We start from the raw sequence: 440,271 nt of genomic DNA, 5'->3' as shown, positions 1-440,271 counted from the left end.
TTCAACATGATGATCTATTTTAATTGATTTGAATAGGTTGCCAGTCTCAACATGATAAACTAAAGTTGGTTTGAATTGGTTGCCAATTTCAACAGGATGAACTATTTTAATTGATTTGAATAGGTTGACAGGTTCTGCTTGATTAACTTAAGTTGGTTTTAATAGGTTGCCAATTTCAACAAGTTTAACTATAGTTGGTTTGAATAGGTTGCCAATTTTAACAGGATGCACTATAGCTGGTTTGAAAAAGTTGCCAGTTACAACATGATGAAATATTTAAGTTGATTTAAATAGGATGCCCATTTCAACATGAGGAATTATTTGTAAACATCAAAGACATATAAGAACAAGATATTATTTCAATAATTTAACTTTAAGTCAGAACAAAATATTGTAGTGTTTTGTTTAATCACGTTTTCGAGATGTCGTCAAACGTAATTTTTTTATGAAATACCTACTTATATTTATTTAGATTTTTTCCGTCTATCTTCTTCTCTCTTCTACGCGACAAATCCAACATTCCGCTCTTCTTACTAGTTTTAAACTACCTACAAATTGGATAAATATAGTGATAAGTTACCTATTAATTAATTTGCGAGTCGTAAATGAATTCATTGAAGACGGGTGATATTAGTATAATGGGAATAATGCTGAAAATGTGTGCGTGGAAGAATTAATTATTTATTTATTTACCTTTAAGATAAGAATTCAGTTCTCGCAAGGTAAGTTAAACCACAGCTTTGGGACAGGGTTATTGGTGGCTAATGATAGCGTGAAGCGCGTGCCAAATTTAAGCTAGCAAGACGTTGCTGACACCACTTAATGAAATTTTTGACGACCTCTCTGACGGAGTAGTGAGCGCTGTAAGGGTCGATCGCCTTCAAGGGCAATTTAGAGATTTATAATTTCTAAAGTTTCCCCGGTCTGGTCTGGTCGGAGACATCGACCCTGGCTAGTAACGACCCAACCGACAGAGACATGCCATCAAGCGTTCGTTCCGGTACGATGCCGAGTAGATACCGATTAGGGGGATATTGGTTTTTATGTAACTGCCAATTCCCTAATAGGTTAGCCGGCTACTAAAATCACTCACCACGAGGTAAGTTCGCAGTCGAGGGCTAACTTTTAATTTATGCTCCGGCTCATAGTCCGCTAGCAAAGATTTTTTGTTCTACCTTTACATAAAAAAAACCTTCGCTCCGCGCCAATACCTCTAATGTGGTTCAACTCTCGTGATTTGACTTTATGTTATAAATATTTAAAGATACAAATATAGAAATGTGACACTTTTTATAAGTACTTTGGCATCTGAGACTTCAGCCAATAAGTATACTTAGCGAATTTTTATTTTTTAAGAGCATCTGGACTATGTGATTTTGAAAACAGTTTTATAGGTTCGCCTATAAACTAAAAATAGGTACAAAGTGAAGGATAAAAAACACTTTATTAATGGGGATTGATTGTCTATGATATATTTTAAGAGTGCGAAATGCTTGCTGTTGTGTGTGTGCCAGAATAAAAATGTTAGTTTTTAACAAATGTAGCTAATAAAGGCATTTTAATATTCAACAACTTTTTTCTATTTCAAATTTTAAGTTCATAAATTACCTACCTACTTACGTAGCTGTGTACACAAATTTAAAAGTAGACAAGTAGGAAAAGGAGTTTTTTCCATAAACTGCCACATCATTTTTTAATACTAGTAATTATACATTATATTCTACTATTGGTTTATTTGTTTAAATTTTTTACGTCGTTACATTCGTTTTGGAAATTTATACCCTGGTCTATGGTAGAGTCTCAAATAGACAAGAAACCTAATCTGTTCAACATATCTATTTAAAAAAATAAAGATTCTATGGTAAACATTATTCATTGGCTCAGATAAATAGGTCCGTCATCTGTGTTCATTCGTTTAAAAATAAAAACTATTGTTAGCAAGTAAAATGACAATAGAAAACTGGACTTCATTTCAGTTAGTGTTTTTAATTAATAATAGTGCTTGATATTAAACAAAATCATTTTTCACAGCAAATGTACCCAAGCAATTAAAGCATTAAAAATATATTTTTAAAATGGCCGCATAAACGGTCTCATCAAACCGCTCATCTGTATGAAAATATAGCATAAATAAAGCGAGCGAACATAGAATAGAATAGAATAGAATAGAAAAACTTTATTGCAACACAACAAAAAAAGGAAAATACAAGGAAAACAGTAATAGTACTTAGTGCTAGGATGCAAAGGCGGCCTTATCACTAAAAGTGATCTTTTAAAGGCAACCTGAGCGTACGAAGCCGATAAAAGAGTGGAAAATGGATGGTGCATAAAGTAAGTTACAAAAAAAAGAAATGTAATATAAACTTACATGAACATACATACTACATTTACATATTAACTACACAAATACCAACATAAATTTATATATACTATGATAGATATATGTGATATATATTTATGCTATTATAAACTTACATACTACTCAATTACATAGATAAGTAATAATTCTTCAAGCGATGTTTAAACAGGTGAATGGTTTCGGAATGACGTATTTCCCAGGGGAGCGAGTTCCACAGTGTTACAGCTTTAACAGTGAATGACTCGTTATAGCGCTGAGAGCGAGATAAGGGAATCTCAAGCTTGTTGTCATTCGCCGACCGGAGACTGACAAGATGCTGAGAGAAGGAAAAACGCTCTTTAAGGTAAAGCGGAGAGATAGGACTATATAGAAGAGAATAAAGTAAAGTAAGAATATGGATATTTCGCCTATCATTAACAGTTACCCACTTGAGTTGCTGACGGTAATGAGTAATTTGGTCAAATTTCTTAAGCCCAAAGATAAATCTTATGATTAGATTTTGGAGCCGCTCAAGTTTATTAAGAAGGTACTGGGGTATATCAGAATAACACGTGTCTGCGTAGTCCACTAGAGGAAGTAAAAGAGAGTGGGCCAGACAAATTTTGGTACGAATAGGTAAAAAGTATTTCCACCTTTTAAGCCTACCAATTACAGCGTAGATCTTGCGACTAAGCTCGGATATTTGAGGACCCCACGAGAGCGTATTATCCATGATAATACCCAAGTTTTTAACAGAACTGCTGAACTCAAGTATAGCGCCATCAAAGACTACAGAAGGAAGAGACGAGAAGCTAACTTTAGAGATTTGCTGCCGGCTGCCGATTAAGATGACCTGGGATTTACTAGCATTTATAGACAACCCACTCGATTTACTCCATGAACTAATTAAGTTCAGGTCCGAATTCAAACGAGTGATAGCCCCCGATATGTCATCAACAGAGGTTGACGTATAAATCTGCAAGTCATCAGCATAGAGATGGAAAGACAGCGAAAGCAAATCTGTCAATGAGTTTATAAAAATGGAAAAAAGTAGAGGAGAAAGAACACCACCTTGTGGGACACCAGCACTGAGACTGCACCAAGAAGAACACTTACTATCAATACGTACACACTGTTTACGGTCATAGAGGTATGAACGAAACCAATTTAAATCATTACAGGATATATTTATGGAATCAAGAATAGCCAGAAGAATTTCAAAATCTACTGTATTGAAAGCATTAGAGAAATCGAGGAATGCTAAGACAGTTACTTTTTGTTCATCCATACCGCATCTAATATCATCGCAAATTTTAACAAGGGCTGTAGTAGTACTGTGTCCAGGACGAAATCCAGATTGATAGGGACTTAAAATGTTATTTTTCCCAAGAAATAGAGATAGTTGCCCATGAACAATGCGCTCCAGGACTTTTGACAGGAAAGGTAAAATAGAGATAGGCCTATAATGAGAAAAAGATGAAGGTTGGTTAATTTTCGAAATAGGTATGACATGTGCCAGCCGCCACACATTAGGGAAAGAGTAAGAGAAGAGAGAACTATTAAAGATATGGCAAAATACAGGTAATACATAAGCAAGAGCTAGCATAATCATTTTGCGACTAACACCATCACTACCAATGGCATCAGATTGGATAGCCATAATATGCTTTTTGACATCATCAGCAGTGACAGCGTCAAAATTGAATACTGCATGGTTAGGTTTAGGCTGCAAAGAAATTTTATTCAGGGTCCGAGCTCTGGTTACGTCATCTAATATTGCGAACATATTGCTTTTAAAATCTTCTAAATACTGGAAATAGATTAAAAATCATATTGGTGGTGTTAAGTATCGCATTAAAGAAATACTTCTATTATGTGTTCCGATTGACGTCCGAAGTCCATTATGAGAGAGTACATCGTCTTCGTTCCGTGTTCACCGCTAGATGGCGTTGTACCTACCCGTAACCTGCGCCTGCGCCTCAAGCGCCCTCCGTACGAAGCTGAGGGAACTAAGTTACTTACGACATGCCGCCATGTTCTCTGATCATTGTTGCGTCGTTCGTCGAACCGTGCGGTCGACTGCTAGCATTGGCTTAAGATTTAACTTTTGAGTTTAAAGTAAAAAGTTAATATCGTAATTAAATTATTTTTAAATTAAATTATTTTTTCTCTTTAAAAATAAAAGTGAATAAAAGTGTTAGTGTATCTATTCGTAACCAATCGTTTTAAATATGGAAAACGATTTAATAAGTGCGCCGAACGAGCCTTCAAGGAAAAGATCAACTCCGGGCCCCTCGACTTCCTCGTCAAACAGTTCAGACGATTCCTCGAACGGCAGCGAGCCGCTGAACAAACGTTGCCGACGCCGCTGCGAAAGTGCGATTTCAAAGGAGTCTGACCTTGATAGAAGATTTGAGGTATTATCTCAACAGTTGGTGAGTCATGTTAACAATATCTTAACTTCGAATTTCCCGTTAAATACTGCTGCCTCTCAAACGCTTTCTAATGCTAATCAAGGCCAACGTTTCGAGGCCAATTTACCAAATGTATCGAGTACCCTCAGTCATGATTTTTATTTGCAACCTCCAGACACAAAGACTTTTGATAATATATCGGAACTCGGTGTTTTTATCAAAGAACCTACCGTGCCAAACGCTAATCCGGATCGTGTGGCTAAAATTGTATCTTTGCAACGATTTAATTCGCCCGAGTGGAACTCTGTCCGCTATACCGATATTCAGAAAAAATATGTGGCCTACCCTGCCTTCACAGACCTTAGAGTAAATGAAGAACTCAGGCGTTTTGAAGACCCCTTGTCACCATTGAGATGGTTTCAAATGGAAAGAAGTTTTGCGGCCCTTTCTAACGCGCTTCTGGCGCAAAATGAATGTGTTAATCAATCCTTACAGGAAATAATTAACTGGGCAGGTAAGTCAGATACACAACTTACACCTAGTTCTCTATGTGTTACAATCAGTGAGTCCTTTGGTAGAGAATCTAAATATACCAACGTCACCCAGGATATCTTGCAAATAGTTTGCGGCAAGCGTGCTGAGGTCATGGAATTAAGGCGTCGCTCACTTTTGAAGCAGCTGAAGTCGAAGTACGCTCGTGAGGATATTGACAAGATTCCACCATCGTCTGAATACATATTTAATCCAGACGGTCTATCGGCCTATTTGAGTAAGATGGGGGGGCTAGATAAATTAGAGAAACAAAATCCACCGCGAACTACCCGCCCGAAATCTCCAGAGCCGTCTACCTCATCATTTCATCAGAATAAAACCTTTCATCCGCAAAATAAAACAAAGAAACATAACCAAGACAAAGAGTTTCGAACCAAAAGACATTTCACTGCTACAGAAAAAAAGAGAGGGGGACAAAAGGACAAAAGTGGAAGAAAAACAGGAAATCGAAATAAATGACTCACCGACTTTCTCAGGAGGTTGCTTACAGCATTACCGAAGCACCTGGCAGCATTACAAACCTCCAAATCCTGTGCTCAAAATAATTTCAGGGGCTCGTATTCCATTGAATCAGAGTCCACCATTGGTTATGCCAACTTCAGAAATTCTAGAAAAATTTCGAACCCCTGTATCACCAGCCATGACATGATTGATGAAATGATTCAAAAACACATTGTGGAACCAGCACCAACAACGCCCTCGTTTCTCTCACCTTTATTTCTAATAAAAAAGAACAGCAAAAAGAGTCGAGTGATTTTCAATTTAAAGGCTTTGAATTTTTATATGATGCCAAGACATTTTCATCTATTCCGTTACCAGCAGATGCCCGAATTTCTACAGCCTGCCGATTGGATGGTCAAACTGGATCTCAGTCAGGCTTATTACCACATACCGATCAAACAAGAACACAGACGTTTCCTCCGTATCAGTTACAACGGTTTCCTGCTGCAAATGACGTGCTTACCATTTGGCCTGGCATCAGCGCCGAGAATGTTTGCCACAGTCACAAACTGGACAGCAGAAATGCTCCGTATGAAAGGTCTTCGTTTAGTAGTCTATTTAGACGATTACCTGATTGTTCATCAGTGCAAAACGACTCTCCGAACTCAGGTAATGATGGCCATCAAATTCTTAACCAGCCTAGGTTGGTGTCTAAACACAGAAAAATCTGTCACCACTCCGAGAAGGACAGTAGAGTTTCTGGGAATCCACTGGGACACCGACACCAATACAGCGTCCCTACCCCCAGAAAAAGTAAGCAGAATACGCCATCATCTGCTGTCTCTCCTAGCTGCAGGCTCATGGACCCTCAAGCAGGCGCAACGCCTCTTAGGGTGCCTCAATTTTGAAACCTTCATCACCCATCGGGGAAGGTTGCATTGCCGGACGTTGCAGCGTCACTGCAATCTCCTTCGCAAAGAACCTTTAGAAACTACTCGTTTCAGCGAAGAGGTATCTATCGAACTGGAATGGTGGTTAGAGAACATCAATCAACAGAGACCGATACATCCCGTAGACAAACCGGTAAACTACTTGATAACAGATGCCTCGGATATTCAATGGGGTGCTGTAGTAAACAACAAAAATATTCACGGAGTTTGGAGTCCACATCAGAGAAGATGGCATTGCAACCTCAAAGAGATGTACGCTGTAATAGCTGCAATAACAGCGCAGGGGTCAGTCCTCAGAAAATCTTCAGTAATCGTGCAGAGCGACAACAAAACCGTTGTGTCATACGTGAAAAACGAGGGAGGGACGAAGTCACTTCCGCTGTTAGAACTGACCAAACAGCTCTTAGCCCTAGTGGACGATCTCGATGTTGTATTAGTTCCTCATTACCTTCCCGGAGTATACAACGTGGAGGCCGACGGCCTCTCCCGAAATCGAACAGCCTCCGAATGGCATCTGAAACAAGTAGAATATCAAAGAATCTTCAGCCTATGGGGAACCCCCGAAATAGATCTCTTTGCATCAAAACACGCTTACGTCGTTCCGAATTATGTTACCAGAGACTTTTCAGACTCGAACGCTTGCTATCACGAAGCGTTCAGCAAATCTTGGACATACCATCTAGCTTGGATTTTTCCACCACCGGGTCTCATCCCGCGTGTACTGCGCCACCTAAACAAAGCGGAAGGCCGGTACATAATAATTGCACCCAGGTGGACGAAACCCTTTTGGCGCCCAGACCTGAAGCGCCGAGCTCTAAAACGCCCAACGAAGATCCGGAACCTAGAGCGCAACTTGGTAGACACCTTCACGGGACGACCGCCGACTCGGGTGTCCAGCCTTCATCTGGAAGCCTGGCTCATTTCGGGTGGGACGCACTGACCGACAACTGGTCTGTCCAGGAGAAAGAGTTACTATCATCGTGTTGGAGAACATCTACTCTTCGAACCTATAAGCCCATTTGGCAGAAGTGGTTGTTGTGGTGTCAGAAACATAATTTAAATTGTCATTCTCCTAACCCAGCAGATGTAGCACGTTACTTAGCTTTTCTTTATTTAACTGAAAAATTGGCTTATCGTACCATTCTTGTTCATAAATCAACCATAGCATCTATTTGTGAAACTTCTTGCAATGTGAAGATATCGAGTAGTCACATCGTAAAACATGTTTTAATAGCGATTTCTCTAGCGAAACCGATACCGCCTAAGGCTCCCATATGGGATGCAAGAATCCTTATTAGATACCTCAAAGAAACTAATCCCGACATCAGTAATTTATACGATGTTTCTAGACGTACCGCCACTATACTACTTCTTTGTTCTAGTCGTAGAGTACACGACCTCTCACTATTACACTGCGATTCAAAGCACTTCATAGATAATGAGGATAGTATTATCTTGCACCCGGAATTTGGATCTAAGACTGATAGTATCCATCATCAGCAGTCCAGTTGGTTATTACGTAAAGCACCTGACAGGAACGTTGACCCAGTTTTCTGGCTTAGGACTTTGTCTAGCGTGACAAAAGAATACCGAAACACAATTTCTAATCTCTTTATTACAACGAGAGGGTCAGTTAGAGCAGCTAGTCCAACAATCATCGGAGGTTGGGTAAAGCGGATCCTCATAGATGCCGGTATAAAGGCCTCGCCTGGTAGCTTTAGATCGGCGGTCTCTTCCTTAAACTGGATAGAAAACTACCCCATTAATGATATTTTGTCTAAAGCAAATTGGCAACATGAATCAACATTTCGAAAATTTTATCAAAAACAGATAGATCAACCCAGCCAAAATGCTTCTGACAAATCTCTTGCGGAATATTTTTCTGCTTATTAAACTGTAGACCATATTCCTTGTTAAATTATCTCAAGTGCCCTGTAGTGGTTTACTTTGATTATTTAATATTATTCGATTGCTTAACAGTCATTCTAATCCTTATTGTATATTGCAGTGAAGCTTTGATGAATGTTGAAAGTACTCTCCAAATGTATTGTAGTATTTTCGTTGAATATTGCATAATTTAATGATTATCACATTGTTGCGTTTTATTACAAGCCACCAGGAGATAACAAACATTTCTCTCATAATGGACTTCGGACGTCAATCGGAACACATAATATGCAAATTTTACCTACCAATAAAATTTTTATTATGTTTCCATAGACGTCCGAAGTCCAGACTAAGGTCTTCCTGGTGTTTATCCTCAGCCCTTTAGTATTATGAGCCGAACAATGATCAGATACCATGGCGGCTTGTCGTAAGTAACTTAGTTCACTCAGCTTCGTACGGAGGGCGCTTGAGGCGCAGGCGCAGGTTACGGGTAGGTACAACGCCATCTAGCGGTGAACACGGAACGAAGACGATGTACTCTCTCATAATGGACTTCGGACGTCTATGGAAACATAATAAAAATTTTATTGGTAGGTAAAATTTGCATATTATTACTCCAAATAAAATATTAATTGTTTCACGAAATAAGAAAAATTGTTGAATTCGGCTAGACGAAATAGCGAAGAAATGTCTGTGATATCTCCGATTTACTTTCATTTTATTATTTAATTATTAAAGGAACCAACAGCTTGCTCAAAACATGTATTGACATATTATAGGAAAATTATAAATATTTTGTTTCTAATCAGTGTGACTGCGCAAGTTCAGACACGACGGGAACCGCGCGACTATAGAATCGCATGGAAATCGCGTGGGTCTTATTTATATGAATTATAAGTAATCGTTCAGACGTAACGGTTACCGCAACCCAACCGCCAGAAAATAGAATCGCTCTGCTCCCGCACGTTTCTATTACTATGGAGTCTTTTCTTCGCGTTCAGTGGCGTTGCGGATACCGCGCGGTTAGCACGTCACAGGTCGTGAGGTGGCCATGGATCGTTTCGACACTGAACTATTTATTAAAGTCGACAAGAGACCTGCAATATGAGATCTTCAGTGTGAAGATTACTCCATAAAATTATCGTCCATTCTTAAATTGGGATATAACGTAACGAACTGACCTGTAACTGACCCTGAATGTACTAGTAGGTCACTTAATATTACATGCACCCAATACCGCCTTTATCTTTTCTTTTTGTAAAGTACCACAGTTTACCACAGTAAACACACTTATTCGTCGACCTCCATTTTCAAGCTGACGTTATCGCCGCACGAAAATCGCAAAATAACCGCCTGTGTCTGATTAGCATCACAATTTTGTAGGTTCAAACCGCGCGATTCTAAAACGTGCGGTTCCCGCATGTCTGAACTAGAGCTTAAAGGTGTGCAAAGAATTAACTACAAAATGACCGATATTAACACTAAAAACTATACTAAAAATACTAAGAGTTAAACAAAAGTAATATAACAGAAAGAAAAATTTAAAAAGCGATTTATTATTTTTGAGGAATTTTAATGTAATACTTCTGTTACCTTTCAATTCTTTTCGAGTTTAAGTACGATAAAAATAAAATACTGGGGATTGTGGAAAGAGCATTTTCGGTAATGTTTACTTACACACAGATGACGTCGCGCACGGGTAATCGTGTTTCGTTGGAAGTGAAACACATTGAAAATACCATTATTTTTAAGTTTTATTTATTGATTTAAAATTATAATTAAATATTATTCTACTAAAATATTAATTGGAAAATCGTTTCAAGTTACGAATATTGTAATTATATATACTTTAGATTTTTTTTAATTATTTATTTATTCACATGACAGTATTGTTAGATATACCTTTGCCTGTTCCGGGCAAGATCAAATAAAAATTACTATATGTCAATGTCATTTTGACTGTCAGTGTCATTAAATTAAGTAGGTGTTTACTTTATCAGTCTGCTGAAGTTACATTTTTAAGAATTATTTATATTATCAATTAAATTTCATTTCGTGTTGGTTTGGATAATAAAATATGGATTTGTGTAATCCAGAAGAACAACATTCTAGCAAAACGATGGTTAAGTTGTCGCCTCCTCGTAAGGTAAACGTGACACTATTAGCGCAATCTAGAAAGATGGTATATGATGTTTACTGCTTCATGAAAAAAGATGCTGCCAAGCAAAACTGTATAATGACAAAGAACCAAATCATGGCACGAACATCTGAAGCTACGCAAATATCTGTTTCTACAATAAGAAGGATTTTACAGGAAGCTAAAACATCAGATATCTTTAAAACTCCGGGCACAGTCCGCAAAAGAACTAAACCCATCACAGACTTGGCTCAATCCGATAAAGAAATAGTAAAGCAGTGCATAAGGAACTTCCAAAAATCAAATGAAGAGTCATCCATTGGTAAACTACTGTCCAAGTTGCAATCAGATATTAATTTTAAAGGGTCCGAAGCAAGCCTACGTCGAATACTAAAAGGTTTAGGATTCAAATGGAATAAGAATAAAAAATGTCTCCTAGAATTATCTACAAAACCAGTTCCCGTAATTGTTGAAATTGATCCTTGCTATGAAGGGGCCACAATAAAGAAAGAAGTTGAAGAACACATATTACCTGATTGTGCTAACTATGAAGGTGTGAGAATAAAGAAAGAGAATGGAGTTTATCCAAATGATTCTTTTGAATTTGAAAATCATGAAATCAGTCCCATTAGTTATGATGGAGTCACATTTAAAAAGGATATTGAAGATTATGGCAACACTAATACAGATTCTTACACATGAACTGATGAACATATTTTAATGAGTATAAACTAATTCCATAATTAGTATTATTAAACAGGGGTGTTGCTTGTAGATGGCCCAAGAAAGTTTTAAGAAACATCGGAAAAGACGGTTACATACTTACATTTTGTCTTACCTATGAAGTGGTTGCAATTAGAATGGTAAAAAGTCTGATGTTTTAAGAACCACAAGCTCTTGTCATAAGCCTTACTTGTTTAGTGGAAACAGCCACGTAGGTCTAGATGTTGTATGTCCAACTACAGATTACAAGATTTTAGGTTTAATTCTCAGGCAAGGTGATTTAAAAAATGACTTGAATTTTTCTCAAAATCGGAATGGAGTTAAAAAATTCTACAGTTTTGTTCCTTGGAAAATTTGTACCCTTGATAATAATTGTTTAAGCTCATCAACTTGCATAAAACTGGGTGGTGCTGACCTGTAAAATCTTTCTTGAGTGTAAAGTGGTAAATGTGGACCTACTATATATTATTTTTATTACCTAAGGTTATGAATCTAGGGTTATTCAAGGTGCGGATAAACAAATTCCTTAAAAGCCGGCAACGCATCGGTGGCTCCTCTGGTGCTGCAGTTGTTTATATAGTAGATAGTATATTTAAAAAAAACCTACACTTACCTAAATAGTAAAATTACAAGAAAAAAGTTATAAGTAATTTACTCTTTAACAATAGACTAATGCATGTGTAATGGAATTAATAAAAATATATATTGTCTTAGGAGCAGTTATGTCAAAATATTCAAATTCCATTACTTTGAGAACTCACAACTTTAAAATTACATTAAAGATGGCATCTGTCTACATAAATGCCATTGGATTAAGAACATACAGCAACAACAAATAAATTTAGCCATTATTGTATGCAAACACAATGAAAACACCCATCTAACGCTAGCGAGTCTCACTTTACACCTGTGTAATGTTGCTAGGATACAAATTTTATCCCATTTTCCCATTTTATGGTGAACATTTAAAACAATAGAAGTAAAATAATTATATGGTATGAAGTGACTAGCTGTTTCTTTGAGAAAGCAATGTAAACTGGAGCGGTTTTTTATGCTTCAATATTAGTTGTGTACATGAGGCTTCTGTATGCTCCTAATTCTGTGATAAATGCAGCAACATCTAAAAATAAAGAATTGAAAAGATATATGAAAAATGTTGAATATGCAGAATTAAAGGAATGTACAAATGTTAGAGACTAGAATTGTAAAACTGTGTGGTAGAGAAGTAGTAAACTTCTTTCTTGTAAAAACTAAAAAATAAGAGTGTTTCACTGTTATTTTTTAGTTTTTACAAGAAAGAAGTTTTGTGCCCATCTAAAATAGGCTATTATATTTGTTAATTACCTTTTTTGTTCTAAAAGACATGATGAAAATTGAGAGACAGATTCTCAAAGCCAAAAAAAAATCCAAATTCTTTCTTAGTGGGAAAAAGGAGGCCTGAAAAGCATGTAACTGTTAGCACCATCAGAATTGTCAAAAGTATTTTAATCTCCTAGTTAAGGTTTATTTAGAAGAAACAATGGTTTAACAGTAAAAGGTAAGCAATCCGTTACATTTTTAAATAATAGTTAATTTATGATGTTCACATTCAAGTGTTAAACTAATAATAACATAAGGTAAATGTATTTAATTTTACGCAAGTGAATAAAATAATATTTACTAAGTCTTTGATTTTAATTTATGATTCACTCAGGACTCTAGATGCGTCATGCAATACCCTCGATACGTAAACAAGGTTACGTTACAGTTTACACATATTAGGTCCAGATCTTGAAAACATTTTGTATAATTGTTTGCACCGCAATATATTACCGTGTTTGATATAGGTATGTATATATGTATGTAATATTTACATTTTTTTCTTGCAGTTTATCAATAAGGTGCTTTTAATAAGTAGGTTTTTTCCTTTGAGACCACATATCTTTAAAACTGCTGAAATGTTTTTAATTAAACTTACACTATTCTAGCTAAAATAGCGGTAAGCCATTAAAAAAAAAGAAACATCAAAATCCATGATCGAAACAATAGTTTCGGAGAAGTGATTGGACAAACCACAGAATTAAGAACATACAGAAACCGTGTAGTGTGTACACGACTAATATTGAAGCATCAAAAACATCGATATACAACGTGTAGGTAACTGAATTACGAAATAATGTCTATGGATACCATTCCAAAGATGCATACATATAATTCATAAGGAATCCCACCCTGTAGAAATATTGAATCAAACGAAGCATATTTATTTTCCATCCAAATGAATTAAAAAACATTCCTACTTTTTTCACAATTTGAATTATTTTCTATGTTAACCTTGTTAGAAACAAGGTAAACTTAGAAGAAAAAATATTAAAAACAAATGCATGATTAGATTATTGATTAACCTAGTTTATGAGGGGAAGTTATTTTCAGAATGTGTGTTTTTATCTGTCATCCGTATTTTTTTTTACATTAAAGTGTAATGAAATGACTTTTTAATCATCTTATAGTAGATTAGAAAAAAGACAAAATTTGACTTTCAATTTGCGTCCAAAGTCAAAACAAAATTATCAAACTCAAATTACGCTGTTTGAATTTTAATGCCTTTTGCCGAAAAGGAAGACTGATTTGAACTTTTGAAGCTACAGAAACAGTTCGTTTACGAGGGTAGTCTAAAAAACTGCTAAATAAATAGTTATCAATTACGTATTGCATCTTTCGTTCGCCTCTGCTGCGCGGCAAGATCACGTTTTTCTTTTTGTTAAATAAGTACCAAATTACTTTTAAGAATGATAGATCTTTTTATGCCGTTTCGTTCTTTACTAAAACTTGGAAATGTTTGCACTGATAACAATATCTTCCGCATGCACTATAAGTTAACAGTTATAATCTTGCTGGTATTCACGCTACTGGTGAGCACGAAACAGTTTTTCGGAGAGCCCATACATTGTATGAGCGATAGCGACAAAGACCATGACAAAGAAGCCATGAATAGTTACTGCTGGATCTACGGAACCTACACCTTGAAGAGTAGTCTTGCTGGTAAGTAAAACTTCTTCGAATCACAGTTGGATAAAACTTGAAATTGGTCCAAAGCACAAGAGATATGGTAAATGGAAGGGAAGTACAGTGTAGTCAATAAATATGTGGAAGGGGCCCAGATTAATGTTGACTAGTTTTAATTTTATTTCTACTCCATTTCTTCCTGTAGTTTTCCTACTCTTTATTTGAAGTCGTTTTTTCAACTTTATATTGTCAATCATCTGAATGGTTGGTTGGAAATCATCTTAGTGGATTGACACAACACTCTTAAGAGTTGCATGAATCCACAACATAAACTATTTGATCATTTTATAAAGCAAAATACTAATGAGATTGTCTTGCTTGGGGCTGGCATATTATTTGTGTGTGGTATGTGGTGGTACTCCCGGAAACACTAATGTTCAGCCATGGATGTTTGTAAGCTGTTGATGATAATTAAATGCAATATATTTCATGTTTATTTCTCAGCATATTTTAAATTAATATGGAACCAATGACAAGATTGTTGAGAAATCCCGGAAACTAAATTTCATTGTATATATAACTCCGTTTCTCTAACCTGCATTGCTGAGGCAATGGTATATGCCCACTTTCCTGTGAGACTGACTCTAACACTGGTATGTTAATAATAAGGCTGATGATTTTTGTGGTTTTTGTCAGGTATTGAAGGCAAGCATATAGCATACAGAGGTGTGGGCCCAGACAAAGGTATACAAGCAGAACAAATAAAGCATACTTACTACCAGTGGGTGTGTTTTGTGTTACTTGGGCAGGCTGCTATGTTCTACACACCGCGCTACCTCTGGAAAATATGGGAAGGTGGTAGACTGAAGGCATTAGCATCCGAATTAGGTTAGTGACGAGAAATAAGATTTAAAAAAAAATAGTTAGTTGAAATCAACTGATTACACAAAAGTTGAAAGTTAAATACTATTATCTATCATAGTGTATATTTGCAAGTTATTTTATTTTTTCAGATAGTCCAATGGTACCTAAAGACTGGTCAGAATGCAAGCGTGCTGAGCTGGTCTCTTACCTCACTTACACCAATCTTTATACACACAACATGTATGCCTTACGCTATGCTTTCTGTGAAATACTCAATCTTGTTAATGTGGTAAGGAATTAATATATTTTCCAAGTTTTGCAACTTATTTCCCTAGTAACAGCACAGCTTAGTTTAAACTATAACTAGATTATAAGATCTTACTGTAAAGCTTACTAATTAACTGGCTGTAAAATCCTACTTTAATAAAAGATAAGTAATAAGGAACAATTGTTTACGCAAATCTTATGTAAAAAAGACAGATCTTCAAGAAATACTTATTGTACCTCAATGTGTTCCTCAACTTAAAAGTGGTCTGTATGTGTGTGTCACCTAACTCCTTCTAATTGGCTGGACTGATTAGGATGAATTTTTGATGAATACTGAAAGAATCATAAAAAATGAATGTTTGAAATTGGTTTTGTGGAGTAGTTTATATTATAATGAAGTATTTTAACAGAAATATATATATTGAAGGTAATTATTATTAATAAATATATTCAAAACTGGTGGTAGCCACTTGAGACTCACTGAGAATGAAATTAATGAATTTTGAAAGTCTTAAAATCTTAATTTTTCTTGCAGGTGGGCCAAATATTTTTACTAGACTTATTCCTGGGTGGTGCCTTTCGTAACTATGGAGCTGCAGTAGCAGCATTCACACACATTCCGAAAGTGCCAAATAATTTTCTAGACTACGAATTAGTCAACCCCATGGACCAATACTTCCCAAAGCTCACTAAATGCTGGTTTCGAAGCTACGGACCTTCAGGCTCTATGCAACATAAAGATAGGTTATGTGTACTACCATTGAACATTGTTAATGAAAAAATATTTGTTTTCCTCTGGTTTTGGCTTATATTCCTTGCTCTATTATCTGCTCTGGCTGTGTTATTTCGTATATTGGTTATATCTATGCCACCACTACGTACTGTAATGATTATGGGCCAACTTAGATTTGTTAAGCGAAGAGTTATCTCTAGAATTGTAAGACACTTTAGTTTTGGTGATTGGTTCATCCTGTATTTGCTGGGCAAGAATATGAATCCACTTATATATAAAGATTTAATTATAGAGGTCTCTAAAGAATTAGAAAAAAGACCTAATAATATGGTATGATTTTTTACTTAAGTATGAGTAAAAATTTTCAATACCATTAAATTTTCAATATTGAAAAGTGAAACTTAAAAATAAAAAATTATTTGAAAATTATAAAAAGTTCTTGCAATTTAATAATAGTATATTTCTCATATAATAATATCTATTTTGGTGCTAAGTACAAATGATAAATTATAGTAGTTTTGATAAGTTACCTTTTTAGAAGTTTATTTGGCTGTTTTTTTTTTGAGAGAGAGATATGTTTTATTTTTAAAAAAGAAATATAAGTTACAAGTTAAATATCAACGTAAGAGTTTGTTAAGAACTTAATTTAATTTATTGAAAGTTAGAAGAAAAAATATATACAATACTCAAGTACTATCAAAATTAATGCTGTTTCTGTAAAAGTGAGATCTATTCATGATGTACAGTTGCAGTAGTTGTTAGAACTAGATATAATAAGTTGTATGATGTACAGTTTCAGTAGTTCTTAGATCTAGATATAATAAGTTGTTTTAAGTCAAAGTAAAAGACTGAAAGTGTACTTTATCGCCTGTTGCCGCAAGAGACAAATTCTTCGTCATTTCTACAAATCTATCTCCGTCGGACATAACAAAATGACATTGTACTTTGTCGAACCCGACTCGTCATGCGCATTTTCAGTACCATTAATGAGAGATCTGCACATGTGCAATCGTACTTGTTATAGATAATATCACAGATCACTTCAGTGTGAAATGTATCTAATGTAAATAATGTTTCTTGTTTTAGAGCAGCATTACTACTACTGACTTTTTTGACAGTAGTTCCGTAGTGGGCATTCCTCTTGGAACTTGAGCCTTAAAACAACAAAGTTTGTTCATTTCAGTCTGTCACCAGTATTTTTATTCTTAACAACTTGTTTGCAAACATGCAAGCCTCATACTATATAGCTTACTCTTTATGAGAATTGTATTGAGAAGTATGTAACTCACTCTTTCTGCAGCAACAAGCGATAACTTTTACCTACTATATGTAGTTTATATTATTTGAAAGCTCAAAGTACCCTTTAAAAAAATAGTGTTAAACAGTTAAATATATTATTGAGGTTGTGTTAGTTACTGTTGAGTTTTCTATTATGCAAATAACATAAAACTTAATAAGTTGCTCATCAGTGACTGCTTGTCTTGTCATTGATAAATCTTCAAATATAATATTGTTGGTAATTCTTCTTTTCTGATAGGCTTTGTTTGATTTGTAGAGATTTTGTTTAGTTGATTAGCTATATCTGTTATCGGTAGATGTTGCTGTTGATCTTCAAAGTTTAATATGCCAGTGAGGCCTGTATGTCTACTGGGCCTGCTTTATAGTATAGAATTCAAGAGTTTCTTTTAAATTAATTCAATGTTACCATTTTTTATAAAAGCATTGAAGTAAATATAAGCAAAGATTAAGAAAAAGACAGCATATATCTGGGAAATTATTATCTGTTGCTTTTGATTTCAAGATTTTATTTCTTTGGCTTAGACATATCTAAGCGCTTATGTAAGTTAATCTACTACAATCTGAAGTATAATTTAGTAATAAACATATTTCTTAATAAAAACATTATTTTGACAATAATCCTTGGTCTTTTTTCTTTGCAGCATTCATACGTTAAATTATAAATTGTGTTTAGTCTCATAATTACTTAAGCTAAAATGGTTTAGAACTATTTTTGTTCAAGTTTTTAGTTTTACTTCATGGTTGTATTATCATTGTGTAACATTGCATTTGCATTGCCTGCATAAAATTAAATATTTTTCTAAAATAAAAAATACATGAATATTTTACTTGTTTTATTTGAATATAAAACTCAAATCAAATTACAAACACTTTACAGTCAGTACAACTTATGAAAAATTCGATTGAAATTTTCCTCAATAAAACAGTTTTCTTAAGATTCATAATCATAATTTTTAATAGCAAGAATGAACTGCAATTAAATCATGGTTTCCCATTTCACATTTCAGATTTGCTTTTGTCAATAATTATTATATATTTTAATTATACTGCAAACTTTTATATGAGAAAAAGAAAATAAGAATATTAAATTATTTATTGCCTAGGTAATTAAACCCAAAAAAAGTTAGAACTGAATGTTTCTACACTCGCATGCCAATTATTGCAAAGAAATGTATGAGGTGGTTTCAAGGAAATGTTCACATTTTCTCATTTGCATATGCTTTAAACATAATTATCCTGAGCATCCTCTACAACCGCAATGTACACACTCCACAATCCTACCTTCTTCCAACTTGCTCTTAGGCACCCTACATATACAATTAGTTGCAAAATTTGTATCCCTCGTCTGTATACATCTTAGACAGCACAAGTTTTCATACCCTGTTTTCTTCCACTTAGCAATAAGATTTGCATCAGCAATCTTCTCATTGAGGCAATATTGGTAAAGCTCCCTACTGATTGCTTTTCTTCTGTAGAACAAATCGTATATGTAACGAGATTTCTGGTGGTGAATCTTAAATATCGGCCAGAGTGATTCTTGTTTTCTTTTACCTTCGTGAGGCTCGGTTTCAGCTGAAAATGTACAAGATAATATGTTGAAGATAAGAATTCAAGACCTGGATGGAAGGTAGTTTAATGTTGTAGCAGGTGCTATAGTCCAATTCAAACACACAAATAACTTCTGCAATAACATTGCAAAAGTTAACTGTGAGCGGTATACTCATGCGGTTGTCAACTGCACTCTCCTGCTGGTTGGCTAATACATAATATTAATTCTACAAAATAAAACACACAGTTTGAGAAGTCTTAAACCAACTTTGTCAAAAGTAAGTCTTATAAAACTTAACTTTGATTTGTACTATACCTATATATGTAGCAGGAACTAGAAAACTACTCATTTGGAATACCTCACAATTAGCCATTTACCCCAACCCTCTTGATCTTCAAAAAGTCTTAAAACCCTGACTAAATCATGCATTAATTAAAAGCCCTAAATACCTGTTAAATGGAGTGGTTTTTTAATAAGCTATATACTGTCTCTTTTACTAGCAGATATATATACTTTTGGACAAGGGTTAATTTTTTTTTGCATTATATCCGGTCTATCTGATTAACATGAGCAGAAGTGCAAGTAACTTGCAAGTGACTGTTATTTTGCATACCTGTACTGTACACTCTGGATACCTGACGGGCTGCTGAATTGCGCTGGCAAAGGCAAGAGTTAGAAAAAACATATATATAGGCTAGTTTGAAATACCTTCGCGCATTTTTTGCTCTAGCTCTTCAAGAGTTGGTTCGATTAGCTCCCATCCATCTGGAGGTGGTTTCCGGCTACGGCGGACTTTCGGCATTGTGAAGCTTAGCTGAAATTCGTATGACAAAAAAATAGTAAGAAACCCATGATTTATTTGTTATGTTTATGAACACATCAAAAACTTACGAGTTTTAAAATCAGAGGGCAATAAAATAATGTTTTGTTCGAAATTTTTTGCTTGCAAGGAAAAAGGCCAATAATTCAATGTAATTTTTGTTTTCTACTATCATAAATAAAACAATCAACCTAAAAATTATTCACACAACACAAAACTGTCGTCTGTCATCGACATTGTTTTAGGTCTTTAAACTCTATGGATCAATTGGTCACTATATAATACAGTATATAAACCATAGTCCCTTAGTCTTTTTAATTTCCTTTACGGCCTCGGGTTCTAACCCGCGTTAATCGTTGCTTTTTTAAATTTAAAATGATCAATTATTCTGGGTCCTCGATCCCACTGTGCCACCATCATCAATTTTTTAAGATGGAGGTTTATAATTTGTTTACTCGCAAGTCGCAGATTACTTAAACATGCTTTCCAAGAAAAAAATACTTGATTGTTCAAAGTTGTACCATTAATTGTACAGTTGCTAATATTTCAGTATTATCTATAATACTGCACTATATAGTAAGCTTTCAGCTTTGCAGTCATCATAACTCAACCACTCCAAACGGTTTACTTAAAGAACTTTTTGAAACCGGTATGAATTATTTTGCAAATCTTTGCTTGTGGCAATTTTCTTCGAATTTTTTGGTGTATTTTGTGTTGCATATTTCATGACAGATACAGGAAGATCCATGTGACAGTTACCATTATGACCTCAGACTATCCCAGAAAATAGCGTCGATGATCTAATGACATATTTTGGATTTACGAAGAACAGGAAATGGTTATCAAAAAATATTTTACTTTCTGGTAAAGCTGCAGATCGAAGACCCAGGAAATATGTATTGGTAGGAAAATATCGCGAACTGTAGGTATTTCGGTTTACAAAATATATATTGTTACAGGAATTCAGCCCCAAAGAAGATGGACTGAATTGAAAAATCGTTTTATATTTGTTAAACAACTTATTAAGAAAAGTAACAGGATATCGCTATGACCTTTAGGAGTCAAACAAACAGTCACAATATTGCAGGCATTTTTTTTTTCGGATTGTGTGTAGCTGATCGGATTGGTGTTCACCCAATGATTTCGCGGGCTTGTTTGTGTGCCTCGGAAGAAGTCTCTGCCAGGAAGAGTTTAACACAGGGGCTCATGTGAGGCCGACGATTGGTTAGTCCGCAAGCCTCTGGTGTAAGTCCGGATGACGTCAGAAGTCGGGGACCTCATCTTCGCCGGCGAAGACTGTCTGATCTTCAGGGTCGTTGAAGGATATGTTTAGGTTTTGTAGAGTGTCACTTTATGACAAAGTGCAGTTAGTTTATTATGTAAAAGAAGAACATTTTATAGGAAATTAATCAGAAGCTGGAACTTATCGAACGAGGTCGCGAGGGTCCGCAAGTAATCTAATATAGCATAATAAGCGACTCCCACCAGGCAGTGCGAATTTCCAAATTCCCGGCTGGGAGTCGAACACGGAACCTCTTATTCAATATCTAGGCCACATGGTGCGCACTGCGCCAACTGAAGAAATCGCACGTCAATAAATCAAATCAAGATCGGAGACGTTTCGTAATTAAACTCGATCGATTGGCGAATTTAACGTTCCATAGTTTTCAATGACCGTCATAATAATTTTACCTGTGTAGTGTGTATGAATAACGGGGCTACCTACCTCCACAGTATTCAATGTGTATATGTGCGTCCTTTTCTCGATAACGCATTTTATTTTCGCTAGAACGAGACGGGGTTACAGCTTTAGGTGTTGGAATGCGGTGCGCTCGCGCAAACTCAACGTCACAACCAGTCTTTCATTCGAACCCGACTGCGCCGTCGTCGTAACGTACCGCGCCTCGAATTACGAAAATATGTGTAAAATTTGCAGTTACAACAGTGTTTGTTGTTAAGTGTTGGATTGTGTCGACAGTGTGCAAAGTTTGTGTTATGAAGTGTAGCTGACGGTGGTTGGAAGGAAGACCGGGCTTATATACCTGTAAGTTACACCTAAGTTATGAGTTTTTAGCGTACGTGTTCGGTGACGTCGTGGTTTTTGCTCCTGGAAGTCCTTGTCTTGGAACTAGTCTTTACAATTCTAGTATTATCTCGCGGGGTAGTTTTGTATCTGCATCTCTTGAAACGAGAAAAGATTGTGCGCACGTCGCACTATCGCCAATTGGCACGTATGCGCCTAATTCTATAAACTGGATTTAATTCTAAGATATATACCTGTATACCGACCTTCTTACGAAGCTTAGATATGCATTCGTAATTATGTGGATAGCGTCGAAGTTACAGTAAAAATGTGCAGCGAAGTAGATTCGTCTATTTAATTACCATGCACTAAATAACTTTTTAAAAGGTATGGACCTTTTTGGGTCATTGAGTGTTACCTACAAATAATAGTTTAATCAAAAGTAACTACACCAATAGCTACGTTTACGTTTTGACCTACATTTATACCTACTTACCGAGAATTTATGTAAATGCACTCTAGAAATCTAATTATCTTGATTAGAAACGTCTGATTAGCTTCTTAGTTTAAGTTCTGATCCGATGACGATCGCTAACTCCGATAGATTAACCGTTACAATACGGGTTGTATCCGAAAAGTCGCAGGTTGCGTTAAGTTTAAGCGGAGGAAGAAAAGAAAATAACCTAGGTACCTAGGAAAGTTAAGTCTATAAATAATTACACCTATTTCGTTTTAATCAGGGCAAAACATTCTTTAAGAACATGAAACACAATATATAACTTAATAGGCAGATCGAAATGCGTAACAAAATGTGTTTTTGTTTTGAATCTAAAACCGTAAAAACTTACGTAGATAGGTACGTAGGTATGTAACTGTTTAAGGACTCCGTACACCTCCGATAGGTATATCATGGAATTCCGCAACTTAACGTCTACCTTTATCCACTAATCAGGCAGGTACCTAGGTTCCTTTTTTAAAACTGCCAAAGCAAATTTTCTATGATTTTAATTAATAAAAAAACGAGTTTCTAGGTATATATTTACAAGGTCCTTATTTTGTCTATTCTATTCTAAGCATCAAGAATCACTTACAGCGATGGCGAGCTATACGATGCAGCAGCGGTACCTAGCCAAAAATATTCTAAACTAACACCACTTGTTTCTAACGCAAAACTTTTAGAAACAAGATGAGGATGTGAAAAATCTTTTTTCACGCCTTGGATTAAAAGTGACCCTTATGCCTACACGGGCAAAGTCATGTCGCTCTCCTATTGCACTTTTTTTTTTGATAACTTATTAATTTTGAACATTGCTTAGAGATACTTTGGATCGCATAGTCTACTTGAGACTATAAAAAAGTCGCCTTGTATAACTCTGCCAAGGTATAATATAATACGTGTTATTATATTGTATCGGTCGACGGAGGTCACACTCAAAGATAGGCAGGCAACAACCTAAACATTCAGCAAAAAGTGATAGTGCCTGTTCCGGTTTTACAAAGGACCAACCAACCTGTTTCTGCAAATAACAGTCTGCCGAAAATTAAAATTAAAAAGAAATCGCGACGCGAAATGGCGAATTGTTTTCAAGGGGCTCAATCACCGTGTCCCAATGATGGAATAAGACTCCCCATTCATAGAAGAGAGAATTTAACAGTCGGCTTATAATGCTCACCAGGGCAGGGGGTGGATTCCATTTTTTCCCGGGAAATCCAATACCAATAGGCGGACTCGGGAACTGACTAATTATTCATAGTTGATCATGCTAAGCAAAACACCAAAGATGCAGTAGCACTATCTTAAATTATGTCCCTATTAAGTTGGTAATTACTGACGAGAATCTTCGATGATGGCGGACGGAAACTAGCTTACTCCATTTTGGAGTTCAGGAATCAATGGACAGCATATTGCAAATCGCTTACAGCCAGTGCAAAACACATACCTATTTAAGACTTCACATAATCTAAGTTTATGTATCTATGTTTCAAATCCTACTACCGTAAATTTGCTTAAAGATACACAATATATCTGTAAACAATCGTGATGTGGTTATTTCATCCTTCGTTTCATCATTCATATAACCTTTTTTAGTAACGTGCCTGGCAAAATACCTACCCGATTTAGCTTGAAGGGTTTTCTAGAATTCCTGGCCGTTAAAACCTAATTTATTCCGGATGCAACGGTCCGCAATTTAAAGTACGGAATGCAATTTTTTTTCTAAAAGATTTATAGGTTTTTTAAACTAGCATTTCCTAAATTTTCCATGCACGTCTAATGCCTTTTATCTTCACAATGACCTCCACACCACATTGTTTTGTTACGCCGATGTAAAACATTTACGAGTTTTAGCTAAGTACGTAACTACCTGAACAATCTTAAATCACGTACCTACATACCTACGTACGGCGTATGATTATCTACTTATTTCCTATTTGTTGACAGCGTCCGAAGAAATAAAACTTAAGAATTCAAAAGTTGTTTTTCTTATTGTATTATTGACGCTTAAGATTAAAAAAACTCTTGTAGGACACAAGAGTTTTTGTCTTTGTTTGAGTTTTTGTTTGAGTCTCAGTGAGAGCGTTAAGTATAGAGAAAAGATAAACCCCATCACGATGGTCCAATGAGGGTTGAATGATTTTTGTTTTATATTTGCTGGCTCTTACGATTATTATCACATATTAGTGATAACAATCGTTAAAGATAGAGAGTTACGTGCTCTTCGTGGCAAGGTGTTTTCCTAACTCCAAGCTCATGCTGTGAATTTGTTAAAAGAAACAAATCCGATACCTTAATATTTTAGGCCTTAAATTCGATACCAGAACCGCATCATACGCAGTAAGACATGCAAAGAGACGGTCCCTTGCAGTTAAAAAATATATACCTGCGCTAACGAAATCGCGGGTCACTGTTAAACTGTAGTTTTTAGGTTATTAATTGTGTGGTTATGTAATATTGCATAACTGTGTTAATTAAAGTCCATCAAATTATATAAATGATTAATTAACTAACTTTTGATTACTTAATTGCTCTTAATCAGCGTTTAGTAAGTGTGTTTGGGGTATCGCCTACAAAAGATTTCAACGAGTCATTTTGTAATGCGAAAATGTTTATACTGTAGAATCATCAGGGCAATTTTGCAATTTATAATTTCTGAATGTTCTCTGGTATGGTGACTTAGGCTGTGGTTCGTTATCGTCCTGCCGAGAATAACGTGCCACCATGCGATTTAGCGTTCCGGTACGATTCCGCGTAGAAACCTATTAGGAGTTTTAATATCATTGAAATACAGATATAACAGGTTAGCCCGCTTACATTTTAGAATCCACCAGACCAGACCAGACCATAGTGAATTACCGGATAATTCCGGGCAGTCTTGGGAATGAACCAGGAACACCCCACTTATAAGACCACTGCACCAAGGAAGTCGTGGAATTTTGTCTCTGTGATAAAATGTGCCTAACCCATCTTAGTTGAGACGACTGACCCAAGGCCCCGTCAACGAGAATCCGGGTCAAAAAAAAAAAACTATCCACAGGTAATGAATCATTAATTTTCCACTATAACCTATTCTGCCAGCTATGCAAAGGTCACGGCCTACACTCACACACACACACAACACAATGATAAATAAGTGGGTAATAAAATTGATGAGCAATGCTATTATTTACTCAGACAAATAATGGAGAAGCGATTAAGCGATTCCTTTCAAGATAGATTTCACATTTTATTATGTTTACTAATCTAAGTACTAAGAATAGTCTGTGAATAGAGAAATACACAAATAGACATATTAGTAAAACTATATAAATCAGAAGCCGTATGGTGACGGTAGATTATATACAGTGAAAATCTCAAAATAAAAATCCCGCGGGTGTCGTACGAGGTGACTAAGGGAAAATAACTGAGCACGGACAGCAGCGTCCTCGGTGCGACTACTACAATTTACTTCGATCATCAACACGTTTGCCTAACGTGGTGTTTATGGAGAAACCTTCCCGTTGATAGGGCCCTAGGGACCAAAAGTCCAGTAGTTCGCTGTTATTTATATTTAACTCTTTTATATAATTATAATTAATTATTAATAATTATATTTAACTCTTTTATATTTAGCCGGTAAGATACTTAACTGTAAGGTATGTAAATAAAGCTTTATTATTATTATAATTGAGGGAGAAGAAAAGGGAAAAAGGGGAGAGAACGAGACTGGATTTTGTAGGGCAAATAAAACGTTTGGCCATTGATGGCCATTGATGATGGGTCCCGCCATGCGGGGGGTCAAAACCTTGGCGAGAGGGTGGTCAATATCCAAGTGAATCCCTTGCTCTCACTTATAGGTCTATCGAGGGACACAGAGTTTTTAGTGGGTTCAAGTCTCACATAACTACTCCGTCTTCTTCGAGCAAGTAAAACGAAAGGGGTGGGGTCTTTGAAGAGGTGAAAGAGAGGGCCATGGAAAGAGAAGACAAAAGCTTAGCTTAGTTAAAGATGTAGTAATTCAGCGTAGGCAGTGGCTTGTACTGGGTTTCTTACCAGGGTATGCGTACAGCAGGAAAATTGCATAAAACGGCAAAAATCCTCCTCTTGTACCAGTTATATATAGATTTTAGGGCAGGCAGTGCTTTTGTGCATGTATGAAGTGCACGTCACTGAGCGTAGGTATGCAGACATTAGAAGAATGCTCGGATTAACTGCAATAGAGAGAACTATAAAAGCCTTCCGCCTTTTAATGTCCAATTCCTGGGCACCAACAGCATAGGCCCACCACGCGGTTCCAATTCGGGTTGGTGGGCTCATCACAAGTTGGTGATAATAACGGCTGACTTTCCGAGTCACGAGAGACGACACCGCCAATTTAATAACTCCGCATTGGTACTTTTTGGCTAGACCGGGATTCGATCCCGGAACTTCGTAGTCCCTAGTAAAACATGCTTACCACTATACCAAAGAGGAAGTTAGAAAGAATAATATCAAATGATATTTAAACACAAGAATAAAATCATACGCAGGCAAAGATGAGTCATTGCGTTTTTTTACAATTGCATTGAATTAAAAGTTACTTCGTTCACTGACTAACAATGTCGTAATTTGTGCAATAGCAATATAATATATTATTTTATATACTCATACTTAATAAAATACATATATCAGAAACAAAAAATATTCTGCAAATCCTCTTGAAAAGTTCTCTACAAATAGATAATTTCATTGCAAAAACAGTTGAGCAGCTGCGCGCATATAATAAATGCGAAAGTCTGCTAGCTAGATTTTTGGCATAGAGTTATATTAGTTGAAAGGACGGAGAATAACTTTTTATCCCAGGAAAACAAATAATATATATAGAAATAAATATCAATGGATTAAAAAAACTCACAATGAAATTTTATGAACTACAGTTTGATTTGAAGGAAACAGTTTAAACAAATAGGTGACGCATTAAACCAATAGGAAAACTGCCTTTTTTTCGGTGGGAAATCTCTTTATGAGATACCTGGCTTCTTGTGGCATAGCTCGGGTTACGTGGGAGTCTTAACCTCTAAAACCACCTCGGTGGCCACCCTCCGCACTTTTTTGGAAGCTCTGGGAACTCCTTAGAAACTATGGTGCCAAGGTGAAGTGGACTCACAACCTCGTTCGCAGAGCAGCTTATGCCATAACAAGCTTCAGTTATTCCGGGGTCGCAAAGTTCTAATATATTAAATTCTCGTGACACAATGTTTGTAACAAAACTTCTTAAAAAAGTAGTGTTTAGGTATAATCATTGGGTCTGAGAATAGGGCGTTTACTATTACCCCTAAGTGATAAGGTTGTTCATTCCAATATATAAATTGGATAAATTATACAATTTTAAAATTATGATTTGGCATACCAAAATATTTTTAAACATCCAAAATAAGAGCGAACGAAGTCGCGGGCAACAGCTGGTAAAATATTAATAGGTTGGTACCTATTTTATTTATTACTGTTTGATTTTGGTTTTCTGATCTGGCATTAAATTTACTTGTAGTTCTAAAATTTTTTAAAGTACTCAGCATCGCTAGCCTTAAATGAGGGATTTGCTGCTGTCCGCTGAGGAGTTCTGTCCTCTATCTCCAAACACAGTTTGGGCAAAATTAAACACATATTCTAACGTCTATAGTACAAAAATAATTATTTAATTCGGTTATAATTTGTCGGAGTTATGGTGTAAAATAGTCAAACACTTTCATCCCCTCTCCCAAAGGAATCGAGCTTAATGTCGAGATAAAAAGTATCCTATATTACTTCTAACACTTCCAAGAATATGTGTACAAAGTTTCATGAGGATCGGTTTAGTAGTTTTTGCGTGAAAGCGTAACAAACAATCTTACATTGACATTTATAATATTAGTAGGGATAGGGATACAGATAGGGATAAATCAATTAGAATATAGTGTAGGTCGCATAAGTAACTACCTACACTATTCTCTAATTTATTAAAGTCCGAAGATGCGATATATTATGTTCCAAAAAAATTGTAGCTTGTAGGTAAAACCGAGAAGCCATTAGTGCAACGTTGTTGACGTGATGAATTTAGTAGAAAGCGCGATCCGGCCGATAATAGAAAAGTGCTGTAACGGATTTCTCCGATACTCACTCGTACCCGTATGTGCACGCATTTGCTCGAAATTGCCTTTTGATCTCACTTCACAGCTCTTTAGGCATTTACCAACGAAAACGAGGTGCTTCATATTACTGCCTTATTGGCCTAGTGATTAGCTGGTTCGATTACGTTTAAAAACATCCTAGATTTTATTCTTGGTGGAGTTAGGGCCACCGTGCATTGTGATTTTTTGTCTCCGTAACTTATTGTCACTAAGTTAAGTGCAATGAAGATATATGGCAGTGCACTCACTCGTAGATACGCGACAAATAGTTTCAGTCACCGAAAACTCTAGGGTGCGCTCCAAACGGCGTAAATCACGGCAAGTTCTTCGAAATCAATCTAAGGGCTGAGACAATAATTATAGACACATGAGCAGTGGCGTGTATAAAGGGTATGCACAGGGTATGCAGATGATATGAAATGTAAAAATCGAGTACGAGTTATAAATACTTATGGGTAGGCTTTTTATAACTTACAATGCCTATCCTGAAGTTTTTTATAACTCGCACTGGAGATTTTTTAAATTTTATATCATTTGCATACCCTGTGCACATGAGGCTTCACACCTCTTACTCAGATTGATGAACACAGCGCGGTGTAACTTAGTAGGTGTTTTTTAATGCTGAAAAGTTTTACTCTGTTTATAGGCGATGTTTTTTTTTATCTATGACAGATATCCTATATGGAAAAACATCGCATCTAGCAGATGAGCATGATTCTTAAATTATGAGGTATACTATAAAAACAGAATAGTTGGAAAATCCAAAAGTGCACGCCTCATAATCTCATTCATTACAATAAAATTGAGATTATTTGTAAATAATAATTAAACTACATCTAATTATACCGTGAAAAGTAATAGGCTTCTATTCTCAAAATACTGAAGCCTATAAAACAAAAAACAACTCGATAAGTAAAGTATTTCGCCCGTTTTCGTGACCACAAGTTACGGGATACACAGAAACGGGGGTCCAAGACAAAACTTTTTAAACATATTTTTAATTAGTTTAAATAATAAAAAGAGATTTAAAAATATAATGAGTGTTAAAAATAGTGTTTTTACTCAATATTTGTCTATTTATATTCACTTATAAAAGCAATAAAGAATAAAAAAAGTGACATTTTAAGATGGAGAATCACTCGGTGTGCGTAAACTGATAGTAATACCCACCTCAACGCTTCGCTCATGAGGCGTGCAAAAGAAAGAAATAAGCGATGCCCTTCGCGCTTTGTAGAACATGCTAAGCGGTCATCTATTGCTAAGTTTAGTCCGTAGTAAAAAAAGGCGTCTTGTGAACGCTAGGGGTATTCTTAAGAGGACGGGAAAGAAGTTAAATAACACTTGTCGCTTAATATTCCTATAGAAAAGATCTAAAAAATTCTTGAATAGAATTCTTCGTTCGCACGATTTGTATGTTTTGCTTGCATCACGATCAATTCGAGGAGTTCCTAATGATGTCATCATTATTGTCATCAATTTGGACGTTTAGGAATATTGAATTAATATAACGTCAAAGTCTTACAATTAGTAAAATGGATCTAGAGTTCCTCGTTTTAAAACTTATCTGGGAAAGTACGAATGTCATTCTTATTTCTGCAGAAAAGCAGCATTGTTTCAATGCCGTGTTTCGGTGTAAAGGTCGTGTTAAAATTAAAATAAAGTAATTTTTTTCCACTAATTATAATCATCATTTCGCTGTCATTCTAAACGAATAGTAATCTAAATTCAACTAAGGTTACATTATGAACGCTTGATATGAGATTGTATAGGAACTTGAGCTGTAATAATTTAAAGATCCTTTAAAACAAATTTTGGTAGTAGAGCTTTTTGTAAACGAGCTCGTCTGGGATCCTGACATCCTGACATCCCCTGGGGGGGGGGGGGGGGGGTTTGGGGATGTTATTAAAGGCACATTCCTCAGTGGCTTGATACCTCAGGTTCAGGTTGATTGTCGTGGGGCGGCACTTCGTAGGTCGTGTTTCCTACATGTTCTGCAAAGTGTTGTTCCGTACATAGGCGATGGTTTCCCAGTTACCATCTTGTGGGGCATTTACTCGGTCCGTCAATTATAACTACAAAAAAAGTATAGAAGAAGCCGAACCTTATTATCAAAAAAAAAACTATTTTCATCACGAAGCGCAACTCTTACGTAGAATTTTGACACACCGTTGCATTTCTATACTACAAAACTAGCTAAAATTATCTTTAAAACGCCATGGGCATCCGCTAAAAAAAAACATTTTTCTGTACGACATTAAATAAAATTACTCCACGATTACGACATGCAAGCGGGAAAATCTCAGACTAAGGGTTTAATTCCAATCGTGAACATCATGTGAGCATAAATCGCTTCTTATGTATGCTGATTTACACAAAACGAACTCATCAATTTTCGTCTGTATCGTATAATATTAAATGCTCTGACCTTCGAGAGCGGTTTTAAAGACAGTGAAAGTTTTTGAACATGTTTAATAAATTATTACTTACACATTTGTAATTTGCAGTTAGTATATTTGTAATTGCAGATGTTTGTAATTTTATATTGCACTAATAACATAGTTTCACGACAATAATTAGCCCGGATTAATTACTAGTTGATCGGACCTCAATGTTTTTGTACCTAAATCACTTATAGTAGTACTTCTACGTACAGAAGTTATACACTCTTTTGATCTTGAAGAATACCGTCCTTTTTTCACCTTCAAAATTTGCTGCGTTCTGCATTCATTCTAAATCACACTTTATCATTTCGCCTTCTAAATTCCTGTGTTCAGAATTTATATATACATATCCTTTATCGGGGCTGTCGAATGTCGAGCTGAGCAGACTATGGTGAAGCCATAATTCAAATAAAACATTCATTTATTGCGAGTAGGCTTGTTTTGATATCAAGTCTGTCTGTTTGTAGGAACTCGGCGCTTGCTCTTTTCATCTTGTGATAGAAAACTATCTTAAACTAAACTTAGATACAACCGATACCGAAACTACCCTTAAAACCTTTTAAGAGATCAACTTAATATTATAAGAGTTTGTAAAACTGTTTCATAAAAGGGGAAGGAAAAAAGAGGAGAAATATTTATTTATTACTAGCTGTACTACGCTTCGCTATGACTTATTCTGATATTCATTTCCTTACGTGCTCGTGGGAACTTATGGATAAAAAGGTTATATAAAATGGATGACGTTTCAATAGAGCAACTGCTGAGTTTCTTGCCGGCTTTTGTAGTCTCCCTTCCGACCCGGGCGACCGGTGATAGAGTCACAACCAACAGATAGCCTTGACGTTTTAAAAGTGCCTACTTGAAATTATTTTGTTTTTTGTTTGTATACTCAAACACCCTTCCATAGAAATGCAACGTTGTGTCAAAATTTCGAAGATTTAGTGTCAAATTTTTGAGTTTTGTTAACCTTACCATATGTAAGAAAACTTTTAAGGATCCATACCAAAATGGAAGAAAATTAAACCCTTGCTACTTTGTCCGTCCGTCTGGTCACAGGCGATTATTTAGCCAGCTAGCTAGCTACAACTATGACATGGGAATAGTTGTAGTTCCCCAATAATGTTCGAAAAATATCAATTCTTATTATACATGAAAAAGAAAAACAAAGAAATAAAAATTAAAAAATAAAATATATTTAAATACAGTTGTGTGCAAAAGCGGTCTTATTGCAAAATTAGAGCCTAATGGGGTATCATACTCATAATATGAAAAAACTTTACTTGTATATTCTTAAAAGGATTTTCAAATATTTTAAGCTTCATGGTTTTTTTATTTATAGTGAAAACTGAAAAAAACAACTACAGTTGGTAATGCTGTTTTTTTATATGCTACGCCTATACCTACCTATTAGTAGTCACCGGACATCACACACTTTCACGGACGGCGAATGCGAAATGTGATGCATTCTTTCATTCCTCAGTAAAACCGACATTTTACACCTTGAAAGAATAGTAGTATTCTATATATATAAGATTTATTGCATAAATACACGTAGATAATCAGATGTTACAATTAGCTTTTTTTTATTAAAACCGTGTATTAACATTAGTTTGGCGAGCAACTCACAATAATATAATAAGGAAAAAAAAACATTAAAAAAGAAATTACAACCATAATCAGAACGCAAAAATATATAAATTATAATATCGATATTTAAAATAATGTAATGAAATGAAAATAAGTAAAGTACATGCGCGTGCCTGTGTGTGTAATTTCGCAATTTATAATTTCTGAATTTTCTTTGGTCTACAATGATGGCTAAATGAGGCTTTGGCTGTGGTTAGTTAACAACATAACGACAAACGTGCCGCTAAACAATTTAGCGTTCTGGTACGATGCCGTGTAGAAACCGAGGAATCTGAAGAGTGAATGAAAAAAAGTGATGTTATGAAAAATGCGCAAATCTTCTTTCACGTTTTTAACTTGGTGCCAGCAATTTGAGGTTTTATTTCTTTTTTGTGTCAAAAAAAAAATCCGAAATTGAAATGTTCTAATATCCCAAAATAAAAAACAGGTAGAAAACGTTTTTAAAGCAGATAGAACGTAGAAACTGTTATAGTTTAGTGCCTATAACAGAATTGGCACCAATAGCTATTAACCTAAAGAATACAGACAGAAAACAAAACAACTTAAGTACTTACTTATTGTGACATAAATACGCAGTGAAAACAATCTTACATCATGAAAATGTCGCTTGTATAGTAAAACCGAAAATTTCGGTCAGTAAACAAGTTTTCCATTAAACGTGTAATCGCACCCAACACTCGTCACCCGCTCGTCGTCTCGTCATATGCGGACGAAATGTCAAACGAAAGCTGGCTTTCTCGCGCTCCATTAAGAATCGGCCCAGATGCTTCGCCAAAGTCGCATCGCATTCCCGTTGTTTGTACGTACTAGCTGTAGGTGCCTCGCGTACGTCACGTTTAATAACAATTAGTAGATAAAATCGGCGTGAAGTAGAGTATAATCTTTTGTAACTTTGTACTTTTTAGTGTGAAGCATGTTAAATAAATATAAAAAAGATTGTTTTTTTTTATAATAGAACATCGACATAAAATCTACAGTAACTCTTACCATTATTCAAAAGGCGTTATGAATTATTGAAGTTTCCTACACCAATCCAATGGGTCCCACTTCTGAAGAATCAGATAGTGGCAGATGCAGAAACTCTTCCACAGACAGCGCCAAAACACTTGTAATCAGTGCAATAGTTTAGTAAAGTAGCAGTTAGTGTATACACTATCCTTTTAAAAAGTTACTAAGTACTTACATAATATAAGTGGCACTTAGTAAGTACTTTCAAATAGGGTATGGTTTGTTTCGCAAAATCGTTGCTTTGGTTTCATAGTGACAGATGTGAAAAAGTATATAATATAAAGATCTACGTACGTCCTACGTTTTCTTAGGTAAAACTTTGTTGGCTTTGGAATAGTAAATTTTGAGTTATGTTCCCTTTTCTCTTCTCTAGCTCTGCCACTAATTAATAAACAGGGTAATGGTGACAGCAGCGTCTTTTACCAGCCAGTCCTAAAAATAAAAGTATGCGCTCAATCACAATGGTTTTGTGACAACCTGCCTGGATCCTCCTTCGGTGAAGGTATTCATTATATCCTTCGTCAGGGTATATAATCGGGGGATATAATTTTTATCTCCCGCCCGTGCTAGCCCTGCTGAGAGTTGATGAAGATACATTTTTATCCTTTCCCCGGAGGGATGATTGTCTCCTGCCCAAGCTAGCCGTGCTGAGAGATAAATTAGATATATACCCATGTTGTGTATTCTTGCGGTTCGTCCACGCGTCACGGTTAGTGGTCGGGGCAGCGATACGAAACAGGTGACCGCTGCAACGGTCAAGGTGGATTCCGTGGTCTGTGTTAGTCATCTATATACTTTTCGCTTTATGCTGAAACAAAACAAATGCACTTCTAGTGCCGTAACAATATTTAAAATGACGAATATGGCTTAGTTTTTACGAAGAGGACAATAAGATAAATAAATACAATAAATGTACCACGACAATACATATATCGCCATCTAGCGCATCCAAAGTAAGTGTAGCTTGAGTTATGTGTACAAAGATGACTGATGAATATTTTTATGAACAATATACATAAATACTTATAATATACATATAAACACCCAGACACAGATAAACATTTATGTTCATTACACAAACATTTTCCAGTTGCGAGAATCGAATCCACGGCCTTCGACCCAAAACAATGAGCATTAAGTTTAATTTGCCATCTTCTTCGCAATGCGGAGATAATGGCAAATTAAGCTTGGATGGCAAGGAGAATCTGCACGGTGTAGTTTAGAATTTCTTTAAGCTTTATTTTCCACACCAAACAGATCTTGTGCAGTACTCCCTACGAACGTTTCGCTCCGACACCTGAGTAACCTCAATCCTCATCACCTGAGGATATCCCAGTCTATCTCCGATTCCGCACAGCAACAACTGCTTCTATTCAAAACAAGAAAAGCATAAATTTAAATAAAAAGAAAGATTGATTATTGTGAAATAAAACAAAGAGGTACAAGTTACATTACTTCTGAACAATAGGTATAACTATTTATTCTTATAATTTAAGTGGATATACAGAAATCAACTGTCCCTAAGCTAGGTATAAACTTATTTACACGACAGTGCTCTCCTTATAAATATGGCTCGTTTAAACAAAACAAAGATGCAATTCGCAGGTTAGGCAGAAAATAGTAATTGTAGTTACAATTGAAGAAACAAAATAAAACGAATTTGGTCTAAAAGGTTTAGGTTTACGTATGAAATTGAGGAACTTCGAAAATAACCCTATCAATCACCTGCCGAGTGACTTTGAACCTTCTTACGAGACCCATAGCAAACAAACATTTTTACAGACACTTAAATAATCAATAGTGTTAGATATCATGTCTAAGTACTAACTAATGAGATATATGAACATTATGTGGATCTACAAGGAAAAGGTTTGTATACTCATTACCTGAAAAGTACTTATGCTTAAAAAATACTTTTTGTCTGTGTTTTGTATGTAGGGATAGGAATAACATGGAAGTTAGATTTTAGTCTTTGTACACACTTCATGATAGACATTCAACAGGCCACTATTCATTCCTATTCCTTGTCACGAAGTAACAACAGTGTTATTAAAATATTACACGTAATACTCATATTAGTTTTTCTTTTTTAAAATACCTACGGTAATATATTAATAGCAACACGCAGTGTTGGAAGACTGCTCTTTTCGTTGGTAACTACAGATATAGGCACTGTTAATAAACCGGAAATAAAATTATGCCCTTTTCCGGTTTCACTTTACCAAAAGTTTACCTGTTCCACTTTCGATCGGAAAGGGCGGTGAACAACTTTGAAAACGAAATTTCACATTAACGTGAAAGGTGAAATTTGCGAAAACACGTTTTGAAATGACAATAACGACAGTGAAACAATATAGTAGGTGCCGATAAATTCCCTATAGTTGGTTTACTGGTTAGCATGGTCCCTTATAAAGGTAGAGGCCTTAGGTTAGATTCTCAAGGTCGGGTCAAACATAGGTTTTTCTGTCAAAAAATGCTCAGTAGGTAACAGCCGTAATGTTGTTATAAAGGGTACACATTGTAAAATTTACCAAGGGCAGTTAGTTCTATTTACGGTCGAGTTGGTGTTCGTTTAAGTCTTTTGTATGGGAGGCTAAGATGACGATCTTACTCTAGGCTAGATCTGTCATAATCTCTCGTAATAAAGACGGTTTCAGAGCATAGACCCTGCTTTATTATGGTTGAGCTTTAACGAATATTAAAACACGTTAGTTATTATAACTGAGACCGACTCCACGTCTTATCAATCACTCCGAGGCATGGGGGGTTGACTCTGCTGAACTTCCTAACTCCGGGTTTGTATTGAAAATTCCTTAACAGAAAAAAACAAAATAGCTACAATTTTTTTTTCAGGGTCCGACCCACATATTTCATTTCATCACGATCAAATAAAACCATTACCGGCTCACTACACGGATCTCCTACCACAATTATAAGCGGTTAATTAAGGCCGTAGTCCATCACGCTGGCCCGGTGCGGATTGGTGGACACCACACACCTTTGAGAACATTATCGAGAACTCTCAGGCACGGTTTACTCACGTTTTCCTTCGCCGTTGAAGCAAGTGATATTTTGATTACTTAAAACGCACAAAACTTAGATAATGTGTTATGATCCCTCACCAAGCAAGCAAGTGATATACGACTAAAATAACGGGAGGTATCTTTGCATCGTTAAAGTCCATGTAGGACTGAGGTGCATCGATAATGCAGTCCTATTTATATCAAAATACCCACCAACTCAATCTAATGAGTGTATCAAATATAATTTTAATTGTTTCTTAAAAACTATTTATTAACTACTAGCTGTTGCCCGCGACTTCGACCGCGTTATATTTTGTTTTTGATGTGGCATTCAATTTAGTTGTAGTTCTAAAAAATTTAAGTATTCAGTATCGCTAAGCCTTAAATGAGGGGTTTGCTGCTATCCGCTGAGGAGTTCTGTCCTCTATCTCCAACGACATTCATTAGATCTACTCAAAGTTTGGGCTTAATTAAACACATATTATAACCTATAGTACAAAAATAATTATTTAAATCGGTTATAATTTGTCGGATTTATGGTGTAAAATCGTCAAACACTTTCATCCCCTCTCCCAAAGGAACCGAGCTTAATGTCGGGATAAAAAGTATCCTATATTACTTCTAACACTTTCAAAAATATATGTACTAAGTTTCATAAGGAATGGTTCAGTAGTTTTCGCGTGAAAGCGTAACAAACAAACTTACATTCACATTTATAATATTAGTAGGGATTTTATAAAATATCTGGCAAATATGAATTAATAGTTATCAAAAGTTTAATTATGTACCCACTTTATAAATGTACTGTAACACAAGTCATATTTAATTGCCTAAATTAAAAACGCACATAACTCCGAAATTTTAGAGTTGCGGGCTTGAAAGGGAAGCGAAGCCTTACCAACTAGGCAGAATCATACAATTCATTAATAAAAAGACTCAGAACTATACTTTCACGGCTATTTTCACATCTGTTAGACGTTTCTTTTAAAAAAAATTGTACATTGAAAAAGATTTTAACGATGTAGGTGGAGTGCAAAATATGGCTGCCTTTATTAGTGAATCTGTTTTGCTTTCTACGTCGTTTAATTGATGATAACTTTTACTGCTTGCCTACGTTCTGTGCTTTGGCATTGAACTGTTTGTTAGATATATATATATTATAAGAACTAGTGGTCCCTCGCGACTTAAAATTTATGCAACATTTCCAGCTTTTAGTGCCTAGTTACAAACTTAAAAACTTATTATGCAAATTATTGAGTGATTTTATGTGCTTGCGTGTGTGTTGTGTGTTGTGTGCGTGTGTGTTTGTGTGCCCATCTCTTTCGTGCGACCATTGCGCGAATTGGATACGAGATCAGACGCTTTGTGTAAATCTATTCTTTAATGGTGCGGGTTACATAACAGTTCAAGCAGTAAAAATTAAAACAGTTCACAAATAAATTATTACAGTTTCCCTAACAAGTCTCAATCACGTAATGCAACAATACAATGATCGCACTCCATAGTTTTACTGGCAAAGTTCACTACGTAATAACTCGTTACAATATAAGTATAATAGAAAAGTTACACAGTAACGACCGAATAGAAAGTGCGAGAACATCTGCCATTTTCTAATTTTAGTTGTGTCTGCGTTTTATAAAATAATTATAATAGCTAAAGCATAAAATAAAAAAAACATATAACATCATTGAGTTGTATTAATAGAGAAGACCGTTCATTACTTCTGTGCTATGACCAGATAAGCGCTCGCCTGCAAACTAAGGTTAGTTGCACTTGACTGCCAGAAAACTCGTGATTATTTCTAACAAAAAAAATTAAATTCTTCAAATAAAAAAAACTTTCAATGTAAACTAATATTTGTTTTAATTATATTGTTTGCGCTTATTCCGATGTATTTAAATATAACTGGGATAATTTCATCAAGTGAATAAAAAAATTATTTGGCGACCAATAGAAATACTGAGTGAGCAAATTTTATAACCAGTTTGCGACTGTAAATCCAAAGCGAAGGTAAATGTTCCAGAAAAGTTCTTTCCCGCTGTCCCCGTGCTAGTTATACCGAATATAAAAAAGTTAGGTTAGGTTATGTTACAAAATAAATATTCATGTACATTTAGGTTCTATTGGTTATTAAACAGTAGCCATTTTCAAAATTTGTTCTCAACACATTACATTCGCTCATATTAAGTAAAATATTAAGTAATTACAATACCTTTAATATTAATTTATATTCGCTCGTTTAAATACTACCCTATATAACAGCCTTCGACAACAGCCAACATCCACTGCTGGATTATAATCCTATTATAGGATAGGCCTCTCCCAGTTGGTGATCGTGTAGATAGTTGTAGTAGCACCACACAGCACTGTTATAACTCAATGCCCTTAAATACTTTTTTTATTTTACTACCCGTGATACTAAACATACTTATGTAACTCATCACCACAACAACTCATTACCGGCCAACTACAGAGCACGGCTCTCCTCCTACAATGAGAAGGGGTTAAGGCCGTAGGCCACCATGCTGGCCCAGTGCGGATTGGTGGACTCCACACACTTTTGAGAACATTATGTAGTATTTTCAGGCGTGCAGGTTTCCTCACGATGTTTTCCTTGAAGCAAGTGATATTTTAATGAGATACTTAAATAGCACATAACTTAGAAAGGTTAGAGGTGCGTGGTGATTCGAACTCGGTCCCCCGAAAGTGAAGTCGAGCTCCTCAATGCGCTATCACCGCTTAACTATGTTTAGTTCCACAGATTAACAATTAAAACCAAAAAAATATAACAAGATAAAAACCGCGTGCACCCTGCTGGTTACTATCAGTAATATTTTGTTTAAAATAGCTCTTCTAGATATACAACTTGTCCCAAAATTCAACGATAAGCCAACGCCGGAAGATAGAGACCTGCCCATGACTGCTCGAAGAAAAAAATATATTCATCTCGTTTTTTTTATAAATTACAGAATAAAAAATAATCTCCTCAAAAATTGAGACCTACTTTATATATTTTTCACTACTTTATAAAAAAATTTGTTTATATTTGTTATCTGGCAAACTGAATATAATAATTTAATACATAACACATAATATCTCTGAAAAAATTAACTTCATAGCGCAAGAAGCGCTTTTGTGACGCGACGCTATGATATGATTTACGACAAGCCGCCAGACAAATTAGTAGCGATTTTACGATTGAAACTTTTTTGTCTCATTGTTGAACTGTGACGAGTTTTTAGCTAATAAATCTTTTAATGATGACATATAAAAGTACACCAACTGAATCTTCAACATCATATAAATCGATGGACGTTAATTGCTGGACAAAGGTCTTTTGTAGGGTGTTCTAAATTACACAGACTTTAAACGCAAGCGGCAAGCTGCGCCAAACGTCTGTGTCCAACTAGTAAGGCTGATGTCTTTTGTCCATCAAGTTCAGGGCCTACCGACGCTGTGTACCAGTGCGGGCTCGCCATTCCAAAACCTTGGACCCCAACGTCCATCGGTTCTCCGAGCTATGTGCCCACTAGCTTCGCGACACCTTTTTGCTATGTCGGTAACTTTGGTCCATCTATGGATCTCTTAATTTCTGACTTGACCATTTAGACTCCAAGCATAGCTTTTGCCTACCCACGCTGAGTAACCCTGATCCTTCTTATAAGGGCCATAGTTAGAAACCACGTTTCAAAGCCATAAGTCGTTACTGATAGTAAGCAATACGCCTTCAAGCACTTCAGAATTTTGGATAACGATATGTCACGGATATCCCCTACAGTTCTGTTTTCTTTTTCTACATGAAGTTCAAGGTCATTAGAAGCCCAAATAATACTTATTAAAAGCGATGATAGCCTAGTTAGTAGTGGTAGATAGCCAAGTTCGAATGCACGCACCTCTAACTTTTCTAAGTAATGTGCGTTTTAAGCAATTAAAATATCACTTGCTTCAACGCTGATGTAAAACATCGCATCTGCATGCCTGAGAGTTCTCCATAATCTTTCCAGAGGCGTGTGAAGTCCACCACTCCCCTCTAGGCCAGCGCCGTGGTCTAGGTCCTAAACCTTTCTCATTGTGGGAGAAGACCCATGCCCTGTAGTGGGCCTTATAATGATGATCATAGTTATTCCTCCCCCCTTCTAAGAAGTAATTAGTATCTCGTGCACCGTGATAGATAGACAGTTGAAATAGATTCACGGATAATGTTGCCTATTGCCAGTATTACAACAAATAACAAAAACAGAATAAAATAAATAAATTAAGAGGGTTCTATGCAGCAGACATGACTTTATTGCCGTTTTAATAGAAAGTGCTACCGATACCTTCGTGCGCGAAAACGACTCGCATTTGGCCGGTTTTAAAATATTTGAAAAAGGAAGGCCTTTCTGTAAAACTGCCTTGTTTCACATAATATTCTTAGCATTAGTAATCCTTATATAACAGCGATAAAGTGTTCAAAAAATAACACACTAATTATGTAAAATTATTTATTTATTTGCAGTGTCAGGTCAAGAAGTCGTCGATCTAACGAAATATTATATTTGATATCCTACTTAGCTAAAGTAGGATGAAATTTGCAATCAAATCTATTAAGAAGGTCATTAAGAAAATAACGTAGATAGTATCTGTTCTGTAACTATTCACTAGTACGCCCCAACAACCTATATATGATTGAATAGTGTGGCTTCAAAGAGAGGTATTAAAAGTCCTTGAATCTGTCCTAAACAAATAACAAAATTTCGCGGTATTTTTAAAACACCTACTTTACCAGTGCCTTTGTAAGAGTTAATAATGATTTTTTAGGGTTCCGCACCCGAAAAGTATATAATATATATATATAGAACGTACTACTAAACCTCCTTTGTTTAGTATACGAAATAAGAAAAATGACAATCAAGTAGAAGAAATACTCTATTGCACCCAAATATCAATATATACAATCAAAATAATAATAATAAATAAAGTTTTTTTTTTTATATATTTTTAATAGTGTTTTTTAATTTATTCTTAAGCATTGTTAATAATTTAAAAAAAAAAAAAGAAAAATAATAAATGATAGATAAAAATAATAAATATACCACGACAATACACACATCGCCATCAAGCCCCAAAGTAAGCGTAGCTTGTGTTATGGGTACTACGATGACTGATGAATATTTTTATGAATAATATACATAAATACTTATAATATACATATAAACACCCAGACACTGAACAACATTCATGTTCTTCACACAAACATTTTCCAGTCGTGGGAATCGAACCCACGGCCTTTGACTCAGAAAGCAGGGTCGCTGCAAACTGCGCCAATGGGCCGTCTAAATAAAAGAATACAAAAATTGTAGGCATGCAAAGGTGGCCTTATTGCTGCAAGCAATCTCTTACAGGCAACCTCTGATAGTAAAGTGCAGCTGCCAGAGAGCGGATATACATTTAAGTATACTTGAAAAAAAATAACTTCATAGTTAAGTATTGAATTTTCAATACACATCTCATTACACAATGTGGTGCGAGAACAACAAATAATAAAAAAAAGAATGAAAATCCCCATACAGGAAACGTTTTGTATTTAGTGTTTCATATTGCACCTACTACTGAACCTTTCTGGTTTATTACTTACTCGCTCTAAGCCGGTTTTTGTTTGGTTAGGAAGTATGAGCGAGCACCACATACCCAAGTACTTAATTAAAGCTAGTATGATATTATTCCGCAAGTGTTTGCTATGGATTGTTAAGTATAGTCTAGAAGTACAAACGAATGAGGATGGAGGTTGCGACAAACAACTTTCTTTCTTTTCACATACGAGTCTCAGTTCGCGGAATATAAAGAAATTTACGGCGTACGACGATTTACTGTAGGGTTGTCGACTTTATGAATAAATTAATTAAAAGAACCGGTAATATGTATAGCAATTGCTTAGTATAGTTTAAAACGTGTGTTTTTTTTTGTGTAAACTCAATCACTATAACTACTTTGCCTATACCTACTATTCAAATTCAAAGAAACCTTACTCATGAAGGCATTACCTATCATGGGCACTTATGAACCGTTTAAACATATATGATACTTACCGTTATTTTACACCTAAGCTTATTTATCGTCCATATAATCCTTTTATAATAGGATTTTTCTGTATGCTTAAGTTTTACATAATTTTTTAACTTATTGAGAGACATCTCAAAGGATTCGACCGGTAATTTGTTAATATATATACCATATATAACATATAATAATATATATGGGCATAAATTAAATTTTCAAATATGTATTGATGTCATTAATTTATAAACTTCTTTAAATGTATCCCTTAAAGGCCCGTCTATTTAATAATGTCATGTAGAGAAACGGTTTTTATGGCAATGGCTGGACAACGATCAATTAAAAAAAGCTACCTTTTCAGCGAGTCAGATAGGCTAAATTTCATTTCAGAAATAATAACATATCAGTCCGAAAAAACGGTATTTGCAAAGGAAAAGCTACACCGAGTTGCGTCATACTCCTACGTTAAATCTCATTACTACAAATATAAGTAGAAATTAATAGGAATTCTTTGAAACAAGCTACAATTAGAAATACGCGGTGATAGTTTACAAAGTGGGCGAAAACAATTTGTTCATACAATCACCTCAAACATAACACACGTGTGTCAACTCTTACTTTAAACTCAGAGGTACTTTCGATGCGAACAATGAGAATAACACCGTTTTTGTATTCTTTACGCAACTGTCCTTCCGGAATGAGGTTTTGTAGCCGAGACGCTTTGAAAGCATGTTTCTGGAACGTCGCCACTTTAGAATTAATGTTTGAGATGTTTTTTTGTACTTTATTGCAAAAGGAATAAAAAAAAAATGTAGAAACTTAATACTCAGCATTCTTTACCAGTCAACCTTGGATCATTCAAAAATCATTATTGTAGATATTCCAATTTTTCATACAGCTTGAAGTTTGAAAAGTTTTTATTACTATGTACCAAAAGTTTGCCCATTTCTGCTATCTGACATAAGTAGTTCTGCAGTTTAAATAAAGCAATTATATTTTCAAATTCTAATTATAATTCTTATTTGTTTTATTCCCTACGGCTATAACAGACACTTCACACATATATGTTTGTACATATATGTCTGCATAAATGTAAGGGGATGGTGATAACTTCGTTCGCCAACTTAAACCCTAAGCTACGAGGGTTCCAAACGCGCTGTGTTCTAAGAAGAGCCCCTAACAAACTAAGCCGGGTAGTTTTTTTGTTATCACCATCTCACAGTAAACTAAACCCATGCCCCTAATTGGGTTCCAGGCGGCATCGTACGGACATCGTACGTAACGCTTGGTCACGTCACTTCACCCTACAGACTAAGTCACGTATTTAACGGCCGTACCATCCCACCAGACCTAACTGTTTGTACGTAAGTGTTCTTCGAGGTACAGGATCGGAAACCGCCATTTTTTAACACAGGGCTGGTACTGGGTATTTCCTTAGCAATACCATATTATTATGAACCTTATCCGGGGATCAACCTACATGTCATGATCCATAATCAAACTTGTTAACCACTTCACACAGGCAGTTTTAGTAGCCTCTTCATCATCATCCTCACGTCAACCTATTGGGAGGAGAGGGGGCCGTCTCCTCCAAATGAGCAGTGGTTAAGGCAGTAGTCAACAATGCTGGCCCAGCGCGGATTGGTGGACTCCACACACCTTTGAGAACATTATGTAGAACTCTCAGGCATGCAGGTTTCCTCAAGATGTTTTCCTTCACCGTTTAAGCCTGTGATATTTTGATTACTTAAAACGCAAATAACTCAGAAAAGATAGAAGTGGGATTCGAACGCGACCCCCCAAGTGAAGTGGAGCTCCTACCCAATACGCAATCAACGCTTCATAACATACCATGCCATGACTCACATATTAAAATTCCAATAACAAATTGGTTATTACGAATAACCAATTTGTTCCTTATAGCTTTAAGCTCCTTAAATACTCATAAAGTGATTTCGGTTAATTTAAATTGTCTGACAGAAATTTCTAATTTTCGAGGCTAAGTACCGCACCGTAACACTTATCATACCGGTTAGTAATACTGAAAACAATAGTGCGCAGGAGTTTAATAGGACACGGTCAGAAACAAGTGTGTGAACATGATATTACAAAAAAAAACCTTAGAGGTTAAGACTCACTCACTCACTGATACGTTCTTTGAAAATCGTGAACCTTGAGTTATGAGTTATGACAACACAGTAAAAGTAACCTTGGTAATGTTAACTGTGATAAATTGTTTGTTTTTATTATGTATTTGCTGTTTATACACAATTTTTCTGCTTTGTGTATTTTTTCATTGCTTGCTTTGTTTAACCAGCTGTGGCAAATTTATCGGATTTTAAAAAATCCCGAAGATTTACGCTGGTTTTCTAAAATTATCTTTCTATAAAAATCTCATGTATATCTCCAGGATCCATGCTGTAATATTTTAGTTCCTTTAAATGTCACGCAGTGGAATATGGAATAGGTCCATATAAAATAATGGAGCAGTTTTGCAGCGACCCTGCTTTCTGAGTCCAAGGCCGTGGGTTCGATTCCCACTACTGGAAAATGTTTGTGTGATGAGCATGAATGTTTTTCAGTGTCTGGGTGTTTATATGTGTGTTCTAAGTATTTATGTAGCTTATTCATAAAAATATTCATCAGTCATCTTTGTTTCCATAACACAAGCTACGCTCGCTTTGGGGCTAGATGGCGATATGTGTATTGTCGCAGTATATTTATCCCTATCCCTATCCCTACTAATATTATAAATGTCAATGTAAGTTTGTTTGTTACGCTTTCACGCAAAAAGTACTTAACCGATCCTCATGAAACTTTGTAAACATATTCTTGAAAGTGTTTGAAGTAATATAGGATACTTTTTATCCCAACATTAAGCTCGGTTCCTTTGTTAGAGAGGATGAGTGTTTGACGATTTTACACCATAACTCCGACAAATTATAACCGATTTAAATAATTATTTTTGTACTATAGAGGTTATTATATATTTGTTTATTTTGCCCAAACTGTGGTAGGAGATAGAGGACGGAACTTCTCAGCGGACAGCAGCAAACCCCTCAGGCTTAGCGATACTGAATATTTTTTTTTAGATCAACAACTAAATTTAATGCCACATCAAAAAACAAAATCAAACGCAGACGAAGTCGCGGGCAACAGCTAGTTGTTATAATATGAACAAGAAATTTTTAATTCCTATAAAAGAAGTTGGATTTTTTTATTTATTTGGAAGCTAATCGATTTAAATTGGACCTGTGCTCAGCATCCGGACGTTTAAAGGCTCAGCCGATGAAGATATTATATACACGTATTCCAGCGTAGTGTGACCCGTGTAGGCCCGAGGAACAATGGACGTGGGAGCCACGGTTCCGTCAAAACAATGTACCATTAACAATCGCACGTATTAATATTACGACTACAAAGTGACCTTTATTTCATTACTATTGTTCCTTAACAGATGCTATATTAGAAATAAAAAGTCTATGTTCTAACGCCCGACGTTTTAATCAATCTTATCCAAAACTCTCAGTTGACAGATTCACACACATACTATAGCTACTAAGACAGTTAGGAAAATGTTAATTCTACTTAATTCAAAGTAAATGTATCACTTAAAGATTTTGAATCCGCTAAGTTGAATGTTCCTAATCTGCGTGTAAAATTGTTTAAGTACAGCCGCTGTTGGCTTCTTACTCATGATTTCCCCCACGTTAAGCTGGATGCTACAGCGTAATGGAGTGGACGTGGCGGACATCTTGATGTTTTTCATTCCCATTGAGCTAAGAACACACAGAATCCTCATTCACCCATTATTGTATTCAATGCATTGTGTCCAAAAACAGTGAAAACGCTCCGCGCACGTCTCACTTTACACCCGCGGAATGTTTCTAGGTCACAATTTTTTTGCCATTTTCCCATTTTATGATGAACGCTTAGAACATTAGAGGTAAACTAATTATTGTCAACTGCTAAATGGTATAAAATGACACCGTTTGTTCGAGAAACCAATCTAAAATCTATTAGTTGTGTACAAGGTTTCTGTATGTTCTTAATTCTGTGTTCATTCCATAAAAATACATAAGATGTACTTAAATTTTATTATTTGTTACAGTGGGATCTTAGAAAGTTTCGATATTCCGCAAAGTGGTTGTAAGGTAGCAAGAGTAAAATATATCGACGGATACCTACTGTCTGCCAGATTCCTTGAACGTGACTAATTCACCGTAGGCTGTACATTGTTTTATGTACAATCCCCCGTTCAAGGCCCTTTTTACTTATTCATGCTTTCCTTATTCAACTTTTGCTATATCAACGTGAAGACTAGTAAAACAATCCTCATCGTCATCATATCAATTCATTACCGGCCCATTACAGGGCACGGGTCTCCTACCAAAATAAGAAGGGGTTAAGGCTGTAGTCGCTGGTGCAGTGAGGATTGCTGGCACACACCTTTGAGACAGTGGCGTGAATAGAGGGTATGCACAGGGTATGCAGATGGTATAAAGTAAAGAAAATCTCCAATAAGAGTTATAAAAAACTTAAGGATAGGCATTGTAAGAGTAATAAAAAGCTTACCCTCAAGTATTTATTACTCATACTGAAGATTTTCTTCATCTTATATCATTAGCATACTCTGTGCATATACCCTCTATGCATGCCACTGTTTTGAGAAAGTTATGTAGAACTCTCTGGCATGCAGGTTTCCTCACGATGTTTTCCTTTACCGTTGAATCAAGTGATATTTTTAATTACGCAAAAAGCAATACTGGGAAAGTATTCTTGCGGGCTCCCCGACTAACAAGACAAAACCTCGAGACATGTAGCCTTACAGCAGAATTTCGCCCTGTCGAGTATAATCTACAACATTGGTTATAAATCTTCCAATGTTTGAAGCTCTCAGTTGGTCTTGGTGACGCAAAATCTCGTCGTGAACACACGTTCTAATTGTATCTACTCTGGTTTCGCAACCGGCACTCCAGTAATGTCAATGCGACACAACCAGTTCCAACCAGGCATCAGTTGCGAACCGTTGCGATATTGGCTTGTAAATTAATCATTTTGTCTATAGATTGCACTGCAATTGGATAGAAGCAGGCGTTACTTTGCGGAAATCCATGGTATACAAGTAGTATTAGGAAAATTAAGCTTTGCTATACTCCGCGAAAAGCAGGAGAATCTGTGTGGTGCAATTTATAATGTCTTCAATCCTTATACTCCACACCAAACAGATCTTCGGCAATGTGGGTACATTAGATAGAGGGTTCTACGCACGTTTTACTCCGAAACCGGAGCATCCTCAGAAGATGTTGACTTTACAGTGAATAATAAATAAAATAAAAAATAAAAATAAACGAAAGACTTTTAATTCTTGCTTACAATACATATTATGATTTTACGATAAAAATAAAATACAAAGAAAAGAAATAAGAAGTAAGCAAAAAATAAAAAATATAAATTAAAAAGTTGTTCTTAATTTCATTTATTTAGAGAATAATTATTATCTGGTATATATAATTACAATGAATAATTGTTAACAATTATTCATTATTGGAGTATAAGGATTGAAAAAATTATAAATCACAGATTGTCCTGCTTTTCACGGAGTAAAGCAAATTAAGCGTAATTCTCATAATATTTAATTGCAATTGCCACTACTCTCGCTGAGTGTATTTGTGTTCAAGGAAGAAGGTTCTCTCTTTTTACTGTATGAAAATTAATATTTGATACCCCAGCTAAAACTCAGGGTTGTCAGAGTTCGATCCGCGGTACTGTTATGAAAGTTACAACCTTTGTATTCGCCTAATTGGTTGGTCTTGTTGGATAAAGGAAATTTTGTCGCTGACTTTGCCCAAGTTCATGCGGTTAAAGTTTAAAACTTGCCCTCCGATACAGGGGCGTGAAATACCACCAATTTTAGAATTCTGGGCTGGGACTAATAGTCTCTTGACAGACTTGACTACATTCTAGATGAATAAGGTTGTCAACTTAGTTTATAGTCGGTACATCATAATATCAATGGCCATAACGGTCTATTCACGTTACTCTGATCGACAAAAACTTGTCTTTGTCATCCGATGAATTGGAAATAATTTAATTTAGACAACGGTAAATTACATTTTTTGTCGCTTAAACTATTTTTGTTAAACGTTTTCACTTAAATTATGGCGTAGTATTTATTTCAAAAAGTGTGTATTTTGATGCGCAATAAAGTAGTAACTATCATAAAAGTACCCACATCTTATTGCAATATTAAACTTATCTATCTATATCAATGCTCCTGCCCGTGCAGTGCTGGCACAGGCAGGAGTCAAAAATTATATGCCCCGATTATATCCCCCGATTTTATCCACTGACAAGGGATATAAAAACCGTGTCTACCTGGCAAAGCACGGCGAAATTATATTACGGCTACTTACGAAAGTTAAACGCATTTTAACGAATTTTCAAGAATTTTCACTATTTAGCCTATAATTTTTTGTTGTGTCGAAAAAGTTTGAAAGCATATGATATAACTTAGATAGGTTTAAAAAGACGATAGTGGTGGACGAGGTGGACAGACGATATGTACGAGTCGCTGGGAACCGCTGGAAACTAAAAAACTATGACCAGAAGAGAATATTAATCAGTTGAAGTGATGGTGACGAGATTAAAAAAATTAGTGAATGTAGACGTGACCAACGTGGTGGACTACGGCCTTAACCACTTCACATTGTGTGAGGAGACCCGCGCTCTATAGTGGGCCCGTAATGGGTTGATATGATGATGATGAGACATTAATTTTATATAACTGTTTCAATAAGGCCAATAACTTAGTTTGACGGCCGATTGGCGCAGTGGGCAGCGACCCTGCTTTCTGAGTCCAAGGCCGTGGGTTCGATTCCCACAAGTGGAAAATGTTTGTGTGAAGAACATGAATGTTGTTCAGTGTCTGGGTGTTTATATGTATATTATAAGTATTTATGTATATTATTCATAAAAATATTCATCAGTTATCTTAGTACCCATAACACAAGCTACGCTTACTTTGGGACTAGATGGCGGTGTGTGTATTGTAGTAGTATATTTATTTATTTCTTTATTTGTATTTTTCAAATATAGTTGGAATATAACAGTCTTATAGGTTTACTTGTACCATTATTTAGCACCATTGTGAATTTGTAGGGGACCTACAGTTGTCTTAATCGGGAAGGTTTAAAATTAGCCTTAAAAGTGTGTGAATGTTTTGTTCCGACTTGTAGCGAATTAATAATGTAATTTATTACAATGGGCGGGTTAATATGGCGTAAAATCGTCGGGTGACGAACAATGGTCTGGCGCAGAGCAGGAAAGTGTCGATTTCCGACCCACTGCCTCGACGCATAACCGGTGATAGTGTCTCTAGTTATATGGATTTTATGATTCACTACAGGGCACAGGTCTTCTCTCAAAATGAGAAAGGCTTTGGTCAAAATCCACTTCGCTGACCGAGTGTGGATTTTTAAAAACATTATGGAGAACTCTCAGGCCTGCAAGTTTCCTCACGATGTTATCCTTCACCATTTAAGCAAGTAATTCCTTCCAACGCACATAACTGTTGAGATGTTGTTGAATGTTAGAGATGGTTGCCGGAGTTCGAACCTATCATCACCCCGAAAGGCAGGTAGAGGTCTTGCCTACTGGGCTTCATTGCTTAAGTTTTACTTGTCACCTTCTTTAGAATAAATATCCGCCCGTTAACCCGATAGTGGATGTGGCGTCATCTTGAACTACTAACTCAGCTCTCGTCATATAATGTCTTCCAAAAACGCCCTTTACGACCTAAACTTGGATAAAACCTCGTTACATGGTCTTCGCGGGCGACAGAAGAGATCCCTGATTTCTAAAGACATCACATAATTGGCAATTAAAGTTAAAATTCCAGATTCATCTTTACTCGCATCACTTGTGCAGAAACTGAAACGTATTTAAATTCGACTGGATACTTTCTTTCTTTCAGCAAGTAGGTACGTAATTAATAAAACTTTTGCACATTATTTTACTTTTGTTTTTTAACTTTTGAATGCAGCCGTCATGTAGTTTTTTTTTAAGTTAAAAACCAATAATTTTGCATATAGATAGAAAGGATATACAAAGAATTAATTTTAGCCTAAATGAACGTTGCTATAAAAATTTTATATTTAATAATAACAAATATATATGTTTGTATCGATTGCGCATAAACTGGCCTTACGTAACAGTTGAGCACTCGGAAGTTCATTATTTAACAGCGCTCATTCCCAAAGATCCACCTTACTGACCTCTCAGTTGCGCAGCTAAAATATGCTCTTTGAACCGTTCTAGCTTGACCAATTTTCATGAAATTGAGTTGAATTTGTCGCTATTATTCAATCATTATATGGTGGTTAACATTCTTACTTTTATAGACATTCTCTTGAAAATAAAACTAAGTAGGTTGACACGGTTTTCCGTAGGATTATTTATAGGTCACAGGAGATTCCGCGGAGGCTTATATCGGAGTGGTTTAGTAGGTATACACCTAGAAGAGGAGTTTTTATTTTCGTCGTCCACGTTAATGATAGTTTTTTACAAATCAGATGGGAACGGATTGTTTACCTGGTATAGAAAGTAGGCTATGTTACTCCCCTTCCTTTCAACTAACTTAATGCCAAAAATAGAGTTCACTGGTTGCTTAGTTAGGGCTTTAAGGAAAGACAAACAAACAAACATACTTTCGCATTTATAAAATTAGTATGGATCTCTTGAAGTTTTTAGATATCGGCTTTTTTATTCTGTCATGAAATTGTCGGTACCAGCTCGTAGTTGGGAAATTGGCGTTACCCACCTTCGTGCCTTGGAGAGCACGTTAAGCCGTTATTTCCATTTATTATTACGGGCATGTACCCGTCCTAATTCTGGATAAGGTTCAAAATCTCCCTATTAGAGATTTTATAAATTTAAAATGCATATAAAAAAAATTCGGAACCGACAGGATTTGAACCTGCGACTCTCGGGCAATCGCGGCCTGAGCGCTTTCACCAATTAAGCTACGGCTCACATTTCTACTTTCTCAGCTTTCCTACCTTCGATGCCGAAAATAGTATATGCATTTCACATCAGTCTTATAGCGACTGTAGCCTGTTCTCTTCTCTCTTATATTTTTATAATAAAAATTATAAAAATATAAGAGATTTGCTCAACAGTTGGATCACTAACATGATCATGTTAACAGAATGTCGTCCATTCCTAATTTGATCACGTAGAGAGATTCCAAGCATAGCTCTCTCCATCGCCCGCTGAGTGACCCTGAGCCTTCTTATGAGACCCATTAGGGACCTAGCGAACAGTTGGATATCAAAAGGCAAACGAATCTCTTAAAAATACGGGTAAATTCAAAAGTTTGTTGAACTGTAACATTGCAAGTTGCAAAAATCTTGATAAACGGATTGTCACGATGAACGTGCGAAGAGAATTAACAAAAGATTTACTGCGACTGGATTTTCAAGTGGAATATAGTAAAGTGACTCAGTAGAAATTAAAAGAAAAAAAATAAGAGTGTTCCACAACAAAATGTGACAGTTACATGCAAAACTTAAGATAATAACCGACACACATTCGTACCTTTCAGGCATAGCAAAGGTCAAGAAATACTGTAGGTAAGTTTTCTAACCAAGTCTGTATTACTTTATGCATATAGTTCAAAATAGTGCGAATAATATCTAGTATTTGTAATGTTGCCTATCTGCTCATTGTTCCGATGACACGGATCCAAGCTCTCTGGCCCCGATCTCACACTGAAGACTCTCTTATGCAACTACATTATTCTCAGCTAGTACATATTGTGATTTTTAATAGCACCCATAATTATAGCAGACTGAGCGCTTTGTCTTACAGAATTGGTCTAAATTTAAATTAATATTGTTAACTAGTTTATAGACTTGTTTTACGTATTATATTTTTTTTTTCCACTTCAAGCCAGCCCTTAATTGCAATCTCACCTCTTTAAATTTGTGATGTAGTCTTACATGATAGCGGGCTAACTGGGCTCGGGCACTGACCCGATCCACAAAACTTCACAATGTGAGCATCATTATCATATATTCGTCCAGTGCTAGACATATGACTTTTGTAGGAAGTACCAAAATCCACGGTCCCGGCTTGTTTCCAGCGGCTCACAGCGACCCGCCTGATGTCTTCTGTCACCTAAAGAGGTGAGGGCACCTAAAAGGCAGACCTACGCTGCGTTTACCGGTGCGGAGTCCCCATTCCAGCACGTTAAGACCCCTATCGTCCGAGCTATGTGTGAATGTGTCCCGCCCATTCCCATTTTAGTTTTGCGACTATTTGATCTATATCGGTAACTCTGGGTCTTCCACGGATCTCCTCATACCCGATTTGATCTCGTAGCATGTCCGAGCATAGCTCTTGCCATCGACCGCTGAGTAACCCTGAGCCTTTTTATCAGGTCCATAGTTAGCGACCACGTCACTGGCAACACGCACTGGCAACACGCATTAAAATTATAAGAGTCGATTAAAATGTTGAATCATTTAGTAAAATCTAACTCAACATTAATTAACAGCTATTTTCACTTTCGATTTTTTTTCCAACAATAACTTCGCTAAACGGTTTAGGTAAATTTTATGGTTATTACATGGTTGTAATCGTTGCTTAATAACTTCTCGTGTGTATGCTTATACCACAGAATCAAGAGCGTACAGAATCCTCATTCAGCCAATATTAAATGCAGTGCATTGGGTCTCACTTCACACCCGCGTAATGTTGTTAGCTCACAAACTTTTCCCACTTTTCCCGTTTTATGGTAAACTTTTCGAACATTAGAGGTCAAATAATAACGGTCAACTGCTAAATGGAATGAAATGACTAACCGCCTGTGCGAGAATCACTACTAAATTGGAGTGTTTTTATGCTTCAATATTAGTCGTGTACACGGTTTCTGTATGTTCTAATTTCTGTGGCCTATACATCACAATTCGCAAGGCTGGTCTAGTCATATTCAATGTCTTATATTTATTACTTGGTTCACACGTACGGTTTTTGTGCGAGAATTTATTGCAAAATAATCCACTAATTGGAGGAAATACGAAGTTATTTCGATATACACATTGCATGTATGTAATCATAATAAATAATTCCATCTTATTTACCTTTATTTATATGAGCCTCCTAGACTTGTCGTTCAAAGGCGAAACAAACTAATGTCCTCCGAGCGAATGTGACCAGCAAATCCAAACAAATGCTGATGATGTAGTAGTTATTCAAAACAAATCCTGTGCAATTTTGCACTCACGACAGAAGCGAAACTTTTGTAAAGTGGTCTTCTAGAGATTGAGATGGATTATCAGGAGTGTTAGGATAAATGTAAAGGTTTTTTCTACCTAGCTTAAAATTATCTTAATGATTTATGACATTTAGTTCTTATCGTGATGAATTTTCGTTTCATCATGTTTTAAGTGATAGCTGATTCTAAAGAAATTTCAATTCAAAACCCAACTTACACATTGGCACTATACATGAATATTAATGAATTATTGGTAACTCAGATTAAATAAATTAAATAATTGAAGCCCCGAATGTATTTAGGTACGATACGTCGATTGCTGAAATATACTGCTTCATTATATTTACTTATTATTAGCGACAAGGTTATTTGAAAGCACCTGGCTCCGTTTTCATCTCTCACAAGATTAAAACACTTTTGTTTAAACATTAATTGCAGATTTTGGAAAGAAGCAAATGCTGAGTTTCGGTCAGTCGAGTCAATACAAACAGATAGACTTGACGTTCCAGTCCGCGAAAAGCAGGGGAATCTGTACGGTGTTATTTATAATTTCTTTAATCCTTATACTCCGCACCAAACAGATCTTCGGCAATGTACCCTCTACGCACGTTTCGCCCAGAAACCTCAGGAGATTTTGACTTTACAATGAATACTTAATAGTTTTTTGGAGTTAACAATTATTTAGCATAGTATTAAACTTAATTTTCATAATATATGCTGGATTTCCGCAAAGTAACGCCTGCTTCTAGCCAAATCTTTTTCTATTTAGACAGCCGTTTATTGAGTGAATACGCAAAAGGTATAACATTACCCTAACCACAGTTAAATCAACGGGGTTCAGCGAGTAAATAATTAGAAAAGTTTCATGCGATGTCATAGAACGTCGCTTTTTAAAGGAAAAGAATTGCAGTCTGTTTAACTTTTAACCAGTTCAGCGACAGTTTTTTGTGATTTTGCGTTTTCGTTGATTTTTCCTTAAAATTACGCAGTAGTTTTGATGGTGTTCCGTAGTCAAACGAAATCACTTGCTTGCCCGCTCGTATGTAACGGCGGAACGAGTTACAGTACAGAACTTTGGAATTTATCATCTGGCTTAGAATGTTGACTCAAAACTGAATATTGAAATAAATTTAAGGAGTATGTTTTTTTACCTTGGCGTGTGGCATTCGCTTACAACTCATGGCATGAAATATGTTAGTATTTTTAAGATGCGTTCTATCACAAAAATTAAAGTAGTTAGTTGGCCATTCTGAAACTCTGTAAGTATTACAACAATAAACACTAAAAATTACCAATTCGGTATGCAATCTATAAGCTAATACCTTAACCTATTATTTTTAGGGATTTTATGTTATGTTTAAGGCAGTCTAATAATAAAAAAGTATAAGTCTTCTTCAAAGGTCCAAAACCTTTGGTACGCCAATTTGAATTAAACTCTCCCGGGTGTATGTTAAAAAGAAGTATTTACTGTCATCACATAAAATTTAAATTACCTATTTTCAGATAAAAATATAATCTATATTCGGTCATATCGGTTTCTTTCGCTTCCGCATTATTTCTTGCAATGGCCATTAGAAACATCAATAACGGGAAAAATACATCAAAAGTAGTTTGATAACATTGTTTTTGTGCAAGAATTAACAATTATGGTTTTGGAACGCACTCGTCCGTGGAATCAAATGAATGAAATCAATGTCAACAAACTCAGCAGGAGTTCAGAATCCAGCGCCCCCTGATTAGATTCTAAGTAAACAATGACGTATCGGCGTTAGCATATCGATATTCAGCTTCACGCGAATCTTAATGTGTCTAAAAAGTTATCTTTATGCGAATAAACGCATAAAGGAATCGTTCACTTATAGTCTATAGCAATGAGTATATTAAGAACATATACCACTACATACTACCGCTATGTTATTAAATGCCCGCGTAATTTTGAGAGGCGACACCTATAGTCATATTGATATTTTTTCACAAACTTTTTTTTTATTACGTAATTTTTTTATCAATAAAAGTATACTATATTATTTCTAATACCTTCAAGAATATGTATACAAAGTTTCATGAAGATCGGTTCAGTAGTTTTCGTGTAAAAGCGTAACAAACAAACTTACATTCACATTTATAATATTACTAGGGATGTTCAAGGTAGGTCCTATGTAAATACATCTGAAGGCAACGAAAGTTCGAAATAACCAAAACAATACTTTAACACTGTCTATTCGAGAGCTTTGTTTTAGAAGTGTTATGGTATTTAAATTGGGGTACTTTTGAGACATTTAGAATCTTTCAAATTAATATAGCATGAAGTCGCACGGGTTTTGCTATTTGCTAGTTGCAAGGTTATGTCATAAGTAATGTAGGTGTATATTATAAGTATTTATGTATCCATAAAAATATTCACCTTAGTACCCAAAATATAAGCAACGCTTACTTTAAGGCTAGAAGCGATATGTGTATTGTCATAGTATATTTATTTATTTTATTTATACAAGTCTTTAGTGAGGTCCTTAGCCAAGCCACAAGAACGCGTAGGTAATGTATTCTGAATGCCGCATGCGTTTAGAAAGCCTTACGGAACACGTACGGCGCATACAAATGCAATTATAACCCGTCCCAACGAAAAGACAATAAACTCTACCAAACCTTGAGCTACATTGTTACTATCCTATTTGCCACTATCGTCTATTGGTATTCATTAAATGTGCGCCCACAGTTCCCTTTTGCCGGACGGAAGCTTCTTGTCCGATTGTTTACCGGATTCAATGAACTTTTTTTGGGTCGCCTTACGAGTTGAGAGAACTCATTTTACTTTTAAATATTAATGATGTTAAGGTCAATAAGCCTCGGAAATATTAAATGGGTGTATGTTTAGAAATTCGCTGACTTTTATCGCTGTTTATGGCTAGGGCTATGGGAAAAAATCGTTAAAATTCAAATGAGCCCTGCCTTGAATGCTTTGCGATTTTAAACTATTAAGAATATTTTAAGTATTACTCTTACTCATACCTAAAACTAAATAAACTCAATATTTAAATATAGAGCTGACCGAAATTGACAAAAAAATTTAAACTGCATAGTTTGCTTAGTTTAAAAACAGCACGTGTATACGTGGTGGTTCGTATTCTAAAATTATTATATATATGACAATAGACACATCGCCATCTAGCCCCAAAGTAAGCGTAGCTTCTGTTATAGGTACGAAGATGAATGATGAATATTCTTATGAATAATATACGTAAATACTTATAATATACGGATAAACACCCAGTCACTGAAAAAAATGTTCATCACCGACTGGCGCAGTGGGCAGCGCCCCTGCCCACTGCGCCAGTCGGTCGCAAAATTGTTTTCTTTCTGCAAATGGCTCGATGTGAAAAAAGGAAACATATTTTTCGACAACCGTTGTTGAATCGGGAAGGATACAGGCGGTAGTTCTTGAAACGGCGCGTATTGTGAGGAGGTTTCTCACTCTGGAACCTTGCCTGTCGGTTATTTGGGCATTCAGAAGCCCCGCAAGTGGAGAAGCGGATGTAAATGGTAAAATGCTAGTTGTCAACATTATACCTATCTTCAAAAAGCGGAATTAATATAGAAAAAATAAACTGCAAAGATATATAAACTTTACCCAGTAAAAAAATAAAAACACGTTAACAGGAAATCGTGAAAAACTGTGATCTAAAAATAAGTACCTAGTCATCGCATGACATTAAGTAAACAGTGGTTATATAATTACTGTAACAAACATAAAGTTATGATTAGTTATATAATTTACTTGTAGCTGTTTTGAAAAACTATTTCTTTATACCTGCTAGTCTTATCACATTATTGTTGATGTGGAAACAGCTACTATGTTTTGAAAATATGTACATTGTACTAAATAATACGTTTATGGCATTTAACAATGAGAATACAAATACTATGACATGCTATGCTCTTGTAGAAAAATCCTTAATAGTAAAGAAAAGGAAGATATTTCTCGACGAGAAAGGATTCCCTGACAAATTCATAACAGACATTCGCTCGGTTTCTAAAGTAAGAATAGGTTTAAAAATCAAATAAACCGTCGAGATCGTACGACACATCCTAGAATCCTGGAATCCTGGATTAAAGGAGCTTTAGTTTAAAACATATATTGTTGAAATTCAATTGCTTTCCGGTTTAGCCCACTTTGCTATCTCTAAATCGGGGCTGATACATAGATGCAGGCGTGTAACGTTCTTCTGGAATATGTATACTTTTTAGACAAGAGTAAAAGAGTATTTTCTAGGCAAAAGAGTCTAAATCATTTTTCATTATTGATTACCATCACACCTGATAGTCGTCAAGCGTAAGTCTACCTCATGTAATAAAGTTTTTAGCCAAAACTTTCTTTATAACTTATGGCCTTCAAAAATGTATTGCAGTTTACAAAAGAGCTACTCAATAGGCAGTGTAGAGAACTATGCGGCACAAACATAGCTAATGTGTAGCTTTGTGGCCATCGACGAGGCACATAGCTCAAAAAATAAATGGATGTTTGATATTCTAGAATGTCAACTTCGCACTTACCGATAAACGCAGCGTTGGTTAGACCCCATTGGGTAGCCAAACTAAATGAAAAGCTATTGGACCGTTTAGAAAACCACACCTATATCCAGCAATCGGCGTGAATCGATTTATATGCAACTAACGCAGTAGTTATTTGATATAGAAATAACAGCTATACTTGTGTTGTTCTTTATCGCATACGTGGTTTATCTTTAACGTTTGCTTAGTTGCACTTTCGATAAATGCAATATCAAACCATCGATATCGCATTCCTGTTATGTTTGTAAATCATTGTTTTGTTTCGTACGAAGTCGCACCAATGGGGCAATGTGTCGGTATATAACCAGGCTGTGGAGGTACGAGGGGCATGACATATCGGTCACACATGGCGGTGTCAACCCAGTTGGTGTTTTTGACGGGTTTACTTTGTGTGAGTATACATACTTATATTACTTTTCAGATACGTTAATTAAATTACTCTATTATTATTATTAAACTCTTTATTTGTATACCACAACATTAACATATACAGAATATAATAAAAACAGAAACATAAATAAAGAAGTAAAATACAAAATGCGGCCTTATCGATTAATAGCGATCTCTGCTAAGTAACCTTTGAAAGAAAAAAAAGATACATACACTATTAACTGAACAAACTCACTAGACTTTTATCTGTAACTGTGCCGTGTGGTGACGTCAGATCATAATATAGTTTTCCCCGCCCCTTCTCTTTCCGAGGGTGTCGTACGAGACGACTAAGGGAATATAGCGGGGAACGGGCATCAGCGTCCTCTGCTACTACTATCATCTTCTGCGTTTAACAACCCAGCGTGGTGAATATGGGCAAATCCCGGGAGGGCTTGCCCCCGGGAAAGGCCTATGGCCCAGCAGTGGACTGTTATAGGCTTTTGTTGACCTGGGCAAATTCAAACGTTTTGCTTTTCATTTCTGAGTTTCTTGCTGGCTTTTCCACCGAGAAGGTGGAATCTGCCTGCCGAACCAGTGGTAAATTTACTATAAACAGACAGACTTCACGTTGCAAAAGTGACACACCAAACAGATCTTCGACAATGTACTCTCTACGCCTAACTCGTGTCTATAATGATCTTGCTCGCACAAATAACAACATTGATCTATTTTGTCAAAGGCCGAATGATTTTAAAAGTGCTATTATTTCTTCTTTGTCAAGCAATCCGGACTGCACTTTTGGCTTATAATTTTTTAGTTTTCTTTTGTTATGTTTTATGTTTTATTATTGTAATATTACTTTTGTTTAATCTTTTTGTATTTTTATTGTATTTTGTAATGTTAGAATCGGTGATTTTGTAGTATATGTAAATAGTGAGTTTGAAAGCACTAACCTCATAAACTACGAGACGGATTTAAAAAATTAGTGTGTATACACAGTGGATTAAAATATTATCTTATAAAGTTGGCGTCAAACAGACGGTCAGTGGGTCATAAAATATATACATAAACTAATTTGCTAATCGGATATTAAAAATACGTTATTTTACGTTAGATGTACGTTATATTACATCACAGCGAATTATAGTTAACACGGGTTGATATTCGAAACGAATCAAATCTTATCTTCTGTATTGAAAAAAGGCGTATCACAGACTCTCTTGCTCTCAACATATATTTTATACAATTATTGCTAAAAAGCCTATGATTGAGCCAAAGTTTGAATGAATATGATTCATGATAAGTATACTTCAGAGGTCTAAAATGAGAGCAGACTGAACTGGAAGGGTTGTGGCAGTTCACCCTTCGCCCCCCACGAATCTAACTTCCACGCTAAACCGCTCTACCATAAGTGAGTAATTCAGGGATTATCAAATCTTTTATTAGTCCGAACCGAGGGAATTGAACCGCCAGTCAGTCAAAAATATAAATAATACCTCCTTAACATTAGACTGTTTCCGATACTTGTAATAACTCTAGTAATAAGGCTAATCACTAATTTAACTGCTATTTCCTGTGTGATGTGAAACGTAGTTTTTAAATGCAAGGCCGAATTCTGTGTTACCTAAGTTACATGAAACTACGATTACTTAACACGCTTCATAAATATTATATCGGCAATAACTTTATTAACTGCAATGTTTACTTTACCTGTCAGAGATAGTAAGTTTTTCTCGCATTTTAACTTAGAATTAGTAAATTACTTTTTAGTAGTAGCACAGCTTTTGTAACAGCACTCGTCCGGGGAAGTGCTAACGCCATACTTATATTTCCCGCCAAGTAGCATTGCTGTGTTCCGGTCTGAAAGGGCGTGGTGATTGCAGACACATGACACTCAACACCTACGCCTAAGGTTGATGGACACAGGGTGGAACTTTGTAGAACTTACTCCATGCATGCCTCTGTTTACAGGCGAAGGTTTCCCAGTTAACATAAGGCTATCAACTTTTTCCAATTATTACAATAAAACCTTTATTTTTTAGAACGAAGAAGGGTTGTCTGGACCGCCTTTGCGCATCTTATATATATATTTTTATCATATCTTTTTTTCACTCATAACTTGTGCAATAAAGATTTAAAAAAAAAAACATCGCTATATTATAATAACTAGTTGTACAAAATTGAGTATTATTAAAAATAAGAATTTGTTTTTTGATATTTAATGTTGTTATTTTTTTTATTTTCAGTCGGCGGTACAAGGCCAGTATTATGCCTCGCCATACCCGTCTGCGTACTCACCGTACTCGCAACCGTGCGGCTGTGTATCGCCACCTATAGCTCTATCAGCACCCGCGAGCCCGATATACATATCCCTTCCCACCCCCCAGCCGATATGCGTTTCTCCACCACCTTTACCACCGTTGTTAATAGAGGTGCCTCTACCACCACCGATGACAATTGCACCTCCGCCTTCACCACCAATGTGCATAACACCTCCGCCTTTACCTCCGATAACGGTAACGCCGCCACCTTCACCCCCGATGTGCGTCACTCCACCTCCTTTACCCCCGATGTGCATAACCCCGCCAGCTCCTCCACTAATGTACGTAAATCCTCCGACTCCCCCACCGATTCTCATCGAACTGCCATGTCCAGCTCCTATAATGATTGAGCTGCCGCCTATCATGGTACAACCTCCCCCGTTACCGCCCATGATGATTCAACCACCTCCGCTTCCTCCGCTACCTGTACAGCCGCCTGCACCAGCTCCAATGACGATCCAACCGCCTCAGCCACCACCGATGTACATCCAGCCGCCTGCTCCTTGCCCTGTCACGATCCAGCCTCCTTGCCCAGAGTCTATTTATGTACAGCCACCTCCTCCTGCACCTTTGACTGTCCAACCTCCGCCATTACCTCCGATTTGTGTCCAACCTCCTCCCCCACCTCCTCTATGCATCCAGCCACCGCCTCCAGAGCCCTTCTGTCTTCAGCCACCACCACCGCCGCCAATCTGCTTTTCTCCATCTTGTGCTTCTGCCCCGACATGTGGATGCGGCATGCCTCCAACGGCGTTGGTGGCCCCAATTTATTTATAGTGCATTAGAGGTTACTGTGTTAAGTTTTTAATTGAATACACAAAAATAAAGTGTTTGTTAATTTTTATTTTGTATTTTTATTATCAACAACAATTCCTGGGATCCTAAAAGTAATAGTTAGGACACAATTGATGATTCCTCAAACTGAAAAGTAGGTAACCTTTCAGATTGAGAATAAGATTTCAGACAGGAAGAGAAAAAAAGTTATAGTTCTTAGCTTTATGTCGGTTTGCTCATACGAGCCTGACTTCTTTAAGAAAAAAGTGCTTCTAATTGTAATCATAATTTTCATGATAAGTTTTTCTCGCATTTTAACTTAGAATTGGTAAATTACTTTTTACTAGAGCTTTTTGTAACAGCACTCGGCCGGGAAAATGCTTACGCCATACTTATATTTGTGTAAAAAAGTGCTTGTTCTTAGCTCGATGTCGTGTTAGGCTTATAAAAAGCACATCTTATTTTTTTATACGATTTATATGCGTTTTTGGTTATTAAGAATCGCTTCTTTTAATAGTTTTCAATAATGTTTTAAAAAGTGTATGAATAGCCATAGTTCACGACGCTAGTCATACCGAACTTGGTATGACTAGCGTCGTGGACCATGGCCTTATATGTTATGGCCATTCTCATTCTGAGAAGAGACCAGCGTTCTCTAGTGATAATGAGCGACAGGTAATGAGTTGAAAATACAACTTACTATTATCGTTTAATGCAAATTTGAACTTTTGTAATCTAACATTAATTCAATCAACTTACCAATCAATTAAATAATTTAATCAATAAAATTTACCTACACAAAAAATCATCCGTAAAAAATATTGTATTTTAAAATAATCTAAAAAAGACGACAAAGAATTGATAAACTGGACTCCGACTGCTTTGTCGGAAGAGGATAAAAGCATCCATTAAAAATTAAGGATATTAATAAAACCAGTTGAGCTCACTTTCATCTATGAATGTTCAGATCGTAGTCAAGAGCTATAAAATATGCGGGGAAGTCAATGTACAATGTTCATATAGGTATAGTAATGGTATAGATGATGGAAAACGATCGGTATAGATGACGCGAGTTCCATGATCTTTGCTCACCTAAGGAATTTTTCACTTGAAAAAAAAGTTATTCATGTAAATTTTAGCCCCTATCAGTTAATGAAGTTGGGGTATGACAATTTCGTCTCCTACATAAGCTACGAGTAGCTGTGCTGATGTTTTATGTGTTATTTCTGTGTTCCGCAGAATGGCGGGCGGCACGGCGCTCGCGGAGTGGTCGGAGGGCGCGGCGGTGTGGTTCCAACCCGCCGGCGCCCCCGCCCCGCTGCCCGGAGAGCTGGTGGAGGTGCACCGCGCCGCCAAGGTGCTGCTAGTCAGCGCCGTCGTCAACGGCCAGGTACAGTCATCCACACGCACAAGCCTGCGATTACAGCAGAAATGTGCTAACTTGCGTTAGCGGCCAGGTACAGCGTATAGCGAACCACACACACAAGCCTGCGTATATAGCAGATATTTGCTAGGTTACGTTAAGGACCAGGTACAGAGATCAGCGATCCACACACACAAGCCTGCGTTTCCAACAGATATGTGCTAGGTTGCGTTAATGGCCAGGTACATCGATCCACATCGAGTTCGAATCCCAGCAAGCACCTCTAACTTTTCTAAGTTATTAGCGTTTAAGCAATTAAAATATCACTTCAACGATGAAAGAAAACATCGTGACAAAACCTGCATACCTAAGCGTTCTCCATAATTTTCTCAAAGGGGTGTGTGGTCCACACGATTCCCTTCTCATTAAAAAAAAAAAAAAGAAAAATATACTATGACAATACACACATCGTCATCTAGCCCCAAAGTAAGCGTAGCTTGTGTTATGGGTACTAAGACGACTGATGAATATTTTTATGAATAATATACATAAATACTTAGAATATTCATTGTGGGAGACCCGTGGCCTGTAGTGGGCCGGTAATGGGATGATATGATGATGATGATCGGGTGATTCTTTATGAAATATACATATGCAACCTTCAAGAGTATTTCGGAATTAGTTTACACGTTGTATATAGTCTTTATATAGGCAGTATATAAATTTTTGCTATAACAAATGCATTACCTATTCTCTCATTTACTAATTATCTTGTAGGTACTGCTGGAGTTCATCGACTCGTTTGAGTCCACAAGAGCTTTTTTCTTCGTCGCTCCAATCTATACGCTAATGACATGGCCATTGTAGTTTCAAAATTCTAGCTATATAGGCTTTTCTACGGATCAGCTAATTTCTGATCTGATCATGTAGAGATAACCAAATCATAAGTCTAGGTACATGCACGCATATAAACACATGTTATGAAATGATAGAATTATAAATCGTCATCATTACGTGAATATACGTGACTTTTAAAATCAATAAAGAAAGCAAGTAAATCAAACATTTCTTAAGTGACCACTATAATCATAAAGTCTAGTTCATAATGGTTCTTAAAAGTAAAAGAAATGTTATGGCACTACCTATGAAAAAGTACCCATGCGAGTCCAATCGTCTTATTGTTCTATTTAATTGTACCACAATAATGTTGCTGTACTTACCAAATTTTTCAAAATACACATTAAGAGTCGCTTATCATATAGCAAATATGTAATAAGCCCATTAACATTGCTAAGAAAAACCTTTCTTTTAACATCATAGCCCCACGGTTGCTCTGGTTAGACGGCTTCGTCGGACCTGTGTATGATTATCATCATCCCTTCTGTCCGTATTATTAGGATGCAATGAAAGGTTACATATACATTTCCAAAGACACTGGAATGAACTACAGTGTATATATTTTAGTGTTTAGTGTATATGCGTCCTTACACGCGCATTCGGGCGCGTAACGCAAGACCGTAGCATAGGAATGTTGATAGAGAGTTGACTCCGACGTTTTCTGCGAGCCTGGTAACCGCTTGTCTCCGCATTTTGTAAAACCCATTCATCTTTATTGCGACGATGATCCGATTGATAAGTAAGTTTAAGTCAAGTCGTCAAAGATTTTATCTTAAAAGTCAAGTTACCGTAACTGGAATAAATCGTGATTTTTTCACATACTGTATAATATAACATAATATATAATATGTTTTCATATTTACCTAATATGAAAACATTTTATCGTTTTTTGATAATGCAACTCCCTGATAATATAATTATCAGGGAGTTGCATTATTAAAAAATCCCGAGATACACGTACATAAAATAAATATGCCTTGATTATCTCTTAGTAAGTTAATAAAAGATATAGACAAATTAACCTAAAAATAAGAAAATTGTTTGTTTGGAATGCTCTATCTACCCCATACTCTACTAGTGATAGTAGAGTAGGGGTAGAGCATTCCTAATTCGGTTTTTACTAGATTTTTATCTAGTAAATAATGAAGAGCTACAACAGTTATTTTTATAAATATAAAAAGATGCGCAGTAGGTATATTATAGGCTTTAAAACTACCAATTAATTCTTCGTAAAATTAGCAACGCCAGTGTAATCGCGCCTTCAACGCACGTTTCTAAGCTGCGTAACGCAACTTCGCAAGGTCGCACCTCAGGAATGTCGATAGGCAATAGATATTATAGGGCGCCGAATCCCAAAGTATCCATGTAATCGGTCACATATTTGTCTGTTAGCGTATTCTTAAGGGGTCCATAAAAAATTTGGAACGCACAAATAGAGTTCTTAAACATTTAGTTATTTTTATAATTTTTTTACATCTAATTAGTAGGTAAGGCTATTTAATTAAAGGTTATTCGATATTATCACAATACTACGACTAATGCTGTCCACCCGTCATGGAATAGATCCCATTGAAATAATAGCGGGTTAACCTGTTCGGGAGTATGACAGTTACATTTAACCCATACCGGTTAACTAATCGGTTTCTACGCGACATCGTACCGGAACGCTAATTCAAATTTAAAATTCATTTATTCCAAGTAGGCCTAGTTTATAAGCACTTTTGAAACGTCAAGTCAGTCTGTTTGTCTACTCTACCACCTGTTTGGAAGGCAGATTCTACCTAGAAGAGTCGGCAAGAAACTCAACAAATTTCTGTCAAATCTTTAGAATGGTCCTAATTTCTGAGAGATGAAAGCGGAGCGGCCTGCTTGCAAGCAGCTTTATCGTAAAGAATTCAGCAATTCTTTAGTAACCACGATTAATGATATGGCATAATTATAAACAAAATGTTCAGTTTTTTAAAGAAAAAAGCCTTTAAATAGATTCTCGTTTCATGTCTACTGAACGTCGCGTCGCCACGCAAACAGTCTACTGTCTGATCCGCCACAAAATTAAAAAAAAAATTGTTGGTCTGTTATTTTTCGTTCGATAATTAGGTATATAATGAATTATATCATTATCGAACGAATTATGTAATTAAATTAATATTATATAATTTTGTTCCATATTATTGTAAAACAAAAAATCACTATCGACTTCTATGTTTGTTAGGTCCGCTATCACAAGCGACCTAATTACATCTAAGTTCTAACTAATCATTAAATTCTACTTAGTAATAATGCTTAGAAAGTCCAGGTAGGCTGGACAGGTGCCGTTAACCTATGTCCGTTGTTGGCCAGCCTCTTACGAGTTATAGTATGTGGCTAACATTTAGTTGCAGTGCGAGTCGCTTTACGGAAACATGAGCTTTACTATTCTCGATTACAATTTATTTTCGAGTTAAGATCAGACGTTAAATAAGAACGTTTATTTAATTACCAGTAGTAATTACGAAGAAGGAGTGATGGTTACATAATTATGTGGTTTTTGAAAACATCGCTGTGAATCGTATAAGTTTTTTTGTGTATTTCGTGATAGAATTTGTGTGAGTCCAATTTATTCCATCAATAATGTACTAAAGGTGTACTCTCAGTCACCAGAAAGCGTCTGTGAAAATAAGTTCTCACCCAAAAACTAGAAACCAAAAGCGGCCGTGAAAAATACTTTCTCAGTTCACACCCACGAATTGGAAACCTATTATCGTTGACAATAAAAATATCGTTTGTGTGCTTAAAATGTCTGAAAAAGTGATAGTATAGCATAGTAAAGACAAATTAAAAGTTACATTCAATATTATTGAACATACCTTAAACTTTAAGTATAATCAAATACCAGACAATTTTCCGTTACATTTTGTATGTCACTTCATGAGGAATATTCTTTGTTAAATCCAGTTTCAATACCATTAAATAATACACGCACCTACATTAAAAATAAGTGATTCGTGAAAATTGTGGAACTGTAAATATATTTGTGCTGTTTAATAGTTTTCATCAACAAAATGTTTGCAAAAAAATCTGCTACATTCCGGCATCTAAGTGTGCGGAACACAACATTCACTTTCTCACAATCTTCAACAAATGTGTGTCTTACAATGGAAATTAGAAAATGAAATATTTTCTTTTTGCGATCCTGTATTTCGCGTTACTGAAATATTTGCGTTGAAACGAATCTATTGACTTACTAGATCGATGCGTGTACGTTTCGCCCCCACACCGCGTGATTCCCCTGAATCATCACCATACGATTCTTACGTCACACGATCAGCGATTCGAAGACAGAAAAGGAAGAACTTAAACACAATGGTAACGCCTATTTTGAAGCGGAGCACGCGCTCTAAATGTGGCAGCAGGAAGAAGCGTCGTCAAATATTGATCCCACTTCTGAAGGACATGTGCTTGGATGTTTTGATATGTCACGTATGTGTATTTCATCATGTTTGTTTTTAATAACTTGATAATAAGTGTAGTGGATTGTTATAGGCTATTAATTGATTGATAATTAATTAGTTACACTTGACAGCCTGAAAATAGGAAAATCCGAAGTTACTTTGTTGAAATTATGTAATACAAAATCTTACTTCTAATCTTGCTCATTGTTTTAGAATCTATGATATCTGTATATCTTGTGACTTTATATGTTGAATCAACCGCATATACACAGTTCACCAACTTGAATTATAAATTGGAATGGCATTACACCATTTTAGCCAAAGCCTCAGTGCCACCATCTCGTCAACTATAGCAAGTCATATCAACTTCCATAATATATTCCATCGACTACTTTGTCACCTGGTGGTAAATAATGATGCAGTCTTAAATGGTAGCGAGCTAACCTGTTAGAGGTATGGAAGTTTATGTTAAAAAATATCGTACTGAAACGCTAAATCACTTGGCAGCACAGCTTTGTCATTAGGGCTGTAACTAGCTACTGCCGACCAGAACATATAAAAATCTGAAATTATAAACTCTCACATTACGCTGGAAATCGAACCCGGGTTCGAACCCCTCCACTTATAAGACCACAGCGTCAAGGATGTCGTCGAAACTTAACTAACTTAAGAGAAATTCAGGTTTACATTAACTTTATTACATTATACCAAAATATAATATTTAGTTTATCCCACTTCTAGTATTGGATATTGATTATTTCGATTATATAAATTTAAGAGAATGGCACGGTATTAAAAATATTATTGATGTGTAAACTACAACAGGTATTTAACAGTTTTATTATACACAACATTCCATGGCCATTCTAGAGGCTCGTAAGGTTGAGTCATCATAAACATAGTTATAGAGCCTAATATAATACTCTAGCTGCTTTAATAAATGAGGGTAACATAACAGTACCTATGGATTAAATTATAACTGCTTAACGTTACCTAGTCACTTGACCGACCGCGCCGCTACCACGTAATAAACGACCACAAACCATAAGTTGCAGGATTTTATTACCTCATCGGCATTAAAGATAACATAAGCACTGGTGCAATCCATTACCTTTTATGTATTAATTTATAAATGTAATTGAGGAAGACGGCGCGCATCGGAATGTAAAATGCAAAATTAGAACGACTCCGACAGCGAAATCCTATTTGTTGTGAGCTTGATGGACTGATACAATTGTGTGGTTCAGACTACAGGAAAGATAGACGGAACTCTCGTAGGGTGTGTAACTCATAGCCTTTATATGTATTTGTGTCAAAAAAGTACTTTCTACATATATAGTCATAATCATTGATGTCATTATCATATGCGATTCAATTAAGCTATTTTTATATTTTAACTATTGCATTAAAATATTTAAATTGCTTAAATTTGGCGTGTTCTCATAAAGTTAAGCCTGGTGCGTGTGAAACATGTTATCTTTCCAGTTTTTTACCGACATTTTAATGACTATTTCGAACATTCTCATTTTTTGTTCTCATTTAAACAAGACGAAGATATGATCTCAATCTTAGATGGAGGAGTTTTAACGCTTCATTACTTTTGTACGTAACTTAAAATATACGGGTTCATTTTTATATCCTATAGGAAACTTCAGTTTTCCTAGTATAAAAAGTAGCATATTATGCTACTCTCCGTCTTTTCAACTAACTCTATGATAAAAATCAATTTGATTGGTTGCTTTGTTGGGTCCTAAAAGAATTGCAAGCAAACAAACCAACATATATATTCAAATTCAAATTCAAATTCATTTATTGCATATTACAGGTCAGGTTGGATAGAATTATAAGTATGAAGTCCCAATGTATATTGCCTCTTTGGGCGTGCAACAATTACAGTGTAGGTTTTATATTTTACAGACTAAAGTTAATTATTTAGAACTAGTACATTAAATGTCATATTTTAACTAATTATAAAATTCATTAATATTATAAAATGTGTTGTTAACTAAAAATTTAAAACACTCTTTTTTAAAATTAATTAAATTATTTTCCCTTACGATCTTTGGTAACTTATTATATATTTGTATAGCCATCACACAGACACTTTTGTTAAAGAACGCGGTTTTGTGAGGGGGAAACCTAAACTTATCCCTACAGCGTTCTCGTTTATGCCGCTCAAATAAATTCTCATTGTTTCTTAGAAATAAAGCAAGTTCAAATATGTATAAGGATGGGACAGTGAGAATATTAAGTTTCATGAAGAATGGCTTGCAGCTTTCTCTTTTTTTGATTCCGCATATCGCTCTTATGCACCTTTTCTGCGCAACAAACACACTGTTAATATTTGTTGCGTTTCCCCAAAAAACTATGCCATACCTAAGAATTGAAACTACTTGGGCATGATATGCTACTAGTAATGTTTTCTGGTCAACCTTCTTGGACAACATGTATAGTGAATAGGAAAATTGATTTAGTCTTGAGCAAACATATTCAGCGTGTGACTTCCAGGTAAGGTTTTCGTCAATTTTTAAGCCTAAAAATTTAGTTGAGTGCGTTACTTCAATTTTTTTACCTAAATAGTTAATTTTTAAATTATATGAGGTTTTACGGCGTATATTTTGAAATGTCATAACCGTTGTTTTGTTGAAGTTTAGCTTTAGAGTATTATCACCTAACCATTTTACTATATCCGATAAACTGTTATTTATTGCAGTCTCGTGTTCTTTAACATTTTTACTAATATAAATTACCGTACAATCATCTGCGAATAGCACCATAGGGTGTTTTGTCGCTTGTGGCAGGTCATTGATATATATGAGGAAGAGCAGCGGCCCTAGCACACTTCCTTGAGGCACGCCACAAGTAACTTTTAGTGTTTTAGAGAAGTATTTAGTTTCTATTCGTGTTTGTTCATTAATCTTATCTATTTGTGTTATTTGAAATCTATCTGTAAGGTACGATTTTATTAAATTCAATGCGTTTCCTCTAACTCCGTAGCAATTTAATTTGGACAATAGTATGTTATGGTCAACATAATCGAACGCTTTGGTTAAATCCATAAACAATGATGATACAATTAGTTTATTATCTATATTCGTCATTACATTAAAAATAAAGTTATATATAGCCGTATTTATAGTTTTGGATTTCCTAAAACCCATTTGATTTGCATTGAATATATTGAATTTTTCAAAGAAATTGTAAAAATTATTGTATATAATTTTTTCAATGATTTTAGAGAACACTGGAATCAAGGCCACTGGTCGGTAACATGAGATATCTTCTCTGTCTTGTTTCTTAAACAACGGCTTTATAATAGATGTTTTTAATTTATCTGGAAATATTCCTTGTTCTAAACACAGATTGATTATGTGGCATAAAACAGGTGAGATGATGCATGAAACATGTTTTATAATTTTTGTACATATATCGTCATATCCAGTACTATGTGTCATTTTTAATTGTTTTATGACTGAATGTACTTCTTGAGTAGATGTTGGGAATATGAAAAGTGAATGAGAAATATTAGTGGAAATACGATTGGCACAATGTTGATTATTAATATTTTTAGGACGAGATAAAAAAATCTCATTAAAAATTTCCGCAATGTCAATAGGATTTCTCAATACCTCATCTCCGTCCTTAATTTGGGTTATACATTCTCTTGGATAATTGTTTTTCGGTTGGTTTATGATGTTCCACATTGCCTTAGACTTATTGTTAGACCAATTTATCGAGTAGTTATTTTGAGATTTTTGCGTTAAACAAATGATCTTTTTTAATCGTTTTGAGTAGTTTTTAAAGATCCATTTATTTTCATTATTTGAGTTTATTCTATAATTCCAAAGGAGTTTTCTTTTGCGTTTACATCCTAGTTTTATACCTTTTGATATCCAACGTGGCCTTCTATGATTACTGATCTTAACTCTTACAGTGGGAAAACAAAGATCATAGAATAGCTTAAATGTATCATAAAATTTATTAAAAGCTTCATTAGCTAAATTACATTTGTTTGCATCGGCAAAAGCTATACTTGAAATGCAATTTACAAATTTGTTCATGTTCTGCTTAGAGTAGTCTCTTTTTTCTATGAACCAGTATTGAATTAGACAGCTTTTTTTAACAGGACATTTAAATATCTGTGCAGAATGATCTGATAGTGCCAATTCACAAATCTTCGTCTTACCTTTTGGAACATTATGTAAAATATTATCAATACATGTTCCACTACTTACTCTAGTCGGTTCGTTTACTGAAAAGTGTAAGTTATAGGATGTAATTATTTGTTTAAAATAATCAGCCGTATTATTTTGTTTAAGGATATCAATATTAAAGTCACCGCATATAACAACTTTTTTATTTTTTAAACGGATGGACTCTAAAATATTAGTAAGAGTATCAAAAAATATGTCAAAGTTATTTAGCCTATTATTTGGCACTCGATAGATGCATATTAATATTATTTTATGTTCAACTAACTCAATAGCAGATATTTCTATTACATTTGAAATACTTAAACGGTTTAAAATATCTAGTGATTTAAATTTATGGCATTTTTTTACTAATATACACGAACCACCGTTCCTTTTGTTTCTGGAATAGTGTGAACTTAGAATATAGTTAGGGATATACAATAGCTTTAAGTCATCTAAAGTCATGTTATGCTCTGTAATACACAAAGCATCAATCGGTTCTTTGTTGCTTTCAAATTCATCTAAATGTGTTACTATCAGATCTGATTTACTGAGAAGTCCATTCATATTTTGATGAAAAATATTTAGATAATTATAGACGAAAAAAGTCTTGATTATTTCCTAATTTAGTCACCGTACTTGTACTGGGATATACCTCTTTATTTTGGTCGTTAGTGTTTATATTATAAGATCGATTTCTGGCCTTTTTTAGTACCGGAAAATAATGTGTTATCTTGTTAGGATCAGTGTAGGGCTTATTTGACCAAGTCACTTTATCTTCAGTCGATTTATACGATTTTTTATTTGCTTTATTAAAATAATATGGTATTGTGCCTGGCTTTAGCTTCGATTGTTGATTTGTGTTTTTTATTATTTTATTAGTGTTTGTATTCAATTTCCTACCACGGATATAGTATTTATCATAGTCAGAGTTATCGATAAAGGTATTTATTATGTCACAGCATTCTTTATTATTATTATTATAAAGCGTGCTATTTGTACGTATGTCTAAAAATTCACAGTTTTCGAAGCATCTTAGTATATTTTTTATGTAATTATTTAATTTTTGCACATCAAATAGGAGTTGTATAATATGCTCGGGATAATTATTTTAGGCTTATTAAATCGCTTTAAAAATGCCGAGAGTTCGGCTCCTAGTTTTATTGGATTAGTGTCGTTTGCTCCTATTCTTAAAACTAGCCAGTCCTTTTCGCTAAATTCTTCGTTTTTTAACGTACAAGATGAAGTAATGTGACTTGAGGTTGCATTCGGATAAGTTAATCCAAATATGGTATAGTTCTTAGGATTTTTATACATAGTTCTGATCTCTTTTAATCTAGCTGCATGGCCAATACATTGTTGGTCACCCAAAAAAATAATTTTATTCTGTGAAAAGCTCATTTGTTTGACTTGGGACGATGTATTGGTTCTAAGAACATATTTATTGGTCACTGTTGTCCTTTTTTGTTCCTGTAGTGAAGCAGAATTTTGTTTTAGTATAGGGTCTTTTTCATTTACTGTCTCTTGCTGAGTACTCGCTATTTTAAATTCTGAGTGTGTAATTGGTGATTTGAGAAATTTTGTTACAGACGTTCTTTTTGACTTTGGTGTAGATGTTATGTTGCAGATGGTGCCTTCATCCAATATTTTTTTTAACAGTTTTATTTGCTTTTCATTTTCCTCTGCAATCTTTTTCAGTTTCGTATTTTCTTGATTTAGTTTTATTACTTCTTCATGGGCACTCTCCAACTGACATGATAATACGGCAATTTCTTGTTTAAGATTTATTACTTGTGAAGTATTTCCTGTTGACAGATCAGGTAAGCTATTAAATGTGCTTATATGTGTGCTTCCATCTTTAAATGTCGAATTGTGTAGGTTATCTTCGACAGAAATGTTGGTACAATACAAACACATTTCCGCATTTATAATAATAGTAAGGATTGAACTAAATACTAAAGATAATGTTTATCTGAGTTTTGTTGAGCGAAGCGACATCTATGTGTAAAAATCAAAAATATCTGTTAAGCTGGTAAGTTGAAGACAATTTATTTTCAACTCTTTACTACACACGAAAGAAATGGTTTACAAAAGTCGGACCTAATGCTAAAGCTAGCCAAAATTGGGACGCGCGGTATAAAAGTGCGAGGGGGTGGCAAAAACAAAGCTTATGATATTATAAAGTAATACATGATATTTATACAGATATTGTTTAAAGAAACAGAATACAAATGGGCATATATATTAGAGGTAAAAATAAATATATAAATACTACATTTATGTAAAAATCATATAACTAATAAAAAATACTCAGAAAACAGGGTGCTGCTCAAACCATCAAGTGGGATCATTATTTTTAAGTTGAAATAATTAAAACAATACATTTCAAACGTTATCAACTTTCAAGGAACCTACCATGCCGTCTATTTCACCCTGTAGTCACAGTAGCGTAGTAGTTATGTTATGTCATACGCAAGTATGCCGGGACGTAATAATTTTCCATCTGGCTGCAGTTCGGTGCCAGACGGTGCTGTTTCGTTATTCTCCAACTAAGTCACTGGGTATTACGTTACGCTGCTATAACTTATTATTATGTACCGGTTTCAGGAATCAATTGCGCCCGTTTTCACTAACGACGAACAAGGCAATGCTTAAATAGTTAAAGCATAATCTAAGGAGATTCCTAGGCATACCTCAACCCTCAATAGTTATCACCTAAGAGTTGGTGAAACTATTTTTTCTATATAAATCGCCTAAATCATTAGGCTTACGATTTAGGCGATTCTTAGGTTTAGTGAACGTCCGTCTGTCTGTCTGTCTGTCCGCCTATCACCAGGCTGTGCATCATGAACCGTAATAATTAGACAGATTAGTTGAAATTTTCACAGATGAATTTCAGTTACCGCTATAACAACAAATACTAAAAAAACAGAATAAAATAAATATTATAAAAATAGAATACTATTTAAGGGAGTTCCCAGACATGTTTTTTTCCGGTTTTACATATTGTATGACAGCGAGTCCGACTCGAACTTGGCTATTTTTTAATTTGTTTAATATTTACCAGTAAAGAGCTTGACATAACCGCGTTAGGTTTTACGTTGCAAACTAGAACGCGACCTAAAATTCTATATGGCTCTACGTACAATTTCTCATTTTCACTATTTATTGCAAATATTGAATTGATCATCATCATTATCATTGACAACCTCTCGGCCGAAGTCCACAACACTGGCTAAGTGCGGATAGGTGGACTCCACACGTCTATGATAACATTATGGAGAACTCTAAGGCATGCAGGTTTCCTCACGATGGTTTCCTTTACCGTTAAAGCATTGTGTATTAAATTTTAATTACTAAAAACGCACTCAACTTAGAGGTGCGTGCCTGGGTTCGAACTCGGTCACCCAAAAGTTAAACCGTAATCCTAACAAACCTATTGCCGCTTCTTTATTTTTAGCTGTCTAAATAAAATCAAACGAAACCAATATTTTATTTATCTTTCCCCCTAATTTAAGAAAATAACCAAGAAAGCGTTACGGCAAATTTGCGTTAGATTTAACTTTGCCATTTCACATTAAAAAACGAGCACATTCTCGATATTTATTTAGTCAAAAGTTTTCTTTACTCCATGGCCCCAGAGTCTCAGAGTCTCTATGGATCTACGGCAAACGGAACTAATATAAAACTCTCATATATATAAATAGATTGTATTCTAATAATAATAATTATCATTTATTCAGGCTAAAAATAATGGATACAATATATACATGAATTTGCCCCAACTTCTTTATAATCTCCCACAGCCCCAAACCTTCGCCTTACAAATGGGAAACGCAGAGGAGGAAGGGGATCCAGTATGGCCGCGAGAGGAGCTCGGACCCACCGGCGTTGAAGACATGACCCGCCTCCACGACTTGCATGAAGCCGCCCTACTCTGGAACCTCAAGCTAAGATACGAACAAGGGCTCATATACACTTACGCGGGCTCCATACTCGTCGCTGTTAACCCATATAGGCCAGTAGATGCGTTATACGGCTTACAAACAGCTAGAAGGTGAGAAAGTAGTTGTGTAACTATATGACTAAAGTATTGTGAGACACGCTTAAGTATTTATAATCGTTAAACCGGTCATGCAATCAACACTGCATGATGAGTTATGATTACGGTTCTTGAAACTAGTTAAATGTTATAAATTATTAAAAAATAAACTTGCGTATTACAAAATACATATTCGAGTTTGGGATTCTTGTGTATTCGTTTAACATATTTGCTATAGTCTGCGAAAACTGTACACATGTACCTGTACAGTGTATTTTTAATATATTTTGTTTCACCAACTTCTTAAAAAACACTGTTTTGCAATTATACGAATTTAAAGTCAATACATTCTGAGAATATTGATAGAAACGTTTATCGATGGCGTGTTTAAGATCTGTATGTGCTTGCAAAGAATATATACATTGCACCTTAACAACAGATTAAAATTAAAAGCAAGACCAAATGCTCTTCCACAAACTAACGCCTATATTACATTTTTTTGTGTATTTTTTAGGTATCATGCTGCCGAGGCGTTAGGGGACTTGCCTCCACATTTGTTTGCAATAGCAGCAGCTGCGCGGAGCTCACTGCCGTATCCTCAAGCCATACTCATTTCCGGTGAATCAGGAGCTGGCAAAACAGAGTCCACAAAGTTAGCAGTCCAATTTCTGGCGGCAGTAGCTCCCGCTCCACCTGGCAGAGCACCCGTCTCGGAACAGATCCTTGAAGCAGCCCCCTTACTCGAAGCGTTCGGTAACGCGAGAACACCAAAAAATCATAACTCTAGTCGTTTCGGTAAATTACTGGAACTTTACTTTAAAGATGGCGCATTGGCCGGTGCGAGGGTCGCACATTATTTATTAGAAAAATCTCGCATCGTCACCCAATCGCCTGGTGAAAGGAATTATCACGTTTTCTATGAACTATTAGCGGGGTTAGATGAAGAGCAGAGGAAATCTAGAGGCTTATTGACAGCCGAACATTATTTCTATTTAAATCAAGGCGGAGATTCAGGTGGCGCCGGAGCAGGCGCTGATTGGTCGGCTCTATGTGGAGCCATGCAAGTTCTCGGTATCGGAGACGCTGAACGCGAGGATATAATAAAAGTTTTAGCAGCCGTTTTACATTTAGGTAACGTTTATTTCCATAGAAGACAATTAAGACATGGGCAAGAAGGTGTTCAATTAGGTGGAGGCGCGGAAGTGCGCTGGGCGGCACATTTACTTAAAGTACCTGCAGAAGAGTTAGCGAAAGCCCTTACAACGAGAGTAACGGCAGCGCGGGCTGAGCGCATGAGGTCTCCATTACCAATAGATCAAGCGTTGGACGCAAGAGATGCTTTCGCTAAAGCACTTTACTCCTCACTATTCAGCTGGCTAGTCCTTCGAATAAATTCGATAGTCCATCGTGCTGGATTACACGATGCTCACCGAATATCTCTCCTCGATATCTTCGGTTTCGAAGACCTGGAAGAGAATTCCTTCGAGCAGCTTTGTATAAACTACGCTAACGAAACCCTACAGCATTATTTTAATAAGCATATTTTTAAATTGGAACAGCAGGAATACCAAAAAGAGAGGTTGGAATGGTCCAACCTTACGTGGAACGATAATTCACCAGGTTTGTTTCTTGATATGAAGTTATACAAATTTGCAGGTCTATTAACCTGGTGGTTTCTGTTGATATCTGTATTTATTTTTTAGTAATTCAACTCCTAAGCAAAAAGCCAGTGGGCATACTGCATCTGTTAGATGACGAGAGCAACTTCCCACGGGCATCGGACGTCTCCTTCCTAGAAAAGTGCCATTATAATCACGCTCTCAACGAGTTGTACTCTAGACCTAGATTAGGAGCAAATGAATTCGGGGTAAGTTTCAACGACATTCCGAATTTAAACTCTTTTCATAGTAACATATTAACACAATGATGATTTGCATGTATTCGATCAACAACCTATTAGACAACAGTTACTATCTAATAGTTTTTTGTTAGGTCCGATACAAGTGGTCAGCAGGTTCACGAGGGTGTTCCTGGGTTCGAATCCCGATTGGGGCCAAAAATGTTAGGCATTCAGTTATTCTGTTAAAGTCAAAGAAAACACACGGGTTTAGCTTCCCATGATTAATAATATATTTTTAACTTTAGATAAAACATTACGCTGGACAAGTCTGGTACAACGTCGAAGGCTTCCTAGACAAGAATCGGGATGCACTTCGAGCAGATGTCTTGGAACTTTTGTGCAGCAGTGAAGTGCCTTTGGTAGCGGAAATGTCGGCACAACTTCGTGCACAGCATGACATGAACAAGACGCTTCCGAGGGGTGCCAATGGAAGATTTGTGACTATGAAGCCCAGAACACCTACTGTCGCCGCAAGGTATAAGACTTATATTGATATGATCTAGATTTCTGGTAATAGAAAAAATAAATCTCCGAAGTAATAAATATGTAGTTGTTTAAGAGCCTAATTACTAATTGGCTTTAAGCTTTCTTCAAAAGCATGCTTCTGAGGAAACTTTAAATGTTAATATTATGTGCTTGAATTGGGTTACTTCATTGGCACATTCGCGTAACGCTTAAACTTTAAACTTTGCGACAGATAGATGAAACTATTTATAAACGTGTAGGATTCCAACATCTAGGTTATGGAACTTCTATTTCCACTTATTTTCTACATTTCTTTCTTTGTTATTTACTTTACTTTATCAGTAATTGAATATTGATTGTCTTTATAAATTCGATGCTTCGAAGAATAGAAACGATTAAGTTACTTTTAAATTGGTCGAAATTAAGTTTTGTAAGTTGTAAACAATACTACTTAGTCACTTACTTAGAATAGAGAACATTCTGTAGGATTCTCGAGATATCTGCCTGTGTCTCACCTAGCCTAACACATTGGTATCTACAGTTTTCTTCAGTGATTATGTCAACGCCGTAAAATCAAGTTGTGACATTAGTTACTAAAAAAATATTTAATCACGTCGATCAACAGGGGCGTTACCCGTCCACCCATCGGCTTCTCCCACCATTGGGTGCAAGGGAAATTCATTAAATTCCTACCCATACACCAACTGTGTTAGGGTAGGAATTAAATAAAAAAAATATCGGAACATCGTATCGATAAATAAATAATATATATACTTATACATGATCACTGTGATTTTCACATGATTCGGAAACTTTTTTGCGTATGACTACTGCATATTAAACCTATATATATTTCCATAGTAAATATGGCACACACCTTTTCGTTTCGTTTCGTTACTTAGTATGCGAGGTAAATCAACAGACATTTGCATGCTTAATCAAATCCCACATACCTTTGTCATCCTAAAATAAACTTTGTTTTGCATTGCCAACCGTTATTTCTAAGTTAGTTAACTGGTTGACGATTCTCTATGACATTGAAAATTTAATGGTCACAATGTTTAGAAGAAAATAGATAAAAGATCGAGAACCATGAAGATAGATAAAAGATCGAGCATGAGTTATTGGCAAAGTACAATTAACGGACTCACCCACAGCTTTTAGGGAAAAACTCATCCAAAACTTTTCTCCAAAGAAGTAAACTTAGTTGTTGTGTGACAAATTACTTATTGACTTCAAGCTTTCTTCATAACCACGATATTATACGTATCATCTTGTAATGTGCTAATTATTTTTGTTTTTTTTTCCAAAATTAATTTGTCAAATTAAGTTTACATGACGCTTTTTCAACGCTATGTGCATTTGTAATTGATATATCAGTGGATGTTATTATGTCTAATGTCTATGCTTTATTTTAAAACGTGTAATATTTATGTTGTTAGTGTGCTTAATAAATTAACGGAGTCATTACGGCAAGAAGTCAATTATTCGTCAGATAACCAAAGTAAGCGACTGATGGTTACCTGCAGAGCAAAGCAAGGTACAGTGGTAGAGAGCTGATCATTCAAGGGATCGTTGCGAGGTTCTTGACTGGACATTGTTAAAGCGCAGTGTAGGGTCCCGTTAACATCATCACCAAAGCTCTACAGCCCTGGGTGGGTTCAGACTAGGCCAAGCAAATGCCTCCATCAAAGGAGTTTAGAAAGGCCTCCTTATAAGTCCGAACTCAGTTTTCCTGCAATAAGTTTGTGTAATATTTTTAGACATATATTTTATAATGCAAGAAATTACTTGCAATCGCTGTGAAATCCTGTAATAAACTGCCCATTCAGTTAGCTCACAATGTAGAAACATGGACAATAAAAGATTACATATGCAGTTGGTTTTCCTAAATAAATAAATAAATGAACTCCTAAAACCGTCATATGCCCCTCTGCATCACTCTTTACGCCCCTTCAATTTGCCCTCCATCAACCTCTTTGGGGCTCTCATACCGTCATAGCATTCTTAACAATTTAATGGCTTTGACGAAAATTGGCATCACAACATGATGGATTAAACTATGACATTTCTTTAAAAGAACGCCAAAAATCCTACTTTTTTACAAGAACTGAACTCTGATTTACCTGTTTTCCTGTATAGGTTCTCCGACAGTCTCCACCAACTCTTGGAGTCCATGTCACGCTGTAACCCATGGTTCGTGCGCTGCATCAAGCCCAACACAGACAAGTCGGCGATGAAGTTCGACATGCCGTGCGTGCTATCACAGCTCCGTTACACGGGCATGCTGGACACTATCAAGATAAGGCAGATGGGCTATCCGATACGCATACCCTTCCAGAGCTTCGTGGACAGATATCGGTAAGAATCAAGATTGGTGTCATTAAGTTACTGAACTTCGACAAAACATCAGATCAAATTTAAAAAAAAATACCGAACAATATTTTTAGAATTCTGCACTAAAATAGCACAATATACAATAAATAATAATTAGACATAGAAAATACGTTATTGTTAGAATATTATTAATAAAGATCTAGAGATCTATTTATTATAAGAATAGTTATATTTACTTAGAAAAGATTAATTGATGTATAATATGATAAGACTAAAGGTATTAATTAAAGCACATTAATTGAAAATTTAGAATTATTTGTTTAAAATTAAAAATTAATGAATAAGAAACTACACTCCTAAACAAGGTCTCTGACTTGTGTTAGAGGACACAGGTTTCTAAAAAGTGGGAGAAATTTAATAAAAATTACGTACGACACCACACCCGCGGGAAGACAACACAGGAGTGTATTCTGATCCGCCCTCACCACCGAGCGTCCGACAATGGCAATTTTGACGGCCGACTGGCGCAGTGGGCAGCGACCCTGCTTTCTGAGTCCTACGCCGTGGGTTCGATTCCCACAACTGGGAAAATGTTTGTGTGATGTACATGATTGTTTTTCAGTGTCTGGGTGTTTATCTGTATATTATAAGTATTTATATGTATTATTTTCGTACAAATATTCAACAGCTATCTTAGCACCCATAACACAAGCTACGCTTACTTTGGGGCTAGATGGCGATGTGTGTATTGTCGTAGTATTTATTTATTTATTATTTATTTATTAAAAAAATGGGAATAAAGAAATATTATTCTTTTGAAGGTACTTGCTGAAATCCATGCCGCCGCGCTCAACGCCCTACCGAGAGATTTGCAACACTATTCTGACTGAAATGCCCCCCACGGGAGCTGGTAAGTGTTTTATTTACTGAAAAATTACTAATTCGGTGTGGTTTTATGAATTAACACCGTTTTCCCCTCTGTTTCTTAGCCAGTTTGCATGTGCTGAATGCACAGAAGCCGGCCGAGTGGCGCAGTAGGCAGCGACCCTGCTTTGTGAGTCCAAAGCCGTGGGTTCGATTCCCACAACTGAAGAGTGTTTGTGTGATGAACATAAATGTTTTTCAGTGTCTGGGTGTTTATCTGTATGTTATAAGTATTTATGTGTGTTATTTTGTTCATAAAAAATATTCATCAGCTATCTCAGTACCCATAACACAAGCTACGCTAACTTTGGGGCTAGATGGCGATGTGTGTATTGTCGTTGTATATTTATTTATATACACTAAGAACAACAATACATACACTAAGAACGTACAGAAACTGTGTACTCAACTAGTATTGAAGCGTCAAAAACCACTCCACTTTAGTAATGTTTCCTGTAGATGCGGTTAGTTACTTCATACCATTTAGCAGTTGACAGTAATTATTTTAACTCTAATGGTTTAAACGTTTACCAGAAAATAAGAAAATGGAAAAAAAATTGTGAGCTAGAAACATTTCGCGGGTGTGAAGTGAAACGTGTGTGCGGCTTATTCACAGTTTTTGGACACAATGCACTGCATACAATAACAGCTGAATGAAGGTTCTGTATGTTCTTAAATCTGTGGCTGAGTGTTTAGAATAATTCGGTTCCATAACCCATAAATCAAACTACGTAAACTGGTTATTTTGGTTTGACGACCTTACAAGCGCAGTGCTGATCGTTGTTATATAATAAGTGGAAGGTTCCAGGTTCGATTTCCGGTAGGTAATTTATGGTTTCCGAATGAACTCTCGTATGGTCTAAAGACTTGTGCCGTCGTTATTGGCCACTTACCACCATATCACCTTACCTTACCACTCTACCGAAATAAAAGTGCGGTAATGCGATTAAGCATACTGGTACTATGCCGAAACTTACCACCCAAAGCGGGATAAAAAAAGCTAAATTTAATTTCTTAATGTTTTTGTTGTTTTTAGTTTAACCAAAAAAATAATACTCATCATAATCTTCCCGTAGTTTTAAGAAAACTGGTAACTCACAAACTCCCAAAAAAACACACGCATACAAACATACAAGCAAGCAACCTCAAACGGCAATTTTATATTATAAAAATAGATAATATTAAGTACCGGTATATTTGAGACTCCATAATACATTTGAATGGGGTCAAAATATCGGTGTGCGTAACTTGTACATGGATTATGTAAATGAGTAAACGCTCGTCCAATACCACGCCTACATATGAGTAGGTAAATTTTAATTTGTAAGCTTAGAAGTTCACTACTCTTAACTAAGCATAAGATTTATATTAACCGAATTTTAGTATCAAAACACTGCAACAAAAAATACAACGTATTGCCTTGGTTTAAAGTTGAAATTCATCCACACTTCCATAGCAGCGCTTTTACGGAACGTTTAGTAAATTGAAATCATTACAAATTGAATTGCGACTGTAAAACGTCCCTCATTAGGTTTATTTTACTTTGACGCTTTAACGTTTCGATAGTCTTGAGCGACGAGCGTGCAAATCGAACTAGTATGAATAACTTCGCCCACTATTCTGTTAGTTCATTGTCAGAAACACAACACGATTGATTTCCATAATGCTAATTACGTGTATCCAAATATGGAAACACAATTGAGTAAAAATAAATAAGTAAGTAGGTACCCGTTCTTACTATCGCGGAATATAATGTTTTTAATTAATCAATACTATATAATATAATATTGTAAAGCAAAAAAAAATATATTTAAAGAATTAGTTTTTTTTCAAATTCAAATTTATTTATTTGCATAAAACATTGTAGGTATACATGTTTAGTCATAATATATGACATGCGAATCTTATTTTAAACAAATTCATTTATGTAATAACTAAAAAAAACATCAAAATAATGGCCATTTGGCCATTCAGAGGGGCAATGCTGCCAGCATCTAAGGCACTTTGCCTCGCAGCGATTATTTCGAAGACGTTTTAGATTTTATTTAGTTTTATTTTAGTAAAAAGGTTATTTTGGGTTATTTTTCTTTAATAATTATCATAAGTATGAAAAAAAAAAACAGCTAGTTGGTAGTATGATACAAAAGGCGGCACTATCGCTAAGATATCGATCTCTGCTAGGCAACCTTAGGAATAGGAAAACTAAAAATAAAATGAAAAGGTGGGGTACACTGTTTAAAACACACATAAGAAAAAATACATACGTAACCAGACTACTCACATAAAACGATACTATTAATAAATATTAAAAAAAAAAAAAACTAATATTTATACTTTGGCATACCATAAATACTTAAATATGAGTTAAGAGTAAATAAATAATAGTAGTCTTTATTGAGCGAGATAATATAGTAAATAATTAATAGCAATCTTTATTGAGCCTTAACAGCCTTTTCATGATTTTAATCACGTCCAAGTATTTTATACTAATTCTTTTTTTTTTTTTTAATTATAATGCTGCAATGGTGTTGACAATTTCTTATAAGAAGAACAAAATTTTTTTTTTTTTTTAATGCATATAAATATTTCGCAACTGTAAGTATTTGGACCAGCGAATCTTCGTCAATCACGGTCTTTATTTAAAAAATTTGAATCTGATATTTTTCGAAGCACCTAATAATTACGAAAAACAAAATCAACATACGTACCTAAATAACAATGTTTCGCCCCGGTCCATGGAAGATGTAAGTTGCGTTTGAGCATTCCTTTCTACAAATGTATTATCAAATTGCTGTAAATTGCTCCATTAATAAAACAAAATATGCTACGATACCGGAACACGTGATGATGCCATAGTTGCCATAGAAACTGTATGCAAACGAAGAGCACCGTGTTCATAATGTACTAATAAGAATAAGTTCAAATCAAACCCTACAAATCTTTATCTTTTCCCCGTTATACGATATCTCATAGCATAATGACCCAAACAATTACTATATCTCACATTGTTCGATAAAATTGTGTGAATGTTTCTATCCGATCTCTTATCAGAATTCTTAATTTTAATCGATCATTCTAGGGGTCAGTCGTAAAGAAATGGCCAATCGAAAATGTTGAAAGTACTGAAGAAAATCAAATGGAAAAGTGTTAAAAAGTATGGTTACGGTTACAAGGCAATGGTATTATGTGAGTAAAGTTGGGATTCCACTAATTTAACGGGGTAGTTAGTAATCCGTGCCTTTGAAAGAACTTCGAAGGGTTTTATTTTAAGTTTTGTTGTTTTGCGATGGTACTACGTCATATCGAAACTATTCACTTTGTCCGTTAAAATGGTCTAAACAATAACAATATTACCAATCAAGCGTCCTCCGCGCAACGACTAGAATTATTTATTACTTGTTACTCGTATTATGACGGCCGATTGGCTCAGTTTGCAGCGACCCTGCTTTCTGGGCCCAAGGCCGTGGGTTCGATTCCCACTACTGGAAAAAGGTTTGTGCGATGAGCATGAGTGTTTCCAGTGTCTGGGTGTCCATATGTATATTCTAAGTATTTATGTATATTGTATATAATTCATAAAAATATTCATCAGGCATCTTAGTACCCATAACACAAGCTGCGCTTACTTTGGGGCTGGATGGCGATGTGTGCATTGTCGTAGTATATTTATTTATTTTTTTATTATTACGTTGCGGGTGGCATTAAATTGGCGGGAAAGAAGCGCCAACCACGGACGTATCGCCAATTACGAAATGATCTCTGCTTTTCATCATTAGGACTATCCTCAGTGAGTGCAGACATATACCTCCTTTCATACAGAGTATGTAAAATAAGGAACATATACCTTTTAAAAACATAACTCCTCTATTCTGCTTCGATACGGGTGTTTGGGCTTTCAGGGTTAATATCATCGGTTTTTTTAGTTTTTTTTTTTTAAATTTAAAAATAATTGTGTATAAACTATTTGCTGTATTATACGTGCGTGTATAATATAATATATAAGTATTGTAGGTTACCATAATTTGCTACAATAAATTTTGTTTGAGATTAACGTAAGGGGAAAAACGATTGAGTGTACCACTAAAGGGACCCCAAGGGGGAGGAGAAGGTACCGTCTCTCAAATAAAACTTAAAATATATAATTTTTTATATTGAAAATTGGAATAATCTTCTCAGATTAGAATATAGATTAGAATTATTGTCATCGGTCCTCGATATGTCTGCAAAGTTTGAAAGAAATCTGACCGTTCAAAGTGGGACAAAATCGAGCTCAAAGGGGTCGGTTACAAACATACATACAGGTGAAACTAATAAAAGCGTGTAAATAATATGTTTTTCATAATAATCGATATCGATCTTAGCGTGCTCTCCAAGGCAAAACTGTAAGATTATGATTGAACGAAATTCCTGTGTCATTTTTAGTGGGTGCGGACTTCCAGCTGGGAGCAGCGAGGGTGTTCGTGCGCGAAGCTCTACACAGGGCCCTGGAGCGAGCCCGGGCGGACAAATTGAGGGCCGCTGCCACCTTACTGCAGGCGGGCATCAGAGGATACTTGGCAAGGTTGGTGTTCTGTGTTCTCTTACGTTAAGCCATCATCGCTTGGCCATTTCTCGCACATGACCTTCCATGCTGTACTTCAAAACTTCTTCCTCACTTGCTTGTTACTACATTAATCCAAGCCAGTCAGATATCCAGAACCCTAGAAGGCCATAAAACTTAGCAAGGTGTCGTTCATTTTTGTTTGCGAATATTTGGTTGAAGAGGTATGTTGGAAGATGGAAGGAATTATCAATATCAGTGGTCGCTAAGTTCTCGAAACTCGACTGATCCGTAAAATGAATTGTGCATGCGTGTCTAGCAAAATTCTAAAATAAGTGGACAGATAAAAGAGATTTTTTTGGTTCTATTTGCATATTAAGGGCTGGTTTAAAAAAGAAACCCCTTTTGGTATTTATGTATATCTATCAACACTCTTGTCACTATCCTGTTCTCTTGCTGAAAGTACCTGCTTGCAGCAATAAGGCCGCATTTGCATGTATAAATTGTTTATTGTATACTCCTTACTGTTTCTTTTCCTGTATGTTATACGTGCAATAAAGTGTTTCTTCTTCTTCTTAAGATTTTGGAAGATTTTCCTAAGAAAGTATAATCTCTTGTATATAGGTTGGGTTCCGCTTTGACTTTCAATAGATCGAGATCTTTGGGTGGTCACATTTCACATGAGCATTTAATTAACTATTCTAAAAGAAATACTGCTTCCAATTTATTTTAAGACCGTAGTCAACCTCGTGCGTATTGGGAAATTCGCACGCCTTTGATAACACTATGTAAAACTCTAAAGGATGCAGGTTCCACAGGATGCATTCCTTCACCGTTAAAACAGGTGATATTTAATGCTCACGAGAAAGTGTTAGTATATTGTATTTGCTTTTTTAGTATATAGATCTATCTTTATGCTTTACGTGTTGGACGCATATCCATATGCGTGCTTTTAAGGGCACGTGTCAGCCTGGGCCAGTGTTATGAATTCTACGTTTGTTGCAAATTCAAATTCAAAATATCTATATTCAGGCACTTATGAAGCATTTATACATATATGTTTACATAATTCTAAGGGAATGGTTATACCTTCGTTCGCCAACTGTAACCTAAAGCTACGAGGGTACCAAACGCGCCCTACAACAAATTTAGCCGGGTAGTTTTTTTTGTTATCACCATCTCACAGTGAATTATTAAGCTATGAAGTTAGATGTTGATTATGCATACAATAAAAAGGACATGTTTATTAATCTTTTAACAGGAAGCAATACTATCAAATGCGCCACTCGGCAATCCGGATACAGTCGTGGTGGAGGGGCTCCCGCCAGCGCCACCGCTTCGTCACCATCAGGCGAGGAGTGGTTCAGGCACAGGCGTTGGTTCGAGGCAAGCGTGCCCGCGCGCGCACCAAGGCGATGAAGGAACAGATGAGGCGAAGACAGGAGGCTCAGAGAGCAGCTGCCAAGTAAGTCACGTAAACCTCATCAACACATTACCGGCCCACGACAGGCCACGAGTGCCCTCTATAAAGTGAGAAGTGTTTAGGACTACGCTGGCCAAGTGAATTGGCAAACTTCACGCGCCCTCGAGAACATAATGGAGAACTCTCAGGCATACAGTTTTCCTAACGATGTTTTATTTACAGCAAGTGATATGAATGAATGAATGAATATACACTTTTATTGTACACCAAAGAAAAAAAGTAGTTACAGAGATATAAATACATATAAAGAGAGTACAATTTGGTGGCCTTATGGCTACATAGCGATTTCTTCCAGCAACCAATGGCGTAAAAGGAAAAACATAGAAAAGAGGTAGGTGGTGCAATAAATAAGATTCATATTATACAAATATATAAATATATTACATAGAAATACAAATAAAATATTTAACATAAATACCTATATAAATATATAACATATAGCATGCTCAATTTATATGAAATACATAAATAATTAAAATTACACACTTAAAATGATGCGCCGTAATTAATGCTAGAGCGATTTCCTAATGATTACTTCGAGTTAGAGTTTTCATAACGTTGATTTCGTCTTTGCAGACGCCGGGCAGCAGAGCAGAAAGCCAAGGCTGAGAGTCTCCAAGTTCTAGAAGTACCCGCTGAGCTAGCCTTCATACTGTCGAAAATCGATGAATGGCAACCGCCTCATACCGATAAGAATATTTCCAAAGTAAGTACAATGAATTTCTTTTTCCTTTATTGGTCAAAAAATAATTCTAATACAATGCGCCATCTTTAGAAACGAAACAGCTTATGTAAAGATAGCCAGTTCATAAATAGTACTTAAAAACAGTATTCTACAACGAAAATAAATTAAAAAGAAAAATAACAGTTCATATTTTTAAAATGGTATACTTATAAATTTATCTATTTACCATTAGCTTCAATAAATATTATGGCAAAACCAATTATTATAGCTATAATAGTTATCACAGGCATAATATTAATAATTTCAAATTCAGGCATTCACATAATGTAATACAAACACTAAGTTATACTTACACACACACACATACATATGCCATATTTATACAAACAACCACAAGATACAGAGAGAGATTATACCCTCGCCCTTATTTCACATGTGTGTGTGTTTATAATCCATTATTTCTAAAGTGTCTTATTTTCTTCTTAGTTTATAAGAAATAAAATTAAAAGAAGCATATTTATTTTTCCATACAAAGTAGTCCAAAACATTCTAAATGTTTACTTATGACAAACCCATTGAAGATAAAAGACCGACACGCGCACAGTACCTACTTAAGGCGACGCGTACCTAATAAAGTGACCAGGAGTCTTTACTTTTGCATGTGATGTTAGGGCTGTAACTAATATATTTAACAAACTTTTACTTTATTGTAACAATTTTTTTTTAAATAGTTTATACTCAAAAATTTGCATTTCAGTTTCACGGTCAATTCTCGGAGACAGTAAATACCTCTAAAGCATCTGAAGTATTATTTCGGTTTTCCTTTACAAGTTGTAGAATATAATATTTATTTATTTATTAGGAAGCCAACGTGTATACAACCTATCTTAATAAATGGACACATTTAACAATTGTTTTATAATTTTGTACACTTAAAGGCTAAGTCAGCATGCATAAAACAAAAATCACTCTTTGTTTATAACCAAAACAAAAGAAAAATAGAATGGAAAAAAGAAAAAAACAAAAAAAAATGACTATCTATCATGCCGTACTTTTAAAAGTTTTACTCACTTATTTAGAAAAATTTATAAAAAGGATTAAATTTGTATTTTAGGTGTCAGGCGAGGTTCATGCCGAAGAGGAACGGATATCGCTCCCTAGAGATTTGCAACAGTTCGCATTCTCCAAATTTAGTTCTGTGTACTTTGCTGATGGTGGACAACTCAGCCCGAAGAAACACCCCATCACGAAACCATTCCTGTCCAAAGCTGCAGTTCGGTTAGTATTATAATAGATCTTAACCATAGATATAAAATAATAATCTTAAATCAAAAAAAACATACACCTAAAGTTTCTTGGCCTGCCTCGGAAATTTAACCCAGGCCTGGATAGTACATACAAATGCTTCAAAAATATTAAGAAAAAATTAAAATTTTAAACTAATGTCTACGAACAAAGTAAGTCAACATCTTCTAACTAAGCAAACTAAACATCTTTATAATGACGGCCGATTAGCGCAGTGGGCAGCCTTATTTCTGAGTCCTAGGCCGTGGGTTCGATTCCCACAACTGGAAAACGTTTGTGTGATGAACATGATTGTTTACCAGTGTCCGGGCGTTTATCTGTATATTATAAGTATTTATGTGTATTATATTCATAAAAATATTCAACAGCTATCTTAGCGCCCATAACACAAGCTACGCTTACTTTGGGGCTAGATGGCGATGTGTGTATTGTTGTAGTATTTAATGCGGGTACATACAACGAAATACCGACGGACCGACCTTCCTGGAGCGTAAGTGTTGTGACTTTATAAGTGGAAGTCACAAATTTGGTATTGTGTGACAACTTCTGGACCTACCGTTGTCTAAGAGCATCACCTTACGGGTGGTATTGCAGTCAATAGCTAACTTGTAGAGGATTTTTTATCGATATTTCGACCTCATCCTTTAGTTATCTGGATCGTGGTCCCGTCGAAATGCAGACGTGGGAAACTTCAATTGATGAATTAATTCGGTTTCACGAGCAGAATCTGTCTAAAGATGTAAATAAATATGTAAGTTTTATGCTTTAGGGATCAAGACTTCAACGATGCTGTCGCAGTGTTCAAATTAATCTTGAGATGGTGTGATGAGTCCGCCGCTGGAAACGAAGCTAGGCAAAAGGTATTGTTTTTTTATGACATTTTCCCAATTTTATGCTTTTAGCACATTAGAGGTAAAATAATAATGGTCAGCTGCTAAATTGAAGGAAGTCACTAACCGCCTATTCGAGAAACACTACTTAAGTGGAGTAGTTTTTGTTGCTTCAATATTAGTCGTGCGTTTTGAGTAATAAAAATATATCTAAGTAATAAAAATATATATAATATCACTTTCTTCAAGATGAAAGAAAACATCGTGAGGGCACCAGCATGCCTCAGAGTTCTAAATAATGTTCCCAAAGGTGTGTGGAGACGTGGTCGTACGCGTTAATTGCGGTATTTACAAACCCCGTGTACCGATTGTTCGCCTGGGATAAGAAGCCTAGCCTCCGTCCGTATGTTACTCTCCGTCCTTTCAACTAATTCTATGAATAATTGTTACGTGAAAATTCATTTTAAAGTCAACATCTAAGGATGCTCCGGTTTCGGAGCGAAACGTGCGTAGAGGGTTCATTGCCGAAGATCTGTTTGGTGTGGAGTATAAGGATTGAATAAATTATAAATTACAACATACAGATTCTCCTGCTGTTCGCGGAGTTATCATTTTTGATTTCCGCAAAGTAACGCCTGCTTCTATCCAACTAATTCTATGCCAAAAATAAAGTTGAGTGATTGCTTAGTCAGGGCATAAAGTAAGTATACACAATTTCGCATTTATAATATTAAGGACTTTCATATTTATTTTTTATTCCAGGTTCTAGCTGACTATATAGCGTCTCGAGGACTCGCTTCCCGAGGCCTCCGGGATGAGATTCTGGTGCAGCTGTGCAACCAAGCGGGCGGTGATGCTGGACCCAGGGTCATGAAACTGCTTGCTCACTGCCTCGCTGCCTTCCAACCTGGACCTGCTTTGCACAAGTATGTGTGGCCTTTGATATATACGTAACAAATGCCGCAAGTCCACCAATGCGCACGGGGTTAGCGTAGTGGACTACAGTCTTAATCCCTTCACGTTGTGGGAGCAGACCCGTGCCCTGTAGTGGGCGGGTAACGGGTTGATATGATGATGCTGATTTGCCTATGTGTAGCCCTTATCATATATGTAATATATGCCGCAAGTCCACCAATGCGCACTGGGTTAGCGTGGTGGACTACGGCCTTAACCCCTTGTCATTGTGGTAGGAGACCCGTGCTCTGTAGAAGGCCGGCAGTGGCGTGCATAGAGGGTATGCACATAATATAATCGTCAGACGGACTAGTGCTACCATATATTTTTCCGGGGTCTTTACATAGGCCCCAATCGACAGCCGATTGGCGCAGTGGGCAGCGACCCTGCTTTCTGAGTCCAAAGCCGTGGGTTCGATTCCCACAACTGGAAAATGCTTGTGTGATGAACATGAATGTTTTTCAGTGTCTGGGTGTTTATCTGTATATTATAAGTATTCATGTGTATTATATTCGTAAAAATATTCATTAGCTATCTTAGTACCCATAACACAAGCTACGCTTACTTTGGGGCTAGATGGCGATGTGTGTATTGTCGTCGTCATCTTCATATCAACCCATTACCGGTCCTAGGTGGCGTGCATAGAGGGTATACACGGGGTATGCAGATGATATAAAATGAAGAAAAATCTGCAGTACGAGTTATTAAAAACTTAAGGATAGACATTGTAAGTGTTATAAAAAGTCTACCCTTAAGTATTAATATAATGTAACACTGTCATCATTATAAATTTTCGTTATTTTCGGTAAAAAGTACTGACAAATCGAGACTTGCTAGCGCGCACAATAACAAGCTCAGCTTAGTGTGCTCGCTAGCCATTTGTTATTACTCATAACAATATTTTGTTGATGTTCAAATAAACTTTATCATTTTCATTTTCATTCATAAATCGTACTGGAGACTTTCTACAGTTTGTATCATCTGCATACCCTGTGCATACCCTCTATGCACGCCACTGAGGGCCGGTAATGGGTTGTTATGAAGATGATGTAAAGACCCCGGAAAAATATATGGTAGGACTAGTCCTTCTGGCGATTATGGCGACTTACGCTAGTGCATACTATTGTTGCAAACGCAGAATTCAGCTTTCAATTCTGTGTCACACATGGTTGCAAATTATTTTTCCAAAACGTGATACTCCTTTCCTTTGCCTCCTAATAGTCCCAGTCCTTTATTTCCTATAAGGCCTAAAAATTGCCTCCATACGCAGTTGTAAAATAACACCTAAAATTCTGCCCAACAATACACCACAAATGCACAAATACTATATAGCGTCACCACAAATGTACAAAACACATTAATCGTTGCAGGCACTTATTTACTCAAGAATCTAGGGCATTTGTTTAAAATTCCTTATTTATTGTTTTGAAGTGACACATCTCTAACACAGATAATGTTCACAGGTATCTAGTCCGTCTGGTATCGGAACGCACAAGTGGTGCGGAACGCGCGCGTTTGTTGCGGTTGCTGTGCGGCGCTGAAGCAGCCGCCGCACGTGTGTCCGCCGTGCCTCGACGTGCGCCGCCCACCATACTCGAGTGGAAAGCTGCGATGGAAAATGCAAGACCCACCCTGCCACTCAGACTTTATGACGGTGAGATTTCTTCTGCGGATTATTCCGAAATTTGACAGCAAATATACTATTTTAAAATCTATGAAGGTTATTCCGATAGTGAAAACGGGGCAGTTATCATAATCATCAGAATCAGCTAAATCGAATGCCTAATGATTAAGGCTATGGATGATGTATAGAAAAACAATTTCCCCTTGATGACGTGGAGTCCTGGGGCTCTCGCGCGCGCCCTACTCCCCCGTTGACGCCCTAGCAACCCCGTGTCCATCCGAAAAAAGAAAAACAATGTTTCACCAACTCTAAGGTGATAACCTTAGAGTTACCTAAGCATAGATTTACATTTGACCTATTATTATATTAGGCCCTACCGGGAATCGAAACCGGGACCTCCTATATCACAGCGCTCACCGTTGCACCAGGGATGCTCACTCTCTTAAAGAAAAAACATTAATTTGACCACAGACACAGTACACACGGTGTGCGTGGAGTCATGGACGACGTGCGAGCGTGCGGCTGCCAGCGCGTTGGCTGCGGCCGGAGTCAGCCGCAACGCGAGCGGCTGGTCGCTCACCCTCGAGCACAATGGACAACTTACAGGTAAAGCCATTTATTCTTACCTGTCTTACAGTGATGGTGGCCCAGAAACACGGAAGTGCAAGGCGCAATTCGGCGCATATACCGCGGGGTTTGTGGGGCAGAGGGTATCCTGTCTCATACGTAAAGAATCTTGTCTCAAACTGCTTGGAAATTTCAGCATTATTTTCGAAACCTTCAAAGTCAAAAGTCAAAAATATATTTTTTCAAGTAGGTATAAATGGTACTTATTGTGCGTAGAGAGAAGATGAGAAATGTGTACACGGTACACGTAAAACTAAAGCTATGTGTGTTCCAAACGTTCCCTTTTGTCGGGTGTTCTTTTTTTATTATCACCATCTCACATTGTTATTTAAATTTATTAGAAGAGCCTAATTAGAGCCTGATTCACACATAAGCTTTTTTATCGATTACTGAGTCCTTTATACTATAATAGGACTTTTCTATAAGACTGTTCTTCGACATAAATTGAAATTGTTCTACTGGCCAAACAAATTAAATAGTAGGTAAACTGATATCTGTCGTGTAATTTTATAAATATAATACTGCGATACTCCCAACAGTTAAGCCCGCTATCTCTTACTTGATGAGGTGGCAATCCAGGGCTAACTTGTAGTGAAATAAAAAGTCTTTTAATCATATGTTTGAAATCTTATGATTACAGAATGGGCGGGTTGTGAGTACGCCCTCGACGCAGTTGGTGAAGTGGAAACTTGGTCAGCGCTGGCGAACGCTCGCAGCGAGCCTCTCCGAGCGTCCACTTCCCGCCTCGCCCCTCCCGCACCCCCGCCGCGCGCCTCCTCTGTAGATACCGAACGCACATTGAGACCCCAGGTAAACGCCCCTCAAGTGAGTACCTACCTCTTCTTCTCTATTCATCACTACTTAAACCACTAACTTAGTCCCCCTTTCCAGTAAACTTCTCTTCCTTTATGTTTGAATAACGTGCAATAAAGTGTTTTTTTTTCTTCCTCAACATTATTTATTTATGAAGCCACTATCAGATTACTCAAATGATATATTTTTATTTTTATACAAGGCTTCATACAGCATTATTTTCCAAACCTTCAAAGTCAAAAGTCAAAAGTCAAAATTTTCTTTATTCAAGTAGTTTAATAGATGGCACTTATGCTGCGTACATAACATGAGAAATGTGTACATGGTAGTGAGATGATGGCGATAACTATATTCGTAAAACTAAGGCTTCGATGGCGCCCTGGTCTAAGAATAAGCCCACAACAAATTTAGCCGGATTTGTTTTTGTTATCACCATCTCACATTTCAAATTTTTAGAAGGGCAACCTGGTTAGATCAATAATTTATTCCCAAGTTTTTTTATCGATTACGTAGTCATTTATACTATAATAAGACTTTTCTATAAGCTTACGCTTAATACTAACTATGAACTTTTTAAGAGACATCTCCAAGATGTGAACGGGTAGTTTATTGTAAAATATATGCAGTTTCCTTTAAACGAATTATAATTTTTTGGTATCTTGGGACATTGTATATTGTATATTTATTTTACCCTAACTGTGTGCCTTTTGGCAAAAGCCTCGTCCAATACTTTTCAACCTTCTCTATTTTTTGCTCGCCTTGTCCAATTTGTTCCAGCTATAGCTGCAATTTTGAAGTCTTATCTTTTAATTTCCGTCCCTTCCTCGTATTTCCCTATTTCTTTTACTTTGCTTCATTTTTCATCTGCTTACTTACTAATAAAATAAATAGGAAAGCATTTCTGTACTATGAATCGTAAAAAAAACCCAAATCACTATGCTACCATTAACACTCTTAAATTACTTTATCCAAGGATTCTCTGGATGAGATTACTTATAAAATAATACCTCTAGGAGTAAAAAGATTATTTACATCCAAGGTTAGGTGGAATATATTGTTTAAACATTAAACCCCTAAGAGATAATTTAGATGGGCAATCAAGTGTCTATCCATGTCTATCTTCTTTTTTTTCTTTCATCATATTCCTGGTATAAACCATGGTTTCTAATTTATACCAAACCAAGTACATATTCTACACATAGCTTACTAATTAAAGAGTTATTTAGTATCTTTGTCTATTCCAAATCAGAATTTTTCAACGTGTATTATTTAATCATCTCTCATAAGTAAGTTTAGGACTTTAAAATGCAATTTGTGAGTAGTAACAAAAAAATTTTTATAGGTCCCGCCTCCTGAACCACCAAAATCACGTTCGCCAAGCATACAACGTATCCTCCAAGAGTCCATTGACGAGAGTATGTCGGAATACAACTGGAAGATGGAAACACCATCGGAAAGTACTTGGAAGGAACCAGAAGAGTCCCGTATTCTGAACAAACAGAATAATGAGTATTCAAGAAAGATATCCCACGATATCCTATCACGTGAATCGGCTTTGAACGAGCGGTACTTCGAACAAACTTCCGATAAAGTTCGAAGTCGTTCATTGGACAATTTATTAGGCGACAACCCTGCGCCTCAACAAACTAAGCTGGCCGATCTAGGGCTATCACAATCTCGATTGAATGATCGGTATCATTCAGTAGAACGTCTCGGTGGTACCGCCAGCGTGACCAGTAGCAAAGGAATGGAGGCGGAGTACGGACAACGTCAGATGCCGTCGCGTTACATAAAGTCGCAATATGCTGGAAAGCGGGCGCCGGCCGGTTCGCAGTCCAGCCGTGCATATATCGAGAAAAGCTCAGAGTTTGGAGGTGTTAGGTAAGTCAAAACAGATAATTATTTTCATCGATCATGTGGCATAATTATGTTCTCGTGGTCTGTATGTTGTTCTTGATTTCACACCTTTCAAATTTTTTTAATGAAACAATTGGCAACTTAATAATTATGTTTAATTGCTTGCAGATCATCAGCGATGTCCGACACGTCAGAAGCTCCGAGCTTAGCTTCTCATGTGCGTCGGGTCCGCGTGCCGAGTCAGGCGTCTGATGTCGACCAGTTCCTTGACGATCTCTTTTCGCCCGTCCTCGACCCAAATATAGATGAGCTCTCTGACGCACGCTCTCTTGCCGCCAGCATCAAGGGTGGCAAAGACTACTCTGACTTTATTGACGATGTCCTCAGCTGCTCCTACAATGAACAGATAGAAACCTTAAACAACTCTGAAAAGATATCACGACTTATCAAAGGTGGTGGCCAGGAAGACTCTACAAAAACCACAAGCAGCAGCAGAAAGGAGTCAAACGTCGATTCCGTTGATGACTATATAACAAATCTTTTTGATCCCATATTTATGAACGATAGCTTGAAGAGGTTAACGGATGGCGAAGGACTTTCAGGTGCCATAAAAGGAGGTGGCGCGACACCGCGGACGTCGGGTGCTAATACTTCTGCTCTTAGCTATGGCGCTGTATCCTTGCCACCGTCGATGCCAACGATGCCGGCGACTCCTGAAGCATTAGCAGCGGCATTAGGCCTGCACTTACCTCCCCCGGGCACTGTAGATATCAATGCTTACCACCAGAATTTACAAAGAGCTTTTCTGCAGAACGCAATGGCACAAAATCTCCAAATTCAGCAGCAACTACTAGCTCAAAATCAAGCTTTACAAACCTTGTTGGCTGGTCAAGTTGTTGAATCGAATGAATCGGCACCAACATCACCGGTCCGCTCGTCGACCGTTGTGCACGCTCAAATACATTCACCTCCTAGAAATTCGGTCATTAAATCTAGAAGGGAATCTAATGAAAGTTCTTCTACGGGAGCCCCGCCTCCTCCTCCGCCGCCAATGCCTCCCCCGCTACATGCGATGGATCCATCCGAAGTTCGACCTTTCATGGACCCCTACGGCCGCGCAAAGACTGTTCGGATAGGAAAATGGAGGTGGCCCCCACCTAAAGACGCGGTTGGACAGGAACAACCTCAAGATTTTACGAAATTCAAAATGCGTCAGATACAAAGAAGAATAACTCCGCAGGCCCAATCTAACGGTATCGAGCATGAACCACCACGAGGAAGGTCCCGTTCCGAGGCATCACCGGGAATCGATTGGGAAGAGTTTGAAGTGGATGGCCACATTCCATCATCCAGAGAGCCACCTTCACAGAGAACGGCGAGGCGAAGTTTCGAAATAGGAGCTCAAAGACCATCACCAGGAAGCGTTGGCAAACTTAAACTCAGCTCTGAAATGCGCCAACGATTAGAACGCGTTACCGCTAACCATTCAGTCAGGAGTACATCATCTGCAGCTGAGACTCCGCGCACAGTTAACAAATTAGAAGATACGAGGAAGTTAATGCTTGAACGCCAACTGGGTGGAGTGATGAGATGGGACGCTCCGCCTCCGCCGCTACCGCCCGCACCGCCGGGCCCAGCTCCACCGCCACCCATGTCTCCGCCATCACCTCCAGATAAACCTGCTCCACCACCACCAGTTCCTGATTCTTCCTCGACATTCGCTCAGCTACGTCGCGATAGAGATACATTTGGCGTGCATCAAAACAGGGAAGCTGATGATCGCCACGCATTCCTTGCTAACTGGAGTTCTAGAAGAAAAGACGAAAACGAATCTTCGCAAGGCGACGATTTAGCATCACGTTTCTTAACATCCGACCGTCGAGAACGAAGTCGGGCTAAAGATGACTGGGGAGAGGAGTCCGAGACTAGAAGTTATAACGGCGATAAAGGACGAGTCAGTAGAGACGAATGGGACTCTGAATCCACATTAGACAATAGACGCGATATGCGAGATATGCGTGATAACTACTCAGGTAGAGAGGCATCAGAAATATACGAAATACACCCAACGAGAGCTGAAAGGAGAAAAGATGAAAATGAAATTGATGAGACCTATGACAGAAAACGTTCGTCGGTGTTTGATGACTTCGAGAGATATGACGGTCGAAAAAACTCCAGAGATATGTTAGTAGGACGTGCGAGGGAGAGCCCTCGGTCTGAAGTAAGCGATAGGCGATTCTCGCCAGATAATGCTGACACATTGAAGAGGACTGAACGGCCAACATTTAAGACACATATGGCCCAAAAGGAAAGAGATAAAAAGATAGAAGCAGAGAGGCGGCAATCCGTTTCTACACACGTCACGGACAGATCCGAACATATTGAACGTAAGTATACTTAATAGTAGATAAAAATCTTTTTCTAAGTAAAAAAGGCCACTAACTATTTATTTTATGTTTTATACATTTCTATGATTTGCTTTGCTTTTAATATAATATTCTTAGGTGATGCGCCTGCGCCGGCGGCATTTTTACCATCCGATCGCTCATTCCTCACATACTCACGGGTACCGTGGAAGCTGCGCGTACGCAAAGAAGTCTTCACGCCTTTAGAGACGTACAACGAACCCGCCATTCTCGACTTATTATATGCACAAGTAAGATTTTTTTTCTATTTTACGCATTAGCGCTAAGGCAACTTTGAGCTAAAAGAAAGAGATTATATGCCTAAAGTCATAACTACTACCTACCCAATAAGAAGTTACTTTACTCATTTCCATAATCGTATTGAGAACATTATGATAAGATAGTAATATTAAACATTAGAAAAAAAGAGCTGTGATACCCTAGTGGGTAAGGCTTCCCTTTCCTCGAAAGGACCAAGTTCAATCCCCGGCACGCACGTCTGATTTTTCGGAGTTATGTGCGTTTTTAGTTTAAACAAATAAATATCATGTTTCACAGATAGAATTTACATAGTCAGAAAGGAAAATGCTCACACGGAAAGTATAGTACAAAGTTAAAAGATTTATGTATAGTGTAGTCTAAAAATAGGAATGACCAACACTGAAAAGTTATAGCTACTTAAAATATTGTGAGAGTACTTAAAATTATTGATTAGTCCTGAACAGTAGATTTACTAACTCAAGTTAAAAGATCTAAAAAATCCATTAGCCATAATTTTAAGTACTCTCACAATAAATCGTGGTTACTACACGATTGATGAATTTTTTAACGACAAGGCTGCTCGGATGCAGGCTCCGCTCATCTTTCACAAGATAGATTTTTTCATTGTAAACTGTATAATGATGTTAAAAAAGAGCAATCTGTTGAGTTTCTTGCCGTTTCTTCTCGGTAGAATCTGCCTTCCGAAACTGTAGTAGAGTCACAACAAACAGACTGACATGACGTCTGTTCAAAAGTGCTTATAAAACGGGCCTACTTGAAATCAAGAATTATGATTTTTTTATTTAGGACTCAGAAAGCTGGGTCTTTGCCCACTCCACCGATCGGCTGTCAATAATTATGAGATATAACAATTTAGTTTAGTCAAGAAATTTCTGTACAACTAAATTGGAATGTAATCTTCCGCATTACTAAGATTCACGTTCCACCAGATTGTCCACGACATAACCTCAAACACCCCGTCCCTTCGTATAACCGCTGCGGAACGTCGCGCCGGGTCGGCGTGGCTCCGTTCCCAGAACGGGGCCGTTCGAGCCAGCAACAAACGCCAGGCCGTAGAAATGGCGAGGGAATGGCCCTTCTATTTCGCAAGGCTGTTCTCCGCTCGAGTACCGCCGGGAGAAAACGCCGTGCTCGCCGTATCTCATAACGCTGTTACCATTGGAGTCAAAGGTAATCTAGATTAAATTCATTATAAAGGTTTTCTTTACAAATCCCGTGGGAACCGTTTCTTGATTCTTGATAGAAATTAGTCTTTGTTACTCTACGTCTTTTCATCTAACTCTATGCCAAAAATAAAGTTGATTGGTCGCTTTATCAGGGCGTAGAGGAAGGACAAACAAACCCACTTTCGCACTTATAATATAAAGAAATACTAGCTAATAATTATATTAATGTTGAGTCCACCGTTGTTGTTCCGATAGTCGTTTCAGTCAATGGTCTTCTCGCGAAAAGCTTCGACCAACATCTCAAGAAGCTTTCGCTTGGTTGTTGGATCAAGGGTCGGATACAGAAGGCAGTAGTCCTTGAAACGGCGCGTATTGTGAGGTTTCTCACTCTGGAGCCCTGACCACCGGTTGCTTGGGCATTCAAAAGCCCCGCAAGCGGAGAGTGGAAATTTTTTTTTATAAATTTTTAATAGTGTTTTTTAATTTATTCTTAAGCATTGTTAATAATTTAAAAAAAAAGAAAAATAATAAATGATATATTAATAGTAGCTGTTACCCGAGTTTGTTACGGTTTTTTACAAATCCCTTTGGGAACCGTTTTATTTCCTGGAGCCTATGTTATTCTCCGTCCTTTCATGCAACAAGTCAAGTTGATTGGTCACACAAACACACTTTCGCATTTATAATAATACTAGCTACTAGTTATTACTAGCTATTGCCCGCGTTCTTCATCCGTGTTTATAACGGTTTTTTCAAATCCCGTTGAGTTTTCCTGGAGTAAAAAGCCTTTGTAACTCTCTGTCCTTTCATGTAACTCTATGCCAAAAACCAAGTCGAGCAGTTGCTTCGTTAGGGCGTAAAGGAAGGACAAACAAACTCACTTTCGCATTTATAACATTACTGGCTACTATTAATAGCTATATAGCTACTATTACTACAATTACTAGCTTTAGAACGCGTTTTTCGTCCGTGTTTATAACGGTTTCTTCAAAACCCGTGGGAACCGGTTTTGTTTTCTGTATAAAAATTAGCCTATGTTACTTTCCGTAATTTCAACTAGTCTATGCCGAATAGCTGCTTTGTTAAGGCGTAAAGGAAGGGCAAACAAACAAATACACAAACACTCTTTCGCATTTTTAATATTACTCACAGAATTGAGAACATACAGAAACCGTGAAGACGACTAATATTGAAGCACGAAAACCTCTCCACTTTAGTAGTGTTTCCGGAGGAGGCGTTTAGACACTTCATACCATTTAGCATTTGATACTAATTTTTTTACCTAACGTTAACCATAAAATGGGAAAAAAATTGTTTGCTAGCAACATTCTAGGACTTATGTTCAGCAATGAATGATGTGATAAAAAAGACACTTTTCTAAATCGGTTTATTTTTATTCAATTTTTACCTTAGGATTACTAGTTCATAACGAAGCATGTAGTGAGGCTATATGCCTTAAGTAAATAAATAAATATACTACGACAATACACACATCGCCATCTAGCCTGCTGATGAATATTTTTACGAATAATATACATAAATACTAATAATATACAGATAAACACCCAGACACTAAAAACATTCATTGTTCATCACACAAACATTTTCTAGTTGCGGGAATCGAACCTCAAAAAGCAGGGCATGAATTAATGAATATACTTTTATTGCACACCACAAAAAGTAAATACAAAAAAAAGAAAAGTAAACAAAACAACAAGGGTATCTGCACACTGCACCAATCAGCCGTCAAATAAATAAATATAAGACTAAAATCTCACTTGTATTCCGTCCAGGACCCTCAGGCCTAGTCACTCGTCGCTCGATACCCCTGGGTGGGCTGCGGGCTACGGCGCTAGCGCCCGCCACGCTCCAACTGACACCAGCTCGCGACGCGCCCATCACCCTCCAAGTGCCACTGGCTCATCACGCCCACGGACTCATCACGGAGTTCGCGCTGCATTACTCGCAGGTCAGTTTTTTTTTATTCCACTACATGTTTGCCATTGACTGCCACCTTGTTCACCTGGTGGCAGTGGCGTGCACAGAGGATATGCACAGGGTATGCAGATGATTTAAAATGAAGAAAATCTCCAGTAAAAGTTATAAATACTTAAGGGTAGGCTTTTTATAACTACTACAATGCCTATTCGTAAGTTTTTTATAACTCGTAATGGATATTTTCTTGAGCTGGTTGTAAGTGATGATGCAGTTTAAGATGGTAGCGGGCTAACCTGTTAGGGAGTATCTTAGTCATGCCCTTATTTGGTTTCTACGCGGCATCGCACCGGAACACTAAATCGCTTAGGGGGACGTCTTTGTCGGTAGGGTGGTATATAGCCACGGCCAAATCCACCAGACAAAAAGCCTCCCACTAGACAAACAACATGTGATCAACATCTGCACAAGCTTGTTCCACCTTCCCCGCAGAACAGAGACATCGTGACTGGTGGCATTTTGTTGACATTCAATCAACATGCACGTAACGTTTTTATCCATGTTTCTGATGCGTACCGCTAAGATTTGGAATGCCCTGCAAAAATGTGTTTCATGCGACGTTTAACTTGAGTACCTTCAAGGCAAGAGGTGTCTGTCCTTTTGTATATCATTGTATCTCTTGTTTTGTTTGTTTACCTACCTTCCTTTTAATGTAATTTGTTAAGTTTATTTTAATTGTAATGGAAGAGCGGAGAGGTTGATACCGAAATAAACTATTTTTATTATTTTTTAATAGGCATTTTCAAGGCAAATGTGCTCCAACTTAGACCTCATGATATGTTTCTAACAGGCATGATTGTCGTTAAGCGCTGGCGGTAATGATAACTGAATATCTAATACGTGAATGTTATTAGATACTGTCTAGAACATAAGCATAGCTTAAAACAATCCACTGCTGGAATAACCCACCGGGAGGGTTTGCCCATAATCACCACGCGAGTTGGTGATTGCAGTAGATTGTAGTAGTGCATAGAGGACGTTGCTATCCGTTCTCAGTTATATTTTGTTAATTGCCCCCTACGATAATGACAACTGTATTCTTATCTGCGGTCACCACACGGCACATAATGTTTAAATTATGTTTATTATGTCAATTACATTGGAGTTTAATTTAGCCCCGATGTGTGTTTAGCTAAATAATCAATCAAGATACAATGTAACTAACGCGCACGTTTATTCGCCTCCAAAGGAAGCTTTTCTCTTTGCAAGATTTTATATAGATACTATTTTCAAATCTACGCAGTTCTTTACAGCGAATGCGATATATTTCTGAAACATAGGTTCTAATAACTAATTTTAATTAGATAAAATAAAAATAAAACTATATATGTTGGGACAGCTAGTCCCAACCCGCGCAACTTCGTCTGCACCAAATCAGCGATAACAATTTTTAGATATGGAATTTTAGTTTGCAATTTCATCGATTTAACTTTAAAAATAACGGACTTTTAAAAACACACATCCTTTTATACTAATTTAGGGGTGTATTGAAAAAGTAATATAAACAAATATACTTCAGCCTTATTAATAACATACAGTAGCTCTTGAGCACACTAGCAAAGCAGATATCTTTCGTTCGATAAATGTTAATAAGTAAAAGAAACTTAACAAATCTTACATTCGATAAATGGTAAGAAGTAAAAAAAACTTTTCGAAACTTTAGTATTCCTTTCGAATATAATTTATAACTCAAACCCGTGTATGACGAAATGGTGACTTGACGATGATTCAGCAAAACTGATACGCAAAGTGTTTGGTTAAAAATTATTAGTTACGTTTCCTACTTCCGAAGTTACTTAATGAGTTTTTAATAGATAAATAAAAGTAACATACAGTGAAGGAAATAAATGATTTTTCTGTCATCTAACATTACTAAAAAGTATCTTTGCTTTTTTATTATTTTTCCTAATGTCTTGAAAAAAACGACTTATTATTTACATATTTTTGTTACGATATTTTTTTAAATTTATTTTAATAATTAAAAAAAATTTAATAAACATGGCGATGGGTTAACCATCGCGATTTTCGATTTTTTATTAAATTATGACTTATTTTTTTTTTTAATATTTTTTTTTTTAAAAGTACTTTTAATAAAGTTTACATTATAATGCCCGTCGTAGAGAGCCCACACACCAAACATTGAAGCCACGCGTTGGTTTTAAGCATTATGTCCTCCATGTGATGATTTTACCCATACAATACCAAACTCTGTGTGATTTTTTTTATAAATAATAACTACTTTATCATATTATTTAATAGCCTTCACAGTTTATTCGAAACTAGGTAATTAGGTAACTGTTATGAAACCAACCAGGACCGATTATCCAGCTATAGTGTATTTACTCTGTTATTTTATATTATGTAAGTGATAAAATAGATTACGTGAGCCAATAACTGCGTCAGTATAAGATGAGGACCACAGCTGATGTTGATTTTTAATGCAAAAAATATACTTCGTTTCGTTTAGATGTTCGTATATAAGGGACGCTGGATAACCGATAGGTACAAGCCAGTAGTTAGGACTTCGGCTTACATTCTACGCTCTAACTAATCCGAGTCAGGTGCTTTAACTTGATTTATCGACGACGGAAAACATCAGCATGCCTTAGAGTTCTTCAAAATGTTATTAAAGTCCTGTGAAGTCTACCAATCTGCCTTTGGCCAGCGAAGTGAACTATGGCCTAAACCCTACTAATCCTGAGTGGAGACCCCTGCCCCGTAGTGGATCAATAATGGACTGATAAATATACAAGGTAGATCAATAAATATACTTACCTATTTTTATTTATCTATTTAGTTTGCCGTATCGTCACTCGGGTCTCAACTGAAAATCAGCGGCATGCATGTACCTAAAATGCATGGCAAATGCTGTGCTGTACACCCTTTCTGTCTGGTGTTACATACAGACATTGTTACTATGTTGTTACTATATTATTATAAGATGTACTGTTTGTAACACTTAACATGACCAAATGTATTTTCTTTCTTTCTTCAATATTTTTTACCTACGAGCTGCAGTAATACTTTGAACGATTAATATATTCACAAGATCTGGTTCTATTTGAACACCAAATATACCTACTCATACTTACATCCACGGCAAAATTTGCCATAAACCCAATTAAGCTATGGCAGAATTTTCTAGAAAATCTAGTGTAAGGTATGGCCATAATTTGCAATTCAATCGGACAGTTAATTAGTACGTAATTGGTACAGTTACATTAACAAGGTACAGAAGCTCAGCAGGCGTGACTTTGGTGTACCATAGACATACGTACATAAACTCTTTGAACAGACTCGTAGTCAAGATAGACGGAGCCTTCGCTAGTAAGTCGCTCATAAAAGTGATGGCTTTTTGGCTAGGGTTACCTACCTAATCTATCTAAAGGCGAGAAATACAGAAAAAAAATTAAACTTTCCGTAAACCTTTTCTTATCACCTTTAACGTGTACATCAAAATCGATCGTGAATATAACAGTAGCTAGCAGGCGCTTAGTGTTTGCATATTCTTTGTATTAATTTAATATTTTTTTGAACCCAGAGTATTAGTGCCTAATACTTTTATTATTATTTTCCCATCATTTTGTAATATTGGTTGAATTAATTCAATTCAACCAATATTACAGAATTAAATTCACAAGTATAAATAACTTTCTTCTGTGTTTTTAATTTGCCGGTTTTAGAACAAAAAGAGAGAATTGTCCAATAAGATTATCTAATACAACTTTTGGACAACTGTGACGTAGGTATTAACATGAACCTTGGGAAATCTACTTTCCAGAACCGTTTTACTCATACGCCAAGTACGGTACGTATGTCTATCTTTTTCTGTTCGTCTTTGATCTTCATTAAAAAGTTATACTTTTGTGCATAAATAAAAGAGATTGCGAACACTGTTTTCTGTTGCGTAACTTTTGAAGTAAGTTTTCCAGTTAAGAATGAATTTATTTATTTACATATTAGCAAAGTTTTTTAACAGCGCTATGTATTTTCTAGTAATTTATAATTTCATTCCATTTGTCTAGCGCTTTGACCAAACTTATTATAACATTAGATGTATCAAATAATGTGTTACCTCTTTGTAAATTTGCTTTATGTGTTAAAGCTTGGGTGAGAATTATTGATCTAACCAGGTTGCTCTTCTAATAATTTTAAATGAAAATGTGAGATGGTGATAACAAAAAAAACACCCCGCTCAGTTTGTTGTGGGCTTCTTCTTAGACCAGGACGCGTTTGGAACCCTAGTAGCTTTGGTTTTAAGTTTACGAATATTGCCATCATCTCACTACCGTGTAATTCTCATGTAATGTAGTGCCATCTAAGGTTACTTGAATAAAGATATTTTTGGCCTTGACTTTGAATTTGTATTTATGATACGAGTCAAATTTTAATAACACAGAATTAAGAACATACAGAAACCGTTTACACGACTGATATTGAAGCATCAAACGTACACCGTAATGTAAACTCAATAATGTATTTTCCGAGACACCGTGCTTATTTTGTTATGACTCGTAAAGTTTATTTTCAGAAAGTTCGTTCTACTGGTTGTACTTATTTGAGGAATATTATTTCTATCTTGTCAGCTGAAAATAATTGATTATCTATGTAGTAGGTAGTTAGAAGTTATTTATCTGTACATTCGCATATAATTTATATCAAGATGATTGTAAATTGCGGAGTAAACTGTTATCAGATTTGATGCGCCAATTTAATAGTGTTCTTGAACGTAAATAAAGGCTTCCGTTAAACACCGTTACGCTGACCGACGAGATGACTCGAGCTTCGATCTAGATGCCAGCGCAAGTTTCTGTACTGAATGTCCGGCCATAGACATTAAGCGTCAAGTGTGAACACTTTTATTATTTAGTTTAGTAGTAGTTTCGTAAGATTCACAAAAAATTTAGTCGGTAAATTATATTATGGCTTTTGACATTTGAAATACGTAATTTCCGCCTAGTCTTACTTTGAGAATCTTATTAATTTTATAATGTTTAATGTCAATCTGTCATTCATTTTTCTTATAGCTATCCATAAATTATGTAGTTCTATCTTGTTAGTGTAAGGCCCTGCCGTACTAACAAGATGAAAAATAAATAAATAATATTGTTGTAAATAACAGTTAACTATCACAAATATTGTGTAAATCTTCTATCTATTATTATGGTGAAAACTGCAATAAAATCTTAAGACATTAGGAATTTTACGCAGCAATGGTTGACTTATGACTTATGGTTGGTTTATGGTTGACCCACTTTTATTCATTATTGTTTAATTAAGATGATTTCGAGGTTATATTAATGATGATGCTAGTAAAATTACAATAGGTTGAGTAAGTTTTATTACATGAGGTTTTAATCGGATCTTTCAGATATTAAGTCATTTTTAATAAATCGTTCAGGTATTGAATAGTATTTTATATCCTATTAGGTATTATATATATATTATAGGAATATATTTTTCTGTGCTGTTACTGTATACATATTGTAATATTAAGTGGTATTTAAACGTAGATTGATTAAAAGTATATTAACATATTTATGTTAACACTTTCCCTTGAAACTAGAGCATTTAATGAGCAAAACCTCTATAGGCATTTTCACTATAATGCCAGTAATTAAAAATAACTAGATCAGTAAATCCATCATAGTATTGTTGTACGCTACGTTTAAATTGTATTAAAAGATTAGGTTTTTTGATGTGGCCAAAGAGAATATAAACACTAGGTAGGTACGTGTGGTTTTGTCAGAGTATTTATGCTCGAATCTCAGTTTGAATCATTGTATTGTGGTCGAATCAAAATGAAATACTTAATATACTTTTTAATAAAATAAACTATATTTCGTTAAGGTCTACATCATAATATATTACATAATACGATTTCTGGACACAAAGTATAATTGGATAAATACCTACAATTAAAAACAAAAGTTTTACATACTTTTATAGTTAGACTACGTTTATTGCATTTTAAAAACAGAAAATCGTCAATTCCCATAAAAATTTGTAGCGGTAAAATTTGGGATTTTTTTATTCATCAAAGGATTTTTGTTTCTTTACAATCGCTCACGTCTTTTTAATGGTTTAAAACAGCTATCGAAGTTGCATGAAACTCGGTCATACGCAAGAAATAAATAAACGACCTTTCCTTACATAACATAATCGCACATCCGTATGATCAAAGGAAGTGTAGAAATAAGCATTAACAGTGAATGGTCGTTCACACTAATATCTGTAGGGCCACGAACTTGTCTCATACGCGGCAAACAGAAATTTATAAGGCCCAGGACCGAGTCACGTGTTTCCGCGCGTAACTTCCAACCCAACACACACTTCGTCACATCCTATCAACAGTGTATTAGGATTTGGAATAGTTTACCGGAGATCAGGCAAAGATCAAAACGTACTGAAAAAAAAACTATTAAGAAAATGTCAAAAATCTCTTTATTCGTACGTTTAGTTTAATATTTCAACTTAAGAATGGCTAAAACTTATATTGTATGTACATCATATGGAAAAATAATTTTAATTCAATTACAATATACAGTTTTGGTAATTTGGCGGCCTTATCGTTATATAACGATCGCTACCATATAACCAAACTTCTAAATAATGATAAAAAATCAGTTCCTACGTTGTTGATGGTGGCTACATTTCTTTAGTAACTATGTTTGCCGACCTTTTTAAAGCACTGAGCTATCGATTATGCGACAGGGCTGTACTGACCCTGTATACCCTTGAGTATGTATATGTTCCTAGGTCGTGGCCCCACAGAATAGCAATATATGTAAGTAACTATTCGTAATTATGGCTTTTGACATATGAAAAACGTAATTTCCGCCTACTTTTACCTTGAGAATCTTAATAATTTTAGGTCACCGTTAGCCATTTTATATGTCTTTGACCACCTTTCTAACAATGAAACAAAATAAATATGGATTAATATATTTATTCTTGTGTAGTCTAGTATACTTCTCAGAATGGTTGTACAGACATCCTTACCATATGCCGTTAATAACGTGAAATAGGTAGGTACACGACGTTAATTTTTAGACCAGAGTATTGAATAGAAGGCGTTACTGTGCACAAAAAGCCTTAATGTGCTGTAATCCGCGAAACCAGACCAATCTAAAGTAAACTATAAACCTTTCGTTCGTCAATTTGTTATTGTGATTTTTTATAAACATAAAAAAAATGTTTTTAATTCTATTCCTAATTTGAAAAAAAACGATCCAATAGAACCAAAAATCAGTTTGACGCACGCAAGTACCCCGAGCAATCCTTAAATCCTTTGTGGTACAGACAACATGTCAACACAATGGTATTATGGAGAAGCCTTTCCGCACCCCATGGCCGCCACCGTCCGAGAGACATGCGCACGCGCAGTCGAACCGTGACCGCGCGCCTGCGCGCACCATGCAACGCCCGCGCCTCTCCGTCGCGATGCGTGACAACTGGCGCCATTTACAACGCGTGTACGGCTTGGAGGTCGAGGATGATTTCTCACCTCCACGCCGCGCCCCAAGCCTGGACTCCTTAATCAACTCCTCGGAAGGTGCAGCCTCTAGCGCTGACGCTTCCGCCCCCGAAGACTCGGATTCAGGTGCGGACACCCGCGACCCCGATCCCGTGCGCCGGAAAAATAAATCTGATCGCAAAAAGTGTCCCCAAAGTTTCTCGTCGTCCTCCAGTGGTCATATGGAGACGATACATGAGGAAACCACGGAACCCAAAGTGTCTGTTAAGGAGATTCTCGCGCGTTTCGAGAATTTGAAGGAAAAGATAGACGTCATTCAGGTAAAGTGGTATCATTATAAATGTTTGTGGTTTCATTTAAAAGTTCAGAACGTCTGTCCGTCAAAAAATTAAATTCCATTATAAAAAGTGCCGCCGAAGTTTCTCATCGTCCTCCAGTGGTTAAACGCAGACAATACACGACGAAATCGAGGAAACAAAAGTTGCTGTTAAGGTTTGATTCTCTCTCTTTCGTTTCGAAAATAAAACGCAAAAGATCGACTGAAATCTCAGAAACAAAATTGGTGCATTAGACATACGGGAAACCACAATACATGTAGTGTTCGTACTTAAAGTAAAGGAGATTCTCGCCCGGTAGGAGAATTTAACGAAAATTATAAACTGTGTCGTTCAGGTAAAGTAGGCTAATGGTCGAAAGAATTGTGCTGTGAAATTCTGTTTTTCGCGGTAATTTGAACCATCATCGTTTTACTTCTGAATTAAGGAGTTAGATAACTTCATCGCTCGCACCAGTAAACGTACAACTGTAATTATAACAAGCATGCCAAAGGTATTAAGCTACGTAATGGCACTCCCACGAAACCTTTATATAGAAAAAACCTTTTTCCTAAGGGGCACTCCAAACAACTTCTTGATTTTCTATTAAGGCTTTTAAAAAAAAACCTTAACACAACGGTTACCGTTGTTTAGGTTGATTGAAATTCGAAGTTCAAAAATCCCTCTCGATAGTTTTTCGTACAAGTTATGCAAACGTTTTATTTTCTCATCATTTCTCACTGTACGAATACAGCTGCACATTTGCCGAATTACATGGTGTTATGGGACTCGTTTAGAGTCATCTGATATTAAGCTAATTTGCCAAAAACTGTTTGAATTAAATAAAAAAAAGGCAAAGGGTGTATTCTAAAATAAAAGAGAAGTTATCTGCTACAGAACTTTTTTTTTTTAAAACATACATAGGTATAGGTCAGACAATGATGATCCCATATTCATGGATTTTGATATTGGCATATCTTGAATGGAAGAGGATCGCCTAAAGCGGAAAACTGAATGTTGCAAATCGAAATACTTAATCATGTTTGAGCTCACGTTCGTACTTAATAAAAATTGCTTACTAAGTTATACGAGACTTTTAATTTCGCCATAAAATGTGTTGCATTATCAGCGGATGAGCGTCCCTACGTGCTTTAGTGTTATGTTTGCATTACGTATTTACGAATCATGGAATCGAACGGACTTAGAAATACTCGTTCTTTTAACTCACATAATATATTCTATAGTTCTATCAACTCTTCTAACAGACCGAATGGTTACTATAATTACCAAAATGAAAGAGAACGTTAAACGTTACGGTGTTTAAACTACTGAATTATTTTTAAAAATCTGCGCCAGAGCCATCTGCAACTTGTTTTTATAAAATCGGAACGAAAAACATCTAATGGTTTAGGTACCTTACTCTAGCTAAGAAAATATAGCCATATCACAATAAGTAGTGCTTATTTTTAAGTTATGTTCTAACTAATTAAACATGGCAGAGGCTACCTAATTAGTATTTTACTTAATGCATAAAAATCTAAACGAACTACACGTCTAAGCATAAATCAAACTGCGTGACTTACATAACCATCAATGCAGCTTCCTCCGATAGCGTAATTGCATTTAATTGCATCTTTAATCATATTATACATAACCGTATTATACATATACTCGTATATAAGGAATTTATGACATACAAGTTATGTCATAAATTCCTTATGTACGAGTTTGTTTTGAATCTTAATGGATTTCTCAAAAAGGGTGAGGTTAATAATTCGGTGTGGTTAGTGAATTTATGAGACCTATTTAGTCAGGGTATATTGTATAGACTGGACACTGACCTATATTTGTTACCATTAGACTGGCTTTCCTTATAGGGTACACCGGACCGGTGGTAGAATCAATACAAACAGACAGATTTGACGTTTCAAAAGTGATTATCTAAAAGGCATACTTGAAATAAATTAATTTTGTATTTTATACAAATGACAGCTGAAAAGTTGTCCCTATTTCAAGCGCCACTTTTGACATACAGTTTTAGTAATTCAAATGTTACTTCCTTAAACATTCTTATTACAGGTTTAAAACTTATAACGACAAAATGACTTCAATAAATTGGTGACAAAAATAAAGTGACAATATCCTCTACTGTGATTTACTTAACTTACTCAAAATAGTTGTCTCGTGAAACCGCTTTGTCAAATTTAGGATTATATTTTGGCAGCTCCGGTCCATGAAGTTTCGTATTTATAAAGGATAAAATGTTCTGTAGATAATTTTGTATTTCATTGATAGGTTCCACACATAACAAATCGCAGACTTTTTAATTAAAATAAATCAAGCATGACACCACCGAATAATAATAAGCAACAACTCGATTTTGAAAGCCTCGTGTAAAATTATAATCCATAAATAATTTTAAGTTTCTTCTAACGGTGCTTAACGGCTCAAGTGTCCTCTGCAAACGCCTACTAGACCCAATCGCCGGTAAATAGCAATTATTTAATCGTTACGAAGCATTTGAGCACCTAACGCACGCAATCAACTTAGCTCGAACATGACCCTTCACTGGTCAAGGCGCACCGCTTTTTAATCCATCATTGTGTACAACACTACGTATCCTTAAATTGAATGCAGCGTAGCTCGCCTAGCAACCGTCATCATCATCCTTCGCCTTAACAACTCACTGTAGGGCACAGACCTTCTGTTCTCTCAAAGAAGAGACAAACTCCCCGGCGCAATGGTGATCGCTTTTAGTCTTATGCGGGTGATTTCGGGATCGTACCCCGGCAGAGGCATTATGTGAATTATTTCTAAATAAAACTAAAGTAGTTTTAATCGTACTATAAGTATTAGTAATATCATTTTTTTTTTTTAATCTTTATTTATTCGGAACTTTTCTTAACAATAAGAATGTCAGCCCCATCGTTCCCTTTACAAAAATTTATACTTCCTTTCTCTTATCTTAAATTAAAATCTAATAGCATTCTGGCTACCTCTGAATAAGGTGCCGCCAGGATACTTTGCCAAACCCCAAATCATGAAGATTTATTTTAAATTTACATATTAATTGGTCCCTCATTGGCCTATTCCGAACACACTTCCCCAAAATATTATTTTAATGATAACAATTATTATAATTAACATTTATTGTTTTTTTATTACTACACATTGATTTAATATGTTATTATTACACTGTTTATATATCGAGTGAATGTAAACATTTTTTTGGACAATATTGCATGCTGTAAGGCGGAATTTGACTGTTCTACAAACCACCCAAATTCGCAATAAAGAAATTTGAATTTGAATTTGGTCATAAGCTTCGTCCGCGGCTTACCTTACCTTGCCGTTGAAAATGTGCCGTCAAGCGATACTGTTTCGGTAATATGCTTTGTACAAACCGATCAGGGGTTTAATATATTGGCCATCTACAACAGGTTATTTATTTATTTATTTATAATCTTTATTACAATTTAAAAAAGAGTATACAAAAGGCGGCCTCATAGTAGCGATCTAGGCCAGGCAACCTCAGGATAAAGAAACGATAACAGACTGCCGGTTGTGCATAATTAAAAAAAAATACATACCAAACCATCTTACACTGAGCCATCATTTATACAATCACAGGTAGGAGACACAAATTATATCCCCCGATTATATCCCCGGACAAGGGATATAATTAACGTTACAACCTGCTAAATATAATAACAATAATATAATAATAATAATAAATAAAGCACGGGAACATTGAATAGGAGAAGTTTACCCCCGTTTATTATTAGACATATTTATTTGGATATTATTTCCACTTATGCCCCAGTGCTCTGAGAGTTGATAAAGCTGTGGGAGAAGATCAATTTTTATCCTTTCCCGGGGATATAATTATCTCCTACCCATGCTAGCCGTTTAGGTGAAATTTCAGTCAAGCGCTAACTTGTAATGTAATAAAAAAATCAATTAGTCATTACGTATTGGATTATTTTAGTACCGGTAGCCATTCTTGTAAATTTCGTGGCTAAAATACTAACCGACAAACTACGCCAGAAACAGACACGTCTGTATTTCTGCGACGAAAACCCATTTCCCCGTTTTTTGATAACCTGTCGTAACATTGTGTCATTACCAGCGTTCCGAGTATGAAAACATTTGTCTTTATCAACAATGGTTATAGGAAACGGTTTCTTAATAATAACACGCGCGGAAAGTGAAAAAAAAACTCGTCACACACAATGTGCAGAGAGAAAGTTTCCTTTAATATTCATGTATGAGCGTTTCAATTAAGAAGATCTGCCACAAAATTATGCTGATAAAGTCCGGTTACCTAAACAGTGCGTTGGGGCACTGTATTTTTATGGCAGGTAAATTTTACAAGCCGTAATATTAAATTTAGGGTGGGCATTCGACCGTTCGGTTCGCTGAAGTCGAAAGTGTTCGTTAAAAACGTTATTTTATTACTGAACCTTTTTTTAACTGACAGTTTGTTTTTATTGTACAGCTTTTACTTTTATGACAAAAGGGTGCAACTAAAGAGGCATTAATGTTTTGAAATTTATCATATACATGGCGCAACTAGACTTTAGTATCAGACCTTTAAGTGCAAGAGATGGTAAGGGAAATACTGCTGTCATGCTTATTTCTGCCGCCAAACAGCATTACTGTGTTCCGGTCTGAGGGGTTGCCGGTGTCATTACCGTCACACGAGACTTACATGCCCTGCGAAACGATTTTCTGTTTGTAAGCGATGGTTCATAAGCCGTTGACGGCCGATTGGCGCAGTCAAAATTCAAAAATTCCAAATTCATTTATTTCAAGTAGGCCTAATATAAGCACTTTTGAAACGTCAAGTCTGTCTGTGTGTAGTGACTCTACCCCCGGTTCGGAAGGCAGATTCTACCGAGAAGAAGCCGGCAAAAAACTCAGCATTTGCTCTTTTCCAACATTAACAATTTACATTTTACATTTCAAAATTCATTTTTCTATCTTGTGAGAGATGAAAGCGGAGCCGGATGCTACCAAGCAACCTTGTCATGTCAGTCGGCAGCGACCCTGCTGAGTCCAAGGTCGTGGGTTCGATTCCCACAACTGGACAATATTTGTGAGTGAGTGAGTGAGTGAGTGTTTATCTGTATTTTATAAGTATTTATGTATATTATTCATAAAAATTATTCATCAGTTATCTTAGTACCCATAACACAAGCTACGCTTACTTTGGGACTAGATGGCGATGTGCGACTTCGTCTGCGTTTGATTTTGTTTTTTGATGTGGTATTAAATTTAGTTGAAGGTCTAAAAAAAATTAAAGTATTCAGTATCGCTAAGTCTTAAATGAGGGGTTTGCTGCTGTCCGCTGAGGAGTTCTGTTTTCTATCTCCAACCCCTGCTTTGGCAAAGTTAAACACATATTATAAACTCTTAAGTACAAAAGTAATTATTTAAATCGGTTATAATTTGTCGGAGTTATGGTGTAAAATCGTCAAACACTCATCCCCTCTCCCAAAGGAACCGAGCTTAATGTCGAGATAAAAAGTATACTAAATTACTTCTAACATTTTCACTTATCGAAAAATATGTGTACAAAGTTTCATGAGGATCGGTTAAGTAGTTTTTGCGTAAAAGCGTAACAAACAAACTTACATTGACATTTATAATATTAGTAGGGATAGGGATAGGGATCTATTAGCATATGCGTCATCCGTCAAATGAAAAAACAACTTATATAAAGTTGGTGTTTTTAGTTATGTCCGTTTTTAATTAAAGCAATATACACTATATATATCACTATAATACTATACTTAAACTACTACTATAAATATATCACTTGCTTTAAACAGTGAAGGAGAACATTGTGAGGAAACCTGCATGCCTTAGAGTTCTCCATAACGTTCGGGCGTGTGAAGTCTAACAATCCGCACTTTGCCAACGTGGTAGACCACGGCCTAAACCCTTCTCATTTTATATATTATATATTATTCTGCGATATTTTTCTGCGTAGAACGAGTAGTAAATAGAGTATTCATGTTTAATTAAGGAGAAGAATTTGGCCGTTGGGTTTGCTTGCTTGCATGTCAAATGTGTTACTTAAAAAAGAACTTTTAAATTAATTAAAACAGAGCTTTTACTTTAACTTTTTTTGATATAAAGCTTTAAGTTTAAGAACTCTTCTAAAAAAGAACTTTTTGTTAAAACATCACTGTTTTTACCTTTACATTAGAAAAACGCAACTAAGCCCTCCATCTGAAGGCAATAAATCCGATGGAATGCAAAAAATAAGTAGTCAGTGTTAGGTCCACATATTTGAATGAATGAATGAATGAACGAATACACTTTATTGTACACCACATCAACATATAGTAAAATTATAAATAAAAATTTAACTAAAAGTATACGATTAGGCGGCCTTATCGCTACATGGCGATCTCTTCCAGGCAACCAAAGGCGTTAATTTTAATCTTGAAACAAATCAAAAAACCCTTCTTTGTTAGTTAATTAGTTATTATAATATTATGTAGTTAGTATGCATAAAATATGTTGCAAAAACAAACGATGCTCGCATCTGAATTCTATAATTTATGCGTTTATACCGCAGTTTGGAGTGAAGGCCATGTTTCGGTTGGTTTTGTGATGGTATCAATGCGGAGCTAATACAATCCGCCACCGTCAATCGGCGCGGACGACAATCGCGCGGGAATCGGACCGTACTTCCGTTTCCTAATGTCACACGCGTGACGCGGGCCCGTGTGAATACAACATTTTTTGCACCTTTTGAAATGCGCTTACAATTCGGCGAAATTACAGATGGCAAATGCATGACTTTACAACGCAATAATAATCCATTCTCGGCATTTTTCCTACTGCAGTGGAGTGCGCTGGGTTTCCTAACAGGGTATGCATAAAGCAGGAAAATTTTATAAAACTACTAAAATTCTCCTCCTATACAAGTTATATATAAATTTTGCTTTTGTGAATGTACGCAACTGACGGCTAGCATGGGACAATTACGAGTATCTCCCCGGGGAAAGAATAAAAAAGATCTTCTTCCCAAGTTTGAAATTCGACAACAAAAAACTAAGTTAAAAGTAATTAGCAGCCATGCCATAAATCTCTTATCTATTTTATATCTATCTACATATATAAAAAAGAAAGTGTGTGGGTATGTGCCCTATAGGCTCCGAAACGGCTGGACCGATTTCAATGAAACTTTCAGGGAATCTGCGGATTGACCTGCGGAGTAATCCTGTAAACTTTGGTGACGATCGGAGCACTCCTATTTTTGAACTGTCAAATACAGCTTTTATTTACCTACCATGATGATATTCTATTGTTGAGTATACATGGGTGTAGATAATGATCTTCACCCGCTCGAGAAGAGAATAGAAGAGAATGAATACGGAGAGAAATAAATGATTTAATATATTATGGACTTAAATTAAAAATTTAATGATGTAAGTTTATTGTTTAAATAAAATAAAGCAAAATCTAGCCCGGCGAAGCGGGCTAGTCCTATTTAAAAAGAAATTTGCGCTGTAATCCAGTTATTACGTTTTTCAATACAAATTACTGCATCGCTCACTACTTTCTACGCATACATTATCCGAAGTTGCATGAAGTGTTAGAAACTCCCGCCTATTTCGATCGTTATTTTAAATTTTACTTATAAAGGTGACATATTGCAATCTTGAGGGTTTTAACGACAAGAATTCTACCGAGGTTTTTTAGGACTTTCAAAATACCCCGGCATTTTTTTTTTATTCTACTACAAGTTAGCTCGTGACTGCAATCTAATCTAATTGATAATCTAAGATGGTAGCAGGCCAACCTAGGGAGTATGGTAGTCATACCACTAATCGGTTTCTACGTGGCTAGTTACCACCCTGCCGACAAAGACGTGCCGCTAAGATTTAGTGTTACAGTGTGATGTCGCGTAGAAACCGATTAGGGGTATGACTACCACACTCACTAACAGGTTAGCCCGCTACCGTCTTAGACTGCATCATCACTTACAACCAGGAGAGATTGCAGTGGAATAAAAAAATACTTTTTTTTAGTTTGGTTTGGAGTATACGGATTGAAGTAATTATAAATTACACCATACAGATTCTCCTGCTGTTCGCGGAGTATAGCAAATTGAGCTTATTTTTCATAACAGTTATTTATTTCTGTGTCAGCAACTATTATTATTCGCGTTACAACTGAAATAGCTGGGTACTATCAGAAGCAGAGCACCGTTACATCGATTAAGAGCGAAATGAGAGATCAATTACTGTTGTTGTATCAAGAGGCGATTTGTGTCGCCAGTGCAAACTGCAAATATTTGTTATTTTAGATCACGAGATCGTCGTGCGAAGCTATCTCTGTAGCAAATTGCCTTGTGTCTTACAAAAGATTATTCATAAAATATCGTATCTTGGCGGCCGACTGGCGCAGTGGGCAGCGACCCTGCTTTCTGAGTCCAAGGCCGTGGGTTCGATTCCCACAACTGGAAAATTTTTGTGTGATGAGCATTAAGTGTTTTTCAGTGTCTGGGTGTTTACATGTATTTTCTAAGTATTTATGTATATATAATTCATAAAAATATTCATCAGTCATCCCATACCCATAACACAAGCTACACTTACTTTGGGGCTAGGTGGCGATGTGTGTATTGTCGTAGTATATTTATTTATTTATATTTATCGTCATTTTGAACTTAAAATTTAGGAGTTTGTTTCATGCCCGATTGTTCTACACCCTAGGAATGTCCTTAACGGGTAACGGGTAACGAAAATAAGAACTTGTGGCAGACGTATAAAGTCGAATTGGCCTAGTTTTTATATCTTAACATTTTATCTATAATAACACAAATATTTGATAGAAGCAGCTATTTTGTTTCTGTGATATACGATGAGTATAAAGCTTCATGAATTACGTAAGGACGCGTTTCCGAAATTGATAAGTATCAAAACGGTACTGACTTATGAAACTTGTGAAAGGTCACTATTTGTCTCAATCATCAGATGACCCGTGATAATTCACTGCTCCCTTCTTCTCTTTTTTTCATTTTTTATTATTTATGTTTGAGGATAATTATTTATTTTATGTATTGTGTTTCATATTTAATTTATTATGTTATTTTGAGAACATACCATTTTTATATATTATATTTATATTTGTAGTAACTTATTTATTTATTTGTCTTAAGTTGTAAATATTGTTTTATATATGTATATTAAGTAATGAAATAGTTATTTTATGGGCACCACCTAACTATTTACTGTATTTTTTATCTTCGCAATTGGATACGTTGTTCTGTTATACTTTTCTTTTTGTATGTACTTTTTGTGGTGTGCAATAAAAGTATATTCATTCATTTATACAAAGTTAATCGCAATAGGTTTGTGTACAGTTCAGTTTCGTTAAAATTCAGAAAATAGAACTTCCTTTTTACTTTATAAAATTATTTTTACGTATCATTTTAGGCCAGTTTAGGACCCATCTATGTGTAGTTATTTTTATCTGTATTTCGTTTGATTTAATTTAGCTATAAAGCGAGCCCAAAAACTCCCATGAGTATTTAGACAAATTAGCAGGTGTTAATTGTAAAATTAACATCTGAGCATTTTCCGGTGTCGCAGCGAAACATCCGTAGGGAATACTTTATGGAAGATCTGTTTGGTGTGGAGTATAAAGATTGAAGAAATTATTAAACACATCATACATGTTCTCCACCCTTTTAAAGCAATTTAAGCTTCATTGTATAAATACATTCTCGCAGAATGACATACGTGAATCGTGATCGACATGAGTTTATATTTCGTAGGAATCCTGCTTTAAAATACACGAGTATCACGAAGCACGAAGTCACCTGTCATGCCTAATAGCTATTAGGCTATTTGTATAACGTTTAACGCGGCGCGCGCTCGGCTGTGCTTCCTGTACTTTATGGTCACCTGGTATTTACCTGTTTCTGCCTGCTTTATACTGCTACCTATGATTATTGCCAATTAGGTACATTAAAAACTATTGGTAGATTATTATTGATATCGGCATCGGCAGTAAGAGCTTTAGCTTAATTGATTAAAGCGCTCAGGCCGCGATTGCCATGGAGTCGTAGGTTCAAATCCTGTGGGTTCTAAAAAAAATTAAATGCATTTTAAATTCGTTAAAGCACTTATACCTACTATCTTTTTTTAATTTAACTGATGAAATCAGACGACGTCGCGTTAAAACTGATTACGGGTGTGGTTTTAGTAACAGATGAGATTACTATCACGAGCTAACTTGTAGTGCAATTATAAAAAAAATTATGCATTTGTTATCCAGAATAATATCAGTTATATATCCTAACTTGTAGTGGAATAAAAAAAAATTAATAATAAATATACTACGACAATACACACACCGCCATCTAGCCCGAAAGTAAGCGTAGCTTGTGTTATGGGTACTAAGACGACTGATGAATATTTTTATGAATAATATACATAAATACTTAGAACATACATATAAACACCCAGACACTGAAAAACATTCATGCTCATCACACATATATTTTCCAGTTGTGGGAATCGAACCCAGGACCTTGGGCTCAGAAAGCAGGGTTACTGCAAACTGCGCCAATCGACCGTGAAAAATAGAAGAATAGATTTGTTATCTATAAATAATATCAGTTTGATATCATTATCGACGATTTCACGAATAAAACTCCAAAACTATTAAAATATGAAACGCATATGTATGCCTTATGTCCTAGCGATCTTCTTCCTTAGAGGCCCCCGCCCTCTATTCGGAAAACCGCAGTAACCAATAAAATTATTTGGTTTCACCAATTACATATAATCTGTGACGTTAAAGATATCCACTAACTATTGCCAATACTAGTCTAAATAAGTTATAGTGTATTATTCATTTGTAGTTGTTATACAGTATACAATATGTTAATTGAATAAGTAAATAAATAAATAAATATACTACGACAATACACACATCGCCATCTAGCCCCAAAGTAAGCGTAGCTTGTGTAATGGGTACTAAGATGACTGATGAATATTTTTTTATGAATAATATACAATATACATACATACTTAGAAATATAAATATAAACACCCAGACACTGAAAAACATTCATGTTCATCACACAAACATTTTCCAGTAATGGGAATCGAACCCACGGCCTAGGACTCAGAAAGCAGGGTCGCTGCCCACTGCGCCAATCGGCCGTCGTAAATCATTAATAAATAATTTAAAGTTCCGTTTTCTGCAAAAGTAAAAGAGTCTTTCACGCTTTGTTTAATTTATAAAAATTAATTCGTTGATATTTCCTTTGTCTGTTTTAAACCAATTTCTAAATAAAATAAGTAGCTGGACTAATAATGAAAATCGTGCATGATTGTGATAAAATTACTTTTGTTTTATTAATAAGGTGATTATTTATATCTATCGGTTCTTGGAGCTATGTGCCCCGCCCATTGCCACTTAAGATTCTCGACTCTTTGACCTATGTATAATAAGAACTAGTGTTACCGAACTCTAGTTCTTCTACGGACAATTTTTTTTTTTTTTTTTATACTACGACAATACACACATCGCCATCTAGCCCCAAAGTAAGCGTAGCTTGTGTTATGGGTACTAAGATGACTGATGAATAATTATATGAATAACATACATAAATACTTATAATATATAGATAAACACCCAGACACTGAAAATCATTCATGTTCATCACACAAACATTGTCCAGTTGTGGGAATCGAACCCACGGCCTTGGCTCAGAAAGCAGGGTCGCTGCCCACTGCGCCAATCGGCCGTCATTTCTGATTTGCTCACGTAAAGATAATCCTAACGTAGTAGCTCTTTTCATCGCTCGCTGAGTGACTCTGAGCCTACTTCTTCTATATAGTCTAATTAAAATATAGTCGAATAATAGTTGTAACAGGTGTCCATAATATTTGCTTTGGTTGTTTGAAACGAATCTCTAAATTACGTCGGTAGTTGATCCAATAACACGCACGAAAGTAAGTACTGGGTAGTCACGGTCTCTTTGGTATGGCAATTAATAGAACTCAAATTGTCAATTACTGCCGTACGCGTTCGGAGCCCTCGTGTATCCGTCATTATTTCCGAACGTTCTCTTCGAATGTGGAAATTGCTAGAAAGTTTCATTGACTTTGCACGAGTTATTTTTGCGGTTGCAAATGAATTTTCCATCGGGGTGGGAAAGAAAATTACAATTTCAGTTCTTTGTGATTTTACATTTTTACGTAAATTTTCACGTAGAATATTATCAAACAATATTTCAAAGAAGGTATAAAAGGAGCCACGACCATTGATTTATAAATTATTAGAAGCGATAGATATTCTAAACGAAATATCTTCCACCGAGCAGTGGCTGCGATGCCGCGGGGTTAATGCAGTTCGAATTTCTTTTACTAGCAGTAATTTCCTACTCTATCATAACACACCACGGCATATTACTCAAATTTGAAGTTTTTTCAAGAACTAAGAAGGAAGACCCGATCTAAGGCAAGGCAATGCCTGACTATTCCCAAATCTGAAATAGCAAGCTCTTAGTTTTGGAATAAGTGTAAAGGGCGACGAATACACATTATGCCTTTAAGCGTCTCTAAATATGTAGGTCGGGCCCTGATAGCGTTTTAATAAGCACCTTAGCATTTGGACGGAAAACAGTAGTAATTAATTAATTTATTTCAATTTAATACGGTTAGCACCGATAAAAACATAAAGTAAATAAATAAGAAATTAAATAATACAAATTGAACAATTGATAAAACTAAAATAATAAAAAGTAAATGTTCTATATTTTATTAATTTTATGTTTATTGTTCTTATCATTACCAGCCAATGTGCGTCCACTGCTGGACCCAGAGTCCAGCAGTGGACGCACATTGGCTGATGTTCTTGTACAGAACATTTCTAAACAAAATCTTATACTTACCAAACAGTACACAATTTTAACTTTTACACAATCGGGTAAGGTTAAAAACATTGCAATTCCATTTCTCACAGAATTAGAGTGATAAGTGGTTCTCTATCAATATAACTCAATGGCAAGAACAAATAAAGTAATAAACAGTCGCATATAATATTATAAAGTAACATAGATTGCGTGCAACAAGGCCAACGCAAATAAAGACAGTAGAATGGCAGGCAGTAGAATGATATCGCTGACGTTATGCAGGTACCTACTATGTACGAACATCTTCCGTTCTATACAATAGCTGTTAAACAATAATGCTTGCTTGATAAATATCTAACTCCGCTGACATGTTGAACAAAATGGCGGTATAAAGCAAAATTATTGTAGATTGTAGCTGCCCGCGGTTTCACCTGCGTTAGGTATGTAAAGTAATGAGCCGCTAGGTACTTGCTCACAGACCACCATACTCTATTAGTCATCTCAACATATCAACTCTCAGTCATATCAACGTATTACTGGCTAGTGAGACCCGTGCCCTGTAGTGACCGGGCACGGGTCTCCTACCATAATGAAAAGGGGTTCAGGCCGTAGTCCACCACGATGGCCCAGTTAGGATTGGTGGACTTAACACCTTTGAGAACATTATGGAGAATTCTAAGGCGTGCAGCTTTCCTCACGAGGTCTTCCTTAACCGTTGAAGCATGTCATATTTTAATTGCTAAAACGCACATAACTTAGAAAAAAAATAACTTTAATATAGTATAACTTTTAGAAAAGTTAGAAACGTGTGAAAGTGCGAGCCCGGATTCGAATTCACCCGCTCGAAAGTGAAGTCGAAGTCCTACCCACTGGGCTATCACAGCTACTCTATTATTAGTACAGCTTTTTGTGACAGAGCTCGGCCGGAGAAATACCACTTTGCCTATTTATGCCGCATTGCTGTGTTCTGGTGTGAACGGGTGTGGTGGCAGGTGTGATAACCGGCATACGAGGCTTAACCTTGATAGGCAAATGGTAGCACTTGGTAGGAAGTGTTTCTAGCATGCCTTGCGAAGTGCTCTGTTTATAGACGATGGTTTTGCACTGACCGTCAGCGAGCTTGGTAGATTCAAAAAATTAACAGAATAAAGAACAGCCGTACACGACTAATATTGAAGCATCAAAACCACTCCACTTTAGTATGGTTTCTAGAACAATCGGTTTATAAATTCATACCATCAGTTCGCATAGCAGTTGCTTAACGGTATGAAGTGATAAATAGAAACTGTCAGTAAATTGACAACTTACAGTCATTATTTTACCTCTTATGTAATATATATATATATATATATATATTCTAAACGTTCACCATACAATGGAAAAATGGGAAAAACTTTGTAAGCTAGCAACATTCCGCGGGTGTAAAGAGAGACGTGCCCGCGGCGTTTTCATTGTTTTTGGACACAATGCCCTGCATACAAAAATGGCCGAATGAGGATTCCGTATCTCCTCAATTCAATACAAAAAATAATAAATAAATATATTTAAGTAGCTTATTATAGTTGCTAATATACTTCTATTATTTGTTCTCACAATATGTAGACTTTAATTACGTTGCGAACTCTATAATAGAGATGACGTACTCTTATTACGTTATTATAGTACTGTACCTACCTACTGTAAATAACTAACCAGGTTTGGTTAGTTTATTCTGTAAAATGAAAGATTATGTTTGGCAAGTAGTATATGTACTTGGAGTAAAGAAAGCGAATGTGTAAACACACATTGTAATCGATTGAGAAAAACTTGCTGTCTTTGTTTATTTCCGTGGGATAAGATCGTTAGTACAACGGCGTTGTAGAACATATTATACGTAAGTACTCAATATCCCTACTAACATTATTTAGAAATACCAGTGTTTTGTTACTTGGTCGGTCTTTCACAAAGCAACGGATTTGTATATAAATGTCCGAAGAATGACTTCGACTGAGCTTAGAGTGGATAACATAAGCTTCTAATATATATTTAACCCCTGACTCGAAAAGACGGGGGGAAGTTTCATGTGTGGGTGTATTTGTGTATGTGTCTGTGTTTGTGTGTGTGTGGGGAGAAACAAACACACTTTTGTGTTTATTGTTGATGAACAAAGGGCCGCTCTATATAAGACATGTTGATTACATGCCCTTTGAATTATAACTTTGTAGATAGGCGGTGGTTAAAACGTACCATCAGGTACTCTATCTCCGCGATAAGTAAATTGTTACTATAATAAAACTTTAAGCGCAACATTAATTAATAACTAGGTGTGCACTGCGGGTCCGCCCGCGTAAATTATGTACACCTACCTCAATAAATCAGATACCAATGTTTTTTTTCAAACGTACTGAAAATGCCAAATATACAAACCTATGATATTAAGTAAAGATAGTATTTCAATACATTTAAACAAATGACTGAGCAGTCGGTGTGACGAACATTATATCTGTTCTCTGTATCTTGATCTTGAAGCTTTAATCACTCATTATTAATTAAACATTGCCAATCGCAAATGCCCGTCCCGTATACCAACTCCCGTTTTGACACTTTTAAAAGAATTTGAATACGGTGTAACAAATCACTGAATTAATAATCAAGAAAATCTCTAAAAAAATTTATTATCTCCTAGTACTTATATTCAGTACAGTACAACACTTGTATTCAGTATCTTTAAGCCTTAGGGAGGTATTATCAAAATTAAGCTTAATTTGCTACACTCCGCGAAAAGCAGGAGAATCTGTGTGGTGTATGTTTATTAAAATATACAACAATTAGCCTGATCAATTGAAGGAATTACCTTTTAATGCATTTAAGAGAAAACTGCATAAATGGCTAGTCAGTAAGTGATTTTTTATTTTAATAGACTATTTATATAATTTATCGAATGAAATTTTTACTCATAAATCTTAATATATATAAATCTCCTGTCACGATGTTTGTCCGCGATGGACTCCTAAACTACTGAACCGATTTTAAATTAAATTGGCACACCGTGAGCAGTCTGGTCCAACTTAAGAGATAGGATAGCTTAGATCTTTAAGTAAAGTCACAATTTTATTTTATTGCAAATTATTTGTCTATAATTAATTGACAGTCTCATGTTATATGTATATACAACTATGCTCATTTAAGGCTTAGCGATACTGAATACTTTAAAAACAAAATCAAACGCATACGAAATCGCGGGCAACAGCTAGTAGCTCTTTTAACTATTTGACATAAAATTTTACTGACATATTAATACCGAGTTAAATTGAATAGTGTTGAATTTTAATTAATTAATTAAATTAATAATGAATTTGTTATCATTTAAAATCCGTTATATTTTACTACTGTTTATACACAAAATAAAAATAAACTAAGCTAATCGCCTCGTACGAAGAACGCAGGAGGAGGAGTTGACAACTGTATCTCAACTCAAAAAATGGTTAAAATAAGGCATTTGTTGAATTATTTGCATAATGCTTAAATTTTACACGCCATATAAAACCTTTTTAAATATTTAACAGCTTTAAAACGTGTATTTTGCAAATAAATAAAGATAAAGATATAACCAATTGCGTAAAACACAGCTCAAGAAGAGAGGTAGATTGTAAATAAATAAATAATAATACTAAATAAGATGGTGCGTGTAAATAAACATATATATTTACATATTCTCTTTATATGTATTTATATCACTAAATAAGATGGTGCGTATAAATAAACATATATATTTGCATATTCTCTTTATATGTATTTATATCTTTGTAACTACTTTTTTTTCTTTGGTGTACAATAAAAGTGTATTCATTCATTCATTCATATATACATAAATACTATATATATATATTAAACTTACAATATTATGTAATACTAATATGAACACATACAGAACATATACATGCAAATACATACACATACATTACAGGTTTACACCAATGGTCACCCCAGCATATAATGATAGGTTTGAACACCTGGCACGTGCTGCCGCTCTCCCGCTCTCCACGTCCACTGACCGTTACAACTGTAGTGTCAATTGCTGTGACATCAAAAATTATACACGGGACATCTACGACTGGTAGTCTTTTATTTTATTTGACCTCTTCGGCGGAAGCGGTGAAAGCCAATTCTGTAGGACTTCGACTTCACCTTCGATCACTTGTGTCAACGGTGAAGGAAAACGTTGTGAGTAAACCTGCCTGCCTGCATGCCTGAGAGTTCTCCAAAATGTTCTCAAAGGTGTGTGAAGTCCACCAATCCTCAATGGGCCAGCGTAGCCTACGTCCTCTATCTCCAACAGCATTCGTCTTATCGACACAAAGTTTGGCCTCTACACAAAGTTTACAAAAATAATTATTTAAGTTATGGTGTAAAATCGTCAAACACTTTCATCCCCTCTCCCAAAGAGCTTAGTATCGGGATAAAAAGTATCCTTTATTACTTTTAACACTTCCAAGAATATGTGTACAAAGTTTCATGAGGATCGGTTAAGTAGTTTTTTCGTGTAAGCGTAACAAACAAACTTACATTTACATTTATATTATTAGTAGGGATAGGGATTAGTAGGGATATTATTTTTAGTGTTTATTTTCTGTTTACTTTAATTTTACTTCTTGTTTAATTTTATTCCAAATTTTTCCAAACACATACTTTGGGTTGTAGCTTAGAACAAAACTTGTTATTACTTATATTTTCCTATCTACCTTTAGTTATTACCTGATTTGTGTACCTAATAACAATAAACAAATAATATTCCGTCGAGTAGTAAATTTGTATCGGTTCGTTGTAAGTATTAATATTACTAGTATTTGCTGGAAACTGGGTATGTTTTATTTGTAGGTCATACAGTGACCTGGACAACTTGTTTTTATAATTAGCATACTATCATTAACACCTCGGCGTCACACTTCTAACGGCCATCTGAGCTGACTGAAAGTACTAGAAGCTAGAAACTGTATTTTAAATTGACATACCAAACAGACACGATCGACTATAAACAAAGCAACACTCGCACGTCCAGCAACATGCCGCCCTGTGTCCATCAATTTGAGGCGTAGATCCAAAATGTCAGGAATCTAGATTTGCTAAGCGGCCTAAAATAAAAAAAAATGGATGGAACGTTGATACAAGGTAGTATTGAAAGAATCCAGTGTAAGAGGTCTGGAAAAAGTTTTGAAAAAAGAACGCGTTGGAGATAGGGAAAAAGCGGGAATGGACGAAAAGAAGGAAGGATTGAGGCAAATTAGTTTTATGGGGTTTGAGTATCACTAATTAAAGCATACACTATTAAACTCTGTAATATAACAATAATTATTGCCTCATGCACCTATTATAACAAGCATTGCAACAATGCTGCTTAGCGGCAGAAATAGGCACGGCGACAGTACTTCCCCTGCCTGACGAGCTCTGTCACAAAAAGCTGACAGAGGTCGTCAGGAAGACCAACTCCCGTTTTGACATATTTAAAATAATTTAAATACCCCGTAACAAACTACTGAATTAATAACCTAGGAAATCTCTAATATTTTTATTAAGTCCTAGGAACTGAAATGTCCTCGTAACGTAAGCCTAAGTGGTTTTCTGCTGTCCGCTGAGGAGTTCTGTCCTCAACCTCCAATCAAATTCATCAGATCAACATATATATATAGATATACACTTTCATCCCCTCTCCCAAAGGAACTAAGCTTAATTTCGGAATAAAAAGTGTCCTATGTCCTACCTCGTAGTATGAACTAAAATCGTGCAAAGTTTCATTTGAACTACTACTGAATATTCATTCATTTACTATTTCTGCTTAGCGGCTGAAATAAGCATGGCGACCAGTACTTCCCCGGATGAGCTCAGTCACAAAAAGCTCTACTGCTACTAAAACCTATTAGTACGCTACTAGCTGTCTCACTACTTTTATATTTACTCTCAGGATATGTTATGCTACTTATAATATTATTACTAATAATAGAGCTGAATAAATCTGTTTGTTTGTTTGACCGCACACCAATCTCGGGCTACATTTAACATAACACTACAAAATAAGCGCATTTTTTTTTACCTAATAACACTTTTAATTAAATCAAAACACAAAGATGAAAACACAATATAAACTATTTTAAGATAAAAGTATTTAAGATAATATAATCATCATCACCACGTCCCACAGCTGGGCATAGGCTTTGTCTCTCACAGAAACGATTTTAGAGCATACACCCACCACACTGCTCCAATGCGGGTTGGTGTGTTTTAACGACACAAGTTAGTTTACAAGTTAGTTGTGACACAAGTTAGTCACATGTTTATGATGAAGGCTTAACATGCTCTCCGACGCACGGGGGTTGGCATCGCCAATTTACTCACTCCTTGCTGGTAGTGAAAATTATTTAACAGAAATACTTAACAACTTTTTGCCATACCAAGGATTCCAACTTAGGAACTCATGATCGGTAGTTTTTTTTTTTTATATACTACGACAATACACCGCCATCGAGCCCCAAAGTAAGCGTAGCTTGTGTTATGGTTACTAAGATAGCTGTTGAATATTTTTATGAATATAATACATATAAATACTTATAATATACAGATAGACACCCAGACACTGAAAAACAATCATGTTCATCACACAAACATTTTCCAGTTGTGGGAATCGAACCCACGGCCTAGGACTCAGAAAGCAGGGTCGCTGCCCACTGCGCCAGTCGGCCGTCAAAGTTTAACATGCTAACCACCACACAAACGATGCAGTCAGATAATATAACATAATGTTGTAATTTTCATCGTTCCTAACCTACAGCGCGCATACAAAATACGTAACATAGGAAAAACAATTGAAAAGAAAAAAAAAACCCTGTCCCATTAATCATTGAACATAAACACGCGTTATAGCGGTATATTGGTATAAGTTGATATTTATCGGAGCGAATGGATACTACATACATATTTAATAAAGACTAGTAGTTTACCGCGACTTCGTCCGCGTAAAGTAAGCAAAATATTTGTTCCCAAATGAAAATTTAAAATTCAGAATTAATTTATTATAATGTGGCTCACTTATATTAGCGCTTATGCAACTTAAAGTTTGTCTGTTTGTAGTGACTCTGTCCTGTGATAGATTCAATCGAGAAGAAGCCGGATATATACTCAGCAAATTCTCTTTTCCGTACAAACTTTTAAAGACTGTTTCTTTTATTTATTAAAACTATTAATCTTATTACAAATTTGAATAACTTTAAAGATACAGTAATTTCCAAAATCTTCAAACCTCTATTTCTTCTCTTACGGAGTAGATCTTACTAAAAATTTGTTAATACCTACACCTAATGAAAAAACTCCTTTCCTATATATAATTTAATATGCCAAAATCAAAAAAGGGGAATTTCACATATCCACATGTATTGCAAGTTGCGTATTTATTTTTTTGTATACATGTTCATATGTGAATTTCACCCTGTTACCTGTTCTCTACCTAGAGAGAGGGCTATATTATGACTAGACCCACGATACTCCAGATAAAATCAGTATATCCATACCAAAAGTAAGCCCGGACAAACATACAGCGGTGCTTTCTATCAGAACGAATGGATACTACATAAATATTTATTAAAAAAATGGAAAAAAATCGCCGCCGAAGCGCATCGAGCGAGCGCATACGGCCGACGCACATCGCAACTGCAACCGCGAATGCATGTGCATCGCGAATATTATCTCTACAACATTTTTAAATTTCGAATAATATTCGATTCGATTAATATTAACACATTATTTTCTCAAATTTTGCCCCATATTCTTCCGCTCAATTTGTGCTATGTAATACGATCATAAACCTCGATTCGAAACCGACGCGATTAGCGATATTTTCTGTGTTATGGATTAGATTAGGAGTGAAGTGTTTTAGGTAAAATGGAAAACATTTACGGTGTAATACGGACGTTGAGTAGGAAAACATTGAAACGAAAGCAAAAGGTAATTTGGAAACTATAATTATTATTTGCAATAATGGTTCAATGAAATCATTTTGACGACCTATCTGGTGGGTCTTCATTCTGGAGGGGTTCCATCCCCAGCTTTTTGGGAATTTATGATTTCCGGCTTTTCTTTGGTCCGGACTGGTAGGAGGCTTCGGCTTTCGGCCGTGGCTAGTTACCACCTTACCGACAAAGACGTGCCGACAAGCGACTTAGCCTTACTGACTTACCTCGGGTCTATTCCCAAAACTGGAAAATGTTTGTGTGATGAACATGAATGTTTTTCAGGGTCTGCGTTTTAATCTGTATATGAAAAAGTATATATGTAAAATATTCTTCCGTCATCTCAGTACCCATAACACAAGCTACGCTTACTTTGGGGCTAGATGGTGATGTGTGTATTGTCGTAGTATATTTATTTAAACATCTTTTAACTCTTTTCTTATATTATACGCAAAAGGCGACCTTATCACTAAAAGTGATCTCCTCCAGGTTATTTAAATGAAAGGAGTATACATGGGATATGGGAAATTGCAATTATACTAAATAAATATATTAATTTAAAGTACATACTTTTAATGATTAAGATGATACACAACTTGTACTGGAATAAAAGAAAAAAAAAGATAAACAGTATATTTTTCCTGAAAGTTTTTAAAACTATTTGACAACCTCCCTGGCGCAACGGTTAGGGCTATGCATTTAAGAAAGAGGTCTCAGATTCGATTTCCGGCAGGAGCAATTTGGAAATTTATAATTTCTGAATTTTCTCTGGTCTGGTGGGTTCATAAATGACAGAACTCTAAGGTAACCAACATAAAAAAAATACAAACTGAATTGAGAATCTCCTCCTTATTTGTAAGTCGGTTAATAAACAATAGTAGATTATTAACAAGAGGTAATGGGATTGGATTAATACCAAGCGAACTGGGGATTTTAGAATAACTGTCGAACGCGAGGGTGTTGCTGCTATCCTGAGCGTAGCGAGGGGTTTAGGGGCTCCCAAAATGAACGCAGCTTTCTATTCACACCTCGCCAGACATAAAATCAAGGCTAATATATGATCTGCTAAAATATTCTTATCACGCTTGCAGTACACAGTTTACACTCATTGATGACTTTCCTCAAGAGTTTGCTATGCCAATCGTTTTCAAATGTTGATTGTTGAAAAGAGCCGATTTTTCTTGACAATAGACATGAAGGAATTCGGTACGGAAAGTTTTCTAAATTGCATTTCATAACAAAGACTTAAACGCGCTCTGAGCTCGCATTATATTTTATGTTTAGTTTAAATAAGTTAAATTCAATGTTCCAAAAATATAAAAAAGCTTTATTTAAACTAAAACTTCGTTCAAATTCCTCCTTCAAATCAAGTGTGAATAGGCAAGCGCGCTCCATCTAAAGGCTGCATAGTCACTTATTTTCGCCTTTTTTTAAATCTATAGTTTAAAAAAAAGTCTCATTCCTAGAAGAGTTAAGGGCCTGCAGTAGAGCATTAAAAGACTTAAGAGTTCTGATGATTTTTATTTATTTATGGTTACAGTAACTCTTTTTACCGTTTAAATAATGGCGCAAAACAACAAAATGAAAATATGTGGGTCGATTATAAATTTATTTAAGTGCATCACGCTTTCATGCGCGGCTCGCGGCGGCCGAATGCCTTACCATAGACAATAATTGTTTTAATAATACTCTATTTATAGGCCAATAAAAAAGAAACGCCACAGTGATTACCTCAATATATAGGTCACAGCTTATAGCGGTCTTCTTATAGATTTGCCATGTTTGACAGTTTTCCCTATGTTTAAAAATACATAGGTACCTACTATATTATGTACCTCTCGTTTTTTAAGCTTTATTTATTTTCCATTTTGATGTATGAACTTTGATAATTAATATTAATTTGTTTTACATTTATTACTATAAGAAAAAATACATCGTGGTATTCAGAACGCAGCCAAATATAAACCAGAATTGTGTGAGGCCTAATCAAAGTATAATAACACAATTTCGAAGAGCCGCCAAAATCCATAAAACAAGAAAATGATGCAAAAAGAACATTCAAATCTTACATCACAAACCCTTCCAAAAAAAAAAAATTAACACGTCAAGATAACATATATTATATAGTCATTCTTTTATTTCAATCAACCCAGGACTTGTAATGCTTAGAAGTGATTTTAAAAATGACAGAAGGAATCCATGTTATTAATTTTAAAAAGGAAAAATGTTAGAGTTCTCATTTATTTGTTCTGAACACTAATAATATAAAAGGGAACAGAGTAGAAAATAAAAAATCAAGAAGTTGACTTAGTTTGCAACTAGACCCACACCCATAAGCTGCAGAAACAATTTTTCCACTAGTCCAAAATTTAAAATGTCGAATCCTCTTATGACGCTTATTTCAATTGTTGCAGATACAACCAAAACCAACGACCAACGGCGTGACAAACCCAAGAGAAAAGATACCAGAGAGAGAAAGAGAAACAAGAGATTTACGAGACTCGAGAGACTCTAGGGAGTCGAGAGAATCCAGAGAGTCGAGAGAGTCAAGGGAATCGAGAGAGTCGCGTGAAATCAGAGAGCTCCGAGAGTCTCGAGATGAAATTGAAGTCGAGATTCGGGATAGAAGAGGGCAGACGTCTTCACCGGTGCCGCGGGAACGTGAGCGAGAAAGGGAAAGGGAGAGAGAGAGGGAGATGCGAGATGACAGAAGAGAGCAGTCAACTCCACAGCATGACGGCCGACATCCCCTACTACAATTCGCAGTTGATCATTTCAGACAAAGTCCAGAGTAAGTGCCATATATATAAATTTTTTCTCTTTCAGCTTCACTCGTTTTCAACGGTTTTGATGAAGTGACAACGCTACATATTAATATGAACGTATGTTATTTAGGTTCATTTATCTTATATATATATATATATATATATATATATATATTTCTTGTGTGTATGTCACTGAACTTCTCCTAAACGGCTGGACCGATTTGAATGAATTTTTCGGTATGCGTTTGGGTAGCACCCTGGATGGTTTAGAGTCACAAATCAGCCCGACAGATGGCGCTGGGGTCCGCTAGTCTTATATATATTTCTTGTGTGTATGTCACTTAACTTCTCCTAAACGGCTGGACCGATTTGAATGAATTTTTCGGTATGCGTTTGGATGGCACCCTGGATGGTTTAGATTCACAAATCAGCCCGACAGATGGCGCTGGGGTCCGCTAGTCTCATTATATATTAGGATCAAATATGAGTCAGGATTATAGTAACAGTAGAGCTTTTTGTAGCAGAACCCTTCCTAGAAAGTACTAATGCCTTGCTTATTTCTACCGCCAAGCATTGTTGTGTTCGGTCTGGTCTGGAGAGCATGGTTGCCGGTGTAGTCACAGGAATGTGAGGCTTACGTCTATCGTTCAGGTTGTTGGGCACAGGGCGATACTATAGGACGTGTTCCTTGCATGCCCTGCAAAATGTTACTCTGGTTATATGTTGTTGCGATGTGTTCCCTCAGCATTAAGAACGTACAGAACCCTTATTCAGCCATTATTGCATGTAGTGCATTGTGCCCGAAAAAAGTGAAAACGTCCCGGGCACGTCTCATTTCACACCCTCGTAATGTTGCTAGTTCACAAAAGTTTCCCATTTTATGTGTTATGTATACGTCCGTGTTATCCTTTCTCGTATAATATACTTACTAGCTGACCCGTGCAACTTCGTCTGCACCAAATCGGTTATTACGGAAAACACGAATAAAATGACATTTTCTAAAAATGAATCCTAGCTAAATCGATTTATCGCCCCCGAAACCCCCTGTATACTAAATTTCATGAAAATCGTTGGAGCCGATTTCGAGATTCCAATTATTTATATATATATAAATATAATTGGAATTATATATACAGGCTGCAAGAACTGCTTTAAAGATTATACTTATTTAATCCTAGCTTATCACATCACTCAATAATAAAAAGAATGTACTTAATTTAAACGATTCTATTTAGCAGGTTTGAAACAATCAGGTTGTGTCAAACAGATAGATTCTTCTAAAGGGGATCACTTTTTCATTTATTTGTTTGATTCGGCAGCTCAGCCCATTAAAAAAACATATAAAATACGGTACAAAATTTAAAACATAACGATTCCACTACATACAATCTTAAGATACTATCATCATCGTGATAATCATATTAACCTATGGTCGGCCCTCTACAAGGTACGGGTCTCTCCCTACAATCAGAAAGGGTTAAGGCCATAAATCCACAAAGCTGGCCCACATTTTTTCCATTATGGAGAACTCTCAGGCATGCAGATTACCTCACGATATTTCCCTTAACCGTTGTCGCAATTGATACTAAAATTGCTTAAAACACACCTAATTTAAAAAAGTTATAGATGCATGCTGGGATTCGAAGCCCGGCGACGGCCCCCCGTAAGTGAAATCGAAGTCCTACCCACTGGGCTATCGCGGTAATCAAGATACTATTATTTATTTATTTAAGCCTTATAAATTTCCTAGTCTTAATTTATACAACTACAATTAGTTATGTACTGCCTTATCTATTTTTCTATCTATTATTACGTGGTGTATAATTTTATTATGGATCAGGAACCCTCTCAGGTGAAGGCCTCCTCCAAGGCTTGCCATTTTTCTCTATCCTGAGCTATTTGGATCCATTGTGGACCCGCGATTTTCTGAATATCATCATCCCATCGAATGCACGGTCTGCCTCTGTAGCGCTTGCCCAGTGGGCTTCAAAATACTTTAAATAAATGTAAAAATAAGTACACCTAAGAAGGTATATTTGGTCTAGCTTCCCTCATGCGACGATAGACTCACATAGGCGAGAAGTCCCACAAAAACGATTTCACGCCTCACATTTTCCCAATGTTTTAATTAGTATGCAATTTTGCAATAAAGCAGAAGGGTCAGCGACCCAGTTTCGAACAGACATAATCCATTGTTATATCACATAATGTAGCCACTGAGTATTCATTGTTTGACGTCGGGTAATTGCGTGTCCAATCCACACGGAATTATATTGCGCATGCCAAATATGAAAGCGGCATTGGACAGTATATTTCTATAACACTGATGTCTCAAATGTCCCTTTTAATTTCCCAGCCCATTGCTGAGTACAGTTCCCACGTTCCTTTCGTTCTTTCTTCTTTCATAACGTCAAAAGTTTTCTGGAAGAGATCGTTTTAGTGATAAGACCGCGATTTCACGCCGTATTTTCTATTCCAAGTTTGTGCGTATGTGTTTACTTTGTATTTAAACTTTAGTATTAAAAACTTTATTGCACACACACTATTTAGTGTGTGTGGAATAAAGTTTTTAAACAAACAAACAAACTTTTCCCTTCTCATAGAAGAGATAACGTTGGAGATTAACAATTGTTTTTTTTTTTTTAAGAATTTAATATACAGCTCCAAAACAGTTCGGTTTTATGACTGTGACTCTTCTGAAGATGATGAATTTATCGTTGTTATGAAACCGATAAATAAATGTAACAAAAAGTAATACATAATTTTTTAAAACAAACACCGAAACAACAATGCCTATTTTAATTTATAAACACGTTTTGTCTTATTGCAGTTTTTTTTTATTCCACTAAAAGTTAGTCCTGCAATCCTGCATAGACCCCACTTACACTACTATCTCACCTGATTTTAAGTGATGCAGTCTAAGATGGTAGCGGGCTTACCTTTTAACGCTAACGGGCCTGTTATACTCAAACCATACCCCTTATCGGTTTCTACGATCGTCCGGCACGTTTTGCACGGTAGGGTGGTAAGTAGCCACGGCCGAAGTCTACTAGCAGACCAGACCAGAGAAAATTAAGAATTTATAAATTCCCAAATTGCTCTTCCCGGAATCGAATCCGGAACGCGCTTGCCGCTGCGCCAAAGAGGTTGTCAGTAAACTCGCGTGCCTGTTCTTACGCGGAATCGTTCGCGATGCATGAATATGAAAGCTGCTATAATAATTACTTCAAATTCCAACGCTGCAATATTAACCTCTTCAGAGGAATTTTCTCTCCTGCACCGATCCTAAGTGACGTGTGATACTCTGTCAGTTTACTCAGCAGTATTTCAGTTCTATTATTGTTAACCTCCTTGGCCTACGCCAAGTGAGTGAGAGATGTGGTGTTATAAGTTGGAGATCCCGGGTTGTATCCCCGACAGGGGCAATGATATAAACCCATTACCGGCCCACTACAAGATCTCCTGCCACAATGAGAAGGGGTTGAGGTCTTAGTCCTTCAGAACCGGTGGTAGAGTCACTACAAACAGTTTGACTTGACGTTCCAAAAGTCCTTATAAACTGGGCCTACTGGAAATAAATGTTTATTGTTTTTTGTTCCACCAAACAAGACTATCGAAAATTCGGCAATTATAAAATCCTAAATTATCCTTTCCGGGGGCCGCGTTCGGGTCCAGCGCGCACATTAAACTTTTCTTAGTTATGTGCGTTTTAACCAATTCAAATATAACTTGCTTCAACGGTGAAGGAAAACATCGTGAGGAAACATGTTTGCCAGAGAGTTCTCCATAATGTTCTCAACGGCGTGTGATGTCTACTTATTCACACTTGGCCAGCGTGGTTTACCCTTCACATTCTGAGGGGAGACCCGTGTTCGAAGTAGGCCAGTAATGGGTGGATGAAGATGAATCTTCTTAGATAACCTTAACATCTGAATTCTATAATTGAAATAGTGGCTTATGATTTCTTCACATACATACATAGCTACAGACTACAGTGCGTGTTCTAACGTGATGTCGGATCTACAGTTCCACTGTTTCTTAACATTGTTCTGTAACGATAAAAAGCGTGTAGCTTTTGTATTTGCATTCAATAAACACTGTGTACTAGGAATCCCAACTACTCTTATTTCTTTAATTATACCACCAGGGTTGTCAATTGTGTTGATTATTTCAATTTTAATGTCGGTAGACAGTTAACTTGATTACTCTTAAATAAATCCGCTTTTGCGGAGTATAGCATAGCTGCTTTTTAGCAGGATAATCTGTATGGTGTAATTTATAATTTCTTCAATCCTTATACACCAAACAGATCTTCGGCAATGTACCCTCTACGCACGTTTCGCTCCGAAACCAGACAGATTCTCCTCCTTCTCGCGGAGTAAAGCAAATTAAGCATAATTTTCAGAATATATCATAGATTTACGCAAAGTAACGCCTGCTTCTATCCAATATCCAATATTTTGTGGCGTGAAATCTAGGACCAATATCAAGATGCGTTGGTTTAAGCAATATATTTTTATTTATTTTTTATTCTTATACAATTTAGTCCTTGATTGCAATCTTGATTGTAAGTAATAATGCTGTCTAAATAGGTGCCAGGTCAACCCGATCGTATCAGTATCCAAGCAACATTGTACCAGTCTTTTAACTTTATTTTTTAATCTTATAATTTTGTTTTATCTGTATTATTTTATGTTTTGCGCGCAATAAAATTTTTCTTCTTCTGCTTCTCCTACCCAGTTCAGAGAAAAATTAATAAAGTATATGTTCTTAAATATTCCCGTCTAGTTCTTGTCAATGCAAAGGAATCCAAAAAGTAATATGTTCGTACAAATTCTCATGATTTAGGTGTTTTAAGAGCTCTAAGTTGCAGTTTGCATACAGTATCCCGACCGAAATTTAATGTCCTAAGTAATTAACCAGACATGAAATAGATAGATAGATAAATAGATAATAAATAGATAGATAGATAAATTCTTTGTTGCACATAGTTAAGGGATAATGATAACAAATATTGGAATCATCAGTAATACAACGAAAATAAAAATGTACAAAGGCGGTCTTATCGCTTGAAGCGATCTCCTCCAGATAACCGTTAATGAAAGAAGAAAATAAATGATAAAAGTAATAAGTATAATGTAAAGTTAATAGTATGGCCAACCTTACAAAATGAAATCCTAGTTTACGCGTTGCGTTGATGGTAAATCTTACTTAGATTAAAGAAATAAACCTACTTTAAAATCTCTTACTAAAAACGTTAAACAAGGGCTTTTCTGCACCATTAACATACAGCCGTCCAAATTGAGATATTTACGCAAACTCCATGTAAGATTTAATTTATTCAATACCTGATGCACCCAGAATTTCTCAATTCAGCTAAAATGTTCCATCGTTAAATCATAAGAAGCTGCTAAAAAAATATTTCCCAAATGAGATATTTTCTTTTGTTTCTTTTAATTCTAGCACGTACAGAATAAGTAATTGTGTTTGTAATTTGTATTAAGCAATTCGAAGCCACAAAATTGCGCGTAGTATATGTACTAATTTCCACGACACACTCCTTAAGTACCTATTCACTTTTATTATTTTTCAAGTAGAAATGCATTACATTACGATAAGCTATATTTGAAACTAAGTATCGCTGTCGCAGTTAAAGTAAGAATATGTATTGCTTATTAAAGTCCAGAAAATACCAGTGAAACCCGAAGTTTCTTTATCATCTATAGTATAAAAAGACTAGCTTTCCTCGTCTATCTGTTTTTCCGCTAACTCCTAAACCACGCAACTATTTTGATGCGGTTTTCAAATCGTCTAGATATTTTATCACATTTAAACATTATTATTATAAACATTATTAGTATCACAGATCGTTTATATATGAATATAGAAAAGCCTGATTACCCTTTATTTGTAGGAAGAAATAAATAATATTAGGAAACCAAATAACCGAAAAATAAATTTACACTCTTTTTTTCTCATTTATATCTTGCGCAGGCCGCAAGTGATCATATACGTCTATTGACAGACGTATAATATAGGATATAGGTGGTTTGTCATAGGTCCGAAATCTACTGTCTCATGTTCCGTGTTTCCAGCGACTCCCTGCATGTAGCGTCTGCCTAATGGGGGGTTCCCAATAATGTTGCGTTATCCAGTGCGAGGTCGTAGAAGCTAGGCTTCGTCGGAACTATGTGCCACTTCCATTGTCACTTCGGCTTCACAACTTGTTGAGTCGTCACTATAATATAACATCGCTCAAGTTGTTTTTCTTCAGTTCTTCCAGCTATTCCTAATACAGTTCCTCCACAAGGTACTGTTGGCAAATGGCAAGCATTCATAATGAATGTGCATAGACTACTCATATGTTTATTTTTATTTATTAAATTCTATTGTGCCCCTACGCTTTCCGCACCTATTATCTGAAATATTAAAATTAACATAATTTATTCAAAGTTCATTGTTACGAATCTTTGAATTAATAAATGACTAAGAGAATTACACGTATAAAAAGTGTTGGAAGGTAATTAGGTACCTGCGTTGAATTCCTTTCTGACACGCCCTCTTACCTTCAAAACGAATGAATGAAGATCCTGCTGAATATTTGAAATGGATCCTCGCCTAGATATATGTAGGCAGTATGTTTTGTTGATATAGAATACAGTAAAAGAAAAGTTTTGATCAGTAATATAACTTCTCCCTAATATAACTTCTTCTTTTTTCATAGATGACCCCTTAATAATCGGGGGAAAAACTCAATAATTAAGAAATCGCTTGCAACCTTTACAATTGTTGAGTAAACAATATTATTTTTAACCGTTAGTAGGGGGCATTTTATACTATCATTACGTACCTATTAATTACGTATATGTACCGACTGGACGGGACTCATATCATGTTAAAAAGAATTTAATGTCTGTATAAATGATCGGAAAACACTTAATGTTTTAGAAAATGAATGTTAAAATGTAAATTATTGATGTTTGGAAAAAACAACTAGTACTAGCGAAAGTAGAATATGCCTTCGAACCGGCGGCAGTGTTTGTTCTCGCTCATGTTGTCCTAATCCTAAGGTGGCCTGACAGAGATCGCTACTAAGCGATAAGGCCGCCTTTCGTATGTTACTTCAGTCTTTTATTTACTAGCTTCATCTCATATTTGTATACAAATAAAGAGTTAAATAAATAAATAAATAGAGTGGCATACAGACAGACTTGAAAGGTGCTTATAGAGTAAGCCTTCATGGCTGAAATGAATTTTGATTTATGATATTTACGTTATTCTGACACTGTAAGACGTCTTATGAAATGAGAAAAATCCGTAAAATAACTTCAGCTTACACGAGCTTAAGCTATTATGTTTAACAAAACACCTTTGATGGTTTAATTTTAATTATGTAAATTATACCCACGAGTATTCTATTTTGATAAAAACAATGCCTCGTAAAAAGTGTTCTGAAAAAAAGTATACAGCCCTAGCCAGTCGAGCTGGGAACTTCGGTCGCGCGGAACGCGTTCAGAGTTGTCGTGGGAGGTCGCGCAGAAGAGCGGTCGGCCATGCCGTGCGTTGCCGCCTCGCGCTTGACGCACAGAATGCAAGTATCTGTCAAATATTTTGATCTAACTGTCAGTCGTCAAAAAGTGGCGGTGTAAATACATTTTCACTTTTCATCATGGATCAATAATTTACTATATATGCTATCAAAAAGTGTCTGTGCAAGATAAGTTCTCACCTCCGATCAGTAATTTATCAGATATGCTGTCAGTCGACAAGTGTCAGTGCAAAATAAGTTCTGCCTTTGATTAATCATATACCAAATATGCTGTCAGTCGTCAAAATGTGTCCGTGTAAAATGCAAAAAAAGTTATTTCCTATACGATAAATAGAATACAAGTTTAGCTCTCAGTCATCAAAAAGTTTCGGTGCAAAATAAGTTCTTACCTTCGATCAATGATATAGTCGATGTAGATATGCTGTCAATTAGTAGATATGCTGTCAAAAAAGTGTGCGTAAGAAGTAAGTTCTCTTAACCGTATTGGTAACTGCTAGTGCGGTAGCCAATGTGTGTTTGATTTCCGAAAAAGAAATACAGGTGCCCAGTGAATATCTCACTGTCTAAGAAAATGCATGTGATATTAATTTTAGAACTCATAACTATCAATTATAAATATTGTATATAATTATTGTACGCAAATTGGTTGGTCAGATTTTTCGCTACTTTGCTTGTGAGAAAGCCAAACACTTCTCACAATGTCGCAGTGAGCTTCCCGTATGATGAAGCAATTTAAAAAGACGAATATCGTATTTAACAAATATCATACATGAAGATTTATGCTATATAGCAAAACTTAATTTTTTTTGGGACTGCAAACCTTATTCAATTTAATTCTTGTTTATGGCTTTTGTCTGTGCCAACTGGGCACAAGGTGCTTCGCCAATGTCTTGTAGATGAAGATGGCACGAAGGAGATTTATTGGTGAAACTAATGAAAAGTTAATTTTGAATATGTGATTAGCTAGTTAGTTTTATCTAACACGGATATTTTTTATACATTATACTTTAATTTTATTACTTACTATATATTTACATAAAAAATCTACAATAATGAATGAAAACAATCATTAACAAACATTTAACACTCAAAGCAAATCTTATAGAATTGCATTAATAATAGAATGTCAGTTAGCTGTACGGCTGTCAGCAACTTTTGTTTACCGAAAAAACATAGTCATTTGTTTTATAGTTTAAAGATAGCAAAGGTCTGCAACCATTCAGCCTACTTATTCTTAGTTTTCGGGTTAGATGCGCTCAAGTATAACAATCAATTTGTTAATTACCGTTTGTTAATCGTTATCGTTTCGCTGTGATAGATTAGACAAAAAATTTAAAGATTTAGTAAAATAAACCTCTATCACAAGTAAACTGTGATGTATGAATTACAATTAATCAATTAGCGCGTCCATTTTACGTAGAAGGTGCCAAAATGGTCTTCTATAAAATCTTGATGACGAGAATCTGACGCTCTGAATCTGATTCTACACTCAAGTTGAATTATACAAATAGCAATTACACGAGGCATTGTTTTGCTGCTGCAAAAACTGTGCATTTGATTGTACAACTCTGGTAAACACATTACGGTTGTGGAATATATTTACACAATGCCATATAAAGTAAGCCACTAATAACTTCTACACATTAATTTGCTCCTCCTAACCCGAAGTATATTACGACGTGCGGTTCATGATTACCTAGTACTTTTTTAGTTTTTCTTTTCCTTGTCGATTATATAATGTGTGATATCAAACACCCAAAAATTGCGGCTTAGTTAGGAGAGTTAAAATCATTTTATAGGGTTGGTTGGTCACGTTATTAGTGCACTTGATTAACTCAAGGTGGTTGCCATTTTACTTTTACTTTTCGTAAAACCTAAACTAAAGACGGCCAGTCTAAACTGCGGGACATTTCTTCATTAGGCTTATAATAAAGTCATGCTGATTATGCGGTCCAGATACTAAGTTTTAATTCCACCACTAGTTACTTATGATTGTCTTAAGATGGTAACGGGCGTATCAGCAACGGTCATAGCGACTAGCGGAACACTCAATCGCTTGGCTTTCCTTTGCCCTTCCAAGGGTCCATTAAACAAGTCAAGACCAAATCCAGACAAAACCAGAAAAAGAACAGAAATCATAAAGTCCTGTATTGTCCGCGAGACAGTTCCCCAGTGTAGATTGTTCAACAAAGGGGTGAAGCCAATATCTTACGTAACGGATTTACTATTATTTACGTGAGGGATTCTAGAGTAACCCCCGAGCGCAGCGAGGGTTTTGCATCCAGAATCCTGAATGTAGCAAGGGTTTAATAGCGCCCGAAACGGAGGCAACTTTAACCCTGAGTTGAATACTCTACTTTTCACACCTTGCGAGGCAATAAAGTCAAGTTACGGAGGGTTTTTTTACAATCTATACTCTATGGTTGCGCTTCACAGGCGCTGGTGAGGGACAGGGACGCCATCATAAGAAAGAGCGAGATAGCAATTTTAGAATAAACAAATTTTATTCAGAAAAGCAGTGTGCGATGTTCCTTATTCAAATCATAAAATCTAGGGACTCCACATTACTTACCCACTAAGCCTATAGGATGTATTGGCCTACAGTGACCTTTCAATTCTAGGCTTTGTTGAGCGAGGGGTGTGAAAAGCATATTTCCATAGGTATAACTCTTATCACGTCAAATGACATTAACATATAATTGATCTTCAGGGGACAATATTTAACACTAAAACATGATTGCAAATCAAATACTCCCTTACATAAATGTTTACCGATTATGTTATTTTTTCGAACACAGATCAAATAAAACTGGTTGCTACTGTTCATAAATAGTAACGTAACCTAGATTTGAAATAATGGCTGTTATTTAATTAAGAAGCCATAAATAAATTAAAAAAAGGACAATAAACGCTTAATGTTATGACTAACGGCTCGCGAGCACCGATAGAGCTATTTCGTTGGCGCCTTTACGCAAAAACCATATTAATGCTGCTTACAGATAATCCAACTTGGTTGGCATCGACCTTGTGCATATATGGCATTTTCTTTTACGCATTTGGTGGCCTGATTTTGTGCTATCTAGCGATAAGGCCGCCAAAAAGTACTTGTTTTATTGCATTTGCATTTTTGGTATATGATTTATATTAAACATTTATTCATATTCATTCAAAGTACGTCCTACTGCTATTCTTTTAACGAACTTATTTCAATTTCATGTATTTTGCTATTAAGATCTACTGATTTTGATAAATCCAATGAATTATATCTTAACTCTTCCCTTCACTATATCATGGTAAATTATTTCTCCTATCGGCCCAACCAGTTGGATATGAATTTCTAATATTAATTAATAATATGAGAAGATAGCCAATCAGTTCAGAATCAGATATGATCACTGAAAAGGCAGATTGGCAATTGCAATATCACCTAGTTACTAACAGTCGTACGGCCAAGGACCCTGTCTTAACCACCCCACTGTTCGCTCAGTAGTCGGGCCGAATATGATGAACGCACTCGACACCAACAAAGTTGGTTCGTCTGTTAACAGCATTAAAATGCAAAGTTATTCGTGACTCCTTTCCGTTTGGATACTTTCGCTGATTGGCGCGAACTGCGTTCAGTATCGTATCAGCGGTCAAAACAAAATGTCGGTTCACACTGAAGTGCCGGCCGACATGTCGGGTGACAGTTTGTCAGAGGCTGGCGACGCCGACGACAGTGACGAAATCAACAAATACCTGTGAGGTTCTTTTTACAGTCCATTTTATTGTTTTTTTTTATCAGTGGTCTTTTATAGTGTCGCGGTTGGTTCTTGTGAAGTGATTGTTTAATTGAGCAATTCTTGTCTCTATTTAACGTAATCTTGCAGTGATCTGGGCAATGAGCTATGTTTTTATATATTTTTAATTCAATAACAAATAAAAGATAACTTATCCTTTAGTACACTGACACAAACTTTACGCAATCGCCATTTTACCGCACAGTTACATAATTCAAAGAAGAAATTAAAAGTGGATTACTTATTGTTTTATGCGTTGAAAGTTGCTAATTTAAATAAATTCACGAGTTAAATATAACAAAGACACTTTCTTATTTTTATCATAATCATAATGTCCATTGTTCAAATTATATCTACTTCGGTGATTTGAGCAGTAGGTATTTTTTGTAGCGTGACTCTTCCACAGCAGTATCTTTTTGCTTTACTTAGGTACACCGGAAGCCTTGTTGACTTAGGTCGGACATCCATATTCCGAGCAAGGAAAAATAGCTATTTATCTTTATGTGGATATATAAAATCAGCATCCGTATGATAGTGTCCACATATTGTACTAGAAACTCAAAATCTTTGAAATTGATAGAGATTGACTTGAAATATTTACCACGTTGCAGTCCTTTATAATGAAATTAGCGGGGCATTTAAAATTGTCTTTAATGTTTCTGTTTGTTTCTTGTTACCTAAGTTTGCCTCAATACTTCACCGATCTTAAATACATTTGGCACATAATATGTGGTTTGCAGAAGGTCCCCGGACGTCTACTCAAGCCTAACGTGAGCATGCCTTGCTGGTTTTTAGTTCTGGTAAACGAATCCCACATAACCTCTGTCCTGCCCAAAAGGACAGAGGTAGACATAGAGCTTTTCCAACGCGAAAAAAAAAAGGTCCTTTTTAGCGTAGGGAAAATCATACTGCTCCCGAGGAAATCAAAAACCGAAACAAACGCAGAGGTATTTGCGGCAAGAGCTAGTTCATGTTAATATGATAAATACGAAAGTATGTCTGTTTATAAGCTTAGCTTGGTTTGGCTCAACTACTGCACCGATCTTCATGAAAATAGGAACATACAGCTTTCATCCTGGAAATGGGCATAGTTGCCAGTTGAAACTAGCTTGCTATAAAATAACTATGAAGCCAGGAATGTGAGCAAATTACTTTTGAGGTGGGTACTGAATCCATGACCTTTAAGTTCTAAGACCACTCTCTTGACCATGCCTTGAGTGAGCTTTTAAGAGTATACTAAGTACTTTTTTGTTAAAATACTTACGACTACCATTAATCTGATTAGCCTTTAAAACAATACATAACTTTAAAACATACGTTATATATGCGTGCGTTATATACGTTATATATGAACACATTAAAAATAACTTACATTCAAATATAATAAAATTGTTTAACTCTTCATTTAAAATACAAATCTTTGTTTATTCCAAACAAATCCTTCTCCCAACCTCTCACAAAATTAACACTTTTTTTGAGATAGTTATTATAGATAGAAATATATAATTACTAGCTGTGGCCCGCGACTACGTCTGCGTTTGATTTTGTAAGTATTCAGTATCGCTAAGCCTTAAATGAGTATAGTAGTATATATATATATATAACATGTGACTGTCAATTAATTATAGACAAATAATTTGCAATAAAATAAAATTGCAACTATAATTAAAGATCTAAGCTATCCTATCTCTTAAGTTGGACCAGACTGCTCATGGTGTGCCAATTTAATTTTAAATCGGTTAATTGTTTAGGCGTCCATCGCGGACAAACATCGTGACAGGAGATTTATATATATTAAGATATAAATATATAATTATAACAATAAAAAGTTTTAACTATTACTTAATATTATAAATACCTACGAGTAGGCTACTCATATTACAATTTCTCCAAATTTGACACCAGTTCTGTATCACGAGCGTGTTTTACAGGGGAAGATTACCACTATTTTCACTCGATTACGTACGCATTATGCTCGAAATGCACCAACATTTCGCGCGCTCTCTGTAAGTATACTAAAGATATAAATAAATAAGTTACACGTTTTAAGTTGTTTCTCAAAACATAAACCGCCTGGTATATTTATCGCTGTTGTACAATCAGAGTATTATCACTCACCTAGCCAATTATAGAGAAGAAAGCGGACTTTATAAATGCTGAATCATCAAAATTCAAGGGGTAATTTATTTTTAAACAAGTTTATTTTAAAACACGCGGCGTTTATGATCTCAGATTGGTTGTATCAAAGCAAATCCACATTTCGTACTTATTCGTGTTAAAAATTGGGTAGGTCCTTATTTAACGCAGTAACAAATAATAAATTATAATAATAAAAATAATAAAACTTTATTTCGTTTCTTAAATTGTAAATGATACAGGTTGTGGAGACCCTAGTAAGCATCAGAATACCTGTGGAACAGATTGACTTGATTTTTTATTCAAAGATAGTTTTATTTTGTAATGTGACTAAGGCCGTTTGATATCTATAGAGTACTTTGACTTGACTCAAACTTAAGATACAGTTAAACCGAGACCATATTCTGTAATAATAAATAAATAAGAAATATAGTACCACAATACACACACATCTGCATTTTGATCACTAATTTCGAATGAGAATAGTTATAACATACTTTAGTTACAAATATACTATATATATATTTATTTAATAGGTATATGGATATATGTACCACCTAACTATTTTTTGTATTTGTTATCTTTCCCATTGGTTGCAAGGAACAAATCGCTATGAAGCGATAAGGCCGCCAAATTGTATACGTTGTTTTGATAAACTTTTCTTTTTTATGTGGTCTGCAATAAAAGTATATTCATTCATACATTCATTCATACATTCATTCATAAAATTTACATAGCTCAGCCCTAGCCTTATTTCCAAAAATATGTCTTGGCAACATGCAGAATGGGTTTTGACTGTAAAACTAAAAAAAATATTTACACATTTTTGACCCGGTGTCAAATATGCAAGCGCCATGAACTTTAGACTCGATACGTCTTATATTGGAAAAGCATATAAATATAATAAGTATAGCGTTGTTTAAATAATAAATTTACTTTTTTATCATCTTTATATATCTAAAAACCAAAAAAGCAAAAGAAGAAGAAAAATCTCATGAGTAAAACGAAACCAGTGCGTGCAACGGGTTACTAAAATTATTTTAGCGGTTTTTATAAAAAGTTTTTTCGACATAATTGAAAACAAAACAAACCATGCATTAACTTTATCTCAGTAAGTCAAAAGAAAACATATAAAAATAAAAAACAGGTAACCTACCTCATAGTATTAAATGTTCCTAATAAAGTATTAAATTCGTAAGCGATGAAAAGTGCAATTCCATTTCCCAGTAAACGTGGGCAAGAATTGCTATTGTTACAAGTTTACCTACGGTGAACACCCTTCCGCCATTCGAATGCTTATTTGAACGCAAATCGGTTACGCCTTATAAAATATGCTAAACTTACACATGCAATGTACCGTCAGCAACAAAATATTCTACGAGCATCAATATATAATTTCTAGAAGTAATAGAGATTTTTGTGGCAGATCTCGTCCGGGGAAGTTCTATCGCCATGCTTATTTATTATTCTGCCGTTAAGCATTGTTGCAATGCTGTGTTCCGGTCTGAAGGGTGTCGTTGCCGATGTTATAACAGGCGCATGAGGCTTAACACCTACGCCTTAAGTTGATGGATACAGACAGACCGTCTGACAAAATGAAAACACCACAGTTTTGGCTGCGGTATATATTTTCAGTGAACAGAATTCGACCAGTTACAGTTTGATTATAAGTATCGATACAACTTAAAACGCTCTTGATATGAACTGGTGACAAATTTTTAAAATTCTAGTATGAGTAGCATTCTCGTTGGTAGATATAATATTAGGTAATAATTAAAACTTTTGATCGGTAGAATTCCTATGTAAATATAATCATAATTATCTCAAAAAATGTGTTTAAAAGTGTTAATTCGTATCTGCGTCGAGTAATTTTGTGAGAGGTTTATTTGTGTGGAAAAAATAAAAATTAGCATTTTAAACGAAGAATTAAATAATGTTATGATATTTGAGTGCGAGTTATTTTAATGTGCCCTAGAGCATAAATTACGTAAGTTTTAAAGTTATGTATTATTTTAAAGGCAAATTCTAGTATATTTTATTTATTAAAAAAAAAAAATATATATATAGATATATTATGATGCCTTATTTTAACTAATAAACTACTACCCTTAAATACATACAGCAGAACATAATCAAGCAGATGATAATGACACGAGTAATCTCTCGCCATCAACATTTTTTTCCCTGTCTGTACAAGCTATTTGTATTGTATGCGTCTATGGTATAGTCGGCTCATTTTAATTGTCGTGAATAAAAGAAAACACGGATATATAATAGCTAATTGTTCGCGGAGCTCACGATGTAACACAACAACATAATGATTGTATTGAAACACGGAAAATTATTGACTCTTTAACGGCGTTAATGTGCTTGTGTTATCACTATACCTTCAATGCCTTTCACCCTTATGCCAATAAAAAAATACAAAGATATCTATAGCTAAAGAGATTATATATATAAATAATATACATAAATACTAACAAAATACATATCTTCAAATCAATCGTCGTGTATCAAGTAATACATCTATAGATTACAGATAAAAAAAAAAAAAAAATATACTACGACAATACACACATCGCTATCTAGCCCCAAAGTAATCGTAGCTTGTGGTATGGGTACTAAGATGGCTATATAATACACATACATTCTTATAATATCCATATAAACACCCACACCCTGAAAAACATTCATGCTCATCACACAAACATTTTCCAGTTGTGGGAATCGAACCCACGGCCTTGCACTCAGAAAGCAGGGTCGCAAACTGCGCCAATCGGCCGTCAAAGCTTTGCTTTTTGTTAAGCGTTTATTTCGATATTTTTTCCACTTGTGAGCTCGGAGAGTTGATAAAAGTGTGAGACAAGATAACATTTTGTTCTTTCCACGGGGAAAAAGAATTACCCTGCCCATACTAGCTCAGCTGGGAACCAAACCTCGGGGTGTGGAAATCTCTTCAGTCTATACTAGTATCTAGTAGGTACTGTTCTGTAGTAGAATATTGAAGCAGGAACAAAATTCTGAAGTCTGAAAATTCTGAAAATTTTTAAAGCCAGCAACGCATCGGTGGCTCCTCTGGTGCTGCAGATGTTTATGGGCGGCGGTGATCACTTACCATCACATGTCCCACTTGCTCGTTTGCCCGCTATTAATATTGAAAAAAGAAAAAAAAAAACTCAAACAATCACCTACATAAATATTTGATGAAAGCTTTACTTTAGCTTACAGTTTAACACTTGACTATAGAGCAACGAGAGAAGATGGCACACTGTTTCAGCAAGTCACCAAATAATGAATTATTTAGGTATTTAATTCATTACTGAGATCCGCGATGATAACGCGAAATATAACATTCGAAAGCTGGTTACTTAACTTGGCTCGCGTTAAGTAACCTCTTCAACACTCGTGCTTATTTATTTCACTTTTATACCTTTTATGTTTTCCAAATTTCGCACTTTTACTCGGTTTAGTACTCGTAGGGCCGAATTTATTAATACCAATGAATGCCTCGTAACTTTATGACTTGTGTGTGTGTGTGCGTGAGTGGGAACGTGTATTTGTGTTCGATTAATATGACATGCTTCATCAACCAATGGTTGTCTGGAGGAGATCGCTTCGAGCGATAAGGCCGCCTTTGTGCATATATTTTTATTTAGCTTTTTTGTTTAATTTGTTTCGTTTTTTCTGTATGTGCAATAAAGACTTTCTATATATCTATCTATTTATACTTTGATTACTATTCATCATATCAAATCATTACCGGTCTTCTACAGAGCACGGGTACTCCCACAATGAGAAGGGGTTAAGGGCGTAGTCCACCACGCTGGCCTAGTTTATTGTTGTTTATTGTTTATTGTTATTAGGAACACAAAACAGGTAATAACTAAAAGTAAATCTAAATATAAGTAATAACAAGTTTTGTTCTAAGCTACGGATTGGTGGACTCCACACACCTTTGAGAAAATTATGGAGAACTCTCACGCATGCCTTTTTCCTTCACCGTTGAAGCAAGTGATTTTTAATTGCTTAAAACGCACATAACTTCAAAAGGTGCGTGCTAGGATTCGGACTCGGCACCCCGAAATGTTGAAGTCACACTGGGCTATCACCGCTTCCGATTATATATTTTCCGATTACTATTAATATTTAGTTAATGCGAGGTTACTTACAACTGATTTCTTAATGACAAGGTTACTCAAAAGCAATCCGCGCCGCTTTCATCGAACACAAGATAGAACTATGATTGTTAAATTGTAATGACGAGTAACTGACGAATTTGTTCCCAGCTTTTATTTGGTAGAAGGCAGCTCCAAACCAGTGGTAGTCACTACGACTGGTGACAGAGCTCATCCGGGGAAGTGACACTATGCAGAATGCTGCCGCTAAGCAGCATAGCAGCAGTGGTTGCCGGAGTTATTACAGGCACTATTTAAAAAAAAAACAAAAAAAAAAAAAACTGCTTTTTAAAAGCGTGGGTGTGGGTGGGTGTAGTGGGTACTAGTTGGTGAGGACACTCAACTTTTCCTGTATGTCCATTTCCATTTTTGTATGTTAACTGTAATTGACATACAATGTCAACTTATTTTTGTATTATTAAATGCAGCACTCGACCGACAAGATTGCCTATTCTATTATACGCTACAGGTATTTCATGCACCTAACTACATATGCGTTTGATACGGTTGATCTAACACATTTTCTTTTTCTACGAAACTTTCGATAGGAGGTGCGAAATTTAGATCATTATAAGCAATCAATAGGCCACCCGGCACCATCAGGCGTCTTCGTTTCAGTTGAGAAATAAACATCTTATGTTTTATCATATGGAAAAATCACCTTTGTGTAGTGACTCTACCACCGGTTCGGAAGGCAGATTCTACCGAGAAGAAGCCGGCAAAAACCTCAGCATTGCTCTTTTCCAACATCAACAATTTACATTTTACATTTTAAAATTCATTTTTCTATCTTGTAAGAGACGAAAGCGGAGCCGGATGCTACCAAGCAACCTTGTTATTATTCATCAATTGTATAGTAACCTTTAAATACATACTTATATATATTAATAATAATAATATAATAATACATACACGTGAAATTACTGAACTTGAACACTGTTTATAAATTGACTTTATTGTTTTATATTAAATAATATATTTGATAATAGTAATTACAGAATCATAAAAAAATAACCTACTAATATTTATACGTATAATACAATATTTATATTATTTTGATGATCAAGTTTCCCGACTGGAAATGCAGGCTTTATATTTTAATAATATTTTTTATGATATCACCATCTCACATTGTCATTTAAAATTATTAGAAGAGCAACCTGGTTGGAGCAATCATTCACACCCAAGCTTCTTTATCGATTACCTTAGTCAAAAGCCGGTAATAAACGCGCAACACCGTAAACACAACGCGCACCTGGAAAATGTTTGTGTGATAAGCATGAATGTTTTTCAGTGTCTCGGTGTTTAAATGTATATTCTAAGTATTTATGTATATTATTCATAAAAATATTCATCAGTCCCATAACACAAGCTATGCTTACTTTGGGGCTAGGTGGCGATGTGTGTATTGTCGTAGTATATTTATTTATTTATTTTATTTATTTAACACCTAGTGATATATAAGCACTTGTTTATTTGCTATCCTTTTTCACAGATTAGAAATACTAAAAGCCGACTCGTCGCTAAAGAGCAAGGCGAAACGAAACGAGTGGACATGGAAGGCTCAAACAGACGTTGTCAAGTGGCAGGCGACGCCGCTTCGTGCGCCGTTGCTGCGACTTCCAGCAGCCTTATCCCCTCCCGCGTTGGAGTGCTTTACGTGTATCCGAGCGTACTGCGGCGACCTACAGCCGGCTGAGAGGGCCATACACCAGGATATGACTGAAGTTAAATGCGTTTACACCGTCCTTATGGTGAGAAACAACTTCTTAGATTTACTGCGGATTAACAAACTTTATTATTTAAGAATATCCCTGACTAGTGGATCAAGGTATCTGTATCGGGCCATATAAATCATTGTTGGCCAAAGATTTGCTGAATTATCTGTTTGGTGTGGAGTATAACGATTGTAAAAATTATAATGGCATCATACAAATTCTCCTTATTATCGTGGAGTAGGTATAGCAAATTAAGCTTAATTTTCGTAAAATATCATAGAATTCCGCAAAGTAACGCCTGCTTCTATCCAATATAATAAAAACATACCAATTTTTATATGACACTAGAAAAAATTGTTATATTATTAATAATTTATACCTTATTGTATTTTTTGAAGTACCTTCATTAACTCTTACAGAAAGCCGCTGAGAGTATTTTATTAATGTATGTATATGTTTCACTTCAATTCTAAATTCAAATTCATTTATTTGCACAGATTGAGGAGGTAATAATAGCAGTACAACAATCTGCCACGGAGAGTGGAATGCAAAAATAAATAAATTGAATTTAGATTTGTGCTTTGTAGTTAATTTATCTTTAGATATTTCAAGGAATAAAGGATTCGTATTATTAGAATAAGTAATTTATAGGTATTTAGTATCCCTTCAGTTCAGGCTAATAGACGTGAAACAGAAAAAAAGTGTTATTTCATTATTAATGAAATGATGTAATGTCAATAAAGTTTATAGATTTAGGTAAATTAGATAGAATAGGTTTAGGTAGATGGACATTGAATATCCTCACATTCTTTCGAAACAGAATCTAAAATGAGACGATGAACTTTATTACTCGTAATATCATAATAATTATTAGGTACTTAATCACCGCCATCTTGGTATACTTTTAAATAACCAAACCTAGATTCTATTCTATTTCTATTCTATTCTATTTATAATAAATTTCTTATACTAATTATGTATTAAAATCTACTTATTATATATGTTATATATTTATATAAATTATGTATACTTTATATTAATATATTACGTAAATTTATTGAAATTATTATCAAAGTAATTGTATTATTTTGATATTTATGTATATATTTTAACACTCGTTGTCTTGCTGTAAGTCTACAAAGGCTGCCTGTAAGAGATTGCTTGCAGCAATAAGGCCGCCTTTGCATGTCTACATTGTTTACATGTTTTACGTGCAAGAAAGTATTTCTTCTTCTTCTAGATTCTATTCCAAACGAATATGAGGTTCCATCTCAAATCCAAAAACATTAAAATAATCTCAATTGTTTTTCTGTTTCTTAGCACTGCCACTCAGTACCGGAGCTGCGTGATGAGGTGTACTGCCAGCTAATGAAACAGACCACCTCAAACCGCTCCGCCACTCAAGACTCGTGCCAACGTGCCTGGAGACTAATGTCCATACTTGCATCTTACTTTACCTGCTCCGAAACGCTCAGGTATTATTAATAATTCACCATTAAGTAAATAATCTGTCATTTTACCTGATGCTAAATTTTAATACAGGCTTAAGAAAAGACAGTGCAAGTGTACCAGTTTGAGTTGTCAATGCTGTATATTTATATTTGAACGGTAAACGGTTTATATTCTAACGTCAATTTTTTATATTCAATCTATTTGACAGCCAGTTGGCGCAGTGGGCAGTAACCCTGTTTTCCGCGTCCAAGGCCGTGGTTTCGATTCCCACAACTGGAAAAATGTTTGTGTTATGAACATGAATGTTTTTCAGTGTCTGGATGTTTATCTGCATATTATAAGAATTTATGTGAATTACATAGCTATCTTAGTACCCATACCACAAGCTACGATTACTTTGGGGCTAGATAGCGATGTGTGTATTGTCGTAGTATATTTATTTATTTATCTGTAATCTATAGATGTATTACTGGATATAGGACGATTGATTTGGAGATTTCCAGGAGCATGGATACCAGTTGCTTTCAGGCTTTAACGAATGGTTCTCCTTTCCAGACCGTTCCTTGTGGAATACCTATCAGCTGCCGCAGCGGACAGGCGACGACCTTGCCAAGGAACGGCTGCTGTGTGCCTCGCCAACTTCAGGAAGACGCTGAGATGTGGGGGAAGGAAGAATGTTCCCAGTGTCGAAGAGGTTTGACTAATGCACCTTAAACTCATTCCATTATATTAACGTGGGTATAGTTACTTGCAGTTTAGAGTCCCACAGCTAGCATGGGCAAATACAATTATATCCCTGGGGAAAGGATATAAATGTATCTTCTCCCGCAGCTTTATCAAATCTCAGAGCACTGGCGCACAAGTGGAAATAATATCCAAATAATATATGTGTATTAATAAACGGGGATAAACTTCTCCTATTCCATGTGATTTTGCAGGTGGGCACGTTAATTATATCCCTTGTCAGGGGATATAATCGGGAAATATAATAAAAAAATATATAATTTTTATCTCCCGCCCGTGCTAGCCCTGCTGAGGCACCGAAGAGATGTTAGCTCCCTTGTTCCCTCCAAAATACAATCTAGGGTTATTTAAGAGGTGGATAAACAAACTCCTTAAAGCCGGCCACACATCGGTGGCTGCTCTGGTACTGCAGTGTGCGGTGGTGATCACTTAACATTAGGAGACCAACTTGCTCGTTTGCCCGCTATTAATATATGAATGAATTTAATTTTATTGCACACCACAAAAAGTACATAAAAACAATATCTATTAATATTAAAAAGCGTGGTTGGGTAAAATAGGAACTGGGTAGCAACTCTCATAAACCTTTAGAGACTACAATATATTTATGTACAGAGATTTCTGATATTACTCACATAGATTTTTAAGAATTTAAAGATAGAAATATATAGATTCAACTTATTTCATTCTATAATGGTGCATTTAACTAAAGGAACATGGCTTGATAGATTGAACTTAATTTTGTATCGGGCTCGTTAAATCTTTGAACAGCCTCAGGACTATATCAGCTTTGCTGAATGCATTGTGAATGTCCTATTAGGAGTTGACACACCTTTGATAGAGCCTAAACTGAACGAAGAACGCAAACTTTACCGAAATATCTGTCACTTATCAAGGTCATGTATACATTTTCCTTCTCACCCAGAGTTCTACAAATTTTGCGTTAGACATCAAAGTTTCTTATTATTACACCTACGCATTTAATAGTGGCAACATTAGCTATTTAATTCTTGAACAAGGCTTAGAACAATCTACTCAAATATATTTTATCAAATTATTTCGTTAATTAGCTTTTTGTTCTTTAGTTCTTTGGTTTCCAATTTAAAACTTTAGATCATCACCGTCGTCATATCAACCCAATACCGGCCACGGGTATCCTGCCACATTGAGAATGGGTTAAGGCCGTAGTCCACCACGCTGGCTCAGTGCAAATTGGTGGACTTCACACACCTTTGAGAAAATTATGTTGAACTCTTTCCTCGAAATGTTTTTCTACACCGAAGACGCAAGGGATATTTTTAATTGCTTAAACGCAAATAACTTAGAAAAATTAGAGGAGCATGCTGGGATTCGAACTCGGCCCCCCGAAAGTAAAGTCGAGCTCCTACCCACTGGGCTATCACCGCTTATTAGAAATAACAGTGTCCTTGAAATGTAATGCAAAATTAAAATACGATTTTGGAAAAAAATCGTCGACTCGAATAAATTTTAACATCTTATCTCAAGTCGATCAAGGTGAGAGCATTTGGTTTTTGTTCTGGTTTTTCATATTCAGATTACAAATCCCTACTAATATTATAAAGGTCAATGTAAGTTTGTTTGTTACGCTTTCACGCAAAACTACTTAACCGATCCTCATGAAACTTTGTACACATATTCTTGGAAGTTTTAGAAGTAATATAGAATACTTTTTATCCCGACATTATGCTCACTTCCTTTGGGAGAGGGGATGAAAGTGTTTGACGATTTTACACCATAACTCCAACAAATTATAACCGATTTAAATAATTATTTGTACTATAGAGGTTATAATATGTGTTTCATTTTGCCCAAACTTTGTGTAGATCTGATGAATGTGGTTGGAGATTGAGGACAGAACTCCTCAGCGGACAACAGCAAACCCCTCATTTAAGGCTTAGAGATACTGAATACTTTAAACTTCCTTAGAACTACAACTAAATTGTATGCCATATCAAAAAACAAAATCAAAAGCAGACAAAGTCGCGGGCAATAGCTAGTACAAAATATACCAATCAATGTTCTAGTTTAGACAGCTAGCGACAACTTTGCCGACTTTTTTACAAAGTTCCTACTGCATAGATTGTATTGCATAATTAAGCAACCAAGTCTTTGAATTGCTATATTCTATTCAGGAACTCCAATTATGTGACTTGCGCAACTAAATATTTTGACACTAACTAGATGATTTGATCACTCTTTGTAAATTTAACTACCATTTGCCGTCACTGTTGATGGGACTTAAGGCGGAAACAGGTTGTGTAACTTGTGTGTGTAATCATTATTTTTACAATTGAATTGGCAAAACATTCTTAGATCTTTAGGCAGTAGAAACCAATGTAACTTTCGTTTATTTCGGATTAATACATCTCATGAATGCTTTAATATAATACTTAAAATAAAAAAATATGGTCTTTCCTGGGCAAGTATTAGTACTTCTTTTTGAATATACTCTTATCCACTGATTTAATTTGTTACTATCCCTCTTTTGGATAATTTTTTCACCTATGTTCTATGAAATGTATAATTTTGATTTTAAGTTACATTGACCTGTGTTGAGAATCGACATTGGATGTGGCTTCAGTTTTAAGGTTTCCTTATAAAAAAAACCGTGCAAGGTGCAATATGTAATACTAAAAGGTGGGTACTTAACTTTATTCAGTGCAAAAAAGAGGTTTTTTTTTTTTAAAGCTTTGTTCTCCCGTATAATGTACATATTCTATTAGCCAAGCCCTTTCATTTGATATTTTTAGATTTGATATTTGTAGTAGTATTGAGGTAGTAGTAAAATATTTAATCCGCCATTTTGTGGCGGCACCCATCTTTGACCTATTTTCATCAAACATAGCTAAGAACCATACCGACTAGTTCACCTTCAAACGTAAATCGGTTAAATCAAAATGTGCTCATCCATACGGGAAATAGGATGCCAGAGCAGACACAAACACACACACATACACAGATACTTATAACACTGCAAATTTACGCAAAAACGTCGAATAAAGAGCGAAAAATGAAAGCTATCCATTTAATTACCAGGTGACCGCGGTGTCTGCGGGGAGGTCTGCGAGGCGACAGCTGTACAGGCTACCCGGAGGAGCGGAACGCGTAGTGAACACGCGTTGTGCGACAGTCGTGCAAGACATCGTCAACGAACTTTGCGAACTGGTGAGTTAACATAGCTGCCCAAACATTTCTTATTCTACTACTGCGAAGCTACTGTGATCATCAATTAAGCCTCATGTGCCTTTAATTACATCGGCACCGGTAAATAACACAGCTATGCTGCACCGATAGACATAAGCATGGTGGTTTATTTTGGAGACAAAAAGCTTTACTGCTACTTCCATAATAGTACATTATGAAACAAGTATGGTAAATTGTGTTTTACACTGCAGGTGGTATTAAAAAACTGTTAGCGAGCGGGATCGAAGCCGAGGAATAAATCAGGCGAGACTTTATACGTTCTCCGAAAATAACTGACCATTTTTGCTGTTTACCCACGGTATTAAAGTTTCGTAGGCCACTCTAGCAACGATGGTATAAGGTCGACGGTACACAAGTGTAACCACAAAATATTTAATTGATTCATTATTATTTATTGAACTATTTATTTGTACACCACTATGAAGTTAGGGAAATAAAAGAATAATAGAAATAGAATACAGAAGGCGGCCTTATCGCTTAGTAGCGATCTCTGCCAAGCAACCTTAGGATAAGGACAACATGAGCGAGAACGGATGATGATGTAAAATTATTATAAACCTACATTCAAATAGCTGAATACAAATACATTAACAAAATACTATTGTGATGTATTGTAATACACGGATAATACTAGAAAATACGATTGTAAAACACGGAGGTGATGTAAAACTATTATAAGCCTACATTCAAATAGCTAAATACATAAAACAAAATACTATTGTAATGATCTATTTCAGATCGGCGTCACCAGCGAGGCAGAGCGTGCGGAGTTCTCTCTGTACTGTATCGTAGCTGGCGATGCGCTGACGATGCCGCTGGCGGGCGACGAGTACGTGCTGGACGTCACCACGGAGTTGCAGAGGGCCCACCACCCCTTCTACCTCATCTTCTGCCGCTCTGTGTGGCACCACCCTCTGCGCTCGGACGCACCGCCGCTCTACACTGAAGTGCTATTTAACCAGGTAATTAAAAAAAAATACTGCATTAATAAATCGATACGACTCTCCAATTTACAAGTCCTATATTAAACCCCACGTAGGACTGCCTGGACGCAGAAATTTTAACTTTTTTTTTAAATTCCATATTAATAGGTATTTACTGTAAGTTTTTATTTTATTTAGTTTGGTTTTTAATTATTCTATTTATGTTATAGTGTTGTGTGTAGTGATGGGTCATAGATACTAAATAAATAAATAAAATAGATAAATAATTAATTAAATTCATTTACTTCAAGTAGGCTTGCTCTATAAGCTCTTTTCAAGCGTCAAGTCTGTCTGTTCGTAGTGGCTCTACTTATAAAATAAAAACAAAACTAATTCTTTAAATGAATAAGGTATATATATTATGAAACAGCGCTACTCTTAACATACTAGTCAAAAAGCGTGAGTGTTATGGGAACTAATTTATTAATGAATAATATACTGTAGAATTATTATATAGGTATAGGTACATATTCATTATCAGTATCTATTTATAATATTGTAATGTTATTAAAGGTATACATATATGCTAATACATGTTTATTTATATGCACCACCTACCTCTCTTCTTGAGCTGTGTTTACGCCAATGGTTGCCTTGACAAGATCGCTATGTAGCGATAAGACCGCCAAATTGTATACTTCGCGTTACATTTTTATTTTACAGTTTTTCTATATGTTTATGTGGTGTACAACAAAAGTGTATTATTTCATTCATTCATACATAAATACATACTTATAGTATACAGATAAACACCTAGACTCGGAAAAACATTTTTCATCACTATAAACATTATCCAGTTGTATGAGTCGAACTTACAGCCTTGCACTCAGAAAGCAGGGTCACTCCCCACTGCGCCAATCCGCTGTCAAAATGAGATGAGATAAGTTTAATATTTGGAAATTCACAGGTGGCTCCCGATTACCTGGAAGGACTCTTGCTAGTACTTCCTGGAGGTGGCGCTCCGGCAGCTGGAGTGCTTCGGGACGCGGCCCTAGTAGCTGCATTACTCCATCGAGCTGCCGGTCTACCGGACGCGCCGCACCCGAGGGACCTTAAGTTCCTCCTACCCAAACCGCTGTTGGCGTTGAGGGAGCCCAGGCCAGCGAAATGGGCGTCCTGGGTCACTGCTGAGTGGCCCACAGTGAGGACTCTTACCCCGGCTGCAGCTAAATCCAAAGTTCTACAGGTAATTTTTTTAAACTATATGATGACTACATCATCATATCGCCATAACAAATTTTGACGACCTGGCGCAACGATGAGCGCGATGTATTCAAACTTGTGTTCCCGGGTTCGATCACAGCTCCGCTTTGTCACTATTGGAAGTTATTAACGTTTTAAAAAACTGAAGTAATAACATTTTTAAACTAAGAAGCTCGTGGTTAAACTACATTTATTGAATATAGTTCAACGGGTACATACCGCGGTAGTATCGACAAATGTGAGATAATAATAAGACTCCAATCAAAGAAGTGTTCAATTTAGTTTTTTTTTTATTTATACTCTTTATATGCACGACAAGTCAACGCTAAATAATCACGACGAATAAATAATAATAATAACGGGGTGTAATCCTCCGCCCTCCGTAATGTATATTTAAGTGTATTAATTTATGTAACTAAGTAAGTATATTAATGTTGCTTTGGCTCATTATATGTATTTATTTTGTACACTGGCGTGAGAGTAAATCTCGAATAATAATAATAAATATTTTTATTTGGGAAAAACAAACAACACATAGGTCTTAACATATAGAGTGCACGCTACACAAAAACATATCAATGAGGACTAAGGAACACATACTAAGGAATCGGTCAACTTGTTTTTCAACATACAGTTAGTTTTAAGGTCGGAGAGTAACATTGGCTACTTTTTATCCCAGGTTAAAAAACGGTTCCCGCGTGATTTGTAAAAAAAAACGTAATGAACGCAGACGGAAAACGAACTTAGCTACATAGTAGTTTCGTTATTTCGCAGTAGGTTAAAGACAGCACCGATGTATTACATTATTTATTATTTTGATTAACGTCAGTTAATAGTATGTACCTATCATACTAAATAAAAATTAAATAAAGTAACAAATATGATTCTATGTTGGCAGTGACATATCTGTCTTGTTGTTTCTCCCAAACAGAGTATCGCCTCAGCGTTATGTTGTAGCAGTGGTTTAGAGATAACTGCTACAGCGCTGATTTTCAGGCGACCTCTCTCGACATCCCGGACCATCGTGTGTTACATAATGTGCTAGATTCGTCAAGCTTATGTCACAGCCTGATGGATCTTATAGCTTATAAGTACTCTCATGTCTCTCTTAATCGTTTTTTCTCCTTCTAACTGACAATATAGTTTTTATTTGCAAGTTGTGGCAGTCTTTAAGTGGGTCTACAATATTACATTTATATGTTTTTTTCATTTTTTGTTTAGTTTTTAAGAGTTGTTGTTGTAACCTGTTGATTGTCCCTTAAATAAATAAATAAAAAAAATAAAAAAAAAATGTGTGTGTGTCAGGTGCTGTCACGCTGGCCGCTGTTCGGCTCGTCGTTCTTCGCGGTGCGGCGCGTGGGCGGCGCGGGCGAGTGGCGCGAGTTCGTGCTGGCGCTCAACCGGCGCGGCGTACACCTCCTGCACCCCGCCACCCACGACACCGACGCCAGCTGGCCTTACGCAGAGCTCATCTCCACCAGGAAGGTGAGACAACTGTCCCATCCCATCTCATTCTATTACATCACAGTGTGGGCAGTGGGTGGGTTGTGGGTCACATAAATTGATTAATTTCCACTGGTAGACTCAGGAAGGAATAAAGACATTGTTGGAATTTTCGAAATCATCATTCCGTAGGATATCTGTTTGGTTTGGAGTATAAGGGATTGAAGAACTTGTAAATTACACCATACGGATTCTCCTCTTTTTAATAAATAAATAAATATACTACGATAATACACACATCGCCATTTAGCCCCAAAGAAAGCGTAGCTTGTGTTATGGTTACTCAGATGACTGATGAATATTTTTATGACCATACATAAAAACTTATAATATACATAAAAACACCCAGACACTGAAAAACATTTATGTTCATCACATAAACATTTGCCTGTTGTTAGACCCAGAAAGCAGAGTCGATGACCACTGCGCCAATCGGCCGTCATATTTTGCGGAGTGTAGAAAATTAAGCTTAATTTTCATAATATATCATCTTCTTAGTCGTTACAGTCTAGGCAGACTGGTCGTGGTCGTCATCTGGGTGCTGTGGCTCGCTTTACAATCCGTCGCCACTCTTCTCGACCGGTCGCCTTTCTTGCTCATTCATGTAGAGGAGTCTCGATTGCGGCCTTCACTTGGTCCATTTATAGTATGTCAAGGATTTCCGCAAAGTAACGCCTGCTTCTATCCAATATCTAACCAACATGAATGTATGTCAGGTGCGGTCAGAAGACGGCACTCTGTTCCTGGATGTGAAGTGCGGCTCGTTGCTGCAGCAGAGGGTGACGCGACTGCAGGCGGAACAGGCGCACGAGGTGGCGCGCCTCATCCGGCAGTACATCGCGCTCCAACGTGACCAGCGGGACCAACGCCTCGACTCAGGTAACTAATGACGTAAGGTAACTAGTGACCTAAGGTAACTAGTGACCTAAGGTAACTAGTGACCAAAGGTAACTAGTGACCAAAGGTAACTAGTGACGTAAGGTAACTAGTGACGTAAGGTAACTAGTGACGTAAGGTAACTAGTGACGTAAGGTAACTAGTGACGTAAGGTAACTAGTGACGTAAGGTAACTAGTGACGTAAGGTAACTAGTGACGTAAGGTAACTAGTGACGTAAGGTAACTAGTGACGTAAGGTAACTAGTGACGTAAGGTAACTAGTGACCTAAGGTAACTAGTGAACAAAGGTAACTAGTGACCCAAGGTAACTAGTGACGTAAGGTAACTAGTGGCGTAAGGCTACGATCGTTCCAAAATAGTACCAAATCCCTCGGTTTAGCGACTAACTTCATCCCGTTAAAATCGTGTAACCGTGTGCGTGCGCATTTCGTTACATCGTATAATTTCACTTCCATGAATTTTTCCTAACGCCGCTAAAGAAGTATAATTTCAAAAGTACATATAATTAACTAACTAACTGTAATTTGACATTTTGTAGTGGCGGCCATCTTGGATTTAAAATTTGTCATAGTGTGTTCTACTTATGAAGCCCTTTCATTTGATACACATATTGAAAAACTTGCGAAAAAATATGTAATCCGCCATCTTGTGGTTGCGGCCATCTTGGATAGATTTTCGTAAAAATATAGCTAAGAACACTCCCGACTAATTCACCATAGGCTAAATAAGAGTCAGCTCTTAGTTTGATTCTTAAAATTATACTTGAAAGCCTTGCAATAAGTATCATTTTGTTTCAGCGTTCGGCAGCCAGTGAGTTGCGTCCACGACGACTAATGGACTCAAACAATTGTCTACACAACACAAGTACAGTTGACGCATCAATAAAATCCGTCCTTTCTGATCTGGTTGTGGAAATATGTACTTAAGTGTTTTTAAATTATATTAATAGGAGATTAAAATGAGAATAGGACTGCTATAAGATTTAAAAAATATATTTTTTGAACTGTTATTTTCTATTTTCATTTTAGTCATGTTTTATTGGAATATTGTAGAAAGTTTTAATCTGCTAGGGTAGTTTAGTGTATAAAACATACATAATATATTTTGGAAAAATATACTGAAGTTATAGGAATTTAACAACATAATTGTTAAGTTCTGCAATTATTCAAGATTATTGATACAAGATAATTATTGATTCAATGTTAATTCAATCATATATTCATTATGGTATTTTTTTACTACGACAACATTGTTTGTTTCACTTTTTTGTAATGCTCAAAAAGACTTGAAACCGCGAAATATTTTTTAACTGGTTTTGTTAAAGAATAATCCTTTTTTTTATTTGCATGTAAACATACTAATTATTCAAAATGTAGCGCTTAGCTATCCATTTAATATTCATTATAAAATAATATATTACACAATCATTCCAATAAAGAAATTATTGTAGTGTGTAAGTAGAAATATAATAACATAAATTTTGTTAATGGAATTCATATTACTTTCATTTCCGTCGACAAAGTTTGATAAGAATTAATAGGTGTAGATATGGTCTAATTTAGAACTGAGTTCCCCTCATATGTATTTATACTGAGGTAAATAACATAATACGGTAGACGTTTTTAATACAAAAAAAAATAGTTCGTCATATTAGGTGGGTATTTGTGAATTTGGTCCGAATCTGCTAGTGTATTGCGCAAACGCACGACAAGGCGGATGTCTTTACTTCAAAAGCGCATGCTCCCTGCTAGGAATGCCAGTACCTACTAGGCTGTTCGCAAAATTGGTTGTCCTTATGAAAGCAGAAGGTCTTGTATTAAATTTTGTATATTTAAAGTACAATAATTTAAATAAAAAAAACTAAAAATATTTGTATTCTTACATTTTGTAAGAATACAAATATTTTTAGTTTTGCGTTTGGCAAGAGAGTTGCCTATCAAATATAAGAATAATCTGAAAATAATCATGTCTAATGGAGAAGTGTTCAGTTTTAGATTCGACCATCACTACTTATTTAGCTAGAGTCTAGTTTCTAACAATTATTGTATTAATAAAAGTCTTCCTTCGTGTATGGAAAAAGGTGCTATATTAAAATAAAACCAGGGGCTGTTATTTGAATATCCATTCCGATTACTTTATAATAATGTTGAATTGATTGATTTTAAACGTTTAAAGGAAATATAGTTGATTTAAATCATTGAGTAGGCAGCGCCTTTTTGCCATTGCCGACATGGAGTCTCAGCTGATTACAGTCGTAACGGCGATCAATTTTAACATTTAGTTAATGATGAAAGTCAAAAAGGAATAAAAGTTTGGACCTAATAAATATCAAATCAAATAAAAATACACTTTATTGTACACCAAATACATAGAATTAGAACAAAAAAAACACAAAATAAAAAAATAAAAGGTACAATAGGCGGCCTTATCGCTTAAAAGCGATCTCTACAAGGCAACTAAACTAAACCAAATAATAAACTTTGTAAACAAGACCTAACGTACAGTTTTAAATATACATTTTTTTAATTCTTTCTTTAAAAGCTTTTAAAAAAGAAAATCGAAAGTATTAATTCGGTTTTTGTTATAAAGCCCCTGGTCTTTTATTAGAATAACTCGAATAAATGTTTAAAAATTATATATAAGTATATTTAAACAAATTTATTATCTTAATCTAATTTCCCAAAGACCACGGCGGTCGGAGTCATGTTTATTTGCATATAAAATGAGTTATTTCGTTGTCATGTAATATATTTAATAAAACGATGTATGAATATATTGTAGATACAAATAAAACTTTATTTTTCAAATATCTTGATTTTTTTTCTTAATTACCCGTTATTTTAAGCAGTTTCAAGTTCTATGTAACCAACGTACGGCACCACCTTATTTTAAAGAGTAAAATTAAAATAAATAGAAATTTAAAAATAATTGTTCACGTAGTAACGGATAAGACCTTAGAAGTATAAAACCTGTATCAGATCTGTTTTTAGTATTGGAACATAGATAATATTTTAAATTTTATTTTGACACGCCAACAAAACTTGCAGTGCCCGAACACATACACTCAGTGTCTGCATGTATACGTATGTGTGTCTGCATGAGTGTGGGTGGATGGGAATCTAACAACAAAATACATACTTCAAACGGCCCACAAGCGTCGTCTGCTGACTATTTTCTTTCCAAGAGCGCGCCACTAGACACGGTATTCCGCCTTTCTCATCCAGCCGCTTCCAGTCACCTTTTGAAGGTCATCTGTCCACAGGGCTGGAGGGCGTTCCACACTGCATACAGGGTTTAGTATTCGGGGACACCCAGAAACCATAACTATGGAATAAAAAAATCTCTACAATACCACAGTAGCCTTAGTCCTGACCCTATTGCATATGCAATAAACTTCATAACTTGCACGGCAACACAGTCAAGTTCCTCTAGAATTGGAATAACTTTACATTATTTAGATTTCTTTAATACCTACATAATTATTATACAGCTTTTTGTCGCCCATTGTTCACTAGATTATCTCATAGATAAACTTTTGTAATGTGGTGACTAAGTTTAATGGGGTTTTCGCTTATTATGTCTATCAAACTGAGCTCATTTCCATTTAAAATTATTCGAAGAGCAATCTGGTTAGAATAATTGAAACCTGGTTAGAGCAATAAAACTGATGGTAAGAGGAAAGAAATCCTGTGCAAATTATTTACACACGGCAGAATTGTAACTTCTGAAAAGTATCCTACGAGAGATTAAGTTGGATGTAGAGTAAGTATCAGAACTATTAGGAGCATAAATGTAAGGTTTAGTAATTAGTTTCCATGAAAACTAGAATAGTTAAAAAAGGTATAATGTTTTCTATCTCACTCTGTCCTATACGTTTATGTGTTTTTTTTCTTTATCTTAAAATTATTCGGTTTCCTTGGTAACTTAAATACGAAACAAAATGTGTAATGTATTCTATCTCATTTATATTTCAATAAAATCAAAAATTCATCAACAATCAACACACTTATACTAAAACTTTCTAATACGCAGGCGCAAACACATGCATTGAACACATGTGTTCTATCTCATTCTCTCGCCTGCTGATTCCTACACATTTTTGTATTTGTGTCTTTTACCTGTCGTTTTTTCCGTTGCATCCGGTTTGAAATCACAACGATTCTAAAGAAGTTTCACTTCAAAAACATCGCCTATAAAATGTTAGAAATATTGGGTTATATTATATTAAAAAAGAACAACACTTCGCATGGCATGCAAGGAACACGTCCTACAAGTAACGACGTAATGACAAGGTTGCTTGGAAGCAACCGGCTCCGCTTTCATCTCTCACAAGATAGAAAAATGAATGTTAAAATGTAAATTGTTGACGTTGGAAAAGAGCAACTGCTGAGTTTCTTGCCGGCTTCTTCTCGGTAGAATCTGCCTACCGAACAGATGGTAGAGTCACTACAAACAGACAGACTTGACGTTTCAAAAGTGCTTATATGAGGCCTACTTGAAATAAAAAAAATTGAATTTTTTGAATTTTTAATTTTTGAAAGTGCCGAGCTGTGTCCATCTTGGTTCGTAGGTGTGCCTGTCTCATTTGTCTGTTATTACAACGGCAATCACGGACTTAAGACGGCAGTTTCACGGCAAAAATAAGCATGGAGTAGAAATAAACTGTCCCTCCCGATCAAGCTCGATCACAAAAATCTAAAGCTCATACGACACGACAAATCTTTGGTCGGCAAGTGTCGCGCAGTTTTGCGATGTAGTTCCATGCATTGCGTTCTAACCTTTTAAGTCAAAAAATAATAGTTTAACGTCCATCTAAATTTCTTTGTGTAGTCAATGCCATGGTTAATATCCGCGACGCGACGTTAAAGAAATATGAACTTGAGGTTCTTCGGCAACCTCTGACGCAGCGGTGCGAATGTTCCGGGTTCAAAGCTCCATTATTTCAATTTTTATCATCATCATCATATAATGACGACCTGCCTGGCGCAACGGTGAACGCTGTGAATTTAAGTGGGAATTCCCAGGTTCGATTCCCGGCACGAGCAATTTAGGAATTAATAATTTCTGAATTTTCTCGGGTCTGGGAAGCTACGGCTACGGCTAGTTACCACCCTACCGGCATAGACGTGCCGCTAAGCGCTTTAGTGTTCCGAATAGGTGTTCCTGCGCACAGTTATAGGGTATTGGACTGTATTACAAATATCACGGTAACGGTGATAGCCCAGCACGGAATCCCAGCCTCTAACATCTCTTAGTTAGGTGCGTTTTTTAAGTAATTAGAATATCACTTGCTTTAACGGTGACCGAAACCATCATGAGGAAATCTGCATGCCTGAAATATGCCGGTTCTCGATAATGTTCTTAAAGGTGTGTGGAGTCCACTAATACACAGGGCCAGCGTGGTGAACTAGGGCCTTAACCCCTTCTCAGTGTGGGAGGAGACCCGTGCCTTGTAGTGGGGCGGTAATGGGTTGATATGATGATGAAGATGATGAGAAATATCACTTGTGCTACCATACTCCCTAACAGGTTAGCCCGCTACCATCTTAGACTATATCATCACCTACTAGGTGTGACTGCAGTCAAGGGCTAACTTGTAGTACAATAAAAAAAAAACAAAACCAACCGATAGACGTCCACTGCACGATATAGGTCGTTTGTAGGGAGTTCCAAATTCACGGTTTTGTGCTGCTTGGATCCAGCGGATTTCTGCGACGCGCTTAATGTCGTCTGTCCACCTCGTTGGAGGTCGACTAACGCTGGACTTACCAGTGCGGGGCTGCCATTCTAGCACCTGGGGACCGCAATGTCCATCCTTTCTCAGAACTATGTGCCCCGCCCATTGTCACTTCAGCTTCGCGCTTATATATATATATATAATTACATACAAAGCACATATATAACATTATGAATCGGCACATAAACAATATTCTTTTAAACGACTTTTGAAGATGCTTAATGATTTAGACTGTCTAATTACCCTTGGCAATCCATTCCAGAGTATAATCACTTTGACTGTAAATGAATTGCCATCGAGCCATATCCAAGTGAGGTTAAATATTTTTTTACAGAAGTGCTATTTTTAGCAAGGTTGTTGTATGTTGTTTCATAATAAGCCACGACTGAAAAGCCGAAAAACAGGGCTGTTACGAAGAGTAACAGCCCTGTAAGGAAGCGCTTGTCGATGCGCGAAGGTTGCGGCGGTTCTCACGGAGTAAAAACTGTCCTTTGTCTCTAAAGAGACGGTCGACGACGTCCGCAAGGCTGCTATTACAATCTGACCCCGTAGAAAACAAACAGCCGTGCTAAAAAATATAGATAAGGGATTTTCCGAACGTCGCTGTCGCGGTCGTGTGGCCTAATATTGCTTGCTTTATTTGTTCTACTCGGACTTGCGTTTTGCTTGCGTTAAAAAACCATACTTTAACGAGTTTAAAGTTATAACTAATACATAAATTAATTATACGCTTATTAAACAAAAGAAAAAAAGTTATTGTTTGAATTATTGAAAGGCAACTGTCAAACCTTTTTTAGAAAAACTAAAATGTTGACTATAGCTAACTTCATGGTGTCGGTTTTTGTGGCGGTGTGCGCGGGCTTCGTAATAATGTATTCACCATTGGATAGAAGCAGGCGTTACTTTGCGGAAATCCATGATATATTATAAAAATTAACCTTAATTTGCTATATTCCGCGAAAAGCAGGAGAATCTGTGATCACACAGAGATCACACAGATTCTCCTGCTTTTCGCGCTGTATAGCAAATTAAGCTTAATTTTGATAATAATTTACTTACCATTTTTCCCTAACGCGCCAAAAGAAGTATAACTTTAATAAAAAGCAATTAATTAAAAATCTTAGGTTTATGAATCACAAACGTTACCTACAGATTTCCCAGTAAGTAAGTAGGTAGGTACCTACACAATTACTGACTTAAAACCCATTATTATGTATGAATGTACCTGCGATGTTTACTATGTTTACCTGCTCGTACAAGGCTGGATATATGCGTGAGAAACATACTCACATCACAAGATATACTATTAAGTATTAGATGTCGCATTTAGATTACATTTGAATTTTATTGTGACTATGTACTACCCTCTCAGTAACTAACTGCCTTGGTGGTCTAGTGATTAGCATGATCAACTATGGAACACGAGGACCTGGATTCAAACTCCGGGTCGGGCCAAAAATCTTAGGTAACTATAAGACTTTACTGCGCCCAGTAGCACGTTATGCCGTTGATCCCGGTTGTGATTATATTGGGTAAGATTCCCACAACTAGAAAAATGTTACTATAACATGTTTTTCAGTGTCTGGGTGTATGTTATATTATAAGTATTCATGTATGTTATTCATATAAATATTCATCAGTCATCTCTGTACCCATAATACAACTACGCTTACTTTGGGAATAGATGGCGATGTGTGTATAGTGTTAGTATATTTATTTATTTATATATATAAAGACCATGTTCATGTGATAACATTAGTGAAAGCCCACCAACCCGTAAATAAGAAGCGTGGAGAATCTTTGCGCCTGCGTATCCTACTGTGTGTTTGCACTGAAGCGGTGATAGCCTAGTGGTTAGGACTCCGGCTTCACTTAAAGGGGGCTAAGTTCAAATTCCGGCACGCATCTCTAACTTTTCGAAATTATGTGCGTTTTAAGTAATTAAATATCACTTGTTTTTAACGGTGCAGGTAAAATGCATGCCTGAGAGCTCTCCATAACGTTCTCGAAGGCGTGTAAAGTCCACCAATCCGCACTGTACCAGCGTGGTGAACTATGGCCTTAACCCTTCTCATTGTAACCGTGACCTGTAGACTCAGTGGCGTGCACTGGATTTCTTCCAGGGTAAACATACAGCAGAAGAATTGCATAAAACGGTAAAAATCCTCCTCTTATGCGAGTTATATATCAATTTTAGGGTATGCAGTGCTTTTGTGCATATATGAAGTGCACGCCACTGCCTGTAGTGGGGTTGACGATAATAATGATGAAGCAATGCAAACTTGACAACATTTAGGATAAAGCATCTTGCATCCTAAAGAATTTGTATTCCATGAAATGTAATGGTGTCTGCAGCATTAAACGAGGCACAAATAACCTAACATTGTACCTACCTAATTGAAAAAAATATCTATCTTATATTTTTAATTTCACCATTAAAGTCAGATTATATTATATTTTATATGACGGCCGATTGGCGCAGTGGGCAGCGACCCTGCTTTCTGAGTGCAAGGCCGTTGGTTCGATTCCCACAACTGGCAAATGTTTGTGTTGAACATGAATGTTTTTCAGTGTCTGGGTGTTTATCTGTATTTTATAAGTATTTATGTATACTATTCATAAAATTATTCATCAGTCACTTAGTACCCATAACACAAGCTACGCTTACTTTGGAGCTAGATGGCGGTGTGTGTAGTGTCGTAGTATATTTATTTATTTATATACTAAAGTACATGTTTGAAAAGTATACATTTTTAAATTAACATAATAATACTACATCTATTACGGCTTAAAAAAACCCAATCTGTTTTATCAATGTACTAACTGTTGCCTGCGACTTCGTCTGCTTTTGTTTTTGCTTTTTGATGTGGCGTTCAATTTAGTTGTAGTTCTAAAAAAAATTAAAGTATTCAGTATCGCTAAGCCTTAAATGATCCCGCTGAGGAGTTCTGTCCTCTATCTCCAACCACAGTTTGGACAAAATTAAACACATAATAAAACCTCTATAGTACAAAAATATTAATTAAATCGGTTATAATTTGTCGGAGTTATGGTGTAAAATCGTCAAACACTTTCACCCCCTCTCCCAAAGCAACCGAGCTTAATGTCGGAATAAAAAGTATCCTATATTACTTCTAACACTTTCAAAAATATGTGAACAAAGTCTCATGAGGATCGGTAATGTAGTTTTTGCGTGGAAGCGTAACAAACAAACTTACATTGACATTTATAATATTAGTAGGGAAGTAGGGATAGGGATTAAATATGTAATGACTTAAAAACGTAAACTTATAGGTAAGTAACCTTAAAACATAAACTCGTTAATTGATCTGCGATATGAAGGCACGCGTTAAACCTGACGGTCTGTTTAATTAACACTCTTTGACGCACGTTTCAGCGTAAACTGTTACGAGATTCATTCAACTTTGTGAGTAGGAGGCCATTAGCAAGTTTGCACTAAAATCGCTTTATAAAAAGTTTGTCCTTTGATATTCAAACAAATAAAAACAACAGACGCTTTCGCATGACACCCGTTGTAAATTATTATGAAATATTCATCAGTCATCTTAGTACCCCTAACACAAGCTACGCTTACTTTGGGAGTAGATGGCGATGTGTGTGTTGGCGTATCTAATATTTATTTATTTATTTATAACTTTGTAGCGGTGATAGCGCATTTCACTCGTAGGTAGGTAGGAGCTCGATTTCACTTTCGGGGGGCTGAGTTCGAAACCCAGCACGCACCTCTAACTTTTTTAAGTAATCAAGCAAGTGATATTCTGGTGAAGTAAAACATCGTGAGGAAACCTGCATACCTGAGAGATCTACATAATGTTCTCAAAGGTGTGTGGAGTCCACCAATCCGCACTTGATCACCGTGGTCAACTAAAACCTTCTCATTCTGAGAGACCTGTGGCCCGTAGTGGGCCGATAATCGGTTACTAATGATACATTTTCAATTATATAAGTTTTAAACTGATGGTTCGAACTACGACCCTTATTCTACGATAGTTATTTTAAGTTATCTATAAATTCAAAGAAAATAAAACAAGGTATATAGCAATCTATTCCTAGTTTGCCTGCCTGAAGCATTGTCTTATTTAGTTTTTTATATAACTGACATAATGATCTCCTTCTGTAAATAAGTACATAGGTAATACTTAGATATATTTGTCACGACTCATTATTTTCAAATTAACTCTAATCTTCCACTTAGGAGCAACGAACTTCCTTCATGGAGGCACAGTAAATAAAATGGGAGGTTTAAAATCCATGACACTCGATTCTTTTGTCTTCGGAGTTTAACGAGATACCAAACAATGTTGATTGGTCGTCATTTCCAAGTTAAAACATTGAGAGAAGTAATTAAAAACACGCAAATTAATTATTTTTGAACACATCAAAAATTGTGATATTATCTAATTATTTATCAGCAAAAATCTCATGGGAACCGTCTACAATGATACCTTATTTCGCGGAATAACATTAATGAGTCACCTTAAAATATGGTAATGCCAAAACAATCTTCAGGAAACTCGAAACTACATTTAAGTGAGATTTTTAACACACTGCAAACTTCGGACAAGGCAGTCGTTTTTACCACTTTGGTACTGGTACCCTAAATATGATGCTACCATCAGTTCGGTTGCCGCCCTGTGTCCGTCCCTACAATTATACCGGCAACCACGACCTTCACACCTAATTGCTGATTTTAACTTAATTTTAAAAACCTGTTAATACTAACAATATAATTTCATCATCCTCATCCTATTAAATCCCATTGCTGGGCACAAGCTTCCTTTCAAAGATGAGTGTTATATAATGCAAACGCAAATGCAACGCAAATGTTTCGCCGTCACGTCTTGCCGCACAGTGGACACCCGCACAACGCGGGACGCGTTTAGTTTTAGTTTTATTTTTCTTTTTTCTTTCTTTTGTTCTCTTTTTAATTTGTATAATTTAATTTAATGTGTGTATTTAATTACTGTAATTAGTGTAAACCTTACTTATTGAATTAAAAATAAATATGTAATAGGTTTTAATATTAATACAAATGAAAATATAAAAAACTAAGCATTTTACAAAAGTTTAATTTTAACTTTAATCATGACATGAACATATGCCTACATAATCTAAAAAAAATACAATTATTCCTTAAAGGTATCATAAGAATAGGCATTAAATATTTTTTCACATAACTACAAAAACGCAATTAGTTCTTAAATGTAACTATGAGTAGATTTCCATCTACAAATACTAAGAATACTTGAATGTTTTAAACAAAACAACGCCATAAATTAATTATGACACCGCGGCTATGGCAGTAATTATAAAAATAATACATTTGGTTAACCATTAATTACACGTAACATGTAAAACCGGAAAATGGATTAATTCGTGCGATACTCTGCTCCATCACACAGTCAGATCCATTAATTGCACAAACCGCTCATTAATCACGTCACATCAAGTTCGCAACGATGACTTAATGTCATCAGTCATTAGGTTAAAAAATATCATTGAGTTGGACTATGTCTCGGTGTCCGTATTTGTCTGGTTTTGTCAGGCCATCTACCGGCAGTGTATTGTACGTAACCTCGGTCGCTTGGAGTACCAGACGCCCTGCCTTCCGCGTCAGCACCTTCCCGGTCCTTTTCCTCAATAGGCTCCATTGGAAACAAAGCGGGCGTCTCGGATCTTTTGGATCTAATCGAGCCTTTCAAATAATCTTCGAGCTGCTGTATTGTAGGCGTTGGCACTGTCTTTGCTCTTGTGGGTGATTTTGAAGTCGACCTTTTCTGTTCGTAACTTGGTGAAACGTCATCGTACAAGTTTGTCAATCTTCCAGTCTTAACTTTAGAAAATATTGGCGTTTGCAACTCTGGCAAATAATCCTCTTTAACGGACAATCTCCCGTGAACGTTTTCGTAATAGTCTTGCAAATATTTCTCGTTAAACTTAGCAAGCTCCTGTTCATAATGCAATTTGTCTGGTATAGACAACGGCTCGGAAAGACGCACGTAATTTCCTGCCTCGAGACCGTTACGTAAGGATCCGAACTTTGATTTTTCCAGATCTCTCTCAATCGGCAGATCATCTAGTTTCCTTTGTTTATTAGGTTCATCAAATAAATCTTCAATTATAGTTTCTTTGTCTTTCATCTTACTTAGATCCAAGTCTTTCGGTCTTTCGGGCTTTTGAACGTGACCATTTTGTTTGCCATTCGGCACGTGCCCATTTTGTTTTCCGTTCTGTAAATGTCCATTCTGCTTGCCATCCACTACATCTGATGTCGGTGGTTGTACAGCCTGAGTTACAATCGAAACTTTCTTCTCAGATTTAGGCGAAGATATGGTCTGGTCTGTCTGTGACGGCCGAGTGGCTGTGTAGATTCTAGGGCCCATGAGATCTATGAGGAATAGTGCAGCGACGACCAATGAGAGTGAACCCAGTACAGATGCGTTCACTATCAAATTATTCGGAACTGAGTCTAGAGAAGCTAGCGCTAGACCACCTGTGGAATAAAACATTCCTTTATAGGTTTCCTCTCTTTCATTGGTCAATAAGCCGTTCAGAGCATTGACAAAAACGTAACTTTTAAGAGTGTAATGTTTTCAGGGATCATGTATGTATCATAAACTCCATGCCTGATCGATGAGGTCATTTCATCAAAATTTGTTAAGGATAAAATATTAAAACTTTTTATTGAGGCCGATAATTTTTAGTTTAAGCATTGTTTCTCTCTAGTGTAGTCGATGTTAAAGCTTGAAGAAGCATGACGTCTTTATATAATTATACCTTCCTCGACATCGTGGCGAACAAAATAGTACGGCAAGTAATGAACATCAGAAATAGTAATGTTCGGTTTTCCGGAATTTGCATTATTAGAATATACAAAGTTTTAATCTTACCCAAAACAATAAAGAAGACGATCCCAAAGCCAAGAAGTACGCTCTCAAGTATCCGCCGTCCTCTTGGTATCTCTTGAAAGACTCTGCCCAATATTAACGCGAATGTTATGATCACGTAACCTGATAACATATAAATTGTATATATCAGGCAATGAAAAAAGACGGATAGGTGTAAACATGGCAATAAGTAAGATATCGTCAGTTCAGATTTCACGGAGATAAAATACAATTCGAATTGATAACCTTGTCGATGGTATCTTTAGAGACGCTGAATGAAATAATAATTTACTATCTGGTCCAAGACTGTCCTCGGATTGCCAGAACTTTAATTCTGATAAGCAATAGTTGTCAGCCACAAGGTCAAGGTCTTGCCTTACCATACATTCGTGCAAAAATGTATGTGTGTTTTTTATTCCACCATAAAGTCGTCATAAATCATAAATCAAAAATCGTCAAAAAATGGCTTAATGAACTTAATTTTTTTATTACATTAGGTACTTGGTATATTTAATTTTTAGGACAGGCTTGCGCTTGAAGACTATTAAACCTTAAGGAAAGTGATACCTCTTGGCGCGCTTGCCTATTCACTCTTGAAGATACTAAACTTATACCTACGTGACTGGAAACAGATGCCCGAAGAGCGTTTTATAACTTAGCGTTGAGTACCACAAACATGGATAATTGTTTTTTCTTCTGGCTTTACACAGATTACCCAATGTCAGGTGTCTACTTGGATAATCAACGTTTCAACCGAGTTAACCGTGTAACACAGCGTCTCGCTGTTCTATGGCAAAATGGCGAGGGAGAAAAAGATTGTTAAATAGGTAACATAGCGCTTGTGCTATAGACTACCTACTGTATGACAGGCTAAACTCTATACACGCGTCAGCAAAACTTTCGACGATGTTGTGCGTGACCGACGTGAGCGGGGTTCATTCCTGCGACACTTTGTATAGCTGCAGCAGCAGCTAATTCGTCGTCACTGTATACACATTCGTAAACAACAAATAATGCAACGAGCTACTAGCGTGCAAGAAGCTCGACTCTATACACTGCCTCAGCGAACACTCCATCGATAGTGTCCCACATGACTGACGTGAGCAGCGACCATTCGTGGGACAGATTCTGTAGCAGCAACACCAGGTATTTCGTCGTCACTGGATACATCTCTATGAAGACCTCTACAAGAAGCTAGGCTACTCAGTTAATGAAGCTCACCTCCATACACCGCGTCAGCGAACGCTCCGCCGATGTTGTCCCACGTGACCGACGTCAGCAGCGACCACTCCCGGGACAGCTTTTGCAGGAGAAGCGCTAGTCGCGCCTCATCGTCACTGGACACGCGCTTCGTAACTAAGCACGCCACGCAGAACAACTGCGTATTGAAACAAAAAGCATTATGCAGGTGCTTTTTTAACCCTCGACCCAAAACCGACGGGGACTTTACTATGACTATGAGTTGGACGGTATTATAGATTAAATAAAAAAAAAATATAACTATACTACGTAAATACACACATAGCCATCTAGCCCAAAAATGAGCGTAGCTGTCGTTATGGGTACTAAGATGACTGATGAATATTTTTATGAATAATATACATAAATACTTATAATATACATATAAACATCCAGACACTGAGAAACATTCATGTTCATCACACAAACATTTTCCAGTTGTTGTAATTTAAACTTCACCCTTTGACTCAGTAAGCAGGGCCGCTGCCCACTGCGCCTGTAAGCCGACAAAGTTCGACGTGTTTTTATGTACACACACAAAACACGTCTTGGGCGGCCGGTGGTTTGGGTGTAAGTGTGCGTGCGTAACTAACGTACCTACATATGAACCAATTGTTGTACCTATACCCTCGTCGACCTCTCCATTTAATTGAAGATGTTAGGATAATAAATGTGTAAATATTTTATAATGCTCAACATATTTAGCACACAATAGGTATATCTACTTATACGCCAATAAATGTACAAGTGAAAACTAAATATAACCAGAAGCAGTTTATCTGCAAGAATACCTTACTAAAACTTCAACGTAGTGTGAGGTCTACAAGTAGGAAAATAGAAAGTGCAACGAGAAATCTCTCGACGCTTATCTAAGCCCTACTGGACAAAGGTTTCTTCTCTTGCAGGGATTTAAAAATTCCGTAGTACCTACCGCACCAAATAGAGTGGTCATAGCGCATTGGGTAGGACCTCGACTTCACTTTCGGAGGACTTTCGGAGGAAGCGATTTTCGTAGAGTTAATCGGTTTCCACGCGACATCGCACCGGAACACTAAATCGCTTAACGGCACGTCTTTGCCGGTAGGGTGGTAACGCCTCGGCCAAAGCCTCCCACCAAACCAGACCAGAAAAAATTCAGAAATTATTAATTTCCAAATTGCCCCTTTCGGGAATCGAACCCGGGACCTCCTAATTAAATTCAAAGCGCTCAGCGTTGCGCCAGGGAGGTCTCTCGAAACATATCCTATGTCAACAAACAGAGATTGTCTCCACCACTGTTGTGCCAACCATATTTCAGAGCCGTGAGTTTACTAGAAAAAAGTCTGCGGGCACCAACCACCTTGCCACCTTCAAACGTGCTAGGGTCCAAAACAATCAAATATCGTTTGGGTGGGCCCATAAAAATCTTAATAAAATTTGCTTTTAATTAAGATTGCTATGGGTGGGTACTACCCCAGGAATTCTACTAACACGGGCGAATTACACCTAACTCAAAGATCACGACTAGTTTTTCAAAAGCAATACGGCAAGATACATCTCCCGTTAAAAGTAAGGGTTACTTTGAAGGTTTAACGTTACCTATAAAATCCCTATCAGTAGTTAAGTATTAAGTTCTGTTTTGGATAAATGTGTGTTAAGTTAAGTGACGATAAATACCTACAAATCGTTTCGATGACATAAACAACAATAAGAATGCAAACATTTAAATTCCACCTACCATGTTACATATATAAATAATTATCAACGCAAGGTTGTCTCGTCTACCTACCTTATTGGAACGGAACTATCGTGCCAGTCAAAGCTCATAAGGCGCTTTTAGACCTGTGTTCTTAGTGAAAGGTTTTTTCCACTACATATAATATCTAATGCTGGCAGTAAGTGATGTTGCAGTTATACGCTGCCTGAGATGGCATCAGGCTAACCTGTCTAGGGGTATGGCAGTTATGTTCCATAACACCAATTGGTTTCTATGTGACGCCGAAGCCTTCCACTGGATCAGTCTAGAGAACATTCGGCAATAACAAATAATTAGCTGCTACGCGCGTTTTTTGTCCGCGTTTGTAAGTGTTTTACAAATCCAGTGGGAATTGTTGGTTTTTCTGGGATAAAAAGTAGCTTCGGTTACTCTCCGTACTTCCAGCTATATCTATACCAAAAATCTAGTTGATTAATTTCTTAATTAGGGCGTACAGGAAGTATAAATATAGGTAGATACTTACTCTTTACACATTGACATTGACATTGAACACAAATTTTCAATTAATGTTTCTGATTTTTCTATTTTTTTACTCTAATTATTATTACCGCTATTGCATAATTGTACTGTATTAAAATTGCATGTTTTTTAAAAAAGATTCCATGTGTTAATTGCAACCAATGGTTTGTATATTTGCACGCCAGCTAATGGCAATATACTGTGACTTCGTAATTGATATTTAAATCTATGTAGACGTACGGACGGCCGAATGGCGCAGTGGGCAGCGACCCTGCTTTCTGAGTCCAAGGCCGTGGGCTCGATTCCCAAAACTGGAAAATGTTAGTGTGATGAACATTAATGTTTTTCCGTGTCTGGGTGTTTATATGTTTACTATAAGTATTAATGTATATTATTCATAAAAATATTCATCAGTCATCTTAGTATAGCCATAACACAAGCTACGCTTACTTTGGGGCTAGATGGCGATGTGTGTATTGTCGTAGTATATTTATTATTTACTAGATGTTGCCCGCGACTTCGTCTGCGTTTGATTTTGTTTTTAAAGTATTCAGTATCGCTAAGCCTTAAATGAGTATAGTAGTATATATATATAACATGTGACTGTCAATTAATAAAAGACAAATAATTTGCAATAAAATAAAATTGCGACTATAGTTAAAGATCTAAGCTATCCTATCTCTTAAGTTGGACCAGACTGCTCACGGTGTGCCAATTTAATTTAAAATCGGTTAAGCAGTTTAGGAGTCCATCGCGGACAAACATCGTGACAGGAGATTTATATATATTAAGATTTATTTAAAGGTGTGTATTATGCAAATAAAGATCTATCTATCTAAAATCCTACATTGAATTGAATGACCAATAATTGTGTGCTAATAGGTGTAAGCTCAAAAGGCTAACTGTTAAGTAGTCCTTTGGAACAATGCGAGGAGCGAAGACAATGGGCCGGCTATTTGTCAGCAGTTAGCGCTTATAGCCCTAAACCTTCGGAGCTACGACCTCTCGGCCGACTACGCTTACGTCATTGTCCACCGTGGGAAGTCGTTGAGGACAAATTGTGTGCTAATTGAAGAAACGATCTTTACAGAAAAGTACCGAGAAATCAATTTTATTGAACTCCAAAAGGTATCTCAGAGTTGTTTTCCCCGATCCCTCTTTTACCATTTGAAACTGTCCTAGCTGTTGACCAGCAAATCAAGTGTCTTACATAATAAATAAGTATATAATTAATTATACCTACATTCGCTGACGTGGTACGTAGACGTTTTTAAGAGGTTAAAATAATGACGGTGCAAAATATAACAAAATTTAAAAAGAAAATGGACTGTAACAAACGCAGAACAAGGCGAAAGATAACATTTTTGGAAAGATTTTTATCTTGTTACGTATGACTACTAACGCGTGTACATAAGTAGACACACGTTTTTTTATATATTATATAATTAATTAACGAATCTTAATTACGAACTCTTACCATTCAATTTAGTTTCAAAGTCGAAACTTTGTACACATATTCCTGAAGGTATTAGAAGTAATATATGATGCTTTTTATCCCAAAAATAAGCTCAGTTATCTTGGGAGAGAGGACGAAAGTGTTTAAAGATTTTACACCAGGCTTAGCTATCCTAAATACATAAAGTGCTGCCACATCCATGAGGCACATGTCTTTCGAAAAACAAAAACAAAAGCGGGCGAAGTCGCGGGCAACAGCTAGTACTAAATAATCCATTAAATGCATGGAACTAATTAATTTTATGGTAATAGTAACGTAGTAACTAGAAAACTACAGAACTTAGGGTCCCGGTTTCGATTCCCGGGTCGGGCCAAGAATTATTAGGTATTTGGGTATTCTCAATATGTAGTAACTCAGTAGCAACCCGGAGTTCGGAAATTGGTGGTGTTCACCCCTGGACCTCGGAGAGCAAGTTAGGACATCGTCCTCTTTTATAATAATAATAGAACAACAAATGTATGACAATAATCATAGAAACCCACCAATCCAAATAGTAGCATACGTGGTGGGCCTATGACCTTAATCCCTCCCTCCTATGAGAAAGACCAGCCGGGTCGTTAATATGCTGCAGATGATTATTACGTTATATCGATGTATTATATACCAATTTAATAAACGTTCGGACAAGCAGTGAAGTAACCGCTACACCGCATAGGTACAAAACTCGTAACATATTGTGAAAGAACATTTGGCAATGTACTGCGTCTAATGTCAACAGCTGGTCGAGGCTATAGCTCGGAATTATAAAATATTAGTAGGTAAGTATTTTTGGTATACTCTATCATAACTATGTAGGTAACGGATTTTATATTTTTTTTAAATTAGTAGTAAATAAAAAAAGAGATAATTTAACATACTTTTATCCATCAAAGTTCGCAACAAGAAATAAAAAGTACTTACTTAAAAATTATACGGCTTTAAAAATAACATAAACTTCTAAATTTATCATAAAATATTGAAAATGTATTTAAGAAATGCGACATAAAAAACTACCGTTCGGAACTTAGTCAAAAGTTGTGCCAAACTTAGTTAACACAAAAATAAATGGGAAAATCCCATTATGGAGCACTGGGTTGGTACACACTGGAGGAGATTCCTAATTTTTTTATTATTTATAGGTTTGACCAATTTTAGTTTTGAATATAGTAAATAAGGTAATTGTTATTGTTGTAGCTATGGAATTTTATCTGAATTAAACGTTATTATTATTATTATAATACTAGCGGACCCGCGCGACTTCGTCCGCGAATGACGTCAACTTCAAAAAGTAGTCGTAGTGCGTTCAACTAAAGAAACTCAAAAGCTTGATAATATTTCAACTAAGTATGCCTATCTAAAAAAAACCAATATATACTTTCAAATAAAAAAAGAATTATTAAAATCGATTCAAATTTAACGGAGGTATAAAGTAAAATTGATAAAAACTTTTCATCCCATTTCCCGGAGGTAACTTACTGTTTATCGGAATAAAAAAGTATCCTATATGCTGACACGGAATATCAGCTACAACTATACCAAATTTTATTTAAATCCGTTCAGTAGTTTTCACGTCATGCCTGGACAGACAGACAGACAGAAATTGAATAAAAATCGGTTTTGGACTCAGTATCGATTATAAAGCATCCCCCGGTCAAAATTTTCAAAATATAGATATTAAATGTAAATAAATCTTCCAGTTTTATTATAAGTATAGAAGATATAGATTATGAAACGGTAGGTGACAACGACGTAGTAAACGGTAAATTTCCCACCAAACGAATAATTTCGGGACTTTCCCGGAATTCTCAGCGCGCGTCGGCGAACTTTCGTGATTTTATTGAGCATAACCTGTTGCCGAAATCAAATAACTGAAGCAATGACATACGTATCGATATACCATATTCAGAACCAAATACTATTTTGTTGTATCCGCCATTTTGAATATTTCACTACATCCTATAGTTTATGATATTACACGACGAATTGAGTAACTAATAAAGAGTAAGACTACGTCGCAACACTACTATTGACGAGTCTTCATCATCATCATCATCGTGAACCCCTTACCGGCCCAGAACAGCCTCGGGTCTCCTCTCACGATGAGAAGGGTTTAGACCGCACCTTAGTCCACCAAGCTGAATAATTTAGGATTGGAAGACATCACACGCCTTTGAAAACGTTATGGTGAACTCTCTGGCAAGCAGGTTTCCTCGCGATGTTTTCCTTCACCTTGTTTTAATTGCTCAGGATCAGAACGGGAGCACAAAAGATCCTGGAGGGTCGAAGTGCATCCGCTGAAGCGGGCCTCATTACAATTGCTCAGAATAAAAACAACTAGGCTGATTACATCAATACAATATACTCACAACCGTTTTAAATAATATTGTAATTTTCAAAAAAAATCATTACCTTCCATCAAACCAGTGAAGAATGCAGTACCTTGTACCATACCTATCTAAGTATAATTAACAGCAAAACACCGGTATCCATATAAGGAAAATGCACTAGGTCACTATGTGAAACCTACATATTACAGACGAAAGCAAAAGTAACCTTTTATCAAGAAAATTATGAAACAAATAGGAACCTACTATAAAAAAAAAATAAAAAAAGGACTACCGAACACTGGGAATCTTCACATTAAAAAATAATACCCAGTGTCCAGCGAACGCAAAAAACATTTCGTTCGCTGCCAGTAACACTCTGTAAGACGTGTGGATTCTAACGATATCTACCTCAAACATGGTGTTGATAAAGGATGTTACCTAAAATTATATTTAAATATGAAAAAAATACCTTATATTCTTATTAATGTAGCACTTCTAGGCACAAGAATACTCTCTTATACTAGGAGAGAGCGTTTCACAGTATGAGCCCACCACGCTGCTCTAATGCAGGTATACGACGGGTTCTCCGGGCGTCTAACAAAGCCAATAAGAGGGGCATGCCGTGGTAGCTTTAGCCACATAACCTCCGTCGTGCCCAATAAAGCTTTTTCACGAAGCCAAAAAAAAAAGAGCAGAAATGTTTGATGGGCTGGAACGATTAATACAATCATCACATACTAGTGATATCAATCGCGACTAGCACATTAAAATGATTGCCAAAGCACAAGGGATAAACGCCAAATTCCCACCTTTCTATCTTGACTACCTACCTACTGAGAATTTTCAACAAGTTAACTGGATGTCGAACCCAGGGCCTCGTAATCTCTAGTATAGGAAGTTACGAATAATACCTCCTTGAAGTCGGTCGGAATATCGAGGGGCGAACCGTGCATCCACAGTTGTTTACATTGGTTCTTTAAATAAATATTATTATATGAAGATTTCAAATAATACAGGGCGCATTAATGTACATGAAAATTTAATTTCAAGATTTAATTCCTTACAAACCAGCATACATTTAGGTCATGCTAACAAAACAGTGTTAAAAAGCAAAAGTACTAAGTGTACTTTTAAACAACCTTTTAGTCATAAAATCAGTGAACAGGTAGCAATATGGTATTATATGTACTTACGAACTCCACTATCTTCAGGGCGACCCACTTGTCGCAAAGCGCCATCGTGCGATAAGCTACGTGATTACACAACACAACTTACGCCACAGCTGTTTGTATACCGCCCCCGAAAACTACAGCTTACACCACAACTGTTTGTATACCGCTGCCGAAAACTACTAATATTCCACAATTGTTTGTTTACCGCTACTGAAAACTACAAGTATTCCACACCTGTTTGTATACAGCTCCCGAAAACGACTCGCCCCACGGTTGTTTCTATACCAATCCCGACACCACAGCTATTTGTTATCGCTCTAGAAAACTATACCCTACACTGTTGTATACAGCTCTCAATAAATCTATTAGTATAATACTCCCGAAAACTACAACTTCGCCTAAGCTTTTTGTATACTGCTCCTAATACTACAAATACGACCGGTGGGGCAGATTTTTATTATTCCTCATGTTTAAAATATGCGTTTTCACAATTACAGGACGGACAATTAATTTGATTTAACATCACAAACACCTATTTTTTGTTTATATTGAAAATTTCCGGAATTAACTGAACAAACAAAACTTTTCGTTAAGTGTCAACATCCTTGTCGATTCACACACTATATTTTCAGAAGTGGGATAAAAAAATCTCAAAAATCTTCCAAACAAACTAGGTATCGATTGATCAAGTTTTTAGCTCACGACAGGCAGTATTTTCAACGACACGACAAGGCCACGATACGACAGCGGTGGCTCGGGAGGCGTTCGCGCAAGTCAAGCGCACACTTTTGTTTGACACAAACTGGTATTTTCACGCGCTTCTACGTGTGACATTGAATGAAAACATCATACAAACACCTACTCGTAGCTTACCTCAGCTGAGCGGTGTGGCGCAAGATACAAATAAACACGTGCACTTTATATCTTAGCAGAGATATTAAGATTGTTGATACACAAACGCATTATTCACATACGTGTCAACAGGTTACAATAATGCACATTCACATGCGCACTTGCTGCTAGCAGTAAATAAATAGTTTTAATAGTAATAATATTGTCGAAATTTTCAAGCATGAGATTGACCAGACATCCGCCGGCTCATCCTAAAGTCCAAAATTACCAGGCCAATACAGTTTATAAATAAACGGTTTACCCAATCCATACCAAAAAAATGTTGGCTCCATTTCTTACAATAGTACTCCCGACGGGTCGTTCAGTGAAACTTTTTACTAGTGGAATATTACATAAAATCCGGTTGTGGCTGAAATCTTCTCAGTTTAGATCAAGCTATCTCACGAAGTCTACACTCTAGCTTGCAATATAATGTCTACATCAAAACAAAACAATATTATAAATGTCGTTGCTAGTCCCATAGCATGCCCTGTATTAAAAAATTAGCGCTACTAAAAATTGTATTAAATATCGTAAGTACATTTTACAGGATAACCTACTAATCTGTCGAATTTTAAACAAACTGGTGTATCGGACCATTTTGATCTCGTTTGACTATCTAATTAGGTATAAAAAAAGCTTTTTATAGCCATATTCTTGAAGAAGTACGACCTTCAGGGGTTAAGCAAAAGAAAAAGGTCAGAAAGAACGCTAAGCAGAAACAAAGAAAACGCGAAAAACGCGACGCGGTTGTTTGGAGTTAATTTGAAGAATAGCGGATGAAAATTTTACGCATGAAATTTTACGCGGACGAAGCAGTATTTGGCTTCAAAGGTAGCAAGCAACTTAAACAAAGTTAGGTAGCAGAAGTGCGGGAAAAATTAAACAAGTATTAAATCATTTTACTTAAATTTATTATTCAATCAATCGATATTCGCATGCATTACTGGCATTGCGCATGCATTAAAAACCTCATAAAACACCGAGAAATAAATTATATAATTCTTTCTGTCTCGTGTATTAAAAATGCACAGATTCCACAAAGTGTACAAAGTAGATAATTTCATAATGCTTGCATTCATTTATAATCTGAGAAAACAGTTCCAAATTGATTCATGTACTAATATACCTGATTTTAAAATAGACTTATTCGTACATTAATAGATATAACGTGAATATTTCGTTGAAAAAACATCAAAAAGTGCAGATTGTGGTGCAACAATTGCTCGTTGTTCTTAATTCATAGTGTTAAAACAAATATATAATCGTACTTAAATATACCGATACTGGCTTACAAAAGCTTCTAATTTAATTACAGTTTAAATTAATTAATTAATTAAATTATTCAATTAGATTCTTAAATTTAAAAGCAATTAATTTGAAATTAAATGTCAAGCTTTTAAAAATCTTAATTAACTATACTAAATCATAAATTGCAGAGCACAAGAGACACTTGAATTAACGAATCATTTATATTAACGAATAAACCAGTTTAGTATTATATATTTTCCGGCAAATAACATGAACAGAAGATGCTAATTTTTGGGTGCTCTTAACGCATCGTTGTCCTTAAGATCCATTTAGGTCTTAAAGATTTAATGACGTTATGCACTAAAATCATGTTTCGAACAACAATGTGATCAAAAATCACTGCGTAAAAAAATATAAAAGCAATAATGCTACTTGATAACTGTAAATCATTTTCGCGAGTTTGGGCTACAAAAGAGTACTTTTTTTTCAGAATCGCCAAACCAAACAAAGGCCAACAAATAAAAAAGAAAAGATTTAATGTAAAAAAAATATATAGTATGTATCCTTTTATTCCTAATAATTTCTTTATTAAATTCTTATATTTTTGTTCTTTGTATACTGATTAGTACAAAAACTTTTGAAAAATAAATAGTTTCGGTATTTTGATTTGTAGACAAGAACTCAGTTAAAGTTATTTGTTTAAACAATTCATGCTATTTTTCCAGATTAATAGGCCAAGTTCATTAATTTAAGTCAACATAAACAACAAAAAACTTCAAAGATCATTTAAATTAGAAAATTAATTTTATTGTACAATGATGCCATTCTGAAAGTCCGCATTTGTATGGTTATTTTGTCTATAATAATAACCTAGATGGTATCTTATTAGACTCGTAGATATCGTCATAAAACCCTGAACGAATGTCAATATCCCTCAATGGAAAACACCGTGCGCAGGGAGTCACTGGACCTATCGGCAAAATACCGCGGAATGTGGAAATTCCTACAGATGCCGTATGCTACAGTGGGTGGTGGTGTCAGTTGAGATCATGATTCATATATGACATATCATGATAAAGGAATTGAATTGATTGTGCCCAGGGTTTTAACTGTGACAACTGAATCCAGATATTTTAAGTATCAATACGACGATGATTGTCGTCGATGGTGGATTGTCGAAACATTTAAATGTACAGTACTTCGATAAATATCAAAACGTCTCTTGCGCTCGCGCAAAGCCTTTCAAACTCATCCTATAAACTAAAAGTAAAAAAATAAAGACTCTTTAGCCTCTTGTAGAGTCTATAACATGTGCACAAAACAATAATTCGAAGGCAGAATAAGTGTAATAATCCAGGACAGTTTCAAATATTACTGCAAAGTGATTTTCTGCACGGACTGAAGAAATCGAATCATCAGTTTTATGAACGAAGTAATGATAACGACCACTTTATCATTTATAAAATGGATATACATACGCACGAGTCAGCTTAGAAAATCACTTACGCGGTTCCGATCGGTCCTGGATCATTATCGGTACATATTATAACAATGTAAGTTAATAGTTATCCGCCATGAGACTATCAACGATACTAAAGCTTCCTCTGGAACTATACTGTGGTCAAATAAATTTAAATTAAATAAATATTTGAACTCGATAGTCAATTAATGTTTGCATTCCCGCTGGTGCATTAGAACTTGTGGCACAAGAAAAAATGTGGTAGAATGCCGATTACATTAGCGTGCGTAATGTTGTAAACCGTGCCCTATTCTGCCTTCTTAAAAATTCTACTAAACGAGTAACAGAAACTTTTAAAATGAGATCACAAACCAGTTAGAAACTGTCAAGATTTTTAGTATTAAAAGATTTGTATTAAAAGATAATAACTTAAAATATTTACAGTGCATGGTGTATATTTTGATAATTCCACAATGCATTTTTAATGATTTTTTACGGCCGGTATACACGGTGCGTTGCGGCAACGACACACGGCTTATCGGATTGGTGTCCCTGCGGTGTTCGAAATAACATGTGAAACGAGCGTAAGGAGGCTTGGCATGTAAGATAAAAAAAAGGAATTCTAACATTTATTTTTGCAACGCAATACACAATTGCTTATCTCGTTAGATTTCTAGCCATCTATTCTCCATGGATTTCTAACTATCTATTTACTCCAAAACGATTTCTATAAAAACGCTTTAGCGTCAACAGTTTTTAATCGAAATGGACTTTGTAACTTCCTTTTAGAGTTGCAAATCCTGTACCAAGGTAGATAGGTTCTATTTTACTGACGTTAGTGTTTTAGATTCTTAAAATAAGACCGACGTTAATTAACGACCGGTATTATGGAGAAATGATATAAGGAATGCATCATATCGTCGTTGAAGTTTGCAAAAATGGTTCTGCAGTGGCGACAATTATATAGTTACAATCTTATTATTTTGTGAACAAAGAATCACAATAATTCAACAAGTTACGTGGTAACATACAAAGAAATCTTTTATCAAAATCCTTGCAATTTTAATAGCAATTCTATAAACCTACAGATTTGTGATCTCAATTATAACCAAGTTTTCTTAATAGAATACCGTGCAAAGAATCTCCGACGAGGTATTCAGTAGCATAACAAATTTTACGTGCAACATATAACATAAATAATGGCAAAGCACAGGGTGACACTTGTTTAGTGCTCCGTCTTAATATTGGTAGTATGTATACAAAGAGATCTTTGTTCATTTTCAGTAAAAAAAAAAATTAAGCGCACATACAAAGCCCATTCTTTAAGAGTTTTTTATACAATATTCTACGACTTGTCGATCTTTCTATTCAGCTAATAAACAAATGGGAAAAATGGATTACAATTCGGTTGGGGATTCCCCCAAAACCAAAGCGTGTTATTTCTGATTAGCATGAGAAGTCTTTCATACTTTGCTAGTGTTGTTTGAATCATAATGATCTGTTAAAAACTTCAATCGGCGGGACAACACAATCGTCATGCACATGGGTGACACCCTGGCTAGCTAGCTACGCCATTGAACACAAAAAATAAACAAAACAAATAGTATAAGTAAAAATGGGCAATAACATACCTCCAATATGTCTACAAAAAATATATGGATGTTAACTTATAGGTCGTTACCTAAAGGATATTTTATGCTAGACCGTGACGGAAACGAGCAGTACCCCATACCAAATGCGGACAAGACGCGGAACTAAAATATCACGAAAATATTATATACGTAACGTAACTCGTCGATCAATAATACACTAGATATGCAGTCCCATATACAATCTGGCAATAGAACAAATTCTATGTACAAAATGTATCTAAATTGACAGGTCTAAAAGTAGAGTTTTCAAACGGAAGCATTAAGAAAAAGACAGAAGACCACTTTTAGTCCTGCTAATTTAGTATACTGTTAAATTATCTGTTATTAAAAAATATGTAGGTATACACAGAAACTTATAATAAATATGTTATTATAAGTCAGAGTTCTGAGTTATCATAAGTATATACATATATATATATCACTTTTATTGGCTTTTCGGACGTTAATACTTTGGCTTTCTAACCAGCAAACTAATTAAATTAGGTAGGAATTTTTAACAGACACATTTATGACTGCCAGAATATCTAGTATATTTTTGATCGCAGCCGCAAACTGACCAAACATATGTAGACTATATTGAAGAGTATACTGTCTACCCGACACAAAGTTACTCCTGATCCTTAGGAGGCAGTATGAACTCCTCCATCGGATGTTTAGCTGTCCAGGGGTTAAAGTCACGGGGCGGAGCTGCGGTCCCCTGTGCGGGCGGATCCGGAGCGCCCCACACGCCCGGGCGAAGCCCCGGCATGCTCAGAGACGACATGGAAGACACGAGGGAGTCCATGTCGTACAGTTGACTGGACCAACTGTAGACAACGAACATCAAACCTTTACTGCCTTTAGAAAGTATATTTTTGCTACCGAAAAAGTGCTCATAATATTTTTATTTGCCTACTCGATACAAAGATTAATTTCATTTTTAAATGAATTTATCATATTTTCAAAATGATTTTAGAAGGTTTTCTTGGTTACTCAACTCTTATAGGGTGAATGTTGTGCAATTTTGAAAATTTCAAGGGATAAAAAAACCTTATGGACTTTACACCAAAAATCAAGATTTAAGTGAATGAAGCGGATAACAGTTGGTAGGAGAGCTCGTCTTCGCTTTCGGGGGGCCGAGTTCGAATCCCAGCACGCATCTCTAACTTTTCTAAGTTATGTGCGTTTTATGTAATTAAAATATCAGTTGTTTGAACGTTGAAGGAAAACAGAGTTCAGTAACCAAGAAATCATTTTTAAAATACAAAAAAAAATGATAAATTCATTTTAAATTAATTAAAGAAATTAATCTTTGTATAATATATATATAAGTAAATAAGCACCCTTTGTAACAAATGGAATGACCTAACCTCTGTAACTGTCATCTATCTATCTATCTGAATGGTTTAAAGACGAATGTTATACTGACTCGTTGGGCGCGGTCGGGCCGGGGACGGCGGGCGCCGCGTGTTGCATGGCGGCGTTGCGCTGCGCTTCGTGGATCATGCGCAGGCGGCGCGCCTGGGACCAGCGCTCTAGCGTGTACGAGCCGCCGGCACCGTGGGCCGCGCCCGCCGGTTCGTCCGTGCGCACCAGCTCAACACCGCGCTCGGGGCTCCAGCGGCCGATCTGTAAATCCAAACGCCATGAAATCTTAATAACAATTAATAATAATTAATAATCCCTACTAATATTATAAATGTCGTATATAGATATAGATACTGAATAATTTAAAATCAAAAAACCGAAACAAAGTCAAACGCAGACAAAGTCGCGGGCAACAGCTAGTTAATAATAAAATATATTAAATAAATATACTACGACAATACACACATCGCCATCTAGCCCCAAAGTAAGCGTAGCTTGTGTTATCGGTACTAAGAGGAATGATGAATATTTTCATGAATTATGTATATAAATACTTATAATATACATATAAACACCCAGCCACTGAAAGACATTCATGTTCATCACACAAACATTTTCCAGTTGTGGGAATCGAACCCACGGCCTTGTACTCAGAAAGCAGGGTCGCTGCCCACTGCGCCTATCGGCCGTCAAATAGAAATAGAAAATATTTTTAGAAAAACTCAGTACAATAAATCTTTGGAATCATGACCCCTAAACTAGGAAATCCCGCATCTTAGGGGCCAGTGCCTTCCCGAACATTGATTCAGTCGTTGAGATTTAACAAAGGAAACTCTACAAAGGTGTGTTCAGTGAAAGGTGTTTGGTGTGAAATAATAATAATTGTATTTATTGTGTCTCATTTAAAACGGATTCTTATAATCTAAGGAACGGTGCTGGAATGCAGCCCCAAACTGGTAAGCACCGCGTTGGTCGACCCCCAACGAGGTGGACAGACGACATTAAGCGCGTCCGTTAGACGGCAACTGTTGGACATAGCGTAATTTGTAGGTAGTTCCAAAATCCACGGCCATTGGCCCACCGCGCAGGGCTCCCAGCGACTCATTTGATCTCGTCTGTCCACCTAGTTGGGGACTTAAAACGTTTAGTACCTATCAAAAACAATAATAAATATGTATAGTACGGTCACAAAATGGATATAGTTGATGTACATATATACATACTATATTGTTGACAAAACACCTCACCTCGCGGTACTGCCGCAACAACTGCGGCGATTGCGGCAACGACCAATCAACCGCAGGGCGCGCGCCGCAACCCCAAGCGGCCGCCGCTGCCGCTACCAAGGCCTTTCGAGCCATAGCGGCGCCGCGGTGCGACCGATACTCGACTATAGCGGCGCAGGAAGCGGCCGATCGACGGATGCGAACTTCCTGAACCTCGTCCGTTAGCGCGTACAGCAGACGCACGATCTCGTCGGAGGGCGTCGTTGGCGGGATTCGAGATATGAATATGCGGCAGTTGTTGATCGATGGGCATACACCTAAAGGCATTTAAAACTTTAAAAAATCGTGGCCCTAACTTACATTGAACGTCATTTACAATTTTACGTAAGCTTATAGAAATTAAGGATTACATGTATGATAAGAAGGCTTGAGTTGAATTGCTCTTACTTCATAGCTCAACATTAACTAGACTATGAGATGGTGATAACAAAAAAAAACTGGCTAATTTTGTTGTGGGCTTCTTCTTAGACCAGGGCGCGTTTGGAAACCTAGCTTTAGTTTTAAGTTAACGAATGCAGTTATCACCATCACTAACATTAGTGTAACATGTTAAATGTATGAACGCTTCATAAGTGCCTGTAATAAGGTCTACATGAATAAAACATTATTGAATTTGAATACAAGAAAATACAATATATAAGTCTTGAAAAATAAACCATGCCGTATAAAATATTCATACAGTGTACATTAAGCAAAGCAGTAGAATCTGTAATGGTGCTCCCACATTGCCGTTAGAAAATGTTTAATAACGTTAGTAAACATTTGTTAGCAAACATTTAATCACAAATAAATTTTCATGTTAGAAAATGTTTAGTAATGTTAGTAAACATTTTATAACAAAACAAATTATAACAAAATAAAACATGTGTTATCTTTTGTTTGTAAACATTTTATAAGGGTGATGGCGGGATAGGCGGTGCGGTGCGGTGGGGGTTAGAGTACGCAGGTCGCTGCGCGTGGTGTCTCGCTTGTCAGTTCCTTTGTGTCAGCGTGCATCGCTGTGCGTGTGTATTAGTGGTTGCGCGTGCGCCAAGCAATAAAATATGTCCGGTAATTGGAATAACGATGATGTTTACAAACTGATTGAAATGTTTCAAGCAAGAGAAGTACTATGGAACACGATGTCAGAGAGCTACAAAGACCGAAATAAAAAACACGATGCTTGGATGGAAATTGCCAGTGAATTTAATATGGATAAAAAAGTAATTGAAAAAAAGATTCGATCACTCGTAGGTCAATTTAACCGAGAATGTAAATCTAATAAATCTGGTGCAGGAGCTAATGAGTCAAGTAAATGGTTTGCATTTAAAAAACTCATGTTCCTTAAAGGCAAAAATATTCCAAGTTTAACTGTCGATGGAGGGTTGCAGGTGAGTTTTATTTTAACGTCTTTTAATAATATTTAGATGCCCAGTCCAAAAACCCTTCATTTGAAAAATATTCTGCGAATTCTTTTCTTATTTCTTTCCCATCATCTGTCAGGGATTCACATGCTTCAAGTGGTGTTAATTGCTGCTGTTCTAATCTCCATTGTCCATCGATACGTGTACCAGTTACTATGTCATCTCCATCATAGTATTGAGATGGAGCGTAAATCATGCTCGATTCAGTTTTTCTTATAAAATTATGCAGTAGCACGCATGTCATAATTAAAGTAGTAGTTTTTTCTGGATCTAATAATATTGTAGTTCGTAAAACTCTAAATCTGGCTGACAAAATCCCAAATGCGTTCTCTACTGTTCTCCTCGCACGACTCAGTCTATAACTGAAGATTCTTTCCTTAGAATTGCTATCCTGTGGTCCTGGAAAAGGTTTTAATAAGTGTTTTTGTAAAGGGAACGCATCATCTGTTACGAACACATAAGGAAGAGGTTTGTTTCTGCCTGGTAGTGAGCTGTCACTGGGTATTTTTAAACTATTGTCGTTAATTTTATTTCGAAATTTTGTGTTTGCGAAAACTCCGCCATCACTTATGCGTCCTTGGCAGCCAATATTCACGTACAGAAAGTTGTATTCTGCGTCCACTATCGCTAAAAGTACAACGCTGTAAAATCCTTTATAGTTGTAATATTCACTGCCGCTATCAATTGGCTTTTGTATGGCTACGTGCTTTCCATCGATACTTCCTAAGCAATTTGGGAAATTCCATTTTTCTTCAAATGAATTTGCCACGTGTAGCCACTCTTGAGGTGTTGTTGGTATCTGGAACAAAAATAGAAGATTAAGAAATAGGCGCGAAAAATAAATTTATAACTCGTTATTCTAACAAATTTTATTGGATATTTTTATTAAGTATGAAATATTAATAGAATACACTATAAAAAAATATGATTTCAGTTAAGGGTTGTTAAGTAATAGAAAAAGAAAATCGCGGTTATAGATTTTTTTACAATTTTAGCTAATTTGACGCGCCTATAACTTGAAATTATCGTTTAGTTCTATTCTTTCAGGGTAACGAAGAAAACAGAATTGCTTCAGAAAACACTCTCAGTTTGAACGAAACAGGAAATACTGTCACTGATGAAACTACGGGCACGCCTTTCGCCACCCCAAAACCATTTCGGAAAAGAAGACGGCCTGAAGTAGAACAAGATCCAACACAACAAGAAGCTGTAAATATTTTACAAAGAATGTACGAATCTAGAAAAAGCAGGGATGAAAATGACGCATTTGGAGAGTATGTCTCGATGAAACTGAAACAAATAAAAAACAGTAATGCTAAGAATACTGCTCAACATCACATTAACAATATTTTGTACAATGCGACAATGGGACAATATGATTTTCCAACAACCTTTACAGACCCAACCGCTAGTAGTTCCTGGGGATACAACTCTGAACCAAATCTATCCACTTTTTCGGAAAATAATGCTGACTGTAGCTCGAGAGGATACTACACCGCACCGAGTCCCTCGGCTTCATTTGAAACCAGTTCTTCGGATAACTCCAGGACACATACTCGTACCAGCGCAAGAACACAGAGTCCGTCTAATTTATCGGAATCAAGCCAAGATTCGACCCAATCATTAAACGATTTGTTGGAATCAATCAAAAATTAAAAAATACATGTTTGGTTTGTTAAGTATTAAAAAAATTATTAGTAAGGTAAGATAGGTACCTACCTAAAGTATGATTAGATTAGATCATATTAAAAGTAAATAAAAAAATAATTAAAAATGTTGTTTGACTTACCTGTATGTATTCCTTTAAAACCTCATTGAGAGCCTCGCACACTTCTGGTACGATAATAGATATCACTTGGTCTGACAACTTGAACACATTTCCAATACTTTTATAACTGCTACCAGTTGCCAAAAATCTTAACGTTACCGCAAGTCTTTCCGTCACACTTACAGATTTTCTAAATGTAGTGTCTCGTTTGCCTATTTTTGCCCCAATTAAATTTTGTAGATATTCAAATTCGGAACTGTTCATTCTTATAAAATCTTTTAAGCAACCATCAATACCTAAATCCTTGAGATAGTCTGTGGCACTATATTTTCCTCTAGCTTTTAGCGTTTGGCGCATCCAATAAGAGCGCTTTTTCTTCTTTTTTAAACAAAAAATAAAAGCTATTCCAATGAGCAAATCTTCTTCCATTTTCGTGTAGACGTCCTCAGCCCTCAGAAGGCGAAACCAAACTGCGAGCCAATACTAGATGTTATAAAATGTTTAAACATTTTCCATCAATGTAGGAGCACTTATAACATGTAACAGTTTCTAACAAAGTGCAACAATTGTTAACATTTGTTAGTAAATGTTTTGGTGTTATAAAATGTTTACAAACATTTTATAACGGCAATGTGGGAGCACCATAAGGTGCAATTTATTTTCTACAATCTTTATACCAATCTGATTTAGGGGTACACTGTATACGGGTTTAAATTAAGAATACAAGCATATCTCGCATAAATCATCAAATGCGAGCGGTCAATCAACCCAGTTAACGCTCACCAAATGATAGCACTCATCGTTCGTCCCTAAATAAAACCCGGTTAAGTGGAACTTTTTTACGCATCAACAGCTATCATTAATTTTGTACCCTCGTATATTTTGAGAAAAAAATATAAATGATTGGTTCCGTCAATAGCAAACCGGTTAGAAATAAGAATTCTATGTACAAGTAAGCATGAAGAAGCCCATTTAAGGACTCATTTAACATTGCAACATATTTGGACTTCCATTAAATTGTTTAATTAGAACTACATGTATGTAGTGTTCTAATCAATTAATAAACCTTGAACAAATAAAAAGTATATTTTTACAATAATTTATGAACCTATCTACGAGTTTAAAGGATTATTAAAACAGGTCGAGGCCTGGATGTGACACATACGTAACATGATACGAGTGCGGACATTTTATATAGAGGTCGCAAGTAATACAGTGCATTGTTACACACCAAGCTATGGTATTAAAAATAAACTCGACGGGATGGGCCGAGATTTGGCGGTATGGCATAGCTAATTTACGTTCACATAATGTTGTTATTAATATTAATTGTATTAAGGTTAGTTTTAGCTTGCAGGTTGCGGATAGTTTAAAAGAAAATACGTATGCAGTTTGTCAAGGTTTAATTGCGACTTCACATTATTTAATGGAGATTCCTTTGCTTGTGTGCTGTGTTTGTATAATAGGAGAATGTTTGTATGCGTGTAGCTGAAAGTATGAAAGAAGACGTGTAACTTACACGTTTAGGTATGTTTGTATATTATGTATGTCTCTTTGTGACATATTTAGTATTTAACCTTATTTGACTCAACACTGGGACATTTTATGAAGAGGACGCAGATATAACCTCTTCATTGTTATACATATACTAGGTAGGTGTCGTTGTAGAGAATTAACTCGACGGGACGGACCATGATTTGGTCGTAGAATAATATGTATATCCATTGGCGTGCATGGGATATTCATTGTTCAAGCGTGGTAGCCATTTATCAAGCAGTTTATACAAAATGGAAAATTTCAACAGGAATATCGTATCTTATAAATGCCAAAGTGTGTTTGTTGCTTTGAACTTCTTTCACGCAGCAACTTTCGCATTTAGAACATTTTACTGAACAGGTTAGGAGAGATATGTTGCTTTCCACTGGACGTATTCGTGGCGTGCATAGAGGGTATGCACAGGGTATGCAGATGATATGAAATAAGTTATATTAAACCAGTACGAGTTATAAAAATTTAAGGGTAGGGTTTTTATAACTCTCCTATAAAAATCCTTAAGTTTTTTTATAACTCGTACTGGAGATTTATTATTATTTTATATAATCTGCATACCCTGTGCATACTCTGGAGTCTGTATGCACGCCACTGTTCGTATGCATAAAAATTTGGTACAAAACTACAATAAGTTAATTTGCGGAAAACTTCTTACCTACTGTAGTAGCGTAGACTGCGAGGACAAAATACCTTTTTTTTTATTTTCTTTAGTCCGCGGAAGCCAGACTTAAATAAATTATGTCATTTATTATTTGCCTACGCAAGTTTCACACCCGAAGCATACTTATGAGATATTGCCTATATAGCACACCACATATAATGAATTAGCAATCATGCGCCAGCGAGAAATTATACGACACGGATTTTAAAGGGAGGTTATAGTTCTGTCGACTTAAAGCTAAAGTGTCGCTAACTATAATGACCAAGTTTCGAGATATGATCGAAAAAGCGTGAAAATATAAAGAAACGATGCCATTTGATAACTAATAGACATATAAAAAACTTGAAACTATGAAAATGTAGAGTACAGAGCACTTTCGAATAACTGTATTTGGAAGTTTCTAGAGTAAATTATAATTAAAGCAAGAGATTTTTGGCTTTTTAGTCTTATAATTACCTATTTATATCATATAAATAGGTAAATGTAAAGACTTTCTTCATATTGCTATATCGAAAACTACAGCAAATTAGATAGAAAAAATAACAGATTTGGTCGAATGTTGGTTAACGACGTTATAGCTTGAGGAGGGCAGTGTTTAGTCATTGCATACCTTTGTGTTAATATTACATAGCCTTAAAAAACTTAATATTAATGAAATACAAATTTCATTTACCCAATTGCCACGACGGTCTTATCATGTAGTTGTTGAACAAACGTATAGCGTGGCTGGCCTCGATTTCCGTGGTATACATCGCGAAAGCGTACCTAGAAGAATAAAATTTTTTAACTTTATCCATTTTCAGTATAGGCAAAAACCTTACAGTGATAGTTGTTACTACTAAACAAGTCGTAAAAATCGGCAATTTTTAATTACACAGTAGCAAAATATGCGACTAGGATCACGAGATATTTTATTTCATTTCAAGTCAGTCCTTGACTGCAATCTCACTCTGTGGCAAGAGATAACTGCAGTCTAAGATTGTAAAGGGCTAAGGGCCTCTTAGGGAGTATGGAAGTTAAACGAAATCGTGACATTGCCGGCCCACTACATTACCCGAGATTGATAGACTTTACACGCCATTCAATCGGTTATGAAGAACTCTCAGCCATGCAGGGTTCCTCACGATATTCTCCTTCCCCGTTAAAGCAAGTGATATTTTTCTTAATTGCTTGAAATAAAAAATCGCACTCGGTCCTCCGAAATGAAGGCTAAAGCCCGAACTACTAGGCTATCAAAGCGTATTTTCTTACGTCATGCAAACAGTCATACATAGAATAGTTTCACTAATTACAGTGTTAATCCAATGAGCGTCTACTACTGGGCATAGGTCTTCTTGGATAGGTCTTCTTTGGTTAGGGAGTTCGTGGTCCCCTACATGTCGTCCTTACGTGGTCGATATACCGCGGACGCGCACGAAGCGCTTCGTATCTTCGTTTCTGATCCGCACCGCTAGGATCTGGAATGCCCTTCCAGCTTCCATTTTCCCCAGTGCCTACAATATGAGTACCTTCAAATCAAGAGTGAATAGGCATCTTCTAGGCAAGCGCGCTCCACCTTAGGCTGCATCATCGCTTACCATCAGGTAAGGTTGCAGTCAAGCGCTCACATAAAAGTTCAAAATACCAAAATCTTGTGCCGCTTTGGTCCAGCCTAATATACAGGACTAGCGGGCTCTCGCGACTTCGAGCGCTAATAAGTAAATAAGTAATCTTGAGAGATAGATATACGCGACAGCGTAAACGTAAGCGTTGCGTAAGCTTTTTTTTTAAGAACTTTTAAAAGGCAACTACTTTGCCAAATCAGATTTTATCCAAACTTTTACTGTTTAAGCGGAACATCTCAAAAGGAGAAACAATCCCCGATTTCGAAACATTCTTCATTGGTGCTATGCTCCTATTGGTCTAAGCGTGATGATATAAATACTATAGCCTTCCTCGATAAATGGAATATCGAACACTGAAAGAACTTTTAAATCGGATCATTAGTTTCTAAGATCATGGCGTTAAAGCAAACACCAACAAACTCTTCAGCTTTACATAATATATAAGATTACTCTTAATAAAATCTCACCCTCGATTCCATCCAGAGAAGTTGATCATCAAACGAAACTCGAACAGCTCCCCCGCCTGCCGGAACAGTGGCACCAACGTGTCCTCGAAGCAGTCGTGTGGAATACGCCCGATGAACACCTATCATTATGACTTGGCATTTATTTGTTATTTTATAGACATTTGACACAAAGTTTGAGTTGACTCATTTGAATCATTTTTTGAGCAAAGAATAGGCCTGGCTGTTCAGCGCGGAAATGCAGCGAGCATTCCTGGCACCATTCACCCAGTAATTAGTTTAGTTATAAGTTTAATTCTATCGATATAAAAATATACTTCTGTTCATGGTTCTTGGTTTTCTTTTTTTTCTCGACAAGAGTGCGCTCACCCGATGATGGTCGTGATGCAGTCTAAGATGTCGGCGATCTAGCTTATTAGGGGTATGACAATTATATTAAACCCATACCCTCTTAGGTTCTAAGCTTCATTGTATCCGAATGCTTAATCGCTTGACGGAATGTTGGCAGGGTAACTAGCCAAGGCCAAAGCCTTCCACGCTCACGACACGAGCTTCTTGCAGTGTGGATCCGGCTTCATTCAAAAATGGGTGATAAAAGCAAGCACTCTTGCAGCCTTCGCTAGTTACCGAAAGTACGAGTGTGGATCCGGCTTTATGGCCGGATTTGAATTACGCGAGACGCTAAAGAAGCGAGCAATGGACAATTTGAGTTAAATGCTAGAACTTTTGCAGCCTTCGCTACTCACGACCGGTGCGAGAGCCTCTGGCAGTGTGCATCCGGCTTAATAGCCGGAGTTAAGACGCGTGACACTAAACGAAGCGAGCAAATGCCAAAATTGAGTGTTAAATTTAAGCACTCTTGCAGCCATCGCTAGTTACCAATCGTGCGAGCCTCTAGCAGTTTAGATCCGGCTTCATCTCGAGGCGCTGCACAAATCGAGCAAAGCCAAAATTGAGTGATAAAAGCAAGCACTTCCTGCAGCCTTCGCTAGTCACCGATAGTGCGAGAGTGTGGATCCGACTTTATGGCCGGATTTGAAGGACGCAAGGCGCTTAAGTAGCGAGCAATGGACAAATTGAGTTAAATGCGAGAACTTTTGCAGCCTTTGAGTCTAGCAGAGTATGGATCCGGCTTAAGAGTCATTTCAACTTGCAGTCTCCACCAACCGCACTAGTGTGGTTCGGGCCTAATCACAATAAGATAATGGTGGGCATTTTTCGAAGTCGCCATCTTTAGAATTATACTATGGCCTACATCCTACATGCAGGCACCGTGACCCAAGCCTAGGCAGCGCTAATTCTGGTCATTTATTAATGTCGTCATCATGTGGATCTCCACTGCAGCCCATCAATCGGATGTACGAATTCACTCAGGCACAGGCGTGGATAAAACAAATTTCTAAATACAACAACCCGTTTACTAAAACATTGGACCTGGCGTCGATGACGTCACTGCGACGCATGGTGTAAATGAGCGTCAAATTCATACGGTGTGCAAAAAGGCATCATTATTCATATTGGATATTTAGGTACTCTTAGAAAAACTCTTGGTATACTGTGTTAGTATTGTCTTAGTGAGCGGGGAAGTGGGAGAGGAGTCACATTCCAGCGAGGTCTAATCTTTTAGTTAACGGGTTGCCCAATTTATGGTAACAAAGCAGTTTGGCGGTAAATGGATGGGTGACCGAAATCGGTCTTTAGCTTTCCTCGGAGCGGAGCACGTAAGCAGTCTGTCCTGCCTATGTTTACTAAAAGACAAAGATCCATGAGAAACGTGAAAAATACCTACCAGTTGAAAAAAAATTATCCGATTCCTTACTTCGTGGAATAAATAAGTCAAATATGGCGAAATGGCGGGAATCAAACCGGGCTCATAAATTATTGTGGTAATTTTAAAAATAGTTACCTCACAATTCCTCGATGGCTCCGGGCCACTCCAAGCATGCGGTGCTTTTTTATAAATCCTCTGGCCATTTATTTGCGTTAAAGTATACGAAGTATTTTCAGTCAGCGATAATAATCTTGCGGACAATTCGTACTGATTCACTTCACTTGATGAATAATGCTTAACAGAAGGCATTTTCGATATAGATTTTAATCTTATAATAAATAATAATAATAAATATTGAATAATATTTAATTACCGCGTATTTGCCCTTCTTTTGAGCAACAAAAACGAGCGAACTTCATAGAAAGGTATAATAAAATGGCGCATTTCTAAAACACTAAATGGCGCTGCTGCGTAAAAAATCAAAATAAAATGACCTTGGAATAAAGAATTCTAAATCACAGTCAAATAACTACTTGTTATTTTACGAAATTTAATTTTACAAAACTACAGATTTTTAAATTAGTGTAAAATATCTAAAATAATAATGAAGAGAAGAATAAACTGATTTAAAAATATTTAATAATAAATGAATTGCAAAAACGTATAAAAGTTACATTATACGGAAGTTCATTGTTTATAGTTCCGAAGTCAAAATTTAAAATTTTGGCATTTCCGAGAATTATCCACTAGCGTTCCTTGATTTAAAACCTTAAATCAGAATGTGAGCAGCATTTATTTTGATTCGTCCATCATTTAAAATTTTAAAAAAATATTTGATATTTATCGGTAGTTCTGACCGAATTAGAAATTTGGAAATTCGTAATAGTAGACAATCAAACAACTTTATTTGCGAATAGTGTTTTAATTGATATTTTTTAAATTCTACGTGAATTCTACCGTATTAGGTGTAAATAAATATTAACATATTACATTTAAAAATGTATTATATTTAAAACCATTTAAAACTTTGATAATGTATTTTAATTATTGTAACGGCTATTTAAACTTTAAAAAATTAAAAAAGGGTGACCAAGCATACAGATATCATAAAAATACTCGGTTTCACTATAACAGCGTCTTTCCTAGTAATTTGGCTAGTATCAAGACTATTTTTTAATTGAATTCTTAGAATATAAATGCGTCTAGTTTTAGGATTCATTCTTATAATTTGTTGCATAGTAAAGAACTCCAGTTTTTTTTGATTCATGTGTTTCATAACATTAGGACTAACTGCTGTAATGGCTTCTAATTGTATAGAACTGATTTGTTGTCTCGGTATACCTGAAATATTGAAAAATTCATGACGTTATTTGCATATTTTGGCACAAGTAGTTAACAAAAAAATAATGATCATAATATACCAAGAAAAACCCGGCCATCTAAATAGGCAAAGCCTTGAGCAAATATGAAAACGAATAAACTAGTTTATGGAGTAGTATGTGTAGTATATAGAAAATTAACACTACAATTAAATAGAATATTTAGACGTCCAACTTCGTGGGATGACCATTTATACGGTTCTCCATATGCATCCGGGTGTGTAGCAATGTCATATAAAGTCTGAAATGTAATAAATCAGTTTATATTTTACAGTAATTCACATCCACTAAAGTAACTCAGTGCAATAATTAAGAAATTACCTTCGTTTGTTCCACATTACATCTATCGAGTTTACTTAATACATCAAATGTGAGCTCCTTGAATGTGTCTGGCGCTATTCTTCGTAGATCGTGAGAAGGAAATCCACAAATTAAATAGCCCAACTCATTTATTTGCGAAGCGCTTTTATACCAATCATTGCCATAATATCGCCTGTATGCTGCTGCTAATATTCCGAACTATATATAAACAGTTTTGTTTAAATGTTAAAATAAATTATTAATGAGTGATTGATTTGACAGTTGATAGAATTTTGAGTACGTGTATTTTAAACACATTTACCTTTCTATTATGCAGAGGAACATAACGTTTTGAAAAGTAATTAAAAACAGATGAGTCTCCGAAATCAACATAGTACAAATCTTCTTCAGGTATGACATTCAATAACCGTTCAAAGGCTAAAAGCTCCCTTCCTTGTAAAAATGCAGCAGTTTTACCATCTACAATTTAAAAAAAGCAAATACTGAAAAAAGCATAGTCGAAAAAAATTTAAGGTTTATTTTATATTATTTACCAGTAACAATATCCCAAGCCAATATAGCTCTAGATATTGGGATGTCATTCTTTTTAGTAGTTGATAATAAATGTAATATTGTTTCAGCATCTAATCTCAAAAAGGAACTGGGAGGTCCAAAGAAGATAATATCCATTGAATTATCAGTTTTTATTCTATTGTCCAATTCATCATAAAAATCTTCGTAAATAATATCCTCTGTAAATATATCATTTTTGAAATTCGTACACTTATGTAGATAAAACAGCATTACCTATAAAATAGCATTCAATGCATACTATATTTATTTATCACGTTTCCTTTTTATTTTAAGAACTTGAATGCAGTTAATTCTGATGGTAACTGATTAATTAATGATGCAGCATAAGGGTGTAAAGACACGCTTCCCTAAAAGATGAATACATTTGATGATCAGCTATTAGGCTTAGGCTCTTGATTCGAAAATACCATATTTCAGGTGTTCGCAAAAAAGTAGCTGGCAATGCTTGCAATGGTGTTAATACACTTATAATTAAGTGCGTAAACAATCTGTTTAGATCCATGGGATATCAAAGTTGACATGGCCTAGCCTCTAGCAATGCAGCTCAGTTCGACAGTTTAATGGTGTGGGCAGAACTAAATTGCATAATATACAGTACAGAAAAAAAAATTACAATAGTAATCAATCAAAATACCTGTTTCTGCCATTGCAATCATAGAATTTTTTTCATCTTCATAATGTACTTCTAACTCTTCCAATGATTTCGTTTGCTTTTGTAGCGAGAATCCACTAACGACATAAAAAATAATTTTTAATGTAACTCATCAACCTGTATTTCAGCAGCGTGGTATGTCTTAACGAGGTCTTAACGAAAAAGGAAGCTTTTGCTCAGTAGCGGGGGTAAAAGGTAATTAGGCTAATATTAATATATTTATAACAGTACAATATTTATACTATTGAAAATATAGAATCATCCGAAGCAAATACCTTTTTACAAAGAGGATTGAAAAAAGCCACTTTGAAATCAACATTTTATTTTGATTGATCTTAAAATTTCATGTTGAAGTTTCTAGTATAGATCTCGATGGTTGCTATTATCAGTGTCTAGGTCTTAAAATATACCAATCTGAAAACACTAAGTGTTTCCTACCCTTTTAACACCAGCAATTTTCAGAAAAAGTTTTTGTGTAGGCAATTTATTAGTTTTCTAACTAATACCCCTTCTTATTTAATATATGGTGGCAAGAGTGCTTTTTTCCGTTTTTAACCTTTATAATTGATTCTAATAGTACGATTGTAATATATTAATTCATTTTTGTAAAGACTGAAATGAATTAATTCTGTGGAGAGTTTAGGAACTATGGCACTATGAATGGTCCGTGACTCCACGAATTGCATGGCCACCACCTTATATAATTTTTGGGAATTAGCTTGTGGTTTGCCAGTGACAGCTGTCACAAATACATCGTCTTATTGACAAGTTAAAAGTCTGTGGCTGTCCAGCGGCCAACGTAAATTAATAACCTAACTTTTTATTTTAACGCTTTTATAAATTAAAAATACTTGTATGGTAATAAATGTTTGCTGTATATAGCTATAAGCTCTGGGTTGCTATGATACTCTTGTTGTGTTACATTTAAAAGCATATCGTTTTGTTGTTAGATTTTATTTAGGTGTTGTTTATTAGTTTTTCTCTAAACCATGGGTATTTTGGAAAAGATTTCTGAAATCGAGAAGGAAATAGCAAGAACTCAGAAGAATAAAGGTACTATATAAATGACTTAAGCTACTGTCCTAGAATACTACAACAGCTGTTATAATATTGTTTTATTCCATGTAAAATAAGATTTAAATACAATTGTAGCTCTAATTATTAGGTTGCTAGACAACCTCTCTTACTCTATGTGTATATCTCTATAACTCTTTTTTCTTTGGTGTACAATAAAAGTGTATTCATTCCTTCATTCATGAAGACATCCATTATGTACGTTTCTTAGACAAACCTCAATTCAAAGTCAAATATATCTTTATTCAAATAGGCACATAGATGGCACTTTTGATGCGTTATTATATACAAAATGTGTACATAGCAGTGTGTAGTGATGGCGATAACTACAATCGTAAACTTAAAACTAAAGCTACGAGGGTTCCAATCGCGCCCTGGTCTAAGAAGAAGCCCACAACAAACTTAGCCGGGTGTTCTTTTTGTTATCACCATCTCACCATTCTGGACTATCTCTGCATAAACAAACAGAGCAAAAATCTGTTACAAGTATGTTACATTGGCTTTCCATTTTATTATCCAACAGAACTTTTGGTGCTGAGCTGTAAAAACTCTAAGTAACGTTTCTGTAATATGTATCAAACAAGAAAAATGAGCTATAAATTCTTTTTTAGAACAATTCTTTAAAACTAACATCTTTTAAATAAAAAATTTAACCATTAATAATTACTTACCATTTCAGCTACCGAGTACCACTTGGGTCTGTTAAAAGCGAAGCTAGCTAAATATAGGTCACAGCTGCTTGAGCCCTCAAAAAAAGGTGGGGATAAAGGAGAAGGGTTTGATGTGTTAAAATCAGGTGATGCCAGAGTAGCTCTTATAGGATTCCCCTCAGTTGGTAAGGTAAGAACAGGGTAGGTTTTGCATAGGACATTGAACACAACATTTCCCAGCACATTATTTAGTTCTGTTTAGTTAATTTCAAAGTTATACATTATTATTATTATTATTATATAATAGACTAAACAGCTTTCTCTGATGCGTCTATATCATTTCTTGTGCTCTTTGTCTTTTTGATGTTTATCCAGTCTATTCTTAAACTGATTCAGTGATACTCCAGTCACTACATCTTCAGGCAAGGCATTCCACATTTCTATAACTCTGTTGCTGATAAAGATTACACAATGCCTGCTGAAATCCAATACATGTTATTGTCTGATCTTAATGAGTTTTCAGTGAGAATGTTCTCACAGAGATTGATTCCATGTCACTTAAGACTATTTCTTTGTCACTTGGTCACTGAAAATAATAGTTAGTATAACCTTGTTACAGTGCAGAATAAATTATAAAAAAATCAGATAACGTAGAAAAGTAAGATAGTTTTTAATAATGTTGATTAAATAATTATTTTTATTGTGAATTTATTTTTTCAATATTTTGACAGTAAATTAATTTAAAATTATAATAATTAAGTTCATTCCAGTAACACCTTTTGAAGCGTGCATGTAGTTAATTTAATTTATTGTCTCTGACAAGAAAAAGCATTTCTTTTTTCACTCTGAGAAATGTGCAGTATGAACAATATATAAATGATAATTCACTTGTTTTCTAGTCAACCCTGCTGTCTACCCTAACGCACACACACTCAGAGGCGGCAAGCTACGAGTTCACCACTCTGACATGTATCCCTGGGGTAATAGAGTACAGGGGTGCCAACATTCAATTACTTGATCTGCCTGGAATCATTGAAGGTGCTGCTCAGGGAAAGGGTAGAGGACGGCAGGTATATATCTAATAAATAATTTTTATGTGTGTTGATGTCTCTAGTCCCTTTAATGACAATCCTTAATAATATTATAAATGAGACAGTGTGTTTGTATGTTTGTTGGTGTTGTCTTCACCTAATCACTAGTAAATCTTTGGCATAAAGTTAGTTGAAAGGTTGTAGTTTTCAATAACCGTAACAAACGCGAGAACAGTATGCAGGCAGCAGCTAGTATTAAAATAAATAATGAATCTGTTTGTCGCAATTTATAACTCCTTCAATCTTTATACTCAAAAATTTATAACTCCTTCAATCTTTATACTCAAAACCAATTGACATCTTCCCTGGCGCAACGATGAGCGCTGTAAGTTTCAGTAGGAATTCACGGGTTCGATTCCTGGCAGAGGTCTGGTCTGGTCTAGTGGGAGGCTGGCTGTGTCTAGTTACCCTAACAACAAAGACGTGCCCTAAGCCAATTTTTGTTCTGGTGCGATGTCATGTATTACTATCATACTCTCTAACAGGTAAGCCTGCTACTATCTTAGACTGCTTATCTCTAATACCACCAGGTGAGATTGCAGTCGAGGGCTAACACGTACAGGGAAAAAAATAACCAAACAGATCTTCCGCAGTGTACATGTTTCTATGCATATTTCACTCTGACACTGGAGTATCCTCAGCAGATGTTTACTTACAGTGAACATTTGCTAAGCCAACATCTGAGATCATGGATGTATATCATTTAATTCCGCAACGTTTAGTAAAGCCTGCTTCTATCAAATATTTTAATGGATTTCAGGTGATTGCAGTAGCGCGTACTGCGGACCTGGTGCTAATGATGCTAGACGCTACAAAGCCATATGTGCACCGGCAGCTGCTCGAACGCGAGTTGGAGAGTGTGGGCATCAGACTGAATAAAAACAAGCCCAATATATATTTCAAGGTACTAGCAATATATATCTATCAACATTACATACGTAGGTAGGTTAAGTATTCATCATATCAACTTATTACCTGCCCACTACGTGCTCTCCTCCCACAATGAAAAGGGGCAGTAAGGCAGTAGTTCTTCGCACTGAGGACACACTCCGTTCTTTAGAGGTATGTTATTTACTGTCTCTGAGACTTATCTGTGAAACTGAAGAGCTAATAGTTTTTGAGTAAACCATTGCCATAGTTTTTACTGAAAGAAGTCGGATACAGCCCTAACATCACATGCAAAAGTAAAATCAAGTGACTCCTGTCACTTTATTAGGTACTATGCGCGTGTCGATGTTTTAACTTCGATAGGGCTGTCATAAGTAAACAATGTGTTGAATTACTTTATTTGGAAAAATATGATTGTCTTGATTTAATATTTGAACCGGCTGATTCCTTACGAAATATACTTATGCACATTTAAATAGTATTGCGTAATTCCGTTACACGTTGTATAACGGGTCTATTAGTAATATGTTCAATTACAAACACTTTAATTCATTCTTAAAATTATTTATATAGGCTAAAATTAAACATGTGCACACGATTCCTATTTTATAACTAACTATCAATCTATTTAATGTTATGGGATTATAGCCTTAAAATAAAGAGTTATTAATCATTAAATTTGTATTTCACAATTTCCAGGTTAAGAAGGGAGGCGGACTGTCTTTCAACTCAACTTGTCAGCTCACTAAAGTGGATGAGAAGATGGTCCAAATGATTTTGCATGAATACAAAATTTTCAATGCGGAGGTAAAACACTAAATAAATTATTGAAAATATTAAAATTTAATTAACAGCCGATTGGCGCAGTGGGCACGACCCTGCTTTCTTATTCCAAGGCCGTGGTTTCAATTCCCACAAGTGGAAAATGTTTGCGTGATAAACATTAATGTTTTTCAGTGTCTGGTTGTTAATATGTGTATTCATCGTCATCATCATATCAATCCATTACAGGGCACGGATCTCCTCCCACAATGAGAAGAGTTTAAGACCGTAGTCCACCACGCTGGTCCAGTGCTTGAGTAATTGGTTGATATGATGATGATGATAAAATAAATAAATACACTACGACAATACACACGTCGCCATCCAGCCTCAAAGTAAACGAAGCTTGTGTTATGGCTACTAAGATAACTGATGAATATTTTTATGAACAATATACATAAATACTTATATATATACAGACAATGTATATAATATTCACAAAAAACATTCATCAGATATCTATATTTTCAACTTACTATCATGCCATCAACGGACTGAGTTCCATCAATTGTAATTATAAAAAATAAATTGGATGTTGTGGACGAAACCGCGTGAAAGAACTAGTAGCCTATAGTTTCACATTTTTATGTATATATTTTCTTATTTCACTATAGGTAAGCCCATGACTTGAAATTTAAAAAAAACCTATCTTTACAAATACTTTCAATAAGGTGTTCATTATTCTACTAGTCAAGCCCTTTTCTTTAATACCCTTTACGCACGTTTCTGAACTTAACAATTATTCATTTACTTAGTAGTAGGATTATAAGGATATAGTAGTATAAGGATTGGAGTAATATAAATAACACCATACAGATTCTCCTGCTTTTCGCGGTGTATAGCAAAGTAAGCTCAATTTTCATAATTCCACCAGACAGATATTTTGATCCGCAGGTGCTGTTCCGTGAAGACTGCACTGCGGATGACCTGATCGACGTCATCCTCGGCAACCGCGTGTACCTGCCTTGCCTGTACGTGTACAATAAGATCGACCAGATATCAATCCAGGAGGTGGACAGGATAGCGCGACAACCACACTCCGTCGTTGTCAGGTACTTTACCACCACTTCCTAAAGATGCTGGCCATTCCAAAAAACGACGACCTCGCTGACGTAACGCTGTGATTTTTTTTTTTAATTTATGGTAATTCGTGGACAATGATGTGGGTAATGTGCTAGTGGTTTTTCTTTTTTGTTTAAGTTTTTTTATTGAAATAAATCGATGCTTTGGTAAAAACTTAAGTGAAGAAAATAATTGAATGGGCACATATGTTATCTGTTAAGCTCACAGGTAAAGGAATCAGATTTATTTTATCATAGGTGTAAAACCCAATGAGTACCTCACATCTTATACTGGTGAGTGTGGAATAAATGTATGTAATGGTGCAATTGCAATGCAAATGCAGGCGACAGTGTATTTCTAGCTGCATTTTTCGTGCACGACTGTTTGTTGTCCCTAATAAATAAAATAAAATAATAAATGTGTAGACAAGTGCTTGACTGCAATCACACCTGTTGGTAAGTGTTGATGCAGCGTCATTTTGGGCGCGCTTGCCTAGAAGATGCCTATTCACTCTTGATTTGAAGGTACCCAGATTATAGGAATCGGGGAAGATGGAAGATGGAAGGGCATTCCAGACCTTTGCGGTTCGGATCATAAAGGAAGAAGCAAAACGGTGCCTCGCAATTCGATGGTAGAAAGGAGATGGTTTAACCAAATGCAATAGCTCCTGAGCACACGCTTCGAAATGTAAAATTTAAGTAGGGGGTCCCGGGTAGGATTCCCGTCAAAGGCAAATTGCGAATTTACTATTTCGGAATTATCTCTGGTCTGGTCTGGTAGGCTTTGGGCGTGGCTAGTTACCATCCTACCGACAAACACGTGCCGCTTAACAATTTAGTGTTCCGGTGCGATGTCGTATAGAAAACTATTAGGAGGTAAGACTACTGAACTCTCCAACAAGTTAGCTATCTGCCATCTTAGATTATCACTCACCACCAGGTGAGAGTGCAGTCCAGGGCTAACCTGTAGTGGAATAAAAAATATTTAAAAAAATCCTTTACCTTCTAACACAGTTATGTTTATGTTCTATATGTATAGAATTGCGAATTCCCGTCACTCATTGCCTTATTCCGTTAGTTAATATAGCCTGGAAGAGATCACTTTTAGTGATAAGGCCGCATTTTTGCATATTTTTGTTTTATTCCACTACAAGTTGTGTGAGTGATGCAGTCCAAGATGGCAGCGGGCCAACCTGTTAGGTAGTATGGTAGTCATACTCCTAATCGGTTTCTAGGCGACATCGCACCGGTAAACTAAATCGCTTAGCGGCACATCTTCGTCTTTAGTGTGGAAATTAACCTCGGCCAAAGCCTCCCAGCAGGAAATTAATGAAATTTATTACTTTGTTCTGCATTAATCCCTACTAATATTATAAATGTTAATATAAGTTTGTTTGTTACGCTTTTACGCAAAAACTACTTAATCGATCCTCATGAAACTTTGTATACATATTCTTGGAAGTGTTAGAAGTAATATATGATACTTTTTATCCCGACATTAAGCTCGATTCCTTTGGGAGAGGGGATGAAAGTGTTTGACGATTTTACACCATAACTCCGAGAAATTATAACCGATTTAAATAATTATTTTTGTACTATAGAGGTTGTAATATGTGTTTATTTTTGCCCAATCTTTGTGTAGATCTGATGAATGTGGTAGGAGATAGAGGACAGAACTCCTCAGCGGACAGCAGCGAACCCCTCATTTAAGGCTTAGCGATACTGAATACTTAATTTTTTTTTAGAACGAAGGCGCAGACGAATTCCCGGACATCAGCTACTGTTTAAATAAATAAATAAAATATTTTGCAGTTGTAACATGAAGCTAAACTTGGACTATCTACTGGAGACGCTTTGGGAATACCTGTCCCTTATCCGAGTTTACACTAAGAAGCCTGGACAGCCCCCAGACTTTGACGACGGACTTATTCTTAGAAGGGTGAGTATCCTACTGTCGTCAAAACAAAATAAATAAATAAAAATTTAAAAAGCATATAAAAATTTTCGGAACCGACAGGATTTGAACCTGCGACTCTCTGGCAATCGCGGTCTGAGCGCTTTCTCCAATTAAGCTTCGGCTCTCCTACCATCGGCGCCGAAATTAGTATATGCCTTTTCACATCAGTCATATAGCGACTGTAGCGTCACCTGAATAGGAAGGCCACCTTATAAAATTGATAATTGCTCCAAGTGTAGGTAAAAACAGTAATCTAAATTCCAAAAATTATAAATAAATATTCTACGACAATAACCATATCGCCATCTAGTCCCCAAAGTAAGCGTAGATTGCATTATGGGTACTCAGATGATGAATAATTTTATGAATAACTAGATGTCCCGGCGAACTTCGTACCGCGGATCATTTTTTTTAATGTTATATTTAAAAACTTATTATCCTATTCCGGTCTAAGAGAAATCCAAAAAATCAAATATCATAAAAATTGGTCTAGCCTTTCTCGAGTTATAAATGGTGTAACTAAAACAACTTTCTTTTATATATATATATAGATATACATAAATACTTATAATATATATGACGGCTCAAGAGCCTCCGAGTTGTTTTTAGAAAGAGTGACGTCCGTGATACTGACGTCACTAACTTCAATATTTCCGTCCATCACGATTAAAACCACAACTTGTTGTTTTCTGTTTTTATTACGAATACTTTCAGACGTCCGAACGGTCCGACGTCTCGAGTAATAATCCCTTGCGAGATATCGGCCACCGGTACTTATACCAAAGCATGCTTGTACAATCATCTGTTGTAAAAACTTGTTGACACCGACTAATTGTGTTTACAAAATTATGTTGTGAGTTTTAACACATGATTGTCAGTAAAAGCTTAGTTTGTGATTGAAACAGTTTAAAAGAAGTTAATTAATAAATCTTAATTATTTTGACGCCGGTAAATGAGGTGTAGAACACCTTCGCGCCGACATATATATAAACAACCAGACACTGAAAAACATTCATGTTCATTACACAAACATCCAGTTGTGGGAATCGAACCTTAGGCCTTGGACTCAGAAAGCAGGATCAAGGCCCACTGCGCCTCGGCCAAAATATACCTAATGTTAAACCTTTAAGGGTCGCTGTTTCTGAAGTCCCGCTATTAACATTAGATTAGCAGTGTCTTGCACTTCATACTTGCACAAAAGCACTGCATACCCAAATTATTTGACATAAGTAGTATTAGAGGGGAATTTTTGCCGTTTCATGCAATTTTTATACTGTATGCATTCCCTGGTAAGAAACCGTGTGCACGCCACTGTAGATTAGTGTATATATGCACATACGCAGAGCTATTTCCTGTTCCGTGGCTTGGCTGGTGGACAATAGTTGTTAGTTTTATTGACAAAACTACAAGGTTGAGAAATTTCTGGAAATATTCATTTAACCCTCTATATAATAAATAGTGAAATAATTTTGCACTTCAAAAAAGTTTATACTCTCTGTCTGCGCAGGGCGTCACAATCGAGCACGTGTGCCACTCCATCCACCGGACCCTGGCGAGCGCTCTCAAGTACGCGCTGGTGTGGGGCACCAGCACCAAGTACTCTCCGCAGCGCGTGGGCATCTCGCACTCCGTTCACGACCAGGATGTTGTCCAGCTCATCAAGAAGTAGCCCACCGCTGGGAAAGACCAAACCAGTGCCTTTAGTGTAAGTTTACTGGAGTTGTTGATTAGGGGAAGTACTACCGCCTTAATCCTTTTTCTGCCGCTAAGCAACATTATATACCGGTCTGAAGGGCGTGGTTACCGGTGTAATTACGGGCCCATGACGGCACGTTGCAGGACGTTCTCCTTGCATGCCCTGCTAGTGTAGTTCTGATTACAGGCTATAGTTTTCCACTTACCATCAAGCGAGTTATCGGCTTGGTCCATCGATTATAACTATAAAAAAAAGTTTCCAAATTAAAAGACGTCAAATCTACGTAAATCAGACATTTCATACATACTGAATTAATTTGTTTCGTCATACTATGGTTTACATTGGAAAAAAAAAAAAGGATAATTAAATTAGTTGTTTGGTATAAGAGGCATCCTATGACGAGTGTAAGAGGCGCGGTGCGGTGCGAAGCGGCGCTTCTTTCGTTAGACTTTAGACGATTTGATGTCACTATTCAACGACTTAACTTACCGATGTCTTATGAGCCGGAGGTCCCGATATCTATCCCGAAATTAAAATTTCTGAATTTTCTCTAGTCTGGTACACCAACAAAAATGTGAGTCTCGCTGACATCTCAGACAGCGTCGTCTTACCACCAGTTGAGAAAAATAAAAATAACTTGGGTGTAAGATTTGGTAACATGACAACTTTCACTGGGCACCGCCATAAGAAAAAAACCATTAAGTTCGATGGTTGGTAAATTCATACACTGTGCGTTCTGATACAGTGAGACTTAATTTTAATGTATGTGGTATATTAAAGTTATGTTTATACTTTTTTAATTATTATAATCTGTATATTATAAAGTGCTTATGGAATTAAAATATTTTTTTATTGTACCTTAGTTAATTTTTTAAGCCATTATTAATTACTTATTTTCTGTCCTAAAGTGTAGTCAATACTTTCATAACCGATAAGCCGATTATATGTTTGTTGTAACTTATCAACCTCAAAAGTTAAGTTTATAAACGTTAATCTGTTAATACATACAAATTAAAATGTTGCTCCTGCATAAAAATGACATTTACGCTAGCATATATGTGAGTTAATTTACAACACTGGGGGCTTACTACTATTGTTTAATTCATTATTTAATAATTGTTGACGTTATGTTTAGGAATTAGAAACTTTATTTTATTAACGTCAAAGTATATCAAAGAACGTTCAGCAGTGATTCAGGACAAATCATCCCATTCTGAGAGGCCTTCAGTCATAAGTGGACTGTAATAGGCTACTGATCAAAGAATGTATATCATACACATACTTACTTTAGTACACTATACTAATATCATGTCTTTTATGACGTTATTGTAATCTTTCATTCTTTGTCTCACAGTTATCAGTTATCCATAAATTATGTAGTTCTATCTTGTTAGTTTAAGTGGCCCTGCCGCACTAACAAGAGGTAAAATAAATAAATTATACGTCGTTTTAAAATCATACTGTTTTGCGCGATTGGAGAAAGCCCCCGTCAATAGGTTTACCACTAGGCAGTTGTCACTTTGTTTTTGACGCCATTTTGGCGCTGTACGTTGTGAAGCTGTCATACGAGTGTCCAAGGAACTTAAATTTGAATAACTAAAAATTTTTAGTCCCAGAGACACTTTATGTCTTATGTCATTGGTATAGGAGCAACCAGTCACCGATTAATAATACATCAGTGTTTTTATGAAAACTTAATTAAGGCATAGTTTATGCACTCCATTTTTTACTTACATATCTTAATATGAAAACAATCTTTTATTAATTATTTTTCAGTGTAAGTATAATTTTGAAAATATTTAAAACTAATAAAAGCATGCATACAATTCTTAAAGAATATCCATTTGTTTTTATGTCGTTCAACACAATTGTTTTTCTTCTATTTTAAAACATACTTTACATTGGAAAAAGTAATGAAAAGGAAGACAAGTTAAATATAAAAAGCCAGCATTGGCTGCCAGTAGGACTGGTGTAACAAGTTCTTCAAACCAACCCAGTGCTGACCGATTCCCTCGACTAAACAAGGTACGGGCTCGCGGTGGCTTGTTTGTTAAACTAGCGCTGGCCCACTGGCTTCGTATGAACCATGCTTTATTTCAAAGGAACGAGTGCGAAAATCACGCATTAAGGCTGGCCTTAAGAACACCAGGGTCATTTTATCTTTACTCAATCATAATTCATACGTAAGCAGTGGTATTAGGATTCATATTCCAATGTTTAGCAATCGACTCCGAGGCGTTATAGGAGAATTTTAAGGCTCGATGTCTGCCCTGCCGTCCCATGGACTGAAGGTAGTTATACTACGACTCGAAGTGTTCAAGCAACCGTATGTGCCTCAAAAGTCCACTACTTCAATTGCACTTAAGGTACTGGATAGTTTATATTGCTAAAGTGCTAATTTGTTAATGCTAAAGTGCTACTTAAAATAGACAGTGGCTGTACGAAATATTGTTGCAATAAATTATTTATTCAATTATTATTTGTTTATTTTATTTTACTGTTACCATTCCTCTATTAATAAATAAATAAATATACTACGACAATACACACATTGCCATCTAGCCCCAAAGTAAGCGTAGCTTGTGTTATGGGTACTAAGATGACTGATGAATATATGAATAATATTCATAAATATATATAATATGCAGATAAACAGACACTGAAAAACATTAAGTTCATCACACATTTTCCAGTTTTGGGAATCGCCTTTGTACTCAGAAAGCAGGGTTGCTGCTACTACAGGGCACGGGTCTCCTCCCACAATGAGAAAGGGGTTAAGGCCGTAGTCGATCACGCTGGCCCAGTGCGGACTGGTTGATCCACACACCTTTACCGTATGTTGTATTATTTTGGTTAAAATTCTAAAATAAACGAATTTATTGTGACAGAATATGAATTGCATATATATATAAATGTAAAAAATAATATATAATATAATACGTAAATATTTATTCGTATTAGTCCTTAAAAAATAAATAAACCAACAGATGAACTTTTATCTGCTTGTAACTTATGTTCGATTTTACCTCTGCACCGATGGTTGGCCGAGAATTTAAAAAAAACGAAAATAGCGCTGTCATAGTCGCTGGCAACAGCTAGTAACTTTCCTCCGTAACCGTATTGTCATTAATTTAATATGTTACCAAGCTGTTAATAAAAAAAAAAAAAAAAAGCTCTGCGTATTCTGTATTCCATTCTTTCCTGTTTTACAAACATCCGTCTAAAACACTTAAACACTAAAAGTTGACAGCCAAGCTCGAAGATCACTTTTTCTTTATTGAGATGACAAATCGCAATAAAAGAGCAATTTACAGAAATGTCACAGAATACCACTGAGATACCATCATTAAGAAGGCCCAGTGATTGGTAAGGATCAGTTCAGGCAGATAGGATAAACCTTCGTGCAGGCTCTAGCCTTCCCAGATCATTGAAGCATGCGACCAAATCCTGATCTTCGATGTGTCGATCCTTATTAAAGAACATTTCCGCTCGAGGTCATGATTGCAGTATTGCGATGCAAACGCAGGTGGATCAAATAAATATACCATAAATGTCGTAAATATTTATTCACATAGAAACATAATAAAAACAACGAGAAATGCATTCGTAACCGACCAAAGAAACACTCACCGTAAACACATAGTTTGCTCATTTTCAATAGTTAACCGAATAATATAGAATACTTTCCGCATTGATACAAATAAATAAAGAATTATTTCTCTATATTGGTGTCCACGGGATCCGAGAGTAGACTAAGATCACACTCCTCCAGAATAGGTGGGAGACAAAAATTATATTCCCTATATAAAATTGTACGTGTCCACTAGCCAAAGCACAAACAGGAAATAGGAGGAGTTTACTATTATTATTACATTATATTTGGACATTATTTCCACTTATATTACTGCCAATGCTCAGAAAGTTAAAGCTGTGAGGGGAGGGGGAGATGCTGGGAGAACATAAAATTTTATCCTTTCCCCGGGGAGAAAAATGTCTCATGCTAGCTTATAAGGTTAAATAATAAATACCAAAAAGCTCTCTGCATTGTAGTTCCCATCATTAAAACTAACAACTTTTGTTCTACGACTTTTCAAAATTCACCGATTCGGAAGACAGATTCCACCGAGAAGAGCAGTCAAGAAACTCTTTCTCTACAGATTGCTCTTTTTCAACATCATTTTGCAGTTCACAATATTTAAAATTTTCCATGTTGAGAGATGAGAGCGGACACTGCATCCGAGCAGCCTTGTCGTTAACAAATTTATCAATAGTATAGGAAACACGATTTATTAAATGAGTTTTGACACATAGTTTAAATTTATGCTTTGCAAAATTACCTTGGGAATCATATTAAAAGCATATATTTAATTCCACAAATGACATCTGCACCTTGCGCAAACGATATGCAGATGTCACTATATCCATTTCGAGTAAGGCGGTTGTTAATAACCAGTTTTCGTTTATAAAGAGTAATGTAACAAATACTATTTTGTTATAAATAGGTATATTGTGAAGCTTCCGTAAGTATTATACCTATTTCTTTAAATTTTTCATGTAGGGATTCACTTGGTTTAAGTTTATATATTGACCGTACAGCTCTTTTCTGCAATAAGAAAATAGTTTAAATATCAGCAGCTTTGCCCCATAATAAGATCCCGTAAGACATCACACTATGAAAATACGCAAAGTAAACAAGCCTAGCTATTTATACGTCAGTAATCTTTCTAATTTTTCTGACGGCGTAGGCAGCTTTGTCTACCCGCTAGTGTATCTATATGTTAACCCCCACAGAAGCTTAAATCCAAGGTCATGCCCAGAAAAACTGTCGAATCTTCTATTTTTAGCGATTCTCTATTTATAATTATATTTTTAACAACTTTTTTTTACATTTGGTAAAATAAATTCCACACACTTCGTTTTTATTCCATTTAACAGTAAATTATTATCAGTGCATCCAGTGCAGTTAGCCGTGCTATGCCGCATGTGTATGCGACATAGTACGGCTTACATCGTCAGAGTTACCTACCTCTATCAGTCTTAAAATTAAGAGATGTATCATGCATCTGTAAACAGTACAATTTTCACTGACATATGTCATGTCAGTGTGGTAGCTCATTTATATACACAAAAATAGAAAGGGACCCAAAATTGAACCTTGTGGGACACCCATTCACGAAGATGACCTCTGCGACTTAATGTCTTTTATGCATACCCTTTGGGTTCGGACACTGAGGTAAGAGGCAACCAAATTAAGTGCAAAGTTTTTCATACTATAGTTTAAGAAGCAAGGTTTTATGACCAACACAGTCGAATGCTTTGGATAGATCACAAAATATAAGCACATATGTTTTTTTAATTGTAACATAATAGAGCGATGTTTGGGTGGTAGCAATTAACGTACATAATAGAACTTTTTACGCGGCAAAACAATGTACATATCATGAATATACGGTTAATAAATGTTAATGGTTAAACCGAATAATATATTTGGTAAAACCACTATTCGGGGCAACTGCAGGCCGAGAAATTATTGATATTTTTTATTTAACCTTGTATATAGCTTTGTTATTGACCATGACTTTCTTATCGCTACAATATGATACACCTTATAAATAGCTTAATCTACAATTTGACTATTGAGACTGTTCCGTGGAAGCTAATATATCTGCCTCGGAGGAAGCCAGTGCCCAACGGTGTTCAGTGATCTCGAGAGCCTCCCACTCCGCTTTGAAGGCGGCTTTCGAGTCTGGAGGCATGGCCATTGCTGGTCCTGACATCTGCTCTTGCATCACCTTTGACTGGTCTGCGGCTGCAAATAAGTTTTACTTTACCAAACATCATTCACATCCATCATTATCAGCCTTGGTAACGCCTAAGGGCACGGAACAAGGGCTGTTCACAGAATTAGAATGGTAAAGCTAAGGTTTCCCAACCTTATTAAGCAAGTGCATCTAGCTAGTAAAAATTAATAAATAATTTTCAGTTAGGCAGACAAAAATAAAACATCCTCATTATGGAAATTATAAAATCATAAATAATGTAATCTACACATAATTTTTCCATACTCAAGTGATTAAAATATTGCTTGCTTCAATGGCGAAGGAAACATCCTGAGGAAATCTGCATGCCTGAGAGTTCTCCATAATGTTCTCAAAGGTGTGTGAAGTCTAACAATTCACACTTGGCCAGCGAGGTGTATGCCAGCCTTAACCCTTTTCATTCAATCAATGGATTAGTGGTGACGATGATAATATTGTTTTTTTACCAATGAATAGTAGATATTGGAGAGATTTACTGAGCCACTGTTATACAACAATAAAAACATCTGAGTAAGTAATAAGTAAGGATAGTAAAGGCAATTACCATTATTTTCTCCCAATACTAGAGTATAGATGGTCCGCAAACCAAATACATTGAGGAAATACCAGGAAGCTGAGGATACCCAGGAGGCATCAAGGTATGCTAGTTCCACTCCTCGCTGCAACATGGGCTTGAAGCGCAGGGTCAGTGGAAATGGCACCTTGGCTGGAAGGACACATATTATTTTGAAAAATGACTATTGCAATCTCACCTGGTAGTTCATCAGATCATCCGCAGTCTAGTAACCTCCCACTGCTGGGCATTGTCTCTCTTGGAGAAACCTTTTTAGAGCATAGAACCCCCACGCTGCTTTAATGCACATTGGTTGGCATTAATGACAGCTTTATGTACTCTCCTAGGCATGGGGTTCGACACTGCCAATTTCCTAAGACAAGCCTGTGCTGAAAATTCTATAGAAGCTATTCTACAGAACATTTTTGTTTGGCTATTTTATTTGATACGCAATTTGGTAATTTTTTTTATCTGTACATGTATACTAGTAAGCAGCGCAGGGTAATTCTCGCAAAATCCTCCAATCTACCCAATTCATTGAAACTTAACTTTCCAACTCATTGCAATTCTTTTGATTCCGATTACATAATGAGTAAAGCAACGTTTATACACACAGCACTAAAATATAGTATATTAGCTGAACCGCATTTCTTTGTCAGCATTTATTATGGTTTTTTAAAATCTGTTTATAAGAAGTAGCCTATGTTCCTATGTTACTCTCCAACCTTTCATCTAGCTCTTTGCCAAAAATAATTTTTTTTTGTTGCTAAGTTAGGGCATACAGTAAAGACAAACAAATAAACACTTTTGCATTTATAATATTAGTATAGAAGTACAGTTTTGGAACTTACTGGTCAAGAAGCCACTGAACATCCAATTAATCCAGCCTCCTATTACTATCATTGGCAGCACATTAGTCACATTGCCCTTCAACATGTCAGTCATCATGCCAGGATCAGTCATGGGGTTCTGAAAAATTAAGATTGGTTGGTGTTATGCATACTGAGTTTAGTACAAGTTGCAGGTGCATTGGCCTCTGAACCCTAGCTATGAACGAGAATAAGATATGTGGATGAATTAATAACTACACAAAGCAAAAGCTAAGGAAGTTTGAATCACAATGGCAAAATAAGAAACTTTTTAAATATACTACTACAATACACAGATTGCCATCTAGTCCCAAGTAAGCCTAGCTTTTTGCTATGGGTATTAAGATATATAAACATATAAACCTAGACTATGAACATTCATGTTCACCACACTAACATATTCCAGTTGTGGGAGTTGACCGTCAAATATTGATTTTCATATATTAATTTCTAGATAGTTACAACTATTCAATTTTCAATAAGAATTGAGTGTTAATTTTGATGACTTCACTAAGTGAGAGATCCTGGGATCAATCCCTAGTCAGGAAAATTTGGGAATTTAAAATTTCTGAATCAGGCCTTTGGCTGTGGCTAGTTACCACCCTATGTCAGACGATGCCAAGAGATTTGGCGTTCCAGTATGATGCTGCATAAAAACTAATTAGGGCTAGATGTAACTGCCATACCTCTAACAGGTTAACCACTACCACCTTAGACTGTATCATCACTTACCACCTCTTAAGTTTGCAGTCGAATAAAATCAACTAACTTAAAATTGAATAAATACCTGAGAAGCAGTCGCTCTTTTCTGTACTTTGAAATACCCAGTGTCTTCATTATTAAACCAGTGTCTCCGCATTGCAAATGACTGTCTAGGCAAGTACTTGCCATTTTCACGAAGTAATCGAGCTCTTATCATCACCTGACTGAAATATTGCAGAAAAGGAATAATTCTAGACACATTTTATATGCTTTTAAAAACTGATAAATAAATAAATTAACTTGTTTGATATCAAAAGCTGATAATATATACCTGTCTTGCACCTGCAAAAGTTCAATTTTCTTCTGAGAAGATAAAATAATCGATACATAATGCCTTACAATTCCAACCAAGAAGGTGATAATGACTATGGGTAAAAACACCCATAATCGTATGTTTGGGTCCAATAACAACTCTGCCATTTTTAGTAGAGATTACTTAGCAAACGCAATAATTTACTATAAAATTAGCTTTCAATAAAATAAATTAAATTGCCATTTTACAATTGGCCAAATGTCAAATTATAAATGTCAGTAGATACAAGGTACGTCAAGTCACAGATCCCAAATCAAAATAACTTTAATTACTCAAAGAGGACACAAACATCACGCCAGACTAGTTAAAAAAACACATTCCATGAACCCCAGCCACAAAATTAACACATTTTCGCATAATCTACGCGTAACCTGTTCATAGCATAATAATACGTAGACGGAGAATTAATATCACTGTTCATTCCATAAATCTGTGCTATTCAACACTAACCTATATTATAGTCAGTGTATTTAAATGTAGTTTGGTAGCTAAGGCTAGAAGTTAGAACCCAGACCGGAAATACAAGTGAGAAAAGTTATTTCTCACTTCTTCTTGTTCTTTTGATTTATGGCTTTTCGTAGTGCCAAAATATTTCTCACTTATCTAGCTAATGTCCAATTAATCTGTGGACTGGGCGTACCATAATAATCTGTGGGACTGGTTATAACTTTATAAACAACTTTTGAAATTTTTGAAAGTACAAATAACTATTCAAAAAATAATCGCTAGAATACTCAAGGATATGCCTCGTGGGAAAATGAAATTAATTGCAGCAGGCATCGAGTCTGATAGCAAAATAAAAATAAATCCTTCAGAAGACCTTGGAGTAGAATCCCAAGTTGTTGTCCCCGATTTGAAAAAATTTAAATTTGAGAAAAAGACTCATGTGAAAATAGAGTTCGAAAAGGATTCTCCGACTAAATGGGTACGTGTTAATTAAAAACACTGCTATTAATTATTTTACGTCCCGGTCTAAGCTCTTAGCTTCTTCCAGAATGAGGATGGAGGCTGTGGCCCAAAGTGATAAATATTTATTTTGTTACTTTATAGGACGACAAAGGCCTATGGGAACCACCAAATTGGAAAGAATTTCTAGTTAACTTGAGGAATATGCGGTCCAATAATGATGCTCCAGTGGACTCCATGGGTTGTCATATGTGCATGGACGAAGATGCTTCACCAAAGGTGAGTTAACTATGAAATTAAGCGTAAAGAAAGAATCACTTATAAGTAAAAGTGCCTACATTTGCAATAATGTTTGACAGTACATATTACTATGTAAGATAAAAGGTTGTAGACTTTTTTGTCTCATGGACCACATGCCATATTCTTTGGATTTACCCTACATACCTAATATTAAAATTCCAAATATTCTTGAATTCTTATCATACCTTTCATGGAAAGCTAAGTAAGATGAGATTCACTATCATTGACCACCATTTCCATTGGGACTTCAATTTACACATCATTGGCTTTTATTATTTACATATCATACGGAGCCTTTGCAGGTTGTTTCTGACCTGTTAAGGGCTTATATCTCCCTATAAATTTCAGGAGCATATTTTGGAATTTTTTAGAAAGATAGATTTATGAGAATGAATATTATACTATACTTTAAAATAATGATTTAATACTACTACTGAGTTAAGTAAGGGACTCAACAATTTCCATTTACATAAGACCCAGTACTTTGTTTGTAATCTGGTAACAATAGATAGCTGTTGAGTTAGACAATTAAAGGTATTGATATTGATGACATCAATATCTATAAAGAAAATATTATATTCCAGGTCACAAGATATCAAAGTTTAATATCACTGATGTTGTCAAGTCAGACAAAGGATCAAGTGACATTTGCAGCTATGGAGCGCCTACGGGCAAGAGGACTAACTGTGGACAGTGTGCTAAACATGACAGATGAAGAGTTAGGCAAACTGATTTACCCTGTTGGCTTTTGGAAGGTTACATTATTTGTTTTATAATTGCATTTGTATATTTGTTAACATTAGTTTGAAAAAAAATTTAATTTACTGCAGTTTTTGTTTTCACTTAATGCAGGTAATTTATGGTCTTAGGCTATAAAGGTTCATGAAGTATGTTTTTTTTTTATTATTTTATATTATGTTTCGCTTATTAAAACTGTCTGGTATTTTAAATAAGGATCTTCTTATTAATACAAACTAGATAAAGAATTTTGTATCCATTTAGACATTGTCCATACTGAATGTCTTTTTTTGTTGCTTGTGTTTAAAAGTAGAAAGTAGCAAGTAACATTGCAACTTATAGACCTCCTCCAAAGAGTCCCATCACACTGTTCATTTGAAAAATAATTGGTACAGTTATTTCAGTCTTTGTAAGTTCCCAAATGATTCATTTATTCTTAAAACTTCTAAATTTCCATTGCTTTAGTCAATTTCTATAGATAAATTAAATTGAATGATAAATTTAGCAACATACTAATAAATTACACAATGTTCATAAATTCCTATCTATCTTTAACAGACCAAGGTGAATTACATAAAGAAAACAACGCAGACCCTGAAAGATCATTATGACAGTGATATACCTGACTCTGTGGATAAACTCTGCAAATTGACTGGAGTTGGACCAAAAATGGCACATATTTGTATGAAAGTTGCATGGAATAAAGTCACTGGTATTGGTAAGTAGGTGTTATATTTAAATCATCATCATCATCATCATCATATCAACCCATTACCAGTCTATTACAGGGCATGGGTCTCCGCCCACAATGAGAAGGGGTGAAGACTGTAGTCCACCACGCTGGCCGATTGCTGTTTTGTCGACTTATATTAAATACTAGATGTACAAATATTATTTGCTGGTGTATATATGAGATATCCAATGAACAGGGAAGCAACTCAATATTTGATTGTCAAACAGCCTCATGCAATTTATTGACAGAGTAAACAATATGTCCATACTAGCTCTTTTGTAACTACATAGACTACTGTGTTGGAATTCATATATATATACATTAGAGTACCAAACCTATTTTATTAAGGCCTCATAAATAAACAGTGCCTCTTAGAAGGTTTACATTTACAATATGTTAAATATTAGCTGTGTCAATACACTTTTCATGACTACATTTACAATATAAACTATTTAATTACTATAAGCAAAGTTATAAAAATAATAGCTTTAAGATTTGTGAATATATTAGGTATCTCTTTGTGTTTGGCCACATGTGTATGCCAACACCAGGACAAGATTCAACAAAAAAGTACACTAGAGCTTGTTAAGCCTGCTTGTTCAGTCCTGGATATTATCACTAATACATTTTTGATAAAGCCCACCAACTTCCATTGGAGCAGATTGGTGGGACTATGCTTTAAAACAGAGACAAGGGCCTTAGCGCAAAATAAGTTAATTAATAGCCTGCTGATGATGATCATGATGATGATGAAACATACATTAAAGATACCAGTACTCCCTAAAAAGACCAGCAGTGGATCTGCATTGTTTGATATGATGTAAATACACATTACATACAGTCAGGATGTTGCATGCCAAGTTTATGCATTATCTTAAACTAAATCATACTATCAGTTCAGTACCACATTATTCGACTTTTGTGCCTTTTTGTGTAAGTTTATTAACATATTATTAAACTCCACCAGGTGTAGACACACATGTTCATAGAATAAGCAACAGAATAGGCTGGGTAAAAACCCCCACTCGCACACCGGAGGACACACGAAAATCACTAGAAACTTGGTTACCATTAGACTTATGGAGTGAAGTAAATCATTTAATGGTTGGATTTGGACAAACTATATGTTTACCGATAGGTCCTATGTGTCATGAATGTTTGAACAATGATATCTGCCCTTCTAGTGGTAAGGGAAGGAAATCACCCAATAAGAAATCCCCTAGGAAAGTAAAAGAGGAGATAAAAGTTGAGAAAGTTGAATTAGAAGATGTAAAAAAGTCCCTTAGGAAAGTAAAACAGGAGTTAAAAGTTATAGATGTACAAACAAACGATAATTCAACAGTGATGATAAATCAAACAAATTATAAAGAAAAGAAATCACCTTGTAGAAGATCTCAAAGGAAAATAAAAGAAGAGTTAGTTGAAGAAGATACAAGTAATACTGGGAAAGATATACAAATTAATGATTCAACAGTAAGTCTATTAAATGATCTAAGGACAAAAACTTCTAACAAGAAGTCCCCAAAGAGGGAGAAAGGAAATATTATAGATCAAAATATTGACTTAGAGGCATCAATGAATTCTGTAGAAGATACAAAAATGAAAAAGGTTAATAGAAAAGTATTGAGTCCAAGTAGAATTACAATAGAAGTTAAAAATGCAGAAAATGAAGAGTATCAAAAAAGCAAAACATTGAATACAAATAATAAAACTTTGAACATAGACAAAATAATTACAGGAACAAAAACACTTGAAAGTAAGCCTGATGAATCAAAAAATAGTCAAAAAAGAAAGTCACCTAAACAAGCAAATAAAAATACTTCCACAGAAAAATCAAGTAAAAAAAAGAAATAGCCAAAAAACAAGAAAAAAAATCTGTGAATAAAGTTTTTGTCTTCTGTGTATTATGCAATCAGCTGTAATATTTAAGTTTTTTTCCATTGATTGGGCATGTTTAATTTTTAAGAATTAGAAATTAAAACCATGTTAATTAAGATGAAAGTTTGTTTATAATCTATATTCCTTAAAAAGACTAAACATAATAATAGCAATGAAACTGGTAGAAGTGCAATAGAAGAAAAAACGAATCATATACCTGTGTTAAATAAGAGTTTAAAATAATATAAAGTAATAAGAGTTAGATTGGTTGTTTACAGGAAATCTTTGCACATCTCTTCTGGGCATTTTGATTCGATACCTAATTATTACGACCAGGTGGTTTATTATTTTTTTTTCGATGATTTTTCTTCTTGGATTTCTCTTTCCTTTGATCATTTTTGACTTTCTTCTTCTGTGTTTTCCTATTCTGAACTTTATCTAATTTTGACTTCATTTGGTAAACTTTGCTTTTCTGTAATTTCTTAGTAGCCTGTTTCTTTAATATTTTTTTTACTTCTTTCTTTGATTTTAAATCTTTATCCTCAATATCTGAATCTGCCTCATCAGCGTTACTGTCTTCATGTGTATTCATTCCTGGAATTTCATTTGACTCATTTTCGATTTTTTTATCTGGTTTTTTCTGTATAGTTACTTTGGGTCTGTTTTCACCAATAACAATATCCTTTTTCTGTAAAGTATCTGAAGAGAGTTCAACAATTTTAACATTAACATCTTCATCTTCGTATTCTTCTTGAAGCAACTGTTCTATGTCTGGAATGGGACGGCTGGATACCACAAGTTTCTTGTAAGACTCCTTATTCTGTAAGATAAAACAGTACTTAAAATATTGTTCCCAAAAAAATTAATACAAGCAAGTATTATTTTTTTGACCCTGTCCACCAAATTGCACTGGGCCAGCACGGAGGACTACAGCCTCAACCACTTCTCATTCTGGGATGAGACTGGTACTCTATTGGGCTGGTAATGGGTTGAAGTAATTATGATGATTATAAAAAGTTAAGGTTTGTGAGGTTGTAGGGGCTAATCTCTAGATCTACTAAACCAATTTGAAAATTCTTTCACCAATAGAAAGCCACATTATTTGCGAGTGTCATAGGCTATATATAATAATATCAAAACGAAACAAAGTCAAACGCAGACAAAGTCGCGGGCAACAGCAAGTTAATAATAAAATATATAAATAAATATACTATGACAATACACACATCGCCATCTGGCCCCAAAGTAAGCGTAGCTTGTGTTATGGGTACTAAGATGAATATTTTTATGAATATACATAAATACTTAGAATATACATATAAACACCCAGGCACTGAAAAACATTCATGCTCATCACACAAAAACTTTCCAGTAGTGGGAATCAAACCCACTGCTATATGATTGATATATAATTGAGATATATGATTCAGTTTCAGAGCTTAATAGTGCTTAAAAAAAATAGTTAGCAACAGCATCTATAATTTTTTTTTATATAAGCAAGAAAAAATAGTTTTTTTATATTAAAAAAAAGAAATTGAATCAGTGTCAGGTTAATTGGTATATGAAAAAATTATGATTTTTTGCCAAAATATTGTCTCAAGTATTGAAAACAAAATACTTTTTTCTTTTACCTGAAGTTGGCACAGGTTAGCTAGTAATACTTACTGAGGCAAATTTGGTACGAAAATGGTGAGTTGTCATCAGTAGTCAGTGCAGAAAAATTACTCAATAATTGCACATGTTTGGTAGGATATGTATGCAAATTTCCATTTTTTAAACTGATTATACATATAAACTACATCAAGACTCTATGACAGCTAGTTTTAATTGTTCACATACAACTTCCTGTATTGTGCCGTTATTAGTAGCTGTTACCTGTATTGCGTCTAATGCAGCTCTTAAAAATCCAGTGGGTACCATTTCTTTTCCTGGTATATAGTATATTTAGTATAATTCTACGCCAATATGATTAAAATATAAGGATGAGTTTTAATTGAAAATAAAAATATAACCACCTGGTTCATCGGGTAAAAGGGTGCAACAAAAAGAACAGGCTCCTATTCCTTACCTCTTGCTTTATTCGCCGTTTTTCTTCTTTCAACATTCGCTGAATCTCCTCTTGAGCCTTCTTTTTTCTCTCTAATTTTCTTTTCCGGAAACCACATAGGAAGTCCCTAAAATTATTGAAACCAGTTTAAAATAAAAGGCGATGAATATTTTAATTAATCTAGCATTGAAACTTTTACACTTACTTTCTTTTAACTTCGTCAAAAACTAAACTTATTTTACGCTTTCTATCGGTATTTTTTTTGCGACTTTTGCCCATTTTTATTTTTAAAAAACTCAGTATTATTAATTTTAGATAAACATAAACACATGCAAATGACAAGGGTTGACAACTTAACCTCAAAACCCAAGACCCCAGACAAACTATATTTACCTGGCTCATTACTCAGAACACAAGCTTTTAATAAAAATTATCTAGTTATTACCGTTGTGTTTACATTCTCTTTGGTTATTAGAAGAAACGTGAAAATACGTAAGGGGTCAAGAGAGAACATTTTATATTACCCATTCAAATTAATGGTATAGTATCAATATTCATTACTAATTAATTTTCTAGCCAGATCGATGTTACACGAAAATCTGCAATGTTTGATAGGAATTTAAAACAATTAATCTAAGAAACCACCCTGACAACTGCGTTTTTTTGGATTTTTTTGAAAATTCCAATAGTTGTTTCCCGCTTAATTGATATGTTACAAACAAAGTTTTCTATCAAATAGACAAATCTTTGAGAAATATAATGTTTAATTTAACATCTTATATCAGTTTATTGCGCTAGGTAAATACAGTTGAAACAAGCCAGTAAATAGATGGTCGGTAGAGTAAGAAAAGTTAAGAGTAAGACAACAATTTGGTTCTATAATCACAAGGACTAACAATATTAATAGTCAGAGCCCAACATTGCCATTTTCCAATGGAAAAATAAATGTCTGAACCAGTTCAGATTTATATTGTATAGGTACTGTTGTCCGCGATTTTTTCCGCGTTTTTTTTGTTTTTAAGCATCCCGTAGGAACAGTTTATTCGCGAGAAGCGTGGTATTCAATTGAGGTGTAGTCCTACCGATATTTAAAAAAAAATCGGGTTTAAATTTTAAAAAGATTTTCTTATTCCACATAATAAATATGTAATAAAATATTAAAAACAAAAACTGTTTTGCTTGGGTGTTGTCCTTAAAATTTTTAAACTCGCGATAGCTTAAAAAATGTACGATAAGAATGAATTGTAAAGAATTTTACTGATATATATATATTAATAGGTTTCTCAGCGCACGCTAATTAATGAATTTTATTATTATTGCAAGTCATAAGTCTCCTTTTTTTGAAAACTAATTATAGCCTATGTTGTGACAGTTAATCTTTCTTTTGTCGAAGAAAAGGTCAAATCGTCCAGTACTTTCGGAGCCTATTAGGTACAAACAATTTTTTTTTTCCTATTATAATATTAGTATATAAGTATAGATTTATCATCTATCAGTATTTATATCAGAGTATCCTTTCAGATTGAGCAGAGTTTACGTCGTAGCACACCACACCAGCCATGACTTCACACGTCCTTGAGAACATGGAGAACTCTCACTCCTAAAGAAAAGCCATAGCCTTATAACCCACTAGGCTATCGCCACTAGACATTATTATTATTATTATAACTCTTTATTTGTACACCACATTAAGAATTATAAAAGAAAATAAGAAACATAAAAATAGAAGTAGAATACAAAAGGCGGCCATATCGCTTATTTAGTAGCGATCTCTGCCAGGCAACCTTGAATTAGGAAAAAAAGAGGAGAACTAACTGCTGGTGGTACAAAATATAAAATAAATACATACGAATAACTAAATACTAATACATATACTAATATACACAAATACATTTAGCATATAATAAATATTAAAAAAAAAACTAATAATAAACTATATACATACCTACTTCTATATAAATAAAGTAAATAAATACTATTAAACATCGCCTTCAGTGGGACAAATAATAACACTTAACGGCTTTTTTAAATATCGCCAGTGACTTTGACTGCCGTATGTTCATTGTAGTTATATCACGTTAAAATTGTTAAAAAGCTAGAGTTCATCGGTTTTAAATAGTAAATTGTTATAACAATTTTCTACAGAAAATTTCCTTCTTTGGAAGACTGTATTGTAGAACGCAAAACCATTGTTACTTTAGCGATTGTATAAAAGTATATCCGCATCGCATCTCTTGCTCTGTGAAAATTCTGCACGTTTCATTACCTATGAAAATGATACATTGAACAAATTTCAACTCGTACAATCCACAGCATTTAGTAGAATGTACATGAATATTTCAATGCTTACAGCGACTGTGCGAGTAGGACAACAGCCATTGGTGTGTGGCTCTCGCTCGGCACTACTAGCTATTGTTCACATTATTTATTCATATCTAGTTGAGCGGTGAGATGATGAATAAGTTTTTTTATTCTTTACGGGACCATACTCACGCTTGAGTAGTTCTTATTATGTCACGCATTTGAGTTATTATTCGGGATATAAGGGATAAGTTATATAATGTTATGATTTTCTATTCATTAAGAACAAATTGTATTACTACCTAGGTATTTGGTAGAACCTACACTGTGCTTTCAAATCATTCAAATCAGCTTAGAAGTCGATCGTATGCACTGTGGCACTTACGGGTTTTAACTGCCTGATAAAATATAATGTTTTAAAATCAAATCTACATCACAAAAGTAAAAGAAAAAGAAAATATTATGTTAAGGTACATAAACTAAGTAATGAATTATTCAGTTTATATATCAAGTAGTGGGTATTTCAGACTTCGACTTCACATTCGGGGGGGCGAGTGAATCCCAGCACGATCCTTTAACTTTTCTAAGTTATTGTGCGCTTTAAGCAATTGTAAAATCACTTGCAATCACTTTTACGGTAAAGGAAATCATCGTTAGGAAACCTGCATGCCTGAAAGTTCTCAATAATGTTCTCGAAGGCGTGTGGAGTCCTCCAATCCGCACTGGGCCAGCGTGGTGGACTCCTGCCTTAACCCTTCTCATTGTGGGAAGGGTCAGGAGACCCGTGCCCTGTAGTCGGCCGGTAATGGTTTGATATGATGAATGAAGTTTTATTTACCGTAAAATGAGATTACAATAAGCGATATGTACTTTTGATTATCAAAAAACATTTTTTATTTAATATATAGAATATAGTATTTGATGAATGAGTAATTACTATTTTTATTTTTATCCCCAGACCCCAGTCCTCACCTTATTTTATTTTATCACCCCAACGACTACGGCGCGGCGGCGCGAGAATATTTTGGCACCAAATCAAGAATTTTTAAATACTCTCTCGTGATTGGCGCACACTGCGCACTTACGTACAATCGTTCTTTTTTTTTTGCCATTTTCCTCCAATCAGCACCCAAGTGCACAATAAAGACGGACTCATCCGCAGCATGGCTGTCAGTATATATTTGAAACTTGGACGATGCGCTTCCTCTCGGCACGTTGGTTTTTTTTGTTTGTGCATTTTGTCAAAAATGTTATCGTGTGTGATTTTGAGTGGTTTGATGAAATATGGAAATATTTTGGTGCAGTGACGTGATATGTGTCTTGTTACGCAAGGTGAGTTAAATAATAAACCCATTAAATGTAATTTTAGTAAGAAATATGAAATTGTTCTGTCAACTAAAAATTTCGAGCTAGATTTATTATAGGTTCCTACTTATCACGGAAGTATTCTGTATCGCTTTCGATATTATTGATAATGAAAAGCGCTGTAAGGAGTTATGTGTTGGAGAAAAAAAATTGGTAATCAATACTGTTGTCGTAGAAGTTAGAACCATATGTTAACACGCGCGAACGGCTCATGTTACGCGTACCGTTAGAATTCTATTTCATTTCTCTTGGATCTGCTTAATAATTGGTTACTTATCGCATTCTATTAATTGAGAATTCATCTGAAATAACCGATGGTACGAAAGTATGACTCTCAAGATTGACAGAAAATCGATTAGATATTTGCGAGCCTGCGCTTTTCGATTGTTAAGCGAAAATTGATCTTAATGTCATAGCTTTTATTTGCAGTACACACATAACTCACAATTGAGTGTGACGTAAAATTAAAAGTAGCAGTAGTGGGCTTTCGTTAGTTGTTTGTTTTTCGAATAAACCTTGATACTTTCTAGTCAAGTCCTAAAACTGTTCAAGATGACCTAGTATATCTATACCACTTCCAGGTAACATTATACATCACTAGTAAATTTTAATTCAGAACATATATTTTTATATACACTTACCTACTCAATCACTAGGATTGAAGGACATAGGGAATGCAAATACAGAACAATGAGATTGTTCTATTTTTAAAACTGAGCACAAGATTTTTCATATGAATTAAAGAAATGGAGTTATTTAATTATATTACACATTTTATTATTAGTTTTTCAAATACAACTGCTGTCTACTGATTTTGTGGAATAAATCACTGTGGTCAAATTTAAACAATATGACACAGGCTGGAACTATTAATATAGCTTGAATGCAATCTTCTTAATCAATAGTGGAATTCTTCATATAGAATGTAAGTCATAACTTAAAACATAATGATAAATTCAAATAGTCATCATCATCAACATATGCAGCCTAAAAACATAACACTGCTGGGCCCAGGCTATGCTTCTCATAGGAGAGACAGTTTTAGATCACAGACCCACCAGGGTTGGTGAAATTTCACATCACAAGCACCTGATAATATCCAGAGGTGAGAGAGAGTGGACCAGAGGCTTGAGACTCTATCTCCGGGCTTTTAACATAATTTTTTTAAAAGAAAATACTCAATACCTTATAATTTTTGGCTCGACACAGCATTCCACCCACCATTCTAACAACTAGACCAAAGAGGCAGTTAAATTTAAAGAGCAACTATTTATTATTTTAATCTACATATAATTTTTTGAGAATGAACAGTAATCAAAATATATTATAGAGTGTAGCCTTGTTTTATCCACAGAAATGGAATTAATTTTTTTACTTTATATAAACTAAACTAAAATAAGTAGCTAATTAAAAAATAAATAAAGTAAGATTTGCAGAAGCCGGTTCACCTTGAGACTGGTTGTAATTTTTTTTTTATTTGGCTGGCTTATAAATGTTACACTGTCACTCAGTGAAAAGCAGAAGAATTTGTATGGTGTAATTTATTCTTCTTCTTCTCTCTCTTCTTATACTCCACAACAAACAGATCCATAGCAATTTACCCGCATGGAATTCTCCAATGTAACATCTACCCTATAAATTAAAAGTATTCTTATAGTATAGCTCAATGGAGATTTAATTTGGCCTCAATTCCTTTGTTACATTTTCATAATTTGTGTTCCTGATTTTCATAATCTATCAATGAAAATATAACTTCCATGTTATTTTTGTTAATGAAATCCTTGTCTAATATAATCACTCCATCTTGGTATTGTTATTTTATCAGATCTCATGAATAATAAATAGTCAGTTCATATTTAAATCTAGAATTACAAATAACTTTTATTGTGTGCAACAAAACACTACTTTGTTCACATTTTTGCCTCTTTTGTATTGTCCTTGCATAGATAATTGCATTCAATTTTGATGAATATAACTCAGAATTGTAATTCTATGTTTTTTGTGTTTCCATATTATTATCTAAATGATCTTCAGGCTTTTGACTTGGAATTTTAAGCCAATTATGAAATAATTCATCACCATGTGTTGAATTCACCAGGAATTTATACAATATTGATAAAACTGCTATACTTGAAACAGGTTAGCCAGCTACCACCTTGCACTGCATCATCACTCATTGCCAGGTGACATTGTAGTCAAGGGTTAAGTAGTAGAGGTGCAGATTACCTTTATATATATATATTTCTTGTGTGTGTGTATGCCACAGAACTCCTCCTAAACGGCTGGACCGATTTGAATGACTTTTTTGGTATGCGTTTTGGTGGCACCCTGGATGGTTTAGATTCACAAATCAGCCCGACAGATGGCACTGGGGTCCATTAGTTATTTTAAAAAAATTCACTATTTGTTGCAAATGAACAAGTTAACAGTGTTTTGATTTAATTCTTCTTCTATTTTATTGCACTTTTTCAATAATTTGGAAACAAACAGGAAATACGCGTATCTAAGAGAATTATTTCTTAAGTATACAGGTGCATTTAATAGTAGCAACAAAAAGTTGTTTTAGCTATAAAAGTTTGACATTTTAAAATTTTGGTTGCAAGAACAGCCATAAATTAATTCAACTGTACAAAAAGACAAGTAATCCTAAGTAAAAATATTAGCAAGCTATGGAAAATTTTGAAGTTAAATGTATAAAATTAATATGCATTTGGTAACAAGTATGAATAAATATTAAATACCTATAATGGGAAGCTTGATAAGAACTCTTTATTAACCTCTGATAACCCATATAAAGTAAAATATTTTAGTCAGTATTTCAATAACCAAGATGATTGCATCAATTACCTATCTTTGTGGAGAAGGCTTCTATACTTAGTTGGAATTTAAATCAATTAAAAAAATATATAACATATTTTATAGTATGTGTTAGTATTATGATTTCTTCACTTTTTGTGACTAATTCAATAGGAAAAGCTCTCTAATGTTAAAACCAGATATCCAAAGTACTACAATACAGATGTTTCAAAACATGCTAACTTCTTCTCCTCACTGAGCAGTTTCCAATCGTAAACGATTCGCTTGTTTTACGGCAAAATTCCCCGTTGTTGCTCGCTACTCCTGCCAACCCAACTCGTTCCAGAAGCTTAGTAGCCCGCCCACGTTGCTTAGGACTTTCAGAAAAGTGGCTGGGAATCTAAGGTAGACCTTGCGTTGTTCTGCTATGCCCGTGCACTCCAGAATCACTTGCTTTGGTGCAACCTCCGACTCGGGTCTGTGATACATATGATGAAGATGTCTATTTAATTGGCTGTGCCGTTAAAAGTCCCACCACCTTTCTGAGTTTGCCTTTGTCCAGGCGTTTGCTAGTTAGGCGTTGATATAAGTTTGGAAATGCTTGTTGGGAATGCTCCTTAAGTGTTAGTGCATTTCATATTCACTGAAAGGTATAGGTATGATTGGTTTTGGTATGAGTGGTGTAATGCTACCTATGAACGTATCGCTTCAACATCTAGCATCTGCGGGGTGTTGATGTTGATCAATTTCACAAGTTAAATTTCTCAGACTTCCCAAAAAAATGTTTGTAGTTTAAATAAAAATGTTTTGAGAGACTACGGGTACTACAAATGCTCACAGGACCAAATTTTAAAGTGCTGCAAAACATAAATCAATATAATATCTGGAAGACTAATGTTATATAAACAGTAGTATTGAAGGAAGGAAATTAGTTAGGTAACTGAATCTTTGAAAGTCCAATGATATGGTTCATCATTATTGGGCTTTGGCCCAAATCCATCAGGCTTTCCAAGTGCAGATTTGTAACTTCACACGCCCTTCAGAACATTATAAAGAATTTTCAGGCATGCAGGTTTCGGTCCCTCTCAAAATTGCCAATGTGTTTAGCACTATAGCTTATACCAGATATGATTCAAAATATGTATAATCTCATCGTAAGATCGGATCTTACAAACAAACGAAGTTTAGATTGTTATTTCTCGTTAATAAAATCAAAATCGAAAGTGTGCCATTTGTGTTGGCCCAACGAGATAACACGTTTGTTGACCTCAAAACGTTGCTGACGTTTCAAGAATGAGCTATCGGCGACATCTGAGCGATCTATCAAGATTAACTATGTTTTGGGTGGATTAGGCGACATTTGAAACCAATCTCTCAGATTTTCGAGTTTTCAGTTTCAGCAAACTTACCTTAATGGAAAGTTTGGCCTTTGGCCTTTTCTATAAAAAGGAAGACAGGATTTTGTAATACGTATTATTTACATTTGTATCTTATTCGAATCGTGTCTAGTCTTCGTACACCTATTAGTCGGGGAGTAAGGTAGGGACCAGGGGTTCCCTACCTTATGTATATTTAATAAGCCAGCGGGGCACTTAAAAGTAAGATATTTGACACGTCGCCCGTGCCCTAACCTAGCTAGTTAAAAAAGATAGATACTTGTTAGTTAGGCAGAGAAGCGCAAAAAATAAAACATCCTCATTTTGAAACTAATATAATCATAATAAATAATAAATTAAAACAGGAATTAAGAAAAATAAAACTAACTACCTCGACAATTTTTGGATGGCCGAGCTTGGTGATCTCCACACTATTTTTCAAGCCGTGACACCACTGCACAAAGACTGAAAAAAATTCTTCTTCTTCGCGTACGGCGGTTTGGAACGCCCTTCCGATTTATGTGTTACTCCCTTTATAAATTCTGAGTATCTTTAAAACAACAAGTAGGCATATTCTAGGCAAGCGGGTCCCATCTTAGGCCACATCAGGTGAGATTGTGGTCAGGCGCTAGTCTCATCATATTCATACCAACCCATTACTGGCCCACTACAGGGCACAGGTTTCCTCCCACCACGCTGGCCCAGTGTCGATTGGTGGACTTCGCACACCTTTGAGAACATTATGGAAAACTCTCAGGTATGCATGTTTCCTCACGATGTTTTCCTTCATCGTTGAAGCAATTGACATTTTATTTGCTTAAAACGCACATAACTTAAAAAAGTTAGAGGTGCGTGCCGGGATTCAAACTCGCTCCGCCAAAAGTGGAGACGAAGTCCTACTCACTGGGGTATCACCGCTTCCCCGGCGCTGGCTAGTCGAATAATAACCAATAATAATTAACAAACAATCCGTTCGGTGAAATTTATAACTTCTTCAATCTTTATACACCAAACCAAGCAGATCTTCTGTAATTTCACTCTGCGCACGTTCCGCTCCGACATCGAAGCGTCGTCAAGAGATGTTATGGTGTTACAATACTTACTTACTCAGATGTTGACTGAGCAATTGTTCATTGTAAAGTCAATATTTCGGGATGGATCAATTATAACTTTTATTTGGACCGACCTGGAAATCGAACAAGGTCCTCGAGATCCGTAGTCTGATGAAAAATGACAAAGAATGCGCCATTGGTATTATTTTTGAACGTCATGTTCTTTTGTATATTTAAAGGGCCATTAAAATTTCGGCTTACCCAATCGGCAGCCATCTATACTTATAATAAAACTGTAACTGGAAGATTTCTGTACATTTAATATATTTTAAAAATTTGACCGGGTGATACTTTATAATCAATATCATATCGTACTCGGTATCATAAAACAGATTTTTATTTAATTTTTGTCTGTCTGTCTGTCTGGCTGTCCGGGCATCACGCTAAAACTACTGAACGGATTTAAATAAAATTTTGTATAGTGGTAGCTGATATTCAGGGTCAACATATAGGATACCTTTTATCCGGATAAACAATAAGTTTCCTCCGTGAAACGGGATGAAAAGTTTTATCAATTTTACTTCATTGATTTGATTTTAATAATTATTTTTTTATTTTAAAGTGTATACTATAAAACATGTAGTGTTTAATTTTAATGAAGATCTGATTAATATTGTCGGAAATACTCTTCATAAATAACACCAAGTAGCAAGGCATATGGGACAACGATCGAATTCATGCGTACCATACTACTATTACTATTTAGAATAAATTCAAAATTTCGGTGCCAGTTTTTTATCTAACGTAAAAAACTAAATGAGATAATTGATGCCTATATTATGTATACTCGAAAAGGTTTTATAGCTCTAAGTCACGCTTTTTACCTAATTCGGTCGATTTTAGTCGCCCGTTAAGTATGTGTGAAGTGCTGTTTTCACTTTTGTAATCATAGCGAATTTTTTGTTTCAGTTGGACTTTTAGAAAATCGGTGTTGATACCAAATCAACAAAATGACGTCTCGGTAAGTTTTGCAAAAAGTATAGAAGTTTTACGTATTACCACTTCTTTATTTATATAATGAACAATGAGTGAAGTATAGTTTTAGTAGTAGAAGTAAGTAGAACTTTAGTAGCTGTTTATGACAAAGCTCGTCCGGTCAACCATGTTTTTTCTAATTCCGGAACTGCAGATGCTTGCTTTACTGTATTTTGGCTTTGATGCGGCGTGGTTGTCGATAACATGGACACGAGGCTACTACGAGCTCAACTTCACTTCTGGGGGGCCGAATTCAAATCCCAGTATTCCCAGCATGCACCGCTAAAAAGTTATGTGCATTTTAAGTAATAATATAAACAACGGTGAAGGAAAACATCGTGAGGAAACGTATATGTCTCCATAATGTTCTCAAAGGTGTTTGGAGTCCACCAATCCGCACCGGGCCAGCATACTGCCTTAACCCTTTCTCATTGTGGGATATGATGAGGCGTAAAACCTACGCCTAAGATTGTTGGACAAAGGGCAGCATGGCACTTCGTAGGACGCGATTAGTAGGCACGGTGGACCATTTGGACATCGCACGTTGGCAAAGCATTTGGAATACTATTTCTTCTTGCTAGCTTAAGAAATATAATCCTTTCAGGTTGAATTCTTTTATCATACCGTAACAAAATATAACGTACGTTACTTATTAAAAAAATACATAAATAGCTTTTTAATGGTGAAAGAAGTATTAAAGTCGGTTCAGTAGTTTCAGAGTTTATAGAAAACAAACATACAAATCTTCCTCTGTATAAAATTAGGATATATAATTTAAGTAAGGATGAGATTGAAATCTGTGATGCTGTAACATTCTAACGTGCACCCACTCTTTCACATTTAATAACAGTGAGGAAAATTACCATCACATAATGGTAAGATACAAAAGGTGGCTGGTACAATAAGGTGGCTTTATCACATAACAAAGATCTCATCCAGGCAACCTTCGACTTCTCTGTAAAGATTCACATCACTTCACATACTCCATTACTCGTTGAGGACTTAAGATTTGTATCAGGATTACATTGTTTGGTATTTCGGTACGGCAGCTATGTTAATTCGCTCGCATCAATAGGAATATGTTATCTCCGAATAAATATAACATGTATGTCTCCGAGATAGTGTTGTGTTTGGGGACCAAGGACCAACCATTCATAGCTACCGCAATTTAGGGTCTTCCGTTCTCCATAATTAAGATAACATTGATTCTTTTGGAACGCAGAGACAGCCACAATATCTAGTTGGAAATCCTAAGTAGGTACATATACACAGTGGCGTGCACTTCATACATGCACAAAAGCACTGCCTACCCTAAAATGTATATTATATAACTCGTATAGGAGGAGGGTTTCTGCCGTTTTATGCAATTTTCCTGCTGTATGCTTACCCTGGTTAGAAACCCAGTGCACGCCACTGCATATACAGCTATAACACATATTATCATGTTATCTTTACAATGCTGTTGCCCGCGGCTTGGTCCGTGTTTTTAATTGTTTTTAAAGCATCTCGTAGGAAGTTTATTTTATAGACGTGTGGCATTCAATTTTGGTGTACTATTACTAATATTTTTAAGTGGTGTATTCTTGTAAAATAATAAAAACTGTAGTAGTAGTTTTAAAAATATGTTTTTTTTAAATTTAATAAAATATTTAAGTATCGAACAACTGTTGCGCTTAGTTGTATTCCTTAAATTATTAACTCGCGATAACTTTTAAATTAAATGTCCGATTAGAATTAATTAAAAAGTATTTTACTTCTATATAAATACTCTTGATGATAAAACTATTTATTTATATAAGAATTAATACTCCGATACTAATGGAACACACTTTTGTTTCTACCGGCGGTCTAATTAAACTTTAGCACACATAAGCTGCTAATGCGACTTAACTATGTTAGTTAGATTTCTTCCCTCGTGGACTTTTTTGTAGGTAATAATGTGTACTTTAATCGTGTTATATATTTTTTATGTTACATCGATAGTTTTTTCAGTACACGCTAAGTAATGAATTTCATAGGCAAAATTTTGCGACTTTTGGTATCTCAAATTTGTTTAAAAATAAATTATAAGCCTAGGTTTCTTCGTAATAGTTTAGCTTTGGTTACACTCAGTCTAGTACTTTCGGAGCCCATTGGTTGCAAATATACCAACAAACAAACAAAATAATCTTATTCTTTCTAATATTAGTATGGAGATGCGGGGTACACAATATACAACGTGTAAATGAAAACCGAAATATTACATCACAGGTTTTAGAGGGGCATTATTTACTGTCTCTGAGAGTTATACGTGGAACCGACAACAAACGATAATAGTTTTTAAGTAAACCACTTCCATCGTTTTTACTGAAATAAATCATATACATCACATAAAAAATTAAAATGAAGTTACTCCCGTTACTTTATTAGGTACGTGTCGCGTAACGTAAGTACTATGCGCGTGTCGGTCTTATATCTTCAATAGGTTAGATATGAGTAAACACTTAAAATGTTTTGAATTCGTTTGTATGGAAAAATAAATATGTTTATTATGATTTAATATTTTTACAGGGTAATCTATATATATAAAAGAGAAAGTGTGTGGGTATGTTCCGTATAGGCTCCGAAACGGCTCAACTGATTTCGATGAAACTTTTAGGGAATCTCCGGGTTGACCTGGCGAGTAATCCTGTAAAGTTTGGTGACGATCGGAGCACTCCTATTTTTGAACTGTCAAACTGTCAAATACAGCTTTTATTTACTATGATGATATTCTATTGTTGGGTGTACATGGGTGCTCGAGAAGAGAATAGAAGAGAATGAATACGGAGAGAAATAAATGATTTAATATATTATTAGACTTAAATTAAAAATTTAATTATGTAAGTTTATTGTTTAAATAAAATAAGCAAAATCTAGCCCGGCGAAGCGGGCTGGGTACGCTAGTTCCTTATGAATAAAAAATAATGTTTAAGGGTGCATAAGTATGCAAACATTATTTTGTAATTCTGTTACTCGTTGTATATAGCGTTGCATGGAAAGCGTTCGGTGACGATGATGCCAATTCCATGATTTTTGTTCACCCAAAAATTGCTCAACGCTCCTAAAGAAGTTTTAACTGCAAAAATTATCGTAAGATTTTCCTCCTTATACTAATGACCGCGGCACGTGAAACTAAATTGGTTCCAATGACACAAATATAATTGGTAGGTGGGTAGTACACCAATTAGCAAGTCAGCTAGGTTCGGATTAAGGCCAATTAATTATTTTGAGCAGTTAACACTTATTCGCTGCTCATACCAGGATTATGAAGTTGTTATCGGTCTATCCGATTGTTTGTGGTTAAATCCATATTCTATACCTACTAACACATAAAAATGAATGTTTGTGTGTATTTTACCTACTAGCCCGCGAATGCTGCCGCGTAAAAAAAATCAATCTCGTGGGATTATAAAGTGTTTTTGTAACTGTTAGAGATGATCAATCCCATCTAACTCATTTTCGCCTAACTGTTACGTATTAGTTTTATTGCAGCGCACGCCAAATTAACTCTAAGATTGCAGATTTTTTCCAAATTACTTGACACATTTTTTTTTAAATAATTTTGTCTAATTTACCAAATACATCATCATCATATGAACCCATTACCGACCCTCTACTGGGCACTCAAAACAAGAAGGATCAAGGCCGTATTCTCCACCATGTTGGTCAAGCGCTGATTGGTACATTTCACAAGACATTGAGAACGTTATAGAGAACTCTCATGCATGCAGGTTTTCCCACGGTGTGTCATCGTTCAAATTAATTATATTTTGGCAAATCTAGTTTATGGAGTTATTTGAAAGAAAATAACGTGAGGAAATTTTTACTGACTTCTTCTTCTTTGTCGCTACACTCTTGGCAGAGTGGTCGTGGTCATCATGAAGCGTCTTTGAGGGCAGATGTCACACGCCCCACGAGCATCCGCCACTTCTCTCGGCTGGCCGAAAGCCTGGTGCACTCGTGCAAAGGGCCACCCACAGCAGACTTAATCTGATCGGTCCATCGCATGGGTGACCTTCCTCGACCTCTAGTGCCCTCCACCTTGCCCTGCACGACAAGACGCCCTATGGAGTCACTCTCACGCCGGGAGACGTGCCCGAAGAATTTTAAGATGCGACTCTGTACTAACGCCGAAAGACGTTTTTTAATGCCGATTTCTTGGAGTATAGAGATGTTGGTACGAAATTCGGTCCATGACACTCCCAGCATTCGTCTCCAGCACCACATCTCCAGAGCATCAATTTTCTTCTTCTCAACTAGTCTCAAAGTCCACGTCTCTGCAGCGTATAAAAATATGGGGAAAACAAGTGTTTGAACAAGCCGGATCTTAGTAGCTTTTGTTATGTTCCTGTTTTTCCATATTTTCTTCAGCCTGTCCATCGCAGTTCTAGCTATCGCCATACGTCGCTTTACTTCTTCTACGCAACCTCCATTGTTCGAAATTAAAGCGCCAAGGTATATGTATGATTGAACGACCTCGCAGTTCGCGATCTGGGTGACTTCTGGCGAGTTATTGTTGGCTCGGTCTACAACCATCATCTTAGTTTTATTGAGGTTAATCTTTAATCCGAACTCCAGGCTTACGCTCTCCATTTTGAGAAGTAGTTCTTCCATATGACGAGCACTGGTCGCAAATAGGTATAGGTATTTTACTGACTACTGATATTATTTATTTTTATTTGCACACCACTACAAGTTAAAGTAACAAAAGAAGAATAGAAAAACAAAGACAGAAGCAGAATACAAAAGGCGGCCTTATCGCTTGGTAGCTATCTCTATCAGGCAATCTTAGGATTAGGAAAACACGAGGAAAACAGAACGATCAATGAGATGTCATTACAGGTTAGATCGCCTTTTCGTTCTCCTGGAGGCGGGTGCTGGAGTGGCCACGCGGCGGGCGGCGGCGTTGCAACTGGGCGAGGTGCAGAAAGCTCACCCCGAAGAGCTGCATCGCCTGCTCGCGCGGCTCATGAAGCACCTGCGCTCCTCCGCCTGGGAGACCAGGGTGGCGGCTACACAGGTAAATCATCCATATGTACATAATGCGTGTATATTGTGCCAGTTAGCAGTATCATACTGTCTGGCGCACCGTACCGAAATTGTTTCTGAAGTAGACAAGAAGAAGACAAAACAACTACTGTCACAGAGCAGAAAATAGCACTAGTAGCAGCCGTAACAATTGCCTTTGCCTGTTACCTATTTTTACCTAGTTTATAGATACCTAAATTTGGGCATTGCCTGTTAAATAGATACCTAAAAATAATGAGAACTGCGTAAGATCCATCCTGTCTAGAGTGCGGTGAGGTGTAGACCAGCTTTCACTTCATAATTGCGTAAGATGGGAAATACGAGGTAAGGATTGAATAAGTGAAGATGACCTAACAAACCTCTCTTTAGGAGATATTGTTAGGTTCTCTAAAGGGACTGGTAGGTTTCGGGGAGTGAAGCTGCCGGGACACAAGTAAAACCTGTGTGTGAATGGTCCTTTTATATGACAGATCACCAGTCAGGCGTCCCCTTATTAAATACCCACAATACAATACTTACCGACATACCACATCCTCATCCTCATCATCATCCGATAAACTTCCCATTGCGGGACAGGCTTTCTCTCTTATCAGGAGAAAGTAGTTTTAGTTAGATGGACTAAGGGCGGCACGTTGCAGGACGTTTTCCTTGCATGTCCTGCGATTGTTTGGTCTGCAGCGCATGGCATTTATGGGCGATGGTTTTCCGAATACCATCAAGTCTACTTTGTACGGCAATAATAACTATAAAATAAAAGCCGAATGGTGCCATCCCAATGCGGGGCACGACCTCCTCTCATCAGGAGATAATGATTTTGGAGCATAGCCCCACCACGCTGCTTCAATGCGCCTTGATGATCCAAGGTGCGTAGATAACGCCAAATTTTGGTAGCGCCGGGAATAGAACCTCTGAATACGAATCAGTTGTATTACTTAGACATGTACACACCTTCAAAGAAAAGAAGTTTACACTTATATAAAAATCGTGGCACGAGCTATCTATCTATAATTCCCATAGGAAGCGTTGTAATAAAGGTATCGCATCACGATTCCAAGTTAGCCGTCGGAATCCGCTGCGCCGACGTAACTTGAACGTGATGCGATACGAGCCACTTGTTGGTTAGCAGGTATGCCATTGCTATGCCGCAGGTACGCCTGAGTAACACAAAGGTAAATAATTCTACTAAAATTATGCCCGTTTTCACTAAGCCTAGAAGACGCGTAAATCAGATGCCTAATGATTTGGGTGATGCGTAGAGAATAAACAACATCTCTTAGGACAACCGACGGTAGGCGCCATCTAAAGTTGAGACACCGATTCGGCGGTGCGTTATTTTTAGGAAACTGGTAAACTGAACACTTGAAAAATAAAAAATAAAAAAATCGGTTTTTTTATTTTTAACCTTCAATCCATACGAACATTAAAATATGATAATACAAACACAAAATACCTTCTGGCAAGAATCATGAAAAGTAAGGTTATATGAATTGTCTAGTGTAAATCGATTGGTGAATGGCCTTTGGTAAGTTATTTAACTTTTATTATCAAAATTTGAGTAGTTTTGAACTAATTTTGTTTTTACTTTGTTAACAGGCTGTCGAGGCGATACTATCAAAGGTCCCAGAGTGGCATCCGCCGCCCTTTACTACCAAAGGTAATATATATGTCAATTAAATTTTTGTAAGCTACGTTTTACGTAGGCTCTGTTGCTCAAAATACATTAAACTTATTGATTTGAAGCAAACGTAAATTAAATTATTCTTATTTTTTTAATTTTTTTTTTATTAGCTTTTCCAGGAAAACAAATGTACTTTTAAACCAAAGAGTAATATAGTTTTCGTTAACCATTTAAGTTGTTAACGTAACTACTAGTTGCGGAACAACTCAGTTGTACGTTAACGATAGAATGAAACATAAAAGGTTTAAGAGATCATCTACCGAACCTGAATGAAAATCTGTAAAGAGCTTATCTTATTATTGTGCCATAATCATTTTCCTTCAGTCGCTTTGAGATAAAAAGTTATTAGTCGTCCATCTAGCCCACGCAAAGGGAGGTCGGGGAAACTGTAACTATTTTCTTATGAACATTCGTTTTGTAATGTCATAATAGGCATGACAGTAATAAAAAATCGCTAAAAGATTGAATTAATCTCATAAAATAAGATTAATGATAATGTATTATGAAAAACGTATTCTTTTTTAAAATTATGAGTAAGATTGTTATTTATTTTCAATAACTGCAAAATGTAGCGCTCCGCCATGACAGTTGAAACACCGAATTCAAAGTTACGACGTGACTTGTATACAAACATAGCTAATATTTCGTCCTCCTAATATCCTATTATCGCCATATTATATACCAGTCTATGGATCGGATTGCTGGAGAAAACATAAATTATTAATAGTTTAATTTAGATTATTATCTTTGCTTTGCTTCACAGCGAAATGAATATATAATGCTATTCTTGATCATACTCCCGACTAAATGGTTGTCCGATTTCCACGATTCTAGAAAAGTTTAATAAATAAATAATAATAAATAAATATACTACGACAATAATATTTTTATATGTATATAATACACAAAAATACTTATAATATACAGATACACACCCAGGCACTGAAAACCATTCATGTTCATTACACAAACATTTTCCAGTTGTGGGAATCGAACCCACGGCCTTGGTGTCAGAAAGCAGGGTCGCTGCTCACTGCGCCACTCGGCCGTCAATTGTACCTTTTTCTAAGTTATTTATTAAAATTTTTGGATGTTTTAAAAATGCTTCACTATACAGAAAAGAATACTCATTATTTTCATCATCATCACATCAACTCATTACCGGCCCACTACAGAGCACGGGTCTCCTCCCAGAAGGACTTCTCCTTAAGGAGGGGAATAAAATTACTATTATTTAGGAGATGCGCCCACGCAGGATTTTAGGTCACGTTTTAGAACGTTCTGAAATCGAATCAGGTCATGTCACGCTCATAAGAAAATACGTTAAGTTAGCAATGCAATAATTTTAATCTTATCCGATTCACGTCCAAATAAATTGCCATTAAGTTTATTAGCTCATTGCAATTTACTTTATCTGTCTCTTGATAACACGAAGAACCAATTGATACGGCTGATTCAGGAATCATAGTCGACGCCGAAGATGGAATTGTCGAGTTGTCAACCAACACGTTTAATAGACATATAATTTTAATGCTAAAGTTAGTTGTACGCAATGATAACTAAACCTAAATTAACAGCTCTAAAAATACTGCCCCCTTTTCCGCCGGGAACATTTTAAAAAGGATGACACTACTCAGTTGCGCTCACTTCGTATACATACACATAAGTGCTGCGTACCAGGTTTTTTTTTATTTTATACCATCTTCTTGATAACAGCAATTGCCTAGAGGGTAAGGCTTCGGCTTCCCTTTCGGGGAGAGTTCGAATCCCGGTTAGTGCCTCTTACTTTTCGGAGTTAAGTGCGTTTTTAATTTAAGCAATTAAAATATCACTTGCTGTAACGGTGAAGGACAACATCGTAAGGAAACCTGCATGCCTGATAGTTTTCATTAAGTTCTCCATGGAGGGAGTCCACCACGTTGGCCATATGCGGGTTGGTAGACTGCTACCAACCCGCGTATGGCCAACGTGGTGGACTACGGCCTTAACCCTTCTGGGAGGAGACCAGTGTCCTTTAGTGACCTGGCAATGGGTTGATAAGGATGACACCACCTTCATGTCTCCCCTGATCATAGCCTAACAAGCCAAAATTAAAAAAAAAGTAAAAATAACTATTGTTTATTACATCATGCTTGGATAAACCTATGATCGATATGTTACGTTTGATTCGGTTAGATTGCTCTTGTAACCTCTTATCAGATAATATGGCCTAGAGACTAAAGCGTCTAATAGTAGTTTGTCTTTGTGCAAGTGCACAAGTCAAATCCCCACCTTTTTTAGAAACATATTTTCATTATACTGTAAATCTACGAATAGTGCAATCACTCTGTTTTTAGCTTCAAAGTTCCGAAATCAGCACAATCAGTTGTATAGACATTATCTTTTAGAGAGTTCTACGTATACATATTTCAATATTGCGAATCTGGTTTTTTACTAAGCATAACCACAATATGTAGGGCTGAGGTTTATGATTTTTATTTATGGAAAGGCTGAATTAAATTGATATGAATAAAGCATTAAAATGAGATACATATACTTGATTACAAACAACAATATATGGTAATAATGAATTATTGCACACACGCAAATGCGATCTTATTGCTAATTTAAATTGCTGAATCACTGCCATACTACCTATTGTGAAAGTTTACACTTTCCGAAGGCTTTTCTCGTATAAAAACGTAAGCAATTCATGCTTTGCACACAATTTTACGAACAAATAATGAATCCATTCAAAAATGAACGTTCAAAAAAAAAACTAATATGTTATCAATAGGTCTCATCTTACATACACAATGGAAAAATCCACTACACGTTACACACGTGTAAATAAAGTTATTGATTACATGCAGTTGACTTCACAAACGTCTGAGACCCTGGTTAAAAATGATAAATGAAAGATTATCCTGACAGGAAAATGGTTACGTTTATATTTATTCAACATCTTAAAGTAAAGCGACCCGAGAGCGACCTAGATTTGAACTAGCGTCGATAACGTCCGACCTTGCCACTTAGTTAAATCGGCGCAATTGATTAATAGGTCTAATTTCTTCAAGTTGGAGTCGTCTTCTCAGGTTAGATACCTAAAAGGATTTTAAAGAAGCGCCAGGTTCGGTATCTTTGAAGGAAACGTTCAAAATCTGACTTTTCTCTAATATTTGACGACCTCAAATATTAGACGGTCGGGGTTGTTAGGTGGCGCAGCGTTTAGCACTGTGGTTTTAAGTGTGAGGTCCATGGTTCGATTCAGGCAGGGGCATTTTGGGAATTTATAATTTCAGAACCTTCGCTGTTCTGGTCTGGTTGAAGGCTTCGGCCCGGCCTGGCTAGTTACCGCTCTGCCGATAAAGATTTAGCTTGCCGGGACGTTGTCGCTTAGAAACCGGTTACAAGAATGGGTATAATATAATTGCCATACACCTAACAGGCTAGCCCGTTACCAACTTGAATGCGTAATCACTTCACACAAGCAGTTGAGATTGCAGTAGCTCTAGCTTGTAGTGGAATTAAGAAAAAAAAAAAGTGATTTATATAATAAATAATTGCCGAACGTTGTCCAGCAAAAACTTGAAAATATCTCGACATATTTTCTCGTTTGTTCACACCTATCAGCAAAGAATATGTGGCTTAGACATCAAAATTTTTATTATTGCGTGTTGGACTTAGATAACCATCTAAGAGTGTTAGGTTTCAATAATTAGCAGTAATGTTTATGTGGTTATGAACAGCTTTGTGATAATAATAATGAGAGTGGTTAACAAAAATAAATTTGAAAAACCCCGAAATTACAGGCGATAATACTAAAAATTTCGGCTGCAATACACGAGGTGGTTCTACTTCCAAGGAGCGACAATTGATGTTTCCTATCATTTTTTTTAAACCGTTGTCGCGTTTACGATTCGATTTATTGCATCGATTCTGCATATAAATTTTTAAATTTCCCGTAATTGACGTACGCCTTATCTGCAGACGTTTAGGTATTTGTGGGAACGAATTCACGTGTTTTTCCCATAGACCTTGAATTTTTTACGTCTTCAACGTGCCATTAAAATTCAGAAAACTTGGCTGTTTTTTGAAATTTACATTTGCCTAAACAACAGAAGCTCTTTAGGTATTCTGACGGCTCAGTTAATAATGAGTCTTATTCTTTTGTTAATAGAAGAGGAAATTGAACAAGATGACAACGGGCGGCTGAGGTGCGAGTCGTTCGACATAAAGCAGGTTCTAGAACACGGCGCACATCTTATGGGCTCCGAGGGGCACGAGTATGACCTCGAGGAAGAAGCACTTTCAGTTACAGGTAAGAAATAGTATGTTTTTTCCCTTTTTCACTAAACTTAGGAGACGTTTAAATCGGATTCTTACTGATTGAGGTGATGTCTAGAGCAAAAAACGTACCACCAACTCTTACATTTGCACCTTAAGATAGGTCATTGGGCCTAGTTTTTTAAATATAAACTAATGTATAAGTTAAAGTTTAAAAAATGTTACAATTAGTCTTAAGGCTAGATTGGATTTTTAATAAAGTCTCACGCGTGCGGGCAACTTTATGGAAGAAAAAAAAAACAACTCTTAGCAGATGCCTAGCGACCATAAGCGCCATCTAAAGTTACGACACCGATTGTGGCGGTGCGTAATTTTAAGGAAACTCGTAAAATGACACTTGTTTTTTTTTTAATAACCTTTACAAAAACTATATTGTTATAAGTATATTTTGAGGCTACCGTGAGTGTACCTATTTCTTTAAATTATATATTCCTCGCCTCATGCGACACCCGCGAGAAAAAAAGGTGTGGTGACAACCGTGTTCTGATCTGCCGCCATCTCACAACTGCCGGGCATGCTAACTTTAAAATCAACAAGATATTTATGTGTTTCCGAAATGAAAAGTACATTCATTATTTTGTTACTTAGGTAAATGTTTCGAAAGATCGTTATTCATTGACTAACTAGCCTAGACTAATTGAAGACAATTGTTAGCAATTTCTTCAATTATCGCTGCATATGTTGCATCACGATTGCGTTTATTTGCAATAAGTATGTTCTATACGTTCGTATAACTTATTAGGGAATTGTTTAACATGCCTTCTATTCGCTTTTGTTATGAACTGGCTATGCACTATGGTACAATTTTTTTTTAATGTAGTATTGGCGTAGCGCTACGAGCGCTTGACTGCAATCACACCGGATGGTAAGTTATAATGCAGCCTGAGGTGGGGCGCGCTTGACTAGAAGATGCCTATTCACTCGATTTGAAAGTACTCATATTGTAGGTACTGGGGAAAATGGAAGCTGGAAGGGAATACCAGCTCCTTGGGGTGCGAATCATAAACTAAGATGCAAAGCGCTTCGTACGTGTCTTGCAACCTCATAGTTTTTGAGTAATCCACTGCCATAGTTTTTGCTGTAAGAAATCAGATACAGCCCTAACACACATGCAAAATTAAAGTCATGTGACTCCTATCACTTTATTAGGTACGCGTATCGTAGCTTAGGTACTATGCGGGTGTCGGTCTTTTATCTTCTCTGGGTTTGAATTCTTTTGTATGGAAAAATATAAATATGCTTGCAGGTGATTCGTTGATAAATATACTTATGCATCCTTCAATATTATTTCGTTATTCTGTTACACGTTGTATAGCGATAAGGCCGCCAAATTGTACCTTGTTAACGCTCTATTATTTTGTATTTTGTGAATTGTCTGTGTGAGGTGTACACAGTGGCGTGCATTGAGTTTCTTACCAGGGTATGCATGCACCAGGAAAATTGCATAAAACTGCACCAATTGTCCTCCTATTCGAGGTATATATCAATGTTAGGGTAGGCAGTGCTTTTGTGCATGTATGGAGTGCACGCCACTGGGTGTACAGTAAAAGTTTATTCATTCATTCATGACCATATCATGCAAGTCTATAACTCCTTATATTTTCTTACACTGGTTTCACAAACTTCCGATAGCGACGTTTTATAAATAGACGGATCAATAAACCATTATTAAACTTTTAAACGAAAATGGAACGCGGTCCTTGTTGTACTCGCTATTGATTCTCTATTTCGCACATGACGCAATTATGTTTCTATCTTACTCGTGCATTGTCGTAGTGGAAACTCTCAAAATAAAACAAAGAAACACTTAATACAAATAACTCACGCATGATATCATATAATTTTCTTTCCTCATGAGTGTTATGATCGTCGTAGATCATATAAACGGGAAGATATTTTTTCCATAGAACCTTCCTAATGATACCTATACTGAAAAGTAGCATATTATAGCCTGAAGTAGAAGTTTATAAAACGTCCATTCCCACTAGTATAAACTTTTTTGACAATATCAACTTAATAGTGTCATGTTTTTTATTGTTTCTATATATATATATATATATATATATATATATATATATATATATATATATATATATATATATATTATTCTATGACAAAACACACATCGCCATCTAGCCTCCAAAGTAAGCGTAGCTTGTGTTTTGGGTACTAAGATGACTGAAGAATATTTTTAATTAATAATATACATAAATACTTATAATATACAGATAAACACCCAGACACTGAAAAACACTGAAAAGGTCCCATTTAAATTTCATATCGATGAAGGAAACAGAAAACGGAACTCTTCGAAAAATAACAGCAAAACGACCACTTTTGCTGCTGTCGCATAAATCACACTTTTCAGTTTCATAATAAATGTCATAAGTTTTTATTTACCTATTCCGAAGTCAATAGGTGTTGAACTACTGGGAGAAAATAGTTCAGTTAGTAGTGCGGGGAATTCCCGGATACAGAATAGGTTAAAGGTTAAATGGAAATTTATATAAACTAGATATTTAGAATTTTTATTTATTTCACGTACTGTTCAATCCATCATGAAAGCTGGCTAATAATTCATCATCATCATCATCTGATCTAGCTGAGAGATCTAGCAGATTTACATCTTAGTCTATCAACCGATAGACGTCCACTGCTGGACATAGGTCTTTTGTAGGGAGTCCCAAATTCCACGGTTTTGAGCCGCTTGCGTCCAGCTCCCTGTGACGCGCTTAATGTCGTCTGTACACTTCGTTAGGGGTCGACCAACGCTGGCGGGGCTGCTATTCCAGCGTCTCAGGACCGCAACGTCCAGTTTTAATTATTAACAATGTATAAAGTTTTTTCTGGTTGTTAATTTATGTCATTTTAGGGCATGGTGTAGCCGATAAATGGTTTCAGATATAAATAGCAAAGGAACTTTGATGATATGACGTACAATACATTTAAATATCATACGTTCCAGCGGTCTCAGTCGTCATACTCTCGTGAGTGGGCGTGCGGGGGCGCCCTGTACCGTCAGTACAAGATTTTCTCGCTCGCAATCGAGGGGTCGTTTTCTAGTATTGATTTCTTTGAACTTCAGAGTGAAATGGATCTTATGCTTATTTGTTTAATGCTCAAATTTGCCTGCAATTTTTAGGGCTAGGGCTTTAGGCAGAACATTACTAGAATTAAATTAGAAGTACGGGATATGAGTTAAACTAGTAAAATAAGGCCCATTTTACTTTGAAGATTTTCAATTTGAAATGGGAAAACGACTTCTCGATTCCGAGCGAGACAATCTTGTACTACGCTACGGGGTTAAAATGAAGGCATCGCCTTCGCCTCCGCTTTATTTATATTTGTACGTGGGCGTAGGGGTCGCTTATGACGTCTGCACATTTCTATCTGATCACCATTCTCCCTTTGCATCTATAGGGAAGGCTATGTTTTAATGACAAGGTTGCTTGGAAGCATCCGGCTCCGCTTTCATCTCTCACAAGATAGAAAAATGAATGTTAAAATGTAAAATGTAAATTTCTATAGGGAAGGCTATGTTTTAATGACAAGGTTGCTTGGAAGCATCCGGCTCCGCTTTCATCTCTCACAAGATAGAAAAATGAATGTTAAAATGTAAAATGTAAATTTTTGATGTTGGAAAAGAGCAACTGCTGAGTTTCTTGCCGGCTTCTTCTCGGTAGAATCTGCCTTCCGAACCGGTGGTAGAGTCACTACACACGGACAGACTTGCCGTTTCAAAAGTGCTTGTATTAGGCCTACTCGAAATAAATGAATTTTGAATTTTGAATTTTAACTTGTCAGTAAATCTATCTATACTTTTTTTTTTTTACATAACCACATAAAAAAAAAGTTTTTCTTTGATAGTCTAGTAGTCAGGGCCTCTCTTTCGGGGGCACCGAGTTCGATCCCCCGCACGCACCTCTGTATTTCAAGAGTTAAATGCGTTTTTAATTTATGCAATTAAATATCACTTGCTATAACCTTGAAGTTAAACATGTGAAGGAACCGAGTGCTCCATATTGTTCTCAAGAGCTTATGGAGTAGGTACAAATCGGCACTCGGCCAGCGTGGTGGACTACGACCTAAACCCTTTTCATTCTGAGAGTGCCCTGCACGGCAAGCATAGCATGGGCCGGAGACTATTATCTCCCCGGGGAAAAGATAAAAATTTATCTTCTCCCACAGCTTTATCAACTCTTAGAGCACTGGTGCACAAGGGGAAATAGTTTCCAAATAATATGTGTGTAATATTAAACGGTGATAGCGCATTGGGTAGAAGCTCAACTTCACATTCGGGAGCCGAGTTCGAATCCCAGCGCGCACCTCTAACTTTTCTAAGTTAGGTGCGATTTATGTAATTAAAATATCACTTGCTTCAATGGTGAAGGAAAACATCGTGAGGAAACCTGCATGCCTGAGAGTTCTCCATAATGTTCTCAAAGGCGTGTGAAGTCCACCGATCCGCACTGGGCCAGCATGGTGGAATACGGTCTTAACCCCTTCTCATTGTGGGAGGAGAATGGGTTGATGTGATGATTATGATTAATAATAAACGTGGGGAAACTTCTCCTATTCCATGTTATCGTGCTTTAGCAGAGGGACACCTTAATTATATCCCTTGTATAGGGAATAATTGCGGAGGATTTAATTTTTGTCTCCTGCCTGTGTAATATATATAATAATAGCCTTGCTGTAATGCCAATTGTGAGTTGATTATGATAACGATGATACTGATATTAAATTGATAATATATTTTTAATTATTCATACTAGAGCTTGGCTGCAATCTCACCTGATGCTGAGTGATTATGCCGCCTAAGGAGAACATGTATTTGTGTGAAGACTACCTTTTTTTAAATCCACTACTAGTAAAGCCTTGACTGCATTCTTACCTGGTGGTAAGTTTAAATGCAGTCTAAAATGGTAGCGACTTAACTTTGAGGGGTATGGCAGTTGTATTTAACCGACAACCCTAGTCGATTTCTGCGGGAGTTGTACCGAAGTACATTGTAGAATCTCAAAAATAAAATTATTAATCTAAACAAACGCAATCACACTAACGCACGCACACAAAACGCATAACCCGCGAATTCGCGCACATACTCAAACACACACTCACACATACACTCTCCCTCACACACAAAAACACGCACATACACACACACACACACACTTTCCACGGACACTCACATACACTCTCACACACACACGCAAAACACACACACTCACACTCTTAACACAGAGGACTCGCTTGCCTATTGCGTATTTTATTCCATAGCAACTTAGCACTAGGCTGCAATCTCACCTGGTGGTAAGTGAAAATGCAGTCTTAACACGGTGAGCTAACTGAAAGGGTACGGCAATAACATTAAAACCCATACCCCTAATCGGTTTCCACGAGGCATAGTACCAAAGTACATCAAATCTCAAAGATAAAATTATTAATAAAAACAGACGCATGCACACACACACACATACACACTTACAAACATACATAACACACGCACACACCTTACTTCTATCTTATTGTCTCGAAGAGAATGTCTGTGACCGGCTGTGGGATATAAATCATTGAAGAAATGGCGATCTCAGTCATTAACCTATGAGTGGGTGAGAGGGCGACCGGGGACAAAATAAAGAGATCGTCCTTCACCTCTGCTAAATCTATACTCGAAACAGTAGCGCGTAGGGGTCATCAGTGACGTGTGTACATTGACCGCAATGTTATATCCATGCATCGGGCGCCATTTCAGTATTTTATAATGGTATTAAGTCTCCGGGATAAATATAGATGAAATCGCATCACTAGAAATCACGCACCTATAGGTATTATACCGTATGAACTTATTTCTTAGCTAATTATCGCGAGAGACAAAAATTATTTTACTCCACCGAATTATTAAAGAAGTAGGTAGTGTTAAGGAACATTTTGTTTTCCCTTAGTTTACACACTTAATCTATCTATATATGTAAAAGAGAAAGTGTGTGGGTATTTTCCGTATAGGCTCCGAAACGGCTGGAACGATTTCAATGAAACTTTCAGGGAATCTCCGGATTGACCTGGCGAGTAATCCTGTAAAGTTTGGTGACGATCGGAGCACTGCTAAGTTTTACACTGTCAAACTGTCAAATACAGCTTTTATTCACTACATTAATTTGAGCCCAATATGTTTTTGTATAAATGATAAGAATAATATTGTATTTACTGATATACATGGGTGTACATGGGTTTAGATAATGATCTTCACCCGCTCGAGAAGAGAATAGAAGAGAATGAATACGGAGAGAAATAAATTATTAAATATATTATTAGACTTAAATTAAAAATTTAATGATGTAAGTTTATTGTTTAAATAACATAAAGCAAAATCTAGCCCGGCGAAGCGGGCTGGGTACGCTAGTAATAAATAAATATACTACGACTACACATATCGCCATCTAGCCCCAATGTAAGCGTAGCTTGTGTTATGGATACTAAGATGACTGATGAATATTTTTATAAATAATATTTTACATAAATACTTATTATAAAGATAAACCCCCACACTTAAAAACATTCATGTTCCTCACACAATTATTTTCCAGTTCTGGGAATCAAAGCCTTGGAGTCCAAATGAAAGCAGGGTCGCTGCTCTCGCGCCAATCGGCCGTCAACTTAGCTCTAATGACACTAAAAACTCAGTGTCCCTCGACCAACTTATAGCGAATACAGGATGCAAGTTTGTGTATTCACCGCACCCTCGCTGAAAGTTTGCAAGCGTTAGCAAAATGTAGTAGGATATATGAATATGATAACCTAATTTTGTAGGTTTGAGTTGTGGCATCTATTTTAACTCCCCTTTTCAGTTTCTTTGCGGCATCTTACCGCCATGATACATCACTTGGCGGCGTGTTTTGGGTGGTAATTAGCCACAGCCGAATCCTCCCACCAGACCAGAACAGAGAAAATTCAGATAACATAAATTCCCGAATTGCATTTGCAGGGGATGAACCCGGGACCTCCCACATAAAAGACTACTAGCTCACCGCTGCGCTAGGAAAGTCGCTAAAATTTATCACATCTCCTTAAGCACTTTTAATTCTATCAGCCGTTAGCTCATTATCCACTCCAAAGTCAAAGTCAACGTCAGAGTCAAATATACCTATATTCAAATAGACAGACACATAGGTAGTTGGCACTTTTGATGCGTAAATCGCATGAAAATATCTACATACTTGTGAGATGATGATGGTGACAAATACATTCGCAAACTTATAACTAAAGGGTGCGAGGGTTCCAAACGTGCCCCAGCTGGTCTAAGAAGAAGCCTACAAAAAACAGCCCAGTGTTCTTTTTGTTATCACCGTTTCACATTGTCATTTAAAAGTATTTTAAAATCAACCTCCTTTTTATCGCATAACCATTCACGAAATACACAATCCAAAACATTAAAGATATCAAAACTCCCGTAACTTAAATACTAAAGTACCAAAACTAATTAGTCTAGCAAAAGCTACATTTTGCACTACAAAATATGACATAAAAGTTTTCACCGTACGAATATGGTGGGCACCGATTCGATCGAGATAAAAATAAACAAGATTTTAAACGCCTTTCTCTCGTAATATAAAAGATTGATTTTATACATTTACCGTATTTTATTTGTGCAATTAATGTTCTCAAGGGAAATGAAAACCTGCATAATCCAATCCAATCCAATCGCCCGCTTTCTTCGTCCGCGTTTATTCCGGTTTTTTTACAAATCCCGTGGGAACTGTTTTTTTCGTGGGATAAAAAGTAGCCTATGTTACCCTCCAACTCAACTCTATATAGAGTTCTATGTCAAAAAACAAGTTAGTTGATTAGTTAGTCCTATTATAATGTTAAGGATTACTTAAACGATAAAAAAGCTTGGGTGTGAATTGCTCTAACTTCATAGTTTAATATTAATTTTCTGTGAGATGGTGATAACAAAAAAAAACATTTACCCGGCTAAGTTTGTTGTGGGCTCTTCTTAGACCAGGGCGCGTTTGGAACCTTCGTAGATTAAGGTTTAAGTTGGCGAACGAAGTTATCACCATCCACTTACAATTATCTAAACATATACGTATGAACGCTTCAGAAGTGCATGTGATAGGCCTACATGAATAAAGAAATTTTGAATTTTTGAGTTAAGGCATGAAAGAATGACAAACAAAGAAACAAACGCATTTATATTATATAATACTATAGTCATCATCATTATACCAACCCCGGTAATGGGTTGGTATAATGATGCCCACCAGGCCAGGCCCACTACAGGGCACGGGGCTCCTCCCACAATGAAAAGGGGTTAAGGCCGTAGTCCACCTCGCTGGCCCAGTGCGGATTGATGGACTTCACACACCTTTGAGAACATTATGGAGAATTCTCATGAATGCTCAGGTTTCCTCGCGATGTTTTTCCTTAACCGTTGAAGCAAGTGACATTCTAATTGCTTAAAACGCACATAACTTAGAAAAGCTAGAGGTGCGTGCTGGGATTTGAACTTAGCCCTCCAATGTTAAGCCGAAGTTCTTACCACTAGGCTATCACCGCTTCTTATTATAAAGTATATCTACATAAAAAAGAAAGAAATTAATTGGTATTATTGTTTTAGTTTGGTGCGTATTGGCCCATGCCTGGGTAAAGGTCTCCATAAGATATCCACTCCCAATTTTGTGATTATCCAACGTCCAGGTCCACATTGGCTCTAAGATTTTCTGATCGACTACAAATCTAATTTTGCCCGCAGATATGAAGGATCGTATGGCAAAACAGCGACAGCAGTTAAACTCAAGGCTGGGTTTGGATGTGGCGTCTTCGCTGGGCATGGATATCAGTGGGGTGTACTCCAACGACGACCTCTTTCCCGCGAAGTCAGCAACCAAGTCCGAAGTTACTAGAGTGAGTTATCTTTGCTTATCATTTTTTATAATCTCAATTTTTTATTCCACTGTAAGTAAGCCCTTCACTGCAATCACATTACATGGTAACAATGCAATTTAGTCCACCAATCCGCACTGGGCCAACGTGGTGGACTACGGTCATTGTAGGAGGAGACCCATGCCCTGTAGTGGCCGGTAATGGGTTTTATGATGATGATGATGATGATGGTGATGATGATGAATGCAATTTAAGATGATGATGAATGCAATTTAAGATGATGATGATGGCAAACCTGGTATGTCAGTTATACCTTCACACTTCGTTTCTACTTTGCATCATACAAGAACGCTAAGGCGACGTTTTTATCGGTAGTAAATAGCCACAGCTAGAACCTACCTATTGTCTGTCCTACTGCTAGACATGGTGCTCCTCTCTTAGAGGAGAGACTGTATTAGATTACAGACCCACCACGCTGCTCCAATGCGGTTTGGTGTATAATGCAGTATATAATATAAAGCCTTGACAATTACATGTTACTGATAAGAACAGGAACGTGTTCTCTGGGGCACGAAAGTGGATAGCGCCAAAATTTATAACGCCAGGTTGTATTAACAATTTTTTGACTGAAACACCATGTAACTAAGCATTTGGTCGAAACATTCTTACAACAAAGCAGTTCCATGGACAGAGCTGATTTTATCCACAAATACTTTCAATCCACTATTTATTAGAAAAATCAGTAGAGACGTAGTTACTTTGTGACATCACGTCGGTCTAACGAGTGATAATTCCTGTTCAGAGGCCAGTCCAAGAGCTGATGTCCAAAGGTCTCAGCTCGCGGGAGATGAACTTGGCGAAGAGAAAGGCCCGCGCCGCGTTCAGCAAGCAGAAGTCGCGCGATTGCGATGACACCCCCTCAACACCCACCACTCCGGTAACACCAACCACGCCCACCACGCCCTTACTTGTACTGACTCCAATGGAACCGGAGAGAAAGAAGATCAAACTGGAGCCACTTGAGGAGCTTCGTAAGTGTATATTTAGTTTCGATAAGCAGCTTTTCACGAAAGAATACAGAAGTTATATTGAAACAATAGAAGATGCCCACGAAAGAAAGAATATAAATTTTATGAATAGTACAAGTTTAAAAATTATTAAATAGGACCTACTCTGTTGTATTAAATCTCCAAATCGGCTAATCGTTCAAAGGAAATTTTATTTATTGAAAAATATATAAAGTTTATAAACCTATATTTTAAAGTGAAAACTTCACTAGGCGCGATGGGCACTTGGGCGTTGGCTGAACTAAAATCATAGAAAATGCGTCATCGTCACCGCTCGCTTCACATGAGCTGTATGTAGAATGTGTATATGCGTAAACAGATTTGATTTCACTTCTAACGGCACTCCCCATAGACTGTCCTGCATTTTTTTTTCTAAATAATGTTTTGTCAGAGAAAAAACAGTGAGAATACATATTTAGAAGTTAACATTTCAATTTATTATGTGTATAAGTGTGTGTGTGTGTGCGTGCGTGCGTGTGCACGTGCGTGCGCGTGCGTGCTTGTGTGGGCGAGTGTGAGTGTTTGGGTGTGTCTACTATATTTATTTATTCATATTAATATTCAATAAACTATATTATATATATACATTCAAAATCTGTTATAACGACATCGAAGGGACTACTCGTATTTAGTCGTAAAAACCGATAGTTGTAACAACCGGTGACTGGTTTTAATAGGAAAGATAATACATGTATGTAATATGCGATTTTCCTTCGATATTGATTTATTTTCTTTTTTGCGACATGTTACAATTTATAACAATACTACATACACCATAACTCAACAACATGTTTTGGTGCGTCTGGTGTAAAGATAAGTAACAAACTGACTTAAGAGATATGACAGAGCGGGCCTTGAGGATACGGCATGCATGTGTTTTGTTTCTAAGAATTATAAAAGACCCTAAACTTAGTTTACTTTTACAATAATAGCCATTGACCATTATACTGTGCCAGATATGGATACTGTTACCTATTTAAATTGTTTACAATACAGCTTAACCGGTCGTTCTACAGATATAATTTTCCGAAAACATTAACCAAATGTGGTCGCTTAATGCCTTATGTTGTAGTAAACAATGTCGTAAAAACCAATGTTTTCCGATAAGGCGTTCATATAGCATTCAGCCAGGACCGTCGATTTTGGTCAATTTAACCGGTATGTTGTTCTAAACGATGTCGCCATAAACGGTTTTGACTGTATATCTTAATATATATAAATCTCCTGTCACGATGTTTGTCCGCGATGGACACCTAAACTACTTAACCGATTTTAAATTAAATGGGCACACCGTGAGCAGTCTGGTCCAACTTAAGAGATAGGATAGCTTAGATCTTTAATTATAGTCGCAATTTTATTTTATTGCAAATTATTTGTCTATAATTAATTGACAGTCACATGTTATATATATATATATATACTACTATAATCATTTAAGGCTTAGCGATACTGAATATTTAAAAACAAAATCAAACGCAGACGAAGTCGCGGGCAACAGCTAGTATATATATATATATATATATAGTGAATTTACATGAACTAACGAATTATATTTTCGATATCTTATGTGAATGTACCAGCCGATATGTCGTGCGGCGGTTGCGCGGTGCCGGGGCGCGACGGCCAGTGGGGCGAGGGCGGGCGCTGGCCGCTGCACGCGTGGTGCGCCGCCCTGCAGGCTCAGCTGGTGAGCGCGGCGTGGGAGGCGCGACACGGCGCCGCCAGCGCCCTGCGCGAGCTGTTACGCGCCCCACTCGCAGCCTCCGCCGGACACCGCGCCGGCATGACGTCACAGCAAGTACGCTACTGCGTTTTTTTTTTGCCTTCTGTGATTACACCGATTAGCCAATGTCAAGTGTATATAAGTCAAGTCAAGTCAAATATTTCTTTATTCAAATAGGCACATATATGGCACTTATGATGCGTATATTACATGTGAAATATAACATAGAAGTGAGTTGATGGCGATAACTAAATTCGTCAACTTAAAACTAAAGCTACGAGTGTTCCAAACACGCCCTGGTCTAAGAAGATATGTGCAATAAAAGTTAGGGAAGCCTAAAATATTGAATATCAGGACAAATTTACTGACGAAAACACTTCCCCAAATCTACCGCAAACCCGCCCACATACCGCAGTGCCAGCGCCATTCCCACAGCAGCTAGCTGCCTATATATGCAAGTTCTTATAATATTTGAAAAGAACTCACCAATACAAATAATACAGCCAACCACTATAACAACGATTCCAATTCCATTGTAAGTGTCGTTTTTTCTACAAACGTTAGAATAAGGCGAAAGATACAAATTTTTGAATAGATTTTCATATTGTTACGCCAAAGAAGTATAACTTCTAACGCGTATACATAGGTATACACACGGCACACGGTTTATTTTTGTATTCCACTACAAGGAAGCCATTGCAGGGAATTGCAATGGGCAGGAGACGTTTTCTCCAAGACATCTACGGTTTTATCCACTCTCAATAAACGCGACGCATGGTGGTTAGTGGATTTAATCGGATGATAAAAGAAACTAAAAAATTGGTTGCCTGTAAAGTCGGCTTACTGACGATAGTTGAACTTGACAACGTCGTAAGAAAATACTGATGGAATGGTTGCATTTTTCAAAAGAAAATTTTAATTTTATTTGTTTGATAGATATTATCGTTGCTATAAACAATTGACACCACATTCACTTTTCACTGCACTTCATCCTTGCCGTAAACATGTAAATGTATTATTGTAAAACGAAGTGCCAATTTACTTACAATAAAAAAAAGGTTTTAAATTTTTTTCCTCAGATGGAGGACGCACACCAGGAATGGTTGGAAGACATGGCACTGAGATTGCTCTGCGTGCTCGCGTTGGATAGATTTGGTGACTTCGTGTCGGATCAGGTATATTACTTAAAGCTAAGAACGTGACCTGGCCCTAGAGTTCAAACGTTTACATTGATAAACTATTTATCAGACGCGTGTTGTATGTCTTAATATGTTGTCAAAACCATAGATTATCCGCTTGCTTATACTAAAGTAATTTATTCAGTCGAGGAATTAAAATTTTGCTAAAGTTACAATATGTAAGACATTTTGTCCTCTCTTATTTTATAGCACAAGTAACATAAAATACAATTAATAAGACATAAATCGACTTTTCTTGTTAGTATCATAATGCAGTCTCTTGCTAATACTAAAGTAATGATTCAGACCATAATTTCATAGTTGGCTCAAAAATAAAATCTATAAGATTTTATTTTGAACTTTGTCTTCTTAATATAGTATTATTATATTTTTTATGTAAGAACTTCAAAAGTTTGCGTAAAATAAGAATTTATAAGATATAATATATGCTATTTCTAAGGTAACGATTTAGCTGCTAAGTTCAAAATTTTAACATAAAAGTACTATTTTCAAGACATACTTTCTATAGAACTGAGTATTCTCTTGTTAGCAATGAGTAGTTACTCCTACTAATACTAAATTGTTAAACTCTGTATCCTCAAAGTGAAATGGACCTTATGCCACTCGTTTTAGAGTAGAAAATGAAAATTTTACTCCGATGTTCAAATATTTCCTCGATTGTGAAGGAGCAAACCTTGTACTAAGGCTGCAGGTGTTTATCCGTTGACCTCATACACACCGCTGCCATATCGCTCCGGTCGACCTGACCTGATCTTGACTTGCACTAAGAGTAGATGCTCCGCGAGTTGTGTGTTATGAAAGGAGCGCGTAGCGATCTACCTGCCCGATATCTGTACTAATATTATCAAGCTCAACAGTTTGTTTGGTTTAACGCGTTAATCTCACTCACTACTGATTAAAATTAAAAAAAAATGAAGGAAGGAAGAGTATAGTCTATATTAGGCAAGGAATTAAAAGTTTGCGAAAAATACAATATGTAAGACATTATTTGCCTTCTTCATTCATTGGCGGCCGACTATAAAAAAATGTTACAAAGACGGCACCATAGAATATTCTGGAATAATGAATTCCCTAATTTCCCATCAGCTTTGAAATATTAGTACATGTAATGTAGTTACGCGAGATTGAAAACCTCATAATCTACAGGTAGTGGCACCAGTGCGAGAGACGTGTGCGCAGACGCTGGGCGTGGCGTTGGCGCAAATGCGCGCGCCGCGCGTGCGTCTTGTCGCGGAGCGCGTCGCGACTCTCGCGCGACAGCCGCAGTGGGAGGCGCGACACGGCGCGTTGCTCGCTTTCAAGTATTTGCTGGCAGCTAGACAGGTAATGACCTAACGCTGTTTAATATTGGCAATATTCTTTACCAATATTTCAACTCTTCAATACACACCAACAGTCTTCTTGTCAGTTTTATTTTCTATTTGCAGAATTTGGTCAATAATATTGATGTGTGTGCGGGGAGCCTAACATTTACTTGCTTGTGCGATTATTTTATGGTTATACAACCTAATGGCAATTGGAAAGCCTTACTTATTTCAACAGAGAGTTAGTTGAAAGGACGGAGAGTTAACGTAGGCTACTTTTTGTCCCAGGAAAACGAACGTTTCCCATGGGATTTGTAAAAAACCTAATATTATTTACTCCATTGATTGATTGAACTCTAATACTTGCTTACCTATTGATTGCTTGATGCGATTGATTTGTGAAATAATGTATATAAAAGAGGAGTCACTTTTGATTAAAAATTAAAAAAAATAATTAATAACATACTTTAATAGGTATGTTTTTCCCAATAATTTTAAGCTAGGCCTATTTTAGAATATAAAATTACTACTATATAAAATTTCAAGAAATTATCGATTTAAATAGCAGAGTCCCTGTGAAATTTAGCATAGGCGCACTTTGTTTACTTTGCATTAATATAATTTGATTAATGCAAAATAATACACATAAAATATAGCTTTGTTATGCAAGTCTACTCAGATAAGCTTTTGTAATGGTCAAAGGTCCATTACCAAGGTCAGCTTTATTAGCATTTCAATGCGAAAAAATTACGACATAAGATTTGATTGTAACAAATTCCGTAATATATTTACTAAAAAAAATATATTTTTCAAACCGTGTTGAATTTGAGCGTTTTAAAAGTACGTATATATGTTTGTTTCTTTTTTTGTAGTTTGATTAAAAGCTAACTGACTCCAAAAGAAATTAACATGTAATATCCGCTTATTATGAAAATTAAGCTTAATTTGCTATACTCCGCGAACAGCAGGATAATCTGTATGGTGTACTTTATAATTTCTTCAATCCGTATACTCCACACCAAACAGATCCTCGGCAATGTACGCACGTTTCGCGCCGAAACCGGAGCATCCTCATAAATTACACCATACAGATTCTCCTGCTGTTCGCGGAGTATAGCAAATTAAGCTTAATTTTCATAATATATTATGTTTTTCCGCAAAGTAACGCCTGCTTCTATCCAATATATATATCCGCTGTTTTATTTGTATGAGCGAACTAAGCTTAAAAGTTTTTTTATTATTTATTTATTTACTTATTTACAAGACACAAAAAGCAACGCATTGTAACAAAGTTTATAACAATATAGCAGAGTGAGAATTAAAAATTCTAACCTATCCTTATAATTATTGCCTCTGTTAGAAATAAACTTAAGTAATCACCTATTATACTAGTAAATGTTGACAGTGATAATACAAATACTAGGTAAAATTTGTGATAGATTGAATACTGAAAATTTATGAACAAAAACTTGGCCAGCAGGGTGGGTGGAAGGTAATCTAAAACCCTCTTATTCTGAGATATTACCCATTCCTTGTAGTAATGAAGAATTTAAATAATTACCTATTATACTAGTAAATGTTAACAGTGAAAATACAAAAACTAGGTAAACTATGTCATAGATTGAATACTAGAAATTTATGAACTAAAAACTTGGCCAGTGTGGTATAACATAATCTAAAACCTTCTTATTCTGGGAGTATACCAATGCCTTGTAGTAATGAGTTTATGTATGTAACTAAAAATAACAGTAAATTAAAAATAAACAGACGGATACAATGATTTGAATGATGTTATACAGGAATTAGCAGTGGAGTGCGGAGCCCTAGAATACCTTATGGCTGGTTTAGAAGACGGGGCGGAAGACGTGTCAGGGGTCGCAGCGGGAGCCCTGGTGCCCGCTGCAGCGGCCCTAGCGGCTGCCAGGCCGGAGAGACTCGCGCGACTGGCAGCGAGGCTTTGGCAACTGTTGCGCGACCAGGATGACCTCGCCACTCCTGCGAACGCTTACATGGCACTTCTAGCTTCTTTAATGGCTTTGCCCGCTGCTGCTACTAAGTTACAGTAAGTATCTAATAAATACCCTTAATAGGTATAAAGTGTGGACTTTAATACTAGCGAGTCTACCAGCTCTTCCTTAGCAACCGTTATGCGATCTGGACAACGTCGCCACTGATATTAACGCGTACATGGCACTTCTAGCTCCTTTAATAGCTTTGCCAGCTGCAACTAAGTTACAGTAAGTATCTTATATACAATGTGTAAATGAAAACCGAAATAATACTTCACACTATCGTGAAGTATTATATCGTACGCACTATACACGTATAGTGGTATCTAAATTCATCAATTTGCCTAAATCTCTTTAGATCGGACTTTTGACAGAACGTTTGGAACACAAAAATCAGAAATACAGGATTTGCGACTCTAAAACAAGTGAAGTTGAGTCTATTTTGCTTTGACGATACAGAGTTTAATACTTTAAAACAATTGCGAGCGAGCAAATCTCATTTTTAGGCTACAGATCCGCCGATGAACGAAGCTCGAATTAGTTCACTTCAATTGCCAGCGCCCCTAGCGGGAAAAAATAAATAAATAGTAGTACGGATCTCTTGCGTTATATTGTCGGGTTAAATTTTTTTTATCATCTTTTATGTTTTTGTTCTCAGTCCCATCGATTTGACGGACGTTCTGCCAAGATTGTGGCCGTACCTTGACCACTCTGCCAGCTCTGTACGCAAAGCGACTTTACAAACCCTGCGTACCCTCACTCGACCGCTCGTTACCTCAGAAATAAACGGCAATACGAACCGCAATAATAATATAGAAAGTGATAATAATTGTAATTCAAAAGTGACCTGTGACGATAATAGTGAAAGTGAAGTGAAAAGTGGTGATGTGAAGTGCAACGGTGAAGTGAGCCAATACCTGATGTGGACGCCCGAGTTGTTGCAGGTGGCGATGCGACACATATACCAAAGGGTGCTTTTTGAGCATGTTCCTGAAATACAAGAAATTGCTGTGCAGGTGAGTTTTTGGTGACTTAAGAACTTGTAATAACCGGGTAACAATATGGTTTTACTCCCTTTTGATATTGTTGCTGTAAGCCTAAATACTTGAGAACCTGTCTTAGGTTATTAGTGTTGAAATAAATAAGTTCGGAGTCAATCTGGCCTATGTATTAGTTTGGTTACCACAGACACATACTTACGGGTGTACAATTGGTTTATTTTATAAATAAATAAATATACTTCTATAATACACCATTCGCCATCTAAACCTAAAGTAAGCGTAGCTTGTGTTATGGACACTAACATGATTGGTGAATATTTTTATGAATAATATACAAAAATACTTATAATAAACATATAAACACCCAGACACTGAAAAACATTCATATTCATCACACAAACATTTTCCAGTTGTGGGAATCGAACCCACGGCATTGGGCTCAGAAGGCAGGGTCGCTGTCCGCTGCGCCAAACGGCCGTCAATTTAGCCTTCAATATTTAAATAAATATTATAATTGTGCTCTTGTGCATCTATCTATACTAATTAAATTCGACTTTGCTTTTATCTCTTTAACTACCAGGTGGATTTGAATAAATTCTTTTTGCATTTAATAGATTCTTTGGGAAGGTTAAAAGCTACTTCAAATCACGCTTGGGATTTTCACCTACCCGCTTAAATTCTAAAATTTTGTATAACATTAGAGGATTGTGCAATGTCCATACAAACTCAATGGAGTTTCAGGACATCAAGTCACCTATGTATACCTATCTACTTATGATTGTAAGAAATCAAATAATACTGGAAAAAAATGTGTGATAGCAACCAGAAAATAAGTCTGAAAGAACGCCTAGTGAAACCGAATAGACACGACCACGCGGATAAAAGTTTGTAAGGGAAACTTATGATAACTTATACGTGGCCCATGTCGGAGGGAATCGATCGATGTGTCTTGGATTTTATCAAGTTTACCCAATAGACTGTTTTATTTAAGATAAAAACAAGTAATTTGACTTGTGATTAAAAATTTAATATGTCCTACTGTTTATAGGTGTGGCAAAATTTACTACAACATGCGCCACTGGGTATGATCCTGGTAGCAGCGTGTCCTATACTAGCGCTATGGCTGTGTCTGGCAATGCAACCGGCGCGAATGCCTCTAGACGCCTCGTTGCTGCTGAGCCCGCCCCCACCTCCAGAACCGAAGGTGATGCCCGCAAAATAAAATTGATTGCACTGTAACACCAACATTCCTTATTCTTTACTAGTTGGCAATGAGAATACAAACACTAGAAGAGATTAGACCACGAAGGTTTAGAGTATAAGTTACTTGAATGGAAAGAAGTAATCAATTTGCGATATGTATTTAAAAAAATTATTTAATGTCACGTTTCGCCCTTATCTTTTATAAACTTGGCACTACTGGATCTTATCCATAGACCAATAACCCAGATTTCATGAACTGTCAACCAATGAAGAATAGAAATAGAATAGAATAGAAAAACTTTATTGCAACACAACACAATAGGAAAAACACAGGGAAAACTGTAATAGTACTTAGTGCTAGAGTGCAAAGGCGGCCTTATCACTAAAAGTGATCTTTTAAAGCCAACCTGAGTGTGCGAAGTCGATAAAAAAGTGGAAGTGGTGCTAACACGATACAAACATTAACTTGTTAGTACAGCTAAGATATTAAATATCCTGTTAAAATTACCTTTTATAATATTATAAAAAGGAAACTATAATTAGATTATAATTATTAATTGAATGTTCCTCGATTATGGTTGATATTGCTTTTTATCAAAGCCCATTTATTGAGGGCGCTTTATACTCTATTTTGTAGGAAAGAGGAGAAAGTTTGAACGACAACTTATCAGAAACAGTTGTTGTTATTTTGACAGACAATGGAATCATTGTATATCATGGAATTCCGCAAAGTAACGTCTGCTTCTACTCAATACCATATTGACAGTGTTGTGTGCCCGTCAGGAGCGACGCGGTCGTTCCAGCGGCCCCAGCGGCAACGACGATGAGCCGCGTCCAGGTCAGAAGTGGTACCTCGGCGGCAACGAGTCCCAGCCAGCTGCGTTGAGGGACGCAGCGGTCACACGGGCGAGATGTCTCGCTGCAGAGATTTTAGGTAAGTACTAGATTACTAGATTTTATTAAGGCTACTTTTATAACTTGTACACATCGGTCAAACTTTTTATTTATTATTTTCATTCTTAAATGTATGTTACAGGTTTTACGTAGGCTAACGATTCGAAGATCCGTGCCATTTAGTAGGCCGGTAATGAGTCTATTAGATGATGTTTTTTTTTTTACTTTTTGTTTATTGTGTATGTTATATAGTATATATTAATAAATATCTCAATCAAGACAAAAGTGCGTCTGGTCCGCGAACTTATTTTTCCTATATTTACGTATGCAGCTGAGACATGGACCATTAAAGCAGCTGATAGACAACGTATTGACGCTTTTGAGATGTGGCGCTGGAGGAGAATGTTCCGCATCCCGTGGACGGCACACAGGACCAACGCATCGATTTTGAGACAGCTTAAAATTACAAGAAGGCTATCAACCACCTGTCTTAAGAGGATTCTCGAGTACTTCGGTCACATTGCCAGAAGAGATGGAGACAATCTTGAAAAGATAGTGGTAGATAGACACTGGCAAAGTGGAAGGAAAGAGACCTCGAGGACGTAGCCCGTTTTGTTGGTCGGATCAAATCCGCACTGCTCTCGACACCAAAGTGCATACGGCTTTAAACGTTGCTCAAAAGTCAAAGCAGAGTCAAATGGCACAAAATCGTCCAAAAAGTTGTAAGTGGAAGGGGTCACGACCCTCAGCAACGAGGAACACGACGTAGAGAGAGAGAGAGAGATAGTATATATGCATTAGTTTATTATTTTTTTTATTTATAATTATTATTTTATCTGTGTAAGTATTAGTGTGTCATTATTCGTAATAATAGTATGTATGTAATAATAATAAGTCCCTCCAATCGGTTTCTCTTGGTTTTGCTAATCCTAAGGTTGCCTGGAAGAGATCGCTACTATGCGATAAGGCCGCCTTTTGTATCCTTCTTTTTAGGTTCCCCTTTTGTTGTGTCAGTTGTTTTTTTTTTCTTTTTGTGGTGTACAAATAAATCTGATTTACTATGTTAGAGCCACTGTTATTTCTGTTGACGCTTTAACTTCATACTTGTTTACTATTGTTGTTACCTACCGATACACTATTACATAATGCAAGCTTTGGCAACCGATATGTGGGTTTACAGTATGCTAAACACATACCTTTGTAATATTTTCTGTAAACTTTTTTCTGTTAACCTGGTGTTGCCAATAATAAAAAAAAAATAGATGATGATAATGATCAAATGTTGCAGGTTATTTATCGTGTTATCTAGTCCAGCCGGCACCCGGCATTGAATACAAAGCAGAAGACGAAAGTCCTATCGATTGCTATGTTAAGGTAAGTGTGGAGTCAAAGTCAAAAATATCTTTATTCAATTAGGCCCACAGGTGGCACTTTTGATGCGTACATTAAATAAGAATTACACGGTAGTGAGATGATGACGACAACCATATTCATAAACTTAAAATTAAAGCTACGAGGGTTCCAAACGCGTCCTAATATTTATTACTCGCTATTCTATTTCCATTCTAAGTGCTTTTGACTTCCACCTCCGCTTCGTATGTGTAACAAGTGCGGTGTGGAGAAATGCACACAAAATCATCTAAGGAATCATGTTTAATCAGGTAGTAGTAGTACAGCTTTTTGTGACAGAGCTCGTCTGGGGAAGCACTACCATCATTGGTAAAAAACTGCCCTATGTTGTTCGGAAGTATCCAAAAACACTATATCCAAAAAATACCTTAGTTTTGCAAAGATTAATTTAGTAGACCTTGTTCTGTAGCTAAAGATCATTGATTTTGGTATTGATAACAAAAAAGTTAAAGCGGCACAAAAGTTTCACCTGTCATGGCGGATTGCTAGATATAGCAGTTTTATTTATTGGAAATAAATCCAATCTCACTTCTCATACAATTAAAAATTCGCTTTTAATTTTAAATTACGCAATATTTTAGCGATTCTTTGTTAATGTTATCATACTTGCTATGGTTGAAAGATACAGGGCGGTACGATGCATGACGTGTGCCTTGCATGCCCTGCGAAGTGTTTCTCAGTTTATCAATGATTGTTTTCCACGTACCATCAGCAGGGCTAGCACGGTCAGGAGACAAAAATTATGTCCCCCGATTATATCCCCCGACAAGGGATATAATGAACGTGTTCACTTGCTAAAGCACGGGAACATGGAATAGGAGAAGTTAACCCTCGTTTTTTAATACACATATATTATTTGGATATTATTTCTACTTGTGCGCCAGTGCTCTGAGAGTTGATAAAGCTGTGGGAGAAGATACTTTTTATCCTTCTCCCGGGGATATAATTGTCTCCTGCCCATGCTAGCCGTGCAGGTGAAATAAAAAAAAACGCACACATCAGGAGAATAAAAAAAAACACTTAATCTAACCGATTGTTAAATCTGTCGCAGGTTATGGTAGTGTACCTGAGATCGGGCAGCGCTCTACAGCGGCTGGTTGCCGGTCTAGTGATATCGTCGTGGGCGCGACACACCGTCCAATACCGGCTCTATCCGCCACCCGTGCTCACCAATGGCGTTACATCTGAGGTATAGCAAGACTAAAAGTTTAAAAAAAACAAAAAAAATATGATTGTTTATTTACAAAACTTCATTTATCTTTACAGGCTTTACCTAATGGCATAAATACGCTAATATTAAAAACAAAAAAGGGAAAACCAAAACTAATTAGTGATTTTTAATAATTAGTGACGGCCGAATGGCGCATTGCAGTAACCATGCTTTCTGAGACCAACGCCGTGGGTTCGATTCCCGCAACTGAAAAATGATTGTGTGATGTTTTTCAGTGTTCGGGTGTTTATAATATGTATATTATAAGTATTTTTTTATATTATTCATAAAAATATTTATCAGACATCTTAGTACCAATAACACAAGCTACGTTTACTTTGGGGCTAGATGGCCATTAATTTACCGTCGTAGTATATAGTATATATATTAATTAATAAATACGTAGACGGACATACTTGACGTTTCAAGAGAGTCTGAAGTCGAAGAAAAGACGATTATATATAAAGATTATTCAGCGGTTTCAATGAATTTTACAGGAAAAAGAAAGTAAAAAGGAAGACGACACAGAGGAACAGCAAAGCGAATTATTATCAAAGATGGCGCCGTCGATGCTCGTCACGACACTGCACACGTCACTAAACCAGTATCTATACTACGACGAGGTCGCACTCAACTGTAATAGGTGAGCAGAAAAATGACCATTATTTTTTTCATCGACAAACCGTGAAGGCCGGTCTGAAGACAAACGAAGGTCGTTGGGGACACGCACCGAAAAACAAACTGTGGTCAAATTAGTCGTTGGACATAAAAGGTACAACTGTGTAATTCTTTTGCATTAGTTCCCAGTTTCGAGTTATCCAGATGTACGCTGATATACGTAAGCATCATCATCGTATCACCCCATTACCGGCCCACTACAGGGCACGGGTCTCCTCCCACAATTAAGGTTTTAGGCAGTAGGTAGTCCACCACGCTAGCCCAATGCATATTGGTGGACTTTAACATTATGGAGAATTCTCAGGCATGCAGGTTTCCTCACGATGTTTTCCTTCACCGCTGAAACAAGTGATACTTTTATTGCTTAAAACGCACGTAACTTAGTTGGGACTCGAACTCAGCCCCCCGAAATTTATTATTATATATTATTATATTAAATTAAGCTATCGCCGCTATTCATATATGTAATGTTCATATGCAGAGGAGTAGGACAATTCGCATTATACCTCGGTTCTTCAGAATCACTCCCTGAATCAATCAATTTTTATTTTGCTGGAATATGGTACATGCAACATATTTACATAGGTGTTAATTATTTTTTATAATTGTCCCATATCATGCCAAGATTCGCGTGCAACAATTTGTCGTTAATCATTTTAACAATTTTCAAACGACGAAAATGGGAGAAGTTACATTTAAATAACAAGTAATAACAAAATAAACAGAAAGTACCGAAATAAAAATCACAGATAAATCAGAAGCACCTAGACGTCCTGTTCAGCTTCTGGATAGAGCTCAGCTGCGACGATGTAACGTATCGCTGTAATAAGGCTTAAATCTAAAATTACTGCTATCCTTTTCACACTGCATCTCCAGAAAAAGGATAGCATTATATTAAGACCTGTAAATTAACTTCAGTTTAGACATTCAAGTACAACAAAATTGGCACTTTATAAACACTTTATTGTGTGAAAACTTGTTTCTTCTGGTCAGGGAAATGCAAGCACTCTTATGAGTTAAACTGCTAAGGAACTGTTTTTATGGTATTAATAATAATAATAATATTTACAAAATTGCACATATAATGAGTTGACGAACTGGCTACCCTAGCTAGATTTTATCTATGTTAAGGATAACCAGCCCTCGCCCTCGCTTTAATTGTAACTTAAAAGAAAAAAAAGGAAATAAAAAAAATAGTTAGTAAAGTGTGTGTGTGTGTGTGTGTGTGTGTGTGTGTGTGTGTGAGAGAGAGAGAGAGAGAGAGAGAGAGAGAGAGAGAGAGAGAGAGAGAGTGAGTGAGTGTGAGTACGTGTTTGTGTATGTGTTATGTTATAAAATTTTTGGGGTATTAAAAGATGCCATAACTTGTTATTTCAATTTCGGTAGCTTAGGAATTATTTTAAGAGATTCTGAGTTGCAAATTACTTTTCCAGGATATTACAAGAAGCTCGAGATTTGTTAGCCATGATGAAGCATTACAAGCTACCCATAGATAATGAAGAGTTCAATAATATAGTACGGCTCGAACAGGTAAACAAAATTCTATTATAGATGATAATACAAGTGTTTTCGACATAAGAAGTTAGCGTAATCAGTGGCGTGCACTTCATGCATGCACAAAACAACTGCATACCCAAATTATTTTACATAAGTCGTATTGGAGTGGAATTTTTGCCGTCTCATGCAATTCTCCTACTGTATGCATACCTTGGTAAGAAACCCAGTGCACGCCACTGGCGATAATGCAATATTAGAAAAACACATCGGTACAGCTTTGTGGGGTGACCCCGTAACTATCACCAATCCAGAATAGACCTGAGATTTTTTTTTATTTTTTTATTTTACAGTAAGTAGTAATTTTAAAAACATCCCGTCAAACTGTAGAACAGTTTGTTGACGGGATTGGATGTTTTATAATAACGTACTAATATATTTAGATGCTAAAACTATTTCAACTTATAAATAGGTAAGAACATAAAATAGAAAGAAATAAAAACTACTTCATTGTCATACAAGACGAACCTTTGGTACAGATTAAAAATATACTAATAGAGTTTATGTGTGTTTTGTTTTATGAATTGAAAGTTTAAGCAGAAATAAATAAAAATGACTATATAAGAAGAACTTTTATCACGGATTGAAAATACCCTAATAACTCTATGCTTGAATTTATGCTTAAATTTTAAGTTCATTGTTTTAAGCGATTTAACATCTGCCATTTTGACCCGCTCACTAACGCTATTTAAAAGATCGATATATTGCTAGCTGAATTCGTACAAGGTCAGGTTATTTACATGCAATAAACTGTATGACTGCAGGTATCAGCAATGACGACAGCAACGCAGCCATTGGTGGCGGCGATGAAGATCAAGCGAGCGGCGCCGTCATTGGAGGAGCGCCGCGCTGCATTACATTCTGCGGTCGCCAATTGCACGCTTGAACAGGCCACGCTTAACGTCTCGTAAGTGTAACATGTACAGTCCACTATAACTAAATCACACAGAATATATAAGATAGGTGGACAAGTTGGCATAAGGTATTATCTCCACGGGGAAGGGACAAAATATTTACCTTCTCCCTCATTTAAATCCACTCTCCAAGCATGGGCACACGAGAAATAATATAAAAATTATATACGTGTACTATTACAATGGTACCTTCTCAGTTCTCGACGGTTTCTTGTTGCCGTGCTTTGGCAGGTGGACATGATAATTTTATCCCTTGTGAATGGTATAATAGGAGGAAATTTTGGTTGTCTCCTAGCCGTGCTTCAAGCCAGTTTCGAAATATTATGTAAGGTTAAATCGGAACGTAATTTAGTTATCGTTACATCCACTGCATGGCAAGTCTCCTCTCAGAATAAGAAGGCCCCAGTCTACAACACTGGCTTAATGCGAAATTATTTCCTGTGAATCCGTCAACATCCGACGGCCGATTGGCGCATTGGGCAGCGACCCTGCTTTCTGAGTCCAAGGCCGTGGGTTCGATTCCCACAACTGGAAAATGTTTGTGTGAAGAACATGAATGTTTTTAGTGTCTGGGTGTTTATATGTATATTATAAGTATTTATATTTTTCATAAAAATATTCATCAGTTATCTTAGTACCCATATCACAAGCTACGCTTACTTTGGGACTAGATGGCGGTGTGTGTATTGTCGTAGTATATTTATTTATTTATTTATCTTTATTTTCACCAATGAATAAATATTACCGTATTTAAAGCTGCTGGTTTTCCGATAAACCAAAAATATAACAATAAAACACTTTACTGCAGTGTCCAAGCAGCGTTAAGCAGTGCGGTGGCTCAACTGGCTGCGCTACCGGAGCGACTCAACCCGGTGGTGCGTCCTCTGATGGAGAGCATCAAGAAAGAGGCTTCAGAGGAGTTGCAGAGAGCCTCGGCGAGGACATTAGCTGCTCTATTGGCTCAACTTGTCAATAGGCAATCTGGTCCCAATAATAAAGTGCTAGTCAACCTGAAGGCGTTCCTTAGGTAAGTCAAATCTTGACTCGTCTTGAATTGTCCCTGGCAAGATTTAATCAACTTTTACGTTAGCAGCGATACCTTAATCAATTTAAAATGAAGCGTCTTGTGTGTAATTTGTATCAATTAATTCAGTCGCTTTATGAAAATTCTGCTTTTTTGTTCTTCTCTGCTTTGTTATATATATTTATTCTATAATATTTGCTCTCACGCAGTAACAAAATTTTATTGTATTGGAGAAAACAGTTTTCTATTCAACTAACGAATAATGGTCTATGTGCCTACTTTTATACAAATCATTTTAGCCTCTTATGCGTGATTGTGTTCACAAACTATTTAGATTAGCAAAAAGGATTAAGTAGTTTAACTTACTTACAATTTTCGGCTAATACGTTTAAACAACGGGAACGAAAAGTTATTTATGCAACTGTTATAAAATAAAGCGTATCAAAACACTAATGTGGGTTTATCGCGTTAGTGTTTTAATACCTAACAGTAGCATTCTAGTTATTTATGCAACTGCTGTATAATATAGGGTATTAAAACACGGAAATAAATTAAATGGCTTAAATGAAGTGAAAACCCAGCCGTTCTGCATACGCGGACACGTGTCGAATTGCGTTCTATTTGCTACCAATTATAAGACGCGCCAGTTCGAGCAACAGTCTTGTGATTGGTTAGACGCCTGCGCAGACGCAGGTATCTAACTTGCGTCTGCGCAGACGTGTATATAGTTTTACCTTCGCTCATGATCCCTCTAAAATAACTTGTGTAATGTATGTACAGATGTGATCCTGAGTTCACGCCGCGTATTTCGCTCGAAAACGCCCAAGAAGGCAATGGCGATTCCGGCAGCGGCGACAGCGGCACGGAGAGTAAAAATGAAACACAAACTAGTCATGGACCTACCTGTAAGTAAATTTCTTCATCTGTAAGGGTTACACACACCACTTGCGTGTGCATGTAGTGTGCGTTACGAATGCGTGTTAATACTGCCACACCGCCCGGATTTTCATAGATTTGCATGCTAGTAATACGCAATTATTATATTATTCATTTTGGAGTTCCCTGTGGCTTCCATCATATGTATAATCGAATTTTTTCAAATTTTTTCGATTGTAAATTTAAATTTTTCGACTTCAAATTGATTCGATAGTAATTCTCAATAAATATTACTTCGTCTTTGTGTTCCCACGTGCGGAACACGCGCAATGCTGTCAGTCGTGTCATAAAAACAGGTGGTTTGTCCGAGTTGCGTGTTGCGTGCGGTTATTGCGGTTCGCGGAATTAATAATAATAATAATAATATACGGACACAATAATACTAATAAAAGCTTTTTATTGTTACAACATAGAAATATAAAGAAAAAGAGTAGAAAAAAAAACATTTGTAGTAATTAAAACGTAAATTGCGCCATTGTGGTCAATGGGCCCCCTCCACCTGTGTTGCAATACCTAGTGCTGCCACACACACGTGCTTTAACGTGTGTATTGTCCTTTAACACGGTGGATTGTGTTCCTAGCTGTGATAATAGTTTATAATCCTATAATTATTGTAATTAACATCAAATACGTCGTTGACATATAATAATTATTTCTTCACTTTCCATTCATTACAAATGAGTTTCTATATCACTATACTATTATACAAACGTTAATATAATTTAAATAAAAAACGGTTTTCACTTTTTGTGGCTTATTAGAATTCAATTTGAAACACATTTTGTTTCCAGTGGATAAATACGACGGCATCATAACACTCCGCGAGCAATACCGGAGCGCGGAGCGAGTGGTGCCGCGCCGTGGCAGACCGCCAGCCGCCCATACGCAGCAACACAATCATGGAGAACTCGGCCTTGATCAACTGTTCCCTAACGAGGACGAGGTGAGTTATGTTTCTGCTTTAAGCACAGACACCGGCCTCCACCTTTGTGTCACATAACAAGGGTTTTGGAGCATAGACCCACCACGCTGCTCCAATGTGGGTTGGTGGGCTTCAACTATTATTACCGCATTTTAGTGAAAACAACCGGCACTGACGGCTTAGCTTACTCTCCAAAGTACGGGGATAGCTGGGAACCGCTAATTATCCATGTATGGTACTATAATTTTTTAATGACTTTAGAAACAGAGAACGGGACAATTCATAATCCGACCCGGGTATCGGATCCCGGTAGTCGCAATCCATAGTTGTACGGAGCTGTTAACGTAACTAGTTATCACTATCATCTCACTATCACTATCAATCAGTGGTATGCATAGAGGGGATATGCACAGGGTATGCAGATGATAAAAAATGAAGAAAATCTCCAGTAAGAGTTATAAATACTTAAGGGTAGGCCTTTCATAACAATTAAATGCCTAACCTTAAGTTTTTTATAACTCGTACTGGAGATTTTCTTCATTTTATAACATCTGCATACCCTGTGCATACCCTCTGTGCACGCCACTGCTATCAAAGGTAAAAAAAAATGTAGTTTTGCATCAAAAGTGCCTTCTAGTAAAATGTGAATTTTAAATTAATTTCTAGTTTGAGTAAGAGGTTTCAAAAGCTACGAGATTTTATAAACTTGCGCCGCTTGAAGAAGAAATTTAGTCGTGTATTCTGTACACCGGTTTATTTATTTCAACAGGCTCGAAAGTTGCTTAGGATCCAAAGGAGAGGCGCAACGATGGCTTTAACTAGTCTTACGGAGTATTTCGGTGACAGGCTGCCGGAGAAATTACCGAAGATGTGGGAGTTTATCACTCAACCTTTGGAGAAAGTGATGACTGACAATGGTAAGTAAATAAAGATATGTCTTAAACATAGTTCAACGGGTACATCCCATGATAATATTTTGGTATTTGTTGATATTTCGACCGTCACATTTCGACAGTTTCATGGATCGTGGTCACGACGGAACTAACAGATCTTTGGCAATGCACCCTCTATGCACGTTGCGCTCCGAAACCAGAGCATCCTCATGGGATGTTGTCTTTATTGATGATGTTGTTGTTTTTGTCGTTTCTTAATATCTGTTTGGTATAATTTCTTGTATCTGTATAAGTATAAGTATTGAAGAAATTATAAATTACTACATACAGATTCTCCTGCTTTTATAGCAAATTAAGCTTAAATTTCACAAATATCTACTATATCCAAAAAATATCTTATTTTTGCATAGGTTTTGTTGAAATTAATTTCAAATAATATTAAATTAATTATTTCTCGCGAAAGCGCTCGCTGCGTCATTGCCGCACTCGTGAAGATATATGCCAATTAGAGTTACATAGAAAGTCCTTCTTCCAAATCTAAATATTATTGATTTTAGCATTGATAACACATGAACTGAAAAACTGATAGTATCACAAAATACTTGTATACTCAGTGATTTTTGAAGTTCTATCGGTACAAAATTATGTTTAAATAGATGTGACGTCATTCGGCGTTTCACCTGTCATGGCGGCGCGCTAGAGTTTTATTTATTAAAATAAATAACAATCTCACTAAGAATATATGAAAAAAAATGTTTTCCTCATGAAGCATTAATATTAATACAATATTTTAGCGATTCTTTGTGACTGCCATTATGCCTTTTGATAATGATTACCACGTTATCTACAAAAGTGGCGTTAAGAAATATAAACGCGTTGCAATACGTATTCTTTGCACATTGAGAGTTATAATGACCTGCTTTTAATAGTCCTTAAACAAAACTAAATTCTTTAGGACCAATTGTCAATTGGGATGGTTTATTTCAGTGAATTCTCCAAACTAGCATAAACTTTTTAGTTTCTAATGATCGCTTAATATTATGTATGGTCGTTTATTCTATAAAGGAAACCTCTTGAGCAATAAAGCATTTTGTTTTCAAACAGAGCTGGAATCTCTAGAAGAAGAAGCGGCAGAGGAACTGATATCGCGGTTGCAAGTTTTGGAGGCGGTAGCTGCAGCGGTGGGCAAAGGTTTATGGCCGAGGCTTCTTAGCGGCGTGTGCGCGTGCGCCGCACTAACGAGGGCGAAGTACACCGCCCTGCGGCATATGGCGGCGCGGGCGTTAGCTGCATTGGCCGCGAGGGATACCCATGCGGTTATGGATACGTTAGTTCACGAGGTGGGTCATCGTCATCCATTCATCCATAGCCTATTACAGCCCACAACTGGACTTAGGGTTACGTTACAATTGATGAATTTCTTAAGGACAAGGTTGCTTGGAAGCATCCGGCTCCTCTTTCATCTCCCAAATGAATGTTAAAATATAAATAGTTGATGTTGGAAAAGAACAACTGCTGAGTTTCTTCCGGACCGGTGGTGGAGTCACTACAAACAGACACTATTATTAGGCTTACTTTAATAAATGAATTTTTGAATTTTAATTTTTCTTGATAAAAAGGCCTCTCACCATCATTATCATCGTCACTTCAACATCCACTTTTGTAGGGAGCTTCAAAATCCGCGGACCTGGACCGCGTTATAGGCTCAATTTTTAAATGGCCGGGAACGTTACCTTGTAGCTGCAATTCCGGAATAAAAGTTTTATATCTATCCCCAGGTTGCAAGATGAAATCTGACAAATTTACACATTTTATCAATATCTATGCAGTGGTTTAGCCGATAATAGGTAACAAATAAACAGACACGCTTTAGTATTGATTCGTTAGCTCATACGATTTTATATAAATAATAATCTTAGTGGTCGTAGAGCTTTTTGTGACAGAGCTCGTACGTGGAGCTCGTACGCCTTCCGAAGCGGTGGTAGAGTCACTACAATCAGACAGACTTGACGTTTCAAAAGTGCTTATATCAGGCCTACTTGAAATAAATGAATTATGAATTTTGATTTTGTTTTCGAATTTTTAGGTACCGCTGTTGATTTACTTGAAGGTCATGTGCCTTGCATGTCCTGCGAAGTGTTGCTCTTATAATAGGCAATAGTTTTAAATAAATTGTATCTTTTGCAGCGCTGTGTTGCGCAACTATAATAGACTAGTGCTTGCCCACAATCTCACCTGATGGATGTTGTGGCCTAAGACGGGACGCGCTTGACTATAAGATGCCTATTCACTCACACAAAATTTGAGAAGACTATTTGATTTTCATTTGTTTTCACAGTTGATCGAAGCGCTATCGGAGATGCGAAACGATCGGGTGCGATGCGGCGCGGCGGAATCACTCGTGCGAGTGGTGGACTCGCTACAGCTGCAACTTGTACCTTATATAGTACTGCTCGTGGTGCCGTTGCTAGGTATTAATTTAAAACCGTACTGAAATAATCAAAAGACAGAAAGAAGCGTAATTTTTTATATGTATTTTTAAAAATCGAATACTCAAGTTACTTTAGTACCAGTGTTTAATCGCTGTTTATGCAAAAAGTATCACTATCGTTGAATCGATGGTTTCTTGTTGCTAGATATAAAAAAAAAACATTAAGAAATGTTGGGTAGAAGCAGGCGTTACTTTGCAGAAATCCATAATATATTATGAAAATTAAGCTTAGTCTTACTCAGTTTTTACCGACAGTTAAAAGAAATGTCTTGTAACTGTCGGTAAAAAATAATAAAGTTAATATAATTACATGATTTATTTGTAATCGTAGTACTCTAGTCTTCTACAGATGCTTTCGCTGCCCGCAGACAGTAATTATTATTGACAGTATTTTTAACTAATACTTCCACTTTTTTATACGCCTCTAACACAAGGTCACACACGTCAATAATATTGACGCGGGTACGGGCAGCATTTGAAATTAATTATTTTTGTTAGGACGCATGAGCGACCACAACGAAGCCGTCCGCATGATGTCGACACGTTGTTTCGCCACTCTCATACAACTGATGCCCTTGGACGGAGCGGTCCCGGAACCTGCCGGCCTCTCCCAAGAAATGCGCGATAGGAAACTGAGGGACAAACACTTCCTTGAACAACTTTTCAACCCAAAGTCTATAAAAGACTACAGTATCCCCATACCGGTGTCTGCAGAACTGAGGAGCTATCAGCAGGTGAGTTTTTCATCTCTTCTCGGTCGTGACAGATATGCAGTCCCACCGGGCTATCAGAGCGAGTGAATAGAAAGTGCACCTGTATTTTCGCACACTCTTGCGCACAATATCTCCCGCATGGTTTGAAAATTGATAACCGTGGCCGAAATTCCATATCGTAGTGATGTGTTTAGTGTCTTCAATAGTGAAGTTTTTCTCCCGTTTCGTATGTTTAACATACAGCAACAACTTGGTCGTTCGACAGAGAAACGAATGAGTGTAGTGGAGATGCCGTGCCTGTGGAGATTTCTCTTTTTGAGTGCCGCAAGCCAGGTCGGCTTTGCTTGCGCGCCGGTAATCTCAATGAGTATACAAAGATGTTGACTCACTCTATACTCTTTACTAATATGTCACTTTCTCTAGATACTTGTTAATAGGAAGGTGCAGAGAAGTGATGATTTTGGAAACGTTTCAGGCGGGTGTGAACTGGCTTCGCTTCCTGAACGAATACAAACTTCACGGGGTACTGTGTGATGATATGGGTCTGGGTAAAACGCTGCAGTCAATCGTAGTTGTGGCTGGTTCGCATTACGAACGCAGAATCCGTTGCGATCCCCATATGCCGTCGCTGGTCGTTTGCCCACCAACTCTTACTGGTAAGACTGGTTTCATACACAACGTGTAACCGAATTAAGAAGTCAAAAGAAATATATTTATTTTTACATATGAACTAATTCCAAACATTTGACTTTGAAGAAACCCTATTGAAGATAAATGACCAATACGCGCATAATTCCTATTTAATAAATAGATGACAGGAGTCACTTGATTTTAATTTTGCATATGATGTTAGAGCTGTATCTGTATTTTTTTTTTAGTAAAAAAATGTGTATGCTTGTTCGATTGTTTATTTATTTGTCAACGACCTTGACACAATTTAGTATGAATAGGACCCTGCGGCTATGTGGCACGAGATAATTTTGTGTACTTATTTTCTCTTTCTTCTAAAAATAGGATGAGACATCATTATCTTGTGAAACGATTTTGGAGATATTTAACTTTAAACTTTAAAAGAATACCGGAGTTTATCTGAATTCATGCGAACGAAATCCTGTGTTTAATACTTTATATAACTCATAACATCTCGTCTTCTCCACAATTTTAAAAAATTAGATAGCGAGCAGTTTTTTCAGTTTTAGTATATAAATCAAAATAAGATGCAATTGTATTTAATTACAAGGATTATGAATCTTTTGGACAGTATCATTTAAAATAGTCTAAAAGTAAAAAATATATATAATTTAAATCTTTTACAGGCCATTGGGTGTTCGAAGTGAACAAATTCATATCCACCAAATACCTAACACCGCTGCAGTACGTGGGTCCGCCCACTGAACGGGAAAAATTACGTGCTCAAGTACGCTTCTACAATCTCATAGTAGCGTCATACGACATCGTGCGGAAGGATATTGACTTCTTTAGCAGCATTAAATGGAACTACTGTGTGTTAGATGAGGGCCATGTCATAAAGAATGGGAAGACGAAGGCTTTCAAGGCCATCAAGCAAATCGTCGCTAACCATCGATTGATACTCTCGGGAACGCCAATTCAGGTATGAGACCAGAAAAATAACATTTTGCAAATCAAAACTATACTATATCACCACATTTAAAAGTATATTCACTAAGTTCTATATGAAAAATAATAGCACTAGGTTTACACCGATCAATACAGTTAAGTTACGAGATGTCTGTACATTAGAATTGACACAACATTTTCTCATGTTAACCTTTTTTTGTTTATTAATTTGATAGGTACATAATGTATTATAATGGAATGCCAAGACACTCCTTTTTTTTGTTTCGTACAATGTATGTTAAGTGAGTTTCTTGCCGGTTTTTTTTTTAAGTAGAATCATTCTTTGTGGTTAGAGTCACTACAAACATTTAACAGACGTTTCAAAAGTGCTATAGAATTCAAAAATGAAATTTTAATTTGATGCGGATGCAAAGACCATCTTCGATTTTGAAAAGCTCGAGCAGTGTCGTCATTTATGGCGTATTTTTACACACACATTCTTACGCGCCGGGAGTTATACACTTCTGTTTTTCACAACGGCGTACACTAGGTTACAAATGTTTCGCTAAAATTCTAACGAAGTAACGCGTACAAAACATTTGGAATTACTTATTATTAAGATTTTTATGCCTTAAGTGTGTTTTGACACATAACGCTCGAGGTCGTTTTAACGTTAACCAAATTCTCCAACAGAACAACGTGCTGGAACTGTGGTCGCTGTTCGACTTCCTCATGCCAGGGTTGCTAGGTACAGAGCGTCAGTTTACGGCGCGTTACTCGCGGCCCATCCTGGCCGCTCGGGACCCTCGTGCACCTCCACATCATCTTCAGGCCGGAGCTTTGGCTTGCGAAGCTCTGCATAGACAGGTTAGTGGTGTATGGTATTTGCAAAATATAATAGTCCGATCTAATGATGGACGTTGGGCGTCCCAAGGGGCTGGAATGGCGAACTCGCACCGATAAACGCAGCGTTGTGAACAGGTGAACAGTGTCGCAGAAACCGCTGGACCCTAGCGGCACGAGACCGTGGTATTTGGAACGCCCTACTAAAGACACGGTTTGCACATATACAATTGCTAAGACGCCAGAAAGATCGGTTTTTGTTAATCCTAAAATCCAATTAACCTTGAACTTATCATAAACATAGGAGGTGCGACAATAGTGTGCAATCAGTAGAATTTTAACCTACTACTTTTTGGATCCTTTATTAAGTAATTAAAATATTGAAGAGTTCGGCCTGGGTTATATCCAAAATCATTTTTTGGTTTATTCAGTCGCTTTATCTTTCTAGATAAAAACGTATTTTTAGCATTTTGTTTGTATCCTCAAGGTTCTACCTTTTCTCCTGAGGCGCGTAAAAGAAGACGTTCTGCGCGAACTTCCACCGAAGATCACGCAAGATTATTACTGCGACTTGAGTCCGCTCCAGCGCCGCCTTTACGAGCACTTCTCTCGAGAACACATGCCTCAGGATCTCGAATCGTCACGTACACATGTGTTCCAGGTATTTATATTATCTAAATCCGACGTCTTACTTTCGAGCAAAAACCTTCAAATATTGTATTAAAACCCATACAACTCTTAACAATAATAATGTTAATGCCAGTGGTAATCGGAACAAAATTAGTCAGTTAATACATAATATGTATATATGTGATACGTTAGGAATAGAGTGCGCCTCTGTTGACAACTAGCTCCGTTAATAAATTACATTAAAATTATTTAAACAGCGCACATAATTGTGAAAGTTAGTGAAAGTTAAGTTAAAGTTAGTGCACATGATATAATGTGGGCAATACCAATATTAAACAACAACATTACAAATAAGTGGTAAAATGTTTGGACACTCATACATACAAGTTTTCACACCAAAACAGCAACATAAATACAACATGAATATTGCCAATATTTTTTTGCAATACTTGAATTCTTAATATGCCCCGCGCACAGGCAAAATATGTGGAATATTGTCTAAAATATTGACGTAGCCATACGCTAAGGATTACATTGTACAATTGTACCTTTTCAGGCTCTTCATTACTTACAAAACGTGTGCAACCATCCCAAACTGGTGCTGGTCCCGGAGCACCCCGAAGCGATGCGAGTCGCCAAACAGCTCGCTTCGCAAAGCTCTTCCCTGGACGACATCGAACACGGCGCGAAACTGCCCGCGCTCAAGTATGCATGCCATTTATTCTTACATTAACTATCTCACACATCACTCATCACATACACACTCACACACACGCACAGGTTCTGTTAATTTGCCTAAACTTCAGTGTACCTAAATTTATTTTAAAATGCAACTTACTTCTTTTACGCATATAACGGATATTGTTATAAAAGAGCGGAGTCTTCTGATACAGGTGTAGTACTACTACATCTAAAAGAAGGTTCCAAACTTGCAATCTTGTTAAAACTGTAATTATTTTTAAAAAATAAACTATTTTATTTATTATTTATTTATCTGATTCCGCGGTCTGCGTACTACTTAAAGAACTCCCGTCTATTTAAAGTAATCCGAAGAGGCAAAAAAATAGAAATTTCTGTGTAAATATTCTGGAGCTATACACAGGCATCGCTGAATGCTTTACGGGCTCAATATAATGCTTGCCAGGGGTCATACTGATGACTTATTTGCCATCAAACGGAAGAGATGCTTTGCATCTTTGATTAAAAGAACTTAGATAAGCAGCAATAGCATTCTGAGTTAATATTAAAATGTGTAATACTAAAATTGGGTCATAGTTAGCCAAAATAAAGAATAATATTATTATTGTACAAATACTATTGTACATTCTGTGGTAACCCTTATCTAAATGTGATAAAAAGTGCGCATATCTACATGTGATAAAAAGTATCCTATTTGCAGAATGGAAGGTATCTCCATGCCAAATTTCTTCCAGCTCAGTGCAGTGATTAAGCCGAACATAGATATACAAGCACACAATATTTTATCAATTTATTTATTAAGTATGGGTATAATTCTTTATTATATATTTTTTTGAACAGACAACTACTACTGGACTGCGGTATTGGCACATCAGCAGCCGCTGGAGACTCCGTCGCCGTGGTCTCTCAGCATCGAGCCCTTATCTTCTGCCAACTCAAGAAGATGCTAGATATTGTGGAGAAAGACCTCCTCCAGAAGCACCTGCCGTCTGTGACGTATCTGCGTTTGGATGGAGGCGTTCCACCTTACCAGCGTCACGCTATAGTGACGCGGTTCAACACTGACGTTTCTATAGACGTTCTTCTACTTACTACTGCCGTGAGTATAATTTATTGCGTCATCATCATCGGCTTATTATTGTCTCACTGTGCGGCATAGGACACTGGTATCCTTTTTCATAAAATTCAGAGATCCTGTATCCTTAAAATAAACTGACCTACTGAGTGTTGGTGATAATCACCACGATATGCAGCCTGAGGTGCTCTGCGAAGCATGTAAGGGCTAAATTCGATTCCTTAAATTTTTTGGTCAACTTTGGACCCTTGCACCATCAATATAACCTAGAATATCGTATAGGAATTACATATATTGTAAGTTGCTTATATGGGACACGTGCTAAGCCGTAAGAGTTATAAGCAATTTATCATGTAATGAGAAGTTGCCGGAAGAATTATTTTGACTGGCGCAGAAGAGCAAGGAGTAAACGAAGCTAAAAATGCACCCCAAAAGGACGGGACTATATTTAAGACCTTTCATCATCATTAAAATAATCAACCCATTATCGGCTAAATACAGAGCATGGGTTTAAGAATGGGTAGGAACTAGGCCAACACGCTGGCCAATTCATACACCTTTAAATAAATAAATAAATAAATATACTACGACAATACACACATCGACATCTAGCCCCAAAGTAAGCGTAGCTTGTGTTATGGGTACTAAGATGACTGATGAATATTTTTATGAATAATATACATAAATACTTAGAATCTACATATAAACACCCAGACACTGAAAAACATTTATGCTCATCACACAAACATTGTCCAGTAGTGGGAATCGAACCCACTACTGGACTCAGAAAGCAGGGTCGTTGCAAACTGCGTCAATCGACCGTACTTACGAGTACGAGCCTTATTACTTTGCGAGTATATTAGAGACCTCTCCGGTGCGAAGGTTTCCTCCCGATGACATTTCCGTTCACATTTAAACCGTTAAAGCAATTGATATTTAGTTGCATAAATAAAAACGTAAATAACTCTCGAAAAGTAACCGCTATGTATCTAGGCAATAAATAATAACTGTCGATCTTTGGTACAAATAAAAACGTGATTTTCTTTCAGGTGGGCGGTCTAGGTCTAAACCTGACAGGTGCGGATACTGTGATCTTCGTGGAACACGACTGGAACCCGATGAAAGACCTTCAAGCGATGGACCGTGCGCATCGCATCGGACAGAAGCGCGTCGTCAACGTTTATCGTCTCATTACGAGAGATACACTGGAAGAGAAGATTATGGGGTGAGTTGTACGCTCAAATAATTGCTGCTTGATATTGAAAAAGCCTAAATACCTTTCGAAAATTTAGATGCACGCACCTCTAACTTTTCTGAGTTATGTGCGTTTTGAGCAATAAAAATATCACTTGCGTCAATGGTGAAGGAAGGCATTGTGAGGAAACCTGCATTCCTGAGAGGCTTTAACAAGGAGTTATCACAGCTCTAGTATCTAAATCTCTTAGTTCTCTTAGCTCTTCTTTATTTTAAAGTGAAACTTTTATTGCACTGCTTCAGACATTTTCGACTGAGTGTTGCGTGACGGTCGGCCGCGGAGTAGGGATAAAGTGACAGACGCTCTTCAGAGCAGCCGAGGCCAATATGGCGGCGACTATAGTACTCATCAGCTGACCGTGTAGTGTAGTAGACTATAGACTATCACACATTTGTGCCAGTGCTCCATTAAATATTGGCAACATTTATAAACTCGTGCGTCAGTAATTCTGATATGATGATAATGATATATTATGAAATTTAAGCTTAATTTGCTATATAGTCCGCGAAAGCAGGAGAATCTGTATGGTGTAATTTATAATTTCTTCAATCTTTATAGTCCACACCAAAGAGATCTTCGGCAATGTACCCTATACGCACGTTTCGCTCCGAAACCGGAGCATCCTCAGTAGATGTTGACTTTACAATGAATAATTGTTAAATCAACATGTTGACTTAACAATTGTGGTGTGGTAAAAGTGTGGAGTATAAGGATTGAAGAAATTATAAATTACACCATACAGATCCTCAGAGCAAATTAAGCTTAATTTTCATAATATATCATGGGTTTCCGCAAAGTAACGCCTGCTTCTATCCGATGATGATGATGATGACATGGCCAACACAAACTACGCCTCGTACACAGTTCTCCACTTTGTTAAAGGGTCGTAACGTTATGTTATATGTTTATAACTTATCATTCTACTTCAGTGACGTAAAGTGCAAACCGTGTGATCGTGCGCCACGGATTTTATACGAATCTTTTTTTTTTTTGCTATTTCCTAAGCATCCAAATAACATGCTGTAAATTTAAATGTCATATTAAAGACAAACCAAATATGTTGTATATTCTTTTCCTGAATGGAATTTGAATACTTCTGCGCGTGTTTAAAAATCATTTTCCTCTCTTTCTAGATTACAAAAGTTCAAACTAATGACAGCAAACACAGTGATCAGCAGCGAGAACGCGGCAATGGAGACGATGGGCACGGATCAATTGCTGGACCTATTCCAAACATCGGCTGGGCCGGCCGGCCCTTCGACTTCCCAGCAACAACCACCCAAATCGGCTATAGGCAACCTTCCAGACCTGTGGGACGATAAGCAGTACGAGGAAGAATACGATATGAGCACTTTTGTCAAGAGCCTCAAGAAAATGAAGGCTTAGTCATAGCTATAGGTACGCTTTTTATTTTCAATAACGTTTACCATATGCAATAGTGAAAGCAAAGCGATAAATTAAATAATAACAGATACGACAACTTTTGAAGTGAAGATTGTCACGTATTTTATTGACTTTGAATTGAGATTCGTAGATTTATATTTTATCAGCTTCCACGCTATGACATTAATTTGCAGATGACGCTTATATTAGTTATAAATAAATAATTCACTACTCACAATCGTCATCAATAGCATATAACATACCACTGTTGGCCTCCACTGACCGGAGATATATTCATACATATAAAAAATGTTATACATTATTAAACATCTTTAGAAATGTAAAACCATCAGACCAAAACATTTATATTAGAAATATGACACTGCACGTTCTAAGACTCTTCATATACAAATTACTGTTATAAGTGTCACAGGTTTATCACACCTGCCCCTAGTTAACGAACTTAGCTGTGTAATAACGTAAATCTGGAAAATTATGACGTCTGGTTCTCCAGTGACAAGTGACAGATTTACACTGACTTTGATGCGACGTTCGTTAAGATGTAAACTAATGAATATGGAATTTTACTGCCGTAAGATGCGTCAGTCGTATGGCTTGAGCGTGCCCATTCAACTTTAAAGTATCCCAATTTCCTGACTAAAGTTTAACCACCGGTAAAAGTGTTATATTATAATTGTGTGTTTCATTGTTTAGAAGAATTTTAAGCTTTATTTTAAAGTGAAACTTTTATTGCATCGCCTCAGAAATTTTCGACTGTGTGTTGCATGTCGCGTGACGGTAGGCCGCGGAGTAGGGATAAAGTGACAGCCGAGGCCAATATGGCGGCGCCTATAGTTCGCATCAGCTGACCGTGTAGTGTATAGACTATCACTCATTTGTGCCAGTGCTCCATTAAATATTGGTAACATTTATTAAACTGTGAAACTCATTGTTTATGACGTTCTATAAAAACAATTTGCAACAATAGGATGCACTAGTGTCAATCGCCATTTTAGTATTGACTTCACACTTTAGGTGGGCACGTTTTTAAATAGTTATAACAGGTTCTCTTACTTTCCTTAGTCATTGATTAGACACTCACACTCAGGCTAATGAGCGTGGGTTACGCAACATTTGTATGTGTTTAAATATTTAGTGTGTAAACTAATGGCCAGTGAGGCGAAATATGTAGGCGTTGTATTAGACATTAGTAGTCATAGTAACACTAGTAACTAAGAGTTATAGTTGCGTGCACCGAATGCCTCGACATACCATTTTTTTATAATTCACTACATTTTTTCCGTAAGGATGCTCAGGGTTGTTTCCTGTTGAAATAATAAAAATATATATATTTTTTATAAACTTTTAGTGTTTTTTTATTTTTCTTTTATAATTTCACAGTTGAAAATTTAAAAAAAACTTTATATTATGTATGTAATATATATTATTATTATTAGTTTTAAATAGTAAACGACGAAATTACATTTTTTTTATATATATTGAAATTGAAATATTTTATAAAATATTTATCGGATTAGAAGTACCTTACACAAAACTTAACTCGATACATACATACATACTGTATAGCATTTATTTAGAAGGTTTGGACATTAGCGGGACGTAAAGAATTTAAGGCCGAATACCAGGCATATATCTTGACTATTTTTTTTCGTTATAAAACGCTAACCGGTCGGCTGCTAATGTGACGATGAACACACCGGACGCGAGATTTCTGTTCTATGCTGTAATTATTAACCTTATCTTAGTCCTAATGACAGTAGCAAAATATGAGCTACTAAATGATTTTATTTTTTTAAGCAAGAACCTACAACATATGTTTATATTTTTGTTTCAATAAATAAATAAAAAATAATACGAAGCCAACTAAAACTTTAAATAACTGTATTATAGTTTTCTTTTGGCTATTCACAAACGTTACTTTGTGCAATCTCTCAATCATTTTATCTCAATTTTACACCACCTATTTGTTTTCGCTCTTGTTGCCCTAATCCTAAGGTTGCCTTGCTCGCTCGAGATTGCTTCTAAGCAATAAGCCCGCCTTTTGTATTCTACTCCAGTCTTTGTGTTTCTCTCAATTCGTATATACCTAACTGTGTAGTGGTGTACAAATAAAGAGTTTAAACAAGTAAATGTCATCATTAAGATGCATAGTGCTGGTTTTCCCTTCTGAATAATAACGAAACAACATCAAAGTCTTTCAATTTCGAAAATCGTGATTCGTGGAACCTACTCTGTGCGTTACACTGTTAATACATAGTAATGTTTGTAAATAAGAGGTGTTAATTTAGAAGAGGCTTACACTGTGATGGAGCGATAGGAAAAGGTAGCTTAAAAATAATTGTTACTTTATTTTTTTACATCTAATCGTAAGTAATATAAATGAACCTTCTAGCCTTTCATCGTACGTCAATTAGTGTGGATAATAATCTTCAATTTATATGACTTATGTTTCTGTCTGGAAAAAAATATATGTTAGATAACATTATATAAAAGATGTAAAATTTTTTTGAAATCGCTTGATGAAATTTGTCTTATTTGGTAAAATGTCATATATAGAGTTTACCATGTAAATCTCTTATATAATGCAATTGGAGCCTATTTAGTAATATTAACATCCTGATATTCTTTAAGTATTTAATTTACTATAAAAATTAATCAGGATTATCATGATTCTAGACCAAAAATTTTTTTGGGTTATAGAACATAAAACCACCACGCTTCTTCAATGCGGGTTGCTGGGCTCTAACGATGATCAACTAATAAAACTGAGGTGGATACTGCGAATATCTGTTGTCAGGGACTGAGGAGTTTTTAACAGAAAAATCGAATAACCAATGATTTTTCGGGCCGGAGTGTAGTGCCCCTCCTTTGCCCTTAGCATCTGCACGGTTAGCGTAGACAGGAGACAAGAAATATTTTTTTGTCCCCGGGAAAATTACCCCCATTAATATTTAGATATTATTTCTACATGCTGCCAATGATATAATTTGGTCCTTTCCCCGGGGAGAAAAATGTCACCTGCCCATGCTAGTCGTGCTACGGTAGTCTACTTCAGCTTTGCTTGCACGCTGGTACTCTCAATGAGTATACAAAGAATTTTACACTCATTACAAGTTGCGTGCAATAGGGTATGCACAGGCGGATGATATAACGAGCGATAAAAACTTAACGCCTACCCTTTAGTAGTATTTTATAAATAGTACTGGAGATTATTTTTAATTTTATATCATCTGCCCGTTTTGGGCAAACTCTGCATACCATCTTTGCACGCCACTGCTCATTACACACAATGCCCTATGACTGGCTACGTACGTGGTTAATTACTTTACGCTTCTATTTAAATTCAATGCATACATTAATTCAGTTCTATAAGTTCTAGATTATAGGAATAAAATAAATTTATTATCTGTACACGTTTCAATGTATTTGTGTAAACAATAATGAACTAATTTGCAGAATTATTAAAGGTTATAAAAATAGTCTTCAATACTTCTTAACATACGTAGTAGGTGTTATATGTTTAATATAAGTTTACGCAACTCTTTAACTTTAAGCCTCATTTAATTGCGTTTATTATAACTTAATAATAAGGGAAGAAATATACTATTTTTAATATTCTTACAAAAAGTTCCGTTAGTTGGAGATTATCACGCTGGCAATTGTAGTTTCGAGTATCGAAACACTAAAACGCCAAAGTAAAATCGACCTTAATTGTAATGTTTTAACGTTTACACCAAGAGCTGCTAGCGAAACGGGGAACCAAAAAATATGAGACGAAAGAATGTTCATATTTAAATTGAGCATAATTAGGTTCTTTATAGTACAATGTTATATTGCTATGAAAACGATACTCGAAACGCAATGCAAATGCTTGCAAATCCCACACTCCGGTTATTTATTAAGATTCCTCAATAAGGACCCTAGTTTCAATGAGTTTACTACCATCTCTTAAAGCAGTATTATTATCATTATTTGTCAGATCTTGACGTCCTTTAAAATAATTATTGAAATTCTGAAACAAAACCGCATCAATAATGTAATACAAGTTTAAACGATGGTAGTGGGGCAGATGTGTATAATCTGCTGAAGAAACCCGGCTTAAGAGAGTGTTTTCCCAAACTAAAATTATTGTTAATATAATTAAAGATTAGAATTATAAGTTGAAGTCATGTTGCTTAGTCATTTTCGTAGTCCTAGAAGATTTAATCAGTGAATGTCTTATGCGTAATCTGGATATTTGTTTGATTTATATTACCCTCATCAGAAGGGTCAATGCGTTTGAGGCTAAAATGTGCTTTTTTATAGTTTTTATTTTCTCTGTGAACACAACTGCTGTTTTTTTCATAGCACAGTACAGAGCATTTTTTTGTTTGTACAATATATTATATACTTAGCTAACTTAACCGAATTCACGGCAGATTTCGTGATTCAATACCTATCATCCCAGAGTATGGTCGGTATAAATGTATTACACCTAACTATCACCACACCAGGCGGCGCTGTAATCGTGTTTTTTTACTTATGTATGTTTGTTTGTATATTTATTTAATTATTCGCTGTATCTTTTTGATTATCTGCTCAATCCAGTACGACGAAATTATAAGGAGAAATGCCCAGTCGGATTAGCCAAAATAATATTATGTTATAGCCTTGCAATAATCATCGACACGAATTTCAATGGTTTTATATTTAGGGCGGCTTTAAAGGTCGATATTAAAATTTCGACAATTTCGCTGGGTTCGTGTTGAATTCTTCAGACGTCATTCTTTTTCGGTTGTACACAAGTTCTTAACTTAATCAAATTGACTAAGCAAGTAAGCATTTATTTATGGGCGGGAAAAAAAACCATAGAAAAGTTCTCTAATTTTAATTATTTAAGCAAACATGTCTGATACTAAAGATTGTGGTAAAAGAAAATATGTTTTTTCGCCCACATGTTTAATGGTATCATTCAATAATAGATCGAATCTATTATCGTATCGTATCGATCGTATATAATATTTTTGCATTGATTATTTTAATGGCACTAGACAGAATTTGTTATTGTAACACTTGATTTTTTATGAAATTTGTTACAAATAATTGTTGGTGTGTAACTAATGAAAAAATAAATTAATTAATAAATAATGAAATAAAAATGTAAGAAGTAACATAGTAAATAAGTAAATAAATGACCATACAAAAGTCGCCTTTTTTTATACTACTATGTAAAAAGTAATGCCGAGAATTATACCTACGAAAACTGCAAAGAAGTAATAGCACCAAAACATTAAAACTATTTCAATAAAGTATTATTTTATTGGAAAATAGCAACGGAACATAAAGACCGAGCCGTTAAAAAATATCCACTACTGTTTAAAAAAGGAGATTCTGGTTTTTAGGCCTTATGTTTGTATGAGAGTATATTTTTTCGACCACAACAATTATCATGTCTTTGGACTCCATACCTTTGTACGAATTTATTAATAAAATTCAATAATGCGACTGTAAAGCGCCATTTTTAAAATGTAACAAATCAGTGCAGTGTGTGGCATTCGCGTTTGGTTCGTTATTTAATTGACGGCTTGTCCGTTTGTTACCGTTAAGGATTTGTGTACAACGGAATATTAACAATTATTATTAGAATTCTACATGAGTACCTATGTTTAGAATTAATTTATAAAATTTAATTCCAGAGATGTGAAAAATTGTCGAACCGTTTTCACTAAATTATACTTTATTATTCAGCTTGGTAACTTCGAATTGTTTTTGTTTGTTCTATTAATTAAACAATACAATTTTTTTTTGTATGTTAGCGATCGTTCTTACGATATGCTTAGACTTAAGTTTGAAGCCTGTATGTTTTATTGTATTTTTCTATAATAAAGACGTTTAGTAAAAATCGTGTTCTTATTTAAGATTGATTAACCATAACATTAACTACATACCCTACCCTAAAATCTTAAACCTAGATCTCAGGTAAACAAAGTGTTTCATCTACTCTTCTTCTAAAAGATTCAGCGATATTTTAAAGTGATAGTTTGAAGTTCTCAAGTCATTTAGTTCAGACTGAACTAATCTACTATGTTTAATATTCGCCATCATCTACTCGACCAATACTTGTTGCTGCGAGGAACTGAAGCTCTTTGCGTAGGAGTTATAAGTAACAGATCATACAAATAAGTCGGGAGTTTAATAACCTAATATTTCAATGATTATTCCACAGCTTTTGATTGCGTGATATGGATTAAACTGGTCAGTGCCGGAAGAGATGAGAGTACCTAGATCCTTATCGTTCTAGTACGAAACCTATACTGCTACAACCGTTCTTTTGCGAAAACTGATACAGACTGTTCGGATGTATTTCCTACAAAATAGGGCGTACGTCAGGGTGGCATTCTTGCTCCAATGTTGTTTCACGTGTACGTTGAATGTTTGATCCGTTAAGCACTGGAAAAGTGAAAAGGAGGTTTCCCACCCTGTGGTAAGCGGATGTGTAACTTCAGGTACGTTAACTATACAATTCTCGTTACCACCTCAATCAAGGATGAGCTCTTACAAAGACTTTGAGCTCCGGCAGTGCTTCTATGAGAGCGAGACAAAGTTAATTTGGTTGAATCGGTTACCAGCTATCAATGCGGATCTAATCGCGTAATCAATATTTAAGTTTTAAACTTTTCCAATGACAATTTCAACACTAAGTTACACTAACGTGGTCTCAAAACGTGGTCTATAATGTACTGTTTCACATAATTGCATTTACTTAATGTTTTATAAGTTACTAGTTTATATATTATTCTTTCTACGGTGACGTAAACTGTTGTCTGCGTAAAATGGAGTATCTAATAGTTACTTATAATCTACACTAGGTGGCGCTATAGTCGGTCAACACCATGGCGTAAGCGACGTTAACCGTGTGTGGATAATTTTTTGTTTTCAACATAATACTCTGGTTTCTTGTTTGTTTATAAGTGAAAATACTCTTCGAAAACTAACTTTAAGTGTCGGATATTTAATCAGTGTGGAGGCAATTAATTGAAAGTTAAAAGTTTGGCGTAAAAAGTTGTAACGAACTCTGCGATCAGTTGAGAATTCAGGTGTCAACGAGGTAAGAATTCGAAGCTTATTCCAAGATTACGACTTCTAAAATTAACACTTTACGCACTAAAGCACGTTTAACCGCTCTTGAACTTAGTAATTATGTGCATTTGTGCCGGTTACTGATACACATAAACAGGTAATAGTTAAAAATAATTGTGTGTAAGGTTATGTCTTGTACTCTCGAATATCTATTAGCTTTAGATGTCGTATTAATAAAGTTTTGATATGTTAATTAGTTAAACTTTATTTTTCTCCAGATACATACAATTTGAGAACTAGAATTTTCTAATGTTTTCGCTATTGCTATTGTTTACTTAGTGGTCATAAAGTTGAAGTTTTCATAAAAATGGGGGCAAATAATTTTTCGACTAATTTATTTGCCAAATTACTAACTTAATTACTGTATTACACCATAAAGGAGGTTTGCTCATGAAATAATTGCTATATGCATTTTATTTATCATTTTATTTCATAAATATAATATAAACTAGGTGATTTGGAGTCGTATACCGCGCATCTTTAAAAAGTAAACGTTAGCATAAGTATAGTTTTGTTAATTTTACAAGAAAACTAGAAAACTTATTTTTTTCAAAACTAATGAGCATAATGAGTAGCAGACCTTTGTTTAAAACCATGTTGGTCTCCATGTAATCATGAAGTGCTCCTATAACTCCATTTCTTTGTCTACAATATAATTCAAGTGGTATTTATTTTTTAAAACACTTCACACTCAGCCATTTATCATCATCATTTTATTCCTCAAAAATCAATATGTTCTAAAATGTTTATTTCCCACTCCTGAATAAGGGCCTCCTCGCAGGAGAAAGGGGGAAAGTCTCAGCTCTGAACTCTCCCTATAAAACATATGAGAGCTACTCTCATTGTCTCAATGCTAGATTTTTCAACAAGTTGTATGGTATAAGACTAAATGATGCTGAGTCAAATTATTTACTAAGTACAAGGATATGTAGTAAGTAAGTAAATAAAATAAAAAATAAAAAGTTATTTTATTTTATAAGTAAATAACTTTCTAAAAAAATTGATTCAACAGGTTTCTATAAAATTTGATATCGCAGATTTTTATGAGCCCATGAACCACTTAAGATAATCCTATCAGAGTATTTATAATCAAATTAAAATAATAATCCAAATATTCTCCTAAGTAAGGGTTGGTATTTAACATTTTTAAACAACTATCCAAATTACCATGATGTGTTTACATAAATAAAGAGTTACAAATATATTAACTTTATTTATATAATAGTTTATTGTCATGATGGTTGTGCCAATAGAAAGGTTCAGACCCAGCTGTATGTTTGGATACTGCACTCACAAAATATTGAAGTAGCCATGTATAAGAAATCACAAAAATATCCTTCTTTCCTATTGGAGAGGCATCAAAAGGTTGACCATTCAACTTTAATCAGTGTATCGTTTTTTACTGTATGCGTTGCTCTTTGTTCATTCAAAACGGATACCTTGATTTTTATCAGTATTTTAACTGTAAACGCTGAAAGAATCGTTAGGTTAGAATAACTTGTTTTAATTCTTTAAGATGGATTCAGCATCTTAATCCATACTTGAATGAAGAACGCATAAAGAATATGGTCATTGTGGTTTATTTATACAGATTTAGAAAATGGTGGCAGTGGCGAATAATTTGTCATGCAAATAGCAATTTCAATTAATTATGCCCAAAGTGGTCCAAAACCTAATGAATTTTAGTTCTTTGTACCAATTAGTTTTGTTCTTGTTCTTCTTAGTCTTTAAGAAATCTAAACTTTTTACAATCCTGAGAATCTAAAAAGGAACTCTGAAAATGTCCTTCGCATAATATGGTGTATGCAGAAAATCTTAAATAGGGTAATTTCGCCTGTTTGCGTCCACTTAGTGGAGTTGTTAGGTTTGAACGTGAAAAAAAAATGTCCGTGCGGTAGTTTTTAATCAAATATGGTTGTAATGTAGTCCCTATATAGTCTTGTCAAGTTTAATGCACAGTTTTGGACAACGCATCTGATGTTTTAATCTACACAGGTACAAATAGCTGAAACAGGCGATTTTCCCATTTTGCGTCCACAAAATCCAGATTGCGTCCGCCTGTGGACCAATTGGCGTCCACCTGTGTAGAAATAATTAGGAAGGGAAATAGGAAATAAAAAGGGAAGCTTGTGATTTTAATCAAAACATTTATTTAATAATTGCTGATATCATAAAAGTAAACATAAATTGCACTTCAGGAATTTTTTTTTCTCCTCCAACTAACTCCATTAATAGATTCACTATTATTTCGAATATCATGTCGATGGCTTTATAGGTTTCTATTTTACCATTTCGGTACAAAGCCTTTAAAACTGGCCAAGTGCGAATCGGACTCGCGCGTTCCGTGTTTTATTCTATTTTTTAATATTTATTGTTATAGCGGCAATAGAAATACATCATCCAGGAAAATTTCAACTGTCTTACTATCACGATTAATGAGCTACAGCCTGGTGACAGACGAACAGTGAAGTCTTAGTACTAGGTTCCTATTTTTACCCTTTGGGTAAGGAACAAAATTCAAATATTGGCAAATACATAAAATAATTTTCGTATAATAATTGTATATTTTTAGGTTAGGTAGGTTATAAAGAGTATATTTAAATAAAGTATATAAATTTGACTCTATTATTTTTTCGTGTGATAAAAAGATAGACGCAAAATGTTATAGGGTTTCTAATGTAGGAAAACTGTGCGTCCAAGTCTGATTTTTGACATTCATTATCTTTTTTTATATTTCTAATAATATGGACGCAAATCGGCCATCATATTATGCATGTTAATGTTGTTAAAATTGATAGGAAGTTTATATTGTTTTTCCCATGTTATCGTATTTAATTAAAAATCTGACTGAGAAATAGTTAATATCTGACTGAGAGTAATCTGCGTCCACAGCGGACGCAAAGTGATTTTTTTATAAATTGTATGTACCAGTTCGCGTCCACCTTATATAAAGCTGTCAGTAGAAAAATATAAGCACAAACATCGTTATTCCTATAGTGTGTTTCATAATTAAGGTCTAGGGATAACAAAGTATTCTAAATTTCACATAAACACCTTAAATACTTACCGTGAAAAGTACAGCTGCTCACTATTTTTTTTACAACACATTCGCGCGTCAGCACTTGTTGGTTGCACACGCAAGATTAGTTTATTTTTCATTAAATTTGGGTTGCACGCACAGATCTTTTGTTTGTGTGTGAGTACCTTTCATAGGTCCGAACATCAATAGAAGCGCTCTTGTTTAGATTGGTGTGTCGGTATTGTTATTTTTCACTGTTGTAAAACAGTGTACCGTCGTTTGGACGCGAATTGGGCGTCGGACTCGAAAAGGCGAAAAGACCCTATATGAAATTTAATAATGCATACATTTTTTTTTATATGTCTGTAATTTCTTCCTTTTATAATTTTTTTATTTGAGATTATTTACGATTATATACTTATAGTTCCTATTCAAGAATTATTAGTATATTAAATATATTTCACTGAGCCTACATTAACTCATGAAAAAATAACTCTTTATAGTAACCTTCTACAATCAAAACGTTTCAACTACCTGCAAAATCAATTTTCAGAAAAACTTTTTGGCTAAAGCATCAAAAAAGCAAGATCTGCTCAACATCAAAAAAAATATATGATTACAACGAGACTCTAAATATTAGTAAACTAAAGGCAATAGTTAAGTTAAACATATACAATTGATCAGAAAAATTGTTGTATGATTCACACAAAAAAAAAAAAAACATCAAAAACATTTTTATGATTTCAGTCATATCCCATATATCAGTCAACTATCAAAATAAATAAAATAGGCTGTATTTAAATGGTTAATGGTTAACGGTTAAAAAATACGCAACTACCCGCGAACGCAGTAGCATTTAAATCTACGACCAATCACAAGAAGCGCCGGTTTAAGAAAGCCCTGTGATTGGTCGCTCGTATTGGCGTGGCCTTGCCTTTAATCATTATTAAGAAATGCTTTTTGCTATGGCCTAAGGCTTAGTCCCAAAGCTTTATTTATTGTATAAAAGGCTTTAAAACACTTATGGTTGACTTAACCGAAATGAAGTATTTCCCCCGCCTTGGTGCATCTAGGCGCGTTATTTTGCCTTGCCTTTAGTCTTTATGGCATACATTTTGAAAAAACGGCCTACGGCTTAAACTCATGCCCAAAGCTCGATTTAGTGTGCAGATTGCTTTATAATCACTAAGGGTCGACTCTAATGAAATGAAGTATGGCATCACATATCGTAAAGGAAACAATGATAGTATTTACATCAAAATACTGCACGGTTATTTAAACAACCGTTTTGCAGCCATTTGTTAATCGATATAGCTCTACTCGTTGCCTCTTCTCGTGTTCGAAAGCCAATTAACGCCGAATAGCTATATATGCAAAATAGTTTCAATTAAAATCGCAAGTTACACAGAAAAATCTGTATTGTTTTCAATATTGGTGCCGATGTACCTACGCAGATCTCAACTAAACCATGTTTTCAAGCCTTAAACAGAATTCTATTTCAAAAAAAGTAGTTAAGCTTTTTGCGACAGCGCTCGTCCGAGGATTTATTGTAACTGCCGTCAAGCAGCATGCTGTGTTCCGGTCTGAAGGGCGTGGTGTCCGGTGTAGTTACAGACACACGAGTATTAACACCCAGGTTCGCCACAGGTTGACGGACACAGAGCGGCAATTTGTAGGACGTGTTTCTCGCGTGGCCTGCTAAGTATTGCTCTGTTTAAAGGCGCTAGTTTTCCACTTAACATAAATAAATAAACTACGACAATACACACATCGCCATCTAGTCCCAAAGTAAGCGTAGCTTGTGTTATGGGTACTAAGATAACTGATGAATATTTTTTATGAATAATATACATAAATACTTATAATATATAGATAAACAGCCAGACACTGAAAACCATTCATGTTCATCACACAAATATTGTCTAGTTGTGGGAATCGAACCCACGGCCTTGGACTCAGAAAGCAGGTTCGCTGCCCACTGCGCCAATCGGCCGGCCAAACCTAAATAATAATAATATTTAATAAGTACCTATTATATAATAATAATATTTAATAAGTACCTATAGGTTGAAAAAAAGTACAGAAACAGTAATTTCAATAGACAGATGAGAAAACTCTTTAAAAAGGCAGCAATGTGTGATCGATCCTTTCTCTTTATATCTAGGTTTTTTTTTAAAAGAGGTTTGCTACAATCAATTCCCTTTGTGAGCGACATCAATGGGAGCGGTTGCTGTGTACCTATCCTTTGATCTCGCCGCCCTCTGAAGATGCGACATTGCGCTAATACCGCCTCCGCGGCGAACAAGGGCGCAAGCGACAAGGCGACTGGCTAAATGTTATGTAAAAAATAACCCTTTTTAAGACCTGCAATAAAGGCTTTATTGCTACGCTTTATAGGTACGTGTATCACATGACAGTGTGATATTGTAACGGACCTCTTGAATGTAAAACATGCTAATTTCTATTTTCAGTTTTAGAACGACCAAGGTTCCCTAGACACTTTATATATATATACATCTATACTAATATTATAAAGAGGAAATTTATTTATTTATTGGGCGATTTTAGATAAATAAAAATAATATTCCTTATCACAATAGATCCATTACACAGATTATGCAGAACCACTTAACCACACACCATATGCCAATTTCGCTTATGAACTAATAATTTTATATATGAGTCAACAAAAAAAAAAAAAGAAAAAAGCAACAACAACAAAAGACGAAGCAGAAACGAACGGAAAAAATAAATTATGATTAAAATTTAAATTACAACTATGTTTAACTAAACTAGGTACTCGTAATAAAGAGAGGAATCTCTTTAGTTTTAATATTATTTAATCGATTTCAACACTTCTGTACAAATAGAAAATTATGGATATTATCAGGAAGTAACATGGGCATAGTATATGATTAAAGTGCTTATTATTACTTACAGAAAAATCCGTGAGCAAAACTATATCTAACTATCATAGCTGTTCCCTTAAGATTTGTTATATGAAATGAGTCTTACAGTAAGATACGTTAAATTCAACTCTTAAAATACATAAAACTTTGCGTATTGATCGAAGTATTCTTAATAAAATAACTAATAATACTGTTGCCCCTTCAGTAATCACTAAAACGGCCTTTGATAATAAACAGTCTTATAAATATAACAGAATTAATAAAGCACTTAATATCTACCAATTAAAGTCTTAAGACTAAAATAAAATTACTCAATGGTTAAAATAACTGACCTATGAAAAAAAGGAACTCCTTTTGCAACTGATAAAAAAGGTTTCATTATGCACTTACTAAACAATAAGGTAAATTACTTAAGTAATAATCAGTCTCACGCACGCACACACACACACACACGCACGCAAGCACGATCACACACATAAACATACACGCACGTACACATAACATACTCATACTCAGTGTCGTGCATAGAGGGTATGCACAGGGTATGCAAATGATATAAAATCAAGTAAATCTCCAGTACGAGCTATAAATACTTAAGGGTAAGGCTTTTTATAACTGTAACAATGCCTATACTTAAGTTTTTTATAACTCGTACTGGAGATTTTTTTCATTTTATATCATCTGCATACCCTGTGCATACCCTCTATGCACGCCACTGCTCGCACTCACACTGCATGTTTTATTTGCATGTCGAAAATGAATAAATAAATTGAAATAAAAATGTGTATATATAAGGGAAGAGCGAGTAGTTCTGGCACAGGTTTTAATCCTAACCGAAGTTTTCCGCCTTATCTGTTATTGTTATAAGTGAACTTTCATTTCATTATATCATATAACATTACATTACGACCCCGTTACATTCACGCGGGTGAACAGCTTGTCTGTAATACACCTTACTATCCTTATTTTTCTTAAGCTTTAACGATTCAACTTGGCTAGAGCGCCAGAAAGCCTTAACACTCCTCGCTAAATCTACTAGTTGTATTAAAGCAATAATGTGTTGCATTGCAAATAAGTGAAGCTGTAGGCATCATTTACCCGCGTTACGAAAATCTACGTAAACAATTTTATCATCACAAGCGCAACGTACAATGCAATAAACAAATTACTTTAACTTTTCGTAAATTACACAACTAAATATCATTAACATCGTTTTGCCAGCTGACCATTCCAAAAAAAGCACCATTAAAACCTGTCCTCAGCCTTCCTCAGCCATCCGTCCCTCTCTTTATTTCGTCTGTCCGTCATAACATCAAACAATTTGACGAATTTTTAAAATTCAAGTGCGGTCAACACTTTAACCCAAACCAATCACTAAGCCATAATGGTTATTTCACTTCAATCGCCAACGATATTTTAAAAATATCCCATATTAAAAATCTCGCTTTTTTCGTCAATAATGCTATTCTCGGGTTATAATGCCATCACAAAGCACAAATATTCTGTGCCAGCTTCAGAAGTGGCCGCCGGCCAAAATTGGGCGACTGCCGAAAGTTGGGCGTCGACTACTTCATAGTCTCGGCACGTACTTTGAACCCTTCGAAGGAATAAAACTTATTCATTTTATTCTTTCATAACTTGATTGAATGTTGAATAAAATTGGTACTAAATGATCAACAACTAACGTGTTTATTTGTTTTCACTGCATGTTTTTATTTTTCATTGCGTGTGTATGCACTGCAAATGATTTCAATAGCGAACTAACTTTACTTTTTTTAACAAAGTTTGCTTCCGCAAGCAATTCGTTTTATCTAAATACGTGAAGAAAAAACTTTGTACCCCTCTTTACGAAATTTACGCGGACGAGAGAAGTATGAAATTTCCCATCACTATAAAGAGAAGGTGAATAATACTAATATTTTTTTTTAATTATGCATAATAAATGCATTAAATAAATAAAAAATAACATTACACACACTACCACTTTTTGACCCACACACGCATATATACCTACTCTTTTTTTTAAATCATACTAGCTTTTGCCCGCGGCTTCGCTCACGTTAAGTTTTATTTTTGATTTGGTAAATTTACTACAAAGGGTTAAAAAAAGGTCTTGCTATAGACATCATATTTACATTCTCCGTTGAAAAATACATGGTCATGACAATCGGTTGAACGGGGCGGAAGTCGATACTTGACAGCGCCGCCTGGTGGGGAGTTACATCAATGGACATAGCATGTTCGTTTTCTCCGTGGAAAAATACATGGTCATACCAATTTTTATGACAATCGGTTGAACGGGGCGGAAGTCGATACTTGACAGCGCCGCCTGGTGGGGAGTTACATCAATGGACATAGCATGTTCGTTTTCTCCGTGGAAAAATACATGGTCATACCAATTCTTATGACAATCGGTTGAACGGGGCGGAAGTCGATACTGGACAGCGCCGCCTGGTGGGGAGTTACATCAATGGACATAGCATGTTCGTTTTCTCCGTGGAAAAATACATGGTCATACCAATTTTTATGACAATCGGTTGAACGGGGCGGAAGTCGATACTTGACAGCGCCGCCTGGTGGGGAGTTACATCAATGGGCATAGCATATAAACCTTCTCCGTGAAAAAATACATAAGCATACCAATTTTCATAATGATCGGTCAAATAGTTTCTGAGTTTATCGATGACATATATACAAACATCCTCTTTTATATATATCATATTATATTTTGGGTTATAATTTGTTTGAAAAAAATAGGCAAATATATAGTGTCAGTGCCTTGGCATTCTTAACTCTTTGATAATCGAACTTTAATAATGTTCATACTTATTATTTAAATTAATGATTATCGAATTTTGACCACTGCTTGACCACTAGTTATCATAAAAGACTCAAACATAGAAGAATATACATAGCTAATTAGCTACTGTAGTGTTTACTACTTGTTATTCAATAAGGATATTGTAATCACAAGAAAAAGTACTTGAGAAAAATAATTAAAAGCCAGTGGTAACTGTTAGGACGTTTCAATAATGAGACAAAGGAGCCGGATTGCAAAGGGGGCGATCACAGAGTAGAGTGGGATTCATAGCTTTGTCGTCTAAGTGGGACTTACTGTCCTACGCCTTGCGGAGCGGAGCGAGCTCGCAAAAGAGCCAAGCTTACGTTTTTTTACAATGCACGAATTATCTTGTCTGAGAGCCAGTCTGTAACTGTATGCAAAAGGTTTAGAGACCTCTCGAATTATTTTGTCTCAACAGAAGGATTGAAAAAAAATATAATAAAACGTTATTTCATATTGATATTCAAGATGTACGTACGTATTATTGTCGTCTTTGTAGAAGCAGGCGTTACTTTGCGGAATTCCATGATGTATTAAATGAAAATAAGCTTATTTTTCTATACTCCGCGAAAAGCAGGAAAATCTGTATGTTGTAATTTATAATCTCTTCAATCCTTATACCTACTGCACACCAAACAGATCTAATGAATGTTGTTATCTCGGGTTACTAAATAAAAAATTAAAACTAAAATAAGTATTCAGCTAAAAACTATTAAAATAATAATATAAATATGTATATTCAAAATTCAATGTGCCATAGTAATCTTACTCTAGCTAAGCTAAGAATGTATAAGTCTGTACGCTTAATTTCAATCAAAAATTACGGTTTAAACATCGAGGTCCACCAGTTGGTAATGAATCCATACAAATTATTGACCGCCAACATGTATATTATAAATTCCATCTATTTAATTCAATTCAACTTATAATTCAGATATTAAAAAAATGTATATATTATATAACACATAAATTGTAGTAATTTTATGTTAAGCTACCGCAGACCACGCAATTTACGTAATGGAAAAATTAAATGTACCTACATGCCTATTATACTTCGAAATAAATCGTAAGTAATTACGAATGGAACAAAAGTGCTAAAATTGATGTCCCTATTCACATACCATGGACACTTAGTGATGTACCATACATCCCTATCCCTATCCCTATCAATATCCCTACTAATATTATAAATGTGAATTTAAGTTTGTTACGCTTTCACGAAAAAACTACTATACCGATCGTCATGAAACTTTGCACACATATATCTGAAGGAATTAGAATTAATATAGGATGCTTTTTATCCCGACATTAAGCTCGGTTCCTTTGGGAGAGTGGATGAAAGCGTTTGACGATTTTACACCATAACTCCGACAAATTATAACCGATTTAAATAATTATTTTGTTCTATAGATAATATGTGTTTAATTTTGCCCAAACTTTGTGTAGATCTGATGAATGTGGTTGGAGATAGAGGACAGAACTCATCAGCGGACAGCAGCAAACCCCTCATTTAAGGCTTAGCGATACTGAATACTTTAAAAACAAAAGCAAACGCAGACGAAGTCGCGTGCACCAGCTAGTTACTTAATAATTCAAAATTCATTTATTTCAAGAAGGCCTACTTTAGAGGCAATTTTAAAACGTCAAGTATGTCTGTTTGTAGTGACTACCACAGGTTCGGAAAGCAGATTCTACCAAAAAGAGCCGACAAGAAACTCAGTAGTTGCTCTTTTCCAACATCAATATTTACAATCATTTTTCTATCTTTCGGGAGATGAGAGTGAAGCTGGCTGCTTCCAGTCTACCTTGTCACTAAGAAATTTATCCAATTTATAGGAAGGAATCATGTTGTAAAAGCCTATACCTACTCAAACCCACAAATGAGTTTTGTACTTTTCGCAGACGATATGCAGATATCCCTTTTTTTCTAGTAATAACCTATCTTAAACAAGGAACGGGTTCTAACTTAAACTCTATGTGCTTTTCATCAGCTATCCTTACTATCTATATATATATTAAATTCTATCCTCTCATGGCTGTGGGTAAAATGTATAGACCCACCACGCTGCTCCAATGCGAGTTAACGGTAATTATCACACGTTAGTATTAATAACCTGGACACACCAACTTCATTACTCTGAACTAACATAAGTTATTTTGGAACTGAAAATAGTAATACTTATATACAGTGGCGTGCATAGGGCCTTTGACAGCGTGCATAAAATGGCAAAATTGTCCTCCTATACAAGTAATATAAAAGTTTTATAATAGGCAGTGCTTTTGGGCGTGTATGAAGTGCACGCCGCTGCTAATTTATCTAAGAATTTTTGAGTCGATCAGGGAATGAAATCCAGGTCCTGGTGATTCGTAGTTACGTATGCTAACCACTCTACCGACGACGAGGCAGAATAAGCCAAACAAATTCACTTGCGCGTTACTAAAATTAGTGGATCGGGATAAAGGTATATTTCGAAGTCTATCTTTCTCTTCTTGTTATTCAATTCGCTCTTGAAAGGACGTAGTCGTCAGTTAAGTATCGTGAAACACTTTACTATCCACCGTCACTATTGTCTGACAGCTGCCTTACTTATACATACAGACATACATACCGATACTTCTATGCAGACGGCTGCCGCAGACAGTGGCGTGCATATAGGGTATGCAGATGATATAAAATTAAGAAAATCACCAGTACGAGTTATAAAAAACTTCAGGATAGGCATTGCAAGAGTTATAAAAGCCTACCCTTAAGTATATCCTAACTCGTACGAGAGATTTCTTCATTATTTATATCATCTGCATACCCTGTGCATACCCTCTATGCACGCCACTGGCCGCAGACCTTACTTCATTGGTCCATCTATCTCATGAAGCCTGAAATTTAATCAAAATTCGCTCAGACGTTCTAGCAAAAAGAAGCAAATACAAAATGCGCTTTTGATCTATTTTAGAGATGGTAGGAATTAGGAACCGTGTATTACAAATATAAGAGACTTACATAAATATAGTTTATCGTTCGAACCATACGAAGTAGGCTATTTTTTTAAAACTGTCATAGCCTGGTATATTTCTAATTGGAATTACACAGGATAATTTTTATTTGCAATAATCTTAGAAAATTCGTATGGGATATTTTGTTGGTTTATCCCGCTTTCACGAAAAGAATATTTATATGTATATAAAAATATCGAATTTATACCATTAGCTGGGAAATAGAGATAGAGAAGAAGCCTTTTAACATCAAAATAAGTTGGCGGTAACGGGATGTCCGACCAATGTGATAAAAAGTAAAAATCAATAAAAAAATATAGAGTAAAAATAATCCTTCAGCTAGAATTCATGCACACAAAGGAGATGCGAACGATGATATGATGGCATAAGTGAGCGTCAAGCCGTTTGCCGTTGCGGCATACGGTTAGATTTTACTTCAATAACGTTTCACATAAAAAAACGCCCTACAGTGGGTCATCAATAGGCTGTTATTTACTTTGTAAAATGTAACGAGTATTTCTTTTACAACTGACCACGCAATTTACGTAATGGGTAAATCAACACTCGAACAAAAACGTCGCGCTGTGCTGAATTGTAAAGATCTCGCATCGCTCGCATAATGTAAACGACAACTCTACAAACTCGTTACGCAAATAGTTTACGTTACGTAGGCAAAAAGCTTTTAGTTGTAAAGCACAAGTAAAATGTGAATTAAGTACGCGTTTATGAAAAATATAGTAACTTCCATAATTTATTGGTCCAAGTGTTTGTCAACGACCTGTTTACATGCTTTTTTATTCAGGTTGAGTATTCAGGTTTTAGCCGGTAAAGTACAAACTTCTTGTGACAAAGTATTATGGCAATGTTTTATTATCGATATTCTCCGAATGTACTTGAAAAGATTTATTTGAATGACGTACATACGCCCTGCTGCCATACTGAATGTATGGCAGCAGGGCTAGCACAGGGTGGAGACAAAAAGCACATCCCCGATTATAACCTCTGACAAGGGATATAATTAACGTGTCCACCTGCTAAAGCACGGGAATATGGAATAGGAGTAATTTGCCCCCGTTTATTATTACACATATATTATTTCCACTTGTGCGCCATTGCTCTGAGAGTTGAGATACAGCTGTGAGAGATTAAAAAAATGATATTCCCGTGAATATAATTTTTTGATGTTAATAATTGTCATCCGCTGCCGTGTCCGCGTCCGCCATTGGAAAAGTTTAAGTGCACGTTGCACTTAAACTTTTCCAATCCCCTAATATAAAAGTTGGTGCGGATTCGATATGCGGGCACCTCCACGTAATTCATCAAGTTTACCAACTCTTTCGCCGCTCCTCGGTCCTGAGATCAGGTAAACGAAAACTTTACAAGTTTCCGCGATGTCTCAGTAAAGTTTCGCTAATGCATTTCGGTAGTGAAATCAGTAAATGCGGGCAAGACCTTTATCGACCGCCCTCTAACTTTTTCAAATGATCAGCAAATCAGGCGAGATCTTTACCAGCCTCCTCTAACTTTTTGAAATGATCAATAGAACCGGGCAAAACCTATACCGGCCTCCCTCCAACTTTTTCAAATAGACTTTTATATTTTTGTAAAACCTCGGTTAAGTTTGATACATGTGGGGGGGTATCGCTTTATTTTGTTTGTAACCATAAGTTTTGTATGTTATTATTGTTTAAAGTCTTTTTTTTAACTATGTTCCGTAATCTTGACTGACTTATCATTTTGATAACTTATAAAAGTTCTTATGTCTTTATTAGGGTTATGGTTTTAATGTAACTATCAAACCGTTAATCATATCGGTTATCCCGTTATCATCTTACACAGTTACATTTACAACCAGGTGAGATTGAAGTCTAGGGCTAAAGTGTAGTAAAACAAAGAAAATACGAAAAAACAAACTTGGCTGTACTAATAAAATTCGTCGTTGATAAATAATCAAAATATTAAAACAAACTTAAGTTGTTAAATATAGCGGGTAAGTATACTCCTCTAATACCTAGTAAGTTTGGTACTTTCTGTTTATTTAAAAGGGGGTTAAAAGAACTACGAGTAAATCAAAGTTTTCAAGTAGCGACAGCCAAAACAATTTATACGGATTCGAATTCTGTTGTTTCTTAATCATGTTGTTAATGCTCTGTAAAGTTACATAATTGTGGTTATCCAAATGTTACTCTAGAAATACCGAAACTCCTCTCAACCAAAAGTCAGTCGACAAGCATTAATTTAATTTAAAACTTCTAATGCTGCGGTCCAATGTTTAGTGAGCTCGGTAGTTCAATTTACATTGTGTTGCAATAGCAATTATTAGCTCTGTCTCATAATTCACCTGCTTTTACTGTATCCCATTCATTCCCATCCCTTCCCGAATCATTTTCTGAATGCAAAAGTTACCGCGTGAAAGAAGTAACAGTGGGATGTTGTGTTATATACACAATGTTAAAAAAAAAAAAGCACTGTGCATATAATTAGTGTTGCCCAAATGCAAGAACAAGACGAGACTTAGCCAGTCTTGGTCTTGCGCCAATACACCTGGTCTTGGTCTTGGTTTTGGTCTTGCGCTCCCAGTCTTGGTCTTGGTCTTGGTCTTGCAGCAAGAGTCTTGCAAGTCTTGCAATTACCTATTAGTCTATTACTATTTATTAAAGTTTACTTTAAATCTTAGAAAAACGTATTAGAATTGGAACATTGTGAGCTTGAATTAACATAGCCATAGTAAAGATCAAGCAGATTAATAAATAACTGAAGATTTGATAAGAAATTCGAAAAATCAACTGACCTATATGTCGTTTTCCATGGAAGTAACTGTTTCTTAATAAACATTTATGATTTATAAGCTTACATTTGCTAAAACATGTAAAAAAACAAATTAATTACAATAACTTGACTGTATTTTAAAGAACAATACTTATCTGTCTAGAAAGAGATTGAACCCTCAACTTATAAGAAATTTAATAAAAGAGTTTTACGATTTATCATTTATTTGAATAAAAAATAAAATACAACACAAATCAACAGCTTTATCATATATTAGGGCAAATACGTCGAAAATATACTTGTGTAGCTTCGTCATCGAAAAATGAGAAGGGAAGATATTTTTTCACCACCCAATCAACTGTAGCTGTCGTGATGTTGTCACTGCTGTTTTCCGACTGAAACAAAACAATAAATCTTGTGTTATTATTTAAAACATACTAGGTTTGAGCGTATAAGAGGAGGAGGTTTGTTGTTGTTAAATCGAGAAAATCGTTAAATTGATATTTGTTATATTAAGGTTGCACTGTACTGTAATTTACCAAAATAAAGTACTTAGTTGTTACTGGCCGATTAAATGAAAATATGGGTGTTTATAAAAAATATTTAAGACGATAATTACATACTTAATATGTCGCACCCCTAGATGAAAACACCACTAACTCAAAAATACTTACGTAAGTTAATGGCGTTTTTGAAAGTATCGCATGAATAGCTACGCGGAGTTAAAATTCTTTTAACTGTTAAAAAAATATTCTTACCTGTCCACTTCTTCCAGCGGTTACTAAAAAGCTTGTGATATCTCCACTTAATTTTGGTTTAACAGGAAGAAATATTTCTGATTCCTTTTTGTGGAAAGACATTAGATGTTTCCTTAAGCCTGAAGTGTTTCTGTTTTTCATTTTTATTTCAATCTTTTTATGTTGGCACAATTTACACAAGGCAGTTTGGGATGCATGAATTATTTCGAAAAACTCCTCAAATTTGCTTTTGGGTCTTTTAGATCTGTGACTCAAACTCTCGTTACTCGGACTAGAATAATTTGAATCTTCGTCACTCATATTAAATTGTACACGTGATACGTTTTTAGAAAACAACGAGAATTAGTAAAAACAATTATTAAGTTAGAATCGAAGCACAGCTCAATTGGAAATGACTGGAATTAAAATAATTCCTTCATTTATAGTACGTTTCCTTGCTTTTTACCGCGCCGCCTCGCCACGTGCCGGCTCTATGAAAAGGATGCCGCCGCAAATCGAACGATGCCGCGTGCGGCGTACAAACACACACTAAATATTACCTACTTGTACAGACGCGACCCGTGAATAAAATATATGTAAAGAATTAGTGCCAATCACTATTCTTTACATATAAGTGAATGTTTTGGCGTGCATCTATACTAATATTATAAAGCTGAAGAGTTCGTTTGTATGTTTGATGACAGAAGTTTTAAAATAAATAAATAAATCCTGAACGTCACTATACCTCCAAAGTTACTATTCCTCGTGGACGAAGTCGCGGGCACAGCTAGTAAATACTTACTCTCATCATCTCTCTCAGAGATATTCGAACACTTTTTTGCTATTTTTTCTTGTAAAAACTTAAGAAATATAATGACTAAATGTACAATAATAGTACCTAAGTAATTAGTTTAAAACCATATAAGTAATCAATATTATAATTACTTACTAGAATGAATTATTATGACATCTACTACCTATCCTCACCATTTTATCCTAATCATAATACTACTTGCGTGATCAGTATAATGTATTCATTTTCATTCTAAGCACTCTGAAACTTATTTATTCTTTGGAACACCTGTAGGTACTCTTAAAATTCGAAATTATTTTGCATGAATAGTGTCAAATGTTATGATTTCGGCGCGGCGGCAACGATTGTTTTAGATTTCAAAAGAAGCCGCCGGCGCGTGTATCATAACCATGTACTTCCGAAAAGCGGCAAATTTCTTTGAGAAGTAAGTACAAAACCTTTGATGCCGCATTATCAAAGTGCCGATGGTTAAAACATAACTATGCATGCACTCAGTTTGATTTTAATAGATATTTTTTTATTCGCTATGTTTATGGTATTAGTCGTAATGCGCATAGGTCCAGTTTTTCATATTCTTTGATATAGTTTTTTGCGTCTCATAGAATTCCTAAGCGTACCTACCTACCTATACACCGAACTGTTACACCTAACTACTCCGTGAAATAGCGCTAAGTCCTAGCTGCAAGACGCAAGAGTCTTGCAGGCTATGTCTTGTTCTTGCTCAAGTCTTGCACGGTCAGTCTTGGTCTTGGTCTTGCTAAAAATACGCGGTCTTGTTCTTGGTCTTGGTCTTGCAAAAACGCAAGAACAAGACCAAGACTGCAAGACCAAGACTGAATTTGGGCAACACTACATATAATACAGTGTTTTTTTATCGTAAATCCTCGCCAGCCCTCTTTAAGCTATGCATATGTACAGTATCTTTAAGCAATATTCAAAATAATTGCAGTTTACTGCACCAGTGATAAAAAAATAAAACATTAATTTCTGCATTCAGAAATTTGGACTTATTACGTAGCATATGAAGCCTATTCGAATATATTTTTCCCGGTAAAAAATATTGCAATAGCGCCGCCGCACCGCTTCTCTCTATAAAGGATGCTTCTTATCGTAGTAACATGAAACTATGAATTTTATTTTGTTTATTTTTTTTTACCAACGGTTACTAGACATGTGTGTGAGTGACTGGGTCCAGGGACTGCGGTACGAGGAAAACAAGTACCGAGTATAGTATATTATCATTAAAGTAAAACTTCGAACGTCTATCCAAATCCCAATTATGGCAATTATTTTTATGGGTATAATTTGTGGTACCCTCGCTAAAATTGCATTTTTTATTTAACACTCAAGTATCAAGTGGTAGTTTTTTAGGAATTTATTTGGCCACCCCATAAACCTAACCAAATCCTAGCTTTGTGGGAACACCGTAGATAAGAGATTGTTTTACGATTTGAACATTTTTAAATAACTAGTGGCACTTTATATGTTGGTATGAATGGAATAGTTAATATATTTGTCTATGGTCATAAGTTGTTTTTTAAAATTGTTTCTCAAGTGACTGCGACATTATTGTTGCGGTTGTCAGCGAGTGTTGTTCTAGCTTTTTGCAGATGGCGCGGTCACTGGTACACAGCTGATCGTTAAAAAAATCTGTATTTTCGCGGTCCCGGATATGTGACTGATCCAAAAAATAGATTAAAACAATCCTTGATGCGAAATTTTGAATTATTTTTCTTGGCTAAAATTTCAGCTCGATCGGTGCAGAACTTTTGAGTTTTGAAAGCGTACACAAACCAACATAACATTTATATATATATAGATATCAACCTCTGTGAAACAAATGAAAATCCACCAGTGCTACGCTGAGCTCGGTAATACAATTCATACGCCATTACAATATCAAGTATTCGTCAAATACCAATCGTAATAACTATGGAACACGATCAAATGAAACGCAATGGCACTGGCGCCCAAGCTGGGGCGGGCAAATTAGCTCCACAATTAATGGGCACCTGGCCCGCTACTAATCGACCGATAGAATTAAATGAACGGACTGCACTAATTGTCTGGTAAGACAAAGGGGCAAACACTTGCCTTTGAGACCGATGTCTAGTGTCACTCGAGGCGTAGACCTGCATGTCGTGCGGGCACGCTCCGTTATACAGCTACAGTAGGACACTTGATATCGAATCTACGTGGACAATTGTTTGTTGATATGCGATTGGCAAACATTGTCTGCCCCTTAAGAGCTTCGTTGTTTGCTCTGTTATCTGGATTAATTAACGTAAACTAGTGCGAGTTATAGTTTGAAATATCTGTGCAATAATAACAAATTATCTATTATTTGCGGTGATAGCCTAGGGGTTAGGACTATGGACTCCCTTTCGGAGCTCCTACACGCACCTCTAACTTTCCTGAGTTATGTGCGTTTTTGATGTGAAACATCTATAGGCGGTGGGTAAACCTGGTTGTTGGCATGTTGATATATGATTGAATATTTGTATTTCGTATTTAATAATAAAAATGAATAATAAACAGTCATTATTAACCGACTTAAAGAGATGTTATAAATAAACAAATAATTTATATACTACGACGACGCACACATCGCCATCTAGCCCCAAAGTAAGCGTAGCTTGTGTTATGCTGGTACTGAGATGACTGATGAATATTTTTATGAATAATATACATAAATACTTATAATATACATATAAACACCCTTTAAACTTTATACAAATATTTTCCAGTTGTGGGAATCGAACCCACGGCCTTGTACTCAGAAAGCAGGGTCACTGCAAACCTCGCCAATCGGCCGTCAAAACGAAGCATTAATAATTTACAATTAACTCATCATTTACTATGTTTTTTAAAGGCATTTACTATGTAAAACAAGCTACGCTTACTTTGGGGCTAGATGTCGATGTGTGTATTGTCGTAGTATATTCGTCAATGTACAGACATATCTTCTTCTTCTTCTTAAAATCACTTATTATAACGATTAAGACACCAGAAGCCATCTTTGCGTCGACGGGGTTTTAAAGCTAGACTGATTAGTATCGCTTATGCACCCTTATTTACATCAAAATACCCACCGACGGCGACATTACATGTTACTCTTCGTGCAAACTATTCAATAAATTAAATGACAATTATTAACATGTTAGTGAAAACAATTGCAAATAAAATATATGGCACTTATCAAGTTATAGCCAACAAAAAATTAATTACAGATATACTTTAGTCTTGTTGAGAGAATCAGATGGCGTAAAGAAGATAAGTCGTTACTTATCATAAATCTGCGACTGATCGATTTTAATTAAAATTATTAAAAAAATGCGCTGCTTGCGAATTGACTCTGTTAATAAAGTGTTAAAACATTAATCATATAACGCCACTATGGGTAGAATTAGAACCTGTGGAATTTTAGTTATCTAGTCCCTTGATTCTATTGTAGGGTTCTAAGACGTTGAATATCGAGACATTGTTTGCAGTAACGATGTGGCGACATTGCTGGCTCAATGCAATTACACTGTTCGGTCACAATCTTCATTAGCTGCGACTGGCGACCGTTTCCTATGGCATCAGCCATCGCCATCTTGTCTCGAGACACTGGACACGGTAATTAATGCAACTATACTTTTCGTAGAGCAATCTAGATCTCCAATTGACTAAATGCACTGTACACAGCATTAAATTTCAGATTCAATTAAAAATCAGCCGACTGTAGCGATGGAAAATATTGTGAAGTAGCTTTTGCCTTAGATTTCGTCTTCTTCGTTTTACGTTGCCTTTGTTTGGGGTTTTCAAACAGACTTCGGAAATAGAGGTACTAAATTCTGTTGAGTTTTTATATCATGTTTGTGACCCCAGAACTCAGTCATCTATTAACAGATCCTGAAAATTATTTTCGATTGAAACGTGTTCAGTTGTATTACCTCGTTAGTCCTATGGTCACCAAGTTCTTATGAAAGAAAGAAAGAAAGAATGAAAAATAATTATTTGGGTATTACAGAAATAAAGAACATCATCTTTCGCGCAGTTCGCAGTCACCCTGCTTTCTGAGTCCAAGGCCGTGGGTTCGAGTCCGACTACTGGAAAATGTTGGTGTGATGAACATGAATGTTTTTCAGTGTCTGGTTGTTTATATGTATATTCTAAGTATTTATGTATATTATTCATAAAAATATTCATCAGACATCCTAGTACACACAACACAAGCTACGCTTACTGTGGGGCTAGATGGCGACGTGTGCATTGTCGTAGTATATTAATTATTATTATTTTTATCATCTAGTATCTATTGTTTGGATCCTCGAAAAATCGAGGGAACATGCGAATTACTGCAATTATACTTTTCGAAAAGCATTCTATATCTCGAATTGACTGTGCACATTTAAAATTTCAGTCTTATTTAGAATCAGCCAATTGTAGAGATGGAAAATATTGTGATTTAGCGATTTGGTTTCTTCGTTCTTCTATCATAGAGAATCACTCCTTCTTTGTTTCTTAAATTGACGTGTCTACAAATGTTTACGTTGTTTTCCTCAAGAACATGTAAAAATGGTTCAGTTCAAGGGTCACTATTATAGGTATAGCTGCAATTAAGTTTAGTTTTCACAGAGTTGTAGAGTACAACAGAATTAGCAACATCTGCTTGGTCCGTCGATTATTAATATATTAAAAGTTACCCCTGTATTATAGGTGCTTCATTTATCTTGAAGCTTTGGTAGCCACGTGGGTAGGACTTCGACTTAACTTTCGGAGGAGTTATGTTCGTTAGAAAAATTTAAAATGTAGCTAGCTTCAACGGTGAAGGAAAACATCGTGAGGAAACCTAAGAGTTCTCCATAATGTTCTCAAAGGTGTGTGGAGTCTAACAATCCGCACCGTTGCAGGGCCAGCCTTGTGGACTAAGGCTTGACGGACTTAAGGAAGACCCTTGCTCTGTAGTGGGCCGGTAATGGGTTGCTATGATGATTTATCTTGGTAAAATTTTCATACAAATATATAGTTTGTTGGAGACAGCTATAGGCTACATTTTATTCAGTAAAAATAAAGGGTTCCTGCTGGATTTAAAAAAAATAATAAATGCGGACGAATTTGCTGGCATCAGCTAGTAAAAATATTATCGATACCAATTTACGTTAGTTATGCGATAAACTTATATTATACCTTCAGTGTAAGTGAAGCAACCTCAATCGCGTCTTAAGATGAGTACCTACGTAATAATGTTTTAAGCCAATTTCGTGACTTTCTAGACAAACGAAATTATATTAAGTCATATGTCTCTTATATTTTATAGGGAATTAAAGATAATCTATAACTTTTATTTCCATCGTCATATTGAGATTGGATGTAAAATAATCAAAATTATTTGCGGTTCGCGCATCACTTGAGTTGATATAACCGATTAATGTCCAAAATTTTTTTGGTGTAGGGTTTTGCTGTTAAGAATGCTTTCTACGAGCCAGAAGTAAGAAAATTGGCGAAGTCGACCTACGTGCCTTGGAGAGCACAATTTTTTTATTCCGTTACCCCTCGCCTACAATCTTACCTTATGGTAAGTGATGATGAAGTCTAAAACGCTAACGGACTAACTAGTATGGCAGTTATAATACTGATGTGTATTTTTTTTCATTAAAGTTAATATTCACTAATTAAAATATTAATTATGAAAATCGGAACTTTAAGATATGTGTACCTAAACTGCGATAACTATACATAAACTGATAATAATGCCCGTTTTTACTAAACCTATGAATTGCCTTAATCGGATGCCTAGTCATTAAAGTGATTCCTAGCGAAAAGAAAACGTTTCTCGAACTCTTATGTGATGCCTAACGACGCCGTGTATAAGTTACGTCACCAATTCGGCGGATTGCAAAGTTTAGACTCTTAAACTGACACTTGACAGATGAATAAATTATAAATTGTTTTTTTTTATCCATACGAAATATGAAAAATTTAATAATACAAACAAAAAATACCACACCTGTGGCAAAAACCATAGAAAAATAATGTTATATGAGTTGCCTAGCGAATATCGATTGGTGAGAGGTAAATGTATCCCAAGAAATTTTCTTTGATTAGCCGTTATTTACCATTGCCTGGTCCGTCGTTAGTGAATACGGGCGTAAGAATAAAATATGTGTAAATAAATTTAAAAATATCAATGTCCACTATGAAACGAACTTTGTCGCCTAGTCACATCGGCACTTGAACGTATCGTTAGGCGCGGGGCGGCGCCGCAAGCCGAAGAGCCGCGGGCCCCGAGAGTGTGATAACGAGCACTTTAGAGTATCTCGCCGCCTCGATCCACGGCGATGTGTGCCGCGGAATGATGCGAGAGTGTTGCACCAACTGTTACCTACTTAGTATTTAAAGGTGAAGCAAAAATGGAATTGCTTTTACACTTCAACTTTTCTTGCGAACGTGCTCTTCGAGGTCCGGCGACACTACCAATTTCTGTTAATCTAGACTAGTGTACAGCCCCGGATCTATGAGGAGGTGAAACGGGGTTGTCGGCCCCTCGGGTTGATCCCCAACGGGGCCAGTTTCAGGAGGTGCCAAAATCATAAAAAAATATGATTAAAAATAAAACACTTGCTCTATTTTTCATTTCACAAATGAAAAATAGGTAAACCTTACTGAATATTATAAATGCGAAGTCTACCCATTACCGGCCTATTACAGGTCTCTTACAATAAGGCCGTAGGGATTAGGGAATTAAGGCCGTAGTCCACCACGCTGGCCCAGTGCGGATTGGTAGACTTTACACACCTTTGAGAACATTATAGAGAAACTCTCAGGTATGGTTCTATCCAATGCGCCATCACCGCTTGCGCATTTGTGTATTGTAAGTGTATTTGTTTATTATTTGTTACTTTGTTTGTCTTTCCTTTGCGCCCTAACTTAGCAACCAATCAACTTGACTTTTGGCATATAGTTAATTGAAAGCACGGAAAGTGACACTGGCTTTTTATCTCATTTAAGGATTTGTAAGATACGCATCGAACCCACGGCCTTGGACTCAGAAAGCAGGGTCGCTGCCCACTGCGCCAATCGACCGACAATGCTAAATAGTACCTATACAAAAATAAGTATTTTTTGTATACCATTTAACAAAAATCTTAAATTACTTTTACTGACTGTAAAGTTAAAATACAATGAAAATAAATATATTCATTCAATTCACACATACAGGTGTTCATATGCAAATGGTTATAAAAGGCCATTTGTTAGTAAGTGTTAGCAAGACCATAACTTTTCCACGTGACACGCCACGCAATCACTTGCGTAGGAAGGCGCGTCGAGTCATCAATTTTTTTTTATGCTTACGAATGTATTGGTTATACACGATGTTAGGTAATGTGTTTTGGGTACAAAACAAATAGAAAAATTGAATACATGAAAAAAGTGTAGCTTAAAGTTCTCGGCTACATCACTTGAGTATCGCTAGTGAGGTGTCAGAGGTGTTGAGGAGAGCCGACACAGGTGTTGAGAGCGCGATAATGACCACTCAGCGTTACATCTTGCAACCCGGACTGATTTCAACGCGATACATGCAGATTAATGACACGGGCAAATACGTTAAACGCCACACTGTCATCCGTGTCGCAACACGTGTTGAGTCAAATCAAATCTTACTATAAGGGTTATAATTCTGAAAACTTCAGCAATATTATAGAAATACTGCTTTAAGAGATGTAAATTATCCTCCGGGAATGAGAAACGGTAGAATATAGTAGTAGTGAAATTTTTGAAGCAAAACTTCTTTCCATTTTATGCCATGTATGCTTTGTCTTCGGCCAGGGTATGCTTTATGCACGCCACTGGTCTGTTTGGTTTCCTCCTTATAATATTAAGATTAGCGTTTCAATTTATTTATTTATTTATTCGTAATCAACAGCGTTACAATAAATATATATTTTTAAATAGTTTCACTTAAATCTAAGGCTACAAAGATTACATAAATATATGATTTTGAAATAGGTACGGTGTCGGATTTAACATAAAACATATCAACTATTTACTATTATGTGCAGGAAATCCCTAACCCTATCCCTACTAATATTATGAATGTCAATGTAAGTTTGTTTGTTACGCTTTCAACCAAAAACTACTTAACCGATCCAAATGAAACTTAGTACACATATTCTTAGAAGTGTTAGAATATAGGATACTTTTTATCCCGACATTAAGCTGTTTCTTTGGGAGAGGGGATGAAAGTTTTTGACGAATTTACACCATAACTCCGACAAATTATAACCGATTTAAATAATTATTTTTGTACTATAGAGGTTATAATACGAGTATGTGTTAAATGTTGCCCAAACTTTGTGTAGATCTCAATGTGGTTGGAGATAGAGGACAGAACTACTCAGCGGGCAGCAGCGAAGACCTCATTTAAGGCTTAGCGATACTGAATACTTTAATTTTTTTTACAACTACAACTACGAACTGCACACAACAACTAAATACCATATCAAAAAACAAAATCAAACGCAGACGAAGTCGTGGGATACAGCTAGTATATAATCTATCCTGCACATCATAGTAAAATAGTTGTCAAAGATACTTAGGTATCATACGCATACGCAACACGCTTTAATGCCAAGCAAGGAAAAGCTTGATGAGTAAAATAACATCTAAAACACTACCAACATACGATGTGTCAGGTATCGGTCGCTTAAAACAACCGTCAAATGATTAAATTTTGAAACATCGTTTAATCCAACAAATTGAGCCTCTTATTTGTTGACCCGACCCGCCCATCAAAGAGACTAATCCGATACGACTCATATCGGTACTTAAATGGTCTATCCAGACATAACAGTGTCAGGGCCCTGTCTTTGTTGATTTCCTTCTTGATGGAACCCTGACATTTGACAATACCACACTAGTTATATTTAGTAGACAAATTACAATATGAATAGCCTAGTGGTTAGGACCGTAGCTATATTTTCAGGGTTCGAATCCGAGCACATACCTCTTTTCTAAGTTATGTGCGTTTTAAGCAATTAAAATATCACGTGCTTCGATTGTGTCTACTTCATCATCTCAATCCATTACCGGCCCACTACAGGAGACGGATCTCGTCCCATCATGCTCACCAGCAGTTCAGATTGGTGGACCTCACACGTCGTTGAGAACATTATGCAGAACTCACAGGCATGTAGATCGAGGGGGAACCCCCCACGATGTTTTCCTTTACAGTTATAGCAAGTGATATTTAAATTAAAAATGCACATAACTCTGAAAAGTCAGTGGTGTGTACCGGGGCTCAAAACCTATCTCCACGAAAGGAAAGCCGCGGCTATCACCGCTACATATGTTACGGTTGAGTTAAATTATCCTGTTTTCCAAGCCATGGATAACTTGCTTCACCGTAAAACCCTGACGTTAATGTTTCCTATTAAACCCTGATATTAGTTTAACTAAATGGCTTCAACGTAAAACCCTGACCTTGATGTATCTTATTAAACCCTAATATTAGTTTAACTAAATGTGAGGGTGGAGTGTACCATGAAACTGCATTAAGCTCTCACTAAATCACTATCATACAAAAACTTACAAAGCAAAAGTCCGGAAGGCGCCGCGCCCGTCCAAATACGGCAGTCATTGATTAATTGGTATCACTAGTACCTAAGGGCTCCATCAAACTGCGCCCAGGGGTTTACTGAAAAATTCAAAATTCATTTATTTCAAGTAGGCCCAGTTTATAAGCACTTTTGAAAAGTCAAGTCAGTCGGTTTGTAGTGACTCTACCACCGGTTCGGAAGGCAGATTCCACCGAGAAGATCCGGCAAGAAACTCAGCAGATTGCTCTTTTTCAACATCATTTTACAGTTTACAATGAATATATATATATAATAAATTTTCTATCTTGTGAGAGATGAGAGCCTTTGCGTTGTCGCTAAGTACTGCCATCTCTTAAAGCAGTATTATTTTACAATTACAGTTGTACGTGAAATTCTTTGAGAATAAGGATTATAGTGCTGAAACAAGAACTTCAATGATACTGTTCTAACCGATGGAAGTGTTCTTTAAATTTACTGACAAATGCTTACCGGTTGCGAACTGTCATATTTATACAAAAATGCGATAAGTTTTTTGTGAATACGAAGAGCTGTTTGTCGTAATAATACGGATGGTTCTGTGGTTTTTGTACTCTTCCCATATTATATTCTTCTTCTTTCTCTGGGCTTGTCTCCGCACTTGGTCGGCTGGAACCTTCCGTTGTACGTAGTGCCACTGGTACAGCTACCCGCTGGGTCACTCAAGTTAGCCAAGCTCACTCTAGAAGCTTAGCAGGCCGCCCAGGTCGCCAAGTGCTTCAAAAATGTTTTTTTTTAAATTCCACTACAAGTTAGCGTTTGACTGCAATCTCTCCTGTTTCTTAGTGACGATGCAGCCTAAGATGGTAACGGGCTAACCTGTTGTAGTCGGTTTCTATACGACATCGTACCGAAACGCTAAGTCGCTCAGCGGAACGTCTTTGTTGGTAGGATGGTAATAAGCCACGGCCGAAATCTCCCATCAGACCAATGTCCAGCGAACTAGGTCCAGCGGTGGATGGACGTCTTTCAGTTGAAATGATTATGAGTGATAACAATAGACTGCTTAATTTGGTCTCTGAGACACCGGTTGGACTACGCAAATTTCCTAACTGCGGACTGACTGAAATTTCTTGACATAAATCTCAATGCCAATGAAAAATAAGCTCAAGTAGCTATTGCTATCCACAGAAGATGTTTACTTTACAGTGAAAAAGTAAAAAATAAATATACAACGACAATAAACACATCGCCATCTAGCCCCAAAGAAGCTTAGCTTGTGTATGGGACTAAGATAACTGATGAATATTTTTATGAATAATATAGGTACATAAATACGACTTAACCGTAATGTTAATTTTAAAGTCAACATCTCCTGAGGATGCTCCGGTGTCGGAGTGAAACGTGCTTAGGGAGTACTTTGACGAAGATCTTTTTGATGTGGAGGATAAAGATTGAAGAAATTAAAATCACATCGTACAGATACTGCTGTTGCATCCTACTGCTGTTTCTTACTGTAGGTATAGCAAATTAAGCTTAATTTACATAATATATCATGGAATTCCGCAAAGTAACGCCTGCTTCTATCCAATAGGACTTAGATAACGTATAACTTTTCATTATCATCTCCCCGCTCCCCAATATGTGGCCAGACGATATCAAATGAATTGCAGGAAACTAAGGGACACCGATGGCATAAGACCTTGTGATATTAAAGTCCTTATAAAATAAATATGTCCAGCGGTGCATGTCTTTCGGATGAAATGGTGATAAGTGATAACAACCGAAAAAACGGCCTAATTTGCTCTCCTAAGCGCCAGTTGACTATGTTGACTAATTTTCTGACTGAGACACAATTTCTTGACATAAAACTCAATACCAGTCAATTTTCGGGTCGTCCTGGAAATTGAACCCAGGATCTCGTGATTTGTCTGTATTCCGTAGTGCAACATGCCATTTCAACAACGAGGCAGTTGCGGTGCGACCAATGAGTTCATAAACATAACATATGTATTTTAGTATAACGTGTAATTATAATAACATCGAAAACCAGTAGCAGTTTTAATTACAGTAATTTTGAGAACACGCGACGTTTAATAATTTCCACTGTGACACACCTTTATACGGCGGGGCGTCGCGCGGGAGGGTAGGGGGAGTGTCGGCTCGGTCAAAGGGCCCTTTGATGTTTGCCGCCGGCTTAATGCACCGCCCGCGGGCCCCGCTCCGCTCATCATTAGCAATTTCCCCGTAATTTGTTATCTTTACCGCTATTTATTTGTACAATTTCACGCTCGGTTCGACGTTTCGCACCTCTTGCGAGCGGCTTGCACCCGCCCGGGCTCAACTCATTATGGTCTCTTCGGTTTTTTTTGTCCGGCCCCGGTGAAATTCCTTTGACAGTTACATCATAATAAGTGTGAAACTTTGGGTACACTGAGAGTTTTTTTTCCACTGTAACCTATTTTTACTGCATTTAAGTGTTATATTCGATCGAATCAAAAATTCCTCACATGGCAGGTTTTATGAATTGTGAAAGCCTTCCTACCTACCTTTTATCTTCACTTGGAGTAAATATCAATGTTAGTAATTTTATTATAGACCTTTGAGAAGTGGATTGAAACTGCAATGTTTCCTTTTAGATGGTCCTACAGACTGACACAAAAGGCATATACATACTAATTTTGGTTTCAGCGGTATGAGAATCGTAGTGGCAAGTTCAAATCCTGATCCTGAATCCGAAGTTTTTATATGATTACTGAAATTAGTAGCCTTATTTACAGGGAAGAGCAGGTAAAAAATCGTCATCTTCATTATGATAATGAAGATGACGATTCTTTCCAATGCCAATCAATCGAAGTCCACTGCTGGACGTCTAAAGGCTTCTGAAGGTAGTTTCAAATGCCACGGTCATGTGCCTATTTTTATTAAAAGAAAAGCACTACTTTTAAATTCAATCAGTCATCTGAAGATTATTGGATTGATTATTTTATATTATATTTTTAAATTTCGGGCTCAGGACCAGCTGTCAGATTTAGTCACTTTTAGAACAGTTTGCGCACCGGTCCTCCCATACATTATCCCTTAAATTTAAAGCGACCCCGCACCGAAAAACGAAAACTTGATAGACGAAATAAAACGAGCCGTAGGAAGCTACAGAACACCGGGGTCACAAGGCTGTTTTTAACTGCTTGCAATATACCTATGCCCAGCTATGGACCTAAATGGTTGATTGCATGATGTCACCATTTCGCTACATAAGAAAATTCGTACGCGCTTTTCAGAAGTACATTCTATGGGTCTATTTGATTGAACAAAGTTTAAAATTCATTTAAAGGTAAGCAGGAAATAAGGTCTCTTTGATTCCTGTTAGTTAGATTAAAAAGGAAAGTATATTCAGCTCATCCACCTATAAAAAGATGAGAAATCTGGAAAAGGTAAACTTTCGTAATTGATCGTAGGGCGTCTCGGGTGGAAATATCACCCCGCAAACATAAGCTTGTTGTGCTATGCTTTCATCAAAGTTATACTTCTGAATCGAAACTTCATCCCACTGCATAGGACGTCTGACGACCCCTGTAAAAGGGAGATTTCAAGATAAAAATAACTACAACTGTCTCCTGGTAGCATTTAAAACCTTGAAAATTATCTAACCTGCGCAGAAAAGATACTTCTATACGTAATACTTAGCATTACACTGTGTTCGTTAAACCGCCACGCTCCGCTCCTTTTCGGTTTGTACCGGAGTGCGTTAACAAGCCTTTTTTTACCACTTATACCATTTTTGAACTTTTATCAATTATTTACTTCATCAATAAACTATGGTTATAGCTCCACTGGAGTAAGTTTCTAAGTTTTCAAAAGAAACACATCTATGGGCAGGCTTCCTTCCTGCTCTTCCCGATTAAATCATCATCCAGAGCTAACTGGTTCTTCGCAAGATACCATTGCTCAGGAACTATACTACCGTCCAACTACGAGATATCGAAAGCTTTTAAACCGTAGATGTCATATTCACTTAAAGAAATGCTTTGTTTCCTGGTTTTGACGACGTACTGCAAAAATCCCAAGAAGGAATCCCATTTTCCTCTTCTCGTCTGCTCTTTTTATCATGGTCATCATAACTTCGAACGATTGTCGACCACTGCTGGACATAGGTCTTTTTTAGGAAGTTCTAAAATCCATGGTCCTAAACTGCTTCTTTGCAGCGGTTCCCAGCGACCCGCTTTATGTCGTCTGTCCAACTCGTTGCTATCGGTGCGGGTTCGCCACTCTAGCATCTTGGGACCCCAACCTACCTATATGGTTTTTGCGTGAATGGGCTTCTTCTAGGCAAACGCTGCTTGTTTACTTACTATCAGAAGTGATTGAAGTCAGGCAATGGTCATATCTTCATCAAATGAACCAATTGCCGTTCCACTACATAGCACTTGTCTCCTCCCACAATGAGAAGGGTTTGAGCCGTAGTCAACCACGCTGGCCCAGTGCGGATTGGTGGACTTCACACGCCTTCGATAACATTATGGAAAACTCTCGGGCATGCAGGTTTTATCATCATGTTTTCCTTCTCCGTTGAAGCAACTGATATTTTAATAGCTTAAAACGCACATAACTTACAAAAGTTAGAGGTGCGTGCTGGGATCCGAATTTGGCTGCACGAAAGTGAAGCCATCAGCTAACCACTAGGCTATCACCGCTTTGGTGTATATATATAATTAAATTCTATTCTATTTTGGATTTGTATTGGCATTTGTACAAATTAAGGTAAATTTTGCTCAGCTAATGTCAAGTTGGATGGAGGAGACACGATTTTCATAATGAAATGTGAATGCTGAGGGAAACCAAATTTAATTATGGCGCTATTGAAAAGCAGATTTTTTGCTTCTCCTTTTTTTACTTTCACCGGTCTAAATATAAAAAAATAAAATTCGCAGTCAAACCCGACAGCTGTCATCGAAGAAGAAAGTCAATATTGTGACGAGGTCATCAGTCGTCCTCTAATGGGGAATGTAGTGAAATCAATCGAGGCTCACGAAAGGCGTGAGAGCGCGACGAGATCAAAGCAGACAAGCCGCCGCCGTCGAGCAAGGCTGACGGCTGGCGACATATTATTATTTTTAATGGCGTTTTATACCCACGTAGCTTGTGTACGTGCATGTTAATTGGATTTTTGAAGTGGCATTTCTTTCTTTTAATTGTAAGAACTAACAAGAACCTAATTTAAAAAAAAATTCTTCTGCCGATTTTCCACGTTTGTAAATTATACTACTAATACAGCTGCTGTTGTATTTCATTTCTTTAGTCTGTGACACTCACGACATACAACGTGTAACAGAATTTCGAAATAACATACAAGGATTCATAAGTAAACATATTTATTTTCCCATACAATCAACGAATTCAAAACATTTCAAGTGCTTACGTATGACAACCCTATTGAAGATAAAAGACCGACACGTGCATAGTACCTACGCTACGTGACGCGTAGATACTCATTAAGTTATTGCAGCAGCATGATTTTAATTTAGTATGTGATGTTAGGGCTGTGTCAGATTCGCCGAAAAAAATTGGTTGTCTGTAAAGTCGGCTTACTGACGATAGTTGAACGTGACAACGTCGTAAGAAAATACTGATGGAATGGTTGCATTTTACAAAAGAAATTTTTAATTTTATTTGTTTGATAGATATTATCGTTGCTATAAACAATTGACATGACACCACATTCACTTTTCACTGCACTTCATCCTTGCCGAAAACATGTAAATGTATTATTGTATAAAAGCTGTCCACGCAGACGCATCGCTCACTCAAGTAGGAGAGAGAGACAGATGATGAACGCGGAGGTCGACTGTGCCTCTTTGTGGCTCGTTCCGCGCTCTCGCTTGCATTTCAAGCCTTGAATGGAACGCCTCAGAGCGAGGTAACGCCGCATACGTCATGTTTTTTCGTGCGTGCAGCCGGCTCCATCGAATCATAAGACGTTGTCACGTCAAAACTAAGGCAATGGTTTACTGAAAAACCATTAAGGTGTTCGGTTACACAGATAAGTCTCAAAAACAGTATCTCTAAAGCCTGTGAAGTAATATTTCGGTTTTCTTTTCCGTTGTATATATATTAATTACAGGCACATCAGGCTTAACACTTATGCGTCAGGTTGATGGACACGGGGCGGTACTTTAAAAGATGTGTTTCTCGCATGCCCTACAGAGTGTTGCTCGGTTTATAGGCGATGATATCCACTTAGTATCAGACAGGCCCAGGCCCGTCAACTATTAGTTTGAAAATAAAGGATTCTGACGATACCATAAACAACCAAATCTATTCAAGCATTTAGAATATATAGTGGTACAAAAAAAAAAAATATATACAACAATCAACCTTGAAAAATTTGACTCGATCATTGGGCAGTAGTGTTCAACCTCATCTACGTCGTTCGTCTAGTTTTTAACCTGTTCAACTATAGATAACGTGGTCCTCGGGTGTATTCCCGGGTCGAGCCCAATTGAAATTTCTATAAAACTTTATTAATTTGCATTGTTTTTCATAAAAAAGAAATGTGTCGTCTCTTTTCTATGTCGTTAACTTTAGGTTAAGTACATATAAAAGCCGAAAGTTTAAATAATAATATATGCTACAAGACTCATTGCCTTCTAGCCCCAAAGTAAGCGTAGCTTGTGTTATTGTTACCTACTAAGATGACTAAATATTTTATGAATAACACCCAGACACTGGATAACATTCATATTCATCACACAAACATTTTCCAGTTGTGGGCCTTGGCCTCCGAAAGCACGGTCGCTGCCCAATCGGCCTTCAGGTTAATTCAACAGTCTAATATAAAATCTTCAGATGATTGATTTTAGTAGTGTTATACTGATCTTTAGAAAAGAGTAGGAAAAAAAAGCAATACTAATTCCTTATGAAAATTAAGCTTAATTTGCTATGTAACCTACTTCGAGAAAAGCAGGAGATTCTGGATGCTGTAATTTAATTCATAATACTAATTCATGTCATACCATCTGGAGATTTTGCAAAGGATTGAATATTAATTACCAGCGAAGGAGTATGTGTTAGAATAAACCGAATATAATAACATTCGGTGGAAAAAAAATACTATACGCAAGAGTTAAACATCACTGCAAAGGTTACGACAATAGATTATTTAAATATGATCATGCCGTGCTACTAGTGTATCAAACAAACAAAATACCTCCGCGTTGAAAATGAACAAACAGAAGTGGCAAAAACGACTTTATCAGGAGCGGATGACGCCGTGAGAGCTTTGAGGTTACCGTCAAAGGCTCGCACGGTTAGATCATAACGATTGTCGGTTGTTTACACGCGCACAAGCGATTTATTATGTTTGAGTTGCGACTGTCGACGGGGAACTTCGTGCTCAAACCTCACCAGTAACCTATTCACACAAAACATCCCGTGTACGATATCAAATGGCTCTAGTGATGCATTAGTTTTTAGCATGCGAAATCTAACTGACATAACGATTTTCGGTTGGTAACACACGCACAAGCGATTTCTTATAAGTTGCGATTGTTGACGGATAATTTCGTCCTCAAACGTAACCAGTATCCTATTCAGCAAAATGACGGAGTGATTTATTAATTCTTAGCACGCTCAGCGATTGCTTAGTATATAGTTTTACATTTCTGAAATGAAATTCGTTTGTAAATATGAATGGTACAATTCATCGCTTTGTAAGAAAGCGCGTGGCAGAGCAGAGCTTTGCTTTCACACTGAATAGAATTGCGTGCTTTTTTTTACATACTAATTATTCCATATTACTTTTCTTGCAAAAATTTACAACATAATGTTTTTAAGGTATTAGCCATAAGCATTCACTTTGCAATGTCCGCTCTCTTTTACAGTCGCGTTAATACAACAGTCATTTTTTTTATGGAAATACTCAGGAAGAAAACTTTTTAAAGTTTTTGGTAAATAGCATAGGAACAGTATTTAACCTGCTAAGTCACGAAAATTCATAGACAAATTAACGTAAAATAGCATTAAATACCAACCCTATAACTGACTACTGAATGCATTTAAGCAGTAAGTAAATTCTCATTTTCACTGCACTTTACAGTATCGTATTTTCTTGCCGTGACATTTGTCGAGATTCGTTCAAAGCACGGCGTTCCATAGAACTTCTATGGTTGAGATACAAAGTCTACATTCACGGTAACAGACTTCAAAAAACCCACCCTTTCCTCTTAATGCGATGCGTATTTTTTATCTGTTTTAAAATCATAACACATTTACGTTTGTATTCACGTTCTTTACTGACATATTTGTTTACAATCTGAGAATTTCGTTGAATAGAGTGCCTCAACTGAGTGCACTTATACGAAAGTATGATTAAAATTAGTTGATTAATAGAAAGTATGAAAAAATATATAACCAAGTTGTAGACGAGGCTTTCTTTATTAACTATCACTTGTTGACTCGGTAAAAGCTGAATCACGAATAAGAGTAAATCTTAAGGTAACATCGCGACATTTCTTAAACCGAGTTACCAGCTTGAATGGCGACGTCGATATCATATCATTAACCTAATAAAAAAGGTTTAATTGCTGTAGAAATTGCCTTCATAACTGGTGCTACAGTCACTACAAACAGCCAGAGTGGACTTTTAAAAGTTCTTATTCTTGTCTTCAAATAGCCTGTCACATTACTGTAAGGAGCAACACGAGTAAGCAGTGTTTAGCGATATACAAGCTACATTCTGGTTGCAGGCATCTAGAGCCCGCCACAATACTTATCGGCGATGTAGAGTCCGGAAGCTCACCTCGATGCGCACGACCACACTCTAAGTCACAAGCGATGGCGATTTCCTGGTAGAACATCCAAGAAAGTTAATCAGCTATTCCCAAATGTAAAGCGTATTCAGCTAGTTTAAGGATAGGTGTAATTTTTTTCTTAGAACTCCCAATTTCCCAAATAGTAAATAGTACTAACAATTGGATTTCGCGTATCTTACGTACTCCCAAATAACGAAAAAACCCAGCCAAACAATCGATTTATTAAGATCTGCGCCTTCTTCCATTGCTAGTTAAGCTTTTAGACTTATAAGTTCATTTTGATAAAGAAGCATATTCATTAGTTAATTTAACATTTAGGACGAAAGGAATAATAAAATTATTAAAGTATAGTTGTCATAGTTTAATTTAGTCTGGCTCTATTATATGATAAGGCTTTAAGATGCATATCCATCTATAAAAATAAAGAGTATTAATTACTGTTCGTCTCATACTTCCCGTATTACATTTCCTAGTATAACTCTGTATTAAAATAAGTCAAATTATAGTAAAACGTAGGTCGGTTCTCGTAATACCTAATACTTTTAAGAAAATTGGTTGTAAAAAGAAAAGTATTTAAGAAGTTATTAAAGAAAAGTATGTCTGTTTGTAGTGACTCTACCACCGGTTCGGAAAGCAGATTCTACCGAAAAGAAGGCGCTAAGAAACTCAGCAATAGCTTTTTTCCAACATAATTTTACAATTTAACAATCATTGTTCTATCATGTTTGAGATGAAAGCGGAGCGGCTTGCTACCAAGCAACCCTGTTATTTCATATCCATGTCTGACGAAATGCAGTAATGAGATTGTTCAAATCGCTTCCGCTTGTGCACTAAGGCAAAGTATCCGGCCCATTGTCGCCTACCTCTATCGCTGGATTCCTTTTTACACAGAGCCTTTGACGCCGACAGCCGAGCTTTGTTTGCTAGAAGATCAGAATGAGACCCGGATCGGCCTAACGCGTGCCTCCGTTTGTGGTAGGCGATCGATTATTGTTTGTAGACTCTCACGGCGCGACGGATGCTCTTTATTTCTCTTTAACTTATTGCTGATTGAAATGTTGCGCTTTGATGGCAACGTCGCGTCGCGGCGTTTCTTAATATTTTTATATATTTTTTTTATTATAAGTTTAGGTAGAGTTCGCATATCGAAGACTCTGAAAGGGGTTTGTTAGAAATGAATATCTACTTCTTTGTATTATCATTATCAATTATCATCCGACTAAGCAATATGCCACTGCTGGAAAGGATCTAACAAAGGAGAATGGGTTATAGGGTGAGACCATGCCATGCCACCTCAATACCTGCTTGAAGAACTTCCTTGGACCTCCTTCCCCCTTCCTTTCTTTTGGACTTCATTAAAGGGGGCAGATCTTAAGAGGTTATTATTGTTTATTCAGCAGGGCTCTTCCTTGTAAATTTAGTAAAGATCCGATGACAACAGTTTGCCTTGTTATTTTACTTCAACCTATTATTATAAATCAAATTATAATAATAGGTTGAAGTAAAATAACTATACCTTCAAAAATAGAATTAAGAACATACAGAATGTTTATTCAGCCATTTTTGCAAGTGCATTGCGTGCGAAAACAGAGAACATGTCCCGAGCACTTCTCACTTAATTCCCGCGGAATTTTGCTAGCCCACAATATTTTCCCGTTTTTTTTAAACGTTAAGAACATTAGAGGTAAAATAAGTACTGTCAACTGCTAAATGAATGAAGGGAGTAACCGCATATTCGAGAAACACTACTAAAGTGGAGTGGTATTTGATGTTTCAATATAAGTCGTGTACATGGATTCTGTATGTTCTTAACTCTGTGCCGTCACTCGTCAGCCGTCAGTAAATTGGGCCTAATGGCACTCGTTTTAGAATCTCAAATCCCATACTTCTGATTTTTGAATTCCAAACGTTCTGTCAAAAGCTAGAGCAAAATAATTGTAGGCAAATTTGATATTTAATGCGATGCGAGTAAGATCTATTTATCTTGGATGTTCAAGAATTCCATACTCGAAAACGATTCCTCGATTGCGAGCAAGCAAATCATGTACTAAGGCTACATGAGTCTTGTGAGTTGTCGCTCGCAAGACGCAAACTTTAACGCAGCTGAGGACGCAAGCTGGTCATGATTCGGCCTCACTTTAAAATTCAAATTCTTTTATTTGCATAAAACATTGTAGGTATACATGCTTAGTCATAATATATGACATGCGAATCTTAATTTAATCAAATTCATTTGTATAATAAATAAAAAAAACATCAAAATATTAAAAAATAACTAAAGTAATAATTATATTTTATCATCCAAGAACTATTACTCGGTAAGGGATACCGAGTAATAGCATCTATCAACCAACCAGTCACGTAATTTTGCCTTGAATTTCAAAAATGGCAAATCTTTAATAGCTATAGGCAATTTAATTTCAAGATTCTTGCTCGAACAGGCAGGACGCTATATTTTACTCTTCTAAGAACTCAGATAATACGCGGCGGTTTGCTTATCAAAAGCCTTTAACAGTCCACTTCTGGATCAAATGCCTCTCCCAACAGTGGGGTTTCCATAATCACCTGTGTTGAGCCTTAACTGGAGTGTCACACAATGCTCAATGATGCGTTACAGATTGTATCCCCTCAACATCTAGCTTGGGCAGGAGACAATTATCTCTCCGAGTAAAGGTTAAAAATTTAACTTCTCAAAAACCTTTTCAACACCTGAACTTTGGCACACAAGTGGAAATAATATCCAAATAATATATGTGTTATTAAAACATACCGAGGGATAAAACTCTCCTATTCAATGTTGCGGTGCTTTAGCAGTCGGACACGTTAATTATCAAGGGATTAAATAATAATAATAATAATAATAAATATACTACTACAATACACACATCGCCATCTAGTCCCAAAGTAAGCGTAGCTTGTGTTATGGGTACTAAGATAACTGATGAATATTTTTTATGAATAATATACATAAATACTTATAATATACAGATAAACACCCGGATAAAACATTAATGTTCATCTCACAAATATTGTCCAGTTGTGGGAATCGAACCCACGGCCTTGGACTCAGAAAGCAGGGTCGCTGCCCACAGCGCCAACCGGCCGTCTTATTAATATGATTTTAATCTCCTGCCTGTGCTAGCCCTGCACTTAAAAATAGCCCCCACAGCCAAACTACCCTCGGCATATTTATAAACCTGTGGAGTTAAATTTCATTTAGTAATTGGGCAAACTTCATCCGCGGCGGATGGCGATTCCCGTTGACAATGCAATTTTGGTTAATTCGATCGCGGTACGCGGCGCGGCGCGCTCTGGCGGACGAATAATAAACTAATTATAAACAAACCACCGCCCCGACTGAAATAACCGTTGAACTCCATTAGCTGGCTGCGTTGTCCAACTATCTTCCGCTATCAGTGCGCGGTCGGCCACTTTAAAGTTTTAACCTGGTATAATACAAATAGACTAAGCGTTCGTTACGTTTGACTGTCCACAATTTTATTAGCTTACAGAACGAAATCGTTTGGCACAATGTTGCATATATTATCTATGTAGGTACAAAGGAGTGCACAGGTAGTTTAACTCCTTCCCTGTTCTATAACTTATATGACCGATTGTCTATACGAAACGCATGCATTGGACAGCAGTGCGGTGTTTCTACACTCATTGTAAAGTTTTACAGTAATTTTATAAAGTGGGTAAATAATTAAACCTTGCATAACTATAGTTAAATTTATGCCAGATATTTGATTAAATTGATTAGCATTTTATCAATTGTGCTGATAACTCTTGAACAGTTTTCAAGAAATAACTAACTCCGACTTGTAGTCTGTGACATTATCGCGTATAAACAAAAACAAATGTACCAACTCTTCATAGAGCTTTATTAATACTTGAGGTAAAGTTAAGTTGTCAAAATCCAATAAAAATAGCGTGATAACGCCGTGTGTTCACAAGTCGTAATCAATTCTTTGTATTAGCAGGATTCCGACGGCGCCGCCCGCGCGTCTCGGTTACCGCGATTTTTATCATTCCAGGGCTGCGTTGCCTTTCTTACACGTGCGCCCGAAAATAGAGTGATATGTGGAAAATGGCAAGTGAAGAACATGTCCTCTAAAGTGCGCCCTGTTAACACTCATGTGCCATTTTATTGAACCGGCCGATTTCAGACCGAAACACGGCAATTCTGCTGGGTTGCAGAAATAAGCTTGGCGATAATAATTCCCCGGAAGAGCTGTATAATATAACTCTACTAATACTAAATGTTATAAATAAAGTAATAATATATAAACTATGACAATACACAAATCGCCATGCAGCCCCAAAGAAAGCGCAGCTTGTGTTACGGGCACTAAGATGAATGACTAATGAACAATTAATAAATAACTAGCGTACCCAGCCCGCTTCGCTGTATTTGACAGTTTGACAGTTCAAAAATAGGAGTGCTCCGATCGTCACCAAACTTTACAGGATTACTCGCCAGGTCAATTCCCTGAACACTGGGTGTACACTACTTTCGTAAAAAAACATTCTCATCACACAAAGTCGCTGCAACCTGCGCCAATCGGCCGTCAAATACTTATAAAATACAGATAAACACCAAGACACTGAAAAACATTCATGTTCATCACATAAACATTTTCTAGCTGTGGAAATCGTACCCATAGCCTTGGACTGAGAGAGTAGGGTCGCTGGCTATTACGCCAACGGTTGTCTTAAGTAATGTTTTCAGGGTCCTTGTAGGTATTTAGGTTAGTATCATCAATTGCTTATAACTGTCCACTGCTTGACTAAAGGCCCTCCCGACGCGAGGGTTTGCCCATATTCACCACGCTGGGCATTTTCCGATGAAAAACTTCTTTTCTTCATACATACATTGTATTGTTATACTAGCTGTTGCCCGCGACTTCGTCTGCGTTTGATTTTGTTTCTTGATGTGGCATTCAATTTAGTTGTAGTTCTAAAATTTAAAGTATTCAGTATCGCTAAGCCTCAACTAAGGAGTTCTGTCCTCTATCTCCAACCACATTCAGATCTACTCAAAGTTTGGGGAAAATTAAACACATATTATAACTTCTATAGTACAAAAATAATTATTTGAATCGGTTATAATTCGTCGGAGTTATGGTGTTAACTCGTCAAAAACTTTCATCCCCTCTCCCAGAGGAACCGAGCTTAATGTCGGGATAAAAAAGTATCCTATTTTACTTCTATGAATATGTGAACAAAGTTTCATGAAGATCGGCTCAGTAGTTTTCGCGTGAAAGCGTAACAAACAAACTTACATTCACATTTATAATATTAATAGGGATAGGGATAGGGTATATCTTCTATGCAAAACGTTTATGTATTAGACTCAGGAACAATGTTGCTTGTTACTTATGCATAATGTTTTTTAATTCTCCCACATCTTGCGTGCAAAAAGGCTTTAAAGGCGTACGATAATGTATTCATTTAAACATCGCAACCCTGAAACAGTTGTGTTCGGCTCGTCTCAAAGGAGAATTTATTATTTAAAGTGAAAGTTATTGAGTTTCGCTAAGGTTAAGTGAGCCTTTTGACTTGCTTTGCCTATCGAGGGGCTAAGGAGGGGGTGCGAGGGAACGGTGTCAGCTTCCTCTTTATATGACTTTCAGTATCTACAAATTACCTCATATTAAATTGTTGAAAGGAAAATTTAATTGAGTGAGAACCTTTTGAGTGGCAGTGAGTTGTTTGACGGCAGGCAATGTGTTTGAACTTTGCCCGATTTTTTTTTTGTTCTCGTACGGAAACGTAATTCGAACGTGACCTACACTCCGTTAATATTTTCAACCGATTCCACACGCAAGAAAAGTCGTTTTATATAGGTATATTTAACTGTCAAAGCTTTTTGTGACAGAGCACGACTTGGAATTACTACAGCTATAATACTCCTTACTGTCACCAAGCTGTATAGTTGTGTCCCGCTTAAGGGCGTGATTGCTGGAGTAATTACAGAAACATGAGTCCCAGGTTGATGGGAACTCCGCTCACCATCAGATCGCCATCTGATTGGTTTGACATTTATAAAAAAAACTAAATTCGTCTAAATAATTTCACAGGCAACAAAGTTTAAAAAAAAATTATTAACTTTTTACAAATTATGTTCCGAACAATTTTTCAAATTCGTATTAACTAAACTAATTGAACGAAAGCTATTCTAAACAATACATTTAAAACTTTCGTTACTGAGAACCTCTTGTTTCTGAAGTTCGAAAGTTTGTTTCAAGAGAATACGTTAATATATCTTCAACTTCGCGAGATCGCTTTTTAGCGATAAGGCCTCCATTTTTACATGTGAACATACAATTGTACGTGTTCAATGTGGTGTTTCTTCATTATCATATCAGCCCACTGCCGGTCCACCGCAGGGCACTGGTTTTCTCTTACAATGAGAAGAGGTTAGGTAGAAGCAAGTGATATTTTTATAGATTAAACGCACATAACTTAAAAAAAAATCCTGTGCAATTTATTCACACACGGCAGAAGTGTAACTTCTGAAAAGTAGCCAACGAGTGATTGAGGTGGATGTAGAGTATCAGAAGTATAAGAATAAATGTAAGGTTTATTATTTAGTTTCCATGGTAACTAGAATAGGTAAAAAAATTATAATGTTTTCTGTCTCACTCTGTCCTATACATTAATGTGTTTGTGTCTCAATGGACTGGTTTTTACGTTTCATCGAGTTTGAAATCACAACGATTCTAAAGAAGTTTCACTTCTAAAAGTTAGAGGTGCGTGTTGGGATGCAAACTCGGCCCCCCGAAAGTGAGGTCGGAGTCTTACCCACTGGGCTATGATGTGTTCTTCTTCTTCTTTTTGGTTTATTGGTTCAAAAATGAATTATATATGATGTGTTTCATGGTGAGCAATAAGTATACCTACTTTCTTTCTTTATCTTTTAAGTTTTTATGTATTTACCAGGCGACCGCAACATATCGACTACGATTATCAAGTTAATGTATATAATATCTTATATTGAGAAAATAATCTCTTGAATAGTTTCCACCGGGTATTGATTTGTTCCATAATAACTTTCCAAATTGCCTTCTACGTATGATGAGAAGTTAGATTAGTTCAAGACTGGGTTCACTATCGTTTCGAGTTTAGTCTGTCCTTCATATAACATAATATTATATTATATTGTGTCGCAATATTATGCTCTCCTGTTGGAAAAGATGTCATTGTAGATAAAGGTGTGTTCGTGTACCCACTAGAGGGAGTTATTTGAATTATCTCTCTTTCTCCGCGTCTTTTCTGAGCATGCTGGTCTTATTTCAACTTTATATTAAACTCATTTTTATCGGTATTCGTTATGTACAGTCCTTATGTTACCCACAGCAACATCTATATATATATAAAAGAAAGTCGTGTTGGTTCCACTATTTATAACTCAAGAACGGCTGGACAATTTTTTATGATATTAAATTTTTTGGATTCCTCTTAGACCGGAATAGGATAATAAGTATTAAAATATAACATTCATCATAAAAAAAAAAAATGATCTGCGGTACGAAGTTCGCCGGGACAGCGTAGGGACCGCAATAAATGATAGGGTTTATAATTAAAAGTCGTATATTGTATTCGACATACATTTTGCGCTTGACTACGATTCCATTGATCGTAGTTCTCGTTTGATCCCCCTGATTATAATTAGCGGATAGCCTAGTTGTAAAGACTTCGGATTAATTTTCGGGGGGCCTAGTTCGCATCCCAGCACGTACCTCTAACTTTTCTCAGTTATGTATGAATATCACTTGCTTTAACGGTGAACGAAAACATCGTGAGGAAACCTGCATGCCTAAGAGTTCTACATAATGGTCTCAAAGGAGTATGGAGTCCACCAATCCGCACTCGGCCGTCGTGGTGGACTACGGCCTTAACCCCTTCTCATTGTGGGAGGAGAACCGTGCTCTGTAGTGGACCGGTCGTAATCGTAAGTAGGTACGATGATTATAATTGATGAATCTTTATCATCGTACCTTCTTATCAAACGATTATTGGCCCTGGGCAGGGTATCTCCCCAGAAGGGTCACATGCCTAACGTGTGTGTACTTATGTACATGCGTTAGAAGTTATATTCCTTTGGCGTAGCAAGATAACAATTTGAAATCTTTGCAAAAATTTCATCTTTCGCCTTATTCTTCGTTTGTAGAAAAAGGTATTTCATACTTTAAAAGTTTTATTATAACGCAATATCAGTTAGTTAAATAAAATTTATTTAAATATCACAAAAAAATATTTCTATATAATTAAAATAATGTACATAATAAACATAATTAAATTCGGAATACTATTAGACTCATTATCGGACAACTAACATTAAAATTTGAGATTTATGTACAATTGAATCACCCGAATGCGCCCGCAGACTTTGACAATTGAAAGTGCACACTGTTAAACCTTATAGCTAGTTTCAGGGTGTCGGTTTTTTGTGACGGAGTGCGCGCGCATCGTAAAAATTTACTCTCATCATTTTTCCCTAACGCGCCAAAAGAAGTATAACTTCAAAAATTAAGTGTTTATATACCCTTGATCATCATCATATGAATCGAAGGAAAATCCCTTACTTAAAGATTAGCCCTAATGATAGAAAATACTAGAACCCAGAGCTAGATAGTCAATTATAACTTAAAAATTTCGTGCATAAAATGGTGTTCTAGACAGCTTACCTTTAAACTTAAGTACGACTCATAAGAGCATGAGAAGTGAAAAAATACATTCAGTAATCAAAATATAAAAGGTCGGTAATGTAGGTAACAATGCGATTGGGAAGCTTCCCGCTATCTGGGCGGCGCACGGCTCACGGCTGGCACATTATGTAGATTGTGGCGAGGCAGGCCCGGCGCCGCGCCGTCTGCCGCAAACCGAATTTATCGCATTGACTATTCAATCCGCGAGAAACATCTGCCTGCCGCTGAATAGAAAAATCTACAGACGCAGCTCGCGTGAACGGCGCAACTGAGAATCCGGCCAAGATGGCAGGTGCTTTCGACCACATTTCGCGATTTCTATCTTTTGGCAATTCTGTGAGTGTTTCGTTAAAAAACGTCATAGACAAATATTTTTTTATTCAAATAGGTCCAAAGATGATTTAATCATTTAATCATTGATTTAATATCTTACTATCGTCTTTTGATGCGAACGTTATCTAAAAAACGACAAACTCATCATGTCTGTTGTATGACAGACCCCTTTTGGTGTTATAGCGGCACAAGAATCATACATCATCTGAAAAATATTCAACTTACTATTACAGTATCACTATGAGATACAGCCTGGTGACGGACGGACGAAAAACTGAGTCTTAAGAATAACGCGGGATCCTATTACTAAGACTTCCCTGTACCCTGAACCCTAAAAATGTTTACATGTTAGTGAAATGATTTCGTCATACTAAAATCAAGCTACAAGGAGGACTGGTCTAAGAAGAAGCCCACAACAAACTTAGCCGGATGTTCTTTTTGTTATCACCATCTCTTATTGTCATTAAAATCTGTTTAAGAAGATAACCGGTTACAGAAATCATTGGTACCCTAGCTTTTTTTATTTTAGGTAATTATACGTACGCTCAGTGTGCTTTACAGCAAATTGATCTTATATACGAAAATCTCGAGTTACGGTGTTAGAACTTACCGGACTAAGACTTCGCGCTTTGAAGCATTTAAATAACTTTCACCTTATAAACGTGATGCCAACTTATGAGCAAAAGCAGTCGTAAGAAGGGAAGGAAATCTTACTTGTAGTACCTATATGTATTATTGTATAATTCCATTAAGTAAATAACCAATCGAGATTGGATACACTCCATGACAAAATAAACAGCTACGTTAAAACAGTTACTTTGTTCTCCTTCGACAATTATAAAGGTAGACGTAAATTATAAATGACTTTGGGATCTGATAAAACAGTTCTTTTCACACGCTCGTGCAAGATAAGAAAAAATATTTTTTTTTTTTGCTTGCATGAAGCCCCTTACAGAGATTTTTTTTTTTCGGCTTCAGATCGTTGATTTCTTTATTCAGAAGTTAATCATAATCATCATTTCAACCAATGGACGGCCACTGCTGGACATAGATCTTTTGTAGGGAGTTCCTCAATCCACGGTCCTGGGCCGTTTGCCTCCAGCGTCTCCCAGCGACTCGCCTGATGTCATCTGTCCACTGCGTTGGGGGCCGACCTACGCTGCGTTAAGTGCGGCAGTATTAGTACTAAAAGTATTGTAAAACAAAGTGACCTGCAAACCCTTTCACGGCAGACATAACGTTAAATTCATATAGGTTCCCCTGAGCATTATGTTATTTGACTAGATGTTGGGTACGTCTCGTTTGTGGCTTGATTGGACTTCAAACTTAAACTTAAATAATTCGTTCAACTTAACTATAAGGTTTTAGGTGTATATCAAGTGACTAAACCTAAAGCAACGTTAAATGTTTTTAAGTTTTGTTGGAAATAGTTGGCTGTCTCCTATTTCTATTACTAGTAATGAAATTAAGGTACATTATGATATGAGTGTGCTATATTGGTTGTTAAAGCTCATAAATGTGATCGCAATACGAGAGTAAGGAGTGTAATGCACAATAAACATTGCACACGTATTTCATATTATGACTGTATGAAGTTTCGCACATATTTCGCTCTTGATTTTGGTGGCACGAGGCTATCACTATCATTTCGTATATCGTTTAGTAATTCCAGCGTAAGCGAAGATGAGGTCCCTGACTTCTGAAGTCATACGGATGTGGCATCACACGACGGCTTCGCAGGTGTGCGGAGTAATCACCGTCCGAAACCGCTCGTCGCCGTCGCGTATCTACCATCGTCGTCTGATCCGAGGTTCGGCCTCACATAAGGCGCCCTCAGGATGTCGATCGCTTCGCTTCTTCGAGCCCTAATGTTCTAACTCTTTCTGGTAAAGCCTCGCCGACAGTTCGGAGGCTCGCCAACAAGACCGCGTTAAAATCATTAGGGTTCATCAGCTGAATTTAATCCGAAACAAAAAGAAGAGCTATTTCACAAATATATAATTTGAATTTGAATAGCTTTACTTTAAAAAAATTTCATTTTAATGTTATTTTTGCTATAGAGAACTTCATATATTTATCTTCACTGGTTATAAAGAGGTAATTATGATTTCGTACCTAATTTTAGAACACACTGAATCTTAATCAAATTTTTGACTCCGTTTTACAAACAAGCCACTCACCGGTTTTATTTTACGGAGTTAAATTTTCAGTTCCCGTGCTATTCCCCGCCCGCGTGCCACATATCGGCGCGATCGTACCCGAGCGAATTGACTTAGCGTCGCGGAGTGCAGTTCCCGCCCAAATTACTATTTCAATCTGACTCGCGACTCCGTGTGCCTCGGAGACAATCAAATGTCCCGCTTATGGAACTTTTATTACTTTTCCGAGGATGTGCTCTCTCTAAATGATGTTATTGGAAAAAAAATGCAATAAAAAGGCCTACATCGACTTGTTTATATGTCTTCAGGAAGACGGTTTTATGTAGGTATGTTTTATATTACTTTAATTTATAAATTACTAGCTGTTTGTTGCCCGCGACGTCATCTGCGTTTGATTTTGTTTTTTGATGTGGCATACAATTTAGTAGTAGTTTTAAAAAAAAATTAGGTATTCAGTATCGCTAAGCGTTAAATGAGGGGTTTGCCGCTGTCCGCTGAGGAGTTCTGTCCTCTATCTCCAACCACATTCATCAGATCTACACAAATTTTGGGCAAAATAAAACACATATTATAACCTCTATAGTACAAAATTAATTATTTAAATCGGTTATAATTTGTCGGAGTTATGGTGTTAAATCGTCAAACACTTTCATCCCCTCTCCCAAAGGAACCGAGCTTAATGCCGGGATAAAAAGTATCCTATATTACTTCTAACACTTCCAAGAATATGTGTACAAAGTTTCATGAGGATCGGTTAAGTAGTTTTTTCCGTGAAAGAGTAACAAACAAACTTACATTGACATTTATAATATATAGGAGGATTGGATAGGAAGGATCGCCATCGCCTTAAACCGGAGCAACACTTCGCAGGGTATAAATGGAACACGGTCTAAAAATTGCCTACATCAATTTGAGGCGTAGGTGCTAAGCCTCACGTGCCTGTAATTTGGTACAAACACACAATTAGGTGCATAGAGGGTAAGCACAGGGTATGCAATTGATTTAAAATTGAATAAAACCTTCAGTATGAGATACAAATACCTGAGGGTAGGCTTTTTATAACTCTTACAATACCGATGCTTAAGTTTTGGAGTTTACTCCTTAAGAATCGATTTTCATGTATACGGCCGCCCGGTATGAGAAAAATGTGAGGAGTAAAATCTACTGATGAATGACCTCGTTACGTTTTCGCTTTGCGACCTTGCATGCCCGGCAACTGTGATGCGCAAACATGCAACGTCGCTTTCGTTTTATTAACTTATTTTTCCTATTTAAGTTACCAAGGAAACCGAATATTATCTAGGTAAAGCAACAAACACATAAATATATGGGACAGAGTGAGATAGAAAACATTATACATTTTTTTTCCTATTCTTGTTACCATGGAAATTAAATAATTACATTTATCCTAATAGTTCTGATACTCTACATCCACTTCAATCTCCCGTTGGCTACTTTTAAGAAGTTACACTTCCGCCGTGGGTGAACAAATTGCACATGATTTTTAATTTACCCTTTCATATGGTATTAATCTTTACTCAGTTAAATAAACTCTTTTTGCGTATGTTTAGAAAATCGTACTTAAGGAGTAAACTCCAGTCGTGCGTCGGAGCTGACACACACATTTTTTTATAGCTGGTACTGGAGATTTTGTTCATTATTTAGAAGTTTTGCATACCCTGGGCATACCCTCTGTGCACGCCACCGGGTGCACAGGCATTAAAGCTGTTCAGACCGGATCAATGCTGCTTAGCGGCAGAAATCATACGCTCATTGTTCACCGCTAAGCAAGTGATATTTAACTACCTAAAACATAACTACAGTTACAGCAATTGTGTAAAATGGGCAAAAAAATTAATTAAACTTTTGATATGGGGCAAAGCTGCTGATATTGAAACTATATTCATATTGCAGAAAAGAGCTTTACGGTCAATATATAAACTTAAATCACGTGAATCCCTCCGTGAAAAATTTAAAGAAATTGGTATACTTACGGTAGCCTCACAATACATTTATAACAATATAGTATTTGTAAGACAACATATTAGTCTTTATAAACAAAAAGTGGATATAAACAGTCGACTTACAAGAAATGGTCATAAATTAGTGACATCTGCATATCGTCTGCGAAAGGTGCAGAAGTCATTTGTGGGATTGAGTTATACGCTTTTATAATATGATTCCTAATGTAATTTTGGACCTTCCCCATGCATAAGTTCAAAGAATGTGTTAAAACACATTTATTACAGCGAGGTTATTATACAATTGATGAATATATATTATACAATTGATGAATTTTTTAATGACAAGGTTGCTTGGAAGCATCCGGCTCCGCTTTCAGCTCTCACAAGATAGAAAAATTAATGTTAAAATATAAAATGTAAATTTTTGATGTTGGAAAAGAGCAACTGCTGAGTTTCTTGCCGGCTTCTTCTCGGTAGAATCTGCCTTCCGAACCGGTGGTAGAGTCACTACACACGGACAGACTTGACGTTTCAAAAGTGCTCGTATTAGGCCTACTTGAAATAAATGAATTTTGAATTTTGAATTTTGAATTTTGATAACTAACATTTATTTTATCGAATGGACTCCTAGAAATAATCAAAATTATATTTGATTCACAGCGAATATTCATTCAAAATCTTACCAATTTATATTTTGATACGGTTGCATTGTCATAAGGTAACCTTGGGACTCGACTACTGGCGAGCTTTTGCGCTTCCATCCCCCGGTGGTGTTTAAAATCGTTCCGAAAAAAAAACACTTCAGTCTTGTTGCCAGACTCAGACTGCGTAAAGATACGTTCCGTTGTCTTAGTACTTATCACATCGAGAAGTTTCTGGGAGTCGAACTTGATCCCACCGAAAGTGAGCCCGAAGTCCTAACCACTAGGATATCACCGCGTTTTTTAATTTGCATGTACTTATTCACACACAGTGCGGCGGCATGACGCGAAGGTGTTAAAAAGACCCCCATGTGAGACAAAGGGCTGTCGCGCCGAGTGTACTTATAAAGTGACACAGCGGTACAATCACTTGTGCACCGCTGCCGCACTTGATGCGACAACTTTTTCACACTTCAATACACTGCTTTGAATGGTATCATTATTTGTGAGAGTGTTATAAAGAGGGTTATGAGAGTTGGGTATGGAATAAATTATGCGGAATTCTCATACCCCTTTTCTCTGTTTGGCCATCTTAAAGATCGCGACATGAACGGATTCAATTTCCGGTTTTATTTTTACAGTTTTTGATGCACTCCTAAAAATTCGTGGTCTAAAAGTGTCTACATTCAGTCGTCTACATTCATATTTTCTGTTTTATTTAACATCCAAATCACATCACATTCAAAATACTTAGTAATGTACATGTATATCATAGGGTATATGGTTCAATAAAAAATACTAGCAAGCCAGTATGTCGAATGTCGTAGAAAATTCACAAAGAGATTATCAAATCACAGCTTATTAGGTCTAAAGTTGGTAGGATGAATAACTAGATATTTTTAAATAACTGATTATTTTTTTTCACTCAGGCTTCAATTAAAGATATATTTTTCCGAGTACAACCACACAATTGATCGTGGACAACGTACATATGCAAATCTAAATCATGTAGGTAAGGTTTTAAATTATAACAGCAGTTTTATTTAAAAAAGTTGAAATAGATTTTAAGAAAAGATAAATTTATTTCATCAAAATAGTTAACAGAACACAAATGAAAGTACGATTAACCGGTGTTTTATTGCGACTTAATAACTTGAATTAAATATATCCTTTTTTTTATATATTTATGAACAATTTGCTTAAAAACATTATGCAGGTGCAAAATTAAAATTCTTGAAAGCAATTTTCCATCAATATTCATAGAACCGCCCGACGTTGAATAGCGGATTAACCCACCTCTCAACTTATTAGTTTTAAGAACCATGGCGAAAATATTTAGCGAAGCACCACTTTAGTAGTTTGTTCATGATTGAACCATCAACATCATCATCATAAGCTTAATTATGCCCGTTTTCACTAACTTCGGACAATGCAATGCTTATGTAAGTAACGCCTAATCAAGGAAGATGCTTAGGCATACATTTGGACCTTTCACCAATCTATTTACATTAGGCAACTCATAAAACTTAAGTTGTCTATGGTTCTTGCCACAAGGTATGTAGGTGTTTTATTTGTTATGGGCTCTTCGACCAGAGCGTTTGGAACCCTCGTAGCTTTAGGTTTCAGTTGGCGAACGACGTTATCACCATCCCGTTAAAATTATGTACTCAACACCAAACATATCTTCGACAATGTACCCTCTACGTACGTTTCACTCCGAAACCGGACCATCCTCAGGAGATGTTGACTTTACAATGAATAATTGTTAAGTCAACAATTATTCATTGTAATTATTTACTGTCTTATTTACTGCTTGGTGTAAGGACTTATGAAGTTATAAATTATACCATGCAAATTCTCCTACTTTTCGCGGAGTAAACTAACTAAGCTTACTTTTCATAAAATAAACTTAACCAAGGCAAATAATAATCATTGGACTATCCAACACAAATTGATTTTTCCAATTCAAAACAACAGTTCTTGAGATTAGCGAGTTCAACCAATAATATCCTTCGGTTTTATAACATTAGTATAGAAGTAAAGATTGGGAATGTAACGTACTTCCATTATGAGGCACGGAACTTTAAAAAAGCGAAGATTCTGTTCTCTTATTACACTGAGTCTGTGATAACTCGACTAGAATTGCCAAGGCCTTTGTGAGCACCGCTTCAAGTGTGCGCACACACGGAGTATTTGTTTAGTAATTAATGCTTGTATTTAATGACGTCCGTTACTCTTTTGTAGGGAAATTCCAGTCTAAATATTTTATTTGTGCGCTGGACGCAAGTTCTTTTTCTTGTTTGAACGCTAAGATTTTTAATGTTCTTTTACGCGTCCAGCACAGTGAAAACTGTTGGTTTTATTTTACTTGTCGAATTTATATGGCATTTGTTCCCAGTCAATAGTCATAAGATGAATGTATTGATGGTCAATACATTGTTCTAATAACTATAGGTTCCTTTTGTAGGGAAATTTTCGGTCTAAACCTTATATTGGTACTCCGGACGCAAGTTTCTTGTTTGAACATAAATATTTAAAATGTTGTTTTTCGCTCAGTTTACTTCAGAAACTTTTTGTTTCACTCTTGTGTCCTGTTTTTGTAAGATTTATTTCGAAGTTATAGATTATTTCGGTATTTTACATCTTAAATTACCTACGATTAACTTTTGGTTTTATTAAAAGTACTCGGTTTACTTCCAAAACTTTTTGTTTCACTTTTGTGAGTTCTGTTATGTAAGATTTATTTCGAAGTTGTAGGTTATTCCGGTATTTTACAACTTAAACTACTTACGATTAAGTTTTGATTAATATAAAAGTACTCAGTTTACTTCCAAACTTATTGTTTCACTTTTGTAATTTCTGTTTATGTGAGGTTTATTTTGAAGTTATAGGTTATTTCGGTATTTTACATCTTAAACTACTTACCTTTTGGTTTTATTAAAAATACTCAGTTTACTTCCAAAACTTATTGTTTCACTTTTGTGATTCCTATTTATGTGAGATTTATTTCGAAGTTATATGTTATTCCGGTATTTTACATCCTTAGGACCTATGTAGCTGACTTAACAAGTGCTTCCTGTTAGTTATTTTCATTTTCAACAATCGAAATAGTTTCTTATGTTTTAGATACACCCAGGTTGTTTTTCTACGATAATTTTCACAGAAATTTGTAAGAGTTGATTATACATATTTTAGCACGCCTCTCATTTTTAATCAGTTCAGTAATATTTTATTGTTTTTGTTTTGTGAAGTTTTCTTTGGAAAGATAGGTTTTGTCGAAGTTCTTATTAAATTTAATTGTAATTAGAAACAAATAATTGTTGTATTATACATAATGTTAAAGACAACAGTTAGTAAGATTTGTTTATATCATGTGTGGGCGCAATGATGCGCCCCTGGCAGAACCTTTTACTCTGGAATAAAATAAATAAGAATGTTCAATAGTGGGAGGCAAAAAGGGCAAGCCCAAAGGGTTAAGACTAAAATCCTACCTCCTCCCTAAATCTGCTTCATGGAAAACCTGAACTAAGAGCCACTAGCTCTATGTTCCGGTTTTCCATAAGAAGAGAATAGAATGGCAGCTTGTAGCACGGAACTTGTTATGTTTTATTATACGATCAAATTTGTTAACCTGAATTCACGCAAATAAAGATTTGAATTTGAAAAAAAAAAATAGAATTTGTGTTTTGCCGAATAACACCAACCCCAGTAACCAATATTTACTGATACTTTTCCTATCCTAACTCCGCTCGATCTTTTGTGTTCTAAGCTTTAGTTTACGAGGGGAATTGAAAAAAAAAACCAACTCCATACTAACAATCTATATATTCACTTTCGATAATTTTCCCTAACTCGGTTCGATCTTCGAAGCTTTGGTTCACTTTGAGGATTGAAAAATACACTCAGCTCTTTCCGTATTTCTAAAAACCGAAATGAATAGACAATAGATGACTATAAACGCGAATTTAATTGCCACAAAGCTTTGTTGAGTGTATTTATTGACACGGGCTCGTCAGGCCTCAGTGGACGCGCCGTGACAAATCGCTGTGTAAAATTTTAATTCGAGCCGTATGCTCCATGATGATGGAGCGCACAAAGGGCTCAAAAGTAATAAAGGGGTGTCGAGTGTGCATCACGTACGCCCTCGCAGGCTCACAAACAGCGCGCTACAGTACATTACATCCGGAAAACTACAATACATTAAAACACCTGATTGATTGGCAAATTATATTGGTGATTTTGATGTGTGCACAACAGAATCCCTCGATGGTATAATGGTTTGTATTAACTATTATATATACTTTACACATATCTTATTATATAAACAATCTATAAATTCCTTTTTAGTGTAAATATATTATTTAAAAGTTATTAAAAAAATTATTTAAATGAAGGAAGAGGTAGTTAACATTATATGACAAATTAGAATAAATAAAGTATAATAGGACTTTGGTTTTATATAACGACGGGATGATCTTGGAGTTACTAACTTCAATATCGACGACTTGATCCATTTATTGCAATCGATTGATTAACGCTGTCTCAATAAAGCCACCAATAATACTAGTAACTTCTTTGTTATCACGTTAGACTAAGGACCGAACATTCAATTCCAGGATAAATTGTTAGATAGCTGGATTTGTGGTAGACCGGAGTTAAGAAATTAGTCATGTCCACCCTTATACCTTGGAGAGCACGAGAATATGTCACTCCCGACTATTATCACTAACATGTGATTGAAGCGGCTTTGAGATTCTTAATGTGTATGCGGTTGGAGACCAGTGCCCAGTGTAGGGAAAGGCTGAATGATTATGAAAAACTCAGTGACTTTTAGTATGTACGCAACTGAGGAGGGAGTGGTGAAAGGGAGGCGCCTACCCGTGTGTCGCAGCGCGTTAACGTCTCGGTGGTCAGAGGGCAGAGAGCGCGCTCGCTAATCTCAAAGAGGCGACTCAAAGCGGAGCGTGCAAATTCGGGGCCGAGCGGGAACAATAAAAGTGCAGGTGGACCGCCCCGTGTCTCCTCGCCTCACATCAAAGAGAAGCTCGCGATACTACACAAAAGCCCTAATGAGACAAACCCGTGGCGTAATCGAGGCGACGGAAAAAGATGAGACCCGAGAGGTACGAGGCAAATTTTAATAATTGTCAAAGCGGCGGCGCCGATCAAACGCGGGGCGCCACCCCCTGCCGCCCCCGCCCCGCGCCGCGCGGGCTTCCCGTGACGTGTGCTCACCGCGGGCCTCATTAGCGCCGCTGATCTAATGCAACTTCGAACTCCGACGACGTCTAATTAAACTTAAACAGAATTTCAATTTTACGACTGAAATTTTAATACGCAAAGCCTTCGCCGCGCGGGCGGCCAGCGCCGCAAAGGAGACGCGTTCAAAGGCGACGCCGCGCACGTTTTCGCAGATATTAAATGTGTTGACAATTTAATTTTTCATTTCCTCTAGGCGCGGGGCGGCGGCGGGCGACGCTCCTTTGACGTCGCGATATTGTCTTTGTGCGGCGCGTGGGGTGGGGCGGGCCCGCCGCCGGAGACTTTGTCGCAATACAATGTGTATCAATAAAACTTAGGATTGGCTTTTAGTGGTTGCACTTACGCTTTGTGAGGCGGCGCGCTCACCCTTTGACATTATACGGGGAGCTTGCGCGTGTGTGCTGCCTGTGCCCCGAGCGGAGTGCGGCGGCCAATAATGCACGACGCAAGACCTACGGCGCTACGCTGCTCCGTAGACCTCGTAGCACAGATTTGTCGTAATAACTCTGGGTGCCATTGCGCAAATAAAGACCTATCTGTCTAAAGATGTTCCCCTTAACGGTATATTATACGCACATTTAATAATCGTATATTAGGAAACAGAACTCGGAAGGATGTTCCAAATATAAAAGGATATAAAATGGAAAAGTCTCTAGTACGAGTTAAAAAAAACAAGGGTACCTGTTGTAAGAGTTATTAGAAGCCTACTTTCTTATTCATAGGATATTTTCTTCATTTTTTAATATCTGCCCGCTAAGTGCATACCTTGTAAGCCCGCCTTAGTGTGTGGGTAGTCTTTAAATTGTCTTGTTATAGGCATAAGTATATGTATTGTTCTAGATATAATCTTGTTCGTTCTCTCTTCACTGCCAGTTATGGATATTCGTGATTTCTCTTCATTACATGAATATCTATTTTCCAGTGAATACTACACATTATATTTCAATGTTAAATTGATGTGTTTTTCTGACACATCGTTGGAGTTTTCGCTTATAGGGTTATTGTTATGGTTCTCAGTGCTGCTAACTGAGGTTGAAATAACTTAACTATTAATAATCTTTGTAGTTTTTCACAGCGAAAAAAGATATTTTATTCTTGACCATTTATCTGACTAAATCGTTGCACGCTGTACATGATTCTGTTAAATTTTCACGATAGGAAAAAAAGGTGATATCCCTAACGATTTGAAGGATATGTCTTTTTCAATGATGTATTAAAATATTGGGCTAATATAAAAAATACACTTTAAAAAATATTACTGATTCGTACTGATCTTTCCACCACGTATTACTAATGTAAAAATATAAAATTTATTTATAATGAACTCGTAGACTTTTTAGTATTCATTCAAAATTGCAAGAAAAATTGCAATGTTGCACACCGAAACTAAGAATACTGACCAAGTTTATTGTATTTTAGGGTATTCGCCCCGCGGTAAATTGGTCTGTACAGATAGAATAAAATGTCTCTAATTGCAATAAAAAAATAAATGATTTCCAGGACCAGTAGCCAATTTTATTATCAGTCATTTCCACTATCTGTAAGCAAAAAATCAAGTAGATTTATGTTTAAATACAAAGGTTCTTGTAACCCTTGGGAATTTCGTGTCATTCCGGGTCTCTCCGAACTTTAAACTATGTAAAATGTAAAGTCGATTATAGTGCGGTCAATATATCCACGGACCAAGTGTTATTAATCAAATAACAGGTCGTTTGCCTAATGAAGGGGTAAACATTTTAGTCTTCTTTAAAACTAAAAAATTATATTCATTTTTAGTTTCTGTTACCTAACGTAACCTTATCTTGAATGTTGTTTAACCCCTTAAGGGTCCGTTCACACAGACCGGCTCGGAGAGGAGAGCAGATTTTTATCACGTTGGAAACAGTGTTTTGAGTGATTGTAGTAAAGTTTATTTTTGCATTTGCACCTTTTTTGTCATTAAAAATGCCTGAACGCGCTTCGTGTGAAGTAATAAAAGGAGCCGACCGGCTCCGCTTGCGTGCTCTTTCTCGCTCGCGCAGCCGCACCCGCTTTCAGATCTCTTCCAGCCGGTCGATGTGAAATAGTTGGCGGCTCCGCTCCGGCCAATTCCAAGCGTATACGACCCGGTCTGTGTGAAAAGAAAAAAGCAGGCCGATGCTCTCCGAGCCGGTCTGTGTGAACGGACCCTAACTGGGAGAACGACCTCTCACTTGTTTATTTGCTCCTCGGATAAATTGGCCGCAACAAGAAACACAATATGAGCTAGGATGTAATGTGTATCGCTATAAAATGCAACGATATGTTTATTAATATCAGCAACAGCAATAATATCGCTAAAGGCCCTTGTATCCGCGAGCTTCGCGATGTCTGCGGCGGAGGTAAACACTCTCAAACATCTCGCGCCTACAGCATCTTATTTGTGTACTCTAACTGATATTGCAACTTTACTACCCGTGTTTATCCTCATCTTCAACTAGCTTATGCCTTCGGCTCCGCTTGATAATTAGAATGTTGAGTTCAAGCGGACTTAATTTTGAAACTGACTTTCCAATGAAAGAGTCTATGAATTGGATGCATTTTTATTGATTCCACGTTGTGTTGATTAAACTTGGAATATATACGGGAAGTGAATTAATGGGTTAGTCTAATTTTAATGTGGTGAATCTTATGATTAATTATGATAGCCAAGTAAGCGACGATTTGAAAATAATTAAAATATCACTTGGTTCAACAGTGATTGAAACCTGCATGCCTGAGAGTTCTCCATTATGTTCTCAAGAAGTCCACCAATCCGCACTGGGCCAGCGTGGTGCACTACAGGTTAAAGCCTTCTAATTGTCGGTAGTGGGCCGGTAATGGGTTAATGTGATGATGAAGACTAATTAAATACGACGGCCGATTGGCGCAGTGGGTAGCGACCTTGCTATCTGAGTCCAAGGCCGCCGTGGGTTCGAATCCCACAGCTGGAAAATATTTGTGTGATGAACATGAATGATTTTCAGTGGCTGACTCTTTCGTCTGCATGTAAACCCTAATAAATAACAAGCTCTAATAGAAAATAGGAAGCAAAAGATTCGCGTTCTAAAATTAATTTCATCGTGTTACCTAGTATTGTTTATGGCTGATAGAGCTAAAAATCGAGGCTTAATTATAGACCTCCCGTGGAACCTCTCGTGGTCTCTTTACATCAATAATGTTAGTAGACGGTTACACTTTTCACTCTATTCTTTGAAATGACTGCAGAATTTGGTAGCTTTCCGTACTAAGATAATAATAATAATAATAGCTTTATTATTCCTTACAACGGTTTAAATGGATTCTAATTTTACATAATTAAATTCTAAATACAACAAATGTTTAAGTTAGTAATTTTTCTTAAAACTATGTTAGATTTAATATTTGTTGTAAGGACCGCATTTGACGGTGAAAGGCTCCTCCATGAGTAGCCAGGACTTTCTGTCCATAGCTGCTCTTGCCCATGTTTTTCCTGCTATCTGTGTTATATCATCAGACCACCTTCTTTAATGGTACTAAGATAATGCTAGTACAAACTCTTCGTTTTCCTCTCATCGGCCTTGCGGACGTTTGATATTAAGATGCAACGGAGGAGCTACTCGACAATCTAGAACGGCTTCAGAATTTGTGCATCCGTTTTATTTTTGGATTGCGCAAATTCGACCATATCTCAGTTTTTCGACGTTAACTGAAGTGACTCACTATTCGTCTTCGCCGAAATGTTTATATCCTTATTTATCCTTTTGTTTAAGGTCTTAAAATCTTCATCACCTTTGTACTTGCGTGACCGCTAATGTGAGGGCGTTGGGAGTGCCTCCTTATAACACTACTTTTTTCCGCAAAGTCATTTGCAGTTCTTGCCGTGCGACTGGAATTCTCTTTCACGCAATATTCTGTGTGATAACCCATCCCCAAGTGTATTTTAAGTCAAGGCTGAAGCGGCACTATCTGACCTCTCTATAAAATTAGTTTATCAGTAATCTTTAATCTAATATCTTTCATTCATTCATATAGTTTCATATATTATTGTATGTATTTATAAATTATAGTGCATGTCTATCTATTGTATCTCTTCGTATAAGTTATTATTATATTAACTGATATATTATAATTATATAATATTATTATATAAACACAAGCTACGCTTACTTTGGGGCTAGTTTGAAACCAATACACAGATGTCGGTTTTCAGACCCTAAGAGAAGTTTTCACTTTATTTTCTTACATAGTAAAAATGTTTTAGCATGAAGAGAGATATATAAGCTTTTCATCATGATATGGGAGATCTATGTACGTGTTACAACATTACACGCCACCCAACCTGAACGCAGTCAACGTTATACACTGTAGTGTAAACTCTTTCTTTAGCTACGTATCTACTGCCACTATGCCATGTCTTTGATGTGCGGATTTCAAAGGGATGCGTACAATTTTAAAAAACGGTTTAATACGACCAAAAAGGCAACCTTTTATCCTTTGACCACGGCTGCGTAATACGTTATCGGGATTGCATCCGCCGTCACTTGGATCGTGCATAGGGAAATATGCGCTGAAATTTTGGGGGACTTTATCGACCGCAGTCCGCTTGTCCGACTGACCGGAAAAAGTATTCACGTTTTTTAATAAAATTACCTGTTTTAAAAGGACGTTACTACCGAGATTAAGGCGCAAAGAGATGTTGTTAGTTGCCGGCGGCCGATCAAAGGGATCGTTCGTCCAATAGATGAGGGCGAATAAGGGTTCGCCCCGCCTCTCTACACTGCCACGTGCGACGCGCGCACGTTGAACGCCGTCCTCTGACAGTTTCTTCTGGCTCTCGGCACAGGCTGCTGGTCTCCGCTGCTGCGGTATTCAGCCGTGTCTCGAGATACGTAAAAAAAGTTGCGCGCGTAAAGTTTTACAAAACTTTTCTCTTACAAATAAAATATCGTGAACACGTTAATTTTGGATTATCGTAAATAATAATAAATAGTTTGTGTGCAAAGTGTTTATTAAGTGCTCGATTAGTGAATGTTTTAATAAGTTAACTGGATTTTCGCGATAGAATTTGGATTTGTACGCGTTTTCGAGTCAGGTATAAAATTAGAACTTTTTAAGGACGCGTGGTTTTTTTTGAGGGGACTAAAAAAAAGTTTAGCAGGCATTCGACGGCATCCCTTGACGGTATGCTCTTTGTTGTGAGGGACCTATAGGGTCCTTGTGTCAAATGTTATTAGAATGACCTATTGTTTTAGCTCCCTTCGTTTGTTTGCCATTGTTTGTAGTGGATGTGCTTGTTCGTGGATTTTGTTATTGTTTTCGATACTTTTGTTTTATGTTCATTTGTGACATTGTTGTCATAGTTTTTCAAATTACGTTACTTGAATATTGAGTGTCTTTATTGGCCATTGTTAATGTTGTATGCAAAGTATCGAGTAATAACAATATTTAGCGTGTATTGTGCCATGTTTGTGTTGTTGCTTTTTAACCGACTTTCGTCGATATCCACGCATATTTTAATTTTTATTGAATCTAGTAAAATTTATTTTTTTGAACGCATTTTTTTTAATGTATTTAGTACGAATTGGTGAATATCTATCTACTGAAAATAATGCAGGACTAGTTTAAATTATTGCTAACTGCAATGGTATTTAAAACAGTACAGTTTTACGGCTTAAATCATACACATCCACCTCTATATTATATATAATAGAATACAGAAGTGTATTCTGTCATTTTTTAATCTATGCCAATATCATTAAACTGCTTGTTTATTTGCGGGCGCTAATCTCAGGAACCTTCAGTCCTATTTCAAAAATTCAATTTTCGTGAGTTAGTCCGCTTACTGGATACATTAAATAAATGAAATAAAAAAATTTAAAAAGAAAATGGCCTGTAACAATATAAATAATAAAGGTAAAAAATTAAATCGTTCTGCAGTTTACTTGGCTACATAAAATTGGTAATTGAATATTTTTTTATAAAAAAATACAAAACAAAATCTTCGAGATGTCTCTCAATAGGTTCAAAGTATATATAAATAAATAAATATACTACGACAATACACACATCGCCACCTAGCCCCAAAGTAAGCGTAGCTTGTGTTATGGGTACTAAGATGACTGATGAATATTTTTATTAATTATATATACATAAATACTTAGAAAATACATATAAACACCCAGACACTGAAAAACACTTAATGCTCATCACACAAACATTTTCCAGTTGTGGGAATCGAACCCACGGCCTTGGACGCAGAAAGCAGGGTCGATGCCCACTGCGCCAGTCGGCCGTCTGAAAATCAAAAACGTCTTGTTATAAAACGTAAGCTTACCTATAGAAAAATAATATTACAAGATTGAGGATTACTTAAACGAAAAAAAAAGCTTTGGTATGTATTACTTTAACTTCATAGTTGCATATTATTTAACTGTGAGATGGTGATACAAAAATTACCCGGATTAGTTTGTTGTGGGTCTTCTTAAACCAGGGCGCGTTTGGAACCCTTATTTATTATACCTTTAGGTTTAAGTTAGCGAACGTAGTTATCACAATTACGGAAACATACTTATATGTATGAAGTGGCTGTGATAGGCCTACATGAATATAGAAAATTTGAATTTGAATAGGCTACATAAAATCTCACTTAGACCCATAGGTAACGTAAGTGAAACTGCTGCCCTAAGTTTGTAAAAGATATACCGATAGAGACATAAAGTTGGAATAAGTTCCGGGCCGCTCGCGTCGCTCCGATTTAAAAATTTACTTATCCGTTTGTTAGGCCGCTTAGTGAAGACTGTTATATATCCTATATTATTTTTATAATCTTTTATATTTAGCACGTTTGAAATCGCGGGCCCAAGCCAATCCTATTGTAGTGGCTCGAGTAGTTTTTCTTTATCGATTATCATACTCCTCACAAAAGACATCAACGAGATCTTGTGGAGTGTAAAATTGTTCCTTTGTTAGTTGGCCTCATTGATTTAATATGTTACTACTTTTTGTATGTTCTTTTTTAATTGGAAATTAATATGATAGTTTATTTCTTTTGGTATTAGTTAATACTACTAATAGTTTAACAATAAAGTATTATTTAAAAAAAAGTATTTTCTTTCCTAGGTTTGAATGCGCCTAGAACCTAAAATAGATAAAAAACTTGTTGTTTTTGATTGTTGATTTTGTAACATCATCTGAGGACCTAATTAATACAAGTGAAACAGTAGGAAGCAGCTTGTCTAATAATAATATTTTTATAGTGATTTTGCTTCGAAACCGATATAATCCAAAATAGATTTAAGGTTAACTGATATTGGTCATTAAACTGGAATAGATTAGATAGCTTTAGTTTGCGGATTAAAGCTTTATTTCATGTATTTATCATAGTTTCAGCGATTTTATCCTCTAATTTACAAATTTATTATTTTCGAAATTCAAAATAGCTCAAAGCTATGAACTTTAGTAAAAGGTTAGTTAGTTAGTGTCAAAGACTTGATTAGATCTCGCATTCATCACATATTATATAATTTGAACTCGTAATGGTTATCAAAAATGAACTTAATTTTTTTTTTTTGAATGTGTAATTAATATTAAGCTCACTACATCGATAGGTGTCATCGTGAGATGGTTATAAAAAACAGCCGCCTACGTTGGTTGTAGGCTTATTAAACCAGGACTAGTTAGTAAACCTCGTAGCTTTTTTAGTTCACGAATGTAGTTATCGCCATAATCTTACTTATAACATATGTATTTTTATTGTAGTTTTATTAAAATTGCCATCTTCGTTACTATTAGAATAAGGAATTAGGAAATATTTGACTTTGACTTTGTTCGTTTGCTTGTATTTTCACCTATGGTCGGCTGAACCGCTGGGACGATTCTAATGAAGTTTTGCACAGATATTTTTATGAGAAAAGTTTGCGGGAACAGTTCCCGTGGGACTGATAAATTAACCTTTCTTATTTAGGCATGGCAGCAGCAGCTATTAAACAATACATACGCGTAATATTAGGTATGTATTTTACTTTATTTGAAGCGAGCTGGGAGAAATCTCAGTCATAGGGATCTCCTTCTATTCCTAAGTCGCTACCTTTTTACTGGGGATGGTGGCTGCTTACTCTTATTGCCAGCTTCTACTATGTTTCGCCATCTCCTCCGATTTCCCGCCACATGATACGCACTTTAGACGGGACAGTTGAGTGCTTTTCTTACCTGTAGGGCTAGCCTGCGCAACACGAGTTAGTTAGGTATCTCTACCCGTTACTTGTATATTTACTAAAGATATTGAAGAGATAATGTGGTGGCGCGCATCCTAGCTCTACTGGTCCATCCAACGTCTTGGGCTACGTTGGCGTGGCCTCATCCCATACGAACAAAGTATAATTGATATTTTAAAAAGTTGGTAATGTAAAAGTTTAAATATCATTACTTCTACGTGTAGTTTTTGCGTACTATCTATGCAAATATTCTGTATGATATTTTTAATTAAAAGAAACTCTGCTAAGTGAACTCGGCCTGTTTATAGTGATTCTAACACGGTGTAGCAGTTTGATTCTACCGAGGAAAGAAGCCGGTAAGAAACTTGGCAGTTGCCCTTTTCTGACATAAATTTCATTTTAATATGCAAAAACCCCACAGGAAAATTCTAGTTACTAAATAATTACAGTTATCCATAAAAAGTAGTTACTTTAACATGTAATAACATTGGAATGCCAAAATAAAACGCATGGACGCAAAAACTCTTTCAGTGTTAATAGAAAATTACCAACATTTGCTCTTATAGTTGCGCCCGAAAGCTTTCCCATCCGGTACGTATGTACCTACCGCACCTACTCGTAGAGTTTGTCTAACCCGCACAACATCAAAGTGAACCCTTCAAAAATACGTATAATTTAAATTAAAACACGTAGCAAGGAAGCAAGGTGCGCGTAGCCAAACCTACATTTCATTAAAAGCTGGCTAAAACTTGAAAAATCATTCGCACAGCACTCCGCTCCGTATAATCCCGACACATTAGCGTTTCGCCTTTGAATCGAGCGGACTCGGCGCTTTAAAGCCTGAATAAAATATGTCATTAGCTACATTATCGCATTACCTCTGTCCGTCGCGTGTTACAGAAAAACTCCTCGTGCAATCGTAATGTTAAAAGCAGCGAAAGCGCTGAAGGGGGTGCGCAGGCGTCTTTGGACTTATTCCGTGGGAAAGGATCGTTCCGCTAATTTCCAAACTCGGTTTGCTCAGATAAGGCTAGAGTCGGGTGGGAATCGGCAAGGAAGGTGTCTTTGATGTAGCCGCCCGGCCCTCTGACTCCGGGGATGAGAGCTTTCAATGAAAGGATTTTTTCATCTCCTTTCCCTTTGTACTTAATTTAAATTTCGTTTATATCAATGCTCTGCGAGTTTCCTTTTCGGGTGTGTTTTCTCTTTTACTTTGTCGCGTTTCCGCTCCTCCAATTTGTTGTGTTCAAGTTGGCTTTGTAATTAAATTTAGTGTTCTTAATCCTTTTCTAATCTCTTGGCCCCCACTTCGAGGACACGGAGCAGACTACCGGCGAAATTGCGATTGTATGAATTAAAGATCTCCTTTGATTCTATTACTTCGTGTTAATCATTCGCATTCAAGTAGCGGTGATAGCCCAGTGGGTAGGACTTTGACTTCACTTTAGAGGGACCGAGTTCGAATCCCAGCCAGTTCGTTTTCAGCAATTAAAATATCACTTGCTTCAACGGTGAAGGCAAACATCGTGAGGAAAACTGAACGCCTGAGAGTTCTCCATCATGTTCTCAAACGTGTGTTGAGTCTACTAATACGCATTGGGCCAACGTGGTGGACTACGACCTTAACCCCTTCTGATTGTGGGAGGAGAGTCCAGTGGCGTGCATAGAGGTTATGCAGATTATATAAAGTGAAGAATATCTTCAGTACGAGCTATAAAAAACTGAGCTATAGGCATTATAAGTCACAACAAAAAGCATACCCTTAAGTATTTATAACTCGTACTTTTCTCTAGATTTTCTTCATTTTATATCATCTGCATACCCTCTATGCACGCCACTAGACCCGTGCCTTGTAGTTGGCCGGTAATGGATTAATATGATGAATAATTCGTAGGTAAATAAAGGTTGATTTCTTTTGACTTCTGCTGTCTTTTTATTTTGTTTCGTGACACAATAGAACTTTTAAAATAAGAGTAGAAATAGTCTGCAGTGTCTGTCCATATATGAAGACAATTTTTCTCCGACCTGAAGTTTCTAATTAAGTCGCTAAAAGTTAGTTGTCTTTTGGTTTTCATATTAAAAGTCCTTCATACTTTCTGCTGTAAAGACCTATACTGTAACTTTTTTTTACCTAAAACTAAATAAATTGTCAAAAAAAGGAAACTTTCCTTCCCAGGCACGGAACTCTCGGTACGGTTATCTCGCCCGTATAATAAAACGGTTTTGTTTTCAACTTATTACCGTCAAAAAGAGACAAAAAGCAGGTATAACCGTTTTCCACTTCCGGACTTAAAAGTCTATGTATTATTAAGTCCAGAAGTTTTTAAGTCTTCTATAGTAGGTATATTTTTCCCTAGTTGTTTACGTGGGTAACAAATAGCAAGTTTTTGAAGTTGACGCGCGTGGGTATACGAATTTTCTACCGTTGAAAAAGAATCAAGCCGTGGAATAATAAGCGAATATTCTTAAAAAAGAAAACTTGATGTAATCTGTATTGTGTATTTTTTCTATGTTCAAAAATAGAATTTACTTTGATTACGTCGTTATTTTGACATTTGCTACGAGATGCTGCATGTTTGACTAAGGTTTACGAGATCACAGGTTCGGTTTCCTCGTGTAATCATAAATCTTTGTTATATAGAATACCTTTTGTTAGATCTTTGGTTTTATTGCCAAGTAATTTCCAATACAAGAAAGTTATCTTTACATAGTCTGAGTCTAATATTTCTACGTATGAGTACAGCACGTTGATCCTTCGGCACCAATTATTATAACTAACTTTCGATGATTACCGACGCCGAAGGCTAGTCCTTAAAGCCCTAAAACCCGAAACCCAAGCTCCTATGAGACAAGAGGACTGTGCCTAGAAGTGGGACTTTAACAGGATGACCAAGGGGATTGGATGAACCAACAAAGTGGCGTCAACTAATTGGTGCTAAAACGTTAAAAGAGCTCCAGCCGGACGCGCGGGAAGATAACCTTGTATTGCCATTTAACCGCTCACCACAAGTGGCCCTGAGCTGGCAATAGATATTTTCGTATATCCAATCTATTAAGGTTACGCTGTATTTTCTATACGAAAAAAAAAGACTTCACTCTAACGGTGTAGGAAAACATTGCGTGTAAACCTGCATGTCTACGTTCTGAATAATATTCGAAAGCCTGTGAAGTCGACTAAGCCGTACTTGGGCCACCTTCGTTGACTTTACCCTAAAGCCTTCTCATTTAGAGATAGTACACCCATGCCCTGTAATGGGCCATGATGATGATGATGATGAGTAGGCAGTTCATGATTATACTAATAGATGGCAGTTGTTTATTTATGGGTAATTTACAAGCTACGCTTACTTTGGGGCGAGTCGGTGATGTGTATTGTCATATTTATTATTTTTTTTTAAGCATCGTTCCCACAACATACATAGATTTTCCTTTGTTTCTTTCAAACCCGTACTATACTCATTCATTCAAGCGAACAATCAAAAACGCTGCTTTACAAACGTTTTCAATTAGACGAAGGTGGGCGCTGTCTACCCCGCCGTATGAATATCTCGTATGCAAGTCCGCGCTCGTTAGTTTTTCATGAAGCGGCCAGCGTCCACCCGCCCTTTGTCCCTGCCTCGTGTCGAGAGCCCAGCACAAAGTCGCCTCCAACTAAAACACCACCTCGAATTTCCACGACAAAGACATCAGTCAAGTCTTTTTAGAATTAAACATCAAAGTGTACCTTGGGGTCTTTGATCTCGAACATCATCGATACAGGCGGGCTCACTAACACGTAATATCGTGCCTTCTGATGTTAATTGTACACGTACGGGGCGACTTCAAAGCTAAGCTTCTATTATTATTTCAATAAAATTTAATCGTCTCACTGAGAACCTGAAATTTCATTTAACAAATACGTATAGACATTTGATTAAAGTCGGCAAGCGACCTTAAAGGTGGGGTCTCATTGTGCGTACGCAACGCATGCACGCAACGTATAAACGCAGAAATGGAATACCATTGAAATTGTATGTGCAAGTTAGTTTTATGCGCCCAAACGCACTGCTACGTCTTTACGTTACATTTATCGTACACTTTGAATACCTGACAGGCAATATAAACGTTTAAAAAAAAAAAATTTTGTCTGTAGCAAGGATAACTAACAAAAAAAGAAGAGAATTTGTAAAATAATCCTTTTGTGATACAAATAAAGGCAACAATAAAAAAATTGTAGATTCTAAGAATATTACGTTTCATACTCAATAACTATAAAGTAGATTGTAACACTATAATCTTTCATATTGGCACTACAATGCATTCAATGAGAAGAAAAGAATAATATATATCAAAAATCGCCACTAACGGGGAAGGCAACTGAAGCCGTGAAAGCACTCCGGCCGCCATAGTCAGAAATATTTTTAATACCCTCAGATCCGCATTTTTTAAAACTTAAACTGAGAATAGTTTAATGATGGAATACAAAGTTAAACAGCAATTATCGTTCGGCGCGTTTAGTAGCACGAGAGGACCCAAAAGGCAGCATACTTGCGTAATACTATTGCAGAGCGTTGCATTCATACGCAAAAATGCAAGGCAGCTTAAACTTGTCGTAACGTATATATTGATCGCGAGAGTGTTTGACGGCACGGTTTGGTTTTCCAATGCAGAGTCATCATCAGGTTGTCTATCACATGAGAGGTGTTCGAGGCGTCGGAAGACAAAGAGTTTGCGGCGCCAAACGAACAGAAACACGGCGTTTCCCGCGGCGCGGCGGCGCTCACAAAGGGACCACTTTGTGGAGACGTCTTTGACTCCGCGCCTCGAGTGTGTGTGACCCGACATTAATAACCTACTAATAGCTCTCGTTTCGCAACTCTCGCACGTGTAGACGTAGCATTAATTCGAGAATACTTTCGCGATCATATTGTATTATAAAAGAACGAAAATATCACTCTCGAAGCTTTTTGCTGCGGAGCTTCAAAGAAAATTACTTAATATCTCTCTACTCACGTTCATTACTTTTAAATATCTAAAAGAAGTGAAATTCTGATTAAATTTTTTCGCATAATTATATTAGTGACAGTTTAATTAGCACAGCTTTCAGCGGCGCTGCTTTGAGTTTGAACGTTTCAAATAGATTTCACAAGAAGCACTTTCAAAGAGAGCACCCCTAATAAGTACTGAAGAGTCCTCGCACGTGTTTATCAAAGACAGCCTTTCGTTATTCACCGTCTGAATGGCCTCAAAAGAAACTCGTGTAAAATGCTCCACAAAGTGCTGTATCAAAGGGGAAGGCGGGCGCAAATATCTGTTTCGTAAACTAGTAAAAACGAGCTCTCAAAGGTACTGCGTACTCGCGGCAAATTAGGCGGAGTTAAATACGAGCCCCGCTCACGAATGTATAACTTTGAAAGTCGCTTGCTCATTATTTATGTAAGTCGTTGTAATCGTCAAAGCTCCCTTGGGAGTTATTTTTGACAATATCACCCGTTCGGTCCGAGCGGAGGCGGCCGCGGCGCCGCGCACGCCTCTCGCATGTATCCATTTAATGCTCAATTCCCATATAATTTAACTTTGCGATCAAAGAGAAATTTTGCAAAGAGCTTCCCGGCGGCGGCGGCCCGGGAGGCGCGTGCGAGCGAGACGGGCGCCAGAGTTCCCGAGATCAAATGCTGGGCCAAATTAGTCACTCTCCGTCTCTCTATCTCAAAGCCGATCCGTAGTAAAGTTTGCGCGAAGATGACATCAAAAGGAAACCACACACCGGGGAGGCGCCCCCGCCCCACACTCGCAGCCGCCGTGTCTCGCTGTCTTATTGACACGCCACTGACAACTTGCGAGTCGCCAGCGTCTGTGTCAGAAGCTCGCTCGCTTTGCCAGCCTTATTTAGTTAATTAATACGGAATGTCCTATCAAGTTTGAGTCCCGCAAGGCTGGAATACACTTACACGGCTCAACTGGAAGGAAACTAATAGGGCGGCGGGCGCGGGCGGCCCGCTCCCGAAGCGTAATGTCTTTAATTAGGTACGTACATCGATGGAATTAGTTTTCCAATAGAGAACGCTTGAACGTGATATGCCGTACATACATACTTAGTTGCTTTTCATGCGCTAACTCTATATTTTATATCATCAGTTGCTGCCCGCGACTACGTCCGCGTTTGTTGTTATCTTAATGCTATTTAAGTAACCTTGATTATAAATCTATTTATTTAAATGATATTTAATACTGCGGTACTGATGTTATCCACTTTTGTTTCTACCGACCTAATTAATTTGAGGACACAAAAGCTGCTAGTGTGTCTTAACTATGATAGTTAGATTTTTTCAGCTAGTAAAGAGTTTTTTAATTATGTACCGCATAATTTTTATGTATCACCAATAGTTTTCTCAGCGCACGCTGAATTTAATAGACAAAATTTTGCTACTTTGGGTTACATTATTGCAATTTTATGAAAGATCTATATTTTTTTTTAAATAAATGTTAACCATGTTACTTCCTAACATTATTTTTCTTTGCTTTGAATGGAAATGTTTAAAATCAGTCCTGTACTTTCGGAGCCTATTCAAAAAATAATCAAATTTCATTTATTTCAAGTATGCCTACTTTATAAGCAATTTTAAAACGTCAAGTCTGTTTATTTGTAGTGACTCTACCGCCGGTTTCGAAAGCATTCGGTACAAACAAACACACAAACATACAAAATATCACTTGCTTTAACGTTAAAGGAAAAAGGCACGCCTGTGAGATATCCATAATGTTTTAAAGGGCGTTCGAAGTCTATACATCCGCACTGGGCAAGCGTGGTGAATTATATTCCTGGCTTAAACCCTTCTCATTCGGGGAGGAGACCGTACCCCGTAGTGGGCTGGTAATGATGGATCAGATTTGAACCTGCATCTCTGCGCCAATTGCGGACTGAGTAGGGTACCTTGCCCGATGCCAAAATTATCGTAACATGCCTTTTTATCACTCTTATAACTCAAAGTGTAAAGGTAAAAACGCTATAAATAAAAACATAAAATTACCTACATTTTAATTTACCGACAAAGATTTCTCGCGGCATGGTAAAGTCTTTCGCAAGTCCGTTAGCTAATCAGAACCGCAAGGGGCCGGTCCATTTCATCCCCGAAATTTAATTGGAGTTGTGAATGAAATTATAAAAGCTTTTGGTCACGTTACACGAAGTTACCGAAGCCCCACAAAGAAACGAGTTCGCACTTCCCAAATTTTCTTTGGATTGCCAATAATTGTTTCGGCGTTTTGCTTTCTTTCTGAAAATTATACGTCCTTCTTGGCGCAGCGGTGAGCGCTGTAGTTTTAAGTGGTAGGTCCCGGCTTCGGCCTCGGGCAGGGGCAATTTAGGAAATTAAAATTTCTGGGAGACTGCGGTCGAGGCTAGACATACCATACGCACAAAGACGTGCCGCTAAGCGATTAAGAGTTCCGGTACGATTTCGCGCAGAAACTGATACTGACCCGGTATGGGCTTAACAATACTACCATACCTCTAATAGGTTAGCCTGTTAACATCTTAGACTGCATCTTCACTTACCCCTACGGCTAACTCCGTCTGATAACCACCCTATCGACAAAGAGGTGCCGCTAAGCGATTTAACATTGCGGTAGGATATATCCTAATAAAGCCTCCCACCACAGTCTGGTGGGAGGCTTTAGTGTTAGTGTTAACAATTATTCATTGTACAGTCAACATCTCCTGAGGATGCTCCGGTTTCGGAGCGAAACGTGCGTTGAGGGTACATTGCTGAGGATCTGTTTGGTGTGGAGTATACGCATTGAAGAATTTATAAATAACACCATACAAATTCTCCTGCTGTTCGCGGAGTATAGCAAATTAAGCTTAATTTTCATAATTTATTATGAGTTTACGCAAAGTAACGCTTGCTTCTATCCAATGTGTATAACTATAAGACAAATGATAATGAAGCGTTGGTAGCGCAGTAGGTAGGAGCTCGACTTCACTTTCAGGGAGCCGAGTTCGAGCAACCTTTAACATTTTTAAGTTATGTGCGTTCTAATTTATTAAAAATATCACTTGGCTCGTCGGTGAAGAAAAACATCGTGAGGAAACCTACATGCCTTTGAGTTCTTTATAATGTTCTCAAACGTATGTGGATTCCACCAATCCGCACTGAGCCAGCGTGGTGGACTATGACCTAAACCATCGTCATTGTGGGAGGAGACCCGTGCCCTGTAGTGGGTCGATATGATGATGACGATAAGACAAATAAATGAAAGATGACATTAAACATAATAAAAGACATGATATTAATGTAGTGTATAATTAATAAAGATTTGACGCTAAGGCTTCGGCGTGGGAATAAAAAATACCGCTCTTATTTATATCCATTCGTTTCGGCGTAACGATAACTCAAACGGACAGACGAAACGGTTTAACATCTAATAGCATTTCCTTCCGGGTTGTTCGTGGGGGGGTTAATAAAAAGCATTTTCAATTTTGTATACAATTTATTCAATTGCACCATTACGCAGGCGAGATGTAGCCTTCAAAAAAAGGAAGGAATCTGTTAAGTATTTTTATAAATTAACTCAAAGGAAGTTCCCTTTTGAAACCCTTTTTATCTTCGCCCATGTCCATTTTGCTTATTTGCAAAAGTTGCCCGCGTTGCTTTTGAGAATTATTCTCGGCTTTGTTGCTCCTTAACCAACTTCCTGAAAGGTAAGTAATTGATAGGCACTCAATTCGAGAACCTTGATTTAAAACATGGTGAAGCGGTGATAGCCAAGTGACTTCGACCTCCCTTTCGGGTATTCGAGTTCGAATCTCATCGCGCACCTCTAAATTTTTTAAGTTATATGCGCTTTAAGCAATTATGAATATCACTTGCTTCAAAGGTGAAGGAAAAGAACGTGGGGAAACCAGCATGCCTGACAGTACTCCATAATGTTCTTAAATCGGTCGGCACTGGGCCAGCGTGGTGGACAACTGCCTTAACTTTTAGTTTTCGATTTTATGTTAATGCGGCTTAATGCCTAGCCCGACCGATCACCCTGTGCACACCAATGATAATAACTGAACTATTGCACCATCCCAGGGGACGCCATATATACTCTCGATAAGCATACGACAGTCAAGGTCACTAGACATATTGAAAATGCTGTTAAAGCCCATTATCTTGAGCTATGTAGAAAAAATTTATGAAATTCGTTAAAATAATTGATATGAAATTGAAAAAAAACTTGCGATATACAACATGTTACGGAATTACGTTTTACAATAACTAATACAAAAACTGTTGAAGGGTGCATAAGTATATTTCGTACGGAATCATCCTGTAAAAATATAAAATCAAAAGAAACTTATTTTTTTTCCATACAAACTACTTCAAAACAGTCTAATTGTTTACTTATGACAACCCTACTGAAGATAAAAGACCGACATGTGCATAGTACCTACAATAACAACGCGTACCTAGTAAAGTGACAGGAGGCACTTGATTTTACTTTTGCATGTGATGTGAGGCTATATCTGAATTCTTTCAGTAAGAAGTATGGTAATGGTTTACTCAAAACTATTAGCGTTTCGGTTTCACAGATAAGTCTCAGTCTCAGAGACAGTAAATAATGAACCTTTAAAGCCACTAAAGTAATATTTCGGTTTTCATTTGCACGTTGTACAAAAGGGCAAATAAACAAATTCTTTAAAAACTTGATAAGCGGTGGCTCCACTAGTGCTGCAGATGTTCATGGGCGGCGGCATCAGGTAACCCACTTATTCGTTTGCCCGCTATAAATATTGAAAAAATATATATAGATTATGTTCATTTTACTTTGAATTAATTAATAATTATATGCATACTTATGTTAACCTTATATTTAATGGAATGGGGACGAAAGTATAAATGTACAAATATTGTAATAAACGTAGGCATAAATCTTTTCATAGTCTGTAAAACATGAGCCCATAAGTGCCGCTTTCAAATAAATCAAACCATTTAAAAAACCAATACGATAGCTGTTCAAATTAAAAAATAAATTACCAAAGTCAACATCAAGAACACCGAATTTATTTTAACATTCGGCACCAAAAATGTTATCATTCCAAAAGGTCCAAAAAAAGACACAAATACCATCGCATACTCGTATCTTCGGCGACCAGTGCGAGCGACCGTTGGCATTGTGCGCAAGAGTTTAAAAATTTAGGCTTTGACTGCATATAGTCCGTTTGCACTCCGGTTCGCTTCCACTTAAACTATAAAAACTTATTATACTAAAGAAAGCAGAAGTTAAATTGCTTATTGTTTGAGAGGATCTCTCAAATAAACAAATATGCGTTACTATTTTCTACTTGCTTAGCTAGTTGGATACAATTTTTCCCAAAAAGGCTTACAAGAATAATATCTCCCCGTAAACAATGTTTTGCCTATCATAACTTTTGCTTTAAATTTCATATACTCTGCGATTTTGAAACGTCCGGTCTCCCTCTTTGTGACTTAGGCAGATTCTACCAACAAGAAGCCGGCAAGAAACTCAGGAGTTGCTCGTTGCTCGGCTCCAAGCAACCTGTCGTTAAGAAATACAATTGCTTATTAACCTCGCTGTAATAAGTTTTTTTCTGACACACATCTTAACCTTAAACAAAGGTAGGTCCAAAATTACCTTAGGAATTATTTTGTTAGAGCCTTAACTCAATCCAACAAAGCATCGTTAGTCAAGTCAAAGTCAAAGTCAAATATTTCTTTATTCAAATAGGCACATAGATGGCACTTTTGATGCGTTATAATATACAAAATGTGTACATAGCAGTGAGTAGTGATGGCGAAAACTACAATCGTAAACTTAAAACTAAAGCTACGAGGGTTCCAATCGCGCCTGTTCGCGCATGTTCTTTTTGTTATCACCATCTCACATTGTCATTAGAAAATATTTAAGAAGCAACCTGGTTAGAGCAATTGTTTACACCCAAGCTTTTTTGTCGTTTACGTAATCCTTTATACTATAATATGACTTATCTATAAGCTTTCGCTTAATACAAACTTTCAACTTCTTTATTGACATCCCCAGGATATCTACCGGTAATTTATTGTAAAATTGTATATAATTTCCTTTAAATGAATTGCTTATTTTGTGTAGTCTAGTGTACTGCACTGCAAGTTTATTTTTGCTTCTAATCGTTCCTTTGTCGAACACAAATATGTTGGGTCTATTAAAGTATACTAGAGATCCCGAAAGCAAACTCCGATTTACGATCGCGTACAATTGGAATTGTCCACAATGGTCCTTGCTTATTGTATCAAGGCTCGAATAATCGACATACGCAGAACATTAGTTTGTATGCAACTGAACCGACATGCAAGCGAACTCTATGCAGTCCAAGCCTTAACAACACGGGCCCGTTTCCAGGAAACGCAAGCCTCTACCTACGGCGTCCTTTTATGACGTCACAGTGCCAGTCCCTTCGCCTCCCTTAATTGAACGGCGCTGTTCGAATGTTTAGCTTTAGTTATTCGATCTATTTAGATTGTGTTTAACGATTATGACGCTTTTTGTATTAAAAATGGAGTTAGAAACAACTACGGAATGTATGTCCTTCTTTATTTAACGATGATTATTTAACCAAAAATCTGTGATTTTGTCTATTTGAGTGTGTTCTGTTTTAACTTAAGATCTATAGTATTTAATTTATTAATCTCAAATCACAATGCAGCTTACAGAATCTTTTGATCATATTTATCAAAAATCTTTTAATGATTGGACTTCACTCTTATACCCTGGAACTAGTTAGTACTCGTGAAATGTTCTTAGAACTTTGAACTTAGAACTTCTTTCAGCATATCAGTTAAAACCTGTTTGGGTTATTTTCAGTCAATGATTTGTTAAATAACCTGGATATTTATTTAAATATTAGAAATAACTCGATTAAAAAAAACGAAACCGACTCATCTATTGTGGAATGTACCGATTTCTTGTGATTGATGAACCTCCTGTCCCTTAGATCTAGTGTTGCCCAAATGCAAGAACAAGACGAGACTTAGCCAGTCTTGGTCTTGGTCTTGCGCCAATACACCTGGTCTTGGTCTTGGTCTTGGTCTTGCGCTCCCAGTCTTGGTCTTGGTCTTGGTCTTGCAGCAAGAGTCTTGCAAGTCTTGCAATTACCTATTAGTCTATAACTATTTATTAAAGTTTACTTTAAATCTTAGAAAAACGTATTAGAATTGGAACATTGTGAGCTTGAATTAACATAGCCATAGTAAAGATCAAGCAGATTAATAAATAACTGAAGATTTGATAAGAAATTCGAAAAATCAACTGACCTATATGTCGTTTTCCATGGAAGTAACTGTTTCTTAATAAACATTTATGATTTATAAGCTTACATTTGCTAAAACATGTAAAAAAACAAATTAATTACAATAACTTGACTGTATTTTAAAGAACAATACTTATCTGTCTAGAAAGAGATTGAACCCTCAACTTATAAGAAATTTAATAAAAGAGTTTTACGATTTATCATTTATTTGAATAAAGCTGAAGAGTTCGTTTGTATGTTTGATGACAGAAGTTTTAAAATAAATAAATAAATCCTGAACGTCACTATACCTCCAAAGTTACTATTCCTCGTGAACGAAGTCGCGGGCACAGCTAGTAAATACTTACTCTCATCATCTCTCTCAGAGATATTCGAACACTTTTTTGCTATTTTTTCTTGTAAAAACTTAAGAAATATAATGACTAAATGTACAATAATAGTACCTAAGTAATTAGTTAAAAACCATATAAGTAATCAATATTATAATTACTTACTAGAATGAATTATTATGACATCTACTACCTATCCTCACCATTTTATCCTAATCATAATACTACTTGCGTGATCAGTATAATGTATTCATTTTCATTCTAAGCACTCTGAAACTTATTTATTCTTTGGAACACCTGTAGGTACTCTTAAAATTCGAAATTATTTTGCATGAATAGTGTCAAATGTTATGATTTCGGCGCGGCGGCAACGATTGTTTTAGATTTCAAAAGAAGCCGCCGGCGCGTGTATCATAACCATGTACTTCCGAAAAGCGGCAAATTTCTTTGAGAAGTAAGTACAAAACCTTTGATGCCGCATTATCAAAGTGCCGATGGTTAAAACATAACTATGCATGCACTCAGTTTGATTTTAATAGATATTTTTTTATTCGCTATGTTTATGGTATTAGTCGTAATGCGCATAGGTCCAGTTTTTCATATTCTTTGATATAGTTTTTTGCGTCTCATAGAATTCCTAAGCGTACCTACCTACCTATACACCGAACTGTTACACCTAACTACTCCGTGAAATAGCGCTAAGTCCTAGCTGCAAGACGCAAGAGTCTTGCAGGCTATGTCTTGTTCTTGCTCAAGTCTTGCACGGTCAGTCTTGGTCTTGGTCTTGCTAAAAATACGCGGTCTTGTTCTTGGTCTTGGTCTTGCAAAAACGCAAGAACAAGACCAAGACTGCAAGACCAAGACTGAATTTGGGCAACACTACTTAGATCTATTATACTTATTATTATTATCAGACACTCAACAAGTAAAACAGGAAGAAATAGGCATTTAAACAGCGTTATATTGAAATAAAAAAAATACTTCGTCAAAATAAGAAAGGATTATCGATATACGATAATCCTTTCTTATTTTGACGAAGTTATATCCATAGCTTCCTCCAGGGCTTTGAAGTGGATTGAAATGTGCGATTCTATTTTTAGTATTGTGAAATCACAGTTTGTTTGATAAATTGAATAAGAATAAGTTGTTTTAACTTCAAACGCCTGCTTTGGTATTGACATTAAATTGAAATAGCATCTCGCTTAGTAATATGACCTTCCCCATCACTTTCATTGTCAATCATCAATCAAATCTCCATCAGTCACACGTCAAGCTTAACGTCTATTTGATATTCTGCTGTGCCACTATCGTAATTTTTTTTGTCCTGTATTGCTCTTGTAATGTGATTATAATTTCCTTGCATCTGCTTTACGGTTTTATTTCTCCGCAGGAGTTTGTGCCTTATGTACGTTAAAATTACAGTCGATTCTTGTTTCTTTATTGAGATTATAAACGTTGGCATCGGCTTCTATTGAGTGTGGACCGGTTTGGTCAGAAAGTAACATATCTTGGTACTTTGGGCGATAGACTCGCTCAACACAATCTTCCTCTTGTTCAAATTACTGGCCCAGTGGGTCGGAAAAATATATAAAATATGGCATTGTAGTTTGCGCCATTTGATTTCCATTGCCTCCCGGATGAAATGCCAAGTTTTATACTAGTATTCGACATACCAACTTAAAATTCCCACTTATGTCAGAAACTACTATGTTTTGCTGCTTACAAAAAATTTAACATGCATTTAACCTAACAAAACAACGCCAGCAAAATTTACAGTGATTGGTTTCTTATCTGAACACATTAGTATGAGTAGTGAATATAGCTGTTAATGTACATTGGAAATTAGTTTTTTTACCTAATTTCGCAAGCGAGTTCGATCCCCGACACTCGCACACACAATCCTCTCTTATATATTATATATACGTTATACGCTATATGCGTTTTAGTCAATTAAATACGACTTCCTTTAAGGGTGAAGGAAATACTTTCAGAATGCAAAATGTGGATTTAACAGGTTACATTATTGCGAATTTCCACATTGGCTAGCTACGTTTTGCCTCAACTGAGATAGTGAATCGGCTTGCTGATCGTGAGGGACAGGAAGGCACTTCTACTCGTAGGCGTGCTACTCGATGTGTCCGGTGGAGGAATGCTACGGCTTTTTGCTTTGGCTCGCTAGCTGCCCACGCGGCCGCCCCCCGGCCCGCCGGCGCCTGCGCCGCCATTTGATGCCCGATAAAAGGATACGTTGCAAATATTTAATGTAACTTTATACTTTTATCGCGGCCTTAAGTTCTTTGAAACTTGAACATCTTGTATCTTTCCTTTTGCTATTTAGCGTTACTTGGTAACGTCTTATTTCGAGCTTGTTAAGTTCAACCATAACTTGATTTATTTAAATAGAGGTTTCGCAATATAGATGCGTCACACAGTTTGTATTGTAGAGAACAGTGAGATTACTGATCTAGGAATAAAATAAAACTTAGTTGCGTATTCTTCTTTTATTTTTGGTATTTATAAAAATACTATCTAAAGTTTAAAGTTTAAGAAATGAGATTTTTCCGAAAAATGTTTAACGTGTTAATCAAAAATCACATGAATCATATTAGTGCGTGAAAAAAGGATAAAGTAACAAAATCACCGTTGTTTTATTTGAGAACGCTATGGAGAACGCTCAGGAATGCAGGGATCCTCATGATGTTTTCCTTCACTGTTAACACAAGTGTTATTTTGATTCCTTAAAATTACAAAGGTCCCTCCTGCACTAGACTGTCATCGCTTCTTTTAAATCACAGCTGTAGTAAATTATATAATAGGCATAAGTATGAATGCAGTACCGCCCGTGCTCTTGGCTCCTGCGGCTGTACAGCTCTGCAAACAACGATGATCTGCCATTAGTTGATTATCATAATATCTGACTTGTTTAATGTTTATCTAGCTCACTGCTTCGGAGGATTCGCGACACTCCACCCGGTTCTATTGTTTGAACAGTGCGATTGTTTACCTCGATGCTTGTTTAAACAAGACCCACTCAATCGTACTAAGATTATATATATACTACCTTTATCCGCGGTTTCTCTTGTGTTAACCAAGAATCGCAGCGCATTTATCGTCACTATAAACTATAGCTGTTTCAACGGTTTCCCCTGCGTGGGTCGAGGCGTAATGTTTCACCTGGCATAGTTTTTGTGGGCTTCTTTTTAGATCGGAACGCGTTTGGAGCCCTTATACGTTCGACTGTATAAATTTATTTTAATGTTTGTTCACCGATTTCTTTAGTTTCACTTTTTGACCAATTTTTATAACTATTTAATTGTTTGAAAGGATTTACTGAGAAATTAAAGGATATCATGGAAATCTTTAAAAATCTTTACATTTTAAAACCTTGTAGTGTGTGTAAAAGTCTTGTAAATGAAATAGGTAATACAGGCGGTAAGAGTCTAAGTATCATAGAAGTAAATTGTTAATTATTTAGTTTGAGTAATTTATTTCTATGTAGTATTTTTTTTAAGTTTAAGGATTTTAATAATTTGCATATTTTTCTTAACTTTATATTTATATTCTTCATTGTTATATAAACTTAATAAATGTTTCTTTGTTCGCAGGATGATATTCTCCTCATATACGGCACCTTTCAGCTAAAGTTTAAAGGTAATTTCAATTTTAAGTTATATACGATACTATTCGTCGACTTCTGAGAAGAATCAACGCCTTTTCTTAAACGATATTATGCTTCGCTTTTTTTAAATTCGGTATCCTATTATGAATTTATAAAATCTCTAGAATATATTCCCATGTGAATTTTGTCAACTTTGGTTTATTACTTTATCAGAAAATAACTGTGAACTTAACCATATTTTGGTAATTGTTAAAGTATTGTATAGAACCCGATTAACGATCACTTTTAACGGCAACTTTATTTGAAGTCGGTTATTAAAATAGAATTTTCGTTTGTTTGTGTTTTCAAAATTGTTTAATGAAATCGTCAGAATGAAACAAGCTTGAGTGATATTTTTGAGCTTAACTAAAAAAAACATGCCAGGTACGTTTTGCTGTTGTAGTATTTTCGGCCATTCGTTAAAACAATTATATTAACGAGTAAATCCGCTTTAGCGAACAGTTTTCTGTTAGCAATAACGCTGACATAGAGGCTGTTTTTTCGCCCTTAATTGATTGGGATTTTTATTTCGTCATAAAACCAGGCCTATGTTTTGCAGCAATTTATTTGCCTAAATCTATTTATTTGCTGTTATATTTTACCAATATAATTAAAGTGATGTAGTATCTAGTGTTACTTGATCGATGGTTTTCATCAGTTAGGCAAATATTTCCAACCGTAATTTTAAAATGTCGTTTCAATTTCACTCCGCCTTCGGGCCTGGGATTTTGATTTCAATTTAGCTTTATATAATTTAATTTCCCTTTAAAACCTCCCTAGCGAAAACCAAAACTACCGATCTCATAATCCCATTACTTCTACGCGTTTACTCTCAAAAGAGGCAACAGTAAAACGTATAATCCCGCGTCACGGGAGGAAAAAAAAAACGAGAGAATTTTTATATTAAACCAGCTCTCGTAAGCTGCATTCACCTGAGGAGGCTCTAGACGGCAAATTAAGTGACATTAGAGGCATAATGCCGGTCGAGGGAGACGTGAAAGCCGAGTGCTGAGGGACAATAACCGCGGATTGCACGGTGTGGTGTTACCGAGCAAGCTAATTTCACCTCTATTTCAACCCAAAACCGCTTAATTTCCACTGAAAAATAACGTTTTGGTGGTGAACACTCGAGGGTCCCGCGTACGAGTCAGCAACGCAACGGTAGTCGCAGTAGTGCGTGGTTGGCCCCAGTCCGTATAGTCGTAGAATCTAGTATGAATATCGCTAAGAAATGAGGTTCTAGTCGAAAAGCGCTTTGTTAGGATACAAGCGCGGTTAACTTATACAAAATGTTGTGTGAACTTTTTTTTTCATGAAACTAGCCCGATTCAGACATTTTCTTTCATTGAAGCAAGTTCATTTTTCCATTTCCCTCACGGAATAAGCTTCTTAATATGGATCACATTTTCTTCTATTCGCATACAAAAAGCGCAGAAAAATATATTTAGCCAAAATTCTGAAATGCTGCATTCTTTTTAATATTTAAAAATGACATAAACGAACTTTGTTCAATTCCTTTAAATTGCCTCCAAAACAGATTGGATCTGTTTATGAAAATATTGTCCTCATTCCAGAGGCTTGCATCTGTTGATTTATTTTAAATTGAAAATTTTGAGCACCATTTTACACAATTACTGATAGCGTAGGAGCAGCTGCGTTTCCTGGAGAAATTTCTTATTATCTAATTTCCTTTTCATTTCTTTTTCGATTTATTTTCACGAGGTCGTTCTTTCAATGTCTGGCGTACAACCGCCAACTTTTTTTATTAACTTAGCTGTAAAAAACTCAATAGTACAATATAAATTATGGGATTAGCTTTAACCTTCTCTTCAATTGATCTTTTTACCTATAACATTTATCAACTTTTATACAAATACAAAACGTACTCATTCAAGAATAATAAATGGGTAAATTTATCTGATTTTACCTAAAAAGCTATTGGTTCCCAAGACTGATCTCACTTTTAATTTCGTGTCTATAAAAACAATTTAAGATAGTAATAATAACTTAACAACAAGATAGCTATTGTTTACCTCTCCACATTATAGTCGGTATTTTAATATCAAAAGCCGCGTCTTTGACGCTTGTCCACTTTTATATCAAGATTATTTTGTACGTCACGACAAAGTGAGTCAGACAAGCGAGAATAAAGCCTCTCAACTCTTCTGTCCTCCGGGAGACTTCGCTGACAATTATACTGTGTCCACAATGGCTTTTGCAACGTCTTGCCGGTGTAATAACGCGGCAGATTAAAGCATTGTGTCGCTGGTGGAGTGGACGACGGACCTTTATATTGGGATAATAGGTTTTCAGACTTACCATTACGTGCTGGGCCTCCTTTTATTGTTAGAATAGAAAGTTCGCTCATCGCTGACTGCCGGGAAACAAACGTGCAACTTTTTAACCCCGACGCAATAACGACGGGGTTTTATGACAATACACTACACACTATTATAAATTTCAAATCAAATATGTGACCTTAAAAAATAGTGAATTATTTTCTTTTTACCACCTTTCAATCTGGGTACAAAATGAAAGAGCTTGACTAGAAAAATAAATAGATACTATTACTATAATTTTTGTCGGGGTTTTTTTATAATTTTAACTGTGCCTAGAAAATTATTTTAATTCTAAGGATTAGCAGTAGTAGCTCACACCATAATCCAATTTTTCATAAATCTTTGTGTAAAAACATTGTCAATTCGTCGCAATTCTATTTTGATTATTTGAAACCCTTTTAAGTTATGAAAGTTAATATATGAGCTCATATTACTTTGATTTATATCAGTGTCTGAATCATGGGGGATAAGAATTCACACATCCTAACGTAGACGAAGTAATTTAGTTACATTCATGTCTTCAGTTATCAAGTTAAATTATATTTAAACTTTAAGTATCAAATGTTACAGTTAAATAATAAGTGTGAAAAATATGCAGTCTTGTATTTTTCATATCCCGGTAATATGATTTCTGCGGATTGCTTCGTAACAACTACGCTTTGATCAGACTACGTAAATAGGATCTGGTATTACCTCTCGAACTTCATATTGCGTGTAGTAACATAATCTCATTCATTTGTTTGGTTTTAGAAAAATATGCACTAGATCTGAGATGGTTCGTTCGCTATATAATAATATTATTTGTTCTTTAGAAATGTTTTTATTTTTCGCGTGTTTCTCAATCGGTAGATACCTTTATGATTTGCAGTTTGGAATGAGTTTGTGTAAATTCTGAAGTTTAGCATATTTGTTTATTATTTTTTATATTTATTATTATTAGTATTTTATGTAATTGTAATTGTTCGTAAGTATGTATACAATAATAATACACCCCACCAATCGGTTTCCCTTGGTTTTTCTAATTCTAAGGTTACCTGGAAGCGATCGCTACTAAGCGATAAGGCCGCCCCCCTGTATCCTACTGTCTTTAAATTCCGATGGGAAAAAATAAAGCTATTTTCAGATATTCTTACAAATTAGTTTATTTATAGATTGCTATTCTTACTATATTTAGCATTAATAACAATACTTTTTAATTTGTCGAAAAAAAAATATCATTCAGTTATAGATAAATGAACACACTCTAATACATACACCACAAGAAAAAAAGAAAACCAAAAATAACACAATGCATACAATTTTGCGGCCTTAGCGTAAGAGACTGCTACTGAAGAGAGAGGCGGTAGGTGGTTGGTGCATAGTTATAATTTTATTTACCTACTTACTGTGTATGTTTATATACAGTAACAAAAAAATCATTCAATTCAATACAGAGAAAGGTTGTCGTATGCACCATTTCACACAATAGGTACCTAGTTACTTGTTTGCGACAAGCCCTCATTTGCGTCCATAGCAATAACGAATAAAGATTCATTTCACGGCGGTGAGCGGCATAGATGTCAACCACAGATGCACCTGACTGCGTCCGCGTCACTCGACGGGCGGTCCACCTGGGGACGTGCCTCGGCCCGCTATTGTTCCTCGTCTATGTCGTTGCTGATTTTAATATTTGCGTTCATTTTTATTTGGAAATATATCTATGACTTATGGAGAAATTGGTGTAAAATTTATTTTATTTTATTCCTTTTGGTAAACTAATAGTTTTAATATTATTAGTTTTTATTGTGTAATAGTTTTACGACTTGAGGTAACACAAGAACAACTTTTGCTTTCTTTATTTTAAGCATTAAAACATCGTTATACAAGTCGTTCTTATAATATTGTTATTATATATGATCTATCTATGAACTAGGTACTAGACTAATTAAGTTCTAAAGCGATTATACCACGTCTTATCCTGAAACTTATATCCTGAAATGTTTTACTCGTAAGTTTTTACATAGAGCGGCCAATAACCTTAATAGATGGGTACAGTCCGATGAAAAATTCTATGTCTTCTCGAACTTCATGCGTGTCGATGTGCAGAATTTTTTATTTATTATTTTATTTGAATAGCTTCTATTTGTGAATGAAGATAAGATAAATCTGTTATTTTCTATGAATATAAAATTACCTTTAGGTAATTAATTACACCAACTGATTATAAAAAAAATATGATTGTAACAACCACATTAAACAACGGAACGCTAAATCATTTCTCGCAATTAGTACTATTGGTATTTAGCATTTAGCATATCCTATGAGCATTGTCAGTTCCGACAGTCACTTAGATTTACCGATACTTTTACAAATAAATCAAATTAAAACATAAAACTACTCCATTTAGGTATCAAAACACAGTCATGCAATTCAATTGGAAGGTACCAATATAAATAGTATAGTTTGAATAGCGAACGAAAATGTAACTGCATGCTTTAGTAATTTCAACCCTTCGTCGTAAAATAGACGTGCGTCAGGTAGAATTAATCGCATGAACGGTCTCGAACTCAATGAAATGTTAAGAAAAAAAAGTGACGCTTTCACTAATTTTATTAAGTGAAAATTCCCTTTAAGCGTTTAGGCTTTTCTGTTAACTCGAAGTTGTTGTTATTTCGCGTGAGCCGTTATCATTACATGATTACGATGAAGTAAAGAAATTAATCAGGTATAATTTATATTATACCTGCTGTTGATAATGCTGGACCATGCCGGAGCTGGGCTAGTCCTACGGAAGTGTTTGCGCAAAATCACCACTCTTGGTTGATGGGTTGGTGAGTAGATGGTAGTAGTAACACAAAGGATGCCCGTTCTCCGTTATATTCCCTTAGTCGTACGACACCCACGGGAAGAGGTGACGTGGTGACAACTGACTTCTGATGTGCCGTCACCACAAGGCACGTTTTATGTCTAGCAATAACCATTAAAAACTCATGCGTTCTTTTATATTTAGAATCTCCGTGCCTCCATTATTCGAGTCCATAATAATTGAATGGTGCATAATTGTCCTCTCGCTTTATATTATACAAATTGCCGTATCTTTTATTCATCAATCCAATCATCCATACCGCCGAGTGCTTTCCAAAGGCGTCGCAGTCTCGAAAAGTATGAAAATCATTTTTATTGTGCCCTCTCTCTACCTTTTGTTTATAATTTCTCATTAAAAAGTGAAATATCACTGATGGGACCGCAAATTATTGGCTTAGTTAACCACTGCGCCCATTAAAGTCACGCTTAATTCAATTTTTAATGGCGTTTTAGCATCATAATTTTACTCAACATTAAACTGTCGTGAAGTGTTGCTTGTTATTTCTTCTTCATTTGTTTTTGTATTGTTTTGTTCTTAAATGTAACAGATTTCATGAATTAATCACGCTCATTATTTGTTAGACCCCGGTAGCTTACAAGCATCCCTTTAAATTGTATAAGTTTTAATCACACTTTCATATGACAGTTCTACATAAACTAAAAATTTTAATCATAAAACACAAGCGTCAAACATCCCTATCCCTACCCCTACAAATATTATAAATGCCAATGTAAGTTTGTTTTTTACGCTTTCACACAAAAACTACTTAACCGATCCTCATAAAACTGTGTACACATATTCTTGGAAGTGGTAGAAGTAATATAGGATACTTTTTATCTTTTTAAAGTGTTTGATGATTTTACACCATAACTCCGACAAATTATAATTGATTTAAATAATTATTAAATACTATAGAGGTTATATTATGTGTTTAATTTTGCCAAAGTTTGGTTAGAGATAGAGGACAGAACTCCTCAGCGGACAGCAGCAAACCCCTTATTTAGGCTTAGCGATACTGAATACTTTAAATTTTTTAGAACTACAACTAAATTGAATGCCACATCGAAAAACAAAATCAAACGCAGATGAAGTCGCGGGCAACAGCTTGTATTAAAATAATACTTCTTTAATAGATGTGAATCTCCATTAAAACTAAAATTGGCTGTCCATTTTGAATATCGCTAAAATTTCATGATTAATAAAACAAAACCGACTCTCCAGCGCCCCGATTCAGTAACCATTCCAACAAGTTGCTAACCTGTCCCTTCATGCAAAATACGTAAATCACAAATTTTGTATGGCAATGACATACCTATTGCCACCGGTTAATGCAGAAACATAGAAATCGTGTCAGGCCTGCGCATTGTGGTTCGCATATCTTAATTTTATTAGTGTATTCTTTTACTTCCTTTCCGTAACGGTGAGTCGGTACGGACGAAGTACTTGTATATAAATACCTAGATGCTGTTATGTTTCGGGTTTTGAAAGTTCTGCGAGAATGTTGGATAGAAGCAGGCGCGATTTTGCAGATATCTATAATATGAAAATTAAGCTTAATTTGCTATGCTCCGCGAAAAGCACGAGAATCTGCATGGTGTAATTTATAATTTCTTCAATCCTTATACCCCACACCAAACAGATCTTCGGCAATATACCCTCTACGCACGTTTCGCTCGCGGAGTATATAACAAATTAAGCTTCAGGTAAAGGTATTCTGTCAGTCTGTAGGGTGCAAAGTTAGCTCTATGAAAAATTACGCTAATATCGTGTTAGGTGTGAAGTCGTTCATGAATCACAAATTAAATTTTTCAAATCTTGTGGAAATATTTCTGGGCTTCTTTTCAAGGATAAAAAGAATTCTATGCCCATCTTCAAGATGCAAACTATACATGTGAGTGTTGGCTAAATGACAACAGTCACATTTGATATGTCTAGATTCGTTCTGTGGTTGACTCAAACATAGTTATCAAAGAAAGACATAATATTAGCATGATTAATTACCATCAATTAATGCCAGCGACCTATTATACCGGTAAGATGATCATTGCATGCAACGTTTCTCCATAAAAATTGTAACTTTCGGTAACTTTGGGAAGTTAATTTTTTAAATAAGTTCAGTTCAAAGATAAAAATGTTCACGAGTGTGGTGGCATATTTTGTAACAAGAATACATCAAATTCAAAAAATAAAACCATTTTTAGTTTTGGCTTTTATTTATGTATAAATGTACAATACTTGAGTTAACTCAAAAACTAACATTCGGGAGTCGCTGACTGAACCACATCCTGACATTGACGAGACATTTGATGTACGTTTTTTGATACGCTGCGGTGAAAACCTATCGAACCTGTCGATTGTATTGAGTTTTATTTGGAAGCGATGACAGAACTAAATCAATTTTCACCGCAATCTACGGCATCGCATTTCGTAACTAATTGTTGTTCTGTACTAAAATATTTACCGTACCGTCTGTAAAAATAAATAAAATTAATGGTCTGCTTTTAAAATAATGGCTACTTTGAACGGTACGTAGAATAAATAATAAATTCGCATGTTATGATGCATAAGTACACAAGTGCCGTGTGGTGAGGGCAGAAGACTGGTGGGAGGCATATTCATATACTTACCCCATACAGCGTGTTACTGTGTAACGCGCTTTTTGCTAAAACATGAATATTTTTCAGTGTCTGGGTGTTTATCTGTAAATTATAAGTATTTATGTATATAATTGAAGGCCGATTGGTGCAGCAGGTAGCGACTCTGCTTTCTGAGAAGGCCGTCGGTTCGATTCTCACAACTGGAAAATGTTTGTGTGATGAACATGAATGTTTTTCAGAGTCTGGGTGTTTATGTGACTACTATGAGTATTTATGTATATTATTCATAAAAAATATTCATCAGTCATCTAAGTACCTATAACACAAGCTACGCTTACAACGCTAGATGGCAATGTGTGTATTGTCGTAGTATATTTATTTTTTTAATTTATAAAAATATTTAACAGGCATACCTTAGTACCCATTCCCATAACACAACCAACGCTTACTTTGTTTGGGGCTAGATTGCGATGTGTGTATTGTCATAGTGTATTTATTTAAGTTTATTTTTATTTATTCCGGGAGGCGACCAGCGGCCTCAAGTGGAAACTGGTGGAGATAATTTTTATAATAATTCGAAACAAGTCATAAAGTTTAAATTATAATCCGAATAACTCGAGTTTCTGCGAAGTTGTATACCACAACGCGGTACCCTAAGAACCACAAACGATCTGTCACTTTTTCCCCATCTCGATTCATTCGGGCTGTCACACTGCGAGACATTGTATGCAAAACGTCGCTCCCAAGCCCTCATTGTTCCTCAAGATTAAGGCGAATCCCATTATTCCAAAACCCCGGGGCAGCGGGATTCCGTATTCCATTCCACGGCTGATTGCAGTTTTCTTTACCTGGAGACGTTGTAAAGAGTTTAATCAGGCCTGCAATTGGGAAAACAATGCGGATTGCCGGATTGTATGGACGGCCGCCTGCGGGTGACGGGTGCTTTCTACAGTCATCTCACCAATCTTTACTAATGTTTTACCGTAATGGGTGCTATAGAAATAATGGATTAAGTGTACCGTTTGGAATTTATATAAGAAGAAGAAGAAGAAGAAGAAAAAGTCTTTATTGCACATACAAATATAAAATCAGGTTAACAAAAAAATAAAAAATAAAAACTATACATATGCACAAAGGCGGTCTTATCGCTTGGAGCGATCTCCTCCAGACAACCTTTGGTTGAAGAAACATATGAGAGAAAACGGGATAGTGCAATAATTAAATTGTGCTAATTATAACATTACATACTAATACTACATATATATAGTAAAACATATATTTATATATTTGTATATAAATATCAATATATATATATATATATATATCAATATATAAACTTAAATACATATTACTATTTAAACATACACATAAAATACATAGATATTTTGCTACATACTAGACAGGAAATAGTCTTTTAACCGTGATTTAAAGATGTTTAATGATTTGGACTGTCTTATGTCCCTTGGCAGCTCATTCCATAAATTAACCACCTTTACCGTAAAAGAATTGCCATACGCCAATGAACGACTAGCAGGAACGTGTAACAAGCTGTCGTTATTAGCTCGCAGATTTAAGTGAACATTGCTACCAAGAAAGGTGAATCGCTCTTTCAAATATGGTGGAGTTTGTGGATAATATAAAAGGTTGTTGTTAACACGATTAGTCATGGAGCATTATTTGTCAGTGAAGAACAACAATAAAATAAGTAATCTTTTTTTATAAGTTATTGTTTTATTAATATTTAAGATTAGAGTTTTAGTTTCTTATTTCAATTATTAAGTAGTAACAGTAAAATAAGTTCGTAATACTAACAAAAGAAGAAGAGGTAATAGCCCAGTGGATAGGACTCCGATTTCACTTCGACTTCGAGTTAGAATCCCATCACGTAGCACTAACTTAATTAAAATATCACTTGGTTTAAGGATAAAGGAAAACATCGTTAGGAAACCTGCCTGCCTGAGGGTACAAAAAAATTCAGTATCTTAATTATTTAAAACATTCACATTTAATCTATATGCAACATAAGTCATAAATGGGGTAAGGATCACTCAGCGTTTCTATAGCTATACAAATTCACACGCACGCTAAGTACCAAGTCTTATTACAATCTCTGTTCCCTCTACACAATTTAAATTAGCAATTTGAAAAACGAAGGCAGTAGTAAAGCTTTTTGTGTTCACAATTCGTCCGCGCAAGTATTATCGCCATGCTTGTTTATGCCGCTAAGCAGCATTGTTGCAATGGTGCGCTCCGGTCCGAACAGCGTGGTTGCAGGTGTATTTACTGGTACTAGAGGCTTAACACCCAAGCCTCAAATTGATGGACAGACATGCGACTGCATCATCACCAGTGTCGTGCATACCCTCTATGCACGACACTGGTGATGCAGTCGCAGATGGTAGCGGGCTAACCTGTGAGGGAGTATGGGAGAATCGTAGATAGTTAAAATGAGTGAAGTAAACTCAGTAACGCCGAACAATGTAAATAGTACTTTTATTTTGATGTTCCAAAGTATGTAAATAAAAATAACACCTTTTGCTATCGCTATAACGATTACTTACGTTGAGTCTCAGTTAAGAAAACACTTAAGCTTTGAAGAACGTAAAAAACACCTCTCAGCCGTCGCCTCTAAAAGATAATGACGCCTTTTTAGGGTTCCGCGCCAGAAGGGTGCCAACGAGACCCTATTACGAAGCCGCAGCAGCCGTATTTTCGTCTGTCAATCCGTCCGTCCGTCCATCTATCTGTTAGCGGTCTATATCTCATGACCCATAAGTAGGTAAAGTTGTAGTAGAATGGGTGTTGCGATTTGCGATCGCCGCTATAACAACAAAAAATTAAAGTTGAAAATGAAAGGGACTTTTTAGCTTTATTTTATAATAATGTGAGTAAATACTAAATGTAGGGTTTCATTTTGTACCTTGGGTACGGAATTCTTGAAATTCTTCAAGTCATACTTGCACTAAGAGTTTTCACTTGTTTCGCCGCCGCTTTTCAAAACAATGGGCTCCTTTTTTAAAAACTTTGCGCGAATACAAGGTAAGTACGGCTGCCTAAAAACAGAGGCTAACGACAAATTTCATAAAGTAATTAACACAATAAAAAAGTCTTCAGATTGTATTTCTATTCTATGCTATTAAAATTTTGTACCGACACGACAGTATATAGTTGTTTATAAAAAGTCGTCTGGTTGGAGGCTTCGGCCGTAGCTAGTTAGCGCTCTACCGACAAAGACGGATAAATATAAAAATTAAACGATATTAAATTATCTCCGTGCTGCAATTTGCGAGCTAAGATGTGGATATTTAAGTAGAAGAAGAAGAAGAATAAATACTTTATTGCTCAAAAACATCAAAATATACATAAAATAAAGAACGAATAAAAGAACAAAAATTGTAGGCATGCAAAGGCGGCGGCGTTATTGCTGCAAGCAATCTCTTACAGGCCACCTCTGGCAGACGGAAAAGCTGCAAGAGAGCGGGATAGTGCAATTATATATACAAATATGTTCGAAAATAAATAGACATACATAAACATAAATATAAAATATATATATACTAGCGGACCCCAGCGCCATCTGTCGGGCTGATTTGTTATTCTAAACCATCCAGGGTGCCAGACAAACGCATACCAAAAAATTCATTCAAATCGGACTAGTCGTTTAGGAGGAGTTCAGTGACACACACGCACACAAGAAATATATATATAAAGATTTATATATATAAAGTTATATAATGAAAGAAGATATTAGTTTAGTTAAGAGATTTCTGCCTATTAGAATAAGCCACATTCCTGTTTGTAATATATTATGTAAAACTTGCAACGGTACCGCCATTATTTGTTACAAACTCCGCAAGATGCCAACCGTTTTGCGAACCCCGGGGAGAATATGAAAAATATTCCATATCGAGATAACTCGAGGTCGAAATTCGAAGATATGAATAAGGGCATTCAATTCGCCGGAGAATTTTGAAGCTGTGGTCAGAACGTAGCAGGTAAAATTGTCCCACCTGACTGCAGATAGCGACGCGTGCCTTTACGCTCTGATGGATTGAATATTTGTGCAATTCGATAAAAAGAAGATCTTCCTACCTATTTTGGTTACCGACCGTATTTGTACTAATATTATAAATGCGAAAGTGTGTTTGTTAGTTTGTCGTACGTTCACGCCCTAACTAAGCAATCAATCAACTGGATTTTTGGAGTTAAATAAAATGACCGAGAGTAACAGATGCTACTTTTTATTCAAGGAAAACAAACGGGGTTTCACGGTATTTGTGATAAACCGCAATAAATTCGAACAAAAACGCGGGCAACAACTAGTATTATTTGTTCCCTTATATCCCTTTTATCCACTGTAAGATACCCGTGCCCTGAGTGGGTTGATAAAAAGTTTGGGCCCATAAAAAAACCCGAGATGAAAATTACGACGCAGTTCTTTGCTGAGCAGAATAAATGAACCCAGCTAGTCGAACTCCTAGGTACTCCTAGGTATAGGACAGGAGGTTAACATTAATGTAATTTATGGTTTTCATCGCGAGAAAACCTGAATGCCTGAGAGTTGTCCATAATGTTCTCAACGCCTATGTAACGTCTACACATCAGCACATTGCGTGGTGGCTACAGGCTAAACCCTCAGCAAGGGAATCCGGGCTCTACCGTGGACAGCTAATGGTTCGATAATTATTTATAATTATTGCTTTCATGTACATTAATAGGATATAATAGGTAAAATTAGCGAAAGCAGTTTAGGAGTGGGCAGGTAATTTGACATTAAGATAAAATTTCCGATGAGATTTTTTTTAAACACTGCATTGCGGTCGTTATCACCATCCTCGTCAATTATAAAAACACAATACGAAAGTTGACTCTTAATTGGGGGGGTTTTACAATTCAAAGAATGCAATCGGGCATGTCGAAGTGTCGGCCTTCCGTTCCGACCCGGCACGAATTCCTTATTCCATTTAACCCGTGAAGGGAAATTGGCCTTCACACGTGCTGCACGGGTGATTGAGCCTGGCATTACACACGTAGTTATTTAATAAAGTGACCATCAACATATACAACGTGTAAATACCGAAAAAATACTTCATAGGCTTTAGAGGTACATTATGTACTGTCTCTGCGACTTATCTGTAAAACCGAAAACCTAACAGTTTTTGAGTAAACCACTGCAATCGTATTCACTGAAAGGAATCAGATACAGCCATAACATCACATGCAAAATTAAAAATTATGTGATTCCTGTCACTTTAGTAAGTACGCGTCGCGTAGTGCTATGCGTGTATCGGTCTTCTATCTTCAATAGGGTTGGCATAAGTAGACAGAATGTTTTGAATTCGTTTGTATGGAAAAATAATGCTTATTTTGATTTAATATTTTTATAGGGTGTTCCTTATGAAATATACTTATGCATCCTTCAATATTATTTCGTAATTCTGTTACACGTTGTATATCAGCCGCAGTCCTACCAGAGACATATGAATCTTCTCTGATGGCAGGACGGGAATCAGAGAATCCCACCATGCTTACCAATGGGGTTTAGCTCACTATAACTGTTACTATCATATGGTAACATAATGATAACCGGAACTTTTAACCAGAATTAATATCTTAAAGTACAGCACTTCAAGATATTAATTCTGGTTAAAAGTTCCGGTTCCAGACACAAATTGACAATGCTAAGCTCAGTTTCTTAAAAGAAAAACTCAATACTGAAGCATTTCAGGCCACACCTGGGAATCGAGTATTTATCTATGGTCCTACCTGTCTAGGTGAGGTGGCAGTTAAATAGTTTCACTTTTCTCATAAAAGCCTTCTGGTAGATCACAACATCAGAGGCTTTTTTGTGTAAAAATCGTGTTCATTCAATAGCTAAAAAGTTTGGTTTAGTTTTTTTTTAAAGTAATAATCGACGGGCCAAGCTGATGGGCCACCTGATGGTGAGTGGAAAACCATCGCCTATAAACAGAGCATCACTACACAGGGCTTGCAAGGAGCAGGTCCTGCAACACGCCGCCCAGGGTATGGAGTTGATATAAAATGAAGAAAACCTCCAGTACGAGTAATAAATACTTAAGGGTAGGCTTTTTATAACTCTTACAATGCCTATCCTTATGTTTTTTATAACTCGTACATGATCATCTGTATACCCTGTGCATACCAGCTAAGCGCGCCACTGTTCATCTTACCACCAGGTGAGATTTCAGTCAATGGCTAACTTGTAGTGGAATAAAATAATATCAGCTAAAACGCCGCGATAACACTTGTCACTAGGTCCTAGTGGTTAATACTTCACCCTCCCTTTTGGAGGGGAAAGAAATTTACCTCCGTTTTTTCCTTTTATTTTATTAGGATGAGTGCATTGAATGAAATGAATGAATGAAATACACTTTATTGTACGCCAAATAAAAAAATAAGCATTGGAAAAAAAAAAGAGAAAAGGTACAATAGGCGGACTTATCGCTTAAAAGCGATCTCTACGAAATTAAGTTGCATTGGTGCATTGTTTATATGGTCCCATTTATATTTGGTGAGACCTGTGTTGGTGAAATCGAGTCTTAATATTTGAAATCCTTCTCGAAGTATATAATGGAAAGTATATGATGGAAACAACTGCATCTAGCATATTTTTTATCAAAATTCAAAATTCAAAATTCATTTATTTCAAGTAGGCCTAATATAAAAGCACTTTTGAAACGTCAAGTCTATCTGTGTGTAGTGACTCTACCACCGGTTCGGAAGGCAGATTCTACCTAGAAGAAGCCGGCAAGAAACTCAGCAGTTGCTCTTTTCCAACATTAACAATTTACATTTTAAAATTCATTTTTCTATCTTGTGAAAGATTTAAGCGGAGCCGTATCATCATCATAATTCAGCTATTAGCGGCACACTGTCACACCACAGGTTTACTCAGTATGATAAGGATTTAAAGTTTAAGTCCGCCACGCTGGCCAAGTCTAAACACCTTAGAGAATAACATAGACAACTCTCAGGCATGCAGGTTTCCTCACGATGTTTCTAGCGCTAAAACAACTCATTCTTTATAGCCTGAAACACACGTAACTCCGAAATTTAAAAGTTCGTGCCGGGAATCGAACTCGGTACCCCCGAAAGAGAAGCCGCCTTAGAGAATAACATAGAGAACTCTCAGGCACGCAGGTTTCCTTACGATGTTTCATGGACAGGCCCAGGATATGGCGGCGTGTCACGTGTGATATATTATCAAAATTAAGCTTAATTTTGATAATATATTATGGTTATTTGTTTTTTATCAATATTTCTTTTATCCTACCATTAAAAAACTCGATAAATAATCTATTAATTGACTAAATTAAATTATTTTACACAACCGCCAACCTACAAAATATAACCTATATGTTGCCAGTTTAAAAGTGTGTGCCGGGAATCGAACTTCTTACCCCCGAAAGGGAAACCTATATCTTACCCACTTAGGCCTAGGCTATTATATTAGTAGGCATACAAAAAATTGTGTTTACCTTAAATATTCCTTTAAAAGCAAAACCACTAAAATAATATTTAGTTAAACCTTTTATAGTAGGAGAGCTTAACGTGAAAATTAGGCCTTTGACCAACGCAACACAAGCACCCTTTGTACAGCTCGGATGCTACTCAAAACTTGCGGATTTCGCTCCACAAAGTCACTCGCCTCTATAAAGCTGTTCAACAGTGTTAAGTGTGAACTACTCTTGCTTTCTTTTTCCTATTGAACCCTGAGCAAGAATACGCGGTCGTGGCCCTAAGTCATGGAATCTCGTAATAGTGCAAACTCGATTATGTCACATAATTTACTTGCCAGAGCCTATAACTAGTATAGTCTGAGAGTCAGCGACATGTTACTTTCACTTGACCGGTTTTACTTTATTTATTTCATGTTGAAAAGAAAAAAAAGGGAAAAGTGCAGGAGGGAAAGACGGTAAGAGGACGACCGAGAAGAGGAAAACGAAAGGTGGGGCGGAGAAATATAAAGAGGTGAAAGAGGTCATGGATAGAGAAGGTTGGAAAAGGCTACACCGACAAGAACTAACTGCTCTTAAGTTAAAAAATGGGAAGCTCGGACACCGAACTAGCTTGCTCCTAAACATTTTTTTATCTGGGGCGTCCGAACTAAAAATATTAACGAAGTAAAAATTGTGATAGTTTTCATGGAAACTGTCGTCATATACATTTGAGTCGTATCTGTATAGTAGTGGGACTAGGGATTCTGGATTTGGTGCACCGTATTCAAATCTACTATATCTACGATACTACTAATATATCTACGATACTAAAAAAGTGGCAGGAACAATTTGGAAGAGAAAAGCAAGGGATAGATCTTTGTGGAGAACGCTTGGGGAGGTCTATGCTCAGTGGCGTGCATAGAGGGTATGCACAGGGTATGCAGATGATATAAAATTAAGAAAATCTCCAGTGCGAGTTATAAATACTTGAGGGTAGGCTTTTTATAACTCTTGCAATGCCTATTCTTAAGTTTTTTACAACTCGTACCGGAAATTTTCTTAACTTTATATCATCTGCATACCCTGTGCATACCCTCTATGCACGCCACTGCCTATGCTGGAGAGCAAGACAATCAAATAACTAGTATAAAACGTAATTTTGTACCAAAACAGTTGTTACTTTGGAAATACTAAGTAGAAATAAGTTGAAATGTAATATTTAAGATTGTTAATAAAGACTTTTATTATTATTATTATTCAAATCTACTAAGTAAAGATATGCAAGGCAGCTAAAAGTTTTCTAACGTCACGTATCTTAAGATAGCGGCAGGGCGATTACGAATCTCGCGACAGGTTTGCGACAGGCGTAAATCTTGCAATCACTGGTGTCAAATTTCATTTTTGTTCATTTATTGTATGGAAAACTGACGTTTGACAGTAGTGATTGCAAGATATACGCCTGTCGCAAACCTGTCGCGAGGTACGTAATCACACTGCCGGCTCCTACCCACCAATAGTTATTACATTACGGGAATACTTCATTAGTGCTGTCGCTGGCGGGTAACTCGGGTAATTATTTCAATATGCGAGTGTCGTACGCGTAAGGAGGTACGCGCATTGCGCGTAGTCGACGCACGGGTATGTGCCTATTATATTGTTTCCTTTGGCGGTGAATTTGATTTGCTTGCTATGGCGCCGCCTATATTAGGCGACTTCATTAACCTATTTTAAATGAGGTATCTTCTTTGTTTTTTAATTATTTAGAATACTTTATTGCACAAATTTAGAAACAACACAAGAAACACAAGAAAAGAAAAAAAATTACAATTAAAAACTATAAAAAAAAAAGTTAAATATAGTGCAAAGGCGGTCTTATTGCAAAAGCAATCTCTTACAGACAACCCTTGATGAAAGTAATAATAGAAAACCCGAAAGAGGGACAGTGCATACAATAAAACATACACAGGCGACAAAAATTTATATATATGTATATATATATATTAAAGAATTGTATTAAAGTGCGACGATCATATTTTCAACCTGTACAATTTGCTCGCTCGCAAAAGAGGTGTCGGTTTCGAGTGTCAAAATAATTGAACATCAGATTAAAATGGATTTTATAACAATAGCTATAAAGCTCAAATTTGCCTACAATTTCTTAGCTAGGGCTTTTAGCAGTGAACGAGTGCTTTTATTAAACCACCTCCACCGGTCTCTTTCCCACGCCCTTTGCCTTGAATCTTACCCTGGACATCAGTTGCATTAGATACTCGTTATTCCACCATACTAGGTGCAGCGGAGTATAATATGGCCCCGCTACTTGTTTGTACTGTGAATAAACCTCCCGTTTTTTCCAACGCGCTGCAATACGTTACATTTTTATTTTACCTCTCCTGTAGATCTTCTGTAAACATACATGTCAAACGCCTCCAGCTTTTTGCGAATTAGGTATTATATACTTCAAAAGCACGAGGATTGATTAGTTATCAGAGAATCCTTATAGGTTCAGTCCTTTGTGTCTGAAAATGAGCATGAGCAAATGACATTATTAATGACCGTTTTTACTACGCTTAGGCATCGCCTGAATCTAAATAATGCCTAATGATTTAGGCGATACCTATAGATAAAACAAATCGTGTGTATACTTATGTACACGCGTTCGAAGTTATACCTTGACGTAACAATATAAAAATCTTTTCAAAAATTTTACCTTTCGCCTTATTCTACGTTTGTAGAAAAAACGATACTAACAATAGAAAAAAGATATTTAATATCTTGAAAGTTTTATTATAACGCACTATCTAGTTAAATAAAGTTTATTTAAATATCACAAAAAAATATGCTACATAATAAACATAATTAAATTTGGAAAACTATTGGACTCGTTATCGGACAACAAAGTTTAAATCAACATTAAAATTTGAAATGTTTGTATTATTGAATCAATTAAATCACCGGAATAAGCCCGCAGACTTTTTCAAAGTGTAAACTGTCAAACCTTATAGCTTACTTCCTGGTGTCGGTTTTTTGTGACGGTGTGCGCGCGCATCGTAAAACTTTACTCTCATCATTTTCCCTAAATTGTTGAATTTTAGTTTTTCTAAAAAAGGTCAACTACTTTCAATAATTCAAACAATACCTTTTTTCTATTGTTAGTGTCGTTTTTTCTACAAACGCAGATTAAGGCGAAAGATAAAAACTTTTGAAAAGACTTTTATCTTGTTACGCCAAAGAAGTAGAACTTCTAACGCGTGTACTTAAGTACACACGTTTTTTTGATTTGAGTTCCTGTCATTTTGGATTCCGACTCCAACTTATACAGACCACAGATTATGCCAGATAATTTTGACCAGTCAGAACGAAGATACCTTTAACGAAATTTATCAACTTACAAAGGCAGATTTGCTAAAAAATATAGTTTAAAGTTTTTTCATTCTCATCTAACGGTAGGACCTTAATCACAGTCGGACACTTCAATTTTATTTATTTGTATGGATTTATCGGCAGAGTAGTTGGCGAGTTCTGCGGCGCGGCGCGGCCTGCGGGCGGGCGGTCAAATAAATTACCTCCCTTTGAGAATTTGATTCTTTTGATCATCGCGAAATCAATTTCGTCGCTGCCGCCATTAGCCGCTTTTGCTTAAGCGACAACACGGTGCGCCGTATCAAAGGAGTTTCTTTGGTTTTGTGACCGTGTTCTTCATAATTTTTCAAACCATCACCGGTCCAATAACGAGCGCGGGTTTCCTCGCAGAACGAGAAGGGTTTACAGCACTCTTCTTTAGGAAATTACGGAGAACTGTCATGCGTGCAGATTTCCTCACGATACTCTGCTTCGCCATTAAGGCAAGTTATGTTCTAATTACATAACAGGGATCGAACTCGGTCCCCCCGAAAGGCGAAGCCGAAGCGCTAAAGCTAGGCACTGGGCTATCAATGTTTCAGTGTTTTGAGGTGAATAAAACCAGACCAGCTCCACACACTTCTGATTCTGGGAGGAAAGCCGTGTATTTTTGACAACAAATATATTACGACAATACACACATCGCCATCTAGCCCCAAAGTAAGCGTAGCCTGTGTTTTGGGTTTTGGGACAATGTCGTTAATGGATTGATAATATAGAGATGATATAATTTTGGATACAATACTTAACCTTTAATATAGAGATATATACATTTTTATAGTTACAATAGACTGGACCAAGTAGACTAAAGTCCATTCGCTTATATGCGGTCGCCTTTGTACCGTGCAGCCTTGGCCTGTGCCGCATTTTGTCAAAGGCGCCGCTGCGCTACCAAAGGATGCCGCGTCCGGCGTACATCCACAGGAGAATTTGGTATTTTATTTCAAAGTGCCATTGCCGTAGCGAACGGTTTTGTTTGTTGACTTTAGCAGAAAAGGATTTTCATACTGATGTAGTAACTACGTCAAACAGATGTTATGCTAGATATCGATACATTATGTGGATTGAGAAAGTAATGACGTGACCCTTGATTATAAATATGTGTAGTACACAATGAGCCCAACAATTCGCGTGATGAAAAATCGTACTTTTTTTTCTTTGGTTTATCTACTCATATTTTTCTCTAACTTGTCTTTATTATTTATATTCGTATGTATACTAATACTATAAGAATTAAATAGAAAAAAAAACATTAAAAGCCATTACCTAAAAAATAAAAGCATAAATGTAAAATGCCAAATTCTCCTGCCGGTGTACCGACGCTATGAAATTAAACATACTATACGAACAGGGCAACACTAAGCAGGGCATGCGTTCTGTTGTGTCCATCAACATGATACGCCGGTGTTAAGCCTCATGTACCTGATAATTATATACATTACTAGCTTTATCCCGCGACTTCGCCCGCGTTTATACCTATTAAAGCTTCCCGTACCTGTAGGAATAGTTTATTCGGGAGAGATGTGTGGCATTCAATTAAGTTGTAGTCATAAAAATATTTATTAATTCTTATTTTTAAAATCAGGTGTAGTTTTTAAAAATAACTTTTTCAAATTAAATGAGCCTCTAAAAATAATTGTTTATTTTAGGTTAAGTCCTTAATTTTTTTAAACTCGCTATAATTTCCAAATTGAATGTCCAATTGGAATTAGTTAAAAAGTATGTAACAATTGCGACTTAATTATCATAGTTAAATATACTATATTCGCTCTCGGACTTTTATGAGTTAATAATACTTTAATCATGTAGTAGGCAGTAGGCACATCCTTTTTATGTATCATCAATAGTTTTTTCAGCGCACGCGAAGTTAACATACTTGGGTTTGGGTTACATTTCAATTTTCGTAAGGATCTCCGTTTTTTTTCAAATCAATTATAACCTATGTTACTTCCAGATAACTAAGATTTCTTTAAGTAAAGAAATGGTTAAAATCGATCCAGTACATTTTGAGCCTATTCGCTAAAAATAAACAAACCAAAGATAGAAAGAAAGAAAAATATCTCTAATCTCTATCGCTGAATTAATCTTTATTAAAAAAATAAATCATAGAGATAAAAATAGTATAGATGCATAAAGATAAAAATCACCTCCGGGCACTTAACATTGCCATCGCGATCATTATTATTTGCCATCACAGTATGGTATTTCGCAATTCAGTGCAAAGGTGTGAGTCTTTGACCCGAGTACGGCAACTAGGTGAATGTCGGCACGGGTAATACGTCAAAGAGCGCGCCGCTCTTTGTGCCAACTCATGGTAATGACACCGGTCTCATTTCTTTCGTCACAATTTTTGACATCTCTGTATCGTACTTGTGATAGTGACTGTTCGGAAGCGTTTTTATCGACCTCCTTGGCAGTGGTATACATCAATCATAACTTCAACCGACTGAAGTCCACTGCATCATCACTTCAACCGATTGAAGTGAATCTGATGATGATGATGACTTCAATCGGTATGTCTTTTGTAGAGAATTCCAAAATCCACGGTCCTGGGCCGCTTGTTTCCAGTGGCTCCCAGCGACTCGTTTGATGTCGTCTGTCCACCTCGTTGCGGCCGACCAACGCTGCGTTTGCCTGTGCGGGGTCGCCTGTCCAGCACCTTGGAATCCCAACGTCCATCGGTTCTCCAAGCTATGTGCCGCGCCTATTTCCACTTCAGCATAGCGACTCGATGAGCTATGTCGGTAACTCTGGTTCTTCTACGGATCTTCTCATTTCTGATTTGATCACGTAGACATTCTCCCAACATTGCTCTCTCTATCGCTCGCTGAGTGATTCTGAGCCTTCTTATAAGGCTCAAAGTAAGTAGTATATGCAGTTCTCTTATATTTGGGAAGTCCTGGATACTACTACTTGCAGGTTTGAGAGCTTATCATTTCTGAAAATTCACTTGACTGGTCTGATGGCAGGCTTCGGCCTGTTGCCCTCCTACCGGCAAAGACGTATAGCCAAAACAAGGATTCTGGTTTTATGACGCTTAGCGTTAGGAGTATGCGTTCAATATAATTGCCTCCTAAAAAGGCTAGCTTCCATCTTAAATTGCATCATAATTTACAACCACGTATGTGATTGCAGTCAAGGGTTACTTGTAGTAGGATGAAAAAAACCAGACCAGATGGGAGAAAATTCGGAAATCACAAATTCCCAAATTACACCTGCCGATTTTAAAACCCCGAACTTCCCACGACTGCGCCAGGAAGGTCGTCAGAACTTAACTTCAGGTAACCAAATCGCTAGGCTCACTAGAGCGAAAAAAATTAACAATAATTCATACAAAAGATTTCATCATTTAGATATGTAATTTCTCTATATTATAATATTTTCTAGATCTGAGCCTACATACGTAATATATGTAGGCAACACATATATATGAAAAAATATCACATTGATGTTAAAAGTATAACATCATTGCTTTACCGTGTCTTCAAAGGACTCGACAAAAATACGAATACCGATGGAAATGAATGCATTTTGTCAAAGTAAAATTACATTGCTTCCAGCTTTATAATATTTCATTTCACTCCTTTTTACTTAAAAAATTCTTTTGAGAGACACATTTCTCCCTTATTTTTGTAACGTTATTAAGTTTTGTTTTATTATACTTGAAACTATAACTCATAAATAAATATATTATCTCCTAATTATTAAATTAGATCACATTTAATTTTATTTTCATTTGAAATTCATCTATTTTTAGTAGGCTTACCTACTTTGATCGATGACATCAAGGGAGTCGTCGGGAGCCGCTGGAAACAGGCAGCCCAGGACAGAGGATTTTGGGACTCCCTCTACAAAAGACTTTTTGCCTAGTAGTTGACGTCAATTGGTCGAGGTGAGGATGATAATGCAGCCAGTAGATTCCGGCAAGAAAATTAAACAATCATTTTATATAATTAATAGTTGCAATAAGTTAATAACAAAATGTCGTACTGAACACGTCAATGCATATCATCAGTTATAATTAATAGGACTTCCCTCCGTTAAGAGATTTAAGCTAATAAAGCATTCATATTGTTTCCTCTTGCATGATGAAAGGGGTTTACTACCATCGCTTGAAGCATTATTATTTTAAAGTGACTGCTTATTGGGCATATCATGATGTGATAAAAATATAGTTTATACCTCTGAAACAAAATGACAACATTATTTTAAAAAATCTCTTGGGGTTTATCCTGGTATTTTTTCTTTCAATATTAGCTCTGTTTTTTCTGCATTATTATCATTTACCATTGTATCGACCAATAGTGGATAAATTAGAGTACGAGGATTAGCAGTGGCGTGCACTTCATACATGCACAGAAGCACTGCCTACCCTAAAATTGATTATATAACTCTTATATGTGGAGGTTTTTTTGCCGTTTTATGCAATTTTTCTGCCGTATGCATACCCTGGTAAGAAACCTTATGCACGCCACTGAGGATTAGTGCCCGTTTTCGCTAACGTGGAACAAGACAATGCCTAAATAAATAACGACTAATAGTTAATCACCTAAGAGTTGGTGAAACTTATTTTTCCAAAGAAAGCGCCTAAATCATTAGGCATTAGCTTTAGGCGATGCCTTGATTTAGTGCAGTGTTTTTGAGTCTGTGGGTCGCAAAACCTTGATCTGGAGGTCGCAGGCAACAAGAAATAGGTAAGGTTCTACACTAAAAAATAAAAAGACATTGATTGTGAGAAGTCAAGTCACAGGTAATCTTGATTTACTCGTAAATCAACTTACCTCGTGCTTACTTTCAAAACTCGCGGCTTCTTGCAATGTATAAGGTCCTAATAAACAACATGTAACAGAAATACTAAACAATATTGAAGGATGCAAAAGTAGGTATATTTCATAAGGAATAACCCTGTAAAAATATTAAATCAAAAAGAGCATATTTATTTTTCCATACAAACGAATTCTAAACATTCTAAGCGTTTACTTATGACAACCCTATTGGAGATAAAATACCGTCACGCACATAGTACCTACGCTACGCGACGCGTACCTAATAAGAGGAGTCACATGATTTTAATTATGCATGTGATATTAGGGCTGTATGTATGTATGATTTCTTTCAGTAAAAACTATGGCAGTGGTTTACTCAAAAACTTTTAGGTTTTCTGTTTGATAGATATTTCTAAGAGACTGTAAATATTTGCCTCTAAAGCCTGCGAAGTTTTATTTGAGTTTTCATGTACACTTTGTATATAATAAATATATAGAAATATGTAAAATCTTTGACACATATAGTCTTCTTATTTAATTATTTCTTTGTACATTGTAAAGGGCCGCCAGAGTTTTTCAACCTGTAAAGGGGTCGTCTAATCAAAGAGATTGAAAACACTGGTTTAGTGAGAACGGGCATAGGAGTCTTAAAAGGAAGAAGCAAGATACCTACTAGAACCTAAGTGAGATTAAAGCGCTCAGTGTTCAGCGCCTACAAAGGACGCCGCACCCTTTGACGAATTAGACATATCTATATATCCTAATGCCGCCATGGCAACCGTGCTAACTGCTGAAAGGCCAATCATTATAATTGCTATTTGAACGTTTATTAAAAAATTTAAGGTCCTAAATTCAAAATTGTCGGATATCAAATAAGGCTTACTCTATAGGCATTTTACATTTCACAAGTGACTCTACCATCGGAAGCGGTGATAGCCCAATGTGTAGGACTTCGACTTCACTTTCGGCGGCGCAAGTTCGAATCCCAGCACGCACCACTAACTTTTCTAAGTTATTTGCGAATTAAAATATCACTTGCTTCAACGGTGAAGGAAAACATCGTGAGAAAACCTGAGAGTTCTCCTTAATGTTCTCAAAAGGTGTGTGGAGTCCACCAATCCGCACTGGGCCATCGTAGTGGGTCTGTAATGGGTTGATATGATGATGATGACCACCGTTCCGGCAGGTTGTACCGAGTCAAGAAACTCAACAGGTGCTCTTTCCCAACATCAACAATTTACAATATAACATTTTTTATTCTATCTTGAGAGATATGAAAGCGGAGCCAACTGCTTTTAAGCAACCATGTCATAAAGAGATACATATTTTACTAGAAAAATAACTTCTATAATCACGGCTTTATTATTCAATAATATTGTATGTAACTTAATGTTTATTTAAATTAAATTACATATATTATTTATTGCTAGATAAGCTAACTATAGTACGGTCGTTGCAATAATATGTTCGTGTCAGTTCGTAAGTGGCTTTTCCATAATATATACATATAATCTATTGTCAAATATATATATATATATATAATAAACAAATAAATATACTACGACAATACACACATCGCCATCTAGCCCTAAAGTTAGCGTAGCTTGTGTTATGGGTACTAAGATATTAGGTACTGATGAATATTTTTTTATGAATACATAAAATAATATACATAAATACTTATAATATACAGATAAACACCCAGACACTGAAAAACATTCATCGTTCATCACATAAACATTTTCCAGTTGTTGGAATCAAACCACCCAAATATTTTATTGTTTATTTGTCTTACTAACGAATATCGTTATATCAAGTAATTTTCTTTTTATAATTTTGCGGACACTAAATAAATGGGAAAACCATACTGCGTTATTAAGTTTGAAATTTCGTGAATGCTTAGTTAAGTCATATTTTTAGTATTGTTTGTAGTTTTATTTATGCAACTGACAGACTTCAGTCAAGTTCAATCTGCCAAATTAGTTTTAGTGCGCATTAACCGGCACTAATTTTGATCGATTTCAATAAACATAAAAAAAAAAATACTGTACGGCATTTATATAAAGTAAGGATTTACTGTACGGCAATTAAATAGACGCCCTACTACTTAAATTATATTATATATATATAATATATATTTCTTAGGGTTCTTGTATTGTAATGGTGAAAACCTACTAAATATAGCTACACCTTGTCCCGTCTTAATAGCTCAATATTTAGCGACTTAGAATAGGAGCTCACTCATATTATAAGGAAAGGATTAAGAGCTTAAGTGGTTTCAATACGAGCAGACTTCGAGGATTATAAGTAAATTTTAGTGATAATAATTCACAGGACCGATGGACAAACGTACTCTCCGAAGCACGGGATTAGAAACAACGTCAAATTCATCATTCAAAGTTAACACTTGAACACCCAACAATTGTGACTCGAGTCCAGTCAATCATGATTTCTAATCAAATGTGCTTTCTACAAGACCTACGTAGGATAAAAAATACAGTTCGACATAAAATAATCTACCAGCTTTCTGATTTGTATTCGCTTTTATTACGGCTTGATCTTTATGTTAATATCTACGTAAAGCCCAGCCTATGAGTGAAATGAGAGCAGTGTCATTACCGCGAGTTCGCACAAAGGGCCACGCACCCTTTGACGAATTAGCTATACCGACATCACCTAGTTGCCATAATGTAATCATACCATACCTTTGATTACGATTGCAATTTACATTTTGTTATACACAAGCTGGAAGGCCTTTACACTACCTATGCTACGAGTATGTTCGAGCTTAAATGCAACTCGCTATACCTCTCTGATCTCCTGGTACAAATTACAATACTAGTAATTTCCCATAGTCACCATCATAATCCTCAGCCCCGTAAATATCCGACCTTTTGACAATTTAGGTATACCGACATCATCCAGTTGCCAAAATGTAATCATAATATACCTTTATTACGATTGCAATTTACATTTTTTTATACACAAACTGAAAGGCCTTTACACTACCTATGCTACGAGTACGTTCGAGCTTAAATGCAACTCGCTAAACCTCTCTGATCTCCTGGTACAAATTACAATATTAGTAATTTCCCATAGTCACCATCATCATCCTCAGCCCCGTAAATATCCGACCTTTTGACAATTTAGGTATACCGACATCATCCAGTTGCCAAAATGTAATCATAATATACCTTTATTACGATTGCAATTTACATTTTTTTATACACAAACTGAAAGGCCTTTACACTACCTATGCTACGAGTACGTTCGAGCTTAAATGCAACTCGCTAAACCTCTCTGATCTCCTGGTACAAATTACAATATTAGTAATTTCCCATAGTCACCATCATCATCCTCAGCCCCGTAAATATCCGACCTTTTGACAATTTAGGTATACCGACATCATCCAGTTGCCAAAATGTAATCATAATATACCTTTATTACGATTGCAATTTACATTTTTTTATACACAAACTGAAAGGCCTTTACACTACCTATGCTACGAGTACGTTCGAGCTTAAATGCAACTTGCTACACCTCTCTGATCTCCTGGTACAAATTACAATATTAGTAATTTCCCATAGTCACCATCATCATCCTCAGCCCCGTAAATATCCGACCTATTGACAAATTATATATACCGACATCAACCACTTGCCATAATGTAATCATACCATACCTTTGATTACGATTGCAATTTACATTTTGTTATACACAAGCAGAAAGTTCTAACACAGAACCATGCTATGTTTGAGCTTAAATAACACTCGCTACTCCTCTCTGAACTCCTGGTTTATAAATTACAGTAGTAGTACTTCTTTATAATCGCCATAGAAATCCTCAGCCTCATCAATGTCCCCAAACTTTGACAAGTTAGCTGTACCAACTTCACCTAGTTACTTTAATGTAATAATTTTTATTATGATATTGTAAAATTAATACAGCTATACAAAATTTTGCATTAATTTTTCATGCCTTAATGATGGAGACTTTAAATTGGTTTATTTATATATTTTATTATATTCCGAACTTTGCTTGCGTATAGTTAGTGACTAGAGGACCCTCGCGAATTCGTCCGCGTATAATTCAACCTTGAAAGACAAACATATGCTGTCGCGGACTTTTGTTTAGAACTTTTAAAGTGGAACAACAGTTAAAGTTTCGATAAAATCATGTATGACATTTACGCAGCGCACACAGCGGATGTTCTCGAAAAGAAAAAAGAACCCCTGATTTTGAAACATTCTTCATTGGTGCTATGCTCCTATTGGTCAGAGCATGATAATATATAGATATATAAATTAAAAAAATAAATAAATGCCTTCTTCTATAAATGACCTATCCAACACTGAAAGATTTTCTTTAAATCGATTCGTTCCTGAGATCATCGCGTTAACAAACAAACTCTTCAGCTTTATTTATTAGTATAAGATTTGATAAGAGATATCGACTGCATATGAACCCTCTCAAAAATATCGCCTTGGCTCAGCTTTGTGTAAATCAAAAGATTATTTTTCTTCTTAGTTGGAAAACGTCGTTTTTATGGCAACCGGCTCAATTTGGGTGATAGAATCCAGTTCTTTTGTGAAGTCGTTGAAATACAACTTGAAATGTAACGAATGTTGTTAACGTAGTACATAAGGCTAGCAAGAAATTTGTTTTTTTTTTACGAGTAAGTAATATTAATTTTTGATGTATAAAACGTTGTGGCGTACTCTGTGCATAACAAACCTAAACAGAATTCATTATTTGCCTTTGTGAATCGGTTACGCTGGTAGAGAAGTAAGGCTGCGTACACACCTACCACGCAGTTCGGGGGTTCTTTTAACAGATTTACAAAAAAAAGTTGTATGTGTCGAGGATGGTTAAAGGTACATATTCAACTTTCATTTCGTAATTTTTTTGATGGGATTTTTGGGAATAGAATCTTCATCAAGTTTTTAAGGCTAAACTTCAAGCTTTATATAATAAGTAGATCTAAAAGTCTAATTTTTTCCAAAACGTTCTAACAATCTGAATACATATTATTCGTACAAAATACATACCTACTCATTTTGAGTAACCTAATTAGTATTCTTCTTCTGGGCACAGGTCTCTTCTTCCGTAAGAGAAAGGTAGGTATACCTAGAGGTTGAATCCATGACGCTACTCCAATGCTTTTTGGCCGGCGGGGTAGATCAAGAAAAACTAAAAAAAATCGCTATTATGAATAAACTAAAAGAAAGAAATTAGTTTAGTTTTTTATACCAAGCGTGTTTTTTTAGTTTGTTTGAACTATTTAATTATTTTTACTTCCCATATAAGGCACGTTTCAGAGCCGTAAGTCATCATTGGCACTAATGGTTCGCTCGCTTTAGGTATATGCTTTTAATTTCAGTCTTTAATCACATTCTGTCCCGAACGCACGTTCGGTCACGCTCCAATAAATTACGTGTATCTTTAGTTCTGCTCTCGCCCTAAGTGATTAAGTTGATAAGGTGGTCGGTAGCTATGGCTAATTCATCAAAGGTTAGACCGCTTCGCCCTAACGGATAGTTAATCGTATTCAAGTAACCTCTTTGTACTTCAGTCGGACTAGCTGTGCCTTGCAGTTCCATCCGCGTTTGCTGTGGGTCTTGAACGGGTTGCTATAGTGGCCTATATTGTATGATGAAACACAAACACAGGTTAATAGCTTGTTACTAGGCTCAAGTGTGATAACTAGCCTACTAAAACGAACTAGGTACAATTTAAATCGAAAAATATGCTTTATAAAACGAACTTGGGACATCTCGTTATAAAACCACAGCACTTACTCAACATTTCGAAGAGCTCTAGTTGAAGATTTCGTACATATTCGATCGCGTGAGAGTTAACTACTATTTGTATGGAATCGAAAGGACGCCATCTATTTACAATACAGAGAAACAGTTTATATAATATGTAGGTTGCACAAAACGACCACCACAAAGCTGGCACCGAATAGACGCGGCCTCAGTACCATTTAATAGATACGAAAACAAGCAGAGGCAAGGTAGCAGTTTGCCTGTGTGCTTGTGAAGAAAACCCCGGGCAAGACGGCACAACTTCAAAGCCCGAACCCCCGATTGGTCAATGCCAAACGGAGATGACGCAAATGGAATAAAAAATCGCAACAGGCGCCGTGATTAAACAAATTCTAAGACATATCGTTATTAAGCGATAAGCCTTCTTTCTTTATGTTTCTAATTTTCTTATTATAATCTTCTCAGTGATAATAATAATAATAATAAACAGAGACCGTCCAATTACAAACAAGACCGCTATGATGAATCCTTTATTAAAACCTATTACAGTAAATCAATCACTCCGCCGATCAAACGTACCTACCCAACTTTCAACTAATCTTTTCATCAATCGCCCAGTCAATATCGAGTGCATCGCACAGAAGCCCCGCGTCCATTACTGTGTAGCTATAAAGATAACGCGTTGACAATAGTTATCGTTCGAAGAGAGTTACGTACGGAGTAGAGCGGCTATATCCAACGTTGGTGCCATATAGAAGATACGGTGTGCGTAACAGACGATTCTAAATGGTTCTGCTGTCCTTTTGTAGCGAAAATGATACTTTTTGTGCTTTATTTACAATGTTCGCACTATATTTAGACCAAAAATTAACTGTACCACAATCTGGGAAGGCTTGTATGCTCCTCGTTCGAAAAATATTAGAATTTAAAAAACTAAAGATATTTCTACTAGTGGGCTTGCAAGTGGTCGACAATGATGACTACTACTACTACTATCTGATACTCCATCAGTTAGTCGACAAGTTCGACTTCGAAATTTAGAGTATACATACTGTTCAGTCTGTGGACTCCGAATTTGGTAAGTACTTGAAAGTTTGGGATTCTCCGTCGAACGTATTGTTTGCGCGACATAATTACGAACTACAATACATGCAAAGTGAGCCGCAGCTCAGTAGCTCTTAGAGTTGCGTAAAAATAATCTACAGCTGGTAGGAGGCTTTGGCCGTGGCTAGTTACCACCACCCTATCGACAAAGACGTGCCGCTAAGCGATTAAGTGCTCCGCGTAGAAACCTGTTAAGGGTATGACTACCATACTACATAGCCCACTAGCATCTTAGAATGCATCACCACTTACCACCAGGGGCACCAGGTGAGATTGCAGTCCAGGGGATAACTTGTAGTGGAATAAAAAAGACTCAACGTATGCAGAAGTTGCCAATTGGCATGTCTGCAGATGCTATATAATTCATTGTCAATCGTTATTGTTCGTGTAGGTGGTATATCAGTATCACCGTCAAAGGACGCCGACAAAGGCGCCGCGCGGTGCGGCCGCATTACCGGGCCGGCTGCGATGCCTCCCCCTCGTAGGGTTGGCTGTTTCAGATCGATTTCACGATTCGCCAATGCACAGTTGTAAATCTGTTGGCTCAGTTGACTTGCTGGTTTTTTAACAAGGACAAAATATTGCGCACTATTGCCGTTTTGTGCCAATTCTTAAGTTCACCGGGACGGGACTTTCTTTACCTTGCTGTCCTTTTTTCGTAAGTTGTGGCATCCTTTAAATGCTAGCAGAAAACCGGAGTAACCGCAGAAGGATTTTCTTTCGGGTCTTAACTATAAAATCAGAATAATTGTAATTAATATCGGTAGTTACATTTTGTCGCAGAATCGGTTGACAAACGAAATAAAAAATAATCGCTAACGCTGATCACTTGGGGTTTTTGCAAATTTGCATTTGAAGTTTCAGAAGATATTTTTATCTGTGTAAAACTAAATTAATCTACTTTAATTTGACCTACTTGACTAACGTGACCGTATGTCCCAGTTTGGACAGGACAGTCCTGTTTTCAGGCTGTCTGTCCAGCTGCCCCAGCGAGAACAATGAAGTCCCGCTCTCTCAAACAGTCCAGTATATCTAACATACTGTACGTCTTTTTTTAAGTGTTTTCTCCTCTTATTAGTGAGTGATCAAGAGACAAAACATAGGTAAGTGAAACGCACCATTGAAAGCCATTTGTAAGACTTATGTATAACAAAAAAAAATCCTGTAATGATTTTTTACCCAAACTATCCTGGTATTATCAGCGCCGACGAATGATATAAAACAATTGGCTTAGGTCTTTGAAGTCACTAAGACTTTACAAACTCAGCTATCATTAAGTAAACCGTTCTTTCAGTGTTCTTTCTTTTTAGTAAAAAAATATATAAAATATCTCATGTACCTAATACCAGTACAACTTTTTTACTTTATTCAACAGCTGTCCCGCTATGTCGAAAATAAAAATGGTCACGATATGTATGACGGTATTACAGCTCGTCATTAAAGCAACACACAAAAGATAAGACAAGATGTGCCCCCTATTATCCAAACAAAACAAAGACCTGCAACTTTGTACGTATACCTCGCAAGAAACTCGGCTACGTGTTGTTCATTAGTCAAGTTAGCAAGTAGCAGCCCTGACCCCTCAGCCCTAGCTCAAAGTGAGTGTGTTACTCTTTAACCTGAGCGATTCGCGACCGGCTAAACTTACCACTCCGCTAAATAAAGTTAAAAGGCTCCTCGAGCTTTGTCTCGGCTCGCCTTTGATGTGCGCCGCCTCGCCCCCCGCCCCCGCCCGCCGCCCGCGCCCCCGTCGCCCTCGCAAACAGTTCACCGCAAGCTGAAACTATTGCCTTTAATGCCTTTTCCGATCGGATATACGTACCGTACAAGTGATTAGCGTTCCCTTGGTAGTACCGAAGAACGGTGCTCCGGCTCTTTTATCTGTGGTTCTGAACTGACGGGTTAAGTTTTTTTTGACAGATGTCAACGCCGCTGCAATCTTAACAGTCCCTAAAAACAGCCTTACTCCGCTTATCTTAGTGGCTTAGCATATGCAGTTACGTTGTCGCTTAATACGGGCCTCATGAGAATGTTCAGAGTAACTAAGCGAGCGTTGGAGAGAGCTATGTAAGGAGTACCTCTACGTGATCAAACTAGAAATGATGAGATCCGTAGAAGAACTAGAGTTACCGTCATAGCTCAACGTATTGAGAATCGCCGGACGTTGGGGTCCCAAGGTGCCCAGCGAAACAGGACTGTGCATTTTGGAGAGCCCTACAAAAGACGTATGTCCAGCCGTGAACGTCAATGAATTGAAGTGATTATATGCAGTATGGTCTTGTGCAAGCAACTCGGTTACCTCTTTCACAATCTTAAACTATGCTTGTAATGCCTTCTTCCGCTCGGATATTTGTAACGTAGAACTCTTTGAATTAAGAACATACGGAATCCTCATTCAGCCATTATTGTATTTGATTTATTTATTTATTTGTGAACAATAAAATAACTTAACCAGTAATGAATGAAACGATGATCACAGTAAAGGTATGAAACTGCGATCACGCCCACCTCCAAAACATTGTAGTTCGTGCATTGTGTTCAAAAACAGTGAAATCGCCCAGCGCACGTTTCACTTTACACCCGCGGAATGTTGCTAGCTCACAAACTATTTCCAATTTTAACGTTTTATGGTGAACGCTTAGAAAAATAATAGGTGAGTAAAATAATTACTTCCATCTGCTAAATGGTATAAAGTGACTAACCGTTTGTTTGAGAAACCATTCTAAAGTGAAGTGCCCATGCTAGCCAGAATAGCCGGCAGTGCAGGTATAGCCAAATGTTTGGAATGGCCAATTAGCCTATAATGCTCTCCGTCCTTGTCCGTCCTTTTGACTAATGCCAATAATTGGAAGAGCGAAGTCTTCTGATACAGGTGTAGTACTACATCTAAAAGAAGATTCCAAACTTAAAATCTTATTAAAACTTAAAAGATTTGAAAAAAATGAACTAATTTAGATTTTTTTGATTTTTAAATAATAAACTATAATTTTAAAATAAAATTTAACAAATAATAAAACATTTCTTAATTGGACTAATATACCTAAGTAGATATTTTTGAGTTGAGTAATAGATTACCTTATTTGACTATTGGAACTAAAACTAAATGAATTAATATTAAATATAAATAAATTTGCACGATTTAATAGATTTGTGTCCGGAAAAAATTTGCACGCCTTTATGGCAAAACCCATGTTTAATGCAAATAAATGAATTATTATATTATTATTAATATTTATTGGTTGCTTCACTAACGGTGAAGGAAGGAAAAACAAACAAACTAATTAACTACAACATATAAACAAACAAACACACTTAGCTTAATAGGTAATTAAGATATTAAGTATTGTAAAATTATTTTAATATGCACTCTTATTTATTTACCGCAGCTAGAGCAATGTATATTAAACAAGAATCTTTATGTTGCCTTCATGTGTGAACTACGAGTATTCACGAGTAGTTCCCGGCCTTACAAACAGTTTACCGCAATCTGAAACTATTGCCTTCAATGCCATTTCCGATCGTATATCCGTACCCGTACAAGTGATTAGCGTTCGGGGGTAACCCCCGAAGAACGGTGCTCTTTTTTGTCTATGGCTACCGCTCAGCCACCCTTGATCTCATCTGTGCGGTTATCTCTGCGAAATCTGATTTGTTGTTTTGATCGTCTTTCATATCTCTTGTTCGCCTTTCTCTTATACTTACTTCTTTTCTTATGTTATAGAAACATTGTATATGAAATATGAGCGTGGTCAGTGAAGTATATTTTCAGATAGTACTTAAACCGAAACGGGAAAAAATAATTTAAAATGTCGAGAATTTTCATTAAGTAATATATAATGTTGACATTTTATTAATTAATCAATTCAATGTACCTCTTACTATGAGAATATACTTTCTACAATTATTTACTCTTGGACATCCCATCCTCTTTTTTTCTTTGTAGGATTTGACCATACATGTGCTTACAGTAAGTAATAAATGGTAACGGCATATATTAAGATATATGCCGTTACCGTTAGGTTTAATATAAGTATTAAACCTAAAAATACAAGCAGCATATTGAATTCAGAAAGCAGGGTCTCTGCCCACTGCGCCATTCGACAGCCGATCGGCGCAGTGGGCAGCACTCTGCTTTCTGAGTCCAAGGCCGTGGGTTCGATTCCCACTACTGGATAATATTTTTGAGATGGGGCTAGATGGCGAATCTCGATTTGTCGTAGTATATTTATTTATTTATTTAATTACACTCGTACAGTGTGTCTTAACTAAGGGAATAGCGAATAAAAAAACAAATTTCAGGAAATGCCTTGATGGTCCATATTTTCATCTTTATATTGCAGTATACAACCAATTTTCATCGTTCGCAGCAAGGAGGACACAAACTCAAACGGGAATAAAATCGATATTTTTAATCGAGACCGTGCAGTACTGCTGTCCGGAGTATTAACAGTATTGTCCGCACAGTGAATCCGATTCGTTAAAGCTGAACTCACATTTGTCAGCATCGTAAGCGGCGCTTCGCTCGAAACGTACCTATTCTTTGGGTTTACTGTTTAAGCGAAATAAGCGAACGTTATCTATCACTTTAGTCGATGAAGAAGACTTAGTGGATGACGGCCGACTGGCGCAATGGGCAGCGACCCTGCTCTCTGAGTCCTAGGCCGTGGTTTCGATTCCCACAACTGGAAAATGTTTGTGTGATGAACATGATTGTTTTTCAGTGTCTGGGTTTTTATCTGTATATTATAAGTATATATTCATAAAAATATTCACCAGCTTAGTACCCATAAGGCGATGTGTGCATTGTCGTAGTTTATTTATTATTATTTATTTATAGCAAATACCACAGAACATGTTTTTCTATATGTGACAACATATAGAAAAAGGACTACGTAATCTATAAAAAAGCTTGGGTGTGAATTATTGCTCTAACCAGGTTGCTCTTCTAATAATTTTAAATGACAATGAGAGATGGTATACCCATATCTCATTGTCATTTCACATGTCACACAAAAAAAAAATAACCGACTAAGTTTGTGGGGGCTTCTTCTTAGACCAGGACCCTCGTAGCTTTAGTTTTAAGTTTAAAAATATGGGTATCGCCATCATGGTACGAATCAAAAGTGCCACTTATGGGCTTACTTAAATAAAGATATTTTTTACTTTGGCTTGACTTTGACTTTGACATGCAAATTATAAGCTTAATCTTTAAAAACAAATCCGTTCGGTTATAGCTTGCATGCATTAGTTCGCAATGCATCATGCTAAACACATATATCCTAAAATGCACTTTCACAAGCGTTTCACTCAAGAACCGCAGTGTCGTCAGGAGATTTTGAATCCACAACGCCCCATGCGAAAGATCTGTGTAATAGTGCCCATCAGTGGGACAACGAGTTAAGAACGATAAAAGCCAGTCGGGCTAGCGACCGTTGCTTGCGGACAAAGTGTATTTATATAACACGTTCTTTAGTTTGACTTGTTGACATGCACGTGTAATTGTACTCAATGGTTTTTTTTTAAATTAAATAATCAATTGCCACACGTACGATTTCGATTATTTTTGGAACACACACTTAGTGCAAAAAAAACACTTAGTGAAGATCCCCTGATCGGTTCCTACGCGACATTGTACCGGAATACTAAATCGCTTAGCAGCGCGACACGTCTTTGTCGGGAGGGTGGTAACCACGTTACCCGGACGGTTTACTACAGCCAACGAGAAGGACATGCCGCGGCCGTGGTGGTTTTTAGTTTTGGTAAACGAGTCCCACATAACAAAGTCAAAGTCAAAAATTTCTTTTTTCAAGTTGGCCCATAGGTGGCACTTTTGATTCGTACATTATTATTTGTACTTATTGTCATTTTGACAATGTGAGATGTTAATAACAAAAAAAAACCTCTGTCCTGCCCAAGGTAGCCATAAGGCTTTTCCCTCGCGACGAAAAAAAACGGTGGTAACCACGGCCATCAGAAAGTCCTTGAAATTTTGGTTTATTATAATGCGTTTTTAAAATTGGAATTGGAATCAGAATACGGTTGTGCCAAACAAGCGTTCAGCTTTACAGTATTGTCCGAACTCCCGAGTCCGACTCGTTAATGCGCGGACTTTGCGAAAATTCAATTAGTGTAATAACAAACGCAATTCCATTATGGCAATCAAAGGAATGGCGGAAAGTTTGTGCACATCAAAGAGTCGTTTAGTGCGTGCCTCGTGCCTGGCTAATGAAGCGCCAGTGATGGGAATATTTTACTGTACCTATTTAATGTTGTCGAGTTATCGATAGGCGGGAATTTTATATGCCTACACGTTCGTATTGCGTTGCAACTCCATAATTGCTTATTGATTTTGATTGAACGTAAACGTAAACAGGGTGAACTCGTAGGTGTTCTAAATAGATCGGTTACTAGTAGGTGGACTAAATACTAGGGTTACTCACCTAACCGAAGTGAGATAGATATAAATTATTTATTTAATTACACGGATCATCGTCTCGGGTTTCCTCTCACAGTGAAAGGGCAGTAGTCCACCACGCTGGCTCAGTGCGGATTGGTGGACTCCACACGTCACTGCAAATCGTTCCAGATACCGTATCTTTCTGGTCACTAGCGGAAGATGGCACTCGCTGTCTAGCACATGCAAATAATCATGACTTGAAAGCAAATTTTCATTACTGTACATCCTTGTTGCAAACCCTACAAGCCGTTTGAGCTTTAGTTTTTCAGTCATTCAGTTAAAACAAAATCTGTAATAGTTACAGATTACAAAATAAACAACAGCAATGGTCTCACTATTCCACTATTGGCTAAAAAGCAAGTACTCTATAAATTCAGCCAATAAAAACATCCCTATCCCTACTAATATTATAAATGTCATTGTAAGTTTGTTTGTAACGCTTTCACGCAAATACTATTAAACCGATCATCATAAGACTTTGTACACATTTTCTTGGAAGTGTTAGAAGTAATATAGGATACTTTTTATCCCGACATTAAGCTCCATAACTCCGACAAATTATAACCTATTTAAATAATTATTTTTGTACTACAGAGGTTATAATATGTGTTTAATTTTGCCCAAACTGTGGTTGGAGATAGAGGACAGAACTCCTTATCGGACCCCTCATTTAAGGCTTAGCGATATTGAATATTTTATTATTTTTTTAGATCTACAACTAAATTTAATGCCACATCAAAAAACAAAATGAAACGCACACGAGAGAAAAGAAGTGGCGGGCAACAGCTAGTTTCCTATAATCTTAATGCAACACAATAATCTCACTAGACTTCAAAGACGGTCAACCATCCAGTTGCCAATATCCAATTTACTTGAATGAATGAATAAATACACTTTTATTGTACACTAAAGAATACAAGTAGCTACAGCGATATAAACATAGATCAAGACAGTACAATTTGGTGGCCTTATCGCTACATAGCGATTTCTTCCAGACAACCAAAGGCGTAGAAGGAAAAAATATAGAAAAGAGGTAGGTGATGCAATCAATAAGATTTAAACATTACCCATAATTAATGTAATCTACTAAAAATCATATATAACATCCTCAATTTACTTATTGGCTTTGGCTTTGTCGCTCGTTTGTGAGATAATGACTGAATGAGGTTGCTGTATGTTATTAATACTGTTTTTTCGTAATATATATACTATTATGGTGCACCAAAAAAAATGGTCTCATAATTTCACTATTGGCTAAACAGCAAGCATTTGGAGCAATTTCTCCATAAGTTCGGCCAATAACAACATTTCCGATAATCGTAATGCAACACAATCATCTCACTGGACTTCAAAGGCGGTCACCCATCCAGTTGCCAACATTCAATTTACTTATTGGCTTTGCCGCTCGACCCTTTTAACAACTTTCTATCAAAAAATAAAATCATTTATTTTACAAGCGGCCCTACTTTATAAGGGTTTGCTTTTTTTAGTCACTGACTCTTCACAATCTCTACCTTCTGCTGAACTGGTGAAGGCAGATTCTGGCGAGAAGAAGCCAGCCAGAAACTCAGCATTGTCTCTTTTTCAACTTCAATATTTTTTAAAAGGTTCATGTTTGATAAAAGATCACTTAAAAGCATCCTAGTCTTATTTCAGTTACCACCCGTCAGTTTCGTCTCAAATTTACTACATTCGTTTAATTTAACGTTTTATTTTATATTAAACTTTTCGTTGCACATTCTCCCGACGGCGGGGGTGTGGAATATTTAAAATAAGGGATATATATCTGCTTTTGGAATGCCAATTATGAAGGCTACTTATCCTATTTGAGTAACCTTTCGCTTCCGTGATAAATAGACATTAATTTTATTTATAACATTTTATTTTACATTAAACTGTGCGCTTTTCGTGACGCACTCGAGTCTCGAAAGCAGCGGGCGCAGAGCGTTGTGGAAACATTTTAACGATATTGAAATAATCCAGCTCTTCATTTCCCCTTTACTTTTATCGCACCGGTGTATCCTGCACCAAACAGTCATCACTAGTTTAGTTAATGTTACAAGGACGTACAATCAACCTCTGCAGAGCGTCTTCGCGGAAGACGAGGTCCCCAAGTTCTGAAATAATAATTATTAACATTTATAAAGTCAAAGTCAAAGTCAAAGTCAAAAATTTCTTTATAGTAAACGGTAGTGTGATGATGGCGGTAACCATATTCGTAAACTTGAAACTAAAGCTACGAGAGCTACTAAGGTACTTGTTATCACATATTGTCTTTTAATAATTCACACCCAAGCTTGTTTATCGATTACGTACCTAGTCCTTTATACTAATAATATAACATTTCTAATCAATTTAATAAAATATCTGGCAATAGGTTTTAGAACAAATATTTCATACCTATCTACCTTCCATAATATTGCAGCACCCACGATAGTGCTTTCCATTACCTTGGGAAACATTGTGAAAAGGACAGAACTAGGTATTTTTGATTAGTATTTTACAACAGACTCGGCACCAAAAGTTGCCTATTAATTTAATAATAACCGAGGTACCTACATAGTCTCTGTTTATTATATAATTTATAGCATCCTAACAATATAAACAAAATAAAATACTTTTCCAGTCATTTCTCAAAAGAATGGGCCTAAGCTTTTGGAAATTTCAAGTGTTATAAAACTTCCTTTGAGATGTGCGGTTAGGTACCTAGGTATTAAACTCATCGTTAATTTTTTAACACCTACTCGTACTAAAATGTCTGTGTCAGAGCGACGTGATTTTAATATCAAATACAAATGTTCAATTTCATTATAACTCAAAAATAGGTAGGTAAGTAAACCTATTTCAGAGATAATTTGTCTCTCGAAGGTGAATGACTGCTTTATGAGAAATGCTTCTTTAATCATGAAACTTTCAAAGAAAAATTACGTCTTCGGTTACCTTTGATGTTACAGAGCAAAGCGAAGCCGCTTTTTATACCTACCTGCCTATTTATTTACTTATAAATTTTGCGATTATAAATAATTTATTCGTATCTGATGGTTTTTAAAATGTGTACGGCACTCCAGCCTCCAGATACGACAAAGTTTAACTTCTTATGAAGTATATTTTATCAATTCTTAAATGTATTCTCATTTTGTTTCAGATATATAGTCATCTTATAAAGTGGTCCAACAAAATGAAAATGCAGCGGCAATAAGCTGCTAAACGGGTAAGTGTCATGTATATAAAACAAGCAAGACAACAATTTGTGGACTGTTTATTTTATAAAAGCATGGCTCCCGCCAAAAAATATTCTGTAATAAAAGACAGGCGCTGTCACCTATCGGACACTTTTGACAATATGCAAATCGCCTAGGCCTTGACAACGCCGTACTGTCGCTCGCCGTGATTCTGTGATTTGTCGCTAGATGGCAGGGTCACATGCAAGCGTCAACTGTCAAATAGCACGTTAAAATGTCAAGTGTCAAACACCTATCGCTCTTGTATACAAAAGCAGACCGAGCCAAGCTAATCTATTATTTATTTACGTTAACTTTCCTATTTAACCCGTCCTCTATTCCCGTTTCGAACAGATCAACGCGTTTCAGTATAAAGTGAGTGTATCAATTTTCACATAGCGTTTCACTCAATATGTTCCATAAACACCCTCCTTCCGGGTTACTTCCATGCAGGAATTCGGTGTTTACAACTTCCCTACTAATGCACAGTTACAAGCTATTACAGATTGACTTATGACTGAAATTTAGGCGTGATTTCCCATATCCACGCCCGATTGTTTGGGGCAGTTTATTGCTTTTGTCTCTGTTTACAACTTGTTTCCAAGTTTTATGCACGTCATCCTCGGTTTTAAAGTGTCTGTGCCGCGGGCTCCTTCATTAGCTTGGTTCATATATGCTTTTAATGATATTACCTATAAGATAACAATAGGTAAGTTTTCTTTATAAGTCTAGCTAATTATATACTTACAATTACAATTTTATGTAATAAACATCTAATAATGGCCTAATGTATGGCCTAATATAAATAATAAGACTATAAATAAACCATAGGCAATAGGTATATTAATAAACAACCATGAAAATACAAACATGTAACTTTAAAAAGTCATAAAAAAGTTCTCCGTCAATCACTACCCAGTATGAACCCCTATTAGACGGTCTTATTGTCCGTTATTGATTTTACAGTTGTTATGAACCCTATCATAAGCATATTCATAACTCAGTGAGGGCTCAAGAAATGTTCGATCGGAGTCTTTTGTACTCCAGCAACCAACTTACACTCGGACCACTACCGTTGCATTGCGCAGTCGTGCTCTTCACAATAATTCTGAAGCAAAAAATCCTATTAAAATTAAGAGAGTATTTAATATTATTAATTTTAATATCAGTGTACTACTAGTTCCCAGTTTTTGTTGTTTGTACAAGCACAATGAATATGGTAAGGTCTTTACAATATTTTTTGTATTGTTCAATTTTTTTTCCATCTTGTTTATTGAGACGTGAAGTTATGATTAAAATGTGTTATGACAGGATCTTATTATGAGCTATCCCTTTTTTTTATATTGAGTGGCATATTTAAAGTGAAATGTAAGGGATTTTGTATGGTGTGCTCGTGTTCCCAATAATTTTTGTCCCAAGTTATTTTAATTGAAATTTGATATGGGAAGTTATTGAGTAGATCTCAATTTGAGTTTTTTAAGCATTGCTAACGTTCAATAATATGTTTAGAAAAAGGTGTAAAATCTATTGTACTGTAAAAAAATTCATCCAACGCCGATCGATGATAGAGACTCTTGACTTTTAGCCGCTGCTCTGGTTTGATTACTGTCTCTTTCTAGCACATACAAATAATTTGGTCTGCTATCTTCTTCTTACACATACAATTCAAATGCTATGATCTGTTTTGTTTAGCTTATTGATTTTTTACTTTGGTACGAGTTAGCAACCCCTGTGGCTTGTGCAATCATGTAAAGCGTAACAAGTTATTCCTTCATATCTTTACTATTTATTGGAGTTTACCTGTTTAGATCATTGATATATTCTACTTAATATAGGGTTAAGGTCATTCAACCCTTGTACCTCATACAAACTTTTAAAGTTGAGTACTCATTTTTGTGTACAAGTTGCTCATTTTTGAATGTGATAAAGTTAATTTTATTAACATGTAAAAAAAATTGTACTTATCTATTTATTGTAATCGGTATCCACGTTTATTCATTGCCCATAAATTGTGTAGTTTAATAGTAAAATGTATTTTCCTAGACAGAGTGCCAGACAGGTTTTATTATTATCAAAAACACGTAAGTAGCACGTTAGAGAATAAAAAACCTTATCGGCTCTAATCAATCCATGGTAGGCAAGTGGAATACATGTATCAACAAAAAATAATCTACCTGGTTTATGGTTTACTAGCTCGTTCTCGCGACTTGGTCCCCCTTTGTTCCAGTTTTGTATAAATGAATTATATTTATGATAAAAAAAATCGTCAACTTAAAACTAAAGCTACGAGGGTTCCAAACGCGCCCTGGTCTAAGGAGAAGCCCACAACAAACTTAGCCGGTTGTTATTTCTTTTTTGTTATAACCATCTCACATTGTCCTTTAAAAACTATTAAAGAAGCAATCTGGTTATTGCTGTATGTATCTATGTTCGGCCCGAATACTGCAAAATGACATAGCATCTAACACAGAGTTTTGTGTGCTGCATCCTGACGGCGGATAGAATACATAGAAGGCGGGACCATTTACGCGTGATTTAAAAAAAAACACTTTATTATCTGTAGGCTGACTTAGAGAAAGAAGACATACTGATCTTGATATAATTATGCGTAGGAAAAGGAAGTAGGACAATTTTTACCTGTAAATAAATAAAAGTTTTGTAAATGAGCTAAAAAAGCTGATTGAATGATTCGTTGTACCTAAGTCGATGGCTGGTACCGATAAGCTTTTAAGATTTTGCCCTAGAGTTTTGTGACCTTAGTACAGGAACTTATGAAGCGTTCATACGTTTAACATGTTACACTATGTTATTGATGGTGATAGCAGCATTCGTTAACTTAAAACTTAAGCTAGGAGGGTTCCAAACGCGCCCTGGTCTAAGAAGAGCCCACAACAAACTAAGCCAGGTTTTTTTTGTTATCAACATCTTACTAGTTGACGTTGAGCTATTAAGTAAGAGCAATTCATACCCAAGGTTTATTATCATACATGTAATCCGTAATATAATAATAGGATTTTTCTATAAGCTTACGTTTTATATAAACTTTGAACTTATTGAGAGCCAATCCATCCGCCATCCCAACCTTCTCATAGTTGCAGCTTATTTCTACTCCAACCTTAGAGCCACTCTCAGCAAGAGGCCTGAACATATCCTTCACGACTCTGATGATCAGATTACTACTGACAATGTTCACTATTAGGACACATAGAAAGAAAGAAAAATATTTAAAATTTACATTGCGCCACACATTACAATATTATTTTCACCATGTATGTTATGTGTGGCCCAAGGTGGTGGTGGTTAGGTGCCAGCTCAGCATTGTGCTGCATGCGCCAGCGCTGCGGTGCATACAGCGCTGATTTTCAGTTGGCACCTTGTACCAGGTGACACCACGGCCACATTTTAATAAAATCGATGTAATGTTTTTTTCGCTGTCCGCAGGTAGTGTCTCGCCATGCAGCGCGCGGGTGGGAGCAGGGCCTGTGCGCCATGAGCCACACTCCTATAGGCGGCCACCCGCAAGGTAACAAGCAATCTCTCTGTGATATAAAAATACTTTTGAGCCATAAGCTCATGGTCCATTTTCACTCAAACCGATCAAAGTCCACTGCTGGACATAATAAATAAATAAATAAATGTACTACGACAATACTCACATCGCCATCTAGCCCCAAAGTAAGCGTAGCTGTTATGGGTATTAAGATGACTGAAAAATATTTTTATCAATTAAAGGTACATAAAAATAAACACCGAGACACTGAAAAACATTCATGTTCGTCACACAAACGTTTTCCAGTTGTGGGAATCACAGCCTTGGACTAAGAAAGCAGGGTCGCTGCTCACTGCGCCAATCGGCCGCCAACATAGGCCTTTTGTAGGGAGTTCAAAAATCCACGGTCTCAGGCCGCTCGTTTCCAGCGGCTCCCAGCGACTCGTTTGATGTCGTCTGTCCACCTAGTTGGGAGCCGACCGACGTTTCGTCTACCTATGTAGGTGGCCATTCCAGCACCTTGGAACCCCAACGTCCATCGGTTCTCCGAGCTATGTGCTATTTCAGATTTGCGACTCGATGAGCTGTGTCGGTAACTGTGGTTCTTCTACGGATCTGATTTCTGATTTGATCACGTAGAAATACTCCCATCATTGCTCTGTCCATCGCCCGCTGAGTGACTCTGAGCCTTAGGTCAATAGGTCAATTTTACTCGGTCGCAATTATACCGAAACTTACGATGGTATCGTGCAGGATATCAGCCTTTATTTTTCGACATGTGCAAATTCTAGTACGAATTTGGAAATCTTGGAAACTTCACACGATATGAATATTTTGAGATTTCGAAGTACATTTGTAATGACATTCCGACTTTTCCAAAAGATATCCGTAGCTATATGCTTCAAATACAGAAATTAACAAATCTACATCGTGTCAAAGCTACAACTGAAAACGTTTCAAAGTATATTCACATATTGAATTAAGTAAAAAAAAAGATTTTTATAAAGTGAAAATGCTTTATAGAAAATGTCACCAATATATTGCAATCGTCAATATCGATACTTCTTGGCACTTCCTACATTCCTAGTAAACTCGGACAGGCTGTTGAATGATTTTTGATTCAATATCATAACATCATATCAAACTATTACCGGCCAACAATTAAATTGGTTTACGATTAAATTGGTCCACCCACGATGTCCCATTGCGAAATGGTGGACTCTGATAAAATATTCTTTGTGCTAATGTTTACATGCTCTGGTCTATGCAGGTTGGGAGCACAAGCTTGCAGACAGGTCGTCGCTGCCACCGGCGCCGGGGGAGGAGAAGAGTAAATCTCAGGCCAGACATGTGTTCGCACAGCCACATCTCTCTAAGTAAGACTCCAATCATTCAAATTTTATGAGAAAACGCGCGAGTTCTAGATACCTGCGCGTACTCACACTGCAGAGCTAGTACAGGCAGGAGACAAAAATTATATCCACCGTAATAATTAACTTGTCCCCCTGCTATAGCACGGGAACAGGGAATAGGAGAAGTTTATCCTCGTTTATTAATACACATATATTATTTGGATATTATTTCCACTTGTGCGCCAGTGCTCTGAGAGTTGATAAAACTGTGGGAGAAGATAAATTTATATCCTTTCACCGGGGATATAATTGTCTCCTGCCCATACTAGCCGTGTTAACACAGGAACAGGGAATAGAAGAAGTTTATTCCCTTTTATTATGACACATATATTATTTGGATTTATGACGACCTCCATGGCGCAACGATGAGCGCTGTGAATTTAAGTAGGAGGTTCGGGTTTCAACCCTGGCGGGGGAATTTTAGAAATTGGTCTTGTCGGGTGGGAGACTCTGGCCCTGGCTACTAACCACCCTACCGACAAAGACGTGCCGCTAAGCGATTTAGTGTTCCGGTGAGAGATTACAGTCAAGGGCTAACTTTTAGTAGAATAGAATAAAAAGGAAGTTGTTTAACCAAAACGGTAAACAGATTGTTTATTCAATCTTCGAACTGAATCTTGACAGCAAACCACTTACAATTAGGATTGTCTTTTATTTATTTAAAGTATTTTTAGATAATAAAGCGTAACATCATAAAAGCGAAGTGTTTATGTAGTATTTCTAACGACTAAAACTCGACCAACCTTCACTCGCCTGGTGGGTCCTGGAAAGTTGTTTTCAACAACATTTTCGCTAGCAAAAGCAAACCCCCCGACTTATCGACAAACGATGATATGACTATCGATAAGTGGCAGCACAACCAAATCGACAACAGTAATTGACATATGCCAGTGTTGGGCGGCACTAAAACCAGTTTCCAGCTTTCCTATGCTTATTAAGGTTTTGTAGACTTTTCCCATGAATAGTAACAGTGTGAAGATTTATTTTCTAATATTTGCACTTTAATCACCCTTTACCTTTTTAATCCTAGGGCGGGTATGGCGTCGTGGCGCGAGGAGACGGAAGGCTCTTCGGGAAGCTCCGCGCGCTCGCCCGCCTCTCCGCCCTACTTACGATGGGCGAGAACCTTGCACCATCTGCTCGAGGTACGTATTACAATTAACTGTGCACAAAAGGCTATTCATAAGAGCGATGTCCAATCTGTGTCCTTCGCGACGTATAAATTTGCGCTACGCGTGCGACCAATCAAAAGAAGGACGCGTTCGCGCATGAGACTTGTGATTGGTCGCTTGCAGAACGCAATCTTGAACGCGGCTATTCACGCAGGTTACACGCAACCTTAACTCTAGGCTCGATGATATCATTATATTTAGTTTTCTTTGGTGAGGGGTTCGGAGGTATTTTTTAGAAATCATCCTCAGAGTTATAATTGCTTTAAAATTCTTGAGATATTTACAGGACTTGAGTAACTTATATGGGTAAACAGTTAGGAAGCATTTTGTTTTTAGAAAATCGACTCAATTACTCTGTTCTATTGATGCGAAATTCAAGTCGATGGTTGTTACCTTTATACCGAATTTCATATAAATAAATAGAAATACTTCATCATCATATCAACTCAGTACAGGCCCACTACAGGATACAAATCTCTTAGCACAGTGAGAAGGATTTAGGCCGTAGTCCACCACGCTGTCCCAGTGCGGATTGGTGGACCCTATGCTGACACTATGTGGATTAAGTGACAATGTTATATGCCTATATTTTTTTGACTTTATTTACTAGAAGTTGAATTGTCATTATCTATAGAAAAGACGAGTCATTTTGTGCAAACCACAGATAGTGTACAACGAGGGCAAGAAGGAGATATCATTTATCTTTGTCTATGTTCAGGACGCGGAGGGAGTGCGTCTGTTCCGCAAGTTCGTGGGAGGTGCGGGCGGGCTGCACGTGGACCGCCTCAACTTCTACTTCGCCGTGCAGGGCCTGCGACAGGAGGTCGAGCCCGCCAAGATACGGCAGGTCGTCTCCGCGATATACAAGTCAGTATTTGTTATTTGTTAATTATACCTAATATTTATCTATTTGGTAACTATGACCCATCGACACCTTTATGTAACATAATAATTTAAAACAGTAACTACCCCTAAATCTATCCTTCTAGTGGATATCCTATTTATTAATATGTAATTTTTTCTTTCTATAAATCGAATACATACACGTTACTACCACTTAAAACAGTATTATAACTTATCAATTCATATTAACTTAATATTCCGACTCCAAAAAATGTTTACCAGGCGTTCAGCATTTTAATCCAAGATAGAATGAATGAATGCACTTTTATTGCACACCAAAAAAAAGGACAGATGAAGAAACAAAACGGCGAATACATTTTGGCGGCCTTACCGCCAAATAGCGTAATAGTAAAAGATCGTGTAGGTATTAAGCAAAAATCGATTTCGATCATAATTTGCTATGGGTGGCTAAGTCAATTTTGATGATTCGAAGCCACATTTGATACGTTCCTTTTCAAAATTGTTACGAAAATTAAGCTTAATTTGCTAAACTCTGCGAAAACCAGGAGAATCTGTGTGGTGTCATTTATAATTTCTTCAATCCTTATACTCCAAACCAAACAGATATTCGTTAACGTACCCTCTACGCTCGTTTCGTTTGTTGTGTCACATAACAATGCTCCGGTGTCGGAGCGAAACGTGCTTGTAGGGCACATTGGCGAAGATCTGGTTTTCGTGGAGTATAGAAAATTAAGCTTGATTTTCATAATATATGACGGAATTTGCGCAAAGAAACGCCTGCTTCTATCTAATAGTTAAAATTGTTTACATGGTGGAGGTGATAACTACATTCGCAGTTAGTTTATTGAAGTTTGTGTTTGTTCAGGTTTCTGCGCAAGTCTCAGCTAGCGATGCCCGAGGAGTTGAAACAACGAGTAAAGCAGGGCCTCAAGGACGGCGCCAACATCGAGAAAACCATCTTTGACAATATGGAGCAAGAGGTTCGTTCCGTAGTTATTGTATGGCGTCGAAAGACCGCCATCTAGGGGCCAAAGATGGCACACTTTCGACGCCATACATATCATAGTTAACTTTTAAGCGATCGAATAGATGAAAAATCTCACACTCGGTACACTGGCGACGCAGCTACCGTGCTTAATATCGCATGAATCATTAAGAGCCACTGTGCGTTCTTAATAAAACCAAATCTATTTAGCATAAACACATGAAATTCTGTTTATTTATTGATTGAATGTTTCACAAACTTTAGAATTTAAAAAAAAATGTGTGAGCCGACACTGGACGCCTGGCAAATGTGAAACATCGAAATTGTCTTCTAAAAGTTATATGAACAAGTTACGACAGAATCAGATATTGCGTAATGAAAAGTTAAAGTTGTAAATTTTTTTTCCACAAATAAAAAAAAAATACAACCGAATGGATAACCTCTCTTTTTTATAAGTCGGTTAATAATGACTGTTGCATTACAAAATTAATATTCATTTTTATCTGTTACATAAGAAATACAAAAATGCAATCATATAGCCTGTAACGCCACGCCAACAATCAGGTTTACCCTCCGCCTATAGATGTTTGACATCAAAAAGACGTAGAACAAAAGTTGTATCGTAAACAACAACAACAGGCCGAGAGCTATCTGTTATTATTCATTTAACTGTGTATAACTACTATTTCGCTTTGCAGGTGACGCGCGCGATAACAGAGTCGACGTACCAGTCGTTCCTGCGCTCCGACGCGTACGTGTCATACGTGAGTGCGGCGACGCAGCCGCTATCATCGCCCGACGCATCGCCGCCGCATTCTCGGGAGGTAAATCTGAAAAAAAAAAAATCTGATTACGAAAATTAAGCTTTATTTCCTATAGTCCGCGAAAAGCAGGAGAATCTGTATGGTGTAATTTATAATTTCTCCAATCCTTATACTCCACACCGAACTGATCTTCGGCAATGTACCCTGTACGCACGTTTCGCTCCGAAACCGGATCATCCTCAGGAGATGTTGACTTTACAATGAATAATTGTTAAAGTTACTTAACAATTATATAAATTCAATTTTCATAATATATCGTGGATTTCCGCAAAGTAACGCCTGCTTCTATCTAATATTCGATAAATGTGAAATTTATAGTTTTTTTAAAAACTTCACTTATGGTCGGATTTTAATTTCGTTTTCACTTGTAAACGTAACGTTAAAACTGTCTAAGGCCTACATTATTACCAACTCATGAATACAAGTAAATCGCCGGCCGTTAGGCGCAGTGGGCACACAACTGGAAAATATTTGTGTGATGAACAGGAATGTCTTTGTTTATTTATATATTATAAGTATTTATGTATATTATTCATAAAAAGATTCATCAGTTATCTAAGTACCCATAACACAAGCTACGCTTACTTTGGGGCTATATAGCGATGTGTGTATTGTCGTAGTATATTTATTTATTTATGTTTTTATTAATAAGTTTTTTTATTGTTATCTGTGCCACGGAGTTTTTATTTTTATATTTAACTTTATATATGTTAGTTGTTCTTCGCGGTTCCACCACCGTGAACAATAATTCGTTACGTAATGTTATATTGGCCACCTGTTAAAGCTGCTAACTCCTGCTTAACTATGATAATTAGATATATTTCTTCGCGGTTTTTTTGAAGATAATAATGAGTACTTTAATCATATAGTACATGATTTTTGTGTATCATCAATATAATATATCTCTGCATACGCCAAATAGTTAAAATTTGACAATTTGGGTTACATTATTGCAATTTTCTTAAGGATCACTCACTTTTTTAAAATAAGTTATAATTTCACATAGGCACTTCCTAGTTATGGTAAAAAACCAGTACTTTCAGAGCTTATTCTATATAAATAAACAGAAAAATCGTTTCGCTTTGTAATATTAGTGTAGACTAGTACAATATTATATAAACAGAGGTTTAATTGCAGGTTTTCGCTATTGATATGTATAATAAAATGTTTTGTCCCAGATGTGCGGAGGTGGTTTAGCCACCCTACACGAAGGGCAAGAGCTATCAGCGGGTAGCGGATGTGCGGCGGGGGTGGGGGCTGCAGCCGTGGGCGCACGTCTGACGCACGACGCGTTAATCGCGACGCAGACGCGACGGTTGCACTCGGATGTCGCACCGTGAGTAGACAGCCTTATTTGTAGTTGTACAGAACGTTTGTCGATTAATTTGTTATAGGTTAAAGTTTTAGGAAGAACATAGAGTCGGGCATCGCCTCATTAAATAATTATATGAAGAATGCTGACTCTATACAAAACGTCAAATAGAAAGGAACAATGTATAGAGATGTTGGAAATTTCTGTTTTACCCTTTGTGGTCTGCAAACTAGGCTGCAAGTGACGATCGTATCTGACATTTGACTTTTGCATTCTACAAAAAACTACAAAATAGTAGGACTTTTATTTTAGTCATTTAGAGCTTTATTGCCATTTTGATTCATTGTGTGACCCCTTTTAGAATGTATTTACTAGAAACGTTACTATAGCAATAGCATTTTTTTTATTTTAAAGTGTGATCCCGCATTGCATGTGTCTACACCCCTTAGAGTTACGCTTTATTTAAATTATTTTTACATTGATATAAAAAGTTTCAAAGATACTCAGTTCATTTAACGGAACAAACTGGTTGTCCTATGCAGTTATGTTTCTCGTCTTTAAAACAAGGCGTACATTTTAACAGTGGGATTCGCATATACCCATTTTGTATCAAGGCGACTGGTAGCCCCCGATTTCGAAAATTTCAGAAAATTTACTGAATCTTATTCAGTTAGCAATCATACCTACAGCGACGGTTTGAAGTCGGTGTTCATTAAGCCAACTTTCGATGTTTAGTACTGTCACGCGTGTCGTGAAATTTAATATTCCATAATAAATAATTAAGCCTCGGCTTCACCACGCAACAGCCTGCTTGGTTTGTTAAATGGTGCAAGCAGCATTACTTTAACAAGTGCCAGATCTTTTTTTTTATATCAATGTCAGTTTACTTTGTTTTAAAGCCGCTTTACTGATCTTTTCCGTTATATTGTTTTGCCCCCATGTTTGTGTCCCGCTGCATGTCCGCTGCCCGACGCATTCTGTACACGCCCTTACGCTGAATTACCACCTGACCATTATACCCCCTGATCATTTAACCCCGTCACCCTTTACCCCCATTATATCCACAAAAACAATTTACAATCACACACATCTTTAATTAATACAATTTTCTAACGTCTGTCATCTGGCTATTTATCGATACCAACAATAAAAAAAAACAAACAAACAAACCAACAAAATTGTTTAATTCAAATATTTGAACCAATTTAAATACGTAAACACATTAAAATTTGCATAACGAACTACATGTTTGGCCCAAAAATTGCACCAATCCCACGCCCAACACACCAATACCCGTTCGCGTTCCCCACCGGGTGGTAAGCAGGCACCGCAAGCGGTCCGTGTACAGTGCGCACGTGTCGTACGCCGGGTACACGCCCGCGTCCAGGCAGGACTCCGAGCGCGCAAGTCTCAGCAGCGGCCGCACCGATAGCGATGCGGTTTCCCTCTCCGGTAGCAGCGTGTAAGTATTTCATAATGACTGTGAAAGCACGGTGACATTTTGTTCGTCCTAAAACGGCGTGGCTACCATGACTAGCAAAAAATTTTTGAAGTTATACTTCTTTTGGCGCGCTAAGGAAATTTTTACGATGGGCACACCGTCACAAAAAAGCGACACCATGAAGTTAACTATACAACATTTTAATTCAATACCTTTTTTTTTACTGTTAGTGTAGTTTTTTCTACATACGTAGAATAAGGCGAAATATAAAATTTTTGAAAGATTTTTATCTTGTCGCGCCAAAGAAGTATAACTTCAAACGCGTGTACATAGAGGCACACACGTTTTTTTTCCGTATGTTTGTGTCCCCACAACTACAAAATTATTCGATGGATTGGATTGGATTTCTTTACAACTCGTTGCCTTTTCATATAAGAGTGTTCTGTATACTTTTTTGTTGTTCCCATTGGCACAGAAAAAACTTTACTTACTACTTTCGAGTGATGTCGTGGTCGAATCGATTTGGTGCGGATGTCTGACGATAAAAAGTCGCCGTGTATAGTTGGTCATAATATAATTTGAAGTCCGAAAGGCGATATTTGACCAAATATTTGTAGGAACGTCGTCGCCAACTCATAATGCCACTGGAAGTGTACTATCGTTTTTAACGTGAGTATATGCATAGATTTTAATAACTAGAAATCGTCATATCAACACATTGCCCAGGCTGTACCCTACCGCTTTGTTATATCAACTAATTCTTATTACACCTTTTATTTGCATTTCATTAGTTTATTTGCAATATTTTTTTTTTTATTTGAAATGTTAGTACAGAAAAAATTAAAAGTTCTTCTCAGAGCTGTCTAGAGGTTTATAATGTGCCTAATATATTCTGCTAATAATATCTTCAGCCCTGATTTGGCCACGTCGAGATACTCTGAGCATAAGTCTCTCCATAGCAAACTTACACCAGTGACCCTGATTACAAAATAGAAATATTAATAAACCATCAAGGTCACATATATTTTATTGAGAAATAAAAAGTAAGAAATTAAAGATTTTAAACTAAGATTTCCGTGGTTAATCAACATTTCTTAAATATAGTTCAACGGTTACATACCTCGGTGATATTTTTGGATTTGTCGATATTACGACCCAGTTGCATGGTACGTGGTCACGACGGGACTGCGTAGGTACGAGATGTCCTAAAATATCATCAAAAAAATCCAAAAATATGGTCCAAAAATATTATCGTGGTATGTACCCGTTGAACTATATATAAGACAAAGTAATTAGTAGGCGATCTTCGCCGAAAACTCGCCGACTAGTTGCCGACTACGATAGTGGCTTTACCACAGTAAATACATAAGCTAAAGCACTATGGAACCAAGAACCAATTGATGAACTAATTACCTACAATCCACGCGACCTACCTAGATTTCAGTAACGCGAGCGATCGCATGTCTCTACACTGTATACCCGACTAAAATACTTTGATAATAGCTTTGGGGCTTCGTAAATCCGTGCATCTGTGAGCGTGCTGTTATACACCCTTAAAATTTTTGCTGTGGCTTAACCGACTAGTCGACACATCATCATATCAACCCATCACCGGCCCACTACAGAGTACGGGTCTCCTCCCAAAATGAGAAAGAAGGGGTTAAGGCCGTAATCCACTACGCTGGCTCAGTGCGGATTGGTGGACTCTAAACACCTTTGAGAACTCTCAGGCATGCAGGTTTCCTCACGATTTTTTCCTTCACCGTTGAAGCGAGTGATATTTGAATTGATTAAAACGCACATAACTTAAAAAAGTTATAGATGCGTGCTCGTGCGAACTCGGCCCCACTGAGCTATCACCGCTCAGTCGACACATCTCTAGCTGTAATAGTCATTGTCACACGGTTTAACATGTATTGTGTTGCAGCGACGGCATGTCAATGCGAGGCGCGCGCGAGGGCCGCGAGTCGCGCCACCGGCCGCGTCTGTACGGACTCGACCGGAGCCTCATCAATAAGGAGCAGGACACCGCCATGGTAGGAATCGTTTTTAAAACATATAAAGTTGTCGTCATCATCATAACCTTCATACCATTTCCGGCTAACTTCAGTAGACTCTGTATAAGATTTGCTCGGAGTCGTTTTCGATAGTTAAAAACTGTATACCTACTCAAAGGAAAATGAACTGAACTCCACTCTTTTTAGAGTCGCAAATCCTGTGCTTCTGATTTTTGTTTTACAAACCAGAAGCCTGAGCTAAAGAATTGGAGGCGAGCTTAGAGCTAAGAGATTCAGAGAATTGGAGAGTGATCGTACAGGGCAAGAGAATTGAAAATTAAATTGAATATCGTGTGTGATATATAAGTATACAATGTGCAACAGAAATAATATTGAAGGATGCGTATGTATATTTATTAAAAATATTAAATCAAAAGTAGCATATTTATTTTTCCATACAAACAAATTCATCATCATCATCGTTCTAATTGTTTACTTTTGACAACCCTATTGAAGATAAAAGATCGACACTTGCGTAGTACCTATTACTATAATGTTCGGGCTGTATCTTATTTCTTTTAATAAAAACGATGGCAGTGGTTTACTCAAAAATTATTAGGTTTTCTGTTTCACAGATAAGTCTCGGAAATAGTACATGATGTACCTCTAAAGCTTGTGACGTATTATTTCGGTTTTCATTTACACGTTGTATAAATAAAAAACCTGCAGTTATTTTATTTTATTTTTCCTAATTCTAAGGTTGCCTGGCAGAGATCGCTACTAAGCGATAAGGCGGCCTTTTGTATTCTGCTTCCATTTTATGTTTCTTTTTACCTTGAATAATTCTTCGCGTGGTGTGAAAATAAAGAGTAATATAAAAACATACAATAAAATGATAATAAAATATATTATGTGTTGCACAGATGATACCGCGGACGCAACGGGTCCAGTCGGAACAGCTACGCGTACTGCCGCCCGCAGAGTTCGCGCCGCTGCTCATAGAGAAGCTAGAACGGGTGAAGCGTGAGCAAGAGAACAAAGAGCGACTCGAGAGGAGGCTGGCTGAGGTAAGTTCTCTTACATCTCATAATTATCTTCACATCAACCCATTATCGGTCCACTATAGAGCACGGTTTTTTATTTTTTTTATATATATTATTAGCGGGCAAACGAGCAAGTGGGTCACCTTATGTTAAGTGATCACCGCCGCCCACAAACATCTGCAGCACCAGAGCCACCGATGCGTTGCCGGCTTTTAAGGAATTTGTTTATCCGCCCCTTGTACCGATACACTATAGAGCATGATTTGTTCTTTTTTATATATATATTATTAGCGGGCAAACGAGCAAGTGGGTCACCTGATGTTAAGTGATCACCGCCGCCCACAAACATCTGCAGCACCAGAGCCACCGATGCGTTGCCGGCTTTAAAGGAATTTGTTTATCCGCCCCTTGTACCGATCCACTATAGAGCACGATTTGTTCTTTTTTTTATATATATTATTAGCGGGCAAACGAGCAAGTGGGTCACCTGATGTTAAGTGATCACCGCCGCCCACAAACATCTGCAGCACCAGAGCCACCGATGCGTTTCCGGCTTTTCCTGGAGACTGTTCCATAATTTGCAAGTGCGCGGTAGAATTGATCTTGTATTTCGAATAGTAGAAGAATACCAGGCATCCAGATGATGAGGGTGGAATTTATTTCTACGGCGTGAGGTGCGGTCGGAGAACAGGGAAGTAGGTAGCAATGCAAACAACTCTTCAGAACACTCTCCATTATAGAGCAGTAAGTCAATTTGGGATTGTCAACAAGTCGAACAGCCCGCTTTTGTATCCTCCCACAATGAGAAGGGTTTAAGCCGTATTCCACCACGCTGGCACAGTGCGGGCCCATTGGTCGTCTCTACGCCGAACAGATCTTCTGCAATTTACACTCTATGCACGTTTCACTTCCACACAGTTGCATCCTCAGAAGATTTTGACTTGACAATGAACAACTGTTAATATAATCATCATCATCACCATCAGGTTGATATCATGATGATGAAAGGAACTCCCATAGATACTGAAAATATAACACACCGTTATTGGGCAGTCTCATAAAAATAACAAAAAAATATAAATTCAAATTCAAAATTTCTTCATTCATGTAGGCCTATCATATAACGTTCATACATATTTGTTTACATAATTGTAACGGGATGGTGATAACTTCGTTCGCCAACTTAAATTTAAAGATACGAGGCTTCCAAACGCGCCCTGGTCACCACAACAAACTTAGCCGGGTAAATTTATTTTTTTGTTATCACCATCTTCCATTAAATTTATATTAAGCTATGAAGCTAGAGCAATTCACACCCAAGCTTTTTTATTGTTTAAGTAATCCTTAATATTATAATAGGATTTTTCTGTAAGCTTACGTTTTATATAAACTTTAAACTTATTGAGAGACATCTCAAAGATTTCATTTGGTAATTTGTAATAAAATAATATACAATTGCCCTTGAATGAATTTGCAATTTTGTGTAGCCTAGTAAACTGCACAACGAGTTTATTTTTGCTTCTAATATTTTTATTGTTACAGTGCATTTTCTTTTTAAATTTTGATATATTTTTATGGACATAAATTAAATTTTCATATATGTACTGACTATATATATATAAATAATTAAATAGACCTTGATAAAATTATTCTTATAGAATTAAAATTACCGTGAAATGAATACTAAATTTGGGAGAGCTTACAATGGCTATGGCCTGATAATTGGAGTAAGAAATGTAAATTTTTGTAAATAAAGAATATTATGATATATATCATAACTAGATTGTGCCCTGCGGCTTCGCCCGCGTAATTTTGGGAGGCAGCGTACTGCTACATAGTCGATACCAATAGTCATATTGAGATTTTTTCACAAACATTTTTTATATTACGTTTTTTTTTTTTTTTCAATTCAAAGTATACTATATTATTATATAATATAGGATAATACCTCCAAGAATATGTATACAAAGTTTCATGAAGATCGGTACTGTAGTTTTCGTGTGAAAGCGTAACAAACAAACTTACATTCACATTTATAATATCAGTAGGGGTGAGTGACCGAACTAAATGGACTTAATAACAATGGGGTTAATTTTTTTTATAATATTGTGAAAATTGATGCTAGCACCAAGTTAACTAAATTTCAGATAAATACTCATATATTTGTTTTGACTCTAGGGTGAGGGTGACGAGGTGATGGTGCAGTCACTACCGCCGCAGTTGGTGGCCGCAGCGATCAGGGAGAAACTCCAGCTGGATGACGACAATGATCAGGATATTCTTGGTGAGGCAAACCGCGCGCAACTAATATGCCATTACTGTGACCACCCGCGCAAACTCCAGGGGTCAAAGTCGGCTATTGTTTCTAAAAACTACAAAGTGATTTGTAATTTGTACGCTCGGTAATGTTGATAATTAGTTATTAAACAACAGTTGCATGAATAACTATACGAATAAAAGGTTTTGAAACAATTAGCTTACTGCTATCATTATAACAGCTACTCCTAGTAACCTCGCGGTGTTCTTGTAGTTATAAATGCCAAAATTCCTTATATTTGTACAGATACCACGCACCGACCAATTAAAATAGCTGTCTGTTGGGTAAACCCTTAAAGATGAAGAGATAAAAAACACTCCTTATTAAATTCAGTACATAATGTTCTACATTATATCATCCGTTTGGGTGATATACTGTAACTATTGTTATTAGGACATTGAGTGTTTTAATATATTCTCTCAGTTTCAATGCCCAGCATGACATTATGGGCAAATCCTCCCGCTGAGAGTTGGCCTTTAGTTCACCAGTTGACTGTTATAGATGCCTTTAGTCCAGCAGTGGACCGTTATAGGCGCCATTAGTCGAGTCGTGGACTGTTGTAGGTGCCTTTAGTCCAAATGTGGACTGTCATAAGCACCTTTAGTCTAGCAGTGGATTATTAAAGGTGCCTTTTGTACAGCAGTGGACTGTTATAGGCGCCATTAGTCTAGCCGTGGTCAGTTATAGGCGCCTTTAGTCCAGCAGTGGACTATTATAGGCGCATTTAGTCTAATAGTGGACTGGAATAGGCGCCTTTAATTCAACAGTGGACTGTTAATGGTGCCATTAGTCCAGCCGTAGACTGTTATATGCTATCTTGGTATTGTATTATCATTATTATTTATCTTGGTTGTGTATGTTTTTCTAAAAATGGACTTCATGGCTCGGTTGGTTAAAAATCTTTGTACTTCCAGATCAGCACGTGTCGCGCGTCTGGTCGGAGAGGACCCCCGGCGCGTCGCCCCCGGGCGGGCGGCGGACGCGGTTGCGACACGGCCCGCACGGGGCTCACGTGCACGGGTCCCGGCGCGCCCCATCCGCTTTGTCCGCCGACTCGGGCCACTACGACGGGCCCCCGGACTCCGTGCACCATCCGCACTCCATTACCCGCAGGTGAGAATACATTATAGCAGTAGCAGAGCTTTTTGTGACAGAGCTCGTTCGGGAAGTACTATCGCCATGCTTATTTCTGCCGCTAAGCAGCATTTTTGCAATGCTGCGTTCCGGTCTGAAGGTCGTGGTTGCCGCTTTAATTGCAGGCACATTAGGTTTAACACCTACGCCTCATATTGATGGACACAGGGCGGCATGTTGCAGGTCATGGTCAATCTGTTTATGGACGATGGTTTCTTATTACCATCAGTCAGGCCATCTGCTTGGTCCGTCGACTATAAATATTAAAAAAAAACCTTATTAACCCATTTCCGGCCCACCCCCGGCGGGTTTTCCTACCATAAATGGGAAGGGTTAAAAAAAAACTTAGCAACTGATAAACTATCAGTTATTAAGTTTTTATTATCAATAGATAATAAATCAACAAAATTATCTTTATATAGAAGTGACGTAATAATTTATAATTCAGTGCTTAAACTGTCATGACGGATCGCTAAATTTCGCAGTTTTAATTATTGAAAATAAATATCAATCTCTCTTCGAATATAACTAAAAATATGTTTTTTTATGATACATTAATCATATATGATTAGATAAATTCAATATTTCAGCGATTCTTTTTTACTGTACGACACTGTGTTTTAAAATATAGTAAAAACATGATTCTATTTGTTCCAGATCGTTCTCGAAGAAGACAGTGACGGAGTTGACCGACAGCGGCGTGTCTGTGGTGAGCGAGGGTACCGCCAGCGCGGCGGGCGTGGAGCCGCGTATCCTGTTGTGGATAGCTGAGGGTTCGGAGCGGTTGGACCGGCGCAACTACCGCGAGTCCTCGCGGGGCTCTTCGGCGGACCGCGATGAGCACCGAAGGCGAGACAAGCAGCAGAGGAGTCGGTGAGCATTCATTTATCATCGTCATTAGCCTTAATGAAAAACAGTCGACTTACAAGAAATGGTCATAAATTAGTGACATCTGCATATCGTCTGCGAAAGGTGCAGAAGTCATTTGTGGGATTGAGTATAAGCTTTTATAATATGATTCCTAAGGTAATTTTGGACCTACAAATGCATAAGTTTAAAGAATGTGTTAAAACACATTTATTACAGCGAGCTTATTATACAATTGATGAATTCCTTAATGACGAAGTTGCTTGGAAGCATCCGGCTTCGCTATCATCTCTCACAAGATAGAAAAATGAATTTTAAAATGTAAAATGTAAATTGTTGATGTTGGAAAAGAGCAACTGCTGAGTTTCTTGCCGGCTTCTTCTCGGTAGAATCTGCCTTCCGGTGAACCGGTGGTAGAGTCACTACAAACAGACAGACTTGACGTTTCAAAAGTGCTTATAATAGGCCTACTTGAAATAAATGAATTTTGTTTTTTTTTTTTGGAATGAATGAATGAACATACTATGAAAATTAAGCTTCATTCTCTATACTCCGCGAAAAGCAGGAGAATCTGTGTGGTGTTATTTATAGATCTTCGGCAATGTACCGGAGCATCCTTAGGAGATGTTGACTTTACAATGAATAATTGTTAAGAATCTAACACACATGCATTGCCGAAGATCTGTTTGGTGTCGAGTATAAGGATTGAAGAAATTATAAATAGCACCAGACAGAATACTTGTGCAGAATTGCACCATACAAAATACTGGATAGTTAATTTTATGTAAAGTCGAGCCTGCACGGTCAAGCTCACCGTTTTTAAATACTGGATAGAAGCAGGCGTTACTTTGCGGAAATCCATGATATATTATCAAAATTAAGCTTAATTTGCTATACTCCGCGAAAAGCAGGAGAATCTGTGTGGTGTAATTTATAGTTTCTTCAATCCTTATACCCCACACCAAACAGATCTTCGGCAATATACCCTCTACGCACGTTTCGCTCCGAAACCGGAGCATCATCAGGAGATGTTGACTTTACAATGAATAATTGTTAAGTCAATGATAATATACCATACAAAATGTTAACTACTATTACAATAAAATAATTATTTTATATATACTTAATTTATTACTGAGTATATAACTCAGTAATGGATGAGATAACTAGGACTTGCACTTGTTTTAATATCAGCAGTAAGCCAACTGTTTCAAAATCTTATAAATAGGTTTCAAATTACGGGAGTAGATATTAAAACACTCGTGTGATTCTATTATCACAATAGTTTTTTAATACTATGCAAAAAAAAAAACAGTTGCATAAATAACTCCTTTTGTAAAACACAAAAAGTATGTGAAACAGAAGAGGAATAACGAAACAAAACAAAAACAATTATTTTTTAAATTCATATTCTATAACATATATGTATTGTCAGCGGCGGCACGGCCACTGGCGGCAGCACTGGCAGCAAGTCGAGCGGCGCGAGCGGCGGCGGTGGCGGTGGCTCCTCGCACCCCACTGGTGGTGACGCTCACACGGTGGTGGTGGTGAGCTTTCTGGACGAGAGCGTGCCGTACCGGTTCAAGGTGCCCGCCGCACCGCTCACCCTGCGCGTTTTCAAGGACTACCTGCCTAGGAAGGGCAACTATAGGTAGGTTCAGGTTTAAAGACATTTATTCCCATACTAGCTGTTGCCCGCGACTTCGTCTGCGTTTGATTTTGTTTTTTTGATGTGGCATTAAATTTAGTAGTTTATCTAAAAAAAATAAAGTATTCAGTATCGCTAAGCCTTAAATGAGGGGTTTGCTGCTGTCCTCTATCTCCAACCACAGTTTGGGCAAAATTAAACACAAATTATAACCTCTATAGTACAAAAAAATTATTTAAATCGGTTATAATTTGTCGGAGTTATGGTGTGAAATCGTCAAACACTGATCGCCTCGCCCAAAGGAACCGTGCTTAATGTCGGGATAAAAAGTATCCTATATTACTTCTAACACTTCCAAGAATTTGTGTACAAAGTTTCATGAGGATCGGTTAAGTAGTTTTTGCGTGAAAGCGTAACAAACAAACTTACATTGACATTTATAATATTAGTAGGGATTTGGGGCCTTCGAAGGTAAGGGATTATACCCGAAGGTTAGGGTATGGAAACTGGCTCGACGGGTTTTATTTTTCTTTTTTGTGAAAGTGATATTAGTGTGGATTGTAGGTGCGTATAACTCAAGGGGCATCATTAAGGACGGCCGATTGGCGCAGTGGGCAGCGACTCTGCTTTCTGAGTTCAAGGTCGTGGTTTCGATCCCCACATTTGGAAAAAGTTAGTGTGATGAATCTGAATGCTTTTCAGTCTGGGTGTTTATCAGTATATTATTCATAAAAATATTCATCAGTCATCTTAGTACCCATAAAAAGCTACGCTTACTTTGGGCCTTAGAATTATTATTTATTTATTAAGGGTGTGCTGTACATCTAAAGTCGGATTTTTAATTCACTGGAGTAAACTGACGATTACAATGTTATCAAATTTTGATGGAAAGAGATAAGTGTTGTGACAAAAAGCGTCACAAAACTCACTTACTTGTTGTAACTCACTCGCTTAGTCATTATAAGGTTGATAATAAATTAATGAATGCACTTTTATTGCCCACCAAACAAAAATTACAGAAAATGTTTGAGTAACAGAAAGCTAGACTGCTACATAAACCGTGGTCGATCTACTGTGATCGCCACTATCTATAGTTACCCACCGATACCGGATTCCGCCAGGAACTGTGCACTTCCACGGCTGAGAGTTGTTTGTTTTTTTCTCCACTTTAATTTGGCTCTAATTTAGCGGGCTAACCGAAAAAGGGTATAGCAGTTATACCCCCTAACCGTAATCAGTTTCAACGGGGCAGTGTTCGATGCCGGAGTAAAATTGCTTTGCGGCAGTCTTTATCGCCAAGGTCGAAAACTCCTACCGGACATAAATTTTCGGTAGATTAATTAATTTGACGGCCGATTGGCGCAGTTTGCAGCGACCCTGCTTTCTGAGTCCAAGGCCGTGGGTTCGATTCCCACAACTGGAAAATGTTTGTGTGACGAGCATTAATGTTTTTCAGTGTCTGGGTGTTTATATGTATATTATAAGTATTTTTGTATTATATTCATAAAAATATTCAAAGCTATCTTAGTACCCATGACACAAGCTACGCTTACTTTGGGGCTAGGTGGCGATGTGTGTATTGTCGTAGTATATTTATTTAGTATTTTTATTAATGGCGAAAAATACACAATGGATAGGAAATCTACCCGACAAATACCTCGAGTTGCAATTTCAAATATGCCTACCAATCGATCAGCGAGTTCGCTTAAGGAATGCAGAGGGTGAAATGTTGTTATTTATGCTTTCAGATACTTCTTCAAAACGGAATGCGCTGACCTTGACAACACGGTCATTCAAGAGGAGGTTAGCAGCGATAACGAAACACTGCCGATGTTCGAGGGAAAGGTTATGGCGCGAGTCAAGAGTATCGAGTGAAGTTCTATCTCACTGATGTCTGAAGCTCACTTCACTGCGACAACCGCGGCTCACTTCACTCTGTCACTTAGAGCTCACTTCACTGTGTCACCTGACTACGGTCTACAACTTAACATATCTGTATAGACCCTTCGAAACCGTTGAGGAATTCCAAGCGGATATCGCTTTATCTGTTCTTAGTACAATTTTTTTTAAAGTTTTCGAATATTATATTAGATGTCGAGTTGCTTCGTACGTCAACAGCCAGCGTTTCTAGCGAAAACTTTGTAAAACGAATCTCTTGGTTTTTTTGGTCACAAAGCTAGGCATTTTGGATGTTGATGTATGTACGATCTTGAGAATTAAAACGAATAATGTTCAGAATACTTTACTCTGACGACTAGACAACCTACCATCGACGTTTGCAAGTTCCCTAGTTTCGTGCTAGGTGATATCGTACTTGCATATTTTATTTGTGTTCATGTACCATGTACTAAGAACAGTACCTTGCGTACCAACGCCACATTATTATTGTCGGTTGGAATACCGTACCTGTTTTGGGGAGGACTTATAAACATAGTGAAAAAAAAAACATGTGAGTGCACTTAAGTGTGAAAACATACTTCTAATCGAAGCCTAAAACGAGACGTCCAGTTTGCGTCCGCAGTAGCGTATACAATTGCGTTTTGCGTACGAATAAACATATATATGACTTGCTTGAATCTTGTGATCATAAGAGTGCGATCGGACCGCTGCGAACGCAGGTTGTACGCTAGTTGAGACGCAATGCGTGTAGATTTTTATAAGATCATAGATTTTTTGTTAATACACCACAAAATCCTTGACGCGTCGGCGTGATTCTAATCAAGAAAAATATGATTCATATTGAAAAATATGATTCATATTTAATCATATTTTTCTATTCTAATACGAAAAACTCGCGACCGTGAATATAGTAAGTGTGTTTTCATGGTTAATTTAGAATTTCAACAAGAAATGATAGGTTTTTGTACAGATTTTTTTATGCCTTGCCTTGTCAGTATAAAATGGTGCGGAATCATAAAGCAGTGAAATGGCACCAGTGAGCAAATATCGCGTGTATTTACTACCCATTAAGGTTCACTATAAATAAACGTCGCCCTGACTGATCGAAACCAGTATGAAATGAATATCTTTATTTATGACATATAAGATATTGCTCTTTTTTTATTAATAGTATACTACCCTATAGTATACCTTTAATAGTGTTTTCTATTTTAATATTACCTCTACCTAATAGTAGAGTACGGAGTATAGCACTGGTTAAATTTCATATTAATAATATGAATTTAAAGTCGCTTTTTTTTACTATAATTTATATTAAGACCTAAAACAATATTGACGCAATTTTACAAAACAGTAATTTGTAAAAAAGAGCTTCTTAAAACTAAGAATTGTTGTCGAATTACAGTGAAACCAATGACCCGTGAAAATTTTCATTAACAACAAAAAATTCAAACTATACTTTATTTTCCTTTATGTTAAATGTTTATCAGAAAAAGCTAGTGATAAGTCGAGGGGTACTTTTTTTTATTTACAAGTTACAACATATTATTCATTTAATTTTTCAATTAGAATAAATACATTTTGTTTTATTTCATACATTTTAACTATTTTCAACAATAGTCATGTATAAAAATGTCAAAAATTTATTTATAAAGGCTTTATTTTGTAAAACCAGTAAATATAGTAAATAATTGAGTTTATTATTATTCTCTTATTTAGTTTATTATATTGTATAATAATTAAGAGAATATTTTTTATGACAGTTAATAATTTTATTTTTTTCCATTAAATGAATAAAATTAGTTCCGTTTTAGTGACTAATGCTGATTATTGTATAATAGATATATTTCTGTAATTATTATAATATTGTTAATGAAATGTTTATACAAACGACCGATATTCATTCAAAGATCAAATGTGCATTCACCGGCTAGGGCGACCTATACATAATGTAAATTATTTATTGTAAAGTAAACTTAAATAGTAAGAGTACATAACAATATACTCTACGTCCCGAATATTAGGAAAATCTGTGATGAACACGTACGCCTGTCTCTTTTCACCACTCAAATATAGGTCGACCTGCCAGACATACGTAATCGACCTACATACCAAATATCCCCCTTTTGTTATGATAAAGGAGGTCTGGGCCCAAAATTAGCATATTTATTAGATTAGTTAAATATCTCGTTAGACAAGTTAGACATCTCTTCATTAATGATGCATCTGACTGGGAAGTAGAATAGCTAGAGAATCGTAATGCTACTATAGCTGTATAATAGTTACATCGTCTGAATAATTACATCAAAAATTCGTTATCCATAAATAATAACAAGTGGTGTTTTACACTCACCTTATGCATAATTTATAATAATTTCTTTAATTGATATGATGCAATAGTTCCTATCTTTCGAACATTTGTGTTTATAGTAAAACAATGTATTTAATAAATACACGCGGTTTTTTACGTATTTCGTATAATTTGCTCTTAGGCATCTGCAGCTCCTAGTACAGGCCATAACCGTTATAAAACTGTTAATAAAATTTGAACTATTCGTGCTTATTAGGTACATATAACTTGTGTATACCATCCATTTAACTATGACAAGTGTACATCTATCTTGCAAGTTGTAAGTTAATTTATAAACAAATGCTTATCGTTATCTATTATCTATGATTGACTGAAGTAAGTAGTCTGGCTGAAATAGGGTCAGCCAATCAAAAAGCATTTTTACTATAATATCTACAAGCTGTCTATTATAGTAACATGAGGTGAACGGAGCTTTTCAAAGCCATAGGTGAGCGAGCGAGAGGGCAATACATCTCTGTAAGAATAGGAAAGAGACAAACATACGTCTTTACGTTCCATTTTGCTTCTATTCGGTTCGCAGAGTATAATAGTAATACGGCGGATACAATGTAAAGTAAAAATCTGTTCCTCGAAGTTTTTAAACTTTTTTTTTTCTATTTTCGTTATTTCACTCGGGCTAGTTGAGTACGCTTACTACTGTACGATATAATAATTTTTTAATGCGAATTTTTTGCCTTATGCAATGTTTTTACTCGTAGCGCCACCGGTTGCGCAGCGTCGCTTCGGTGACGCTTGTTCGTCATTTTACGCTTACTGTACGCTTACGCGTGCTGCTTCCTTTATTTTTTGTAGCTGAAAATATGGCAAATGCGCCATTGCACTGACCTTGATAAAATCTGACACTAATATAACTTGAATCCCGCATAGGTAAGGTATACTTTTTATCCAGAGAAAAAGAAAGAATTCACGCAGGATTTAAGAAAAGACTAAACAAACGCGGCCTAGGTCGCTTACAAAAGTCAAAAGTCAAAGTCAAAATCGTAAAATGACGAACATAAGTCGATCGAGAGGCGCGGCGTGCTCCGAGGCGCTTATCGTTACGTGAATGACTGCTTAGTTTGTACATTTTAACTTGATATCATAGGATAATTTGACGTTTCTTTAGCTTAGTACAAGATTTTCTCGCACGAAATCAAGAAGTCCTTTTTCGCATATCAAAATCTCATACCGACAAAGTAAAATGGGTCTTATTTTAACCTCCTTAGAGTCTAAAATCCCGCATTTCTGTAAATTTGAGGAGTAATGCATTACGTTCATTTCACCCTGATGTTCAATTATTTCAAAACTCGAAAACGACTCTTAGATTGCGAGCTAACAAATCTTGTACTAAAGTTACTGTTTATAAAATCTACGTTCAAAGTGGATTGATATGGACGTATTTGTTTAATATTATTATAAGTAGAAGATATTGAATTAAGTTTGTCTGAAAACCGCCTACCCTTATTGGAGCAGTGTGGTGGTCTTAAACTCCTAAACCCCTGTCGCATATAAGCAAAGAAGCTAACCACCTGTGAGACATTAATTTGGCTTACAATGACAATGCAATACTAATAGTATAAATGCCAGAATATGTCTGTTTATTTGTTACCTAGTATATAGTAAAGTGACATCGAACCTGCAGAATTAAAAGTAGCTTAAGTCACATATTGGTTGCTGCGTGAAAGTTGAAATAAACAAAAACTCTGATG

The 440,271-nt window shown here is 36.4% G+C and overlaps 15 protein-coding genes across 21 annotated transcripts; 9 read left to right on the top strand and 6 right to left on the bottom strand.

Moving 5' to 3' along the window:
- The first annotated feature begins 5,949 nt into the window (after positions 1 to 5,949).
- LOC120629442 lies at positions 5,950 to 8,979 on the top strand. The gene has a single exon (XM_039898385.1). It carries the CDS (start codon positions 5,950 to 5,952, stop codon positions 7,633 to 7,635), a length of 1,686 nt encoding a protein of 561 aa, XP_039754319.1. The 3' UTR covers positions 7,636 to 8,979.
- Positions 8,980 to 13,939: 4,960 nt separating this feature from the next.
- Positions 13,940 to 16,691, top strand: LOC120629178 (innexin inx2-like). The gene is made up of 4 exons (XM_039898015.1): positions 13,940 to 14,463; positions 15,124 to 15,315; positions 15,441 to 15,580; positions 16,094 to 16,691. The coding sequence occupies exons 1-4, from the start codon at positions 14,211 to 14,213 to the stop codon at positions 16,625 to 16,627; spliced, it is 1,119 nt and encodes a 372-aa protein (XP_039753949.1). The 5' UTR covers positions 13,940 to 14,210; the 3' UTR covers positions 16,628 to 16,691.
- Positions 16,692 to 18,671: 1,980 nt separating this feature from the next.
- Positions 18,672 to 58,666, bottom strand: LOC120629545 (protein BUD31 homolog). 2 transcript variants are annotated; one of them, XM_039898503.1, is made up of 3 exons: positions 58,588 to 58,666; positions 19,848 to 19,953; positions 18,672 to 19,162 (listed from the first exon to the last, which is right to left on the bottom strand). In XM_039898503.1, exons 2-3 carry the CDS (start codon positions 19,939 to 19,941, stop codon positions 18,822 to 18,824), a joined length of 435 nt encoding a protein of 144 aa, XP_039754437.1. In that variant the 5' UTR covers positions 19,942 to 19,953; positions 58,588 to 58,666; the 3' UTR covers positions 18,672 to 18,821. The 2 variants fall into 2 exon arrangements, with proteins under 2 accessions (XP_039754437.1, XP_039754436.1); XM_039898502.1 differs by lacking the exon at positions 58,588 to 58,666 and adding an exon at positions 20,031 to 20,210.
- LOC120629542 (unconventional myosin-XV) lies at positions 21,712 to 165,741 on the top strand. Its single transcript, XM_039898500.1, has 32 exons — positions 21,712 to 22,003; positions 63,312 to 63,462; positions 75,763 to 76,013; positions 76,513 to 77,618; positions 77,702 to 77,865; positions 78,144 to 78,373; positions 80,506 to 80,724; positions 81,522 to 81,610; positions 86,047 to 86,185; positions 87,426 to 87,629; positions 88,224 to 88,353; positions 89,447 to 89,610; positions 90,407 to 90,497; positions 91,230 to 91,393; positions 92,885 to 93,075; positions 93,517 to 93,651; positions 94,313 to 94,482; positions 95,828 to 96,366; positions 96,511 to 98,729; positions 98,847 to 98,998; positions 99,959 to 100,199; positions 101,989 to 102,164; positions 133,264 to 133,640; positions 152,749 to 153,007; positions 154,292 to 154,446; positions 154,979 to 155,117; positions 158,225 to 158,353; positions 159,130 to 159,354; positions 160,283 to 160,561; positions 161,884 to 162,063; positions 162,798 to 162,960; positions 163,777 to 165,741. Exons 2-32 carry the CDS (start codon positions 63,313 to 63,315, stop codon positions 163,791 to 163,793), a joined length of 8,847 nt encoding a protein of 2,948 aa, XP_039754434.1. The 5' UTR covers positions 21,712 to 22,003; position 63,312; the 3' UTR covers positions 163,794 to 165,741.
- LOC120629544 (extensin-like) lies at positions 58,886 to 62,142 on the top strand. Its single transcript, XM_039898501.1, has 2 exons — positions 58,886 to 58,996; positions 61,224 to 62,142. Exons 1-2 carry the CDS (start codon positions 58,934 to 58,936, stop codon positions 62,073 to 62,075), a joined length of 915 nt encoding a protein of 304 aa, XP_039754435.1. The 5' UTR covers positions 58,886 to 58,933; the 3' UTR covers positions 62,076 to 62,142.
- Positions 165,742 to 173,858: 8,117 nt separating the features above from the next.
- LOC120629582 lies at positions 173,859 to 184,848 on the bottom strand. Of its 2 annotated transcripts, XM_039898554.1 has the most exons (5): positions 184,775 to 184,848; positions 184,094 to 184,289; positions 176,846 to 177,002; positions 175,628 to 175,747; positions 173,859 to 175,230 (listed from the first exon to the last, which is right to left on the bottom strand). In XM_039898554.1, exons 2-5 carry the CDS (start codon positions 184,136 to 184,138, stop codon positions 174,233 to 174,235), a joined length of 1,320 nt encoding a protein of 439 aa, XP_039754488.1. In that variant the 5' UTR covers positions 184,139 to 184,289; positions 184,775 to 184,848; the 3' UTR covers positions 173,859 to 174,232. The 2 variants fall into 2 exon arrangements, with proteins under 2 accessions (XP_039754488.1, XP_039754487.1); XM_039898553.1 differs by having other exon boundaries at positions 184,094 to 184,848.
- A 4,347-nt stretch (positions 184,849 to 189,195) lies between these two features.
- Positions 189,196 to 204,508, bottom strand: LOC120629265. The gene is made up of 13 exons (XM_039898149.1): positions 204,381 to 204,508; positions 204,088 to 204,182; positions 203,414 to 203,611; positions 203,182 to 203,339; positions 202,881 to 203,078; positions 202,707 to 202,800; positions 202,380 to 202,521; positions 201,316 to 201,499; positions 199,413 to 199,531; positions 198,015 to 198,106; positions 191,920 to 192,215; positions 190,734 to 190,933; positions 189,196 to 190,131 (listed from the first exon to the last, which is right to left on the bottom strand). Exons 1-13 carry the CDS (start codon positions 204,422 to 204,424, stop codon positions 189,933 to 189,935), a joined length of 2,019 nt encoding a protein of 672 aa, XP_039754083.1. The 5' UTR covers positions 204,425 to 204,508; the 3' UTR covers positions 189,196 to 189,932.
- Positions 192,908 to 195,067, top strand: LOC120629264. Its single transcript, XM_039898148.1, has 2 exons — positions 192,908 to 193,328; positions 194,409 to 195,067. Exons 1-2 carry the CDS (start codon positions 193,002 to 193,004, stop codon positions 195,015 to 195,017), a joined length of 936 nt encoding a protein of 311 aa, XP_039754082.1. The 5' UTR covers positions 192,908 to 193,001; the 3' UTR covers positions 195,018 to 195,067.
- LOC120629263 (putative nuclease HARBI1) lies at positions 193,121 to 195,763 on the bottom strand. Of its 2 annotated transcripts, XM_039898146.1 has the most exons (3): positions 195,151 to 195,763; positions 193,961 to 194,160; positions 193,121 to 193,760 (listed from the first exon to the last, which is right to left on the bottom strand). In XM_039898146.1, the coding sequence occupies exons 1-3, from the start codon at positions 195,556 to 195,558 to the stop codon at positions 193,748 to 193,750; spliced, it is 621 nt and encodes a 206-aa protein (XP_039754080.1). In that variant the 5' UTR covers positions 195,559 to 195,763; the 3' UTR covers positions 193,121 to 193,747. The 2 variants fall into 2 exon arrangements, with proteins under 2 accessions (XP_039754080.1, XP_039754079.1); XM_039898145.1 differs by having other exon boundaries at positions 193,121 to 194,160; positions 195,151 to 195,758.
- Positions 204,509 to 204,869: 361 nt separating the features above from the next.
- LOC120629300 (developmentally-regulated GTP-binding protein 2) lies at positions 204,870 to 215,823 on the top strand. The gene is made up of 8 exons (XM_039898204.1): positions 204,870 to 205,158; positions 205,859 to 206,019; positions 206,729 to 206,899; positions 207,681 to 207,824; positions 208,508 to 208,615; positions 209,525 to 209,682; positions 211,504 to 211,630; positions 213,156 to 215,823. Exons 1-8 carry the CDS (start codon positions 205,095 to 205,097, stop codon positions 213,315 to 213,317), a joined length of 1,095 nt encoding a protein of 364 aa, XP_039754138.1. The 5' UTR covers positions 204,870 to 205,094; the 3' UTR covers positions 213,318 to 215,823.
- Positions 215,824 to 218,358: 2,535 nt separating this feature from the next.
- On the bottom strand, positions 218,359 to 221,872 carry LOC120629181 (ER membrane protein complex subunit 3). Its single transcript, XM_039898019.1, has 5 exons — positions 221,619 to 221,872; positions 221,373 to 221,511; positions 220,568 to 220,685; positions 219,708 to 219,869; positions 218,359 to 219,153 (listed from the first exon to the last, which is right to left on the bottom strand). The coding sequence occupies exons 1-5, from the start codon at positions 221,765 to 221,767 to the stop codon at positions 218,978 to 218,980; spliced, it is 744 nt and encodes a 247-aa protein (XP_039753953.1). The 5' UTR covers positions 221,768 to 221,872; the 3' UTR covers positions 218,359 to 218,977.
- A 345-nt stretch (positions 221,873 to 222,217) lies between these two features.
- LOC120629180 (endonuclease III homolog) lies at positions 222,218 to 226,338 on the top strand. The gene is made up of 5 exons (XM_039898017.1): positions 222,218 to 222,585; positions 222,711 to 222,845; positions 223,451 to 223,621; positions 224,163 to 224,322; positions 225,305 to 226,338. Exons 1-5 carry the CDS (start codon positions 222,403 to 222,405, stop codon positions 226,189 to 226,191), a joined length of 1,536 nt encoding a protein of 511 aa, XP_039753951.1. The 5' UTR covers positions 222,218 to 222,402; the 3' UTR covers positions 226,192 to 226,338.
- LOC120629182 (nucleolar protein 12) lies at positions 226,328 to 228,625 on the bottom strand. The gene is made up of 3 exons (XM_039898020.1): positions 228,468 to 228,625; positions 228,284 to 228,389; positions 226,328 to 227,035 (listed from the first exon to the last, which is right to left on the bottom strand). The coding sequence occupies exons 1-3, from the start codon at positions 228,539 to 228,541 to the stop codon at positions 226,535 to 226,537; spliced, it is 681 nt and encodes a 226-aa protein (XP_039753954.1). The 5' UTR covers positions 228,542 to 228,625; the 3' UTR covers positions 226,328 to 226,534.
- A 3,131-nt stretch (positions 228,626 to 231,756) lies between these two features.
- On the top strand, positions 231,757 to 289,559 carry LOC120629209 (TATA-binding protein-associated factor 172). The gene is made up of 34 exons (XM_039898068.1): positions 231,757 to 231,895; positions 238,122 to 238,173; positions 243,051 to 243,228; positions 244,830 to 244,890; positions 249,074 to 249,214; positions 257,996 to 258,147; positions 258,929 to 259,157; positions 260,774 to 260,991; positions 261,996 to 262,091; positions 263,262 to 263,438; positions 265,219 to 265,481; positions 266,087 to 266,444; positions 267,478 to 267,633; positions 268,416 to 268,566; positions 269,815 to 269,900; positions 270,988 to 271,125; positions 271,644 to 271,789; positions 273,258 to 273,354; positions 274,143 to 274,285; positions 275,101 to 275,319; positions 276,097 to 276,221; positions 277,044 to 277,195; positions 277,944 to 278,091; positions 279,172 to 279,407; positions 280,406 to 280,538; positions 281,057 to 281,292; positions 281,747 to 281,927; positions 282,588 to 282,883; positions 283,543 to 283,716; positions 284,180 to 284,353; positions 284,879 to 285,027; positions 285,862 to 286,120; positions 287,146 to 287,321; positions 288,485 to 289,559. The coding sequence occupies exons 2-34, from the start codon at positions 238,163 to 238,165 to the stop codon at positions 288,735 to 288,737; spliced, it is 5,712 nt and encodes a 1,903-aa protein (XP_039754002.1). The 5' UTR covers positions 231,757 to 231,895; positions 238,122 to 238,162; the 3' UTR covers positions 288,738 to 289,559.
- Positions 289,560 to 295,639: 6,080 nt separating this feature from the next.
- LOC120629498 (axin) lies at positions 295,640 to 436,982 on the top strand. 4 transcript variants are annotated; one of them, XM_039898440.1, is made up of 18 exons: positions 295,640 to 295,842; positions 373,796 to 373,841; positions 413,732 to 413,797; positions 417,249 to 417,330; positions 418,568 to 418,673; positions 419,740 to 419,854; positions 420,600 to 420,748; positions 421,611 to 421,725; positions 422,429 to 422,554; positions 423,733 to 423,890; positions 425,191 to 425,328; positions 427,235 to 427,343; positions 428,228 to 428,371; positions 430,526 to 430,631; positions 431,579 to 431,777; positions 432,456 to 432,671; positions 434,101 to 434,316; positions 436,062 to 436,982. In XM_039898440.1, exons 4-18 carry the CDS (start codon positions 417,297 to 417,299, stop codon positions 436,186 to 436,188), a joined length of 2,058 nt encoding a protein of 685 aa, XP_039754374.1. In that variant the 5' UTR covers positions 295,640 to 295,842; positions 373,796 to 373,841; positions 413,732 to 413,797; positions 417,249 to 417,296; the 3' UTR covers positions 436,189 to 436,982. The 4 variants fall into 4 exon arrangements, with proteins under 4 accessions (XP_039754374.1, XP_039754375.1, XP_039754377.1 ...); XM_039898441.1 differs by lacking the exons at positions 295,640 to 295,842; positions 373,796 to 373,841 and adding an exon at positions 354,462 to 354,555; XM_039898443.1 differs by lacking the exons at positions 295,640 to 295,842; positions 373,796 to 373,841; positions 413,732 to 413,797 and adding an exon at positions 414,176 to 414,182.
- Positions 436,983 to 440,271: the final 3,289 nt, after the last annotated feature.

Source organism: Pararge aegeria, chromosome 14, assembly GCF_905163445.1.
Source record: "Pararge aegeria chromosome 14, ilParAegt1.1, whole genome shotgun sequence".
Classification (NCBI taxonomy): domain Eukaryota; kingdom Metazoa; phylum Arthropoda; class Insecta; order Lepidoptera; family Nymphalidae; genus Pararge; species Pararge aegeria.
The sequence above is the reverse complement of the archived record's forward strand: the minus strand, read 5'-3'. Positions and strand labels throughout refer to the sequence as shown.

What these genes read in the sequence shown, in the direction of transcription:
- LOC120629498 (XM_039898440.1), top strand. Translation starts at nt 417,297, where the DNA reads ATGAGCCACACTCCTATAGGCGGCCACCCGCAAG. An exon ending in GTCGTCTCCGCGATATACAA is followed by an intron (nt 420,749 to 421,610) that starts GTCAGTATTTGT and finishes GTGTTTGTTCAG; the next exon opens with GTTTCTGCGCAAGTCTCAGC. An exon ending in TTGCACTCGGATGTCGCACC is followed by an intron (nt 423,891 to 425,190) that starts GTGAGTAGACAG and finishes GGTGGTAAGCAG; the next exon opens with GCACCGCAAGCGGTCCGTGT.
- LOC120629182 (XM_039898020.1), bottom strand. Translation starts at nt 228,541, where the DNA reads ATGGGCAAAAGTCGCAAAAAAAATACCGATAGAAAGCGTAAAATAAGT. An exon ending in TTTGACGAAGTTAAAAGAAA is followed by an intron (nt 228,390 to 228,467) that starts GTAAGTGTAAAA and finishes CAATAATTTTAG; the next exon opens with GGACTTCCTATGTGGTTTCC. An exon ending in AACGGCGAATAAAGCAAGAG is followed by an intron (nt 227,036 to 228,283) that starts GTAAGGAATAGG and finishes TTTATCTTACAG; the next exon opens with AATAAGGAGTCTTACAAGAA.
- LOC120629263 (XM_039898145.1), bottom strand. Translation starts at nt 195,558, where the DNA reads ATGGAAGAAGATTTGCTCATTGGAATAGCTTTTATTTTTTGTTTAAAA. An exon ending in TTTTAAAGGAATACATACAG is followed by an intron (nt 194,161 to 195,150) that starts GTAAGTCAAACA and finishes TTTTTGTTCCAG; the next exon opens with ATACCAACAACACCTCAAGA.
- LOC120629542 (XM_039898500.1), top strand. Translation starts at nt 63,313, where the DNA reads ATGGCGGGCGGCACGGCGCTCGCGGAGTGGTCGGAGGGCGCGGCGGTG. An exon ending in GCACAATGGACAACTTACAG is followed by an intron (nt 93,652 to 94,312) that starts GTAAAGCCATTT and finishes TTATGATTACAG; the next exon opens with AATGGGCGGGTTGTGAGTAC. An exon ending in ACCTGCTCCGAAACGCTCAG is followed by an intron (nt 154,447 to 154,978) that starts GTATTATTAATA and finishes TCTCCTTTCCAG; the next exon opens with ACCGTTCCTTGTGGAATACC.
- LOC120629442 (XM_039898385.1), top strand. Translation starts at nt 5,950, where the DNA reads ATGATTGATGAAATGATTCAAAAACACATTGTGGAACCAGCACCAACA.
- LOC120629300 (XM_039898204.1), top strand. Translation starts at nt 205,095, where the DNA reads ATGGGTATTTTGGAAAAGATTTCTGAAATCGAGAAGGAAATAGCAAGA. An exon ending in AAGAACTCAGAAGAATAAAG is followed by an intron (nt 205,159 to 205,858) that starts GTACTATATAAA and finishes TTACCATTTCAG; the next exon opens with CTACCGAGTACCACTTGGGT. An exon ending in ACAAAATTTTCAATGCGGAG is followed by an intron (nt 208,616 to 209,524) that starts GTAAAACACTAA and finishes TTTGATCCGCAG; the next exon opens with GTGCTGTTCCGTGAAGACTG.
- LOC120629265 (XM_039898149.1), bottom strand. Translation starts at nt 204,424, where the DNA reads ATGTTGATTTCAAAGTGGCTTTTTTCAATCCTCTTTGTAAAAAG. An exon ending in TCAATCCTCTTTGTAAAAAG is followed by an intron (nt 204,183 to 204,380) that starts GTATTTGCTTCG and finishes TTATGTCGTTAG; the next exon opens with TGGATTCTCGCTACAAAAGC. An exon ending in ATGAATCCTAAAACTAGACG is followed by an intron (nt 201,500 to 202,379) that starts CATTTATATTCT and finishes AAGATTAAAATC; the next exon opens with TATATCGAAAATGCCTTCTG.
- LOC120629264 (XM_039898148.1), top strand. Translation starts at nt 193,002, where the DNA reads ATGTCCGGTAATTGGAATAACGATGATGTTTACAAACTGATTGAAATG. An exon ending in CTGTCGATGGAGGGTTGCAG is followed by an intron (nt 193,329 to 194,408) that starts GTGAGTTTTATT and finishes CTATTCTTTCAG; the next exon opens with GGTAACGAAGAAAACAGAAT.
- LOC120629209 (XM_039898068.1), top strand. An exon ending in GCTGCTGCTACTAAGTTACA is followed by an intron (nt 265,482 to 266,086) that starts GTAAGTATCTAA and finishes TTTTGTTCTCAG; the next exon opens with TCCCATCGATTTGACGGACG. An exon ending in TGTTCCCTAACGAGGACGAG is followed by an intron (nt 277,196 to 277,943) that starts GTGAGTTATGTT and finishes TTATTTCAACAG; the next exon opens with GCTCGAAAGTTGCTTAGGAT.
- LOC120629544 (XM_039898501.1), top strand. Translation starts at nt 58,934, where the DNA reads ATGACATATCGGTCACACATGGCGGTGTCAACCCAGTTGGTGTTTTTG. An exon ending in TTTTGACGGGTTTACTTTGT is followed by an intron (nt 58,997 to 61,223) that starts GTGAGTATACAT and finishes TTTTATTTTCAG; the next exon opens with TCGGCGGTACAAGGCCAGTA.
- LOC120629180 (XM_039898017.1), top strand. Translation starts at nt 222,403, where the DNA reads ATGCCTCGTGGGAAAATGAAATTAATTGCAGCAGGCATCGAGTCTGAT. An exon ending in ACCCTGTTGGCTTTTGGAAG is followed by an intron (nt 223,622 to 224,162) that starts GTTACATTATTT and finishes TATCTTTAACAG; the next exon opens with ACCAAGGTGAATTACATAAA. An exon ending in GAATAAAGTCACTGGTATTG is followed by an intron (nt 224,323 to 225,304) that starts GTAAGTAGGTGT and finishes AAACTCCACCAG; the next exon opens with GTGTAGACACACATGTTCAT.
- LOC120629582 (XM_039898553.1), bottom strand. Translation starts at nt 184,138, where the DNA reads ATGGCGCTTTGCGACAAGTGGGTCGCCCTGAAGATAGTGGAGTTC. An exon ending in CGCTGACGCGGTGTATGGAG is followed by an intron (nt 175,748 to 176,845) that starts GTGAGCTTCATT and finishes ATATGTTATCAG; the next exon opens with GTTACGTGATCATAACATTC. An exon ending in CGTCTTCTTTATTGTTTTGG is followed by an intron (nt 175,231 to 175,627) that starts GTAAGATTAAAA and finishes TTTATTCCACAG; the next exon opens with GTGGTCTAGCGCTAGCTTCT.
- LOC120629181 (XM_039898019.1), bottom strand. Translation starts at nt 221,767, where the DNA reads ATGGCAGAGTTGTTATTGGACCCAAACATACGATTATGGGTGTTTTTA. An exon ending in CTTTTGCAGGTGCAAGACAG is followed by an intron (nt 221,512 to 221,618) that starts GTATATATTATC and finishes GCAATATTTCAG; the next exon opens with TCAGGTGATGATAAGAGCTC. An exon ending in AGTATTGGGAGAAAATAATG is followed by an intron (nt 219,154 to 219,707) that starts GTAATTGCCTTT and finishes ACTTATTTGCAG; the next exon opens with CCGCAGACCAGTCAAAGGTG.
- LOC120629545 (XM_039898503.1), bottom strand. Translation starts at nt 19,941, where the DNA reads ATGCCGAAAGTCCGCCGTAGCCGGAAACCACCTCCAGATGGATGGGAG. An exon ending in AGAGCAAAAAATGCGCGAAG is followed by an intron (nt 19,163 to 19,847) that starts GTATTTCAAACT and finishes GTACATTTTCAG; the next exon opens with CTGAAACCGAGCCTCACGAA.
- LOC120629178 (XM_039898015.1), top strand. Translation starts at nt 14,211, where the DNA reads ATGATAGATCTTTTTATGCCGTTTCGTTCTTTACTAAAACTTGGAAAT. An exon ending in GGCATTAGCATCCGAATTAG is followed by an intron (nt 15,316 to 15,440) that starts GTTAGTGACGAG and finishes TTATTTTTTCAG; the next exon opens with ATAGTCCAATGGTACCTAAA. An exon ending in TACTCAATCTTGTTAATGTG is followed by an intron (nt 15,581 to 16,093) that starts GTAAGGAATTAA and finishes TTTTTCTTGCAG; the next exon opens with GTGGGCCAAATATTTTTACT.